Genomic DNA, 576,716 nt, shown 5'->3' with positions numbered 1-576,716 from the left:
TTCAAATAATCATCTAATGCCCTCTTGAATGCCTCGATTAAACCGGCCTCCACCACACTTCCAGGCAATGCATTCTAGACCCGAATTCTTTTGCAAATCACTTTAAATCTGTGCCCTCTTGTTCTTGATCCTTTTACGAGCAGGAACAGCTTTTCCCTATCCACTCTGTCCAGCCCCCTCATGATTTTGAACATCTCCAACAATCTCCTCTTAGCCTTTTTCTCTCCAAAGAGAACAGTCCCAACCTCTCCAATCTATCTTCTTGACTGAAGTTTCTCATCCCTGGAACCATTCTTGTAAACCTCTTCTGTACTATCTCCAAAGTGTTCACATCCTTCCTGTAGCATGGCATCCAGAACTGTACACAATGTTCCAGCTGAGGTCTAATGAGTGTCTTATACGAATTCAGCATAACCTCCCTGCTCTTGTACTTTATGCTCCTATTAATAAAGCCAGGATACTATATGCTTTATTAACTGCTCTCTCAACCTGTCCTGCCGCCTTCAATGATTTATGCACATGTACACCCAAGTCTTTCTTCCTGCTCCTGCACCCCCTTCAAAATTTCACCCCTTATTTTATATTGGCTGTCTATGTTCTCCCTATCAAAATGCATCACTTCACACTTCTCTGCATTGAACTTTATCTGCCCACTCCACCAACTTGTCTATGTCCTCTTGAAGTTCCACACCATCCTCTTCACAGTTCACAACACTCCCAATCTTTGTATCATCCACAAACTTTGAAATTGTCCCCTGCACACCAAGATGTAAATCATTAATATATATCAGGAAAAGCAAGGGTCCCAATACTGACCCCTGGGGAACCTTCCTCCAGCCCCAAAAATATCCATTGACCATTACTCTCTGCTTCCTATTTTTCAGCCAATTTTGTATCCACGTTACTCCTATCCCTTTTATTCCATGAGCAATAACTTTTCTCACAAGCCTGTTGTGTGGCACTGTCAAATGCCTTTTGAAAGTCCATGTACACCACATCAACAACATTACCCTCATCAACCTTTTCTGCTGCCTCTTCAAAAAACTCCAGCAAGTTAGTTAAACATGATTTCCCCATTAGAAATCAATGCTGGATCTTCCTTATCAACCTATATTTTTCCCGACGACTACTAATTCTCTCCCAAATAATTGTTTCTAGAATCTTGCACACCACTGAAGTTAAACTGACTGGTCTGTAATTGTTGGGCTTATCCTTACAACCTTTTTTGAACAAGGGCGTAATGTTTGCAATTCTCCAGTCCTCTGGCACCACCCTGAGTCTAGGAAGACTGAAAGTTTATGGCCAGTGCCCCTGCAATTTCTAATCTCACTTCTTTCAATATCCTTGGATGCATCTCATCCGGTCCCAGTGTCTTGACAACTTTAAGTACCGACAGTCTATTCCAACACTTGCTCCTTGTCAATTTTGAACACTTTTAGTGACAGAGTTTCCTCGTCTGTCACTATGGCCTGGGTAGCATCTACCTCCTTGGTAAATACGGATGCAAAGTATTCATTTAATACCTAAGCCATGACCTCTTCATCCATGTGTAAACTCCCATTTAGGTCCCTAATCGGCCCTACTCTTCCTTTTACCACTCTTTTACTATTTATCTCTCTATAGAAGACTTTGGGATTCCCCTTTATGTTGGCTGCCAGTCCTTTCTCATAATCCATCTTCACTTCTCTAATATACTTTTTCACCTCCCCTCTGAATCTTCTGTATTCCTTTTGGTTCTCAATTGTATTTTCTACCTGACACCTGTCACAAACACACTTTTTCTTCTTTATCTTAATTTCTATCTCCTTTTTCGTCCAGGGAACTCTGGATTTGTTTGCCTACCTTTCCCTTTCAATGGAATATAACTTGACTGTGCCAGAACCAATTCTTTTTTGAAGGTAGCCTATTGTTCAGGTACAGTTTTTCCTGCCAATCTTTTGTTCCAGTCTATCTGGCCCAGTTCCGTTCTTGCCTCATCGAAGTTGGCTCTTGTCCAATTAAGTATTCTTATTCTGAATTGCCTATCGTACTTTTCTATCATCATCCTAAAACATATAATACAATGATCACTGTCTCCTAAATATAAATGTTCCCCCACTGACACTTGGAAATGAGGTGGGCCAAGTAGACCATGAACCAGGTCTAACAGTGCATCTTTTCTTGTTGGATTGAACACATACTGCTGTAGAAAATTCTCCTGAACACAATCTAGGAGCTTTTGCCCCTCTCCACCCTTTACACCACTACTATCCCAGTCCAGATTTGGGTAATTAAAATCCCTCATTATAACTACTCTATAATGCTTGCATCTCTCTGTAATTTCCCTGCAGATTTGTTCTTCTATGTCCTTCTCATTAGTTGGCGGTCTATAGACTACACCGAGCAATATAATTGCACTTTTTTTGTTCCTTAGCTCTAGCCAAATCGATTGTGTCCTTGAACCCTCTGGGACATTCTCTTTCTCCAGCACTGCAATGCTCTCCTTAACCAATACCACCACCTCTCTTCCTTTCCTATCTCTTCTGAACACCTTGTACCCAGGAATATTTAACACCCAGTTCTGGCCTTCTTTGAGCCATGTCTTTGTTATTGCCACATCATATTTCCACATGGCAATCTGCGCCTGTAACTCCCCAATCTTATTTGCTATACTCACTGCATTCGCAAACATGCATAGTAACCCTGATTTAGATTTTGTTACTTTCTCCCTTGCCCCGACTTTACCTATTAACTTACTATTCTCTATACTAGCACTATCTGTCCCTCCCAGTATTTTGTGCACCCTGGTATTCCTAATATTTTCTCTTAGTTCCCATACCTCTACCCAGTTAGTTTAAAGCTCTCCAAACAGCACTAGCAAAACGCTCTGCAAGGAACTCACTCCTAGCTCTGTTCAGGTGCAACCCGTCTGGCTTGTACATCTACCCCAGAGCCAGTCCCAGTGTCCCAGGAATCTAAAGCCCTCCCTCCTGCACCATCTTTCCAGCCACGCATTCATCTGCCTTATCCTCCTATTTCTGTACTCATTGTCACGTGGCTTATTTTGGATTATTTATATTACTTTATTAGTTTCCTTATTCCTGATGCTTCTCAGTTAAATCCAAGTATAGCAACTTGTTTAAAAATATTGTCACCTAATTTACTCACCAGTTCCTACTTTCCAAGGACGCCCCTCTTCTTTTTGAGGAAAGGTAGCTACTTTTATATTCTCTGAACCTCGTCTCTGAAAGCTTGATTAAGCCAATTATCTAATTAATTAGTTGCAGCTGCAAGCAGAGCCTGCATGAGCCCTGTTTTTAAGGCTGGACTAAAATTCACCTTCCAATCCTAACAGCAACTTTTAGTTAATTGCTAAGTCAAAGAAAGACTAGACCTTAGATAGAATTTAATCCTTAAACTCCCTCTGTCACCAAACTCCAACCAAAGCACTTGACTGCAGCCAAAAACAGCACTCCAGTGCAGGTCATTCCACTGTACCTTTTCATTTACCTTGGTATCATCAGCAAGCTTTTATACATTACTCAGTCTCTTCATCTAAGTCATTAATATAGATTGTAAGTACCCGAGGCCCGAGGACTGATCCTTGTGGCACTCCACTATTCACTCTGCCAATTTGAAAAAGCCCCATTTATGCCAACTCTCTACTTTCTATCTGTTAACCAATCCTCCATGCATGCCAGCATATTACTCCCAATCCCATGAGCCCTTATCTTGCCTATTAACCGTTTGTGTCACCTTATCGGATGTCTTTTGAAAATACAGGTATACTATATCCACTGGTTCTCCTTTATCAACCCTACTAGTAACATCCTCAAAAAACAAATACATTTTTCAAACAGGATTTCCCTTTTGCAAAACTATGTTGACTTGTTCTAATCATATTGAACTACGCTTTTCTAAATGCATTGTTATGACTTCCTATATAATAGATTCCAGCATTTTCCCAACAACTGATGTTAGGTTAACTGGCCTGTAGTTCACTGTTTTCTCTCTTTCCTTCCTTTCTTGAAAAGAGGTGTAACATTTGCCAACTTCCAATCTAATGGGACTGTCCCTGAATCTAAGGAGTTTTGGAAAATTATAGACAGCACATCCATTATCTCTGCAACTATTTTTTTTAGAACACGAGGGTGTAGGCCATCAGGTCCCAGAGATTTGTTGGATTCATGAGCAATGCATTGAAGACACAGCCTAAACCAAACAGGAATCCAGGGGTATTCACAGGATGATTCGCTATAAAATTCAATGCTGGCTTGCCTTAATTAATCATTTGTCCAAGTAACTGTTAATTTTGGGCAGAATTATCACATAAAAACTTTCTCACCACCAAAGTTAAACTGACTGGCCAGTAGTTCCTAGACTTATCCTTATAACCTTTTTTGAACAAGTTCTCCAGTTCTCTGACACCATCCCCATACCCCAGCTTAACTTGGTTAGGGCTATGTTTGAACACTGTGTCCAGTTTTGTCTCTTCACATGGTGGGGGATATTGAAGCTCTGGAAAGGGCGTAGAGGAAGCCCACCGGATTAATATCTATTTTAAAACATTGCAGTTACTCAAAAAAGCTCAAAGAACAGAATCAGTATACTATGGAAAAGCATAGGCTCCTGCTATATGATCAAGATTCATAAAATAATGAAGGGACTGAATTGTGTTTATGTGGACCCAGAAAATAAAAAATTTGTAAAGTAGGCTGCTGGCTTGTGTGATGAATGCTGATTTTCTGTAGTTCTTCAAGAAAAAACTAGACCTGTCTCTGGTTAGTGTGGGAAGTAGATATTCTGTAATATAATTTAGGACCAATCTGATCTCCTGGATTAATTTTCATCACCTAATAGGATCTGAGAAGAATTTTCCATTTTATTTTCCATAACTGGCTTTGGTTTATGTTAGGTTGTTTTCATATCTCACAGGAGATGTGTCTGCATTGTGATGCACTAAGCAGCACAACTATATTGGGTTGGCTAGGTTAATGCGTCTGTCATTTTCATATGTGGCACAATGGCACAACAAAATCACCAATGAGTTTTAGAAGCCATGCCTCTCCAAAACTGATGCACGTTTTGAAATGAGTGTTTGGAGATTTTGTTACAAATGAATCACAATTCAAAGCCGCTTAAGTAAATCTAGTTCCTACAGATTGAGCACAGAGCTTGCAATATTAAATGAAGTATTTTCTCTCAAAGCGCAAGAGTTGCACAAATGCAATTAATTTAATGGAGGGAAAGTATATGATGCTACTACCTTTGAAAGCATGTTTTCAGTTGCAAAGATGAAATATCAAGATTTCCTCTGTGGGACCAACACATATGTAGTGAAGAAAGAAAAATGTAGCCAAAACAGTTTGAAACATTTTTGGACAATGTGCACGTGAAACATTTTAATTTATTGCACCTTCAATATATGCTCATAACTCATGCTAACAGCAAGCTGGTACTTATAGAATGTACCACTTTTGTTTAATAAGCATTCAAGAAAAGAACTCCAAGTACTGTACAAGTCACTTATAGTACTGTACAATATATACTATTATAATACACAGGTGTTACATTATAGAGGAATTCATTTTAGATACTTAGTACAGCAACCACAAATATAAACAAACCAAATTTGCTGAACAATTGCCAGTGTTGTCCTGTTTTCATAAATGTCAGTACATTTCTTATTATCTATTATCAATTGTTGTCATTTTCTCTTAAACAGGGACATTTTCTCCACTAAAAATAAAGCATATATACAATACACTATCCATACATACTCAGGGAGAGTTACAACATGTTCTAATAACTGGATGGCAAACACAGCAAAATGAAATCCAGCTCTGTGGGATATTTAACTTTAGGCCTGCTTTGCACTCCCAATTTATCTACATTTTTATATTTTGTTTTTTAGTTATATCACTCTCTACAGAAATTCCCATCCAATAATACTTTGCATGAGTTCTGCTATCGCATTTAAAAGGACAAAAGTTGAAAATCCCATGGAAAGATGCTAATGAATTTTAATGTACATGCTTAATGGAGCTGTCTTGTAATCCTCACAAATTACCTAAAATCAAATTCAAAAGCAAATGAATCATTAATGTAATTTAAGGCCCAAACTGCCAGCATACAGCTCATTTCTAAGAGTCATGAAAAACTCACCATTCCTGTGAAATTTAATTTTTATTTTAATCAATACCTTTGTCTGAAAACACATTCATTTTTGCATGCTAAGAATGTAAATATTTATGAAATGTGTAAAGTATACAGCAAGTCTCTAAGCATCTTTAAAAATGATTCAATAGCCATAACGATCACTATAAATTAAATGAAATCTGCCTATTAAAAAAGCAAAATTAAGTTAATATTAAGATTAACAGACAACGATACTGGCTATTTCAAGCACAGTCTAAATGAAAAGCAGAAACACTTAACTTCCTGTTTTCGCGAAAGGGAAATCATTGAAGTTTATTTCCAGAGCATATTTCGAACATTTTGTGTAATAGTGGATTTATGAATCTCTTTTAAAAAATAAGTAAGGCAGACTTATTCTTATGAAATTTTACTGATTAAGGTTTTTGCATTATGATTTCACATACAAGGAGTAAAAACTACCTATTCATTCAGTGGCAATATCAGAGTTTGCATTTCAAAAATCAGAAAATATTTGGTAGTTCTTCCCTTTCCCACTACAACTTAGTCTTGTTAAAATTGTTCATTACACACTATTACTGTAAAATCATCCGCTACAGTTAATAATCACGCTGTTTAACTGCAATAATAAATACTACCATTACCAGTGACTGCACACACCACAGAATGGCATCTTTAATAGTGGAGAAAGACATCAGTTTTTCTCAGAATTTGCAATCATATAAGAGGAATATAGAGCGCGATGTGTTTGATACAACTTGGTGTTTTGAGTGAGGATAAAGGAACTCAAATTGTAATTTATTAAAAAAAAGCATTGCAGTGCTTTTTGCACCATAGCTAAATACTTGTGATGATATTTTAAGCTCAAGTAAATGGATGAAGATAAGATGATCAATAATAAGCAAAAACTATGAATTAAGCAACAAGAAAATAAATGTCTAGTGAATTTGATATCTTACTTTTGAAACCTGCAAAACTCTACAATTTTGTTTTGAAGCATTTTAATTTTCAATTCCTTTCAGTTGCTATAAGAGTGGAATATTGTACTTATCGTACTTATTTTGCTTTACAACAATGGGTGCGATATCCAGTCTGACAAAAGCCTGGAGACTCATATTGCTGGCCAACAACTGTAATGGAAAATAAATACAAAACCAACATTTCAGAAGTTGTGTTTCTTTTAAAAGATAATATTGGATCTTTCCTCCTTTTATTTAACTCAAAGTTAAATCAATTTTGGGGAGCACTTTGGGAAACAGCACCAAAGGTTTTTGGATCAAAAAAAGTGATTTGTGGTGGAGCCCTGAAAAATGCTGAATGAAAGTTCTTAGTTCTCTCCCAACAAATATTATCTTTCAGTGCAACTTATTCCTTTTTTCCCCAAGATAGTTACTAAACTTTAGGACAAAGTTTTTTTTTCCAATTCTACTTTATCACATACTATCTAGACCAAAATCTAATATTTTATATTAGTACAGAATTTTATAAATACTGAATTTGAACCTATGCTCAAGCAAAGAGGATTTGCAAGTATGGAACTGGTCAGTTTCAAAGCAACTGGTATTCCATCTCTACTTAAGCACTCAGGCAAAACTATCTGCACACAATGGAAATAAACAAAGTGCAGCAATCAAATGTTTTTACTGTAGGTCATTTTGTCACTACCAATTGGATTACTCCTGCACTAAGATCACAGTTTAGTTTGTCACGAAAAAATCAAACTTTTGGTTATTCTCAGATCTGTGAAGAATATTTCTGTGGAAAGATAATTGATACCTTTATTTTTCATCATGGCTAATCACATTAGATGACTTAGATTATTTCAGCAAAGTGCTAAACCAAAAATATAGACAACTTTTATTAACCTAGGCCTCAGTCCCTGCCCAAGCCTGAAAAGACAGGACAGTGGAATGGCTGTTTGGATATTTCTAAAGAGCACTATATTTATTTTGTTTTAATGGATGTACACCAAATATGACCTTATGCAACTTCACATTCCAGTATTTTGTTTCTAGCACAAACATCACCATCAACTAATATTGCTAAAATCAAATTTTGAATGCATCAGGAAAATGTATTCTTATGAGACTCATCTCTTTTTACCAGAGCTCTCACTGAGAGCTACATCAACAACAGAATATCATTCAAGGTTAAGCTAATAATTATGGTTCTGTGGACTAATATGGGCAGAAGCTGTCATGTGGATCACCAAGAAAAATCTTGCTGTCATGCAATGCATAGGGGGATTGAATCTTATTCTGTCTTTTGAACACGATGAATTCCTTTTGCCAAGACATGGCTCTTGTACAAAGCCCAGCTCTGCCTGCATGGAGGGAGAAAAATTAGACAAATAATTAAATTCAATTTTGATCGTGCAAATTTATTGTCCCCGCTACTTTCTTTTTTCCCAGAAATTTACAATACATCTTCATCTAACCAGAGGCACAGGATGGGGGAAACAAAATAGTTTCACAGGACCGAACATTACTGGTAATACTGCTTTCAGATCATCCAATGAGCCAATTTTGGTGTAGAACTATTTGTTTTGCTTTCTTCATCTATTCCATCATTCCCCTACTCCAATCCATTGGACAACTGTACGGGGGGGCAATGAATTTTAAGACTCAGCTACACAACCTTCTGGTTTCAACAATCAAGCTGTCTACAAAAAGCCTCCCAGCAAGCATTATTTCTTGTAATTTGTCACATTATGTTTAGTGAAATTATCGATGTAAGAATTTGGTATGGATGATTTAACATAGCAATTGCATTTCAAAAATAATATAGTGTATTGCAAGGCTGTAACAGGGATTGAACAAATGCAAACTAGGAGTGGAGATTAGTTTTAAAAATTATGTGAACAACCACCACAAGTATTTATTACATCTTTAACATACTCCCTGCCATTTTTAAATTTCTTTTACTGGCGTGCACCCTCTTCTCATTACAAGGATTCCCATTTCAACCTGTAATAACCCTGTTAACCTGGCAATCTTCCCTTAATTGCTAACGAGCGCTTCTAAGTAGTGTTGCATAATGTGTTAGAGAACCTAAGGGAAGAAAGTAAAAAAAAATACTATTTTGCACTAGGGATGTAGTTGTTTCAGCTAACTGAAAGAATGTGTTTTATTTAAAATATGATTATCTCTTTGACACAGTTACAATATTTATGTGCACTTCCACATGAAAAAAAATACAGGCCACACTGAAGAACATAAGAAATAAGAGCAGGAGGAGGTCATAGAGCCCCTTGAGTCTGCCCTTCAATAAGATCATGTCTAATCTGATTGTGGCATCAACTCGACTTTCCTGCCTGTCTCCCATAATCCTTAACTCCCTTTAAGATCAAAAACTAACTCAATCTTGAATATATTCAATGGCCCAACCCTCAGTGCTCCATAGGATAGAGAATTCCAAAGATTAATAAATCCCTGAGAGAAGACATTTCTTCCCATCTGTGGTTTAAATAAGAGACCCTTATTCTGAAACTGTGCCCCCTGTTCTAGATATCCCATGAGGGAAAATATCTTCTCAGCATCTATCCTATCAAGCCCCCTCAGAATCTTATATGTTTCAATAAGATGGCCTCTCATTCTTCTAAATGCCAATGTATAGGCCCAACCTGCTCAACCTTTCCTCATAAGACAAGCCCTTCATCCCAGGGATCAACTTAGTGAGCCTTCTCTGAACTGTCTCCAATGCACGTATATCCCTCCTTGAATAAGGTGACTAAAACTGTACACAGTACTCTACCCGATGGTTGCAACAATGCCCCGTGCAGTTCTAGCAAGGCTTTCCGACTTTTATACTCCACTTGCAATAAGGCCAACATTCCATTTGCCTTCCTATTTACTTGTATCCAAATGCTAATTTTTTGTGAATCCCGTATATCTTGCTGCACCGCAGCATTTTGTAGTCTCTCTACATTTAAATAATATTCTTCTTTTCTATTCTTCCTACCAAAGTGGACAGTCTCCCATTTTCCCACAATATACTCCATCTGCCAAATTTTTGCCCACTCATTTAACCTATCTATATCCCATTTCAGAGCTATAGACCGGTTGTGTCCTCACCACAACTTGTTTTCCTACCAATCTTTGTGTCATCAACAAACTTAGCTACAATACTTTCTATATTAATGACTTGGATGAAGGGACAGTGTAAATAGTTGAGCACTGATCCCTGTGGCACCCCACTAGCTAAAGTTTGCCAACTTAAGAATGACCCTGTTTCCTGTTCATTAGCCAATCCTTTAATCATGTGATTATAATATCCCAACACTATCAGCTCATATCTCATGTAGTAACCTTTTATCAAAAGCCTATTGGAAATCCAAATGCACTACATCTACTGGTTTCCTTTTATCCACCCTGCTCATTACATCCTCAAAAAAACCAAATTAGTCAAACACAATTTTCCTTTCATAAAAACATGTCTCTGCCAGATTATATTATGATTTTCTAAATAGCCTGCTACGAGTTCCTTAATAATCAATTCCAGCATTTTACCAAAGACAGATGTTAGGCTATCTGGTCTAGAGTTTCTGTCTCCTTCCTTTCTTGAATAGAGGAGTTACATTTGTGGTTTTCCAAGCTGTTGGGATCTTTCTAGAATATAGAGAACTTTGGAAGATTACAACCAATGCGTTCACTATTTTTGCATCCACTTCTTTTAAGAACCTAAGATGCAGCCATCAGACCCAGGGCACTTGTCTGCCTTTAGTCCCATTAGTTTTCAAAGTACTTTTTGTCTAGTGATAATGATTGTTTAAGTTCCTCCCTCCCTTTTGCCCCTTGATTTTCTACTGTTCTTGGGATGCTTTTTGTGTCTTCTACCATGCAAACAGATAGAAAATACTTGTTCAAAGTCTGTGACTTCCTCGTTTCCCATCATTAATTCCCTCGTCTCTTCCTCTAAAGGACCAATATTTACTTTAGCTGCTCTCTTCCTTTGTATATACTTGTAGAAGCTCTATTGTCTGTTTTTATATTTCTTGCTAGTTTACTCTTATATTCTAATTTCTCCTCTATTTACTTTTTAGTCATCTTTTCTTGGTTTCTATTTTTTTTTCCAATTTCTGGCCTGCCACTAATCTTCACAGCATTGTATGCCTTTTATTTCAATTAGATACCAAATTGGTTCACAAGATATAATAAGACAGCTCAAGAGGCTTAGAGAAACACCATCCAAATCTGAAATGTGTTTACCTCTTTGTACAGCAATTCCTACTTTTACATAAACACATGAAATTAAAGTTGTAGACATGGATAATGTTGCCCTATTTTAAATGAACTGTTATTTTCCCTACACTTGGGGGAATCACACAGTTTCTGGCTTCTTAAAACCTTCGTGTGATATATGTGTTTGAAGGAATGGAGTAATCTGTATTGTGATAACAAACATATTTGCATTGCTCTCTCCCCAAACCCCACAATTCTATATTTGCATCTATGCCCAGTCTACAAAACCTGTCTTCCCGTTGTCACATTTTTGAAATGCATTTTGTGCCAAACTTTTGCCATTATTGGTTTTGTCTAAGGAAATGCATTAGCAATCTTACCTCCCCCTGCATTGAGTCAACTTTTCCAATTACAAATTCTATTTATTCTATATTTGTAAGGGAAATTGTCTAGGTATACTGGCAATTACACCCTCCCACCACAGACACATTTGTTGGACGTCAGATTTTCATCTCCTAGCTTCTCAATCTATACTGCAGAGAAACTCCTAGTTCCAACCAATTCTAATTTTCTACTTCCCAAATAGCATTACATTTTGGAAATATTAATTTAAAAATATAAGTATTATATCAAAATAAGGACGGATATGAGGTTCAAATAGCAAAGGAATTACATCTGTGTGCCCTGGTCCAATTGCTGTTCCCTTTCTAATCGGCTTCACCTGAAGACTGACTGCATTAGGCATTGACTTCCAGTGTGCAAGGTGATGGTTGATTGATGAATATCTAATGTTTCCATAATAACCAGATACACTATATCAGTATTTTAATTGACATTTTCCTCCATACCTCTCCTTCAGCTTACAGAAAAAGCGTTTGAAGGACACAGATTTCTAAATAGTTGTTCCAAAAACAGTGTTATTCATTTCATTTCTTTTACCTCTCCAACAGTGAAATATTCTGTAGTTGTAAAGAACTTATAATGTCTTATTTCAGACTCACCAAGCTTCATAGTATCCATTTTTACATGAAGTCAAGAGTGATCCATTGGTTCAATTGTCCCCTCTATTTCCTGACTTTCCATTTCTTCAAGGTCTTCATTCAAAAGGTTTCCATTCTGCGCCTTGCTGGATGGTACAGATGGATGGGATAGCAGTTCCACACCAACAGATGTTGTTTCCATGCTCAAATTCTCATTGTCACCTGCTTGTGGAGTGATTGATGGTGGCTCCAGTGCATCAGTTTGAAGGCTTTCAGTTCTCATTATTAATTGAACTGAGGAAGTTGGAGAATGTACTTTTGATTCAGGGACTTCATTAGGTATTGATTGTTCTGCATTTTGATCCTTCAAGTGTTTATCCATGGAGGCTTGAATGGAAGATACCATCTCCTGCAACTTTTTACGTTGTGCTTCAATTAAATTGGGGTCAAGTTGCCTACCGTCTCTCATTGTTACAAAACCTGGTGCCATTCGTATTAGCTGACTATCCCCACTGCTGGACTTGGGTGGGGATGCCCCATGTTTGGGACTAGACCTGCTAATACCATAACTAAGATCTGTTCCCAAAGAACTACCAGTGCTTGGTTTCCTAGGCACTTGCATTTCCCTGCTATGCCTCTGCTCCAACTGTGGGCTACTTGAAGCAGTTCCAAGGGAATGGCCTTTTCCTTGAAAAGCTGTGACATTTGGCATTTGTTCAGATTTTTTTCGCACCACTCCTCCACTGCCAAGTTTCATCCCTCCATGTGAGGAAGGACTTCCTTCCCTACTTCTTGACCCTCCCTCAGACCGTAATTGACTTAAGGCCTCTTTGATCAAATTGTCAATGTCAGGACCAATAGGGATGTGCCCTGCTGGGTCAATGCACAGCTCCAGCCTATCGTCTGTTCCATTATACACAAATGTCTTACCAGGAAGATGGGGGAGAGTAAAGTGCTTGCCATCTGCCAAACCTGTGCAAAAGAATGAACACCAAGAAGAACATTTTAGCGTCTGTTAATATAGTTTTAAAACAAACTAATACCTACGATATTAAACCAAAAAATATTCAGGGGTCTGACAGCATCTGGGAGACAGAAACATTTTGGATGGATGATCTTTCATCAGAAATGGAAAACATTAGAAATGTAATAGGTTTTAACCAGGTGAAAGAGGGGGAGGGAAGGAAAAAGAATGAAAGTGAAGGTTTCTAATGAGGCGGAAGACAGGGGAGATTAAATGACAAATGAGGTGGTGGCGCAAGGCCAAAGGGAATAGTAATGGGAAAAGTAAAGAAATAAAAGAGGTGTCTAGAAGAGGTGTGATTGGCTGAATGATGGATAGCTGCCATCCAAATGCTGAAACAGTAAAAAAGGAGCTAAACTAAAACCTGCAAAGAATTAAAAGACATAATGGAGGCAGGGGTTATGGTCTAAAATTGTTGAACTCAAAGTTGAGCTTGGAAGGCTGTAAAGTGCCTAATCGGAAAATGAGTGGAGTTGAAGGAGAAGTTGCTCAAGCTTCACTAGAAGACTGATAACATAGAAGTCAGTGTGACAGCAAGGTGGACAATTAAAATGACAGGCAGCTGGAAGCTTGAGGTCAAGCTTCTGGATTGAACGAAGGTGTTCAGCAAAGCAGTCACCCAATCTGTATTTGGTTTTCCCAATGTACAGCAGACCACATTGAGAGCAGCGAATATAATATAATAAACTAAAAGTACACATAAATGGCTGTTCACCAGGATGGACGTCTGGGGCCAAAGACAGTGAGGAGGGGGGAGAGGAAGTAAAAGGGCAAGTATTGTATTTCATGCTCTTGCATGAAAGAGGAGGGGAAGGTCGGCTTGGTGGTGGTATCACGCTGGACATGGTGGAAATGGCAGAGGACGACCAATTAAATAGGAAGGATGGTGGCGTGGAAGGTTGAGACAAGGGGAATCCTATCATGGTTCTGGAAGGAATGGGAGAGGATGAGAGCAGAAGTGTGGGAAATGGGATGGATTTGGTTAAGGACCCTGTCAACCACAATGGGAGGAAATTCGCGGTTGAGGAAAAGGAAGACATATCAAAAGTGCTGGTATGCAAGGTTGCATCATCAGAACAGATGCGATGGAAATGCAGGAATTTGGAGAATGGAATGAAACCCTTACAGGAAGCGGATGGAAGGAATTGTAATTGAGGTATCTGAGAGAGTAGGTGGGCTTGGTGCAAATTTTAGTCAAAAGACCAAACCCAGAAATGGAGACAGAGAAATTGTGGAAGGGAAGATGGACCATGTGAACGAGAGAGAAGGGTGGAGATTGGAAACAAAGTTAATGACATTTTCCAGTTCAGGGTGAGAACGGGAGACTGCAATGATATAGTCATCAATATACCAGAAAAAAGAGGTGAGGAGGGAATCTGAGTAGGACTGGAACAGGAAATATTCCTTATATCCCACAAAAAGGCAGGCGAAGTTAGGACCCATACGGCTACTCATAGCAAACATCTTTTATTTGGAGGAAATGAACTGATTTGAAGACGAAATTTTTCAGAGTGAAAACAAGTTCAATCAGGCAGAGGAGGGGTGGTGCTGGCGGAGACTGATTGGGTCCCCATTTAAGGAAGAAGTGGAGAGCCCTCAGACCTTCCTGGTGGAGGATAGAAGTTTAGAGGGATCGGCTGTCCATGGTGATTGAGATGGTTAGAGCCAGGACATTGAAAAGTGTTAAAGTGACGGTGGGACATCGGAAGAGTCGCGGATGTAAGTGTGAAGAGACTGGACAAGAAGATTTTGGTTTTAACTCTCTTGTTTGTGTTTTTGGATGGAAGCAGTTCATTACTTTGCAATTCACACCTCTGTTGAACACATATTTTGTCTCTTTACTGTATGTGTCTCATTAACATTCCTCCTTGGCCTTGCACCACCAACGCTTTCGCTCATGTTTTCCACCTTATCACAGGCCTTCCCTTTTATTGTTTTCCACCCTCCCACATTTTACTTACTTAAAACCTATTACATTTCTAACTTTTCCCAGTTCTGATTAAAGGGCATCAACCTGAAACATGAACTCTTGTTTCTCTCTCCACAGGTGCTGCCTGACCTACTGACTATTTCCAGCATTTTACGTTTTTATTTGATTTCCAGCGTCTGCATATTTTGATTTTTAATGTTTAGGATCTCCATTTCAAAAAAATCATTGCACTGTAATTGAAGAAAAATGTAATTTTACTAGCATCAATGAATTTTCACTTGTGCGTTTCAATGTAGCATCTCTACAAAAATGCAAAATCCTTTTTTTTCAAAAACAAAACACAGGGGAGAGCACTAGTGACAATTAATAAACAATGCTAATAGATGTCCAATGGGGTGCAGGTTACTACAACTATAAACCTAATTTGCATTTAAATAGTGGTTCAATGAACAAATTTAATTGGCATATTAATCAAATACTGATAGAAACACCCTGGTATGGCCTTCCGCTCCCTTAATTTTAAGGGTTTGAATGTTTGTGGCATATAACTGCATTAACCATGCATCACCAGATCTCTCACATAAAGCTCTATTAGGTCTTTCTCTCCTCTGCCAAAACTGTTCAATATTCAGGTCATCCTGGAATGTGAAGATAACCTCCCGGCTTCTCTTCTCCACTACAAAATGGCTTACTAAATCCCTCACCCCGTCTCCTCCATTCTCACCTCCAACTAGTGCAAGGAACTCTTGGAAGATTGAGGCCATTTGTCCCATAACTTGTGCATCATGGTTGTTATCTATATACCTAGTGCCTTAGTAGCCATGTTTAATAAAACCAAACAATGCTTTATTCAACTCACTAAATCTTCTAGCCACCCAGTCTAATCACACTCTTCTGTTCACATCCAAAACCATGAAAGAGTCCATTCTGTCGTGCAATTATCTAATTCCCATTTAAATTAATTAATGGACTTGGAAAAAAGAACTTGTCTTTACATAGTGCCTTACAGCCAATTAAATATTTTTTAGAAGGTAGACACTGTGGTAATATTGGAGTCTGCTTCACCAATAGTTTGTGGAAGTGAATTCCATATTCCAACCACGCTCTGTGTAAAGATTTTTTTTTCTAACCAACCTGGGAAGAGGGTGATAAATTATGCCTGTGCATTCTGGGTATTCTAGAAGCATAAAAACTACAATCCCCATAAATTACACACACAGAATGTGATACTGAGAAACTATAACTCCACAACCCACATAACAAATTCAAATCCTTGGAATAGAGCAGAACTCAAGCTCCAGTCCTGAAAGACAGAGTGTGGGAGACAATAATGAGGGGAAAAGTGGAGCAGAAAGGAAGAGAGTTCAATCAGGGTGGAAGAGAGCAAACAAGGAGTGGGGGCTTGGGAGAAGGCCTTTAACCAATATCCGCGATGAATGGCCAGAATTAGTCAATTTCAACCATTTACAGAAATTACCCCAGAGAATAATATTTGCCGGCAGTAAGAGTTCTGAAATATATTTTGGTTAAAAAGTAACATAACGGTGAGCTTTATTAGGTTAATATACAACAATTATACTATCTTGCATAGCTTCCAAAATATTACACTGAATGGCATTAATTAGTGTTCTCTCTTATGGCAGTTGGGCAAACAAATTATATGTAAGGACAGTGCATCTCTGTCCACTTCTCCCATTATGGATGGGTTTCTGTCGCACTTCTGGCAAAGTTACGGCAGCGGAGTGGGAACAGCTCCAAGGAAATTCCTAGAAAATATTTTTCTCAGCTTGACACTTTTTGAAATTAAAAAGTGAAGTTAACAGTTTTTATTTAAAATGAGTTGGAACATCCTCAAATTCATCAACCAGTTTGTATTCAAATCAATTTCAAAAACCTCACAAACTAAAAGATTGTTATGCATAAAGAAACAATTTATACTTGTAATGAAAAATTAAATAATTTATTGTTTGGAATTTGAAGATAAATAAAAGCTGCTGCAGATATGTAATTCATACTAACATAAGAACATAAGAAATAGGAGCAGGAGTAGACCATTCTGCCCAACGAGCCTGCGTCACCATTCAATATGATCATGGCTGATCTCTGCCTCAACTTCACTTCGCTTCCCATATCCCTGAATCCCTGAGAAACCAAAAATCTATCGATCTGTCTTGAATATACTGAAAGCCGGAGGATCCACAATCCTCTTGGATAGACCATTCCAAATAGTCACAAGCCTGTGTGTGAAGAATTTCCCCTCATTTCAGTCTTAAATGATTCACACCTTATTCTAAGCCTGTGCCCGTGTTCTAAATTTTTCACAAGGGAAACAACATTTTAGTGTCTAGCCTATCAAGCCCCTACAGAATTTTATATGCTTCAGTGAGATCACTTCTCATTCTTTTAAACTCCAGGGAGTATAGGCTCAATTTACGCAGCCTCCATCATCCCAGGAATGGGTATAGTGAACTTTTGCTGTATCACCAAGGCAAGCATATCCTTCCTTAGACACTGAGACCAAAATTAAACACAGTACTCCAGATGTGGTCTCACCAAAGCCCTATATAATTGTGTAAGGCTTTCTTGTTTTTGAACCCTAACACCCTTGCAATAAAGGACCACATGCCATTTTTTTCCTAATTGCTTTCAGAATAACAAGATACCAATGAGGCTCAAAGGAAATGTTTTACAGGTCTGGCTGACAAAATATTACCGACACATGCTACAAAAATGAAAAGTGCACTGCATTCACTTGCCGTAGGTTCTACCTTTAGTTGACTGAGAAACAACTCTGGACAAAAATAAGTAGACCAAGTTCAGGTTTTTGGGAGAACCAAATGTCTTGAACTGAACGTAGGCAATCAAAGACAACTTTATAGTTGAAACTAATATCAATGTGAAAAATATAAACTTTTAATATCTCCTAAGTTACAATCCTAATTTGGGACATTGGAATTTTCAGTTACTGTGGGAGAAAAAAAGTAGAATTTTTTTCTTCAAAAATTACTTTTCAATTGGTTTATCATCTCCCTGGGTTTTCTTGAATATTCAAAATTGATGTTTTCATAAGTCCTTACCAATTTCTCATTTGTGGTTTTCCAGCCAAATTCCTTATTTTTGACTTGAAGATTCCCTAACCTTAGCATTCAAATTTCTCGCTGTTTCTCTGAGTCAATTTGTGATAGAATGTGACAGGAAGTAAGTGTGTTGACCACAGGAAATAAATGTGATGCTTACAGAAAGTGTGCACTATATACCCAAGGCTGGTAATATTAATAGAGGTTAAAAAGTCAAAGTTTTGCCTTAGATAAGTGACGATGAAAGTTAACAACAAAATGACAAAATTGAATTATTTTAGATTAAGGAAAGAAGACAACAGTTATAAAATATATAAAATCAAATAAAAACAAAATTAAGAAATACTGAAAGCATCAGCATGAATAAAACAAAAAAAAAAATCAAAACCTTCATACCTTTACTTTACATATAAAACCAACCCATTTGAGCTCAAAAACTTTGGAGCAGAATTGGATTATATATAATCAAATGTGTAAAAATAGTCAACATTGGTACCTATTGCATTACATCTACCAAATAACTGATTTATAAAACGAAATGGGAGTCTTGGGAGTTTTTTCAACTTTTATAAATTATAATATCTTGCTGCTTCAAAAATGGCATCTTTTCCAGTAACTGTGTAGAAAAATAAACAATGAGATCCAAGCAGACAGCAAAAGCGCAGATTTAAAAAATAAAATAGCTTTATTCCCACAAGTAAAACGGTGCAGCAAAAGCTGGAGCTCCTTGGATGAGGAGAGAAGTTCAAATTAAATTAAACTTGAAAAAGAATACACCAATCTAGAACTAGTAACATGAATGAATATCAAGGAGAAAATAAAAAAAACTAAATGATATTATATTGAGGGAGGGTGCATCTTCCAAATGTTTGAAGGTGGCAGGGCAAAATGATCAGGCAGTTAAAAAGCAAATGGGATATCTGGCATTGTAAATAGGGGCATTGAATATAAAAACAAGGAAGTCATGCTGTATCTTTACAAATCTCTGGTTCGGCCTCAGCTGGAATACAATACAATTCTGGGCACCACACGAGGAAGCATGTCAAGGTTTTGGACAGGTTACTTAAGAGGTTCACCAGGACGATAACTGGGAATAAGGGACTTCACTTACATGGAGAGATTGAAAAAGCTGTGATTGTTCTTCTTAGAGCAAAGAAGATAGGCTTGATAGAGGTATTCTAAATTATAAGGGGTTTGGTAGAGCAAATAGTGAGATACCATTTGCTCTGGCAAGTGGGTCAATAACCTGGGATTTAAAATAATTAGCAAAGGAATTAGAGGGGAAAGGGGAAAACTTTTTATCACAGAGAATTATTTGACTCTGGAACGCATTACCTAAAAGGGTGATAGAGGTAGAATCCTTGGGAACTTTCAAAAGACAATTGGACATGCACTAGAAGAGGACCAAGTAGCAGGCTTTTGGGGTTATTATATGCTGGGGCATGGGACAAAAATGGGCAACTCTTTCAAAGAGCCAGCAGAGGCAAATGGCCTCCCTTTTGTGCTGTAACGTTCTACAATTTGAAGTTTAGAAATGTTCAAAAAGGAACAACACAGGCAAGAATAGACCAGTCGATCTAACGGTAAGCCTCTAGAAGCCATACTGTAGAATAAAGTAAATATGCACTGGAAAGGCACAGGCTAATTAAAAATAGATGGCACAGATTTATAGAAGGCAAACCAGGTTTGACAAATTTAACAGAAATAGGTGTACTGATAATGGAAGTGCGGTGGATATTGCGTATGTAGATTTCAAATGGTGCTGCACAGGAAGTATGTCAATAAAATTAAATTACATAATATTCAAGAGAATACTGCAGCGTGAATAGGAAGTTTGTTCAAGGGCAGAAAATATATACTAGTGACTATTAGATCTTTTTCCAGACTGCAGTGATGCGAACAGGAGTCAGTTTTTAGAATCTAGCAAAATTTATAGATGGCATTAAAAGAAGAAGTATGGTTGATATGAAGATGATGTTATATGACTTCCAACTGTACCCAGTTTAGAGTTCCCAACTTCAGGAGAGTGGAGTCGGTGCAAAATAAATGGCCTGTTTCTGTGCTCTGTCAGTTCACTAAAGTCTTACGCCAATGCAATGAACTAAGCTAAGAATTAGTCACCTTTGCCTTTTTATTAATCAGAAAATAGGTTAACAATGCTCTTCTGGTTCTGTTGTGTGTCAATGAAGTAGTAACAAGCTTTAAACATTCATTTAGATGATTGCTCAGTTGATAAAATACATATTTTAATTGCCTAAGTGGCAACTATAAGGTTCCTCAATAACTTCAGTGTGAAAATGCTCTACTAACCTTCCCTCCACTCAGAATTATTTTGATGTTTTTCAATATAGAAAAAGATGTGCATGAAATTAGTTCAAAAAGTATTGAGAATTTGCATTTATTAAACAGAAGTAGTTAAAAGAACATAAAACTCAATGAGGAAATGAGTTGTGCAGTATTGCTATGCACTGCAGTTCCAGTGCTCAAAACCATCAGATTGAAAAAAAATGCAACCTTATACATATCTCAGTTCACAATCCCTGTTAATATAATCAGAAAGCCTCCATATGAAGACCACAGCATTTTCTTGCAGGGTGCAACTGCAAATAAAATAAATTATATAATGGCATTCAGCCAGTTGGTACATCATGTCTCCCAGCAGCTATCTATAAGTGGCACTGGTAGAGCAGTCATTTTTGTAGCAGAGGCATATTATTTCCACTTGGAAAAATGATGTACTTTTTCCTATTAAATGAGGATCTATAAAATGATGAAAAATGTAACACGATTCACCTTACCTACGTCTTTCTTCATTGTGCTATAGAACACTCCACCTTGTTCAAATAAGTGTGGTAACTTCTTTGCATATGACCAAACATCTTCTCCTAAATAATGAAACAAAACACATTTTTTTGTATAATTCTTAGGAGGGTAAAATTCTGATTGATTTTACCACTTAAGAACAGGAAATTGTAATAACTACTTACCTCACTAATATCTGATTACAGAATGTCAGAATATGTTATTGAATGCAACTACCATAATTTCATCCGAAACCAATTTTATTTTAAAAAAACAATTCATATTTTTCACTCTTTACATTCTCAAACTTGATCCTTTGCATGGTTCTGAGTAAAATAGAAGCATGCAAGAATAGTTTGAATTACTGGCTGTAAAATTTTACCTCAAGGTATGGAAGTACCTCACATGAACAACTTAGTTGAGACTGCATCAATAACATTAAACCAAAATTAAGTCATGTTGCTTCTGTCAGAATGGCCCCAATTTTGTGTTAGTAATGATGGTGAAACTGTTGGCAATCACCGTCACTACTTCTCTGAAACTGACAGCAAGCTTTATAGTCCGTATGTGTGTGGTTAAATGTGGAAATCTGGAAGTTATATGAAATACAAAACAGGAGCAGAGGCAGGCCATTTGGCCCCTCGATCCTGCTCTTCCATTCAATAAGATCGTGGCCAAGCTGTTTGCATTGAGTTCTACATTCCCATCTACTCCCGATAACCTTTGATTCCCATGCAACACCTGCGGTCTGTCCGCAAGAATGACCCAAACCTCCCTGTTGCTTGCCATTTTAACACTCCACCCTGCTCTCTTGCCCACATGTCTGTCCTTGGCTTGCTTCATTGTTCCAGTGAAGCCCAACGCAAACTGGAGGAACAACACCTCATCTTCCGACTAGGGACTTTACAGCCTTCCGGACTGAATATTGAATTCAACAACTTTAGGTCGTGAGCTCCCTCCCCCATCCCCACCCCCTTTCTGTTTCCCCCTTCCTTTTTTTTCCAATAAATTATAAAGATTTTCCTTTTCCCACCTATTTCCATTATAAAAAAAAAACCCCACTAGAGCTATACCTTGAGTGCCCTACCATCCATTCTTAATTAGCACATTCGTTTAGATAATATCACCAACTTTAACTTTAACACCTATGTGTTCTATTGTACTATTGTCGTTGACATCTTTTGATGATCTGCTTCTATCACTGCTTGTTTGTCCCTACAACCACACCCCCCCACCTCCACCTCTCTGTCTCTCTATCTCTCCGCCCCCACACACACACCTTAAACCAGCTTATATTTCAGCTCTTTCCTGGACTCGAACTCAAGTTCTGTCGAAGGGTCATGAGGACTCGAAACGTCAACTTTTTTCTTCTCCGCCGATGCTGCCAGACCTGCTGAGTTTTTCCAGGTAATTCTGTTTTTGGTTAAGAATCTATCTACCTCTGCCTTAAAAATATTCAGTGGCCCCGCTTCCTCTGCCTTCTGAGGCAGAGTTCCAAAGTCGCACAACCCTCAGAGAAAAAAATTCTCATAATCGCTGTCCAAGAAGGGCAACCCCTAATTTTAAAACAGTACCCCCTGGTTTTGGATTCACCTACAATAGGAAACATCCTTTCCATGTCCACCTCGTCAAGACCATTCAGGATCTTATATACTTCAATCAAGTCACCCCTCATTATGCGAAACTCCAGTGAAAACAAGTCGAGCCTGTCCAAACTATCATAAGACAACCCACTCATTATAGGCATCATCTAGTAAACCTCCTCTGAACCACCTCCAACTCATTTACATCCTTCCTTAAATAAGGAGACCAAAACTGCACAGTATTTGAGATGTGGTGTCACCAATGCCCTGTATAACTGAAGCAAACGTCCTTACTTTTATGTTCAATTCCTCTCGTAATAAAGGATAGTATTCCATTAGCCTTCTTGATTACTTGCTGTACCTGCATACTAACTTTTTGTGACTCATGCATGAGAACACCTAGATCCCTTTGCACCTCGGAATTCTTCAGTGTCGTTCCCCGTTTAAGTAATACTCTTTTTTTACTCTTCCTGCCAAAGTGAACAACTTCACATTTTCCCACATTATACTCCATCTGCCAGATTTTTGTTCACTCACTCAACTTATCTATATCCGTTTGCAAACTCCTTATGTCTTCTTCACAACAAACTTTCCTAACTATCTTCATGTTGTCTGCAGATTTAGCTACCATGTCTTCGCTCCCCTCAACTACTCAGCTTATTAAGCACTCATGTGGGACTGGGGCAACAGTTCCCGTCAGTGAATCTATGTTTCCCCCCCCAAGAGTGTCTTGTCATGGTTCCCCAAGAGTGCAATCAAGTAGAATAATTAATTGATAGAAAAAAGCTTGCCTTTATAGGCTATTAGTCTCATTGTCAAAACCCTTTAAAAAGTTCTATTTTGATAAATTAAGTATAATGGGGGTTTAAAAGTCAGAATCACTGGACAACCTCACTGGCACTGAAAAACCTATATTTCTGAAATGTCAAATTTCTCCATTATGGTTTGAAAAAAAAAAGCACATTTTTAAAATAAATAATTTTTTGAAAAGGTTTATGTTATTTCAGTTGCTACCATAATCCCACGTATGTGTTGCAGTTATTTATTTCATTCTGTAACATTTTCAATTACAAGTGAAAAATCCAGTAGCTCTTACTTCCTACTTTGCTATCTGAATGCTTCAATGTGATGAGCTGCTTACCCTACTTGATTATATCACTACTGCTGGGTGTCTGGATTTAACTTTGTCTTGGTGCCAGATTCAAACTGACATTGGGAAAAAGGAAACTCATGCCACCAAGATCACTAGATCTCTGTGGGCAGCTTTCTTTGAGGACAACAGTGACTGCTGTCTCTTTACCTCTGACTGTTGTAAGGATTGTGGTGTCTCACGAAAAGATCTGGAGGCTTGTATGGTTGAACATTAAGTATTTATTAACACTTCATAACAATATACATCTCCAAGGTATAGCCCTGACTATGAGCGTCTCCAGGCTGGCTTATTCCACACTCTCGATGTACACAGTCTACCATCATGTGACTCTCTACATCATCATGTGGGCGGTACAGTTTCCTCGGTCACACATTAACCCTTAATAACCTGAACACCCTTATACTACCCTTCCTCAAACCTTTAGCCAAACATATTTATAATACAATCTTTATTTCGATGTTACCCCTTCTACCATTCCCCCCCCCCCCCCCCCCCAGCCACCAGCCCCCCAACCTCAGGTCTCTGACTTTACAAATTCAGATGATCTAGAGTCTTTACAGTTCTTCCAGATCTTGTTCTTGTCAAATCTGGAGGAATGGTAATCTCAGTTACTTTGGGTAGATTTTGTTGGTTTGGAGTTGAAATCACAGTATTCGGTGTTTCGATACTTGGGTGTCTCCATTTTTCTGCACTCCTTAGAGTTGTGTTTCTCTTTATCGACAACCCAGTTGCTTTGTTCGGACATCATGGGTTTGCCCCATGCCTTCTGAAGGGAATGCTCACTCTGTTCCTGGAGAGAACTCAGATTTTCTTTTTCTGTGGGATGCACCATGATCTTCCTGGAAGTTGAGATTTCAAAATTGGAACATTCATTTCCACTTGTTTCACAATTTTACTCAAATATTTGTTTACACTTTTATTTTCCAATTATTATTCAAGCTTATGAATCTTTTCATTCAGCTCAGCAACTACTCTGGTGAGTACAGTTGCCTTTGTTTCAGAGTTATCTGCAAAATCCTTTTATAGAAGCTTAACAACTTTACCTGGGCATTCAGTTCCTTTCAGAATCTTTCTTCCATGGTCAATGACTGCTCCTTAGACTCTTTCAATTCATTCGCTAGATCCTCAATCTGTTTCTTAGAATTTTACTTACCTGCTTTTAAAGTCTGGATTTGGTCTTCCATACTGCGCCTCTCACCTTTCATGTTCTTCAGACTGGATCAAAGTTCAAGAATTTCATTGCTCATTTCATGGTGGAATTCTAACATTTCATCAGTTTTAGTTGTTAATTCTGCATTCAACAGTAATTCCTTTTCCTGTTCTAGGCATTTTCCACGATATCTTAGTGGAGACGTCTGATTCTTGAAGTTCATCAAGTTATAATTGAAGATCCATCTTTGTTGAATTTGCTTCCACAAGTTTATCATTTAGACGTTTCAAGTCCTCTTTCAAGTGTCCTACTTCTTATGGGTAATACTCCAGTATTCTCATCAGTTTTTGTCCAGCAAACTCATCTTTTGTATGTGAAAGTTGGTTGTCTACACTGAAAAGTTTTTCCTTAGAAGAGCTTAATTCCTGTGTGCTACACTTCAAGTTCACATTCTTTAATTTTACTTCTGCTAGTTGTTTCCGAGACTCTTCATGCTCCTTTGTGAGAACTTCAACTTTCTCTTGCAACCGTTTAACATTTTTATGACATTCTATGTTCTTGATTTTCATTTCAGCCATGTCATTTTTCAACAACTCAATGGTTCTCAGTAAGTTTGAGGCATCCAGTACTTTTCCTTCTAGTTCCTTGATCTTCAGCATTGGATTTAATTTCCCAATCTTATTTCTGTCTTTTCTTTCTCTGTCTTCGCCAAGCTTTGTCCTTGTTTTTCATATTGGCATCAGTGTTGGCCAGGTCTGTCTCCGCCAAGTCTTAACTTGTTTCAGTTTTGTAATTGTCCTACTCACCGCTTCAATATCCACTCGCAAATTCCTTTCAAGGCCTCCACTTTGCCATTCAGCTGGTTCTTCAGCTCTTCAGTTTCTTTCTTGTATCTCTTGCCTTCCTCCTGAAATATTGAATTTGCTGAGTTTTCTTTGCCAACTAGTTCTTCAGTTCATTCAGAGTGACTTTAAATTAATTTTAATTCAGAGTGAATTTAAATTAATTTTGCTTCTCTTTGTAATTTTCCAGAGGAACAAACTTAGACTTGAGGGATCAATGTCGCTTATGAAGGTCCTTCAACAGGTTTTCTTTGTGAAGCTTAAGTGCTTCATCTTGAGTTTTCTTATAATTCAGCAAAATCTCAACTTTTTTCTGCTGTTCAAGGCAGTCTTGATTTCTTCATGCTGCTGAAGGGTTACGTACACCTTTTATATTTGATCTTGGAGGACGATTAGCTGTTCTTTCGGCTGTTTATTGTCTTGTTGACCTCCTGCTAACTCATGCTGCGCTTCAGTGCATTGCTTCGTCGCTACTGATAGTTCCAACGTAGCTTTATCTTAAGTAGCATTCAGAATATTATTTTCTAACTCATGCTTTCTCAGGACCATGTATTGATTCTTCAAAGAGTCTTTCAGGGCAGCGACTTCTTTAAATACCTTTTCTACCTGCTGTTGTTCCTGGCTATAACGTCTGGTTGAGGTCTTTCAACTCAGCTTTGGTACAAATGCTTTCCTGTGGAACAGCTTCATTTCCTTTTTGAAGGTTTTGTTTCTTTTTGGTTACATCAGATAGCTTTCCTTCATTCAAAGCCATCTGTTCACTCCACACTGCCACCTGCTACTGCAGTTTGGGTACTATAGCATCGGAAGCAGAGAATTGTTATAACATGAAATCTGCCCACACACTTGGGCCATGTTTTTCAAAAGCTCTATTTTTAAATCTTTTTAGTTGCTTCTCAGCCTCTTATTACTTCTATACTAAACTCTTTGGCTAGTGCACTTGATTGCGCTGACATGGTCTGACCACCCTGTGGTCTGACACCTTGGGTGTCTCCCTTGCCCTGGGGTCATTTTTGTGTTTTATTAGGAGTGTTCTATACCTTTTTTTAATGTCTGCGTTCTCCATAATTTGGAGTTTGAAATACTGTCAAAGGCTTTTAATACCTCATCAAAGCTGATCGAAAATTCATCAATGCCTTATATTAGGATTACTTCATCAGCAAATACCCTAAACAAGTGTAAAATGTATTAACTTATACTCCTTCTGATTTCCTACTTAATCTTGATGTACTCCTGTAATCTAAAAATTTTCTTCCCCCTGACGCTCAATTCTGTGTCTTTCAGAATGGGGGGAGTACAGCTTTAATTTTTTCCCCCAAGATGGCATTGCAATAATCATTTTTTCAATGCTTCTTCCCATACTTGCAGGGTTTTGACGGGCTCCTATGGCAACCTCAGACCTGATTTCAAAGGGATTGATTTTTTGCAGCATGTCTTCAATTTAAATGTTTGGGCCAGCTAGTACATTTTTGGTGTGTGGGAAACCGATTGAGTGACTATTCTCAGCTCTGGCTGCCATTTTAAACTTTGTTTTTTTTTAATGAGCTCGGCTGCCATGTGGTTTGGCGCCGACTCTGAACCCAGGCTGGCCGTGGTGATCAAGGAAATCAGATTGCTCTGCCTCAATAGTGCCTTGATTATTTTGAAAAGGTTAGTTCAGCCTTTCAGTAAATGTTGCTCACCCTTTTTGTGTTCTGGCTAGGTCCTTTGGCTCTGCATTTAATCAGATTTGGCAATGGACCTCCACATGCTTTGGAGGAGTCCTTCAGCTGCACAGTGGATTTTTCTTTTGCCCTTCAGCCTCTATGTCAGCAATGGGGCTTCTTTTTAGGTGATCTCCAGCTGTGTCATCAATTCAGGTGCACTTCGTTCAGGTCAGTCTGTAGTTTCTTTAGTTTCTCGTGCCTTGAGATTCCAGAGTCCTTCTCCAGTTTCTTTGAAGTTACGGGTTCGTTCATTAGCTGACACCATGTTGTAAGCGTTGCTTGGTGTCTCACTATTAGGTCTGGAGGCTTGTATGGTTGAACATTAAGTGTTTATTAACAACTCACAATTATAGACAACTCCAAGGTATAGCCCTGACTAGGTGCTATCTTCTTCCAGACTCTCTGTGCACACGGTCTACCAGCATGTGATTCTCTACATCATAACGTGAAAGGTACTGTTTCCCCAGACCCACATTAACCCTTACTAACCCGAACACTCTTAGATGACATTGACTGCAAAATCTGTGCCATTATAACTGAGGCTGTGGACAGTTGAAAGAGGAATCATGACAATGGAAGAGCTACAAAATGCTAGATGGTCATTCTGATCCATAATGACATTACTTTCAATAGTGTAAAATAAATTCACATTAGACTTATGCACAAAATGCTGCAATTATGGGTTCTATGCTATTTTAAATAATTTCTTTCTTTTAAGAATAAACAAAGCAAAATAATTGTAACCTAAGGTTTTACAAATATCTTCAGTTGTCAATTCCACAGGTGCTGTGTCTTCTGTATAACCAGCACCATTATTTATAAGCGAACCTCAACAATATACGCCGACAGGGGACTCAATTGCTGGATGCCATAAACATGCATAATCAATTTTGTGTCTTCTCAATTTGTAATCCCCTTTCAGACTTTAATATATTTTGTTCTTCCTTTCTAATACAAGTAAAGTGAGTTGGGTATACTTGTTTACACACATACGTCAAAGCATGGGTGTTCTTTTTGTTTTTTTGATTGCTATGTCAGTTTTTATGCTTGTTTTCTAGATTGGTATGTATGCATCTATTCAAGGGATAAGAACGTAAGGATAAAAGCACAAGGAGAAGTTAGGTGAGCTCGGGTGAGTACTACACTCGCGAAGCACTCAAAAAGGCAAAATTGACAATGTTGTTAAAAATCAACTCATATTCATATTGACTAGCAAAGAGTGACAACACCAGAAAATAAGTCCGCTTATCTCTTATAATGTGCATGGGGAGGAATTTAAATCAATTGGTTCAGCTTAAACAGAACAGCCTCATTTTAGCATATTGCTGTTGGTTCCTTTTTGTATTTTAAGCAGTAATCAATAAGCAAGTTGATCTCATTTGTCCTACAAAATTGTTTCTACACAAATAAACATAGAACTGTGCAATATTTTCATTACTTCAGTTACACGATCCATTGGTAATCTACATCATGCTTTATTGTGAACATGCAATGGAAAGAACCATGTGAGGAAAAAGATCACCTATTGCAGTGGGATGCGGCTCACTATTACTAATTAACTGCAATTGCTTGAACAATCTGTTGCAATGCACTTTGGCCTAATGTATATGTGGGCCACGGTGTGTGCACTCAAACATGCAGTCGAGTCCCAGGATCTTAAACAATGCGCAACCAGTTCAGGCATATGCTGAAACTGCACAATCCATCAATGCTGTTCTAAAAAAAATGTGCCACGTGATCTGCAAAGTATAACTAAAAGATAAAACAACAAGTTTTCAATGTGTGAAAGTCCATGTGATCATCCTCTGGAAACATTCCACCACTCCTCAGCTGCTTTCAACTGAAAGGTCATAAGGAGATGCACATGCTATGCTCTGTAGAAAGTTCAATAGTTCACTCTTAAAATTTGCAAAGAAATATTTGATGGAGTAAATTTCCACTGTGATCCTTGGTGAGCAAACCAATTAATTTTTCTACAATCCAAGTATTTTCACCATTTATAAATTGCATGGACACCTGTATCAAATCCCATCCAAAACAGAACAAACTGATAATTAGAAATACTAGCAACATAATATGGACACTGTGTTTGCATTTGATTTCAGCCTCGGCTAGAAAATTCCAAATATTTTCCAAACTGATTATACTAATCGTTCAATTTATGTAATCCAATTTTATAAACTTTAATCTGCAAAACTGGAAGTGTAGGAAGGAGTGCAGCTCTAATTGACTAGTTAACCCTTTCATTGTCTTTTCATATTCGCCATGTGTTTAAAGTCCATCCTGTTGCACTCTAAATAAACAGTGGTAATACCACTTGCTCCTACAACATAGTACTGGAAAAATTATTCTCTCTCCAGATGTAAACTGACTACAGCAATGTAAATACTTTTTAGGCCTGTTTACTAAACCTTAGAGAGTCCGAATTGAACAGCTTTATCTGGTCAATGGATGATTGGTTTTGCATGCCAACATTTTTCTACTAATGATGTACAAAGTGTCAAATATCTAATATTAAAAAATTATAGCTGATATGCTTTGGTTACTGGTATAAAAGTTAATCAAAAAACTGAAGTGCATGCAAGAAAAAAATTAGGCTACAGGGTCAAATACGAGAAAATATAAATTTTCCATGACTGCTGGGCCAGTATTTTTCATTCTTATAAACTCCATTTTAACTAAGCATTACTCCACGTTTAACAGACATGAAACCAACATGAGAGATGCCACAGGTTTATTGGAAAATAAGGAACTCCAGCAGTCATTTTTATTTCTCTGTAAACATGTGAGTCAAGTTAAATTTTGAGTGTGTTATAGAATTAGCTGCAATGGGCCCAGGCTAATACTCTGAGGACAAGGGTTCAAATCACACCAGGGCAGCTGATGGAATTAAAATGCAATTAATTGATAAATCTGGACATGAAAGTTAGACTCAGTAACAGTGACCATGAAACTATCATCGATTGTTGTAAAAACCCATCTGGTTCACTGATGTCTTTCAGGAAACTAAATCTGCCATCCTTCTCTGGTCTGGCCCACATGTGGCTCCAGCAATGTGGTTGACTCTTATATGTTCTCTGAAATGGCCCAGCAAGCCACTCAGTTATACCAAACCACTACTGAAAAGTCAAAAAGGATTGAAACAGGATGGAATTTCCAGCATTGACCTCAGCTCCAGAAACCACATCTGCACACCCAGCTCTGTCAACCCTGTAAGGTCCTTCTTACTAACATCTGGGATCTTGTGCCAATATTGAGAGAGCTATCTCACAGTCCAGTCAAGCTACAGCCTGACATAGTTATATTCACCAAAACATACCTTGCAGACAATGTCCCAGACAACACGATTAGCATCCCTGGGTATGTCCTGTCTCACCAACAAAACAGAACAACCAGAGGTTGTGACACAGTGGTATACAGTCAGGAAGGAGTTACCCTGGGAATCATCCACATTGATTCTGGATCCCATGAGGTCTCATGGCACCAGGTCAAACATGAGCAAGCAAACCACCTGCTGATTACCACTGCTGCTCTCCCTCAACTGATGAATCAGTGCTCCTTCATGTTGAACACTAATTGGAAGAAGCACTGAGGGTGGCAAGGGCACAGAATGCACTCTGGATGGAGGAATTCAATGTCCATCACCAAGAGTGGTTCAGTAGCACCACAACTGACCAAGCTGGCTGAATCCTGAAGGAATAACTGCTAGACTGGTTCCCTCACTAGTTGCCGCAGGCCCAACAAAAAATCTACCTGTCACAGATGCATCTGTCTATGAAAATATTGATAGGAATGACCACCGCACAGTCCTTGTGGAGACGTAGTCCTGTCCTCACATTGAGGATATCCTCCATTTTGTTGTGTGGCACAAAATTTTGTGTGACACTACCATCATGCAATTTGGAACAGATCTAGCAACTCAAAACTGGGCATCCATGAGGCACAGTGGACCATCAGCAGCAGCAGAATTGTTTTCCGACCGCAATCTGTCAACTCATGGCCCGGCATCTATCTCACTCTACCATCACCATTGAGCTGGAGATCAACCCTGGTTCAATGAAGAGAGTGGGAGAGCATGCTAGGAGCAGCACCAGACAGACCAATAAATGAGGTGTCAAACTCCTGAAACTAAAACATAGGATAACTTGCATATCAAACAGCAGAAGCAGCATGTGATAGACAGAGCTAAGTGATCCCACCAATGGATCAGATCAAAGCTCTGCAGTTCTGCTACGCCCAGTCATTAATGGTGGTGGACAATTAAACAACTCACTGCAGGATGAGGCTCCACAAGTATTCCCATCCTCAATGATGAGGGAGCCCAGCACATTAGTGCGAAAGATAAGGCTGAAGCATTTGCAAGCAGCTTCAGCAAGAAATGTGGATTGGATGATCCATCTTGGCTTCCGCCTGAGGTCCCCAGCATCGTAGATGCCAGTCTTCAGTCAATTCGATTTACTCCACATGATATCAAGACTTTACTGAAGGCACTGGATACTGCAAAGGCTATGGACCCTGACATAATCCTGGCAGTAGTACTGAATAAGTTGCGCCCCCAGCCAAGTTGTTCCAGTACAGCTACCATGCTGGCATCGACCCAACAATGTGGAAAATTGTCCAGGTAAAGCAGGGTGAATTGAACACGACTAATTACCGTCCCATCAGTCTACTCCTATGCAATGTGATGGAAGGTGTCATTGACAGTGCTATCAAATGGCACTTACACAACAATAACCTGCTCACTGGTGCTCAGTTTGAATTCCACCAGGGCCACTCAGTTCCTGACCTATTATAGCCATTGTCCAAACACAAGAAGTCAAGAGAATTCAAGAGCTAAGATGAGGGTGACTGCCCTTGACATCAAAATAGCATTTGACCAAGTTTGGCATCAGGGAGCCCTAAAAAATTGAAGTCAACAGGAATTAGGCTGGAGTCACACCTAGCACAAAGGAAGATGGCTGTGGCTGTTGGAAACCAGTCACCTCAGTCTGAGGACATCACTTATAGGAGTTCCTCATGGTTGTGTTCTATGCCCACCCATCTTCAGAGGTTTCATCAATGACGTTCCCTCCATCATAAGGTCAGAAATGCAGATGTTTGGTGATGATTGCACAATGTTCAGTGTTGTTTGTCACACCTCAGATAATGAAGCAAGATCCGGAAAAATTCAGGCTTGGTTTGATAAGTGGCAAGTAACATTTGCATCAAACATGTGGCAGGCAATGACCATTTCCAACAGGAGATAATCTACCATCTTCCCTTGACATTCAATAGGGATCCAATTAGTTCAATTACCATTGCTGAATCCTCCACTATCAACATCCTGAGGGTTACCATTGACCAGAAACTGAACTGGACTAACCATATAAATACAAGGGCTACAAGAGCAGCTCAGAGGCTGGGAATTCTGTGGCGAGTAACTCACGTCCTGACTCTCCAAAGCCTGTTCACCTTCTATAAGGCACAAGTCAGGAGTTTGCTAGAACACTCTCCACTTGCTTAGATGATTGCAGCTGTAACAACATTCAAGCAGCTCTATATCATTCAGGACAAAGCAGTCTGCTTGACGGGTGCCCTCAAACATTCACTTCCTACACTACTGGCGCACCATGGCAGCAGCCATTTATAAGATGCGCTGCAGCAACTTGCTAAGGGTCCTTCAAAAGCACCTTCCAATCACATAACCTCTACCACCGAGAAGGTCAAGAGCAGCAGATACATGAGAGCACCACCATCCTCAATTTCCCTCTAAGCCACATACCAACCTAACTTGGAACCATATCACATTTCCTTCACTGTAACTGGGTCAACAATCTGGAATTCCCTTCCTGACAGCTCTGTAGGGATACCGCCAACATACAAACTAGAGTGGTTCAAGAAGGCGGTTCACCACCACCTTCTTAAGGACCATTAGACATAGGTAATAAATGCCAGCCTTGCCAGCGATATTCACATCCCATGAATAAATTATTTTAAAAAGACACGACTTTCAATTGTCTGATTATTATTTTTCTGTGTTATAACTGCACAAAAGCAAGAAAGTCTCCCATTCCAATCTATGGAAGATGTGGTTTTTCCTTTTCGGTGCCCTTCTGTGCAGACGAAGGTCATCAGAGGCTCAAGTGGGTGTAGTTCACAAAGCTTCAATAGCAATTCCATCTCCACTGGGTGATGGGGCCTGTAAAGACCTATGTGGAAGTGGCTGCCTCTGCTACACCTGCACCTGCCTCACCATTTACACATCATGAAAAAATGTGAGGTGAAAAGCTACACTCATCCCAACATGATGATTGAAGCATGTGTCAAAACCTTGCTTAGAGTTGACAGCCCTTCAGCCATCGTAACTGCCTCGAAAATGTACAGGAAGGCCATGTTCTTTCTGAAGGCTGGACAAGTGGTGCACCTGACCCTCAAGAGGATGCTCAAGTTGGTGGAACCTTCCTACTGGTAGACCCTCTTGAGGACACGGCCAAGTGATAAGTCATCTCTAATGTCCCACCCTTCATCTTAGAGCCATAGAAAAGTTACAGCACAGAAAGAGACCATTCAGCCTATCATGTCTGTGCCAACTGATAAAGAAAAAATAAATTACTAGCCACCCATTCCAATCCCACCTGCCAGTACCTGGTCCATAGCCTTGCAGGTTACAACACTTCAGGTGCAGATCCAGGTACCTTTTAAACGAGTTGAGGGTTTCTGCCTCCACCACCATACCAGGTAACGAAATCCAGACACCCACCTCATGTCCCCTCTAATCCTTCTACCAATCACCTTAAATCTGAGCCCCTGGTAATTGACCTCTCTGCTAGGGGAAATAGGTCTTTCCTGTCTGCTCTATCTAGGCCCCTCATAATCTTGTACACCTCAACTAAGTCACCCTCAACCTCCTGTGTTCTAAGAAAAACGACCCTAGCCTATCTAATCTTTCCTCGTAGCTGCAATTTTCAATCCTTGTTAACATTCTTGTAGATCTCCTCTGTACTCTCTCCAGAGCAATTATGTCCTTCTTGTAATGTAGCGACCAGAACTGTACACAAAATTCCAACTGTGACCTATCATTTTATACGGTTCCATCATTGCACTCCTGCTTTGGTATTCTATACCTTGCCCAATAAAGGAAAGCATTCCATATGCTTTCTTTACCACTTTGTCCACCTGCCCTGTTACCTTAGGGTCCTGTGGGCATACACACCAAGGTCCCTTTCTTCCTTTACCCCTCTCAATATTCTCTGACTTTGTTTGCCCTCCCCAAATGCATTACTTTACTTTTCTCTGGATTGAATTCCATTTGCCACTTTTCCGCCCACTCAACCAAACCATTGAAATCATTCTGGAGTTGACAGTTATCCTCTTCACTATCAACTACACGGTCGAGTTTTGTGTCATCAGCAAATTTCCCAATCATGTCTCCCATATTTAAGTCCAAATCATTAATATATGAAACAAACTGCAAGGGACCCAACACTGAGCCCTGTGGAACACCACTGGAAACCGCTTTCCATTCACAAAAACATCCATCGACCATTACCCTTTGTTTCCTGCTGCTGAGCCAATTTTGGATCCATCTTGTCACATTCCCCTGTATCCCATGGGCTTTTATTTTTCTGACCAGTACACACACACACATATATATATGTACTTCCTCAAAAGACTCGATTAAATCAGTAAGACAAGACCTTCCCTAACAAAACCATGCTGACCATCTTTGATTAATTTGTTCCTTTCTAAGTGATAGTTTATCCTGTCTCTCAGAATTGATTCTAATAATTTTCCCACCACCCAAGTCAGACAGACCAGCCTCTAGTTTTTTGGCCTATCCCTCGCAATCTTTTTAAATAATGGTACAATGTCCGCAGTCCTCCAATCCTCTGGTACCTCACCTGTATCTGCTGAAGATTAGCAAACAATCCTCAGAGCATCCGCTATTTTCTCCCTGGCTTCCTTCAACAGCCTGGGATATAATCCATCCGGCTCTGGTGATTTATCCACCTTCAAGAATGACAGTCCCTCAAGTACCTCCTCTCTTATTATAATTGTTATATCTAATATTTCACAATCCTCCTCTGCATTATCCCTCTCCTTTGTGAAGACAGAGACCATGTACTCATTAGGAACGCTGCCCACACCTTCTGTATTCATGCATAAGTTACCATACACATCTCTGATAGGCCCTACCCTTTCCTTAGTTATCCTCTTGCTCGTAATGTACTGATAAAACATCTTTAGGTTCTCCTTCATTTAACCTGCAATATTTCTTCATATTGTCTCCTTGCTTTCCTAATTTCCTTTGTTACTTCACCCCTGTACTTTCTATAGTCCTCTAGGCTTTCTACAGTATTAAGTTTTTTGTGAGTGTCAAGCTTTCTTTTTCTGCTTTATCTTACCCGACATGCTTCTGGATAACCAGGGGACTCTAGATTTGGCAGTATCACCCTTTTTCTTTGAGATGACGGGTCTACACTGTGCCCGTAGAATCTCGCTTTTCAATGCCTTCCACTGATTTGTCACTGATTTTCCTTCAAGTAGCTATATCCAGTTCACTTTTGCCAGATCACTTCTCAGCTTTGTAAAATTTATCTTCTCTCAATTTAGAACTTGTACTCCGGTTCTGTTTTTGTAATTTTCCTTTTGATGCTAAATCTAACTATTATGTTGCTATCTCCAAAATGGGCACCCACGGCTATGTCATCCACTTGCCCAGCTTCATTTCCTAAGATTAAATCTAGAATTATGCCCCCTCTCATTGGGCAAGTTATGTGCTGACTAAAAAAGTTCTCTTGAAGCAGTTCAAGAATTTTGTGCCCTCTGCTTTCACACTGTTCGTATTCCAGTTGATATTAGGATAGTTAAGCCTCAACTATTAGCGTCGTATTGCGTTTGCAATCAGAAATTTGCCTACATATTTGCCCTTCTATCTCCCTCTCACTATTTGGGGGTCTATAGTAAACTCCTAGCAGTGTGGTAGCTTCCTTTTTATTTCTGAACTCAACCCATATGGCCTTATTTGATGGTTCATATAGTATATCATCCCTCCTCACAGCTGTAATTGATTCCTTATCCAATAATGCTACACCCCCACCTTTTTTATCCCTCTCTCTATCTTGCCTGAAAACCCTATATTCAGGGATGTTAAGCTGCCACCTATTCCCCTCTTTAAGCCAAGTTTCCGTTATAGTAATGGTATCATGTTGACATATGTCTATCTGTGCCTTCAGCTCATCGGCTTTATTTGCTATATTCCTTGCATTTACAAAGATATCTTTTAACACTGCCAAATTCCTGTGCTGTACACTTTTTAACTTTTGCTTCTTCAGTCTTTCAGAGTCACTCGCTAATTTTCTGTCGCTCGTTCCCTGCTCCGAATTTGCCTTTTCTGAATCTGCCCTCAGGTTCTCATCCCCGTGATAATCTAGTTTAAACCCTCCTCAACAGCACTAGCAAACCTCCCCATGAGGATATTTGTTCCGGTTCTGTTCCTGGAATCAAAGCGTGGTGGGATAAACAGGAGCTGAACAATGGGCTACCTTCAAAGAGGAAATGGTTTGGGCACAGTCAAGGTATGTTTCCTCAAAAGGGAAGGGGAGGACAAACAAATCTAGAGCACTCTGGATGACAAAGGAGATAGAAATTAAGTTAAAGAGGAAAAAGTGCACTTATGACAGGTGTCAGGTAGCAAATACAATTGAAAACCAAGTTGAATACAGAGGTTCAGAAGGGATGCGAAAAAGCAAATTCAAGAAGCAAAGAGGAATTATGAAAAAAGACTGGCATCTAACATAAAAGGAAATCCCAAAGTATCCTATAAGCACATCAATAGTAAAAGGGTGGTAAAAGGAGGAGTAGGTTGACTAGGGACCAAAACGGGGATTTACACATAGAGGCAAGAGGCATGGCTTGTTGCTCACAATAAGAGGTCATGGTGGAAGAATTAATCCAGGCTGGTCTTTTGGTGAAAGCTGGTTTATTTTCAAGACAACTCCTCAGTGCTACTAACTTCCTGGTGTGTAGGTACAGAGAGACCTGGGTGTTTATGTACATAAGTCATTAAAGGTGGCAGGATAAGTAGAGAGAGCTGTTTCTAAAGCATACAGTATTCTAGGCTTCATTAATAAGGGCATAGAGTGCAAGAGCAGGGAGGTTATGATGAACTTATATAAGACACTGGTTAGACCTCAGCTGGAGTATTGTGTACAGTTCCGGGCGCCACACTAAGAAGTATGTGAATGCATTGGAGAGAGTGCAGAATGGGTTTACGAGAATGGTTCCCGGGATGAGACACTTCAGTTATGAGGAAAGACTGGAGAAGTTGGGACTGTTTTCCTTGGTGAAGAGAAGGCTAAGAGGAGACTTGATAGAGATGTTCAAAATCATGAGGGATCTGCTCCTGCTGTTACTGTTCCTCTTGTAAAAAGATCGAGAACCAGAGGGCACAGATTTAAAAGTGTTTTGCAAAAGAAGAAAATGTGAGGTAAGCAAAACTTCTTCACACAGCGAGTAGTTAGGGTTTGGAATGCACTGCCCGGAGGTGTGGTGGAGGCAGGTTCAATTGAGGCATTCAAGAGGGCATTGGGTGATTATTTAAATGAAGACAATGTGCAGGGTTACGGGGAAAAGGCAGGAGATTGGCACTAAGTTAAAATGCTCAGAGAGCCAGTGCAGATACTTTGGGCCGAATGACCTCCTTCTACACCATAAAAATTCTGTGATTCAAGTGTAGACTGTCCAGCTTGTACATATCCCACCTTCCCCTGAACTGGTCCCAATGCCTCAGAAATCTGATGCCGTCCCTCCTATACCAGCTTTCCAGCCACGTGTTCAATCGCTCAATTCTCCTATTTCTATGCTCACTAGCATGTGCGACTGGGAGTAACCCTGCAATTACTGCTTTAGAGGTTCTGCTTTTCAACCTCCTTCATAGCTCTTTAAAATCTGCTTTCAGGACCTCATCTCTTTCCTACCTTTTGCCACTTGTACCAATGTAGACTATGACCTCTGTTCACCCTCCCCCAGTAGAATGTCCTGCAGCTGCTCCATGACATCCTTGTCCCTGGCACCAGGGAGGCAACATATCATCTTGGAGACCACAGAAACACTTTTCTGTTCCCCTAATTAACAAATCCCCTATCACTACTGCTCTCCTTTTCTTCTTCCTCCCCTCCTGTAGAGCTGAGCTGCCTGCAGTGCCACGAACTTGGCTATGACTGCACTCCTCCTAGGAACCAACACCCTCACCGGTATCCAAAATGGAAAACTAATTAGCAAGCAGAAGCCACAGGAGACTCTTGCACTACCTGCCTGGTTTTCTTGGACTGCCTGGTGGTCATCCATTCTCTTTTTACTCCAAACTCCTAAGCTAGAGTGTTACTACCTCTCTGCTCAGGTTTCTGCAGCTGGTGACACTTCCTGCACACATGTTTGTTTAGGTCAACAGTAGTATCCACGACTTCCCACTGCCAGTTTTGGTTGAGCTCATCCTCCAACTGGGTGGGTGAGGTCAAGAATAGCACCAATCCTGCTTGGCTTCAGCCAAGTCTTTGTTGGGATGTTGAGGGAGGAGGACACAGAGTCTGCATTCTCCATATAGCGTCACGGGGCTGGATGCCAGACGGTGTGTAGTGCTACATCTGTAAAGTGATGGGCACGTTTTGAAAAACTGCCCTGCCTCCCGGATCACCAAAGCAATCTAGGCAACTGAGGCTGATGCACCGTTCCTCTCCCCATTTCCATTCCTTGTCCAAATGTTCAGGCATGTAGTCCAATTTCAAGGCAGCCACTTATGGGGTGGGAAGAAACGATTGCATGGAAAGAAGGTACAGTGTGAAATCTGACACCTTGAAGCCAGCCCCCAGATAGCACCAACCAGTCCGCAAGTATCCTGTGCCTATAAGTGATCCCAGGTTTGACTCTGTGCCCATGATCAAGTGAGGGAGGGTGCGGAGTCAGAGGCCTCGACAAACAAAGCTCTCTCTTTATCCCATCCGCTCCTTGGAAGCAGGGGAGACTCGGACAAGCGACATTCCTCTGCTGAAGAGGAGTCTGTGTCCCTTGCGGATCCTGCCACACCCCCCATAACCACCATGCAATGTCAGCGACTGCATCCATGCCTCAGAAAGGTGAGGCAGATTCCTTTTTCAGCCTGTACCTCCCACGGATGGAAAAGTAACCCTGCATGCAGGAGGGGCAGAGGATCCACTTAATATAATCCAGTCACTCGTGGTCAGGCTGAACATCCTGGAGGTTCAGGCAGGTGAGGTCAGGTGTTGAGCTTGTGTGGTCACATGCTGAAATCCTTCAGGACCTGCTCAATCTGGTCAAGAATTTGAATAAAAAGGCCCCACACATTTCTCTGACTTTGGTGTCGAAGGTACTGGTACTGGGGATGGAGCTTTTCCCAATGTTGCCTTACAGCCTGGTATCTGAGGCAACGCAGAGCCCTGAACCACTGCCACCTTTTTGACTAGAACCCCAGGAGCAGCCCAGCAACGATCCCTCTGCCACTGACCCTGGGAGGGATGTTCTCAGAGATAGGGCTGCTGACCTGTGCGATTGGCAGGTTGGTCGCTAATGATAATGACCCAAAGGAGAACAATGGTTCAGTCATGGGTACGAGGGATGCTTTGGAGTCAATTGCCAGCGAGGTGGTGGACACCCTCATGCCTCCTATTGAGTCTCCCTTCATTCCCCTTGTGGAACTCTGGGAATTCCTAACTATTGGATGGGTTGCGGTGACAAGGTCCAGTTGGCCTCAGCAGATGCTCGGAGATGGCACTGCTTGTTAGGTCTGTCTGCTTTGTTATAAAAACCACAGGCACAAGCAAGGATGTGAGCCTATTTGAGCTCCACCAGCCAAAGGAATGGAGAATCAGGAGTGGCTCTGCTTCTCTCCACTACAGCTGCAGCTTTTAAGTGGTGATTGAACTACTCTCTTGTCATGATGACAACTATAGCCAGCCTCAACGGTAAAGGCAGCATGGAGGTACAGCATGGATTTCTCAATTTCTTGTGCCTGAAGGAAGGAAAGTAGGCAGTATGCTAACTGCAGGAACTCTCCCCCCAGCAATAGTGGCGGCTATCTACCAGGAGCCGTTGCTTAGGAATTCGCACCTCCATCAGGAATAGTTCATATGGCTAGCAGAAGAGAGGTTCACATGTCTGCCAAGGTGACCAGAGTCAGGAAAGTAGTTGATGGGCAGAGGAGTGGGCTAGATATTGCTGGAGGAACTGGATGACGGATCACAGTCAAAACCATTAAGAAACTTTAAAAAAATGCCGCTCAGCCCCGACTACATTCAAGGTCTTGAATGGCTCAGGCATGTAAAGCACTCCGGTGCTCCCTTGGCTGCCTTGCCCTTTCAACCTGAGCCATCTCTCAGATATCTCCTCCACTTCATTCATTCCACTCTGTCTGGATGGGTTTCTGACTACTCTTCCACACCCTCCATTTCTTCACCCTTTGGTCTGTCATCCAGACTCACCATGGCATTCCACCCTGCTAAATGGAGGTGGTGGGTGTCCCTGGTCGGAGACTCTCTATATGGTAGTCCTTCCGTTGTCCACCAAGGATTTGGCATGGAGGGTGTTGCAATGGCGGTCCCACACAATAGATTGTCAATTCATGGACTCCCAGGCAGCCTATAATTTCTGCAGTCTGGAGGAGCCTGTGTTTCATATTTATGTAAGAAGTATAAGATTGCAATCCCTCTTTCATTATCTGAGGGAACTGCTGTGCAATTTCTGGCTGCATTTCAGTTCCATGCCCCTGACCTTTTGCCATCTGGTGCAGAGGGAAGTGGGCAGATAGGGGGACCACCTTGTGGGACTGCTCCTAGGCCAGGCCAATGTGGCCATCAGCAAGTCCAGGCAGTGGGCCGTGAGGCTGGGGGGTGGGGGTGGGTGGGCAGTCACCTGGCCTTTCTGCCTGTGTCTCTTACATAGCCACATCCACACCCAGGTGTCCCTGGAGAGGAAGCACATCGTGTCCACCAGTATGCTTGCGGCTTTCCGCAACTCACGGGCACCAGGGCCTGGTGTGCATCGTCACCCAGTGGCTGTTTCCTTTTAAAATCTTAGTTTTTGTTAGAGTATATCAGTGCTGTCCCTTTCAAAAGCATACTTAGTTTCTCTTTATTGGCAACCTTCTGGTTGGACCAAAAGAGTTTTAAATCAACACAAACTGAAACTGTGGTAGTTGGGTTAGGAGATGTATGCATGTAAGATGAACTCTGTAAATTAATATAAAAGTGCATAAAGATTGGTTCCAGCTCGATCCTTCACAAATTGGCTTTCTGGAATAGAACAATATGAATGAGCAGCTACAGCTCTCTCGAATAAAGAATTTCAAAGGGTCACAGCCCTTTCAGTGAAGAAATTTCTTATCTGTTCTAAATACTCTCATACTGAAACCCTAGTTCTAGACTTCCTTGGCAGGGGATAAGCCTCCCAGCATCTAACCTGTCAAGCTCTAAGAATTTTACATGCTTGAATTGGATTATCTCTCATCCCTCTAAATTCCGGAGAATGAAGGCTAAATCTACACAATTTCTCCCCACAGAACAATATTCTCATCCTAGGAATCAGTAGTGAACTACTATTAGTGAACATTAGCTGCATTCCCTCTAAGACATGTATATCCTTTCTTAGGTATGGAGATACAAACTGTACTTAGTCCAGGTGTGCTCTCACCAAGATCCTATATAATTGTAGTAAGACTTCTTTATTCTTGTACTCCAATCCTTTTCCAGTGATTTCCTAATTGTTTGCCGTACCTGTGTGCTAACCTTCTATGATATGTGTACAAGGACACCAGGTCTTTCAGAACATAATACCTCCTAGTCTCTTACCATTTACTAAATTTTCTGTTTTTCCTAGCAAACTGGGTAACTTCAAACTCACCCTATTGTATTCCACCTGTCATGTCATTGTCCATTCACCCAACCTGTCTATGTATCTCTGCACCCTCTTTGCATCCTCTTTACCACTTACTTTCCCAGAGCAAACATGGTACATTCAGTCCTGAGTACTGATTCTTGTGGTGCCCCACTATTACAGACTGCCAACCCGAAAAAGTCCTGTTTATTCTGACTCTTTTTTTCTGTCCATTAACAAATCCTCAATCCATGCCTTTTATGTTATGCCCAATTCTGTAGGTCCTAATTTTGAGTAATAACCTTGTGTGGCACCTTATGAAATGTTTTTTGAAAATCAAAATACACTATATTCACCAGTTCCCCCTCATCCATTTTACTTGTTACATCCATTAAAAAATAACAGATTTATCAAACACAAGTTCCCTTTCATAGCAGCACAAGAACAGGGATAGGTCATTCAGCCCATCGAGCCTGCTCTGCCATTCAATATGACTATGGCTGATCACCACTTCAATGCCCTTTTCCTCACACTATCCCCATATCCCTTTATGTCATTGGTATTTAGAAATGTCAACTTCAGATTTACCCATACTCAATGACTGAGCTTCCACAGCCCCTTGGGGTTGAAAATTCAAGATTCACAATCCTCTGAGTAAAAGAAATTCTCCTTATCTCAGTCCTAAGGGAGGGTTTCCAATATCTGGATCATTGGGATCTCTTCCGGAGCAGGTGGGACCTGTACAAGAAGGACGGGTTGCATCTAAACTGGAGGGGCACCAATATCCTGGCTGCGAGGTTTGCTGGTGTCACTCGAGAGGGTTTAAACTAGTATGGCAGGGGGGTGGGAACCAGAGCAATAGGTCAGCAGGTGAAATAAATGACTGAGAACTAGTGAATATGGCCAGTAGGACTAAGAGGAAGAGCAGGCAGGGAGAAATTACTGAACACAGTGGGACTGGGGGTCTGAAATGCACTTGTTTCAATGCAAGAAGTATAACAGGCAAGGCAGATGAGCTCAGAGCTTGGATTAGTACTTGGGACTATGATGTTATTGCTATTACAGACACTTGTTTGAAGAATGGACAGGATTAGCAGATAAACGTTCCAGGATTTAGATGTTTCAGGCAGGATAGAGAGGGATGTAGAAGAGGTGGGGGAGTTGCACTGCTGGTTAAGGAGAATTTCACAGCTGTACGGCAGGAGGACACCTCTGAGGGCTCATGCAGCAAGGCAATATGGGTAGAGCTCCGGAATAGGAAGGGTGCAGTCACAATGTTGGGGGTTTACTATAGGCCTCCCAATTGCTGGCGGGAGATTGAGAAACAGTTCTGCAGGCAGATTTTGGAAAGATGTAAAAACAATAGGGTTGTTGTGGTGGGTGATTTTAACTTTCCCTATATTGACTGGGAATCACTTAGTGCTACGGGTTTGGATGGTGCAGAATTTGTAAGGTGCATCCAGGAGGACTTCCTGAGACAATATGTAGATAGTACAACTAGGGAAGGGGCAATACTGGACCTGATATTAGGGAATGAACCCGGTCAGGTGGTCGAAGTTTCAGTAGGGGAGCATTTCGGGAAAAGTGACCATAATTCAGTAAGTTTCAAGGTACTGGTGGATAAGGATAACAGGAGTCCTCGGGTTAAGGTGCTTAATTGGGGGAAGGCTAATTATAACAATATTAGGCAAGAACTGAGGAAACTAGACTGGAGGCGGATGTTCGAGGGCAAATCAACAACTGACATGTAAGGGACTTTCAAACGTCAGCTGATAAGAATTCAAGACCGGCATATTCCTGCTAGGATGAAGGATAAGTATGGCAAGTTTCAAGAACCTTGGATAATGAAGGATATTATGAGATTAGTCAAAAAGAAAACGGAAGCATTCATAAGGGCTAGAAGGCTGGGAACAGATGAAACCCATGGAGAATATAAAGTAGGAAGAAACTTAAACAAGGAGTCAGGAGGGGTAAAAGGGGTCATGAAAAGTCATTGGCAACCAGGATTAAGGAAAATCCCAAGGCCTTTTATACATATGTAAAAAGCAAGAGGATAGCCAGGGAAAGGGTAGGCTCACTCAGGGACAGAGGTGGGAATGTGTGTGTGGAGCCAGAAGAAATGGGAGTATTCACCAAAAAGAAGGACTTAGCGGTCGATTTGTCTAGGGAAGAGTGTGTAGATAGCCTGGATCATGTTGAGATCAAAAAAGAGGAGGTGTCAGGCGTCTTGAAGAATACTAAGGTGGATAAGTCCCCAGGGCCAGATGGGATCTACCCCAGAGTACTGAGGGAGGCAAGGGAGGAGATTGCTGGGGCCTTGACAGAAATCTTTGTATCCTCACTGGCTACGGGTGAGGTCCCAGAGGACTGGAGAATGGCCAATGTTGTTCAATTGTTTAAGAAGGGTAGCAGGGATAATCCAGGAAATTACAGGCCGGTGAGCCTTACGCCAGTGGTAGGGAAAATATTGGAGAAGATTCTTCGTGTCAGGATTTACTACCATTTGGAAGCAAATGGGCATATTAGTGAGAGGCAGCATGGTTTTGTGAAGGGGAGGTCGTATCTCACTAACTTGATCGAGTTTTTCGAGGAAATGACAAAGATGATCGACGATGGAAGGGCAGTGGATGTTATCTACAAGGATTTCAATAAGGCCTTTGACAAGGTCCCTCATGGCAGACTGATACAGAAGGTAAAATCACACGCGATCAGAGGTGAGCTGGCAAGATGGATACAGAATTGGCTTGGTCATAGAAGACAGAGGGTAGCAGTGGAAGGGTGCTTTTCTGAATGGAGAGCTGTGACTAGTGGTGTTTCGCAGGATCAGTGCTGGGACCTTTGCTGTTTGTAGTATACATAAATGATTTGGAGGAAAATGTAACTGGGCTAATTAGTAATTTTACAGACTACACTAAGGTTGGAGGAGTTGCAGATAGTGAAGAGGATTGTCAAAGGATACAACGGGATATAGATTGATTGGAGACTTGGGCAGAGAAATGGCAGATGGAGCTTAATCCGGACAAATGCAAGGTAATGTATTTTGGAAGGTCTAATGCAGGTAGGAATTATACAGTAAATGGCAGAACCCTTAAGTGCATCGATGGGCAGAGGGATCTGGGTGTACAGGTCCACAGGTCACTGAAAGTGGCAACGCAGGTGGATAAGGTAGTCAGGAAGGCATATGGCATGCTTGCCTTCTTCGGCAGGGGTATTGAGTATAAAAGCTGGGAAGTCATGCTGCAGCTGTATAGAACCTTGGTTAGGCCACACTTGGAATATTGCATGCAATTCTGGTCGACACATTACCAGAAGGATATGGAGGCGTTGGAGAGGATGTAGAGGAGGTTTACCAGGATGCTGCCTGGTCTGGAGGTTATTAGCTATGAGGAGAGACTGGAGAAACTCGGATTGTTCTCACTAGAGCGACGAAGATTGAGGGGCGACTTGATAGAAGTTTACAAAATTATGATTAGCACAGACAGAGTAGATAGTCAGAAGCTATTTCCCAGGATGGAAGAGTCAATTACTAGGGGACATAGATTTAAGGTGAGAGGAGAAAACTTTAGAAGAGATGTGCAGGGCAAGTTTTTTTACGCAGATGGTAGTGAGTGTATGGAATTCGCTGCCAAAGGAGGTGGTGGAAGCAAGTACAATTTAGTGGTGTTTAAGAGGCAGCTTGACAAATATATGAATAGGATGGGAATAGAGGGATACAGACTCCGGAAGTGCAAAATGTTTTAGTTTGACAGGCAATATGATCGGCGCAGGCTTGGAGGGCCAAAGGGCCTGTTCCTATGCTGTACTTTTCTTTGTTCTTTGTTCTAAGTGACTTCCCCCTTATTTTGAAATTGTGTGCCCTGGTTCTAGACTCCCCAGCCATGGGAAACATCTTACCTGCATCTACCCTGTCTATCTCTTTAAGTATTTTGTAGGTTTCAATGAGATCGCCTCTCATTCTTTGAAACTCTCGAGAATACAGGCCAAGTTTCCCTAATCTCTCTTTATAGGACAGTCCCACATCCCAGGAACAAGTTTGATGAACCTTCATTGCACTCCCTCTAGGCAATACTATCCTTCATAAGTTAAGGGGACCAAAAGTGCACACAGTACTCCAGGTGCAGTCTAACCAAAGTTCTATACAATTGAAGCAAGACTTCACTACTCCTGTCCTCAAATCCTCTTGCAATAAAGGCTAACATACCATTAGCCTACCTAATTGCTTGCTGCACCTGCATGTTAGATTTATTGACGAGGACACCCAGGTCCCTTTGTACATCTATACTTTCTAATCTCTTACCATTTAAGAAATACCCTGCACATCTGTTCCTTCTCCCAAAGTGGATAACTTTACATTTTTCCACATTATATTCCATCTGCCCTATTCTTGCCCACTCACTAAGCCTGTCCAAATCCCCTTGAAGCCGCTTTGCATCTTCCTACAAAACACATTCCTACCTAGCTTTGTGTCATCCATGAACTTGGAAATGTTACATTTGGTCCCCACATCCAAATCAATGATATATATTGTGAACAGCTGGCGCCCAAGTACTGATTCTTGCGGTACCCCACTAGTCACAGCCTGCCAATGTGAGAATGACCCTTTTAGTCCTACTCTCTGTTTTCTGCCTGTTAACCAATCCTTAATCCATGCCAGTATATTACCTCCTGTTCCATATGCTTCAGTTTTGCTAACCAACCTCCTGTGGGAGACTTTATCAAGAGTTCTGAAAAGCCAAGCACACTAGGTCCACCGACTCCCCTTTATCCATTCTGTTAGTAACATCCTCAAAAAACTCCAAGTTTGTCAAACATGACTTCCTATTCATAAATCCATGTTGATTATGCCCAATCAGATCATTATTATCCAAGCGTCCATTTATCACATCCTTCAGAATAGATTCTAGCATTTTTCATACTACTGTCAGGCGAACAGGTCTGTAGTTCCCTGTTACCTCTTTCCCTCCCTTCTTAAATAGTGGGGTGACATTTGCTTCCTTCCAATCTGCAGGAACCATTCCAGAACTTATAAAATTTTGGAACATGATCACCAGTTTATCCACTATATCCATAGCTACCCCTTTTGACACTCAGGAACATAGAGTATCAGGTCCTGGGGACTTATCAAGGTTCAGTCACTTTAATTTCTCCAATACAGCATTCTTACTCATATTAATTTCCTTCAATTCTCCATTCGCCTTAATCCCTTTGATCTCTAATTCTGGGAGATTTCTTGCATCTTCCTCAGTGAAGACAGGCACAAAGCAATCATTTAGCTTCTCTGCCATTTCTCCATTCCCCATTGTAAATTCTCCTGGCTCTGCCTGTAATGGACCCACATTTAGCCAAATGTTTCCTTGTTACATACCTATAGAAGCTTTTACAATCCATTTTTATGTTTTTTGCTAGTTTACATTCATATTCTATGCTCTCTCTATCAGTTTCATGGTCTTCCTTTGCATATGCTAAAATCCTCACGGCCCTAAGGTTTACTATTACTTCTGGCAACTTTATAGGACTTTTCTTTTAATCTTATACAAGACCAACTTCTTTTGTTAGTCACGGTTGACTGACTTTTCTTTTGGGGTTTTTGTGCTTTGAAGGAATGTACAGTTGCTGTAAACTATTTAACTCTTTGAAGACTATCCATTGCCCGTTTACCTTCATATCTTTTAACATGTTTTCCCAATCCACCTCATCCAACTTGCCCCTCATACCTTCATTATTTCCTTTGTTCAAATTTAACACCCTGGCTTCAGATTGAACTAACTCACTTTCAAACATAATGTAAAATTCTATCATATTATAGTCGATCATCCCTAAAGGTTTTTTTTAAACTACAGTATTATTAATTATCCCTTTCGCATTACATAATACGAGATCTAAAATTGCCTGTTCTCTAGCTGATTGCTCAACATACTGCTCTAGAAAGCCATCCCTAACATAGTCCAGAAACTCATCCTCCACAGCATTAGTGCTCATTAAGTTTACCCAGTTTATATGCAGATAGAAGTCACCCATAAATACTGTATTATCCATGCTACATGCTTCTCTAACTCCCGATTAATACCATGCCCCACATTACCACTACTGTTTGGTGGCCTATATACAACTCCTACCAATGTTTGCTATCCCTTGCTGTTTCGTAGCTCCACCCAAACAGATTCCACATTTTGTTCCTTTGATCCAAGATCCTCCCTTACTAATGTATTGCTCCCACCCCTTATCATCAGCACAACATCACCTCTTTTTCCCTTTTGTCTGTCCTTCCTAAATGTCGAATATACTTGAATTATTAGTTTATTCTCACATTCTTTTTTCTCATCAATTTCTTGGTGCTCCTTTGCTGAATTCTAAAATTCTCTCAATTGTCAGCTTTATTACTCTTTTTGGTAACATTAAGAGCCTCTTCCTTAAATCAAATACTATCTTTAACTCTTGTTAGCCACAGCTGGACCACTTTCTCTGTGCCTTAAAGAAATGTATATTGGCTGCATATTATGTATTAAATCTTTAAAAGGTTGTTGACTGTAATATTTTTAACGTAGTTTCTCAATCTACCTTAGTCAACTCGCCTCTCATAACTATATAGTGTGCTTTGTGTAGATCAAAGACCATAATTTCAGATTCAAATGAAATAATTTTCAAACTCAATATAAAATTCTATCATATCATGGTCACTCATCCCTAAAAACCCCTTTACTACAAGTTTATTAATTAACCCTATGTCATTGCAGAATATTAGATCCAAAATAGCCTGTTCTCTAGTTAGCTCCTTGACAAACTGTTCTGGAAAACTATCTTACATACATTCCATGAATTCGTCCTCCACACTATTACTGGTTACCCAGTCTATATGAAGATTAAAGTTAAACATTTATTCTATTTTTCCTGTGACAGGCACCTCTAATTCCCTGATTTATTCTTTGCTGTACACTACAACTATTGTTGGAGACCTATAAATGATTCCCACCAATGTTTTCTGCCCCTTGCTGTTTCTTAGCTGTACTTAAGTTGATTCTTATTGATTTTCTGAGTTAAGAACCCTTCTCTCTACAGTCTTTATCCCATCCTTTATTATAAGAGCTATCCTCCTTTTCCAAATTGGCTGTCTCTTCTTAAAGTTAATCATTCTGGAATATTTAGTTCTCAATCATGGCCATTTGCAACCATGTCTCTGTAACTGCTATTAATTCAAACCTATTCATTTCTATTTGTACTATTAATTCATCTAATCTGTTGCAAAAGTTACACACATTCAAATATTCAAATGCCTTTAGCTTCAACTTTTTTTGAATTTTCCCTGGAATGATTGTGATCACTAATGCCCTATTATCTTTGGGACTCTCATTATCCCATCCTGATCTACTCTGAAATAAAAACAGAAAATGCTGGAAAAACTCAGCAGGTCTGACAGCATCTGTGGGGACAGAAATAGATTTAAGGTTTCAAGTCCGTATGACTTCTTCAGAGTTAAAGAGAAGTAGAAATGTGATGGATTTTATACTGTGGGATGGAAGGGGGGAGCAGGTAGAGCAAAACGTAAGGTCAGGGATAGATGGGAGCTAAGGAGAAATTGACAAAGGGGTGTCATGGATGTAAGACAAAGGGAGTGTTAATGGTAGTGTTAAAAACTAAAGAAGATGCTGAGAATGGCGTAAAGGTAAGATAGCAGAATGTGTTCATAGCAGAACAAGGATCAGTACTCTGTGAAAGCACAACATAGAACAAAGTGTCAGATGGCCCTGTGGTGGGGGTGGAGTTCAGGAAAAAGGACAAATAAAGGTTTTAAAATAAATAAATAAAAAGAAAAAATAGGATTAAAAAAGGGGTGAAGATGGAGGAGAGAGTTCATACTCTGAAGCTGTTGAACTCAATGTTAAATCTGGAAGGCTGTAAGATGCCTAATTGGAAGATGAGATGTTGTTCCTCTAGGTTGCAGTGGGCTCCACTGGAACATTGCAGCAGGCCAAGGGTGAACACGTGGGCATGAGAGCAAGATGGTGTGTTGAAATGGGAAGCAACAGGAAGGTCTGGATCATGCTTGCGAACTGAGCGAAGGTGTTTTGCAAAGCGGTCACCCGGTCTGCGTTTAGTCTCCCCAGTGTAGAGGGGACTGCTTTGGGAGCAGCAAATGCTGTAGACCAAATTGAAGGAAGTGCAAGTGAAGCGCTGCTTTACCTGAATGGAGTGCTTGGGGCCTTGGATGGTGAGAAGAGAGGAAATAAAGGGGCAGGTGTTGCACCTTTTGCAATTGCACAGGGAGGTGCCATGGGAAGGGGGCGAGGAGCTGGGGGTGATGGAGGAGTGGACCAGCATGTCACGGAGGGAATGATCCTTACAGAATACTGACAGAGGGATGAGGGAGGATGTGTTTGGTGGTGGCATCATGCTGGAGTTGACAGAAATGGCAGAGGATGATTCTTTGAATGCGGAGGGTGGTGGGGTGAAAAGTGAGGACAACAGGGACTCTATCATGGTTCTGGGACAAGGAGAAGAGGTGAGGACAAAGGTACAGGAGATGGGTCGGACACGGTTGAGGGCCCTGTCAACCAGTGTGGGGAGGAACCCTTGGTTAAGGTAAAAGGAAGACATGACCCACTCTGCTTATTTTTATTCAAAGGGCTTCTCCTCTCTCGAGCCTTGACATTTCCCTTGCTGCTTTTTCCCTTTTCTGAATCCTCACACTGACTCTCCACCCACCCCCCCACTTCATTTGTTTAAAGCTCTGTCCACTGCCCTAGTTATTTGATTCACCAGGACACTGGTCCCAGTCCAGTTAATGTGGAGCCCAATCCCAATGGGACAGCTCCCTTTCTCTCAGTACTGATGCCAATGGCTGACGATACTACATTTCTGCCTCCCACACCAAGCCATCAGCCAAACATTTAACTTCCAATCTGTTTATCCCAATATCAACTAACACATGGCTCGAGTAACAATTCAGAGATTCTCACCTTTGACGTTCTGCTTTTCAATTTGGATCCTAACTCCTCAAGCTCGCTCAGCAGATGATCATTCCTAGTTCTATCTATATCATTAGTTCCTACATGGACCATGACAATAGGATCATCCCCATCCCACTCCAAATTCTTCTCCAACATGGTACCAAGCCTAATGCTTGGCTGGCACTAAATTAACCAATGTCAGCTGAGGTGTGTAGAAATACACAACTGGGTTCCCCCTCTACCTTCCTATTCTACCTTCTACCCAAATAGGGGTAATATTTTAGATAGCATTTCTACTCCTGACCACTAGGCAGAAACCTGCTGAAACCGCTCATGTAAAGAAAAGGTGAGATGCAAGAATTGATTGAATTGTGATGGTCAGCATGCTTAAACAGCTCACTAATATTAACACATACTTGGGAAACTGCCGTTTCCTACAGAATAGGATGAAACCACCTTGATGGACAGAGAAATGAATGCAAAAAAAAAAACTGATTTTGGGAGAAGAAAATAGTGGGTAAAAATACAAGGCTAAAAACATTATAATGTGCCAGGCTATTTATTTCAATTTTCACAGAAAATGGACAGAATTGTAGAATCACAAAACCTGAGTAAATATTCCAGAATCTAATGTAATAATACCTGTTCAGTCACTATAAGCCCAGGGCCCTAATAATACGCCTAGATTTATTTACATTGCAATAAAACTGGAGTTTGGACTTTGAATCATGGCCTACACAAAAATTGTACAGGTTCAAGGCTTCAGCTTACAAATGCAGCATATAAAATCTAATGAGTGTTAGAACAGGCTCTTCAAAACTCCACCAACATTATACAGCTCTATAGAATTTATAAAGCCCGTTAATGACAATGTTTGGTGGCAAAAATCACTAAATTTGTTTACTTTAATAGTCGATTATATGTGAATACATTAGAAATCAATTTTCAGCTTCAAAACATCATGGTACCGGTTACATCATTGCTCTCTAGCTGCTTACAACATCAAAACTCAACCTCAAGATATGGCCTCACTCACAAACACACATACACACAATGTTGAAGCCTTGCAGCACACTCTATTTCAACTCTTAAAATTAACGTGTCTTGTATATACACCAGTACCCATTTCAAAATATTGGTATTGTGAAGTAAAGATCCAATAACAAGTCAAACACGAAATGTCAATCTTCTGTTATCTTTCACTTTCAGATGTTGATTAAACAAAGGTATATTTTTAACATTTTACATCAGATTTCCACCTTTAGATGTTCTTTACTTTTTAATAGCTACCAGTTGTGGCATGGTATCACAATAATATCCCTAGATAAATTAACTGAAATGAACAAAAATAAAATAATGTAACTTCTCACCCATTAAGGTTGCTAGAAGACAGAGGGAAGACATTTCAAGATCAATATGGTCTTGCATATCCTTAACAGAAGCTCTGCCAGATGCTTCAGGTTCTTCGGTTTTCCAGGAATGAGCTGCAGATGTTGAAGCAGCAGGAATGGGTTCCTTGCTGTCCTTCAGAATCTCCACAGAAACACGATCACCATGTTGCAGGGGCAAAACCTCGTTCTCCCATCCCACTTTAGGTGGATGCAGTTCCTTTGGAGGAAAGCCATGCCGTATGCATTGCAAATGTGGAGGAAGGTTAAATTCTTTAGCTATGCTTTCTTGAAATTCTGAAAATGTTACAGATGCTTGGAGGGTCAGTGTTGCCTGTCTCCCATCACTAGTGGTTACTCTAATCTTTTTTTCCTTGGTAGGCGATGCAGAATAAGGGGATTTAATGGGAGTGGCTGGAGCAGATGATGATCCATCTTTAACAATTCCAGGAGAAGATGGTTGGCCTGGTACTTTTTGATCCTGGCGTAATTTGTCAGTTTTCCGCTTTTGCACAATAGCTGCATGGTCAGTAATATTCTGCTGGATACCTCGTTCAGTTTTACTCATGTTCAGTTCTTCTTTATGCAGAGTCTTTGATTTCTGACCCATTAAAATAATTTTGGTAGGTAAATGTGGCTCTGATATTGGCTCATCTTGAAAGTCACCAACTCGACGACTATGTGCCCCTTCAACAGTGACTGGAGTATATTCATCAGGATTCTTTTTGGCTGTATGATGTAATATTGTGTTAACAACCTTCTGAATCAAGATTTCACTTCCAAATTCACCTGGAAAATGCTTGGTAACAAGCTTCATTGCAACATCATAAACATTGCTGTTTAGAGCCACTTCACTTTCATATTGAAACCAATAAACAGTTTCTCGAACCACCCTTCCATTCCATTCCAAGGTTATTGGAAATGCTTCAGGTAAGTTATCATATTCCTTTCCTTCCCAGTAATGCTTGTAGCCACAGCCACATTTGCCTCCAGCAGATCTGGCATTAGTTCGATCTCCATCTAAGTACACAACAGAACCGTCCCCTCTGACATGGCGCATGGAAGTACCATGACACCAGTTGCAAGATGTTAAATGACTCAAATTATAGTCTGGCACCAGTACATCTTCTTTAGGGTCATAAGAGCAGACCAGATGGTTAACAGGGAAGCTGTAATTTTTGTCTGGCTTCAGTTGGCCATGGGTGCTTGTAGCTAAGTTATACAGCTTTCCTCCTGGAGCTAGCCACTCTGTAGGCACATGAAGCTCGGAAAGAGCACCACAAATCAAACATTTCTGCAAACGATTTTCAATTACAGCCTTTTTTGCAGCTTCAGTAACATCTTCAGGCTGTATTCCAATCACCCCTGTCCTTCTGTATATATACTGATGAACATCTGCTACCAAAGAAGGGTGGATATCATGCGTCTTCAAGAAAATTTCTTCCATCGCAGCAACCAGCCTCTGCAAGTACTTGTCCTGCAAACTTCGGTCACCTCCTAATGTACAGCTGTCATCTTCAAACTGTATGTACTTCCTAATAAGCTCCTGTGGAACACCCCAGGCTTTAGGCAACAGTTTTAAAGGAAGCCTGGGTAAAGGACCCCTTTTTATTCCAACCAAAGGTATATAATGGTTGCGCCCTGAACTACTCCATGCAATGCAAATAGGTTTATTAAGCTGTCCATCCTTTCCCCAACACTTTTCTTCAGGAACTAATCCTGGGAGAAACGTAGCTGAATAATCACCACAACTTCTCATTCCACTCAGGGAATCCAGTAAAATGATTGGACGATGCAATACATTGGCCAAACCAAATATGTGAATATTACGTAGACCTAAAGGTACTCCTTCGGGAGGTACAAACAAAGGATCACACTCATTAATGATATCCTCCCATTCTGCTGCATCAATGAAGTCATGGAATAATGCCTTGTAGCGATCCAGGTTTAGCTTAAAGTGCTGTTTGAGATTTTCACGCAAAGCATGCCAGAAAAGTTCTCTGCCCACCAAAGCCCTGGAAACAGCATGAACTAAACAATGGCCATCACCATCAACATGTACAGGGATTAAACATTCTTGATTACTATTTGCTTTCTTGATCTCCTCAAGGGTATCATGGAGGTATAACAGACTCCCTGAGCGGTCTTTCCCATAGCCCATAGTCCCAATATGCTCTGGATCAATAAGGAAAGCTCTGTCACCCAACAAGGCACAATCAAACATTTCCCCTTGGTTCATTGCTCTCAAGAGTTTGGCCTTCCCAGTTTGTTTATCCATGCCATACCGGGTCAGGATAGGAGACAGCAGCTTACAGTGATAATTGGACAGTCCCATTACTTTCACCATTTCCGTGCCCTTTTTGGGGGCCGTGACCCCCAGCAAAGCATTCCTTAGCAGGTTGTGCAGCACCACGTCTGGGTCGGTGACTTCCTCTACATTGAGCAGGTTTCTTTGTTCATGGCGCTGGCCGCATTCGGTGCATTCTATACTGACTCCATAGGCTGGGAAAAACAGCCGAGCCTGGCACTTGGGATCCGGACACGTACCCGACAGAATACGTTTGTCTTTCTTCTTAGATCCTTGCAACATTGTTTCATTGATTATTCCTGGTTATAGTAAAATCAGTCTATTATCTTCAGTCGTTAATGTTCACAGTGTCATGGTCAGTTGATAAGGAGAAAGGCTGTTCCTGTCACTAATATTCTTTACTGGGAGATGAAACGCGGAAGTACTCAGTTTCCTTCTCTTTCTCCTTCCACTCACAGTTTCCGTTATTAAACGAAACGAAACAAGTCTCCTTTACTGAAGGCAGGAGACAGCGGCGAGGAGTGAGAGAATGCAGACACGCATGCGCCGAGAGAGCGCTGCATGTCGGGGATCGTAGTTTTTCGTTGAAGGCATTGTCGTTGGTATTGCGGATAGAATGTGGAACTTTTGAACTACAATTCCCGGAATGCATTGAAGCGACCAGAAGACAGTCCATCGAGCGGAGGACTCGAACTGCTGGACAAGCGAAAGGTGTGCTGGGAATAGAGGTGGTTATGTCACGTTTGTTTTTTTTGCTTTTGATGTAGTAATTTTGAAAGTCAATGACAACAGGAACTAACTTTTCTTGACCGTGTGACTTGATTAACCTGATTAAAATGATTTAAAATGAATTTTCTTGCCTAGTTTCAATTCATGATATGATGCCCTTAGCTAAGTATCTATGTACTGTAGCCTTTCAAATGTTTTCCCCCTGGTGCTGTGAAACTTGAACGAGCTGACTGGTGCAGTTGTCAGTTTAGAATGAGCTGTCAGGCCTGCTGCGCGGTTACTAAGGAGAAGCCGATGTCATAGTTACCGTCATTGTCTGGATTTGATGACGTTTAACGTCTCTCGCAACGCGCGCTTGCGCAGGAATCGTCGATGACGTCACCACACATCATTCGCAATTGTAATCTGTGACGTCATCGCAATTTTGGTCTCCCTCTGAGCACTGAAGGCCTGAAGATGTTAGGTTGGAGAATGCCAGTGTGAGAAAGCTCATTTCCACACCTTTTAGGTAGATTTGCTTTCCATATTGGTGCCTGCATTATCATTACTTTAAAGCCTGTAAACGTAGAAGTCTGAATAAATACAGTTGATAACCAAAAAGAGTGGTATAAGTATAAAGTGTAACCAAAAGCTACCGCACTGAAGGATTTGGGAGTCCTCATGCATGAATCCTAAAAAGCTAACATCCAAGTTCAGCAGATAACAGGGAAGGCAAATGGAATGTTGGCCTTTATTTCAAAGGGGGTGCAGTATAAAAATAAGGAAGTCTTGCTAAAACTATACAAGGCACTAATTAGATCACACCTAGAATGCTGTGAATAGTTTTGATCCCCTTATCTAAGGAGAGATATACTGGCATTGGAGGCAGTCCAAGGTTCAGTAGGTTGATGCCGGGTGTGGGTGGATTTTCTTATGAGAAGAGGTTGCTTAGGTTGGGCCTGTACTCATTGGATTTTAGAAGAATGAGAGGTGACCTTATTGAAACATATAAGATTCTTAGGGAGCTTGACAGGGTAGATTCTGAGAGATTGTTTCCCCTTGTGGGAGAGTCTAGGACCAGAGGACATAATCTCAGATTAAGGGGTCACCCATTTAAAACAGAGATGAGGAGGAATTTCTTTTCTCAGAGGGTAGTGAATCTGTGGAATTCCTTACCGCAGAGGGCTGTAGAGGCTGGGTCATTAAGTATATTCAAGGCGGTGATAGACAGATTTTTAATCAGTAAGGGAATCAAGGGTTATGGGGAAAAGGCAAGAAAGTCGAGTTGAGGATTATCAGATCAGGCATAATCTCATTGATGGGCGGAGCAGACTCGATGGGCCTGCTCCTGTGTCTTATGGTCTATGAGTGGGCGATTTTGTTGAAGGAATGTCCTGAAAAACCACCGAAGCAAAAATATGTTTTCTTTTTATATTTCTAAACCACTTCCTGGTGGCTCATTTTACCATCTCATCCTTGACAAAAAACATAAAAAACATGCCGTTCTTTTGTCATAAAAGAGCTCTGAGGACACTAGCCAATTAGTCTAGAAAAAAGCTCCTTCATTGTTTTCCTTCTGTCTGATATCAACTCCTTCTGTAATTCTGCCTTTCCTATGGCCATATGTTACTTTTTCACTTCTGTGTGTTGTTCACTGCTCCTTTTTATATGTCTCACATTCCCTGGGTTGAATTTTCAAAAGCCTGTGTTAACGAGTTCGGGTGTGGACATACATTGAAAATCATATGGCAGAAATTTTCCCTGGTCGGGCAGGTGCACACCTGACCCAAACAGGAGTAAAATAGTGCTTGATGATGTCAGGCAAGCAACCCAACATCATCACGCACTCTCGCGACTCGGCAGGCTCAAGTGAGTGGCAGCAGCACGCCCACCGACAATTAAGAGGCCTATTAAAGCCCTATATCAATTAATTAAATGGAATTTTTTGCTGCCCATCCAACCGTTCACAGGGAAATAGGCCAGACGGCCTTTGCGTTTTTAACGAAACCTCATCCATGGGCAGGATAAGGTTTTGGACAGTAAATTAAAAACCAATAAAAATTTTTAAAACTCATTTTTAACATGTCACTGCTCATGTGACAGAGACACATGAGGGGATATGTTTTCCCCAGTTTTGAAATGTTTATTTTTAATGTTAAAAATCTTCAGCACCCTGAGGTAGCTCTATGCCTTCAGGGAGCTTTCACTGAGCACACCCACGCGCATGCACACACTTCAGCACCCTCGCTCCTCCCCTCCCCACCCAGGCAGCGCTGAGGTTATCAGCGCGCGTTTCACGCTGGCTGACTGTTACTTGGCCACCCAGCGTGAAATCGCGGTTGGGTCTCGATCATGGGTGGCGGACCGTTGTTTGGCCACTCCTGGACCCGCCCGCTGCACCTGCCCGATGAGGTAAAAATTCTGCTCATGATCTCAGATGGTGTCAGTGGTTCCTGACACCTCCAGAAAGCGCCACTATTTTCAAATGGAACGTTTGAGGGGGGAGCAGGCAACCCACATGCCTCAAATTAACAAATTATCAAGCTCATTGTGGAATTCATTAACAGTTTTCTTAGAGCAGCAGCTTGCTATTTTCAATTGGGGGACAGGGGGTAATTTGAATCTCTGGGTCACGTCAGAATGTAACTGTCATGAACAAAGTGAGGAGTCATAGGGATAAAAGGTGGGAGAATGGGACTAGGTATGTTGCTCTTGCAGAGAGCTGGCATCCACACTGTGGGCCAGATGACCTCCTGTCCTGTAACCATTCTATGATTCTATGAAATAATGGATGCATTGGCCAATAGTTGTGAGAATTGGAGATTTAAACTTAGTTGATCAACATGTGGCAGAGTTGTGACCACTAGTGCTGAGAGAATTGCAGTTGTGAGCTGTCAGTGGTTGGACTCTTCAGAGGGACAGGAGGCTGCTGGCATCACTTCGGCATCAGAATGAATAGAGAAAACCATGGTGAAGCAACGAGTGGCAGGTGAGGGTATTGGGATTTGAGCAGGCTAGCCTGACATTGGAAAGAGTAGCAAGGAAGAGCAGATGCATCCTCCCAATCAGGAGGAGGCCAAAGGAGCACAGCATGAGGCTGTAAGGGGAAAATGGCACTACCCAAGATATTGGGTGTACTGCCCAAGAGTTAGCTACTTGTTAATGACAGAGTGCCATTGTCCTGGGAGACTGCGCCTATCCAAGCAGTTGATCTTGGATATTTGTACTCTGATCCACAATGACCTGATGCCTCACAACACCTATGCCAGTTCCCTACCTGTAGGTGGTCACTGTGGCTCTTAACTTTTATGCATAGAACATTCCAGGGATCAGTTGTGGACCTGGGTGGCATCTCACAGTCGGCAGCTCATCACAGCATCAGACAGGATATGGATGCCCTATTCCAGAGAGCAGGGAACTATGTCCAGTTTGAAACAGATGGACCAGTGCAGTCACAGAGGGCATTGGGATTTGCCACCGCCAGTGGATTCCCTGAGGTCTTCGATTGCACCCATCTAGCCATCAAGGCACTTACAGACCAATCAGACAGATTAATGAACAGAAAAGACTTCCACTCAATGAATGTCCAGCTGGTTTGTAACCACAGGAAGCACAACTTGTAGGTCTGCACTCAGTTCCCAGGTAGCTGTCATGATGCCTTCATCCTTCAAGAGGCCCAGATGCTGCATCTCTTCAGGCCAATACCCATACTCTGTGGGTGGTTGCTGGGAGATAAGGGTTATCTCTTAAAGAGCTAGTTCCTGATGCCCATTTGGTGCCCAGACATGGATAGAAAGAGGTGCTACAACCAAAGCCCTCTAGTAACACATACCTATATTGAACAGACCATTGGCATCTTGAAGCTGCGTTTTCATTCCCTTGACCGAAAGGGAGGCAGATGAAGCTGCAGAGAAGTCTGATGCCCAGGCATTGGAGGCCACCCCAGAGCATGGAGACCAGCAGGCTAGCATGGCTGCAAGGGCCATGCGAATTCAGCTTTTCACTTGAGCGGCCCCCAGCCCTTATGACAGATGACTGTGTGACTCACCTTTCATCAAAGAGAGAAATTATCCAGCAAGCACACACTCTAAATAATCCCATTGCCATCCACATAGATTGAAAATGAGTTTCCATCATCATCAGTCTCCCCCAACACTAATCATGGCAATGGAGGAAATCCAGGCCCCTACCTCAGAACTTCATGTCCCCTTTGATATCAAGCAATCATAACATACAAGTCTGCACATTGGCATAATCAATAATTAAAGGATAAATAAATGACCATACAAACTAAGAAAATATCACCCAGATGACCTATAAAGTGCATCTAACAACATGGCGCTTTGCATTCATGTCCACATCCAAGCAGTTCTCCCGCTGTGTTTGAGGACAACGTGGAGATGGCCTGATCCCTTGAATCTGCTGACGCCTGAGATGCCCATGGCTTCCGTCCTCCTTGTGTGGGGGCCCGTGTGGTATCTTCCACAGGTTTTTGCCCTTATGTTATTGTGGTGCAGCCTCCATAACAGAGTCTTGCTACATGGATGGTTTCTCAGTTGAAGGGACTGAGGTGGTGAGAGATGACATCAATGCCCCTTAAGGGCTGGCCCTCTCACCAGCCCTTTCAATTGCCTCAACCCTGTCGTGGTGCTTTTGCATGCTGGATGAGGCTACTGGCTGGGACACAGCTGGCATCCATGCATCTATGTGCCATCAGTGACACTCAGTGGTGATTGTTGCAGAGTCATACTCTTTGTGTACATGTCAGGGTGCTGCTTTGCATCCACTCAGAGTGGTGCTGTATATGGTTCTCCAATTGGTTGGTCACTCTCTCGTTGGAGAAACTCATGTGCTCAAAGCCCTGATTCATCACAGAGCTGATGTGCTGCATGGTGTCCTCCCCATTGTCTGCCTGTGGGTCTGCCTTGCCTCAGGGATCTCCAATAATCAGGAATTCATCTGCCTCTGATTCACCAGAAAAACCCTCCTCGTGTTTGAGGCACAGCATTTCCACCCAGCAGAGCATGGCTGTGTGTGTTGTCCATCTTCTGAGGGGGACTGCATACAGCTGACTCTGCCGCAACCTCCCCCTCCTGCTCATGAGTGATGTGTGGTTCACCCAGGAAGGTGCATAGGAATGATGTGACAGTGCTGGCTCAGGAACAACTTTACCAGCTTAGGAGACCAGAAATAACTGGGCTTCGAGATCCTGCTTCTCCTTTTGCAACTGGTCCTGTGGGAAATATGAAAAGGTAGTGATGAGAATTTGTACCATTTAGCAGGTGCTTCAACATAACCAATCTAATAGATGACAGCAGTTGTCCAGTTATTGCGCGCATTGGGCAGGAGTGACTTCCATGCCCTTCACCAGTAGATTGAGTTATCAAATGACCCTGTTTTTGATGGCTTCCCATTTCGCCATCACCCACTGCTTGACATGATGGTACCCTTGCAATCTCCAGCAATGCCTCCTCTGGGAGGTCAGTGTGTGGAGCTGTGGCATTCCTCCACCAGTTCGAGACAACACTCGAATTATGTGCTTTTTTCTCTGACAGGATGAAGAGGGAAAGATTAATGAGTAGGCTGCCCTCCCTGACCTATTCCAGCATGGCATTCCTACATTACAATGGTGACCACACTTCAAAAGTACTTCATTGGCTATAAAGTGCTTTGAGATAAAAACAAAAAACTGCGGATGCTGGAAATCCAAAACAAAAACAGAATTATCTGGAAAAACTCAGCAGGTCTGGCAGCATTGGCGGGGAAGAAAAGAGTTGACTTTTCGAGTTTTCATGACCCTTCCAAAGAAAACTAATTCTGATCTGTCTCACTGTCCCATTCTAATCTGTCTCTGAATTTACTGCACTCAAGTTATGTTTGACAAGGTGTTTACTAAAACCCGCTTTCACAGCCATATTTCTTTTCTCGGTGACTGTCTCCATCTCCGACTTACCCCATGTGGATTTCAACTGAAATTCCATCCCTCTTGTTTCGAACCCACTCAGGATTACAGATATCTCCGGGACATATAACGTTTCTCGGACTGCTGTTCCCATCACATTCTGAGATCCACACTCAGTGCCATGCGGCGCCATATGAACACACTCGAACTCTCCCTCCAGCAGCACTGCCACACCCTTTTTCAAAGCTGTGCGTGCCCTCAGTTTCATTTTATTCTTCGTCTCATCCGACGCCTCAACAAGAAACTTTTTCTCTTTCTCTCAAGTGCTAAGGAACGCAAGCTCCAACAACTCATCGACACCAGCACCCATCTAAGGCCCTCCACCCCTGCCTGTCCCTCCGTCTCCAACCCATCTTCCAATCCCAGACCCGGCCGTGTTTTCACTATACCCCCTGACCTTCCCCTCTCCGACGCTGAATGTTCAGTGCTCAGCAAAGGACTTAGTTTCATACTCTTACGCCCTCATCTCAAAGAATTTCGGGCTCGGCACGATGCTGAACTCTTCTTCCGCCATCTTCGTCTTCGTGCTCACTTCTTTGGGCAGGAGTCCTCTCCCCGTTCAACAGATCCTTTTACCCACCTCCAATATTCTCCCTCCACCTGGACCCCTCCCTCTGGATTCTTACCTTCTCTTGATCTTTTCATCGAGAACTGTCGGCGTGACATTAGTCGTCTCAATTTCTCTGCTCCTCTCACCCATTCTAATCTGTCTCTCTCTGAACTTACTGCACTCAAGTTAAGTTCTGTGGAAGGGTCATGAAGACTCGAAACATCAACTCTTTTCTTCTCCGCCGATGCTGCCAGACCTGCTGGGTTTTTCGGGTAATTCTGTTTTTGTTAAGTGCTTTGAGATGTTCAGTGGTCATAGAAAGTGTGATACAAATGCAAGTCTTTCTTTTTAATCACATGAGATGTTGCACTCCTCCGTGATGTACCCTGTTTAATTGCGCACCATATGTGAGGGTTGCTGATGTCTCAGTGATGCAACTGGCCACTTGCTCTGACAATGTTAAGGAGAACAATGGGCATTGAATCTGCTCAGCTCAGGTGCATGCAAATGTCTACAGAGTTAAAGGCCTGGTGCCTGGGTGTCACTTGCACTCAACTTTACAGATTTTAGCAGATCTTTGAGCACTTTCTGCACTGCATCCACATCCTCCTAGTCACTCCACAGCTGCTAATCTCCACGCCACCTCCATCCAGGGCCTCTTGGTCTCACCCTTGGCAGATTTCTTCTTCCATTCGGCGGTAACAGCACATCTCTTCCCTCGTAGACTCTGTCTGTTAATGATTCAAGGCAGGAATCCAAAAAGCGCGGGGCGCACTGGTGATGCCTACTCATGCCAGCCCTGGCCCTCTGAGCTTCCTGTTGCTCTGTACCTTCATGAAATGACAATTCCAGACATGGCTACTGTTCTCCTTTTCAAATGGCCCTCCATTGCTAGGTCCCATCTCCAGGCTGCACTTGCTGTCGTTAATTGGGCCCCAAAGTCCCCCCTGGGCCAATTTGCTCCTTTGTATTTTAAAATTGCGTCACATCATTGACACTGACACAGCACAGAATCCTGAAATTATCCAGATGATGAGTTGCCCCTTTCTCCCTCCTTACTTCCCCCGGTTTGATGTCTCACTTTTCTGGTTCACTTTTGTTTCCTTTTCTGGATTTCTTGTGCATTTATGGTTTGCTCTCTTTCTCCTCCCAATGAATACTTTGCATCAGTTTTCATGGTAGAAGACATTAATAGCATTCCAAAAATACTAAATAATCACGGGGTAAAAGGGAGCAAGGAAATAAGTACAATAATTATCACTAGAGAAAAAGTACTAGGGAACCTAATGAGTTAAAAGGCCGATATGTCCCCTGGACCTGATGGGTTGCATCCTAGGATATTAAAGGAAGTAGCTGCAGAGATAGTGGATGCACTGGTACGTAATCTTCCAAGAATCCTTAGATTCTAGAAAAGTCCTGGAGAATTGGAAAACTGCCAATGTGACATCCTTATTCAAAGAGGGAGGGAGACAAAATACAGGTAACTATAGGCCAGTTAGCTTATTATCCATCATTGGGAAAATGTTAAAAGTCTATTAATTACAAAGGATGTAATAGCAGAACATTCAGAAATGCATAATACAATAAAGCACAGTAAGCACGGCTTCATGAAGGGGAAATCATGCCTGACAAACTTATTAGAATTCTTTGAGGAGGTAACAAGCAGGATAGATAAAGGGGAAACAGTAGATGTAATATATTTGGATTTCCAAAAGGCGCTCAATAAGGTGCCGCACATAAGGCTACTTAATAAGATAAGAGCTCATGTTGTTGGGGATAGTATATTAGCATGGATAGAGGATTGGCTGACTAATAGAAGACAGAGAGTTGGGTTACAGCCAGAGCACTTGTGAAAAGCAGTGGGGCCATTTCCAGCCAGAGCATTTGTGAAAAGCAGCAGGGCCATTTACAGACAGAGTGCTTGTGAAAAGAAGTGGGGCCATTTACAAAGAGAGCACTTACGAAAAGCAGTGGTGCCATTTACAGCCAGAGCACTTGAGAAAGGCACCGGGGCCATTTACAGCAAGAGAGTGTGAAAGAAGCAGCGGAGCCTTTAACAGTGACAGAATGAGAGGAGTGTGGCCTTTAACAGTGAGTGTGCGAGAGGAGAGTGACCTTCAACAGTGAGAGTGAGAGGAACGTGGCCTTTAACTGTGAGAGAGTGGGAGAAGAGTGAGAGACCATTAAAGAGCACGAGAGGGAAAAGAGTGTGGAGAGCAGCTTGATGAGTAAGATTGAAAAGTATTTCTGGTCTTTAAAGTAAAACTAAGGTCTGTAGTTTTTCTTATAGATAGCTTGTTAAGTATAAGATTGATACTGGTGTGTAAAAAAAAGTCATAATAAAGTGTAAAGAGCAGGGACGCTAGAGTAATTAATTAATCATTTGAATAAAATACGATAGTGATGGCAGGACATGTGGGGGATGCTGGACACCAAGATGATCCAGAGTGAACACATCTGTACCAGGTGTTTGCAGCTTGAGGAACTTCGGATCCAAGTTAAGGAGCTGGAGTCCAAGCTGCAGACATTGCGCTACATCAGGGAGGGAGAAAGTTACTTGGATACTTTGCTCCAGGAGGTGGACACACCCCTCAGCTTAGGTATATCAAATTTGGTCTGTGATCAGGGGCAGGAGGGTGTGACTGCAGGTGAAGCAGGTATGGGGGCCCAGGGGGTAGCATTTGAGGAGCCTTGGCCCCTGCAACTGTCCAACAGTTACGAGGTGCTTGCAAGCTGCGTGGACAAGAATGGGCACTGCAGGGAGGATGAGCAAACTGACCACGGCACTGTGGTACAGGCAGCCATTCAAGTGGGGGGAATGTTGTAGTGGTAGGGGACAGCATAATTAGGGGGATAGGTACTATTCTCTGCAGCCATGAGCGTGATTCCCGAGAGCTTTGTTGCCTTCCTGGTGCCAGGGTAAAAGACATCTCCTCAGGGCTGGAGAGGAATTTGGAGTAGGAGGGGAGGGATCCAGTTGTTGTCGTTCACGCTGGTACCAACAACATTAATAGGACTGGAAAGGAGGTTCTGCTGAAAGAATTTGAACAGTTAGGAGCTAAATTAAATAGCAGAACCTCCAAGGTGATAATCACAGGAATACAACTGAATGATGGGCAAACTGGCATAGGGTAAATAAAGTCAAGGAGTTAAATGTGCGGCTCAAAGATTGGTGTGGGAGGAATGGGTTTCAGTTCATGGGGGGCACTGGCATCAGTACTGGGGTAGAAGGGCGCTGTTCCGGTAGGATGGGCTTCACTTGAACCGTGCTGGGACCAGTGTCCTGGCGAACTGAATAACTAGGGCTGAAGAGAGGGCTTTAAACTAAACAGAGGGGGTGGTAGGGTTCTGGAAGGGGGATATGTAGGCTTACAAAGCAAAAGGACAGAGTGTACAAACATAAAAAAAGCAGCAAAAAGGGTCAAAGGGGGAAAAAAATGGTAAAAAGGCAAAATTAATGGCTCTTTACTTAATTGCATGTAGTATTCGGAACAAAATAAATGAATTAATGGCACAAATAGGGGTTAATGGGTATGATCTTATAGTCATTACGGAGACGTGGTAACAAAGAGATCAAAGCTGGGAACAAAATATTTAGGGGCAGATGACATTTTGAAAGGGCAGGCAGGAAGGAAAGGGTGGTGGGTAGCTTTGTTAGTAAGAGATGGAATAAGTACAATAGCAAGAAAGGATCTTGGATCAGAAGATTTAGAATCCATATGGGTGGAGGTAAGAAATAACAAGGGGAAGAAGACACAGGTGGGAGTAGTCTATAAGCCCCCGACTAGTAGCTATACAGTAGGGCAGAGAATAAATCAGGAGATAATGACTGCACGCAAAAATGCAGTACATTAATCATGGGTGACTTTAATCATCATGTAGATTGGAAAAATCAAATTGGCAAAGGTAGCCACAAGCAAGAATTCATAGAGTGTATTAGGGGTAGTTTCCTAAAACAATTTGTTATTGATCCAACCAGGGATCAGGCTATTTTGGATCTGGTAATGTGTAATGAGGCAGGTTTAATAAATGGTCTCAGAGTAAAAGATCCCCTCGGAAACAGTGACCATAACATGGTAGAATTTAGCATCCAGTTTGAGAGTGAGAAACTTGGGTTGGAAACAACTGTGCTAAACTTAAATAAGGGTAATTACAAAAGAACAAGCGCTGAGTCGGCTAGAGTGGACTGGGCTAGGATATTAGCAGAAAAAATGGTTGATGAACAATGGCAGAGATTTAAGAAAATAGTTCATGACTCACAACAAAGATATATCCCAGTGAGGAAGAAGAATTCAAGGAAGCGGATAAACCAACCATGGTTAATCAAGGAAGTTAAGGATAGTATCAAATTAAAAGAAAAGATATACAATGTGGTGAAGATATGTGGAAAAGCAGAGGATTGGGGAAGTTTCAAAACCAACAAAAGATGACAAAAAAAAGGGAGAAAATAAACTTTGAGGGTAAGCTAACAAGTAAAATAAAAACGGACAGTAAGAGCTTCTTTAAATACATAAAAAGGAAGAGAGAGACCAAAGTGAACATAGACCCCTCACAGAATGAGGCTGGGGAAAAAATAATGGGGAACCAGGAAATGGCAGAGGAGTTGAATAAATACTTTGCTTCAGTCTTCATGGTAGAAGACACTAATAGCATTCCAATACTAACTAATCAAGGGGCAAAAGGCGGGGAAGAAATAAATACATTAACTATCACTAGAGAAAAAGTACTAGGGAAATTAATGGGGCTAAAGGCCGATACGTCCCCTGGACCTGATGGGTTGCATCCTAGGGTATTAAAGTAGCTACAGAGGTAGTGGATGCATTGATAGTAATCTTCCAAGAATCCTTAGATTCTGGAAATGTCCCAGAGGATTGGAAAAGTGCCAATGTAACAACCTTATTCAAAAAGGGAAGGAGAAAAAAATGGGTAACTATAGGCCAGTTAGCTTAACATCCACCATTGGGTAAATGTTAGAGTCTATTATAAAGGATGTTATAGCAGAACATTTAGAATTACATAATCTAAACAAGCAGAGTCAGCATGGCTTCATGAAGGGGACAAACTTATTAGAATTCTTTGAGGAGGTAACAAGCAGGATAGATAAAGGGGAACCAGTAGATGTAATATATCAGGATTTCCAAAAGGCATTCAAAAAGGTACCACACATAAGGCGAGATGGAGAAAGACTGCAGAAGGCTACAGCACAGAGGGATTTGGGAGTCCTCGTGCATGTATCCCAAAAAGCTAACATACAAGTTAAACAGGTAATAGGGAAGGCAAATGGAATGTTGGCCTTTATTTCAAAGGAAATTGAGTCTAAAAATAGGGAAGTCTTGTCAAAACTATGCAAAGCACTAGTTAGACCATCCCGAGAATACTGTGAACAGTTTTGGTCCCCTTATCTAAGGAAAGATATACTGGCATTGGAGGCAGTACAGAGAAGGTTTACTAGGTTGATTCCAGATATGGAGGGATTTTCTTATGAGGAGAGGTTGAGTAGGTTGGGCCTGTAGTCATTGGAGTTTAGAAAAATGAAAGGTGACCTTATTGAAACATATAAGATTCTTAGCGGGCTTGACAGGATAGATGCTGAGAGGTTGTTTTCCCTTGTGAGAGAGTCTAGGACCAGAGGACATAATCTAAAAGTAAGGGGTCACCCCTTTAAAACAGACATGAGGAGGAATTTCTTCTCTCAGAGGGTAATGAATCTGTGGAATTCTTTACCACAGAAGGCTGTAGAGGCTGGGTCATTAAGTATATTCAAGATGGTGATAGACAGATTTTTAATCAGTGAGGGAATCAAGGGTTAGGGAAAAAGGCAGGAAAGTGGAGTTGAGGATTATCAAATCAGCCATGACCTCATTGAATGGCCTACTTCTGCTCCTACGTCTTATGGTCTTATGTTCTCTTCCATCTTCTTTGCTTTATTCTTTTCCCTATTTCCTGCCCCTTGTTTATTTCTTTGTTGGTAGACTGCAGAGTGAGAAATAAGCTGACAATTTAGAAGGAAAAGGGACCAGCCAGAAGGGAAGGAGAGAGTCAATAGACAGAAGAGGGAAAAAGATGAAAGATGAGGAGAAGAAAGGAGAGGGAGAAGGGTTGCATATAAAAAAAAGGGGGGCTGAGGGAAGGGTGAGAATGGGAAAGGAAAGGATTAAAAGACAGAAAAGAATGACCAAATGCAATGAGATCCTGATGTAAGTGCAGACAGTGGCACCCAATAGAAGTGAACAGGTTATTCCATGGAGGCTGGTTTACAGATACCTTGTTTGGAGAACTGATTTAGAATATCAAAGAAACAGTTGTGGATTATTCAAAAGTGTCTTCAATATCTCAAGAGGAATTTTACCAGCAACGTAGCATTGCAGTGATTTCAATGACTGATATCCAAGGTGAAGCTTCATGACAATCCTGGATCAAAGGGAATAAGTATTCAGCTGGACCAATAGGATAGTTATGTAACATGATAGTACTTAGTGATCATATGCTACAGATTCAAAAATGGAATGCAGCCAGTATTTTAAAACTAAATAAACATGTATAAAGACGTAAAAGGAAACAGCTTATATTCTGAGGTTCAAAACTACACACAAATTGAGAAATGGTTGAATGTTCGCCCAATGAACCAGCAGTAATGAAAAGCTGATATTGCTGCTTCATAACTCATATGGGTCCTGGTTACAGAAGAAAGTTCACTAGTATGTGTAAATACATTAACATTGATGCAAGTCATAAGAGGGAGGATTAATGTTTTGGACAATAAACACTCCACAAACTTCCTTTAAAATTAGGAGTTTTGTTGATTGCTGGTTTCTTAGAAATCTTGAAAATATCCATCACAGGAGACAATGGGCTTGATTCAGACACCATACTCTTTGAAAGATAAGGCAGTCAAGTATAAACCTGCTGGGTCCAGGTGAAAGATCTGAGGCTAGAGGTTATAGATTATAGGTTAGAGAGATATTTCCAGAGAGAATATCTTTACATGCCAAGCCATGGTTTCTGAAGCCAGTTATAGATTATCAGGATCATTTTGCTCCCTCTATTTGTGCTTTTTGCAGGATTATAGGAATTAACAGAAAGGGTGGACATGCTGAAAGGATATAAGTCCAGAAGAAAGAGAGACACTTTGCTCCCAAGATTATTATCTATAACCTGCAGAGATGAAGCTGTAATGGGGAAGGAAACAGTTTGAGTTTTGAGTATCTGCAGGATGGCATCGTGGATAATCTTGAAATTAATTGTTCATCTGTGAGGTGGGTGGTGTTGGGAAGGCTAAATGTACCATCTTAAGTTTCAAACGTGCTAACTCAATGCCGAGTAGTCTTTATCATTTGTGAAAAGGTAGTTTCCAGTTGGCAGTGTTTGGGCAGAATGGTTAGTGGCTGGAGAATTCTATAGAGCATGGACTCTGATCAGAGGAGGTGAAAACATGGTGAAGGTCTTTAGGAGACTTTTGAATGCAATGAAGGGGTAAGGGTGGCTGAGAAACCTAAGGAAAATGTTCCAGAGGGAGGGGCATAAGCCATTGAAAGACTGATCATCAATGGCAGAATGAGGAGCAAGCCAAATTCAAAAGAATGGCAGGTGCACAAGGGTGTATATAACTGGAGGAGATCACCGAGCCAGGTTGAGACCATAGACAGATTTTAAGATCAAGAGATTAACCTTAGAATCAACTTGTTGGGACACTGGAACACAGAACCTTGTGCAGATAAGGATACAAACCCTAATAAGCTGGGTTACTTGTAGGTTATGAAGGCCATGAATGGAGGCTACTGAAGATATAAAACCTTGCTGGTAATGTATAGTTGGAGGGATGTAATATTTTTGAAGTGTAGTAAAGTGGTCTTGGTAACAGATTATATGTCAGGAAGAAAGCTGAGCTGGGGATCAAGTAAAGTGCCAAGGTTCTGCAAGGTTCTGCTCCTTCCTTGGGGAGGCAGTGGTGTAGTGGTAATGTCACTGGGCTAGTAATCCAGAGACCCAGGGTAATGCTCTAGGGAACCGGGTTCGAATTGCACCACAGCAGATGGTGGAATTTGAATTAAATAAAAATCTGGAATTAAAAGTCTAATGATGACCATGAAACCATTGTCGATTTTCGTAAAAACCTTCACCAAGGAAATCTGCTGTCCTCACCTGGTCTGGCCTATATGTGACTCCAGAACCATTGTAATATGGTTGACTCTTAAATGTCCTCTGAATTGGCCTAGCAATCCACTCAGTTTTATCAAAACCACTAAAAAGTCAATAGAAGGCAGCTTACCATCACCTTCTCAAGGGCAATTAGGGATGGGCAATAAATGCTGGCCTAGCTGGTGATGCCCACATCCTATAAAATGAATAAAAAATAAAAAATACATTTCTGGATTCAGTCTAAGGTAGGAACTGGGAGGATAATTATGTTAATGCTGGAGGCATGAGGAAGGGCAGGTAAAAATGATGCTCCCTACGTTGGATTTATCCAGAATGTAATGTCAGACAGGCAAATTGAAGAATGTAGTTATGGGATAACTGGAGCAGATAGAGAGGTACAGCTGGATGACATTGGCACATGTAGAATCCAATTCTATGTTTTCAGATTATGTTGGTAGGGAACAGCACATAAATGATGAAGAGGATGGGGTTCTGGGGCGCAGTGGATGTGGCTGATGTGATTGGAATGCTCCATGTGCACAGATAGTGTGCATTCAAAATAGGGGTAGAAAGCAATGCCTATAATACAGGTCACTGCTTATTTAAATATGCTGGTTGTGGATCAGGTGTGGGAGCACCTCGGATTGCACAAATGTCCATTTGACAGAAGATTCTGATGCTGACCTTAAGGATGCAGTTTGCCATCGAGAACATCAGGTTAACTTTTAATGGGAAGTCCTAAATGTGCAACAGGAAGAAAATAATTTTAAACATGATTGTCAATACAGCAGTCTGTCAGCCAGGAATCCAAAATGTGGAGAATGATGCAGTCAGGCTGCTGTTGTCAGACAGACTTGGAGCCAAGCTGAGCATCATTTTGGTTGCTGATGCTGAACTCTGAACTTTGTGCTGCCTGATCTCTGCTGCTGATGACTAGAAATTATCAAAAGAGATCAAATGTTTTTTGAATTCTCCATTGTGAGATACTGTTGGGAAATCTGCAGAAGGAGAAATGTTCGGGATGCTATTGACAATGTTTGGTAAGCAGCGTTATTGTAGGGGAAAGGGTCTATGGTGGAAGGATTGTGGTTTCTGTTGAAGTTTTCCAGCTAAATTCAGAAGCCATTGCTTAGCATTTGACTAATGGTCTGCTGGTGCAACTTCCATTGCTTATTCCAACTCTTCACGGACAGGACCTGCAGACTCTTCTGAGATCACTGTTTAAGCTGCTCCATATTCAGGTCCTAATCGAGGGCCAGCGTGTGCGGCACATGACAACGATCTTGGAATTTTTTTCTCTTTAGTAGGGAAGAATGTGACTTTTCCAGGTACCAGAACTTCAGATTGCCTGTTGTGTTCTCCATGTTAAGGTAAGTTGTCAAGAGGAGGTGGGGAGACTGCAAAGGGATATAGACAGGTTAAATGATTGGGCAAAAATTCAGTAGATGAAGTATAATGTGGGAAAATGTGAACTTTTCCACTTTGGCAGTCAGAAAAGAAAATCAGTATACTATTTAAATAGAGAGAGATTGCAAAACTCAATGGTACAGAGGGATCTTGGTGTCCTGGTCCATGAATCACAAAAAGTTAGTATGCAGATATAGCAAGTGATTAGGATGGCAAATGGAATGTTGTCATTTATTGTAAGGGGAATGAAATATAACAGTAGGGAAGTTTTACTGCAGCTGTACAGGGCTTTGGTGAGACCTCATCTGGAATACTGTGCACAGTTTTGGTTTCCTTAATTGAAAACATATATAATTGCGTTAGAAGCAGTACAGAGTCAGTTCATTCAACTGATTCATGGGATGAGGGGCTTATCTTGTTAAGAATGTTTGAACAGGTTGGGCCTATACCCATTGGAGTTTGGAAGAATAAAAGGTGATCTTATTGAAATGTATAAAATCCTGAGGGGATTTGATAGTGTAGATACCGGGAGGATGTTTCCACTTGTGGAAGAGACTAGAACCAGGGGACAAAGTTTAAGAATAAAATGTCTACCATTTAAGATAGAGATCAGGAGAATTTCTTTTCTGTCAAAGGATCGTTAGTTGGCTTCCAATCGTGTGTACACGAGAGGAGTGTGGGCAGCCCAAACTCCTTCTCATCAAGAGGTCATCCAGGGGTCCTCAGGCACCCATAGGGAGGAGGATCAGCAGGGTGTATGCCCTGGGACCATCTACCCAGGTGACTCAGGGAGTGTCCAGCTCATATGAATCCTTTCTTCCTGTGGCCCCAGCAGCTCCAGCTCCGCAGGCTGAGGAGGGTGCCATTGCCACACAGCAGGACCCCAAAAGCAGACCAGGACCCTCCAGGTCTTGGTACTCCAGAGGACGCACATCAAGGTCATCACAGACAGGACATAGCAGTTCGCAGGCTGCCTGCACCTCCACTGTGGATTTCTGGAGAGCACCAAGACGTAGCAGCAGGTTTAGAAATGTTATGAAGATGCAATTGCACAACCTGGGCGTGGGTGTTAATCAATTATGCATAATGTTCACTATTGCAAATAAACTCTCAACAATGTCTCCCTGCCTATGGCTTCTTGTTCTGATGGGCAGTGTTTGTGTCACTCAGATGTGAAACCTTTCTTCACGGTAAAGGCAGGTGTCCAGTCCAAGGCCTCTGCCCTGTGCTTTGTACAGCCTTCAGACCAAAGTGATGGTCCGGCATCACAATCCCCGGAGACATTACTGATGCCTGCACCTCAATGGTGCTTTTCATTGCTGCCGGAATGTCGTGGGCAGGCATCACTGATTTCAGTCATTCTCTCTGTGTGCTCTCAGCACCTTTAAGGTGGGGCTAGCCCCCATCTCTTCAGCATTGGTGACCTGTGACGCTGTGCTCCTGAAGGGCTCAGGTGATGAAGGCAGACAAAGGATCAGATGCTTTTAAAGTTTCATGGCTGCGTCTCTATGATATGATCCTGATCACAGATCGCAAGTGGGCTGCCCTCGGCTAGACAGGAGTAACACAGTCTTGGAGACTATGTGAAGATCTATGGAGTGTCCTCACTGCATGTCATCATCATCCTCCTGAAATCGAGTGCCTATCAGGGTCTCCACTGTGTCTCCATGACAGGAGCGTTATCACAGAGGGTATGTGCACTGCTATAAGCTAGACTGGAGTCAAACGTTCATAGAAGCAATGTGAAGATCTATGGTGTCTCCTCGTTGTATGTCGTCAGCATCCTCCACAAATCTACCAGCTATGAAGCCCTCCTGAGGCTTGCCTCGTCTGGCAGGTGCTAGGGCCTCATCGCCGTCATCATCACCTTTGAGGACCTCCTCGTCCTCATCACCGTTGATGTCCTCCTCAGAGGAGGAGACCTCCAGTTCCTGCATCTCCTCTTCAGGCAACTCCTCTCCCCGTTAAAGCACCAGGTTGTAAAGGGCGCAGCAGGCGACGATGATGTGTTACTCCTTCTGTGGACTATATTGCAGGGCTCCACCAGACCGGTCCAGGCACCGGAACCTCATCTTCAGCATCCCGATGGTTTGCTCCACAAAGTGCACAGAGCTGCAGGATGCATTTTGGTGGTTGACACCGGCTGCACATTCAGCGAGTGGAGGCCCTTGTGGTTGACATGGTTGACTGCCTGCTGTGACAGAGATCTGAGCACCACGTGAATGCAGTTGATCGCACCTTGCACCTGTGGGAAACCCGAGATCTGGGCAAATCCAATTGCTCTTGCATCCTGGTTCCATTGGTCCTGGGTGAAATGCACAAAGTTGTCTGCCCTTGCAAAGGTGGCATCTGTGACCTCATGAAGATCATGTAGATGAGGGTAGTGCAGTTGATGTAGTTGATATGGATTTCAGCAAAGCCTTTGACAAGGTCCCACATGGGAGACTTATAAAGAAGGCAAATACACATGGGATACAGGGTAATTTGATAAAGTGGATTCAAAATTGGTTTAGTTATAGGAGACTGAGGGTGATGACAGAAGGATGCTTTAGTGACTGGAAGCTAGTGTCCAGTGGCGTATCACAGGGATCTGTGCTCGGTCCCCTATTATTTGTCATTTATATAACTGACATAGATGACTATGTGGGAGGTAGGATTAGTAAGTTTGCAGATGACACAAAGATTGGTTGGGTGGTTAATAGTGAGGTTGAGTGTCTTGGGCTACAGGAAGATATCAATGGGATGGTCAAATGGGCAGATAAGTGGCAGATGGAATTTAAACCTGAAAAGTGTGAGGTGATACACTTTGGAAGGAGTAATTTGTCAGGAAGTATTCAATGAACGGCATGACACAAGGAAGTTCTGAGGAACAAAGGGACCTTGGTGTATGCATCCATAGATCTTTGAAGGCGAAGGGGCATGTTAGTGGGATGGTGATAAAGGCATATGGGACACTTGCCTTTATCAATGGAGGCATAGATTACAAAAGTAGGGAGGTCATGTTGGAGTTGTATAGAACCTTGGTGAGGCCACAGCTGGAGTACTGTGTGCAGTTCTGGTCGCCACATTATAGGAAGGATGTGATTGCACTGAAGGGGGTGCAGAGGAGATTCACCAAGATGTTGCCTGGGATGAAACATTGAAGTTATGAAGAGAGGTTAGATAGACTTGGGCTGTTGTCGTTGGAGCAGAGAAAGCTGAGGGGCGACCTAATTGAGATGTACAAGATTATGAGGGGCATGGACAGGGTGGATAGGGATCAGCTGTTCCCCTTAGTTGAAGGGTCAGTCACAAGGGGACATAAGTTCAAGATGAGGGGCAGGAGGTTTAGAGAGGATGTGAGGGTGGTGATGGTCTGGAATGCGTTGCCTGGGAGGGTGGTGGAGGCAGGTTGTCTCACATCCTTTAAAAAGTACCTGGATGAGCACTTGGCATGTCATAACATTCAAGGCTATGGGTCAAGTGCTGGCAAATGGGATTAGGTAGGTAGGTCAGGTGTTTCTCACGTGTCAGTGCAGACTCAATGGGCTGAAGGGCCTCTTCTGCACTATATGATTCTGTGATTCTGTGATGGATGAATTTGTGGGTGGAGGCTGTGATATCTCACAGAGACCACATGTGGAGCCCTGAAAGAAGCCACTGACCTAAAAATTGAATGCCACTGTGACTTTGATGGCCACTGGCAGTGAATGACCTTCATGTCCCCGTGGCACCAAATCCTGCAGTAGCTGTCAGATTTGACTGACCAGTTCCCTAGACATGCGCATTCTTCAGCTACACTGGTTCTCAGTCATCTGCTGGAATGAAAAGAGGTGTCTATAGACTCTGGGTCTAGCTAGGCGCCAACCAGTGATGGCTCGCTGTGACTCTTCGGCGGCATGTGCTGGACCCCCAGCTATCCCTTCTTCCTGAGGGTGCTGCTCCTCCCTCTGCACAGCCAGGTGCCTCAGTCACTCTCTTCTCCATCGTCTTCACTCTCTGTATGCCACGAGGCATACAGCTAGTTCACCAAGCTCCATGATGCTGATGTACTCCTCCTGCAGGATGAAAGGGAGAGACTCTTGGGTTAGCTTGAATGTCCTAAGAACTTCTCTTGGTTAAGTATGAAGATCTCTTAATGGAGAGTGCTGGTCACCATTTGGATGGCCAGAGTTTAGTGTGCTGCATGGCTGCCCGAAACCCCACCTTCCTCCACCCCAGTCCACCTGACCGATCATCAGCAGCTTTGACCACTGGACTGCAATGCTGTGCTCTCAGCTCAGCTGCAGGCATTTTCCTAACCTGCACTGCAAGACTGCGCTGTTAGCTTGAACCATGGGGGAGACTAGTCCAAACTGGGTTGATGACATTGCAAGGGGCTGTGAGCGCCTCCACCAGTGACAGTTCCATAGCCAGCTTCAGGAAGGAAATTGTACAATATGCCCAGCCGTCCAACTGTTCTGCAGTCCACTAAAACACTCATTAGTTTGCAGTCTGTGCCCGAGGGGTGAAAAGCTCTGGAGCACTTGATGGCACTTTCATGCCTCTACGTTGCTTGAGTGGGCAGATAAGCTAGAGACCCGACTCCACACATGTCAATGTGGCTGCACCTGAACTGTCTCAGCTGCAGAGGAATGGTCACTTTATACAAGGTTTTCCTAATGTGTGGCCGCTTCCCTCATCCCCACCTTGTATTTGCTTGTGCACTACCTTCAACCACAGGGCAGCCCTTGCCTCCCGCCAAGTCACCTCAACCACAGGGTAGCCCTCGTACACCCCCTCCAGTCGCCTCAACCTTGAAGTCCAACAGGTGACCTTCACGAGTACTCCACAACATTAATGTGCACTGTAGGGGGTGGTGATGTGTGTCAGCTTCACCTCTGACTTCTGAGTGGTCTGAATCGCTCCCACCCCCTGGGTTCTAGACCTTGGACTTAATTGGGGGTTGTGACAAAGTGCAGCATACAACTGGTTTTGGTGCAAGAAAAAAACTGGGTTTATTGAAGTCACAAATGAACTTATAACATTAAGATTACACTGAGATTATACAGACCTACAAAGTACACTTAGTTAAGAATGGGGAACACATGGCATAATGAGGGAAAATCATGCTACTAAACCCCTTACCCTTGTCCCACCCCCAAAACCTAACTAAATTGAACTAGGAGAGGCCAGGGATCATGCTCACCAACCAGGGTTCCTTGACAGTTCGAAATCCAGCCAGGGAAGCCGGTTGCAGTTTTGGGGTACGCTCTTTGTGTCCTCTGGGGCCTGCCATCCCCATGTGGTCCTGGTCTGTGGGATCTGCGAAGGTTCTTCAGTTTGGTGGAGGGCGCAGTTGTGGGTGGTCAATCTTCATGGAGGGCTGCAGTTGTGGCCTTGTTGTCTTCGGTTGGGCCTGCCACCCTGTGCCCCTCGCCGTGATGTTGCCTGCGGGCCTGCAAACCTCCAGATCTACTCCCTTTGCTTGGCTCAGCTGTTTAAACTCTGCTTCAACCACCCCGAAACTGCTTACGCTCCTGTGTCAGCTTCACCTTCGTAACTGGTGGCCCAGTTATACTGTTTTCTCAAATTTCTTATCTCAATCCAAATCAAGGTTAGTTCTTTGTCTGATTTTGGTGGGCTTCCCCAGGTGATTGTTGTCTCGTTGTTTTTAATGGGCTCACATGATATTTATCCTTGTCTTCCTGCCCCCGTAACTAGTCTTGAACTGAAAGCCATTGTATATGTGGATTATTGATAGGTTCGCATAATTGCATTTGATTGCTGCCTTCCTGCCTTAATAGTCAGTAGCGATTATTTATGCAAGATTTTGATGGGCTTTAGTTTTGTGTAAGATTAAGTATTTCTCTGGGTTGATTGTTTTAAAGGGAAGAATGTGCATTCTGTCTCCTCTTGTTGTCTGGTTACAGGCAACAATCCACACTGCACTCAACAAGCCCGGGCATGTCCAGTCCCAGGCCTTCATGGGCTGCAGGGTTCTACACTTAACTCAGCAGTTGGGTCGTCTGCCATAAAAGTCCAAAAGTCATATCCTTGTTGATGATATGAAAAATGTGGGAATTTTGAGAACCCTTCAGCACTCACCTCTGAGTTCCCCTCAAATTGCAGCCTGCCAAGTGCACGCCTTATGTATGCTGTTGTGAAACACATTGGTATGCAATCTCGCCAACATGGGGGCCTGATTCCGGCGGGCTGGCCTTATAATGATAAGCTGATGTATTACAATGAGGTTACTGACGTCTGATGGCAGGGAACACGGCCTGCCATCGATGGGCTAAGCAGACAATCGCAAACTGGTTTCATGATGTTGCAAAGCTGATTTCTGGCCTTCTCGCCATATTGTCCACTCATGCTGCCAGACATGCCCAAGGCCAGCCAGTACAGAAAATTCTGCCCTTGGTCAATACTCCATGGCACCAAGCAAAAAGTTTCAAAAAGCCCAATTTCAGTAACACAGAACTTATAATATTCAATAATACTGCTTTCACAAGCAACTTACTAGTTTGAAACTCACTTATAAAATGCTTCCTTTCTGTCCTTTGCCTTGATTTTTACAGAGACAATCTGTGCATGAAATGTATTTGGAGTAAGTGGAGGAAATTGTGAGGCAGGTGCTAATATTATCATCACGCATCAGAAGTAGACTTTTATTTTGTGTCACGAAACTACCATATTTTCCATAATACTATTGTGGGGTAATGTGAAGTAGCCTTATGTTTCTGTGTGTGTGGATGATTCTGTCTGTGTGGCTGATTTAATTAAATTAGAGTCAGATAGACCGCAGATTGGAATTATCAAAATATTTAGATGTAAAATGGGTATTTGAAATGCTAATGAGTGAGCTAGAGTAAAGTCAGTAGCTAGAGTGTGAATGAAATTTGCATTTTTAGATAAAGGGAAAAGTTGTTGGATTTTCAAAGAAATATGATAAAGTTTTGCAACTAACAAGATAAATAGGGTATGTTAATTTTTCCCAAAAGGAAAAGGCCATATTGACAACGTGAAAGATTTTTATAGTACAAGAAAAGAAAATTCCAAAGACATGAAAACAATGGGATTTACAGATTAAAGAGGAAGAAATATATTCAGAGAAAGATGGAAGGTTGTATCGGGGTGGTGTGTAATATCTGAAAGATATACCATGTGAATCAGAGTTGGGGAAACAGCCTCTAGCCACTTTGCAGAAGTCTGCTGTTCAAGTAACCAAAGTTGTGTTAAAAGGCTTTGGAATTCCACTGCCAAGTGGGTGCCTGTGGTAACCTTGCTGGATTGCCTATCTAAATTTAAAATCTATTTTGGACTGTTGCCTTAAAGAGGATGTGTGTTTGGGAGTCAGGTAAATTAGGAATTTTGAGATTTGTTATAACATTAAGTAATGGTGTAACTGTAATCTTGTGTATGTGTTTTAATTCTTTTCTCCTGTTAACAAATGTTTTAATTGAATTTTTAAAATCTCTAAAGGTATCAGTGGACTCACTACTTCTGAATTTAGTATACAAAATACCTCTTAATAAATACTAATTGCAAAACCATTGTGATAGCGTGGCCAAGTTTTCATTGTGGAGTTAGTCAGCCTGGCAAATACCACCTGCCGTATTGTAACACTTGTTTGCATGGAAATACTAGTGCATTATTGAAGCCAGAGGAACTGGCAAGCTACTGCAAATGTAGAGCATAAGGGCACAAAGTTTCTGTTGCCATTTTTCCTCTGTGCCCAAAAAAGGGGAAACAAATTAGATGAATATTGGGACCAAGATGTTCCTATTCCAGCTCTCACTCTGCCTCTAGCTATCATGCAGTTTAGAAAAAGTAGACAGAGAAAAACGATTAGTCACTAGAGCCTTAGTGACATGGCAGATTGCTCTGGGAAAACTGCCAATTTTGATAACTTCTCAATCAAAGACTTTAGAGAGCTTAAACCAACATCAGTAAGTAGATCATTATTTCATAACTCAGCATCTTTAGAGACAGAAACAGAGTTCAGGTCAATGATTTTTCGTCAAAACTGTGAAGTATTTCCAGCATTTTCTGTTTTTATTTCAGATTTCCAGCATCCATAGTATTTTGCTTTTGCTTTCATTATTTCATTGTCATTTGTAGGACCTTGCTCTGTGCAAATTGGTTCCACAATTTCTACATGACAACAGTGACATCATTATAAAAGTACTTAATTGGCTCTAAAGCTTTTTGAGAGGTCTTAAGTTGTGAAAGTTGATAGATAAATACAAGTAATTTCAAAAGGGAATTGGATATTTACCAAAGGATAAATGGTCAGGTCTATGAGAAAAGAGCAGGGAAATTGGAAAGTTGTCACAGCCATGATGGGCTGAATAGCCTTCTGTGTTCTATGATAAATCTTCCTTAAAGTGCATAATGTGGTAAACATTACGGAGACCTGTCTACAAGCTGATCATATTCATGACTGTAGGCTCTTTAGAAAGGACAGAGTCTTCAAATTTGTAGATGGAAACTATTTCCTCTGGTGGGGGAGAAGGAGGCATAACATTAAAATTAGAGCTAGGCCATTCAGAGCTATGCAGGAAGTGCTTCATCATCTCACCCACTATGGATGCTTGTTCAAATTTTCAAGACTCAAATTGATAGTTTTTTTTTTAGTTAAGGGAATCAAGGGTTATGGAGCAAAGGTGGATAAGTGGGGTTGAGTTGCAGATCAGCTGTGATCTAATTGAATTGCAGATCAGGTTTAAGGAGCTAAATGGTCTACTTCTGTTTCTATGTTTCTACAAGAATGAAATCTGGAAAATGAAAATAAATGACATCTGGGCGTTGACATGCTAATTAACATGGTTCCTCACATTATTGAGGGTTATTCTGTCTCTGAGTAAAGGCGTGGGAGATAATCCAGTTACGTTATGTTTTATAATTGCACCATCAGGTATTAAGTGTCTGTCTGGGATTTCAGAATGAGCTCAGTAAACATCTGCAATTGTTCTCCAGCCACAGCCTACCTATAATCAATGCGAAAGGACACCTATTAATTATTATAAGTAAGTATTGTGTATATTTACAACAATAAGAGTTGATTCTGAACTTAAAGCCAAACAGCATCAGATCAGTGAATGACTATAGTAAGGAGCCTGAAAGTCGGTGGGGAGGAGGGGAGGGGGTGGGGTGGGGGGAAGAGGATGGGGGGAAAGTTGGATGGTGGGTGTAGTAATCACCGGTAACCATGTTTCAAGCCCCAACTACTCATGAACAATTCTATAGAAAATCTACTGACAACAGAACTGAATTCTATTGTGTATATCTATGATGTATTTTTAAAAATGTTAATATTAGTCAGTATGACTGTCGCAAATAACAATATAAACTGAAACACATATTGATCAAGATGTTTTCTGACTGGAGTGGTGTACGAAACAGAGTCCCCAGAGTTCAGTTATTAGGATCATTACTTTTTTTATCTATATATATGGCCTGGACTTGGGTATAGGAAGAAGCATTTTGAAGCTTGTGGATGATGCAAAACAACAAAATAATTAGTGAGCATGACAGCAGTAGACTTCATGAGGACATAAACACATGAAGTGACCAGGCACATGGCAGATGCAAAGTAATATATACACATGTGAAATGATGCACTTTCATGAAGAGGCAATGTAATCTTAATGTACTATTTTGAGAGGGGCTGCTTGAACAGTGGGACTTGGTGGTACTTATTCACAAAATCTTTCAAGTGACAGAACAGGTTGAGGAGGAGGTTAAGAAAATTTATGGAATAGTTTATGGAACAATGAAAACAAATATGAGAAACCTTTACAAATCTATGATTAGGTCTTAATTAGAGTATTATATACAATTTTGGGCACAATGCTTCAGGAAGGATATCAAGGCCTTGGTGAGGGTAGAGAGAAGGCTTCCCTGGGTAATACCAGGAATGACGTATTTCAGTTATGTAGAGATTGCAGAAGCTGGGAATGCTCACCTTAGACCAGAGCAAACAAATACATCACTTTCCCTATAAACAACAGGAAGGAACAGGAGAGAACCCTAGGTATTTTTTTCAGAATGACAAGATTCCCAAAGACCTTGGTGTCATTGATGGGTCTATAGAGCCTCACTAGACCTTGAAAACAGGTGTGCCCCATACATGAACCACAGGACCTTTTATTACAGTTTGTGTGCAATAATCTGAAGTCAGTGCCTGATTTCCCAGTCATCAGTCAAAGCACATTTATTTTACAATGAAGTCTACTATCATTTGAAGATACCCAATACATCAATATTTGGATTTAGAGAAACCAAGTATTCCCACTCCTGCTTAAACCTATGACCCCTTTGTGGCATTTCTGCTCACCTGCCAAGCCCCAATACAATATGGTGTATGACTCCACCAGACCAATTATCAAGCACCATTGGCCTTTTGGAGCAGCACCTCTGTTACCTTCAGAGGTATGGGGCATCTATCTTCCTGTATAATTCAGCCAAAGTTTTCCAGATTATTATGATCTTCTGCAGTCTCTATAATTTAGTAATTTAAAAATTGAGTATTACTGAAGAAAAGAGACATGCTGTCAAAACTTCTCGTCTTGCACATCAGGACAGATCGCAAGAACACCAAATCTAAAATTAACAACAATTTATACTGCATGAGAAGAGGGTACTGATTGGTAGAGCCATTGCCATGGAACATGTGCCACGGAACTTTAACTGCCAAGCTTTTTTATAAATTTACGGCACAGGTCAACTCTGATTGGTCGAGGCATTGCCAGGGAAATGAACTAGGGAGTGGCTGTTCCCTAAGTTTTTGTGTAGTTGAAAAAGGCAAAATTTTGTGGACATGCTATTTCTGTTTTCAAAGGATAGGCCCTACGTGTGAATATATGTAGCTTCTAGCATGCGTAAGTGAGCCACACTGTGAGCCCAGCTGAAAATCTTAAATTGGTTGTCAGTATGATTCAGGATTGTTTAGCAAGTAATGTCCAATTGTGGAATCACATCTAATGTTGGACACTATGTTCTGAGTTTTGCAAGTACAAGCTGGCTAAATAAGGACCTGTTGCGAACAGTCAAAGGAACGCGTTGTTTAATATGACCCACAAGTCATTGGAACATGTGGCCTACGTACTTGGCATTACACTGGCACTGAAATTCATATACAACATTACTCATTTGTGTAATAGGCAGAATGTTTTCTTTGGCTTGATGGCAGCATCCTGTTAGTGGAGATTACCACTCATGTTGCTACTGCATAGGAGCAGTGTGAAATGGCTAGCTTTACCTGTTGCTCAAATTTTTGAGACACCTTGCCCTTCCGGGGTAGACTGGGCACTTTTCAGGACCAAAAATGGCCTTAGATTCATGAGTTTGCACATTATACAGCGAGCAATGATCTAAACTTGGAGATTAGCCATTCCCTGGTTCATTCCCCATGGCAATGTCTTGACCAATCAGTGTTGACCTGCTTGGTTTGAATTTAAACAAAAACTTGGCAGTTAACTGTTCCCGGGTGCATTTATTAATAATTTATTAAATAATTAATTATTTATAATGCCTCTACCAATCAGAGTCCTCTTGCCTACCTCTTGTTGTTCCCTTTAGATTTGGTATTCTTGCAAATCTGGCATGAAATGTACAAGACAATAAGCTTTGAAAGCATGTTTTGTTTTGAGCAATACTCAAGTTTTGTACTAGCAAGTAACAATTTAAACATTCATATGGAACAGTTACAGCAAAAACTTTCTGAAAAGCAGCTGGAAATTAGGCCGAGAAAACTGAAGAGCCATGGTAGGTAATGATTTCTAGCACCATCCAACAATTCTTAATACAAGAGACTCACTCTTAAAGAAGCTCAAGAACTGTTCTCATCACCACTCCTTCAAGCATCTTCTCAGTCTCCAACAATAAATCATTAACTTAAATAATTGAATGCCCACCTTAGTTACCTGCCAGTTATACCATTAACTTCTCACTGTACCTTTGTCACCCCACTACAGATACTGTGCTAACATTATTTATTTACCAAAAGATAAAGTTTTACTGAAACTAGTGTCAGCTACAAGAATACTTTTTCACCTCTCCACCCCCCCACCCACCCATGAGTGGCTGTGTGTAATGTTTGATTACCTAATCTGGTGCTTTTCCTCAGTACAGTTGGTGGAAACCAGTGAGGTGCCTGTTATGACACAGCAGTTGGTAAACCTAAGTTATTTAAAAATCCCAGAGGGAAACTTTAAACATCTGTCATAACCTATATTTTCATTTGGTATGTTTGAGATGCAACTCTGAATTCAGGCATAAAGCCACCAGTTCTCAGGAGGTTTTTATATCAAATTACATGAAACATTTATTAATTTATTCAAGTCAAACATATACACATGGCTACAAATTGCTACTATCATAACTTTTAACAAATTCCCAAACTAATCTCCACTAAGGCAACAGCAACCCATAAACTTTAAGCAGACACCAGGCAAAGCGTGTTAACCTTACAAATTCAGGACGAGGTTCCTTTCACTTTGGTTCCTGTGCAGATAGTTTGTAGGCTTATCGCTGCTTTTCTGTTATGTGCCTCTGCTCTGCACACGGAAAACTGCAGTCTGTTATACCCAGCACATCTCTTTGAATGTATCCTTTTAGAAAGTTTCAACTGGTTTCTGTCTCCCAGAAGTTTTAGTTTCCATTCTTAGTTTCAATTTTGGTTTCCTTAGAAACTGAAAGGGTCAGTTTCCCTTTTCAATGAGGGGCTTTCTCAAAAAATACAAGGTTTGAAACCACAGATTCCATCACACACTTATGAAAAGCATGCTTAAGAAGTTGATGCGACAGGCAGCAAGTGAGGAATCAGGAAGCATGGCAGTTCAGAAATATTCCCCTAATGCTCCCACCAGAGATCCTGGGTGAAAATTTCATGCTATAATCTAGGCTGATGCTTCAGTACAGTGCTGAATAAGACTTATGGAATCAGAGACATTGGGCAGAATTTTTCCGTCGGTGAGCTGGGGGTGGGGCCCGCTCGCCGATGTGGGATGACGTCAGGGGGAACCCCTGATGTCATCCCACCCCATTTAAATATTCAGGAATGCGGGTGGACAGCGCGATCAGCTGGTCTGCCCGCCGACCTGTCAATGGCTAATTGAGGCCATTGACAGGGTAGTTAAATCAATTAAATGCCCTGTCCATCCAACCTTAAGGCTGGCGGGCAGGCCAAGAGCCCCAGCAGTCTTCTGAAAAAACATGAATCTTCATTCATTGGTGGGATGAGGTCTCATGTTGGTTTTAAAAATCTTTAATAAAGTTTCTGTGATATTTATTAACATGTCCCATCTCGTGTGACATTGTCACGCAAGGGGGACATGTTAATAATTTTTTTATTTTTCTATTTTTAGAATTTCAAAAACTTTCAGTGCTTTCCCTGAGACAGCACTTAGTCACGGGGAGCTGTGCGCTCTTTTGTGCGCATGTGCGAAAGAGCGTACTCTGACTGTTGGGGAATCCCCCCGCCCACATAGGAAGTGCATAGCGCTTCCCGTCAGGCAGCTCGTTGAGCGGGCCTTAATTTGCCCGCCCACTTAAAATGGCAGCGGGGCCCGTTTCAGCAGCAATGATCGGCTGCCTGCCCACTGCCGAGCCAGTGGGGCCCGCCCACCCATCAAGAGCAAAATTCTGCCCATTGTTATTTAGAGAAAGAAAGAATTTATAATTATATGGCACCTTTCACAACCTCAGGATGCGTTTTACCCCAAATTAAGTATTTTAGAAGTATTGCTGATAAAAGAGACATGCTGTAAAAGCTTTTTGTCTTGCATTCATCAGGTTAGATGCAAGAATACCAAATTTCAAAGGGAGCAATAATTTATACTATATGAGAAAAGGGTGTTGATTGGCTGGCAAGTGGACTCTGGTTGTGACATTGCCATGCAAGATGCACCAGGGAACTATTGCCCCCACATTTATGTTTAATTCAAAGAAGGCCGAATGTTCCTTTTTCCTGCAGAGGACAGATTTCTGCGTATGAATATATGTAGCATTGTGCCTTTTTTGCATTAAACAGAAGTGTGGTGGACAATAGTTCTCTGGTGCATTCTCCGTAGCAACACCTCAACTAATTAGTTGACTCGTCAACCAATCAGTACCCTCTTCTCATGCAGTATAAATTGTTTCCTTTGAAATTTGGCATTCTTGGGTCTGTCCTCATGAGTGCAAGACAAAAAGTTTGGACAGCATGTCTCTTTTTTTGGCAATACTCAAGTTCTGTACTACCAAGCGACTACTTTGGAAATGTAGCCATTGTTGTAATATAGGAAAAGCAGCAGCCAATTTGTGCACAGTCAGGTTCCACAAACAGCAATCAGTTATGACCAGTTAAGCCGTTTTAGTGATGTTGATTGCAGAATAATTGTCAACTAGGACACATCTAAAATCATAAAACATAGCCAATGTGGGTGCATGAAGGGGAGGTGTTCCCAATCCAAGTTACTGGCTTTCTTTTGAGATTGTGATAAAGAGGTTTATTGATGGTATAGAATGAAAGGTTTGAAAGATTTGCAAAATACCTTGTGCCTTTCGCAACCTTCTTTACAATCAGTGCAGTTCTTTTGAAGTGGAGTCTGTTGTAATGTAGAATATGTTGAAATATAGGGAATGGTAGTAGATATGCTGTCCTTGGATATCAGTGAGAGCTTTTATACTGTTTTTCCAGAAAAGATGATACAGAATGTGATGATATGTGTATATTTTTATATTTTTTATTATGTTATATATATATTCTGTTAGGTACAGGAAGCTGTGTCTCTGTGTATCTAGGGTAAATCGAAGGAGAGATTTTTGGAGTCAAATTGTTTGTGGAGTCTAAGGGGTGAAAGAGTAAATGTGTTATCTCTTTGCATTTGAATTGAGGTCTTGTGGTGGGTTTTAATTTACAAGTAAACAAAGTAGATTTGAAATGTACATTTGGAGTTAAATGTTGAAATTGATGGAGAGAATTTTTCCCCCTTCGGTGGTGGGGGGAGGGGAGGAGCCGGGGGGGGGGGGGGGGGGGGGGGGGCGGGTGTGGTGGTGGTGGTTGTGTGAGGGCGGGCGTGGGCAGACGCCGACCCGATTTGCGCCACCATTGTAAACGGGCACGGGCAGGCCTCGCCTCCGCTCACCGAGCCAAAAATTCTCCCCGATGTGTAGCTATCGTATTTCTTAAGGGGTTCAAAGGTTTCAAGGAACATTTGCATCTTACATGAGATTCGTGAGTAAACAGGGGCAGACATTTTAAATTTTATTCATCAAAAATAGTGGTAACATAGGAACATAAAAGGTTTTAATATTTGGGGAGCCTAAGTTTAAAGGGATTTGTGAAGACAATGGAGAATGAAGATGAAAGGAAAAAAAGCATTTATGAGAACAGATTTTCAGCTGGAGTGAGTTGCTGTGGGGATGTCTCACTGAAGGTCAGCTCTTTTGTTTTTGATTGTGAAAGATTTTTCACTGAAGAAAGCAACTCAGCTTTAGGCCAGGGGAATATTTGTCCTGTGAAACAATTTGTTTTGAATCTGCCTTTGGAAAACTACATCAGTGTGTTTGGTTCTGGGAATTTGTGGATTGTACTTCTTGTTGCAGTAAAAGACAATTTCTTGATTTGGGTAATATTTCCTGGATTATACAGCTAAGAATCTATAAGGGTTGTTGCCAGAAATATACTCTCATTTGGTAAAACATTTTTGGTTATTTTGTAAGATCTTTTCTAACTGTGTGTCTTTTATCTTTTTTAATAAAATTTTAATTCTTCAAATTTTTGAAAGTTATCTCTATTCTCCTATGCTTCTGTGTTCCATACCTATATTTCCATGTTTCTACAATACAAAAAGAAGATTACGATCAGCTGAGACGGATTTCAATCTGAGATCTGGCTTGCTCAGCATTAACATCAGCCATGGCCATTACACAGAAAGTAAATTTAAAAAGCAAGAATAAGTGGAAATATTTTACAATAGATACGTAACCTGTTGATTAATAGAACCTAGAGAGTAGTGGAACAGTGATTATCATTAGCCTGGGAGAATGCTACCAAGAGGAGCCTGTTTTGAGACCTCTTTTTGTGGTTTCTTCATAAATGGCCTGGAGCTAGCAGTCACAAGCACATTGGCTAAATGTGAAGATGATATAAAGATAATGTATGTGCTAGATTGCAAAGCTGAAAAGCACCAGCTACTGTAAGGGATTCAGTTCCCTTCCTCCTTACAATGATTCTTGGACCCTGGAACTACAAGAACAAAATACACATGACAAACAGGTTTTGGCTCAACCTTAAGTTTGTTAGTTTATTAAACCAACAAAACCACAGTACAGACACCTTTATGATTTGACCGAAACTTACAAACACCCACTCAGCTGGTTGCTATTGGTGTTGATAATAGGCCTACATCCAGAGATGACCGGTCTCCGTCCTTCTTCACCTGACTGCAGTCCCCACGCTTCGACGTTATCCTTTCTTATAGTGTCATAATCATGCTATCACACACCTGAGCCTCAGATGTAGATTCAGTTAACTGCCTGCTGGATCACCTGGTCTTTCATACCTCTTTCTCTTGGTCTTTCAATCTCCTGAACTGTGCAGAACTGCAAGGTCAAAGATAACGCTTTATTTCCTCCCCTGCTGTTTACACAGCAGAAAAGAATATTTCCCTCATGATGATGGGCGCTTAGCTCATAGAATTGTTCAGGTGTTAATGCTTCTTCCATTCTTTCCAGGAATTGATCGTGATTCATAATTGCAGTTAACTTATGGCACTGTTCAGTTATTAATGTTCTCTAAACCAATCATGAGTCAGGGTTTCAGTTAACCCATTCTTTCTGTGCATTGAGGTTAACTGTTTCACGTCCTTTAGTTCTCCACCCTTTAATATCTCTTTTACACTAGAGATATTACTTCTGATGATTTTCCTGCCGCTGAGTGGTCAGTCTCAGCCAAATCTTATATTTCTTTAATCAGATCATACATTTGGTTCCATCCCCTCGAATCCCCTTTATAATAATCTTTCCAGCTTCTCCTTTTTAGCCTTTCTATTTAGCTTACATGACAATATCAACAAATACAGCACAAAAATCAATTGTACAATCACTAACACATGTGATGCAACTCAAATCCAAGGAGGAACCTCAATACTGAGCCCAATATCCCACCACAGTAGGGTAACTATTTCTTCGATCTTTTCCCTTGCTTTCCTGTTTTCCTGTTGTAGTGTATAATAATGTTTTTGGGAAAGTTCTATGTCCTTTACCAGTTTAGTCAAATGTTTGGTTAATGGTAGGATGTCATATTCAAAATGGGATATGTCTTCCTGGAGGTTCGATGAAGTACTGTGAGATTTACTGAGGTGTGATGCGAGATAGGGATTATCCTTTCCTGTACTACTTGAACCTCTATTTGGGTCTGAAGCAAAAGGCAGAGTCACCAGGGCACCAGGCATCATTCTGTGCCCTAGAAATTGGCTAGTAAGTTTCATATGCAACCTGGGGTTGCATATTGGCTATCATCTCCACAGCACAGTTGATAGGCTGTTTGCCTTCAGATTCAAACCCACATACTGGTGAGTCCAAAAGATTCCGATGGTAAGGACATAATACCATATGTGCACCTCTTCCCTGGCGTCCATCCAGATTATTGCTGGTCATGGAGTTCCTCCACTTAATCATATATGGAGGGGCCTTATGATGTCTCACATATACACAATTTTGAATTACACCAATATTTTCCACCCAGCATGTTGGTACTGGCCATTGTGACTGACCTATCACTGGCATCCTGAGAACTAACCCCATTATAGTTTGGTTATTCTAATCACAGTTGAGTGGGACTGGGTATGCTTGGGAGGCCGACTATAGCTGACATGGATTCATAAAGTTGTCACATATACTTATAGCCTTTAGATGCCTGTTGTCAACCCATGACAGCATGTTTTAAATCATCTGGATTACTATGCCCCTTGTTTAACAACCAGGCACCGTACATGGCACATACATCATTTTGGGTGCCCCAGTCTGATGCATTTCAGTCCTCCTTTAGTAGGTTGTTTATGGTCTGGGTGTGAGTCTCCAACTCAGCTACTATTTTCTTTAGGTGAATAGTCAATACTTGGTCTTCCTGCAACTCTTGCCCCTCAATATTATTACCTTCCCCAAGTATTTTCTTTAGCTGGTCCCAGAGGGTGTTCACCTGTATCTGCAGCTGAGCATCATCCATAATATTGACCAGTGCTATTCCTGTATTAAACATTGTGGCTGCGTCATTGATCAGTCCCCTCTTCCGTCTACCCAAGCCTGTGTGACTGTTGTTAACTGGTTTATATAAATCCCCCCAACTTTTGTCCCCATAATTCCATACGTAGAATTGCTGGAACATCTCCTTTAACAGTTTCTCATACAATTTTTCTGTTTCTGGTGGGTACCACCTAGGCAGCAGTACCTCCATTAAATTAAGAATGATGGATACCACCTCATAAAGCACGTCCTGATACAACACCTTCCCTGTTGGAGTCAGCACCAATCCATTCCTAGGTCCAGGTGTCATTATTGGGCATTTAATCTCTTATCCTGGGTCTTTGGGGTTATTGGCAGGGGCTTCCTTTCATGTGCGACCAATTCAGTGGCATTGCCTGTATTTGGAGGACCTGGGACTACAAAAGAGTCCAAACCCAATCCATTCCAGACCCAGAGTCTTGCCATGTCGTTTAAAAGCAATGGTCACCACTTCTTGGCATATTCCACCACCAACAACCCCCCACACACCCACCTACACACACATAAATCCCTTGCTCCTCCTTCCACAGCTTGTTCCAACACAATTTCACTCCTCCCTTAGTTCCCATAATATGCCTGCGCGCATCGTTCTCCAATTTTTCCCAATCTGTGGATGCATCACTTTACTCTTGTTTGTCTTTCGTAACCACCACCACCAGCCCATGGAGGTGCTCCCTCGACATTCCAGGCAAACTTGTCTGCCCTCTTTCACCTGTACCTCACTGGCCATGGTTTTTAATTTTAGGCAGGGCACCAATACTTCCCAAAAATTGGTAACTGATGTATTTGGAATACTCTGTGGAATTGCACCCTAACCAACCCAGCCTATTTCCCTCATGGAAGTATGTAACTACCCTGTCATCATCACGTGTCATATGCCCTTGTGTTATGGCAGGCCCAGCTCTTCCCATACACCCGTAAATAAAGGACATCTCAATGTCCCCTCAATCTCCCTGTCCGGCTCCAATCAACACACTCAGCCACCACGTGCACTTTGTCCTGCATCCTTGGTTTAACTCACTTCTACAAAAGAAAATAGGAGATAGCACCGCTCTGGGAGAGGGTTTCCCTCCATGGGTCAGACTTAAGTTAAATACATATATGCACCATATGTTCCAATTACTGTGTTCCCTTTTCCTTTCCCAGAGTTTTGGTCTTCTTGTGGCTTGGGGTTGATGTAAGAGGAGGAGTCCAGGGCACCCTGGGTCAAGGTGTCCGACTACTTCCTCTTACCACCCCACTCTCTGGGTCATCTTCATCATCTCACAACATGGGAGGAAGGCTGATGCTGATTAAACGCATGATTATTCCCTGGGTCTTGGTCTGTTTCGTTATCCTCTCTTCGGGACCATGGAGTTTACATTGGTTAATGTGAAACCATTTTATCCATTTTCGCAATTGTGCTACAGGACTTGCCTTATCCACTATACTATAAGGTCCCTTATTCAATGGTTGGAATGCCCCTACTCTAATTTCTGACCATGACCTGGTCCCCCACTTTCCACTCCTGCACTTTTCATGACTGCAGCAGCATTTTATTCTTTTGGTGCTGCCTTCCTATGTTATTAGCTGCTTCCCAATGCACTTTGCTTAGAGTGTCATGTAGATTTTTCACAATCTCACCCAGGTGACCTCCTTAGCCTGGGATTCAGTCAGGATCGGTACCAACACGTGAGTCTGAGTCCTCATCGCCCTTCTGGTCATCAACTCATGTAGGGAGTATCCTGTACTTTTGGAGAGGCTGATCCTGATGTTCATTAGAACGAGGGGCAGTATCTCATCCCATCTCTTTGGGTCTTCTCCGATAACCTACCTAAGCCTCTCTTTTATGGTATGGTTCATTCTCTCTACTATTCCTGATGATTGGGGGCTGTTGGCTACATGCCATTTTCCCTGCACTCCTAGAGGTTTCAGGGTGGTCTGCATAACCCATCCAGTGAAATGACTTCCCTGATCTGATTGCACTATTTGGGGCAGTCCCCACTGGAAGAACACTTTCCTCACCAGAATCCTAGCAGCACTTAATGCTGTAGCTGCTGTACAAGGGAAGGTCTCCACCCACTTGGAGAAAATATCCACCAACATCAGGCAATATTTATTACCTGTTTTTGTGTTGGCAGTGGCCCAATGAATTATATGTATAGACTGACACTGTCCCTCTACCTTCCCAGTGGTCCCAACGGAACTTATCTTTGGTGGGAGTCTGGATTATTCATGGCAAACACTAAGCAGTAATCACAATAATCCTTTATATCCTCCCTGAGATAGGGCCACCACCCCACCTCCTCCACCTTTTTCCAAGTTGCTTCTGGGCCTGGATGCCCAGCTCCCGGACTCCCATAAGTTCATGTATGAATTAACATAGACACGAACGTACGGATTAGGAACAGGAGTAGGCCACTCGACCTCTCGAGCCTGCTTCACCATTCAATAAGATCATGGCTGGTCTGAATGTAACCTCAACCCCATATTCCTGCCTACTTTCTTCCTGGTGTTGCATAGTCATGATCCACCTTTCTCCCTTAAACAACATCCCCTCTTCCCTTCATTAACCACTAAGTCTGCTACTCCAAAGAGTCCCTCAGTGGGCTCTCCTTCTTCCTTTTTCCTAATTACTGTTTTTAGAACTGCATCTTGCATTTGAACCTGTGTCAGATCTGGGGCAAATTTACCTCCTGTGAAACCTCCTTCCCCTTTATGATTGTGATTTGTCCAGATTGGTGCGAGTCCGAAAGTACTCCTTCCCTGGCCCTCAATTTTGCCAACTCATCAACCTTCCGGTTGCCTTCCCATTTAGGCTCTGCTTTTAAATGCGCCTTCACCTTCTTAGTGTAATTATCTCTTTGGTTATTGCCTGTGACACCCAAGATATTTTCCAACCGAGGCGCCGTCACCAATGGTCTCCTGTCTGAGGGTTTGAGTCCTCGCCTAGCCTGTATTAATAGATATTCAGTGCAGGAATTGCAGGTGAACATTGTGTCTGAACATGTGGGGCAGAATTTTATCTTTGGTGTGCGGGGGCAGGCCCTACACGCTGACGCATAAAATGATGCACGATGATGTCTGTTGTGCGTCCCAACGTCACCAAGCGCCATTGCGATAATTTGGGGGGCGGGCATGCTATGACTTCTGAGGAGTGCCCACCATTAATTAATGGGCCAGTTAAGGCCCTCGAGGCAGTAATTGACAGTGACTTTTTGCAGCCCGTGCGATTTTCATTGCTTCGCACAGGCGCAACGAGCAGGCGGGTAGGCCACATTTTTGAAAACCTCATCCACGGGCTGGGTGAGTGGGCTCCCTAATGCGATTTGTTCGTATTTTACTTTTTAAACTTACTTTTACTTGCTTGTGTGAATAGGACAAATTCAATTCTCTTCAGAGCTGCTTTGACAGAAAGAACAGGCTTCAGTTCAGGACTCTGGAGGAATCATAACACTTGGGGCCTTGCAGTTTTCGGACAGCCTTCCCTTACCTTGGGAATGGGGATTGTGCTCTCCATTGGAGGCACCTCCTCTAAGGAGGAAGAGAGGGCCAGAAAGGGGAGGTGGCCCCAGGAGTCCATATTCAGCCTCGAGGGGAGCCACCTTTGGGAGGACAGGCGCAGGCACAAGGGACGCAGTGCCAACAGGAAGTGCAAGGTGGAAGGGGCTGCAGAAGACGCTATTATCCTGCTGCCAGGGTTTACAGGTGGTAATGCAGTTGCTTCAGTATGTCTGAGGTGCAATGCCAAAGGAGGCTCCAGCTCTCCATCTGTCAGATGATCGGCCCTGAAATCAGCTCCAATTGTGTGGGTGGACACTCCATGCCAGTGGCGCTGAAGGTCACGGTTGCCCTCAACTTCTATGTCTCCAACTCTTTCCAGAGGTAGGTAGGTGATCTTTGTGGAGTCTCCCAGTCAGCTGTCCACAGTTGTGTCAAGCTGATGACAGACACTCTGTTCAGGTGTGCATTGACTTTCATTCACTACCGCTCAGACGATACCAGCCAGGCAGAGTGAGCCAGAGGCATTGCAGCAATTGCTGGTTCCCTTGCGTCCAAGGTGCAATTGATTGCACACACGTGGCCATCGAAGCGCCAGTGGGTGAGTCGGGAGCCTTCGTTAATAGGAAAGTATTCCACTCCATGAACGTGCAGTTAGTGTGTGATTCTGCAAATCTGCAAGGTTACCCAGGCAGCTCCCATGACGCCTACATCCTGAGACACTCACAGGTGCCGAGGCCCTTCAGTGCTCCAGCCCAGCTAGATGGATGGCTGGTGGGTGACAAGGCTAACCCCCCCCAAAAGGTGGCTCATGATGCCCCTCCGGTATCCAAAAACAGGGGCTGAGCAGCGGTACAACAGAAGCCATGCTTCCACAAGGGTTGTGGTAGAGAGGACCATCGGTCTTCTCAAGATGTGCCTTCCGATGCCTGGACCGTTCAGGAGGCATACTGCAATACATCCCAGATCATGTGTCACTGACAGTGGTTGCATGCTGCACTCTCCACAATTTGGCACTAGAAAGGGAGGGCACAGTGGAGGAAGAAGATACCATTCTCTCCATGGAGGAGGCATTGCGTTTGGCCATGAGGGTCATTGCATTACTCATGCTCTGCATGGATTCCTCCATCACAGAGACCATGGCACGCATTCCTTCACGTATCTCTGCCAGATCCTCCCGCACACCCTGCTAGACGTCCAGCATCTGCTGCCTCAGGGATGACTCCAGAGGTCCATCATCAGCCACTGACTGAGCATGTTCCTGGTTCCCTCCGACTGCCAGTGGCCTGGGCACTCTCTGCTTCCGCCTGCACCTCAAGACAGTGTGAAGTACCCTCACTGCTGTGCACTGAGATACTAGACGACTATCTTATCCCCACCGAGGTGCTGGTATCTGTGTTGGTGCCTGTCTGGCTGAGATGGTGTGACGCTGGTACATCTTCTGGGCCCTCAGGGGTCAGTGGCGGTCCCTCTGCCTCCTGAGTGTGGGTGTGCTCTGGAGAGGCCAAAAGGAAGAACGAGGACATTTGATTAGTAGAAGTCATAACAGTGTTAATGTGCATGCCTGGCACCCGGGTCAGGATGCGCTCCTCCTTCCATTATCAATGGGCAACCCATGTTGGATGCTGAAATCAATATACAGTCAACAGTGGAATTGTTGCAATGACAGACATTGTGACCTCAATGCCGGCATTCTTACCTCCCAGTGGCATCCCAGCCTCACCGTGTCCAGTTGACCTGGGCGCATGGCGCCTTCTGCCCGTATCTGGTTATCATGATTAGGTGGCCCTGCCCCCCGCCAGTCCACAGCCGCTCGGCATTATTGCGTGTGGTCTTCTCCTGAAAGGAGAGAGGAGCATTGATTAGTCCGCCCTGTATCTGCATTGCCATTGCAGCCTTGCCACCCCCACCTAAGTGAAACACTGCAGGGCTCATCCGATTCGTGACCCTGGAGCCGCCATACGCTCACTCCAAGCAGTCAGAGCTCACCCCTTTGCCCAGATGCTGCCTCCATCACATTTGCCAATCACACTCTAAGACCTTCCAAACTCACGAGCACTATTACCTAGAAGGACAAGGGCAGCAGATAGATGGGAACACTGCCACCTGGAAGTTTCCCTCCAAGTCACTCAGCATCCTGACTTTGAAATGTTTCAGCACTCCACCACTGTGGTTAGGTCCAGATCCTGGAGCTCGCCCCCCCAAACAGTACTGTGGGTGTACCTGCACCACATGCAGCGGATACAGAAGGCAGCTCACCACCACCCTCTCAGGGGCAACTAGGGATGGGCAATAAATGCTGGCCAGCTTAGTGAAGGCCATGTGCTGTGAATGACTGAATGCAAAAGCAAAATTCTGAGTTGGGTGGTTGGGGGGGGGGGGGGGTGGGCCTACCAAACGGCTGTGATAAGTGACCAATGCCAACATGATACTCACCCTTCCCGATCGCAAGAGGTCATTAAACCACTTGTAGCACTGCACCCAGGTGCATCTCACCACATCGTGGGAGTTGAACCTTTCTGCCACCTCCTCCAGGCACGTTTCGTCATGTAGGTGGGCCTCCTCCTCCCATCCCTTGGCACAAGGATGTCGTGGTGTTCTGCCACCTCCTCGAGGAGGGCAGTGAGGCATTGATCTGAAAATCTCAGGGCACACTGCCCTGCCAACCTGCCCTCCTGCCTGGCCTGCTTTCCGAGACTGCTGCCGGACATCCTCCTGTGCGAGATCAGTGGCAGCCTTTGAAAGGCTCCCTATGCCTTTTTTGAATAGGCCACCGGGTAGCCATTGGACCCAGCAGTCACTGGATTCCTGCCACTGCCCGCTCCTTCTCGCTGTTCCCGGGAGCCACAATTCACACTGGGCGAGCCTTAATTGGCCCGCCCATGTAAAATGGCGGCGTGGAGCTGATCGCAGGTGTCGATTGGCTCCGTGCCTGCTCCCAACCAGCCCGCCTGCCATAAGTAAAATCCTGGCTATGGTGTAGGGGGTTGGAAATTCACTGGGGTGTGTCACCACATAGATCACATTTGCCAGCTCAGCCTGTTGTGCAATCAGTGTGTTGGGAAGTTTTTTGGCCTCCTCTATTCTCGCCTCTGGGTCATAACTCCTGCACCCTGTCCTACGTTTTCCATTTGTTACTGATTTGGACCCATCAGCATAAATATCCCTACCTGTTAGGTATTCCCCAGCCTGGAATCCCACATCTACATCCCACACTCCTTCTACTGAACACACATGGTCTGTCCCTGGGTAGGTTGTTATGTTCAGGGCTAGCTTCGGTTCCACTAGTCTCTCCACTCTCAGGTTCATCTGGGATGGGCAATACGACTGCTGCTTACTGTCTTATCTTTCATTCTACCATCCTATAACATTTGTGTTGGGGTGTGGCAGGTCAATAGGGTCACCAAGGATAACCCCGTGATTAACTGAAAGTGTTTGATGGCCCAATAGGTCACCAAAAGATGTCGTTCACAACTCAAGTAGCTCCTTTTTATGTCTGTCAGGACTTGGGAGGTGTAGGCTACTAGTCTCTTGCCATGTCGTTTTTGAAGTAACATCTCACTCAAAATATCCCCAGGAGCTGTTACCTCCAGCTAAAAGTCCTGATTTAGATTTATCGCTCCTAACACAGGTGCGGTTTGTAGATCTTCTTTTAGGTGAGTGAATGCCTCCTTGTAACCTTCATCCCATTCCCATCCTACTCCTTTACTAAGGAACCTAAACAAAGGGGTTGCCTTGGCTGCACAACTTGCAGTGAACTCCCTGCAGTACCCTGTTATTCCCAGAAAGGACCTTACCCCAGTGTCATGAAAGTATAATTTTTGTATTTTTTTTTAGTTTATTGTGAAGTAGGTTAATGGGGGTAAGTATAGTTGTGTCTGCCTGTGTGTAATTTAATTATATTTTGTAGTCAAGTAGACTACAAGTTTAAAACATTAAAGGGAGTCAGGTGTTTGACATGCAAATGAGTAAACATGGATGCTGGCTTAGCATGTAAGGTGTGAAGGGAATTTGCATTTTTAAATAAATAGAGGGATATTTGGATTTCAAAGGGATTTCAGAATGTTTACAACTAGCCAGATAAGCAACGCTAAGGAATGTATTTATTTTTCCAAAAGGTTACTGGCAATATTAGCACCATGAAAGTTTAAAATTGTGAGGAAAATACAGTCTGAAAGACATATGAAACAATAGAATTTACATATTAAAAAGAGAGAAACATATATAAAGGAGAATGAAAGGCTATGTGTCAGGAGAAGGTCATGTAAGATCTAACAGAAGCGTGTGAAATAGCCTTAATGAAGCCTCCAGCATTTGTGCGTAAGTCTGCTATCTACCGAAACTGAAGCTAGAGTAAAGCCATTTGGAATTCCACTGTCCAGGGTATTGTGTTAATTTGCTGAGTTTGCTTTAAATCTAAAATCTATTGGGGTCAGCTGCCTTAAAGGTGGTGTAACTGGGAGTCAGGTTAATTAGGAATTTTAGGAGCTACTATAGTAGTAATTGTAGTCCCATGTATGTGCTTGAAATCTTTTGTATCGTGTTAGTAAATATTTTAAATTTAATTTTTAAAAATCTCTAAAGGTCTTGGTGGACTTATTACCTCAATTCAGTGTATACATCTCATAATAAATACAAATTGGAAAACTTTTGTGATAGCACGACCGAGTTTCCCTCGTGGATTTGATCTGCCTGGCACACATCATCTGCTGTGTTGTAACAGCAGATACATCTTTTGGGGTAAGTAGTTCCTGAACCACCCTTCTTTTCACCCTGTCTATTGCCCTTTCTCCTGCCATAATCATCAACCCTAAAAATTGCACTTCCCTCTGCCCAATTTGGACTTTCTTAGGGTTCACCTTAAAGTCTGCCTCTTTTAATAACTTCAGTAGTTCATCCAGTACTGACCCATGATCTTCTGCACCTTCAGAAAATAACAACAGGTTGTCCATGTATTGGATCAGTTGGTTGAGCTGACTAAAACCCTTTAATGCATCAGCCATGCACTGGTGAAAATCAAGGAACTGTTGTGAAACCCTTGTGGGAGACTCGTTCACATATATTGTTGTCACTTGAACTATCTCACAGGGATAGACCAAAACCAGTTTGCTATATCGAGTACGGTGAATGTCGTTGTCCCTGCGGGGATATTTCCTATTAGGTCTGCACAGTGGGCACAGGCTGGAACATTTTTATTCAGAACCTGGTCGCCCATCTTGGCTGTCCATGACTGATCGGTTTCTTAACTGCCAAAGGGATGTATTCATGTAGGTAGCTAATGGTCTCATTACACCTTTGTCCACCAGGGAGTTTACTGCAGTTTCCAAGTCCTTCTCTGCCTCCTGGGGAAAACTGTACTGTTTCTGAGTTTGCGACATTGGGTCCCCATCTACCTTCACCTCTACTCCTGTTACCCTTCCGCAATCATGTCTGTGAGTAGCAAATACGGCGGTGTTACCTTGCACTTATGCTTGATACCTTGCCAGGCGCTACAGGCCAATTGTTCTAAGTCATAGCTTCCCTTCAGTTTCATTCTATAACCACTACCCTTCAACTTTTCATTCTTGGGAATGACTAAAATCTCCTTTCATTCATCCGAATCAACTGCCCCCATAGACAGTTTCTTTTCATATCCAGGATTATGTATTAGGCCACATGAAACTGCCCCCCCCACCCCCCAACCCCCCCAACCCCCAATCCCACCCCTTGCTGGGCTGTTCTCACTTCATGACAACACATTCCTATTTAGTTACAAGGGGTCTCATTTTATAGTCAAGGGTATTGATACCAGCCCAGCTTGTTCATTACCTGTAAAACCTTTCAATTTAAATGGGATTCCACTCGACCAGGGAGAAATGGTCAGATCTGGTGAGTGGACAACTGTAATGGGGGCTCCAGTGTCCACTAGATACCCTCCACAAATAGTTTTTAATATTTACATGCGACCTGTCTCATTCATCATCAGTGGGACAGGCACAACTATTCAGGCTGGGTGTGGCCTCAATGCAGGGTTGGAGATGTGCCAGGTTCTCTGTTGCACACGACAGTGTCCAATTTCTCTTGATCTCTGCCCATAACCTGCTGTAATGTGGCCAACAAATGTTTCACTGGGACTTCTGCCTTCTCTCTCTTTGACTCTACCACCGTGGTTTCGACCCTGAGAGACCAATGTATCCTGGCTTCCCCCCTTTTGGGAACCTGCGCTCTTTTCTCCAGTGTCCCATTTTCCTACAGTTGAAACATCCCTGGGATATGCCTGCATTACCCTCCTCTCTTGCTTTCATTTCTTTATACTACTCACGTTCCCTCTTATTTCATGCACTTTTCCCTTTTGTTTATTTTTTTCCCCTGTCGGATTTGAAAGCCAAAGTAAGTTTCCTTAACGTGCTCAACTCTGTATTTGTATTGTCCTCAGGGTCAAACCATGATTCAGCCCTTGCTATCGCATGCAGAAAACTGTTGGCCACTATGGTCCTCAGCCAATGATTCCTGGGAGGCCCTATTAAGTCTGCACGTACTAGATTTCCCCCTATCACTTTCAAGTATACGGGCCACAATCTATCCGGAAGTGCATCAGGCACTTCACTTGCTTGCTGTCTGCTCTGCTCAACTTGTAAGAAAGGGCTACTTTAGCTATGCCCTAGTGCCACTAAAATCTCATCTTTCAGGCCAACTGTGGTACTACCCCTAATTTAGTGGGTGCCGACAGACACTGATACAGCTTCCCGTCTAGAGAGTATATTATCAATTTCTTCATTCCGTCATTGTTACAATTGTTGACACCACTTATCTGCTCTGAACCCCCAGCCAAGTATTCATAATGAAACCATCTGGCAACTGTATCCACAGAAGCAGTTAGAACAGATAGCCAGACATCTGTTTTTGATATGGCCTCATTATGAATGTTTGGCTGGGGGTTGCAGCATGTGGCCCAGGGTAGGAGCATGTGGCGGGGAGCATGAGTAGAAGCATGTGGCTTGGGCAAATGAGGGGGAATGGGATTGAAATCAGAGTCAGAATAATGGCACTGTGTATTGTAAATAAAAATAAGAACATGGCAGACTACATTGGGGCCCCACTATAACATGGTCCATCAGGACTATATCTCGTGTTATAGGTGAGACTGTGTTTTGACCTTTCAAAGGCACTGTCTAAAAATTTTTCTTGGTCAATTACAGACAAATGAACAAATACAAGCAAATAGATCTCCTTTAACTATATCCTGCACTTGCTTTCTATGTTCCAAACTACAGAAATTGGATTGTTTTAACTTTGTAGAAGACTGAATGTGTGTACACTGCTGTTCTAGTCTGTCATGGGCTCGTAACTTCTTATGGAATGGCAATTGAGTCAGATTACCACTCTGCTCAAAAGTTCTTAACCTGAAATCCAGGCAATCCTATCTTGCCTGACATTCCGATTCAGGCCAGTCGAGATCGTCCCCAGGGTCTAGCGTCGAGGGCTGTAGAGTTGCAGGTAAGTAAACTCCGTCCCCTTTTTTACAGCACTAGCTGCCATAAACCAAGTAAGTTTAAAGATCCTTGACAAGCCAGGGAGCAGGTAAGTACATAAGCTAAATGGGTAGGATTGGGGGTGGGGGTTGTTGGCTCGGGTGAGCCCAGTGGGGTGTGGGGGTGGTGTTGGGTGAGGCTGTTCTGTGGGGTGGGTGTCTCGGGTCTGACCCTGTGGGGCGATGTAAGCTCAGGCCCTGTTGGGGGTGGGGGGCATTGAATGGTGGCGCTGTGTTGTGTCAGACCTTTGGGGGAGGGGTGTCAGGTTGGGTCAGGTCAGGCCTTCAGTGGGGTCAGGTTGGGTCAGGCCTTGTGGGGGAATGATGTGTTGGGTCGGGCCTTGGGGATGGTGCCGGGTCAGGTCCTGCCTTGGGGGGGGGTTCAGGTGGGGGGTGAGAGTTGGGCCTGGCGGCAACAGGCCAATCAGGGGAAGAATTCCCATGGGGAGTCTCGTGGGGGGATTCTGTTGGGGGTTAGTCAGGAGTGGTGGCGGAATCCCGGGGGGAGGGTAGTTGGGGATGGAGGGATAGTTGGGGCTGGGGGAAGACCCCTATAGGTTTAGGGGTGCGGGGGGAAATCCCATGGCGGGGGGGAAGGTGGGGTGGGATGTGCGGTGTCAGTGTGGGATTGTACAACAGTTACCCAGAAGATAGAATTGGTTCTAATTCTTCTAACTTTTTCTGGGTAACTATTGATGTAACACAGTCGGAACCATCCGACGTTTACAAATAAAATCGCATTTTCGGATGGCTTCCAGTGCAGGGCAATTGCCAATCAGAAGTTTGCACTTACCAGGCAATTGCTGTGCAACTTTACCAGGAAACATCTTGGTTGGGGGGAGGGCATTGAAGAGTAGTGGGGCGGGGAGGTTGTGGTGGCGGTGGTGGCGGTTCCCCATCTTTGGGGTACCCCCAAATACAACGTCCTGAAGCTTGGAAGTTATGACCCCATATATTTGTGCAGCTTAAGTTGACAGTAAATAAAGTTACAAGAAGGCAAAATTCACTTCTAAATGCTTATGATAATCTCATCACAAAATGTTAAACTTGGCGATAATGCAATACTTATTACAATGGATATAATATAAACATACATTGAACAGATCATAGAATGACAATGTACTGTAATGCATCATGATAATCTATTTTGGAGCACCAATGTGGATCTAATTTTGCCTTTACACTGTTGGTTTAAATATTTAAATGAAAATTTTGGGGTCAAAGATGGACCCGCGTTATACCCAGTTCCACGTTATAGCAGATCATGTTATGCCAAGGCCCCAAAGTAATTACTTTCATCATTCTTTGCTGTAGAGGAAGAGGATAATATACATTCCAGGGAGCTAATAATGAATCAAGGGCTGGAACTGGTTTAAAGTTATTGTAAGCAAGTATTAGAAAAAAATAATTGCGTTAAAACTCGACAAACTTTCATGATTTCCATTCCAGAGTTTAAAAGAAGTAAGTAAGAAAAGTGCTGATATTTTATTCATAACCTACTAAAGCTCTCTCAATTCAGGAACTTTGCCTTTAGATTGGAAAATTGTAAACGTAAGTCCGTTATTTAACAAAGGTGAAGAGAAACAATTATAAACCTGTTGGCCTGACATCTGTTGTAGGGGAATTACTGGAATCAGTAACTAAGGAAAAGTTAGTATGCACTCTGTCATGCAAAGGGTATTAGAAGTGGGGAATTCTGACAAAAAATTTTGCTAGCCAATGGTGTTAAGGAGCCAATGGAGGTGAATTAAATTAGAATACAGACCAGCTCTGATCTCACTGAATGGTGGAGCAGGCTCAAGGGTTTGAATGGCCTACTCCTGTTCCTATGTTCCTATGACAGGTAAAACGATATATCTAATATCTTAATGCGAGAAAAGAATTAGTGTTTATGAAATACTGATCACTTGAATTTTGCAGTGATTCTGATATTTTAAAATTTGGTGGGAGATGAATGCTCAGCAACTCTTTGCCCGCTGAAATTTTTGTGGAGTTGGGCCAGCTTCTCCATGTTTTCTGGTTCACGGCCCCTCAGAGGTGTCAGGAACCATAGTCTGCATTCGGGGACATTTTGAAAGGTAAGTTCAAAAGGTCTTACCCATCCACACCGCACCCCCACCCCCAGTCACTTCCCATGGTCCCTCATACCCTCCATGCCAATTCATGCCCCACAGCCACTCCTCATGGTCCCTCATATTCTCTATGCCAACTCATGCCCGTTATATGCCTATAAGCCCAGTATGCACCATGTACATAATCAGTGAACAGTACAATAATGGCAAACATGGAATTGCTGAGAAAAAAAAACACCCATTCAGAATGTTCTTTGAAAAAATCTACTGTTCCTACAACCTTTTAAAACTGTCAATCAGACTATTTAAGTATCAAAAACAGAGACTTCAAATACTTCACACCTCCTAATCTTGTCTAAATAAATTTTGAGGCATTGACAGAAGAGATCACAGAATGAAGAACTTATTGTAAACAATTAAAGATGTCAGTCATGCCATGTTACTTCACTTGTCAAACAGAATGGCTGCTGAGCTCATGCTTTTATTGGTCTGAGCTCTCAGCCATGCTTGCATGTGAGTAAGAGGTGTGAAGTGTTTGAATAGTGTCTGGTATTGATGCTTTAATGGTCTGTCAGATTTCATGGGTTGGCCTTAAGTTGGCATGGAGGGTATGAGGAGCCATGGGGACTAAGTGGGGTGTGAGGGATGAGAGCTAAAGGTTTTAACTACTTTTATTACAAGGTGGGCATTCTAACCAGCTCACTTCAGTGTTTGCCCATCTCCATAGCCACCTAGGATCTGCTTCCGGGATCGGCAGGCCTAATTTCACCCATAACCGCTTCCTCAGAGTGAAACTAGCATAATTTGGGGCCCTTTAAACCAAGGCAGGCCTGCCGAATCAGGAAATTTACCGACTAGAGCTACTTACCTCAGTAGTGAAAATCTGGGCCTTAGTATAGGATACCATTTTTGACAGAGTTTTGGGTGAGATGAAGTTTGAAAAAGGTGGAGCGTGGCTGGCTGGATAGAAGAACAGTGGACAATTCGTGCCTGGAGGTGACAAAGGTGATGACCTGAAATGCAAATAGAAATAAATGATGAACTGAGAGTGCAAATAGAAATAAATAGATATTTCTGATAGCCATTACAGAAACATGGCTGCAGGGTGACATAGATTGGGACCTGAATGTTGAAAGGTACATTACATTTTGGAAGGACAGGAAGCTGGGAAAAAGTGGAGGGACGGCTTTGTTAATTAATGAAGGTATGAACACAATAGAGGGGGGGTGACCTGAGTTCAGGAAACCAGGATGTAGAAACGATTTGGGTAGAGATGAGCAATCATAAAGGCAAGAAGTCACTTGAGGGAGTGGTGTACAGGCCTCCTAACAGTAAGCACGTGGTAGGAAGAAATAAAGGAAGAAATAATGGGAGTTTGTCAGAAAGGTACGACAACAATCATGGGGGATTTTAATCTATGTATAGGCTGGATAAATCAGATAGGAAAAGGTGGGAGTAGTTCACAGAGTGTTTTAGGAATAAATTCTTAGAACAGCACATTCTGGAGCCAACCAGAGAACAGGTTATATTAGATCTGGTATTGTACAACAAGACAGGATTAATTAATGTTCTCATAGAGAGGTTGCCCCTAGATGGCAGCGATTATAATATGATTGAATATTACATTCAGTTTGAAGGAGTGAAGAGTGGTCAAAGACTACTATTTTAAACTTAAATAGGGGCATTTCTAATGACATGAAAGCAGGACTAGGTAGAGTGAACTGGCAAATGAGGTTAAGGGATAGGTCAATAGAGATGCAGCAGCAGACATTTAAAGGTATATTTCAGAATAATCAGAATAGATACATTCCAACTAGAAAATTGAAAATAGGGGCAGGAGTAGGTCATTCAGCCCTTCAAGCCTGCTCCGCCATTCAATATCATCACGGCTGATCCTCTACCTCAACAGCACTCTCCCCATACCCCTGCTCTCTCCCCATACCTCTTGACACCTTTAGAGTCTGGAAATCTATCTATTTCCTTCTTAAATATATTCAGTGACTTGGTATCCACAGCCTTCTGTGGTAGAGAATTCCACAGGTTCACCACCCTCTGACTGAAAAAAATTCCTCCTTATCGCAGTCCTAAATGGCCAACCCTGTATCCTGAGATTGTGACCCATTGTTCTAGAACCCCCAGCCAGAGGAAACATTATCCCTGCACCCAGACTGTCCAGCCTGTCAGAATTTTATGTGTTTCAATGAGATCCCCTCTCATTCTTCTAAACTCCAGTGAATACAGGCCTAGTCGACCCAATTTCTGCTCATACTACAATCCTGCCATCCCTGGAAGCAGTCTGGTGAACTTTTGCTACATTTCCCCTATGGTAGGTATATCCTTTCTTAGGTAAGGAGGCCAAAACTGCACACAATATTCCAGGCGTGGTCTCACCAAGGCCCTGTACAGCTTCAGTAAGACGTCCTTGCTCCTGTCCTCAAATCCTCTTGCAATGAAGGCCAATATACCATTTGGCTTCCTAAGTGCTTGCTGCACCTGCATGCTTGCTTTCAGTGATTGGTGTACAAAGACACCCAGGTCCCTTTGTATATCAACATTTCCTAATCTATCACCATTTAAATAATACTCTGCCATTCTGCTTTTCCTGCAGACGTGGATAACCATACTGACCCACGTTATGCTGCATCTCTCATGTATTTTCCCTATCACTCAAATTGTCATGACCAGGATGAGAGGAGTGCACAAATCATCAAGCTTCAGTACTCCACAGGCCATACCATTAATTTAAATGTTTGATTTTCTCACCAAAATGACCAGTTGTGTACCCATACTTCTAGAACCCAGAAGAAAAGAGACTCTGACCAGGCTTCTTTCAAAAAGCTCAGGATGATTAATTAATTCTAAAACAATACTCATTTAAACAAGTTCCAAGAACTGGTTGACATGTGATTGTAATCCAGAAGTGTAACTAACTAGCCCTTTTAAACCTCCCCAGCACACACACGGACACACATACCACACAGACAAAAAAAGGCACACAGGTAGGCTCTGCAGAGTTGTGTGGAAGGGGAAAAAACTTGCTTAGAAAGAAAAAATTAAAGTTCACGGAGGTCCGATGCTGGACCAATTCTCCCTGTCTTAGATACCAAGTCCAAAATTATGCAGACAAACTATACTGAGATGAGGATTATCTGGCCACAGGTCGAGAACCACATATGGTTTCACAAAGCAGAGAGAGAGAGAGCTAGTCAGGGTAGCCTTTTGTTCACAGCCTTTCCCCAACAACTGAAAGCAAAACCACAGGATCTAACTTAAGGTTTTTCCCTCTGCCGTGTGATTGCCTTTTTGTCTTCCAGCTTTTCATTAATTAAAGTTCCTTGCAGTTTAAAACAATCAAACAACTCCTTCTCAAGTACCACATAGCTCGGGTGATTGCTTGGAAGAGGCCTGCTTGTTGACAGTTCTGAGGTGAACTTATGACCCTTTTAAAAAATACCTCTCGGGCAACCACCAAATGTCCAAATGCTGCAATGTCCTTCCATGTTTTTAAAAAGAAAAATTCAGTTTAAAGAGATATGATTCTAGCATGCCTCTCCCCTTTAAGAGTTGAAACGTCACTTTAAAATGTGTTTTATCACAAAGCATACGGAAAAAGATACATACAACATATAAACAAAATTCAAACATGCACTCACTCAGTCATTCATTCCTTATACCGAGTTTGTCCAGTTTTCTCTGACTTCCTTTCTTTTTCAGATAATTTTACAAAATTTACATTCTTGATAATGCATCAGCAATTATATTATCCTTTCCAGCAATATGAGCAATCTTCAAGTTATAAGATATTAGCAAACTCCACTGGAACAGTCTGTAATTCTGAGTCTTAAATTTTTCCACAAAGACCATAATCAGTATATATTAATATTTCTTTACAGCCATGACGGATATTTACCTCAAAATGGCTAAGAGCCAGTAACAATCACAGGTTTCCTTTTCTACCGTACAGTATCTCTTTTGATGTCGATTAAATTGTTTAGAAAAGTACCCTATTGGCTTCTTTGTGCCCGATTCATTGCAATTCTTGCAATAAGACTGCACCTACTCCCAAATCACTAGCCTCGATTGGCAGCTTGAACAGTTCAGCAAATTTAGGGGCGGCTAATACTGGTTCGTAGTTAGAATCGCTGTCAGCTTCTCAAAAGTTGCCTGGCACTCCCTTGACCATACCACCTTTGCTCTCTTTTGTCATAAATCTGTTAGTGGAGCTGCTATTGTGCTGAAGTTTGGCAGAAATATACGATAGAAACTGCACATGCCTAAAAATCTCATGATTTGCCGCTTAGTTTTAGGGATAGGGAATTCCTGTACCTTCACTGTTCTTGGCAAGACTTGTCCCTGCCCTATGATATGCCCTAAATACATTACTCGCAATTTTGCGAACTCAATTTTTGAAAGGTTTATTACTAGATCTGCTGACTGTGATTGTTTAAATAAGGTTTCCAATTGTTTTAAATGGTCTTTCCACATGTTGCTGTAAATCAATACGTCATCCAAGTAAACCACACAGTTAGGAACATTAGTGATCACCTGATTCATTAGTCTTTGGAAAGGGGCTGGAACAATTTTAGTCCGAATGGCATTACTCAGCATGGTATAGTCAATTTGGCGTGACAAAAGCCAATGTCTCTTTAGTTCGTGACATTAAAGGTACTTGTCAGTGTCCTTTCAACAAATTTATCTTAGGTAGGAATGTGGCACTGCCAACCCTGTCAATACAATCTTCTAGATGAGGGATTGTTTAGGAATCTGTTTTTGTTAGCACATTAACCTTTCTATTGTCTATGCAGAATCTGGTTGACCAATCAGGTTTAGGTACTAGCACTACTGGAGAACACCAACTGCTTTGACTAGGTGCAATTAGGTGATTTTCTGACATATGTTGAATTTCTGCGGTCACTTTAATTTATTTGTTTGAATCTAAATGATAAAGATGTTGCTGTATAGGAGAGGGGAGGTGATGGCATAGTGGTATTATCATTGGACTAGTAATCCAGAGACTCAGGGTAATGCTCTAGGGACCTTGGTTCGAATTCTGCTATGGCCTGTCTCTTCATAAAAAAAAAAATTCCCCTATATCCACATCATGTATGGCTAAAATTGTTGTACATCTGGTTCATCCCTACAAATCCCTTTAAGGTAAGCAACCTTTCAAGATTCTCTCATTGTCCTACCTCTGAGTATGAAAACAAGCTATCTTTCAGTGTTAGCTAACCAGATAGTAGGAGGGTCAATTTGTGAACTGTCTAAGTCTTCCTCACTCTCACTGTCTCTTTTGTCCCTCACTATGCTTACAACTTGACATACCTGCTCTTTCCTATCTTCCTCCCTATGGTGGTATCTTTTAACATATTGATATGACATTCTTTTTCCTATGATCTGGGGTATTTATCAAATAATTTACTTTAGTAGCCCTCTTAATTACCTTCTATGGACCCTTGAACCATGCTTTCAGAGGTCCCCCTTGTAATGGCAATAACACTCTTCATCCCCTGCTTGTGATGTGTTGTGATGTGGCAGATGATGTGTGCCGGGTGGACCAAATCCACAAGGGAAACTTGGTCGCACTATCACGATGGTTTTGCAATTTGTATTTTTTCCAAGAAGATGCGTGCACTGAATTCAGAAGTAATGAGACCACCAAGACCTTAAGAGATTTTAAAAAATAAATTAAAATGTTTATTAATAAAAAGATTTCAAGCACATACATAAGACTACAATGACTTACTACTATAACAATTCCTAAAATTCCGAATTAACCTGACTCCCAGTTATACACCTACTTTAAGGCAACAGTCCAAAATAGATTTTAGAATTAAAACAAAACCAGCAAGCTAACACAGTACCTACTTTACAGTGGAATTCCAAATGGCTTTCTCCAACTTCAGTTGCTGGACACAGTTGACTTATGCACAAATGGCTGGAGGCTTCTTGAAGGCTGTTTCACATAATCTCTTTAGATCTTACATGGTCCTCTCCTCGCATAACCTTTCATTGTCCTTTCTCTTTAATATGTAAATTGTATTGTTCCATATGTCTTTGGAATGGTACCTCTCCCATAGTATAAAATGTTTCATGCTGCCATTATTGTCAGTAACCTTTGGGAAAAATAAACACACTCCTTAGTCTTGCTTATCTGACTAATTGTAAACAGGGTTTGAAATCTGAAATCCAAGCAATCCTTTCACTTACCTAAAAATGCAAATTCGCTTCACACCTTCCTTACATGCTAAGTCAGCATCCATGTTTACTCATTGGCATTTCAAACACATTTCTACACTTAGCTTCTTTTGATAATTCCAAGCTTGCAGTCTATCTGACTGCAAATGTAATTAAATCATGCAGACAGAACCAACTATACTCACATACATAAACCTACTTTACAATAAACTAGAAAAAAATTATGACAATTATTATACTTTTGTAACAAATATTCGGGTCATAGCTTGCTTATCCGCCCATTCTTTCATCTTTGTTTGAGAAACTTTAAGATGTCCCTGAGCCACTTTGCAGGCTCTTGTGAGCTGTTCCTGGAATACGGACACATAATCTAACATAAAGGATTCATCATTCTCTCCTAAAAAAACTTTTCTTTGCTTAATTTCAGAGGACCTCTTATCTTATGACCATAAATTAATTCAGAAAGGCTAAAACTAGTATATCCATTTGGTGAATCTCAGGTAGTAAATAAAAGAAAATCCATTCCTTTGTCCCAATCATGGGGATATTCTTGACAATATGTTTTAATCATTGCTTTGAGAGTTTGGTGGTACCTTTCTAAAGCTCCCTGTGTTTGTGGATAATATGCTGTGGATTTTAACTGTTTTATACCCAAACTACTCATTATGTTCTGAAAAATTATGGGCATAAAATTGGAACCTTGATCCGACTGGATCTCTTTCGGTAATCCATATAGAGTAAAAAATTGGGTTAATTTTTCTACCACTACTTTAGCAATAATTGTCCTTAAAGGGATGGCCACTGGAAGTCAAGTTGTCATATCCATAATAGTAAGGATATACTGGTGTCCTGCTTTTGCTTTTGGTAATGGTCCCACACAGTCTACTAACGCTTTACTGAATGGTTCCTCAGAAACCAGTATGGGAAGTAAAGGTGCCAATTTGATTGCATCTTGTGGTTTTCCTATCATCAGGCACAAATGGCATGTTTTGCAAAACTGCACCATGAGCTGATGAAGAACTGATCAGCAAAACTGCCGGTTTATCCACGCTTGAGTTTTCCATATCCTCACATGTCCTGCCATAGGAATTTCACGTGCTATCCGTAATATCTCTACAGTATTTGGGTGGCACCCCTACCTGATGAACAAGCATCCAATCCTGATCTGCAGGTGTGTGAGGAGGCCTCCACTTCCTCATTAAAATTCTATATTTAATATAATAACATTCTGGAACTTCCTTAGCCTCAGCTTCAGTTTAGGCTAATTGTGCTATCTTACTTAACACTGGATCAGCTTGTTGAGCCTTAACTAAAGAAGATTTGTTAAACATCTCTTTTGGATTATCAAAGTCTTTATAGAAAGTTTCAGCCAGCCAAATACCTGTCTGTGGTATCACTTTGACCTTCGATAGTGGACTTTGCTTAGCTATTGTTAGGTCATCACACATGAAGGAAAATTTCCTGAATCTCTTCTTGGAACTGTTCCATCTCTTTAACCTCATTTGGGTTTTCTGTAATTATGTGAGAAACTACCACCTTCACTCCAGCTAAATAACTTACCAGGAATAAATCAATTCCATCTGCGGGTAACTTCTGAACAACCCTGACTGTCACTATCCCAGACATCAGGTCACACTCCAAGTGCACCCAGTAGAAAGGTACATGTATATTACTCCCCACTAAAGCCATTGATTAAAACTTTGGCTTTGTATGTGCTCTCTGACCATAAGACATAGGATCAGAAATTAGGCCAATCGGACCATCGAGTCTGCTCTGCAATTCAATCATGGCTGATAAGTTCCTTAACCCCATTCTCCCACCTTCTCCCTGTAACCTTTGATCCCCTTACCAATCAACAGCCCATCTATCTTGGTCTTAAATACACTCAATGACCTGGCCTCCACAGCCTTCTGTGGCAATGAATTCCATAGATTCACCACTCTCTGGCTAAAGAAGTTTCTCCTCATCTCTGTTCTAAAAGGTCTTCCCTTTACTCTGAGGCTGTGCCCTCGGGTCCTAGTCTCTCCTACTAATGGAAACATCTTCCTCACGTCCACTCTATCCAGGCCTTTCAGTATTCTGTAAGTTTCAATCAGATCCCCCCTCATCCTTCTAAACTCCATCGAGTATAGACCCAGAGTCCTCAAACTTTCCTCAAATGTTAAGCCTTTCATTCCTGGAAGCATTCTTGTGAATCTCCTCTGGACCCTCTCCAGGGCCAGCACATCCTTCCAGAGATACGGGGCCCAAAATTGCTCACAATATTCTAAATGTGGTCTGACCAGAGCCTTATAAAGCCTCAGCAGTACATCCCTGCTTTTATATTCTAGTCCTCTCGAAATAAATGCCAACATTGCATTTGCCTTCCTAACTACGGACTCAACCTGCAAGAGAATCCTGGACTAGGACTCCCACGTCCCTTTGCATTCCAGATTGCTGAATTCTCTCCCCATTTAGAAAATAGTCTATGCCTCTATTCTTCCTACCAAAGTGCATGACCTCACACTTCCCCACGTTACATTCCATCTGCCACTTCTTTGCCCATTCTCCTAAACTGTCCAAATCCTTCTGCAGCCTCCCCACCTCCTCAATACTACCTGTCCCTCCAGCTATCTTTGTATCATCTGCAAACTTAGCCAGGATGCCCTCAGTTCCTTCATCTATATCATTAATATATAAAGTGAAAAGTTGTGATCCCAACACTGACCCCTGCGGAACTCCACTAGTCACCGGCTGCCATCCTGAGAAGGAACCCCTTATCCGCACTCTCTGCCTCCTGCTAGACAGCCAATCTTCTATCCATGCTAATACCTTGCCTTTAACGCCATGGGCTCTTATCTTACTGAGCAGCCTCCTGTGCGGTACCTTGTCAAAGGCCTTCTGGAAGTCCAAGTAGATAACATCCATTGGCTCTCCTTTGTCTAACCTACCCGTTACCTCCTCAAAGAATTCTAACAGATTTGTCAGGCATGACCTTCCCTTGATGAAATCCATGCTGACTTTGCCCTATTTTACCATGCACTTCCAAGTATTCTGAAATCTCATCCTTAATAATGGACTCTAAAATGTTACCAACAACCGATGTCGGGCTAATCGGCCTGTAATTTCCTGTCTTTTGCCTCACTCCCTTCTTAAACGGGGGTGGGGGGGGTTACATTAGCTAATTTCATTACATTATAATTATTTAATTACATAATAATGTAATTAATTACATAAGTTAATTACATAATAATTCATTACATAATAATTACATTAGCTGGTTTCTGCTGGAAACGTTATGCCTTTCCACAGCAAAAATGTTTGGGTGGCTTCCGTACCTCTTAGTATGATTATAGGTTTAGCTGTCTCATTTGAGGGAAAAGGGGCTACTTTTCCTCTTGACAAAAATTCTTTGTAACTCTCATGTATCTCATTCACCTCTCCTGAACTCATAGCACTGTTCACACTTGGTTTCACAGCTGCAGTTAACGCAACAATTGATCTGTTGTACTTTCAGTCAGGGCTCCTTTTCCTGAATCAACCTTACCCCAATAAGTTCCATGGATTTACCGTGCAACTTCCAGCACTCTGCACGGACATGTCTCACCTTGTTACAATGGAAACATTGAAGCCTTTGAAGATCACTTCCATCCTCAGCACCTTCTTCCGGCCTGAGGAGGAGATTCCAGGGTATTCCCAGCTACCCCTTCTCTTCCCTGGCTACTTGCCCTCCTTTCACCTTCCCACATTCTATCCTTCTCGGGTTTGTGGGGGTGACGGAAAAAGGGTTTGGATTTAAGGACCAGCTCATAATCATCAGCTGTCTCCACTGCTTTTCTGGCTGTTGCAACCCTCTGGTCTTCAACATAGGTTCTAACTTCTGGAGGAAGTGAATTTTTAATTTCTTCTAAGAGAATTATTTCCTTAAGAGCTTCATACATTGTCTCGATCTTTAATACCCATATCCAATGGTCAAAGTTACTTTGCTTTACCCTCTCAAATTTAATATAGATCTGTCCAGACCGTCTCCTTGTGTTTTGAAATTTTTGCCTGTATGCTCCAGAGACCAACCCATATGCAATTTTTTACTGCATCATAATCCACAGAAATGTCTTTTGTAAGTGAAGCGTAAACCTGCTGAGCTCTGCCCACCAACATACTCTGTAAGAGCAATGTCCAGATTCCTTTTGGCCATTTCATTTGCTCAGCTACCTTTTCAAACAAAATAAAGAATGCCTCTATGTCTCTTTCCTCAAACTTTGGAAGGGTTTGTACAAATTTATACATGTCCCCACTAGGCTTTGGTTTGAGTTTTTTTCATCAGCAGAATCTTTCTCAACATCTGAGGCCTCTTTTTTTAAAGTCCACTCTTTTAAGCTAATATTCCCTTTCTTGTTCCTTCTCTCTTTCCTCCATTGCTAACTTCTCTCTCTGGAAGTCAAGTTTCCACATTTCCATTTCTCTTTGAAATACTCTTTTTCATTTTCTCTCTTTTTTGTCTCCAATTTGAGTTTTCAATTTCATTTGCAACTGAATCTTAGCTAATTCAATTGACTGACCCTGTGGAGAACATGATCTCTCTTGTATCCCTTCCAATTTCAAATGCCGCACTATTACCTCAACTATGTCTGCTTTTTTCTAACTCCAATTTATCCACCAATTCCAGTAGCTGAGTCTTGGTTACTTTTTACAAACCAGTCAGGGGTACATCTTTCATCTGCAGAAAAGTCTTAGCAACTTCCAATGCCATTTCAGTTTACCAATGGATAAGAAACCTGGTCTCCATCCTTTTAGTCCTTACCAATTATTATTCCACGTTCAATCACCCGCTATCCACGTTTCAGATCCCACAAGAGCCCCATATTTATGTTACGACTGGGATGGGAGGAGTGTGCGAGTTAGAAAGTCCCACTACTCTGCAGGCCATACCATTAATTAAAATGTTTAATTTTCTTACCAAAATGGCCGATTGTGTATCCATACTTCTGGTACCCATAAGAAAAGAGACTCTGACCAGGCTTTTTTAAAAAAACTCAGAATGATTGATTTATTATAAAACAAAACTCCTTTTAAACAAGTTTCAAGAACTGGTTGACATATGATTGTAACACAGAAGTGTAACTAACTAGCCCATTTAAAGTTCCCAAGCACACACACGGACACACATACACACAGACAAAAAAAGATACACAGGTAGTCTCTGCAGAGTTCAATAGATGGGGAAATAAAAACTTTCTTAGAATAAAGAATTAAACTTCACAGAGGTCAGATGCAGTCAGTCTGAATTTCTCTTGGGTGAAGACGTGTTGCTGGGTTCAATGGATGTTGGGATGTTCACCAACGATGCTTCAGTGTGGAGGAAAGTATAGCTGGACCAATTCTCCCAGTCTCCGCTACCAAGTCCAAAATTATGCAGACAAACTATGAGGATTGATGAAGATTATCTGGCTACAGGTCGAGAACCACACATGGTTTCACAAAGCAGAGAGGGAGAGAGAGCTAGCCCAGGTAGCTTTCTGTTTTCAGCCTTTCCCCAGCAATACTAAAAGCAAAACCTTATCCTCATTTTCCTCTGCCATGTGATTGCCTTTTTGCCTTCCAGATTTTTATTAATTAAAGAACTTTGCAATTCAAAACAATCAAACAACTCTTTCTCAAATACCATGTAGCTTGGGTGATTGCTTGGAAGAGACCTGTTTGTTGACAGTTCCAAGGTGAACTTATGACCTTTTTAAAAAAAACCTCTCAGGCAGCCTCCAAATGTCCAAACACTGTAATGTCCTTCCGTTTTTATAAAAAGAAAAATCCAGTTTAAAGAGATATGATTCTAACAAAATTGCCTTGAAGCTTCTTAACACCCTCCCCATCACTCACGTTCCCATCTATTTTGGAAATATTACATTTGGTTCCCACATTCAAATCAAATAATTGATATATATTGTGAATAGCTGAGGCACTGATCCCTGTGGTACCCCACTAGTCACCATCTCCAACTCTGAAAAAGACCCATTTATTCCTACTCTCTGTTTCCTATCAGTTAAACAACCCATGCCAATATATTACTCCCAATCCCATATGCTTTAATTTTGCACAATAACCTTTTATTTGGGACTTCATCAAAAGCTTTCTGAAAAGAAAGAAAAATTCGAAGGGGTGGATCCACCATCCGTGGCTAACTTAAAAAATTAAAGATAATATCAAACTTCAAGAAAAAGTGTGTAATTGCATAAAGAGGGATGGCAGGTCAGAGTACTGGACAGAATATAAAGAACAGCAACGAAAGGTGAAAAGATTAATAAGAAGAGAAAAATTAGATATGAGAGAAAGCTAGCTAGAAATATAAAAACAGATAGTAAGAGTTTCTATAGATATTTAAATTAGAAAAGACTTAAAGTGAGCATTGGTCCTATAGAAAGTGAATCTGGGAAAATAATAATGGAAAATAAGGAAATGGCAGATGAATTGAACAGGAATTTTGCACCGGTCTTCACTACAGAGTGAAGTAACATCCCAAAAATATCTGTAAATCAGGAATTGGAAGAGAGGGAGGAACTCAGGAAAATTACAATCACCAGGGCAGTGGTACTTAGCAAATTGTTGGAGCTGTGGGCTGATCAATCCCCGGGTCCTGATGCTCTTCATCCTAGGGTCTTAAAAGAAGTGGCTGGTAAGATAGTTGATGGGTTAGTTTTTAATTTTCCAAAATTTCCTAGATTCGGGGAAGGTTCCATTTGATTGGGAAATAGCAAATGTAACTCCTTTATTCAGAAAGGGAGGGAGCAGAAAGTGGGAAGCCACAGGTCAGTTAGCTTAACATCTGTCACAGGGAAAATGTTAGAAGCTATTATTAAAGATGTTATGGCAGGGCACTTAGAAAAATTCAAGGCAATCAGGCAGTGTCAATGCGGCTTTGTTAAAGGGAAATCATGTTTAACCAATTTATTGGAGTTCTTTGAAGGAGTCATGTGTGCTATGGACAAAGGGGAACTAGTGGATGTACTATACTTAGATTTCCAGAAGGCATTTGATAAGGTGCCACATCAAAGGTTATTGTAGAAAATGAAAGCTCATGGTGCAAAGTGTAACATATTGGCACGGAAAGAAGATCGGCTAGCTAACAGGAAACAGAGAGAAGGCATAAATGGGTCTTTTTCTGGTTGGCAGGATGTAACAAATGGTGTGCCACAGGGATCAGTAATGGGCCTCAACTTTTTACAATTTATCTAAATGACTTGGATGAAGGGACCAAATGTATGGTTGCTAAGTTTGCTGAAGACTCAAAGATATGTAGGAAAGTAAGTTCTGACAAGGGCATAAGGAGGCTACAAAGGGACATAGATAGATTAAGTGAGTGGGCAAAGATCTGGCAAATAGAGTATAATGTGGGCAAATGTGAAATTGTCCATTTTAGCAGGAAATTTTAAAAAGCATGTTATCTAAATAGTGAGACATTGCAGGTATAACAAGTAATTAGGAAAGTTAATAGAATTTTATCATTTATTGTGAGGGGAATTGAATGTAAAAGTAGGGACGTTATGCTTCAGTTCAGGACACTGGTGAGACCACATATGGGGCACTGTGTACAGTATTGATCTCCTTAAGGAAGGATAGAAATGTGTTGGAAGCAGTTTAGAAAAAGTTTACTAATACCAGGAATGGGCAGGTTGTCTTATGAGGAAAGATTGGATAGGCTAGGCTTGTAGCCGCTGGAGTTTAGAAGAGTAAGAGGTGACTTGATTGAAACCTTTAAGATCCTGAGGGGTCTTGACTGGGTGGATGTGCTGAGGATGTTTCCTCTTGTGGGAGAATCTAGAACTAGGGGTCACTGTTTAAAAATAAGGGATCACTCATTTGAGGCAGAGATGAGCAGAAAAATTTTCTCTCAGAGGGTAGTGAGTCTTTGGAACTCCCTCAAAAAGAAGTGGAAGCAGAGTCTTTGAATATTTTTAAGGCAGAGGTAGATAGATTCTTGATATATAAGGGGTGAAAGGTTATTGGGGGTAGGCAGGAGGTTACAATCAGATCAGCCATGATCTTATTGAATGACAGAGCAGGCTTGAGGGGCCAAGTGGCCTACTACTCCCAATCCATATGTTCGTAAAGGCATGAATGAAAGTTTCAGTAGAAGATAGGTGGAGGTAAGGGACAGTCAGGCATTGTTATAGGGGTAGAAGCAGTAGATTTGTAATGGGGAGGATGGGGATTGGAAGTCCAACTCAGAGCTGAAAAGGTCATCAAAGTTGGGTAAAGTTTGGTTCAGCCTGAGACAATGGCTGGGGAGGGGAATGGAACATAGAATGATGCAGCACAGGAGGAGAACATTTGGCCCATTGTGCCTGTGCCCTAATGTATGTTGATGATATCATCAAGAGATGGCATGTAGATAACAAGAGGAGGGAGCAAAGAATTCTAATGTTGCAGAGTTGGGAATAGAAACCTTTTTGTGCCTGTGGCTAAGTTTAGACAAGTAAGAGTAGAACCAAGTGAGGGCAATTCAATTTATTTGGAAAACAGAGGAGATGCATTGCAGGCTCAGTCACAGAAAATGTTAAATGAATTGCATTTGGCCATCCCAATGTACTTTAATAAAAGCAAAAAACTGCGGATGCTGGAAATCCAAAACAAAAATAAAAATACCTGGAAAAACTCAGCAGGTCTGGCAGCATCTGCGGAGAGGAACACAGTTAACGTTTCGAGTCCGTATGACTCTTCAACAGAACTTTACATTGTTTTTGAAGTACAATCACTTGTAAGGTACACAAATTTGGCTACTGTGGACAACAAGATCCTACAAACAATAAAATGTCAGATGACCTGGTTTTAATTGGGTTGGTGTTTTTATTCATGCCGTTTGTGACTTTGAATGGAGCTGTCTGAGTACTGGGATCGGGTAGAAATTACTGGAGAGATTCACAAGGAAAATGAGTAGAGATTTGAAAATAAACAACACTGTGAAGAAAGTCATCAACTTGAAACGTTAACTCTGTTTCTTCCCACAGATGGTTGCATGACCTGCTGAGTATTTTCAACATTTATTGTTTTCACTTCATATTCCAGCTTCTGCAGTATTTTGCTTCTGTAAATTTCAAGTTATCTTACAATGAACCGAAGCTACCAGCAGGGGCCGCAAATCAGATGGTGCACCCAATGAAACGCTGCTAAATAAGCTATTCAAAAGATGAAACGCCAGCACAAAGTGGTGGAGCCTAACTTAGCAGCAAAGGCTGCGTCCTGCTCGCTAAAATAGAAATTACTTTTTCACAACTGGGTTGCGTTGGCTGGTTTGTGCTGATAATCCTTTATTGACAGTCAACGGAAAGGAGCCAAGAGTTCCGACACGTCAGAGACTTCAGTTAGAAGTCCAGGAAAAGAGAAAGAAGCAAAAATTCTCAGAGAACTTGGGGGCTAGTGGACTCCCGGATCATACCAAAGGTCGTAAAGATCATTTCGTTACACAAGCACTACTCTGAATCGGGGCGACTTGTCGGAAAACTACAAAATGTAAGTTTAAAGTTTGTGCGAAACGAGAAGTTTGTGAACTAGTTTGGGTTGTTTGAAGAGGCCTCACCGGTGTCACTGGAGTGCAAGTTCTCCACTCTGGCAGCAGTAATTCATTTATAATAACACTGGCACGTTGAGCTTGAGACGTTTGTAAGAAACCATCCGAAAAGTTCGTTCTTTGACTGCAATGCAGGTGACACTGTCGGTTTATAACAGAGCTTCCGTAGGCAATGCCGGAAACCTTGACTCGGATATTTAGTTAATAAAAGCGCAAGAACACCAACAGTAATCAGGAGAGGGGCGGGAGCGCGCGCGGCTGGAGGAACGGGGGAGGGGGAGCGCGCGCGCGGCTGGAGGAACGGGGGGGAGGGGGAGCGCGCGGCTGGAGGAACGGGGGGGGAGGGGGAGCGCGCGCGGCTGGAGGGACGGGGGGGGAGGGGGAGCGCGCGCGGCTGGAGGGACGGGGGGGGGGGGGAGGGGGAGCGCGCGCGACCGGAGGAGGATGGGGGCGCGTGCGTGTGGCCTGAGGCACGGGTGGGGGCGCGCGTGTGCGCGGCCGGAGGATTGTGTGGGATGTGCGCGCGCGCTCAAAGGAGTTGGTGGGGGGGCCACATCCGCGAGGAGGTGGTTGGGGGGACCGGGGCGCGTGGGCGAAGGAACCGGTTGGGGGCGCGCGCGAATGTGGTTGGAGGATCAAATGGGGTGTGCACGCTGTCGGAGGATTGGGTGGGTGGGGGTGGGGTTGCGCGTGTCCAGATCGGTGGGTGGGGGATGGCGTGCACAGCCAGAGGAACCGGAGTGGGGGGGGGGGTGCTTACGTGGTTGGAGGATAGGTGGTGGGGGATGGCGCGCACAGCCGGAGGAGCGGGTGGGGGCGCGTGCAGTTAGAGGAGTGGGTGAGGGGCCGCGCAGACCGGGAGCGCGTAGTCACGGGGAATTTTAAATCCGGGCACTGGGCTCGAGGTCAGAGTGGGAAAGCGCGCGGATGGTGAGCCACCGAACGGAGGACGTTAAAAATGCAGAACAGGCCAAATGTTGAAAATTTGACAGCTGAGGCCGAAAAATAATGTCCTGATCAAAGACTCTGAATTATATGTAACATGTGATCTCAACTCGATGCTCCCTTCATTTACCAGAAAGTGTAGTCCACACAGCAATGACGAATGAAATAAAAACAGAAAATGCTGGACAATCTCAGCAGGTCTGGCCGCATCTGTGGAGAGAGAAAAAGAGTTAACGTTTTGAGCCTGTATGACTTCTTCAGAGCTAAAGAGAAGTAGAAAAATGATGGATTTTATACTGTTTATGTGGTGGCGGAGCAGGTGGAACAAGATAGAAGATCAGGGATCAGTGACAGCTAAGGAGAGAATGACAAAGATGTAATAGACACAAGACAAAGGGAATGTTAATGGTATAGGTTAAGAGTAAAGAAGGTGCTGAGAGTGGCATAAAGGTAAGACAGCAGGTGTTAATAGTAGAACAGGAGGGAAGGGTAAAACTCCAAGAAGTATGACTAATGGTAAACAAAGCAGCGGTTAGCGTGTGTGTGGGGCGGGGTGGGGGGGGTGGTTGTATTCAACTTCACGGAAAATTATGAAAAAACAAAAGAAAGGAGAGCCCAGGAGAGGCTATTAAAGACCCCAGAACACAAAATAGGACAGAGTGTTTGGAAAGGGCTAGGAATCTAACTTCAAGCACATCAGATAAAGGGACGACAATGAGAAAGGGGGTGAGAAATACAGGACTGAAGGTGTATCTGAATCACGCAGTATATGAAATAAGGTAAATGAGCTTGTGGCGCAGATTGAAATTGGCGGGTATGATGTGGTGGGCATCACGGAGACATGGCTGCAAGGACTGGAAGCTAAATATCCAAGGATATACATCCTATTGAAAAGATAGGCAGGTTGGCAGAGGGTGTGGGGTTGCTTTGTTAGTAAGAAATGAAATTAAATCGATAGCAAGAAATGACGTAGGGTCAAATGATGTAGAATCTGTGTGGGTAGAGTTGAGGAACCGCAAAAGTTAAAAAAGCATAATGGGACTTATGTACAGGCCTCCAAACAGTAGTCAGGATGTGGGGCACAAGATACACCAGGCGATAGAAAAGGCATGTAAGAAAGGCAAGGTTACAGTGATCATGGGGGGTTTCAATATGCAGGTAGACTGGGAAAATCAGGTTGGTAGTGGATCCCAAGAAAAGGAATTTGTGGACTGTCTACGAGATGGCTTTTTGGAGCAGCTTGTAGTAGAGCCCACTAGGGAACAGGCAATTCTAGATTTAGTGATGTGTAATGAGGCAGATTTGATAAGGGAGCTTAAGGTGAAGGAACCCTTAGGAGGAAGTGACCATAATATGATAGAATTTACCTTGCAATTTGAGAGGAAAAAGCGGGAATCAGATGTAACGGTATTACAGTTGAATAAAGGCAACTACATAGCCATGAGGGAGGAGCTGGCCAGAATTGACTGGGAGATGAGCCTAACAGGAAAGACAGTGGAACAGCAATGGCAGGAGTTTCTGGGATTAATTTGGGAGACACAGCAAAAATTCATCCCTAGGAAGAAGAAACATACTAGAGGGAGGACTAGGCTACCATGGCTGACAAGGGAAGTCAGTGACAGCATAAAAGCTAAAGAGAAAGCATACAATGTGGTGAAGACCAGTGGGAAACCAGGGGATTGGGAAGCCTACAAAGACCAACAGAGGACAACTAAAAAAGAAATAAGGAGGAAGAAGATTAAATATGAGGGTAAACTAGCCAGGAATATAAAAGAAGATTGCAAGAGTTTTTTTAGATATATAAAGGGTAAGAGAAAGGCAAAAGTGGACATTGGGCCATTGGAAAATGACGCTGGAGAAGTAGTAGTGGGGAACAAAGAAATGGCAGAGGAACTGAATAGGTTCTTTGCGTCAGTCTTCACGGTGGAAGACAAGAGTAACATCCTCAAAGTTCAGTAGAGTCGGGGGCAGAGGTGAGTATGGTAGCCATTACCAAGGAGAAAGTGCGAGGAAAACTGAAAGGTCTGAAGGTGGATAAATCACCTGGACCAGATGGATTACACCCCAGAGTTCTGAAGGAGATAGCTGAAGAGATAGTGGAGGCGTTAGTGGTGATCTTTCAGGAATCACTGGCGTCAGGGAGGGTCCCAGAGGACTGGAAAATTGCTAATGTAACCCCCCTGTTTAAGAAGGGAGTGAGGCAAAAGATGGGAAATTACATGCTGATTAGCCTGGCCTTGGTCGTTGGTAAGAATTTAGAGTCCATTATTAAGGATGAAATTTCAGAATACTTGGAAGTGCATGGTAAAATAGGGCAAAGTCAGCATGGTTTCATCAAGAGGAGGTCTTGCCTGACAAATCTGTTAGAATTCTTTAAGGAGGTAATGAGTAGTTCAGACAAAGGAGAGCCAATGGATGTTATCTACTTGGACTTCCAGAAGGCCTTTGACAAGGTGCCGCACAGGAGGCTGCTCAGTAAGTTTAGAGCCCATGGTGTTAGAGGCAAGGTATTAGCATGGATAGAAGATTGGCTGTCTAACAGGAGGCAGAGAGTGGTGATAAGGGTGTCCTTCTCAGGGTGGCGGCCGGTGACTAGTGGAGTTCCGCAGGGGTCAGTGTTGGGACCATAACTTTTCACTTTATACATTAATGATCTAGATGAAGGAACTGAGGACATCCTGGCTAAGTTTGCAGATGATACAAAGATAGCTGGAGGGACAGGTAGTATTGAGGAGGTGGGGAGGCTTCAGTAGGATTTGGACAGGTTAGGAGAATGGGCAAAGAAGTGGCAGATGGAATACAATGTGGAGAAGTGTGAGATCATGCACTTTGGTAGGAAGAATAGAGGCATGGACTATTTTCTAAACGGGGGGAGAATTCAGAAATCTGGAGTGCAAAGGGACTTGGGAGTCCTAGTCCAGGATTCTCTTAAGGTTAACTTGCAGGTTGAGTCTGTAGTTAGGAAGGCAAATGCAATGTTGGCATTTATTTTGAGAGGACTAGAATATAAAAGCAGGGATGTAGCTGAGGCTTTATAAGGCTCTGGTCAGACCACATTTAGAATATTGTGAGCAATTTTGGGCCCCGTATATCTGGAAGGATGTGCTGGCCCTGGAGAGGGTCCAGAGGAGGTTCACAAGAATGATCCCAGGAATGAAAGGCTTAACATATGAGGAAAGTTTGAGGACTCTGGGTCTATACTCGATGGAGTTTAGAAGGATGAGGGGGGATCTGATTGAAACTTACAGAATACTGAAAGGCCTGGATAGAGTGGATGTGGGGAAGATGTTTCCATTAGTAGGAGAGACTAGGACCCGAGGGCACAGCCTCAGAGTAAAGGGAAGACCTTTTAGAACAGAGATGAGGAGAAATTTCTTTAGCCAGAGAGTGGTGAATCTATGGAATTCATTGCCACAGAAGGCTGTGGAGGCCAGGTCATTGAGTGTATTTAAGACCAAGATAGATGGGTTCTTGATTGGTAAGGGGATCAAAAGTTACGGGGAGAAGGCAGGAGAATGGGGTTGAGAAACTTATCAGCTATGATTGAATGGCGGAGCAGACTCGATGGGCCAAATGGCCTAATTTCTGCTCCTATGTCTTATGTCTTATGTCTTAACAAGGGTCAGCACTTGAGAGCAAGTGACAGATGGCCAAAACGATATATACAAAAATAAATAAAAATTTGATAAAAAAGAGTCGAGGGAGGAGAGTGTTCATGGACGAATGAAAGGCTTGTGTGAGTTAAGAGCATTTCCGAAATTCCTGCTCTCCAGAGACTATTCCGAATCGATCTACAAATTGAATGTCAAATGAATGCAGATACATAAGTTCAACTGTCGTAATCTATTTACTGTTTTAAAGGTAGGGAAATGAAAATGGTAATTTTTTAACAAAACAGTTGCATACATTGCAAAATGTGTGGTAACAAGATCAGTGGTAACTACAGTAGTTACATATTTTCTTGATTGCTCTTTATACTAAATTGTCATTATGTTTCCAAAAGATTTTGCCAGCTTTGTCTTTGTTTACTCATCAAATGTTAAAAGTGCCACATTATTATCCAGGTAAATGCTGATCTGTTAACTGGTTCGCAACAGCTTTGCTTTATTTAAATGGTTCTGATCTTGAACGCCTGCTGCTCAAACATCCACTTTTGTCGATGTTTGATCTACCTGAATCGGAGAACACAGCATTGCCGCGTAGTCTTCACTGGGGAAAAAAAGTTTAGTTCCTATTGAGTCATCGCTCCCAGCAGATGCACCTCATTAGGACCTGATTGCCAGGATGAGAAAGTATGAATGAATCTGGTTATCAATCTGCAGTTGCCATTCTTCGCTTGAATCCTTAGTGAAAATGTTGAGAGAGCAATGAAATATGGTACAATATTGTTTGAGACCAAAGGTATCCATATAAAAACTACAACAGCATTTATATTTATGTAGTGCCTTTAGTATGCACAGGCTGCTTCACAGGAGCATTACAAAACAAAGTATGATATCCAGCCACAATAGGAGATACTAAGTCAGTGACCAAAAGCTTGGTCAAAGAGGATGAAGAAGTGTCTTAAAGGAGGAAAGCAAGTTGGAAAGGCGTAGGGAGGGAATTCCAGAGCTTGGGGGCAATACAGCTGAATGCATGCCCATTTATGGTGGAACTGTTATGTTTGGGAATGCACAAGAAGCCAGAATTAGAAGAGCACAGACATGTGGGGTTGGAGGAAATTATGGAGATAGGGCAGGACCATGGAGGGATTTGAAAACAATTTGATGAGAATTTTAAAATCAAGATGTTGCTTGACCGTCTTGCCAATGTAGGTCCGTGAACACAGGGTTGATAGAGGAATGGGCAAGAGAGTTTTGGATGATCTCAAGTTTATGGAGGGTAGAATGTGGGAGGGCAGCCTGGAGTGCATTGAAATAGTCAAGTCTTGAGTTAATGAAGGTATGGTTGAGGCTTTCAGTAGCAGATGAGCTGAGACTGGGGTGAAGTCCAGTGATGTTATAAAAGTGGAAATAGGTGGTCTAGATGATAGCACAAATAAGAGGTTGGAAGCTCATCCCAGGATCAAATGTGACACTAAAGTAAATATTTTGTTTTAATGTTTTTGTGTGAGGGGAGCTTTAACCTGCAACCTTTTGTGAAGGTCAGAATACTGATCAACTAGATTTCCTCTGATTTTAAATTTTAGATTCTCATTTAAAAATGAGACTATTATCTAATACTGCTACAAGTTGAAAAAATCAAGTGGTGGTGATAAAAACTGGAATGACTGACAGTGGGCATGTGTATAGGAAATAAATGAACAACATTCGAAATAATAGCAGCTTGGATTACCTCACTCCAGTAACTACTTAGTTGATGAAACAGAACTTTGATTTTGGAGTTGTTAACTTGTTTAACACATGCAGTAGAAGTGCTGAAACTGTTTTTACCAACTGGGACAGTATGTAAATGCACCATACAGATTTTAAGGCCTCAGGCTTGAATCTGGTATCTAATAGCTGATTTGTGCTGTGAGCTGATGTTAACTCAAGGTGCCAGAGAGAGGGTTATAATCCAGTGTTTCCATTCCTGATTGCAACCCATTGATGTCTTTTGGGTCTGCCAACAAGTTTACATCAGGTGTGGACAGGATTGTCATTGAAGATGGCAGGGCATGTTGAGAGAGCAGTTAATAAAGCATATGGTATAGCGGCATTGAGTACAAGAGCAAGGAGGTCATGTTAATCTTGGATAAGACACTAGTTAGGCCTCATCTGTAGTACTGCTTCCAGTTCTGGGCACCATACTTGAGGAAGGATGTGAAGGCATTGGAGAAAGTACAGAGGAGATTCCAGGGATGAATAACTGTAGCAATGAGGATAGATTGGAGAGGTTGGGTCTGTTTTCCTTGGAGAAAAGGACACTGAGGGGAAATTTAATAGAGAGATTCAAGATCCTGAGGGGTATGGACAGGGTAAATAGTGAGAAACTGTTCCCTATCAAGAGTACATCAAGAACTAGGGGGCACAGATTCAAAATAATGGGCAAAAGGAGTGGAAGTGATATGTCGAAAAACTTTCACCCAGAGGGTGTTTAGAGTCTGGAGCGAACTTCCTGCAAGGGTATTGGAGGCAGGTTTGATCAAGGTATTCAAAAGGGAATTGGACTGCTACCTGAAAAGAGAGAATATGCAAGGCTATGAGGATAAGGCAGGAGAGTGGGATTAGGTAAATTGCTCTTTCAGCAAGCCAGTGCAGACTCGATTGGCCGAATGGCTTCCTTCTGCATTCTAACAATTCCGTGATTCTGTGATTGAGATTGAACATAAGAAATAGAAGTAGGAGTGTGCCATATGATATAGCCCCATGAGCCTGCTTCACCATTAATAAGATCATGGCTGATCTGATATTGGCCTCTGCTCCATTTTCCTGCCTGACCCCATAACTGTTGATTCCCCTATATTTTATAAATCTGCCTGAGTCTTGAGTGGATTAAATGATTCAGCTTCCATAACTTTTTGGGGTAGAGAATTCCAAAGATTCATGACCCTCAGGGAAAAGAAATTCTTTCTCATCTTAAATGGGTGAGCCCTTATTCTGAAATGATGATCTAGATTGCCCAACGAGGGAAAATATCCTGTCAACCTCAACCCTGTCAAGCCCCTTCCGAATCTTTTATCCTACAGTAAGATCACCTCTCATCCTTCCAAGACTCCTCAGACAGCACCTTCCAAACCCACGACCACTACCATCTAGAAGGGCAAGGGCAGCAGACACGTGGGAACACCACCACCTGCAAGTATGTCTCCAAGCCACACACAATTCTGACTTGGAAATATATCGCCATTCCTTCTCTATCGCTGGGTCAAATCCTGGAACTCCTTCCCTAACAGCACTGTGGATGTACCTACACCACGTGGAGTGCTGCGGTTCAAGAAGGCAGCTCACCACCACCTTCTCAAGGGCAATTAGGGATGGGCAATGAATGCTGGCCTAGCCAGCGACATCCACATCCCATGAATGAATATAAAAAAAAAATTCCAATGAGTATAGATCAAACCTGTCTAACCATTCCTCATAGGACAACCCCTTCATCTCAGGAATCTACCTTGCGAATCCCCTGTGAACTGCCTCCAATGTAGGTATATTCCTACTTAAATTAGGAGACCAAAACTACAAACTACTGTAGGTGTGGTTTCACCAATGCTCTGTGCAATTGAAGCACATTTATACTCCACCCCCTTGCAATAAAAGCCAACATTACATTTAGCTTCCTAAATACTTGCTGTGCCTGCATGCTAAATTTTTGTTTAATCGGATCCCTGTGTACCGCCTTATTCTGTATTCTCTTCTTTAAGTGGCCACTTAAGTGCCTTAATTGGGGCTTCCCGTTCGAGGCCCAGCCCACCCCACCGTAAAATCGCTATCAGATCAGGGTGGGCAGGAACCTATAGGGAATCCCGTCCATGCAAGTTCACGCTCCTCCTTTCCCTCCACTACCCCAGCCTCAGAACCTGACTGCATGGAGCGTAAAATTCTGGCTTATGAACTTTTAAACTTGGGCTTTCCACACAATGTCAGAAAGCATTATTCCAATCATTAAAAATGCACAAAACCGTGGAGGAATTTTTAATCATTTTATTATACACACTAAAGTGTATTTCCATTGATATCTGAGCTGCTTCCCATGGAGGTGATGCTCAAGTGTGCCTGTTATTTAAGAAGGGTAACGAATAGGACCTTGGTAGTTATAGGTCTGTGTGTTTAATACCAATTGTTGATAGCTTGCTAAGTTTTTTAATTTGAATTCTTACAGCCTCGAGTGAAGTGGTTATTTGAAATTAGTAGTGTGGCTTTAGGAAAACTAGATCCTGCCTCACTAAACTGATTAAGTTCGTTCAGGAAATTACTCTCATATGGTGGAAGATTCTGTTGTTTCATATAGTGACTTCCAAATGTTAAATTGTCCAAAATTGGTTCTTTGAGACAGATATTGCTGTACAAAATTCCAATCAGTTACATCAAGGATGTGGCTTGTTATGATTGGGGCCTTGTCACAAGTGGAGTTCTTCTCGGTTTCATGTTGAAACTGTTATATAATTTTAATTCAAAATTTAGATAAGGCCATAAATAGAATGATTCTCCATGTGGCTGGTGACCTGCAGTTGGACACACAGGTTAGTAATTTAGACCAAATTAATAAATTGCCTGCTTAGACCAGTTGCGGTGTGGTAGATGCTTCTTAATGTGAACAAATGCAATGCCACGTACTTAGGGTTGAGAAGCTCCAGGCAATTTTTATCCCCTGCCAGTTACTACAACAAGAAAGAGACCTGGGGGGCAGTTTTGATTCTACCACATAGCAAAGGAATTCAGGCTATGGAAAAGGTGCAGAGGAGGGTCACCAGAATGATACCTAGCTTAAAATTCTTGGGTATGAGAATAGGTTCCAAAGGTTAGGGCTATTTCCCTTTGAGAAATGCTAGCTTAGAGCAGGCATAATTGAAGATTTAAAATGAAAGGATTAGGCTGTATCCAGCTGATGCATTATATGAGATGGTAGAACTGGACAGTATCTCTTTAAAACTTGTAGGCGGAGAATTAGGTTAGATGATAAGAAATTTCTATACAGAATATTACTTTTTGGAGCAGACTTTAGAAACATGCAGTATTAATTCACCACAGCTCTTTAAAAGGGAACTTGGAAGTTCCTGAGAAGAGGACATTTCTATTTGTAGACAGTTACAGCTGACTAGCAACTTGTTATGAGGAATTAAATGTTTCTGTGGTCTTCTAGAGTCATGCTTGTCTTTGGAAGTCAGAGAAGAATTTCCCAGAGATTTTCCTGAATTGGCTGCAGGATTTTCCTGTTTTTATTTAGCCTGTTCTACGAAATTCCATTGTTAGGATGTGGTTTGGTAGTGTATGTGATTGTAGTATTGTTTGAATGGGGCAGGTATTTTGGGTCTGATGATCTCTTCCTGCCCCCCGTTTCATATGTTTGTTTAATGGTAAATGCTCATTTGGTAAAGAAATCCAGAGAAGGGCCCCAGAAGATTTTCGGAACCATTTATTTTTTCCTTCGTTCCTTAATTTCTTGTTTTGGTGTTTTTTTGTACGTCCTTAGTAAGAAGTACGTCATTGAACTTTATCTACCCAATGCTCTCATGGTTGATTTATACAATTCCTACAAATTCAATTGTGATTTATGGTTTAAATTTTGTTCACATTTTTTCCATGTAACTCCTGTGTTCATATTGTGTCTGAGTTCATCATAATTGTTCTTGCTTTACTTCAATTTTTGTGAAGCAATTACATTTTTCTGTTAGAGCATACAATTGAACCAAAACTATAATTGGAACTACTAAATCAAAGGATTTGCATACTGGAAGTCATGTATAAGATCATGACTGGAGCAGGAAACTAACAGCTACACATACTTATGCCAGCTTTCTGCATCTCAAAATCCCACATTAATCCAAAAAATCAGTGCAAATACTAGCAAGGAAGTGTCGCCAGTCACTTCTCTTGCTCGTGGAATTACCTTCAGTTCGTCAATGATTGAAACTTCCTTTAAAGAAACAGTTTAGAAATAATTTAAATGGGGAGCTAGCTATCATTCGTCAATTATCTGGTTAGCTCTTGAACCTACTTATACTGTTGAGTCTATACCATTCCCTGTGCTTGTTATCTTTTTGTGTGAACTAGTTCTGCTGGGGTTTCTAGTCTACTCCCATCTCCTAATGATGTACGCTAGTTTTGCAACTTTCATCAGTATAAGCAATTTATTCTGATATGCTTTATCAGTTCAAACACAATTTTAAAAACTTTTATTACGACATCTTGAAGTATCTTTATCAACAAGAATAAGCCTAACTTCCTTCACTGTCCTTGTAATCAGGACTCTTAAAGCCTTTTGGGATCTTTGTGACTCAAAATGTACATTCCTGAAAGCAATAACACTGCTGTACCAGTTGCCATGTCATAAATCAATATTTCAGAAGGGGCCTAATCATGCTGTGCACAAAACAATATCACTCCTTTTGTTCCTTAATATGTCCTTGTACTTCTCAACATTACTTGCTTTTAACCTTACTGCCATCAAATCATTATCCATGTTTTCATCACCTGTAGCTGCTCTTTTCTTCAGTGTCCTACTCACCAATCACCTGGTCTCCACCTTCCCCAAACTGCAACTCATCCAAAGCTCTGCTTCCTGTTCTGTACCAAGTCCAGCTATCACACATCGCCTTTGGTTACCTACTCTGGTTCCCTTTACCCCAGCATGTTGAATTGAAAATTCTCAATTACAAATCCCTCATCTCACTTTACCTCTGCAATCTCCTCCAGCCCTTTGTATCCTCTGACTGGTCACTCATCCATTCTCCGCTATAACATTGGCATTAGAGCCTTCAGACGTCTTGGTCCTTCCTTTTCGAACTTCCTACCTAAATCTCGCTACTCCATCTTCAACAGCCTATCACTTTTGACCAAGCCATTGATCACCGCACCAGCCCCCAGGTTCAGCACCATTTCCTGGTTTTCTCTGTGAATTGCCTACATTAATACTGTGATATAAATGCAAATTATTGTTATGTGACTCAACTCCTTTTTAGATTTAGAGCAACCATGCTTTGAACTGGTATCTTCCACAAATAATTTCTTTCCTATTTTATTGCGACCCTGGTATAATTTTGTGCTGTCGGCAGTCATCTGAGCCAAAGGAAGTAACTGCACTTAGAAGGCATCTTTCACATCCTCAGGATTTCCCAAATACTGTAGCTAGTGAATTACTTTCAAATGGTGATCATCACTGTTTTGAAAGCAAATGCAGTGCTAATTTACGCAAAGCAATGTTCCAAGAATGGTAATGAGATGAATGACAAGTTAAACTTTTTATTGAGGTGTTAATTGAAGGATAAATGTTCGTCAGGGTAATCAGTGAAGTCCTATTCTTTGAACAGCATTGAGGAATCTTTTGCATCCACATGAGCAATTGGACAAACTCTTGGTTTAACATCCTATCAGCAAAAGCACTTCCAGCAATGCAATACTTCCTCAATATTGCACTGAATTAACAATCTAGATAACATGCTCAAGTCATGCGATGTGGCTTAAACCCACAACTTTAACTCACATTAGCATGCTACCACTGAGCCAAGAATGACATAGCTGTCATTATTACTTATCTCTCTGCCTGCACACTGTTTTATCACCAGTTTTTTTTTGAAAAGCAAAGTACATTATAGCTTTGTACATTGAATTGGGTACAGTAATTTTAAGCATTTCTGATGCTTCTGGTACAATGACAGATTTATTGCGCGAAAATACTACTTTTTGGGAAAAGGCTGCAGAACTGTGCATCTTATACACTGAAAATTGCAGTAAATAATGCAATTTCCCCAAAGGTTTGAGGGAAAGGCCGATATAGTGCCTTTAAATGGCGACTTGATAGAAGTTTTCAAAATTATGAGTGGCATGTACAGAGTAGATAGTCAGAAGCTTTTTCCCAGGGTGAAAGAGTCAATTACTAGGGGACATATTAAGGTGAGAGGAGAAAACTATAGAGGAGATGTGCGGGACAAGTTTTTTACACAGAGGGTAGTGAGTGTCTGGAATTCGCTGCCAGAGGAAGTGGTGGAAGCAAGTACGTTGGTGGTGTTTAAGAGGCAGCTTGACAACTACGTGAATAGGATGGGAATAGAGGGATATGGACCCCGGAAGTGCAAAATGTTTTCGTTGACGAGCAGTATGATCGGCGCAGGTTTGAAGTGCCGAAGGACCTGTTCCTGTGCTGTACTTTTCTTTGTTCTTTGTTTTGTTCTAAATGCTGACTTTATTCTCACCAGATTGTCTTCTATCTCCAACCTGTGAAGTTGGAATTTGAATTTCTTGTTCTTCCACAAACTTGATCATTCTAAATGGGCAGTAATAATGTTAAACTCCTACCTTCACTAAATAGTATCTTATGGCTCATTTATACTGCAGTCCTCACTGCAGTTTATCTTTCAGTCAGGCACTGCCTCATTTATACCACATGACTGAAATTCCAATTCCCTGCCCAGCAAAGAGTTCTCAATATGCCTCTGTGCAGATGCTGTCAGACCTGCTGAGTTTCTCCAGGTATTTTTGTTTTTGTTTTTGTTTTCGATTTCCAGCATCCGCAGTTTTTTGCTTTTATCTCAATATGCATGATTCCATGTGTGCAGAACTGTGCTTCCAGCAGCTAAAATTTAAATGGGTAGAAAGGTTAGGAAGATAATTTAAACATTTAAATTATACCATATAAGTTAAAATGTCCAAGAGGTTTAAGAGACATCTTGGGTACTTTTTAATCTGTTTCCCTCTGATTAGGAGTTGCACATCAAACCCAAGCAGTGTGATACTGTCCTTCCAAGATGCCTAGTTAACATTGTATATTTGTAGTTTCAAAACGATTTTGACAAGTGCCACACAATAAACTATATTTTAAGATACAGTTCCATGGCATTGGTGAGATACTGAAATGTATGAGAGTTAATGAAAGCATTCATTTAAGGTTCATACGTGACATATAATGCTCTATGGTATTTCCTAAGTGACCCAAGAAGACTAAAGTTTGGACAATCCTGAGTTAATCTGGTTTTAGTGTTGGATAAAAAATGCTGGCCAAGAAATTCGGGGAACTCCTTGCTGTTTGAGTAACGCTATGAGATCTTAAAATCCATCGAATGAGTCAAACAGAGACTCCAGTTTAACATCCAATTCCCTCAGTATGTCTTTGTTCACATAGCTTTTGTACTCAAGTTCTAAAGTAGGACTTGAATTTACAAAGCCATGATTTAAAATCTAGGGTGTTGCCAAACTGACACTTGACTAATCTTTGGGTTTTGTGTTGTAATACCAGAACTGAAATTGAGTTGTGTGTGATTTTCCTACACAGTTCAGTTTCTGCTGTGTGCTGCAAGTAGGTAAGGCTCCTCATATGTAGTGCAGAGTCTGAAATGAAAAGTGTTTCAAGGTGCTATGTGAAGACAAAGTGAGAACATGCCTCCACGAGGAAGCAGAGAAAACAGGAGCAAAATTTATCATGTGCTGCTCTTGTCTGCTACTTAATGATGAGCTCAAGTGGTGTTGGCAGCCTGGAGGTAGTCTACCTTCTCATCTTGGGTACACAGACTGACGAGAAAAGTGAGTAAAACCCATAATATCTTTATTAGAAAGTAATGTCATTCCTCAGAAAAACTGAATTGATTGTTTATTTTCAGAAAAATGAAAGTGCCTGCCTACAGCATTTAAGGACCTAATTCTCTGAGATTGCATCTTGGGTATTTGCAAGCTTGATAAATCCAGAAAACCCTAGGCTTTGCATATTTCAGCTGTTATTATTGACCTATCTCTTCAGAAATTCAGATATTATTATTGTATTTAGGAGTTTTAAAAATACTTGTACATGGTAGAATGAAGCTCAAATGAATGAAGCCACTTTACGATAAGAAATACATTGTTGACTATTGTACTGCTAAATTAATTTTCCACAGCAATGCAATACTTAAAGTGATGCACACCTGTTCTTTGTCATGGGCAAAATTTGTATTTTCTTACTGTCCATGATCAGTGTGTTTTATGTATGAGGTGTGTATTTTCTTACCCTCAGAGTGATTGCCCCAATTTAAATAATTCCAACAGCAGGCTTTTTTTTTGAGTTTTAAAATAAAGAAGGTTATTTAATATCCCACACTTTCCCAGGAGGTTTAAAATGTGACATCTCACTCACTCACTCACTCAACTCAATCATACTAACACTCAGACAAAGATTAAATGCAGATGAAGAGAAGAACAATATGATTACACAGTCTGCTCTCTTTCATGGCAGGTGTGTAGTTTCTTAGATAAGTTAATGCTTTTAGTTGAAATGAAGATCTTGTAAGCAGATGTGTAAAGGAAACTTTTTTCTAATATTACAGTAGGATACTGAAGCAGGCTTATGGGGACTATGTGTCCATATGTTTGTGTGTGTGTGTTTAGTTTAATTAAACTGTGGACGGTCAGACTGCAATGTTTGAATCATCAAAAGGGGTTAGGTGTAAAACTGGCATTTGAAATGGAGATCAGTAAGCTAAAATGAAGTTTCAGCAGATACATTGTGAATGGAATTTGCATTTTTATATAATTTGAGAGGTTGTTTGATTTTCAGAGGGACATGATAAGATATTTACAACTGGCAAGATACAGAAGGCAAAGTTATTAAGTTAATTTTTCCTGAAAGTGCTTACCATAATGACAGTATGAAAGATTTTTATATTCTGGGAAAAGTAACTTGCAAAGAAGGGTTGGCAGAGTGGGATTTACAGATCAAAAGGGAGAACATATATTTAAAGAAAGATGGAAAGCTGTGCGTGGGAGTGGCTGTGAGAGGTCTTGAAAGGTGCACTCTGTGAAACAGATCTGTGGGGAAAAAACCTCTAGCCACTCCGGAAAAGTTTGCTGTTCCAGTAACCAAGGTTGTGTGAAAAAGCCTTTGGAGTTACATTGTCCAGTGAGAGGGAGAAAGAAGCTGTGACCTCTCTTACTGCAACAGTGCGTGCTTGTGGTAGTTTAACTGGATGTTTTACAGATTAAAAATCTATTTGGACTGTTGCCTGAAAGGGTTGTGTAGTTGGAAGCCTAGTTAAGTAGAAACCTTGTGAGAATTGTTATAAGACTAAATGTAACTCTAGTCTTGTGTGTTTGTTTTCGTTTCTTTTGTTAATAAATGTTTTAATTTAATCTTTAAAATCTCTAAAGGCGGTAGTGGACTCATTACTTCTGACTTCAGTGCACAAACCTACTTGTAATAGATACAAATTGAAAAATTGTTGTGATAGCATGGCCAAGTTTCCCTTTGGGATTTGGTTGGCCTTGGCAAATACCACCTGCCATATCATAACAGAAGATTCTCAGTGAGCTGTGAGGCTTCTTGTATTTGAATTTCCAGCAGGTTGGTTCTAAGGTGAACTTGAAGTTAGAACAGGTTAGGGAGAGTCCTCCTCCCACTTTCACGGTATTGCTGTTTATTACCTTGGCTGTCTAGTTGACGTGCAGCTGGTTTGATGGCTGTTGATAGATTTGGATGGAACTCTGTCTCTACAAGTAGCTTTTACTGTTTTAAAATGTTATGATATGGCATGTGGTATTTGCCAGGCTGACCAAACCCACCAGGGAAATCAGATCACACTATCACAACAGTTTTGCAATTTGTATTTATTATGAGATGGTTGTGTACCGATTTCAGAAGTAATGAGTCCACTAACACTTTGAGATTTTAAAAATTAAATTAAATCATTTATTAACAAAAGAAAATAATTAAATACATACATAAGATTACAGTTACACCATTACTGAATATTATAATAAATTCCAAAATTCCAAATTAACCTGACTCCCAACTACACACTCCCTTTAAGGCAACAGTTCAAAAATAGATTTTAAATTTAGTTGGGCAATCTAGCAAGGTTACCATGCACTCACTCGACAGTGGAATTCCAAAGTTTTAACACTACTTTGTTACTGGAACAGCAGACTCATGCAAAGTGGCTAGAGGCTGTTTCCCCAAGTCTGTGTCACACCGCGTATCTTTTAGATCTTACATGGCCAGCCCCTCACAGCCTTTCATCCTTCTTTAAATATATTTCTTCCTCTTTAACCTGTAAATCCCATATGTCTTTGGAATTTACTTTTACCTTATCCATAATGACCTTTCCCTTCTGGGAAAAATAAACATCATAACCTTGCCTTATTTATTCTGTCAGTTGTAAAACTTTAACAAGTTTCTTTGAAAACCAAACAACACCCACTTATCCTAATGTGCAAGTTTCATTCACACCCTATCTGCTGAGACCTTTACCTTAGCTCACTCATCAGCATTTCAAAGAACATTTTTACACCTAACTCTTGATAATTTCAACCTCACAGTCCATCTGACTCTTAACTGAATTAAACCAGCCAACACACAAGCATACCTTACAATATTCCACAATACTATTATGAAAAATATGATAGTTTCGTGACAAAAAGCAGAAAAAAACATCCGACACCTCAACAAGAAACTTTTTCTCTTTCTCTCAAGTGCTAAGGAACGCAAGCTCCAACTCATCGACACCAACACCCATCTAGGACCTCCGCCCCTGCCTGTCCCTCCGTCCCCACCCCATCTTCCAATCCCAGCCCCAGCTGTGTATTCACTATGCCCCCTGACCTTCCCCTCTCCGATGCTGAACGTTCAGTGCTCAGCAAAGGACAGTTTCATAAATAAAAACAAAAAAACTGCGGATGCTGGAAATCCAAAACAAAAACAAAAACAGAATTACCTGGAAAAACTCAACAGGTCTGGCAGCATCAGCGGAGAAGAAAAGAGTTGACGTTTCGAGTCCTCATGACCCTTCGACAGAACTTGAGTTTGAGTCCAAGAAAGAGTTGAAATATAAGCTGGTTTAAGGTGTGTGTGTGGGGGGCGGAGAGAGAGAGAGATGTGGAGTGGTGGTGTGGTGTAGGGACAAACAAGCAGTGATAGAAGCAGATCATCAAAAGATGTCAACAACAATAATACAAAAGAACACATAGGTGTTAAAGTTAAAGTTGGTGATATTATCTAAACGAATGTGCTAATTAAGAATGGATGGTAGGGCACTCAAGGTATAGCTCTAGTGGGGGTGGGGAGAGCATAAAAGATGTAAAAAAAATAATAATTTTTTTTTTATAATGGAAATAGGTGGGAAAAGGAAAATCTATATAATTTATTGGAAAAAAAAAGAAAAGGAAGGGGGAAACAGAAAGGGGGTGGGGATGGGGGAGGGAGCTCACGACCTAAAGTTGTTGAATTCAATATTCAGTCCGGATGGCTGTAAAGTGCCTAGTCGGAAGATGAGTTGTTGTTCCTCCAGTTTGCGTTGGGCTTCACTGGAACAATGCAGCAAGCCAAGGACAGACATGTGGGCAAGAGAGCAGGGTGGAGTGTTAAAATGGCAAGCGACAGGGAGGTTTGGGTCATTCTTGCGGACAGACAGCAGGTGTTCTGCAAAGCGGTCGCCCAGTTTACGTTTGGTCTCTCCAATGTAGAGGAGACCACATTGGGAGCAACGAATGCAGTAGACTAAGTTGGGGGAAATGCAAGTGAAATGCTGCTTCACTTGAAAGGAGTGTTTGGGTCCTTGGACGGTGAGGAGAGAGGAAGTGAAGGGGCAGGTGTTGCATCTTTTGCGTGGGCATGGGGTGGTGCCATAGGAGGGGGTTGAGGAGTAGGGGGTGATGGAGGAGTGGACCAGGGTGTCCCGGAGGGAGCGATCCCTACGGAATGCCGATAGGGGGGGGTGAAGGGAAGATGTGTTTGGTGGTGGCATCATGCTGGAGTTGGCGGAAATGGCGGAGGATGATCCTTTGAATGCGGAGGCTGGTGGGGTGATAAGTGAGGACAAGGGGGACCCTGTCATGTTTCTGGGAGGGGGTAGAAGGCGTGAGGGCGGATGCGCGGGAGATGGGCCGGACACGGTTGAGGGCCCTGTCAACGACCGTGGGTGGAAAACCTCGGTTAAGGAAGAAGGAGGACATGTCAGAGGAACTGTTTTTGAAGGTAGCATCATCTGAACAGATGCGCCGGAGGCGAAGGAACTGAGAGAATGGGATGGAGTCCTTACAGGAAGCGGGGTGTGAGGAGCTGTAGTCGAGATAGCTGTGGGAGTCGGTGGGTTTGTAATGGATATTGGTGGACAGTCTATCACCAGAGATTGAGACAGAGAGGTCAAGGAAGGGAAGGGTAGTGTCAGAGATGGACCACGTGAAAATGATGGAGGGGTGGAGATTGGAAGCAAAATTAATAAATTTTTCCAAGTCCCGACGAGAGCATGAAGCGGCACCGAAGTAATCATCGATGTACCGGAGAAAGAGTTGTGGAAGGGAGCCGGAGTAGGACTGGAACAAGGAATATTCCACATACCCCATAAAGAGACAGGCATAGCTGGGGCCCATGCGGGTACCCATAGCCACACCTTTTATTTGGAGGAAGTGAGAGGAGTTGAAGGAGAAATTGTTCAGCATGAAAACAAGTTCAGCCAGACGGAGGAGAGTAGTGGTGGATGGGGATTGTTTGGGCCTCTGTTCAAGGAAGAAGCTAAGGGCCCTCAGACCATCCTGGTGGGGGACGGATGTGTAGAGGGATTGGACGTCCATGGTGAAGAGGAAGCGGTTGGGGCCAGGGAACTGGAAATTGTTGATGTGACCCAAGGTGTCAGAGGAATCACAGATGTAGGTGGGAAGGGACTGGCCAAGGGGAGAGAGAAGGGAGTCAAGATAACGAGAAATGAGTTCTGTGGGGCAGGAGCAAGCTGAGACGATCGGTCTACCGGGGCTGTTCTGTTTGTGGATTTTGGGTAGGAGATAGAAGCGGGCCGTCCGAGGTTGGGCGACTATCAGGTGGAAGCTGTGGGAGGGAGATCCCCAGAGGAGATGAGGTCAGTGACAGTCCTGGAAACAATGGCTTGATGTTCAGTGGTGGGGTCATGGTCCAGGGAGAGGTAGGAGGAAGTGTCTGCGAGTTGACGCTCAGCCTCCGCGAGGTAGAGGTCAGTGCGCCAGACAACAACAGCACCACCCTTGTCAGCGGGTTTGATGACAATGTCAGGGTTGGACCAGAGAGAATGGAGTGCAGTAAATTCAGAGAGAGACAGGTTAGAATGGGTGAGAGGAGCAGAGAAATTGAGACGACTAATGTCGCACCGACAGTTCTCAATGAAAAGATCAAGAGAAGGTAAGAATCCGGAGGGAGGGGTCCAGGTGGAGGGAGAATATTGGAGATGGGTAAAAGGATCCGTTGAAACTGGGAGAGGACTCCTGCCCAAAGAAGTGAGCCCGGAGACGAAGACGGCGGAAGAAGAGTTCAGCATCGTGCCGAGCCCGAAATTCATTGAGGTGAGGGCGCAAGGGTATGAAACTAAGTCCTTTGCTGAGCACTGAACGTTCAACATCGGAGAGAGGAAGGTCAGGGGGTATAGTGAATACACGGCTGGGGTTGGGATTGGAAGATGGCGTGGGGACGGAGGGACAGGCCGGGGTGGAGGGTCCTAGATGGGTGTTGGTGTCGATGAGTTGTTGGAGCTTGCGTTTCATACCCTTACGCCCTTAAATCAATGAATTTCGGGCTCGGCACGATGCTGAACTCTTCCATCGTCTTCGTCTCCGGGCTCACTTCTTTGGGCAGGAGTCCTCTCCCCGTTCAACGGATCCTTTTAACCACCTCCAATATTCTCCCTCCACCTGGACCCCTCCCTCCGGATTCTTACCTTCTCTTGATCTTTTCATTGGGAACTGTCGGCGCGACGTTAGTCGTCTCAATTTCTCTGCTCCTCTCACCCATTCTAATCTCTCTCTCTCTGAACTTAATGCACTCCGTTCTCTCAGGTCCAACCCTGACATTGTCATCAAACCCGCTGACAAGGGTGGTGCTGTTGTTGTCTGGCGCACTGACCTCTACCTCGCGGAGGCTGAGCGTCAACTCACAGACACTTCCTCCTACCTCTCCCTGGACCATGACCCCACCACTGAACATCAAGCCATTATTTCCAGGACTTTCACTGACCTCATCTCCTTTGGGGATCTTCCTCCCACAGCTTCCAACCTGATAGTCACCCAACCTCGGATGGCCCGCTTCTATCTCCTACCCAAAATCCACAAACAGAACTGTCCCGGTAGACCGATCGTGTCAGCTTGCTCCTGCCGCACAGAACTCATTTCTCGTTATCTTGACTCCCTTCTTTCTCCCCTTGTCCAGTCCTTTCCCACCTACATTCGTGATTCCTCTGACACCTTGCATCACGTCAACAATTTCCAGTTCCCTGGCCCCAACCGTTTCCTCTTCACCATGGACGTCCAATCCCTCTACACATCCATCCCCCACCAGGATGGTCTGAGGGCCCTTAGCTTCTTCCTTGAACAGAGGACCGAACAATCCCCAAGCACCACTACCCTCCGTCTGGCTGAACTTGTTTTCATGCTGAACAATTTCTCCTTCAACTCCTCTCACTTCCTCCAAATAAAAGGTGTGGCTATGGGTACCCGCATGGGCCCCAGCTATGCCTGTCTCTTTATGGGGTACGTGGAACATTCCTTGTTCCAGTCCTACTCCGGCCCCCTTCCACAACTCTTTCTCTGGTACATCGATGATTACTTTGGTGCTGCTTCATGCTCTCGTCGGGACTTGGAAAAATTTATTAATTTTGCTTCCAATCTCCACCCCTCCATCATTTTCACGTGGTCCATCTCTGACACTTCCCTTCCCTTCCTTGACCTCTCTGTCTCAATCTCTGGTGATAGACTGTCCACCAATATCCATTACAAGCCTACCGACTCCCACAGCTACCTCGACTACAGCTCCTCACACCCCGATTCCTGTAAGGACTCCATCCCATTCTCTCAGTTCCTTCGCCTCTGTCGCATCTGTTCAGATGATGCTACCTTCAAAAACAGTTCCTCTGACACGTCCTCCTTCTTACTTAACCGAGGTTTTCCACCCACGGTCGTTGACAGGGCCCTCAATCGTGTCCGGCCCATCTCCCGCGCATCCGCCCTCACGCCTTCTCCCCCCTCCCAGAAACATGACAGGGTCCCCCTTGTCCTCACTTATCACCCCACCAGCCTCCGCATTCAAAGGATCATCCTCCGCCATTTCCGCCAACTCCAGCATGATGCCACCACCAAACACATCTTCCCTTCACCCCCGTCGGCATTCCTTAGGGATCGTTCCCTCTGGGATACCCTGGTCCACTCCTCCATCACCCCCTACGCCTCAACCCCCACCTATGGCACCTCCCCATGCCCACGCAAAAGATGTAACACCTGCCCCTTCACTTCCTCTCCAAGGACCCAAACACTCCTTTCAAGTGAAGCAGCATTTCACTTGCATTTCTCCCAACTTAGTCTACTGTATTCATTGCTCCCAATGTGGTCTCCTCTACATTGGAGAGACCAAACGTAAACTGGGCGACCGCTTTGCAGAACACCTGCTGTCTGTCCGCAAGAATGACCCAAACCTCCCTGTCGCTTGCCATTTTAACACTCCACCCTGCTCTCTTGCCCACATGTCTGTCCTTGGCTTGCTGCATTGTTCCAGTGAAGCCCAACGCAAACTGGAGGAACAACACCTCATCTTCCGACTAGGCACTTTACAGCCTTCCGGACTGAATATTGAATTCAACAACTTTAGGTCTTGAACTCCCTCCTCCATCCCCACCCCCTTTCTGTTTCTTCCCCCTTCCTTTTGTTTTTTCCAATAATTTTATATAGATTTTCCTTTTCCCACCTATTTCCATTAGTTTTAAATATTTTTAAATCTTTTATGCTCCCCCCACCCCCACTAGAGCTATACCTTGAGTGCCCTACCATCCATTCTTAATTAGCACATTCGTTTAGATAATATGACCAACTTCAACACCTTTTCTTTTGTGTTCTTTTGTCTGTGACATCTTTTGATGATCTGCTTCTATCACTGCTTGCTTGTCCCTACAACCACACCCCCCTCCACTTCTCTCCCCCCACCCAACCGCATCCCCCCCCACCACACCTTAACCAGCTTATATTTCACCCCTTCCTTGGATTCACCTAGTTCTGTTGAAGTGTCATGAGGACTCGAAATGTCAACTCTTTTCTTCTCTGCCGATGCTGCCAGACCTGCTGAGTTTTTCGAGGTAATTCTGTTTTTGTTTTAGAAAGAAACATGGCTGTGGCCATCATGTGACTTGTACAAGTTCAAACCTCTTTCTCCAAAGAAAAGGTGGTGTGCTGATTACATATTCTGTGTTGTCATTTGACACTTTGAAATTCATCGTGTAAAGTTTGGATGTGGGGCCATCATAATACAATGAAAGGTCCGTGGGACCCATTTCATCTTCATCTGGTACAAATTGACTTTCGATGTTTTGTCTGTCCATGATGAAACAGAAAGAAGAATCAGCTGGAATGCTGTAGTTTTTGTTGATAAAGGGATTGTGAATTTCCCATTTGGTGTGAATGTTCATATTTAATAAAATATTTGTTTGAGACTTCGGTCTGTCTGGCTAAGAGTGCTAAAGATCACATGATTTGCAATGGCCATTTTAATTGTTTGTGTTCAAAATTTTAAAGTGTTGTCTGAAAGTTCATAATATACTGGAGCATGACATCTACAATACCCTCATGCGATGTTTCTCCCATTCTGACCTAGGGTTTTGAATCAATGCTTTCTCATTGTTAAGCTTCCTGACTCCTTTTCAGGATGCAATATAAAAAAAAACACTCATCTCCAGCAGTAACATGGGGAGCAAGGTCTGTCAGGCTGATTGGATTCAGTAAAACCTACTTTGATTAGAATTAAACTAAATTTTTGCCAAACTTTTCATAACATGGCACAGTACATATTGGACCCCATGTAAACATTGTTATTGCTTTATGCCCTCATTTCAGCGGAAGACTTGATCCTTGGAGCACAGAGATGTGTGTGATGATCAGTGCTTTAGAACTGGAAAATCTTTGCAGGGAAAGGCTTTATTCATCTTGTGGAGGCTTTTATGGAGACATCCACCAAGTCTATATTCTCACCCAAGAAACGAGAGATTTTCTTTTGTCACTCTATTGCATAATTGCTCTTGGGTTATCCAGTATCGTTCAAACAGAGCATCACGATTTGTTTCAACCTACTTTTTGCACTTGTTATTCTGGTTAGTAGCATTGCTGATGCTTCATCACTCTGTGATACAGGGTAGTACAGACTTCAGTCTATCTGATTTCTCCAAATAATAACAATGTGAATTCCTAACTTAATCTGTTAGGTCCAGGCTTTGTGCCTTCTCTATAAATAAAGGAAAATGAAGGAACATTTTTTTTCTGGTTTGCATTTGTCTAGTTACAGATGACTGTTGTTCTAAACATCTACCAATCAGGAATGAAATGGTGTGTGACCAGGCTTGAGAAGACCCCCAAAAAAGGCAAGGAGAGGAAGTGAACATCAGTTCACTTGTTTGCAAATGTTTGCAGCAGTTAAAATGATTAAATGGTGGTTTTTGTTGTTTTTCATACTTCAGTGTGGTTTACAGGCAATGCATTGCTTCCAAAATGTTGGCATTGTTATGTAGCTCAAGCAGCAATCAATTTGAACACAGTATTCAACATTGCTTTAGAAGGGGATGATTTGCTTAAAGCAACCGATGTGGTTTTGTTGAGAAAGTGATAAACTCAATTTAACTATGGTAAACTTTACATTAAGATAGTAACTATACTTAAAAAAAGTACTTCATTGACTGTAAAACATTCTGGGATGTCTTGACATGGTGAAATGCAAGTTGTTCCTTTTCTTCCTTTCCTTCATTCATCATTTCCTTTTCTTTGTTCTGCAACATGGTGTATTTAGTTTTCAAAAAGGTATTTGTTAAAATAATATGCAAAGCTGTATTAACATCAAAGTTTTGGGAAAGAAGTACTGGGTTGGTGCCCCAGGGCTCAATGTGGGACCACTGCTACCATTCAGCATCAATGACTTGGATTCAGAAATTCAATGTAAACTGGTTAAATTTGCAGATGCTACCAAACTAGGAGTTGTAGTGGAATTAAAGGAGATAGTCCAGAAACTACAAAATGAGTGAAACAAAATATATAAGTGGGCTAAAAAGTGGGAGATAAAATTTATTGCAGCCAAACATATAAAGTATTGCTCATAGGATAGAAAAATTGGTGCCTTCGCAAATGGTGTTGAAATAGATTTGGGTAAAGTTGAAAGAGGAGTCTAAGATAACACACAACGTACAAATAATCATTGCAGAATAGCAATCAACAAAACTAATTGAAATTTGAACTACATAGTTAAAACAATAGGATGAAAGTCAGAGGAAGTCTTGATCATGATGTACAGTGCCCTGTTTAAACTGCACTTGTATATTGTGTCCAGTTGCAATCACCAAGAAACAAGGGAACCTTTCAGCTACTGAAGGCAGTGCGGAGGAGAGTCACAAGGCTGATCTTCAGTGTTGAGATTTGACTTATGAAGCAAGACTGGTGAGTCTTGAGCTTTTTCAGCCTGTAGTGACATTGCAAATGTTTTGGTGCTAAAAATTCAGCTGGAATACTTTAAATTAAATCGGAAGTAGGCCAAGGAGAGACAGTTTCAAAAATTAAAAGTAACAGGACTGGTATCAGGAAGTAGTTCTTCATCCAACGAACAATCAATAGTAGAGGTGAAAACCCTAGAATCATTTAAGCAGTTTGATGTAGCAATGGTGGATGTTAGGGTTGTTCTGATGGATGAGTTAAAATGGATCAAATGGTCTTCCTGCTCTGTATGTATTATGTGATCTTCTGATCAGCATCTTGATCTGTCTACTTTCAAATTCCTTATCTCATCATCCATATCAATGCTACTTATCAAAGCTCCAGAGTCCAAGCATTTTCAATTAGTTTTAGAGACTGGTCGTAATTGACATACTAATAGATTGATCTAACAACAACTGTTTCTTACAGGTAATGGAAAAACCACTATAAATGTTTGATATATGAGGAGTTTGTCTTCCTATCCTCTGAGGAAGCTTGAGTAATTTTGAAATAAATCAACTTTTTGTGTTGAAACAGACATTTCCCTTAATTATGGGTCTCCTAAGTTTTTAGATTGTAGAAACTTGTGAAGAGTTACTCAATATTAATATCAAGACAACATTCCATTATGAGTTACAGATATGTAGCATTGTACTGACCAAGGGAAGAACCTGGTGACATAAGTTGTTGACCATGTATGCAAGGTGTAGCCTGTCCTAATAAGATCAGCTATTTTTCAGTTATCAAATGCTTTAAATTGTTAAGCTCAATTTCTTTGTTTTTGCAGTTGCCCAACTCTCAATATCTTGGACATTTAATAAGATTTACAGAATCTATCTGTAACTCAGAACATAATTGTGTTTCTCCATCAACTGAGCATTTCACGTTTACGTTTGGTCTCTCCAATATAGAGGAGACCACATTGGGAGCAACGAATGCAGTAGACCGCCCCCCACACACACACCTTAAACCAGCTTATATTTCAACTCTTTCTTGGACTCGCACGCAAGTTCTGTCGAAGGGTCATGAGGACTCGAAACGTCAACTCTTTTCTTCTCCGCCGATGCTGCCAGACCTGCTGAGTTTTTCCAGGTAATTCTGTTTTTGTTGAGCATTTCACAAGGTCTGACTTGAGTAGTTGGAACAAGCAAAGGTAATAAACATTTCCTCGACGTATAATGAGAAAGCTACAAGTATAGTGGTTTCTAAATTCCAATGCCTTCATTGGGAATAGTGTAGTACATGTTGATTTTCCTTTGAAATCTAAAAAATATGTGTTAACAGGGTTTACCGTAGTACTTCACTTTTTTGCTAAGTATTTTTAATAACTGGTATTTCTGTTTTTAATTGTGGGTGTGCTGCTTTGTCAAATTTTGGAATGATGAACTTTCTTTTTGTATGTTCAGGGGACAGAGATGTTGCTATGAAAGGGCAATTGACCCTTCTATTTATAAATAAAATAGTGGAAGGAGAGGACTGAGTAAAATGCTGTAATTTATTTGAGATAATGCCAGAAACCATGTTAGCTATGCTCACATGATTTATTGACGTCATCTACCAAGAGAAGTTTTTCTCTGTTCAGGTACCATGCCCTAAGAGGACATTAGTGACCATGGACCTACATGTTAATCTTGCTCCAGATTCGTGGATCATTCTCATTAGTAGTTTGCGAGACTCTTTTAAAAATATCATTCTTTATCTACCTCAAACTCTTTTACCATCAATCTTTCCCACCTGCGTCAGACTTCCTAAATCATGATTTCTTATTACATGCCCAAGAAATTCCAACTGTCTCTTCCTGATCTTGGTCAGCAGAGTTCTTGTGGTCTCAGATTTTACCAGCACCTCTTCATTGGTAGTAAAACTTGTGGAAGATGTCTTTGATATTCACCTCAAAAACCACAACTCTGCAGCCTCAATTCTTCTCTGCATTGTTTCACTGATCATCCAACACTTGCTTCCTTATGTCAAAATTGGTGAGATGTAGCATTCCAGGATTCTCAGCTTTGTTTTCATGGCTAATTTTGAGTTGATCATAATCTTTTTCATTTTTTGAAATGCCTCTTTGGTAATTCCAATCCTTCGTCATCTTTCTTGGTTGCGCTTTATGTTTGATGTTAACATACTTCCTAGGTAACAAAATTTGCCTACATGTTTGATCTTTTCATTCTCCACGACTATACATATTATTTTCTTACAACTTATGCCCAGCCCTTTCTTCTCACTTTCACTTCACTACTCTCAAAATCTTTTGCAGATTTTCTTAGCATCCATAAGACCATAAGACGTAGGCCATTTGGCCCATCGAGCCTGCTCCGCCATTGCTGTGTGCTTGTTGATGGAAAAGTTACATGGAATTGTATCTGTTTACCACTCTGTGACAATCTGCTTTCTTCTAATTTGTGTGTTTTTTTGGCTACAATGTAGTTACTCATCATCTAGCAAATTACTATTTAAATGCCATTTGATGCTGCTGTTCCATTATAGATGAGTTTTTTATTTAAAGAATCCCACTTTAACATTCAGCTCTGGAGGAAGCATGCTGAAAAAATTGAATTACAATGTCATAACTTTCTGATTTTTCAGAGGCTTTTTTAATTATCCGGCATAATAGAAAATCGATGTACCTTTTCCCAGTTGGAGCAGTGACGAGACCTTGCTAATAGAACTAGCAAAATAGATTTTGATTTCAGCTTAATTTATTTTATCCTAATGAAGCCTGTATCAGTACTTTACTAATGTGAATACTTATGCTGCAATAATATTCAGTTAATGTTTTTAAATAGTTAAGAATTTAATGGAAAACTTACCTCTGTGTGGTGAATGCAAAATAGTATATTGTTACTATTTATTCCTTTTTATTTAAATGTGACATTTACACAAGAATTTGTATGTGTTTATGTTGAACTCATCCAAGGAGGGGAAGACAGAAAATGAAGTACAAATTTGAGCAGAAAAAGGGAGAAAGTAAAATGAGGACTAAGTAAAGATGTTTTAACATACCAGAGGCAGAAATTTCTCCACTTGGGGTTGTGAATCTTTGGAATTCTGTATCCAAGAGGATTTGGATGTTCCATTGTTAAGTATATTTAAGGCTGAGAAAGATTTTTGGTCTTTAGGGGAATTAAGGGATGCGGGGAACAGGTGGGAAAGTGAAACTGAGCCCGAAGATCAGCCATGATCATATTGAATGGCGGAGGAGGCTCAAGTGTCTGTATGGCCTATTCATGCTCCTATTTCTTCTGTTCTTATGTCATTAACCAGCCTTTTTTATGGACTGCTGATGGTCTCATTTATTTGTGTTTTTTTCTCATTTTCCTCCTTTGACTCTGTTGATCTATTCAATGTCCTTGTGCACCACTACTATAGTAATACTTCCCAGTTAACTGATAGGAGGGATACTTCATTAAGGTGCACTTATTCCTGCAATGGGCATTGCCTATACTTCCAAGAATTTGGTAATGCATATCTGATCCTCATGCATACTCTTGCCTTCTAGACAGAAGTTTAGCATTCTATTGTTAAAAATGCTATGCCAAAATAACCAGTTGTATGTGTTCAATACTTCTGATGAAGATCTAGCTTTTTTTTCTTTTTGGAAAGGTTACTCAACTGATTGGATTTTAAGCTTCTTTCTTTTTGTTATGCAGCTTTACACTTAGGATCAGCCTTATTTTTCTTCCTATTCCTCCCAATGTATCACTGTGTTGTAGGGTCAAGAACCAAACATAGTATTCAAGTGTCTTTTGACCAGTGTGTTGCGAAGCCTTAGCAAAAATTGAAAATGTTAAATATCATAGCATTTGATTTAAATTCATTTAAATTTACTTTATCACAATATTTAGACATGAAAAAGGACTTGGATATAATTGTTAAATTGTTCATATTCAAAGTCTCCCTATGCTAATTGAGTTATAACCTCCTTTCACAATACATTTCTGAGATTTTTTAAAACAAAAGCAAATTGAAATTTATTTGCTTAAATTATAATCTTTGTTACACTGGTAGGAAAATGTAATAAAAATTATATAAATCAGGACTGTACATTTTAACATCTAAAATGACAACAACGCCTTAATAAATTGTCAGCTACCCGGAGTTGCAATTTTTGCATTGATTACTAGTTTTAGATATGGCAGTAGAGATCAGGTCCTGGGTGATAGGGAAAAAGAGAGATGTAGATCACCTCGAGTTTCTGACTATTCATGCATGTCAGTAAGCAATGATTTTACTTGCTAATCAGTTATTTTTCTGCAAAATTGAACTTGATGCCTAACACTGAGTTTATATCTTCTCTTGCGTGCATGTCCTTGATAGTCTTTCACTTGAACCATCAGGCACTTATTTTTTTTTTACTTCATATCTAAAACTAGCAGTGATTATAAAAATCAAAAATCACTATCTTTTGGAGTACCTCATCATTTAAAATCTATCGTCAAAGTAGAATGTTAGTACTAATTTCTGGAGAAACTTGTCTTTTTTTCTGAGCTAATTGTACAACTTTTGCATTGCCAAAATAAATCAAGTTAAATCGCAACCTTTTAGTTACTTAGTTGAAGATTGCATTTAGATATTTAGCAACAAACATAGCTGCTAAGATTCTGAAATTGTACTATCTGTAAAGAATACTATAGAAACTTCATGATGCATTATTATTACACTTGAAACTGTAGGATTGGTTTAAGCCCAAAACTATAAAAAGTATTAATATTTTTATGTTTGATATAACTTTAAATGGTTCCAAGACATGAATTAAAGAGTTGGAGACATTCAGGATTAATTATCTCTTCGTTGTTTCGCCGTGTAAAACAATTGTTTTGAGTAACTCAGGAGCCAGATGGTACTGGACTTGATTGTGGATATTAGATCTTTCAGTAATCTGCTGCTGGATCTTGGCTATTGGGAGTGAGTTCTACCATTTCTCAGTTAATTTATTAAGTGTATGGCCTTGCTTATGGTGGAAGAAAAATAACACTCCCTTGTGAGCACAATCCATTGCTTTATTTGTGCAGTTTGCTAATCTCAGATTAAACCAGTCTCTAGCTTTGAGGAAAAGTCGTTCTAAAACTGTTCAAAGTTCAGAAAACTATTCATTAGTTGTGCATTTGGTAAAATCTTTTTAACATCCAGAATAAGGCATTAACTCACGGCTCTGAGTCCTGTAATTCATTATGTCTAATCAATAGATATATTATTTCTTCGTACAGAATCTGATAGAAAATAGATTAGTGTATACGGAAACTAAATGCAGTTGAGCATGGGATTGTTTCCCAATATTTTTTCTAAATCCTTAGCGCCCCTCTTGATCTTTGAGGACAATTGAAGCTTCACTGGTACGTTTAATATTGAAACTGTTATAGTTACATACATCTATTGCATGTTCTGCTATTGATCTAATTTGCTCATGTTTGCAATTGATTCAGTCAATGGAGTGATAATGTAATGAATAGCATTTGCAGCATGCTGCTTTTGCCTATGCCATATCGTGTTCCTTGTAGCCATCAAATTAAAAGGCCAGTTATAATCTGGTTTTGTTTTTTGCGACCCGCAAGGTTTAGTAGTATTTATGAATGGAACACAGACAACATCACTGGCTTAAAACATTTAAAGGCTGAAATGCCAACTGCAGAGTAACACATCCTCTATCTTGACAAGAACACCTCCACTGTGCCAAATTGAATTCTTCCTTTTTCATCCCTTTGGCCATTGCCAGTTTAATGCTCATAGAAGCAATTCTTTGAGCTGTGATGTGCAGATTGGGATTACCCAAATTGATTTTGAACACTCAAACTAATGAGAATAGTAAGTACTGCCTTCATTTCCCTTTCTGCTGTTAATTCTAACATTTTGCATTAAGACTTAAATTGGGTGCTGATTCATTCTTTTATTGCTGACAGTATCGTTTGGATGTAACAAATAACATTTAGAGTAGTTATTGAAATCACTTTACAAATTTCAAGTAGCTTAATAATACTTATTTTTATTTAAATTAACCAAGTTTTGAGTTCTTCTGATTTTAAAAAGCAGAAAAACTATTATCTTCATACAGTTTTTGTTGCTTTTGCAGATAAGTAGCTGGAGGATAAGGGTGATGTAGCTTGAAGTATTTCATATGGGGAAAAGAAGCCAAATTTATTTTGAACAAACTTGTGAAGTTTACAAAATAGCCCATGAACCTCTGACATCATATCTAATCATGCTTATCATTAGCAATGAACCATTTGCAGTACAGTGCCACAGTAGTCCAAATCTAATTACACTCACGGTTCTCCCTGTAGCTCTACATCTTCCTCTGTTCCAAATATTTATCAAATTTTCCCTTCAGAGATGCAGCCATCTCTTCTCAACCACCTCTTGTAGTTAGGGATTCCATGCTCCAACAACTCTATGTTATAAAGAAATGTCTCCTAACCCTATTCCTTGTTATCTTGGTTGCAATTTTAAATTGATGACCTCTTGTCACTGACTCTTGAATCAGAGGAAATATTATTTCTGTATTCGCCCTAACTGTTTTTTTGGCCAAAACTGGCTGCTGCATTCCTCTACCTTATGACAGTGACCACACTTCAAAACATCATTAGCTGTATAGTGCCTTCCACCAGGATCAACATGAGGTTCTGAAAAATGTTGCATAAATGCAAGCTTTTTTTTTCTTTGTTGAATCTACTACTACTTTCTCCTACAGTGGAAATAGCCCTAGTAATTCAAATTTTTTGTCTTAACTACACTTTGCCATTTCTGGCACCATCCTGGTATATGGTATTAATGCTTCATGCTGTCTATGGTTTTCATGCACTTTCACAAAACTCCGTGCTGTACTCTTAATATGGGCCTAACTATTGCCTTGTTCAACATTATCCTTATTTTTTAAATTCCTATACTCTTAGCCTCTATTAATAAAATTTGGTGCCATTTTGGGTTTAGTAACTTGGGACTTAGAGTAAAAGAGTTTTATGTTCAATTGTACATCTATTTTACTCATCCACTGTTAACTTTTCATTTCCGATTTCACTGGTTTGGCTATTCCAGGCAGTTGTGTTATTTGGTGCAAGAGGAAATGCATGAGGTGGGATGAAATTAACTTTTAATGCAGCAAAAAACAAACCAGATTTTGTTCTCTGTACATAGTGTAAAAGGTTGGGGCAGGGGAGGTGGGGGGAGAAATCAACCAAACGAAAATTTATCAAAATGATCCACATGCTTTATATTAAATGAATTAAATAACCTGTATGAGCTATGTGCTGAATTACACTGTTTTATCGCTTCAAATTTGCACAATTATTTTGAAGTCCAGTGGTGAGTCAGTTTTTCTTGGCAGTAAAGAGAATAACTGACACAGCTTGGTGGAAAAACCCTCTGTTACATAATACTGACTCTTACAGCTTCACTTTCATCACACCCCCAACTCCTTGATGCTGGCTTAATAAAGGAAGTATGCTCACTAATATCCTGTTTCTCTAGAAAAGAGAAGAGATTGTTGTAGCTTTACTTATTGTGCTGATTATAGCCCTTTTAAATCAGATTTATTCCATTTCAGAGGTATTTTATGCAGGGTTTTGCTCAGAAACTGTTCAGGATTTAGGTTTTCTTTTTATCATTACTGATAAATGATTCTGCTGTTGTGGAGTTTTTTCCTATTCGTTCCTGGGACATGGCTAGGCCAGCATTTATTGCCCATCCTTAATTGCCCTTGGAGGCAGCTCACCACCAGCTTCTCTTGAACCGCTGCAGCCTACGTGGTGTAGGTACACCCACATGATGTTAGGGAGGGAGTTCCAGGATTTTGACCTAGCGACAGTGAAGGAATGGCAATATATTTCCAAGTCAGAATGGTGAGTGGCTTGGAGGGAAACTTGCAGATGATGGTGTTCCCATGTGTTTGTTGCCCTTACCCTTCTAGAAGATAGTGGTTCTGGGTTTGTAAGGTGCTGTTTAAGGAGGCATGGTGAGTTTCTGTAGTGCATCTTGTAGCTGGTATACTCTGCTGCCACTGTGGAGGGAATGAATGTTTGTAGATGGGGTGCCAATCAAATGGGCTGCTTTGTCCTGGATGGTGTCAAGCTTCTTGAATGTTGTTGGAGCTGCACTCATCCAGGCAAGTGGAGAGTATTCCATCACACTCCTGACTTGTGCCTTGTTAATGCTGAACAGGTTTTGGGGAGTCAGGAGGTGAGTTACTCGCTGCAGGATTCCTAGACTCTGACCTGCACATGCAACTGCAGTATTTATATGGCTGGTCCAGTTCAGTTTCTGGTCAATGCTAACCCCCAGGATGTTGATAGTGGGAGATTCAGCAATGGTAATGCCATTGAATGTCAAAGGGTGAGGGTTAGATTCTCTCCTGTTGGAGATGGTCTTTGCTGGCACTTGTCTGGCGTGAATGTTACTTGCCGCTTTTCAGCTCAAGCCTGGATATTGTCCAGGTCTTGCAACATTTGGACATGGACTGCTTCAGTATCTGAGGAGTCATGAAAGGCACTTGGTAGTGAATGGTGCAATCATCTCCACTTCTGACCTTATATTGGAAGAAGGGTCATTGATGAAGCAGCTGAAAATGGTTGGACCTAAGACACTACCCTGAGGAACTCCTGCAGTGATGTCCTGGAGCTGAGATGATTGACCCCTAACAACTACAACCATCTTCTTTTGTGCTAGGTATGACTGCAACCAGTGGAGAGTTTTCCACTTGATTCCCATTGACTCCGGTTTTGATAGGGTTCCTTGATGCCACACTTGGTCAAATGGTGCCTTGAAATCAAGGTCAGCCACTCTCATCTCACCTCTGGAGTTCAGCTTTTTTGTCCGTGTCTGAACCAGGGCTGTAATTAAGAGACTTCATTATGAAACAGGAACAAATCTGTTGTTCCTGTTTCATAATGAAGTCTCTTAATTAACTCCATTCTGGTGTCATTTTGGCCTGTAGAGTTTCAGGTTTAAATTTGGTAGAGAATACCAGAAGAACGCTAGATTATACCTGTTCGTTTAATATAGTTTTTAATATATATTAATAGGATATATAAATCAGCTGTAACCATTTTGTAAATATTAAGGAATATGGCAAAAGTGGGTATATGGAGTTAGGTCGCAGATCAGGTGAGATCTCATGGAATGGTGGAAAAGGCTCAAAAGGCTAAATGGTCTATTCCTGTTCCTATGTTCCCATATTACTTTGCAGTTTATTCTGCTATTTTGCAGTAATCCAGTTATTGATTACTTATTTGGCATTGACATGTTGTAATGTGCTTTTGAAACTGGAGAAATATCAGACAAAACTGTTTAAGCATGCTAGACTGCTAAGTGACTAATTTAACAGCAACAAGTTGCATTTATATAGCACCTTTACATTGAAAACCTCCCAAAGTGCTTCACAGAGGCATTGTCAATAAATGGATATGAAAACAACATATGTGATATTGGGAGGAATGATAAAGGAGATGGATTTTAATAAGGATTTTAAAGGAAAAGAGGGAGGTCACAAAATGGATGAGTGTTTTGGCAGGGCATTGTGGGTGGTGGGTTTGTCTGGAATGTGGTGTCAAAGTAGCTACAGCCACCAAGGTTGAGAAAAGGGCAGTGGGGGCCGGAGGATGGTGCAAGAGGGCGGGGGTGCACATGCAGAGGTTGATGCACAAGAGACCCATATCACAGGAATGTTAAGTTTGAGGGGGTGAGACTGAGGATTGTTGGGCTGGAAGAGGTTAAAGTGATGGGGAGGAACCAGGTCATGAAGTGATTTAAACAGGAGAATGAAAATTTTAGATTTTGTGGAATTGGGAACCATTGTAGGTCAGGAAGGATAAGAGTGATGGGCTATTAAGACTTGGCATGAATAAAGAGACTGGCGTCAGAATTTTAAATGCACTAAAGCTATGGAAGGTTGGAGGCTGTTCAGGAGAGCATTGAATAGTAGAGTCTTTAAAGGTTTCAGCTGATATGGGCAGAGGTGAAAAGTAAGGTGCAGAAGTTCCTGGAGGGAATTCCAGAGCTTAGGATCGAGGGAGCTGAAGGTATGGCTGCCAATAGTGGAACAATAAAAACTTATGCATCTACAAGGCCAGAATTGGAGGAATGCAGAAACCTCAAAGGGTTGTAGGACTAGAGGAGATAATGGAATGGAGGGGGGCCAGGCCATGAGGATTTTAAAATCAAGCTGCTGCAAGACCATGAGTCAATGTACGCCAACAAACATGGGTGAGTGGGACTTGGTGCTACTTAGGACATGGCCAGCGGAATCTGGGATGAGCTCATGGTTGGCAAAGTTGCAAAGGGTCTCATTGATCCTAGCGGAAGGCATGGCTCATTAGGTAAAGAAAAAATGGGAGAAGCAGCATATGCAGCTAAACTGATGGACTCAAACTTTGATGATAAAGAGGCTCATGAGCTCCTTGCAGTTATTGGGAGATGAGGGTATGGGGAAAATGAGAGGAATTTAAGGAAATGGTTATTAGTGGAGATAAAAAGCAGGGGTGGGGGTGAATTTCCTAATTGTAAGTGAATTATAAACTGGTTCTTTATAAATGCATGTAAGATTTTGCAAATGATAAGGAATGGAGGAAATTATTTAATGTATCTGAGGAGTCTGGACAAAATCAGTAGTCAACCCAATAGTCAGTTAAGGAGAACCATTTGCTACAGATTTATCTGGCACAAATGGTGCCTGAATTGGTATTTGCTCATTTATTTTATATTATTCACAAAGTTTCATTGTGTCAAACTTTGCTACAGGGAAAAAAGATGTGGATTGCAAACTAATTTTACAAACTGCTTTAAGTAAGAGATTGGAATGTTACTTTTTCATTAAGCAAGATAATATTGCTACAACACAACACAACACCAAAGCAAAATACTGCTGATGCTGGAAATCTGAAATAAAAACAGGAAATATTCAGCAGGTCAGGGAGTCTCTGCGTTGAGAAATACAGTAGACATGCAGTTTTGAACAAAAGGTCACAGATCTGAAATATTAACTGTTTTACTATTTGCACGTGCTGCCTGACCTGTTGAGTTCTTCTAGTTTTTTCTGTTTTTTTTTCAATTTAAAATAAAATTGCTCTCTGATTCGTGCTGTAAACACCTGATTAGCTCTTCCGAAGTTATTTGCATGTACCTGAACAGAGGGAGAAAGTGATAACTATATTGCCTTAAAAACTATTGAAATGTGTCAGAGTGGGAATTTCCCCTATCTGTTGTACTCAATAGTATACCAGACTTGTGAGAAAACAAACCTAACAGTGCATTATGAGAAAAAGCCTTTGAAGAAGTGTGCTGCGGGAAACATTCTACATAAATCACTATTGCTCTGGGTCTGTGATGCCACTATCAGAATTCTTTGCTCTTTTTAATGTAAACACAGTAATTCAATGGAAACCTGCATTGATATCACCTCACTTTTCCTTAAAAACATAAGTATAATCGTGGAGCAAGGTGAGGGAGAATAATGTGAACTTTTTTGCTTCCTTTCGCCGCGCTCCAAGTACAATTATTTTTTGGCATGGATTGCCCCACTCCACCCTTGAAATCACCACTGATGTCCCCACCAACTATTTGCACTTCTGCTTACAAATTCTCATCCATGACACATTAATTCTCTATTTTGATCCACCAAAAAGCAGTTGTGTTTCTTCAATTGTTCATGTATGCAAAGCAGCAGCTATTCATGTGATTTGCTATAAGCAGTTGACATACTTCAAACTGTTGCTTGAAGAATACTTGTGAGCTCCCCCTTGATGACAGGAAGAACAGCACAATACACTGCCACTCCGTTTCCTCAATTAAGCGATTGTAAAATCTGTAAGTTGGAAACTGATGCTGTTTTTTGCCACATCAGAGGGTACTTGAACTTTGGCAGCATCTCATCTTCATTGCATTGATAATAGTCTGAAGTTGGTCTTTGTGTTCCATGCCATGAATGAAGAATCTTCTGTATGTATATAGTATACACATATTGTCAATGGGCAGAGGGAAAACTTTGATACAAAATTTATTCAGGTAAGGTTTTATGAAATTTAGATACTCGGTTAGCCTTCAACCAATTGTTACAAATATTTACAGTGACTTTTTGCGCTCACACTTCTGATTGCCCTTCCCCCTCCCAGAATAAACTGAAGTTAGAACATTCCTGTAAAGTACCTGTTTAGATTTGAAGGTTTATTTTGTCTCAAATCGTAGTATTTCCTGCTCCATGATAAAAAATGAACATATTTCATCATACCATACCAGATAACTGCTGGAGCTCTTTTGGTCCAAAGGACACTTTCATATTTTTATTAATTCGTTTACGGGATGTGGGCATAACTGGCTAGGCCAGCATTTAGTGGATTCCCTAATTACCCTTGAGAAGGTGCTGGTGAGCTTCCTTCTTGAACTGCTGCTGTCCCTGTGGTGTAGGTAAATCCACAGTGACATTGGGAGGGAATTCAAGGAATTTGACTCAGCGACAGTGAAGGAATGGTGGTATAGTTCCAAGTCAGGATGGTGTGTGGCTTGGAAGGAAACTTCCAGGTAATGCATCTGCTGCCCTTGTCCTTCTTGGTGGTAGAGGCCGCAGGTTTGGAAGGCGCTGTTGAAGGAGCCTTGGTGAGTTGCTGCAGTGCATCTTGTAGATGATACGGACTGCTGCCACTGTGCATCGGTGATGGAGGAAGTGAATATTAAAGGTGGTGGATGGGGTGCCAATCCAGCAGGCTGCTTTGTCCTGGATGGTGGCGAGCTTCTTGAATGTTGTTGGAGCTGTTGTCATCCAGGTGAGTGGTGAGTATTCCATCAAACTCCTGATTTGTGCCTTGTAGATGATGGACAGGCTTTGGGGAATCAGGAGGTGAGTTACCCCCTGCAGATTTTCCAGCTTCTGACCTGCTCTTGTAGCCACAGTATTTACATGGCTGGTTCCTTTCCATTTCTGGTCATTTCTTTTGATCATGTCCCCACCTTCAGACATTTGGGACAGCAGTTTGGGACATATTAGGAACACGAATGACCTAACATGTGGGTAAAGACAAAGCAGAGTGGGACAGGAAGGGACAGAGTGTAACTGTAATAGTGTGTCAGCAAGTATGGTCCAAGCAGAGAATAGTTAAAAAAAAAAATTAAAGGCTCTTTATCTGCATGTGTGAAACATTTGCAATAAGACAGAGGAGCCAGTGGCACAAATGGAGATAAATGGTTTAGATCTAATCGCCAATACAGAGATAAGGTTACAAGATGACCAAGTTTGGAAATAAATATTCCAGGGTATTCAACATTCCAAAAAGACAAGTAGAATGGAAGAGAAAGAAGGGTAGGCTGATAATAAAGGATGACTTAAGGACACTAATGAGAAAGGACCTTAGCTGAGAAGTAGAATCAGTAGTATAGGTGGAGATTAGGAATACCAAGAATTAGAAAACACTGGTTGGAATAGTTTATAAAGCTCCCTAATGGTAGTACTACTATTGGGCAGAATATTAAACAAGAAAAATATTGGAGTTATAACAAAGGCAGCGCAATAATTGTGGTTGACTTTAATCTCCACATAGACTGAACCAATCAAATTGACAAATTGAGTTTGTAGAATGCTTTTGTTCCAATTTCCTGGAGCAATATTTTGTGGAACCAACTAAAGATAGAACTATTTTAGATCTGTGCAATGAGGCAAGGTTAATTAGTAACATAAAAGCAAAAGATTCACTGGGAAATAGTGATCGTAGTACAATTGAATTCCAAGTTAAGTTTGAAAATGACATATTCCAAGTACAAACAAGAATTTTTAATTTAAACAAAGTCAACTAAATAGGTATGACAGGAGAGATGACTAAGGTTGATTAGATAACTAGAATAAAAAGTTTGGCAGTAAATAAGCAGCAGGAAACATTTAAAGAGCCCATTTAAAATATCAATGCAATGTATTTTTGTTGAAAAATCAGAAACTCAGCAAGGAAGATCAATCCATGGCTTACTTGAGGAGGTTTAAAATAGTATTAGATTAAAAGAAGAGGCTTATAATGTTATAAAGAATAGTAGGAAGCCCGAGGCTTGGGAGTGTTTTAGAAATCAGCAAAGAGTTGATTAAAAGAGAAAACATAGTATGAGAGTAAACTAGCCAGGAAGATAAAAACAGATTGTAAGATCTTTTACAAGTTTATAAAAAGGAAGAGAGTAGCTAAAGTAAATGTTGGCCCTTAAGAAGCAGAGACAAGTGAAATTATCATGGGGAATGAGGCAATGGCAGAGAGATTGAACAAATATTTCTTGTTTCCACAGTAGAAGACATAAGTTACATACCATAAATAGTGGATAGCTTATCGGCTAATAAGAGTGAGGAAATTAAGGTAATTAATGTCAGCAGAGAAAAAGTACTGGAGAAATTTATGGGATTAAAATCCGACAAATCCCCAGGATCTGATGACCTATGTTGTAGGGTTCTCAAAGATATAGCTGCAGAGGTAGTGGATGTGCTGGCTATGATCTTCCAACATTCCCTAGAATCTAGAATGGTCCCAGCAGATTGCAAATTAACAAATGTAATACCAATATTGAAGAAAGATGGGTGGAGAAAACAGCAAATGACATCAGTCATCAGGAAAGTGCTGGAATCTATTATTAAGGAAATCTTAACAATGGACTTAGGAAATCAAAGTATGATTAGACAAGGTTTCCCGAAAGGGAAATAATGTTTCAAAAATTTGAGTTTTCCAAGGATGTAATGTGTAGGGTAGATGAAGGGGAACCAGTGGATGTAGTGTATTTGAATTTCCAAGGCATTTGATAATGTGCAACACAAAAGGTTAATAGCAAGTTATGGGCTTTTTTCTAATCTATTCTTTCACTGGGTGTGAGCATTGCTGGCTAGGCAAGCATTTTTTGCCCATTCCTAATTGCCCTTGAGAAGGTGGTGGTGAGCCGTCACTTTGAACTGCTGTAAGTCATTTGGTGTAGGTACATCCACAGTGCTGTTAGGAACAGAGTTCTGAACAACAAAATGGGTGTACCTACACCACATGGACTGGAGCAGTTCAAGAAGACTCATCACTACCACCTTCTCGCAGGCAATTGGGAATGGGCAATAAATGCTTGCCTAGCCAATGATGCCCACACTTCGTGAAAGAATAAATTTAAAAAATCTTAACTTGCGTATGAACCTTTTGGGCTCGTGGAGATGGGAATAAAATATTACATGGAAAAAGGATTGGTTAATTGACAGGTTGCAACGAGTAGGGATAAATGAGGCATTTTCAAGTTGGCAGACTGACTAATGGAGTGCTGCAGGGATCAGTGTTGGGGCCTTAGCCATTTACAATCTATATTAATGACTCGGACAAAGAGACTGAGAGTAATGCACCTAAGTTTGATAACGATACAAAACTAAGTGAAAATACAAGCTAAGAGGAGGAGACAAAGATGCTGCAAAGAGATATAGACAGGTTGAGTAAGTGGATAACAGGATGCCAGATGGAGTATAATATGGAGAAGTGTGAGGTTATTCACTTTGGTCATAAGAGTAGGACAATGGAATTTTTTAAAAAAGGTGTGAAAGTTGTAAATGTTGATGTTCAGAAGGACTTGGGTGTGCTTCCACAAGGAACACAAAATTAGCATGCTGTTGCAGCAAGCAATTAGGAAAGCAAATGGCATGTTGGTCTTTATTGCATGGGAATTGGAGTACAAGAATAAAAAGCCTTGCTATATTGTAAAGGGCTTTGGTGAGACCTCACCTGGAATACTGTCAGTTTTGGCCTCCATATTTGAGGAAAGATATACTTGCCCTGGAAGCAGTAGAGTGATGGTTCACTGTATTGGTTCCTGAGATGAGAGGGTTGTCCTCTGATGAGTGGCTGAGTAACTTGGGGCTATATGCCCTGGAATTTAGAAGAATGAGAGGCAATCTCATTGAAACATACAAGATTCTGAAGGAGCTTGACAGGGTAAACACTGAGACGTTGTTTCCTCTGGCTGGGGAGTCTAGAAAATGGGGACACAGTCTCTAGATAAGGGGACAATCGTTTAGGACTGAGAGAAATTTCTTCACTCATGGGGTTATGAATCTTTGGAATTCTTTACCCCAGAAGGTTGTGTAAGTTCCATCACTGAATATACTTAAGGCTGAGATGGACAGATTTTTTGTCTCGGCAATCAAGGGATATGAGGAGAGGACAGGAAAGTGGAGTTGAAGCCGAAGATCAGCCGTGATTGTATTGAATGGCGGAGCAGGCTGAATGGGCCATATAAGCTAACCCCCTACTCCTATTTCTTATGTTCTACACTTATTGCCTGCCTATCATGCCAGTTGTTGCTGGCTCTCCCCAACAATAACCCCAACTATTTCACCCACTGCCCTGCAACTATCTCTTTTAGCTTGCACCTTGAGAGTTAACTTCCAAAAATAACTCTTCTACTATTTTTCCATCCACTAATGAATTGGTTGTCTTGCTCTGTCAACTTCTAAAAGTTTGTTTCCATGGATGAATCTGTTGATACCCTGACACTGCCCTCAAATGAGGTTACTGTCACCAATTTGTTTCCCCTTCTTTAACGCCTGTTTATACTTGCACCACCCAAATTTCTGCGATGCGTAGTCCTTATCATCATGTCTTTCCTTAACTTCTGTTATTGGTTTGGCACCACCTTCTTGTATAAACATGAAAAATCAGAGACGACCAGGAGTGAACCCTAAAGGCCAGTGCCTGTTGCTGGGCTTACCTTGTGTTTAACTAATGAAGTGAAAGCAAATTACTGCGGATGCTGGAAATCTGAAATAGAAACAGAAAATGCTGGAAAAACTCAGCAGGCCTGATAATATCTGTGGAGTCAGAAACAGTTAACAGACTCAAAATGTTAGCTCTGTTTCTTTCTCCACAGATGTTGCCAGACCTGCTGACTTTTTCCCACATCTTCTGCTTCTAACAAGTGAAAGGCTTGTTTTTGTCTGTATATAAAAAAAACCCTACAGACATTTGTTGTTAAATGAGCAATATTACAACAATAGTAATATAACAGGTTTTACTTTATTTGGAACCTGTAATTTGAAATATATAATTTCTGGAGCTAATTATCTGTCAATGTGACAATACAAACCTTGCCCTTTTGAGGAGGTTTAAAATGCTACTTAGCGTAAGGTTGAAATCTGTACCTCCTTCTTGATCCTTTTACGAGCAGCAACAGTTTCTCCCTATTTACTCTATCCAGCCCCTTCATGATTTTGAACATCTCTATCAAATCTCCTCTTAGCCTAAAAGGATCAAGAACGAGAGGCATAGATTTCAAGTGATTTGCGAAAGAAACAAATGTGACATAAGAAAAAACTTTTTCACACAATGAGTGGTTCAGGTCTGGAATGCACTGCCTGGAAGTGTGATGGAGGCAGGTTCAATTGAGGCATTCAAGAGGGCATTAGATGATTATTTGAATAGAAACAATGTGCAGGGTTACATGAAAAGGTAGGGCAGTGGCACTAGGTCATAATGTTCATTTGAAGAGCCGGTGCAGACATAATGGGCCTAATGGCCTCCTGTGCTGTTGAAATTCTGAGATTCTGAGGGGATGATACAATACTGAAAGTGCTTTCTTTGAGATGGAATGTTAAACCAAGGCTTCCATCTGCTCTCTCAGATGGACATAAAAGATCCCATGGCTCTAAGAACAGCAATGAAGCTCTCCCTGGTGTCCTGCCATATATTTGTCTCTTAAACAATACTCAAAGATTAGTTGGTTATTTATCTCATTGATGTTTATAGGACCTTATTGTATGCAAATTGGATTTCATATTTCTTTGTTACAACAGTGTCTATGTGTCATAAATAATTAATTTGTTTTAAAGACCTTGGGATGTCCAAAAGTTGTGAAAAGGTGTTACATAAGTACAAATTCTTTCTTTCATATTGTTAACCAAAACACTGCATGAATCACAAGTACAGCAAGTAATTTGGAAAGCTAATAAAATGCTGTTGTTTATTGCAAGGGGAATTGAATATAAAAGTAGGGAGGTTATGATTCACTTGTACAGGATAATGGTGAGACCACATCTGGTGTACTGTGTACAGTATTGGTCTCCTTATGGAAGGATGTAAATGCATTAGAAGTAGTTCAGAGAAGGTTTAATAAACTATTACCAGGAATGGACGTGTTGTCATATGAGGAAAGATTTGATAGGCTAGGCTTGTATCTGCTGGAGTTTAGAAGAGCAAGGGGCGATTTGATTGAAACCTTTAAGAACCTGAGGGGTCTTGACAGGGTGGATGTGGAGGGGATTTTTCCTCTTGCTGGAGAATCTAGAGCTAGGGGGTCATTTTAAAAATAAGGGGTCGCCTTTTAAGAGAGAGATGAGAAGAATTTTCTCTGAAGGTAATGAGCCTTTGGAACTCCCTTCCTCAAAAGGCAGTGGAAGCAGAGTCTTTGAATGTTTTCAAGGCAGAGGTAGATAGATTTCTGATAAACAAGGGGGTGAAAAATTATTGGGGCTAGGCGGAAGGTTACAGTTAGATCAGCCATGATCTCCTTGAATGGTGGAGCAGGCTCAAAGGACTCTGTAGCCTACTTCTGCTCCTAACTTGTATGCTTGTCTATACTAAATAAGCTTAGTGACCAGTAGATCATCTACGGCAACGTAATTCCTGTTGGCAGAAATTTTGCCAGCTGAAATAGACCTGCCATTTATGAAGTTGATCAAATTGATTTTCAGATATTTTGCCAAACTATTATAAGAGCCATGATCATTAATGGAATTAAGTGAAAATTTGAGTGAATGCGAATCAGCATATTGGACCAGAATTTGCTGTAGCACAAGATCTAACAGCATCTGCTATTAGTTAGACTTGGCCTGCATCGTCCAGCTCAAAATAATTTTGCCCACAAAGTTTGCCGAAAGTCCAAGCTAATAACAGCGCAGCAAGGGAAACGGGGCATCTGGAACCCAAGTGAACAGGTCAACCAACAGATTATGTCCTTAACCAATGAGATTTAAGAATTGGGAAAGAGGAAGAACTGAGAAGAGGGTGAATTTAATGTTGAATTGGGTGCATAGAGAGAAAGAAAGAAAGATTGGTTAAAATAAATTTGACATTTTTTAAATCTCCCTAAAATATTCAAACTTGAAGGAATGAGAGTCTACACTCTCAAAATTTATTTTCAGTGCCAAAGAGGTTGATTGTAAGTATTAACACTTTCCTTTGTTTAAAGAGTACTTGCAAGTATTATGACGGGACTTAACTTTCCCTAGAGTTTAATGGCAAATATAACAAGTTCTTAAAAGAAACAAAAGGGCACCTAAAGGTGAGATGCCATTTGCCTGAAACTAACAGTGGAGGGGTGCAACTCGGACATGCAATATTTAGATATTCACATTGAACTGTTCATCTCCTTACCAGAAGTTTCTGTACTTCACCCGTAAATAATGTATCACCATTAGCCATGTTATTTTGTCAGCATATTCTTGCCTATTGATCACAGCGAGCTGTAATTAACAGTAGCATTGAGGCATGTGTCAGAAATTAAAGAGTGATTTAAAGAGTTTATATTTATTTATAGAGGATTGATTTATCTTTAGTTGGGCTGTTGAGGAAGGAAACAACTTTTCAGGTTGAACAAAGTTTGGTACAAGAGCAACAAGGATACTTTATAGAAAGAGTGGAGTTTGATTTGTGAGGGTTTTAGTTCACAGGGTTTGCTTTACATAATGAAAGGACCCTTGTTTGCAAAGGTGGTATCAAATTTTGATATGAATAAAAATATAAAGCTTTATGTGAACTGCATATCAAAAAGAATAATTGCAAACGGTTCATTCTCTTATTGTTCAAATTTTTCTGATCTTGCAAAGATCATTCAGCACGGTCATGTATGTAGTGCAGATAATAATTAGTAAAGGTCTGATGAAGTAGGATATATGCATTCATCCTTATTGGGTAGAATGATTTGTGTCTGATATTTAGACTTGGGTGTAGTTAAAATATTGATGTTGCTTGATAAAGGACAAATAGGAAATTGTGTAATTGACCTATATGCACATAGACTGAGATTCCCAGCAAAGTGCAGCTACAATGTGAAGTGATTTAGACCTATTTTTGCATTGGTAGTCATTGTAGGTTGGGTGTAATACTTCACTGAATTGTTACATCTAGAAGAAGGCCTTTCAGCCCATCATATCTGCACCTGTTCTCCAAATGAGCAATTTCACTTAGTGGCATTCTCCTGCCTTCTCTCTGTAATCTTGTACATTGTTCCTTTTCAGAAAATAGTCAAACTCCCTTTTGAATGCTTCAATTGAACCTGCCTCCACCACACCCTCAGGCAGTCCATTTCAGACCTTAATCACTTGCTGTGTGGAAAAGTTTTTCTTCATGTTGCTTTTGCTGCTTTTGCCAATTACTTTAAATCTGTGCCCTCTCATTCTCGCTGCTTTCATGAGTAGGAACAGTTTCTCCCTATCTACAGTGCTGTGACCTCTCATGATTTTGAATACCTCTATCAAATCTCCTCTCAGCCTTCTCTTCCCCAACTTCTCAAATCAATCTTCATTACTGAAGTTCTTCATCTCTGGAACCATTCTTGTGAATCTTTTCTGCACTCTCTCCAATAACTTTACATCCTTCCTAAAATGCAGCACACTGAACTGGACACACTACTCTAGCTGAGGCCAAACTAGTGCCTTATATAAGTTCAACATAACCTTCTTACTCTTGTACTCTATTAATAAAGCTTAGGATACTGTATGCTTCATTAACCATTCTCTCAACCTGCGCAATCACCTTCAATAACTTATGCACATTTACACCCAGGTCTCCCTGCTCCTGCACCCCCTTCAGAATTGTGCCCTTTGTTTTATATTGCCTCTCCATGTTCTTCCTACCAAAATAAATCACTGCACATTTCACCGCATTGAACTCCACATCATCTGCAACCTGTCTGGCCATTTCAGTTGTCTATGTTGTTTTGATGTTCTACACTAAACTTTGCACAGTTGACAATGCTTCCAAGTTTTGTATCATCTGCAAGCTTTGAAATTGTGCCTTATACACCAATGTCTAAGTCATTAATATATACTAGGAAAAGCAAGGGTCCCAATACTGACACCTGCGGAACTCGTCTACAAACTTTCCTGCAGCCTGAAAAACATCCTTAAACCACTAACCTTATTTAGCCAAATCCGTATCTATTTTGCTACTGTACTTTTTATTCCATGAGCTATTTTTTATTCATTCACGGGATGTGGGCTCGCTGGCTGGGTCAATATTTATTGCCCATCTCTAATTGCCCCTGAGAAGGTGGTGGTGAGCTGCCTTCTTAAACATCTGCAGTCCATGTGGTGTAGGTACACCCACAGTGCTGCTAGAAAGGGAGTTCCGGGATTTTGACCCAGCGACAGTGAAGGAATGGTGATATGCTTCCAAGTCAGGATGGCGAGTGACTTGGAGGGGAACTTCCAGGTGGTGGTGTTCCCATCTATCTGCTGCCCTTGCCCTCCTAGATGGTAATGGTCAGGAGTTTGAAAGGTGCTGTCCGAGGAGCCTTGGTGAATTCCTGCAGTGCATCTTGTAGATGGTACACACTGCTGCTACTGTGCGTTGGTGGTGGATGGAGTGAATGTTTGTGAATGTGGTGCCAATCAAGCAGGCTGCTTTGTCCTGGAAGGTGTCAAGCTTTTTGAGTGTAGTTGGAGCTGCACTTATCCAGACAAGAGGGGAGTATTCCATCATTGCAGATGGTGGGCAGACTTTGGCTCACAAATCTGGCATGTGGCACTGTATCAAATTTTCACAGTTTTTCAGGTAAGTAACTTCAAGACATGGTAAGAGAAACAGCCACATTTGGTTATTCCTGACTAGGGGGTGCTACTGGCGAATATGTCTCTGCCTTCGTGTGAAGTGCTACACTCAGATTTAATTATGCAATAGACATCAGGCCAATGTATTTTAAGTGTTCAGCTAACTCTTAGCGGGTGGAAGGGCTGTATCTCCAACCTAGCAGGCAAATTGCTTGGGTACCACAAGCCTCCTTTTAATGATAAACAAGTGCTTTTTTTTTCATAAAAATTTGGACTTCTGCAATGTTTCATTGTCTTAAGGTCTTTAAAGAGTGCTATATAAAAACAAATTCTTCTGGTTTATCAGAATGTATTTTTCTGTACTGATTGGGACAATAATAAAACGACTGCAGGCAACTAACTATGAACAGAATAGGCACGGTACACATTTCAAAATCGCTCCTGGAATTGTATAAAGTCTTGGAGGAAATTGTTTTTGGATGCAAAAAGCAAGCTAGGTTGAGCCTTCCAAATACCATGCATTAGGAATATCAACCATTGATTTTTTAAAAATGTAGCCTAGTTTTACATTTTCTTTTATCCTTTAACAGAATGTGGGCATCGCTGGTTAGGCCAGCATTTATTGCTCATCCCTGATTGTCCCTGAGAAGGTGGTGGTGACCGCCGCCTTGAACCGCTGCAGTCCATGTGGTGTAGGAAGGGAGCTCCAGGATTTTGACCCAGTGACAGTGAAGGACTGGCGATATAGTTCCAAGTCAGGATGGCATGTGGTTTGGAGGGGAGCTTGCAGATGGTTGTGTTCCCATGCATCCGCTGCCCCCCTTCCTTCTAGGTGGAGATTGCGGGTTTGGAAGGTGCTGCTGAAGGAGCCTCGGTAAGGTGCTGCAGTGCATCTTGTAGATGATGTACACTGCTGCCACTGTGTCAGTAGTGGAGAGAATGAATATTGAAAATACTTTTTGAAAGTTTTAAGCGTTATTTCCGATATTTCCTTGATGCTGCAAAATGCAAGGCAAGTTCTGACAAACTTAGCATTTGGTAATGTTGAGGTCATGCAAAAAAATGTTTTTTCTTGTGCAGAGTGAGGATGTGTAATTGCATATCTGTAAAGGAGTAATTATAGCCTGGAAAAAGATGTTTTCCCTCTGGCTATGGTGGCATGGAAAAGGGGAGGAAGATTGGAAACAAAAATGTCTTCTCTGCGAGCATAGCACCTTGATGATTCATAATGAACAAGTTAGTTGTTGCCTTAACACATCAAGCAAGAACAAAATTCTTGGAATTATTGTGTACAGTTAGCCATGAGTTTACTAAAAAAATATATGAAATTGTGAACATTCCCTTAAATAAATATTCTGTTGACACTATAGACAATTTATTGGCACATAGTATTGGTATGTGAATTAAATATCTAGTATTTACTGCCTCCATTGACTCAGACTGAGGAGATAAGAGCATAACATAAGAAATAGGAGCAGGAGTAGACCAGATGGCTCACGTAACCTGCTCTGCCCTTCAGTATGACCATGGCTGATGTTGGTCTTTAATTCCACATTCCTGCCCGCACCCCACATCACTTGATTCCTTGAGGGATCAAAAATCTGTCTATACCAGCCTTAAATGTATTCAACGATGGAGCATCCATAGCCCTCAGGAGTGGCCTCTTCACAGCTTGCACCAGCATTAGCAAGCTTACATATGTTACACTGTCTCTCGTCGGCTAAGTCATTAACATAGATTGTAAATTGCTGAGGCCCCAGCACTGATTCTTGCGGCACTCCACTAGTCGCAGCCTGCTGACATGAAAATGCTCCATTTATCCCTGCTCTTTGCTTCCTGCCCATTAACCAATCCTCTATCCATGCTAATATATCACCCCCAACCTCTTGAGCCCTTATCTTGTGTATTAACTGTTTGTGTGGCATTTTATCAAATGCCTTTTGGAAATCTAAATACTTTACATGTACTGGTTCCCCTTTATCTACCCAACTAGTTACATCCTCAAAAAACTACATTTGTGAAATACTATTTCCCTTTTGGAAAAACCATGTTGATTTGTTCTAATCATACTGTACTTTTCTAACTGCATTGTTAAGGCTTCCAGCCTTATGTCAGGCTAACTGGCCTGTAGACCCCTGTCTTCTCCCTCCCTCATTTCTTGAATAGCGATGTTACATTTGCTAATGTTCTAGAATCTAGGAAATTTTGGAAAATCATGGCCAGCACATCCACTATCTCTGCAGCTATTTCTTTGAGAACGTTAGGCCCTCATAACTTGGGGATTTGTCAGATTTTAGTCCTTTTTTATTTTTTCATGGGGTATGGCCAACTCTGGAAATGCCAGCATTTGTTTCCCATCCCTAATTGCCCTTGAGGGCAGTTAGGAATCAACCACATTACTGTGTGTCTAGTGTCACATAGGACCGACCAGGTAAGGACAGCAGTTTGATTTCTCTCATGGACATTAGTGAACCAGATGGTGAACCACAATCAAAAGTTTTATGGTCACTATTAGTGAGACTAACTTTCAATTCCAGATTTTTAAAAATTAACTGAATTTAAATTCCACCAGCTGCCCTGATGGGAGTAGAGCCAGTGAACCCGGAGCATTAGCCTAGACCCCTGGAATGTCTTGTGATGTTACCACTAATCATTGTCTCCCCTAGAGTCCCTTGGATTTCTCCAATACTTTTTTTCTGCAGATATTAATAACCTTAGGTTCCTCGCTATCATGAGCCCCCAGGTTACCCTTTATTTCTAGTATGTAACTTGTGTCTTCTACTGTGAAGACAGACATAATATTTGTTTGATATCTCTGCCATTTCCTCATTCCCCTTAATTTCCTCTGTCTCTGCTTCTAAGGGACCAACATTTACTTTAGCTACACACTTTTTGTAAAAACTATTACTCCTAACCTTCAGACTTATAACTGTTCCTTGCAACATTATGAGACTTTTAATCTAATACTATTCTTAAACTCCTTAGTAAGTCACGGATTGATCTTTCTTGTTGAATTTTTATTTTGCAATGCAGTGTATTTTTGTTGAATATTTTGAATTGTTTCTTTAAATGTTTCCCACTGTTTATTTAACGCCATGCCTTTTAGTCTATTTCCCCAAACAAACTTAGCCATCTCTCCCCTCAAACCGATGTAATTGGCTTTGTTTAAATTTAAGATTCATGTTTACAATTGGAGTAAATCGTTTTCAAATTTAATGTGGAATTCAATTGTATTATGATCACTATTTCCTCGTGGATCTTTTGCTATTACATTACTAATTAACCTTGCCTTTTTGCACAATACCAGATCTAAGATAGTTTTATCCCTAGTTGGTTCCACAAAGTATTGCTCCAGGAAATTGACTCAAAAGCACTCTCATCTTCCAGACAACCTTTGTCAATTTGATTGGTCCAGTCTCTATGAAGATTAAAACCCCCACAATTATTACATTGCCTTTGTTGCAAGCTCCAATAATTTCTTGTTTAATGCTCTGTCCAATGGTTTAACGGCTATTAGGGGGCCTATAAACTACTCTCACCTGCATTTTCTGACCCTTGCTATCTCTAATCTCCACCCATACCGATTCTACATCCTGATTTTCTGAGCTAAGTTCATTTCTCACCAATTTTGTTATGTCATCCTTTCTTATCAGGGCTACCCTTCCTCCTTTTCCATTCTTCCTGTCTTTTCAAATGTTTTGTACCCAGGAATATTTATTTAACAACATTGGTCAGCTTGTAGCCATTTCTTTGTAAATAGCAAATGGGTCTAAATCATTTATTTCTATCTATCTTATTGCAGATTTTCCGCACATTCAGATGAAGTGAATTCAATATTTTTTTTACTACTATTCCCCGCATAAAACTTGCTCTCCTCTCACGAATGCACAATTAACTATTACCATTAAACTCTCTGTGCCTTCCTATCCCACTCAGCTTGTCTTTACCCATGTGGCTACACTGTTCTGTTGCCTCAACTTTTCTCTTTGGATTTCTAAATCTTCCATCACCTGAATCCTCCTCCCTCTCTGTTAGTTTAGTTTAAAGCCATTTTTCCCTACTCTGACCATATTTGCTGGTGCACTCTTATGTTTGTATCCTTTCCTGATTATTGTGTAATAAGAAAAGAATAGTAGGCAAACTAGTTGTGCGAGGCCCCTTGGGGATGAGCGACTATAATATGATAGAATTCTTCATCAAGATGGAGAGTGACGTAGTTGATTCTGAGACCAGGGTTCTGAATCTTAATAAAGGAAACTACTGGGATGAGGCGCGATTTGGCTATGATGGATTGGGAAACGTTACTTAAAAGAATGACGGTGGATAGGCAATGGCAAACATTCAAAGAGCACATGCGTGAACTGCAACAATTGTTTATTCCTGTCTGGCGCAAAAGTAAAACAGGAAAGGTGGCCAAACCATTGCTTACAAGAGAAATTAGAGATAGTATTAGATTCAAGGAAGGGGCATACAAATTGGCTAAAAAAAACCCAACAGACCTGAGGATTGGGAGCAGTTTAGAATTCAGCAAAGGAGTACCAAGAGATTGATTAAGAAGGGGAAAATAGAGTATGAGAGTAAGCTTGTGGGGAACATAAAAACTGACTGTAAAATTTTCTACAGGTATGTAAAGAGAAAAACATTGGTGAAGACAAATGTAGGTCCCTTACAGGCAGAAACAGGGGAATTTATAATGTGAACAAAGAAATGGCTGATCAACTATATACAAACTTTGGTTCTTTCTTCACAAAGGAGGATACAAATAACATACCAGAAATGTTGGGGAACACAGTTTAGTGAGGGGGAGGAACTGAAAGAAATCAGTATTAGTAGGGGAATGGTGTTGGGGAAATTGATGGGATTGAAGGCAGATAAACCCCCAGAGCCTGATAATCTACATCCCAGAGTGCTTAAGGAAGTGGCTCTAGAAATAGTGGATGCATTGGTGATCATCTTCCATGATTCTGTAGACTTTGAAACAGTTCCTACAGATTGGAGGGTAGCTAATGTAATCCCACTATTTAAAAATGGAGGTAGAGAGAAAACAAGGAACTATAGACCCATCAGCCTGACATCAGTAGTGAGGAAAATTCTAGAGTCCATTATAAAAGATTTAATAGCTGAGCACTTGGAAAACAGTGGCAGAATTGGACAGAGTCAGCATGGATTTACGAAAGGGAAATCATGCTTGACAAATCTACTGGAATTTTTCGAGGATGTAACTAGTAGAGTTGATGAGGGGGAGCCAGTGGATGTGGTTTATTTGGACTTTCAGAAGGCTTTTGACAAAGTCCCACATAAGAGATTAGTGTGTAAAATTAAAGCACATGGGATTGGGAGGTAGTGAATTGAGATGGATAGAAAACTGGTTGGCGGACAGGAAACCAAGAGTAGGAATAAACGGATCTTTTTCTGAATGGCAGGCAGTGATTAGTGGGGTATTGCAGGGATCGGTGCTGGGACCCCAGCTATTCACAATGTATATTAATGATTTAGATGAGGGAACTAAATGAATTATCTCTAAATTTGCAGATGACACAAAGCTGGGTAGGAGGGTGAGCTGTGAGGAGGATGCAGAGATGCATCAGTGTGATTTGGACAGGCTGAGTGAGTGGGCAAATGCGTGGCAGATGCAGTATAATGTGGATAAATGTGAGGGTATCCACTTTGGTAGCAAAAACAGGAAGGCAGCTTATTATCTGAATGGCTATAAATTGAGAGAGGGGAATGTGCAATGAGACCTGGGTGTCCTTGTACACCAGTCGCTGAAGGTAAGCATGCAGGTACAGCAGGTGGTAAAGAAGACAAATGGTATGTTGGTCTTAATAGCAAGGGGATTCGAGTACAGGAACAGGGATGTCTTGCTGCAATTATACAGGGCCTTGGTGAGACCACGCCTGGAATATTGTATGTAGTTTTGGTCTCCTTACCTGAAGAAGGATGTTCTTGCTATAGAGGGAGTGCAGCAAAGGTTTACCCGACTGATTCCTGGGATGTGGGACTGACATATGAGGAGAGATTGAGTCGATTAGGATTATATTCGCTGGAGTTCAGAAGAATGAGGGGGGATCTCAGAGAAACCTATAAAATTCTAACAAGACTAGACAGGTTGGATGCAGGAAGGATGTTCCCGATGGTGGGGGAGTCCAGAACCAGGGGTCACAGTCTGAGGATACAGAGTAGACCATTTAGTACTGAGATGAGGAGAAATTTCTTCACCCAGATGGTGGGTGAGCCTGTGGAATTCACTACCACAGAAGGTAGTTGAAGCCAAAACATTGTATGTTTTCAAGAAGGAGTTAGATATAGCTCTTGGGGCAAAAGGGATCAAAGGGTATGGGGAGAAAGCAGGAGCAGGCTATTGAGATGGATGATCAGCCATGATCATGATGAATGGCAGAGAAGGCTCGAAGGACCGAATGGCCTACTTCTATTTTCTATGTTACTATGTTTCCCTTCCTGTCACACTCTGGTTACCATTACCCATATTGCAATGCTGCACTATTGCTTTGTCCTTTCTCTTTAACTTCCCAAATCTCCCCTTAGCTTGCACCTAAACAGAGCCGTGACAGAGTTCCTTTTGGGGCAATTTGTTAGTGCTATTGGGGATGGTTTAAACTAACTTGGTAGGGCTTTGGGAACCAGGAGGAAATATCAGGGAGGAATACCAAAGTACGCAATACTAGGAGAGATTCATAACAGTGCAGTAAGGAAAAGTAAGTTATTAAGTGAGGTCAGAGTAAAGGAGAAAGTAATAAAGTCTAAATCAGGATTAATGTGCATGTATGTGACTGCATGGAGTGCGCTAAATTAGAATGGAGAGTTGCAGGTGCAGATTGACATGCAGAAATATGGTTTTATGGCTATAGCATAGACCTGGTTCAAAGAAGGGCAGGACTGGGTGTAAACTATTCCTGAATTCAAGGTGCTCAGGAAAGATAGGAAAGGAAGAAAAGGGAGAGGGGTGGCAATATTGATTTAAGAAGACCTTTGCACTGCTGAAGAGAGGATGTCCCAGAAGGGTCAAGGACAAAGTCTATTTGGCTAAAGCAAAGGAATAAAAAGGCTGTAATTACATTGCTCAGTGTAGTCCACTGGCCATCAATCAGTGGGAAAGATGTCGAGGAGCAAGTTTGGAAGGTAATTACAGTGAGTTCCCAACCACTGTGTGTCCAGGAGCAAATTTGCAAGGAGATTAGAGAGCTGCAAGAAACATAGAGTAGTTATAATGGGGGACTTTAATTACTCAAATATAGATTGGGATAGTAGTCATGTAAAGGGCAGAGAGAAGCAAGAGTTCCTAGGGTGTGTTCAGGAAAATTTTCCATAGCAGTGTGTTTGCAGTCCCATGAGAAAGGAGGCTGTGCTAGACTTGGTTCATGGGAATGAGGTGGGCTAGTGGATCAAGTGTCAGTAGGTGAACATTTAGGGAATAGTGATCATTGTTTCATAAGGTTTAGGTTGGCTATGGAAAAGGGCAAATAATCCAGAGTAAGAATTATTAACTGGGGGAAAGCCAGCTTCCATGGGGTAAGAGTGGATCTGGCCGAATGAATTGGAATCAAAGGTTGGCAGGAAAAAAGGTCCCTGAATGGGCTACTGTCAAAGAAGAGTGTGTTCAGGCACTGTCAAGGTATATTCTCACAAAGGGGAAAGGTAAGGCAAAAAAATCCGGAGTTCCCTGGATGACAAAAGAGATAGAGATTAAGATGAAGCAAAAGAAGTATGTTTATGACAGATGTCAGATGGATAATACAGTGGAGAACCAGGCTGAATATAGTAGGTTCAGAGGGGAAGTGAAAAAGCAAATAAGAGAAACAAAAAGAGAATATGAAAGAGACTGGCAGCTAACATAAAATGTCTTCTATAAGCATATAAATAGTAAAAGGCCAAAAAGGGCATGGATGGAGGCAGGGGGAATAGCTGAGATATTAAATAAATAATTTTCGTCTGTTCTTATCAGAGAAAGAGGAGGTAATTAATGCACTGAAAGGATTTAAAATTAATAAGGCGGATGTATTAAATAGGGTGTATTTAAAGTTGATAAGGCACCAGGATCGGATGAGATGCATTGAAGGGTATTGAGGGAAGTGAGAGTGGAAATTGCAGATGCTTTGCCCATAGACTCAGGGGTGGTGCCAGTGGACTGGAGAATTGCAAATATTACATCCTTGTTCAAAAGAGGGTTTAAAGATAAGCCCAGCAACTACAGGCCAGTCAGTTTAACTTCAGTGGCGGGGAAACTTCTAGAAACAATAATTCGGGACAAAATTTATAGTCTCATGGACAAATGCTGTTTAATTAAGGAAAACCAGCACAGATTTCTTAAGGGAAAATTTTATTTGATTAACTTGCTAGAGTTTTTTTGAGGAGGCAACAGGGAGGGTTGATGAGGGTAATGCTGCTGATGTGGTGTACATGGACTTCCAAAAGGCATTTGATACAGTGCTGTACAACAGACATGTGACCAGAGTTGTAGCTCATAGAATTACAAGGACAGTAGTGATATGGAATGGACTTAGTGACAGGAAACATAGTGGTTAATAGATGTTTTTAGGACTGGAGGAAGGTTTGTAGTAGAGTTCCCCAGGGGTCAGTGTTGGAACCCTTGCTCTTCCTGATATATATTAATGACCTAGAGCTTGGTATTCAGGGCACAGTTTCAAAATTTGATATAAAACTTGGAAACATTGTGAACTTTGAGGAGGATAGTGTGGAATGTCAAAAAGACATAGAACAAGTTGGTGGAATGAGTGGATAAGTGGCAGATGAAATTCAATGCAGAGAAATGAGGTGATTCATAGGAAGAACATGGAGAGACAATATTAAACATAGGATATAACTCTAAAGGGATGCGGGAACAGAGACCTGCGAGAACAGAGAAGGCAGCAGGACAGGTTGAGAGAGCAGTTAATAACGCATACAATATCCTCAGCATTATTAATAGGGGCACAGAGTACAAAAACAAGGAGGTTATGTTGAATTTGTACAGAACACTAATTCACTCTCAGCTGGAGTATTGCGTCCAGTTCTGGGTGCCACACTTTAGTGAGGACGTGAAGATGTTGGAGAGAGTGCAGAAAAGATTCATGAGAATGGTTCCAGGGATGAGGAACTTCAGTTATGAAGGTAGATTGGAGAAGTTGGTATTGTTTTCCTTGAAGAGAAGGAGAAGAGGAGATCTGATAGAAGTGCTCAAAGTCATGAGATGCCTGGACAGAGTAAATAGGAAGAAACTGTTCCCGCTCATGAAAGGATCGAGAATGCGAGTGCACAGATTCAAAGTAATTAGCAAAAGCAGAATGAAGAACAACTTTTACACAGCGAGTGATTAAGGTTTGGAATGCACTGCCTGAGAATATGTTGGAGGCAGATTCAATCGAAGCATTCAAAGGGAATTAAATTGTTATCTGAACAGGAAGAATGCCTGGGGTTACGGGGAGAAGGCAGGGGAATGGCACCTTGAAGAGCCGATACAGACACAATGGGCTGAATGGGCCTCCTGCACGGTAACAATTCTATGATTCCACACTTCAATTAGTTTAAAGCCTCTCTGCAGCTCTACTTATGACTTGCCAGGACACTGGTTCCAGTGAAGTTCAGGTGAAGACCACCCCAATGTTGCAGCTTCCTCTTCCCCCAGTGTTGGTGCTAGTGCTCCATGAATTGAAATCTATTTCTCCCACAAGAATCTTTGAGCCACGCATTCAGCGCGCTCTCAAGTTATTTACCCAATGCTAATTTGCTCGTGGCTTAAGTTGTAATCCAGAGATTATTACCTTTGTGGTTCTGCTTTTTAATTTAGCCCCGAGCTGCTCCTACTTCCTCAGCAGAGCCTCTTTCTTAATCCTACTTATGTATTGGTATCCATGTGGACCATGACAATTAGATCCTTCCCCTCCACACTGCCAGCTCCTCTCCAGCCCCAAGGTGATGTCCTTAAGATAAAGGCAAAATACTGCGGATGCTGGAAATCTGAAAGAAAAATAAAAAATGCTAGAAAAACTCAGCAGCTCTGACAGCATCTGTGGAAAGAAAGTCAGAATTAACGTTTCGAGTCCTTATGACTTCTTCAGAACTAAAGAGAAGTAGAAATGTGGTGAAGTATATACTGTTTAAAGGGGGTGGAACAAGTGAAGTTGGATAGAAGGCCAGCGATAGGTGGAGGCAAAGGAGAGACTGCAAAACAAAAGCAGAATTACCTGGAAAAACTCAGCAGGTCTGGCAGCATCGGCGGAGAAGAAAAGAGTTGATGTTTCGAGTCCTCATGACCCTTCATGAGGACTCGAAACGTCAACTCTTTTCTTCTCCACCGATGCTGCCAGACCTGCTGAGTTTTTCCAGGTAATTCTGTTTTTGTTTTGGATTTCCAGCATCCACAGTTTTTTTGTTTTTATTTTAGAGACTGCAAAAGATGTCATGAACAAAAGATCAAAGTGTTGTTAATGGTGGTGATGCTGGCTAAAGGAGGTGCCAATGTTGACATTAAGAGTGGAAAGCAGAATGTGATAATGGCAGGACCAGGATAAGCACTCTGGAAAGTGACAAATGGCCCTTGGTGGGGATGGGGTGGGGGGAAGGGGACGGTGATGGGAAAACAGATCGAAAGGCTAAATGCTGGGGATAAAACAATGAATAAAAATGGAAAAAATTTAAAAATGAAAATAAGGGGGGAATAAATAAATAAAAATTTTAATTAATAAAAATAAATGTAAAAAAAAAGGTTTTTAATATTTATTTATTTATCAACCCTGAATGAAGTTTCACTAGCTGCAGACACTTCATGCAAATGTGGTTGCTGTGAATCACACAACTGTTTACCAGCTCATAAATGCCACAGGTGCAACAAATCTCCTGCACTGCCATTTTTATTTCATTTAACTAATTGGGTTTCAAGTTTAGAAATATCATTCAACTGTTATCTGTAGTTATATTATGTAGTTTTACTACTTAAGCTGTGTATCTCTCTAATACCGGTTTAACCTACAGCCCTGTTAGAGGGATAAAATCTTTCAAGTCACCAACGATTCATCTACCTGCTCACCTAATTAGTGCCTTTGAACAGTCACTGGGGGCTAAAAATGGTATAAAAAGTAGCACCTATTCAGGTGAAAATTTGCTCTCTCTGCTTTCCATAATGCCACAGTGTAAAATCACTGAGTTTCTGTAAACATTGTGGACTGCCCAAAGCACAAAAGTGCATGTAGATTGGTGTTATAGACAGTCTTGCATAGACCCCCAAAAAGAACCACTGTAAAAAATGCAAATTGTCTGAACAATATATTTCAGATCTAACTACAGATTGATTGAGGCATCCTAAATTCAATGTGTTGAAAGTAGGAAAAATTTTCATTGCCATCCCTCTCATTTTGTGGAAGTACAAAATAGTTAATCAGAAATAAATGACATTAGCTTGATTACTTTTGTCTTCTCTGGTAAGGATATCTTCCCTGGATATCTTTCCCTGTATAAAACGCTGGTTAGGCCACAACTGGAGTACTGCATGCAATTCTAGTCACCACATTATAGGAAGGATTTGATTGCACTGGAGAGGGTGCAGATGGGATTTACCAGAATGCTACCTGGGCTGGAGGGTCTGAGCTATGAGGAAAGATTGAATAGGCTAGGGTTGTTTTCCTTGAAGCAGTGAAGGTTGAGAGGTGACCTTATAGAGGTGTATAAGATTATGAGGTGCATAGATAGGGTGGATTGGAAAGCTCTTTTTCCATTAGTAGAGGGGTCAGTAACCAGGGGGCATAGATTTAAGGTAGGAGGTAGAAGGCTAAGAGGGGAGTTGAGGAGAAATTCTTTCACCCAGAGGGTGGTGGGAGTCTGGAACTCACTGCCTGAAAGGGTGGTTCAGTCAGAAACTCTCATAATGTTTAAGAAGTGTTTAGATATTCACTTGCGTTGCCATAGCCTCCAGGGCTTTGGGCCAAGCACTGGAAAATAGGATTAGTGTTGTCAGATATTTGTTGACCGGCGCAGACATAATGGATCCAATAGCCTCCTGTGCTGTAAACATCTGGGTCTATGATATGATGTCCTTCTATTTTGTCTCCTGTTTCCTGACTTCTCCAGTCAGCGCATCTGCTATTGTTGAGATTGCAGCCTCTCCCCTCTGACTAGAAGCTGGAAAATGCAAATGAACATCTGCAAAAGCAGTTGGTTTCGATGAAAGATGAGGTGGTTGAGACTCATGATGGGCTAAAAATTGATAGAGGATGTAATAGAAAAGCTGGCTGTACTTAAAGTTGTTAAGTCACATGGACTAGGTCAGGTGCGTCCAAGGACACTTCAAGAAGTAAGGGTTGAAATTGCAGAGGCACTGGCCACGATCTTCCAACTCTGCTTAGATACATGAATGTTGCCAGAGGACTGGAGAATTGCAAAAAGGTTTAAGAACAAGTATAGGAACTACAGGCCAGTCAGTTTTCCCTTGTTGATGGGAAAGCTTTTAGAGACAAGTCAGGACAAAGGTGACAGTCACATGGGCAAATGTAGATTAATTAAGGAAAGCCAGCATGGATTTACTAAGGGTAAATCAGATTGAACGAACTCGTTTGAGATTTTTGAATTAATAGAGAGGGTTGATGAAGTTACTGCAGTTGATGTGGTGTTCATGGACTGCCCAAAGATATTTGATCAAGAGTTATGTAACACGCTTGTCATCAAGGTTAAAGCCCATGGAATGAAAGGGACAATGGCAGCATAAATGTAAAGTTGACTGAGTGACAGAAAATACAGTCTTGGCGAACAGTTGTTTTTCGGACTGGGGGAAGATTTACAGTGGTGATCCCCAAGTGTCGGTATTACAAGAATGCAGATTTTCAGCATTTATGGAGAGAGAAACATTGTTAATATTTCAGGTCACTTGGTAACCTTGATGTGAAGGTTAGTCACTGTCACCTAACCTCTAGGATTCTGCTGTATTGTTCACATTTGGGCCGAGGTAATGAGGTCTGGAGCTGAGTGTCTCTTGTGGAACTCAAACTCAGCATTGGTGAACAGGTTATTTTTTTAAATTTTAAATTAAATCCGTGGCACATAATTCACTTCCTGACTCCCCAAAGTCAGGTCACCATCTACAAGGCAGAAGTCAGGAGTGTGCTGGAACGCTCACCACTTGCCTGAATGATTGCAACTCCAACAACACTGTCACGGCCACGTAAAAGGCATTTCCTCAAAATGGTCTGTGAACTGAGAATTTGTTCTGTCTCTCTGTCTGTGTGTGAGTCTCTTTCATTCTCTCATTCTGTCTCTTTCATTCTCTTGTTCTTTCACAGTAGAATACTTTTAATGGGTCAGCTATTATAGATAACGGCCGGGATTTAGTATGAGCAGTTTGAGAATTGAACCCCATGTCTTTCCGTGGGGGAGGCTCGATTAAATGGAGTGCCCATCAGGCACTTAACTGGCCAGCGTTGGGTCTTCCCTGGGATTTAGGATCTCGGGTGGAAATCCTGCCCTATGAGAGCTGCTGGCCAATCAGAAGTCCTCCATTGCTGGCAGCGCTACCGTGCGTGGTGGCTGCTGCCATTAATGCACTGATGACTTCACCAAGGATCGGCGCTGGATCTCTGGCAACTTGTGAGTGGGTGGGATGGGACTGATGGGCAAGGAGTCGCTGGTAGTGGGGGTAGGTTAGAGGCAAAGGTGGAGTAGCTTTCAGCGGCCTCCTGCCCCATTCCCAATATCAAGTCTCTCAATCGTTCATTGAGTGCTTGTCAACAAGGCCCCCCCCACCCTACTTTGCCCTGCCGCCATCTTCCCCCATGAGGCCACAAGCAAACCTGATAGGCCTTCGGGAGACATGGGAGAGCCATGTGACTTGCATTTAACCCTTGACCCACTGCTAAGTTCTGTTGGCCTTGGGGATAACTGGCGTCAAGTGCCTCATTAACGAGCCTAATTGACAACCTGCGAGAGTGCAAGTTGCAGCCACTGGTCCCTTCCTGCCTCTGACTTAATCAGGGCAGGTTTTCCCGCCACCAGTGGACTGACGTGCAACTTGATGGGCTTGGCTGCCTTTGACTAAGTCTTCATCTCTGTGCACAAAAAAATCATTCAATTTATTTTACCGATTGTGTGATACAGGAAATGAAGGTGGGCTGTCCTCTGAAAAATTTCCTTGTTCACTCCTGGCAAAGGCTATACATTACACACACCCAGACCTTGTGTCAAGAAGATGAAAATTGTTTAAAAACAGTTTAAAAAGCTCCACTTAAAAGATGAAGCCTAGTGCATTCATATAGATGTTATTTTACATAAATATATAGAACAGAATTTTTTTAATAACCTGACATAGCTTCAAGCCTGGATTACCACTATTTTTATATTCAAATTTGGCAGGAAGAATGAAAAATAGCATATTATCTAAATGGTGAGAGATTGCAGAGCTCTGAGATGCAGAGGGATTTGGGTGTCCTAGTGCATGAACACAGAAGGCTAGTATGTAGGTATAGCAAGTAATTAGGAAAGTTAATAGAATATTCTCATTTATTGCGAGGGGAATTGAATATAAAAGTAGGGAAGTTATGCTTCAGTTATACAGGGCGCTGGTGAGACCACATCTGGAGTACTATGTACAGTATTGGGCTCCTTATTTAAGGTAGGATATAAATGCATTAGAATCATTTCAGAGAAGCTTTACTAGATTAATACCAGGGCAAGTTATCTTGTGAGGAAAGATTGGACAGGGTAGGCTTGCATCCACTGGAGTTTAGAAGAGTAAGAGGTGACATGATTCAAACATATAAGATCCTGAGGGGTCTTGACAGGGTTGGATGTGGAGAAGATATTTCCTCTTGTGGGAGAATCTAGAAAGATGGGTCAATGTTTAAAAATAAGGGGTGACCCACTAAAGACAGAGATGAGGAGAAATTTTTTCTGAGGGTAGTGAGTCTTTGGGAAGTCTTCCTCAAAAGGCAGTGGAAGCAGAGTTGTTGAATATTTTTAGGGAAGAGCTAGATTCTTGATAACAGGGGGGTGAAAGGATATTGGAGATAGGTGAGGTTACAGCCAGGTCAGCCATGATATTATTGAATGGTGGAGCAGGCTCCAAGGGCTGAGTGGCTTACTCCTCTTATTTCATATGTTTGCATGTAAATAAGATAATTTGCTCTTTTCCAGGTGTCATAAAGGATGTACCGGTCTGGGCCACATGAGTTACTGAGTTTGGATAAACACCCATAAAATTCAACTTTCACCATTTCTCAGTTTTGGAACTAGTACTTGTAAGTGTTTGACATAGAAAAAAATGGATTCAAAATCAACTCACCCCAATGTCAGTATTCCCAGCTTCGATGAACATCGTGAGAAAAAAAAGCGATACACTGTAAGTATGGAACACACCTTTCTCTGACTAACATTCTGGAAGCTTTACTGATAAAATATTTGAGTATTCTCTAATTTTAACCTTTAAAATTCTTTAAGACAAAGGGCACTTCTCAAACTATTTGGCCTATGTTTGTAAGTAGAATATTTTCATACTACGTAATCAATTTGGAAGCTTGTGTAGTTGAAAAAAAGTCTTTGTGTGGCCCTTCATTTTCAGACACATGCACGTATGCACAGACACACACATACATGCGCACCTAATTCTATTAAAATGGCTGAAATTAAAGCTGAAACCTACAGAGCCACTGAGCAAATGATAAATCTCACCATTTATATAATAAGAGCTTGCACTTTCACTGTGCTTGTCAGGTAATGTTACACCCCTGCTATATGAGGAGTTTGGACAACTGGAGTAGATATAACGAGAGAAGTTAGATGAGATGATTCAATGTTGATGTGCTGGGAATTAGAAGACATTGAAAGATGGTAAGGACTGTGGTCAGGGAATAGGGTGGGGTGAGGGAGGAGACAATGTGAGCTGGAGAGCTTAGTGCAGGATAGGGTATGAGTAGCAAAATTATGGATGAATTGGAGTTTATGCAGTGTAGAACTGGGAAGCCCATGAGTCTGAACAAATGAGATTAAAGGCTAAAGGATAAAGAAAACATGAATTAGAGTTTCTTTACAGGTGGGGTGTGCTAACAATGTTTTCCTGAAGATGAAAATGTGTGTTGGTGATGATTTGTGTAATTTAAAGCTCATCTTAGAGTGAAGCAGGACACAGGTTACGCATTATCAAGTTCAGCTTGAGTGAGCAACCAGCTCCCTTTCTTATTTGGGATTCTAGATTCTATAAATATGTGTATAGAGTACGAAAGCAAACTGCTCATGCTAAACCTATACCAGTCACTGGTTAGTCTGTGGTTAGAATATTATGTCCAGCTTTGACCACCCTACTTTTGGAAGAATGCCAAGACCATGGAATGAGTGCACAAAATATTCACTTAACATGAAGTAAAACATTTAGATAAAATTATCATGAAACAAAGATTTCAGGAATGATTTATGATTCCTGCAGACTGATGGGTTGCCTGGGCTTGATGATATTTTAAAAATTGTTTTGTTCTCCTGTACCTGCTCTGTCAGAAAGAAGAGAGAAAATGAAGAACCCCACCAGTTAGCTGAACATAAGTCATAGGGAAGTGCTAGAACCTATTATAAAGGATGTGGTAACAGGACGTTTAGAAAATAATAGTAGGATTGGGCAGAGCCAACATGGATTTATGAAAGGGAAATCATGTTTAACAAACCTGTTGGAGGTTTTTGAGGATGTAACAAGTAGAATAGATAAGGGGGAACCGGTGGATGAGGTACATTTAGATTTTCATAAAGATTTTGACAAGGTCTCGCACAAGAGGTTAGTAAACAAAATTAGAGGTGAATGGGAACCTGAGGGTAAATTCAGATCAGGGAGTGGGAGATGGAGAATTAGTGAGTGACTCTGAGAGACAGAAGCAGCATAGGTTAAAAAGTGTACAGCGCAGGAATTTGGCAGATATGTATGTAAATGCAAGGAGCATAGTAAGTAAAGCTGATGAGCTGAGGGCACAGTTAGACACATGGCAGCATGATATTATCGCTATAATGGAAACTTGGCTTAAGGCGGGGCAAAAAGGGCAGCTCAATATCCCTGGAAATAGAGTTTTCAGGCAGGATAAGGAGGGCAGTAAAAAGGATGGGGGTGTAGCATTATTGGTTAAAGAATCAATTGCAGCTTTGAGGATATTAAATAAGACCATATAGGTTGAGCTCAAATGAAAAAGGGGCAGCCACACTGCTAGGAGTGTACTATAGACCCACAAACAGTGGAAGGGAGTTAGAAGAGCAAATATGTGGACAGATTTCTGAATGCAAAAACAGTAGGGCAGTAATCATTGGGGACTTAAACTACCCCAATATCAACTGGGATACAAATAGTGTAAAGGGCACAGAGGGTGCAAAATTCTTGAACTGCATTCAAGAGAATGTTTTTAGCCGGCATATCATAAGCCCAATGAGAGGGGGCACAATCCTAGACTTTGTCTTAGGAAATGAAGCTGGGCAAGTGGATGAAGTAGCAGTGGGAGAGCGTTTTGAAGATAGTGACAATGCTAAATAGTTAGATTTAGCATTGTTATGAAAAAGAAAAAAGGTAGAACAGGAGTAAAAGTTCTATATTGGGGGAAGACAAATTTTACAAAGCTGAGAGGTGAGCTGGCGAGAGTGGACTGGATACAGCTATTAGAAGGGAAGACTGTGTCAAGTCAGTCGGAGGCATTTAAAGGTGAGATTCTACGGGCACAGTGTAGACATGCCCCTGCAAAGAAAAATGGTGGTACTGCCAAATCTAGGGCCTCCTAGTTACCAGAAGAATACAGGCCAAGGTAAAGCAGAAAAAGGAAGCTCCTGACAGCCACAAAAGACTTAATACTGTAGAAAAGCCTAGAGGAGTATAGAAAGTACGGGGGTGAAGTGAAAATGGAAATTAGGAAAGCAAAGAAAGAATACGGAAAAATGTTGGTAGGTAAAATCAAATAAAACTCTAAGATGTTTCACCAGTATATTAAGAGCAAGAGAATAGCTAAGGAAAGGGTAGGGCCTATCAGAGATGTACATGGTAACTTGTGGGTTGATGCAGAAGATGTGGGCAGGGTTCTCATGTCTCTTTCTTCACTAAGGAGAGGGATGATGTAGACATTCTAGTTAAAGAGAAGTGTGAAATGTTAGATACAATAAGCATAGTGAGAGAAGAAGTACTGGAGGGACTGGCATCCTTGAAGGTGGATAAGTCACCAGAGCCAGATGGATTGTGTCCCAGGCTGTTGAAGGAAGCCAGGGAGGAAATAGCAGATGCTTGGAGGATCATTTTCCAATCCTCATTAATTACAGATGAGGTCCCAGGGGATTGGAGATCTATGTACCATTATTTTAAAAAGGTACGAGGTCAGAAAATTATAAATCAGTCAGTCTTGCTTCAATGATGGGTAAATTATATATAAAGAAATCCTTGATATCAACAGAAATCATTCCTGTCCAGGTTTTAAATGCCCAATTTTCTCTTCAGGCTTCAGACTCTTGACAGTGCATTTGCAATCATGTTTTCTCATCCAGCCACATGTAAAATCTGTAGATTAAATGATTAAATAAACTTCAGTCTCAAAATTTGAACAAAAATTTTAAAGGATTGTCTATATAAATAATTGTTTCTGACGAATTGTTTGCAACGTAAATTTCAAAATGCTGCAATGCTAGCACCAGACCCAAAGTTTCCTTTTCAATCATTAAATATCTTCTCTGTTGTACATTCAACTTTTGTAAAAAATACCCTATCGGTTTTTCAATTTCATTTTCCTTATCTTGTAACAATACGGCCCTAATGCCTATATCACTTGCGTCAATGGCCAACTTAAATTGCTTAGCATAACTGGCTACTGCCAAAACTGGTGTTGTATTTAATACAGTCTTCCAACTGTCAAATGTCTCCTGACACTCCTGTGTCCACTGAAACTTCTTGATTTTTTTAAAATAGTTCAGTCAATGGAGCAACCACACTGCTAAAATTTGGTACAAATTTTTGATAAAACCCACTCATGCCCAGAAACCTCAGAACTTCTCGTTTTGTCGTAGGCATGGGGAAATCCACGATAGCCTTGACTTTCACATCTCTCGGCGCCACCTTACCATGTCCAGTGGTATGGCCTAAACGTAACTTGCACTTTTACAAATTCACTTTTAGTTTATCACCAAATTAGCTTCTTGTAATTGACAGGACAATTATTCCAGATGCTGTAAATACACCCTTCATGTCTGACTGAAAACTATCAAGTCGTTAATATAAACAGCACAATTGCTCTGACCTGCAATTACTTTGTTTGTTAGTCTTTGAAATGCATTTTCCATTCCAAATGGCATGACTTTAAATTGATATAGTCCCTCTGGTGTCATAAAAGCCGATATCTTCTTTGCTGTCTCCAATAACGGTACTTGCCAATATCCTCTTAGCAAGTCAATCTTTGTGATAAATTTTGATTTTCCCACTTTCTCAATGCAATCTTCCAACCACGGTATAGGAAAAGAATCTGCTTTTGTCACTGCATTCACCTTTCGATAGTCCACACAGTCTTTGTGTTCCAACTGTATTCGGTACCAGCACAATAGGCAAACTTCAGTTACTGCAACTAGACTCAATGATATAATTTTTAAGCATGAATTTGATTTCTTTCTGTCCTTGTGATAACTTTGCCAGATTTAATCTATAAGGATGTTGCATTATTGAAGATGAAACTTCTACATGTACATCACTTATAGCTAAATTTGTCCTCCCCAGCTTATTCACACAAATAGCCTTGTGCTTTGTGTGTTCCCTCATCAACTCGCATGGCCATTCAAATCTCCCTCGTTCCGAAGTTTGATTCGTAATCCAGGAGAGTAGTTTCTGAATTTTGACCTGCCAATTTCTCATGAATCACTTTCACTGGTCCCCTTACATCATGATCATAAACTAGCTCAAAAGGACTAAACCAATTGATGCATTAGGAGCATCTCTAATGGCAAATAACAAGAATGGAATTCCCCATCCCAATCCTGTGGATAATCCTGACTATATGCCCTCATCATAGTTTGATGCCACCTTTGTAAAGCCCCTTGTAACTCAGGATGATAAACTGTTGACTTAAATTGTTTTATCCCCAAACTGTTCATTACTTCCCTAAGCAGCTGTGACATGAAATTTGAACTCTGATCTGATTGTATTTCTTTAGGTAAACTATATCCCACTACTTTACCTATCACTGATTCTTCCTGTTTACCTCTACATAAACCACTGGTTTATCCTGTGTCTCAGAACCCACAGCATTTTTACTTCCAGAACTTTTCTGCACCCTAATAATCCCAGCAGATTTTCCCTGCAATTTCCAATACACTGACTTCGTGGTTCCAACTTTACTATAATGAAAAACACCTCGATTTCGAGTGTCACCTCTACCCTCAGCACCTTCCTTTCTATTCTGAGAAAAAAAATCTGCCTACGAGTTTCCACCTACTCCTCTTCCCTGAATACCCACTTTCTTTTCACCTCTCTTCCTATTCTTCTCTGATTTAAAAGATTGACGATAAAATGTTTTCATCCGCTATCTCTGCTGCTTGTCGTATCGTTTCAGCCCTCTATTCCTCCACATGCACTCTCACTACCGAAGGAGTTGAATCTTCAAATTCTTCCAAAAGAATTACCTCTCTAAGAGCTGTATATGTCATCTCTATCTTTAATGCTAGTATCCACTGGTCAAAATTACTTTGTTTTACTCTCTCAAACTCAATATAAGTTTGCCCAGGCTGTTTTCTCATGTTCCTAAATTTCTACTTGTATGCCTCAGGAGCCAACTCATATGCTCTCAAGATAGCATTTTTTTTAACCACATAATAGTTCACCAACACTTCTTCTGACAGTGAAGCATAAATCTCATGTGCTCTACCCACCAACCTAGACTGTAACAATAATGTCCAGCTTTCCTGTGGCCATTTCATCTGTTTAGCTATCTTCTCAAATGAAATAAAGAATGCTTCCACATCTCTTTCCCCAAACTTTGGAAGAGCTTGTACAAATTTAAACATCTCCCCACTGGGTTCTGATCTGGAAATAAGTCCTTCCTCACCTCTTGGTGTCTCTTTTTTTAATTGCCAGCATTTTAAGCTGGAATTCTCTTTTTCTCTCTCTCTCTCTCTCTCTCTTTTTTCTCTTTCCTCCTTTTCTAACCCTGCCATTTCTAATTCCCATTCCTGCTTTCTATCTCTCTCCTGCCTTTCTGTCTGTTCCCTTTGGAATGTCTGTTCTTTTTCTTTTTTCTCTGCTGCCTCTAGTTCCAATGTTTTCATTTGCAGCTGAATTTGAGTCCATTCCAATGAACCACCCCTTGGAGAACTTAGTCTCTCAGGTACTCCATCCAGTTTCAAATACCTTCAATTATGTCTGATTTCCTCACCCGGCAGTTAACCCCAATTGTAACTTATCTGCCAGTTTCATTAACTTAGCTTTATTTGCCTTTTGTAAACCAACCAAAGTTATAACTTCAACTCCTAGAGAAGTCTTAGCAACTGCCAAAGCCATTTTGTAGTCTCACCACTTTTAAAAAAAACTCTCACCAACCCCTGAATTCAAAATGCTTCTTGTACTCGTACCCTTAAGATTCACCAACTTCAAACCAATCAAGGAATATCAGAAATATCCCAGACGAGGCCCAAATTTTGTTATGGCACAGCGGATGGTAATTGCTGAGTTGTTCAAATCACCGGGGGAAACTTGAAACAACTGCCAGAACTATTTGACCACTTTGTATTTTTTTCGAGATGCGTGCCTTGAATTCAGTAGTAATAAGACCACTGAGTCTAATAGGTTTCTTACAAAACTAAATCAAACCTTTATTTGTAAGAAAATTATGTTAACCACATACATAGGTTTACAGATTACTACTACGATAACTCCTAGCTCCCCTAGCTAATCTAACTCCCACTTACACTTCCGTTAAGGCAACAGTAAAACACACAGATTTAAACAGACCCAGGTAAAGCGTACACCCTGGAATGTCAAATTCAAAATGAGTTATTCTCTGTTCGGTTCCTTGTAGACAGCAGCCTAAGGCTTAGATGCTGGAGGCTTTTCACACTTGTGGTAAATCTTAAAATGCCTTCTTCCCTTACACATAACCTCATCTCCTTTATACAGATTTCTCCCTTTTCAATGTAAATGCCATTGTTTCGATATGTCTTTTCAACTCTACTTTTCTAATAATAAAATTCTTTCATAGTACGAATTTTATCAGTAAGCTTTGGGAAAAAATAGACTGGCTTAGTCTCTGGCTAGGTGTAACACCTTAGCACCTCTTTGAAATTCACTACTCTAATTTTCTAAAAATGTAAATGTTCCCTTTACACCTTGCATTCTAAAACTCTAGCCATGTTTACCTATTTAACATTTCAAACCCAGCTTCTCTCCTTGATACATCAAAGCCTTCAGACCAGCTGTTTCTAATTCAATTAACACACACATACTATTTCTACTTTACAATAAATTCCAATAACATTATTAAAATTATATTTTCCTGACAGTAACAAAGAGGATTGATAAGGGTAGTGTAGTGGATGTTGTCTACATAGATTTCAGTAAGGTGTTTGACCAGGTCCAACATGGCAGACTGGTCAGGAATGTGAGATCTCATGGGATACAGGGGAAGGTGGCAGGTTGGATCCAAAGTTGGTTCAATGACATGAAACAAAGGATAATGGTCGATGCATGTTTTTGCAAATGGAAAATGGTGTTCCACAGGGCTCAGTGTTGGGGCCCTTGCTATTTTTTTTATATATTAATGATTTAGACTTAAGTGTAGGAGGCATGATTGGGAAATTTGCAGATGATGCAAAAATTGGCCACGTTGTTGATTGTGAAGATGATAGCTGTCAACTCCAGAATTATATCAATGGCTTGGTTGAGTGGGCAGAGAATGGCAAATGGAATTCAATCTGGAAAAGTGTGAGGTAATGCATTAGGGGAGGACAAACAAACCAAGGGAATACTCAAGAAATGAGAAGTTATTGAGAGGGATTGAGGAAGTGAGAGACCTAGGAGTGCATGCCCGCGAGGACATTCACCCCTGTCCTGTTAAGGTGTAACCCGTCCTCCTTGTACAGGCCACACCTGCCCCAGAGCCAATCCCAATGCCTCAGAAATCTAAAGCCCTCCCTTCTCCATTTCTCCATCCACCTGTTGAGCTGCTCAATCTTCCCATTCTTATGCTCACTTGCACGTAGCACTGGGAATAATTTTGAGATTATTGCTCTCGAGGTCTGGCTTTTTAATTCCTTTCCTAACTCCCTAAAATCTGCTTTCAGGGCTTCATCATTTTTTCTATCTATGTCATTGGCCCCAATGTGGACCACAACTTCTGACTGTTTATCCTTCCCTAAAAGAATATCCTGCAGCTGCTTTGTGACATCCTTGACCCTGGCACCAGGGAGGCAACATACCATCCTGGATTTGTGTCTACAGCCACAGAAACGTCTGTCTGCTTCCCTAACTATGGCATCCCCTACGACTATAACACTTCGAATCTTCCCCCTCCCCTCCTGTGCAGCGGAGCCACCCTTGGTGCCACAAATTTGGCTGTTACTAGAGTCCTCTGAGGAACCATCTCGCTCAGTATCCAAAATGGAAAAGCAGAGCAAGATAGCCTCAGGGGATTCCTGCACTACCTGCCTGTTTCCCTTAGATACTCTGGCAGTCACCCATTCCCTCTATACATGTGTACTACATAGCTGTGGTGTGGCCATCTCTCTAAATGTGCCATCCACGTAAAGTGGAATTAAAATGAGCAGCTAGTTTATTTTTTTTCTTTTTGGCCAGTGCAGACAGGACAGGCCGAATGACCTTGTTCCGCACCATAACGTTTCTGTGGTTCCAGAGCACATGGGATTGGAGGAAATCCACTGGCATGGATTGAGAACTGGTTAATGGACAGAAAACGGAGTAGGAATAAACGGGTAATTTTCAGGATGGCAGGGGGTGACTAATGCGGTACCGCAAGGATCAGTACTTGGCCCCTAGCTATTCACAATCTATATCAATGATTTGGATGTGGGGATTAAATGTAACATTTCCAAGTTTGCAGGTGACAGAAAAAAAAGTGAACTGACAATCGTGAGGAGGATGCAAAGATGCTTCAACGGGATTTGGAGAGGCTAAGTGAGTGGGCAAAAACTTGGCAGTTTGAATACAATATGGAGAAATGTGAGGTTACCCACTTTTGTAGAAAAACAAATACAGAGTATTTCTTAAATGGAGAGAGGCTGGGAAGTGATGAACTTCAAAGGGACTTGGGTGTCCTTGTTCATGAGTCATTGAAAGCTAACATGCAGGTACAGCAAGCAATTAAGAAGGCAGATGGTATGTTGGCCTTTATCATAAGAGGATTTGAGTACAGGGGTAAAGATGTCTAACTGCAATTATATGAAGCCTTGGTGAGACCACACTTGGAATATCGTGTACAGTTTAGGTCTCTGTACCGAAGGAAAGATATCCTTGCCATAAAGGGAGTGCAACAAAGGTTCACCAAACTAATTCCTGGGATGAAGGGATTGTCCAATGAAGAAAGATGAAATAGACTGGGCCTTTATTCTCTGGAGTTTAGAAGAATGAGGGGTGATCTCATTCAAACATAAAAAATGCTTACAGGGCTTGACAGGGTAAATGCAAGTAGGATGTTTTCCCCTAGCTGGGGGATCTGGAACCAGGGACACAGTCTCAGAGTAAGGGACTGGCCATTTAAGACTGAGATGAGGAGGAATTTCTTCACTGAGTGGTGAATCTTTGGAATTCTCTGCCCCAAAGGGCTGTGGAGGCTGTGATTGAGCATGTTCAAGATTGACATCGATAAGATTTCTATGTATTAAAAACATCAAGGGATATGGGGATAGTGCGGGAAAATGGTGTTGAAGGAGAAGATTAGCCATGATCTCGTTGAATGGCAGAGCGGGTTCGAAGGGCTGAATGGTTTACTTCTATTTCTTATGTTCGTATGTTCTTGTTTCTTTCTTACAGGTGTACAAAGTGTTGGTGACAGTGGGTAGGAATGAATGGTTTGTCTTGAGACGCTATGCCGAGTTTGACAAATTATACAACACTGTAAGTTTGGTGTGCCTGTGTTTGTGCATGCAATCACATGCATGTTGCACAGTAATACTTGATTCATGCTTTTCTATAGGCAAATAGATATCAAAGTATTCTATTGAACATAAGACAAAATTAACGTTTAGCTATTTTATCTTTCAGACTGTTCATCCAGTTCTTGGAAGTAGGCATGTTTACTTTCTCAAAATCATTCCACACTTGGTTGTTATCAGTAGTGTCAGCATTTTCTCTGTTCTGCATATTTGTCTCTAGTGTACCCTAGAACTTACAGTTTTCATTTAAAGACATTTTCTAGTGTAAGGTTCTTTCTTCAAATATATATTCATAAAATGGCACTTATTTTGTAAGTAATTTGTTTCTAAAAATTAAAATATAAAAGTTTTCTACAAATTGAGTAAAGCTGAAGGTACAATTTTCTGTGTACTTCCAAGGTCAGGATGGAAAAGTAATAGATCCAGCATTTGTGGCTCTGGCACTAAATATTGTTTGAACCAAGGAATATCTCAATCAACATTTTTTTTTTGATTTTGGCATATCATATGCTTTTCATTGCCAAATTATAAATTGGCTCAGGATTGAGCTTTAATATAAGATATAGACAAATTACATTTTTTTGTAAATACATAGTATATACAATTCTTTATAAAATTGCAAAGCTGTGAGTTCAAGCAAGCTCCACAGCTTGACTGCATAATTTGGCTTGACACTTCAGCGCACACTTCAGCGCAGTACTGAAGAAGTACTGTGTTGCCATCTCTCAGATGAGATACGAATGGAGGTTCCACCTGCCTATTCAAGATAGAAGACTCCATGGCATTTTATAAGAACATTGAGTTTTTTCTAAACGAACGTTCATTCCTCAACCAACACCTCAAAACGAATTAATTATTCATTCATCTAAATTTAATAATGTTTGTTTTAAACATTTTTATTAAAGGTAAAATTTTATTTTTAGTCTATGCTTGGTTGAAGGTAAAACAAAACACAGAGATTTCATTTTTAAAGCCATTTGAGCAATTTTATTTGTTTATCTTTCCATATCATCAATGGTATCATCTCCTGACTGCTCATTCGGGTTTGATTATTTTCATAAGTTCTTTGTAATTTTTTTATACAAGTTTTTTTTAACCACTTGTCTTGTTTTTGGCTTGTATGCTCCTACTTTCTCATGTTCTAATTTTCTGCTATTTTATTTTAAGCCATTGAATAAAGTGTGATGGGAAGTGTTGCACCTAAGGAAATGTGCACTATCTGCAATACTTCTAATGTATCAAATAGATATAAAATACATTCTTACATTTTGAGTTTGGCCTTGGGAGTTAACCTCTTCCTTGCTGTTTCCAATGGAATAAAAATGCAAGCTAAAATTCATTCAACATGGCAGAACTCCCTTTTTGTCAAGGAAAATCAAAAGATGAAGTAGCAAGTTCTGTACAATTATTGTTGAGCTACAGAGGAACAAATGTAGGTTCATTTCAAACCCACACCCATTGACCAGTTCCATAGAAGACTTCTGTGATAAATTTAGCCTGATCCCAGTGGGCACATCTATCTTTATTTATATGGAGAGTATCCAACTTCATAGGCAGTCCCTTGGGATCGAGGATGACTTGCTTCCATTCCAGTTCAAACGGCTCTGAAATGGCTGATAAGTCCAATGCACGATCTGCAGATTCTGCCACATGTAAGGCAGATGGTGTTTCATGGGTTGGGGAGATGGGTTGTTTGGAGGTTTGTGCGCTGCCTTTGACGTCTTGACTTCACTTCTGCATAGTCTGGACAAAGTCTCTCTGTGCATTCAGTGCCTTCCCAAATGGGCCTTCTCTATCTTGGTTGGTCACAAGCCAGGGTCTCCCATGAGTTGGTGGATATGTTTGACCTCTTCAGGGATGCTATGAGGACATCCCTTAAAGCGTTTCTGCTGTTGTCCTGCGAGTCTCCTGCCATGACCAAGTAGAGTAGGCAGGAATCTAATCCCAGTGCCAGGATGGTTACAAGGAGATTGAAGCTGGGAACTAACTATTCAGGGGCATGTGACTTTTTGAAAAGACAGGCAGGAAGGAAAGGGTGGTACTGTAGTGTACGAGATGGAATAAGAACGATAGCAAGAAATTATCTTGAATCGGAGGATGTAGAATCCATATGGGTGGAGGTAAGAACTATCAAGGGGAAGAAGACACTGGTGTGAGTAGTCTATAGGCCCCATAGCAGTAGCTATACTGTAAGACAGAGAATAAATCAGGAGATAATGAGGGCATGTAAAAATGGCAGTACATTAATCATGAGTGACTTTAATCTTCATGTAGATTGGGAAAATCAAATTGGCAGAGATAGCCACGAGTAAGAATCCATAGTATATTCGATACAATTTCCTAGAACAATATATTGTGGATCCAACTAGGAATCAGGCGATTTTGGATCTGGTAATGTGTAATGAGGCAGGTTTAATAAATGATCTCAGAGTAAAAGATCCCCTCGGAAACAGTGACCATAACATGGTAGAATTTAGCATTCAGTTTGAGAGTGAGAAACTTAGGTCGGAAACAACTGTGCTAAACTTAAATAAGGGTAATTACAAAGGAATGAGGGTGAAGTTGGCTGGAGTAGGCTGGGCTAGGATTTTAGCAGAGATTTAGCAAAATGGTTGATGAAGAATGGCAGATGTTTAAGAAAATAGTTCATGACTCACAACAGAAAGATATATCCCATTGAGGAAGAAGGATTTAAGGAAGGAGATAAGCCAACTATGGTTAACCAAGGAAGATGAGGATAATATCAAATTAAAAGAAAAGACATACAATGTGGCAAAGATTTGTGGTAAACCAGAGGATTGGGAAAGTTTTAAAAAACAACAAAAGATGATTTTTTTTAAAAAGGGAGAAAATAAACTTTGAGGGTAAACAAGCAAGTAACATAAAAATGGACAGCAAGAGCTTCTTTAAATATATAAAAAGGAAGAGAGAGACCAAAGTGAACATAGGCCCCTTACAGAATGAGGCTGGGGAAATAATAATGGGGAACCAGGAAACGGCAGAGGAGTTGAATAAATACTTTGCATCAGTCTTCACCAGAGAAGACACTAATGGCATTCCAAAAATACTAAATAGTCAAGAGGCAAAAGGCAGGGAGGAAATAAATACAATAACTTTCACTAGAGAAGAAGTACTAGGGGAACTAATGGGGCTAAAGGCCAATATGTCCCCTGGACCTGATGGGTTGCATCCTAAGATATTAAAGGAAGTAATTACAGAGATAATGGATGCACTTGTAGTAATCTTTCAAGAATCCTTAGATTCTGGAAAAGCCCCAGAAGATTGGAAAACTGTCAATGTAACGCCCTTATTCAAAAAGGGAAGGAGACAAAAAACAGGTAACTATGGGCCTGTTAGCTTAACACCCATCATTGGGAAAATGTCTATTATAAAGGATGTAATAACAGAGCATTTAGAAATGCTTAATATAATCAAGAAGAGTCAACATGGCTTCATGAAGGGGAAATCATGCCTGACAAACTTATTAGAATTCTTTGAGGAGGTGTAAAGCTGGATAGATAAAGGGGAACCAGCAAATGTAATATATTTGGATTTCCAAAAGGCATTTGATAAGATACTGCACATAAGGGTACTTAATAAGAGCCCATGGTATTACGGGTAGTATATTAGCATGGATAAAGGATTGGCTAACTAATAGAAGACAGAGAGTTGTGATAAGGGGGAATTTTCAGGATGGCAACCTGTAACTAGTGGAGTGCCACAGGGATCAGTGCTGGGGCCACAATTATTTACAATATATATTAATGACTTGGACGAGGGAAGTGAATGTACTATCGCCAAGTTTGTGGACGACACAAAAATAGGTGGGAAGGCAAGCGGTGAGGATGACACCGAGTCTGCAGAGGGATATGGACAGATTAAATGAATGGGCAAGTACTTGGCAGATGGAATATATTGTGGAAAAATGTGCGGATATGTACTTTGGCAGGAAGAATAGAGGAGCCGAATATTATTTAATTGGAGAAAGCTGCAGCACAGAGGGATTTGGGGGTCCTCGTGCGTGAATCCCAAAGGCTAGGGAATGGAGTATAAAAACAGGGAAGTCTTACTAAAACTATGCAAGGCACTAGTTAGACCACACCTAGAATACCGTGAACAGTTTTGGTTCCCTTACCTAAGGAAAGATATACTGGCATTGGAGGCAGTCCACAGTAGGTTCACTAGGTTGATCCCAGGTATGGAGGGATTTTCTTATGAGGAGAGGTTGAGCAGGTTGGGCCTGTACTCATTGGAGTTTAGAAGAAAATGAGAGGCAACCTTATTGAAACATATAAGATTCGTAGGGGGCTTGACAGGATAGATGCTGAAAAGTTGTTTCCCCTTGTGGGAGAGTCTTGGACCAGAGAAACTAATCTCAGAGTAAGGGGTCGCCCATTTAAGACAGAGTTGAGGAGGAATTTCTTCTTTCAGAGGGTGGTGAAGCTGTGGAATTCTTTACCACAGAAGGCTGTAGAGGCTGGGTTGTTAAGTATATTCAAGGCTAAGTTAGACAGATTTTTAATCAGTTAGGGAATGAAGGGTTATGGGGAAAGGCAGGTAAGTGGAGTTGAGGATTATCAGATCAGCTATGACTTCATTAAATGACAGAGCAGACTCGATGAGCCAAATGGCCTATTTCTGCTCCTATGTCTTATGGCCTTGCCTTAGTGTCAGGCATACAAATGACATGTCTCACCTAGCTGAGCTGGTTTTGAACGATTAGCGTGTTGATGCTGGGCAAGTTGGCTTGGGAGATGATGCTACTGTTGGACTGCCTCTCTTGCCACTGGATTTGGAGGATCTTGTGAAAGTGCCGCTGGTGGTACTTCTCCAGTGCTATGCAGTGCCTGCTGTAAGTCGTTCAAGTTTCTGAAGCATATAAGAACACGGAGATACCTGCTGTCCAGTGATCCTTCACCTTAGGTTTACGATCTTGGTCCTCAAATACTCTTTTCCTCAATTAGCTGAATGCTGAGAGTTGGCACCTTCGAGACGATGATGAATTTTGTCGTCTATGTCTGCTTTATTCAGGATGTGCTCCCAAGGTACAGAAAATGGCCCACATTTTCCAGTATCTTGCCATTGATCTGAATCAATAAGAAGAAGAATTTTGCGGTGTGATCTGTTTGGAAGAGAACCTTAGTTTCCCAGGTGTTTGGTGAAAAGTCAATTTTCCCATATGCTACGGAGATTAGAGTTGCCAACAATCTGGAGCTCAGTTTCTGGGTAAGCGCGCACACACCAGTGTCATCTGCATACTGAAGCTCTGTGACTGAGGTTGGAGTGGTTTTGGTTGGATGGAAGATGGCGTAGGTTGAACAGTTTCCTATCTGTTCTGTAAATTATCTCCATACCTGTGGGTAATTGGCTGGAATGAGGTGCAGTATTGCAGTGCAGAAAATGGAATGTGGGAACATAGGACGTAGCAGCAGGAGTAGCCCATTCGGTCGTTCAAGCCTGCTTCGCCGTTCAATAAGATCATGGCTCTTGACTACCTTGTCTATCAAAAATCAAACTGAGCCATGAATAAATCCAGTGACCCAGCTTCCATTGCATTCTGGGGAAGAAAATTCCGCAGAGTAACAACCCTCTGAAAGCAAACATTTTCTCCTCATCTCCATCTTAAAAGGGAGACCTCTTATTTTTAAACTGTGCCCTAGCTCTAGTCTTCACCCACAGGAGGAAATATCCTCTCAGCATCTACCCTAGGGATCTTATATGTTTCAATAAGATAACCTCTCATTCTTCTAAACTCCAATGGATATAGGCCAAACCTGTTCAACCTTTCTTCGTAAGATAATCCCTTCATCCAAGGAATAAGTGAAGGGAACCTTCTCTGAAGTGCTTCAAATGCAATTATAGCCTTTCTTAAATAAGAGACCAAAACTATGCACAGTACTCTAGATGTGTAAAGCTGCAGTAAAGCTTCCCTACTTTTATATTCTATTCTCTTTGCAATAAACGCTAACATTCTATTTGCCTTCCTAATCACTTGCTGTACCTGCATACCAGCTTTTTGTGATTCTTGTACCAGGATAGCCAGTTCCCTCTATCACCAAGTTCTGCAATTTCTCTCCATTTAAATAGTATACTACTTCTCTATTCTTCTTGCCAAAGTGGACAAGTTCACATTTTCCCATATTATACTCCATCTGTCAAACTTCTACCCACTCACTTAACCTACCCTTACCCTTTTATAGAGTCTTTATCTCCTCTTGACAACTCGCTTTCCTACATATCTTGGTGTCATTGGCAAATTTAGCTACCATACCTTTGCTCCCTTCATCCAAGTCATTGATATGGTGTTACAACCAGGATGGGAGGAGTGTGCAGTTTATCTAGCCCCACTGCTCTGCAAGTTGCACTGTTAGTTTAAAAGTTTAATTCACTCACCAAAATGGCCACTTATTTACCTTTGCTGTTGTAAGAGACTTTAACCAGGCTTTTTTCAATAAACTCAGAATGATTGATTTATTATAAACAAAACTTTTTTTAAACAAGTTGCAAGAACTGGCTAACACACAATTGTAGTCTGGAATTATAACTATCTCTTTTAAAAATACCTCAGCACACACCACACGCACGCATGTGCACACAGATGTGCACACATGCGTGACAAATAGATAGGGTCTTTCTGCAGAGATGGGCTTCAGAAGATGGGCATTATAAAAATAAAGGATAAAGTTTGCACAGGCGCGATGCTGTTGACCTGGAGCTCCCTCGTGTGAAGGCGGGCCGCTGGTCCTGGTAGGCATCTGAAGGCTGTCACCAATGGAGCTTCAGCGCGGAGGAGAATATAGAGCTGAACCAGTTCTTCTGTCTCAGCTTTGCAGGTTTCCTAATGCAGACAAGTTATACTCAGATGAGGATTCTCTGGCTACAGGTTTATAACCACATGCACAATTTCAGCCAAGGCAGAGAGAGAGTCAGTTAGCGTAACCTGCCTGCTCAACTTATTCCCCAGTAAGACTGAATTCAGAAAACAACAGGTTCAAAACTTGAAGTTTATCTCTGCCATGCTATTTCCAATAAATCACTTGTCTGTGCCTTTATCAGCTTTCTCCGCCGCCCCCCCCCCCCCAAATCAATTAAAGTGATTGCAGTTCAAAACAAATAACCTAACATGTTGGTCAGGTGATTTCTCGGAAAAGGCTTGCTTGTTAACAGTTCCAAGGTGAACTTGAGTCATCTTTTAAAAAAAAAATCTCCAGATCAGCATCTAAAGACCCAAAAAATGCAGCCCTTCCACATTTTAAAAGAAAAATCAAGTGCATGAAGATATGGTTTTCCCAACAATAGATTGTAAATAGTTGAGTCCCCTGCTCGGATTACTGTGGCACCCCACTAGTTACAGGTTGCCAACCCAAAAATGACCCAGTTATCCCTACACTCTGCTTCCTGTGAGCCAACCAATCCTCTTTCCAAGCTAATATGTTACCCCCTACACCATGAGCCCTTATTTTACATTGTTACCTTCGATGTGGCACCTTACCGAATGCTTTTTGGAAATCCAAGTGTAATACATCTATAGTTTCCCCTTTGTCCACCTTGCTTGTTACTTCCTCAAAGAACTCTAATAAATTAGTGAAACACAATTTCCCTTTCACAAGAGATTTGGTGCAATGACACAGCCTTGCTTGACCCCCGTTTTCATTGAGATGGGGTTTATTGTGGTTCTATTGGTAAGGATCACAGCTTGTATGTCATCATGATGTGGGTGGAGGATGGTGATAAATTTGGGTACAGCCAGATTTGGGGAGGATACTCCATAGGCCTTCGCCATTGACAGAACCAAAGGTTTTCGTGAGGTCAAAAGAGGTCATGTACAGCAGTTGGTCCCTTCCTTGCATTTTTTTTGAATTTGCCATGCAATGAAGGGATGTCTGTGGTGCTAATTGATGGGGCAAAAACTGCACTGCGACTCTGGAAGGAATCCCTCAGCCACTGGGAGGAAGCAGTTGAGGAGGAGCCTTGCGATGATCTTCCACAATCGGACTTGTCTACCTTCTTGAACATAGTCACTATCACAACTTCCTCGAGATCCCCCAGCAATTCTGAAATTCAGCAGGGATTCCATCTTCTCCAGGGGCTTTGTTGTTTTTCAGCTGTCAAATGGCTTTTTCAAATTCGCTGTGGACCAGAGTAGTGCAAAGACCAAGATGGATGAATATTAAGGAATGGAGTTGAGTACGTACGAGTCAAAGACAGAGCCTCAGTTGAGGAATTCTTCAAAACGTTCTCCAACGAGCACTGACTGCCTCCCTGTCCTTGATGAGAGCTCTTCTCCATGTGTGACTCACAGCGGGGCGGACTCTTGAGTACTTGGGCCATAGATTGTCTTGACAGCACTGAAGAAACGGTGTATGTCGTTAGTAAGCTGTTGGATCTCCTGTGCTTTTCTACCCACCATTTGTTCTTTATGCTGTGGATTTTATGCTGCACCATTGCCTTCAGCCACCTATAAAACTGCTGCTTTTCTTTTGAGCCGTGATGAAGTTTCCAGTCAATTAAATCTTTGCACGTATGCTCAATTAGGTCCTATATGTCTTGGTTATTTTCGTCAAAGCAGTCATGATGTCTCCTGGTAGATAGACCAAGGACCTCTTTGCAGGTGAACTTTAGGGTCAACCGGGCACTATGGGCATGGTGTAGCTCCTGGTAACTGGAGGTTGAGAGGTTAATGGTGAGGCATTGACCTGAGAAGGGCTGCCTTGATGGGATCTTTGAGGCTATTGATTGTTAATCTTCTTGTAGCATTGCTTCTGTTGCCTCCACTGTTTGGGAGACAAGCTGATGGTAGATCAGATAAGGCGGTGATTGGTACAACTGTCGATGGTATCTTTCATAGCATCGGTGATGTGGGCATCTCTGCAGTCCCTTGAACGATGATGCAGTTGAGCAAGTGCTAGTGTTTGGACCATTGGTATTGCCATGAGGCTTTGTGCTTATCCTGCATGTCGTGTCTCACACAGGATGGCAATGTTGATTTCCTGATGAGTTCCTGAGCAATAATGGTGGTGCGGTGCTTAGGCCTATCACCGTTGGGGTTGTCCATGAGGGTCCTGATGTTCCAGATTCCAAACTTCATTTTGATGAGTGGAAGATGCCTGTGCATGATTTTCTTTAATGTGGGGTGGCTGTTGCACATCACCAAGAAGGTCCACTGTTTAAAATTAAGAGGTCGCCCATTTAGGATAGTGAGGGGAATTCTTTTTCTCTGAAGGTTAAATCATTGGAACTCTCTTCCTCAAAAAGCGGTAGAAGCAGAGCCTTTGAATATTTTTAAGGAAGGGGTAGATAGATTCTTGATAAACAAGGGGGGATGAAAGATTATCAGGGGTTGGCGAGATTGTGGAGTTGAGGTTACAATCAGATCAGCCATGGTCTTATTGAATGGTGCAACAGGTTCAAAAGGCTGAGTGGTCTACTCCTCCTAATTTGTATGTTCATATGTAACTACCACATGGACTCGGCAGAGCCTTGGCTCAATGGCAAGCACATTCCAAGATTATTGGACGCCAGGCTTTGCGTGAGACATTAGCATGTTCTGCGCATGATCACATGCAGATGTGTATGTAACCTGTGGCCAGGAACAAACTGAAGCTGAAAAACCAGTCAAACCAGTATCCAGGCAGAGGCTTAGTAGGAGAATGAAGTCTCTCAATCATCTCAATGGTGGGGAAAGGACAATAGACTGACCAAGTGTAGTCCAGAGCAGAAAATGCCTTCTTGATATTGAGAGATGTACATGAATTTTAGGCTAAACTTGAAAGATGTTGTAGATCAGGAAAGAAGAAAGAACTAATAGTGGCAGATTCTCGACAGAGGCAAGGTCTTACTTTTTATTCCAATGTAGACCAATGCAGAAATGTGGTCTAGATGTCCTGTGGAGTCCAGGGATTTGATGCCAGATTTGAGAGACGATCTGCAGCCAGGTCTTTCCTAGATCTTCTTCAGAGTTCACAAGGTAGATCAGGGGAATGGGTTTTGACACAGACTCAGACAAAGGCTGTTCTAACAATTAATTGAAGTTTGCGTTCAAATGCACCCCAGTTAGAATTGGGGGAACTTAATCAACAGAAATAAGTATTTAGAGGGGAGAAAGAGCAGCAGATGACCACGAATAGCCGGGCATAGTGAGGAGCTCCCTGGGGAGCTGGCTGCACAGGAGCCATCTTGGACGGAGCTGAGAGTATCCATCATAATCAAGATGTCATACCTCAGAGTGTCAGAAGTATAAAATAAATTTAAAAAGACAATTTTTTAACAAGCTTGAATCTACAAACTTCTCTTATGAACGAGCTATTAACATTGATCTGAAGTCCTATTTAGACAGTTCCCTACAAATAGTACCAGGGCACTGACATGAAATTAGCAAGGCACTGAAATCAACTGAAAACTATGCATCAAATGAATGGATTTGTAAGGTGTTTATAATACGATAAAATGCCAGAAGTGCTTCACATGACAGGAGATGGACTGGGTATTTGAGGATTCTACAGAGTTGGTGGAAAGCCAAGTGGAGGAAAGGTTTTGAGTAAGTTTTTTTTTAAGGTAGCCAGGAAGTAACAAAGTGAAGAGATTTTGGGTGGGAGTTCTTGAGAGTGGGACCAATACAACTAAAAGCTATCAAGTAAGTACTGGGGGAAGTGCATTAGCACCTAGAGTCAGGAACAGTAGGGCGTAAATTGGTATGTATTCCAACAGTCACATTTGTATTTCACAATGTATTTCAGATATAACATAAAAAGAGAAGTAAAGGCAATTATCTCAATGTTTGCTCTGAACTGTGGCCAGAAATTTCAAAACAATTGCCTGCTGATCTTGAGAGTTATGTGATCAGATGACTTCTATGTGGGGAAAACTTTTAACAATCGCATCAAAGAAACAGGTTAGGCAAGCCACTAAACATCATAACTATGTGCCAAACCACAAACTAATGAGAAAAATCATGAGATCCACTTAATCTTTTATATGGTCCAGAAGCATCCTTCCACAGCTCCTATATTGTGAATTCTTTGCTGCAAAAGTATATTTAATAAAAATGTTTTTGTAAAACAAATACTGATATGGCTTCCTTTCCTATCTGTGTTAGCTAAAGAAGCAATACCCTCAATTTCCCCTGAAGCTTCCTGCTAAAAGAATATTTGGAGACAATTTTGATCCAGGTAATCTCTACTATAGGTTTAAAACAAACAATATTGTTGAAGTTGCTTATGATATAACACTTTGAATTTCCTTTCTTTTTGCCTCCTCTTGAAATACTTTTAAGCAAAGGAAATCTAAATGCATCACTGAGTTGTAAATATGACTGTGAAAGAGATTCCAGAGCAGAATTTCTTGAATCCCTTTTTAAAAAATAATAACATAATAGGGGCCTGTGTAGGCCATACATGCCCTTATCTGCTCCGCCATTCAAAACAATCTTGACTGCTCTTCAGCTTCAACTCCACTTTCCTGCTGGTACTCCATATCCCCTGATTCCCTGAGAAATCAAACATCTGTGTATCTCGGCCTTAATTACACTCAACAATGGAGCATCCACAGCTCTCTGGGGTAGAGAATTCCAAAGATTCTCTCAACCCTTTAAGTGAAGAAATTTCTCCTCATCTCAGCCCTAAATGATAACCCTTCATGCTGAGACTGTGCTCCTATATTCTTGGTTCCCCAACCTCTCAGCTTCTATCCTGTCAAGCCCATTCAGAATTATTTATGTTGCAATAAGACCACCCCCATAATTCTAAACTCCAGGGAGTACAGGCTCAATTCACTCAGCCTCTCATCATTGGGCAACCCTCTCATTCCAGGAACCAATCTAGTGAACTTTCACTGTATCGCCTTGAGCAACTATAGCCTTCCATTGATTTGGAGAAGAATTTTCTCCCTGTCGGGGGGGGGTTGGACGGAAGCAGGCGCAGGCAGGCGTGTAGCTGATCACCGCCCACGATCGGCAGGGCGCTGCCATTTTACGTGGGCAGGCCAATTAAGACCTGCCCAATGTGACACGTACCTGGAAGCACTGAGTGCTCCCTGTGCGGGCGGGGTGAGTATGCTGTGTCGGGGCCTGCGGTCTTTCGCGCAAATGCACGAAAGAGCACAGAAATCCCCGTGGCAGAGGGCTGCCTCGGAGATCAGTTCTACTTTTGAAAAAAAAATGATCTGGGACATGTCAATGAATTTTATTATAAATTTTTATTAAACTTTTAAAACCTTTATGAAACCTCATCCTATCCGTGGATGGGGTTTCATGATAAATGCCAAGGCTGCCTGGGCTTTTCGCCTGCCCGCCAACCTTAAGGTTGGACGGGCAGCTCAGTTAATTCTTTTAATTGATATTTAAATGGCCTTAATAGGCCTTTGATAGTTCAGCAGGTGCGCAGTGACTGCAGTGCGCACCTGCTGAACTCAAGATCTGAATGACACGCGGTGACGTCGGGACGCATGCCCAATGTCACTGTGCGTCATTTTAAGCATCAGCAAGTGGCCCTCGCTCACCGACCTGAAGATTCTGCCCATGGAAACCAAAATTGCACAGTAATCGAGGTGTGGTCTCTCCAAAACCTTATGCAACTGTAGAAAAAGTTCCTCACTCTGATACTCAAATCTCATTGCAATGGAGGCTAACATACATTTTTCATTGCTTGCTGTACCTGCATGCCAACTTTGTGTTCTTTGTACGAGTACATCCCAACACTCCCTGAATGTTAACATTTATAAGTTCTGTGTCTTTTAAAAAATATTCTGCTTTTTTATTCTTACTAGCAAAGGGATAACCTCACACTTGCCCACATTATACTCCATCTGCCACATTGTCCACTCACTTAACCTGTCTATTTCTCTTTGCATCTTCTTTGTGCCCTGCACATAGCTGATGTTCTCACCTAGCTTTGTAACGTCATCAAACTTGGATAATTACTCTTGGTCCCTTCAACTAAATCATTAATGTACAGTGTATAGCTGAGACTCCAGCACTGATCCTTGCTGCACTTCACTAGTTAAAGCCTGCCAACTTGAAAATGCCCCATTAATCTGTACTCCCTGCTTTTTTTCCATTAACCAATCCTCCATCTTTGCTAATATATTAACCCTACTTCCATGAGCCCTCGCATATTAACCTTTTGTGTGGCAACTTTATCGAGTGTCTTTTGGAAATCCAAGTGTACTGAATCTACTGGCTCTCTTTTATCTACCCTACTCATTACATCCTCAAAAAAAACCTAATAAATATGTCAAACAGGATTTTCCTTTCATAAAACCTTGTCTGATGATGCTTTGATTTTCTGTTTATTGTTAAGAAAGCTTTAATAATTGATTCCAGCATTTTCCCACGATAATATCAGGCTAACTGGCCTCTAATTCCCAATTTTCTCTGTCCCTCCTTTCTTGAATAGCAGTATTACATTTCCTAACTGCCAATTCTCTGAGTGGATTCTAGAACCTAGGCAATTTTGGAAAATCGTAACCACTATCTCTGCAGCAACCTCTATTAGAACCCTAGGATGTAGGCCATCAAGTCCTGAGGATTTGTTGACTTTTGATCCTTTAAATTACTTCAGTACCATTTCTCTGTTCATAATTAAGTAAAGTTCATCACTCTTATTAGCCTCTTAGTAACCCTCTATTTCTGGTATGTGACTTATGTCTTCTGTTGTGAAGACACAAAATATTTGTTCATCACCTCTAACATTTCCTCATTCCCCATGATAGCTTCCTCTGTCTCTCCCCTTAAGGCACAAATGTTTACTTTAGCCACTCTCCTCCTCTTCATAAGCTTGTAAAAGCTCTTGCAATCTGTTTTTATATTCCTGGCTGGTTTACCCCCTTTATCCTCATGCTCTTTTTTTTCTTTTTTATCAACTTTTTGGTCATCCTTTGCTGGTTTCTAAAAATCCCTCATCCTCGGCAGCATTTTAAGCTTCTTCTTTCAATTTAATACTATCCTTAACTTCTCTAGGAAGCTAGAGATGGACTTTCTTCTTGATGAGCTTTTGTTTTTCAATGGAATATATTTTTGTTAACCATCTTGAATCATTCCTTCAAATGTTTCCAACTGGTAACTATCATCTACCTTTTTAACCTATTTACCCAATCAGCCTTAGCTAACTCTCCCCATATCTACCTAATTGGTTGTGTTTAAGTTTAAGATTCTTCACAGAATCATACAACGCAGAAGAGGTCCTTCGGCCCATCGAGTCTGCAACGTCACGTGAGAAAGACCTGACCGACCTACCTACCTAATCCCATTTACCAGCACTTGGCCCATAGCCCTGAATATTATGATGTGCCAAGCGCTCATCCAGTTACTTTTTAAAGGATGTGAGGCAACCCGCCTCCTCCACCCTCCCAGGCGGCTCATTCCAGACCGTTACCACCCTCTGGATAAAAATGTTTTTCCTTACATCCCCCCTAAACCTCCTGCCCCTCACCTTGAACTTGTGTCCCCTCGTGAGTGACCCTTCAACTAAGGGGAACAGCTGCTCCCTATCCACGCTGTCCATGTCCCTTATAATCTTGTACACCTCGATTAGGTCGCTCCTCAGTCTTCTCTGCTCCAACGAAAACAATCCAAGTCTATCCAACCTCTCTTCATAACTTAAATGTTTCATCCCAGGCAACATTCTGGCGAAACTCCTCTGCACCCCCTCCAGTGCAATCACATCTTTCTTATAATGTGGTGACCAGAACTGCACACAGTACTCCAGCTGTGGCCTCACCAAGGTTCTATACACTCCAACATGACCTCCCTACTTTTGTAATCTATGCCTCCATTGATAAAGGCAAGTATCCCAAATGCCTTTTTCACCACCCCACTAATATGCCCCTCCGCCTTCAGAGATCTATGGACACACACGCCAAGGTCCCTTTGTTCCTCAGAACTTCCTAGTGTCATGCTGTTCGTTAAATACTTCCTTGTCAAATTACTCCTTCCTAAGTGTATCACCTCACACTTTTCAGGGTTAAATTCCATCTGCCACTTATCTGCCCATTTGACCATTCCGTCTATATCTTCCTGTAGCCCAAGACACTCAAACTCACTATTAACCACCTGGCCAATCTTTGTGTCATCCGCAAACTTACTAATCCTACCCCCCATGTAGTCATCTATGTCATTTATATAAATGACGAATAATAGGGGACCGAGCACAGATCCCTGTGGTACGCCACTGGATACTGGCTTCCAGCCACTAAATCATCCTTCTGTCATCACCCTCTGTCTCCTACAACTAAACCAATTTTGAATCCACATTATCAAATTACCCTGTATCCCATGTGCATTTGCCTTCTTTGTAAGTCTCCCATGTGGGACCTTGTCAAAGGCTTTGCTGAAATCCATATAAACTACATCAATTGCACTACCCTCATCAACACACCTGGTTACCTCCTCAAAAAATCCAATCAAATTTGTTAGGCATGACTTCCCTCTGACAAAGCCATGCTGACTATCCCTGATCAAACCTTGCCTCTCCAAGTGGAGATAGATTCTCTCCTTCAGAGTAGTTTCCCTACCACTGATGTGAAACTCACTGGCTTGTAGTTCTCTGGCTTCTCTCTACAACCCTTCTTAAATAGCGGAACCACATTAGCTGTTCTCCAGTATTCTGGCACCTCCCCTGTGGCCAGAGAGGAATTAAAAATTTGGGTCAGAGCCCCTGCGATCTCCTCCCTTGCCTCCCTCAGCAGCCTGGGATACAAACCATCCGGACCTGGAGATTTGTCCACTTTTAAGCTTGCCAACACCTCTAATACCTTGTCACTCCCGATACAATTTGCTCAAGAACCTCGCAGTCTCTCCCCGAGTTCGATACCTTCATCCTCATTCTCTTGGGTGAAGACGGATGTGAAGTATTTGTTTAATACTCTACCGATGTCCTCTGGCTCCACCCATAGATTACCCCCTTGGTCCCTAATGAGTCCTACTCTTTCCCTGGTTATCCTCTTCCCATTGATATACTTACAGAATATCTTGGGATTTTCCCTACTTTTAACCAACCAGAGCTTTCTCATATCCCCCTCTTTGCTCTCCTAATTGCTTTCTTAAGCTCCACCCTGCACTTTCTGTACTCCACTAATGCCTCCGCTGATTTGCTCCCCTTGTACCTGCTAAAAGCCTCTCTTTTCCTTTTCATCGTATCTTGAATATCTCTGGTCATCCATTGTCCTCTGGGCTTGTTACTCCTTCCTATCACCCTAGAGGGAACATGTTGAGCCTGTACCCTCCCCATTTCCTTTTTGAATGCCCCCCACTGTTCCTCTGCAGATTTCCCCACAATAACTGTTCCCAGTCTACCTTGGCCAGATCCTCCTTATTTTACTAAAATCCACTCTCCCCAATCCAAAACATTTTTTTGCAACTTGTCTATTTCTTTGTCCATAACAAGCTTAAATTGTACCATGCTGTGGTCGCCATCTCTAAAATGCTCCCCCACCTCAGCCACCTGTTTGGCTTCATTCCCCAGAATTAGGTCTAGCACTGCGCCGTCCCTTATTGGACCCTCTACATATTGACCTAAAAAGTTCTCCTGTACACTTTTCAAGAAATCCACTTCATCCAAGCCCTTAACCCTATGTCTATCCCAATTAATGTTGGGAATGTTGAAATCACCTAATATAATTACTCTATTGTTGTTGTTTTTACATACCTCCGCAAATTGTGCACATATTTGCTCCTCAATATCCCGCTGACTATCTGGGGGTCTATAATAAACACCTGACAATGTGGCTGCCCCTTTTTTATTCCTAGGCTCAACCCACAAAGCTTCATTCGATGCCCCCTCCAAGATATCATCTCTCCTTACTGCAGTAACTGACTTCTTGCAATGCCTCCTCCTCTTTCACCCCTTCCCCTGTATCATCTGAAGATTCTATATCCCGGAATGTTGAGCTGCCAATCCTGCCCATCCCTCAACCACGTTTCAGTGATGACTATATGTCACAATTCCACATGTCAATCCTCACCCTTAACTCATCCATTTTACCTGTAATACTCCTGGCATTAAAGTAGAGGCCACCCAGCCTTGCCTTAGTTCCTTGAAACTTAATGCAGCTGTACTCCCTCTGACTTGATTGTTTTACTGTATTATGATGTGTTTGAGACTGGAGTATCTAGCCCTCAGACTTAATGTGAAATTCAGTTATGTTATGATCACATTTTCCCAGGGGGTCTTTTGCTTTGAGATTGCTTATTAACACTGCCTCATCGCACAATGCTAGATCTAAAATAGCTTTATCCTTTATAAAAACAAAAAAACTGCGGATGCTGGAAATCCAAAACAAAAACAGAATTACCTGGAAAAACTCAGCAGGTCTGGCAGCATCGGCGGAGAAGAAAAGAGTTGACGTTTCGAGTCCTCATGACCCTTCGACAGAACTTGCAAGTTCTGTCGAAGGGTCATGAGGACTCGAAACGTCAACTCTTTTCTTCTCCGCCGATGCTGCCAGACCTGCTGAGTTTTTCCAGGTAATTCTGTTTTTGTTTTAGCTTTATCCTTTGTTGGTTCCACAACATAATATTCCACGAAACTGTCCCAAAAGCATTCTACATCTCATCTTCCAGACTGCTTATGTCAATTTGAGTTGTCCAGTCTAAATGAAGATTCAAGTTCCCCATGATTATTACATTGGACCCCAACTCCTCAAGTTCTTTCAGACGAACATAATTCCTCGTTCTACCGATGTTGTTGGATCCTTCCTCGCCCATTCCAAGTTTGTCTCCAGGTGCAAGGAGATGTCTTTAACCCTGGCACCGGGCTGGCAACACAACCATAGGAACTTTTGTTTGTGGCTGCAGAAAACAGTATCTATCCTCCTGATTGTATTGTCCCCTATTACTTCCACATTCCTTTTCAATGCCCTCACTTGAATGGCATCCTACACCATTGTACACTGGTCAGTATGCTCATCCATCCTGCAGTCCTTGATCTCATGTGCACAGGTAGCAAGTACATTGGACCTCTTGGTGAAAGTTGAGGGCTGAAACTCCTCTATCACTACACCTGGATCTCCTATATGTGCCTGACTCTCAGTCACATTCTCCTGTCTCTGACCATGGACTAATGGTAAAAGTTCTTATCCTAAGGGATTTGACTACTTCCTGGAACAAGATGTCCTGGTTACTTCACCACCGCCACCCCTGTCCTCACTTTATGCCCTACAATGTCTCGAACTCCAGCTCAACAACTCTGAACCAAAGTTGCTAAAGCTGCAGACACTTATCACAGATATGGTTGTACGGGATTGCAATGTTCTCTACAAACTCCCAAATGTTGTAATTACAGCACACTATCTGCCCTGCCATGTCTGTCTAACCTAATTTATTTATTTGATTATTTAACCCTTTACAAATTTTGTAATGGAAAGTAATAGCAAATTACAGTCTCCTGGTTTTGAGACAAAACAAAGACATTCACCAGTTACTGGAGGTGATACATAGAATAAAAAGCAACACCTTTTTCCCTCTCTGAAACAAATTGCCATTTGCACCAAATTCCTGGCTTTAGCACTCTGTTAACGAAGCACTCAGTTCCCCAATCACGCTGCACTTCACACTCTGTGCAGGAGCAAATATAGAATGAGCCCACCTGTACTCTAAACAGTTCAAGAGTGCAGTGTCCTTTTATTTGCCATTTATTCGTTCATGGGATTTGGGTGCCACTAGCTAAATCAGCATTTATTGCCCACCCCTAATTGACCCAATAATGGACCATGTTTGTCTAATATCCTCACCATAACTTTGCTGGGAATTCAGCAAAACAGGGTATCCATTATACTTATTGAGAAATTACAGTAGCCTAGCAGTGGCCTCTTCAAGAAAATTCCCAGCCTATGTTTAAACCAGGCTGCTGGGGAAAAAGTACTTCCTAACTAGAAGGGAATAAAAAGTTGAGACAAAGTATTGAAGTAAAAGTAGCCAATGACAATGTAGTCTCCAGAATAAGGTGAATAAGTTAATTGCCCACTTTCCTTAGTGGGAGTACAACAAAGATTGGGTACCTTAAGGTTAGAAAGTGATGGTTTCTCACCTTTGAATTCGATCAGGAAACTGTTAAATCCTTCTGAAATTAATGGATAGTTCCCTCTTTGTTTTGCACTTTTCAGCCTAGCTTAATAATAGAAATAATTATTTTCGTTTGATAGATTTGAATAACACATTTTGATATATAAGTTGACTCTTTGTGTCTGCATAATTTTAGCTATTTTTTTAAAGATAGTATTGCTGAAAAAGACATGCTGTTGAAGCTTTTCATCTTACAATCATCAGGGCACAGGCAAGAATAGCTAATTTCAAAGGGAACAACAATTTATACTGCATGAAGAAAGGGTGCTGAATGGTTGGCAAGCGGATTCTCAGTTGAGACATTGCCATGAGAATGCACTTGGAAATTGTTATCCCCCAAAATATTAGAATTAGTATTAGCGTTTAACTCTTACCTATTCTAATTAAGTAATGTGATTTAAGATTATGATTATGATGCATGAACCAATAGCCTTATTTTTCAATGAGTATGTTTTTAACAGGAAGGACTTTGCATCCCATAGTGCAACTTGAGAACAAACCTAACAGCTTGCCTCCTTGATTAGAATGGTATCTTATCTCTCATTCTACAATGACAATGCACTATTTTGGAGAACTGATTTGAACCATAACAAAAATAAAAATACCTGGAAAAACTCAGCAGGCCTGACAGCATCTGCGGAGAGGAACACAATTAACGTTTCAAGTCCGTATGACTCTTCAACAGAACTAAGGAAAAAGAGAAAAGAGGTGAAATATAAGCTGGTTTAAGGGGAGGTGGAACAGGTGGAGCTGCATAGAGGGCCAGTGATAGGTGGAGATAGCCAAAAGACATAGACAAAAGGACAAAGAGGTGTTGAAAGTGGTGATATTATCTAAGGAATGTGCTAATAGGTGACATTAAGGGTAGAAAGCAGGACAAGCAAGGTACAGATAGCCCTAGTGGGGGTGGGGTGGCAGGAAGGGATCAAAATAGGCTAAAAGTTAGAGATAAAACAATGGATGGAAATACATTTAAAAATAATGGAAATAGGTGGGAAAAGAAAAATCTATATAAATTATTGGAAAAAAGGGGAATCGGAAAGAGGGTGGGAATGGAAGAGAGAGTTCATGATCTAAAATTGTTGAACTCAATATTCAGTCTGAAAGGCTGTAAAGTGCCTAGTCGGAAGATGAGGTGCTGTTCCTCCAGTTTGCGTCTTCGCTAGTGATAGTATTAGGGTTTAAACTAGATTGGCAGGGGGATGGGAACCTGAGCAGGAGGACAGGGGAGGATGAAACAAGGACAGAAACGAAAGACAGAAAAGTAAGGAGCAAAAGTGGAAGGCAGAAAAAACAAGGGCGAAAAACAAATGGGGTCATAGTGCAAAATAAAGCTAAGGTGACTAACAAGGTTAAAAAGACCAAGTCTAAAGGCATTGTATCTTAAAGCACGGAGCATTCGCAATAAAGTAGATGAATTAACAGTGCAAATAGATATAAGCAGTTATGATAAAGTTGCAATTACGGAGACATGGCTGCAAGGTGACCAAGGATGGGAACTGAACATCCAGGGATATTCAATATTTTGAAAGGACAAACAAACAGGGAAAAGAGATGGGGTAGCATTGTTAGTAAAGGAGGAAATCAATGCAATAGTGAGGAAGGATATTGGTTTGGAAAATCATGATGTGGAATCTGTTTGCGTGGAGATAAGAAACACTAAGGGGCATAAAACGTTGGTGGGTGTTGTCTATAAGTCCCCAAACAGTAATGGAGATGGAAGAGAAGGTATTAAACAGAAAATTAGAGACACATGCAATAAAGGTACAACTGTAATTATGGGTGACTTTAATCTACATATAGATTGGACAAACCAAACTAGCAATAATACTGTGGAGGAGGATTTCCTGGAGCGTGTATGTGCTGGTTTTTTAGACCAATATGTTGAGGAACCAACTAGATAGCAGGCTATCCTAGACAGGGTATTGTGCAATGAGAAAGGATTCATTAACAATCTTGTTTTACGGGGTCCCTTGGGAAAGAGCGACAGTAACATGATAGAATTGTTCATTAGGATAGAGAGTGAAGAAGTTGAATCCGAAACTAGAGTCCTGAATCTAAATAAAGGGAACTACGAAGGTATGAGGCGCAAGTTGGCAGTGATGGATTGGGAAATCTTACTGAAAGGGTTGATGGTGGGTAGGCAATGGCTAATATTTAAGGAACGTATGCATGAATTACAACAATTATTCATTCCTGTGTGGCACAAAAATAAAACAGGAAAGGTGACTCAACCAAGGCTGACAAAATAAATTAGAGATAGTATTAGATCCAAAGAGGAGACATATAGAATTGCCCAAAAAAACAGCAAGCCTGAAGATTGGGAGCAGTTTAGAATTCAGCAAAAGTGGACAAAAAGGTTGATCAAGAAGGGGAAAATGAAATATGAGAGTAAACTTGCAGGGAAAATAAAAACTGACTGTAAAAGCCTCTATAAATATGTGAAGAGAAAAAGATAAGCGAAGACAAATGTAGGTCCCTTGCATTCAGAAACGGGGGAAATTATAATGGGGAACAAAGAAATGGCTGGAGAATTGAACATATATTTTGCTTCTGTTTTCACTAAAGAGGACACAAATAATTTCCCAGAAATGTTAGGGAACCAAGGGTCTAGTGAGGGAGGAATTGAAGAAAATCAGTATTAGTAAAAAAAAAATGGTGCTTGAAAAATTAATGGGGTTAAAGGCTGAAAAATCCCCAGGGCCTGATAATCTACATCCCAGAGTACTAAAGGAAATGGCCCTGGAACTATTGGATGCATTGGTGGTCATCTTCCAAAATTCTATAGACTCTGGAGCAGTTGTTACAGATTGGAGGGTGGCAAATGTAACCCCACTATTTAAAAAAGGAGGTAGAGAAAAAGCTGAGAGCTAACAGACCAGTTAGCCTAACATCAGTAGTGGGGAAAATGCCAAAGCTTATTATAAAAGACGTCGTAACAGAACACTTGGAAAGCATTAACGGGATTAGACAAAGTCAGCATAGGTTTATGAAAGGGAAACCATGTTTAACTAATCTACTGGAGTTTTTTTAGAATAGATAAGGGAGAGCCAGTGGATGTGGTGTATTTGGATTTCAAGAAGGCTTTTGATAAGTCCCACCTAAGAGGCTAGTGGGCAAAATTAAAGCACCATGGGATTGGGGGGTAATATACTGGCATGGATTTAGAATTGCCTGACAGACCGGAAACAGAGTGTGGGAATAAATAGGTCTTTTTACGGGTGGCAGGCAGTGACTAGTGGTGTATGCAGGGATCAGTGCTTGGGCCCCAGCTATTCATGATATATATAACTGACTTGGATGAGTCAATCAAGTGCAATATTTCAAAGTTTGCTGATGACACACAACTGGGTGGGGTTGTGAGGAGGATGTAAGGAGGCTTCAGGGCGATTTAGACAAGTGTGTGTGGCAAACACATGGTAGATGCTGTATAACATGGATAAATGTGAAGTTGTATGCTTCGGTGCAAAAAACAGAAAGGCAGAGCATGATGATGATATCTTGGGAAATGTGGATTTACAAAGGGATCTGGATGCCCTTGTACACCAATCAATGAAAGTAAGCAGGCAAGTGCAGTAAGCAATTAGGAAGGCAAATGGTATGTTGGCCTTCATTATAAGAGGATTTGAGTTCAGAAGTAGGGATGTCTTACTTCAGTTATACAGGGCCTTGGTGAGATCACACCTGGAGTATTGCGTGCAGTGTTAGCCTCCCTACCTAAGAAAGGATATACTTGCCATAGAGGGAGTGCAGCAAAGGTTCACTAGGCTGATACTGGGGATGGCAGGACTGTCAATTGAGGAGAGATTGGTTTGACTGGATCTGTATTCACTCGAGTTTGGAAGAACAAGAGGGGACCTGATTGAAATGTATAAAATTCTAACAGGGCTAGACAGACTGAATGCAGGGAGGATGTTTCCCCTGGTTGGAGTCTAAAACCAGGACCCACAGTCTCAGGATATGGGGCAGGCCATTTAAGATTGAAATGAGGAAACATTTCCTTACTCAGAGGGTGATCAACCTGTGGAATTCTCCAGCACGGAAGGTTCTGGAGGCCGGGCCACTGAGTATATTCAAAAAAGAAATTGATAGTTTTTTTGGATATTAGGGGCATCAAGGGGTACAGAGAGAAAGTGGGAATATGGCGTTGAGATAGAGGATCAGCCATGATCATATTGAATGGCGGATCAGGCTCGAAGGGCCGATTGGCGTACTCCTGCTCCTGGTTTCTATGTTTCTTAACCCAGCTTCTGTTCTACAACACAAAACTCCCACCTCTCTTCTTCCCCTCCCCCCAAATGAGAAAAATGTGGCAACTAGTTGGCATTAGGTTGATAATCTCATTTAGACCCAGGCTGAGTTGTGTGGTAAATGAAAAAATATCACAATTGAACAGTAGGGAGTGCTGAATAGAAGTATTAAAGACCATACTGTCTTTAATGTTAAAGTTGCTTGATTCCAGAATTGGTTATGCAAAATGTAAAATGTTACGTTTCAGCATGCTAACATTCATCTTAATGAGCACAAACATAAGTAGCTTATAAGGAAGCTGCCTATTAGGCTGGTGGAAACAGAGATGATTAATGATTTCAACAGGAAATTGGATGGGCACATGATAATAAACTTGTAAGGCTACAGGGATAGAATGAGGCAGTGGAACTAACTGGATTGCTATATGGAGAGTCAACATATCCGTGATTGGCTGAATGGCCTCTTCCAGTGCCGTAATGTTTCTACGATTCTATGACCTATGATGCCAGCAGAGTAAGATGTGGCCAGAGAATTTTGCTTAACTTGAGTTTGGCACTAAAGTGTAGATCCCTTGAAAGTATTCCTAGTTATTTGAGTTTCCAAAACTTTCACTTCCATTTATTATAGCAGGGCAGTAGAACTTGCATGATGTATTTTTTTTAAGCCATTGCCAAAGACAACAACTGATGTAACAAATGTGTTCAAGCAGGCTAATTTAAGCTCAAAGTTCCTGAGCTTAAGTAATAATTCTGAGCAGCAACACTTGCAATACAAGACTGCACTATATAGGAGATGGGAACCTGGTTACCAAATTGCTGAGCAAGAATAGTGAAGAAGGGGCACCAAGATGAATGGGTTATGGCAACAGTATTTACAAGTGATTGTACAAGCACTAGAATTTGGGGAAATAGAGGCATTAAGTAGAATGGATGGGCATGTTGATGGTTCCTTGACAGAACCCTGGCTTCATCAGCTAAATATCCCAGCTTTAAAATCCTTGAGAAAGGTTAAGTGGGAGAAAAAGAAGGGGTAGCCTTATCAAAGGCGCTCGATTACATCCATAGAACGGAAAGATTTTATTGATGGTGGTGCACAAAGCAAGTGTGTCATAGTAAAGTTAAAGGAAGAAGAAACTTAGTGTTTTGTTAACAATATGGGGCAGAATTTTCCCGTTGGCATGCGGGGGCGTGTCCCGCACATCCTCACGTAAAACGATGTGCAGTGATGTCAGGTGAGTGTCCTGATGTCACTGTGCGCCATCACAATATTCCGTTGGGCAGGTGTGCGATGATGTCCAATGCGTGCACGCCATTAATTAATGGACCACTTAAGGCCCTTGACTCTCCAATCGACGCAGATTTTTCGGCGCCTGTGCAATCTTCGGGTCAGCGCAAGGTAGGACACATTTGTATAAACCTCATCCAAGGATGTGATAAGAGGGCTCACTGGGGTTGGGAGTGTGCACTGTCAAGTATATTTTTGAAAGTTATTGAAACTTGCCTGTGTGATCTGCAGTACTTCAAAATGCATTCCAGCTGCTTTTTCTGGACTCTTAACCCTCGGGTCAGCACTCTGCAGTGGGTAATTTTTTCTGGGTCTGCAGGTTTCAGGAAGCCTTCCTTAGCCTGGGAATGGGAGTTGAACTGTCCACTGGAGGCAGCTCCTCTGAGGAGGAAGGGAAGGCTAGAAGGGGGAGGAGACCAGGAGTGCACGTTCAGCCTCCAGGGGAGCCACTTTTGGGAGGACAGGTGCAGGCACAAGGGGCACGAGGAGAACCAAGGCGGAAGGGGCCACAGAAGACACCACTATCTTGCTGCCAGATATACAGGTGCTGACGCAGCTACCTCAATATGTCTGAGGTGCAGTGCCAAAGAAGGCTCCGTCTCTCAAGGGAGACAGCCAACTATACCTGTCACTTCCTCCAAATAAAAGGTGTGGCTATGGGTACCCGCATGGGCCCCAGTTATGCCTGTCTCTTTATGGGGTATGTGGAACATTCCTTGTTGCAGTCCTACTCCGGCCCCCTTCCACAACTCTTTCTCCGGTACATCGATGATTATTTCGGTGCCGCTTCATGCTCTCGTCAGGACTTGGAAAAATTTATTAATTTTGCTTCCAATCTCCATCCTTCCATCATTTTCACGTGGTCCATCTCTGACACTTCCCTTCCCTTCCTTGACCTCTCTGTCTCAATCTCTGGTGATAGACTGTCCACCAATATCCATTACAAACCCACCGACTCCCACAGCTATCTCGACTACAGCTCCTCACACCCCACTTCCTGTAAGGACTCCATCCCATTCTCTCAGTTCCTTCGCCTCCGTCGCATCTGTTCCGATGATGCTACATTCAAAAACAGTTCCTCTGACATGTCCTCCTTCTTCCTTAACCGAGGTTTTCCACCCACGGTCGTTGACAGGGCCCTCAACCGTGTCCGGTCCATCTCCCGCGCATCCGCCCTCACTCCTTCTCCTCCCTCCCAGAAACATGACAGGGTCCCCCTTGTCCTCACTTATCACCCCACCAGCCTCCGCATTCAAAGGATCATCCTCCGCCATTTCCGCCAACTCCAGCATGATGCCACCACCAAACACATCTTCCCTTCACCCCCCTTATCGGCATTCCGTAGGGATCGCTCCCTCCGGGACACCCTGGTCCACTCCTCCATCACCCCCTACTCCTCAACCCCCTCCTATGGCACAACCCCATGCCCACGCAAAAGATGCAACACCTGCCCCTTCACTTTCTCTCTCCTCACCGTCCAAGGACCCAAACACTCCTTTCAAGTGAAGCAGCATTTCACTTGCATTTCCCCCAACTTAGTCTACTGCATTCGTTGCTCCCAATGTGGTCTCCTCTACATTGGAGAGACCAAACGTAAGCTGGGCGACCGCTTTGCAGAACACCTGCTGTCTGTCCGCAAGAATGACCCAAACCTCCCTGTCGTTTGCCATTTTAACACTCCACCCTGCTCTCTTGCCCACATGTCTGTCCTTGGCTTGCTGCATTGTTCCAATGAAGCCCAACGCAAACTGGAGGAACAACACCTCATCTTCCGACTAGGGACTTTACAGCCTTCCGGACTGAATATTGAATTCAACAACTTTAGGTCGTGAGCTCCCTCCCCCATCCCCACCCCCTTTCTGTTTCCCCCTTCTTTTTTTTTCCAATAAATTATAAAGATTTTCCTTTTCCCACCTATTTCCATTATAAAAAAAAAATAAAAAAAAAACCACTAGAGCTATACCTTGAGTGCCCTACCATCCATTCTTAATTAGCACATTCGTTTAGATAATATCACCAACTTTAACTTTAACACCTATGTGTTCTATTGTTCTATTGTCGTTGACATCTTTTGATGATCTGCTTCTATCACTGCTTGTTTGTCCCTACAATCACACCAACCCCCTCCACCTCTCTGTCTCTCTATCTCTCCGCCCCCCACACACACACCTTAAACCAGCTTATATTTCAGCTCTTTCCTGGACTCGAACTCAAGTTCTGTCGAAGGGTCATGAGGACTCGAAACGTCAACTCTTTTCTTCTCCGCCGATGCTGCCAGACCTGCTGAGTTTTTCCAGGTAATTCTGTTTTTGTTTTGGATTTCCAGCATCCGCAGTTTTTTTGTTTTTATACCTGTCATATGATGGGCCTGAGATCTCTGCTAACTGTGTGGGTGGACACCCCATGCCAGTGGCCCTGAAGGTCACAGCTGCCCTCAACTTGGCTCCTTTCAGGGCTCCGGTGGGTGATCTTTGCAGTGTCTCCAAATCAGCTGTCCACACTTGTGTCAGGCAGGTTACAGATACTCTGTTCAGGCATGCATTGACCTTCATCCACTTACGTTGGGACTAGGCAAGCCAGGCACAGCGAGCCAGAGGCTTTGCGGCAATTGCTGGCTTCCCCGAGTCCAGAGTGCAATAGACTGTACATATGTGGCCATCATGTTGCCAGCAGGTGAGCCCGGTGCCTTTGTCAACAGGAAGGGCTTCCGCTCCATGAAAGTGCAGATAGTATGTGATCACAGGATGCTGATTTTACAAGTCTGCACAAGGTACCCAGGCAGGTCCCACGATGCCTACATCCTCGGACACTCCCAGGTGCCGGGGCTCTTCAGTGCGGCTTGATGGATGGCTGCTGGGTGACCAGGGCTATCCCCTCAGAAGGTGGCCCATGATGCCCCGCCGCTATTCAAGGACAGAAGCTGAGCAGCGGTACAATAGGAGCCATGCCTCCACAAGGTCTGCGGTGGAGAGAACCTTTGGTTTTCTCGAGATGCGCTTCCGATGCCTGGACCGCTCAGTGGGGCGCACTCCAGTACTCCCCAGATTGTGCGTCGCTGATAGTGGTTGCATGCTGCGCTCTCCACAATTTTGTGCTGAATAGGGGGGATGCAGTGGATGATGAAGATGTTGAATCAGTGGCTGTGGCCGCACACGATGAGTCCAGCAGTGAGTCTGAGGATGAGTATACACAGGGAAATGCTGAGAGGGTAGACGCTGACCCGGGCGTACTGCAGGGACACCTGAGGGGGCTTTAATCCAATGAACCTTCAGCTAGCACACCACAGATGGACCTCCAGGACAAGCCTGGGCTGTAGGCTCCATACTCGACACATTAGCGCAAAATCTGCCAGGTTAGGAACAGTAATTAAGGGCCTTGTTAATAAAGCTGAATGTCCAACAAAGCACTCATTACAGTTTTGGAAACCATACACGTGCAGAAGAAAAGAGGCACCCTCAGCCATGGTGACATATCTGAATTTAATGTGTCAAGCAAACTAACTTATGCAAAAAAAAAAGACAATAGTGTTACAAACCAGGACAATCATAAGGTCCTCATCTCAGGCCAACACAAAAGCATCAGTGAAAAACCCGTGGTGTGCCTATGGTGCCTTATGTTTTCGTTTCCGGGTGCTGCGTCTTGGTGCTACCCCATCGCTCGGAGTGGCATCTGAGACAGCCTGCTGACTGCTGTCCTGTTGGCCTCAATGACCTTGGCAGTCGTCCTCTGGAACCTGGGAGGGAGCCAGTTCCATAGCATTTCCCCAGTTGTTGCAGCCCCACCGGATGCAACGGTCACTGGGAAAGGGACGGAGGAGCTGCCACCCTCATCCAGAGCACCCTGAGAGATGCCCACAGAGATGCCAGACAACTGCTGCACCGACATGAGGTCGCTTTGGACCTCCCTGCTCACTGTGGATGGATGAGTACCGAGCTGAGAAACTTGATGCCCAGACCGTCTCCCACACTGGCAACGACCAGCGGAGATCAATGATGTGAGGACTTGCTGGTCAGAGCACATCCCCAGGAAGCCCTGACTGGTCTCCTGGAGGAGCCTCACCACGAGAGTCGCCATTGTCTCCATGGAGGACACATGGTGCTCGGACATGTGGCTCATTGCTTCGGCAATCATCCGCGTAGACGACTCCTCCACGGAGACCAAGACAAGCATAGCTTCATGTATCTCCCCAGATGCTCCCGCACACCCGGCCCCATTTCCTGCCCCTGCTGAGTCGCGGATGACTCCAGAGGCACATCGTCAGGCACTGATTGAGCATGTGCCTGGTCTCCTGCAGTCCTCTGCTGGCACCACGGGCATTCTGTCTCTGCCAGCTCCTCCAGCGACTGTGAAGTGCCCTCACCACTGTGCCCTGGGACACTAGCTGATGCTCGAGTTCCCACCCAGGGGCTAGTATCTGCTCTAGTGCCTGCCTCGCAGAGATGATGTGACGCTGGTGAAACTTCAGGGCCCTCAGGTGAGAGAGGGGGCCCCTGCTGCTGCTCCTCCCGGCCCTGCTCCGCTGATGCTGAAAGGAAGAACAAGGACTTTGGATCAGTTAACGTGGAGACAATGTCAATGCGCATCCCTGTCCCTCGGATCATTATGTGCTCATCCTTCCATAAGCAATGGCCAAGCCATGTTGCAAACTTCAATCACTGAACATTCAGCACTGCCAAGGCTGTTGGGAGAACAATGGTGAGTGCACTGTTGAGCTTACATATCTGCCCATGGCACCCCAGCCTCAGCAACGGTGGACCTGGGCGATGGTGCATATGAAAATCCAGGGCCTCCTGCTTGAAGCGGCTAAGAATGGCGATCTGTGCCTGGCCGCCATCAGTCCTCACATGCTCTGCTGCATTATGAGCATTCTTCTCTTGAAAGTGAGAGACGAGCATTGATTAGTGCAAATTGTACATGGACTCACTTTGCGCACGGCCCACCCCAACCAGAGTGGGACAAATCAGGGCTGCAGTGCTGCCTGCACCCCACTGCTGCCAAACACTCACACAAAGATGCTAGGCCTGCTCCCCACCGCCCCCCTTGGACACATGCTGCCTACATCACATTAGGCACCACATGATATATCCTTCCATAGCAAGGAGGCGCAAGCACATGGAGCGCAGAGGGTAGCATATGGTTCTTTGCCACGCCACCTTGAAGCTCCCCTCCCAGCATGTCATCACCCTGACTTGGACATGTCCTGCAGTTCAAACACAGCGCCTAGGTGCAGCTGCTCAAGGTTGCCCCCAAAACAGTCATGTGGGACTCAGTGTAACACATGCTGCGGGGGCAAAACACATCTCTCACAGGCTGACCTCAGCATGGGCAATATCTGCTGGCCCACCCAGCAAAGGACACATGCCGTCAATGATCCAATGCAGTCACTACACTCAGACTTGGGGGAGGGGAGCAGTAGTGGGGTAAGCTGACCTGCTGGGTTAAATGACCAATGCCAACATGGTACTCACCCTGCCAGAGCACAACAAGTCGTTGAAGAGCTTGCAACACTGAATCCAGCTGTGCCGCACCACGTCAAGGGAGCTCACCATCTCCGCCACCTCCTCCCAGGCACGTTTCGTCTTGTGGGGGGCCTTCTCCTCCCACCCTGGGGATCCAGCACTTCCCGCCGTGCTGCCACCTCCTCAAGAAGGGCAGCAAGGCAGTCATCTGAAAAACAGGAGGCACACAGGCCTCCTGCCCTACCCTCCGGTCTGGCCTGCCCCAATGGCCAAGCCTCCGGACTTGCATTAACCTCATTGCCCCTGTGCACAGCTCTTCACCAGCCATTGTGAGCAGCCTTTCTGATACTGCCAGGCCTTCTTTTATACAGGCCTCCGGGTCGCCTTTGGACTCGGTGGCCTGAGCGCACCCGCCCACTCCTGCTGTGCACTGGAGATGTGAAGTACACTGGGCAGACCTTAATTGGCCCGCCTGTGTAAAATGGCAGTGCGGACCCAATCATAAGCAGTGATTGGGGCTGTGCCTGCTCCTGCTCCGCTCCCCCCACCCCCCCAACCAGAAAATTTAGCCCAAGGAAGAAAAGACTTGTTCCTTTCATGAGTTAAAATCCCTTGGGGCTAACACTGTAGGACAGACAATTTTCTTCCAAACTCTAACTTCTGGCAGGAGTGTGGCAAGCAAAATCAACTCTCGAGTTTGTCAACGCTAAAGTTCTAGATATGTACCTGAATAACCAGATTTTATTCATGAATTACCTGTTGTTTAGTCTCTAAAAGAAATCATTTCTGTGGCTGTACTCCTGCTCCACGCTGCACAGTAGTCCTCTTAAGATTCTCCTTACAGAGCAAGGTGTCATTGTCTATAAGAAACTTGAGTCAAGGGTATAGAATTTATCCTGGTGGATGCCCCACCATTTCTCTGTCCCTTTGGCCTGTGTCTGCCCCCACTGTTGCCACTGCTTACCTTCCCCCACTGGCATCCCTGAACCAGGTCCTGGCCCCAACTTGGGCACCATGGCCGCTGACTTTGGATGAGCATCGCTGAATGAGGCCTCCCGCTACTTGTTGTTACCCTGCCCTCCTCATCCAGGTTCAGGCTCAGTGTGATGGCAGCAGCTGGACCAGCCAGAATAACTGCTCCAACTTCCCCAATCACGGATCTCCCCCCACCCCCCCCACCCCCCCCACAAGCCCTTGCTGATCCCCCAATCATAGATTCTGCCTCTTGAAGAGGAGCAAGAGCGGGAGAGAGGGAATGTGTGATTGGATGAGCTGGAGCAGTGAGCATGGGAGAGATGGAATCTGTGTTTGGAGGAGCAGCTGCTTGCAGATTCTCTCTCTTCATGTATGGGGGTAACTTTTCTCTCATTTGTCACTCCCGTAATTGATTTTTCATGGGGCTTTGGAGGGTGAATTTGCCTGCTGCCTCTGTGTATTTTGAACCCTGGTTTCTGACGGTACCTAAGCTTGAACCACCCCTGGAGCCGTTGCCCCCTCCGGTTTTCGGATGTGACGACTCATTGCAGCAACTGTCAGGATATGGGGGAGAAGAGAACTGATTCCAACCCTTTGCTTCTCTGTAATTTATAGGCTTTGTTGTACTTCCAGTGCAAATTTTGTGTTGTATAATATTTAAGAGGCAATCTTTGCGTCTGACCATGTTCAAGATCCAACTTATCATGAGATTCAAAAGCCCTCTTCAAGTGCAGAAAATGCATGGCTTATTCCTGTTGTCCCTTCAGGCTCAAATGGAATTAATGAAAAATACTAAAATAAAAAGAGAGTACTCTGTGGGCCTCTACTTGAGCACTGCTGCCCCAGCATCAGTATAAAAGCATTTTCAGTTTGCCTAATTTTGGTGTAGGTTTTTTTCTTTGCAGTTCAGCCTCCACATGCAAAACCCCTATAGGTGGAAACTAAACAAATGAGGGAGAACATATTCAATATCTGTAATTAGCATAGTGTTCCTCACTACTTGAAGTTCTACAGCCGCCACATGCAGCACTTTTGTATATAGAGATAGAATGACAAATTTGCATCTTAATCATTTTATAAATAAAACTAATGAAGCCATCTGAAAGCCTTGTGTGCTCCTCACATTTAGTTCCACACTTTGTGTTTTGCTGTCTTCGTGCAGCTGGTATCCTCCAATCTATGTCTGGGCACATTGTAATTGAGTGAATCTCAAACAAATATTATTGGAAAATGCTTTGGAGTTTTCTAATTAATAGCACAAGAGTTATGCAGTGGTTACACATATTCCATCAGGAGTGGAGGGATGAGACTTTTTCAACTTCGTGTGTTCTTTTCTTAACAGCATTTATTAAGCAGAGAAGAGCAGGATTGAATGAATTCATTCAGAAACTAGTATCACATCCATCATTAAGTCAACAGTAAGTTTCATGTTATTTCTTCCATAGAGTGGAGACCATTTTCATTTTGATTGATGTATTATGTATTAAATGTGTCTTGTTACTTGCAGTTAAAGAAGCTTTCTGAATTAAATCCAGCTAAATAACAATGTATAATTTTTTTTAGATTTGTTTTTTTAATTCATTCTTGGCATATGAGCATCGCTGGGAAGGCCAGCAGTTATTGCCCATAAGTAGTGGTGGTGAGCCACCTACAAATGAATGACTTGCTAGGCCATTTCAAAGGGAATTTAAGAATCAGTCACATTGATGTGGGTCTGGAGTCACAAGTAGGCCAGACAGAATGAGGGCAGCAGCTTTCCTCCCTTGAAGAACATTAGAGTGCTAGATGGGTTTTTACAACAATCGGTAGTTTCATGATCACTATTAATGGGACTAGGTCTTCAAATTCCAGATTTATTAATTAATTGAATTCCTTCAGCTGCACTGGTGGAATTTGAACTTGCATCTCCAGAGCATTATTCCAGGCTTTTGGATTACTAGTCCACTAACCACTCTGATACTGTCCCTGTTTCTTATCAATGCTATTTCTGTAATTGTACTTTTCAAGGCTGTAGAATTGCTGTTGTGAAAAATAAATATGATTTTGCAGCATTTTGGTTTTCCAACCTGTTGAATGTGAACAGTCAGATTCAGCTTGAGATAGCCTGGGGATAGTGGAACTCTGAGGGCTAGATTTAGCCTCCAAGAATGGTTGCGTGAATTGTGATGCACAGTTAACCTACCTCTGTTTACTGCAATGCAGGCAGCACTCAAGTTCATGCTTCCTACTGATTTGACTGATTTCAGCATCCAGCCAACACTAACTGTGCTGTTGATTGGCTGAATGGATCAGCAGTAGACCAATATTACTATGTAAAGCCAGCCTCAACTGTTGTGGTGTTGTGACTGCAGCATGATGCTAGCAGTCATAAGTGGATCTGACCTGGGAAACATTTTTTTTAAAATTGTATAACACAGGATGGGAGACAACAAGTTCCAAGGTTTTCAGATTCTGCTCTGCAGGCCTTGATAAAGGAGGTGCAAAGGAAGAGAGATGTCCTATATTCATTTCCAACGAATTTACAAGCACAGCAACAGGTCCTTAAGCCTGGCTGGTCCATGCTAGTGTTTATGCTCCACATGAGCCACCTCCTTCACTACTTCATCTCTCCTGATCAGCATATTCTTCTATTCCTTCCTCCCTCATCTAGTTATCTAGCTTCCCCTTAAATGTACCTATGCTGTTTTCCTCAACCACTTCACATTATAGTGAGTTCTCACCCTCTCTGAGTAAAGAATCCCCCATCTGATTTATTAGTGACTATCTTATATTTATGACCCTTAGTTCTGGCCTCCCCCACAAGTGGATATTTCTTCTCTATGTCTACCTTAACTAAAACGTTCATAATTTTAAAGGTCTCTATCAGGTCACCCTTCAGCCTTCGCTTTTTGAAAGAAAAGATCCCCAGCCTGTTTGGTCTTTGGCTGCTCAGTGATAACCCCTCAGTTCTGGTATCATTTTAAGAGAGAATAGACTGTAATTCAGTACAGAATGGACTATCTTTGTCTGTAGGGGGCAGGGGGCCAATGCCAGGAGGCATGCAGTAGGACCTTGATGAGTACTGCAAGGAGTTCAATGACCTCACACAAGTGGCCGAAGTCATATCCAGATGCCATATCCTACCAACTGTACCATTTGCCTCAGATATCGGTTAATTCATCACATCCCCATCACTCACCTCTGACATTCTCTACCACTCATGATTTATACCTAATATTTAAATGCTCCATTACATCCTCTCAAACTTTGCACTGCTGCAAGCCCCATGCCCACATCTCTCAGTTTGTCTGCACTGTAAGGTATTCAGCTATGAGAGCCACAACACCATAAACATTGCATGATGATGGCTAACATGCTTCACTGTCTTGCTGGACAAGGTGTTGCACACCCAAAAGCAGCAGATGCTAACTGTAAGGGAGCACGCGTGCCTGCATGTGCAAACCCCACATGGAGGAGCTACGCTCACTATCGTTGGAGCATTCATTGCTGGGGCTATGGCAGTGTCCTCATAGCTAATCCTCCTCCTCAATTCCTGCCCATCCCACAATCTCTTTTGATTTACAAGCTGCAGATGGTGTAAACGTGCACCTCTTACATTTCTCCCTTTCCTCACCACAATTTCTCTTTTCAGAGACCCAAGGAATGCTCTGGAGGGATAGCAAGAAGACAGTGACGATGGAAAAACATCATCATTCGGTTGCACATTCACAGCGACCAGCTCAACAAATACTGACATTGCCCATAATTTAGAGGATAGTGTAGAGGCAGGATCTGCACATGGTGAGACACTGGGCATGAGCCATGGCAAGGGGCAAAGATAGTACAGGTTCCAGCTCACTGGAAGGTGTGGTTGCACAAAAGCTCTGCTGCAGCAGACTAAGATGAGGACTTCAGTGGGGTGGTCTACAGAAGCAAGCTCTTTGGTTTTCACAGTGAAATTCTTGGTGCATGGCTTTCATTGTATGCATGCTGCACACTAGTGTGGGCTGCACGCTAGAGTTACATCATTAGTGGCTTGCCTGGTAGCCACCCTTTGGTTTGCCATTATGGTTCAAATGGCACAGTTTACTGTTGCAGAATGGAGGCGCGTCATGACTACTGCCAGGATACTGTGCAATGACTTGCACGATATTCTGCTGTTGGTTACATTTCCACCTGGACATTCATGGAGTGAAATCCCTTTCAGTTTTAGTACTTGGCAGAGTTGACATGCAGTGTCTGCAAAACAATGTATGTGCAGTTCATGGCACCATGCATAATGGGGCAGCCTGCAATCGAAACAAAGCCGTGTGCTGTCTGCCTGATGAGCTCTGGCAAGAGAAAATGAAATGTACTTAGCCCTATTTGAGTAGAGAACCTCAGTGACCTTCCTTACCCTATGTGGATGGCAAACATCTCGAATATTTCCAACTCCAGCCTGGAAAGAGTCAAATGTAGAAAAGTTCTTTGCCAGTGCCTGTGAAGATAAGCATGGCAATGTGGTCCTTGACTTCTTGCAGTTATGATTGCAGCAGGTGGAAGATTACAGTGAGGACAACCTACTGAAGCACAAACATTTTAAACATTGTTTCTCACTGAGGTTCAGGTAGGAGAATTGCTCCTAGAACACCCTCAGACATTTTATAAGCATTTTTGCATTTACGTTTTTATTACCCCATTTTTTTAGAATATCAAACCATAGAAAAATGTGATTCTTTGTTTTCTTTAGCCTTGAAGTTCGAGCATTTCTTCAAATGGACAACCCAAAGAATCAGTCAGATCCATCAGAAGATGAAGATGAAAAGCCTGGTCATGTGGTAATGTGCACAGATGTATTATTTAGTATTAAAATATGTTTACTGCCTCAGAGACTGGCCGTATTCTATCATGATCAAATTTATTGTCATGCTTTCACCACAGAAGTCTCAGATCATTTTTTTTTCCCCACAGCAACATTCTACCTCTGAAATCATTTATCTTGGTGCCTCAGGAAATCCCCAGTGAGTATTTATAGCTCTGAATATTTATTTTAATATTTTGTTGTAATAAAAACTTAAATCATCTTGCTATTAAAAATAACTGTCATCTGGTTAAGTTGTCATTTTATATTACTCAATTGTGATTTCATGCTTACATATTTTAACCCATACAACTTAACTTTTAGACTTTTATGGGATTGATATTATTTCAGGGCTAAGCCAACAGACTTTGCTTTCTTGAAGCTAATTGGCAAAGGAAGTTTTGGCAAGGTAAGATTTTGAATACTCAACTTTCTCTTGCTTATGCTGATGCATTAGCTGCTTTTGCTTCAACATTTCACATTTCAAAATTGTGCCGCAATTTTTGTCCAACAAGAGATGGCCCTTATGTATCATAATGTTACCGACAAGGGGAACAGGCTAACTGTACTACTTTCCTCTCACCAAGTGCCCATAAGAGAAGGTGTTTTGAATTATTTTTAAAGTATACTGTGCCATGTTTTCCCAAACCCTTGGTTTGTGTGATGCAATTTATTAACAACTTACAGCAAACTTGTGTTATGATTAAATCAGAAGGTTAGTTTATTTCACATTCAAAACCCAGGTGAGGAGTGGTTGCAACATCCCACTCCACTGCACACACACACACACAGTAAGGGGGGATAGAAAGAGAGTTTTACAACTATGGATAGTAACAGTACAAGAACCACAGAAATGAATATCAGTTCACATGATTTCCAGAATCCAAGAAGTCAAAGTCCAGAGGGTGTTTCCGTCAAGGCGGAATTCAGTCCCGATGAATTTCTGTTTGGAGACAACAATATGAAAATCCTTGAAGCGAATGGCACTACAGCACACTGGGTTTTTTGTGCTTAGACCGCTTGGCAGGTGATGATCAGAGATTCTTAAAATCAAGCAGGCTTCGAGGAATTGAGAGATGGTAACTGGCTGCTTGCCCAGCTAGGCTGCTAGAGTTCTTTCCAGTTGGTGTTAAAACAGCAGTCTGAGGACTTTTCTGTTCTCAAAGGAATATATTGATTTCAAAATGGTCACGAGCCATGTGACCTTCCTCCACAATGTAATTTAAACGGGATGTTTATCCAATGCCTGAAACTGGCTTTGATTTCACGACTGATAATGACCTAAGCATTAGCTGCTGAAAGAGTTACCATCCGTATTTAGGTTCTTGTGTCAGAAAGCCATGGTCTAGGCATACGCTCTGACTCCACTTGAGGGGTAAGCTTATCAAGATGAAAATGATGTCCATTGTCCCCTCAATGGTCCCCTTTTGAAATGGACCTGGACAGTCCCAGCTGCGAGATGAGTCTGTTAACAGCTCTGCAGGCATAACGAGTTTTGATCTACAAGTCCCCTGGTTTCATGATTGCAAGGGGTCTGTACAATGAGGTGTGAGATTCCACAAGCTGTGAGAGGAATACTTTTGTTCTTGTAATTGCTATTCATAGCTTCCAGAACAAAGGGCCAATCCTGTGGTCATGTGACTTATAGCAGCCACCTTTTGGTTCATCAGAAAGTCAATGTTGAAAATAGCAGAAACCAATAAAGTTTTTGACATGTATACAGTTTTGGATTTGTTTTCATGTCTTATTGACCTAACAATAACTATAAATTATTTTTGTAGGTTCTACTTGCGAAACATAAAACTGATGGGAAATTTTACGCAATCAAGGTCTTGCATAAGAAAATAATCCTAAAGAAGAAGGAGGTGAGATTAAAAATTTCATTTATTGCCAGGAATTTTCTTTGGTAGTTTCTTAATTTGTGCACACATTTCAGATGTTAAAATATTTTTTTAATGCAGCAAAGGCACATTATGGCTGAGAGAAATGTGTTGTTGAAAAATGCAAAACATCCCTTCCTGGTTGGACTTCATTATTCTTTCCAAACCACAGACAAGCTCTACTTTGTCCTGGATTTTATTAATGGTGGAGAGGTTCGTATTGCTATTTGAACTGGTTGACCATTACAAACAGGTAACACTGAATTGTGATATGCTTTGCCCATCAAAAAAACCAAATTTCAGTATGCTTAACACTTTAGAACATTGGCACTAATGTTAAAATGAAAAGATAAATACAGAATTACTAAATAGCTGTGTTTGGGAAAATTGGCACTAATGTTAAAATGAAAAGATAAATACAGAATTACCAATTAGCTGTGTTTGGTAACTTTATATGAGACCGATAACTTTAAGGAAGATTTTAATTCCCAGTGGCCGACTGAAAGGATCGCACAACAGGATTTCAAGTTTTGAGACTTTCTGTTTACTGAACTAAAGCAACATCAACTAAATACCATTTAAAGGCAACTAATACTCTAAACTACAGAAAAGATATCCCCCCTTTAACTTCTTAATGACCAAAAACCCCACATCACAATTATAATTGACTGCCTGCTATCCGCTGAATTGCAGCTTTTATAGGAAACAGTGCAGCACTACTCCCAGCTTCCACTGGTTTCCCTTCTCACCATTTTGCTGAGTCGTAATGTTGAGTGACTTTCAAAATGTGCTTTTCTTCATTTCCGGAGAAGTCCTGAACTGACTACCAGTAGTAAGGCTTGCTCTAGCCATTCTTGCCACCCCTGGCCGTGCCAGAATGGATCTTCCAGATTCCTTAGATTGCCACAGGATGCTTCTTTTCAACCAGAAACCATCTTTCCTCCCACATTCTGCCTGGTAGTCCACAGAAAAGACATTTCTCTCTACTGACCACACCTGCTGCAGTCCTTTGTTTCTCTCTCAGACCTCCTGCTCTCTCTTTCTCTCTCTATTGCTTTCTGTCCAGAATCTCAGAGACACAAAGTCTGCCACTCTTTGTTTCATGTGCGTACATTTTGCACCATGCTTGATCCCTCTATTGCCATGGTAACCGAGCCACCTGGCTTATTGCTAGGCAGAACTCATAACAGATTACATGATCCTCTTAATTCCTCCATTTTACCTTGAATTAAAGACACAGCCTCTAAACATAATTATCTTTTAAAATCTTGCACTCATAACACATTATGGGCTATTCCACTACATTAAGGGCCTAATGTAATGCAAGATGTTACAATTTTGCTGTACCTAGTCTTCACAGAAAACCTTCTGTCTCCCTAATATAAGCCACAATTAATGTCTATTAAGAAATGGCGACCCATAATACTGAAATAAACTTAAAACAGGAAAGATTCCTCATAGTTCATGGGTAGCATTGAAAGTCTATGCTGTATTTAAGCATCATGAGTTAGTGTACTTGTCCTGATCTATTTTCAGTTGTTTTTTCATCTACAAAGGGAACGTTGCTTTCCAGAAGACAGAGCCAGATTTTATGCTGCAGAAATGGCCAGTGCATTGGGATATTTGCATTCACTCAACATTGTTTACAGGTATCCTATTGTTCTAAACTTAATGTAAATAATTACAGTCCATTATAAAAATGTGCATCTTCAATACGAGCTTCACATTGTACAATATAATTTTAATTTTACAATATAATATATTTCAACGCACAATGCTACAGAGTGATGACAAGCAAGTGGAGGAGGGAAGTGGAAGCTCTAGGCTTAAGTATTTTAACCTTCCCACATTCTGCACTTCAAAAGTAGGAATGCAAGCAATACTCATCTGACTATGCAAACAGTCCTACCTTATCATTTTGGTAATGCTAGCAGTGCTTTTTTGGAATGTGCACTGAAGGAGCATATTCCATCATATTCCTGACTTTCATATTGTATGCGGTGGAGAGACTTTGGGGAGTCGAGAAGTGAGCCCCACACCACAAAATGCACAATCTCTGAACTTCTCCAGTAACCTCAACACTAACATGCTTGGTCCATTTGAGTTTGTGATTAATGTTGAAACCCCAGGATATTGATGGTGGGGACTCGGTGATGGTAATGCCATTGAATTTCAGGAGGAAGTGGTTAGATTTTCTCATTGGAGCCAGTTGGAAAGCTGACATGTGAATGTCACAAGTATTACTTTACTCGTAATCAGCCCAAGCCTGGATGTTGTTCATCTTGTTGCATGTGGGTTTCGACTGTTTCTTTCCTGAGGAATTGTCAGTGGAGCTGAACACTATTCAATACATCAGAACGTGGCTCCACTTCTGATTCTATGATTGAGGACACATCATTGATGAAGCAGCTGAAGATGGTTGGGCCTAGGACTCGTTTCATCCAAATTAACTCCTGCAGTGATATCCTGGAGTTGAGATAATTGTTGTTCAGCAACCACAGCGATCTTCCTTTGTGCCAGGTATGATTCCAGCCACTGGAGAGTTTTCCCTGATTTTACTAGGGCTGTCAAATGCTGCCTTGATCTCAAGGCTGTCACTCTCATCCCGGCTCTGGAATTCAGTTCTTGTACCATGTTTGAGTTAAGGATGTAATCAGATCTGGAGCTGGGGGCAGAATTTTTAGGTGAACGTGGGGTCAGAATCAGCGGTCCCAGGAGCGGCTGCGGAATGACCGCTGCCCGCGATTGGCCCCCGACCGCGATTTCACACTGGCTGGCCATTTAACGGCCAGCCTGTGTGAAGCGAGTGCTGAAATGCTCAGCTCTGCCGGGGTGGGGGCAAGAGGAGAACAGGTGCTGATGTAATTGCAGGTGTGGGCGAGTGCTGAATGAAAGCTCCCTGAAAGGAGAGAGCTGCTTCAGGGACCTGAAGACTTCAAAACTATTAAATAAAGATTTTTAAAATCACAATGAAATGTCCAAGCATCACAATCAGTTACCTGAATATATACATGTAAAATCCATAGATTTTTCTTTTTCTTTCACTTAACAGAAACCTCAATGCGCCCTTGGATGAGGTTTCATCAAAAATGCAAAGTACGCCTGGCAGGTTCACGGACCACGAAAAATAGGGGACAGTTGGAATTTTAACAACTTTAATTGTCAGCGCGCACTTCCGACACTCGCGCGCCCACCAACCGAAATATTGCGTGAATGCGGGATGACAATGGGACGCCTGCCTCACGTCATCTCTCACGATTTCGCATCCAATCGGGTTGGACACGCACCTGCACACCGACCTAAAAATTCTGCCTAAGTGATCCTGGTGAAATCCAAACTAAGTATTAGTGAGCAAATTATTGGTGAACACGTGCCCCTTCATAGCGCTGTTACAGCTACTTTCATCAATTTGCTGATGATAGGGTTTAAGCTGATAGAGTCTTATTAGGCCGGGTTGGATTTGCCCTCTTTTTTGTGGCAGAAACGACGTTCTATCTAGTCTTGTTTGAGTGTGCAGGCCTTTTAAAATTTTTTGCATGACAGCTTACAGGGAATTTTTGGGTTGCTGCCCTTCAGAGGACACACCTGAGCAATTTTTCACATTTTCCAGCACAGCCTGTGCAGGCTTTTCAGCTTCACAGTGCACAATCCTCAACATTTTCAAAACTACTGCCACTTGTATTCTGTTCATGTGAATGATCCTCATCTCACCCTTAGCCTTGCCAATTTCACTTATTCCCAGTTCTTGAATGCCTCCTGGTGAGATTGGGATATTGTGCTAATGGTGTTTTTGATGGTGCTGTTGATGGTGGTGTTGCAGTGGCTGCATGTGTATGCTTACTGATCTGATTTGTTTGAACCAATGTGAACCATTTGTTTTAAAGCTGAAATTTGATTAATCAATGATTTTTCCAAACTTTTTCTCTTCAATTTTCTCATTTCTTATTGCAGTACTAAATTACATGCTGTTTGGCTTAATTTTAAAATATATGTATTAGTATATCAATTTATTTATTTTTGTAATAGGGATTTGAAACCAGAAAATATCCTTCTGGACTCTCAGGTATGCACATGAATTTCTTATCAGTAAAGCAGTTTGATTCTTTAAGAACGCTGAAATAGGGAACCTATGAAGTTCCATTTCTCTATATTGGTCTGTTATGTGAACAACAGGAAATTAGGATGGAGTAGAGCAAAATTATTAGATACAGCATTTTGACAGGCTGCAAGAACCTTTGTACCTGTTGAACAATTGCAAATACTCAGGCTCCTCCACTTATACCTTTGGGTCCCCATATCTGCCTCACTCACAGTCGCACTGTCCTGTGAATGACCATGGACCAAATCAAAAGACCTTATCCTAAGGGCTGTGACTGCCTCCTGGTACGAAGTGTCCAGGTAACTTTTCTCCTCCCTGATGCATTGCACTGTCTGCAGCTCGAGGACTCTGAGCTGAAGCCCCTCAAGTGCAGGCACTTAGTACATGCTTGATCACCCTGGTGTCCCACATTCTGCAATCGCAGCATATAACTTGGCTTTCCATCTTAATAATTTATTCTTAATTTATAATTAATAAACTGCTACTCCCAATAACCTTTACTACTGCTAGTAAACCTTACAACCAATAAAATCTTACAATTACCAATAATTTACATGAGTTTTGAACATAAACGAGCAAAATATTCACCAACCAATCACTCATCTGTTTCTCTGTGATGTCATACTTTGAATTCTCTCAGAATGTAAGTGCTCCGCTCTGGAGTCACAAACTGGACTGGATTGGACTGTCTCCGGGTCCTCTTTTCGCCCACTTTTCTAGGTGCTGGTTGTTGTAGGGTGTTGGTTACAGGTCATCAGGTCTTAATAAGTTTGCATAGCCATGCATAGGTTAACTCTTAAGTCTTTATTGACCCTTGTAACTATTTACAAATATACTGTAAAGGGGACAAGCTAGGAAATTTCTCCCTGCTTGCTGGTACACATGGTTATGTCCAATACTAGACTGACCCTGGCTGTATGTCATGTGTTCTCTCACAGCACTGTGTGGGCGGAATTGTACTCAGTCCCGTGTTAACCCTATATGTGCCAGACCCTTATACTACAGTGATTACTGCCTCTAGATCCTCCTTCACCCACTCTTCGAGGTGTTGGTTACTTCCTCTGGGCCCTCTTTTCGCCTGCTCTTCTGGGTAGTGATTACTGTCTCTGGGTCCTCTCTTTATCCACTCTTAAGAGAGTATGTTAGTTGGGGAGATGGTGGTGCAATGGTAATGTCACAAGACTGTAATTCAGAGACCCAGGGTAATGCTTTGGGGACTTGGTTCGAATCCCGCCACGGCAGATGGTGGAATTTTAATTCCAGATTTTTATTGCATTCAAAGCCTAATGATGACCATGAAACCATTGTCAATTGTTGTAAAAACCCATCTGGTTCACTAATGTCCTTTAGGGAAGGAAATCTGCTGTCTGCAGCAGCCTACTTGTGACTCCAGACCCACAGCAATGTGGTTGACTCTTGAATGCCCTCTGAACAAGGGCAATTAGGGATGGACAATAATTGCTGGCCTAGCCGCTGATGCCTGCATCCCACCAGAGAATAAAATGATAAAAAATAAGTTGGAGCATCACTATCTGCCAACTATGCCTAATTCCTGTGCATGTTCTCTATACCTGTGCCTACCCAAAATGTTCACGTGTAGCATGGACAGCATTTTGGACCCAAAACGTAACTGAATTTTGCATCATCCAACATATTCATGTGTTATGGTTTGCACAAATCACAAATGCTTTTACAATAATTAAGCTATAAGAATATAGGGGTCATTAGTGGCTCCATGTTCTGAATATTTCCTATCATCATCATTAAAGTACATATTTGTCTGTGCTTGCCCATCTACTTTAGCTGAAGCTGTGATTTTTGAAGCTGCCGTTCAACTTTTGAAAATAATTGGTCACAGTCCATTGCGCTGAGTTGGTTACAAGGCTATTCAAATTATATTTCAATTATTTAATTGTTTATATTTTAAATAATGAAAAATCTGTAAATTCTATAAACCTGAAAAAAAAGAAAATGACACAAACTCTGAGCAGGTTAGTCAGCACCTGTAAAGAGGCGCTTGAATGCAAAGAGCCTCCCTCAGAACTGGGGGAGGCTCTTAAACACCTAAGTGTTATCCTGACTTCTCTTACAGATGGTGATTAATTTTCTGTTTATGTCCATCATTTTCTGTTACTTTGTTTAAATGTCTTTTGTTTTTACATTTGTGTTGCAGGGGCACATAGCTTTGACAGACTTTGGCCTTTGCAAAGAAGGAATTGCTTGCACTGACACCACATCTACTTTTTGTGGGACACCAGAGGTGCTGAATTTTTAGAACATTTTATACTGTTTGGCAAGTACTTTAGCACTGTTACACCATATTTACTGATTTGTTTCATGAAAAGCATTATTTTACGATCCAGGTTAAATATATAATTACAGCAGAGAAGGAAGCCATTCGGCCTGTCATGTCTGTGCTGGCTCTCTGCAAGAACAATTCACCCCCACCTTTAGCCCTGCAAATGTTTTCACTTCAGATAGTTATCCAATTCTCTTTTGAAAGCCATAATTGAATCTGCCTCCACCAAACTCTCAGGCAGTGCATTCCAGGTACTAACCGCTAGCTGAGTTTTTTTAAAAGAAAGGTTTTCCTTATGTCACCATTGCTTTTTTGCCAATCACCTTAAAGCAGTGTCATTGGGTTCTCAATCCTTCCACCAGTGTGAACAGTTTCTACCTACTTACTTTGTCCAGACCGCTCATTAATTTGAGCGCGTCAATCAAATCTCCTCTCAACCTTCTTTTCTGTAAGGAGAACAGCCCCAGCTTCTCCGATCCACCAATGTAACGGAAGTTCCTCATCCCTGGAACCATTTTCATGTATCTTTTCTGCACCCTCTCAGATGAATGTGTGGCTGGAGAGATAGTGTAGGAGGGAGGGAATTACATACCTGAGGCATTGGTACCGATTCTAGGGAAGATGGGACCTGTTCAAGTTGGACAGATTATAACCCAGCAGGACCAGGGCCAATATCCTCACAGAGATATTCGCTAGTACTGTGGGGGAGGGTTTCAACTAGGCTGCAGGGGGATGGGAGCCTGAGCGGGGAGTCACCGGAGGGAAACGGAAGATAGGAATGAAAGACCGAAAAACAGAAAGCAAAAGTGGAAGGCAGAGGAAATGAGGGCTAGCAGCAAATGGGGCCATAGTACAAAAAATGTTAAAAAGACAAGTCTAAAGGCACTGTATCTGAATGCACAGAGCATTCACAATAGGGTAGATGAATTAATAGCGCAAATGGATGTAAACTGGTACGATATGATTATGGAGACATAGCTGCAGGATGACCAAGACTGGGAACAAAATATCTAAGAGTACTTGATATTTAGGACAGACAAGCAAAAAGGAAAAGGAGGTGATGTGGCATTGTTAGTAAGGATGAAATAAGTGTGATAGTGAGAAAGAGGGTATTGGCTCAGAAAATCTAGATGTAGAATCAGTCTGGGTGGATCTAAGAAGCAACAAGGGGCAGAAAACATTAGTGGGAATTATCTATAGGCCTCCAAACAATAGTGGTAAGATAGGGGACGGCATTAAACAGGAAATTAGAGATGCATGTAACAAGGATGCTGCAGTAAAAATGGGTGACTTTAATCTACATATAGACGGGGCAAACTAAGTTAGCAATAATACTGTGGTGGATGAATTCCTGGCATGTGTACCGGTTGGTTTTTCTGACCAGTAGGTCGAGGAACCGACTAGGGATCGTGATATCCTAGGTTTGGTATTGTGCAATGAGAAGGAGTTAATTAATAGTCTTGTTGTGTAGGGTCCTTTAGGGAACATTGACCATAACATGATAGAATTCTTCATTTGGTTGGAAAGTGAAGTAGTCCAATCTGCAACTAAGGTCCTAAATCTAAGCAAAGGAAACTATGAAGGTATGTGTCATGAGTCGGTTAAGATAGATTGAGGAACTTCACTAAAAGGCTTAACGGTGCTTAGGCAATGACTAATATTTAAGGAATGAATGTATGCATTGCAACAGTTATACATTCCTTTCTGCCCCAAAACCACAACAGGAAAAGCGGCCCAACCATGGCTAACAAAATAAATGGAGGATAATATTAGATCCAAAGAGGAGTGATGCAAAGTTGCTAGAAAAAACCAACAAGCCTGAGGATTGGGAACAGTTTAGAATTCAGCATAGGAGGACCAGAGATTGATTAAGAGGGGAAAAATGGAGTGTGAGAGTAAATTTGCAAGGAACATAAAAGCTGACTGTAAAACCTTCTATAACTATGTAAAAAGAAAAAGATTACTGAAGACAAACGTAGGCCCTTTACAATTGGAAACAGGAGAATTTATAATAGAGAACAAGGAAATTGTAGATTTAAACAGCTACTTTAGTTTTGTCTTCACAGAAGAAGACACAAATAACTTCCCAGAAATAACACCCCAGGGCCCGATATTCTACATCCCAGGGTACTAAAGGAGCTGACCATGGAAATAGTGGATGTGTTGCTTGTCATCTTCCAAAAGTCAACATGGATCTATGAAAGGGAAATCGAGGTTGACTAATACTGGAGATTTTGAGGACGTAACTAGCAGAATAGATAACGGAGCACCAGTGCATGTGTTGTATTTGGATTTTCAGAAAGCTTTTGATAAGGTCCCACATAAGAGGTTAATGTGTAAAACTAAAGCACATGGGATTGGGGATAGTATCTATGCATGGATTGAGAATTGGTTAGTAGACAAGAAATAGAGTAGGAATAAACCGGGTTTTTTCAGAATGGCAGGCGGTGACTAGTGGGTACCGTAGGGATCTGCGCTTGGGTCCCGGTTATTCACAATATATATCAATGATTTGGATGAGGGAACCAAATGTAACATTTTCAAGTTTGATGATGACACGAAACTTCGTGGGAATGTGAGTGGTGAGGAGGGTGTTAATAGGCTTCAAGGCGATATAGGTAAGTTGAGTGAGTGGACAAATACATAGCAGATGAAGTGTAACATGGATAAGTGTGAAGTCATCCACTTTGGTAGGAAAAAGAGAATGATAGAGTATTATTTAAATGGTGATAGATTGGGAATATTGATGTACAAAGGGACCTGAGTATCCTTGTACACCATTCACCTGAAAGCAAGCATGCAGGAGCAGCAAGCAGTTAAGAAGGGAAATGGTATGTTGGCAATCATTGCAAGAGGACTCGAGTACAGGAGCAAGGATGTCTTACTGCAGGTGGGCAGGGCCTTGGTGAGATGACACCTGGAATATTGTGTGCAGTTTTGGTCTCCTTACCTAAGAAAGGATATAGTTGCCATAGAGAGAGTGCAGTGAAAGTTCACCAGACTGATTCCCAGGATGGCAGGATTGTTGTATGCAGAGAGATTAGGCTGACGAGACCTGTATTCACTGGAGTTTAGAAGAATGAGAAGGAATCTCATTAAAACCTATAAAATTCCACCATCAACAAGGCGCAGGTCAGGAGTGTGTTGGAATACTCTCCACTTGTCTGGATGAGTGCAGCTCCAGCAGCACTCAAAAAGCTCAACACCGTCCAGGACAAAGCAGCCCGCTTGTTTGGCACCCCATCCTCAAACATTTACTCCCTCCACCACCGATGCACAGTGTTAGCAGTGTGTGTACCAACTACAAGATGCACTGCAGAAACTAGCTAAGGCTCCTTAGGCAACACCTTCCAAACCCCTGACCACTGCCATCTAGAAGGACAAGGGCAGCAGACACATGGGAATCACCACTTGAAAGGTCCCCTGGAAGCCTTTCAGCATCCTGACTTGGAAATATATCACCATTCCTTCACTGTCGCTGGGTCAAAATCCTGGAACTCCCTCCCTAGCACCACATGGACTGCAGGGGTTCAGGAAGACAACTCACCACCACCTTCTCAAGGGCAATTAAGGATGGGCAAAAAATGCTAGCATAGCCAGCAACGCCCACATCCTGTGAATGAATAATGAAAAAAAAATCTTCCACTTGTCCACCCCTTCTACCAGCCTGCCTATGCCCTTTTTAAGTTCAACACTATCCCCTTCACAATTCATAATACTTGCAAGTTTTGTGTCATCTGCAAATTTCGAAATTGTGCTCTGTACAACAAAGCCTAGATTATTAATATTTACCACGAAAAGCAGTGGTCTCAGCATTGACCCCTGGGGAACCCCACTATAAACCATCCTCCAGCCCAAGAAACATACATTCACTACTAGTCCTGGTTACCCGTCTCTCATCCAATTGTAATAGTTGTAAAGAATGATCATGGCCCTGGTTAAGGGACAGATTGGCAGAATGCAGGATTTGCTGTCATTCATCCACTGTTAACAAATTCTGGTAGCCATTGTAGGATCAAAGGACATTCGGGGCAGGAAAAGCAAGAACAGTTGCACCAAACCCACCTCAGGATTATACTTTGCAACTAATCAGAGTCAAATTGATGTTAGATCTGGCGCAACTTAAAACAAGGAGAAAAGTAAGAAAAGAGACTATAACACAAGCAAGGGAGAAAGGAAAAATAAGCGAAGGGGTGAAAAGTGTTCAGGCTTTACTTATATTGTGGGGTTATAGTCAAGATAAAAATCTTAAAATTGAGGCTAGGAGGGAATTTAATAATCCCATATACGTTTTAATTTCCTGGCTCTCTGCTCTGACACTTGAGAACACCTCAAATCCTAAATCTATACCTATACTGCCTAAGTTGGTGGTTGAGGTTGAAATGCTCAACTCATTTAATAGGTACCTGGATCTGCATCTAAATTGCACCCCCGTCAACCAGCTTATATTTCATCTCATTTCTATATTCCCTCAGTTCTGATGAAGAGTCACACGGACTTGAAACGTTAACTGTATTCCTCTCCGCAGATGCTGTCAGACCTGCTGAGTTTTTCCAGCTATTTTTATCTTTGTTTCAGATTTCCAGCATCCGCAGTATTTTGCTTTTATCTTTGGATACAACCTGCCACCTTCCCCTGTATCCCATGAGACCTCAAATGATGGAAGTGGGGCCTACCTGGGGAGTGTTTCCAGACTGGGAACGTATTTTGGTCCCCTAAAGTGCTTTAATAATATTTGTCACATGGAGCACTGGGGGCCATAGTTGGCAACCCTTTCGGGCTGTCCTAGGGTGGATTTTACCCTTCCCAAGCAGACATGGGTGAGGGCAGGCCACATGCAAATCCTGGTGAGGGCTGTGCCCCAGGAGCATCAGGATGATGGGTTGCAGGTGGAGATCAAATGCTTTGGGTCAATCTGCTGTCTAGGTCATCACAATATGGGCCTGTTTGGTCAGCCTCTGGGGGTTGTGGGGCTTCAATTTATGAAAAGAGTGGGAGGAAGGGTTAGTAGGGAGGGATCCAGAGTGTTAGCAGCCCAGATTAGTTTTATGATACTTGAGCAAGCCATTCTCCTCCTTCCAGCCCCACAATGATAAGATACCAGTGGGTGGGAGGCCTGAAAGATCACCCCTGGAGACTCCAGAAAGGATAGATTAATCTCCTGGTCACTGCTGCATGCTATTGTAGAGAATTCCAATATAATTTTTCTCCAAAGGATCATCAACGGTGGACCATCTTTACCCTTGTTAGCTTTGTACAATGCTGGAGAATCAACTGGGGTTTGAAATGTCAAGGAAGGAACATCTTCCCTCTCTCAACCATCTTATCAAGTACTGCTGCTGTGACTTAGTCTCTAGTACAAAGTCATATGATATGTCCAGAATGAGCAACGCTTTGGGCACCAGACTGGTGTTTCAGAACATATTAACTCCTCCCAGTAGGCCACTCTTCACCTGACTCTACAGCCTCACTAACATGGCAGATGCCTGGATGTACCCTCCAGCATCACAGGCACTTGCCAGACTACAGAAAGTAGAGGACTACTTCCTGACCCCATGGCCTGAAATTAATCAAAACACTTGCAGGAACTGCTGTCAGAGCTAGCAGATAAGCAGCACATTAGTGAGGTATAATGTTTTTGTAATTTGAGAAGTAGGCGTATTTGAATAGAGAGATTGCGTCTGTTAGCTGGGAGAGGAGGTTAGAGGGAGAGAATACCTTTATAAAGTTAGCAGACTGATTCATGTTAATCTTTGGGGAAAGTGCTGATCTGGTCTATTGAATATAGATAAATTGTCGTTACTTTGTAATTTTTTTAGATCAAAAATCTAGCAGTTATGAAACTAATGTTTTTAAGTGAATCAAAATGCATAATTTTAGTTTGAAAGTTAAAGACCTACCTTCAGAGCACAGCCCCTCACCCAAAAATGTATGCATCAGTGGACACAGAATGGCAAAGGAGGGAGGGTTAGCATTTGAAAGAAGTTCATATAAAATAAAAGCAAAATACTGCGGATGCTGGAAATCTGAAACAAAAACAGAAAATGATGGAAAAACTCAGCAGGCCTAACAGCATCTGTGGAGAGAAAAAAAAAGTTAATGTTCCGAGTCCGTATGACTCTTCTTCGGAGCTAAAGAGAAGTAAAGATGTGATGAAATTTATACTGTTTAAGGGATGGTGGAGCAGGTGAAGCTGCATAGAAGGCCAGTGATAGGTGGAGGCAAAGGAGAGATTGCCAGAGATGTCATGGACAAAAGGGTGTTAACAATAGTGTATTGGCTAGAGGAGGCGCTGATGACGGCATTCGGGTCAGAAAGCAGAATGTGATAAAAGCAGGACAAGAGTAAGCGCTCTGGAAAGAACAACATGAGCAAGTGACAGATGGCCCTTGCGGGGGTGAGGTGGGGGGAGGGGACGGTGAGGGGACTCCCCCCACCCCACCCTCACTTGTCCATGTTGTTCTTTCCAGAGTGCTTACCCTTCTTCGTATAAAATTTTAAGTTTGAAGCCCATGCCTCTGAAAGTGAAGGAGGAAAAGTGGTAGATGAAAATGTGGGAGAGAACTAGAAATCAAGTCAAGGTAGACAGCGAGGCATTGTGTTGCAAAATTACCAGACTTTAACTGGAACAGTGTGAGTGTGCCAGGTTTTATAATGTGAATTAGTTGAAAACAAATGTTTGAGAGCTAATAAATTGGATAGCTTTATAGAATCATAGAATGGCTGCAGCATAGAAGGAGGCCATTTGATCCTTTGTGTTCCTGCTGGCTCCATGTAAGGGCAACTCACAGAATCTCACAGTGTAGAAGAGGTCCTACGGTCCATCGAGTCTGCACCGACACGTGAGAAACTCCTGACCTACCTACCTAATCCCATTTACCAACACTTGGCCCATAGCCTTGAAATTTATGACGTGCCAGGTGCTCATCCAGGTACTTTTTAAAGGATATGAGGCAACCTACCTCCACCACTCTCCCAGGCAGCGCATTCCAGATCATCCCCACCCTCTGGATAAACAAGTTTTTCCTCACATCCCCCCTAAACCTCCTGCTCCTCACCTTGAACTTGTGTCCCATCGTGACTGATACTTCAACTAAGGGGAACAGCTGCTCCCTATCCACCCTGCCCATGCCCCTCATAATCTTGTACACCTCGATCAGGTTACCTCTCAGTCTTCTCTGCTCCAACGAAAACAACCCAAGTCTATCCAACCTCTCTTCATAACTTCAGTGTTTCATCCCAGGCAACATCCTGGTGAATCTCCTCTGCACCCTCTCCAGTGCAATCACATCCTTCCTATAATGTGGTGACCAGAACTGCACACAATACTCCAGCTGTGGCCTCACCAAGGTTCTATACAACTCCAACATGACTTCCCTACTTTTGTAATCTATGCCTCGAATGATAAAGGCAAGTGTCCCATATGCCTTTTTCACCACCCCACTAATATGACCCTCCGCCTTCAGAGATCTATGGACATACACGCCAAGGTCCCTTTGTTCCTCAGAACTTCCGAGTGTCATACCGTTCATTGAATACTTTCTTGTCAAATTACTCCTTCCAAAGTGTATCACCTCACACTTTTCAGGGTTAAATTCCAACTGCCACTTATCTACCCATTTGATCATCCCGTCTATATATTCCTGTAGCCCAAGACACTCAACCTCACTATTAACCACCCGGCCAATCTTTTGTCATCCGCAAACTTACTAATCCTACCCCTCACAGTCATCTATGTCATTTATATAAATGACGAATAATAGGGGACCTAGCACGAATCCCTGTAGTATGCCACTGGACACGGGCTTCCGGTCACTAAAGCAGCTTTCTGTCATCACCCTTTGTCTCCTACAACTGAGCCAATTTTGAATCCACCTTATCAAATTAACCTGTATCCCATGTGCATTTGCCTTCTTTATAAGTCTCCCATGTGGGACCTTGTCAAAGGCTTTGCAGAAATCCATATAAACTATATCAACTGCATTACCCTCATCTACACACCTGGTCACCTCCTCAAAAAATGCAATCAAATTTGTTAGGTATGACTTCCCTCTGATAAAGCCACGCTGACTATCCCTTATCAAACCTTGCCTCTCCAAGTGGAGATAGATTCTCTCCTTCAGAATTTTCTCCAATAGTTTCCCTACCACTGACGTGAGACTCACTGGTCTGTAGTTCCCTGGCTTATCTCTACAACCCATCTTAAATAGCGGAACTCAGACAGTCCCAATCTCCCCTGTCCTTTCCGTGTAGCCCTGCAAATCTCTTCTTTTCAGATAATTATCCAATTCTCTTTTGAAATGCGTGATTGAATCTGCTTCCACCACATGCTCGTTTTCTAACCAAATGCTGCTTTAAAACGTTTTTCCACGTGTCTCCTTTGGCTTTTTTGCCAATTTCCTTAAATCAGTGCCTTCGGGTTCTTCCCTAATAGCAACAGTTTCTCTTATTCTTCACTGTCTAAACCCTTCATGATTTTGAACACTCATATCAAATCTCCTCTCAATCTTCTCGGCTCTTAAGGGAAACAGCCTCAGCGTTTCCAATCTATCCACGTAACTGAAGTCTTTGCACTCTAGAATCGTCTCAGAAATATTTTCTGTACTCTCCCCAGTGCCTTCACGTCCTTCCTATTATGTCCATTTTTGGGCTCTACATTATATTCTAGCTGAGGCCAAACCATTCTTTTATAAAGGCTCAACAAATTTCCTTGCTTTTTTACTCTGTGCTTCTATTTATTTATAAAGCCCTCCCATATGCCTTATTATCCACTTTCTCAACTTACCCTGCCATTCACAACGATTTCTGCACATACTTCCCCAAGGCACCTCTGCTCCTGCATCCCTTTATCTTATTTTGCTTCTCCTCAGTTTTCCTGCTGAAATGTATCACTTTACACATCTCTGCATTAAATTTCATCTGCCATGCGTCCGTCTGTTCTACCAGTCTGTCTATGTCCCCTTGAAGTCGATCACTATTCTCCTCACAGTTCACAATTTTTCCAAGCCCTATGTCATCTGCAAATTTTGAAATTGAGCCCTGTGACCTAAATCTAGATTATTAATTAATAGGTAAAGAAAAGCAGTGGTCCTAGTACCAACCATGGAGTATTCCACAGTAAACATTTCTCCAGTCTGAAAAACAACTGTTCACCATTACTCTCTTGTTTCCTGCCAATCAGCCAACTTCCTATCTGTGCTGCCACTGTCCTTTTTGTTCAATGATCTTTGATTTTGCTGACAAGCCTGTTATGTGACACTTTATTAAACACTCTTTGGAAGTCCATGCACACCATATCAACTGCATTACCTTCAGCAACCCTTTCTGTTACCTCACCAGAATACTCTATCAAGTTATTTAAACATGATTTTTTTCTTTAACAAATCTGTGCTGGCTTTCAATTGATTAGTCCACACTTGTCCAAGTGACTGTTAATTTTGTCCCAGATTATCATTTTGAAAAGCTTTCCTCCCACTGGATTAAACTGATTGGTCTGTAGTTTCTCAAGTTAGCCTCACTCCCCTTTTTGAACAAGAGTTTGCAATTTGCAATTCTCCAGTCCTTCCAGCACCATCCTGTATTTAAGGAGGATTTGAAGATTACTGCCTGTGTTTCCACAATTTCTACCCTTACTTCCCTTGGCATACTCAGATGCATCTTATCGAGCCAGACCTGCTGAGTGTTTCCTTTTTTATCGTGTTTATTTCAAATTTCCAACATCTACGGTATTTTGCTTTTTTTTCAGTCTTTCTCATACTTCCTGTTCATCAATTTTTAGCCATTCAGTGTCTCAACTATTACTATTACTCAACATTACTATTCTTTCACTGTGGCTTTGGTAGCATCTTCCTCAGTAAAGACTGATGCAAAGTACTCAAATAGTGCTTCAGCCAAGCCACCTGCCTCCATGCATAAACCCTCTTTTTGGCCCCTAAGTACTCACCATTATTCAGAACTGAGTGCTGGGGGGAGAACACAATGCACTCAGGAGACTTCTACACTACCTGCCTGGTCAACCTTGTCTATCTGGCAATCACACATTCCCCCTCTGCCTGCACTTTCTTAAACAGCAGGGTAAGCACGTCCAGAAGTATGGTGTCCAGGAAATTCTCAACCTCACAGTTGAATGGCAGTGACTCAAGCTGCCACTCCAACTCGGAAACCAGGAGCTCGAGCTGTGCCAACCGATGACACTTCCTGCACATGTGGTTGTCCAGGATCTGAGAAGCATCCTGGAGTTCCCACATAGAGCAGGATATGCCATTTAACAGGACAGAGGTGTCCTGCTCGACTCTGTATTTAGACTATTAACTGACTTATCAGAAATCAACCTAAGACTTAAATCAATAGACTCACCAGCTACTCACCAATCAGCTGCTTCCTTTGACCTATGTCATTTTATTTTATAGGGAGATAAACTTAAATGTTTTTACTTAACTCTTATTATCTATATTCCTCAGATTTTAATTTACTGAAAAATTCAGAATCCTGTTACTATCCCTTGTTACTTAATTTAAAGGTTATCTGATTAATTAATTGAACATTGATTGTAATTGATAGATTATCAATTTTTAATGTCAATTAATTTATCTACTGTTACTTTATAGTTTAATTAAGATTAAATTAAAAGTTTACCAGAATACTCGCCCCACGTGACTCCTTATACTGGAGTGTAACTTTGCGATTGATCGCTGCTGTGTCCTTAGGCCACTGCTGCTCCTTTTGTATCTGATGTGTTCTCAGACCAAACCTATTGGCCAGAGTGACAACTGTTTGGGCGAGAATGAGCAAGGTTTATGGGTGGATCTCCATTGCTTTGAGGGTGGGTGCATTGAATGATGTTGGCTATAGAAAATATTTAGTGAATCATCCGAGCAAGTAAGTTGAAGCAAAATGGACAGCAAAAGTCAAGATCTAATGTGGCAACAGAATGCAATTTTTAAAGAACAGCTTGGGAGCCTGAACGTTTCCTTAATGAAAAATGGATAAATGCCTGTGTTGCACTGTAGTTAAGAATGTGCTAACTAAATTGCAGGAATGTATGCCTTTTAAAACTTGCAAATTTTGAGATTCAAATTCATATAAATCATTTAGTTAAGGAGAAAATTAGCATCATTCTTTTTCATTTATTAATGAGAACTTTGACTCCATGAATACAATGGTTTGACCTGATGTTCCCTCTATCAATAGCTAAAAACCACTGCAACCTGATTAAGCATTCCCTAAATAACCTACTGTTTGAAGGGATTCAGAGGTTAACTAAGGATTTAATCAGAACGCTTCTGTCAGATTTTATATTTTGTTTACTGTGGGAAATATTAGCCAATTTAACATGTTTGCTCCTTACCCTTTCCAATTAGCATCATGTGTATCTTTATCATGCACCAGAAAGATGGAGAAGGATATGTCCATGAGCTCAATCCATTCCAAAAAAAATTAAGTCTTCAACCTGAGAAAACAATTGACTAATGCAAACAAAACCATGATAAGGATGTGTTTTAATGAGAGGGTAACAGCATTTTAGTAAATGTTTCTTTCTCTGTATTTCAGTACCTTGCACCAGAAGTGCTCAAAAAGCAACCTTATGATAATACAGTTGATTGGTGGTGTCTTGGCTCTGTTCTTTTTGAAATGCTCTATGGCCTGGTACGTTATCTAGTTTATAATTGCATATTTTGTTAAGTGTCTATCATATTTTTTTCAATTGAGTATTCTACATTTGGATTGATTTGAATGATATATCAACATTTTTGCTTTATTTTGAAGTCCATTGTTTTCAGATTACACAGCACCTTGGGTAAAATTATGTTGTGCTACTGGATTAGCAATCCAGAGGTTTCAAACTCAAACCCTGTCATGGTCAGTTGTGAAATTGGCTTGTACTGGAAATAATGGGTGGGATTTTCTGGCCCCGCCCACCACCTTGATCATCTGATCCCACCGAAAGTCGATGGACTTTTGGCTGGACCGCCGAATCTCCCCAGATCCTGCCACATGGGGCGGAAAATCCCAGCCAGTGACTAAAAAGCAACCAGATTGTTATTAAAAACCCAACTGGTTCATTACCTTATGGAAGGGAATCTGCCATCCCTATCTGGTCAAGTTGCATATGCCTCTAATTTGCATTACATGATTGGCTATTAATGTCCTCCAGTCTAGACATAGTATTGGAAGCAGTGGGGTGCTATATTTTTCCACAATGGACAAAATAAATTGCAGATCACTCTTGGACATAGCCTCTTGGCTGGCACAAAGTGTTATAACCTTGTATGAACGCCATCTGTTTGGGATATTCTGTACAGAGCCCAGAGAATGCATTAGTATCTGAGAGAAGGAAAATATATTTTTTTATAAATGTATAACAGCAAATTGTTCAAAAGTAAAATAAGTAATTCAACAAAATCAGTATGTTTGTTTTTGCAGCCCCCTTTCTACAGTCGTGATACTGCTGAGATGTATGAATATATCCTTCACAAGCCATTGCAGCTGAGGCCTGGAGCAAGTAATGAAGCCTGTTCTATCCTGGAAGGACTACTTGAAAAAGAGAGACAGAGAAGATTAGGAGCGAAAGAAGATTTTGTAAGAAGTTCTTGTAAAATCTTGAAATCATGCACCATTTACAAGCATTTCGGATGATAAGTAAGGTCCCTCGATAGCTCATAAAATCTTGTGTCTCATAGGAGTAATTGGTTTTGCTGGTTGCATTCAGGTCGGATGGCTTTGTCAGTCTTGGCTGAGTAAGCAGTCTCACCTCTTGAATCAGAATGTCATGGGCTCAAGCCCCACTCCATCAACTTGACCCACATTATTGCAGCACTGAGATTCTGCTGCATTATCAGGTGATGTCTTTCAGATGAGGAGACTCCACAAATATCCCCATCCTCAATGATTGGGGAGTGCAGCACATCAGTACAAAATACAAGGCTGAAGCACTTGCAGCCATCTTCAGCCAGAAGTGTTGAGTGGAAGATCCATCTTGGCCTCCTCCTGAGGTCCCCAGCATTACAGATACCAGTCCTCAGCCAATTCGATTCACTCTGTGATATCGAGAAACAGCTGGATACACTGGATACTGCAAAGGCTATGGACTCTGACAACTTTTAGGCAATAGTACTAAGACTTGTGCTCCAGAACTAGTCATGCCCTTGCTAAGCTGTTCTAGTACAGCTACAACACTAAAGTGTCTGACTAGATTGCACTGAAGTCTTGGAGTAGGACTTGAAACCAAAACCTTCTGACTCCAAGGGCAGAATTTTATGAGTCAGCGAGTGTGGGTGGGGCCCGCTCACCGACGCGTAAAATGATGTGCGGTGATGTTGGGAGGAACTAAGGACGTCACCGCGCCCTTATTTAAATTTTCAGGAAAGTGGGAGTGCAGCGAAATGAGCTGTGCACCCGCCAATTGAGGCCATTTACAGGGTCAATTAAGTAATTAAAGGACCTGCCCGTCCAACCTTAAGGGAAATAGAAAAAACATGAAACCTCATCCATGGGCGGGATGAGGTTTCATGTAGGGTTTTAAAAATTTTAATAAAGATTTTGTAAAAATTATGGACATGTCCCAACTCATGTGACATTGTCACATGAGGGGACATGTAAGCGAAATTTTATTTTTCTATTTTTATCTTTTTTTACATGTACAGCCGACCTCCATGAGGCGGCACTTAGCCTCAGGTAGATGACTGCGCTCTTTCGTGCGCATGCGTGAAAGAGCGCACTCTCGATTTTGGGATTCCTCCCCACCTGCACAGGGTGCACACAGCACTTCTGTATGGACATCACGCTGGGCGGGCCTTAATTGGCCCGCCCACGTAAAATGGCAGTGCGCCTCCGATGAGGGGCACTGATCGGAAGTGCGCCTGTACGCACCCGCCCATCAACTTCCCCACTGACGGGGGGAGAATTCAGCCCCAAGGTGCAAGAACGTAACCAACTGAGCCATGGCAGACAAATTTTAACCTCTCTGTCTCTTTCTCTTCTTCCCCATTCCTTTCCCTCCGCCACCATCCCCCCCTTCTCTCTAGATTCCTTCTTTTCTCTCTTTGTAACATCTCTTCACATGTATGCTGTTATCACGTTTTGTCTCAGAATGCTCCTGTGAAGAGCCTTGTTGAAGTTGCTATATAAAATTTTTATGAACAAGAAATCATATTCCACACAGTAAATGGTTAGTCGAGCTATTGACTACAAAGAAATTCTGGCACTTCAAACACATACTCAAATTCGATCAGGCAAGTTATACATTTTTGCCCCACAGAGTCTTCTGACCATAAATCAGATGCAGGAAAATAAAATTCTGAGTCACTTCCAATTATTGTTTATCATGTCTCCAGCATCTTTAAATATATCAAAATCTATTTCTCTTGAGATTCAATGGTTTATAATTTAAAAATTTCACATTATTCTGTCCCATCTGGACCATGCCCTTTGGTTCTCTCTTCCCTGGCTCAGAATGGAATCACGGTAAACATGTCAACCATATTCCAGCGGCCTTGTCACGCATCAGTGCCACAGGAGATATGCTAGTAATGGTCATCAGAGCTTTCAATATCGGCGGGAGTGTTGGATTAGTTGCCCATTATAAGCACCACCCGGTTTTCCTTCCCATTGACCCTGATAAATGCCCATTTTTATTGCCCCACCAGGTTAGTTCTGCCCGTAGATTTGAGATGCATCTGTCACATAATCCATATGTAAAGTGTTCATCAAGAATACAAATCTGATTTTCTAAAACTTCCAAGGAATTACTAAAGAATACACTTTCCTATAACCGCCTTGACTTTCTTTCATCATCTTGTCTAATAATAAACTTCTCCCACATTCTCTGATTCATTGGAAACAATGACATGGGTTATCTCTTAGTCATTATTTATATGCTTTAAAAAATGTTTTTGTTAAAGCGCTATACCACATGAACATGGTATTTATGTGGAGAGGCTAAAGATCAAAGAATTCTCCAGCAAGTGGTTTATAACCTGCTTTTTGGTGCTAATTTTCAAATATCTTCTTGCAATAGCTAATCTAAATTTGTTCAGTATGTGTGTTCTTAAACTTGAGACTTCGACATACTGGTGTGAAAATTAAGGGTCACTCTTTGGCCACGGTTCTGAAATTGTCTTTTTCTATAGTTGGGCTTAAGTTCCAAATCAGGTCCTATGAACAGCAATCATTATATTTTTGTGTGTGGTGGTAGTATTTGAAAGGAATATTGGCCAGGGTTTTGGAAGAACTCTCTACTCTTTAAATACTTCTCTGAATCACAGAATAGTTACAGCACAAAATGAGGCCATTTGGCCCAGCATGTCTGTGCTGGTTCTCTAAGCAACTCCTCTAGTGCCGCTCCCCAACCTTCCCCCCACAGCCCTGCACATTCTTCCTTTTCAGCTAATCCAATTCCCTCCTGTGCCTCGATCGTACCTGCCTCCACCACTCTCTCAAGCCAGTGCATTCCAGATCCTAACCACTAACTGCATGAAAAGGTCTTTCATCGTGTTGCCGTTGCTTCTTTTGCCGATTACCTTAAATTTTTGCTCGGTCCTTCTAACAATGGGAACATTTCTTCTCTATCTAACTGTCAAGATCCCTTATGATTTTGAATACCTCTATCACATTTCCTCGCAAACTTCTCCAAGGAAAACAGTCCCAACTTCTCTACCTAACTGAAGTTACTTCCATGGGATCTTTAGCATCTTACCTTACGGATTCAATTCTTCTCGCTTCCTTGCACATGCTAGGTTTCCTAAAGTCTGTGAAACCTGGGCTGAAATTAATTTAAAATGGTGACTTAAAATGAAAGCAGGTAGCCCCATAATGTTTGAGTGGCCAGCTCACTTCCAATGAATGGAGTGATTCCCTACCCTTCATCTCATCTCCATTAAAACTGCAAGTGTGTTGGTTCAAAGTGTATTGGGTTTCTTCTCAGATTTTTTGCAATTTAGCTGCTGACATGACCCCAACCTATCCATTTTTGGAAGTTAAGCTTCGGTGCAGGATCACTGACACTGCAGCATACCCTTTACATTGTACTGAAATATTAGCCTAGATTATGTACACAGTTCCTAAAGAGGTGCCTGAGCCCATTGCTTTCTGACCTGTAACCTTTTGAACATCTAAATTGGATGTGAATATGATTATACTCAGTTATTATGCTCCCTGTAGTAAATAATTTGGAGGCACTCAGGCCCGGGTTTTTGACAGGTGGGAATTTCATTATCTGGACTCACATCCTAAAGATGGTTAGTTGAGCCAGTTATCAAATTTATATTATTCTGTGTGTTTGGTACTAATGTACCTTTTGTATAAATGTTTTTCTTTAAGAATTTCTGCTTTACATTGATTTGCTGTGGGGTTGCATTATTTCAGGTTGAAATCAAAAGCCATCCTTTTTTTGATGTTATCAACTGGGAAGATCTAGATCGGAAAGAAATTCCTCCACCATTTAATCCCAGTGTGGTATGTAACTCTTTTCAGAAATTCAAACAAGTTAAATCATAAATAATACTTAATATCAGGATATTGTGGACTATTTTGTTTACTTTTACGGGATCTGGGTGTCACTGGCTAGGCCAGCATTTATTGCCCATCCCGAATTGCCCTTGAGAAAGTGTTGGGAAGCTGCCTTCTTGAACCGCTGCAACCCCTGTGGTATAGGTGCACCCACAGTGCTGTTAGGGAGGGAGTTCCAGGATTTTGGCCCAGCGACATTGGAGGAACAGAGATATATTTCTAAATCAGGATGGTGAATGGCTTGGAGGGGAACTTCAGGTGCTGGTGTTCCCATCTATCTGCTGCCCTTGTCCTTCTTAGATGGTAGTAGTCGTGGGTTTGGAAGGTGCTGCCAAAGGAGCCTTGGTGAGTCTCTGCAGTGCATCTTATAGATGGTACACTGGTATAGATGGTGGTGGAGGGAGTGAATGTTTGCAGATGGGGTACCAATCAAGCGGGCTGATTTGTCCTGGATGGTGTCAAGCTTTTTGAGTGTTGTTGGAGCTGCACTCATCCAGGCAAGTGGTGAGTATTCCATCACACTCCTGACTTCTGCCTTGTAGATGGTGGACAGGCTTTGGGGAGTCAGGAGGTGAGTTACTTGCTGCAATGTATGCAATGTTGTTTTGTGAGTCAATATAAACAGAAAATGCTGGAAAAACTCAGCAGGTCTGGCAGCATTTGTGGAGAGAGAAACAAAGTTAACGTTTCAAGTTTGTATAACTTTTTCAGAGCTCTGAGTTTTCTGCTGAGTTTTTGCACCATTTTCTGTTTTTATTTCAGATTTCCAACATCTGCAGTGTTTTGCTTTTTGTTTTGTGAATATGTGATAATAGTATTTATGTTTCAGGCTGGACCTGAAGACCTACAAAATTTTGATCCAGAATTCACAGAAGAACCAGTTCCACAATCTGTTTATCGATCTCCTGACTGTTCAGTCGTTAATGCTAGTGTTTTAGAAGCTGATGATGCATTCATTGGCTTTTCTTATGCCCCACCTATTGAAGATTCATTCTTATAAAAGGACAGTTTCACCATGTTTCTATCAGGGGAAAGAAATACTTCGCAGGAAATGAAAGCACTGTGCAGTTTCAAGCCATCTACACGTGGAGTTTTGAATTTACAGCTCAACTATCTGCATGCCTGAAATAAAGCATTGCAGCAATTGGGTGAAGGGCAATGAATGAATGAACGGAGCTTACACCATAAAAATACTATAAAGAAATTGTACATTCCTTGCACAGCTTACAAGTGATCCAAATATTTAATTGTTTCATTCTTTTCACGTCTGAAGATTCTGAATCAATTCATTTTTAAGGGTAGTCTGCTTGTTGTTAAGATTTTCTCTGGTGAAATTTTGATGACATGTTCTACTATACATGATTTAAATATTGTGAACATTGCTAATCAATATTGAATAATTAAGTTTGGATATGTATATTGTGTGATGTTCCTTTAAGAATTAACAATGTATTGTGGTCTAAAAAGAGTAATGAGATCACATTTCATAACATGACAAATCGCTTAAGATATTTTACACATTTTCACCTCACTGCCATCTATTTTGATGTCATATCAAGATCATGTTTTGGTTATAACTTCACTCCTTTGCTAGAAGATCCAATTAAATTGTCACTGTATATAAAACTGCATTTATGATGTAAACATTACTTGAATAATGGAGGAAGAATTGTGGCCACTCAGATGAGAGATGTGAAGATGTTTTTTTTTTGAGTTATTTAACATGTACTGGCCACCAATTATTAATCATGCCTATTTTGTTTGAGGTTTGTACTGGAAATGTACAAATTAGCAAACTAGTTGAATTAGATGAAACTGATACTTTTATAATTGTATTTAACTCCATGCTGTGTTCTGGAGATGGGTATATATTGATAACAGTAAAATTTCTAAATGGCATATGTTCAAAAATATATATATGTACATTCTAACTGGTAACTGCAATTTTTTATGACAAATTTTATTAGCTTGTTTCAATGTTCTGTTTTTAAAAATATGCAGGGTTTCAAGAATAATTCTAATGAAAAGGTTAGTTCAAAACCTAAGCAAGTACTTTTGCCTGCTTTACTCCAATGGTACAATATGTTCATATACACTTACATTGTTTTGGACTGGTAGGACAGATGTTTTCACCTGTGATTTCCCTGTGTGGTGAGTTATTTTTATTGTCAGACTATCTTAGGAATTAGATGCAACAGGGGGTCCTTATTTCAAGATAAGGAAGAACATTTGTGTATGAAATATCTAGTTACCTCCCACATCCATTAATGTCAGATTAAGTTTCCTGTCTGTCCTCTTAACTGTGGAATAATGCATAAAAACATGGAATATAAACACCAATTTACTTTTTATTTTAAAATATGTACATATAAGCTCCCTTTTATCTGTTATTTGTTTTGGATCACAGTTAAAATTGTAGTTCAAAGTCTCTTGTAAGAGGTAGTCACACTGGAAAACCTTTTAACAATATACTCAGATAATTTGAGGCAAGCAGGGCACCTTTCATTTGCTTGCTTTGCCTAAGAGATCTTCATTCATTCTGTATAAATCAAAGCCCAATACCAAAATTGAAGGGAGAATTTCATAATTACATAGGAAAATTCAGCTCTATTTATAATCTTTATTAGAGAATAGATGAGTTCTATTTTGATGCATCATGAAAGTACATGCTGTCAAAATGTTTCTCAACAACAATACTGTCTTTAATATAGTAAAATGTCCCAAGATTCTTAAGAGCATATCAAACTCAATACTAGGCCAGGTAATCAAAAGCTTGATTAAAGAGGCCGATTTTAGGACAGCCTTAAAGGAGAAAGAGAGGGGGAAAGTATTAGGGAGGAAACTGTAGTGCTTTAGGACCTTGGCTGGAGTGATTAAAATTGGGATGTACAAGAGCCCATAATGGAGGGACTGCAAATATATCGAAGGGTTGTGTAGAGAGCTTGAAAATGGGGATGAACATTTTCAAATTGAATTGCTTAACTGGAAACCATTGTAGATTATCGAGCACATGGGTGATGGGTGGACAGATCTCAATCCAAGTTAGGAAAAGGGCAGCAAAGTTTTTGATTACCTCATATTTAGGGACAATAGCATGTGGGAGGCTGGCCAGGGGTGTGTCAGAATAGTTAATTTATATATATATCCTCGTGAAAGGTGAGGTGAAAGTGACTGCCATTGACATCAAGGCAGCGTTTGACAATGAGTAGTACCAAGGAGCCCTACCAAAATAGAAGTGAATGGGAATCGGTGGTTGGGGTTGGAACTCCACTGACTTGAGTCATATGTAGCACAAAGGAAGACGGTTGTCGCAATCATCACAGCTCAAAGACATTGCTGTAGCTGTTCCTCAGGGTAGTGTGCTCGGCCCACTCATCTTCAGCTGCTTCATTAATTACCTCCTTATGAAAAAGGTTAGAAGTTGTTATGTTTGCTAATGATTGTGTAATGTTCAGTACTATTTGCAGCTCCTCAGAAGATGAAGCAGTCTCTGCCCATATGCAGTAAGACTAGGTCAACATTTAGGCTTGGGCTGATAAGTGGCAAGTAACATTCATGCCACACAGGTACGAGGCAATAGACAACAAGAGAAAATCTAATCATCTCCCCTTGACATTCAATGGTGTTAACACACCAAAGTCTCTCAACATCAACAGCCTGGGGTTAACAGAAACTTGACTGAACCAGCCCATATAAATACTCTGACTACAAGAGCAGGTCAGAGGCTGAGAAATCTTCAGGAAATAATTAACTTGCCTCTCGAAAGCCTGTTCGCCAACTACAAGGCACAAGTCAGGAGTGTGATGGAATACTCTCCACTTTCTAACACTCAAAACTCAATACCATCCAGGACAAAGCAGCCTGCATGATTGATACCCAATCTTAAACATTCACTCTTTCCACCTTCAACTCACAGTGGCAGCAGTGTGTACCATCTACAAGATATGCTGCAGCAACTCACCAAGCCTCCTTTGACAGCACCTTCCAAACCTGTGACCTCTACCACCTAGAAGGACCTGCAAGTTCCTTTCCAAGCTAAACTTCCTGATTTTGAACGATGATATCATTCCTTCCCTGTCACTGGGTCAAATTCCTGGAATTCTCTTCCTAACTACACTGTGGTTGTACCAATGTCAGATGGATTGTAGTAGTTCAAGAAGGCAGTCACCACCACCTTTGGTCAGATCAGCAGAGCCCCTGCATCTCTTAGTACAGTGGGAACTTTAATGTGGATCCAGGAGGGGAAATGGGGCCTCAGTTTAATGTCTCATCCAAAATCTGGATGCCAATTGATTGAATGCATGTTGCTAATTTAATGAGGGGGCTTGCATGAGTTATGTAAGCATAGAACTATGTTAGATTTCAGGAGGTTTTTCTTTTTAGTGGATCTCACCAGCTCATACAGTGAATGGGAATTTGCTACAAATTTTCAATAACTGCTATTATTGCCTCTTTCTTTGCTAGTTTCAACATTCAAAATCTGATGTTGTATTCCTATAAATGATGTTGACAATTCCCTCATTTTAGCACTTCAATAAACATGATTATGAGCCCTATGCAGAAACTGTAATCCAAAATAACTAAGTGGCTCCCAAATGAAGGAATTACCAACAATATTCCACTTTGTAGCTTTTAATTTAACATGATTTGATACCAATGCAAATTAAAACTTGAATTAACAGGCAAATGATACTTCAAATAAAAAGTCAAATTTTACTTTAGATAGTTGATACAAGAAAGATATGTCTTACACAACCACAAGCATTGCCCTTCAGCATGTATGGCATTATGTAGCTGCATAGTTCTACAATATTTTTTTCATGCAGGTTAAGTCAGGAGTCCAAACCAACATCAGCTTTCACCTGCAAGTTTCACAGGTATGATTATCATCAACATGGCACACTTCTACAAACATTTTCTCCCTTGGGGTATGACAGTCCTGATGGTATGGCATTCCAGAATTTCTTTTCAACCGATCAATCAATAACATCTCAATGCATGATTTGGCCACTTCTGGTAAAACACCAAGCTCTTCAGAGTCTCTAAGATATTCACACAGCTTTGCAGGTTTTAACCTTTTTTTAGCTAGTTTGCACATGCCTCCAAGAACTCCTGTCTCCCATTCTGCCAAACAGAAAAACTGATCTCTTCTTAACAGTGATTTTCTTCTCCTCACACGAAAGTTACACTTTCTGTCTCTGCCTGCTTTCTCTTTGTGTCTACATCTGGGCCTTCACCCTCCAGCTCCTCTACTTGTAGCTCTCCTTTGTGTCTGTAACTGCCTTCCTGTTTGTACTGCTTCCAGATCAAGGGTCACCAGGTCACTTAGACCACATTTTTTTTCTTATCCAAGAAAATTACAATTAATCTCTTTGCAATTGATGCAAACTCCTAAAGTCCTTTTCAAATATTCTTACAAACAATTCTATATGTAGAGGTGGTGGTGTAGTGGTAATGTTGCTGGACTAGTAACCAGAAGCTCTAATGCTGTAAGGACAAGGGTTCAAATCCCACTATGGCAGTTGGTGGAATTTAAATTCAATTAATAAATCTGGAATTAAAAGCTAGTCTCAGTAATGGTGACCATAAAACCATTGTCAATTATCATAAAAACCCATTTGGTTTACTAATGTCCTTTAAGGTAGGAAATCTGCCATATGGCCCACATGTGACTCCAGACCCTGAGCAATGTGGCTGACTCTTAACTACCCTCTGATATGGCCTTGCAAGCCACTCAGTTCAAGGGCAATTAGGGATAGGCAACAAATGCTAGCCTTGCCAACAGTAACCACATCCTATGATTTTTTTTTTTTAGAAATGGATTTCACAAACGTTTAAAGAAATTACAAGTTTTCCTTACTGCACTGCTTCCAGGTCATCACAACATCTTGTTTTTTTTCCCTACAGAAACTTTTAAGTGTTTCTGAGCAAACTTTCATCAGTGATTGTGTCTGCATCCTTGATCTTTTTTGCCAAATTTATGAACCCCATCTCAGACTGTTCCACTTTAATTGGTTCACCCACTTTGGCCTCATTTTTTTGTGCTCAGAAGTGAGTCTTATAACAACTGTCTTACCAGTTTCTTTTTCAGCCTAGTCTTTGTGTCTGGCAGCGTCTGTGGAAAGAGAAACAGAGTAAATATTTCAGGTTTTCACCTTTTCATCAGATCTTTCATGAGTTCTGATGAAAGGTCACAACCTGAAACATTAACTCTGTTTTTCTATCCACAGATGCTGCAAGACATGCTGAGTATTTCCAGAATTTTTTGTATTTTTTCAGATTTCCAACATTTGCAATATTTTGCTTTTGGATTAGTTCTGTCATGTTTCTATTTCTGCTGCACACCTTCACCAGTGCCTTCTCAATCACTGTCTTGTAACATACATATTTCCACTTATCAGCATATGTTTCAAAAGAGTCTAACTGATAGTTCTGTACCTGGAACTATTCTCTTTTCCTTGGCAACCACATCACTGCCCAAAAAATCCAGTATCTGCTAGGACATGGACAGTGTACTTAGAGATTCTGCCCTTTGACTACTTCAAATCCTTGCCCATTCAGTGGTATAGATGTTCCAATGATTCATAGGAAAGCCAGCCAAAGAAACCACATTACTCTGTATGTTAATCAATTAAAATTATCTTTAATTATTTAACATTGCATGTATTAAAGCAGCTTTCACAAGCATAAAGACAACATCCTTTAAACCAAGAAATCAACATCAAAGAAGCAGAGTTATCAACTCACACGCCATTTGGTTCTTCTGGCTGGATGACCTCTGGACAGAGCTTCGTTAGACTCTTGTTGACTACAGTGCTGGACCTGCCATTTCCCATTTCTCATGGGATGTGATTATCACTGGCAAGACCAGCATTTGTTGCCCATCCCTAATTGCCCAGTGACTTGCCATTTCAGAAGGTAGTTAAAAGAATCAACCACATTGCTGATCTAGAGTCACATGTAAGGCAGACCAGATAAGCAGGTTTCCTGCCGTAAAGGGGATGGGTTTTTACAACAATCATTGATTGTTTAACGCACTAGCTTTCAATTCCAGATTTTATTTATTAATTTAATCCCACCAGCTGGGATTTGAACCCATATCCACTTGATTACTAGCGACATTACCGCAATGTCAGCATCTCCCCAATTGTATTTTGACTGGTTAGAATGCATAGGCCTCATCTCATCTAGGTCTAGACCCTATCAAGGCCTTGTATCCACTGTGCCCTGAGTTTTCTAACTGCCTCAGAAGTTTTTACCATTTGGTCATGAGACATTTGCTTCACTTTTTCCTTATCAGTTGTTTTTGCAAACCAGAGGCTTGCCTCTCGGACCCTCTTTAGTCATTTCTGCGCGTCTTTGCAGTTTCAACTAGCAATGTTGACATTTTTAAAAGGGGTGATAAACACCTTTCAAGAGGGAGCTAGATGAGTTCCTGGAGGATATCAATGTATACAGACTATGGGTGGGTTATTGGGTGATGTACATTGTGGTCACTGTCATCTCCTGGAACTCGTTTGTTGTTGCCTTTTAGCAAGAAGGCAACAGCGTCCGAAGTTGCTGAGAAGAAAACTGACAAAAGTGGGGAGAAATACTGGTGCTTAATTTTGGAGAAGCGATTATAACTCCCTCATGTAGTATATGAGCCTGCTCTATGTAACTTGTGCATTTCACTGACTGCCAAATCAGTATAATTAATCTTTCGTCATAAAAATCACTCCGAATAGTTATCTTGATTTGACAGCTGATGTGTGTTTGCTCTGGCAATCAGTACAGTTCCATTTCTTTGGACATATTCCTCTCTCTGGCTGAGCTGCAATAATATCCACGCGCGCACTGCGGGCCCACGCGACTAGGGGGCGCGTGTCAAGGGGCGGGGAGGTAGTGAACTACGCCTGCGCGCCACCAGTTCGTGAAGGTGCTCCGAAGTGTCAGGCGGGTGTTACAGAGTCTTGTCTCGGCTAATTACGGTGGGCACAGCGTTCTGGTAAATTCCACGGGCTGAGGTTAGAGTTGTGTATTAAAATGGCAGCTGAGGATCTGGCTCTGAAGGAGTTCACCCTAGTTTATTTGGACAGGACTGGCGGGCTGCACAAATTTATCAGCGACTGTATTCGCTATAATGGTAATTTTTCAAGGAGAACTATTTCTATTTATTCATTAAAAGTTGTATTTATGGAATGGTATTAATAAGCTAGATTTATATTATAACAAATGGCAACAAAACAAGTAGCTCTAAGTTTTTGCGATGTTATTGCAGCGCAGATCTTCAGGAACTAACATTCCCTGCAACCCGTTTATAGTCCAAATCTTGATCACTCAGTATCAAATACATACGTTTCGATATTTACATGGCCAACATATATTCAAAAGATAGATATAGCTGAAGAAACCCCCTCCCCCTCACGCCCCATAAATGACCCACAGTTCCCCAATCACGACATCCAACTGCCATATTTAGTACCTGTGAATTTGACCAGTTTGCTTTGAATCTTGGAATGTAAATTATGAATGTTGATTAAAAACAGTATGAATCTCAATGCCAATTCCTGGAGCACCCCATTCAGCACTGCCTCCAATTTATATCCCCTCCAATACGGTTTGTTGTTTCCTACCCTTTAGCCAATTTGTTATTTATTTCCAGATTATGTGGATTTCTTCTGCTTTATCCTTAAGAGTAACTTTTTATATAACTTTGCCAAATGCCTTTTGAAAAGTAAAAGTCACTTCTTAGGGGTTTTGCAGTAAATCTGCAATGGTTTTTTCTCAGAAACATTGAAGTTAGGAAGGATCACACTTTTCTGAATATATTGGCTGATCTTACTAGCTTTTTTCATACAGGTAATGTGTAAATTTCTTCTTTGATTCCATTATTTTGATGTAAGACTAATGGGTCTGAAATTCTGTAGGCCTATTGAAAATAGGAGTTACATTAGCCAGTATCCAATCTAATGGATTTCCTCAAAGTCCATTGCCTCGTAATGACCTCATAAATCTCACCCCATAATAGGGATAATTAAAATCAATGACCCAGACTTTCCTGTCGCTTGCCATTTCAACACACCATCTTGCTCTCATGCCCACATGCCTGTCCTTGGCTTGTTGCAATGTTCCAGTGATGCCCAATGCAAACTGGAGGAACAGCACCTCATCTTTTGATTAGGCACTATGCAGCCTTCCATATTTAACATTGCGTTCAACAACTTCAGACCATGAACTCTCTCCTCCATCTCTACTTTTAATCCAATTTAGTTATTTTTTAATGTTTTTTATTTTTAGTTTTTTTTTACTTATTATTTTTTGAAATCCTTTTTCCCTAAACCATTCCCCCTGACCCCCATAAACAGGCCTTTCTGCCACTTGTTTCTATGTTGTGCTTTCACAGCGCTCACCTTTATTCGGCTATTAACAAATTCAACACCCTCTTTAGCCCTTACCACTACCATTAACACTTCCTTTGTCTTCTGTCCATGACATCTTTGTCAATCTCTCCTCAGTCCCACCCATCCCTGACTTATCTTGCTTCACCTGCTCCACTCCCTCTTAAACAGTATAAAACCCATCACATTTCCACTTCTCTTTAGATCTGAAGGAGAGTCATTCAGGCTTGAAACGTTAACTAAGCAAAAACTGCAGATGCTGGAAATCCAAAACAAAAACAAAAATACCTGGAAAAACTCAGCAGCATCTGTGGAGAGAAGCACGGTTAACGTTCACTTGCCCTCTATCCAGCTCTTCTTGTCCCACTCCCCCCCTCCCCCCCTTTAAACCAACTTATATTTCACCTCTTTTCTATTTTTACTTAGTTCTGTTGAAGGGTCATTCAGACTTGAAACGTTAACTGTGCTCCTCTCCACAGATGCTGCCAGACCTGCTGAGTTTTTCCAGGTATTTTTGTTTTTGTTTTCGAAACGTTAACTGTTTCTCTCTCCACGGATGCTGCCAGACCTGCTGAGTTTTTCCTGCATTTTCTGTTTTTATTTCAGATTTCCAGCATCTGCTGTATTTTGCTTTCATCATAAATAGAATTCATCTCTCATCTGTTGTGAGCCTTTTTAACATGTTCAGGACTTAACATATCTTTTATTAATTTTCCTGAAGTCCTGGCAAATTGGCAGTACATCCTTATTCCTTAGTGAATACATGGAGGAAATAATCATATATTGGCCTCGACTTTGCAGTTAATGGTGAAGCAAGGGTGCTTGCCATTGACCTTTGTTGGGAGTGTGTTGGTTGCAGATCGGTATGTCTTAAAAGAAGTCTCCATCTTCTTCTGTTGGTTAACTGTGAGTCTTTATTAACTACTAGAACTATTTACACATGTGCAGCAAGCCAGGAGCTGTCTCCATGCTTAGGTCTATACACATCTCTCCTCAACACCACACTCGTCCTGGGTCTCGGTCATGTGCCTTCTTACATCATTGTGTGGGCATTACCGTACTCAGTCCCACATTAACCCTATATGTGCCAGACTGTTACATTACACCTCCACCAAGCCTTTATCCAATATATTTGGAGTTATACTAGTTTACCTCATGTCTTACATTTACATTGTTGTTATTACATTATCACTATTACTACTCCATTTCCCTGCTTCAAGCCCTAGAATTTAAAGTTCAGGTGGTCTGGAGGCCTTATAACCATCCCTATCTCGTTCACAGTTCTATCGGAGTGGTAGGCTCTGGTTGTTCCTGTTGGTCTGGAGGTTGAGCTGGCATCTGGGTATGTTTTCATTCTTTTCTTCCATTCCTTCATGTTGAACTGCACTTGACTGGTCCGGCTGTTACACTGCTCAGTGGTTGCTGCTGCTCTAACTTGTTTCTTGTGGGGTAAACAAACATTCTCTTAGTCACTTCTTTTGCTTTTTCCATTGTTGTGTGGGCCATCTCAATATCCTCTGTAGCTGAGAAGAGGATTCCTGTGGCAACAAGAAGGTTTAGTAGTATGCTCATCTCTGCTTTCCATTGTAGGCCATGGATAGCTGCCACCAGGTTTGGTATGCTAGCTGGGAGTTGCAGCATATACACAATGGTTGCAGTGTTGACCTGCTGTACCGTTGCCAAGGCCGGAGGTAGAGACTTTTCAGACTCCTGTTAACTCTCTTTTACCTCTTCCATTGGAGTTGTCATGGTTATCTCCTGGGTGGTTGGCTGGTCTGACCATTGAGGGCTTTCAGCGACCTGTAATGAGAATGAACAAACCTGCCCCGCAACTACTCTGGTACGTTGAGTTGTCTTTGCCTCAGAGTTATCTGTGGAACTCTTATTTTGACAGGATTGTTTCTTACCTGGTCACTGACTGCTGTTTATACTCTTTTGGTTAATTTGTTAGTTCCTCAATGTGCTTCTCAGAAATCTCCTTATCTGCTTTTGAACACTGGATTTGTCCTTCCATACTACGCCTTTTGTCCATCATTTTGTTCAGGTTGGATTGGAATCAATAATTACATCAGTTTTGGTTATTAATTCTGCATTCAAGCAACTGCTAATTTTTCAGCAATTCCTTCTCCTGTTCCAGGCATTTTTCGTGATGTTCACTAGAGATATCTGATGCTTGAAGTTCATCAAGTTTTAATTGAAGATCTATCTTAGTTGAATTTGTTTGTATAAGTCCATCATTTAAACATTTCGAATCGTCCTTCAAGTTTTCTACTTTCTATGAGCGACACTCCAGTTTTCTCATCAGTTTTCATCTTTCCTTAACAAACATCTTTTTTCCGTGAAAGTTGAATCTCTACACTTATCAATTTTTCTTTAGCAGAGTATAATTCCTCTGCTATCCTTCAAGCTCACATTCTGTAATTGCACTTCTGTCAATTGTTTGTGAGAGGCCTCACGCTCTTTCGTGAGAACTTCTAGCTTTGTTTGCCATTGATTTTCATCTCTTGGTATATCTCTTTGGAAATGTAATGTTTTTCCAAGGTTCCTTCCAAATGTGCAAGTGTTTTCTTCAGCGCTGCAATCTCTTTCTTGTCTCTCTTGGCTTCCTCCTGGAATGTAGAACATTCCTGAGTCTTCTCTGGTTCTTCAGTTCTTTCCAGAGGAACAAACTCTGATGTGAGGGATCCTTGTAGCGTGTGAAGGTCTTTCAACAGGTTTTCCTTTTTGTTGTGAAGCTCAGCTACTGCGCCTTGAGTTTTCTTGTAATTTAACAGAGTCTCATTGAGTTTGTTCTGCTGCTTAGCCATTATGCTGTTGCAGGTAGTCTTTATTCCATCATGTTGCTGAAGGGTTATGTAATGTTTTTGAATTTGATCTTGAAGGACAATTAGTTGTTCTTTCAATTGTTTATTTTGTTCAATCCTTGGCTTTGCTTTCTCACTACTGACAGTTCCAATGCAGCTTTTTCTGAAGTAGCATTCAACGTCTTTTTTAACGCCTCCTGTTATCCAGGGGCACGTATTGGTACTTCAAAGAGTCTTTCAAGACCATAATTTCTTTGAGTACCTTTTCTGCCTGCTGTTGTGCCTGGTTGTACATCTGGTTGAGTTTCCCCAACTACCGCTTCGATTTGCCAACTGTGGAATTGCGGATCATTATTTCCTTTGTGACATCTCAGAAATTTGTTTGTTCAAAACTTGATGTTTGGTTCATTGAAGACTTTAGTTTAACGTGCATTTTTAAAGGTATATACTCAGCTTGTGTTTCAAATCTTCCAGTTCAGCTTTAATACGAACATTTTCTGATGTTTCTTCTGCTTTTTCTTGCTCTGCCTACAGCAGGGCCTTGTCCTTGTTGTTTACTGCCAGCTGCTGGTAGAGTTCTGGAAACATGTCAAGGTCTCCAAAAAGGTATACCTTTGGGACTCCTGGAAAATTTCCTGCCTCTCTAGCATCCTTGTGTTTTTTTTGGTTACTCTTTGTTCTTTTCATCACTTTGCTCGGGGTTTTCTATGCGTCTTTTCAAGCTCTGCATGCTTCTCAACTTGAAGATTAAAATATTTGTCAAAGGCATTTAATATTTCATTGAAGCTGGTTGAGTACTCATCAATGTGCTGCATTAGGAATACTTCATCAGAAATTCACCAAACGCGTATACAAACATATAAACCTGAACCTCTGCAGATTTTGTTCTTAGACCTGATGCACTCCGATAATTTAAAAATTCCCTTCTCCTGGATACCAATTTTTCATTAGGTTTAGCCTTAAGATGGGTCCAAGTTGATCTGGTAAGTTGCATTTTAGATCCATGGTAATTTAATATCTTTTGCAGTTACAATTTTAAATGTTGCCATTTTAAGAATGACTATGCAGTAACTTTCCTCACTGCTCTTCTTCCCACGATTATCAGGTTTCAGCAGGCTCCCATTTTGCTGATGGGGCCATTTGTTATCTTATTCTCTCTCCAGAACCTTCAAAACTAATAATTTTGGCAAGCAGTTTGCTTCTCTGAGCTTTTGAACTTGATTTGAAGGCGATTTTTTGCTCTGCCTTTAGTTTTTTAAAACTTTTTCTGGATTTCAAGATGGCATCACCATTCAATTGGAGACAAAGGGATTCCCTGCACTTGCCAGTTCTGGCAGGCTCCGCACAAAGGCACTTCTTGAAAAAATTAACAATGGCTGCCTGCTGACTTCTTTTGTTCAGCTGTTTACTTTGTAAACTATCGAGTCAGTTGAATTGGAGCTTCTGCTTGTTTTTAACTGAGCAGGGCAGTCGCGACGTCCCCGAAATATTTAATTAATTCATTATCTTTTTTTCTTTCGGATGAGCTCAGTCTCCAATTTGGGGATCGGGTTTTAGTGACGGGTTTCTTTCAAACGGCACTTCTGACATTGGATTACTTAAAGGAGTCCTCAGGACTTGCTGCAGCCTGAAATTTTAAAAGATTTAGCTCACCCTTGGAGGTTCTGTCGACTCTGCACTCTGAAGCTGGATTTCCAAAGGAGATTCAATGAAGTCTTCTGCTGCACTGAGTAAGTTTAAATCTCTGCTTCAGCTTCCAGGCCTTTCTCTGGCAATTTTTCTACTGTCCTTCTGCTTCCTTAGGTGCTTCTTTTCAGGTCAGAATTCTTAGTTGAATTTTTCTCAGTCTTACAGCATTTCGGTTTGTATCTGCATTTTAGTGAGGTTCTGTGTTTTTATCCCATTACTGCTTGGGAGGGTGTTTATTACAGATCAGTATGTTCTTAAAGAAGTCTCTTCTGTATGCTAACTGTAAGTCTTTATTAACTACTAAAACTATTTACACGCGTACAGTAAAGGGTAAAAGCTGGGAACTGTCTCCATGCTTAGGTCTATACACATCTCTGCTCAACATCACACTGACCCTGGGTCTCGGTCATGTTCCTTCTCACATCACTGTGTGGGCAGCACTACACTGAGTCCCACATTAACCCCATATGTGCCAGACCTTTATACTACAGCCTTGAAGAAAGCTGGCATCAAAAAATTAGCAATCACTATGGTAGAATTTCCCCTTTCCCCATGGCAGTTTATATCTGGCACCAAAACAAAGGGATGTCTTGGCGTGTGGCAGCACTGATGTTAGCCAGCAGGTAGGCAACCAATTAAATTGAACCATTCGCACACAGCAAACCAGGCACTTAAAAACACTTAAAATCCTTCACTTTTAATTTAAGTTTTCAGTTATTGAAATAAATGTAAGATTAAGACGGAAGCTAAGATAAAAACAGACTTAAAGAGAAACAGAAAAAATATATTTTATATTATTAAAACATATGGAATTTTTAATCATTGTGGAGAAATTTGGAACTACACAAATATAAAATTAGCTTTTCAGGGCCATAAGGGTATTAAGGAAAAATTCTGAAGTTAGTATGCTGTTTAAAAACCCAGTTACATTGGAACAGGAGTAGGCCATTCCGCCCTTCGAGCCTGTTCTGCCTTTCGATGAGGTGGCTGATCTGCAACCTAACTCCATATAGCCTTTGCCCTTTACGTCTTATTACTTTTAGCTAAAACTATATATCAGTTTTAAAAGTAACAATTGATCTCAGGCCAGTTGCCATTTTGGGGAAGAGAATTCCAAACTTCTACCACCCTTTGGATGAAGAAGTGTTTCCTCATTCAACAAGGTGTAACTTCTTTCAAGGTTTTTACAATGAGACTTAACAGCGATAAGAGTGCAAGTTCTCAGCAATTCATGATTGCAAAGGAGATCACAGTCTGTGGAAGCTTTTACAACTCATGCTATGGAGGAGCATAGACTCACTGGCAGCAGCTTCTGGATTTCTGCCTGATTTTGCACAAGACAGAACTCCACAAGCCATTGTTAGTCTCAATGAAGTAATGATAGCAAATACTGACAGTTTTGCCATCATTGCCACAGCAAAATGTTTTGCTGTTCTTAAATATTGTTGAATAGACAACGCTAGACAGTTTGCCAAAGATGTTCCTCATTTCCTTGAATTAGCTTTTTTAAAAAATTCTGTACCTAAGGCAGATGAGCTGAGGGCACATGAAAGTATGATGATATAGGCATTCCTGAAATGTGGCTTAAAGAAGGGGAGGAACAGCAGCTCAACTGGTTACAAGGTTTTCAGACAGGATAGAGAGGGAAATAAAAAGGGAAGAAGGGTTGCAATATTGGCTAAAGAAACAATTACAGCTTTGAAGAGGGATGATATGTTAGAAATATCATTAAATGAAGCTATATGAGTTGAACTGTGGAACAGGAAAGGAGAATTAATGCTGCCGGAAGTATACTATAGACCTCAAGCAGTCAGAGGGAGATAGAAGAGTAGAAACTTTGGGCAGTAATGATAGGAGATTTCAAGTATACTAATATTAAGTGGGATGACATCAGTGTAAAAGAGTAAAGGGCTGCAGAATTCTTAAAATGCATTCAGGAGATCTTTTTTGGCCGGTACATAGCATGCCCAACAAAAAAAGGGACAGTTCTGAACTTAGTTTTAGGGAATGAAGCTGGGCGGGCGAAATGGGTATCAATGGGAGAATGTATTGGTGGTGGAGATGATAATTCAGTTAGATTTAGCATAATTATTGAAAAGGATAAAGATAGACCGAGAGCAAAACTTTTAAATTGGGGACAAAATTAGAAATTAGAAAGACACAGGCAAAAATGTAAAAACATTTTTATTGGCCTGGATTACATAGAGATGTAGTCAAATTCTGTAGAACATGTCACACATATCTAGTGGTAGGGAAACCACAAGTGGTGAATAAGATGGCACCTTTAATTCCAATTCAAGCATTTGAGGAACCTTTTACTAGGGTCATGATTGATTGTGTAGGACCCCTCTCTAAGAATAAAAGTGGAAATCAGTACTTGCTAACAATAATGGATGTGTCTACAAGGTTTCCTGAAGCGATACCTTTGAGAAATATTACAGCAAAGAGAATTGTGGAAGAATTGACTAAATTTTTTACAAGATATGGTTTACCAAAAGAAATATAATCAGATCAGGATTCAAATTTCACGTAACAGCTGTTTAAGGAAGTTTTGGGATAAAAGAGTTTAAGTCAACAGTTTACCATCCTGAAGTACAAAGGTCTTTGGAAAGATGGCATCAAACTTTAAAAGCTATGCTGAGGGCTTATAGTCAGGACTATCCACATGATTGGGATAGGGAAATCCATTCTTGTTATTTGCCATTAGGGATGCTCCTAATGCATCCCCAGTAGCACCTCCTGATTCTCCAAAGTTTGTCCATCATCTACAAGGCACAAGTCAGGAGTGTGACTTGCCTGGCTGAGTACAGCTCCCACAACACTCAAGAAACTTGACACTATCCAGGACAAAGCAGCCCACTTGATTGGCACCACATCCACAAACATTCACTCCCTCCATCACTGACACACAGTATTAGCAGTGTGTACCATGTACAAGATGCACTGCAGGAATTCACCAGGGCTCCTTCAGCAGCACCTTCCAAACCCACTACCATCTAGATGGACAAGGGCAGCAGATAGAAGGGAACGACCCCAGCTGGAAGTTCCCCTCCAAGTCACTTACCATCCTGACTTGGACATATATCACTGTTCCTTCGCTGTTGCTGTGTCAAAATCCTGGAACTCCCTTCCTATCAGCACTGTGGGTGTACTTCCACCACATGGATTGCAGCGGTTCCAGAAGGCAGCTCATCACCACCTTCTCAAGGGCAACTGGTGATGGGCAACAAATGCTGGCCTAGCCAGTGAACCCAATCCCGTGAATGAATAAAAAAAAATCAACTGGATTTAGTCCTTTTGAATTAGTCTATGGTCATGAGTTCAGGGGACCACTAAAGTCAATTCATGAGAAATTGGTGGGTTAAAATTCGGAACCTATTCTCCTGGATTATATATCAAACTTCAGAGAAAGATTGAACAGAGCATATGTTAGCTAAGGAATATTTAAAGATATCACAGAAAGTGATGAAATTGAAGGCAACTAGGAGAGCCACAGCTCATAGTTTTGTTGCTGGGGAAAAATGTATTAGGATTGAAAGGAAACTGAATGAAGTAAATGATTTAATAAATACTCCATAAAGAATACTCCATGTCATGTAAATATGCTTAAAATGTACATTGACAGGGAAGAGGACCAAAAGGAGTTATTAGTGGTGGTAGATAAGGAGCAAGAGGATGAAACGAAGGATTCTGAAATTGATTCTCCTCTAATCAAATTAGATAATGGGGAAGTACTTAAAAATTTAAATGTACTATTGAGTTACCTTCCACGCAAGTGTCAAAGTGATTTGGAGAAGTTCTTGCAGTCAAAAAAGCTATTTGTGGGAATAAGCTGGGGAGGACAAATTTAGCTTCACATGATGTGGGTGTAGGAGATTCATCTTCAATAAGGCAACATCCTTACAGATTAAGGCCAGCAAAGTTATCACAAGTACAGAAATAAATTGAATTCAAGCTTCAAATGACATATTGAATCTAGTTGCAGTAACTGGAGCTTGCCTATTGTGATGCTACCGAAACCAGATGGAACACTAAGACTATGCGTTGATGTTCTAAGAAATTATGAGGATCAGGTTCGCAGGCGGGTAGTTTGATGCGGAAACAAAGAACAGGAGACTAGCTTGCTAGGATAATATTATTTTATTTTGCTTGTTTCCTACCTAGCCTATATAGGATAGAAACCAGGTCCGATACTCACAACGGGTCTGGCATAATTGGCTATATACTTACTCCACGAATTACTGGAACTGGGAGCCGTCAGTTCTGCGGAGGTGCCGCCTGTGACCCACGCTCAGCGATTAGCTTAACCCGGAGCAGACTCCCCGAACTGGGGACTTTCCAGGCTTATATATGCGCTACTTGCCGAGTTCACTGAGTCCGCGTTGGGCACTCGTCCAACACATTGTTTAGTACTGGGCATTGTTCCCATGCGGTTTCGGCTCCGACTCCCTTCAGTAGATAACAGGAAGTCTCTTAGCAACGTCTTGTGTTCAAGGTCAACTGGTGCCTGGATCCAATCTTGCATGTATTGGGACACCATGTTAACCCCTTATATTACATTCCACTGATTGGCCCAATACATGTAACGATTATACAAATACATAATAATAAGCAATACATTGTTATAACATGTACATGTTTTGTTCCAGTTGCTGCCGCACACGGCAAACATACGTACAGGTCAGTATATTACAACAGGTCAGAATCACTAAAACTCCGATTAAAATGAACAACGGAGGAAATAGGGAACGTCGTGCCGTAGTTGACAGCCCATTGAACAGATCCCACCAGTGATGGGCGGATTCCACCTCTACTACATGAGCAGCGTGTACTACCTTTTGGCCATGTATAAAGGTGGACACAGTCACCCGGGTAACATTGATTTGATGTTGTCGCAATATCTGCTTTAGCTCTTCCGAGCGATCGAGGGCCTGTTTAAAACGCTCTAGCGAGATACTCCAAGGGTGCAGCCATACCTGCCACTGCATAGTGGTGAGGTGTTGCGTTCCGCTGTAATTGGTCAATAGGTAAGTATGGTTCTGCCACCGCCATCGATAGATGCCAGTAAGGCAACCTGAAAAAGGGGTCGTCGGGAGTAAGGCATGGGCATGACTAGTGGCCACACAGAGCGTATGGGGACCAATCTGCCACATCATATCTCGGGGTGCCTCAATCATCCATTCACACAAAGCCGTGTCTTCTGTAAGGCACGGGTCTCGATATCGATCCATCAACAGACAGGCCTTTCCTTGATCCGCCTGCTCACACGCGGACAAGTCATAGGTAAGATTGGTGTCCGGACTGAACCAATTCCCTTTTGTTTTGAGAAAGTAATATCCATCAGATGTAATGACCGGCAATACGTAATATCGGCACACCGTCACAAAATCAGTTACATTCAAGGTTACAAAATGTCCTTTACACAGCGTTGCATTACACCATGTTTTGTCCGGATAGGTGTTCATCCATAATTTCTCAGATACGTTCCACACCCCTCGCCAGGCCTGAACATTAGGCGAAGTGACTATTCGTAAAAATCGTTCTTTTTGCAAATGTGCATGCAGCATTTGGATACCGCAAATTGTCCAGTTCATCTGTACAGTAAAATTTTGGAACAGCCGTTGAGTCGAATCCCACACGTCCAATTCCCATTTTAAGGAATGCAGCAAAATTCGTGCAGTCTCTTCCTGCGTCATCATGGCCGACGGCATCCATCGGCCAATAGTGTACAGGCCTTGTGCAGTTGCTTGCCCCGTACTGGATAATTTAGTACGGGTCACTTCAGAGTCTATAGCATTGGATATCCCCATTACTGTCCCTGCCCCTCCTAACAAGGTATCGTACCATGCCCGTCGTCGCCGTTTAGGGTTACATTCGGGTATGACTGGCAGTCGGAAGGTGGTTGATGTTTTGGGATGCCAGACTCTCCCCTGATTAACCAGTCCATTGGGCCTCTGCCAGTGATTGGCGTCCCATTGGTAATCCTCATTTCGTCGTTGGCGGTAATAATAGTCCATTCAATACCACCCTCATGACACTGTCCTTCGGAACACATATTCACCCGGGTGTGAATGGTCAGTGCGCAGCCCGGGGCCACTGTTGTGTTTGCATCCTCAAAGCTGCCCTTGCATCGATACAACGTGCAATTGCTGGTGATAGTCATAATGTCACATCGTTGTCCGGAGGGGCACGTAAAATTGTCCTGCCTTCGCTCTTGGTCACTGGCTTCCCAGCTGACGATCTGTCCCAGAGCACCAGCATTGTGTTTCGTTTCTTCCGACCCGGGTCTTGACATACTCCGACCCAGGATTCCAACAGTCCATAGCACATTCAGGGCCCACCACCATGCCATGATCCGGATCTATGGTGACGAGAAGACGTGGGCTCATGTTTCTCGGAGGTAGCATTGGTTTGCCGGCACATTATGCCAGGCTGAGTCCCCTGGATACATTATTGTCACCAAACTATCCTTCCCTTGGGCGATTATTTCTGCCGGTTTTGGAGGGCCATTTGGCTGGCGTACCCAAACTTTAGCCCCCTTTACATCAGTGGATCCGAAACCTCCCGTTCCCCGTTCGGTTATTTTCGTAGGGGCCCCCGTCTCCTCCACAGTGGACATGTCACAAGGTTTAATTACCAATTGGGCGATCTTATCCCCCTTATTAACCACGTAGGGCTCGGTGGTGATGTTGACTAGGATAACCCCAATCTCTCCCTGATAGTCTGCGTCAATAACTCCACCCATGACATCGATCCCTTTCAGTGATAACCCAGATCGTGGGAGAATGTGTCCATAAGTCCCGGAAGGGCAAACTAATCCCAAGCCGGTTTTAACTGCCGTTGGCACTTGGGGCACCAACGTCCGGGTAGTCAAGGCCCGCAAATCAAGCCCCGCTGATGCCGGGGTGGCCCGGACTGGCAGTTCCGCTTCCGCATCGAATTTCCACATTTTAATGGGACGCGCCTCGGGCGTGTCACATACCTTTATCATCCTATTTAAGGGTGTAACTCCATTCCCCAATGGACGATTATTAATTTGTTTTACAACTCGGATGAGGTTCTTTTTCCAATTTGTCAAATCATTCGCCCCCCCCGCCTTCCGAAGAGAGGACTTCAAGATCCCATTCATCCGTTCAATCAGTCCTGCTGCTTGCGGATGATACGGCACATGGTATATCCATTCGACATGATTATCGTTGCACCATTGCTTTATCCGCCCTCCCGTAAAGTGCGAACCGTTGTCGCTCTGGACCTGCATAGGCATCCCATAGAATTGTTCTATCATATCTAAACATCGCAGGGTTGCCTGCTGATTATTATGGCGACAAGGATGGGTCACCAGGACCCCAGACATGGTGTCCACTGCTGTGCAAATGTGCCTGCATCCCTGGGACGTGGGCAATGGGCCCACGAAGTCCATCTGCCAGCTTTGGCCGGGGCCTTCTCCTCGGTGAATGTGCCCCATCATATGCTGAGGCACTCCCTGTCTTTGGTGTTGGCATTGCTCACACTGATTCACTGCGGTTTTTACATCGTCTACCAGCAGGTCTATACCCCGATCCCGGGCCCATTGTAGAGTCCCTTGTACCCCCCAATGCCCAGCCTTTTGGTGTGCCCATCTGGCTAGGTCCACCGAGGTGTCCCTCTGTATTACCATAGCTCGAACTATGCCGTCAACATATCGGTTATGGAGGGCTTCTGCGTCATTTCGGGACGTGTGGGCGTCCACGTGTGTGATAAATATCCTTAAATGCTGGGCCTTCTCCCAAATTTCCTCCCACAGCGGCCTACCCCATACTTCCCGACTTTGGATCATCCACTGATTGGCCTGCCATGTGGGCATCCACTGAGTCATCCCGTTAACTACTGACCATGAATCGGAAAATAGGTGTACCCCAATAATTCCGGCCTGCATGATTACCATATGCACCGCCTTGAGCTCGGCCCACTGGCTGCTCTTACCCTCTCCCAATTCTTCCAATGTAATCCCTTGCTTTGGATTATACGCAGCGGCCTTCCACCTACGCCGTCCTGACTTCCATTGAGCCGAGCCGTCCACGAACCAAGCAGTGGCTTGCTCTTCCGACGTCAGCTCATCGTACCTTTTCCCAAGTTTCACAGGTGATTCTGTGTATTCAATCACCTCGAATCTCACTTCCCCTCCCTCAGGGGCCTCCGCCACTTGCTCATGTAAGACTGACACCCCCTTCTGCCCAGTCTTCACCCTTTCTGACACATACCATTTCCATTTGATGATACTACTTTCTTGGGCCGTCCCTATCCTATGTGTAGTGGGATCACTCATTACCCACGGGAGAATGGGTATAGCCGTTCTCATAATTACTTCGTGTCCCGCTGTCAGGGCCTCGGTTTCCACCAAGCTCCAGTAGCAGGACAACAGTTGTTTCTCAAAGGGGGTGTACCTCCCCCCCGCCGGGGGTAGTTTACGAGACCAAAACCCCAACGGCTTCCTTACGCGTCCTTGTTTTTGCCATAGACTCCAATTTGCATAGTCTCCCTGTGCCGAAACCTGCAATTCGACCGGTCCTGACTGTATTTTTCCTAGGGATACAGCCTGCTGTATCGCTTGTTTGGCCATCTCGAAGGCGAGTTGATGGTTGTTAGTCCATTCAAACTCTGCCTTCTTCCTGGTAATTTGGTATAATGGTCTCAGTATCTGTCCCAAATGTGGTATATGTTGCCTCCAAAAGCCAAATAGTCCGATAAATTGCTGTACGTCCTTTTGCGTGTGAGGAACTGCGAAGGCCTGAATTTTATCCCTGGCCTTCTCGGTAACTTCTCGTTCCCCTTTATTCCAAATTATCCCCAGGAACTTCACAGTCTGGGAAGGCCCTTGTATCTTTGCCGGGTTGATTTCCCATCCGTACCCCTTCATGTGTTGGACTAATGCGTCCAACAGTGTTTGTATCTGGGCCTGCCCACTACCTTGTATCATTATATCGTCAATGTAGTGGGAGACCATTACATGGTCCGGCACTTCGAACCTTGCCAAATGTTCCGCCACTATCCTATGACATATAGTGGGGCTGTGCAGATAGCCTTGAGGCAACCGTGTGAATGTGAACTGTCTACCTTCCCACGTGAAGGCAAACTGTTCCTGTCTATCTTCGGGGATTGGGATAGTAAAAAAGGCATTAGCTAAATCGATCACTCCGTACCAAGTACCAGGGTGATGTTGTATTCGTCCTATAATGGTAACGGCGTCAGGTACCGCCGCCGTCAGGGCAGGGGTATGGCGGTTCAATTGCCGATAGTCCACCGTCATCCGCCAGGATCCATCAGCCTTACGGACCGGCCACAACGGGTTATTCCAAGCAGTCGAACACGTTTTTAGTACCCCCGCTTCTAAATATTCCTTAATGGTGGCGGAGATCTCTTTGTGCCCACCAGGAATTCTATACTGTCGCAGGCTGATCACCTTTTCGGCTATTGGGATGGGAAAGGGGTCCATTTTCACTTTTCCCACCAATACCGTGCGACAATGGATTAAGGTTCCAAATTCAAATTTGCCGTGTCGCAGGTATAAGGTTAGCCCTGCCAACACGTCCATTCCTAGGATCCACTCGCGGACCGGTGTTATGATTACCGAATGGGTCCTGATCGGCATTGCCCCTATCCCTAAGGGTAATTGCACCATTTTTCCTTCTATTAAGTTTCCTCCCAATCCCACTAATGTGACTGGGGTTCCTTTAAACTTATGGGGAGTTCCATGGATTAGGGTGGCCTCCGCCCCAGTGTCCACTAGAGCCATAACCGTCTGAACAGATTTGCGCCAATAAATGGTCACCGCCACATGTGGTCTGATGTCATCGGCCGACCATTGGCTCGTTTGTGGGCAAATCTTCGGGGCTTGGCCCAATCCCTATTGGTCCTCCCACTCGTCCTCTTCTGACAACGCCGGGTACAGGCGTTTAGCACCCCTTCCTCTCTTATTCTTCCCCTTCTTATTCGCATTGCGAGTGCGCCGGTCTACCTTGCAACATTCCCTGTAAGGGGTTGTCACCTCTCCTTCCTCCTCCTCGGAGGACTCCCATTGCGGTCGGGTGGGGGTTTTCCCTCTATCTGAAGCAACGTTCCCCGCCTCCCTGAACTGGCATTTCTGTATTAGTAGCTCTACCAATTCCTCTGCCGTCACCCGTGGTTCACGGGCCTCAGTTTCTACCCTGGACACTTTAAGTCCCTTTCGTTTACACATTTCCTGCAGCTCTCTCGTGGGTCTCCCATCAACGTCCGCAACCGGGACTTGTGCTTGCATCAACGCTTGCCATAGGGCTCGGCGGGAGGGTCCGGGGTTGGCTCCTTGATTGGGGTTGGATCTAGAGTCACCTCGAGTTTCCGAGCGACGTCCCTCCCTAGTCCCATTATTACCCCGGCCCTGCGCCCCCCAGTCTCCCAGTCCTCCCATCTCCCGCATCATACTCCGAGCCTCCCCCAACGTTTCTCCTTTGCCACTCAACATTATGGTAAGTAGTAACGGCTTATAATGTGGGGGAGCCGTTTTTACCAGGTGATCCCTGGCTTGTTTGCTCACGTTGACATTTTCTACCTCATCCAAGACTCCTAACAACAAGGCATCCCGTACACATAGCCGGGTCAATCTTTGTATTCCTTCCTTAATCGTGGTCCATATTCCTTCCAGGGGTGGCCAGTCAGACGGGAACGGGTATTGTTCTGCTACCGCTCGGGCGTACATCCCGAACAGAGTCCCCGTACCCCTCTCCCCTACCATATCTTTGGCCTGTCGTCTATATGCCAGGTCTATTGCCGCATCTTTGGCCAATCCCCCAAATTTGGGCGCATCCTGAAAGTCTACCTGGACTTGCTGTCCTCCTTCTTCCAAAAGCCTCACCAACCACAATTCAATGGGCTCCCCAGGATTTCGGCGGGTCTTTTGAGTAATGTATAATACTTCCTCCGTAGTAAAATCCTCCGTTAACTCGGAGAATTCCGGAGGAGGTTGCAACTGGGGGATCTCATGATGGATAGGCTCGCCTCGCTCGTTTCGTTGGGGATTTCCCTCATCATCCAACAACACTTCAAACCTAACAGGAGGCCGTCTCTGAACCTGTTTTCTCCGGACGACCGGATTCGCTCGCACCTGGGGTGGCAGCTCATCTTCGTACTGATCATCCGAGTCCCCCCATATATTCCCGTCCCAGTGGTCAATATCCCAGCCGTCCCCATTATTTAGCTGTGCCACAAACGCCCTTATTTGAGTGGGGTTCACGGAGCGCGGGCGCTTTCGCTCACTCTTCCGCTTACTAGACGACAAATGTGTGATCGCCCGCCCCGCTAATTCCGTTAGTGCTGCTATTTCTGCCTTTAGTTTTATAATTTCTTGTCTTAACACGGAGGCATCCCCGCTACTGAGCCCCTGCTCATGCTTAAGGGTTGCTATTTCAGCCTCCAACTTCTGACGCCTGTCAGACTGCTGCTTACAAGCCGCCGCACAAGCCCACATCCGCCTCTGGATCCCTGGCAAGGGGTTCCTTGAGGGGACCGGGATTTTCTCAAGGGTGGACAGCAGCGACCCTGGGGTGGTTCCTACGCCTTCGGCCTCCCAGTTTTCCGGTCGCCCCCCACCCTTCCGCAAACAGGCCGCTACACTATGCCACGGCCCTTGCCATCCTGGGACCGCAACCGCCTCGGCCTGCCCTTCTGGTTTCTTATTCCTTTTCCCAAACATTGTTTCGCATCAAAATCCCTCCTCAATTGCGATTGATCCTGCCGACTACGCCAAAATGTTCTAAGAAATTATGAGGATCAGGTTCGCAGGCGGGTAGTTTGATGCGGAAACAAAGAACAGGAGACTAGCTTGCTAGGATAATATTATTTTATTTTGCTTGTTTCCTACCTAGCCTATATAGGATAGAAACCAGGTCCGATACTCACAACGGGTCTGGCATAATTGGCTATATACTTACTCCACGAATTACTGGAACTGGGAGCCGTCAGTTCTGCGGAGGTGCCGCCTGTGACCCACGCTCAGCGATTAGCTTAACCCGGAGCAGACTCCCCGAACTGGGGACTTTCCAGGCTTATATATGCGCTACTTGCCGAGTTCACTGAGTCCGCGTTGGGCACTCGTCCAACACATTGTTTAGTACTGGGCATTGTTCCCATGCGGTTTCGGCTCCGACTCCCTTCAGTAGATAACAGGAAGTCTCTTAGCAACGTCTTGTGTTCAAGGTCAACTGGTGCCTGGATCCAATCTTGCATGTATTGGGACACCATGTTAACCCCTTATATTACAGTTGACTATTGAAAGGTGAATGCAGTGACAAAAGCGGATTCCTATCTTATACCACGATTGGAAGATTGCATTGAGAAAGTGGGACAATCAAAGTTTATCACAAAAATTAACTTGCTGAGCGGATATTGACAAGTACCGTTATCGGAGAGAGCAAATGATATATCGGCTTTTATGATGCCACATGGACTATATCAGTTTAAAGTCATGACATTTGGTATGAAAAATGCACCAGCAACATTTCAAAGACTGACAAACAAGGCTGACTGCATTTTATACAGATGACTTGATACTTTTCAGTTAAATATGGGGGGAGCATTTACAATATCTAGTAGAATTATTTAATCGACAAGAAGCTAATTTGATGGTGAACTTGGTTAAAAGTGAATTTGCAAAAACACCAGTTACATTTATCTAAGCCACACCATTGGACATGGTAAGGTGGCTCTGAGAGATATGAAAGTCAAAGCCATCGTGGATTTCCTTATGCTTACAACAAAATGAGAAGCTTTGAGATTTATAGACATGAATGGGTTTTACTGGAACTTTGTACCAAATTTTAGCAGTCGTTGCTCCATTGACTGAACTATTAAAAAAGAACAAGAAATTTCAATGGACACAGGAGTGTCAGAAGACATGTGACAGCTTAAAAACTGTATTGACTATGACACTAGTTTTGGCAGTACCTAATTATGCCAAACAATTTAGGTTGGCCGTTGACACAAGGCATTGGTGCTGTACTGTTGCAAGAAGATGAAACTGGAATTGAGAAACCAATAGGGTATTTTTCACGAAAGTTGAATGTACAACAGAAAAAATATTCAACGGTCCAAAAGGAGACTCTGAGTCTGGTGGTAGCGTTGCAGCATTTCAAGGTTTATGTTGCAAACAATTAGTCAGAAACAATTGTTTATACAGACCACAATCCTTTAAAATTTCTGGACAGATTTCAAGACCGAAGTGCCAGGCTCTTCAGATGGAGTTTATTACTGTAACCATTTAATTTACAGATTATACATGTGGCTGGACGGGAAAATCTAATTGCAGATGCATTGTGGAGAGTTTAAAGCTCAACAAGAAATTGGACATTTAAAACCTGGATACCAGACTGAAATGACTTTTGTTGATACAAAAGATTTGATTATGTAGTGTTGGTTTTTTGCATGTATCTGCTAATGTAATAATGTGGATATATAGATAAGTATAGTAGGTAGTGTAAGATGGATTAAGAAAATGAAGCCGTCTTTTTAAATTATGACTCCTGCAGGTGTCATGAAAGTGTAATAATTTTCAAAATATTTTTCTGGTTTATTATAAAATAGGTTATGGAGGCAAGTATAGTTGGATCTGTCTGTGTGTGTGATTTAATTACATTCAGAATCAAGTAGGCTGCAAACTTTAACTCATCAAAAGAAGCTAGGTGCTTGACATGCTAATGAGTAAACATGCTTGCTGGCTTAGCATGGAAGGTGTGAAGGGAATTTGCATTTTTGGATAGATGAAGGGCTATTTGGATTTCAAAGGGATATCAGTCTGTTTACAACTAGGCAGGTAAGCAAGGCTAAGGAATGTGTTTATTTTTCCCAAAGGTTACTGATAATATATAGTGACAACATGAAAGTTTTTATATTATGAGGGAGATACAGTTTCAAAGACGTATGGAACAATAGAATTTACAGATTAAAAAGGAGAGAAACATATATAAAGGAGAATGAAAGGATATGTGTCAGGAGAAGGCCATATAAGATCTAACAGGAGTGTGTGAAATAGCCTTAATGAAGCCGCCAGCATTTGTACATAAATCTGCTGCCTACCGAAACTGAAGCTGGAGAAAAGCCATTTGGAAATCCACTGTCCAGAGTATTATGGTAACTTGCTGAGTCTTTTAAATCTAAAATCTATTTCAGGCCATTGCCTTAAAGGGAGTGTAACTCGGTGTCAGATTAATTTGGAATTTTAGGAGCTATTATAGTAGTAATTGTAGTATTATGTATATGCTTGACATATTTTACTTTGTTAATAAATATTTTAATTTTTTTAATCTCTAAAGGTCTTGTGGACTTATTACTTTTGAATTCAGCCCACACATCTCATAATAAATACAAATTGCAAAACTGTTGTGACAGTGCGACTAAGTTTCCCTCATAGATTTGGTCCAGCTGGCACACATTATCTGTGACGTCATAACAAACCCCTCATGCATCCCATGCCAAGGTATGCCTCTGAACTACCCCCATGGACCATCATGCCCCCCATGCCAAGTTATCCCTCATGCCAAGGTGTTCCCCCCAACCACCCAATATGGCCTCATGCTGCTAAGTTATGGCACTTCCATGCCCATTCACCCACAATACACTGTATAGAATCAGTAAACTCTGTAGTGGCATTTGGTTATGTTAAAAAAGCTTTAAAAAACAGTGACGCATTGATAAATTTGCATTTTCTTTTAAAAAGTGCTATTTACTATAGCCCAATAAAGGTGTCAATCATATAGGCCCTTTAAAGTTTAAGTAGCTGAAAGCATAAACCGTTCAAACCTCTGTATGTTGTCTGAATAAGCATTGTGAAATTGACAGCATAGATCAGAGAGCTGTCAAGAAATATTTTCCCTGGGGCTCAGATGTTTCAATAGGCTCATGGATATTTGGGCTCTTAACCAAGCCTTATTGTGTATTATAAATAAAAACAGAACATTCTGGAAAAACTCAGCTCTAACAGTATCTGCCGAGAAAAACAGAGTTAACGTTTCAAGTCTAATAGGGCTTTTCACCCTAGCCGACAAATTGGTGCTTCAGCTCACTGAAATGGTAGTTGTGAATAGAAGATGTGTGAGAATTGGGTTCTTTCAAGTTGCACTGACGCAGTGTTGTGGGCTAGGTGCTAGATGTATATATGAACAAGTTATCTTCCCCTTTTAGACCATTGTGGTCATTTTAAATAACCACAAACTTGGCATTATTTCTTTACTATTGATGGAACCTTTTTCTCATTTGTTCCCTTGACCTTAGGATGTAAGAAACAGCATTGACACAGCTAACCATTTGCTGCACATTGGCCCTGTAGTGTTGGGCCAAAAATTGCCACCTACCTCTGCCGAACATCCCAACAATAAGAAATTGCCAGCATCAAAATTATATCCAATCAGTGTAGTGTAAGGCTATCAGGCATGGCAAGGGTTAATGTGGGACTGGGAAACAATACCACCCACAGTATGCTGTAAATAGACACACGACTTGAGACTAGAGAGAATTGTGGACTGGACAGAGACCTGTGTAGAAGCAAGAACTGAGATAACTCATTGCAAGGGCTATACCCTGTGTATATGTATATAGTTATGTGTTATCAATAAACAGTTAATGTTCAACCATACAAGGCTTAAAACCTCTTCATGAGACCCATTGAACATATTAAATACAACTTGGTAGCAGCTAATGGAAAAAAACGTCAGAGAAGCTGGAGCAGAAATTCAGATGCTGTGAAACTAAAGGAACAGCCTTCTGACCTGATTGAAAGCGCCTGAAGTGAAGACACGGCGGGAGATCTCCTTTGCAGAATTGGAAGCAGAAAGATAGAAGAAAAATTCCACTGTGCAGCTGAAGACTCCACAAGATCTCATGAGGTCCATCATGAGTGCCCACAGAGTGCAGACTCAAAGGAGCTAGCAGGGATGGGCAAAAAGTTCAGTACTCAGCCAGGCCTAGTTTAAAAAGCCTCAGTGCTATAAAAAAAAACTCACCAGCCCATTTCTGAAGGCACCACAATCAACCCAGGTTCAATTTGGCGCCATATTACATGGCGGTCGAGCAGGCTGTAAGAAAAAAAAACGGAAGGTTTAAAAATCTGAGCCAAAGCTGGGAATTTATTGTTAAACACCTGAAAACCCTTTGATATTTGGGGAAGGCCCAGAATAGTTGATTGACTAAATTGCTGCTCAAAGCTAAATATAGAGAGGTCGGGGCTACCATTGCCGCGGAAACCCGCCAAAACACAACGAGCACAGGAAGACTCTTTGAGAAAGCAATTATTGCTGCACTATCTTTAAAACCTGCACAGCATTTAGAGCTGCACTCACCTGAACTTTGAAGCAACCATGGACAACAAATCAACATCACCTGACCAATTTGGAATGATCCAAAGGCCAGACCAAATACAAAAGTGGGAACTTCGGCTGTAAAGATTCTTAAGATACATTTAGGATTGGATAAAAAGACAAAAGCTGAACAAGTGAATGCATTACTTTATTCAGTAGGTCCCATGGCCCATAGATATTGTTCCATAGCTATTGCTTTGAGGCAAGGAATAAACAAATCCTTAGATAAATTTGATGAAATTATAAAATCATTCGATACATATTTCAGTCTAAGAAGCAACAAAATTTTAGAGAGCGATATTCAACAAACGTGTCCAACAGCTTGGAGTACCGGCTGACTCTTTTATAAACAAATTATACAGATTGGCTGAAGACTGTGACCATGGTGACCTTAAGTCAGAACTCATAAGGGACAGAATTGTTGTCAGAGTAGCTGACAATGTCCTTTCAGACATACTACAGACCAAGACCTGACTCCAGAAAAGGCCATCCTAATAGTCAGACAGTTTGAAATCCGCCAACAGCACCGATCCATTTTACATGGCAAAAGCAAGCCATGGTATAGAGCAAACCCAACTGTCCAGCTAGTAAAGCAACAAAGGAGCAGAGAGACTCCAAGCCAAGGAATGCAATGCCCAAACTAACCACAGGAGGGTGGGAAACCATGTTAAACGCTCTAGTGACAAATTACCTCACAGGCAAGAACAATGTCCAGCAATCTCAGTGCAGTGTTTCAACTGCAACTGCCTAGGACACTTTGGAAAGATAGGCAAAGCTAATATGCCTAGATGGGCGGAGGATCCCAATACAATCCATGAGATTGAGGTACCACACCAGGAGAGACCCAACCGTGCTTCTTGGGTGAGGTCAAGGATCCTGGATTCTGTTTTTGGATTGCAGACATCTTAATAAATGGTGACCTCACCAACTTCAAATTGGACACGGGAGCCAGTGTTATGGTCCTCTTGGGTAAGGAACCAGGGCTGAGAGACCTTTGGCTATGAATAACAGACACACCACTCTATGGGCCTGGAGGAGTCCGACTTCTGGTCATAGGCATGATCCTAGAACCAATAAGGCATTGCAACAAGCAGATATTCAAAGTCATGTATTTCAACTGAAACCAATCATTTTCCTGTTGAGCAGAGATGCCTGTGTTGCCCTTAACATTCTAAAAATGGCAGAAGACGTCAAGACAACCTCTGTCATCAACTACATGGAGCTGCAAGTCCCCAAGAGGCCCACCAGTAAAGAGACTGTTGACTGGGACTTCAACTCTACCTTCATTGTCTTCACTCTTTGCAGAATGAGTTTGTACATTTTCTTTTCAAGTTGCAGAAGCTCCTTTTTGGTCAGAGCAGCCAAACCTTCAGACAATTGACACTGTACCTCAAATAGAACCACACAGGAAAATGACCAGCAACAGAAGAATGAGCCCCAACCCCAGGCTCCAACGATTACTGTCACACAACCTGTAAACACCATGGCACAGACGCTGCAACCTCCAGCCAATATGCAAAGCTGCAACATGATGCTGGAGCAAGTTACCATCAACTCGGCAGGGCACACCTCAGTGAGGCATGGAGACACACAGAAGAACACAGTGTCAGAATAAAAGCCAAACTGTAAGTTGAGTCCGCTGATGAGGAACATCCAAACAATGGGGGGATACCTTCAACTCCCATAGAAGATCATGGCAAGCCACACAGAAAAAGAAAAACCATGTTCATACCATGAACAAACAGAGATAATACTCTCTCCAGAAAGCACGGGACAAGCCGGTAGTTTCTGAGCAGAATAGATGGGGAGTTGTTCCCCAAAGAGAAGTTCAACTCAAGGAGCGGAAAAAGCATATCAGAAGAAGACAACCAAATGCCAGAAACACAAACTACAAATCAAACTCCAAATCAACAAAGGTTGCCCAAATCAACAGAGCCTTCACTTCTCCAAATGTGACCAGAACGAGATCTGAAAGAATTGTCAAGCCTCCAGACATCTGATTTTATAAAGTCAGAGACTTGAGGGGGAAGAAGAGGTAGCATGATTGTAATGTAAATACATTGGGTAAAGACTTGGGGGAGGTGTTGTGTAAGGGTATCTAGCATAGCAAGGGTTAGTGTGGGTTTGGGAAACAGCACCACCCACAGTGTGCTGTAAAGAGACACATGACCTGAGACTAGGGAGAGTTGTGGACTGGACAGAGACCTCTGTAGAAGCAAGGATGGAGTTAGCTCATAGCTTGGGCTGTATCCTGTACATATGTACATAGTTATGTGTTATCAATAAACAGTTAATGTTCGACTATACAAGACTCAGAACCTCTTCATGGGACCTACTCTACATGCAACATACAATATCTAGCACTTTTACTGAGACTCAATTTAATTCATGGAAAAATATAATTAACGTTTTTTAAAATGGAGGTCTTTCAGTAAAATTATTTAAAGAACAGAAGGAAATAATTTTAATGTAAAATGCTTTTTCTGTTATATACATCACTCTTTCAGAGAGGGGAAGACTATCCAGCATTCCCATCCAATTATATGTAACATAGCTGTTTTGGGATTAAACTGAAAATGTTTAAACATTCACCAACCAAACAATAACCCCTTAAAATAGAGGTATATTATTCCATATGTAGATTTTAAATCAGTTCTATTGATTTATATGTTGTATATCTTCAGAATAATCCTAAATAGAATCCTGCTATCTAGTTATCATGTTCAGGAATTTTTGATAAGCTGATCAAAAGGCGATTTCCGATAACTTGTATAACTATATTCCATTGAGTTAAATACATAAAGGACAGAATCTTCCGGTCAGCGTGCGGGGTCGGGCCTGACACGCCGACACATAAAATGATGTGCAATGTTGTTGGGCATGCGTCCTGACCTCACCGCGCGCCATCGCAATATCTCAGTGGGCGGGCATGCTATGACTTCCAAGGCGCGCCCGCCATTAATTAATGGGCCACATAAGGCCCTTGAGGCAGTAATACACAGCGATTTTTCTCAGCCTGTGCGATTTTCAGAGCATCGCATGGGCGCAATGGGCAGGCGGGTAGGCCACATTTTTAAAACCCTCATCCACGGGTGGGATAAGAGGGGAGAGTGGGCTTGGGAATGCAAGTTGTTAGTCATTTACTTTAGAAACTTACTGCTACTTGCATGTGTGAATGTGGGTACTTCAAATCTCTTCAGAGCTGCTTTGACAGGAATAATAGGATTCAGGTTAGGACTCTGAAGGAAACATAATTATTGGGGTCTTACAGGTTTCAGACAGCCTTCCCTTACCCTGGGAATGGGGATTGTGCTCTCCACTGGAGGCACCTCCTCTTGGAGGAAGAGGGAGCCAGAAGGGGGAGGAGGCCAGGAGTCCATATGCAGCCTCCAGGGGAGCCATCTTTGGGAAGACAGGCGCAGGCACAAGGGGCGCAGGGCCAATGGGAAGTGCAAGGCGGAAGGAACTGCAGAAGACGCCACTATCCTGCTGCCAGGGTTTACAGGCGGCGATGCAGCTACCTCAATATATCTGAGGTGCAGTGCCGAAGGAGGCTCTGTCTCTGAAGGGAGACAGTGACCTCCATCTGTCGGATGATAGGCCTTGAGATCAGCTCCAATTGTGTGGTTGGACACTCATTCCAGTGGTATGGAAGGTCATGGCTTCTATGCCTCCGACTTTTTCCAGGGTGCTGGGTGACAAGGGTATCCCCTCAAAAGGTGGCTCATGACACCCCTCCACCATCAAAAAACAGAGGCCGAGCAGCGGTACAATAGGAGCAAAAGTCTTCACAAAGGCCGTGGTAGAGAGAACCATCGGCCTTCTCAAGATGTACTTCTGATGCCTGGACCGTTCACGGGGCACACTGCAATACCCCCCAGATCGTGTATCACTGATAGTGGTTGCATGCTATGGTCTCCACAATTTGGTGCTGGAAAGGGGGGATGCAGTGGAGGAAGAAGATGTAGACGCAGATGCTCTGGCTGCAAACGATGAGCCCAGTAGCAAGTCTGAGGATGAGTACGCTCAGGAGAACACTGAGGGGATAGACGCTGACCTGTGCAACCTCCAGGGAGGCAGGGACACCCGCGAGGCTTTGATCCAACGATCATTGAGCTAGCCTACCACAGATGAACCTCCAACACATGCCAAGGCGGCAGGATCCATACTCAATACCTGAGATCAACATTTGCCTGGTTAGGAACATTAACTATGTGACTTGTCAATACAGCTCAATGACAAACAAATCACTCCTAACATCATGGGTTCCCCGACACCTGCAGATGTAATGAAGCATCCAGAGGCTTGATGAGAACTAAAACATTTAATGTTTGCATACTAGAATACAGAAATGAACGTGCATTAAAAGGTGTTGAGCAGCACACCTAATGAAAAGGAACTGATATGGAGGCAAAAGAAAACCACCAGTGATAAGCCCATGGTGTGCCTAAGAAGATTTATGTTTACTTTTGCGGGTGCTATGTCTAGATGCTCCCCCTTCGCTAGCACTGGCATTGGAGACAGCCTGCTCACTCTGCTGTCCTCTTGGCCTTAATGACCTCAGCAGGCATTCTCTGGCCCGTGGAGCATGGGCTGGCCCCAACTGGGAGGAAGCGGACGGTGGCACGGCTGGCATCTCCCCAGTTGCCGCAGCCTCATCAGATGCCATGGTCACTGACAGAGGGGCGGAGGAACTGCTGACCTCATCTGGAGCGCCCTCAGAGGAGCCCGCAGAGATGACAGGCAACTTGTGCGTCAACACAAACTCACTTCGGGCCTCCCTGCTCACCATTGACGGATGGGCACCTAGCTGGGATACTGGGTGCCCAATCCATCTCACACACAGACACAGACCACTGAGGTCAATGTTGCTGTGAGGGCTTGCAGGTCCGAGTGCATCCCCAGGAAGCCCTGATTGTTCTCCTGGAGGAGCCACACTCTCCATGGAGGAAGCATTGCGCTCGGCCACGAGGGTCATTGCATTGCTCAAGCTCCTCATTCTCTCATGTATGTCCGTCAGATCCTCCCACATACCCTGCTAGGCGTCCAGCATCTGCTGCCTCAAGGACGACTCTAGAGGCACATCATCAGCCACCAACTGAGCATGTTCCTGGTCCCCAGCAGTCCTCCGACTGCCGACGTCCTGGGCACTCTCTGCCTCTGGCTGCATCTCAAGTGAGTGTGAAGTGCCCTCACCACTATGCACCAGGACACTAGCCGATGATCTTATCCCCACGCGGTGCTGGTATCTGCACTGGTGCCTGCTGGCTGAGATGGTGTGACACTGGTGCCTTTATATCTTATGGGCCCTCAGGGGTCAGTGGCGGTCCCTCTGCCTCCTGAGTGTGAGTGTGCTCCAGAGAGGCTGAAAAGAAGAACAGGATATTTGATTAGTTGAAGTTGTTACATTGTTAATGTGAATGCCTGGCACCCAGATCAGGATGCGTTCCTCCTTCCATTATCAATGGGCAACCCATGTTGGATGCTGAAATCAATATACAGTCGACAGTGGAATGGTTGCAATGACAGACATTGTGACCTCAGGGCACGGCACTCTTACCTCCCACTGGCACCCCAACCTCACCGCGGTGGTAGACCTGGGCACATGACACCCCTCCAGCTCAAGAACCTCCTGCTGATATCTGGTCAATATGAGTAGGTGGGCCTGCCCTCCACCAGTCCGCACCTGTTTGGCGTTATTATGTGCGGTCTTCTACTGAAAGGAGAGAGAAGCATTGATTAGTCTGCATTGCCATCAAAGCCTTCCCACCCCCACCTGAATGAAACATTGCAGGGCTCATCTGATTCATGACCCTGGAGTCGCCGTACACTCACTCCAAGCAGCCAGGGCTGACCCCCTTGCCCAGATGCTGCCTCCATCACATTTGCCACTCATAATGTAAGACCTTCCAAACCAACGAGCTCTATCATCTAGAAGGACAAGGGCAGCAATTGGATGGCTACTCCGCCACCTGGAAGTTCCCCTCCAAGTCAGTCAGCATCTTAACTTTGAAATGTTTCAGCACTCCACCACTGTGCCTAGGTCCAGATCCTGGAGCTCGCTCCCACAACAGCACCGTGGGTGTACCTGCACCACATGTAGCGGATACAGTAGGCAGCTCACCACCACCCTCTCAGAGGCAGCTAGGCATGGGCAATAAATGCTGGCCCACCCAGCGAAGGCCACATGCCATGAATGAATGAATGCAATAACAAAATTCTGAGTTGGGGGCTGGGGGCCAGGGGGGGCCAACCTAACTGCTGGGTTAAGTGACCCATGCCAACATGGTACTCATCCTTCCCAATGGCAAGAAGTCATTGAACCGCTGGTGGCACTGCACCCAGATACGTCTCACCACACTGTGTGAGCTGACCCTTTCTGCCACCTCTTCCCAGGCACATTTTGTCATGTGGGGGGGCCTCCTCCTACCGTCCCTTGGCACCATGATGCCATGGCGTGCTGCCACTTCCTCGAGGAGGGCAGTGAGGCACTCATCCGAAAATCTCAGGGCACACTGCCCTGCTGACGTGCCCTCCTGCCTGGTCTGCTCTCCAAGAGCGCTCTCAGACATCCTCCTGTGTGACATTGGGGCAGCCTTTGGAAGACTGCCTGCGCCATTTTTAAACAGGCCGCTGGGTCGCCATTGGATCTGGCGGTCATTGGACTCCCGCCGCCGCCCTCCCCTTCCCGCTGTTCTCGGGAACCGTGATTCATGCTGGGCGGGCCTTAATTGTCCCGCCTGCATAAAATGGCGGCATGGAGCCGATTGCGAGCCGCGATCGGCTCCGCACCCGCTCCTGAACAGCCCACCTGCCATAGGAAAAATTCTACCCAATATATATCTTGTAGGAATGCAGGTTATATTTAGCCTAGGTGCCTGAACAGAAGTTGCATTCCAAATTTCACATCAGCTTGAGGCATTGGTAGTTAATTGAATGCATCCCAATATTCATTCATTCATAAGTTATTCTCTTATACATCATTATTTCAGAGTGAAAGACTGCCTTGTTTCATTCATGTAAGCTCTGGAGGAGTTAGCTACCAAGAACCCAGACCTAGGACAAAGTAGCAGATACGATTGACAATTCAATCCCAGAATATGGAGCACAGGGGGATGTCAAAGATCGAGCTTTTTGTTACCTGTTTGACTGAGAAAGAGCACAGTGATAAGAAAGTTGGGCATAAGGAGTGAGAGCTCATTGCTTGTTAAGTGCTGAGTAGTTTCAGGGAAATTTTTTGTCAGAGCAGTCTGGTTAGCCTGCTAACAGAGATGGTATGACATTTTGTCATTCACTGTTATGAGGAGCATTATGCAATGTGTTATGGACAGGAGAGGGTTTAATTTAAACAGCTCCAATTTCTCCACTCACCACCTGTCCGTAAACAGAAAGGTATTTTGATTTTGAAATCCCCCTTTATAAGCGGTGGCATATTTCACAAGCCCTTGGTGATCCAATTTCTATTATTGACCCCACATCAAACTTGTGACAGGATAAATTCAAAGTGTTAATTCATTTGCACACACTCAAAACACAGCGGGTTGGGGGGTTCACTACATAGTCCCCGTGCATTCAAACAGTAAAGAGGGATAGAGAAAGAAAGATTTACAGGGCAAAGGCCACAGAGTAAAGAATTATTGTTTCATGTGAGTCCAGAAACAAAGTCGCAGGGCATATTCCTTCACAGGTGGGCAGGTTGAAAACTGATGCTGGATAATTTACTTTTCCAATAGGGATGACTTCCACGATAAGATAGGTACGCAGCTACGAATTGTCTTGTAGGCAATGGTACAGAGTTCAGAAGTTCCAGTAGAAACAATGTAAATGGGGCCAGGCATTTAAACCTGGACAGAGTCCCTTTTCTGAGCTCCTGCTTGGTAACTGGAAGATGGTAGGCAGCCTTGCAAGACAGCAAGACAGTATTTTTCCAGCTACAGGGGTCATGTCACGTGATTCCCACCTTTCCACTTTGGCTTTGACAAAGTGTGTATATCCCTTTGTCTGGGTCCCCAAGATTGATAAGTGTCCAACCATTAAGAATTTGAAGGGAAGGTTGCAGGGCATTTTGTCCAAGCATACTAGTAAACTCCAGTTGGCCAGCCTGGATTCAGAAATACAGGTGGCCTTTGCATATTTCCCTTTAAATTTGGTCTTTGCAGTCCACAGGGGCCATTAGCGTCTCTTCAGAGATAACAAGGGGCACGTGTCTACGATGCAGCCAGATAGTTCTTATTGTTCAGAGATCACAGCCAGACATAGCCTCAACTGTTTTAGAAGGTCATTGTCCAATTTTAAAATGTTTGAAATTAGCCATGATTATGTATAAATATATATATAAAAAAAATCTAAAATATATATCATAAAAATATGTAGTGTGAGGTCTTAGCCCTGTTACAAATGAATTAAAACTCACTGTAAACATTATTTTTTCATTCACATGTGTAAAATAAATTAGTCTGATAATGTTCATGTCTCACTCGAGTATGTATCAGCCTGTCTTCCAGGTCAAGAGAAGCTTGCAGGAAAGCATTGAGATTACAGTATCTCATGCTCCTCCTGAGTCACACTATCAAATAATCAGAGATTGGGAAGTATTGCTGCTTAATATAAAGGAGGTGGGATCTATTTATGAGAGAGACTGATGATGATGCTGAACATGAGAGAATATCTGATGCAGACCCCAAATTTGTAAAAGAACTAATGACTTATGACATGGGCTACCTTGCAAAACATATCCATCAGTGATTTATGGTTGTGTCCATGTTGATCAGATGTAGTCCATTTTGTTTAGATTTTTAGGGCTGTAATGTGTGTATTTATGTTTAAGTTCTTACAACTGCAAATGTTAATGATTAAAATTCTGATGGAAAGAGATGGAAAAGAAACAACCATCTTCTCAAAGGCAGTTAGGGATGGGCAACAAATGCTGTCCTTGCCAGCGATGCTCATATTCCACTTTAAATTATTAGTTTTATATATTACATAATGCATTTACCATTCCTGTACATTTATTTCAGCATTCTTGAAGAATCAGTGTTTATAAATATTTGGTCTAAAATTTATAAATTTTACAGATTCCAAACAGCGTCTTGCTGTTTATCGCTTCGTTATTTGTGTGAATCCAGCTGACCTGATGGAGTTGGATGCAAGACTTGGTAACTGTGTTCTTCATCATCCAATAAAAGCTGCGTGTTTGTTTCAGTCTGTGAGTAAAAAAGAAAAATCCTGTATGATGCAAATGACACTCATACTGTGATATTTACATTTTTAAATCCAGTTTCCTCAATTCCTAATGTGAGATTTATGATTCACATGTTTGCAAGTCTCTCATTTTGAACACATGACTTTCAGGTTTGCTTTACATCTATCAAGACATTGTCATTAATTCAACAATTAGAAACAGAAAACCAGGTAAATAGGTCTATTTAAATTAGATTAAACTTAATCTAGTGTAATGAGCTATTTGTATCATAGGTCTTCTTCTCTAATGGGATACAGATAATATATTTTCTGAGCCTTTACCTCACTTATCAATTCATATTCTATAAAGTCCTACATTTCATAATTGTAGTTCCTTTTGATGCTGAACGATTCAATGAAATAAATAGATCCAGTTTTGTAAGTCTTCAGCTCAGAAAACTGACTTTTTAACAAACAGTAATATAATAAATCTATGTAGGTATTAGGGATATGTTAATTAATTTAATTATCATTTATGACAAAAATAAGTGGTTAAAACAAAATTTAAACAGAATGAAAAGAATAAAAATCTTAAATTCTTCAATTGCGCTTGTCCTTTGATTCTTTTTTCCATTTATATCCCTTTCCTATTATTTCTACCCTTCCATTCTTTCTTTGCTCTATTTTAAAATTTAATTGGTCTTTTTTCTACCTAAATGATTTGTTCTATTGTTTATTTATGCAGCAAATCAGCATTAAATGTTCAACTTATGTTTGTTTCTTTCTTCTGGGCATGCATTCTTGAAGGATAGCTAGAGTGCCTACATTTTCGAAACATGTAAAGCAGCTTCACAAAGGATGGGACTTCTTGAGCACTTAATAGGTTTGGCACTACACTGGAAACTTCTTTGCAGTGATGCACATGTGGCAGTATCACTACACTCTTAAATGTGCAAAGACTTTGTACGCCATTGAATTTTCTCCACGTTTTTCACCTGGAAAATATGACATTTTCTTTGGTCCTAGATTTAATTATTTTTCTTTAACAAAAGATTAAACAAAAAATCTCAGGAAAGTACAAGTGAAACTGAAAGAGCTGTCTGCAGATTTGGTTTCGTGCTGGTTTACAATGCTACCAAATATTAATCTTGGTACTGCAATAGAATTATATACCATATTAACTCATTAAGAATATGAATATTGACAGTACAACTTAGTGAGAAGAGAAGGACATTTAGTTTATCCACTTTTTGCAATGGTTTAATTCGCTGTTCAAGCTAGGTGATCTTCAGAGTTAATTGTCATTCTGTTTCACATATTTATATAATTATCACATATCTTAGAAGTGTACCAAAGCTCTTCACACAAAATGAATAACTTTGAATGCAGAAATGTTGTTATTTAGGCAAGCTACTGCCCATTTACACACAGCATAATCCCACAAACAGTAATTGGACAAATGGCTCACTAATCTATATTGAGGTTGGTTGAGGGATGAATGTTGTTCAAGACAGCAGGAGAATTCCTCACCTCTTCTCATATAGTGACATGGGATCTGCAACATCCTTGTGAACCACATAAGGAAGCAGACTGTGTCCAGTTTAAGATCCCAACTGAAGGATGGGATCTCCAACAATGCAACATTTCATCAGTACTGTACTGAAGTGTCACACACATTATATACTTAAATTCCTGAATGCACAACCTTCTGGCTAAGAGACAAGAGTATTACTAACTAAATTATGCTGATACCAACTGAAATCTACTGTCAGTAATAAAGCCAAATTCTTAAAAGTAAACCTTCCACTGATAACTTCATTTTGTATTTTCTAGGTTAATGTTGTGCTAAAGCTGACACACTTGCCTCCACTACCGAATTACTCACTTAGCCTTTGCCAGTTCCCCCGTGGGTACCAGCTGCTGAGGTACTATATGATAGAAGGGGTGGTGATTGCAATGACGACTGTAACAAAATACACTCAAGCTGCAAGATTCCTTTGTTCTGAATCAAGCTGCCCTTTTTCAACAGGTTAAAAAAAATTTTAATGCAAGCTCATGTTTTGAATGTGTTATTAATACAATTTTGTACCATTTACTACATTTGTTGCTTTGAAATGTGAATCTGGAAATGCAATTAAATATTTACAATTAATAATTGATAACTGTTTTGTAAACAAGTAAAATAGTTATTTTTCCAAAGTGTTTTATTCTTTTTGTAAGTATTCCTAACCTTCCTCGTTTTTAAGTTTTATTTTACTTCCACAATAAGTTTCTGAAAACTGCAAGAGAGCAGCTCAATTGCCTATTACCATTGCCAACCCTTTGCTCTTAACATTCTTTGGTCAGCCTCTAAAAAGTAAAGAACTTTCTTGCAAGTAACAATTCCATCTTTCTTTTCCTTTTCAAAGTCCTTGAACATGCTGTCGCCTCCCAAATCTATTTGCATAATTCCCAGAAAATCATATTTGAATCCCTTCCTTGCCAAAACAGCTCTTAAGTCTCAAATGACATCCTATGTGAATATGACAAAGGCAAACTTTCCTTCCTCATCCTTTTCAACCTGTCTGCAGCCTTTGAAATGGTTGACCATACCATCCTCCAAGGCTTCTCCACTGTCATCCAGCTGGTTGGGACTGCCCTTACTGGTTCCACTCTTACCTATCTAATTGTTGCCAGAAAATCACTTACAATGGCTCCTCTTCCTACCCCTGTTGTCCCCCAAGGATCTTTCCTTGGTTCCCTCCTTTCTTTCATTTACATGCTGTCCCTTGGCGACACCAACTGAAGACATGGCTTAAGTTTTCACAGGTACGCTGATGACACCCAGCTCTACCCCACCACCACGTCTCTCAACTCCTTGTTGCTGCTAAATTATCAGACTGCTTATCCAATATACAGTATTGGATGAGCAGAAGTTTCCTCCAACTTTAATATTGGGAAGACTAAAACCATTGCTTAAGGTCCCCACCCCAAACTTTGTTCCCTAGCTACTGACTCCATCCCTCTACCTGGCAGCTATCTGAAATTAACCAATCTGTTTGCAGCCTTGGTGTCACGTTTGATTCCGAGATGAGCTTCCAACCTCATTTTTGCCATCTCTAAGACTGCCTATTTGCATCTCTATAACATTACTCAATTTCTCCCCTGACTAAGCTCATTTGCTGCTGAAACCCTCGTCCATGCCTTTATTAGTTTTAGACTTGACTTTTCCAATGCACTCCTGGCTGGTCTCTCACAATCTACCTTCCATAAACTGTAGGTTATTCAAAACTCTGCTGCCTGTGCATTAACTTGCAGCAAATCCCATTCTATTATCTTCTCAGTGCTTGGTGACCCACATTGTCTCAATATCAAGCAATGCCTTGATTTTAAAATTCCCATCATTGTTTCCAAACCCTTCCATGGCATTTTCCCTCTTTCTAATCTCCTCCAACCCTAGAATCCTCTGAGATATCTGCACTTCTGTGGCCTTTTGTGCATTCCCAATTATAATTGTTCTACTATTGGTGGCCATGGTTTCAGTTACTTCAGACTGCACGTTTCTTCTTTTCTATCTTGCTTTCCTTCTTTAAGACATTTCTTAAAACCTAACACTTTGACCAAGTTTTTGGTCATCTAACCTGAAATCTCCTTACGTGAATCAGTCTCTGTTTTGTATAATACTCCTGTAAAGCACCTTTGGATGTTTCATGATGTTAAAGGTGCTACATAAATATAACTTGTTATTATATAGTGCCTAACATATTGGCAGGATAGTCCAATTACTTTATTTTTAAAGTATCACTGTTGTTTGAGTACAGCAATGCGCTACCTATAGAAAATTTGATAAATGACAGATTATTCTATTTCAGTGGTATTGGTTCATGGATAAACGTTGGTCAGGAACTTCGATTCTTATGCAAGTGCTGCCATTGAGAAAATCTGGCATTTGGTTGTATGACAGAGTAGTCAGTCCCACTGAAGTCAGAATGTATCAGTTGGGAAATTTTGGGTCCACACTATGACCTTGTCTTCAAGTATAGTCAATTAGCACAACACTACTTTCTCTCAAGATTTAAATATTATTTATTAAAAATGTATAATCTCATTACATGTACTAGGCTTTCAGTACATTCGGGTGCACACTGTAGGTGCTACAGAATCAGCTACCGTGCGAAATGACTTCACGTGCACTTTGTGTAACTCTGCACTCAAGGAAGATCTGAAATTCAGAATGCTGGGTGGTATGTATAATTTCTTACCTTCTCAGCTTAATTCCTTATATTGTAAATTTAATTATCACAGAATCACACAACACAGAAGAGCCCTTCGGCCCATCAAGTCTGCACTGACACTTGAGAAACACCTGACCTACCTACCTAATCCCATTTACCAGCACTTGGCCCATAGCCTTGAATGTTATGACGTGCCAAGTGCTCATCCAGGTACTTTTTAAAGGATGTGAGGCAACCTGCCTCCACCACCCTCCCAGGCTGCGCATTCCAGACCGTCACCACCCTCTGGGTAAAAATGTTTGTCCTCACATCCCTCCCTAAAGATCCTGCCCCTCACCTTGAACTTATGTCCCTTCGTGACTGAGCCTTCAACTAAGGGGAACAGCTGCTCCCTATCCATGTCCCTCAATCTTGTACACCTCAATCAGATTGCCCCTCAGTCTTCTCTGCTCCAACGAAAACAACCCAAGTCTATCCAACCTTTCTTCATAACTTAAATGTTTCATCCCAGGCAACATCCTGGTGAATCTCCTCTGTACCCCCTCCAGTGCAATCACATCCTTCCTATGACGTGGCGACCAGGACAGCACACAGTACTCCAGCTGTGGCCTCACCAAGGTTCGATACAACTCCAACATGACCTCCCTACTTTTGTAATCTATACCTCGATTGATAAAGGCAAGTGTCCCATAAGCCTTTTTCACCACCCCACTAACATGCCCTCCACCTTCAGAGATCTATGGACACACACGCCAAGGTCCCTTTGTTCCTCAGAACTTCCTAGTGCCATGCCGTTCATTGAATATTTCCTTGTCAAATTACTCCTTCCAAAGTGTATCAGCCCACACTTTAAGGTTTAATGCCATCTGCCACTTATTTGCCCATTTGACCATCCTGTCTATATCTTCCTGTAGCCCAAGACACTCACTGTTTATACATGAAATAATAATGCTTGCCAAAACAGTTTAGCTCAAATGGTAGAGTGCTCGCTTGGCATGCAAGAGGTAGTGAGATCAATGCCCACATTATCCACTTTGGCTGACTACACTTGGAGAGTCAGGGATTAATCAAGGACAGCCAGCATGGTTTTGTTAAGGGGAGGTCATGTCTGACCAATTTGATTGAATTTTTTAAAGAGGTGACCCGGTGTGTAGGTGAGGGCAATGCATTTGACGTAGTCAACTTGGACTTCAGCAAGGTTTTTGATAAGGTCCCGCATGGGAGACTGATAATGAAGGTAAGAGCCCATGGGATTCGAGACAATTTGGCAAATTGGATTCAGAATTGGCTGAGTGGCAGGATGCAGAGGGTGATGATCGTGAGGTGTTTTTGTGACTGGATGCCTATGTCCAGTGGGGTTCCACAGGGATTGGGGTTGGGTCCCTTGCTGTTTGTGGGTATCAATAAATGATTTAGACTTGAATGTAGGAGGGTTGATCAGTAAGTTCACAAATGACACAAAAATTGGTGGGGTGGTAAATAGTGAGGAGGATAGCCTTAGAGGATATCGATGGGCTGGTCAGATGGGCTGATCAGTGGCAAATGGAATTTAATCCAGATAAGTGTGAGGTGATGCACTTGGGCAGGACAAACAAGGCACAGGAATACACGATGAATTGTGGGACCCTGGGAAGTACCAAGGATCAGAGGGACCTTGGTGTGCATGTTCACTGGTTCCTTAAGGTAGCGGGACAGGTAGATAAGGTGGTTAAGGCAGCAAAACAAAAACAGAATTACCTGGAAAAACTCAGCAGGTCTGGCAGCATCGGCAGAGAAGAAAAGAGTTGACATTTCGAGTTCTCATGACTCTTCAACAGAACTTGCTGCCAGACCTGCTGAGTTTTTCCAGGTAATTCTGTTTTTGTTTTGGATTTCCAGCATCCGCAGTTTTTTGTTTTTTTTTATCTCCGTTGGTTAAGAAGGCATATGGGATACTTGCCTTTATTAGCCGTGGCATAGAATATAAGAGCAGGGAGGTTATGCTGGAACTGTATAAAACACTGGTTAGGCCACAGCTAGAGTATTGCATGCAGTTCTGGAATCCGTATTATAGGAAGGATGTGATTGTACTAGAGAGGGTGCAGAGGAGATTTACCAGGATGTTGCCTGGTAAATCCTGGGCTGAAAGAGACCCATTTATTCCTACTCTATTTCCTGTCTGTTAACCAATTCTCAATCCATGCCAATATATTATCCCCAATCCCATGTGCTCTAATTTTGCACACCAACCTCTGAACAAACTGTATCAAAAGCTTTCTGAAAATCCAAATACACCACATGCACTGGTTCCCTCTTGTCTATTCTGCTAGCTATGTCCTCAAAAAAACTCCAGTAGGTTTACCAAACATGATTTTCCTTTCATAAATCCATGTTGGCTTTGTCTAATCCCATTGATATTTTCTAAGTATCGTTACCTCATTCTTTTTGATGGACTCTGGCATTTTCCCTACTACTGATGTTAGGCTAACCAGTCTGCAATTCCCTGTTTTCTCCTTCCTCCTTCCTCCTTTTTTAAAATCGTGGGGTTATATTTGCCACCCTCCAGTCTGCCAGGACTGTTCCAGAATCTACAGAATTTTGGAAGATGACAACCAACGCATCCACAATTTCCATGTTCAGCTCCTTTAGTACCCTATCAGCTTTTAGTCCCATTAATTTCTCCAATACTATTTTTTTTAAACTAGCATTTTCCCTACTGAGGTTAAGCTAAGCAGTCTGTAATTCACCGTCTTCTCTCTCCCTCCCTCCTTTTTAAAAAGTGGGGTTACATGTGCCATGCTCCAATCTGCCAGGACTGTTCCAAAATTCTGCAGATTCTGGAAGATGACAGCCAATGAATCCGCCATTTCTATGAACACCTCCTTTAGTACCCTGGGGTGTAGATCATTAGGCGCTAGGGCTTTCAGTCCCATTAATTTCTCCAGCACTATTGTGTTAGTAATACTAATTTCCTTCAATTCCTCCTTCTCACTAGACCCTTGGTTCCCTAACATTTCTGGGAAGTTATTTGTGTCTTCCTCTGTGAAGACAGAACTAAAAGTAATTGTTTAATTGTTCTGCCATTTCCTTGTTCTCCATTATAAATTCTCCCATTTCTGACTGTAAGGGACCTACATTTGTCTTGAGTAATCTTTCATTTTACATACTTACAGAAGTTTTTACAGTCCTCTTTTATATTCCTTGCAAGTTTACTCTCACTATTTTTCCCCTCTTAATCAATCTCTTGGTCCTCCTTTGCTGAATCCTAAACTGCTCCCAATCCTCAGGCTTGCTACTTTTTCTAATAACTTTATATAACTCCTCTTTGGATCTAATATTATCCTTAATTTTTTTTTGTTAGCCATGCTTTGGCTGCTTTTCCTGTTGTGTTTTTGCACCAGGAAGTAATGTTTAACTGTTACAAACTAGGAGCAGGAGTAGACCACTCGGTCCTTCAAGCCTGCTCTGCCATTCAATAAGATCATGGCTGATCAGACTGTAACATCCTGACTAGCCGAATAACCTTTCATCCTCTTGTTAATCAACAATCTAACTACTTCTGCTTTAAAAATATTCAAAGGCCCTGCTTCCACTGCCTTTTGAGGAGGAGAGTTCCAAAGACTCATGACCCTCAGAAAGATTCTCCTTGTCTGTCTTAAATGAGCAATCCCTCATTTTTAAACCTTGAACCCTTGTTCTAGATTCTCCCACAAGAGGAAACATCCTCTCCACATTAATTCTGTCAAGACCCCTCAGGATCTTAAAGGTTTCAATCAAGTCGACTCTTACTCTTACAAACTCTAACGGAGACAAGCCTAATCTGTCCAAGCTTTCCTCAAAAGACAACCTGCCCATTCCTGGTATTAGCCTAGCAAACCTTCTCTGAACTGCTTCAATCGCATTTATATCTTTCCTTTAATAAGGAGACCAATACTGTACACAGTACTCCATGTGATCTCACCAGTGCCCTGTACAACTGAAGCATAACCTCCCTACTTTTGTATTCAATTTCCCTCACAATAAATTATAACATTCTATTAGCTTTCCTAATCACTTGCTGTACCTGCATACTCGCCTTTTGTAATTCATGCACTAGGACACCCAGATCTGAATCTCAGCTCTGCAATTTCTCACCATTTAGATAATATGCTTCTTTTTTATTCTTCCTGCCAAAATGGACAATTTCACATTTGCTCACATTATACACCATTTGCAGATCTTTGCCCACTCACTTAACCAATCTATGTTGCTTTGTAGCCTCCTTACGTCCTCTTCAAAACTTACTTTCCTACCTATCTTTGTGTCATCAGCAAATTTAGCAACTGTACCATCTGTCCCTTCATCTGAGTCATTTATATAAATGTAAAAAGTGGAGTCCCCACCACTCGTTACATGCTGCCAACCAGAAAAAGACTGATTTATGGCTCCCTTCTGTTTATTGTTAGCTAGCCAATTTTCTGTCCATGCCAATATATTACCCCCTACATCATGAGCTTTTATTTTCTGCAATAACCTTTGATTCAATGCATGTATTTGTTCCTTAAATATTAGCCATTGTCTATCCACCATCATGCCTTTTAATGAAGTTTCCCAATCTATCGTAGCCAACTCACCCTCCATACCTCCATTTCCTTTATTTAGATTTAGGACCCAGGTTTTGGATGGGACCACGTCACTTCCCATCCAAATGAAGAATTATATCATGTTATGTCACTGTTCCCTAAAGGACCCCACATTACAAGATTATTAATTAACCCCTTCTCATTGCACAATACTAAATCTAGGATAGCCTGTTCCCAAGTTGGTTCTTCAACTTATTGGTCTGAAAAAACATCTCATACACACCCCAGGAATTCATCTGCTACAATTGCCAATTTAGTTTGCCCAGTCTATATATGGATTAAAGTCACCCATGATTACTGTATGATTCCATCCTATGTTACATGCATCTCTAATTTCCTGTTTAATGCTGTCCCCTACCTTACCACTATTGTTTTGGGACCTATAGACAACTCCCACTAATGTTTTCAACCCTTTGTTGCCTCTTAGCTCTAACCAAACTGATTCTAAATATAGATTTTCTGAGCCAATATCCTTTCTCTCTATTGCATTGATTTCATCCTTAACTAACAATGCCACTCCACCTCCTTTTCTTTTTTGCCTATCCTTCCTAAAAATCAAATACCCTTGGATATTCAGTTCCCAGACTTGGTCATCCTGCAGCCATGTCTCCGTAATTATTTGCACTGTTAATTCATCTAGTGTATTGTGAATGTTCCATGCATTCAGATACAGTGCCTTTAGATGTGTCTTTTAAACATTTTTACACATTTTTTTTGTACTATGGCCCTTTTTGCCCTTGTTTCCTCTGCTTTCCACTTTTGCTTTCTACTTTTGTCTTTTATTTCTTTGTTTCCCTCTCTTATGTCTTTCCACTCAGTTTCCCATCCCCCTACCACTCTACCTTAAACCCTTCCCCACAGTGTTAGCAAACTCCTGTGATAGAATATTTGTTCCAGTCCTGCTGGGGTGCAACCCATCCAGCTTGCACAGGTCCCATCTTCTCCAGAATCAGTCTCAATGCCTCAGGAACTTAAATCCCTCCTTCCTACACCATCTGTCCAGCCATGCATTCATCTGACCTACTCTCCTATTCCTGATCTCACTAACATGCGGCACTGGGAGTAATCCTGAGATTACCATCTTTGAGGTCCCGCTTTTTAATTTATTTCCTAGCTCCCCATATTCTGCTTCCAGGGCCTCATCCCTCTTTTTACCTATGTCATTGGCACCAATATGGACCACGATTTCTGGTTGTTCACCTTCAACCTTCAGAATGTCTTGCAGCCACTCTGACATCCCTGACCCTGGCACCAAGGAGGCAACATACCATCCTAGTGTCAAGTCTGCAGCCACAGAAACATCTCTGTTCCCCTTATGATAGAATCCCCTATCACTATTGCTGTCCCACTCTTTTCTTCCCTACTGTGAAGTTGAGGCACTCATGGTGTCACGAACTTGGCTCTTGCGGCATTCCCCTGAAAAACCATATACCCCAGCAGTATCCAAAATGAAAAATCTGTTAGAAAGGAAGATGGACCCAGGGGACTCTGCACTACCTGCCTAGTGCTTTTACTCTGTCTGGTGGTCACCTATTCCCTTTCTTTACCTGTGGTGTAACCACCTCACTGTACGTGGTTCCACAAAGATCTCAGCCGTGCAGATGCTCCACAGTGACTCCAACCACAGTTCCAGCTCCAGCTCTGAAACGCAGATTTTGAGTAGTTGCAGCTGGAGACACATCCTGCACACATGGTTGCCATGGATACTGGAAGTTTCCCCGACTTCCCACATCACACAGCATGAGCATTCCACGTGTCTGAGCTGCTGTGTCATGACTTACCCTTAAATTACTCCCTTTATTTTAAGGAATATTAAGGACAGTAGAAATATTCACCAGGTCCTACTTACCAAGACTGCTGCTTCTCTTGCGCTGGCTCCCCATCTCACTCTGGTCTTGGGCCCGGTTTCCCTCACTCTTTAAGGCTGCCACTTCTCTTGTGTTAGCAAATGTCTAAAGCAAGGAACACTTCCTCCCCTAACTCCCTTAATCATCCAATTCCCAGTTCTCTATTCTAAATCACACTCAAGCGTGAAGTCATACTAAGTTTGTGGCTTTATATGCTCCTAAGACAAAGGGTAGCTGACCCAATTACATTGTGTCATAGTTTGTCACTGTGAGATTTGAACTCTTGATTCATAGCTTGCCATTGCAAGATTTGAACTCTTGATAATCTTTTAAATGAAAACAATTAAACCAAATCAACAAAATTAGGATAAATCAGGCACAGCCCCTAATTCAGGTCAGCTGTAAAACCAAGGACAAAAATTTAAAGGAACCTTACAAACTTTAAATCAAAATGTGATTAAAGGGGTCAACAAAACACCCCAGTCCCCGCGGTGCCCACCGAGCATGGAAGGCCTCGAGCATGTCAGCAGACACCGCGTGCTCCCTCTCCAGGGACATCCAGCAGCGAACGTAGCCGCGGAAGAGGGACAAGCAATCGGGTGGGACTCCCGTCGATCGCCCGCTGCCTGGACCTGTTAATGGCCAACTTGGCCAGGCCCAGGAGCAGGTTCACGAGGAGGTCCTCCTCCTTCCCGACCCTCTTCCGCACCGGGTGCCCATAGATCAGGAGCGTGGGGTTGAAGTGCAAACAAAACATCAATAAAAGGTTTTTCAAATAACTAAAAAGGGAGTGCAGCCTACAACACCCTATATATGCATGGTCCACGGACTCCACAAGACCGCAAAAAGGGCACGAGTCCTGAGAGTCCGTGAACCTATGCATCCTCTTATTATACGGGACTGCTGCATGCAACACCCTCCAACCCAGGTCCCTGATAGAAAGGGGGAGGACACCTCCGTAGAGGGCCTCCCATCGGGGGCCTCCGCCGCCGGACGGCAACAAGGTCCGCCAGGGTGTGTCTGGGCGGCGGACAAGGGCGAGAAAATGGAAGGTGTGCAGCAGCAGTCCATACAAAAAGCCCCTCTTTGCCGTGCCACAAGGCACGGAGGGCATGTCCCCGAGGCGGTTCGTATTGCGGGGCACCAGCACCCGAGGGAGGGTTCGGGGCTTGGGGCCAATGTGGAATTCTGTCCGAACAGGGGAACGTTCAGACGGAAAACCACCGCGCAGCTGGGCCTCCTCAAGACCCAAAATAACGTCGGGTCCGAGCACGACCGTTCTCAGGTCTTGGATGGCATCGGCTGCGACCTGGACACTCACAGATGCGCGACGCGCCAACTCCTGCAGGAGCATCCAGCCCAGTCCTCCGCCTCCCAGCACGTCCCCGATCCTGGTCACCCCTGCGGCCACAGCCCTCCTCTCCGCCAACCATTGAAAAGGACGGAGGGGCGGATTCCTGAGCAGCGGCTCTCTGACGATAGCCGCTACTCCTGACGGGGGAGAGCTGCGTCGTGAGGCGACCACTTTCCAGACTTTGATCAGGTCCTGGTAAAAGACGGGCAACGCCTGCAAGGAGCCACCGAGGCCCATCTGTTCTATAAACAGGAGCTGCATGTCATAATTCAGGCCGTGCACCTGACAGAAGAAATACGTCGTCAGGGCACACCATCTAGGAGGAGGCTCGACGTAGAGGTATCGCTGCAGGGTCTGAAGGCGGAAAGTCACCACCTGTATGCGTAGGCAAACTAGCGCCTGACCACCCTCCCTAATCGGGAGACTCAGAACCTCAGCAGCGACCCAGTGCAATCTTTTGTCCCAGAAGAAGTCGACTAACAATTTCTGGATTCTTGTGACAAAGTCCGGGGGAGGGGTCAAAGTGACCAGTCGATACCACAACATGGCGGCGATCAGCTGGTTTATGACCAGAACTCAACCCCGGTAAGATAGCACTCAGAGCAGTCCTGTCCAGCGCCACAGGCGAGCGGTGACTTTCGTCTCCAGTTCCTGCCAGTTTGCCGGCCAGGATTCCTCAGCAGGGCAGAGATGGACCCCCTGGTAGAGGAGGCTGGTCCTGCTCCAGGTGAAAGGCCTGAGCTCCTCGGGTAGGGGATCCATTTGCCACTGACCGACCAGGAGTCCAGAACATTTACCCCAGTTGATCCTGGCAGAAGAAGCGGCAGAGTAGACCTCCTGGCACTCGCGCATCCTCCGCAGGTCAGCCGGGTCACTAAACATAAGGAGCACGTCATCGGCGTAAGCCGAAAGGACCACGCCGATGCCCGGCCCGCGCAGAACCAATCCCGACAACCTCCTCCGCAAGAGGCGCAGGAAAGGCTCCACGCAAATAGAATACAACTGGCCAGACAGGGGGCAGCCCTGACGTACCCCTCTCCCAAAGCGAAGGGGCGCCGTCAGGGACCCGTTAACCTTCACTAGACACTCCGCGGCGGTGTACAGAAGTCGGATCCGGGCGACAAAATGCGTCCCGAACCCGAAAGCTCGCAGAGTTCCGAGTAAGTATTCGTGATCCACCCTGTCGAACGCCTTCTCCTGATCGAGAGACAGGAAGGCGCTCGACAGACCAGCCCTCTGGGAATGGTGGATGATGTCCCGGACCAGATGGATGTTATCATAAATGGTTCGGTCCAGGACGGTGTAGGACTGGTCAGGGTGGATCATGTGGTCCAGCACGGTGCCGAGCCGAGAAGACATGGCTCGGGCGAAGATTTTGTAGTCCGTGCTGAGGAGGGAGACCGGGCGCCAGTTTTTAAGAAGGCGGAGATCCCCCTTCTTCGGCAGCAGGGCAATCACGGCCCTGCGCCACGAAAGGGGCATCTCCCCGGTAGCAATGCTCTCCCCCAGGACCCCCGCGAAGTCGCTCCCCAAGACGTCCCAGAACGCCCTGAAGAACTCCACGGTCAGCCCGTCTAGTCCCGGGGTTTTGCCCCTAGAAAGACCGTCGAGTGCGCCGGTCAGCTCCCCCAGACTTATAGGGAAGTCGAGCTTTCCGGCGCACTCCGGGCCGACCTGCGGCAGGTCCTCCCACAAAACTCTGCAAGCTTCCTCACTGGACGGATCCGGAGAGAACAGGGCAGTGTAGTAATCTCGGGCAATGGCCCTGATGCCCTCCGGATCCGAGACAAGGGATCCGTCGTCGGCCAGCAGCGTAAAGAGCTGCTTACGGACCCCGTGCCTTTTTTTCAGTGAGTAGAAGAAGGGAGAGCCACGGTCCATCTCCTTAAGGAAACAGATCCGCGACCTCACAAACGCGCCCCGAGACCCGACCAGTTGCAGGTCCCGCAGCGCGCCCTTCTTCTCATCGTACACCGACCGCAGGGCCGGGTCCGCGTCGGGCTGACGGAGACGTGCCTCCAGGTCGAGCACCTCCTTCTCCAACTCCTCGACCCTGGATTTGCGTCTCTTTGTCGACCCCTTCGCGTACTCTTGACAGAAAACTCGGACGTGAGTCTTGCCCACGTCCCACCATAGCCTCAAGGAGGGGAAGCCTCCCCGCTTCCTTCTCCAGCCGGCCCAGAAGCGACCGAACGAGTCCAGGAACCGCTGGTCTTCCAACAACAGGTTATTAAAATGCCAGTACGCGGACCCCGTCCGAGCGCAGAACGAAGTGAGCTCCGCCCACACCAGACGGTGGTCCGTGCACGGAACCTGCCGTATAGAAGCAGCCGGAACGCAGGACACATACGCCTTCGAAACGTAAAGGCAGTCGAGTCTGGACGCTCCGACTCCAGGTGACACAAAGGTGAACACGCTGGAGTCAGGATGGAGATTTCGCCAGACGTCCACTAAGTCGAAGGACCTGACCAGGTCCCGCAACTTACTCACACCTCGCGTGCAATGCGGGGTACCGTGACGGTCCCGGACCCCGAGGGTGCAATTGAAATCCCCCCTGAGGACGATGCACTCGCCAGCGTCGATGGAGCCGAGATGAGTGGACACTTCAAAGAAGCTCGCTTGCTGCTGCGTGCCCAGGGGAGCGTACACATTCACAAAGTGAAGCACCGCCCCCCCCAGACGCACAATCAGGTGCAGCAACCGGCCTGGCACCGGCTCCTTGACCCCCAAGATCTCCGGCTGAAAATGCGGGGCCAACAAGATAGCCACCCCGCCAGAATTGGAGGCTAGGTGACTCATGTAGACCCCCCCCCTCGCCACTCCAGGAGCCACGTGGCTTCGTCTCCCGGAACGGTATGGGTTTCTTGCAGGAAGCACAACGCATACTTCCCGTGCCTGAGGACCGAGAAGTTCTGGAACCTGCGCTGTGCGGCCCTGCTGCCGCGGATGTTGAGGCTGGCTATAGTCGTCTTCATTGTCAAAGGTACATCAAACATTCACCTTAAGTCATTAAAAAGAAGAGGACTTTTTAGTCCTTCCTCTCCTTCAGGAGCCCAGCGAGAAACGTTTGGACCCTCCGCCGCGCATTCCTATCCAACTCAGGAGACTTGAGAGCCTCGCGAGTGGACCAGAACACCAGCGGAAAAGAATGCCACCGGTCCAAGGCCAACTGAACCCTGTCTCGGCGACCGCGATGACTCGCCAAAAAGTCCCGGAGTTCCCTTGGGGGGATGAGGGGGGAGTCAGTGGCGGGCACCAGGGGATCCACCGCCTCGCTTGAGAGCGACTCAGCGTAATCTCCAGCGCTCACCATGGACACCCCATCCTCCTCCAGGTCGTCGCCTCCAGCTTCCGACCCCTCCCCCGCATTGAGTACGGGGGCTGATTCGGAGCTGCCAGCTGGCCCCACCTGTACCTCGATCCCACCCCCAGGATCAAGGCCAGAGGGGTCCTCTCTGGTCTCCTCTAAACGTTTTGGGTCAGAGGGCAGCGGCAGTTCTGATGTCCGCTCTCCTCCCGGCACCGGGTCGTCCGGGGAGCTCAGGACAAGCTCCTGACCCAAAACTAGGACGCCCGGTGCTAAGGTTTGGGAGGGAGCGGGAAGGCCTTCCTTTTCGCCGCCACCCAATGACCCGTTAACATTTTTTAAATTTTGAAAGTTACAGTCCCCCGATGAGCCAGAAGGTACCTCGGGGGTATCGAGGGTTCCTGAGTCGGGCACCACCTCAAGGGAGGTGCCTTCAGTGACCCCCGAGGGGCCCTGTTCAGGGGACTGCAGCAGGTTGACGGGGGTAACATAGGTGGGAGTCGGTGCAGGGGTTTTAAGTTCCCCCAGAGGACAGGGTGAGATTTTACTTGGCGGAGACGCCACCACCTCTTCATCGGGGGAAGGGACACACCCAACTTCTTCAGTTTGGGCATCACCCACCTCCTCCTCCGAAGCGTGACGTCTCTTCCGGGTCAGGCTGGGGGCTAGGGAGACCTCCATTTCCGAGGCCCCCTCCTCCTTGTCCAGCCCTCCCGGACACTCCACCCTCTGGGTTTGGGTGTTAGATACCCCGGCTCGGGGTCCCGCGTCTTTTCCCCGCCGGCCCCGGGAGCACGCGCAGAAACGACGCCGGGCCCAGCACTCGGCGCCTTAGCACCCACGGGCCCGGGAGCACACGCGGACACGACGCCGGGGCTGGATGATGTCTTTTCCCCCGAGCCGGTGCTTGCAGGTGTTTGGGGGCTTTGGGGCGTTTCAGGGGCCGCCTCCAGGTTGCGGGTCTTCCTCCGTGCCTTCTTACGGCGCGGGGGCTCTCCCCCCGCCTCACCGGCAGCCGAGATGGCAGTGGCCCCCGGCGTCGCCTCCCCTTGCGGGGAGGGAGATGGAGTGGTGGCGGGGGGAGGAGGGGCGGTGCCAGCCGTGGCCGCTTGGGTGGGGCTCGTGGCCTTGGAGGTGGGGCAGTTCTTCCTCACGTGCCCCGCCTCCTTACAAGCATGGCACCGCACGCCCTCCACGGTCCAGAAGACCCGATAGGCGGTCCCCTCAAAATTGATAACGAAGGCCCCCTCCAGGCACTCCTCCTGGGCCAAGCGGCAAATACCTGGCGCCGGAAAGAGTACACATGGCGGAGGGCCGAGTCTTTGAGGCCGAGCGGGATTGGTGCAACCCCCGACCTGACCTCCCCCAATTTATTAAGGTGGGGGAGGAGGAGCTCACTGGATAGAATAGGCGGGACGTTTGAAATAATAATTCTCTGGGCGGTGGCCTCAAGGGGATCCACCGCCAGAAAAGTCCCGCCCACAGTGAGTCCTTTTTGCAGGGCGAGGTGCACCGCCCGCTCGGACCTCAAGAAGAATATGGCCTTCCCATACATTTTAGAGGCCGCGACAATGGCTGAGGGGCCGACGACCCCAGCCATAGCCTTTACGCAGGCCTCTATTGTCATTTCAGGGTGAGCATAGCTCTTTACCCCAAGGGCCCTGGTGAGGAGGCAGAAAGGTGACAGGGCAGCGGGAGCAGCTGGAGCCGCAGAAGCAACCACCCCCGCATACGTTTTCTTTTTTTGAGGCCCTGCCACCGGTGATAAAACCGCCTCCACATTAGCCCTCGAGGGCCCGGCCACAGGCGATGGTGAATTGGCCTTAGGGCCAGAGCCACGCCCACCCCGGGAAGGATTGGCCATTTTGTTTTTTTTCTTTTTATATTTTTTTTTATATATATAGGGAGGAAAGGGGGTGGGGGAGAGAGGTAGAAACAACCTCCCCTCTTTTAGGCAGGAGAGGAGAGGAGGGAGAGGAGTAAAAGACAGGGAGGCACAGGAGGGAAAGAGGTAAATGTCCAGGTGGGTGTCCTCGATGGTGGATGGACGGTGGGTGGGGGCCTGATGTTCTTCAGGCAGGGGGAGGCGATGTCCTAACCAGCTATTGCTGGCCTTACTGGGAAAAGGGCTGGGTTGGGAGGGGTGGCAGAAAGATGGTTTCAGCACACACACACACCCTCCCTCTCTTCCTTCCCCAACTCCTCTGGCAGTCTTCTTGCCTCCCCCTACAAAACACAGTCCTTAATTGCCCCCACCTTAAACAAAAATACACAGTTCAGACACCCACCTAGGATGTTGTTTTTCAACTCAGTCCTGGCCTCTTGGCCTTCCTGTCCTGTAGCAACAGTAGCAACTGTTCTCTTCTCTCCCTCTCTCTCCCTTGGCACCACAGGGGCAAGGCAGCAGCAGCAGCAGCACTGGAGGAGCAGCAGCACACAGCAGAAGCAACAACCCCAAAGGCAGCAGCAGAAACAGTTGAAACACTGAGGAGCAGCAACACCAACACCACACACCTTCTCTCCTCAGTATCAGGAAACAAACTGAATCCACAATTACCTCCACGAGATCGTTAAGAAAATGAACTCTTGATACTCTTTTGAGTAAACCTGTTTCCATCTGTTTCAGATGAAGTTACATTGTTTCATAGTTTGCCATTGTGAGATTTGAACTCTTGATAATCTTTTAAATGAAAACCAAATCAACAAAATTGGGATAAATCAGACACAGCCCCTAATTCAGGTCAGCTGTAAAACCAAGAACAAAGTTTAAAGGAAACTTACAAACTTTAAATCAAAATGTGATTAAAGGGGTCAACAAAACACCCCAGTCCCCGCGGTGCCCACCGAGCACGGAAGGCCTCGAGAGTGCCAGCAGACACCGCGTGCTCCTACTCCAGGGACATCCGGCAACGAACGTAGCCGCGGAAGAGGGACAAACAATCGGGCGGGACTCCCCCGATCACCCGCTGCCTGGACCTGTTAATGGCCAACTTGGCCAGGCCCAGGAGCAGGTTCACGAGGAGGTCCTCCTCCTTCCCGACCCCCTTCCGCACCGGGTGCCCATAGATCAGGAGCGTGGGGCTGAAGTGCAAACAAAACATCAATAAAAGGTTTTTCAAATAACTAAAAAGGGAGTGCAGCCTACAACACCCTATGTATACATGGTCCACGGACTCCACAAGACCGCAAAAAGGGCATGTGTCCTGAGAGTCCGTGAACCTATGCATCCTCTTATTATAAGGGACTGCTGCATGCAACACCCTCCAACCCAGGTCCCCGATAGAAAGGGGGAGGACACCTCCGTAGAGGGCCTCCCATCGAGGGCCTCCGCCGCCGGACGGCAACAAGGCACGCCAGGGCGTGTCCGGTCGACGGACAAGGGCGAGAAAATGGAAGGTGTGCAGCAGCAGTCCATACAAAAAGCCCCTCTTTGCCGTGCCAAAAGGCACAGAGGGCATGTCCCCGAGGCGGCTCATATTCCGGGGCACCAGCACCCGAGGGAGGGTTCAGGGCTTGGGGCCAATGTGGAATTCCGTCCGAACAGGGGAACGCTCAGACGGAAGACCACCGCGCACCCGGGCCACCTCAAGACCCAAAATAACGTCGGGTCCGAGCACGACCGTTCTCAGGTCTTGGATGGCATCGGCTGCGACCTGGGCACTCACAGACGCGCGTCGCGCCAACTCCTGCGGGAGCATCCAGCCCAGTCCTCCGCCACCCAGCACGTCCCCGATCCTGGTCACCCCTGCGGCCACAGCCCTCCTCTCTGCCAACCACTGAAAAGGACGGAGGGGCGGATTCCTGAGCAGCGGCTCTCTGACGATAGCCGCTACTCCTGACGGGGGAGAGCTGCGTCGCGAGTCGACCACTTTCCAGACTTTGATCAGGTCCTGGTAAAAGACGGGCAACGCCTGCAAGGAGCCACCGAGGCCCAGCTGTTCTATAAACAGGAGCTGCATGTCATAATTCAGGCCGTGCACCTGACGGAAGAAATACGTCATCAGGGCACACCATCTAGGAGGAGGCTCGACGTAGAGGTATCGCTGCAGGGTCTGAAGGCGGAAAGTCGCCACCTGTGTGCGTAGGCACACTAGCGCCTGACCACCCTCCCTAAGCGGGAGACTCAGAACCTCGGCAGCGACCCAGTGCAATCTTTTGTCCCAGAAGAAGTCGACTAACAATCTCTGGATTCTTGTGACAAAGTCCGGGGGAGGGGTCAAAGTGACCAGCCGATACCACAACATGGCGGCGATCAGCTGGTTTATGACCAGAACTCCACCTCGGTAAGATAGCACTCGGAGCAGTCCTGTCCAGCGCCGCAGGCGAGCGGTGACTTTCGTCTCCAGTTCCTGCCAGTTTGCCGGCCAGGATTCCTCAGCGGGGCAGAGATGGACTCCCAGGTAGAGGAGGCTGGTCCTGCTCCAGGTGAAAGGCCTGAGCTCCTCGGGTAGGGGATCCATCTGCCACTGACCGACCAGGAGTCCAGAACACTTACCCCAGTTGATCCTGGCAGAAGAAGCGGCAGAGTAGACCTCCTGGCACTCGCGCATCCTCCGCAGGTCAGCCGGGTCAATAAACATAAGGAGCACATCATCGGCGTAAGCCGATAGGACCACCCCGATGCCCGGCCCGCGCAGAACCAATCCCGACAACCTCCTCCGCAAGAGGCGCAGGAAAGGCTCCATGCAAATAGAATACAACTGGCCAGACAGGGGGCAGCCCTGACGTACCCCTCTCCCAAAGCGAAGGGGCGCCGTCAGGGACCCGTTAACCTTCACTAGACACTCCACGGCGGTGTACAGAAGTCGGATCCGGGCGACAAAATGCGTCCCGAACCCGAAAGCTCGCAGAGTTCCAAGTAAGTATTCGTGATCCACCCTGTCGAACGCCTTCTCCTGATCGAGAGACAGGAAGGCGCTCGACAGACCAGCCCTCTGGGAATGGTGGATGATGTCCCGGACCAGATGGATGTTATCATAAATGGTTCGGTCCGGGACGGTGTAGGACTGGTCAGGGTGGATCATGTGGTCCAGCACGGTGCCGAGCCGAGAAGACATGGCTTGGGCGAAGATTTTGTAGTCCGTGCTGAGGAGGGAGACCGGGCGCCAGTTTTTAAGAAGGCGGAGATCCCCCTTCTTCGGCAGCAGGGCAATCACGGCCCTGCGCCACGAAAGGGGCATCTCCCCGGTAGCAATGCTCTCCCCCAGGACCCCCGCGAAGTCGCTCCCCAAGACGTCCCAGAACGCCCTGAAGAACTCCACGGTCAGCCCGTCTAGTCCCGGGGTTTTGCCCCTAGAAAGACCGTCGAGTGCGCCGGTCAGCTCCCCCAGACTTATAGGGGAGTCGAGCTTTCCGGCGCACTCCGGGCCGACCTGCGGCAGGTCCTCCCACAAAACTCTGCAAGCTTCCTCACTGGACGGATCCGGAGAGAAAAGGGCAGTGTAGTAATCTCGGGCAATGGCCCTGATGCCCTCCGGATCCGAGACAAGTGATCCGTCGTCGGCCAGCAGCGTAAAGAGCTGCTTACGGATCCCGTGCCTTTTTTCCAGTGAGTAGAAGGGAGAGCCACGGTCCATCTCCTTAAGGAAACAGATCCGCGACCTCACGAACGCGCCCCGAGACCCGACCAGTTGCAGGTCCTGCAGCGCGCCCTTCTTCTCATCGTACACCGACCGCAGGGCCGGGTCCGCGTCGGGCTGACGGAGACGTGCCTCCAGGTCGAGCACCTCCTTCTCCAACTCCTCGACCCTGGATTTGCGTCTCTTTGTCGACCCCTTCGCGTACTCTTGACAGAAAACTCGGACGTGAGTCTCGCCCACGTCCCACCATAGCCTCAAGGAGGGGAAGCCTCCCCGCTTCCTTCTCCAGCCGGCCCAGAAGCGACGGAACGAGTCCAGGAACCGCTGGTCTTCCAACAACAGGTTATTAAAATGCCAGTACGCGGACCCCGTCCGAGCGCAGAACGAAGTGAGCTCCGCCCACACCAGACGGTGGTCCGTGCACGGAACCTGCTGTATAGAAGCAGCCGGAACGCAGGACACGTACGCCTTCGAAACGTAAAGGCGGTCGAGTCTGGACGCTCCGACTCCAGGTGACACAAAGGTGAACACGCTGGAGTCAGGATGGAGATTTCGCCAGACGTCCACTAAGTCGAAGGACCTGACCAGGTCCCGCAACTTACTCACACCTCGCGTGCAGTGCGGGGTACCGTGACGGTCCCGGACCCCGAGGGTGCAATTGAAATCCCCCCCGAGGACGATGCACTCGCCAGCGTCGATGGAGCCGAGATGAGTGGACACTTCTTCAAAGAAGCTCGCTTGCTGCTGCGTGCCCAGGGGAGCGTACACATTCACAAAGTGAAGCACCGCCCCCCCCCCAGACGCACAGTCAGGTGCAGCAACCGGCCTGGCACTGGCTCCTTGACCCCAAGATCTCCGGCTGAAAATACGGGGCCAACAAGATAGCCACCCCGCCAGAATTGGAGGCTAGGTGACTCATGTAGACCCCCCCTCGCCACTCCAGGAGCCACGTGGCTTCGTCTCCCGGAACGGTATGGGTTTCTTGCAGGAAGCACAACGCATACTTCCCGTCCCTGAGGACCGAGAAGTTCTGGAACCTGCGCTGTGCGGCCCTGCTGCCGCGGATGTTGAGGCTGGCTATAGTCGTCTTCATTGTCAAAGGTACATCAAATCTTCACCTTAAGTCATTAAAAAGAAGAAGAGGACTTTTTAGTTCTTCCTCTCCTTCAGGAGCCCAGCGAGAAACGTTTGGACCCTCCGCCGCGCATTCCTATCCAACTCAGGAGACTTGAGAGCCTCGCGAGTGGACCAGAACACCAGCGGAAAAGAATGCCACCGGTCCAAGGCCAACTGAACCCTGTCTCGGCGACCGCGATGACTCGCCAAAAAGTCCCGGAGTTCCCTTGGGGGGATGAGGGGGGAGTCAGTGGAGGGCACCAGGGGATCCACCGCCTCGCTTGAGAGCGACTCAACGTAATCTCCAGCGCTCACCACGGACACCCCATCCTCCTCCAGGTCGTCGCCTCCAGCTTCCGACCCCTCCCCCGCATTGAGTACGGGGGCTGATTCGGAGCTGCCAGCTGGCCCCACCTGTACCTCGATCCCACCCCCAGGATCAAGGCCAGAGGGGTCCTCTCTGGTCTCCTCTAAACGTTTTGGGTCAGAGGGCAGCGGCAGTTCTGATGCCTGCTTTCCTCCCGGCACCGGGTCGTCCGGGGAGCTCAGGACAAGCTCCTGACCTAAAACTAGGACGCCCGGTGCTAAGGTTTGGGAGGGAGCAGGAAGGCCTTCCTTTTCGCCGCCACCCAATGACCCGTTGACATTTTTTAAATTTTGAAAGTTGCAGTCCCCCGATGAGCCAGAAGGTACCTCGGGGGTATCGAGGGTCTCTGAGTCGGGCACCACCTCAAGGGAGGTGCCTTCAGTGACCCCCGAGGGGCCCTGTTCAGGGGACTGCAGCAGGTTGACGGGGGTAACAGTGGTGGGAGTCGGTGCAGGGGTTTTGAGTTCCCCCAGAGGACAGGGCGAGATTTTACTTGGTGGAGACGCCACCACCTCTTCATCGGGGGAAGGGACACACCCAACTTCTTCAGTTTGGGCATCACCCACCTCCTCCTCCGAAGCGTGACGTCTCTTCCGGGTCAGGCTGGGGGCTAGGGAGACCTCCATTTCCGAGGCCCCCTCCTCCTTGTAAAGCCCTTCCGGACACTCCACCCTCTGGGTTTTGGGTGTTAGATACCCCGGCTCGGGGTCCCGCGTCCTTTCCCCGCCGGCCCCGGGAGCACGCGCAGAAACGACGCCGGGCCCAGCACTCGGCGCCTTAGCACCCACGGGCCCGGGAGCACACGCGGACACGACGCCGGGGCCGGATGATGTCTTTTCCCCCGAGCCGGTGCTTGCAGGTGTTTGGGGGTTTTGGGGCGTTTCAGGGGCCGCCTCCAGGTTGTGGGTCTTCCTCTGCGCCTTCTTACGGCGCGGGGGCTCTCCCCCCGCCTCACCGGCAGCCGAGATGGCAGTGGCCACCGGCGTCGCTTCCCCTTGCGGGGAGGGAGATGGAGTGGTGGCGGGGGGAGGAGGGGCGGTGCCAGCCGTGGCCGCTTGGGTGGGGCTCGTGGCCTTGGAGGCGGGGCAGTTCTTCCTCACGTGCCCTGCTTCCTTACAAGCATGGCACCGCACGCCCTCCACGGTCCAGAAGACCCGATAGGCGGTCCCCTCAAAATTGATAACGAAGGCCCCCTCCAGGCACTCCTCCTGGGCCAAGCGGACAAATACCTGGCGCCGGAAGGAGTACACATGGCGGAGGGCCGAGTCTTTGAGGCCGAGCGGGATTGGTGCAACCCCCGACCTGACCTCCCCCAATTTATTAAGGTGGGGGAGGAGGAGCTCACTGGATAGAATAGGCGGGACGTTCGAAATAATAATTCTCTGGGCGGTGGCCTCAAGGGGGTCCACCGCCAGAAAAGTCCCGCCCACAGTGAGTCCTTTTTGCAGGGCGAGGTGCACCGCCCGCTCGGACCTCAAGAAGAATATGGCCTTCCCATACATTTTAGAGGCCGTGACAATGGCTGAGGGGCCGACGACCCCAGCCATAGCCTTTACGCAGGCCTCTATTGTCATTTCAGGGTGAGTATAGCTCTTTACCCCAAGGGCCCTGGTCAGGAGGCGGAATGGTGACAGGGCAGCGGGAGCAGCTGGAGCCGCAGAAGCAACCACCCCCGCATAAGTTTTCTTTTTTTGAGGCCCTGCCACCGGTGACAAAACCGCCTCCACATTAGCCCTCGAGGGCCCGGCCACAGGCAATGGTGAATTGGCCTTAGGGCCAGAGCCACGCCCACCCCGGGAAGGATTGGCCATTTTGTTTTTTTTCTTTTTATATATTTTTTTTTATATATATAGGGAGGAAAGGGGGTGGGGGAGAGAGGTAGAAACAACCTCCCCTCTTTTAGGCAGGAGAGGAGAGGAGGGAGAGGAGTAAAAGACAGGGAGGCACAGGAGGGAAAGAGGTAAATGTCCAGGTGGGTGTCCTCGATGGTGGATGGACGGTGGGTGGGGGCCTGATGTTCTTCAGGCAGGGGGAGGCGATGTCTTCACCAGCTATTGCTGGCCTTACTGGGAAAAGGGCTGGGTAGGGGGGAGGGGTGGCAGAAAGATGGTTTCAGCACACACACACACACCCTCCCTCTCTTCCTTCCCCAACTCTTCTGGCAGTCTTCTTGCCTCCCCCTACAAAACACAGTCCTTAATTGCCCCCACCTTAAACAAAAATACACAGTTCAGACACCCACCTAGGATGTTGTTTTTTAACTCAGTCCTGGCCTCCTGGCCTTCCTGTCCTGTATCAACAGCAGCAACTGTTCCCTTCTCTCCCTCTCTCTCCTTTGGCAGCACTGGAGGAGCAGAAGCAGCAGCAGCACACAGCAGAAGCAACAACCCCAAAGGCAGCAGCAGAAACAGTTGAAACACTGAGGAGCAGCAACACCAACACCACACACCTTCTCTCCTCAGTATCAGGAAACCAACTGAATCCACAATTACCTTCACGAGATCGTTAAGAAAATGAACTCTTGATACTCTTTTGAGTAAACCTGTTTCCATCTGTTTCAGATGAAGTTACATTGTTTCATAGTTTGCCATTGTGAGATTTGAACTCTTGACATATTGCTGATATTTCATTGTTCCATAGTTTGCCATTGTGAGATTTGAACTCTTGATACTCTTTTTTTTTGAGTAAACCTGTTTCCATCTGTTTCAGATGAAGTTACATTGTTTCATAGTTTGCCATTGTGAGATTTGAACTCTTGATAATCTTTTAAATGAAAACCAAATCAACAAAATTGGTTGAACTCTTGATCTTAGGGTTACAAACCCAGTACCATAACCACTTGGCTATTTAGGCCAAGCCTGACCCAATTACAGAGGAACCAGTTTCAGCTGCTTCTTTAATTAACCAAGCCCAACTGCTCATCCAGTGGAGACCTTATTAAATCTCTCCTTAAGGCAATAAATGTAGTACCAGTAAGAGCTTCTACAGCATATTAAAGGAAGAGAGCAGCTTAACTAAATGTTGGTTCCTTAGAGGATGAGCCAGGGAATTAGTAATGGGAAGTGAGGAAATGGCAGAGACTTTGAACAAGTATTTTATGCCTACCTTCACAGTAGCAGGAACAAAAAGTACCCCAAGAATAGCAGAAAATCAAGAGGCAACAGGGAAGGAGGAACTTAAAACGATCACCAGCCCTAGATAATGTGTCTAAGGGCTGACAAGTCCCTGGATCTGATTATCTGCATCCTCAGGTCTTAAAGGAAGTGGCTGCAGAGACAGTGGATGCATTGGTTATAACCTTCCAAAATTCCCTAGATTTTGGAAAAGACCCAGGGGATTGGAAAACTGCAAACATATCATCACTATTCAAGAAAGGAGGGTGACAGAAAGCAGAAAACTGTAGGCCATTTATCCTAACATCTGGCTTTGGGAAAATGCTGAAATTCGTTATTAAGGAAGCAGAAGCAGGACAATTAGAAAATCATAATATAATCAAGCAAAGTCAACATGATTTTATGATATGGAAATCATGTTTGACAAATTCCTTAGAATTCTTTGAGGATTTAACAAGCAGGGTGGATAAAGGGGAACCAGTTGACGTAGTGTATTGGATTTCCAAAATGCATTTGATAAGGTGCTACATGAAAGGTTAGTTTTATTTTTATTCCTTCACCATTTTGATACACAAGTTAAGAGCTTGTAGTGTTGAAGGTAATATATTAGCATGGATAGAGGATTGACTAACAGAAAGCAGAGAGTCAGAATAAATGGGTCATTTTCAGGTTGGCAAGCTGTCATTGGTGGGGTGTTACAGGAACAGTGCTAGGAGCTCAACTATTTGTGATCCAAGTTAATAACTTGGTTGAAGAAACAGACTGTATTGTAGCCAAATTTGCTGATAATACCAAAATAGATGCAGGTTGTGAACAGGACTATAAGAGGATATAAATAGGTTAAGCGAGTGGGCAAAAATTTGGCAGATGGAGTCTAATGTGGGAAAATGTGAGGTTGTCTACATAGGAGGGAAGAATAAATATATAGAATATTATTTAAATAGACAGGGACTACAGAATGCTGCAGTACAGAGGGATCTGGGTGTCCTTGTACATGAGCCACAAAGAGTTAGCATGCGAGTACAGCAAGTAAATAGGTAGGCAAATGGAATGTTGGTCTTTATTGCAAGTGGGGTGGAATATAAAAGTAGGGAAGTCTTGTTACAGCTGTACAGGGTTTGTGAGACCACACCTAGAGTATTGTGTATAGTTTTGGTCTCCTTATTTAAGGAGGAATATACTTCCATTGGAGGCAGTTCAGGGAAGGTTCACTAGGTTGATTCCTGGGATGAAGATGTTGTCTTATGAGGATCTGTTGAGCAGATTGGGCCTATACAGTAAGTTGTCACTTAAAGTTGTAGTTGTGTTCCTGAAAAATGCGACTTTAAGTGAAACGACTTTAAATGAATCATTGGTTCCCATGGGGATCAATGTTAAAACGGGAGTTAGTTTCTTTCGGCCATTTCTCTCCCGGACAAACCTATGTACAGGTTAAAATATTGTACCGGACATTTGCAGTACTGTGCGTTCCTAGCTGAAATAACTTGAAAAATAAAATAAATCACTAATATAAAAAAAAATACAATATATATTATACAGTAAATGTAAATAAATATGAAAAAATTACCAGGTTTTCGATTAGCCAGGCTGCATCTAATGGCAGAAGTTAGTCAGTGCAGGTAGCAGCTGAAGAAGTGCCAGGACTTCACATGAGCTGAGACCGGGAATGGGAACTGAGGGAAAAGTAGCAGCTGAAGACGTCCCTGGTGGTGTTCCTTTGGACATTTCTCTTTAAAAGTAAGAATAGAGGACTGGAAAAGGAATGGACGGGGAAGAGGGACTTCGGGATGGAGGGCGGGAGTAGAAGCACTGGGGCAAATGTCATGTACATGCAGGCCACAGAACAGGAAGCCTGTGACAATGTTATTGTGAACCTCGCAACATTAAATGGATATATTGTCCCAATTTTATTAACAATGTTAAAGCGAAATAACGTTAACAGAGTCAGCATTAAGCAGAGACTTACTGTACTCACTGGAGCTTAGAGGAATGGGAGGTGATCTTATTGAAACATATAGGATTCTGAGGGGGATTGACAGAGTAGATGATGAGAGGATCGTTCCTTTTGTGGGGGAATCTAGAACTAGGGACTATGGTTTCAGAATAAGTATCTCCCATTTAATACAGTGATGACTAGGACTTTCTTCTCTCAGAGGGTTGTTAGAATGGCCTTCTCCTGCCCCTTTTCCTTATGTTCTTATCTTCTCATGGTATTTAGACAGCAAAAAATAGTGAAAAGTATAGTGTTTTAGATGGGAGCAAGGAAATCCCCAATTAGGAAGTAGCTGGGTGTTTGGGGAAATGTGAAATGACCGAAGAATATAATACTTTTCAAGATTAAACAAATTGTTAAGCAACCCCAATTTCCCTATCCCACTCTCTTGTCGACCTTTGCGCCCAGTGCATCCAAGGAAGATTAGCCTTGCCAATCTTCTTCCTATCCAACTCATTTCTCCCCTGTGGACTCTGCCAGTGGATCAGATCTCACTGTTCCCCGTCCCCACCGTCGCACACCCCCCACCCTCCCACCCCTTACACATCTCCCTCCTGAATATCCATTCACTTCTGAACAAGGCCCTTTCCATCCATGAAATTATTAGGGTGTTTGCATCGATATCATGGTCTTATTGGAAACTTCTGAGGAGTGATGACACCTTTCCACTTAATGAAGCTTCCCTGCCTGACTACATCATCCACCACTGTCGTGGTGGCTGTGTGGCGTTTATCGCTAGGTCACACATTGACCTGGCCCCTTAATCCTCTTGCACTGCCTCCTCCTTTGAGCATCTCATCTTTTTCTACCACTGTCACCTTTCTTACAAAATCATCATTCTCGACTGCCCTCCTAAGTATGATAAAAAAAATTTCACTGAGATATCCTCCCGGCTATCCTCCCTCACCTTCTGCACTGAATGATTTCTCATCCTCAGTGATTTTATTCTCCATCTCAATTCATCATATTCTTTCTTGTTTGACTTCGTTGACCTCTTTCCTTCCTAAATTTCTCCCTCCATGTAAACTTCCCAACCAATATTCACGGCCATCCCCTTGACTTTGTCATCACTTGCAGTCTTACTAAACCTATTGTACTATCACAGGTAAGGCCACCTCTGATCACTTCCTTTTACCACTCACCACTCCATCCCCCTTCTATGCTTCCACCTTACTGTATCTGTCTCTGGAACAAACTATCTCCCAATTCATTTGCGACTCACTTTCAAAATCCCAATTGTCTAGCCTTTGGCCCTCTGTTCACTACAACGTTTTTGCTGTTCAGGTGCACCCTCACCTCCACCTTTGATGCTCTCCCAGAAGGAAAAAACTGTAAAAACTGGGAAATAGGAATACTGGTCCAAACTGGTCTTGTATACCTTAAAATGGAACACCAATAAAACTGGAAAATCAGAGTACTGGTCCAAACTGTTTTATCCTTCTGGGCTAGTCCCAGTGAAGCCATTACTCTCTCTCATCCTGGCCATTTCCCCAGTATGGCCTTCATCTCCAATCCCTTAAATTTAAGGGGCACAGGCTTAAAAAGTTATGGTAGATAACTGGTTTAGCCTTGCACCGCCAGATTTGCTGGACCACTTAAAACACTATCGGGTCCTGCTTTCATCTGCTATAACTGGTCACTATTACAGGATCATCATGGAATGTAAAGATAATGCCCAGCTTTTTTCTGTACTGTAAACCATCTTCTTAAACCTCTCTCCTCTGAACTCTCAACTCTCACCACCAATAATAAGTGCGAGTAGCTCATGGATTTCCATGTCACTAAGATCAAGATCATCCGTTTAGCTGGATTTGCCATGTTGCCTCCTTTTACAAGCCCATCTGGCCCAATTTCTCTAATGGTCCCCCTACCTTAGCCTTACATTTGCATGTTTCTCTAGTTTCTCTCCTACTCCTCATGCGCTCTCTGAGCTCATCTTGTCCATGAGACCCATCTCCCTATTCCCAATAAACTAATGATCACCTAACTCCTCCTCCTGGTTCCCAATATTGTTAACAATTCTCTCTCTTCAAGTTTTGCCCCTCTCTCCTTTACATCTGCTGTGATCAACACTGTCCTCAAAAACACCTCCTGACCCTACTATTTTTGCAAACTACTGTCCCATCTCCAACCTCACTTGCCTCTTCAAAGCCCTTGAATGTGTTGTCGCCTCCTAAATCCATGCCCATCTTTCCCGGAACTCCATGTTTGAATTCCTCCAGTCAGATTTCTGCCCCTGCCATAATACTGAAACAGCTCTTAACAAAGTTACAACTGACATCCTATGTAACTGTGACAAAGGTAAACTCTCCCTCCTCATCCTACTCGATCGATCTGCAGCCTTTAACACAGTTGACCACATCATCCTCCTCCAACTTCACTCTGCTGTCATTCAGCTGGTTAGGACTGTTTTCACTTGGTTCCATTTTTATCTATCTAAGCATAACCAGAGAATCATTTGCAATGGCTTCTCTTCCGACTCTGGACCATTTCCTCTGATGTCCCTCAAGAATCTATGCTTGGCTTCCTCCTATTTCTCATCTACTTGCTGCCCCTTGGTGACATCATCCAAAAGCAGTGTTAGTTTTCACATGTACGCTAATGTCACCCAGCTCCATTCCACCACTACCTCTCTCAGTTCCTCCACTGTTACTAAATTATCGGACTGCTTATCTGACATCAGGTACCCAATGAGCAGAAATTTCCTCTAATTAAGTATTGGGAAGACTGAAGCCACTGTTTGTGGTCCCTAACCATTGACTCCATTCGTCTCCCATTCTGAGATTAAGTCAGTCTGTTTGTACCTTGGTGTCATATTTGACCCCAAGATGATCTTCCGACTCACATTCACACCATCACTAAAACCCTTTAATTCCACCTCCATAACATTATCCGACTTTTCCCTTGTCTCAGCTCATCTGCTATTGAAATCCTCATCCATGCCTTCATTACCTTTAGACTTCACTGTTCCATCCCACACCTGGCTGGTCTCCCACAATCTTACCTCTGTAAACTTGAGATCATCTAAAACTCTGCTGCCTGTGTCTCAGTTTGCACCAAGACCCGTTCATCTATCAAACTTGTGCTCGTTGTCGTATATTAGCTCCTGGTCAAGCAACGTCTTGATATTAAAATTCTCATTCTTGTTTTCAAATCCCTCTGTGGCCTTTCCCCTCCCTATCTCTGTAATCTTCTCCAGCCTCACAACCCTCCGAGACATCTGTGTTCTTCTGTTTCTGGCCTCTTGCACATTCCTGATTTTAAATGCTCCACCATTGGTGGTCATGCCTTCAGTGGCCTAGGCTCTAAGCTCTGAAATACACTCCTTCCACTTCTCTATTTCACTTTCCTCCTTTAAGCCACTTCTTAAAACCTACATGTTTCGCCAAGCTTTTGGTCATCTGACCTAATATCTCCTTGATGGCGTATTTTGTTTTATAGGGCAAAATTTTCCCCCCATCGGGATGGAAGAGCGTGAGCGGGCAGGTTCCTGATCAGCGCCCCTGGTCAGGGGTGTGCCACTATTTTACGTGAGCGGACCCCAGTTAAGGCCCAACCAGCATGACATCCGCCAGGAAGCACTATGCGCTCCCTGTGCAGGCCAAGGGGGGCGGGGGGTGGAATTCCCTCAGCTGGGAGTGCACTCTTTTGCGCATGTGCACGAAATAGCGCACAGATCTCCCTGAGGCTAAGTGCTGCCTCAGGGAGATCGGCTAAGATTTTCAACTTTTAATAAAGGAGTTTAAAAATTTTCCCTGCCATGTCCCTTTGTATGACACTGTCACATAAGTTGGGACATGTCCATAACTTTTATTTAAGCCTTTCATTAAAATTTAAATACCCTCATGAAACCTCATCATGGATGAGGTTTCATGTTTTTTCACAAGCCTGCCAAGGCTTCACAAGGCTTCTTAAGGTTGGACGGGTAGGTCCATTAATGAGCTGAATTGGTTTTCTAATGGCCTTAATAGGCTGTTGACAGGTCAGCGGGTGCACATCCAACTCAGCTGTGCCCCCGCCAACCTGAAAATGGAAGTGACACGGGGTGACACCAGGAGTTCCACCCAACGTCACCCCGCGTCATTTTACGTGTCAGTGAGCGGACCCCGCCCCTGCTCGCTGACCGGAAGATCCTGCCCATAACGTTCCTGTGAAGTGCCTTGGGATGTTTTATTATGTTAAAGGTGCTCCATAAATATAAGTTGTTGCTTCAACAGACTGACTTATTGCACTTACATGATTACATTTTTGGGGAAACTGTATAAAGAAAGAGATATCTCTTTTTAGTTTTCCAGGGTTCTTTAGAAAAAGTATAAAGATCAAATGACCCTGTCATATAACTGAGAGAAGAATATAAAAATGTGAATGCATTTTAGAAATTGCACATTTTCTTCTCTACAACATCTTGCAATTGTAAAATATTACAAGCCTCAAGCAAGCCTGAAAGCATTCAGTTGGAAGTTTAAAAATTTCATTATTCATACTCTAGGAACAGGAGTAGGCAATTCAACCCTCAAGCCTGTTCTGCCTTCAGTTAGATCATGGCCGATGTATATCTCGGATCTATTTACCCCCTCCTTCGCTGCACATGTCTTGATATTCTTACCTAACAAAAATGTATCAATCTCAGTTTTGAAATATCAATTGACCTATCATCTACTGCCTTTTCTGGGAGTGAGTTCCAGATTTCCACTACCTTTGTGTAGAAAGGTGCTTCCTGATTTCACTTCTGAATGGCCTAGTTCTAATTTGAATATTATGCCCTCTTGTTCTTGATTCTCCAACCAATGAAAAACTGGAGTCATCTTATAGAATCATTGTATCATTTTAAGCATCTCGCTGAGATCACCCCAGCCTTCTAAACTCAAGACAGTACAAACCTTTCTCATAATTTTACCGTTTAAGTCCTGCCATCAGTCCAGTGCATCTGCCCTTCATGGTCAATATGTACTTAATTGCTTCCATTAAATTTCTTTAACTTAAAAAATGGTGACTTGAAAGCATATAAATAATAATTCCTGTGAACTCTGCAGTACAACTACATTTGCTAAGTTATTAATTTTGGTTTGTTTATATATTTTCAAAAGACAAACAGCTTGTTGAAATGATTGATGCAGCTGCCCTCAATGTTATTAAAGGAAATCAAGTCAATAGATCATATACCAGATACCAATCTTTCACTGTATTTTTAAGGGGTAAGTTTGCTTTTTTATTGTAATATGGGCTGAAAGTTCTGTTTTCACAATTCTATTGAAATGGTAAACAATATTTCAAAGTTATCAATCTCAAATCAATTAATTCATAAATTCTTTGGTCACTAGTAAGTGATTGGAAATAAAAGTAAGGTGGCATAAGTTTAGTAAATCATATTTAGTAACTTCCTGTGTTTGACTGTACAACTGGCTTATTTCCTTTAAACACATTTCAAATGAATATTAGAAAAATATTCAGAAGGTAACATGCCAGCTATTAAAGATGAATCTATTTCGGATGAGTATCCTCCTTAGTCACAATCTGGAACTAAGATTTACTAATAAGCCAGTATATTTTAAAGGGTGAGACACTGGACTCATTAGTGGTAATTTTTTGTGGCTATGGATGCCCTTCGAGTTCCAAAGTGTCAACATATTGGTGATGGCACTAGCATATGTAAAGTGAACAGCCACTGGAAGTATGCAGATAATGATGTCAGCCAGTTTGACAGCAGTGGTGCCATTTGGGAGCTCAATGCTTCAGCTAATGCACTCTCTTAATCTTGCACAGCTGATCATGCATTCATCAGCAAGAAGGACCCTGCTCCTCCTCACCAGCACTATTTAAAGGGATCAGCTACCTACAGGTTACTTGCTAGTCCATTTCTTCTGGCTTTTGCTATGTTTCTCCAAGTATTTGAGGCTTTCAATAATGGTTTCAAGTTGTAAAATCTACAAGCAGCACTGTGGCAGGTGCAGGAGGACATTTTGCTTACTTCAAGCCTTCTGCACAAACCAGTCACTCCCAGGTATAGGTACACTAGTGGGCATTCCCTTGGAATACAGCATGACTTGGAGAATGAACAGAGGCCATGCAGAGCAGGGCAAATTGCTTAAAGAGGGAAGAGGAGGAGGGTGAAGGTCTCTCAGCAGGAAGTCATATCCACCTCTGGTATTCAGCGCGCAATTCTCCTACCTGAACCTCACAGGGAACAATCTGCACTTCAGTAAGGATGTCCTCACTGAAATCCGCCATCTGCTGCAGCCACAACTGCAACCTCAGAGCAAGGCAAAGTCCAGATTACTAGTGGTTGTAAAGATAACTGTGGCAATGAACTTTTATGCATCCAGCTCCATCAAGATTGCAGCTAGAGATATTTACAACAGCTTGCAGTTTTCTGGTCACAGTTGTATAGGGGAAGTCACTGAGACCTCTTCTCAATGATAGCTAACTACATTTCATTTTCTCTTGCTAGAGAACCGCAGCCAAAATGAGTACATGGCTTTGCAAGGTGGAGGGTGTCATTGACTACATGCACATTGTTTTGCGGGTGCCACATATCATATCTGCCAAGTACAGGAACTAAAATGGATTCCACTCCCTCAAGGTTCAGGTCGTGTGTGACCATAGGCAGTGATCATGTACTTCAATTTCTTGCCAACTGCATTTGAGCCACCAAAGCAAGCCAAAAGAAGGCTAGTAGGTGATAAAGACTATCCACTGATGAACTGGTTGATAATTCCAGTTCGCAACCCACACACATAGCAGCATGTATATGATAAAAACTATGCTGCCACATGAAATGTGATAGAGCAGACTATTGTCCTGCTGAAATATTGGGCTGTAACTTCCAGTGGAATGGTAATTGAGTTGGATTGCCACTCCGCTCGAACTTACTTACCTGGAAATTCAGGTGATCCTATATCGCCCGATCTTCCAACTCAGGCCAGGTGAGATCTATGTAGCGCACCGGGTTCCTGAAGGTAACTCAGTCAAAGGTAAGCCATGGCCCCTTTTTTAAGGCACTAGCTGCTGTAAGCCAGATAAAGGTTTCAAAGGTTCAGCCAATTTTAAAGGTCTTTGACAAGCTAGGGAGAAGATAAATGTATAAAGTAAGTGCGTAGGATTTGACGGGGGTGAGTCAGGTCAGGCCTTGGAGGGGTGAGGTTGGGGAGTCAAAAGTCCGGTCTGGGGGTGCGGAGTTGGGAATCAGGAATGGGGCTGGGGGATGGTTTGGGAGATGGGCCTGGAGTGGGGGGACGTTGGGCCAGGCCTGGGGGTGGGGAGTCAGATTGGGCTTGGGGAGGTGGGGGGAGTTGGGAGTTGGGACTGGGCAGGATGCGGGACTGGGCAGGATGCGGGACTGGGCAGGATGCGGGACAGGGCAGGATGCGGGACAGGTCAGGTCGGGCCAGGAGTATGGTGAGGTGGTCAGGGGGTATTTGAGGAGAGGGGCTAAGTCCTGTGGTGGGAGTGCCATGTGCAGTCGGAAGGCTGGGAGGAGTCCCGTGGGGGACAGGTAGGTCAGTGCTATAGTTACCCAGAAGCTACAAATGGTTTTAATTCTTCTAATGTTTTTTGGGTAACTATTGCTGTAACATATTCGGAACCATCTGAAGTTTGCGATTTAAATCACATTTTCAGATGGTTCTCAGTGCAGGGCAATTGCCCATTGGAATTTTGAACTAGTATTTTGAACTTAAATAAGGGCAACTGTGTGGGGATGAAAGCTGAGCTAGTTGAAGTGAACTGGAATAGTAGTCTTGGGGATAGATCAATAGAGAGGCAGTGGCAGATATTTAAGGGGATATTTCAGAATAAGTATATTCCTACTATGAAGAAAAATTCTAAAGGGAGGCCCCATTATCCATGGTTAACTAAAGAAGTAGTTAAGGAAAGCATCAGACTTATGGAAAAAGCATATAACTACGCAAAGATGAGTGGCAAGTCAGATGATTGGTCAGAATATAAAGAACAGCAGAGAATGACTAAAAGATTAATTAGAAGAAAGAAATTAGGGTATGAGAGGAAGTTAGCTAGAAATGTAAAAACCGATAGCAAGAGTTTCTATAGGTATATAAAAAGGAAAAGAGTAAGTAAAGTAAGTGTTGGTCCTCTAGAGAGTGAGAATGAAGAGTTAATAGTTGATAATAGGGAAATGGCAGATGAAATGAACAAATATTTTGCTTCTGTCTTCACTATAGAGGATACATTCCAGTAATAGCTGTAAATCAGGAGGTTGAAGAGAGAGAGCAACTTGATGAAAATACAATCACTAGAGAAGCAGTACTGAGCAAACTTATGGAGCTGCAAGCTGACAAGTCTCCAGGTCCTGAAGGACTTCATCTTAGAGTCTTAAAAGAGACGGTTAATGAGGTAGTAGATTTGTTGGTGTTAATTTTCCAAAATTTACTAGATTCTGGAAAGTAGCAAATATAACCTCTATTCAAGAAGGGTAGGAGGCAGAAAACAGGAAATTATAGGCCAATTAGTTTGACGTCTGTTGTGGGGAAGGTGTTAAGTGTCAGAAAAACTCAAAGTAATTGGGAAGAGTTAACATGGTTTTGTAAAAGGAAAATCTCGTTTAACTAATTTATTAGAGATTTTTGAAGGTGTGACATATGCTGTGGATAAAGGGGAGCCTGTAGACATATTGTACTTGGATTTCCAGAAGACATTTGACAAGATGCCACATCAAAGGTTATTGCGCAAAGTAGGAGCTCATTGCGTAGGGGGTAACATATAACATGGAAAGAAGATTGGTGGCTGACAGAAAACAAAGGGTCGAATTTTAAGACAACACAATTTTACGGTCGAGCTGAAGTTATTGGAGTTTAGAATGGCTTGTCGCATTTTACAGTCCCATCCCTGCCGTGATGGGGCCGTAAAATTCCAGTCAGAGAGTATGCATAAATGGGTCTTGGCAGGATGTGACAAGTGGAGTCCCTCAGAGGTCTGTGCTAGGGTCTCAACTTTTTACAATTTTCATCAATGACTTAGATGAGAGGAGCGAAAGCATGGTAGCTCAATTTGCAGATGACACAAAGATAGGTAGGAAAGTATGTTGTGAAGAGGACATAAGGAGGTTGCAAATGGAAATGGATAGGATGAGTGAGTTGGCAAAAATTTGACAGATGGAGTACAATGTGGGAAATTGTGAAATTTCACTTTGGCAGGGAGAATAAAAAAACAGTATTATTTAAACAGAGAACAACTGCAGAATTCTGAGGTGCAGAGGGATCTAAAAGAAGTTAGTATGCAGGTACAGCAAGCAATTAAGAAGGTTAATGGAATGCTATCCTTTATTATGAGGGGAATTGAACTTAAAAGTAAGGATGTTATGCTTCAGTTATGCAGGACATTGGTGAGACTGCACCTCGAATACTGTGTGCAGTTTTGGTCTCCTTATTTAAGGAAGGATGTAAATGCATTGGAGGCAGTTCAGAGGAGGTTTACTGGATTGATACCTGGAATGAGCAGGTTGTCTTATGAGGAAAGGTTGGACAGATTGGGCTTGTTTCCATAGAGTTTCGAAGAATGAGGTGTGACTTGATTGAAGTATATAAAATCCTGAACAGTCTTGACAAGGTGGACGTGGAAAAGATGGTTCCTCTTGTGGGCGAGACCAGGACTAGGGAATACTGTTTTAAAATTAAGAGTTGCTCTTTTAGGACAGAGATGAGGAGAAATTTTTTCTCTCAGAGGTTTGTGCGACTTTGGAACTCTGTGCCTCAGAAGGCGGTGGAGGTGAGTTCATTGATTATTTTTAAGGCGGAGGTAGGTAGATTCTTTTTAGGCAAGGGAATCAAAGGTTATCAGCGGTGGATGGGAATGTGGAATTTGAAACACAATAGATCAGCCATGATCTTATTAAATGGTGGAGCAGGTTTGGGGGGCTGAATGCCCTACATCTGCTTCTAATTCATATGTTTATATGGGCAACTGCCATGCAATCCTTACTTGGGAACTTCCGGGACTTGGGGGGTGTAGGTGGCATGGTTCCCCAGTGTATCTTTGGGGTAACCCCCAGATACACTGCCCTGGAGCTCAGAAGTTACAGTGTTTCCATTGTCTGTACATCTCTGCAGGAGCCCTGCAGTATTCGTCAGAGCGGTGGTCAAGACTTGTGATCTGCTGCATGATGCACATCTTCACCATCATGAGGGGACAGCTCTTGCTGTCATCTATTCAGCAACAAGCTGAGGAAGAGGGACATAAGATAGCCCCTTTCTGCCCAGGAAGAACTCATCAAAGTGCAAAACCAGTAACTGTATCTCCAACTCCTTATTCACCAACAGTACTAAACCTTATCTTCCCTATGGTACTGATCAACACAGAGTCTACTTGGCCACACTGTATAATCAGAAGCTACTACAAAATAAAAATTTGAAACTAAATTTATAAATTAAATTATCCAATATTTCTTACAAAAGCCAACTAAACACCCTCGAGCATTCCCTTGGTGCCTGTCTTCCATCTCCCTTTGCCTATTCTAGGGCTGCTATGCAATGCAATCCCAGTGGCTGCAGCATGGCTGCTGACTTTTAGTGGAGGAGACTGAAATTGGCTTTGGAGGTCAACTTTGAGCAGCTCCGGGCGTAGGAGATCTCCCCATGGGCTGCAGACTGGAATGTGATTCGATAAAATTGAAATCAAGTCCTGCCATTAGATTTGGCAGGACCTCTGGGAAACACCTATTTCTGGGTATCCTGGCCTCTAAGCCCTGTCCCTCCCTCCCCCTCCCCACACTCCACCATGCTCCTTCCACACTTTTGGGTTATTATCGGGCTCAAAGGCTTGGAGCTGAGCAGAAATGCAGTAACATAAAAAGAGATTTTTAATTTTGCATGTGTGATTGTGTTTTAAACACGCATATCAATGATTGATTTTCAAGCTGTAATCTACATTTGGGATACAGATTTTTGTTTTTAGCAGCTGGTGTTACACAAACACTTTATTTTTTGACAAAATGGACCAGGCTCTCCTCTTTCAAAGGCTGTGATTCATGCTGAGGTGTAACTCCATGGACCTCAGCAGCCCTTTGGTATCTCTGCTCAGTGACCATTCTTATGTGTGAATCCAAACAGTGAAGCCATTCAGATATGCAAGTATTGCACGAAACTCTCATCCTGCCCTCATCCAATGTGCTCATACATGCACTCCCAGCAGTAATCATTCGTTAGCAGTCAAAAATAAATGAATTTTCTACTTCCGTAGCCTAGGGCAACCAAGGACATTTATGAATACCTACACCATCATCACCTTGGGTGAAATCAGGGACAAAATCTGGAATGTTCCTGATATTCAAGATTCAATACCACACTCTCCACTGAGGCATTTCAACATTTTAAACTCCTCAGGATGAATGTACCAAGCAGCGTTCTGCGTATCAGAAGGTTATAATAGATACAAGCTCCTACTTACTTATTTTGCAGTGGAATGAATTGAAAGCACAGGAATTCAATTAATGATGAATAACAGAAGGGTGGAGGTCTTATGGTGCAGTAGGTATCATCCCTACCTCTGAGCCAGACGCTACAGGGTTAAAATCCCATTCCAGAACCTGATGGTCAAGGAAGGTGTGTTCATAATGCGGCCAAACAGGTTGCATATCAACTTGTAAATCCTTCCAACATATGCCAATGGCAGGCAGTAAGAGTGGGAGAGATTCCTGATCAGCTGTGTGATGGAAAGAATGTTGGAGCCTCTACCATCACTATCCATGGCTCCAGGTTGTGACATGCATGTAAAAGTGTATGTCACCAAAGCAACTCCAATTCCTTGGTGAGACTGGTTGCTCAGTTGGCTGGATGGCTGGTGTGGACCAGATTGGTGCCCTCATTGTGGGGTGGTTTCTGACTAGGGTGGTATCAGGTTCTGCCTCCTAGCCCTACTGGAGGTTGTGGTGCTGTGGGTCGGACCTGCCTTCAGTCAGAGAGCTAAAGAAGAACAGAAAGACATTTAACAATACAAAAAAATACATTTTGTGTCAGATATAGGAATCATTAAAAATAACTTTTCATCAATAAATTCCCTTTCTTTTTCGGTTGGTGAATTGATAAAAAAAAACTTTGAGAGAAAATGATATGTTCCATTGCTTTCTTTTCAAAACTAAACTCTAGAAATATGCATTCATTCATTTGTGAAATTAGCGATGTGCTGGATATGCCATGCTGACATCAAAGATGCAGGGCATCTCTTTTCATGATTTTGCAGGGACCTGGATCATCCTTAGTTACTGCCATGGTGTCAATATTTTTTATACTGCTGCAGTCTTTCATTCCTGATTGGATATTGAGCAAGGGCAATACATTAATGCAGTTACCATACAGCTATAAGACTGGGTCACTAATCAAAGTGTGACTCAGGTTCATATCCTCCTAACAATTTTTATTATGTAAGGGAAAGGCTTTTGGGGGAACCAGTGGGAGCTGCGGCTTGTACTTGGATTCATTTACACAACCAGAAGAGGTTCATGTTAGAAGTCAGCTGCATAATACCACTTTAAACACAGCATGTATAGCCAGTAATCTGTGGCATAGGCTGTAGGCTGAAATAAGTGTGAGTAAATGAGGACCTTATCCTGCAAACAGAAATAGTGCTGAAACCTTGGAAATTTCAAAGGATCACAGGTCACCTAAGTGTGCTTAGCTTGAGTGTGAATAAATGAAGATGTCGGATGCAGGTAAGTTGCTTTGTGGGCTCACTTTTCCAAATGGTAATGCAACAACCATTCCAGTTTAAAGTGGAAACAAATAGAGTGTACCCTGCTACAGTGTGGTCTTGCTTGTTACACATGGAGAGAGCCATTTGCTGGGTTCTTAGCATGCAGTCACAGTGATGATTTAACAGGTTGAAAGGAAAGTATTTGTGGCATGTATCTACTTGATGTACAGGAGTATTAGCTACCCTTGCTTTGGGAGATTATGAACCCAAGTAATTTGACTGAATAACGTTTACTCTGTTTACTCCTGTATGAAAATTGGCTGGGGTCCCAAGTAGGGCACTCCTCCTTGTCTGCACTTCTTGCAGAAGCAACTACAAAGCAGCAGCTGGAATTAGAGGTGTTCTCATTGTTATCCAGCTATTTCCATTTTAATACCCAGGAACAATGAAGAAGTTCCTTTAAATAGCTGTTTCAAATTTTAAAAAGCTATTTATCACACTTGGTCATAGCAATTTCCTGCCTGTGAGTCCAAAAGCTTCCTATGGGTAAAAATGAGACAGATCTTGAGCAATCCCACAAGGTTAGCCAATCATGGTCACACTAGAAAATTGATTCTTGTGTATGGATTATAATTTGGTTTGATGTTAGCAAAGAATATCATTATGGTTTGTGCTGTCCACAACTTTCTGCCCATTAGAATGAATGGATAAAAAATGATGGGCTGGCAAGTACCCAGATCTAAGTGTCGGTAAGCTGCATGCCTTTGGTAGTGTAATGTTGTTTACACAGAATTGCAGTATCTTCACTGCTCATTTATTAAATTACAATCTGCAATTGCTTAAACTGGAAATTTGATGTCTCATAAGTATTAAAATACAAAGTGTGTGGGATCAAAGACATTCAAAATCTGTATGTGACCTACTTCTCTTTGCTTCATCTTCAGTTTTTCCTATGTCATTACATCTTGCAGAAACCAGAATTGTGTCAAATGTTGAAATTATTGCCAGCAATGTTATAGTATGAATGCTTATTTCAGGTTAAGTCCTCCATTAAAAAGCAGAGAGAAGATTTTGATATGAATTTGGTTCAAGAACATTGGCAACAGTAATTTGTGGCCTGTAGACTTCTCCAGTTAATGTGATGGAGAAAGTACAATAATATTTGGCTGACTTGGAGAAGGTTTGTTTTTCCCAACACCAAATAGCAATTTTACTTTTGTTGGATATTCTACCCAGCAGTCTAGTTCACAACTGCAAAGAGATTCATTCAACGGAGACCTAACAGAATAAACAACGTATTAAAAACAGTTTCATGCCTGTGGGTCAGTTTGGACTTCTGAACTGAAAAATGTCTCAGCACTTTATCATGTTCAATATAGCCAATATGTAAGATATAAGGAAATTATGTTGGAAATTTGAAATACTTATTCTTTTTAAGATGACCTTCCTAACAGTATGAAGATGGGTGATAGATACTATGTAATAGGAATTCCAGCTCATATATACAGTGGTTCACAGCTACAATTATGCATGGAAGCAAACAGCATACAGCACTGGTTTTCAAATGGTAAGAATTATATTAATTTTCAATACTTAGGAGGAACCCTAATTGACATCAGTGACTTTAGAATATAGTTTAATATAGTATGTGCAACTCTTATGAGTTCAGTTGATAGAGTTTATGATGAGCCTAAGTTCTCATTGCTGTTCATTCAAAAGGATGAAATCCAAGCAATAAATTCAGAATCACCCTTTAATATTGTTAAATATTTATGCTCAGAGTTCAGTGAGATATTTCTGATGATCTAAAGACATTGAAAACTGCCACTATTAACTCTCATAAAAGTACATTCTGCAATTAGCACCTCCATTTATTACACAGGTGCTGACGAGAACTGGATTTCTGTGCTTGCATCAATTGTCAATTTGGGGAAGGCAGAGATGAATGCAGTTATACTCAAAAACAAATGTATCTGCCTCTGACCTCTCTTTTCCTGGCTAATTTTCTCCCCTCCACTCCAAGGACACCAGGTAGTCTCCACTGCCCTGCTGAGTTGGGCATTATTCATGTTTGAACCCTTACAGTGAGTTTCAGCTAGCCTTTTGAGCCGGGGAGATATCACAGCTAATTCTAATTAATTCTCAGTCCACCCGCTATATACATGTATTTCCATGAGGCATGTTGATAATGTGATCATGATCTCAACTCAGACACTGAGGCCATTGTAGTATCTCAGTTACAGACCCAGCTGCATCTCTGTAAATGCTCAACTAAGATCAGCTAACATGTCACAGGCCAGGGATTGAACTTGGCATCTTCTTGGTCTGTGTGCCTCAGTTACTCACTGAGCCATTGTGAGCACACTGCCATTGGGACTGGTAAAGATTTAAGAGAGCTAAACAGTTTATTACTAACTTTAAAACCTTTGCATTTTGGTTAGCACCAGCAGTAGTTGTTCTGTATCCTTACTGTTTACCAACATGACACCATCTCTCCAGTTGCTCTCATCACCAGTCTGCATACATTTTTTGGTTTTGTATTGTACTTCCAGTATTGATATATTACCCAAGTTTACACAATGGTAGGGCAAAAGTATAGTATTAACACAGCATAAAAGAAACTCAGCCTGTTTTAAAGTAACTTGAACTGTTTCAAACTGCTTGAAATTAGTATAAACAAAATTTGTTGAACCTGCTAAAGTAATAAAAATAATGTATTTCTTTATTGTTCCTGTAAAGATCCACCTTTCATCAGCGACAACTTCAAATATCTATTGTCTATCACTGCATCTTCACCCTGGAGATTCACAGCCATTCTAGCTGACATCTTTGCTGCACAGATTATCCCTCCAGGAACTTACAACATCCTCAAACTCAGCCTGTTACTGAGTCTGGTTCAGACTTACAATAAAGAAAAGCAGACTACAGAATACTTAGACGTTTTAGTTCTTACAAGTGATCCAGTAACAGTGGACAGGTGCTATCTCATTTTCTTTAACTTCCTGTACAATTTATATAGGATAATGGAAAGAACTGTACCAGATTTGAAGATCTAATTTAGAAGATCTACAGAATATTTTTATATCGCTCAGATATTATGGAATAATAATATTTCCATTGGGTCTGTTCTTCTGCAGCAGATCAGTAGTGACTGATGCTCTAATCCCATAGCTAATGTGTCACAAGTTTATCTCAGGACTCTGCAATCCTGAGAGGAGGGCCATCTCGGTCCCAAGCGTTTCACTGTCATATATAGCAACCATCCAGATCTCAGACTTCAGTCCTTTAGGTGACATTTGGAAAAAATGTTTGAATAGGACTCATAAAAAAAAATCAAAAAGTCAAAGGGATATGCATAGTGAAAAGTTTACTATAATGTTCTCGGGGACTCAAATAATTTTGTTGACAGTATCTGGGACATTATAAGGTGAGGATGACTATGTCAAGCTGTTGCTTGACTAGTCTGTGAGATAGCTCTCCCAATTTTGGCATTAGCCCCCAGATGTTAGTAAGGGGGGCTTTGCAGGGTTGACATTGCCTAGGCAAATAGGTTGCCTAGGTCGATGCCAGGCAGTCCATCCGATTTTATTCCTTTCATGTGACTTTGTAGCAGTTTGTTACAACTGAGTGGCTTGCTAAGGCATGTAAGAGTCAATCATATTCCTGTGGGTCTGGAGTCATGTGTAGGCCAGACCAGGTAAGGATGGCAGACAGCAGATTTCCATCCCTGAAGGGGCATCAGTGAACCAGATCAAGTGACAATGATTTCATGGTCATCATTAGGATTCCAGATTTTTATTGGATTCAAATTCCACCATCTGCTATGGCGGGATTCAAACCCCAGAGCATTACCCTGGGTTTCTGGATCACTAGTCCAGCAGCAATACCACTACACCATCACTTCCCCCCATACTCCAGAGTGACAAGCTATAGGATTTAAATTTAACATCATTGTGCATGTTTTATCGGTCCAAACAATAACCAATTTAAGGACAGTAAGGAAATTAGGCTCCTATATACCATCACAATGAAATATTAGCTCATCTTTAAGAATTCAGCCTTCATCAGCTAGTAATTTGGGTGCTTCTGTTAAGAGTGGCTGTTAATAGATGGTTCCTAGGGCAAGACTAATGAAATCTAAAACAGATGACATAAATGAGTACTAAACTCTTCCTTTGTCTGACAGCTGCATTCATGTTAAGAATTCCAGCCGTCCCTTCGGACTTAATGTTTGACACTATTTAAACGTAGCAGAAAGTAGTAAGATTGCAGAAGTGAGAACAGCAGATGCATGGGAAATCATCACCTGTAAGTTCCCCTCCAAGCTACACACCATCCTGATGTGGAACTATATCGGCATTCTTTCACTGTCACTGGATCAAAATCTTGGAACTCCCTTCCTAACAGCACAGTGGGTGTACCTACACCATGTGGACTGCAGCAGTTCAAGAAGGCCATCTTTTCAAGGGCAATTAGGGATGGGCAATAAACTCTGGCCTAGCCAGCAACACCCCCATCGTGTGAAAGAATGATAAAAAAAGGTAGGAGTGATTGCCTTGACATAAAAGCAACATGTGTCTGAGTGTGGCATCAAAGAGCCCAAGCAAAATTGAAGTCAATAAGAATCGGGGCAAAACCCGCCACTAATTGGAGTCATACCTAGCACAAAAGAAAATGGTTGTGGATGTTGCAGGTGAATCATCAAAGTCCCAGGACATTGCTGCCGAAGTTCCTCAGGGTAGTGTCTTAGGGCCAACCATCTTCAGCTGTTTCATCAATGACCTTTTCTCCATTATAAGTCCAGAACTGGGTATGTTTGCTAATGATTGTACAATATTCGATACTATTTGTGATTGCTCAGATACTGAAGCAGTCCATGTCCATATGCAGCAAGACCTGGATAACATTCAGCCTTGGGTTAATAAGTGGCAAGTAGCATTCATGCCACAAAAGTGCCAGGCAATGACCATCTCCAACCTGAGAGAATGTACCCATTTTCTCTTGACATGCAATGGCATTACCATTGCTGAATCCCCACTATCAACATTCTGGGGGTTCCCATTGACCAGAAACTGAACTGAACCAGCCATATAAATACTGTGGCTACAAGAACAGGTCGGGGGCTAGGAATTCTGCAAAGAGTAATTCACCTCCTGACTCCCTCAAGGCCTATCCACCATCTACAAAGCAAAAGTTAGGAGTGTGATGGCATACTGTCCACTTGCTTGGATAAGTCCAGCTCCAATAACACTCAAGAAGCTCAACAGCATTCAAGGAAAAACAGCCTGCTTGATTGGAACCTCATTCACCACTTAAACATTCCCTCCCTGCTCCACCATGCACAGTGGCTGCAGTGTGTACCATCTACAAGATGCACTGCAGAAACTCATCAAAGCTTCTTCTACAGCATCTTCCAAACCTGCAACTGCTACCACCTGGAATGATAAGAGCAGCAGATGCATGGGAACACCACCACCTACAAGTTCCCCTCCAACCCACACACCATCCTGACTTGGAACCATATCACCATTTATTCACTGTCACTGGGTCAAAATCCCAGAACTCTCTCTCTAACAGTGCTGTGGGTGTACCTACACCACATGGATAGTAGCGATTCAGGAAGGTGGCTCACCATCACCTTTCAAGGGCAATTAGGGATGGACAGCAAATGCTGGCCTAGCCACCAATGCCAACACCCTGTGAAGAATAAAAAATCCAGGCCATGTCCTAAGAACTTGGCTTTATGCAATGCTTTTCGTAATAAAATACTGAATGGAGCAGGAGTAGGCCATGTGCCCATTGAGCCTGCTTCACTTTAGTTTTGGGTAATAATAAGCAGAGTGGATCAGGAAGGGACACTGAGTGAAACAAAGGAAATAGGGCATTAGTGATTAAGGTAACATTGGGGAGATTAGAAAAAAAGTCAAAGCTAAAGACATGAATTAATAGCACAGATAGGAATGAATAGGTTTTATCTAAAAGGCATTACAGAGATGTGGTTGCAAAATGACCAAGGTCGGGAACAAAATATTTTTAAGGTGCTTAACCTTTCGAAGAGATAGGCAAATTGGTAAAAGTTGGAGAGGAGGCCTGATAATAAAGGACAGGATAAAGACAGTAGAAAGAAATGACTTCGTACTAGGTACTAGTTCTGGTACTAGTACCAGGTAATAATACTGGTATTAGGTGAGTTGCTCATTCAGAGAGCCAGTGCAGACACAAGGGGCCAAATGGCCTCCTGTACCATGGGTGGAGGTTGGGTGGAGCTAAGTAACAGTAAGAGTATGAAAATGTTGGTGAGAGCCCAATGGAAGTTGAATTGTAGGGCAGAATGTAAATCAAGAAATTAGAGGTGCATGTAATAAAGGTAATATAGTAATAATGGGGGTCATTGCATATATAAATTTGCAGTAATAGTATGAAGGATGAGTTCATCAAGTTTTCTGGGTCAGTATGTCAAAGAACCAATTGGGGAGCAGGTGATTTTGGATTTGGTATTGCGCAATGAGGAAGGGCTAATTAATAACTTGTGAAGGGGTTGCTAGGGAAGAGTAGCCATTAAATAATATTTGAGTTTGAAAGCAATCAGGTGTTATGATCCCTGTAGAGACCATAACATTTGACAGGGCTTCCAGTTTATAACTGAAAAAGATGACAACAATATTTCACATTCTAAAATTTTTACTTTCAACAAATGACTAAAAACACTAATAACTAAAAATTATTTTTGTTGGCAACTTACACTTCAAACTACAGAAAAGAAAATATCACACTCTCCACAGAATTACAACCCTCATAGCAATCAGTCCACAGTTGCTTCCAGCTTCCAATAGGTTCACATTTTCCCATTTCACCTAGTAGTAACTTCAAGTGACCATTTCCAGGCACTTCCCTGTTTTCGGAATTTCCCAAATTCACTACCAGCAAAATTGGTTCTGATGGTTTTTCTTCCCCCTTGGCCATGTCAGGATAAATGTCCCAGATTACTTAGATGGTTGTGAACTGCATATCTTCAACTAGAGACTGTCTCTCTCCCTCCTACATCCAGCTTCGGTAGCATGCAAAAAACTTGTAGTCTTTCCTCTTTGCTGACCACATCAACTGTTGTTCTTTTCCTCTTCTGCCTGCCAAAGCTTGGAGCCGGCAAATCTATTTACTGTCAGGGCATATGTCAGCTGCATATGCTCTTTGTTTCAGGTGTGAGTACTTCGCACCTTGCTTAGCCAATCCCTTGACTAAGCCAGGTTTGTTGTCAGGCAAAATTCAGAATAGTCACATGACCCCTTCACTTTTAAACTAAATTTAAAGACACAGTCACATACAAATCTTATAAGCCTCATCATTGTGACACTAGTTAAGTGCAAAACTAGGATCTTAAATCTAAACAAAGCAAATTACATAGACCTAGGGGTGAATTGGCTAAAATAGATTGGGAAACTACATTAAAAGATATGCCAGTGGACAAGCAATTAACACATAAATTACAACAAGATTTAAGGCACAAAAATCCCACAGGAAGAATGGTCAAATTGTGGCTAAAAAGAGGAGTTAGATGTTAGATCAAAGGAAGAGGCTTATAATTGTTTCAAAAAAAGTAGTAAACCTGCAGATTAGAAGGATATTAGAATTTAGCAAAGGGGGACCAAGAAATTGATAAGGAAAAGGAATATGAGAATTGACTAGCAAGAGACTTAAAAACAGATTGTAGATATTTCTTTGCTACTTAAATAGGAAGAGATTAGCGAAAGCAGCTGTAGGCCCATGAGAGACAGGGACAGGTGAAATTATAATGAGGAACAAGGACTGGGCCTTTTTCTGCTTTTCAATTCTTCCTATCAAAGTGGATAATTTCACATTCCCCAGATTATACTCCATGTGCCATCTTCTTGCCCACTCACTTAATCTGTTATATCCCTTTGCTGCCTTTTTACATCCACTTTGCAGTTTACTTTCCTACCTAGCTTTGTACCATCAGCAAACTTGGATATATAACACTTGACTCCCTCATTTAAGTCATTGATGAATATTGTAAATTGCTGAGGCTTAACCTGTCAATCCGAAAACTAACCCATTTATTCCTACTCACTTTTTCTGCCTGTTAACCAATCTTCAATCCATGCTAATATATTATCCCTAATCCCTAATCTTGTGTAACAACAGATTGTGTAATCTTGTGTGGATACTTATTCAGTATGTCTTGAAAATCCAATATATATATTATATTCATAGGTTTCCTTATCTACTCTGCTAGTTACACACTCAAAAATCTCTAACATATTTGTCAAACATGATTTCTCTTTAATAAAACTGTGTTGCCTCTGTCTAATCATTTTACGATTTTCTAAGTGCCCTGTTACCACATCACTTAAAGATCCTAGCATTTCCATGATGCCTGATGTCAGGCTAACTAGCCTGGAGTTTCCTGTTTTCTCTCTTTCTACTTTCTTGAATAGCAGGGTTACATTTGCTACCTGCCAATCCGTAGATTGCAGAAGATCTGGAAGATCAAAAACCAATGCATCCAGTATCTCTTTTAAAATCCGCGGCTGCAAGTCAAAAGGATTTGTCAACCTTTTTATCCCATTAATTTCCTCTGTACCAATTAACCTTGTCTCATTACATAATAATGGATCTAAAACAGTCTGTTCCATAGTTGGTTCCTTGACATATTGGGCAGAATTTTCCCAGCTGTGTGAAGGCAGGTTTTGGCAGGTGCAGGAAATTAAATCCCCTGAAATTGATGTAGGATCAGGTTTCTAACATCATCCCATCCTCTTCCAGCTTTCCCTGGAACAGGGTCTGAGTTCAGTGGGAAGCACCTTTGGATCTGGTGGGAAACCAATTGAGGTAATTAAGAGCCCTTATAATCCTGAATTTCTTCCTTCCCAACAGGGCATAGGTTCCACATTGTATCTGTACCTCAATGGGGTCACCAACATGAGTGTACAGTGAAAAGAGCTTCAGCAAAGCTGACAAGCTGGGAAGGCATTGATCAGTTACACTGAACAGCTCCAGCCGTGGCCAGGTGAGAAACTGCTGTTTAAAGCAGTTCCTCTCTCAGAGAATGCATTCATTGCTCTACAGTTGATTTCAACTTCTTGGAAGCAACATCTAGCACTTCATTCACCTTCAGCTACACTTCCCTGTTGCCAGTCTTCAACACAGCATGCTAAGAGCAGGAGCCATACTGCCATCATCAACTCCAACAGGAGTAGCACCAGCACCAGCATCAGCACCAGCCGTCTTCCTCTCTGCCCAATGTTCCATCACAGAGCAGCTGGGTTGGTCATCTAGATGCTGGTTGAGGTAAGACTCCCAACACAGGATCAACACGCCAAGGATCAGCTCTCTCAAGATGCCTGAGCACCAGTGCCTCGGGAGGCTCTGACATTCATAGCAGAGGTGGTGGCACAGTGGTATACAGTCAGGAGGGAGTTGCCCTGGGAGTCCTCAACATCGACTCTGGACCCCACGACGTCTCATGGCATCAGGTGAAACATGGGCAAGGAAACCTCCTGCTGATTACCATGTACCACCCTCCCTCAGCTAATGAATCGGTGCTCCTCAATGATGAACACCACTTGGAAGCACTAAGGGTGGCAAGGGTGCAGAATTGGCTCGGTAGCACCACTACTGAATGAGCTGCCCGAATCCTAAATGACATAGCTGCTAGACTGGGTCTTCTGCAGGTGGTGAGGGAAAAACATACTTAACCTCATCCTCACCAATCTGCCTTCTGCAGCTGCATCTGTCCATGACAGTAGCAGTAGGAGTGACCACACACAGTCCTTGTGGAGATGAAGTCCCTTCTTCACATTGAGGATACCTTCCATTGTGTTGTGTGGCACTACCAACATGCTAAATAGGACAGATTTTGAACAGATCTAGCAACTCAAGACTGGGCATCCATGAAGCGCTGTGGGCCAACGGCAACAGTAGAATTGTACTCGAAGACAATCTGTAACCTCATGGCCCAGCATATCCCCCCACTCTGCCATTACCAACAAGCCAGGGGACATTACCAACATTACCAACGCCAGCTCAATGGAGAGTTCAGGAGGGCATGCCAGGAACATCACTAGGAACACCTCTAAAAATGAGGTGTCAACTTGGTGAAGCTATTACACAGGACTACTTGCGTTCCAAACAGCATAAGTTGCAAGTGATTGACAGAGGTAAGCAATCCCACAACCAACAGATCAGATCTAAGCTCTGCAGACCTGCCACATCCAGTGGCAGACAATTAAACAACTCACTGGAAGAGGAGGCTCCACAAACATCCCCATCCTCAATGATGGAGAGCCCAGCACATCAGTGCAAAAGATAGGGCTGAAGCATTTGCAACAACCTTCAGCCAGAAATGCCGAGTGGATGATCCATCTTGGCCTCCTCCGGAGGTCCCCAGCATCACAGATGCCAGTCTTCAGCCAATTCAGTCCCCCTGACTTGTGATATCAAGAAACAGCTGAAGATACTGGATAGTACAAAGGCTACAGGCCCTGAAAATATTCCGGCAATAGTAATGAAGACTTGTGCTCCAGAACTTGCCATGCCCCTAACCAAGCTGTTCTAGTACAGCTACAACACTGGCATCTACCCGGCTACGTGGAAAATTGCCTAGGTATGTCCTGTACATAGAAAGGACCTATCTAATCCGGCCAGTTACCACCCCATCAGTCTACTCTCGATCATCAGTAAAATTAAGGAAGGGGTCATCAACAGTGCTATTAAGTGGCACTTGCTTAGCAATAACCAGCTCACTGACGCCGAGTTTCGGTTCCGCTGGGCAGCACCTGACCTCATTACAGCCTTGGTTCAAACATGGACAAAAGTGCTGAACTCAAGAGGTGAAGTGAGAGTCACTGCCCTGACATCAAGGCTGCATTTGATCGAATGTGGCATCAAGTAACCCTAACAAAACCGGAGTCAATGGGAATCAAGGGGAAAACTCTCCACTGGTTGAAGTGATACGTAACACAAAGGAAGATGATTGTGGTTGTTGGAGGTCTGTCATCTGTCAGTCATCACTGCAGGATGTCCTCAGGGTAGTGCCCTAGGCCCAACCCATCTTCAGCTGCTTCTTCAATGACCTTCATTCCATCATAAGGTCAGAAGTGGGGATGTTCGCTGATGATTGCACAATGTTCAGCATCATTCGCGACTCCTCAGATACTGAAGCAGTCCATGTCCAAATGCAGCAAGACCTGGACAATATCCAAGCTTGGCCTGACTAGTGGCAAATAACATTCGCACCACACAAGTGCCAGGCAAAGACCATCTCCAACAAGAGAGAATCTAAACATCGCCCCTTGAAGTTCAATGGCATTACCAGCACTGAACCCCCACTATCAACATCCTGGGAGTTACCATTGACCAGAAACTGAACTGGACTAGCCATATAAATATTGTGGCTACAACAGCAGGTCAGAGACTAGGAATCCTGCGACAAGTAACTGACTTACTGCCTGTCCACCATCTACAAGGCACAAGTCAGGCCTGTGATAGAATGCTCCCCACTTACCCGGATGAGTGCAGCTCCCACAACACTCAAGAAGCTTGACACCATCCAGGACAAAGCAGCCCACTTGATTGGCACCACATCCACAAACATTCACTCCCTGCACCACCAAAGAACAGTAGAAGCAGTGTGTACCATCTACAAGATGCACTACAGGAATTCACGAATGCTCCTTAGACAGCACCTTCCAAACCCACAACCACTACCATCTAGAAGGACAAGGGCAGCAGATAGATGGGAACACCACCACCTGGAAGTTCGCCTCCAAGTCACTCACCATCCTTCACTGTCACTCGGTCAAAATCCTGGAACTCTCTTTCTAACAGCACTGTGGGTGTACCTACACCACATGGACTACAGCGGTCCAGGAAGGTAGCTCACCACCACCTTCTTGAGGGCAATTAGGGATGGGCAATAAATGCTGGCCTAGCCAGTGAAGCCCACACCTTATGAATGAATTTTTTAAAATGATCGCATCACCTGACGTGACAAGCTCAGCCTGTGAAAGCGCTGCTCTCCCAAGAGACCAAAGAAGCTGAGTGTATATCTGTAAGCCCTCTGACTTTGATCCCTTGGAGCCAATCCCTCCTGCCATGTAGACCAAATCATGGCTGAGGAGCTTCAGCTGGTGCTGCTCCTGCTGCCTCTGGTGCTGTTGGTGTTGCTGCTCTTCTTGTTCCTCATCAAGGGAACTAAGGTAGGTCTATATAAGCTCCTTCCATGCCGCAGTGAAGGCTGACAGCAGGGAAGTGCAGATGAAAGTGAGTGAAGTCCAAGACAGGTGAACTTACTTCCAAGTAGTTAGAAACTACTGGTCAAGCAGTTTGAGCACACACTCAGAGAAATGCTGTGAACATCAGCCATCCACCTCAGCAAGATTCTACGGGCAAAGTGTAGACATGTCCCCACAAAGGAAAAGGGTGGTACTGCCAAATCTAGGGCCCCCCCTGGTTATCCAGAAGCATACAGGTCAAGGTAAAGCAGAAAAAGAAAGCTTATGACAGTCACAAAAGACTTAATACTGTAGAAGGCCTGGAGGAGTATTGAAAGTACAGGGGTGAAGTAAAAATGGAAATTAGGAAAGCAAAGAGAGGATATGAAAACATATTGGCAGGTAAAATCAAAGAAACTCCTAAGATGTTTTACCAGTACATTAGGAGCAAGAGAATAACTAAGGAAAAGGTAAGGCCTATCAGAGATGTACATGGTAACTTGCGGGTTGATGCAGAAGATGTGGGCAGGGTTCTCAATGAGTACTTTGAATCTGTCTTCACTAAGGAGAGGGATAATGCAGATGTTCCAGTTAAAGAGGAGGAGTATGAAACATTAGATACAATAAACATAGTGAGGGAGGAAGTACTGGAGAGACGCCAAGGCGGATCAATCACCAGGGCCATTTGGATCATATCCCAGGCTGTTGAAGGAAACCAGAGAGGAAATAGCGGATGCTGTGAGGATCATTTTCCAATCCTCACTAGATACCGGCAAGGTCCCAGAGAATTGGAGGTCTGTGAATATTGTACCATTATTTAAAAAGGATGCGAGGGATAGGCCAGAAAATTATAGGTCAGTCAGTCTGACTTTGGTGGTGGACAAATTATTGGAAACAATTCTGCGTTAAAGGATAAACCATCACATAGAAAGACACGGATTGATCAGGGATAGTCAGCACGGTTTTGTTAGGAGAAGATCATGTCTTACTAACTTAATAGAATTTTCTGAGGAAGTAACAAGGAGGATTGATGAGGGTAGTGTAGTGGATATTGTCTACATGGATTTCAGTAAGGCATTTGACAAGGTACCACAAGGCAGACTGGTCAGCAAAGTGAGATCTCAAGCATTATAGGGGAATGTGGCATGTTGGATCCAAAATTGGCTCAGGGATAGGAAACAAAGGGTAATGGCCGATGGATGTTTTTGCAAATGGAAGACAGTTTCCAGTAGTGTTCCACAGGGCTCAGTGTTGGGGCCCTTGCTGTTTGTTGTATGTATTAATGATTTAGAGTTAAATGTGGGAGGCATTATTGGGAAATTTGCAGATGACACTAAAATTTGCCATGTAGTTGATAGTGAAGAGTATGGCTGTTGACTCCAGAATGATAGCAATGGTTTCATTGAGTGGGTGGAGAAGTGGCAAATGGAATTCAATCTGGAAAAATGTGAGGTAATGCATTTGGGGAGGGTAAACAAGGCAAGGGAATACTCAATAAACAATAAGTTACTGAGCCGGGTTGAGGAAGTGAGAGACCTAGGTGTGCATGTCCAGGGGTCTTTGAAGGTGGCATGACCGGTGGACAAGGTGGTCAAGAAAGCATATGGAATGCTTTCCTTTATTGAATGAGGTATTGAATACAAAAGCAGGGATGTAAGGATAGAGCTGTATAAATCGCAGGTTAGGCCACAGCTGGAATTTTGTGTACAGTTCTGGTCACCACATTTCAAGAAGGACATAATTGCACTGGAGAAAAGTGCAGGGGAGATTTACAAGAATATTGCCAGAGCTTGAAAATTGCAGCTATGAGGAGAGATTGGATAGGCTAGGGTTGTTTTCTTAGAACAGAGGGGCCTAGATAGGGTAGATAGGAAAATCTTGTATCCCCTATCTGAGGAGTCAGTTATCAGGGACCATAGATTTAAAGTGATTGGTAGAAGGATTCGAGGGGACATGAAGAAAAACTTTTTCACCCAGAGGGTTGTGGGTGTGTGCAATTCATTGCCTAAGTTGGTGGCTGAGGCTGAAACACTCAACTCACTTAAAAGGTACCTGGATCTGCATCTGAAGTGCTGTAACCTGCAAGGCTATGGGCAAGGTGCTGGAAAGTGGGATTAAAATCAGTAGCTGGTTTCTTTTTTTTTGGCTGGCGCAGACATGATGGGCTGAATAGCAGCTTTTTGCACTGTAACTTTTCTGTGGTCCTCTGGCAGACTGCAGCAATCAATTTCACCGCTTCCCACCCTGTCAGTTTCACTGAAGAAGCACACCCCACTGTATTCTCAGCTAATTGAAACTGGCAAGTTCTACACAGCTCAGGGAACCTCTGCGCTAGCTGTTAAAGCCAGAATACTGGGTTAAATCCTGCGTTAATTGCCTCTTTAAATATTTTAATTACTTATACCTGACAGCTCTGCTGGTGATCTTCACTCACCTGCAAACCCATTTGTGTTAAACCTAGAAGTTGACAGGATAATGTTGGCTTTCTGATGCAGCATCATGGCTAGAATGTAATGCTCATCATTGGGTGCACACCTGACCTGAACGACCGTAAAATGACACACTATGACGTCGGGCGAGCGTCCCAGTGTCATTGCACAATATTTTGGTTGGCGGGTGCACTTGGGAGTTGGCAGTGCACCTGCCAACAATTAAAAAGCCTATTAAGGCCATTAAACTTATAATTGAAAGAAATCTTTCGCTGCCCGTCCAACCTTATGGTTGGCTGGCAGGCAGGCAAAAAGGCCAAGTGGCCTTTGCATTTTTTAGGAAACCTCATCCAAGGGCGGGATGAGGTTTCCAACAGCAAATAAAAATAAAATAATAAATGTTAACATTTCATTAATAACATGTCCCTGTTTTATATGTTTTAATTTGCTGATGAAGATGAACAACCAATTTCTGTAGAAATCTTTACCACATAAGGTACCATGACTTCCAGAGGCATTTGACAAAGTTCCATATGAAAGGACATCTTTTATAACATTTTAAAAATCTTTATTTTTAATTTTCATATCTTCATCTCCCTGAGGCAGCTCTGTGCCTTAGGGAGATTTTCCAGCGTGCACCTGCCTGATTGTACGAACTTGCACTCTCGCCTCCCCCGCTGCCCCCACCCCCCACCCCACAGGCTGGGCTGAACACTGAAGCATGTGTTTCACGATGGGCAAGGCCTTAATTGGCTTGCCAGCATGAAATCACGGTTCGCCCCAATCGCAGGCGGCGGTCAGCTTCCCGACTGCTCCCGCCAACCCCCGCCAAGCCTGCCCGACGAGGGAAAAATTCTGCCCCTTGTTTTGAGTCTTTGAAACCCCACGGGCACCTGAGCCTGCCTCCCCATGACAGTTAAAGTTCTGCCTAGTGTTTATGTGGTTTGTCTAGTTAAGTCTCTGCTCAATGGTAATCTCCAGGGATGTCAATGGTGGGGAATTCAGCAATGGTAATACTATTGAATGTCAAGGGGAGATGATTAGATTCTCTCTAGTTGGAGATGGTCATTGATTGGCATTTGTGTTGCACAAATGTTACTTACCACTTATCATCCCAAGTCTGAATGTTGTCCAGGTTTTTGCTGCATGCAGGAAAGAACTGCTTCATTGAGTTGCGAATGGAACAAAACACTGTGCAAACATTCCCACTTCTGATCTTATGAGGGAGGGAAGGTAATTGATAAAGCAGCTGACGATGGTTGGGCCCAGGACAGTTCTCTGAGGAACTCCTGTAGCGATATCCTCGGACTGAGATATTTGACTTCTAACAACCTCAACCACCTTTTTTTTTCCTAGGCATGACTCCAACCAGTGCAGATCTTTCCCCGATTCCCATTGACTTCAATTTTGTTAGTGCTTCTGGATGCCACACTTGGTCAAATGCTCCCTTGATGTCAAGGGCAGACACTCTCACCTCAACTCGGAGTTCAACTCTTGTGTCCCTGTTTAGACCAAGGCTGAAATGAGATCTGAAGGTGCATGGTCCTAGCGAAACCCAAACTGAGCATTGGTGAGTAAGTGCCACTTAATAGCACTGTTGATGACGCTTTCCATCACCTTTCTGATGATTGAGAATACGCTGATAAATTGGTAATTGCCAGATTGGATTTGTTCTGTTTTTTGTGGATAGGACACACCTGAGCAATTTTCAGCGGATAAATCCAATATTGTAACCGTATCAGAACAGTTTGGCCAGGGGCATAACTAGCTCTAGAGCACAAGTTGTCAACCCTACAGCCAAGATGTTGTTGCCAGGACCAATGCCTTTGCTGCATTCAGTGCGCTCACCCATTTCTTGATATCATGTGGGTGAATTAAATTGGCTGAAGACTGTGAAGCACTTCTGGCTGAAGATGGTTACAAACGTTTCTTTGTTGCCTTTTGCACTGATGTGCCTCTGCCATCATTGAGGATGGGGATGCTCACTGACCCTTCTCCTCTGTTTTGTTGGGTTGTCGCTACCTGTGGTGTGTACTGCTTAATCACCACCACCATACACAAAGTATTTTAGAGTTAGAATTGTATAGATGTTGTAGAAGGATCTAGTGGGCAGTACTGTATCTCAGTCCCAGTTTAACCCTTAATGTACCGGATTCCTCTGCTACACCTCCCCCCCAAGCCTCTGGATATATACTGACAATAGTTACTTACAGTTTGATTCAAGACTTGTGTTCTCATAAGGCTTGTGTACTTAACTTCAGTGTTGCAACTATAACTATTCTAACTCTAAAATACTTTGTGATTAACATTAGAACATGAACAGCATGCATTGACAGAGTTCATACCATCCCACCTCTCCCCTTCAAGTCTTTGAAATCAGGGTTTGAGGCGGGCTGGCAGTCTTGTACCCCGCCACATCATGTTTGCTGTCTGGTTGGGAAAGTGGTAGGATCTAGGAGCTTTTGATCTTGGTGGCGAATCGTTGGTTGGAGCGGGGTGCAGGTATGGCTTCATGTGCTTTTTCCACTGGCAAATGTTGCACCACGCCTGGTTAGTCGGGTTGCTGCTGTGGTGGTTTGGTACCATGAATGGTGGTCGTTTCTTTCTGGGAGGACAGGAGTGGTATCCGTCCGACTGTCAATTGCATCCCTTCTTCTTCTTCTGCCTTTTCTGGTGTCTTGAAGCCTTCTGGGGTTTGGCGGGGGGGGAGCCGTCCTCTGGATGAAAGAAGTGTAGAGGCGGTTCAACTTTGTTGTGTAGTGTTTGCGTTAGGGTGCTACCTGTTTCCAGTGAACCCTGTGGTTTCATCACACTGGCTGGTAGTTGCTGGGGCCATGTGTAGGTCATCATCTCAACTAACTGCACTGTGGTCACTGGTGGAGGTGGAGGCTCCTCTGGAAGTCAGAACGGCTCTGGCGTCACTTCCACAGGAGGTGCCGTGGTAACCTCCTGCACTGGGAGTTGGTCTGGTCCTTGGTTCGGATCGGGGATCTGAAAAGGAGAACGGGCTAGTTCTGCAAACAGGGAAGAGAGGTTACAAACAACGTCAACATTGGGTTGCTGCTTTGTAGTCTGGCTTTTGAAAGGGAAACTTCCTGGCTGCGTGGGGACTGAGGTTGTCTTCACATCTGCAAGTTGAAGCAGGTTGAGAGCTATGTAAGCATCACTACTGAGGAGTGAAAAACGGCTAATTTCGCACGAGATACATAACTTCTGTGATCTGTTTATCGTTGTATCTTAATGACTCTTGAATCATTCCAATGACTGGGAGTTGAAAAACCCCTGCACTGTAGAGTGTGGCATGCAAGGTTCGGACTCAGTGGCATTGGAGCCACAGTTCGGCGCTGGAATCTAACTTGAAATTGGCTATATGGACATTTCCTGAGATGTCCACATTCCAGAAGAAGGAACCGTGTCTGATGTCACCCAGGAAGAACTGAGTTTTCTGCTTGCCTGATTTTTAAAAGAAATAGTTCACAGAACTGGCTTCCCTGGAACTTTAAAAAGGTTGTAAATCACCCTGCTGGCTGCCAGCTCTGCTTTGTTGAAGCTGCTTCCACAGGATCCAGTGGAGACTTTAGCTTGAGCTTAACTTCTGCCTTTTTTCCTGCTGCCAGGATGTTCTGTCTCAGGAGCTTCTCAGGTGAGTTTTCTCAGCTTCTTGCATCTTGAGTGATGTTTTTTCGGAGCAGAAATTTGTTGGTGGAGTCCTTTTATTGATTTCTTCTGTCTTTTTATGGAGGATGTGGATTTTGATCTGAGCTGCCACCGTGTTTTGTTAGGATGTCGTTACCTGTGGTGTGTACTGCTTAGACACCATTCTTTATTAACATTACTGAAATATGTACATATTTACAGTAGAGGCTACAGACATCGAGAGGACTCCATGGCAAGTCCTTACAGGTTGATACCTGGCTCTACACTGCCGACCTAAGCTCCAGGTCAGGTGCCTTCTTACATCACCAGTGGGCGGTATTGTACTCAGCCCCAGGTTAACCCTTAACATACTGGATATTTCTACTACATCCTCCAGTTAGTTATTTAATTGTCCACCACTATTAACAATTCGATGAGGCTCTACCCAGTTTGTTTCTCACTCATTTAGACCAGGTGCTTCATTTGGTGAGCTGACTTAATCTGCTTTATACATTGTCTGAAAGTTAGGTGGTGTTTGCATAGTAATTTGACAATTTTTAAGCAGATGTAGAGGCTGGACACTTGTTTATGTTTATGTATCCAGGGTGACCAAAAACCATCAGGCCCATTCATACTAGCCCCATCTATAGCTTCAGTGCGTCATTTGCACCAGACAGATCCCTCAAATGTCTGGGAGAAGCAGGAAAACAGATAGTTTGAAAGTCAGAAGTCCTTGAAAAAGACTCTCCATAACCCTTTATAGGCAATCAGGCAAGCCCCAGCCCCTCCCTGTAATAACTAGGAATCATATCCAGGAAATACCTTCCATATGATGTGATAACCTTGGTATGCATAAATCCATCTAATAGTCTTAAGGGTCTGTAATGAATCAATCTTGACTCCTCTGGCATCCTATTCCACAGATTGTTTAGCCTGTGAGAAAAGTAACACTAACCTCACCCCCTTCTTCACTTTGTACTGGTGACATCTAGTTTTGCCTAAACTCATAACATCAGTCTTTCCATTTTTGCATATCCATGCCTTTTGTAATCTTAAATATGAGGATCAAATCCCCTCTTAAATCTCTGTGTAGATTTTTATCTGGACTGGTTTCATGAAGATTTCTGTATTTTTCTGTAGGCTGTTAACATATAGTCTGAGCCTTGTGCCTTGTGGAGTACGACATTTACCATCATATGAGATTTTTGCTACAGTCTCCAAAGATGAACATGGAACTGGCACTGCCAAAGTTCAAGCTGGCTCTGCCTTATTGGCCAAGGGCGGTATCTGCTATATAGGAGAACTTTTTTCTCATAGAAAAGACAAACTTAAATTACTTCAGACAGGTATGGTGCATACTTCACTACCATGCACACTAAATAGTTAATGTTTTACAGAATTTTGCACTGAAAGTTGTTTCCCACTTTGTATGTATTAGTTTTAGAGACCAGGAGTACCACAGTCTTTATTTCTGGAAAGAAGTTTGGAGAAGATGTTGATCAGCAGATGTCCTTTCCTATTCAGTGCAACTTTTGGGCTTTGGCTGATGCTGATACGCACCTGAAGAAAGCCATGCAACGAGAAGATGCTGTAATTGGTTCAGTGGTAAGACAAAATGATAAAATACTACCCATCTAGGTTGAATCTTATGCCATTCAAACATGGCATAATATTACATTTCTGTCTCTATGTGATTTCTTTTTAAATTTGCTCCTTATTAAATAAAAGTTGAAATTAGTAAGAATCTCTTCAGTTAAAGAATTATTCACACAAATATACACACTTCTAAAGTTATTTTCTTTCTGTTATACATTGTTCTGAAACCTAAAAATAGGAAGTAATCTCCCAGGTTTCTGCCAGTAGTCCATTTTTAAGTACTGCTGGAGTATTTCAGGTGGCGGAAGGTTGAAAATATCTTTTAGGGAGGTGGCATACTTCCATTTTAACAATATTAAAACTCTTTTATTACCCATTTCAACTAGGTTCCATGGAATCCTGGCAGGTAAAAGGAAAGTAAGGCGAAACGCATAAGGTTATCGAAAAGTGCATTTATAGCACTGCTTGTGGGCCTAGAGGAGCAGGAGTATTTTCTCCAGACCCAACAAGCTTTCCTTCCTCTCTCCCCGTGACCAGCTGATTCGCCTCTACCAACCCACTGCAATCACTGTACCAACCCCAGCTCTACAATCTCCAACTGCCCTGATCGCCTTGACCTCCACCCTAGCCCCCATGACCATGATCTATCCCTCTTCCCCATGATCTCTCCCCTCTTCTCTGCTCCCTAGCTGTGGCCCAGTTCTGCAGGCTTTCTTAGCTAACGGGCAGCCAGCTTGTCAATACTTTCCTACCCTGGAATCAACAGGAACTATCAGGTTCCAATTTTCATCTACTCCTGGGGAGGAAGTAAAACACTATAAAATTCGGTTTACACACATATATGTCAAATCCCTATAATGTCAGTGACACCAGACTATAATTTTTACAGTGACCAGAGTGGGAAGTGGCAGTGAGCATCCTACTGGAGCAAACCGGCAATGAAATAAATCGGCCCAGAGAGACTAAGTTTAAAAGAAGTTTTTCTTTCCTTGTGGGGCCAGGAGGAGAAGTGCATTTGATAAGCTTCTGCACAAGAATCCAACAGGAAGAATGAAAGATCACAGAGTTGGAAGTAACCTTGTGGTATGGGTTGGAAATTGGCTGAGAGATAAGAAACAGACAGTAATGATAACAGATATGTAATGTTCATAAGCAGTCTCTTATTCAACATGTTAGTGACCTCCTCAAAAACATCAACTAGATTAATTAGACATGACTTATCCTTCACAAATCTATGTTCGACTCTTTCTATTCAACTCATATTGTCCAAGTATGTTGGTCCTTTTCAAAGTCATAGCATAGTAAGTTCAAGAAAAAGGCAAGCACACTGATTCTTCCTGTTCTCATTCCAGATCAAGTTCAGTTTTTCTCTATGGCTGTAGTGTTCAATGTTGACACAAGGTTTGAGATGGTGGTGACACTGAATGCACCCAGAGCTTCAGAGCTTTGGGACCTAGAATCTTAGTATGTGGAAAATAAACCTGGTTGCCCACCCGCTGGAAGAAAACACTGAGGAAGAGTCAGAAAATATTTTTTTAAAAAGTAGTGCAAGAAAAAGTTACTGTACCATTACTGTACCCATGCTATATAAAAAATACAATGTAAGGACGACTTGCATCTGTGTTAATTTTTTTAAATGGAAAATTGTCTAACATATGAACAGTTTGGACACATCATATTTTTGCATCCAGATTTAATTACAAATTCACTGTTAACTAATATTTGTGTCATAGCTAAATTGAAAACTTTTCCAAGGATTATTTGAAAAAGACATATGAGGTGATTTTCAGTTTGAATGCATATTGGCTGGGTGAAGTGTGTGTGCCAAAGGAGTCAGCATGAGGCACATGTCATCATTTTTATGGCTGAACCTCATTCACATTAATTCAGTGAGCTGCTATCACGAAACATGTTCCCTTTTGCTGGTTTTCCAATCTAGAGGATAGAAAATCCATCAGGGCAACTGATATGATGGGTCTGCAACAGCACCTTAAATGGGAAGAGTTGATGTGTCTGGAGAGAGACGAAGCACAGTTTTTAGAAAAATCACATTAAATGTGGAAACTTTTAAGCTTTGAAACCCACAGATGACGTATATAGTATAGTACCAAACAGGCAACCAGTTTTTCCTACCTGAACCCCAACTCCCTTTCATGAATGCTCAAGATGACTGGATCCTGACATCCATTGCCAGGTTTGGTCGGTAGAGTAGGGAGGTTATCCAGCAAGCAGAGATAAAATTGGTGTTGGGAGCATAACTATGGCAGCTGATCTCAATTAACATATATTCATGAGGTTTCCAAACGGTACTTTAACCACTTGGATTGAGACTTACTCAATAATGGGAATGGGCAGGAATCATATGGTAAATTGGCATTTCAACCAAACCATCTATTTGGTCATGCTACCATTTTATTTGGAAGTGAAAATGGGGTGAAATGAACCCAAAAAGTGCCCCATTATATTTTGTATACTTTTCCTTTATGAAAATCATTAATGTTTTTTGGTTTCTGTAACTTAGGACATCGGCTCAGTTCCAGCTAACTTGGTTGATGCATTTGGTCTGTTGATTTACTGCAATGAATCATCCAACTACCATTCTCCTGTGCAACTAATACAGCATATACTGAGTGAAGCTATGAATCCAGGCAAACCCCTTTATCCAGCACTACAGAAGTTTACAACACAAGATTATGAAAAGGTAAAAATAAGAAACTGGTCTAGTTGCTGATATATGAATCAACAACAGCAGGTGTATTTGCAATTAAAATAGTGTTAATGAAATGAGAATCAATGTTTTCTTTCCTCATTTTATGTCCACTACAGTCATATTGTGCAGATACTAAGATGATCAGAAACATAACATTTAAGTACAACACTATGTGGAACATACCATTTATAGGGTACCTATCTAACTAGCTTCTAACTTAATATATTGGATTTAGTTCTAAACACATTCCTCAAATAATTCAAATGTTTATTTTCCTTCTTGTCAGAACAATAATTTTCTTTGATGCCAGTGTTTAGTGAGCAAAGTAGCTTGGTTTTAACCAATCCTTAAAGGGGTTATGCCTTTCGATTATGGTCTGAAATGCAAAGCAAGTCAATGAATTAGCTGCGCCACCTAACCAAAGTCGCCAGTTTCAGGAGGGATGGACTACCAGGTACAGCCCTCATTTGAATGCTGCTGTCGAGCTATCAGTGTCAAACCAACACTCCACTGCAGCTTGCCAGTTGTAGGATGGGTGCTAATTTAGCTTTGTGGAGGGAGGGCATGTGGATGGGAAAGAAGAACTGAACCCAGATGAGGCCAAATATGAGTCATTAGAAGCCTGTAGTATTTTTGTGGGGCCAAGAGGAACACTACTCTGCTCCTCCTGGCCCCACAGAAAATTCTCCCAAAATCATTTTTCCTGGGCAGCTATCAATGGTTCCTTCAAGAACCTTGGGTCAGGCTGCTATGTTCCAGATGCCCTTGAGTCTCAAGCAAATACATAATTAAATATGGCCATTCACACCCATACATCAACAAAACAACTATAGCATTTCCCCTGGCTCGTCTCTATGTTTAACCATAGAAAAAGAAACATCAAAATGTAAAATGTGTATTAGATGAATGTGAACAGAACCCATCGGCCTTCCATTGTCCCTCATCCAAACTAGACTGGGTAAATTTTAAGGTGTCAAACGACAATGACAAGATTCAATCAACACTCTACCTCTTTTTGGAAAAAAGACTTTGGACTTGTAGAAGTCGCATGGCGAGGAAACTTTTGTTGTCTGCTTTTAAAATAACAGCAAGAAGTTGTTCTGCAGAGTTCCATCAGAAAGCCATTGGTCCAGTTGCAAGTCATCCAAGCAGCCAAGTTAATAAACAGCATCGCCTTGAATGTGTGAGGAGGACTCCTCCCAAACTGTTCCAACTTCGAGTTCACCTGAGAGCCAGCCTGCTGGAAATTGAACAAGAACCTTGTAATTTACTAAGAATCCTATACTTCACAGGACTTTCACTTCAGCTTTAGCATCAGCTCATCTAAGAAACTACAGGCCTGCCATGAAAGAGACTGATAAATCATAAATTAAAATAGTGTTGTTCTCAACTTCATCTGTATCTAATCTTTGTGTATGTGATAGTGCATGTGAGTTGAGTGAGTGAGATGTCATGTTTTAAATCCCAGGGTAGGTGTGTGATAATAAATAACCTCCTTTATTTTTAAACTCACAAAAAGCTTGCTGCTAGAACTTATTTAATTGGGACACATATCTTTATTTACAAATGTATTGATCGCGGACAGTAAAAAAGAACACATAGGGCAGAATTTTGCCCTTGATGGGCGGGTGGGCCCCACTGGCTTGGTGGTGAGCGGGCAGGGTGGGTGGGCCCCACTGGCTTGGTGGCGAGCGGGCAGCCGATCACTGCTGCTGAAACGGGCCCCGCCACCATTTTAAGTGGGGGGACCAATTAAGGCCCGCCAGGAGGGCTGCCCGACAGGAAGCGCTATGCACTTCCTGTGTGGGGGTGGGGGGATTCCCCAACTGTCTCATCTCCCTGAGGCAAAGTGCTGCCTCAGGGAAATTGCTGAAAGGCTGGCAAATATAAAAAATAGAACAATAAAAAATTCATGAACATGTCCCCCTCATGTGAAAATGGCACACGAGATAGGACATGTTAATGAAATAAACAAAACCTTATTAAACGTTTTTAAATCCAATATCAAACCTCATCCCGCCACTGGATGAGGTTTGTAAAAAAAATCACCTATCCGCCTGCCCATTGGGCCTGTGCGCTGAGCCGAAGTTCACAAGGGCCTCTCAAAATCATTGACGATTGGCAAGTTAAGGGCCTTAACAAGGCCTTTAATTAATGGCGGGCGTACGTCCCACTGCATAGCCAGCCCGCTGACCGAAATATCGCGATGCCGTGCGCTGACGTTGGGACGCTGATGTGACGTTTTAAGCACTGGCATGCGGGCTCTGCCACCCACATGCCAGCCAGAAGATTCTGCCCATAAATTCTGTCTGTGACACTGCTTAGGCCTGATGCATCAATCAGATTGCCAAAGTGCTTCTCCAATTTACAACTGTTGAAAAATTACTCCCATTATCATTGTCAATTTATGCCTTTACTCCAGGAGCAGAAGATTGATTTAGGATACCATGACTGGTCATATATGTTAGTTTTATGCAGAAGAATGTAGGATCAACAAAATAGCATGAATTTCAAAACACATGAGCAAGTGTCACAACATAATAATCCTTCAATGATTAGGAAAGCTAATGAGTACTGTCTTTTATTTTGCTGATCCAGCGCAAAACACTTTGGTTGATCATTTGTGTGCCCTCTCTCATGTAAACAAAAGGTTACTGGCTGTATGCAGCAGTTTGATCCTGCAAGAATAAAGCTTCTGTTACAAAAGTTGTAAAATTTGAGCAACTATTGTAAACTAAGCTATAACTGCTGATAAATAAAGATAAAAGTCAGATGCACTTGGTCAACTTTGAACAATCAACTTAGATAGCTTCATGGGGCAAAGTATTACGATTTTGTGAATGTAAGGGTAAGCCAAAACATAAATGTCAAAAAGAGAAAATATTTTTCAACAACTTTGGAATGCAAACAACAATGCAAAGGTTGATTTTAATTGGGCTTAATTTTTAAGTAGATTTGTTCTTGCAGGGTCATATCAGATCCAAAAAATTTAGGAACCCTCCTCAAAAGACATGGTGAAGATCAGTTTATGAATGAAAATGTACTTTACAGAGGACAAAGCGATACCTAACTCCTATTGGAGTGGCAATGTTTTTGTGTTTATTATGGTTTCTAAATATAAATTAGCTTTCCCATCCTTAATCTTAGGCCAGGATTTTCCCTGCAGGGATGCGGTGGCCCAGCCAAAAGTCTATTGACTTTCGGCGGGACCGGACGATTCTGGCTGTGAGCAGGGCTGAAAAATCCCACCCTCAGGCCAGAATTTTCTGTTTGATGGGCGGGCAGGCCTGACCAACTCGGCGGCGGGCGGGCAGCTGATTGCCACTGCCGAAACGGGCTGCAGCACTATTTTCCGTGGGTTAGCGACTCCCGTGGAGAATGGGAAAATAGTTGCGGGGGCGGGTGTGCTCAGACCGCCGGTTCCAATGGGGAACTGGTAGTCTGTATAAAGAGTGGCCAGGCAGCCTGCTTGAGGCAGTGCACCATGGTCACCTGGGGAGAGAGGGAGGCAGCTGTGGTTCCACAGGAGCATGAGCAGGAGGACGGGGGCAGGCTGCAGGAGAGGCCAGTGGGGGGCCACTGTGCCCTTCGATTCTCCAATGCATGCCTTGCTGTCCTCCTCCAAGAGGTTTCCAGCTGTCGGGATGTGTTGTATCCGGAGGAGGAGGGCTCCCCCCGTGACAAGCCAAGCGTGGGAGGAGGTTGGTGACGCTGTCAGCACCCATGATGATGTGCAGCGCACAGGCACCCAGTGCCACAAGAGATTCAATGATTTGCTACACTCTGGAAGGGTGAGTATCATGTCAGCCTTGGCCATTTGACCCAGAAGGTAGCCTTAGCCTTTGAGCACCCCCCCGCCCCGAACCCGCCCCGCCACGTCTTGCTGTCGTTACTGCATTGGGCATTTGGCGCACGCTGGGTGGGCAAACGGGTACTGACCATGCTTACATCAGCCTTAGTGGTTGAGGAGAAGATGAGTTCTCCCCACAGCATATGTTGGTGTTTGTCACATTTGAGTAGTCTGGGGGCAACCTGCAGGGGAGGCCGCTAGACAGATCTCCAACACATGTCATATTGATGCTGATGAGATGGTGCAAAGGGTGCCTCAAGGTGTTGTGGCCAAGTGCCATCTGCTGGCATCGGCGCCACACCTAGTTCACCTAGTTGCGCCTCCTTGCCATGGGCACTAAGACCCGTGTGCTATTCAAAGTGATGGACGCCAAATGTGTCCAAGGTGGCGGTTGGGGGAGGGGGTTGGGACCAGCTGTACTATCTACTGGGGACCGGTCACCAGTAGTGTGGACAGGAGCCGCTAGAGTTCTCAGATGGGCCACTGTGGTTGGGATGTGGTGTGCGCGTGCAGAGTACATGAGCGAGCAGCCCCAATAAATCCTCTTCTCTGTTCTGCAGGCAAAAAAATCAACACAATCAGCGGGAGCACCAAAGGACTGGAGGTGGGCACGCCCTGCTCCAGCGCCTCATGACATTTGAGGAGCAGGCCATGGAGCTGGGGAGGAGGCAGGAGGCCAGGGCGGCAGGTGGCGGTGAGGCTGAGGTCCACCGGCCAGGTATTTGAGGTCCACAGTCCCATTTACTCTGTCTGCCCACCATCCAAACCACTGATGGTTGCTGCAATCGTTAATGCTGCAACACTACTCATTCACAGACTGAGACATTCTGAGGTGTGGGCCATACACAAAGGTCCCTCATCCCCTTGAGGGTTTGCATCTCCACCACCTTCCAAAGTCACCTTATCCCATTTGACCACTATCCCCATGGCCTAACATGCCATGGCATTGTTGCTGGACAGCCAAAGACTTATTACATCTGAGGAGGTTTGGGACCTCCAGCACCCTTTCAGCCAGTGCGCCCACATTACTCTGTCCAAAACGTCCTCAGCACCTCAGCTGTGAACCTCATGACACTCAACTTAAATAAATGGCACCACGTTACTCGTCCCTGCGCCAAGGGGAAATGTCACCTTCTGCCCACCCAGTCTATGCCCCTCCTAACGGTATGAAGGTCAATAATGTGACCTCTCAATCTCCTGTGATCCACGGCAAATGTTGCAAATGTTTGCGATGTTTCCTCAGCACTGCAACTATCCAGGCCACAATGCATCCAGGTCAGGTACCTCTGCACTCTCCCCACTCCAAGGGTACATAACATGCCACGTGGCATTCCTGAGGCCATCTGACCAACCTGTTTGTATGCGCGTCTAATGGTTGGGCTTCCTCTGGACTCTTTTCCACCCCACCAACATTCGTCTCCTTAGGGTCTTGAAGGGTGAGTGACTAATGAGGCTGGGGGGGAAGGGATGAAAGGTTTAACTGACTGTACACTAACTGAAGCACTGTCCTTGTTAATTTCAGCATCACCACCATATGGCCGCGCCCATAGACACCGCAGCCCCCTCTCCACATCTGAGACCCAAGACGTGCAACTTGTGGCACATCATCTCAGGCAGCCAGGCATCAGCGCAGATACAAACACCTCGGTGGGGAACTTACCGTCGGCTAGTGTCCGGGGTCACACTGGAGAGAGGACTTCACAATTGCTGGAGGAGATGGTAGGGACAGAGAATGCCGATGGCGCCAGCAGTCAGAGGGCTGCAGGGGACAAGGCACATGCTGAGTCCGGCACTGATGACATGTCTCTGGTGTTGTCACCAATGCAGCAGCTGCAGGACAAGTGGCAGGAAGCATGTTTGCATCTGGCAAGGTTGCATGAGGGTATGCAATGGAGGAGTCCAGGCAGAGTGCACTTGAAGGCATGAACCTCAGAGCAGAGCTTCAGGCTTCCTCCACTGAGAGATTGGCGACTCTCATGGAGGAGGGGGTTTGATCGGATGGAAAATCTTCTGACTGGGTTACGCTCTGACCTGCAAGCCCTCACAGCGTACTGGCCATGGGTGGACATTCCCAATGTGGGAGATGTTGTGGGCACCAAGCATCGGCGCTCGGTGCCCATGCATCTGCGGTGAGCAGGGAGGTCGAATGTGACCTCACGTCGTGCAACAGCTGCCTGTCTTCGCTGCGAGCTCCTCTCAGGGTGCTCCGGATGAGGGCAACAGCTCCTCCGCCCCTCTGCCAGTCAACATTGCTTCTGTTGAGGCTGCGACAACTGGGGAGGTGCCAGTTCTGGAACTGGCCACACCCTCCCAGGCGGGGCCATCACAGGCTCCACGGGCCAGAGTTTAGCCAAGGTCATCGACGCCAACAGGACAGCAGAGTCAGCAGGCTGTCTCCCAAGCCACTCTGACCAATGGGGCGGCACCTAGACGTAGCACCCGCAAACAAAAGCATAAGGCACATTAGGCACTCAACGGGTATGTCACTGGTGATTTTGTGTTGGCCTAAGAACAGGGAACAAAATGCTCATCCAGGACGTCAATGTCTTCCTCGTCAATTCCATCCCCCCTTTCCAGTGCAAGATTGTGCAGAGTGCATCAGACTACCACCATCAGAGAGACCCAATCTGGGGGGTACTGGAGTGCACCCCCTGAGCGGTCCAGGCAATGGAAGCTCTTACTGAGACCGATGGCTCTCCACCACAGCTCTTGTGGTGCCATGGCTCCTATTGTACCGCTGCTCAGCTTCTGTTCTTGGATGGCAGAGAGGCATCATAAGCCACCTTCGCAGGGGATAGCCCTTGTCACCCAGCAGCCAACCATCCAGCCGAGCCGGAGCACTGAAGAGCCCCGGCACCTGGGAGTGTCTGAGGATGTAGGCGTCGTGGGAGCTGCCTGGGTACCTTGCACCAACTTGCAGAATCTGCACCCTGTGATCACACACTATCTGCACGTTCATGGAGTAGAAGCCCTTCCTGTTGACGAAAGCACCAGGCTCACCTGCTGGCACCTTGATGGCCACATGTGTGCAGTCTATTGCACCCTGGATGCAGGGGAAGCCAGCAATGGCCGCAAAGCCTCTGGCTCACTGTGTCTGACTTGCCTGGTCGCAGCGGAAGTGGATGAAGGTCAATACCCATCTGAACAGAGCGTCTGTAACTTGCTTGACACAAGTGTGGACAGCTGATTGGGAGACACTGCAAAGATCACCCACTGAGCCCTGGAAGGAGCCAGAGGCATTGAAGTGGAGGGAAACTGTGAGCTTCAGAGCCGCTGGCATGGGGAGTGTCCACTCACACAGTTAGGGGAGATCTGACAGATATAGTTCACTGTCTCCCTTGAGAGTAGGAGCCTCCTTCAGCACTGCATCTCAGTCAAATTGAGATAGCTGCTTCGCCGCCTGTGTACCCTGGCAGCAGGATAGTGGCATTTTCTGCGGCCCCTTGCACCTTGGACAACCTCTTGGCCCTGTGCCCCTTGTGCCTGCGCCTGGCCTCCCAAAGGTGGCTCCCCTGGAGGCCGATTGTCCAGTCCTGGCCTCCTCCTTATTCTATCCCTCCCTTCCTCCTCAGAGGAGCTGCCTCCACTGGCGATGTCAGAACCCATGCCCCCAGGCTAAGTGGAGGCCTCTGGAAAGCTGCAGGCCTGAGAAAGATTATTGTCTGCAGACTGGTTTCAAAAGTACACCAAAAGCTCTTTGAAATCGATGTGAATTGCTAACAATCAACAGGCAACTTTAAAATACTTTCTGCAATTAAAACTTCGTGGAAAACATGAACAACCCCTCTGAGTCCACACATCCCACCAGTGCATGACTTTTATTAAAACATCTCCTATCCGCCTGCCCGTTGGGCCAATGCGCCGACCTGAAGTTCGCACGGGCCCCTCAAAATCCTGGACAACTGGCATGTTAAGGGCCTTAATGAGGCCTTCAATTAATGGCGGGCGAGCATCCCGCTGCTGAGCGTGCCCGCCGACCGAAATATCACGATGTCGCGCAGTGACATCAGGACACTCACGTGACATTTTAAGCGCCAACGTGCGGGCTCCGCCACCCGCACATCAGCCAGAAAATTCTGCCCTCAGTCTTTCAGGTACATCCATTTTATGAAGTTGAAGAATTTAGACATTTTACTTGATGGACTAAAGTTGTGCTATTCACCTCCAGAAAAGAGTTTCAAAAGTGAAATTGATTTATACATCACAAGCTCTTTAATTAATGCGCATTTATTAAATTAGTAGTTTCACTTAATGAATTAAAAAATTACTAAATGTGTGTTTAGGAATCAAGTCAAATATATTCCTGTTCCATATTTCTGATCATTTTGTGTATGTATATGTATTCTGACTTAAAATATATTTTGATCAGCTGCTAGCATTTGCCAGAAACCAACAGACAGAACTTACTTCCGAGGCCGAGAGGCTTATCCAAGGATATTACACTGCAAGTCGGAGAGTCCGAACCGATCCTGTCCATGGATCTAAAATTTCTTCAACTGCACTGAAGACATTGTAAGTCAATTGAATTAAAATTCATCACCCAAATAATATTTAGTAAAATTAGCTGCACAGTCTTATTTGTGCAGGAAGAACAAGCAGCATTAATTAACAGTTAAAGCAGGTTTGTAACATATCTCAGCTAAGATGGGTACAGAAAGATTTTATCTTGAAATGTCTCTGACTTATAAAAACACAACTGAAAATGAACTATAGTTGGTCCTATTTTCCTAGTGTACCTACAGTTGTACAAGATAGCACACAGTCCATTCAATGACAGACTGCTAACCTTTTACCTCTGTTCCTTGGACTACTGCAAAAGATATTAATGGTGAAAAGCACTGCTACAGGCTCTAGCCTCTTTGGGGCTTCAAAACATTCTAAAGATGGTGAAGGTATGAAAGAACTAATGTCACAAAATGTCAATGGGCAGACATTTTCATCCCATTGGCGGGCGCGCGCCCAACCCGAATGGAAGTGAAATAGCTCATGATGACATCGGGCGGTGGTCCCGACGTCATCGCACACTCTCGCAATCTTTTGGTCAGCAGGCGGGCGCAAATGATGGCAGCAACCGCTGACAATTAAGAGGTCTATTAAGGCCCTTAAGTAATTAATTAAGCTGCATTTTTTGCTGCCTGCTCAACTGTTTGGTTGATGGGCAGGTGAATAGGCCAGGCGGCCTTTGCATTTTTAACGAAACCTCATCCACAGGGGGGCGGATGAGGTTTCCAGCACATACTGAAAAAGCAAGAAAAATTTTTTAACATCCTTTTTCACATGTCCCTCTTCATGACTGAGTCACATGTGGGGACATGTTTATCTCATATGTTAAAAGTTTATGTTTGTATTTAAAATCTGTCAGCTCCCTCGGGGAGCTCTGTGTTTTCAGGGAGCTGTTAGTGCGCATGTGCACCCCTCAGCGCTCACGCTCCTCCCACTCCTCCCGCCCCCACCCCGGCAGCGCTGAGGCTCCCAGAGCACCTTTGACGCTGGCTGACCATTAACTGGCTATCCAGTGTGAAATCATGGTCAGAGCCCGATCACGGGTGGCAATTGGCTTCATGGCCGCTCCCGGGCCCATCTGCCGCGCCCACCCAATGAGGGAAAAATTCTGGCCTATATATTCTAAAATAGGACTTTTTCCTACTACCATAATGCCACAAAGATAGTGGAGAATTTGCCACATTTCTGAGTTTGGAATCATAGGACAGAATTTTCTGCTCCCGCCAGTGGCGGGAATCGTGGTGGATGGGCTCACTAAATTTGGCGTGATGGAAAAAGTCAGTTTCCTGCCAGCAGGAAATTAGTTTGGAATTTTGTTCTCCTGACTTTCAAGGTGGGTTAAAGGCAGGTTGGGTTTTCTGCTGAGCTATGTCAGGAACCATATATGCATTCATTTGCATCTCATGAATATTCATTAAAATGCCTCACTAGCAAATAATTAGAATGGTCTGTTTCCTGACTATATACAAGTGGCATGCATCTGGCGAGCTTCAATTCATTAATAACTTCGAGGTACGTAGACGAGGCTTTCGCCTACCTTAACATCATGCTCCAAGATTTCGGATACATGTGTCAGAAGCTGCACTAAGGCTGGGCATGGGAGACAATGCTAGCGGGAAGGGGGAAGACAGAGGCAGGACTGAGTTGGGGGCGCACGTGATGGAACATGGGAGGGAAGGGGGAAGACGAAGGCAGGACTGGGGATGGAGTGTGAAGGAACAGAGTGGAGTAGTGAGAGACTGTCCTGGGGAAAAAGTTATAAGACTGTCCAAGAAGGAGTCAGACACTGTCCAGGGGTTGAGGCCACACTGTCTTGGGGCATATGGAAGACACTATCCTGGGGCTTAGGCAATGCTTTCAGGGGCATATTGAAGAGACTGTCCTGGGGTTGTGTGGGCCATGTTAATGGGCTCTGCTTGGCACACATTTCTTGGTCCAGGTCTTGGGAGGGGGAAGACCTCTCTAGGTAGTGACAGTTGTGCACAGCATGGTCTGCAGGGAGTGGTCAGTCACCCTAAGGAAGTTGGTCCTAGGGGCTAGAGGCATGGTACTGTGAGGCAGATGACACAGTCATCTGATTCCTGGGATGGCGGGACTGACATATGAGGAGAGATTGAGTCAGTTAGGATTATATTCACTGGAGTTCAGAAGAATGAGGGGAGATCTCATAGAAACCTATAAAATTCTAACAGGACTAAATAGGATCGATGCAGGAAGGATGTTTCCGATGGTGGGGGAGTCCAGAACCAGGGGTCACAGTCTGAGGATACGGGGTAGACCATTTAGGACTGAGATGAGGAGAAATTTCTTCACCCAGAGAGTGGTAAGCCTGTGGAATTTGCTACCACAGAAAGTAGTTGAGGCCAAAACATTGTATGTTTTCAAGAAGGAGTTAGATATAGCTCTTGAGGCAAAAGGGGTCAAAGGATATGGGGAGAAAGCGGGAGCTAGCTATTGAGTTGGATGATCAGCCATGATCATAATGAATGGCGGAGCAGGCTCAAAGGGCTGAATGGCCTACTCCTGCTCTTATTTCCTATGTTTCTATGTTGTTCACTGTGCCACGCACAACCTTGTGCTGCAAAGGGGGTATGTTTTGCCACAAGGAGACATGGAGGAGCTAGATGTTTCTTCGGACGAGGAGGACACTGAAGGTGATGAATTTGAAGAGGGTGAGGATTCAGGCGAGCTACATTAGGATGCCTTTGCACAGGCATGACAAGGAAGATGTGCCCGTGACACACTCATAGCTGCAAAATTCCAGGATGATTAAGGTGAAGGCAAGTTTTTACGAACATAGTTCTCTTCACGCTTCAATGCAGGGGATATTAAAAAACCTTCATTGTCATCTTCAATATGTCACGAAAGTTCAACAATCTCACAATGAACACTGCGGAAGCATAAGTACCTTCAACACTAACAATGGAGTCATCCTTGGAAGGCAAAGTAGCCAAGGGATCATGTGGCCACAGTGGAATGTGCTTAGCACTACACAGCACACATCCTCAAGCCACTGGACATAGTGCAGCCCTTTCAACCATGGCACCAACAAGTCAGTGTTATTGTACACATTGCACTCATGTATGCATTACAGCAGTGCAGCAAGGCAGCTCTAAGAGGAAAAACGTTTATTAGTGGTTAGCACTGAACCATCTCAAGAGGAAGCTACATCCAAACAGCACCACCTCTCCAAATGCCATCTCTCAAGCATAAATAATGCAGAGGCCACATCTTGATACTGAGCCCCAAGATGCCTTCGGATATCAGAACGCAATGATAAACAACACGAGAGCATGCACCCAAAGATGGAAGTTAAGTTAGCATTGTCCTCACTGAGAGTGGTTCAGTAGGACCATCATGTGATTATTGACCAGCACTCATAATCTTACATTCGTCAGAAACGTGCCAAGTTTACGTCCTGCATTGCCTTGGCATTTGGGAGAGATGTGACCCAGACAGTTTTGACACGGCAGTTAATGACAACTTATTCCCTTCATTGATACTGCTGAGCATTCGTCAGGAGATGTGCCAGAGCATCACTTTCATATATTATTGCAGTCCTCGTCATTGTCTATCTCACAAAGACCAATCATTTCTAGAACCTTAAGTTAATGAGTGCAGAGTCATGCCATGATTTAAATATCTATATGAGTTCTGTGCCCTAAGAGGGATTCCATAAAGTACCGCTAGCCAGGTGTTGAGGAGCAAACAGCAATCCTCACAGCTAAGTGGATAGGCTGATCAAGATGGGTAGACATCTCTGTCAGCACACACTAATACCCCTCAAGCAGACATTTCAAATGTCACCGATTGGAAACAACTTACATCACTGTGCACCATGCATGGGGAGAGTGGGGACTAATAAAGGAATAACATTTGGCCTTAAACGCAGAGAAAAATCACACTGCACAGAGGCATGAGATTAAATAAAACAGGAACAAGATGGGAGACAGTTGGGTGGAGGGAGTTCATTTTGTACACTTGAATGAACGCAGAAATTTGCATCACATCGATTAACCATTCAATATCTGAGACTTGGAAAGGATTAAAAGCGAAATATATTTACAATGGTCCAGGTTATGTACAGTGAATGAACACCCATGCCACCATTGTACATTCAAATTTTTAAAATTTTCCTAACTCTACTACTATATCTAAGTGTAGCCCCAACATCCACAGCAGAGATGGAGGCAGCCTGCTGACTGGTATGCCCAGTTGTTTGAGATGACTTTGGCAGGCATCTTCTGGAGGTCCGAGGCCTGGATAGCCCCAGACGGCTAAGGGTCTCCTGCTCTGGGGCAGGTGCAGCCTCCTCACCTGATGTGTTGAAGTTGATGGGATCATAAGCAGAGGGGAGTCTGAGTGGCAGGATAGCCTTGGAGCATCCTGGGTGGATGTCCCTGGGGTGCCTGGCAGGAGCTCCTCCTCCCTTTGGATGCCTGAGGCCCCTCCATGACTCCTTGAGGAGAAGGGGCACCTAAAAGGAAGTCGAGGTGCTCCTTTCCCCTCTCGTCTAGACACTGCTGGAACACCTTCTGACTAGAGCGATGGTGTGCAGGTCCAAGTGCAAATCTAGCAGAATTTGCTGGACCCAGGTCTCCAAGGTGGCCATCACCCTTCCCATGGAGACTTTGATCGCTTGCAAGCCAGAGTCACAACATCAGACAGAAAGTGAGCAGACTCCTCCATCTTCGTTCCAGTCTGGTGATGGCCTCTGACAGCTCTGCCTGATGTTCCCCAGCTTGTCTCTGCATCTCCAACATTTCTTTCAGGGCCGATCTCGCCTTCTGCACAGGAACAATTTCTGTTCTCACCAGCTAGCTCTGCAGCTTGCTCTTCTTGGGACAAGAGTGCCCTCAGCTCCGGGGTACGCCCTCTGGTCTTGGCTCTCTTCTGCTGATTATGGGCAAGCTTATCCTACATAAAGACAGATGGATTGACTGTAAGTGCTGCAGATGAAAGAGCAGTTCAGAAACATGCATGCCTGCTGTGTGTGCTGAGCCCTCCCCAGTAAGGGATTAAGATGCTGTTTGTGCAGGATCTTACATGAGATGGTGATTTTAAAGTGGCTGGCAGACATGCAGTGCTGATGTCCCATCTGCTGGTCGTGTGTAACATCCCTGTGAACTCTAACCCTTAGGCTGCCTGATGTCCTTATGAAAGTGTGAGTTTGGAATGAGTAGAAGTTTCACTTAGTAGAGCATATCAGATCATTCATTCTTTTTCTGCGCTGCAGGATAGTCCTTTTCTGTTGGCCGCGGGCGCAGACCTCCCTGGTGACTTACTCCCAGCTGATGTGGTCAAGTAGGAGGACCTCCTACTTCCATCCTGAGGAAAGAGGACCTCCTGCCTTTCCTGGATAGCCTGGAGGAGAATCCCCAGGGAGGCCTCGCTGAACCATGGAGTGGACGGTTTGGTTCTCTTAGGTGCCATTGAAAACCAGAACAAAACAATATGCCTGGCCTGCAGTGAGTGAATGTGTGTATGCGTGTGTGTGCGTGTGAGTGTGTGTGCGCGGTTTAAACATGTGCCTTTGAGTCAATGAGGTAACAGTGGGGTGGACGAATCACTGCTCACCTTGCCACGAGATTCAGCGAGCTCCTCACTGATGCATAATTAATGAGTTGAAATGCAGAAGATCAGGCATGAAAATCAGCCCCACTGCCCAGCGGGAATCATGCCAACTTTCCCAGCTGCCACTGCAATTAGTCTCCAGAATAGAAAATTCCATCCACAGAATAAATTGTACAGGAGCTGAGTAGAGGTATATATGTTCAGCATCAATCTGGATCTGACCTGGAACTGAGAAATACTAACAAGATGTAGTCTATTTCCTACATTCCATACTTGATAAGCATAAAAATTCACCCAAAGATTCAAAACAAAATCCTTATGCACACACAATAACAATTGACAACCACAGGCAACAAATGAGATGGAACCGGATTTTAAAAATCCACTTGTAACTTAAGTTGTATTTGCTATGCATAATAACAGGTGCAAAGTAATAATTATAAAGGTATAATTTAATATTAAATTAAATATTTAGTACAATTATCTAATCAAATGATGTATAAGAGTGATAATGTTATCACTCATAAATTATTTGATTAAGTAATTATATTCTCATTTAAAATTATGTAAAATTGTGTTTTAGAATTGTATATTATGCACAAACCTTGCACAGTATTACTTAGTCGTTTGGTAGTACAGAACTTGAGTATTGCTGAAAAAAGATATTTTATCAAAGCTTTTTGTCTTGTACTCATCAGAACAATCACAAGAACACCACGTCCAGGAAGCAACAACTTTATACTGTATGAGGAAAGAGTGCTGATTGGTTGGCAAGTGGACTCTGATTGATAGAGGCATTACCATGGAGAATGTACCAGTTAATGGTGACTGACACTTAAGTGCCAAGCATTGTTTTAAATTTTAAACCAGGCAGCATGACTCTGATTGTTCAAGGCATTGCTCTGAAGAATGAACCAGCGAATGGCTATCACTTACTTTGTTTAGCTGAAACAGGCACATTGTTGACATAGTAATAATGGTTGCGTCCCTTTAGACAATAATTTCAATTCTAGATTGTAATTGGAAAAGAAGAATATATTTTAAAGGGTTAGAAGACTCAAGTATTGTAAACTTATAACAAGATGTAGTACATAATCGTAAATTGAATTAATTTATATTAATTTCTGTAGGTACCTTGTGTTATTTGTGGCTCCCAATGCAGTCATTTCATGTGAAAGAACATGTACACACATTGCACCTGTTTCAGCTAAACAAAATAAGTGATAGCCATTCACTGGTTCCTTCCTCAGAGCAATGCCTTGACCAATCAGAGGCAAGCTGCATGATTTAAAATGTCAACTACTGCTTGGCAGTTAACTGTCATTCAACCATTAACTGGTGCATTCTCCACGGCAATCCCTCTACCAATCAGAGTCCATGTCAACCAATCAGCACTCTCTTCTCATACAGTATAAAGTTGTTGCTTCACCTGACATTGGTATTCTTGCGATTGTCCTGATGAGTGCAAGACTCAAAGCTTTTACAAAATGTCTTTTTTCAGCAATACAGTATTATTGGTTATTGCAGTAGAATTGTGTGAGTATGTGTGGAGCTTTGCAGCTAATCCACCTTCATTGGAGCAACAGTTAAATCATTTATGTTTTAAACTTCTGAATCTTTCCCTGATTGACAGGATGTCACTGTCTGAAACACATGCCAAACTCAGCCTGAGAAACAAAGTACTGGAACAGGATGCTGTCATTGCAATCTTGCTATATGAGATTTCCATCACTGCAAGGCATGGTAATAATGGCTGCATCCCTTTAGACAATAATATTAATCCTAGATTTTAATTGGAAAATAAGAATACATTTTAAAGGGTTAAAGGCCCTTCGAATATTGTAAACTTATAACAAGATGTAGTACATAATCATAAATTGAATTAATTTATATTAATTTCTGTAGGTACCTCAGTGTTATTTGTGGCTCCCAATGCACTATTTCCATTCGATCTGTGTGATGAGCACAGCCTAAATCAAAGAGATATATATTTGGTACAGTTCCACCAACAGCTGTTACAGTTCTGTTCGACATATGCCCCTGGGATGTCTGTGCACTTTCCTGAAGAATAACTTGAAACAGAGCTTTATCTGAATTGTACTGAAAATTTGCCATCAACACTGTGTCATTTTATTATTATTACTTTTTAGTAACTGTTTTTATGAATGTTGAAATTCAATAAATATCAAAAAATACACAAAACAACACAAATGAAAGGTTATTAGTAAAAATAATAAAAGGATTTACTGAATGATATTACTTAATATAGCATTACATAAAGTGCTAATATAGTGCTAATATTTAATATATTTATTCTTCAAATACTTTTATAGGAGACAAAATCTCCTGAGTTAAAGAACAGAAAACAACACAAGTAGCTGATCTAATGTTTGATATTAAATGTAATGATCCTTTGTTTAGCATCTATATATGATTATTTTTACAACATATAAGATAACATTATAATCAGAAAATTAAAAAGGGGAACACATGAGGGGATGGATTTCCAATTCCTACAAACAAGTGTGGTATCCCCACTCTCTCCTCCTCATTTTAGCTTTCTTAAACTGTGTAAACCATTATTATATTCTGTTAAGGAATCGCTTTTTAATTCAATAAAGCCAAACCAAAAAACTCCTAAAATTATCTCCTAATACTTATAGACATCCTGTAATCAAAATTAATGTACTTGGCAAGATTTCTGTGACCTTCTTTAGCTGTGAATTAGATTCTACCATAGATGCCTTCTTGGGCTCAGTGACATCAATTACTCCTGTAAGTGGTCTGAGTTATTTTATGGCAGTTGATTCACATCTGTCCCGTTTCTACTGGTGCATAGCAGATCCTGGGAAAACAATGAAGTCCTTTGTGATCTGGATTAAATCTGTTTTCCACATGTATGTCTCTTCAACTTCACCAACTGCAGACCGAATTGTCATTTATGAGACAAAGTTTGATTTGATTCATTAACTATTCCCACAGTAAGAAGAAACATATAGTACAATATGCATGATCAGAGTCATTAGATTCAATTGGCATGACTTGCTTTTGTGTAATGCTGTAAAATAAAGAACACACAATGCTATCCCCCTTTGGTGGGCTATCTTATTTAAATAATTGCTCTGCATTTGTCTTACATCCCTGGAGTAGAATCTCTTCTCGCTGAAGTTTTCCATCTTTTGTTTTCTGACTCTCCATGCAGCCCTATTTTCAAACACCAGACTAACTAGGAACACTTTTCCACCTTTGCCTGGTGTTAACAGCCTCCAAATAGAGTTGGTAGCCTTACTGTCCCATTAACACTGGCAAAGTGGATTTTGATACGGGCCAGATGTCCACAGCATCCACCTGTTTCAGATGATAGGCCTTTTTTAAATTGAAAGTGGGGTCTTGTGCTGTAAATAGGACACCGATTGGCAAATTTGGGTCTGAACTGATCTGAGTCTATGTCATTCACATTCCTGCCAGTGCTCCCAATATAGCCAAAGAGGCTGACCAAAGTTAAGGATCAAATTATTTCTACAGACCCTGGAGAAACATTCACACTCCTCAACAGCCCACAAAAATAACCTGGGCCACTGCTGTTTCAGCACTCCAACCCTTTGTGGCATCTCCCTCTTCCCCTGCAACATATCTTATTGGCAGCTGCCCTGACCCAATCCTGAGGCCTCAGCAGCTCAATTGGTAAATTTAAATGAGACCGGGGCCTTAAAATCAAAGGAGTCTCTTCACCATTGGAACAGGCAGCCAACCAGTGCCTGAAAGTCAAAATTGACCTAGTTTTGGCTGTGACAACCTTCTCAAAAGCCACAAGAGGTGTCAACTTTTAATTACACCTGACTATCTATCTCCCCAGCTCCTATTTCCCCTTGAAAATTGAGTGCATCAGCTTAACTTGTCAACGGCTCCTGCTGAGTCCAAATGAGTAGAGTTATTGCAATAGCAATAAGAGCAAATGGTCTTGTGAATATGGAATTGTCTTTCATTGTCTTAGGATGTTAGATTTCAGATGGAGCATCTGAACCCAATACTGATTTGCAAGCCTGCTGCTCTGTGAAATAAATCCCTTCAAGTTGTGGTTTAACTTAATGTGTTTATGAATGCCTGTTCTCCCCCTTCTTCCTTATGCAGTTCCTCAGAATCAAGGATGACTTGCTTTCACTCCAGTCAAAGGGTTCTGAAACAGCTGTTAAATCTAATGTGCAATCTACAGACTCTGCCATATGTGGGGCAGATGGTAGGTGAAGGGTTGGGTAGATGGGTTGTTTGGGGGTTTCTGCATTCTCTCTGAAGCCTCAGCTTTGCCTCTACATGTTCCTGACAAAGCCTTGATGTGTTTGGTGCCTTCCCAAATAAGACTTCCCCAGTATGATCGGTCACAAGCCGGGGTCTCCTATGAGTCGACGGGTATGTTTGACCTCTTCAGGATTGCTTTGATGACATCCCTAAAGTGTTTCCACTGTGCTCCTGGGGATCGTCTGCTGTGACCGAGTTCCGAATAGAGCAGTTCCTTCAGGATTCTGGTGTCAAGCACACGAATGACATGGCCCGCCCAGCAGAGCTGGTTTTTGAGTAATTAGTGCCTCGATGCTGGCAAGGTAGCTTAGAGGAAGAAGCTGCTGTTGGATCGCCTTTCTTGCCACTAGATTTGGAGGATTTTGCAAAGGCGCTGCTGGTGGTACTTCACCAGTACTTTGAGGTGTCTGTTGTAGGTGTCCAAGTCTCTGAGGCAAATAGAAGCGCGAGAATCACTGCTGCTCAGTAAACCATGACCTTAGTCTCGGGTTTTATATCCCGGTCCTCAAATACTCTTTTCCTCAGTCAGCCGAAAGCTGAACTGGCATATTGGAGGCAATGATGAATCTTACCATCTACGTCTGCCTTCGTCGAGCGGAGGATCCCACGATACGGAAAATGGTCCACGTTTTCCAGGATCTTGCTATTCATCTTAATCAATGGGGGAGATGTTGTGCTATGGGAGCTGGGTGTTTAGTGAAAGGTCTGTTTTCTCATGTGCTTCAGAGAAGGAGTTGACAATGCCCTGGAGTTCAGTTTCTGAGTGAACGCACACACAAGTGTCATCTGCATACTAAAGCTATATGATTCAGGTCGTCTGACAGCTGGAAAAAAACAAAGCTCCTGGAATAGATAAATCCCTGCTGAAGTTCTGAAACACAGTAGAAATATGCTTCTGGCACAGCTGCCCGGCTTCATATCCCTCATCTGGGAAGAAGAGCACATGCCAGGGGATCCCAGGGACTCTGTGATCATGACTATATTCAAGAAAGGGGAGAAGTCCAATTGTGGTAACAACAGTAATGATGACCATGACAACTATCATTGATTGTTGTTAAAAAAAAATATGGTTCACTAAAGTCCTTTAGGGAAAGAAATCTGCCATCCTTACCTGGTCTGGCCTACATGTGACTCCTGACCCACAGCAATGCGGTTGACTCTTAACTGTCCTCTGAAATGCCTAGCAAGTTACTCAGTTCCAGGGCAACAAATGCTGTTACTCCAGCGATGCCCACATCCCATGAAAGAATAAAAATAAGAGGAGTCTTTCTACTGTCTGCCAAATTGAAGCCTCCTCCAAATAGCCAAGGAACTCCTTCCAGAGTCACAGTATGGTTTTTGTCCGTTGAGAGGCACCATAAACATGATCCTCATTGTGCAGCAAATTCAAGAAAAGTGCAAGGATCAGCACCAACCACTGTACATGGCCTTTTTTGACCTCACTAAAGCTTTTGATTCTGTCAACTGAGAAGGCTTATTGAGTATCCTCCTCAAGTTTGGCTGCTCTCAGAAATTTATCACCATCCTCCACCTCATGTGATGCAAGCAATGATCCTCACCAATGGAACCACCACAAACCCTATGTCAGTGAAAATGGGTCAAACAAGATTGTGCCATTGCACCAACTATCCTTTTTCCTCACTGCAGTACTACACCTCACCACCAGCAGGGTGTGGAGATAATCTACAAAACAGTTGGGAAACTGTTCAACCTATGCCACCTTCCATCCAAAGCCTTTTCTCTCAATAGTTGATCATTTTTAATATTCAAAAGATAGTACAATTATATTTATTAAATTTGGTTGCTATATATCTTTACATGTGACAATTGGCTGTATTTATAAAAATTTAAAGTTTTCTCCTTGGCAGCACCTTGGGTGTTAGACCTGAAAATGCATCCAATGTTGCCCTTACTCTGCCAATGCGACAATGAAGTATCCTCCCAACCACTCTAGAATACACACAAACTTAAATTAGGTGTAAATCAGCATAAATATTTGGGGCCAAAGGAACCCTGAATTTACACTGGTATATCTCTTCTTTGAGTCTTAAAATTTAAGTTTCAAGTCTTATGCACATTGGGCACAGCATTTTAAATCACTGAATCAAAGAAGCTTTTTAATTTTTAATGAAACTCATATTTTGGCCATAAAAATGAACTAAAAGAAATAGTAAAAAGAGCGGTCTCAATAGAGTTGAGTTTTTTTTGATTCAAAAAATGCAATTCAAGCACCAAAAATATTATTTTGTTTAAATCTGGGAATGATATGGAGAAATGCTGTCCCTGCAATTGGAGGAGAGTCATTTTTGAGAGTCAGCTAGCGACGTGGCCAGTTTTGTGGGCGAGATTTGTTCAGATGGAGGCTTTCATGGACTGATTTAAAAGGTTGAGGAGTTTTGATCATGTTGTAGTTACTCAGGTAATTCACTGCAAAGGTTTTGCAACTTTTAAGCCACATAATTGAAATGCACCTCATGCACCCTTGGTGCAAATGCATAGGAAACTCCAGGCCATTGTACATACTTTACTGTAATAATTCTAAAAAAGGAAGATAATCTAGGAGATGAGGGAAAATCTCTGATATATTTAAATACTGAAAGTGACATTAGTAATGGTGGTAACACTAGTACAGTTTTAATCCGATCCAGATACTAAAAAAAGACAAATGAATTAAGATGCCTTCAGCTCTGGCTAACTTGCCACAAACACTAGGTGGCAGTAAGAATGTTGGTTATGCAGCGAAGTTTAGAAGTGCTCAGCTGTATCTCACTTAATTTGTCTCCTTCACATTGGCAAGTTTAATAACTGTTTAAAACAATTCTCGAATGATGTACTAAACATTCACTGTTTAACTAAAAATATTCACAACCACACAGATGCACATTGTGCATGTATGTGCATACCAATGTATACTTTTTTAATAGATATCTTTTAATGTTCATTTTGCTTAATTGATTTCTTTAAAGGAGAAAGGATGGCTTAAGAAAGTGCTTTTTATGCAAAATATTCCCCCTTTTTATAGAGCAAAATGATTATTTGAGGTTTTCCGAAAAAGTCACTTTTCCTGCCAGCATGGAGTTAATTGGGTGTTATCCAATTTCCTCCCAGGCTGCTCTGTTGACAGTACTTTATGGTGCAAAAAGTACTGCTTCAGAAAGCTACACTACACCTATCTTCTCCTTGAAACAATGGAGATGGAAATTCAGACCAAGTCAACCTCTGTACCATTTTCAGCTTTCTGGTACTGGATCTGGGCTGGTGCACAGCACTCTAGGGCACTGATTTATCATCCAGCCACTAATACAACCTTGAGGTAAAGACCTGTCATTGGTGTTGCGATTCTTCCCACTTGACTTCAGATAACCATGTAAATCAATATCCTAATGGTTGTGTCCAGATAAGCAGCAAGAAACTTTGCTGCTAAATTGCATGTCCTTAGCCGGTTAAATTCTCACAATATCCGTGCACTTAATTGAGGGTTCCTGGGATTTTACTCTTCCAATTTCCACCAAAGCTCTGTGGACTATAAATGGAACATGTCTGGTGAGGGAGAGAGTGTGTGTATTCCATATCAGGAAAACAAACACTGTACTTGTGTGATTCTCTCAGTAGATCTCCATACAAACTCTTCTTAAGCATTGTGATGGATTTCTGCATGCCAGATCTGGTTGATGAAATAAGATCAAGCAATAATGAATACTTGTGATTTCATTACACTGAATTTCAACTAAATTAGGGCCATCTATTATAATAAAAATAGAAAATGATAGAAATACTCAGCAAGTGGGGCAACAACTGTGGAGAGAATCAGGGTTAATGTTTCAAATCAATGACCCTTCTGGCGGAATCATCCTAGCTTTACCCTAAGTGCAGTAGTGAACGGGAAAAATAAAGTTTTTCCCACCAGCCGCAATGGCAGCTTTTCACACCGTATCATCCCAATCCTGCCTCATTAATCATGCATCCCAGGTGGGCTGTCATTTGCCCGCCATGCCGTCACCTCGCCACTTCCACATGTTGGGTGTCATATTTAAAGTGCAGCTACACGCACCCCTCTCAGTGCTTCTAGCCCAGGACTGATGCATGGAACACATGGCCGTGAAAGGCAAGAAAACTGCAGCCCCCAGTTTAGTGATGCGTCCCTCGAGTGTGTTTTGGATGCAGTAGAAGCCCATCATGATGTCTTCTATCCCCATTCTGGCTGCAACATCACCAATCCGGTTTTGGAGGCAGTGGCAGCGGTGGTGAGTGCCAATGCCTTGAGAAAGAGGACAGCCACCCAGTGCCACAAAAGGATGAATGATCTCCGTTCCACCAGGGTAAGTCACTCTTCTCATTACTCTCAATTCACACAATCACAAACCCATCACACATCCACTCACTTTCAGTTTAAGGGATATCACCGTTCACTGTCTCACACACACCTTCATTATCCTCATACCGTCCATGGGACCACTCACCACCCCACATGTGTGGCTGGGGAGATAGCGCAGGAAGGAGGGCTTTAGATTTCTGGGACATTGGGACCGTGTCTGGGGCGGTGGGACCTGTACAAGGTGGATGGGTTGCACCTGAACTGGAATGGGACCAACATCCTTGTGGGGAGGTTTGCGGGTACTGTTGGGAAGCGTTTAATCTAACTTGGCAGGGGGATGGGATCCTGACAGGAGGTTCAGCAAGGGGAGATGCATAGCCAAAATTAGAAGAGAGAGCAAGTGAGTCTGGAAGGCATAAAAATTATAGGCCAGTTAAGGCGCAAGGGAGTTTGGCAAGGTTGGATGGTATTTATTTGAATGCAAGGAGTCTGACGAATAAGGCAGATGAGTTGAGAGCACAAATTAACACATGGAAGTATGATGTCATTGCTGTCACAGAGACATGGTTGAGGGAGGGGCAGGATTAGCAGCTCAATATTCCAGGATATAGGGTCTTCAGGTAAGACAGGGAAGGAGGTAAAAGAGGAGAGGGTATCACAATATTGATCAAAGAATCAATTACAGCATTAAGGAGGGATGACATCTTAGAAGGCTCATCAAATGAAGCCATTTGGGTAGAACTGAAAAACAAAAAAGGAGCAATCACATTGCTGGGAGTGTACTATAGGCCCCCAAACAGTCAGAGAGAAATAGAAGAGCAGATATGTCGGCAAATTTCAGAGAAGTGTAAAAATAATAGGGTAGTAATAGTGGGGGATTTCAACTTCCCCAACATTAACTGGGTTAGTCATAGTGTGATAGGTTTAGAGGGAGCGGAATTCTTAAAATGCATCCAGGAGAGCTTTTTAAGCCAGTACGTAGAAGGGCCTACAAGAGAGGGGGCGGTCCTGGATTTAATTTTAAGAAATGAAGCCGGGCAAGTGGTAGAGGTATCAGTGAGGGAGCATTTTGCAGATATTGATCATAACTTCGTTAGATTCAAGATTGTTATGGAAAAGGACAAGATTGGGCCAGAGATCAGAGTTCTAACTTGGGGGAAGGGAATTTTTAATAAGATTAGATATGATTTGGCCAGAGTGGACTGGGAGCAGCTACTTTTAGGTAAATCTGCATCAGAGCAGTGGGACTCATTTAAGAAGGAGATAGGGAGAGTACAGGGCCAACATATTTCAACAAAGACAAAGGGTGGGACCAACAAATCCAAGGAACCCTGGATATCGAGGGATATACAGGATTGGATAAAGAGAAAAAGGGAGGCTTATGGCAGATACTGAAGGCTCAAAACAGCGGAAGCCCTAGAGGTGTAGAGAGTGTGTAGAGGGGGAACTTTAAAAGGAAATTAGGAGAGCAAAAAGGGGGCATGAAAAAATATTGGCAGGTAAAATAAAGAAAAATCCAAAGTTATTTTACAAGTACATTAAGAGTAAGAGGATAACTAGAGAAAGAGTGGGGCCCATCAAGGACCATAGTGGTAATTTGTGCGAGGAGCCAGAAGACATAGGTAGGGTTCTAAATGAATACTTTGTGTCTGTGTTCACAAGTGAGAGGGATGACATGGGTATGGAAATCAGGCAGAAGGACTGTGATATAATTAAAGAAATTAGCATAGAAAGGGAGGAGGTTCTAAGTGATCTGGCAGGCTTAAAAGTAGATAAATCTCCAGGCCCGGATGAACTGTATCCCAGGCTGTTGAGTGAGGCAAGGGAGGAGATAGCAGGGTCGCTAGCAACAATTTTCAATACCTCTCTGGCCACAGGAGAGATGCCAGAGGACTGGAGGACAGCCAATGTGGTACCGTTATTCAAGAATGGAGGAAGAGATAAACCAGGGAACTACAGGCCAGTCAGTCTAACCTCAGAGGTGGGGAAACAATTGGAAGCAATTCTGAGGGACAGAATTAATCTACACTTGGAGAGGCAGGGATTAATCAAGGACAGTCAGCATGGTTTTGTTAAGGGGAGGTCATGTCTGACCAATTTGATTGAATTTTTCGAAGAGGTGACCAGGTGTGCAGATGAAGGCAATGCATTTGACCTAGTCTACTTGGATTTCAGCAAGGCTTTTGATAAGGTCCCACATGGGAGATTGATAACAAAGGTAAGAATTCATGGGATCCAAGGCAATTTGGCAAATTGGATCCAGAATTGGCTGAGTGGCAGGAAGCAGAGGGTGATGGTCGAGGGATGTTTTCATGACTGGATGCCTGTGTCCAGTGGAGTTCCACAGGGATCGGTGTTGGGTCCCTTGCTGTTTGTGGTATATATAAACGATTTAGACTTGAATATAGGACGGTTGGTCAGTAAGTTCGCAAATGACACGAAAATTGGTGGGGTGGTAAATTGCAAGGAGGATAGCCTTAGATTACAGGAGGATATAGATGGGCTGGTCAGATGGGCTGATCAATGGCAAATGGAATTTAATCCGGATAAGTGTGAGGTGATGCACTGGGACAGGACAAACAAAGCACGGGAATACGGGATGAATGGTAGGACTCTGGGAAGTACCGAGGATCAGATGCATGTCCACCAGTCCCTTAAGGTAGTGGGACAGGTAGATAAGGTGGTTAAGAAGGCACATGGAATTCTTGCCTTTATTAGCCGAGGCATAGAGTATAAGAGCAGGGAGGCTGTGTTGGAACTGTATAAAACGCTAGTTAGGCCTCAGCTAGAGTATTGCATGCAATTATGGAGTCCGCATTATAGGAAGGATGTGATTGCGCCAGAGAGAGTGCAGAGGAGATTTACCAGAATGTTGCCTGGGCTGGAGAATTTTAGTTATGAGAAGTGATTGGATAGACTGGAGTTATTTTCCCTGGAGCAGAGGAGATTGAGGGGGGACATGATTGAGGTGTATAAAATAATGAAGGGCATAGGTAGGGTAGACAGGAAGGAACTTTCCCCTTTAGTGGAGGGATCAATAACCAGGGGGGCATAGATTTAAGGTAAGGGGCAGAAAGTTAGAGGGGATGAGAGGAAGAATTTTTTCACCCAGAGGGTGGTGGGAATCTGGAACTCACTGCCTGAAAGGGTGGTAGAAGCACAAACCCTCATAACATTTAAGAAGTATTTGGATGTGCACTTGCGATGCCATGGCATACAAGCCTATGGGCCTAGTGCTGGAAAATGGGATTAGAATAGTTAGTTACTTGTTTAACCGGTGCAGACTCAATGGGCCGAAGGGCCTTTTTCTGTGCTGTAGACATCGATGACTCTATGACATGCCAGGCATACTTATCATCTGGCCTGGCAGGCATCCTGACAGTGAGGTAGGTGGTTCCCTACCAAGTGAGGATCCAGCAGTGCAACTTCCATCAGACAACCATGCTGTAAGTGATAAGTCCTGTTTCACAAACCACTGACATGCACTAATTATCTCTCCTTGCTTTCGCAGACACATCTGGGAAGCAGCTGTGGGAGTCTACGACCCAGGGCTTCCAATCAAGCCCCCAAGACACTTCGGAAGAAGAACCTGAAGGCACCCTCATTGAAGACCTATCACAGTGCTCACTCACACCCTGCACCAGCGCAGAGACACACACCTCAGTGGGACCTAGTTCTAAAGTAGCCTCAGGGTCACAATCTGTTGAGTACATTGCACTGTCTGATCCACAGCAGGCAGAGGCAGGGATTTCCCAGGTTTCCGGCACTCAGAGGACTGTTGGAGGCCAGAAATCTGCTGAGCCCGAGTCAGATGACAAGCCTCTGGACTGGGTCTTACCTCAGTTGATGGAGCTACAAAAGCAAGCTCAGGAACATCAGGAAGGGATGTCTGCTGCACTCCTCAGATTGCAAGGCACGATAGAGGAGTCCGTCTGCCTTCAGTATGAGATGATAGCGCTGGCATGCCGATACACCGAGGGCTACACTGGTAGGATGGTGGCCACCACGGAGACCTTGGCCCAGGACTTTGATCCTGCACTGCTGCAAGGGCTCATCTTCATCACTGATGCCATAGTTAGCCTCCAGCGATATCAACACAAGAGAGATGTGGGCAGCATGATCTCGCTCCAGCTTCCTCTTCTCCTCAAGGAGTCAGCCAGGGGCCTTTGAACACCCACAGAGTGGAGGATCAGCAGGTGCATACCCCAGGGCCATCCATCCAAGTGATTCCAGGAGTGTCCAGCCCATCTGAATCCCCTCTTCCTATGACTCCAGCAGCTACAGCTCTGCAGGCCGAGGAGGGAGCCACTGCCACACAGCAGGACCCCAACAGCAGGCCTGGGCCCTCCAGGTCTCGGCTCTACAGAGGACACTCATCAAGTTAATCACAGACAGGGTGTAGCAGTCAGCAGGCTGCCTCCACCTCTGCTGTGGATGTCAGGGGAGCACCAAGATGTAGCAGCAGGGTTACGAAGGTTAAGAGGGTCTGGTTGCACAGCCTGGGCACTGCCGTTAATTACTGGTACATAATGTTCACTATTGTAAATATCCTCCCAAGAATTTCTCCCTGCCAATGGCTACTTGTTCTGATGAGCAGTGTTCGTGTCACTCAGATTTTAAACCTTGGTCCCTGCACAAGATAAAGGTAGGTGTCTCAGTCCAAAGCCTTTGCCCTGTGCTATGTGCAGCCATCAGACCAAAGTGATGATCTGGCTTCAAACTCACTGGATATTTTACTGAAGCCTGCACCTCAGTGCTTGTTGTTGCTGACAGAATGTTGTGGGCAAGCGTCACAGAGTTCCGTCATTCTCTCTGTGTGCACTCAGCACCTTTAAGATGGGGCTGGCCCCCATCTCTTCAACATCTGTGACCAGTGATGCTGTGCTCCTGAAGGAGTTAGATGCTGAAGGCTGACAAAGGATCAGGTGCATTTAAAGTTTCATAGCTGTGTCTCCATGATATTGACCCTGATCACAGAGTGCAAGTGAACTGCCCTCAGCCAGACAGGAGTCAGACATTCACAGAGGCAATGTGAAGATCAATGGATTGTCCTCACTGCATGTCGTCATCATCCTTCTGGAATCGAGCGACTATTAGGGCCTCCACTGCATCCCCATGACAGGGGCCTTATCACAGAGGGTATGTGTGCTGCCATCAGCCAGACTGGAGTCAAGCCTTCGCAAATGCAAACTGAGGATCTATGGTGTCTCCTCACTGCATGTTTTCATCATCCTCCACAATTCTAGCAGCTATGAGGGCCTCCCAAGTGTGCCTGCCTCATCTGGTCAGTGCAGTGGCTTCATGGCCGTCTTCCTTGCCTTCGAGGACCTCCTTACCCTCATCCCAGTCGATGTCCTCCTCATTGGAGGAGACGTGCAACTCCTCCATCTCCTCCTCAGCCAGCTTCTGTCCCTGTTGCAACACCAGGTTGTAAAGGGTGCAGCAGGTGATGATGCATGACACCCTCTGCATACTACATTGCAGGGCTCCACCAGACTGGTTCAGGCACCGGAACCTTATTTTCAGCATCCCGATGGTTTGCTTCACCAAGGTGCAGGTTGCAGCATGAACCTTGTTGTACTTTCGCTCTGCTGCAGTCTGAGGCTGCAGGACGGATGTCCTCAGCCATAGCCTCTGTGGGTAGCCCTTGTCCCTGAGAAGCCATCCCTGCAGCCTCTGTGGACCCTGGAAGACGTCATGGATCTGAGATTGACTGAGAATGTAGGAGTTGTGGACATTCCCTGGGAATCATATGCAGACCTGGAGGATGCATTCGTGGTGGTAGCACACCAGCTGAACAAGTGGAAGCCTTTGCGGTTGACATAGGTGATCGCTTGTTGCTGGAGAGATCTAAGCGCCATGTGAGTGCAGTCTGTGGCACTCTGCATCTGTGGAAAACCTGAGATCTGGGCAAATCCCAGCGCTCTTGCATCCTGGCTTTCCTGGTCCCAGGTGAAATGCACAAAGTTATATGCCTTCACAAAGATGGAGTCTCTGACCTCATGGATGCATTTGTAGGTGGAGGCTTGCAATAACCACAGAGGTCACACGTGGAGCCCTCAAAGGAGCCACTGACGTAACCATTAAGCACCGCAGTCACTTTTATGGCCACTGGCAGTGGATGCCCTCCATGTACCCATGGCACCAAATCGTGCAGCAGGTGACCAACCAGTTTCCTGGATGTGCACAGTCTTTGGCGACACTGGTTCTCAGTCATTTGCAGGAATGAAAAGTGACGTCTATAGACCCTGGGTCTAGCTAGGTGCCGACTAGCGATGGCTCGCTGTGGCTCTTCAGCAGCTTGTGTGGGAGCCCCAGCCATGCCTTCTTCTTGAGGGTGCTGCTCCTCCCTCTGCTCAGCCAGGTGCCTCCGTCGCTCTCTTCCCCTTCATCTCTGCTCTCTGTAAGCCATGAGGCATACAGCTAGGTCACCAGGTTCCATGCTACTGATGTATTCCTCCTGCAGGATGAAAGAGACAGACATATAGGTTAGCATGGGTGTTCTAAGAACATCTTAGCACCATGGAGTAGGAGTAGGTCATTTGGCCCTTTGAATGGCTCCTCCATTCAATATGATCATGGCTGATCCTCTATCTCAACACCATAATCCCACTCTCATGGCTGATCCTCTATCTCAACACCATAATCCCACTCTCCCTGTAGCACTTGGTGCCATTAGAGTCCGGAAATCTAGTTCTGTCTTAAATATATTCAGTGACTTGGCCTCCACAGCCTTCTATTGTTGAGAATTCCACAGGTTCACCACCCTCTGAGTGAAGAAGTTTCTCCTCATTTCAGACCTAAATGGTCTACCCAGTATCTTGAGACTGCGACCCCCCACCCCCCAGCCAGAGGAAACATCATCACTGCATCCAGTCTGTCCATCCCTATTAAAATTTTCTACATTTCAATGAGATCCCATCTCATTCTTCCAAACTCCAGTGAAAACAGGCCTAGTGGGCCCAATCTCTCCTCATATGATAATCCTGCTATCCCAGGAATCAGTCTGGTGAAGCTTCACTGCATTCCGTCTATGACAAGTATATCCTTTCTTAGGTAAGGAGACCAAAACTGCACATAATACTCCAGGTTTTGTCTCACCAAGGCCCTGTACAACTGCAGTAAGTCATCCTTGCTCCTGTCGAAATGAAGGCTAACATACCATTTGCCTTCTTAAATGCTTGCTGCACCTGTATACTTGCTTTCAGTGATTGGTGTACAAGGACACCCAGATCCCTTTGTAAATCAACATTTCCGAATCTATCACTATTTAAATAATACTCTGCTATTCTGTTTTCCCTACCGAAGGGATAACTTCACACTTATCCACGTTTTACTGCATCTGCCATGTATTTACCCACTCATTCAACTAGTCTAAATTGCCTTGAAGTCTCTTAACATCCTCTTCACTGCTCACAGTCCCACCAAGTTTCTTGTCGTCAGCAAACTGGGAAATATTACATTTGGTTCCCTCATCCAAATCACTGATATATATTGTGAAATTGTGAATAGCTGGGGCCCAAGCACTGATCCCACTAGTCACCACTACCACTCCAAAAAAGAGCCATTTATTCCTACTCCCTGTTTCCTGTCTGTTAACCAATTCTCAAACCATGTCAATATATTGCTCCCAATTCCATGTGCTCTAATCTTACACACTAACCTCTTATGTGGGACTTTATCAAAAGCTTTCTGAAAATCCAAATACACCACATTCACTGGTTCTCCCTTATCTATTCTGCTAGTTACATTCTCAAAAAACTCCAGTGGGTTTGTCAAACATGATTTCCCTTTCATAAATCCATGTAGACTTTGTCTAATCCCATTGGTATTTTTTAAGTGTCCTGTTATCACATCCTTTATAATAGACCCTAGCATTTTCCCTACCACTGATGTTGAGCTAACCAGCCTGTAATTCACTGTTTTCTCCCTCCTCCTTTTTTAAATAATGGGGTTACATTTGCCACCTCCAATCTGCCAGGACTGTTCCAGAATCTACAGAACTTTGGAAGATGATAATCAACGCATCCACCATTTGCATGGCCACCTCTTTTAGTACTCTGGATATAGACTATCAGGCTCTGGGGATTTATTGGCTTTCAGTCCCATTAATTTCTCCAGCACTATTGTTTTAGTTTTAGTAATACTAATTTCTACTGAGTAATACTAAGTTTAGTAATACTAATATGCTGCTGAGAAACACATCGGTATGCAATCAAGCCAATGTGCTCCGATGATTTGGCGTGGGGGGGTGGGGATGATTCCAGCGAGCTGGACCTATAATGATATGCAGATGTATTACAATGAAGTTCCTGACATTTGACGGTGGGAAATGTGGCCAGCCATTGACAGGCAAAGCAGATTGTTGCAAACTGGTTTCATGATTGCATGAAACCAATTTTTGGACTTCTTGCCATATTGTCCGCTCACACTGCCAAACATGCCCAATGCCAGTAGGCACAGAAAATTCTGCCCTTCATCAGAACTATGGAAAGATAGGAAAGCAGGTGGAAAGAACAAAGGGGAAGATCTGTGATAGGATGGAAAGAAGGAGAGATTAAATGACAAACGGTTTCATGGTACAAAAGCCAAAGGGAGTGGTAATTGGTAAAATCTCGTTAAAACTCTGTGTCACTTATGATGGATTTTAACTCTTCACTTTCAGAGATATAGCCTCTGAATTCCCTGAAGAGTGGCTCCAAATCAGACTGCCTCAACAACTGTTCACCACCTGATGGTTCAATCTCTTCTGAGATTGCATTCCACATGATTCACAATTCCAGCACAATTCCAATTCTTTCATAGACCATTAGCTCCAATGAGCTGGCACTGCCCCTAGGTGTCTCTGAACTCCAGTCTCCTGGCTGCACCGAGCTATAAATAGCTCACAAGTCTTCTCTGAGCCCCAGATGCCTCCAGCATGGAACTAGCAATCTTCCGCCACCTTCTCAGCTCCCCAGAACTTCTCTGAGCTGGAGCCTACTAACAGCTCCAATATCCAGTCTCTTCCCTTGCCGAAGAACCTTCTTAAGCTCCACCTATCTCCATAACGATCGCCTGCTCTGGTACATCTTCAAATTGACCTCCAAGTCAATTATCCCTCCTTTACAATTTCTCCAACTAAGTAAGCTTGCCTTCAGTTTTATGGTTCTTACCTTTCTAGCTGTTAACCCCTCAAGTCAACATAGTTCCAACCTTTTAAATGTAACAAATTCCAAGCTGCTTTAGTTGCATTTATCCCATTTTCTACAGTTAAATTTTAATCTTCCCTGGACTAAACATTAGCTCTAAAATATTTACAATGCACCATGAACTAGATATTTTTCACAACAGAGAAACTGGGAGAATGAATAGAGTCCTTACAAGAAGCTGGGTATGAGGAAGTGTAGTCAAGGCAGCTGTGGGAGTCCGTGGACTAAATATTAGTTGATAGCCTATCTCCAGAAATGGAGACAGAGAAGTCAAGAAAAGGAAGGGATGAGTCAGAGATTGACCAGGTGAAGGGGAGAGAAGGATGGAAATTGGAAACCAAAGTCAAAGAATTTTTTCAATTCGGGGCTAGAGCAGGAAGCGGCACTGATATAATTAGCAGTGTACTAGAAAAAGAGATTAGGGAAGGGGTCTGAGTTGGACTGGAAGAAGGAATGTTCCACATATCACACAAAAAGGCAGGCATAGCTAGGATCTTTTATGTGGAGGAATTGAGAACAGTTGAAGGAAAAGTTCAATGTGAGAAGAAGAGGAAGGTGGTGGTGGATAGTGACTGGTTAATCCTCCATTCAAGGAAGAAGAGGAGAGCTCTCTGACTGTCCTGGTGGGGGATGGAGGTGTAGAGAGATTGGATGTCCATGGTGAAGAGGAGATGGTTAGGGCCAAGAAACTGGGAACTGTTGAAGGGACGTGAGACATTGGAAGAGTCACAGATGTAGGTAGGAAAAGAATGGACAAGGGGAGAAAAATTAGAGTTGAGATGGGAAGAAAAAAGTTAGACTCACACTCTACAACCTTCTGGACACAACACTGAGTTCAACAATTTTAGGTTATAATCTCTGGTTCCATTTTGTTTTGTGTTTTTTTGCTGGTTCAGTTTTCTTTCCTTTCTTTCTTTATTCCTTTACTTTCCATTTAGATGGCAGCCATTCACACCTCATCTAGACACCTGTTTACTTTACCCATTAAATTTGGCTTTGTATCATGATTTTTTTTTTCATTTAATCTCTCTTGCCCTCCACACTATCACAGACCTTCATTCTTTTTCTTCCCCTCCCCCTCCGACCTTTCAATTGCTCAAAACCTATTACATTTCTATCTTTGCTAAGCTCTGATGAAGGGTCATCGACCTGAAACATTAACTTTGTTTCCCTGTGCAGATGTTGCCTGGCCAGCTGAGTGTTCCCAGCATTTTCTGTTTTTATGTCAGATTTCCAGCATCTGCTGTATTTTGCTCTTGTAGAGGTATCTATTGATGTCTTGATATAATGACACAACAGTGTCATATTTCATGGGATAATGCACCGGCTCTAGGTACCCTTAAAATGACTGTTGTTAGAAGCCTACTGGCTACATGGCTATTGGTCCAAGATGCATGTCATCCATGTGCTGGGATTTTTGACCCCCTAAGTAAACAATGGTTCTAGGTTGTGTAGCAGAGGGTCCAGTGCCACCTGTGGGCCCTGAATTGTTGTCCCTAATGGGAGTCTGAGATGGCCTATGAATTACTTATTGTCCATGGTTGTGGATAGTATCTTCAATGTTTGACTCATTAACATATCAATACCTTTTTGTCTCAATAGCTGCAGCATTTGGAAAACCGAACTCACATTCATTTAAAGCACACATTGAAATATAAACCGTGCCCAAGACTTTTTTTATGGAAAAATGGTCAGAAGTACCGAAATGCAACAACATCCAAAAACAGATTCACTAAAATTTCATTGAAGATTGTTGGACATTGTTAATGTAAATAGCTCCCAGTTTGTCTGCACAGGTTAATGCACTTCAAAATGTAATTGTTTGATTAAAGTGTTTTGAGACATTTTGCATAAAGTGTAAAGTAGCATTATTATTATAAATAATAACTGCATTTTTGTAAAGGTAATTGAAAGCGGTGTGCCACAGCAAGGAAAGCTTAATAGACAATTATCCCAATGTGCAAATAGGCATTTTATTTCTTCCTTCATGATTAGAAATTTGAATTCAATTCCTAGTTAGTCAGTTGAACCCTCTTGCCTCAGCTGGTTGAATTTTGTCAGTTATTAACAAATCCTCTAGGGGTGTATCACCCACAGAGAGCTGCCCACTTAAAGCATCCCTCCTATTTGCGCATCATGTAGCATCATTAACGGCAGCTGAGGAGAAATATAAACCATTGGCTCTTCTTGTTTGAGATACCTAAGAGTGTATGTTGGAAAGTCCTTCAGGAAGGGGAACAAAGGAAACTCCATTGACAGTTTCAGTCACTGAATATTTGACTAATTGATCTTCTGTATTATGTCTGTATCCAAGAGCTGTCAAATGAAGAAGATTGATGATATTAGAACATACAATTTTGACAGCAATTCAACATTTACCATTCCTTGAAATTTAGTAAAAGCAAGATAAAAATCAATATATTATGGCAGAGGACAATTTCAGTGTAAAAAAACACAATTACATTATTGACCAACTGTATATGCTGCTAATATGCATGAACTGGGAGCTTAAATGCAGATTCATTGAGGCCTACTGTAAGTATTGGCAGCAGTAACTTTATTCTTACTTCTTGAACCAATAATTTGATGGTACTGTTATGCTCAGTAGAAGCATGAGGATACTAGACATTATAGACTGTAAGGTCATATTTTGTGAAAAAAAATAAAAACAAAAAAACTGCGGATGCTGGAAATCCAAAACAAAAACAGAATTACCTGGAAAAACTCAGCAGGTCTGGCAGCATCGGCGGAGAAGAAAAGAGTTGACGTTTCGAGTCCTCATGACCGAAGGGTCATGAGGACTCGAAACGTCAACTCTTTTCATATTTTGTGAAAGTGGCCACAAAACCTGTTAAGATGGCTGTAACTTAACATGTGACTATAGGCATTTAAACTGTGCACGTTATTTGGTTCAGTGGCCAATATTTAGTGAAACATGGACCTGAATAAGGGTACTTCACAACCATCTGTGAAGCTTACACAGCTCATTGTTTAAGGATGAACCAGCATTTGAGGAATATGGGATCTTGAGACTATTGGTCTCCAAGTGCCATATTGATTAAATGAGCTCAAGTTGAGGCAGATATGAGAGTGAATGATCATTGTCAACTACCATTGGCCTGTAACTTCCAGTGGAATTGCTACTCCATTCGTTACCTTGAAATCCAGCTGCTCCTATCTCGCTTGGCCTTCCGACTCAGGCTGGGCAAGATCTGAGTATTGCAGCGCACTCCTGGGAGTGGAGGACATCTTAGTTGCAGTTAAGTAGGCCATGTGCCGTTTTTTATGGCACCACCTGCTGTAAACCAGGTAAGTTTAAAGGTCCGGCCAAGGTTAAAGGTCTTTGATAAGCCAGGAAGAAGGTAAGTGTAGAAGGTAAGTGGGTAGGATTTGGGGGGGGATTAGGCTGGGGCTAGGTGGGGCGGGTGTCGGGCATGGGGGTGGGTGGAAGGGGTCGGGCTTGGTGTGGGGTGGGGTGTAGTCAGGTTGGGCCTTGGGGGGCATCAAGTCTGGTGTGGTCGTGAGTCAGGCCTGGTGGGGGTAGAAAGTCGGGGGTTGGGTCGGACCTTGCACCTTACACAAAAATATCCTGATTACAGACTGAAAGGGGCCACACATTCTGGGGGCTGTCATTCAGCATTTAAATCCATTTCAAACAAGCCAACTATGACTTTAATAGAAAATTGGAAGTGAAAGGGAAAAATAGTGTACCGAAAATTGTTGAAACAAGAAACAAAGAGGGGACTCCAACAATAAGCTTTGTGAATACTAACAATAGAAGGTAAGATAGCTGACCTTGACATAAAAGTTAAGGAAGATTTAAGTTGGGCTAAACATAAGAACATAAGAAATAGGAACAGGAGTAGACTGTTCGGTCCCTCGAGTCTGCTCCACCATTCAATAAGATCATGGCTGATCTTCTTGTGTTTCAATTTCCACATTCCCATTTAACCCTGATAACCTTTGATTCCCTTGCCTTACAAGAAGTTATCTACCTCTGCCTTAAAAATATTCAATGACTCCGCCTCCACCACCTTCTGAGGCACAGTGTTCCAAAGTCGCACAACCCTCTAAGAGAAAAAATTTCTCCTCACCTCTGTCCTAAAAGGGTGACCCCTAATTTGAAAACAATGCCTCCTAGTTCTGGGCTCACCATGAGAGGAAACATCCTATTGACATTCACCTTGTGAAGGCCTTTCAGGATCTTGCATACTTCAACCAAATCACCCCTCATTCCAATGGGAACAAGCTCAGTCTGTCCAACATTTCTTCATAAGACAACCCACTCATTCCAGGTATCAATCTAGTAAACCTCCTTTGAACCGCCTCCAATGCATCTACATCCTTCCTTAAATAAGGAGACCAAAACGACACACAGTATTTGAGGTGCAGTCTCACTAATGCCTTGTATAGCTGAAGCATAACATCCTTACTTTTATGTTCAATCCCTCTTGCAATAAACGATAGCATTCCATCAACCTTCTTAATTACTTGCTATACCTGCTTACTAACATTTTGTGGCTCATGTACTAGAACATCTAGACCCCTCTGCACCTCAGAATTATGCAGCAGTTCTCCATTTAAGTAATACTCTGCTTTTTTGTTCTTCCTGCCAAAATGAACAACTTCACATTTTCCCACGTTAAACTCCATTTGCCACATCTTTGCCCACTCACTCAACCTATCTATATCCATCTGCAACCTCCTCATGCCCTCTTCACAACATACTTTCCTACCCATCCTGGTGTCATCTGCAAATTTAGCTACCATGTCTTCACTACCCTCATTTAAGTCATTGATGTAAATCGTAAACAGTTGAGGCCCCAGTACAGACTTGTGGGACTCCAGTTGTCACACCCAGCTGATCAAAAAAAGACCTATTTATGAATACTCTCTGCTTTCTGCTAGCCAGCCAATCTTCTATCCATGCTAATACATTACCCACTACACCATGCGCTTTTATTTTCCGTAATAATCTTTGATGTGGCACCTTATCAAATGCCTTCTGGAAATCCAAGTACAGTACGTCTACAGACTCCCCTTTATCCACTGTGCATGTGACTCCTTCAAAAAGCTCCAATAAATTGGTTAAACCATGCTGATTCTTCCCTGTTGCCTTGAGCTCTTCTAAGTGCCCAGCTATAACCTGCCTAATGATTGATTCTAATGACTTCCCCATGACAGACATTAAGCTAACTGGCCTATAGTTTCTTGTTTTCTGCCTCCCTTCCTTCTTGAATAGAAGGGTTATATTTGCTACTTTCCAATCTGATGGAATCTTTCCAGAATCTAGCTAATATTGGAAAATTAACACCAGTGCATCAATTACCTCACTAGCCAACTCTTTTAAGACCCTAGGATGTAGTCCATCGGGACCCAGAGACTTGCCAGCCTGTAGCTCCATCATTTGCTCAGTAGCATTTTCCTAGTGATTTCAATTTCACCAAGCTCCTTTCTCCTGTTCACCTCCAGATTTGCAGCTATTACTGGAGTGTTTTTGTATCCTCTGTAGTAAACACAGAAGCAAAATATTTGTTCATTTCTTCCGCTGTTTCCTTATTATTTACTATTAACTCCCCACTGTCACTCTCTAGAGGACCAACACTCACTTTACTTACTCTTTGCTTTTTTACATACCTGTAAAGACTCTTTCCATCCATTTTTACATTTCTAGCTAGCTTCCTCTCACAACCTAATTTCTTTCTCCTGATTAACCTTTTAGTCATTCTCTGCTGTTCTTTACATTCTGTCCAATCATCTGTCCTGCCACTCATCTTTGCGGAGTTGTATGCTTTTTCCTTAAGTTTGATGCTTTCCTTAACATCTTTAGTTAACCACGGATGGTGGGTCCTCCCCTTAGAATTTTTCTTTATAGTAGGAATGTACTTATTCTGAATATTCTGAAATATCCCCTTAAATGTCTGCCACTGCTTCTCTATTAATCTATCCTCTAGCCTAGTTTCCCAGTTCACTTCAGTTAACTCGGCTTTCATCCCCACATAGTTGCACTTACTTAAGCTCAAAATACTAGTTCAAACTTATAATGGGCAATTGCCCTGCACTGGGAGCCATCCGAAAATGTGATTTAAATCACCAACTTCAGATGGTTCCGAATATATTACAGCAATAGTTACCCAAAAAATGTTAGAAGAATAAAAACCATTTGTAGCTTAAGTTTAAAGTACTAGTCTTAGACCCAATCTTCTCCCTTTCAAACTGGATGCAAAATTCAATCATATTGTGGTCACTGTTTCCTAGGAGTGCCTTTACTCCGAGGTCATTAATCAATCCTATCACGTTACACAATACCAAGTCTAATAAAACCTGCTCTCTGGTTGGTTCTAGAACATGCTGCTCTAAGAAACTATCCGAAAGCATTCTAAGAACTCCTCATCCAGGGTACTACTGCAAATCTGATTTTTCCAGTTTATGTGTAGATTAAAATCGCCCATGAGTTTTGCCGTCCCTTTATCACAAGCACACAATATTTTCTCTTGAACATTTTGTCCTACACTGTGGCTACTGTTAGGGGGCCTGTGGACCACTCCCACTAATTACTTTTACCCCTACTATTCCTCATCTCCACCCAAACCGATTCTATATCCTGATCTCCTGGACCAAGGTCTTTTCTAATTATTGCGCCAATGCCCTCTTTGATTAACAGTGCTACCCCTACATCTTTACCTAGCTTCCTATTCTTCTTGAATGTCATGCACCCCTCAATATTAAGGATCCAATCTTTGTTGACCTGCAGCCATGTCTCCGTAATTGCTATCAGATCATATTTATTTATTTCAGTGTGGGCCATCAATTCATTCACTTTGTTATGAATGCTATGTGCATTCAGATAGAGAGCCTTCAGTTTTGTCTTTTTGTTACCTTAGTAACATCTAGTCTTTATTGTTAATATATTCTTAGGTTTTTTTCTCTCTGCCCCTTCCTGCCATTCTCTGACCCTCATTTCTCATATTACTATTTTGCTCTCCACCTTGACTCTATACCTTAAATTGCTACTTCCACACAAACTTGATCCCTCACTTCTCTTGTTTGGTTTAAAGCCCTCTCTACTTCCCTAGTTATGCAATTTTCGAGGACACTTATCCCAGCATGGTTCAGGTGTAAACCATCCCAATGGTACAGCCCCACTTTCTCACTGATGCCAGTGCCCCACAAACCAGAACCCACTTCTCCCACACCATAACAAAGTGAATGAATTGATGGCCCACACTGAAATAAATAAATATGATCTGATAGCAATTACGGAGACATGGCTGCAGGTCAACAAAGATTGGATCCTTAATATTGAGGGGTACATGACATTCAAGAAGAATAGGAAGCTAGGTAAAGATGGAGGGGTAGCACTGTTAATCAAAGAGGGCATTGGCGCAATAATTAGAAAAGACCTTGGTCCAGGAGACCAGGATATAGAATCGGTTTGGGTGGAGATGAGGAATAGTAGGGGGGGAAAAGTAATTAGTGGGAGTGGTCCACAGGCCCCCTAACAGTAGTCACAGTGTAGGACAAAATATTCAAGAGAAAATATTGTGTGCTTGTGATAAAGGGACGGCAAAAATCACACCAGTCTTTGAGCCACGCATTTGTCTCTCTAATCTTATTTGCCCTTAGCCAATTTGCACATGGCTCAGGTAATAATCCAGAGATTATTACCTTTGAGGTTCTGCTTCTTAATTTGGTACCAAGCTCCTCATACTGACTTGGCAAAACCTCTTTTCTAGTTCCACCTATGTCGTCGGTACCTATATGGACCACGACAACTGGATCCTCCCCCTCCTACTGCGAGTTCCTCTTCAACCCTGAGCAAATGTCCTGAACCCTGGCACTGGGCAGGCAACATAGCTGTCTGGACTCTCACTGTTTGCTACACAGAACAGTGTCAATCCCCCTCACTATACTATCCCCTACTAGCACAACATTCATTTTTGCTCCCCTGGCTTGAATAGCTTCCTGTACCACAGTGTCATGGCCAGCCTGCTCATCCACCTTGCAGACTTCGCTTTCATCCACACAGGTTGTGAGCACCTTAAACCTGTCTGACAATTGCAAAGTCTAAGGCTCCTCCACCACTGTCTGCTTGGTTCCATTACCTGTCTCACTGACAGTCACATCCTCCTGTCCCTCAGTGCTGACCAAAACAGATGACCTTATTCTAAGAGGTGTGACAGTCTTCTGAAACGAAGTGTCCAGGTATTTCTCCCCCTCCCTTATGTTGTAGGTGTCTGCATTTTGGCTTCCAGATCAATAATCCTGATCTGGAATTCCTCAAGCTGCTTACACTTCCTGCAGACGTGTTTGTCATGGATCGCCTTGGTGCCCAAAAGCTCCCACATCTCACAGCTGCAACATAACGCCTGTCCCGCCATTCTAACTTATGTTATTTAATTTACTTTAATTACTATCTTCCTATGTATGCTACAATTTACTGTGTTTATTGAATGCTGGTACCACTGACAACAGATGTTGTATGCTTCTTAACGGTATGTCTTTGTGCTCTTTTATCCTGTGTCTCCACTGGTCTCCTTGCGCTCTTTTATCCTGTGTCTCTGTCACTGTGGCACGCTCTTTTATCCTATGTCTCCACCGCTCTCCTCGCGCTCTTTTATCCCGTTAGCATCCATGAACAGCAAAAAGACATATTTACACAGATGGAGCTTAAAATACATCTGAAGGCTCGGAAGTATGAGGTGTTGAAAGCACTGGCTATACACTTCTCCCTCACTCTAGAAGCAGAACAGGTAGAGGATCCAGAACCTGAGTTAGACTAGGTGCTTCACGGAAGGAAATCTGTTGTCCTTACCTGGTCTGGCCTACATGTGACTCCAGACCCACAGCAATGTGGTTGACTCTTAAATGCCTCTGAAATGGCCTAGCAAGCCACTTAGTTGTAACAAACCACTACAAAGACTCAAAAAAGAAATGAAATCAGACGGACCACCCGGCATCGACCTAGGCACCGGAAACGACAACGACAATCTCAGCCCTGTCAGCCCTGCAAAGTCCTCCTTACTAACATCTGGGGGCTAGTGCCAAAATTAGGAGAGCTGTCTCACAGACTAGTCAAGCAACAGCCTGAAATAGTCATCCTCACGGAATCATAACTTACAGATAATGTCCCAGACACCACCATCACCATTCCTGGGCATGTTCTATTCCACTGGCAAGACAGATCGAGCAGAGGTGGCAGCACAGTGGTATACAGTCGGGAGGGAGTTGCCCTGGGAATCCTTAATATTGACTCCGGAACCCATGAAGTCTCATGGCATCAGGTCAAACATGGGCAAGGAAACCTCCTGCTGATTACCATGTACCGCCCTCCCTCAGCTGATGTATTAGTGCTCCTCCATGTTGAACACCACTTGGAGGAAGCACTAAGGGGTGGCAAGGACTCAGAATGTACTCTGGGTGGGGGACTTCAATGCCCATCACCGAGAGGGGCCCGGTAGCACCACTACTGACTGAGCTCGCCGAGTCCTAAATGACAAGCTGCTAGACTGGATCTGCAGCAGATGGTGAGGGAACCAACAAGAGGGGAAAACACACATGACCTCATCCTCATAAACCTGCCTGCCGCAGATGCATCTGTCCATGATGGTGTCGGTAGGAGTGACCACCACACAGTCATTGTGGAGACGAAGTTCCGCTTTCACATTGAGGATACCCTCCATCGTGTTGTGTGGCACTACCACCATGCTAAATGGGATGGATTTCAAACAGATCTAGCAACTCAAGACTGGGCATCCATGAGGCGCTGTGGGCCATCAGCAGCAGCAGAATTGTACTCGAACACAATCTGTAACTTCATGGCCCAGCATATCCCCCACTCTACCATTACCATCAAGCCGGGGGATCAACCCTGGTTCAATGAAGAGTGCAGGAGCGCATGCCAGGAGCAGCACCAGGCATACCTAAAAATGAGGTGTCAACCTGGTGAAGCTATAAAACAGGACTACTTGCATACCAAACAGCATAAGCAGCAGGTGATGGACAGGGCTAAGCTATCCCACAACCAATGGATCAGATCTAAGCTCTGCAGTCCTGCCGCATCTAGTTGTGAATGGAGGTGGACAATTAAACAACTCACTGGAGGAGAAGGCTCCACAAATATCCCCATCCTCAATGATGGAGGAGCCCAGCACATCAGTGCAAAAGATAAGGCTGAAGCATTTACTACAATTTTCAACCAGAAGTGCTGAGTGGACAATCCATCTTGGCTCCTCTGGAAGTCCCCAGCATCACAGATGCCAGTCTTCAGCCAATTCGATTCACTACACGTGATATCAAGAAATGGCTGAAGGCACTGGATACTGCAAAGGCTATGGGCCCTGACAATATTCCGGCAATAGTACTGAAGACTTGTGCTCCAGAACTTGCCACGCCCCGAGCCAAGCTGTTCTAGTACAGCTACAACACTGGCATCTACCCAGCTATGTGGAAAATTGCCCAGCTTTGTCCTGCATACAAAAAGCAGGATAAATCCAAACCAGCCAATTACCCCCCATCAGTCTATTCTCGATAATCAGTAACGTATTGGAAGGGGTCATCAAAAGGGCTATCAAGCAGTGCTTGCTTAGCAATAACCTACTCACTGATGTCCAGTTTGGGTTCTGTCAGGGTCACGCAGCTCCTGACCTCATTACAGCATTGGTTCAAACATGGGCAAAGGAGCTGAACTCCCAAGGTGAGGTGAGAGTGGCTGCCCTAGACATCAAAGCAGCATTTGACCGAATGTAGCATCCAGGAGCTCTAGCAAAACTGGAGTCAATGGGAATCAAGCGGAAAACTCTCTGCTGGTTGGAATCATACCTAGCGCAAAGGAAGATGGTTGTGGTTTTTGGAGGTCAGTCCTCTCAGCTCCAGGACATCACTGCAGGAGTTCCTCAGGGTAGTGGCCTCGGCCCAACCATCTTCAGCTGCTTCATCAGTGACCTTCCTTCCATCAAAAGGTCAGAATTGGGGATGTTACCTCATGATTACACAATGTTCAGCACCATTCACAACTCCTCAGATACTGAAGCAGTCCATGTCCAAATGCATCAAGACACGGACAATATCCAGGCTTGGGCTGACAAGTGGCAAGTAACATTTGCACCTCACAAGTGTCAGGCAATGACCATCTCCAACAAGAGAAAATTCAACCATCGCCCCTTGATGTTCAATGGTATTACCATGACTGAATCCCCCACCATCAACATCCTGAGGGTTACCATTAACCAGAAACTGAACTGGACTAACCATATAAATACTGTGGCTACAAGAGCAGGTCAGAGGCTCGGAATCATGCAACGAGTAACTCACCTCCTGATTCCCCAAAGCCTGTCCACCATCTACAAGGCACAAGTCAGGAATTTGATAGAATACTCCCCACTTGCCTGGATGAGTGCAGTTTCTACAACACTGAAGAAGTTGGACACCGTCCAGGACAAAGCAGTCCGCTTGATTGGCACCACATCCACAAAGATTCACTCCTTCCATCATTGATGTATAGTAGCAGCAGTGTGTACCATCTACAAGATGCACTGCAGGAATTCACCAAGGCTCCTTCGACAGCACCTTCCAAACCCATGACTGCTACCATCTAGAAGGACAAGGGCAGCAGATAGATGGGAACACCACCGCCTGGAAGCTCCCCTCCAAGTCACTCACCATCCTGACTTGGAAATATATCGCTGTTCCTTCACTATCACTGGATCAAAATCCTAGAACTGCCTTCCTAACAGCACTGTAGGTGTACCTACACCACATGGACTGCAGCAATTCAAGAAGGCAGCTCACCACTACCTTCTCAAGGGCAACTAGGGGTGGGCAATAAATGCTGGTCCAGCCAGCGAAACCCACATCCCAATGAATGAATTTAAAAAAAGATTACCCTGATGCAATTTTGCCTAGAAGAGTGGGACCTGGAATTAGAATTCCAGGAAAGGAAGAGAGAGAGACATGAAAAAGAGAGGGAGACAGGGAGGAGCAAGAGAAAGAGTGAGGAAACATCTTCCAATTGGAGAATCTAGTGATGGAATTTCAGGACAAAAGGAAAGAGACTTGAGGCAAACTTTAATTGGCTAGGGAGAGGTTGTCTTTACGTAGTGGGGAAGCTGCTGGAGATTTGACTCACCCTAATTTGGAGCCAAGCTTTGATTTTTAAAAGTACTCTAGGTTAGTACCCATATTTGATGAGGATGATATAGAGACATTCTTCATATCATTTGAAAAGCATGCCAGCAGAAGTCTGGTCTCTTCTGCTGCAAGGTCACTTAAAGGGAAAAGCCTATGAGTTTATTCGCTGTTGCCTGCTGATAGTTCTGAAAATTATGAACAGGCAAAAATTGCTATCCTAAATGTCTATGAACTCATCCAGGAAGTGTACTGCCAACAATTTCAAAACTCTCATCAAAAGCCCACTCAAACCTTCTTTGAATTCAAGAGAATTAAACAATTAGCATTTGACTGGTGGATGCAAGCCTTAAAAATGACTGCACCTATTAGGGGTTAAGAAAAATAATAATGTTGGATGAGTTCAAAAGCTGATTCTCTCCCAGCCTCAAAACTCATGTGGAGGAACAGAGGGTTTTAACAGCCAGGAATGCTGCAGCCCCCGCTGATGACTATGAATTAACTCACAGGCTGGGTACTCAAGCAGACCCTTCCCTAATAACCCCCACAAATTTGGGAATGATAAGAAGGAGGAATATGACAGTAAGTGAGGTACCTACAAAAAAGAAAATAAGAATGAGGATGCAGGAGGTACTCCCCAAGCCTGAAGAGAAGGCAGAGGGAGCTGGAATAACACAGGGAGACCCATGTGTTCCCATTGCAATAAAATAGGACACACTAGCCCTGAATGCTAGAAGTTCAAAGGGAAGCCTGTGAGTCTTATAGGACTCCACAAGATTAGTCCTGAGGAGGATGCCCCTGGAAGTAGCATGGCAGATCAGGCAATGACACTAGCTGCAGAAATTAGACCCTACAGTAGAACTGCCCCATGCTTGGCAGAGCCTGCCAAAATTCCCTAGAGCTACCAGAGTTTTGTCCTTCAAAGAACAGTGTGACCATATCCCTCTAAAGAAATGAGCAAGTCCATTATACTGCTCAGAGATACTGGGGCCACTCAATCCTTGATGCTGGAGGAAGACCTGACCCTTCCCCCAGAAACTTCCTTGAATGCCAAAGTGTTAATCAATGGAGTTGGAGGATGATACATTTACATTTCCCTCAGTCAAGTCCACTTACAGAGTGATATCGTCTCTGGCCTATTCACTGTAGACATTTCCCCTGAGCTGCCAATAGCAAAATAAGGTGATGATATCCCCTATAGTCCTAGACCAACCAAGCAAGAAAACAGAATCCGAGCAGCTACAGGAGAAAGGCCCAGGGATTTTTCTTGATTGTGGAGTGGCTCAGTCCCAAACCAGACAGGCAAATTTAAACGAGAAGGAACCAGCACTCCAGATGAATGAGCCAGAGGTCTGGTCAGCCGAAACCTTCTTTTCTGTCTGAAGGAGTGGAGGGGCTCAGTTGAACCTCTATAATTAAAGCATAACAGGCACATAGCACAGACTGCCTGCTCTGAGAAGGAAGCTGCCAAGGTTTCCCAGTGTTATTGCTTGTGGGATGGGATGGTAATCAGAAGTGGAGACCTTTGGGAGGCTGGCAGATCATGGCGCACCATCAAAATGTAGTACCTGCCCAAGACATTGTAAGGAAACCTTATGAATTGCTTATGCTGTCCCGATGGCTAGACGTGGCTACCCGCAAAACCTTAGCCCACATAAGTAGGCACTTTTTCTGGCCTCACCTTTAGTCTGATGTGGCAACATTCTGCAAAACCTGTCAGGTTGCAAAGAAAATTCAGACCATAATAAAATCAGCCCTTCTCAAGCCCATACCAGTGTTTGGTGAACATTTTAACCACATCCTGATAGACTGTGTAGGGCCGCTACCCAAAATCAGGACAGGGTATCAGCATCTCTTTACCATAATGGACCTGGTCAGCTGATTCCCTGAAGCCATTCCCGTCAGAAAGATCACAGCCAAAACCATGATCGCGGGACTCACCCAATTCCTTACTTGGTACCGTTTGCCAAAAGAGATCCAGTCAGATCATGAGACAAATTTCATGTCCCATGTTTTTCAGGAAGTTGTTAACAGCCTAGGAGCAATACAGCTGAAGTCATAGACCTACCATCCTCAAACTCAAGAGGCATTAGAGCCCAGAAATTATGATCCGGAGCAATGGCGGATTTACAATTGGTAGAGTCCTGTGCTCAGCATCATCTTTGTACCCCCCAGTCACTCTCTCACCAAATCCCCCAGACATAACCCAAAACTACGGGGCATTGGCTATTTCACAAACTTTTTCACAGCCACGTAACTACTTCTGCACACTATCATATAACCTCAGTTCTCGCCGCGCAATCGAAAAAATTTAGTGCCCTGAATGAGATGATACAACTTAAGACATGTGTGCAATTGAGCGCTGCTTTGCTGTCGTGGTGCAATCAGTTAGCAGGTGGTACATTAATGGCAGGATTGAAGCGTGTGCAATGCCGAGGCTGTGAGTTCAAGCCAAATCTTGAGGAACCTCTGTTGAGCAATTCACGTTGCGAAAAACATGAGCTTTCGACTGGCTGTGAAACAGGACATTGTGCAATCTCGAGCAATAAAATAATTTAATTGGAAGGGACCAACCTCTGCAGATTGAGAATGGATCTGTTCCAGTGAAATGATTCAAATATCAACATAAATCCTGCAAATACTCAGCAGTCGAAACAGCTTCTGTGGAGAGAGAAATGAAGGTGATGATCCTTCTGATATTGTTGATCCTGCATTAGAGATTAAAGTCCAGGACTGGAGATAGACAGACCTGCGAGGGACACCTCTACTTGGGTAGTGGATAAATAGATGATGAGGCTCGGGGCCTTCACTCACCTTCCGGGAGCAGAGACGGCTGGACCTGTGAGGGACACCTCTACTCGGGCAGTGGGCTAAGTTTAAAAAAAAAATCCAGGAGTGACATCTCTCATCTGTAAGTTCATTGGTTGATGAGAAGCTGCTGTTGGAGAGTGTGTTTAAATAGCTTAAAACTAGAAAAATGTATCATTTATAAAGAAGTAGCAACTTGGATTTCAATAAGGAACACTAGCAATAGGGAAGTAAAAGTAAATCAAGTCAAAGTGAAATAAAGTAATAAAGTAACCCAAAGTAAGATAAAGTTAGCATAAGCGTAGTAAAATTAAATTGTAATCTATTCTATTCATTCTACTTACTCTAAGTGTAATAAATAGTTTTTAGAGTTACGGGATTGCAGGTCAGCTCGGCAAAGTGGAGTGTACATCCTGCGGTATCTGTGAAATCATGGACGCACCATGTGTCCCTGAAAAACACATCTGTAGAAACTGTCACCAGCTGCACAAGCTTGAGCTCTGGGTTTTGGAACTTGAGCGGCGGCTGGAGTCATTGTTGTGCATCCGTGAGGCAGAGGACTAAGTGGATAGCATTTTTAGGGAGATATTCACACCGCAGGTCAGAAGCGTACAGCCAGAGAGGGAATGGTGACCGGCAGGCAGTCTAAGAGAACCAGCCAGGTAGTGTAGAAGTCCCCTGAGTTTTTCCTGCTTGCTAATTGGTTTTACATTTTGGATGCTGATGAGGGTGATGGTTCCTCAGGAGAGTGCAGCCAGAGCCAAGTCTGTGGCACCACGGGTAGCTCAGCTGTCCGTGGGTTGGGGGGCTGGGTGGCGGGGCGGGTGTTAGGAAGGAGAATGGACAGGCAATAGTGATAGGGGATTCCATAGTCAGGGGATCAGACAGGCATTTCTGCGGCAGTATACATGACTCCAAGATGGTGTGTTGCCTCACTGGTGCCAAGGTCAAGGATGTCATGGAGCAGCTGCGGGACATCCTTCGGGGGAGAAGGGAGTCAGCCGGAAATTATGGTCCACATTGGTACCAACGACATAGGTAGGAAAAGGGATGAGATCCTGAAAGCAGATTTCAGGCAGTTAGGAAATTAAGAAGCAGGACATCAAGAGCAGTAATCTCAGGATTACTCCCAGTGCCATGTGCTAGCGAGCATAGGAATAGGAGGACTGATCAATTAAATACGTGGCTGGAGAACTGGTGTAGGAGGGAGGGCATCAGATTTGCTGAGGCATTGGGATCAGTGGGACAGCTTGTACAGGATAGGTTACATCCTAACAGGACTGGGACTGATATACTCACAGGGAGATTTAAACTAGCTTGTCAGAGGGATGGGAGCCTTCTTTATTCATGGGATGTGGGTGTCACTGGCCAAGCCAGCATTTATTACCTATCCCTAGTTAAGGGTCAACCACATTGGAGTCACATGTAGGTAAGGACATTAGTGAACAATCAACAATGGCTTCATGGTCATCATTAGATTAGATTTAATTCCAGATTTTTTTTAAAATTGAACTCAAATTCTACCTTCTGCCATGGCAGAATTTGAACCTGGGTCCCCAGAGAATTACCCTGCATCTCTGGATTACTAGCCCAGCAAACACTGGTATGGGCTTGAGAAGGGCTGATTTTATTATGGTCTGAGTTTTCTTTGCAACCTGACAGGTTTTGCAGAATGTTGCCACATCAGACTAAAGGTGAGGCCAGAAAAAGTGCCTACTTATGTGGGCTAAGGTTTTGCGGGTAGCCACGTCTAGCCATCGGGACAGCATAAGCAATTCATAAGGTTTCCTTACAATGTCTTGGGCAGGTACTACATTTTGATGGTGCGCCATGATCTGCTAGCCTCCCAAAGGTCTCCACTTCTGATTACCATCCCATCCCACAAGCAATAACACTGGGAAACCTTGGCAGCTTCCTTCTCAGAGCAGGCAGTCTGTGCTACGTGCCTGTTATGCTTTAATTATAGAGGTTCAACTGAGCCCCTCCACTCCTTCAGACAGAAAAGAAGGTTTCGGCTGACCAGACCTCTGGCTCATTCATCTGGAGTGCTGGTTCCTTCTCGTTTAAATTTGCCTGTCTGGTTTGGGACTGAGCCACTCCACAATCAAGAAAAATCCCTGGGCCTTTCTCCTGTAGCTGCTCGGATTCTGTTTTCTTGCTTGGTTGGTCTAGGACTATAGGGGATGTCATCACCTTATCTGCTATTGGCAGCTCAGGGGAAATGTCTACAGTGAATAGGCCAGAGACGATATCACTCTGTAAGTGGACTTGACTGAGGGAAACGTAAATGTGAACAGGCAGAAAACAGGGAGTAGGAATAAATGGGTCAATCTCGTGTTGGCAGGCTGTGACTAGTGGGGTACCGCAAGGATCAGTACTTGGACCCCAGCTGTTCACAATATATATCAATGATTTGGATGTGGAGACCAAATGTAATATTTCCAAGTTCATGGATGATACAAAGGTAGGTGGGAATGTGTGTTGCAAGGAAGATGTAAAGTGACTACAGGAGGATTTGGACAGACTTGGTGACTGGGCAAGAACATGGCAGATGGAATATAATGTGGAGAAATGTGTGGCTATCCACTTTGGTAGAAGGAACAGATGTGCAGAGTATTTCCTAAATGGTAAGAGAATAAAAAGTAGATGTACAAAGGGACCTGGGTATTCTTGTCCATAAGTCACTGAAAGCTAACATGCAGGTGGAGAAAGCAATTAGGAAGACTGCACCTGGAGTACTGTGTGCAGTTTTGGTCCCCTTACCTCAGAAAGGATATTGTTGCCATAGAAGGAGTGCAACAAAGGTTCACCAGACTTGTTCTGGGGATGGCAGGAATGTCTTGTCAAGAGAGACTACATCAACTGCACTACCTCATCTACACACCTGGTCACCTCCTCAAAAAATTCAATCAAATTTGTTAGGCATGACCTCTCTCTGACAACCATCCCTGATCAAACGTTGCCTCTCAAGTGGAGATAGATCCTCTCCTTCAGAATTTTCTCCAATAGTTTCCCTACCACTGACGTGAGACTCACTGGCCGGTAGTTCCTTGGCTTATCTCTACAACCCTTCTTAAATAGCAGAACCACATTAGATGTTCTGCAGTCCTCTGGCATCTCCCCTGTGGCCAGAGGGTGGCAGTGAGAAGTGACTGAGAAGAATTCTGGGAGAAGTCACTGCTACTCAGAAGGGGATCGAGGAGAAGGACTCTTGCACTCAATAGGAGGAAGAGCATCCAACAGAGGGCAGTAGTGAGAAGTGATTGAGAAGCATTCTGGGAGAAGTCAGCGCAGTCACCGCTACTCAGAAGGGGATCGATGAGAAGGACTCTTGCACTCAACAGGAGGAAGAGCATCTAACAGAGGGCAGTAGTGAGAAGTGACTGAGAAGCATTCTGGGAGAAGTCAGCGCAGCCACCGCAATTCAGAGGGGGATTGAGGAGAAGGATTCTTGCACTCAACAGGAGGAAGAGCATCCAACAGAGGGTGGTAGTGAGAAGTGACTGAGAAGCATTCTGGGAGAAGTCAGTGCAATCACCACAACTCAGAAGGGGATCAACGAGGACCCACTGTCAAAAGAATGGCATAGTCCCAAACATTACATTGCTGTAGTGTTTCAATCCCTCCCTCCTCCTCAAACCAAAAAAAGAGAGAGAGGCAGTACCTTCAGGAGTACACCAGACCCACGAGTGACACTCTTCTGAAAGTGGATTTTAAAAAAAAGCAGCTGATTGGTGAGTAAATCCTGGTGAGTTTTTTTTTTCAATCTATTAAAGTAATTCATTGCTTAATACTGAGGTAGGAGCTAAAAAAGAATAGAGTATTACTGTACAAGTATAATTAGTCAAGAAACAACGTTCCTAGCCAACATAAATAAGGCCCCGAGCTAGCGTATTTTCTTGGGAGTAACTAGCTTAATTGAGAGGGACGTCATGGCAGGAGAACTCAGACCCATGATATGCTCCTCCTGCAGGATGTGGGAAATGGGTGCTTCCAGCATCCCTGGTGACCATGTATGCGGAAGGTGTGTCCAAATTCTAGACAGCTTCTGTCTAGCTTCTAGCTAACCGGATTTCAGAGCTGGAGCTGTGGGTGGACTCATTGTGGAGCATCCACAATGCTGAGCAAGTCGTGGATAGCACATTTAGCAAGGTGGTCACATCGCAGATGAAGATTACACAGTCAGAAAGGGAATGGGTGACCATCAGGAACAGTAAAAGACTCAGGAAGGTAATGCAGGAGTCCCCTGTGGTCATCCCCGTCTCTAACAGATATACCGCTTTGGATACTGTTCGGGGGGGATGGCCTCTCAGGGGAAAGCAGCAACAGTCAAGTTCACAGCACCGTAGGTGGCTCTGCTGCTCAGAGGGGCGGGAGGAAAACAAGTGGCAGGGCTATAGTGATAGGGGATTCAATAGTTAGGGGCACAGAAAAACGTTTCTGTGGCCGCAAACGTGAATCAAGGATGGTATGTTGCCTCTCTGGTACCAGGGTCCAGGATGGCACGGAGCAGCTGCAGGACATTCTGGGGAGGGAAGGTAAACAGCCAGTGGTCATGGTACACATTGGTACCAACAACACAGGTAAACTAAGGGATGAGGACCTGCAAGCTCAGTACAGGAAGTTAGGAGATAAATTAAAATGCAGGACCGCAAATGTAGTAATCTCAGGATTACTCCCAGTTTCATGTGCTAGCGAGAGCAGGAATAAGAGGATAGACCAAATGAACACGTGGATGGAGAGGGATTCAGATTCTTGAGGCACTGGGACTAGTTCTGGGGAAGGTGGGACCTGTACCAACTGGATGGGCTACACCCAGACAGAGCTGGGGCCAGTGTCCTTGTGGGGGCTTTTGCTGGTTGTGTTGGGGAGTATTTAAACTAGTGTGGCAGGGGGATGGGATCCCAGGACTAGGATCAAATAGGTCAGATTCAGATCAGAAAAATTGAGGTAGAACATTATCTAGGGACGTTGTGATAGACATGGAGTTACAGGAAATGCAAAGTTTACAAAGTGTCCAGCAAGGGAAATTGACAGGGTTAAACTGTTTATACTACAATGCAAGGAGTATTACAAACAAGGGCACAGCTAGACACATGGCAGCAGGATGTAATTGCTATAACGGAGACCTGGCTAAAGGAGGGACAAAACTGGCAACTTAATATCCCTGGTTATTGAGTCTTCAGACACGATAGAATAGGAGATAAAAAAAAAGGAGCGGGGTGTTAGCACTAATGGTTAAAGAATCAATTCCAGTTGTGAGAAGGGATGATATACTAAATGGGTCAACAAACGAGGCTTTATGGATTGAGCTTAGAAATAAAAAAGAGGCAGTCACATTACTGGGAGTATACTACAGACCCCCAAATAGTGAAAGGGAGATAGAAGAACAAATATGTAGGCAAATTTCTGCTTGTAAGAACAAGAGGGCAATAATAGTAGGAGACTTCAACTATCCTAATATCAACTGGGATTCAAACGATATAAGGGGCACTGAGAGAGAAAAATTCATGCAGTGTGTCCAGGAAAAAATTTTCAATCAATTAGTGACAAACCCAACGAGAGGAGATGCAATTCTAGACCTAATCTTGGGGGACGAAGAAGGGCAAGTGCGTGAAGTGACAGTTGGCGACCATATTGGGGACAGTGTTCACAATTCAGTTAGATTTAGCATTACCATGGAAAAGGACAGAGATAAGGCAGGAGTAAAAGTCTTGAACTGGGGAAGGCAAATTTTGCAGAAATGAGATGGGACTTGGCTGAGGTGGACTGAATAGCACTGCTGGAGGATAAAACAGTGGAAAACCAGTGGGAAGCACTAAAAAGCGAGATCCTAATTGTACAAAGTAGACATGTCCCCTACAAAAATAAGAGTGGTACTGCCAAATCTAGACTCCCCTGGTTGTCTGGAGAAATACAGGGGAAGATCAAACAGAAAAAGAAAGCATGAGATAGACACAAAGAACTAAGCACTACAGATAACCTAGACGAATATAGGAAGTGCAGGGACGAAGTAAAAAAGAAAATAAGGAAATCAAAGAGAGGGCATGAAAAATGATTAGCAAGTAAAGTTAAAGATAACCCAAAGATGTTTTACCAATACATTATTGCTAAAAGGTTAGTTAAGGAAAAAGTGGGAGCTATCAGAGATGAAGATGGAAACTTGTGTGTAGATACAGAGGCTGTGGGAAGGGTTTTGAATGAATATTTTGTCTCCGTGTTTACAGAGAAAAGGGAGGACGTAGATATAATAATCCAGGAGGAACACTGCAAGATATTGGCTGGGATAGTCATAAAGAGAGAGGAAGTACTCGAAGGGTTGAAATCCTTGAAAGCTGATAAGTCACCAGGGCCAGATGGATTGTTTCCGAGGCTGCTGAAGGAAGTCAGGGAGGAGATAGCAGATGCTCTGAGGATGATTTTCCAATCTTCACTCGATACAGGGAAGGTACTGGAGGACTGGAGAAATGCAAATGTAGTTCCATTATTTAAAAGGGGATCAAAGGAAATGCCAAACAATTATAGGCCAATTAGTCTTACATCGGTGGTGAGCAAATTAGTAGAATCAATCCTGAGAGATAGGATTAACTGTCATGTGGAAAGGCATGTGCTAATCAGGGATGGTCAGCATGGATTTGTTAAAGGAAGGTCATGCCCCACAAATTTGATTGAATTCTTTGAGGAAGTGACAAGAGGGGTTGATGAAGGTAGTACAGTGGATGTTGTGAACATGGATTTTAGCAAGGCATGTGACAAGGTCCCACATGGCAGGTTGGTCAGGAAAGTGAAAGCCCATGGGATTCAACGTAATGTGGCAAACTGGATTAAAGGTTGGCTTTGTAACAGGAAACAAAGGGTAATGGTCGATGGATGCCCTTGCGAATGGAAAGTTATCTCAAGTAGTGTTCCACAGGGCTCGGTGTTGGGACCCTTGCTGTTTGTGTTATATATTAACAATTTGGACGTGAACATGGGGGGCACGATTGGGAAATTTGCAGATGACATAAAGATTGGCCAAGTAATGGATAGTGTAGAGGACAGCCATAATCTCCAAAATGATATAGATGCGTTGATGGAGTGGGCGGTAAAGTGGCAGATGGATTTTAACATAGAGAAATGTGAGGTCATACATTTAGAGAGGTCAAACAGTTACAGGGATTACACAATAAATGGGAATATACTAAGAGGGATAGATGAAGTGAGAGATCTTGGCGTACAAGTACACAGGTCCCTGAAGGCAGCAGTTCAAGTAGACAAGGTTGTAAAGAAGGCATATGGAATGCTCTCCTTCATTGGCAGAGGTATAGAATATAAAAGTAAGGATATAATGTTGGAATTGTATAAAACACTGGTGAGGCCACAACTGCAGTATTGTGTGCAGTTCTGGTCACTACATTACAGGAAGGACGTAATAGCTCTGGAGAGAGTGCAGAGGAGGTTGACAAGAATGTTGCCAGGGTTAGAAAAGTGTAGCTACGAGGAGAGATTGGATAGGTTGGGGTTATTTTCCTTAGAACAAAGAAGGCTGAGAGGTGACTTGATTGAGGTGTACAAAATTATGAGGGGAATAGATAGACTGGACAGGATAAAATTGTTTCCTTTGCTGGAGAATTCTAGATCCAGGGGACATAGATTCAAGATAAGTGGCAGAAGGTGTAGGGGGCATACGAGGAAGAACTTTTTTACACAGAGGGTAGTGGGTGTCTGGAATTCGCTGCCCAAGTTGGTGGTAGAGGCAGAAACTCTAAACTCTTTAAAAAAAAGTACCTGGATCTGCACCTTAAGTGCTGTAAACTGCAGGGCTATGAGCCGGATGCAGGAAGGTGGAATTAGAAAGGGCACCTGGGCATCCTTGGGCTGGCATGGACAAGATGGGCCGAATGGCCTCCTTCTGTGCTGTAACTATTCTATCGTTCTGTGATGTAACTAGCAGAGTTGATGAGGGGGAGACAGTGGATGTGGTTTATTTGGACTTTCAGAAGGCTTTCAACAAAGTCCCACGTAAGAGATTGGTGTGTAAAATTAAAGCGCATGGGATTGCAGGTAGTGTATTGAGATAGATAGAAAACTGATTGGCAGACAGGAAACAAAGAGTAGGAATAAACGGGTCTTTTTCCAAATGGCAGACAGTAACTAGTGGGGTACTGCAGGAATTGGTGCTGGGACCCCAGTTATTCACAATATATATTAATAATTTAGATGAGGGAATTAAATGTAATATCTCCAAATTTGCAGATGACACAAAGCTGGGTGGGAGGGTGAGCTGTGAGGAGGATGCATAGATGCTTCAGTGTGATTTAGACAAGCTGGGTGAGTGGGCAAATGCATGGCAGATGCTGTATAATGTGGATAAATGTGAGTTTATCCATTTTGGTAGCAAAAACAGGAAGGCAGATTATTATCTGAATGGCTCTAAATTGAGAGAGGGGAATGTGTGACGAGACCTGGGTGTCCTTGTACACCAGTCGCTGAAGGTAAACATGCGGGTGCAGCAGGCGGTAAAGAAGACAAATGGTATGTTGGCCTTCATAGCCAGAGGATTCGAGTACAGGAGCAGGGATGTGTTGCTGCGATTGTACAGGGCCTTGGTGAGACCACACCTGGAATATTGTGTGCAGTTTTGGTCTCCTTATCTGAGGAAGGATGTACTTGCTATAGAGGGAATGCAGCAGCAAAGGTTTACCCGACTGATTCCTGGGATGGCGAGACTGACATATGAGGAGAGATTGAGTCGATTAGGATTATATGCACTGGCGTTCAGAAGAATGAGGGGGGATCTCATAGAAACCTATAAAATTCTAACAGGACTTGACAGGGTAGATGCAGGAAGGATGTTCCCGATGGTGGGGGAGTTCAGAATCAGGGGTCACAGTCTGAGGATATGGAGTAGACCATTTAGTACTGAGATAAGGAGAAATGTCTTCACCTAGAGAGTGGTGAGCCTGTGGAATTTGTTACCACAGAAAGTAGTTGAGGCCAAAACATTGTATGTTTTCAAGGAGTTAGATATAGCTCTTGGGGCGAAAGGGATCAAAGGGTATGGAGAGAAAGCGGGAGCAGGCTATTGAGTTGGATGATCAGCCATGATCACAATGAATGGCAGAACAGGTTTGAAGGGCCAAATGGCCTACTCCTAGTTTCTATTTAAAGGCTTGTGGGGATAGTGTGGATAAAAGGCATTGAAGTGTTTGGTCAGCCATGATCGTATTGAATAGCAGAGCAGGCTCGATGGGCTGAATGGCCTTCTCCTGTTCCTATGTTCCCATGTTCCTATGTCCATGGTTAAGCTCAATCCTATAAAACAGTTAATTTATACCGAAGCTCATCTCACAACTTATTTATTGCCCTTTAAAATGCATCAGTATATGAAGTAGGCAATAGAATTCTCAAAGTACATTAGGTGGTGTGGGCAGGAGGGGGGTCGTCATGTAGTTTCTCATCTAGTGGTTGGCAGGTTAATTTAACCTGTGACACTCTTCGACCACTCTCCCTGTCTTTTTGCTGGAGTTCTTAAAAGAAAGACTGAAATGTAATAATGCTTTGAGACTTCCGGTGGTCGTGAACAATGACAATACAGCCAATTAATTACAACACTGCCGATAAGAATGCCAGGGGCTACGTAGGCACCCCTTTTATTTTAGGTTGGGGATAAGGTGGTGAGAATCATTCTAATCGGTTCAGACTATTAGCTGGGGAAGAGGGCAACTGGGAAGATACCCCTCAGCCCTATGTTTGTAGAACTGGATCATTAAATCATTCAAATTTTAAATTGTTTCTGAGGCATGTTCACACTGATTCAGCTCTGCCTTTTTCTAGTTCCATGAAATCGATTGCACAGAATCACATTTTTCTGAAGAGCGACACAACCGGCACCAGTAAAACAAATTATTTTTGCGTTGCAATGCCAAAATGAACAAGCGACTTATACTGATCTCTCACTGCCATCCGTGTCTTGGTGTGGTCTGATTGTCAATAAATTGCACCTCATACCTCTGAAGGCTGGGAGGAGTGTATTTGATTGTAAAGGCAATTTAAGATGCAGACTGCGGGGATGCTCAGTGCTTCCTGTGGCTCATATTGTTATATAATACAGCAGTGCTGGCACTCTGAAACAACAGCTCTTTGAATTTCACCCAGAAACTCTCATTATTTTGGGCCCCGGCCCCACCCCCACTCTCCTAGGCTTCAGTCCATTTGAATTAATTTACAAATATTTGGGGCCCTCTGAAACTAATAAAAGTTGCCGGAACCCAGAGAGGACACCTTACTGCTGGAGTATGTGTCCATATTCTGGGAACAACTCTTCAATGCCTGTGCTGCGGCCAAGGAACATTTAGGGTGGAATTTTCTGTGTCCACTGGCATGATAGGTGGCGTGAATGGACAACATGACACGATCAGTTTCATGATGGCAGGTTGAAATTGTCCACTGAGCCCGCCAACATCAGGTCACGTTTCAGTCGTCGGGAATTTCATTGTAATACATCAGTATATCATTATCAGGCCATCCCACCAGGCTCTTGCAGCCCCGCTGGATCGTCCATCCATGTCAGCTGGAAAGCACGACAATGTGTTTCACAACAGTACAGGGGCAATGTGCACTTGGCAGCCTGCACTTTGCTATGCACTCACCTCCAGTTCACCCAAAGTTCTGCAGAACTTGCCAGAGGTGCCTATTGCTTTGCAGGCCTGAAGGGCGCTGGGAGGTCGGGGTTAAGTGGCACCCTGCCTGACTGGCGGTGGGCGGGGAATCAGGGGGCATGTGCAGCCTTGTCTCTGAGGCAATTGGTGGCGAGGAGGGGTGGAAGCAAGGACTGCCCTGTTATTGAATATAGTACACAAGCATTTGGGCTGGGGGGTGTGGTGAGTGAGGGATGTGGCCACACATTCGGGAAACCTTAGAGAGTGACCATTCCTCTGCAACTGAGACAGTTCAGGCGCAGCCACATTGATATGATTCGGATTGGGCTCCTTGCTTATCTGCCCACTCGAGCAACGCAGAGGCACCAAAGTGCCAAGTTCTGCAGAGCTCCCGCACCCCCTGCAACCCTCTACCCTCGCCCCAACCACACCCACCCCAACCCCCACCCCCCTGCCAGCACAAATTGCAAATTCACGAGCACTTCAGTGGACAGCAGAACAGTTGGGCTGCACACGTTGTATAATCTCCTCGCTAAAGCTGGCCATGTAGCAGTCACTGCTGGAGGCGCTCACAGCCTCTTGCAATGTCAGCATCCCGGTTTGGACCAGTCTCATCCATGGTTCAAGCTAACAGGGCAGCCATGCAGTGCACTAATCTCTGGCCATCCAAATGGTGGCCAGCACTCTCCTGGAAGTGTTAAGGGGCCGTCACACTTAACCAGGACAGATTCTTAGTACACTCATTTTAACCGCCTTTCATTCCTGCGGATGACCAAGAACCAGATTGCGCATGTCTAGGAAACTGGTCGCTCACATTTGCCATTTACTGCAGTATTTGGTGCCACAGGGACATGGAGGGCATCCACTGCCAGTGGCAGTGAAAGTGACCGCAGTGCTCAAATTCTATGCCAGTGGCTCCTTTCAGGGCTCCACAGGTGATCTCTGTGGGATTGCTCAAGCCTCCCACAATCCATCCATTAGCTGACGTATGCCATCCTTGCAAGGGCATGCAACTTTGTGCATTTTGCCCAGGACCAGGGCAGCCAGGATGGAAGAGCGATTGGATTCATCCAGATCTCAGGCTTCCCACAGGTGCAGGATGCGATTGACTGCACTCAGGTGGTGCTCAGATCTCCATCACAACACACGATGGACTACATCACCTGCAAGGGCTTCCATTCGCTGAATGTGCAGCTGGTGTGTGACCACCAGGAATGCATCCTGCAGGCGTGCGCACCATTTTCAGGGCATGTGCACAACGCCTACATCCTCAGTCAGTCTCAGATCGCTGGAGTCTTCCAGGGCCCACAGAGGCTGCAGGGATGGCTCCTCAGGGACAAGGGCTACCTGCAGAGGCCATGGCTGATGACACCCGTGTGGCAGTCTCAGACTGCAGCAGAGAATGGTATGAGGTTCATGCAGCATCTCACAACTTGGTGGAGCAGATCATTGGGACGCCTGGACCAGTCTGGTGGGGCCCTTCAATACAATCCGCAGAGGGTGTCACGTATTGTCGTCATCTGCTGCACCCTTTACAACTTGGCGGTTCAACAGGGAGACGAGCTGGCTGAGGAGGAGGAGCTGCGCACCTCCTCCGATAAGGATGCCTCCAATGTGGATGAGGCTGAGGAGGTCCTTGGAGGCAATAATGATGGGCATGAGGCCCTTGCACCGGCTAGGCGAGGCAGGCAAGCTCGGGAGGCCCTCATAGCCGCTAGATTTGTGGAGAATAATGATGACATGCAGTGAGTTGACTCCATAGTTCCTCACATTGCATTTTGAATGTTTGACTCCAGTCTGGCTTATGGCAGTGCGAATACCCTCTGTGAAAATGCTCCTGTCATGGAGAGGCGGTGGAGTCCCTAATAGTCCCTCGATTGCAGGAGGATGATAATGATATGCATTGAGGACACTCCATAAACCTTCACACAGCCTCTGAGAATGTCTGATCCCTGTCTGGCCAAGGGCAGCTGGCTTGCGCTCCGTGATCAGGGTCATATCAGAGACGCAGCCATGAAACTTTAGAAGCATCTGATGCCTTGTCAGCCTTCAGCACCTGAGGCCTTCAGGAGCTGGTGCACAGCATCAGTGGTCACAGATGTTGAAGAGATGGGGGCCAGCCCATCCATAAAGGTGCTGAGAGCACACCGAGAGAATGAGAGCACTCTATGGAGCCTGCCCACTACTTTCTGGCAGCAACAACAAGCACCGCCGAGGTGCAGGATCAGTAATGTCTCCAAGGAGTGTGAGGGGCCAGACCATCACTGTGGTCTGAAGGCTGCACAGAGCACAGGGAAGAGGCCTGAACTGAGAAGCCTGCCTTTATCTTTTGCAGAAAGGTTTCATATCTAAGCGACAAGAACACTGCTCATCAGAGGACAAGGAGCCATAGACAGGGAGACATTCTTGGGAGTCTATTGACAATAGTGAACAATATGTACAAGTGATTAACACCCACCCAGGCTGTGCAACTAATTTTCTTTAACTCTCCCTGCTCCCCAGACATCCACAGCAAAGGTGGAGGCAGCCTACTGGCTGCGACGCTGTCTGTGATGACTTTGGCAGGCATCCTCTGGAGGGTCCCAGCCTGCTTTCGGCATCCTGCTGTAAGGCAATGGTACCCTCCTTGGCCTGTGGAGCTGGAGCTGCTGAGGTCACAGGGAAAGAGGAGTTGGACGGGCCGGACACTGAGTCATCTGGATGGATGGGCCCGGAATGTGCACCTGTTGATCCTCCTCCCTATATGTGCTCGGGACCCAGGCTGACCCCTTGAGAAGCAGGGGTAGCTGGAGTGAGATCAAGCTGTCCGGTACCCCTCTTGAGTACACACTGTTGAAAGCCATCTATGGCATCAGTAATGGAGCTGAGACCCCGCAGCAATGCAAGAGTGAAGTCCTGGACCAAGGTCTCCATGGCGGCCTGCCAGTGTTGACCTCAGTGCGTTGACATGCCGAAGCTATCACCTCAGACTGAAGGTGGAAGGACTCATCCAACTTGCCTTGCAATCTGAGGAGTGCAGCAGACATCCCTTCCTGCTGTTCGCGAGCTTGTCTTTGCAGCTCCAGCAACTGTGACACGACCAAATCCAGAGGCTCATCATCTGACTCAGACTCGGTAAAGTTCTGGCCTCCAGCAGTCCTTTGAGTGCCAGACACCTGGGAAATCCCTGTCACCACACTATCTGAATCACAGCAGGCAATGTGCACACCAGATTGTGATCCTGGGGCTACTCTAAAGCTAGGTCCCACCAAGGTGTATGTCTCTGCACTGGTGGAGGGTGTGGGTGAGCACTGTGACAGGACTTCAGGGAGGATGTCTTCAGATTCCTCTTCAGAGGTTTCTTCAGGGCTCGACTGGAGGCCTTGGGTCATGGACTCTGTCAGCTATTTGGCAGATGTGCCTGCGATGGCAAGAAGAGATAATTAGTGCATGGCAGTGGCACAGCATGGTCATCTGATGGATGTTGCACCACTGGATTATTTGGTAGACCAGTGACGACTTCACCGTCAGCACAGTACTGGTCCAGCTTCTCGCTGGCCAGCTGGATGGTTCTGTTTTCAAAGTCCATGAGGCCTTGATTTCAGGCATTCCACCACCGGTCTGAGATCTCTCTCTTGTGTGCCAGCTTGTCCTGCATAGATAGAGATGGAGAAAGTGTAAGCAGGACACCTGCCGGGCCAGATGATAAATGTGCCTGGCCTGTGCAGGTGCTGAGTAGTCCAATGGATGGGATGAGAACAATGATGGTGAGCAAGAGAGAGTGAATGGTGATGTCCCTTGAACTGGTAGTGATCGAAGGCCCTGTGGATGCGTGCTGGGTTTGAGAGTGTGTGCGTTGAGAGTGATGAAAAGCGTGACTTACCCTGGCAGAATGGAGGAGATCATTCATCCACTTTCAGAACTGGGTGGCTGTGCTCTTCTGAAGGGCGTTGGCACTGACCATCGCTGCCACCGCCTCCCAAGTTGGATTGGTCACGTTGCTACGCATCCTGCAGCCAGAGCTGGGGTACAAGTCGTCCTTCTGGGCCACCACGGCATCCAGCAGTTGCTTGCGGGATCCATCATTAAGCCAGGGGTGGGGCTGCAATCTTCTTGCGTTTGAGGCCCATGTCTCCCAGGCAGCAGTGGTGCGCTAGAAGCAATGAGCGCAGTGCTTGCGCCTGGTGTAATGCAACAGTGGGGTGATGGCAGGCGGGCAAATGAGAGCCCACCTGCCACGGAAACAGTGTGTTTCCTGGGAATCCATAAATAGTGACGCGGGCTCAGGAAGATACAGTGTGAAAACCCGCCATCGTCGTCAGCAGGAAGCACGCTGTATTACCCACCCACTACCGCACTTAGTGCAAATTTTGGAAAATTCTGCCCTTAAAAGCTTCCAGCAAGTCACGAAAAGGCAAGCAGACAGAAGTTCTGAAATCCGAACTCTCCAGATGTGCTGCTGCTACTGCTGTTGCCACTGCCAAATGATCTGTTCAGGACCAAATTTAGTGGTCTGTATTGGGAGGCTAAAAAGATCATGGAGGTAAATTATCTGATCCATACTCCTGACTGGAGAAAAAGGCACCGATTATACCACCTTAATATGTTTGAGAAGTATCACAGCGAAGATCCTAGTGTTTCCCAAGGAGTAGAGATAGCAGAGGACAGCCGGGTAGAGTCAAACAAGGAGGAGGGAATAGAGAGCTCTCAGGTTGACTTTCCAACTGTTCGGGTGGCAAACACCAAAATTCTAGAAAATTTAAATTCCCTGTTCACTTACCAAACTGGTAAGCAGTGGAAGGATATAGCCATCCTTTTCAGGGAATTTAAAGAAGTCTGTAAGGATCAACCTGGCAACCTGATCAACCAGTACATCAATGGCAAACCCTAGCAATAAAGCAGAATCCCTACCAACTGAGCCTTGGCAAACTGGTTCAGATACGACAAGGAATACAATACATGCTAGACAATGATATAATTGAGTGCAGCCGGAGCTCCAGCATTGTACTAGACCCAAAACCAGATGGATCAAAATGGCTCTGCATTGATTCTTGGAAAGTTAATGCAGTGACCCAGACCAATTCATATCCAACCCATCGCATCGAGGATTGTATAGATAAGATAGGTCACTCTGCCTACCTCAGTAAAATAGACCTCTTAAAAGGGTATTGGCTCCATTGACTACCAAAGCGAGAGAAATCTTGGCCTTTGCCACCCAAGATAGCCTGTACCAGTATAAGGTCATGCCCTTTGGCCTTAAAAATACCCCAGCAACCGTTCAGAGGTTGACAAGCCAGGCGGTGGCTGGATTGACCAACCCTGCAGTGTACCTGGGCGACCTATTAATCTACAGTGATACCTGGAAGGATCATTTAGACCCCTTGGAGACAGTGTTCAAGGGTCAATGAAGGGCTAACCTTGTAGTGAATTTGCTAAGGTAAAAGTAATTTACTTAAGGCACATGGTAGGACAATGTCAAGTGTTACCCAGGAAGTGAAAATAAAAGCATTTTGCTTTTATTTTATCATTGTGAAAATACAAACCTTGGTCGATTTTCCCATTCCCAAAACAAAGACAGAAATTCTGCAATTTCTAGGCATGTGCAAGTTCAACTGAATATACAAACGTAAGAATTAGGGGCAGCAGTAGGCCACTCGGCCCCCAAGCCTGCTCCACCATTCAATAAGATCATGGCTGATCTGATTGCAACCTCAACCCCACATTCCTGCCTACCTCTGATAACCTTTCACCGCCTTGATAATCAAGGGTCTATCTAGCTCTGCCTTAAAAAGTCAAGGACTCTGCCTTCCACTGCATTTTGAGAAAGAGTTCCAAAGACTCACTACCCTCTGAGAGAAAAAGTTTCACCTCATATCTGTCTTAAATGAGCAATCCCTAATTTTTAAAGCGACCCCTCATTCTGGATTCTCGCACAAGAGGAAACATTCTCTCCACATCCACCCTGTCAAGACCTCTCAGGATCTTAAAGGTTTCAATTAAGTCACCTCTTACTCTTCTAAATTCCAATGGATACAAGCTTAACTTGTCCAACCTTTCCTCATAAGACAACCCATCCATTCTTGGTATTAGTCTAGTAAACCTTCTCTGAACTGCTTCTAATGCATTTATATCTTTCTTTAAGAGGATCAGTACTGTACACAGTACTCCACCAGTGGCCTGTGCAACTGAAGCATAACCTCCCTATTTTTGTAATCAATTCCCCTCACAATAAATGATAACACTCTATCAGCTTTCCTAATTACTAGCTGTACCTGCACCCTAGCATTGTGATTCATGTAATAGGACACACAGATTCCTCAGAATGTCAGAGCTCTGAAATCTCTCACCATTTAGATAATATGCTTCTTTTTATTCTTCCTGACAAAATGAACAATTTCACATTTGCCCACATTATACTCCATTTGCCAGATCTTTGCTCAATCACTCAACCTATCAATATCCCTTTGAAGCCTCCTAATGTCCTCTTCAAAATTTACTTTCCTACCTATCTTTGTGTCATTAGGAAATTTAGCAACCATTCCTTCGGTCCCTTCATCCAAGTTATTTATGTAAATTGTAAAAGTTGAGGCCCCAACACTGATCCCTGTGGCACACCACTCATCATATCCAGCCAACCATTTATGCCAACTCTCTGCTTCCTGTTAGCTAGCCAGACTTCTATCCATGTCAATATGTCACCCCCTACACCATGAGCTTTTATTTTCTGCAATAATCTTTGATGAGGCACTTTATCAAATGCCTTCTGGAAATCTAAGTACACTACATCCACTTTTATCCACAGCATGTGTGACTCCTTCAAAGAAATGCAATAAATTGATTAAACATGATTTCCCTTTCACAAAATCATGTTGACTCTGCCTGATTGCCTTGAATTTTTCTAAGTGCTCTGCTATAACATCTTTAATAATAGTTTCTAACATTTTCCCTAGACTGATGTTAGGCTAACTGGCCTGTAGTTTCCTGCTTTCTGTCTCCCTCCCTTTTTGAATACAGGAGTTACATTTGCTATTTTGCAATCTAATGGAACCTTCCCCGGATCTAGGAAAATTAAAACCAACACATCAACTATTTCACTATTCTTTCAAGGTCTTCACGTGAAGTCCATCTAGACCTGAGGATTTGTCAGCCTGCAGCCCCAACAATTTGCTCAATACCACATCGCTGGTGATTGTAATTTTTCCCGAGTTCCACCTCCCTTCCATTTTCTGACCTACAGCTAATTCTGGGACATTATGTGTGTCCCCTATAGTGAAGACCAAAGCAAAATACCTGTTTAATTGATCCACCATCTCCCTACTTTCCATTATCAATTCCCCAGACGAACTTCCCATAGGATCAACGATCACTTTGTGAACTCTCTTCTTATTTAAATATCTATAGAAACTATCCATCTTTGTATTACTAGCTAGCTTTCTCTCGTACTAATTTTTCCCTCCTTTTTAATCCTTTTGTCATTCTTTGCTATTCTTTATATTCTTTTCAATATTCTGACCTGCCACCCACTTTTAAGGCCATAAGACATAGGAGCAGAAATTAGGCCATTCGGTCCATCGAGTCTGCTCCGCCATTCAATCATGGCTGATAAGTTTCTCAACCCCATTCTCCCGCCTTCTCCCCGTAACCTTTGATCCCCTTACCAATCAAGAACCTATCTATCTCAGTCTTAAGTACACTCAATGACCTGGCCTCCACAGCCTTCTGTGGCAATAAATTCCATAGATTCACCACTCTCTGGCTAAAGAAGTTTCTCCTCATCTCTGTTCTAAAAGGTCTTCCTTTTACTCTGAGGCTGTGCCCTCGGGTCCTAGTCTCTCCTACTAATGGAAACATCTTCCCCACGTCCACTCTATCCAGGCCTTTCAGTATTCTGTAAGTTTCAATCAGATCCCCCCTCTTCCTTCTAAATTCCATCGAGTATAGACCCAGAGTCCTCAAACGTTCCTCATATGTTAAGCCTTTCATTCTGGGATCGTTCTCGTGAACCTCCTCTGGACCCTCTCCAGGGCCAGCACATCCTTCCTGAGATACGGGGCCCAAAATTACTCACAATATTCTAAATGTGGTCTGACCAGAGCCTTATAAAGCCTCAGCAGCACATCCCTGCTTTTATATTCTAGTCCTCTCGAAATAAATGCCAACATTGCATTTGCCTTCCTAACCACCGACTCAACCTGCAAGTTAACCTTAAGAGAATCCTGGACTAGGATTCCCAAGTCTCTTTGCACTCAAGATTTCTGAATTCTCTCCCCATTTAGAAAATAGTCTATGCCTCTATTCTTCCTACCAAAGTGCATGACCTCACACTTTCCCATGTTGTATTCCATCTGCCACTTCTTTGCCCATTCTCCTAACCTGTCCAAATCCTTCTGCAGCCTCCCCGCCTCCTTAATACTACCTGTCCCTCCACCTATCTTTGTATCATCTGAAAACTTAGCCAGGATGCCCTCAGTTCCTTCATCTAGATCATTAATGTATAAAGTGAAAAGTTGTGGGCCCAACACTGACCCCTGCGGAACTCCACTAGTCACTGGCCACCATCCTGAGAAGGACACCCTTATCTGCACTCTCTGCCTCCTGCCAGACAACCAATCTTCTAGTCATGCTAGTACCTTGCCTCTAACACCATGGGCTCTTATCTTACTGAGCAGCCTCCTGTGCGGCACCTTGTCAAAGGCCTTCTGGAAGTCCAAGTCGATAACTTCCATTGGCTCTCTTTTGTCTAAGCTACTCGTTACCTCCTTAAAGAATTCTAACAGATTTGTCAAGCATGAACTCCCCTTGATGAAACCATGCTGACTTTGCCCTATTTTACCATGCACTTCCAAGTACTCTGAAATCTCATCCTTAATAATACTCTAAAATCTTACCAACGACCGAGGTCAGGCTAATCGGCCTGTAATTTCCTGTCTTTTGCCTCACTCCCTTCTTAAACAGGGGGGTTACATTAGCGATTTTCCAGTCTTCTGGGACCCTCCCTGACTCCAGTGATTCCTGAAAAATCACCACTTGCGCCTCCATTATCTCTTCAGCTATCTCCTTCAGAACTCTGGGCTGTTATCCATCTGGTCCAGGTGATTTATCCACCTTCAGACCTTTCAGTTTTCCTGGTACTTTCTCCTTGGTAATAGCCACCATACTCACCTCTGCCCCCTGACTCTCTTGAACTTTGGGGATGTCACTCATGTCTTCCACTGTGAAAACTGATGCAAAGTATCTATTCAGTTCCTCCGCCATTTCTTTGTTCCCCACTACTACTTCTCCAGCATCGTTTTCCAGCGGCCCAATGTCCTCTTTTACTTCTCTCTTACCCTTTATATATCTAAAAAAAACTCTTGCAATCTTCTTTTATATTACTGGCTAGTTTACCCTCATATTTAGTATTCTCCCTCCTTATTTTATTTTAGTTGTCCTCTGTTGGTCTTTGTAAGCTTCCCAATCCCCTGGCTTCCCACTGCTCTTCGCCGCATTGTATGCTTTCTCTTTAGCTTTTATGCTGTTCCTGACTTCCCTTGTCAGCCATGGTTGCCTCATCCTCCCTTTAGTATGCTTCTTCCTAGGGATGAATTTTTGCTGTGTCTCCCAAATTTTGCATAATTATATGTTTTTTCTTTAAGTTTGAAACTATCTTTAACATTTTTAGCTAACTGTGGATGGTAGGCCCTCACCTTGGAATTTTTCTTATTGGAATGTATATATTCTATGTATTTTGAAACATACCTTTACATATCTGCCACTGAACCTCTAATGACCTATCCCTTAGCTTCATTTGCCAGTTCACTTTAGCTAACTCTGCTTTCATGGCCTCATAATTGCCCTTATTTAAGTTTAAGATACTAGCCTTGTACACACTCATTTCTCCCTCAAAATGAATGTAAAATTCAATCGTACTATGATTGCTGCTACCTAAGGATGCCTTCACTATGAAGTTATCAATTAATACTATATTGTTGCTCAATACCAGATCTAGTATAGTCTGCTCTCTGGTTGACTGCAGAACGTGCTTTTCTAAGAAACTATCCCGAAAACACTCTATGAACCCCTCATCTATGCTACCTCTGCCCAACTGATTCTTCCAGTCTGTATGTAGATTAAAATCCCCTATGATAATTGCTGTGCCTTTCTGACACATCTCTTCCTTTATACTCTGTCCTTCAGTGTAGTTACAATTAAGGGGCCTGTACACCACTCCCACAAGTGACTTCGTGCCTTTATCATCATTTCTCATCTCAACCCAAACTGCTTCTTCATCCTGGTTTCTTGAACTTAGGTCATCCCTCTCTCGTGTGCTAAAACCATCATTAATTAACAGATCCACCCCTCCACCTTTTCCCAATTTTCTGATTTTCCTAAGTGCCACATACCCTTCAGGTCCCTATCTATGTCATCCTGCAGCCATGTCTCTGTGTTGGTGATCAGATCATACTTATTTATTTCTATTTGGGCTATCAGCTCATCTGTTTTGTTTTGAATGCCACTTGCTTTCAGATCCAGAGGCTTTAGTTCTGTCCTTTTATTACTTTTGTGCATCTAACCTTATCTGCTGAATTACTCTTAAATTCTTACTCTTTGTCCCTTCCTGTCACGGTTTGTTTATCATTCCCCATATTAATACCTTTCTCTCTACTCTTTGGTTTACCACATCTTCCCAAATTTGATCCCACTATTCAGTTTAATATCCTCTCTACTTCCCTAGTTATGCAGCTTCTGAGGACACCAGCTGCAGCACTGCTGAGGTGTAGACTGTCCCAACGGTACAGAGCCCACTTTCCCCAATACTGGTGCCAATGCGCCACAAACTGGAACCCACATCTCCCACACCAATCCTTGAGCCACGCATTCATTTCTAATCTTATTTGCCCTATGCCAATTTGTGGCTCAGGTAATAATCCAGAAATTGTTACCTTTGAGGTTCTGCTTCTTAATTTGGTGCTTAGCTCCACATACTAACTATGCAGAGCCTCCTTCCTCATCCTACCTTTGTTGTTGGTATCTACATGGACCACGACCACTGGATCCTTCTCCTCCCACTGCAAGTTCCTCTCCAGCCCTGAGCAGATATCCCAAATCCTGGCATCCAGCAGGCGTCACAGCCACCTGGATTCTTGCTCTTTGCTACAGAGAACAGTGTCAATCCCCCTCATTATACTGTCCCCTACTACTGCTATGTTCCTTTTTACTCTCGCCACTTGGATGGCTTCCTGTACCATGGTCAGTTTGTTCATTGACCCTGCAGCTCCTACTCTCATCCAAACAAGCTGAGAGAACCTCAAACCTGTTGGACAATTGGTGAGGCTCACACTCCTGCACTGCTGTCCTCTGGTCCCATTACCTGCCTCACCCACAGTCACACCCTCCTGTACCTGGCCACTGCCCAAATCAGAAGACCCTATCCTAAGTGGTGTGACTGCCTACTGGTATAAAGCATCCAGGTAACTTTTCCCCTCCCTGATGTGTCGCAGAGTCTGTAGCTCAGCCTCCAGCTTAATGACTCTGAGCCTAAGTTCCTCAAGTCGCAAACACTTACTGTACACATCGTCCTTGGATCACAATGTTGTCCAACAACTCTACATGCTGCATCCTTGACACATCACCTGTCCTGCCATCATTATTGTATTTTAAATAATTAATTAATATATGAATCACTTATTTCTGTTCTTTCTTATATATCTTATTTACTTTACCACCAGTTTTTGTACTATTTTAAACCTTAGGGATGGAATAAAATAATCTACTTACCAGATATTTACCAAACAGCTAGCTCCTTTACCTGCAGTAAAGAAAGAACCAATTTCTATGAGGTGAGAAAGATGGAAAAAGGAAACAGACACCTCCTAGACCCCACTTCACCAAAGTCCCCTCTCACCAAACTCCAAATCTTCACTCAGCTGCACTAAAGAACCCTGAATTTATAGTAAACTGAACTGGGACTACAGTAAACAGATTGAACCATTTAGCTAATTAACTACTTAGCTCCTTCAGCTGACAGTGAGTTTAACCTATCTAAACTGCAAGAAAGAAAGAACTTAACCTGCTTAAGCAGTACTCTCCAGTTACTGCTAATTACAGACTAGATTAGATTTTCAGAACAAAATTAACACTTAAAACTCACCCTCTCACCAAACTCCAAGTCTTTAGCTGCACTCCGTTTTCCCAACTTTAACAACCTAGCCACCCCACTAAGAGATTTGCTAAAGAAAATCACCAAAGTAGTGTGGACAGAGACATGCCAAAAGTATCTGAGAAATAAAAAGCCATCCTCACATATGAACCCGCGCAAGCTGTCCAATCCATCCATTTTCTCTTCTCCTAGTGAGGGTCGCGGTGGTAGTAAGCTGAACAGGCCGACTAGACTTCCTTTTCCTCAGCCGTAGATTCCAGCTCCTCCTGGGGGATTCTCAGGCGTTTCCAGGCCAGCCAAGAGGTGTAATCCCTCCAGCATATGCTGGGTCGACCTCGAAGTCTCCACCCAATGGGCCGTGCCCGTTACAGCTCCAGTGGGAGGCTAATAATTGGCATCATTATCAGATCCCCTCCGAGGATCGTAATCTCATCATGGTGGGGGGGGCTTGTGTGTTCCAATGAACCTTGGAGCTATGTGGTCTGGAGGCTCGATCTCCTGGTAGGGTCTCCCTCGGCAAACAGATCCAAGGTGAGTTTCCAGTCAAAGACCACCATGATGGTTCTAGAAATAACACAGAGAACCTTGCCCGGAACACTGATTCCGGGACCCACTCCTGGAGCCAGGCCTGGGTGGCATTCACTGGCAAGCACCTAGTGGACAGGCCAACCATGTCACCTGGTTAGTCTCAGTCTGAAATGGTAAGATAAAGGGCAGGGTTTGGGTGCGATAGCAGAATGGCAGTGAGCGAGAGCTAACTGTCCCAGATTTCAGTAAATCTTTCAAGGTAGCTATTGACGCCAGTGATATAGGAGTTGTCATACTCCAGGAAGGTTACTCTGTACTTGAACACCCTATTAGTTATTTCACAAAAAAGCTAAATAAACTTCAGCAAAAGTACACTATAGTCGAGAAAGAAACATTAGGTCTTTTGTAAGTTCTCCATGAGGTCTAAATTAGTAATGGGCACCAAAAGACCCTAATATACACAGGTCATAACCTTTTGAAGTTCCTGGAGAAATTTAAAGTGACCTATGTCAGGTTAATTCAATGAAACTTACCCTTATGGCCTTTTAATTTAAAGATTATATACATTGCTGGAAAAACTAATGTCATTGTTGATACGCAATCCAGACTGTAAGCTGGCCACGGGATGCAGCCAATAGGGAAAACTGTAACAATGACAGAGTTCAATATGAATGGCAGAATGTGAGTGCAGATGAACTTGTGCATTTTTTCCTTGCTTCACAAGATAATCATGTAAAATTGTCATTATATTCCATGGCCTGGATCCTGCACTTATTGGGCAGCTTGTTCTAGAGGTCCTCTTTTTTTTGGGAAGAGAACCATCTCCTAACATCTAACCTTGTTCTTGTATAATTTAAAATTGTGCCCGCTGTTCTACGCTAAATCTATTTACTTTGAGACAGTCATCATACCATTAAAGACAATTGGGCAGTGGACACTATGCTTTTTAAAAAAGCAACATGGAATAATGGACAATGCACCCTCTCAAAATAATCCTGGGTAACTATTTTGGTAAGTGAGTTGGAATCTAAAACTAGGGGTCACCCATTTAAAACAGAGATGAGATGAAATTTTTTCACTCAGAGGGTCATGAGTCTTTGGAACTCTCTTCCTGAAAAGGCGATGGAAGTAGAGTCTTTGAATATTTTTAATGTAGAGGTAAATAGATTCTTGGTAAGCAATGGGATGGTAGGTTATCGGGGATAGGCGGAATGCAGGTTTGAGGTTACCATCAGATCAGCCATGATCTTATTGAATGGCAGAGCAGGCTCGAGGAGTCAAATGGCCTACTCCAGCTCCTTGTTCATATGTTTGTATCCTCCAAAGTCTCCGACTCAGAATGAGAGACCTTTTTGAAGGTTTCCGGATGCAGGGGAATTACCGATAGGATGTTGAAACTTCCCGGGCAATTCCCATGCAGTCCTTGCGTTGGGACTTCCGGGGGTACCCTGGTGCATCTTCTGTGGTGCCTCCAGGGTATGGCCATCTTCTGGAGACCGGAAGATCTGGTCACTGTCTCTGCCTGTCCAGGAACCATAAAAAAGTCACTTGACTTTCTGGAATCCACTTTGAGAGGGTACAGTGACCATTAGTCCATGTTGCTTTCTTTTTAAAAGCACAGTGCCCACTACCCAATTATTGTGACTGCCAGAAAGTAAAGTTAGGGTGGACCAGCATGCACATTTTAAAATTGTACAAGACCAGAACTAGGTTAGATGTCAGGAGGTGGTTCTCCTCCCAAAAAATATTGGATGTCTGGAACATGCTGCTAGCTCATGTGGTGAGCACTGACTTGCTGAACCTCTCCAAATGAGAGCTGGGCAAGCTTCTGCCTGGGGTGGAGATGATCCTGCACATCTGTATGACATTAATTATGGCCTGGAATAGTTTTGATTGTCAAAGAGGAGCGGAATTTCCCAGATTTCAACGCCTCTCCACATTCCCTAAATTTGCCTGGGTTTTTGTTTGGTTTTTCACTTCTCCCAAGAAAGCATATGGCTTTTGGATAGCAAATGCACAGATGCAGAAACAATACAATTACCTAGGGCAGGCTGAATGGATCAAAGGTTATTTTCCTGCCCATCATTGTTCACATGACTCAATATCTGCACTCTTCACCACCAACACACTGTGGCTACAGCACATACTGTCTATAGAATACACAACAGCAATTATCAATGTTATCTCCACAGCGCCTCCCTCTTTCTAAGAAAGAGGACAAGCACAGCAAAGTTGTGGCAATACCATAATATCCAAATTCCATTCCATGTTACACGTTATCCTAACTTTGACATATATAATGAATCTTTTGCCTTTGCTGAGCCAATATTTCTTTTATATTCATTCAGGGGATGTGGGCTTCGCTGACTGGGCCAGCATTTATTGTGTATCCCTAGTTGCCGTTGAGAAGGCGGTGATGAGCTGCCTTCTTGAACCGCTGCAGTCCATGTGGTGCAGGTACAGGTACACTGCTGTTAGGGAGGGAGTTCCAGGATTTTGACCCAATGACAATGAAGGAACAGCGATATATTTCCAAGTCAGGATGGTAAGTGACTTGGAGGGGAATTTACAGATGGTGGTGTTCCCATTTATCTGCTGCCCTTATCCTTCTAGGTGGTAGTGGTCATGGGTTTGGAAGGTGCTGTCGAAGGAGCCTTGGTAAATTCCTGCAATGCATCTTGTAGATGGTACACACTGCTGCAACTGTGCATAATCTTGTCCATAATCCATAATCCCTGTCCATGTCTCTCATAATCTTGTACACCTCGATCAGGTCGCTCCTCAGTGTTCTCTGCTCCAACGAAAACAACCCAAGTCTATCCAACCTCTTCATTACTCAAATGTTTCATCCCAGGCAACATCCTGGTGAATCTCCTCTGCACCCCCTCCAGCGCAATCACATCCTTCCTATAATGTGGTGACAGAACTGCACACAGTACTCCACCTGTGGCCTCACCAAGGTTCTATACAACTCCACATGACCTCCCTACTTTTGTAACCTATGCTTCAATTGATAAAGGCAAGTGTCCCATATTCCTTTTTCACCAACTCACCAACATGCCCCTCCACCTTCAGAGATCTATGGACACACACGCCAAGGTCCCTTTGTTCCTCAGAACATCCTAATGTCATGCAGTTCATTGAATACTTCCTTGTCAAATTACTCCTTCCAAAGGGTATCAGCTCACACTTTTCAAGGTTAAATTCCATCTGCCACTTATCTGCCCACTTGACCATACCGTCTATATCTTCCTGTAGTCCATGACACTTAACCTCACTGTTAACCACCTAGTCAATCTTTGTGTCATTCGCAAACTTACTAATCCTACCCCCCACATAGTCATCTATGTCGTTTATATAAAAGACAAATAATAGGAGTCTGAGCACAGATCCCTGTGGTATGCCACTGGACACTGGCTTCCAGTCACTAATGCAGCCTTCTGTCATCACACTCTGTCTCCTACAACTAATTTTGAATCCACCTTATCAAATTACCCTGTATCCCATGTGCATTTGCCTTCTTTACAAGTCTCCCATGTGGGACCTTGTCAAAGGCTTTTCTGAAAGCCATATAAATTACATCAACTGCACTACCTTCATCTACACACCTGGTCACCTCCTCAAAAAATTCAATCAAATTTGTTAGGCATGACATCCCTCAGACAAAGCCATGCTGCCTCCTCTTAAAACTTTCTGCCTCTGCCTTTCTGGCTTCTGTGCAGCCAGTGTCCTCCAGTGATCTGTATGGCTCTGACAGGTTCCAGTGGTGCTGCCTGACTTATTTCATTAGGTCATCGTGATAACCTCCAAAAAATGGTTTTATTCCATTGTAAAACACTGACAAGTGTGTTGAAAACCTGACTGTCAGCTTAAAAAGTTGATGGCTGCCATACACGAATACCTGATCTATGACATTTTGAAACCATGAAAACTAGTAAAAGATAATACCATTTAATTGTACTGATTTGCTTCAGATATGAAATCACAACAAAAAATGCAATATTTACTTGACAGGGTGGTGGCAATCTGACCGTCAATTCAGAAGGGAGAGCTGCAAAGGTGGTAATGTAAGGTAGGAAACTGGTAAGGGAAAATGAAAGACAGTGGAAACAAAGGCTAGAAAATAGACAACAAAGGGGTTGTGCGGTGATCAGTGATATATACTTCAATGCAAGATATCTAGAGAATGCAGCAAATGAGCTGAAGGCATAGATAGACACTTGAAAGTTCGATACTGCACTCCTGGAAGTACAAAATAGAACCCCAAACAGAATTCTATTCTCACTAACAAATTGTACTATCTCACATGTATTTGTGTTGAACTTCATTTTCCAATTATTTGTCCATTCTGTAAGTTTATTAATGTCCCGTAATTTGTTGCAGTCATCCTCAGTATTCACTATCCCACCCACCCCACTCCAAAATTTGGTTTCATCCACAAATTTAGGGTGGGGTAATTTTCTTTGGATCAGAGGCTGCTGGGGGAGGTTTAATTGAGTTATACAAAATTGTGAAGTGCCTAGATAGAGTGTATGCTTGGATATGTACCTTAAGTGCTATAGCCTTCAGGGCTACGGACCAAGTGCTGGAAAATAGGACTGGGCCATGTGGCTCTTTTCGGCTGGCACAGACACAATGGTCCAAATGACCTCCTTCTGTGCTGCATATCTTCTATGTTACTTTTAGTTTCAAAATAAAAAAACTTCTCACCACAATGGAAAGGAATTAACACAAATTCAGCACTCTCCCAGTCAAAGATTTTATATTTGTTATGTTAATATATATACATAATACAACAACTTATATTTATAAAGTGCCTTTGGCAATTAAACGTCCCAAACAGCTTCACTGGAGCATTATAACACAAAGTATGACACTGAGTCACTTAAGGAGATAGTAGGTGAGAAGACCAAAAGTGGTAGGTTTGAGGAAGTGTCTTAAAGGAAGAATGCCAGGTAAAGGAGAGGAGAGGTGGAAGGAGGTAACCCCAGAGTTTGGGATTTAGGCAATTGAGGGCACAGCCAACAATGGTGGAGCAATTTTAATTGGGAATGCACATGAGGTCAAAATTGGAGGGTTGTGGGTTTGGAGGAGATTACAGAGATAGGGTAGGGCAAGGCCATGGAGGAATTTGAAAACAAGGATGAGAAGTTTAAAATCAAGATGTCATTTGACCAGGTATATAGCACCTTTCATGACTCAGGATGTACCAATGTGCTTTACAGCTAATGAAGCACATTTGAAGTGTAGTCACTGTTGTCATGTAGGAAACATAGCAGTCAATTTGCAATGTGATAATGACCAGATAATTTATTTTTGTGATATTGATTGAGGGAAAATATTGGCAATGACACCAGGGATAATTCCCCTGCTCCTCTTTGAAACAGTGCCTTTTCTATCCAAATAAAAAAGCAGACTGGGCCTCAGTTTTAACATCTTATCCGAAAGACGACATGTGCAGCTTTCTCTCAGTACTGCACTAGAGTGCTTGATTTTTTGCTCAAATGCTGGGGTGGAACATAAGCCCACAACTAATGTCAACTTCCTCCTCAGGGGGTGGAGAGGAGGAAGGAAGAATGAAATATATGAATCAAATGTACTTACAAAACAATATGTTATACCGAAACTAAGCAGGCGATAGCTTGTTCCTAATTCTTCTTAATATTTACATCCAATATGCTGCTAAGTTGTATGAGAGTGACAGCATGGAATTGTAAGGATAGGTCATGTCTGACAAACCTGATTAATCACCTCTTCAAAACATTCAAAGCCGTAGACAAGGTCTATGGATGTCATTTGCATAGACTTCCAGAAGGCATTTGATTAAAGCCCCTCATAAGAGACTGTTAGCTAAAGTTGAAGCTTATAGAATGCAAGACAAATTATTGACCTGTGTAGGAAACTGCCTGAGCAGCAGCAGACAGAGGGTTGGGAGAATGGGCAGGTGTTCTAATTGGTAGGATGTGACTCGTGGTGTCCCACAAGAATCTGTATTTCAGCTTAAGCTATTCACCTATTTGATTCACAACTTAGATGATGGATACGAAGCCACATATACAAGCTTTCTGATGACATGAAGATAGGTGACTTTGTAAGCAGTGTAGATGGGAGCATAAAATGACAAAGCTATTAATTAAGGGAATAGGCAAAACTGTGGCAAATGGATTTCAAAGTAGGAGAATATGAGGTCATGCACTTTGGATTTAAAAAGGATAGAAAAGAGTATTCCTAAATAGTGAAAAGCTAGAAACAGTGGCCGAGCTACATAACAAAAACAAAAACAGAATTACCTGGAAAAACTCAGCAGGTCTGGCAGCATCGGCGGAGAAGAAAAGAGTTGACGTTTCGAGTCCTCATGACCCTTCGACAGAACTTGAGTTCGAGTCCAAGAAAGAGTTGAAATATAAGCTGGTTTAAGGTGTGTGTGTGGGGGGCGGAGAGAGAGAGAGAGAGAGAGAGAGGTGGAGTGGGGGTGTGGTTGTAGGGACAAACAAGCAGTGATAGAAGCAGATCATCAAAAGATGTCAACAACAATAATACAAAAGAACACATAGCCCAGGCCCAGGTACATAGGTCATTAAAATATCATGGAGAGTTACAAAAAAATAATCAAAAAGGCTAATCAAATGCCGGCCTTTATACCGAGAGGATTAGAACACAAGGGGGTAAAAGTCATGCTACAGTTATAGACAAACCAAGGCCGGGATGTTCCCTGAAAGACGCAAAGTCCAGTACTGGGCGTAGAAAAATAGTGTTCAACACACCAGCCACAATGCCGGGTTCTCATGCCGTACTGTGTGCTTCAAACGCTATTAAATATTCATGCATGGGGATAACACTGCATCGCTGGTGGGTGGTATCTGATTCGCCCGCCCTGCTGTGACCTCAGCGTGCCTTAACTCCAGGCACCATATTTAAATAGCGCCCCTGCACATCATTCACACTCTCTGCAGCTTAGGACAGCTCCACAGAAGAAATGGCTTCCAAAGGCAGAAAGCATGCTGCGCCCAAATTCAATGACGCCTCACTGGAGGGTCTGTTGGATGCAGTCGAAGCCCACTGCCATGTTCTCTACCCCCGTTCTGCCCGCAGGAGTTTCACCAAGACGACCAATTGGGCTTGGGAGGCAGTCGCAGTGGTGGTCAGTGCAAATGCCCTGCAGAAGAGGTCATTCACCCAGTGCAAGAAGAGGATGAACAATCTTATCCGTGCCGCCAGAATAAGTCAGCCATCTCATCACTCTCAACTCACACACTCATAAATCCATTACACATTCACAAGGATCTCACTCGTTGCTACCTCAAGGGCCATCGCCACTCACTCTCACACACCCTGACATCTCCATCTGGCCGCACCACCTCTGAAGCTTGCATCCTAATCCTGCCCAGGGCTCCACTCACCACCCACAAATGCCAGGCATCCTTATCATCTGTCCTCACATGCATCTTGCTCACACTCTCTCCATCTGTCTTCATGCAGAACAAGCTGGCTCACAATAAGAAGGAGAGGTCCCAAAGCGGCAGTGGAGTTCCTGGGATCAAGCATCTCATGGACTTTGAGAACAGAGCCACAGAGCTGGCCAGAGTGGACGTACACTGTGCCTGCGCTGAAGGTGAGGCTGGCGGCACACACACAATTGAGGATCCTGCAGTACAACATTCATCAGACAATCACATTGTGAGTGATTTCTCCTGTTTCAGAATCACCTGCCAGGCACTAATTACCTCTCCTTACTTTCACAGACACCTCTGGGAAGCTACCGAGGGCATGCACAGCCAGACCCTCAACTCCAGCCCCGACAACATCTTGGATGAGGAGCCTGAGGACAGCACCTTTGAAGACCCTTGACATCGTTCACCCACACCCTCCATCAGCTCAGAGACATATACCTCATTCTAGAGTAGCCTCGGTGTCACAATCTGCTGAGCACATCGCACCATCTGCTCCACAGCAGGCAGGGGCTGGAACATTTGAGGTTGCTGGCATTTGGAAGACTGCTGGAGGCCACGAGTTTGCTGATTCTGAGTCTGATGACGATCCTCCTTACTCAGTCCTAAATCAGTTGCTGGAACTGCAGCAAGAATCACAGGAACATCAGGAAGCTGCACTCCTCAGATTGCAATGCATGATGGAGGAGTCCATCTGCTTTCAGACTGAGGTGATAGCATCAGCATACCAACACACCAAGGTCAGCACTGGTAGGATGGGGGCTGCTGTGGAAACCTTGCTCCATGACATCGGCCCGGCACTGCTGCAGAAGCTGCACTCCATCACTGTAGCCATTGGTGGCATCCATCAGTGTCAATGCGACAGGGTTGTGGAGATGAAGCTTGATCTCACTCCAGCTGCCCCTTCTCCTCAAGGAGTCAGCCAGGGGCCCTTGGGCACCCTTGGGAAAAGGGCCAGCAGCTCGACCTGGAGCCATGCGCCCAGGTGACTCCACGAGTGTCCACCCAATCCAAATCCCCTCTCTTCGCGTGACCCTATCAACTCAAGCTCCACAGGCACCTGCCCCACAGCAGGATACCCAAAGCAGGCGGGGCCCTCCTGGCCTTGACCTTCCAGAGGACAGCCACCCAGGTCATCATAGACAGGGCGTAGCAGTCAGCAGGCTACCTCCACCTCCGCAATGGATGTCGGGGGAGCACTAAGACATAGTGGCAGGGTAAGGAAAGTGAAAAAGATGTAGTTGTACAACATTGGCATGGGTGTGATCCACTTGTATATAGTGCTCACAAATGTAAATAGACTCCCAATCATTTCATATCTCTTCCTGTCTATGCCTCCTTCTTATGGTGAGCTGGGTTACTGTCAATCATGTGTGATACCTTCGTTCCTGCACACAATTATGGCAATTGTTTCTGTCCTGGCCTTCTCTTCTGTGCAGTGTGCTACCACCTCACTATAGTGAGTGTCCCATTTCAACATCACTCTCTATGTCAGTAATGCCTGCCCCCTCATGTTAAGTGTGGCTGTTGCATGAACCTCATTACCATGCATTGCAGGGTGCCATCGTGTGCATTCTTGGCTCTGAACAATTGAGGCAGGGGTTTGCCCATATGTCATCTGCATTCTTGACAGGTGAAGGTGTGATGTTTAAGGAGAGATGTGCTCAAGCATGGAGAAGGCTCATATACTGTCCAACTCCTTTTCCCGCTATCTCTCAGAAGGCTTTCGATGATATGAGCCTATACGCAGAGCTTATGTGGGCTGCCCTCAGCCAAACAGGTCTCTGATGTTCTCAGTGTCAATCTGCTAAGCTTAGCAAAAGTGGGAGCACCTTGCCATCTCAAGGTGATGAAGCAATGACACATTTGTGTGCAGGCACTGAGATGTCCAACCTTAAATGTTTCTCACTTTGTAGTTGTGACTATTGAGGGGAGAAAGGTCTGATCGCAAAGTTGGTAGACAGCGCTGTGCGGCCTATTGCCTTGACACTCGAAGAGGCTACTGTTGCTACTTCCAAATGGTGATTTCTAGAGACCAATACAGCTTTCAGGACTGCTTTGCAATTGCACATTGTTGCTTCAGACAAGGTGGAGGGGTGAAAAGGGATAGGAGTGAGTATGTGATGAAACAGAATAGTGCTCCTCATAAGCAAGTTCACATGCCCTTGAGGGCTTCATGTTGTCTGATCAACTTTGACTTCGCAAGGACCAGGGCTGGCCATGATGGCACACTGGTTGTGTGCAAGAGGAGGCATCTTAATATCATGCAGTCAAGTGTCTGATCTCATCATGCTTAGGTGCTCCACCTCCATTGCAGCGTGAGAATCGAAGAAGCTCAGGGACCTTCATATAAACTGCCAGACGTCAGTGTCATTTCAGGGAGTGTCCCATGGCCGACTGAGTCATCTGTGCTGTCACTGCAGCGGAATCTCATCGGCTGCCTTGTCCCAAGTGTTATGTTTCTGTCTCACCATTGATGTAACACATGGTACATGGCGGCCTTGGTTCCAATAGATCCTAGTCAGAAGACATGCAGCCATAGTCCACTCAGAATCACCCAAGTGCCCCTGCGTCTTGGAGGATGCTGTTGTGACTGGGATGCTGGATGTATGTGTGAATCTGATGTCTGATTCCAGGACACTGTCCTCCAGGTAGCACCTCAACTCAGCATGGGCACATGCCCTCGAGGCTTGCTCATCCTTCACAGCATCAGGGCCATATGACCATGCTGTGCAATAATGCAATTTCATCTGGAAATTCATGGGTGAAATTAGAGGAGTAGCTATACTGGTGGTCATGCTGGTCCATGATGGAGGATACTTGTCCAGGGGGATTCTCAGTGCATCTTGTCATCCTCCTCCTGAAATCTGCTGGCAATGAGGGCCTCATGAGCACCCCTGCCTCATCTGGCTGTGCAATGGCCTCTTCCCTGCATCCTCAGCTTCCAAGTCCTCATCACCATCAGCCTCTTCACTTTGTCAACTGCCAACTCCTCCCCCCTTTGTAGCGCCAGGTTGTGTAGCATGCAGCAAGCCATGATGATGCGTGACATCCTCTGAGGAAGGTACTGGAGCCAGATCTGTCCAGGCATTGGAACTGCATTTTCAATATCCCTATGGTGTGTTCCACAATGTCTGGGTTGTGGCATGAGCCTCTTTATTCCTTCTCTCAGCAGTTGTCTGAGGCCGCCGCATGGGTGTCATCAGTCCTGTCCTTTGTTCCTGAGGAGCCAACCCTGCATCTTGTGGGATCCCTGGAAGATGTCAGGGATCTGAGACCTACTCAGGATGTACAAGTTGTGGACGCTTCCTGAGTATCTGGCGCAAACCTGCATGATAATTTTGTTATGGTCACCTATCAGTTGCACACTGGGTGAATGGTAGCCTTTGTGGTTGATGTACTAGAATGCTTGTTGCCAGGGAGCTTTTATAGCCATTTGAATGCAGTCAATGGCACCCAGCACCTGTGGGAAACTGAAAATCTCAACAAAGCCCAGTGCTCTTGTGTTATGACCCAGCAGTTGGTAAAGCTGAGTTATTTAAAAATCTCAGAGGGAAACTTTAAACAACTGTCATAACATATATTTTTATTTTTGTATGTTTGAGATGCAGCTCTAAATTCAGGAATCAGACCACCAGTTCTTGAGAGGTTTTACATCAAAATACATGCGACATTTATTAATTTACACAAGTTAAATATATACACATGGCTACAAATTACTACCATCATAACTTTTAACAAATTCCCAAACTAATCTCCAGTAAGGCAACAGCAACACAGTTTCACCAGACAAAGCACTTTCATCTTACAAATTCAAAATGTGGTTCCTTTCACTTTGGTTCCCGTGTAGGCTTACAACTGCTTTGACCTGCACACACAAAACTGTGATCTGTTATACCCAACACAGCTCATTGAATGTAAATTCTCATTGTATCACCAGCCCCTTTGAACTCCGCCCCTTCCAACAATAAAACCCCTTTCATAGTACCAATTTTATTAATAATATAAACATATTGCTTGGTCTCTGCTAGCTAGGTGCCAGATTTCACACCCTTCTTGAATGCTCTATTCAACATAATACAAATGAACTCTACTTCTTTTACATCTCAAAACTAGTATGCATCAAAGCACCCAGACTAGCCGGCCTTAATCCAATTAAGACACACCCACAGATTAACCCTTTTTTTAAACATTCAGTAACGTTATGTATATTAATAGCTTCATGACACTTGGCTTGTCTGATCTCTGTCAACGTTGACTAAATTGTGGGCCTTTGCAAAATTAGCATCTGTGATCTCCTGGATACATTTGTGGATGGAAGCTTGGGGGATCCCAGAGAGGTTCCCCAGTGGAGACTTGGAATGAGCCACTGCCATAGAAGTTGAGTGAGGTGGTTACTTTCATTGCCAGTGATAATCGATGCTCTCCAAGTCCCCATGGTGCCAGGTCCTGCAGAATGTAGCAAATGTAAGACACCAGATCCCCTGGCATGCGGAGGTGTTGGTGACACTGGTTCGTGCTCATCTACAGATAATACATGCGACATCTATGCACCCTGGATCTAGCGAGGTGCCTGACAGCTCTCCATAGGAGGACCTGCTGCCCCTTGGTCTTGAGGGTTCTTCTCCGCCCTTTGGTGAGCCAGGTGCTTCCATCATATTCTTCTCCTTCTTCTCTCCTGCCTATAAGCAATAATGCAGACAGTGATAACATCAGGCTCCATCTTCCTGATGATCTCTCACTGCGGTATCAATGAGAAACACGCAAGAGTCAGCATTTATCTCCAAAGGTCAAGGAATCATCTGCGACTGTGGCTTCAAGGTCTCTTTGGGCAGAGTACTAGTACCTGAAATGATACCTGGTGCGGAGTACGCATGAACGTTCACCACAACCAGCCCCCCCAACCCAGATGACCGACTGCTGACAGCATGGAGGAATGATTCCAGCGAGTAGGCGTCATAATTAGATGCAGACTCATGCTAATTATGTTCACAATGTTTGGCGGTAGGAAATCAGCCCACCATTGACAGCAGAAATGTTGTCAGAAATCCTGTTTTGGGTCTTCTCGTGAGATTTAGCTCTCATGGCCACCATGGTGCCTGCCCCTATCAGGACCGGAAAATCCCAGCCCACGAACAAGGGAGAGAGCTCATCCTGAGTGAGACACAGCCAGAGTGGGTATTGGCAATTTGGCGCACAGTGGGAATTCAGTGCATAGGAGAAGAGGTGTTCTTTGCATTTATTCCTTGCTATCAAACTTGTTAAATCTTCAGAGAGTGGTCCAGTCCTGCTGCAGCAGTAGAAGCTACAAGGGAAAGGAGTAACTGGTAAGTAGTGGGTAAGGTCGGGTAAGTATTTACTACTTTAATCACTTATAGTTTAAGGTCTTTTTGTGGTTTACAGTTTGTATATTCCATAGTAACAAGGATCAGGAAAGAAGGGCCCTAGAGTAATTGATTTAAAAGGTTTAATTTAAGGGGATAAGCCATGGCAGGACCGCTCAAAGCTATGATGTGCTCCTCGTGCTCCACGTGGGAAGCCGGGGACATTTCCAGTGCCTGGGACGAGCATGTGTGCAGGAAGTGTGTCCAGCTGCAGCTCCTGGAAGCTCAGGTTTCCGAGCTGGAACGGCGGCTGGGTACACTGTGGAGCATCCATGAGTCTGAGAGCATCATGGATAGCACATTTAGAGAGGTGGTCACACAGTAGATGAAGGGACTTGAGGAAGGAAGGAAATGGGTGACCACCAGGCAGTCCAAGAGAAACAGGCAGGTAGTTCAAGAGTCCCCTGGGGTCCTGCTCGCAAATCGGTATTCCATTTTGGAGGCTGATGAGGGCACTGGTTCCTCTAGGGAGTGCACACAGAGCCAAGCTTCTGACACCATAAGCAGCCTGTCTGTACAGGAGGGAGGAAGAGCAATAGAAATAGGGGATTCTATAGTCAGGGGAACCGATAGGCACTACTGTGGTTGTCAACGTGACTCCAGGATTGCCTCCCTGGTGCCAGGGTCCGGGATGTCACTGAACGGCTGCAGGGCATCCTGAAGGGGGAGGTTGATAAGGCAGAGGTCATGGCACATGTTGGTACCAATGACATAGGTAGAAAGAGGGAAGGATTCAGGGAGTTAGGTAGCAGACTAAAAAGCAAGACCTATCGGGTTGTAATCTCTGGATTACTCCCAGTGCCTTGTGCTAGCGAGCTCAAAAATAGGAGAATAGCACAGATGAATACATGGTTTAAGAGTTGGTGCAGGAGGGAGGATTTTAGATTCCTGGATCACTGGGACCGTTTCTGGGGAAGGTGGGACCTGTACGAGCGGGACAGTCTACATCTGAACAGAGCGGGACTGACATCCTTGCGAGTGGGTTTGCTAGTGCTGTTGGGACGAGTTTAAATTAATTCAGCAGGGGGAGGGGACACAGAATGTTAGCCGAATAGGGACATATAATACAGTAAAATAATCAAGTCAGAGGGAGTACAGCTGCATTAAGTTTCAAGGGAGTAAGGCAAGGCTGGTTGGCGTCTACTTTAATGCCAGGAGTATTACAGGTAAAATGGATGAGTTAAGGGTGAGGATTGACACGTGGAATTGTGATATAGTAGCCATCACTGAGACATGGTTGAGGGAGGGGCAGGATTGGCAGCTCAACATTCCGGGATATAGAATCTTCAGGCGAGACAGGGGAGGGTCTAAAAGAGGAGGAGGCATTGTACTATTAGTTAGAGAGTCAGTTACTGCAGTAAGGAGAGATAATATCTTGGAGGGGGCATCGAATGAAGTTTTGTGGGTCAAGCCTAGGAATAAAAAAGGAGCAGCCACATTGTCAGGTGTTTATTATAGACCCCCAGATAGTCAGCAGGAAATTGAGGAGCAAATATGTGGACAATTTGCAAAGGTGTGTAAAAGCAATAACAATAGAGTAATTATATTAGGTGATTTCAACCTTCCCAACATTAATTGGGATAGACATAGTGTTAAGGGCTTGGATGGAGTGGATTTCTTGAAATGCGTACAAGAGAACTTTTTAGGTCAATATGTAGAGGGTCCAACAAGGAACTGCGCAGTGCTGGACCTAATTCTGGGGAATGAAGCCGGACAGGTGGCTGAGGTGGTGGTGGGCGTGCATTTTAGAGTTAGCAACCACAACATGTTACAGTTTAAGCTTGTTGTGGACAAGGAAATAGACAAGGTGCAAAAAAATGTTTTGGACTGGGCGAGATAAGGCAGGATCTGGCCAAGGTAGACTGGGAACAGCTACTTGTCGGGAAATCTACAGAGGAACAGTGGGGGGCATTCAAAAAGGAAATGGGGAGGGTACAGGCTCAACATGTTTCTGCTAGGGTGACAGGAAGGAGTAACAATCCCAGAGAACAATGGATGACCAGAGATATTCAGGTTCCGATGAGAAGGCAAAGAGAGGCTTTTAGCAGGTACAAAGGAAGCAAATCAGCAGAGGCATTAGTGGAGTAGAGAGAATGCAGGGTGGAACTTAAGCAAGTAATTAGAAGAGCAAAGAGGGGATATGAGAAAGCTCTGGCTGATAAAAGTAGGGAAAATCCCAAGATATTCTATAAGTGTATCAGTGGGATGAGGATAACCAGGGAAAGAGTAGGGCCCATAAGTGACCAAGGGGGCAATCTATGGGTGGAGACAGAGGACATCGTTAGAGTGTTGAATGAATACTTCACATCCGTCTTCACTCAAGAGAATGATGATGAAGGTATCGATCTCGGGGAGAGAGACTGCGAGGTTCTTGAGCAAATTGATATAGGGAGTGACAAGGTATTGGAGGTGTTGGCAGGCTTAAAAGTGGACAAATCTCCAGGTCCAGGTGATTTGTGTCCCAGGCTGCTGAGGGAGGCTAAGGAGAAAGTCGCAGGGCCTCTGACCCAAATTTTTAATTCCTCTCTGCCAACAGGGGAGGATCCAGAGGACTGGAGAACACCTAATGTGATTCTGCTATTTAAGAAGGGTTGTAGAGATAAGCCAGGGAACTACAGACCAGTGAGTCTCACATCAGTGGTAGGGAAACTATTAGAGAAAATTCTGAAGGAGAGAATCTATCTCCACTTGGAGAGGCAAGGTTTGATCAGGGATAGTCAGCATGGCTTTGTCAGAAGGAGGTCATGCCTAACAAATTTGATTGGATTTTTTGAGGAGGTGACCAGGTGTGTCGATGAGGGTAGTGTAATTGATGTAGTTTATATGGATTTCAGCAAAGCCTTTGACAAGGTCCCACATGGGAGACTTGTAAAGAAGGCAAATGCACATGGGATACAGGGTAATTTGATAAGGTGGATTCAAAATTGGTTTAGTTGTAGGAGACAGAGGATGATGACAGAAGGCTGCTTTAGTGACTGGAAGCCCATGTCCAGTGGCCTACCACAGGGATCTGTGCTCAGTCCCTTATTATTTGTCATTTATATAAACGACATAGATGACAATGTGGGGGGTAAGATTAGTAAGTTTGCGGATGACACAAAGATTGGCCGGGTGGTTAACAGTGAGGTTGAGTGTCTTGGGCTACAGGAAGATATAGACAGGATGGTCAAATAGGCAGATAAATGGCAGATGGAATTTAACCCTGAAAAGTGTGAGGTGATACACTTTGGAAGGACTAATTTGAAAAGGAAGTATTCAATGAATGGCATGACACTAGGATGTTCTGAGGGAAAAAGGGACCTTGGCGTGTGTGTCCATAGATCTCTGAAGGCAGAGGGGCATGTTAGTAGGTTGGTGAAAAAGGCATATCGGACATTTGCCTTTGTCAATTGAGGTATAGATTACAAAAGTAGGGAGGTCATGTTGGAGTTGTATAGCACCTTGGTGAGGCCACAGCTGGAGTTTGTGTGCACTTCTGGTCATCACATTATAGGAAGGATGTGATTGCACTGGAGGGGGTGCAGAGGAGATTCACCAGGATGTTGCCTGGGATGAAACATTTAAGTTATGAAGAGAGGTTGGATAGACTCGGGTTGTTTTCGTCGGAGCAGAGAAGACTGAGGGACGACCTGATCGAGGTGTACAAGATTATGAGGGGCATGGACAGGGTGGAAAGGGAGCAGCTGTTTCCCTTGGTTGAAGGGTCAGTCACAAGGAGACACAAGTTCAAGGTGAGGGACAGAAGGTTTAGGGGGGATGTGAGGAAAAACTTTTTTACCCAGAGGGTGGTGACAGTCTAGAATGCACTGCCTGGCAGGGTGGTGGAGGTGGGTTGCCTCACATCCTTTAAAAAGTACCTGGATGAGCACTTGGCATGTCATAACATTCAAGTGCTGGTAAATGGGGTTAGTTAGGTAGGTCAGGTGTTTTTCATGTGTTGGTGCAGACTTGATGGGCCGAAGGGCCTCTTCTGCACTGTGTGATTCTGTGAAGTCAGACCATGCATGGCCAGTTCTGGTCACCATAACTGAAGAAGGGTAGAGTGGTCTTGGAGGAGGTCCAGCATGGACTTACCATGATACCTGGGCCAGAATTTTGAGGTCGCTGGGCGGGTGTGGTCAGCAGGCTTGTGATTGGCCCCCGGCCATGATTCCATGCTGGTTGGCCAATTAAGGCCCGCCCAGTGTGAAACGTGGTTCCTCACTGGTCAGGAAGGGGAGGGGGCGGGGGTGGGTGCCTGTCGGCCACTGGGTCCAATGACAACCCGGCAGCTGGTTTAAAAAAGGCCTAGGCAGCTCCTGGAAGGCTGCCATGGAAGAACGTCTCCACTGCATCTTCAACATTCAAGTTATGGAGTCGAGTGTGGCTGATAGGATGGCAGGTCGGGTGGGCACTTGGCCCACTTTTCCAATAAGCGCCTCGTGGTCCTCCTGGAGGAGCTGGCTGCCAGGAGGGACACCCTTCTTCCCAGAGATGGGAGGAGGAGGTCACCACATCTCACAAAGAGGGCATGGGAGGAGGTCGCAGAGCTGGTTAGCAGCCATGACGTGGTGCGGCGCACATGGGTGCAGTGCCAGGAGAGGTTCAATGACCTGCTGCACTCAGGAAGGATGAGAACCATGTTAGCATTGGTCAGTGTGAAGAAGTTTTAAGGTCTGGCTGTACCCCCATGGACCTCAGGGGTGCTAGAGTCTGAGTGCCAACCATCAGTGACATCAGAGCTGGCCAAGGGGGTGAGGCCTGGCTGCTTGGACTGACTACCTTGTGGCTCAAGGGCCACGACTCGGACCATCAGGTGCTCCTCAGCTGAGGTTGGCCAGACTGTAATGGCACTGCAGGTAGAGCGTGGACTAATCAATGCTCCCTGTCCTTTCAGGAGAAGACACCCATAACCAACTGAAGAGTTCATATACAGGCAGAGGCCTGTCCAACCTGCTGCTGCTCACCAGGTTCGAGCAGACTGCCCTTGAGCTGGAGAGCTGACATGCTCCATGTGCAACCGGGCATTGAGAGGCAGGGGTGCCAGGCTAAGGTAAGAGCGCAGTGCACAGAGGTGAGAGTTTCATATTGTGGAACCATTCTGGTGTAATCTCTTCATTGATGGGAGCCTCAAACCTGGAGTCCCCATTGATCATTGAAGGATGATGGCACCGTGATGCATATCTCCATTGTCTCACCAGGGTGCCTGGCATGCCCAGTGACAATGTGATGACCTTAGCTAATTACATGCCCTTGTTCCCCCTTTTAGATTCACCAGCACGCAGTCATTCTGTGGACCCCAAAGGGTCACCCCTGAAGCTGGAGGATTTCCGGGCCTTGTTTGCACCTGTGTCATACCCGGTCTCTGAACCAGGCACCAGCGCAGATACCAGCACCTCGGAGGGTATTAGATCAACGGCTAGAATGTCAGTGCACATTGGTGAGGGCACTTCACACTCACTTGAGGTGCAGGCGGAGGCAGAGATTGTCCAGGGTGCCAGCAGTCAGAGGACTGCTGGGGACCACAACGATGCTCAGTCGAAGGCGATATGCCTCTGCAGTTGTCCATTAGGCACCAGATGCTGGATGTCCAGCGGACGTGCGGGAGGATTTGGTGGAGATCCAGGAGGGTCTGCGTGCCACGGTCTCTGTTGTGGAGGAGTCCATGCGGAGAATGAGCACTGTGTTGACCCTCATGGCCAGGCGCACTGCCTCCTCCACTGAGAGAGTGGCGACTCTCTTGGAGAGGCAGCTCCAGGGACAGAATCAGGGGTTCCTGGGGCTGCACTCAGAACTGCAAGCCCTTACACAGGCAATGACCTCAGCTGGTCTGTGTCAGTGTGGGAGATGGATGAGATACCCAGTATCCTGGCTAGATGCCCATCCATCAATGGTGAGCAGGGAGGTCCAGAGCGACCTTACGTTGGGGCATGAGTTGCCTGTTATCTCTACGGGCTCCTCTCAGGGCGCGCCAGATAACAGCAGCAGCTCCTCCACCAGTGACCGCCGCATCTGATGAGGCTGCAATGACTAGGGAGATGCCAGCCATAGCACTGGCCGCTCCCTCCCAGGCAGGGCCAGCACAGGCTCCACTGGCCAAAGGACGACCACCAATGTCATCAAGGCCAACAAGACAGCAGGTTCAGCAGGCTGTCTCCAATGCTGATGCCAGTGGGGGGTGGACACCAAGATGTAGCACTCGGAAACATAAGTTAAAGGCATCATGAGCACAAGACGGACAGTTCACGGATGATTTTCTGTTCATTTATGTTTGGTTTATATGTCTGCTGGCGTGGACATCAACACCAGAAATTTTGCTTTTGTTCTAATGGCCTGAGTATACTTTACCTTTTTTCTTTCTGGTGCAGGTATGCCAGTATGTAATGCTGGATGTGAGTGGCTCGGTAATTTATTGCACAGGCATTGAGTTGACTTTGGGTGCAAAAGAAAGCGTCATTTCAGACATCCAGGATGGAGGCAGCAGCCCTGGCATGAGGTGGAAGCAGATCTTTGATAGCCTAGCTGAAGGAGCGTTGGATCAAGGCGTCCCTGGTGCCCCCGCCTCCCTGGAGGTTACTGAGGTCTGCCTCCATGCCCTCAGTGTTCTCCTCACCATGCTCCTCTTCTGACTTACCACTGGATTCATCATCTGTGGCCTGTGCAGCTGCGTCAAGATCCTCTTCCTCTAGTGGGTCCCCCCCTTGCCAGTGCCAGATTGTGGACAGCGCAGCATGCAACCACTATCAGCGGCGGCTCCCGCTCTAGGGGGTATTGTAGTGCACCCCTGAACGGTCCAGGCATCATAAGCACATCTTGAGAAGACCTATGATCCTCTCTACCACTGCCCTTGTGGAGACATGATTCGCATTGTAACACTTCTCTGTCTCTGATTTTTGGGTGGCGGAGAGACGTCATGAGCCACCTCTTCAATGGGTAGCCCTTGTCACCCAGCGGCCATCCATCCAGTCGGGCCGAAGAGCCTCGGTACCTGGGAGTGTCTCAGGATGTAAGTGTCATGGGAGCTATCAGGATACCTTGCATAGACTTGCAGAGTATGCGTCCTGTGGTCACACACTATGCGCACTTTCATGGAGTGGAATCCCTTCTTGTTGACGAAGGCACCAGGCTGACCCACCGATACCTTGGTGGCCACGTGTGCAGTCGATGGCACCCTGGATGTGGGGGAAACCAGCAATCGCTGCAAAGCCTCTGGCTCACTCAGCCTGGCTGGCCTTGTCCGTGCAGTAAAAATTAAAGGTCAGTACCTGCCTGAACAGAGCTTCTGTCACCAGCTTGACGCAACTGTGGACAGCTGATAAGGAGACTTCACACAGATTCCCCACTGACCTCTGGAAAGAGCTGGAGGCATAGAAGTTGAGGGCTACTGTGACCTTCACTGGCATTGGGTGTCCACCCACACAGTTGGAACTGATCTCAGGCCCAATCATCTGACAAATGGAGGTCACGGTCTCCATTGAGAGGCGGAGCCTCCTTCAGCATTGGACTTCGGACATATTGAGGTAGCTGCATTGCCACCTGCAAACCCTGGCAGCAGGATAGTGTGTTTTCTGCGGCCCCTTCTGCCTTGGACTTCCTGCTGGCCCCTTGTGGCTGCGCCTCTCCTCCCACAGATCCCTCCCCTGGAAGCTGCATTGGGACACCTGGCCTCCTCTCCCTTCTGCTCCTCTCTTCCTCAGAGGAGGAGGTGCCACCAGCAAAGACCGCAACCCCCATTACCAGGGTAACAGAAGGCTGTCTGATACCTGGAAGTCTGAATCCTCCAGGGGTCTTGCAGACACCAATAAGTCCTGAAATGAAGCCAGGAAATGCTAAGAATGAAACCACGAACAGACAAGAAGCTGCCAAGTTCCAATAAGCAACCAGCAGCAAACTATCTCCAAAATTCCTCACTCTGGCAATGCTACCAACCCTTTTTATCCCGCCCTTGGATGAGGTTTTTGAATTTGTTGGCTGCCCGCCTGCCTGTTTTGCCCATGCGAAGAGGGTGAAATCGCACGGGCAACGCAAAATACAGCTTAATTGCCTTATCTGGCCTTGTAATTGATGGTGGGTATGGCTCCGACTCCCCGCTGAGTAAAATATTGTGCGAGTGCGCAATCATGTCAGGATGCTTGCTGGACATCATTGCATGCTATTTTACACTCGAGCATGTCGGGCATGCGCCTGCATGCCGAGCGAAAAATTCTGGCCTTGGACTCCAAGGATTAAATTACAAGGAGAGGCTACACAAACTAGGGATGTGTTCCCTGGATTTTAGAGAGTTAAAAGGTGATTGATCAACATTTTCGAGATATTGAGGAGAACTGATAGTTTGTATCTATCTACCCTATTTCTGCTGATTGGACTGTCTAGGTCTGGGGCATGGTCCCAAAATTTAGAGCCAGACCTTTCAGGAGTGAATTTAGCAAACACTTTTACATGCAAAGGGTGGTAGAAGTTAGGAACTTTCTTCCATAAATAGCTATTGATGTTAGGACAATTAGTAACTTTAACTATGATAGACTTTTGTTAACCAAGCTACTAAGGGATATGGGACAAAGGCCAGTATATGGAGTTCTATTATGCATTATTTGTAATCTCACTGAATGGGGGTGGTGGGGAAGAGAACAGGCTTGACGGACTAAATCAAAACAAAAACAGAATTACCTGGAAAAACTCAGCAGGTCTGGCAGCATCGGCGGAGAAGAAGAGTTGACGTTTCGAGTCCTCATGACCCTTCGACAAAACTTGAGTTCGAGTCCAAGAAAGAGTTGAAATATAAGCTGGTTTAAGGTGTGTGTGTGGGGGGCGGAGAGAGAGAGAGAGAGAGGTGGAGTGGGGGTGTGGTTGTAGGGACAAACAAGCAGTGATAGAAGCAGATCATCAAAAGATGTCAACAACAATAATACAAAAGAACACATAGGTGTTAAAGTTAAAGTTGGTGATATTATCTAAACGAATGTGCTAATTAAGCTGTGGGACCCACAGCTTCCAACCTGATAGTCGCCCAACCTCGGACGGCCCGCTTCTATCTCCTACCCAAAATCCACAAACAGAACTGCCCCGGTAGACTGATCGTCTCAGCTTGCTCCTGCCCCACAGAACTCTTTTCTCATTATCTTGACTCCCTTCTCTCTCCCCTTGTCCAGTCCCTTCCCACCTACATCCGTGATTCCTCTGACATCTTACGTCACATCAACAATTTCCAGTTCCCTGGCCCCAACCGCTTCCTCTTCACCATGGACGTCCAATCCCTCTACACCTCCATCCCCCACCAGGATGGTCTGAGGGCCCTTAGCTTCTTCCTCGAACAGAGGACCGAACAATCCCCATCCACCACTACTCTCCTCCGTCTGGCTGAACTTGTTCTCACGCTGAACAATTTCTCCTTCAACTCCTCTCACTTCCTCCAAATAAAAGGTGTGGCTATGGGTACCCGCATGGGCCCCAGCTATGCCTGTCTCTTTATGGGGTATGTGGAACATTCCTTGTTGCAGTCCTACTCCGGCCCCCTTCCACAACTCTTTCTCCGGTACATCGATGATTACTTCGGTGCCGCTTCATGCTCTCGTCGGGACTTGGAAAAATTTATTAATTTTGCTTCCAATCTCCACCCTTCCATCATTTTCACGTGGTCCATCTCAGACACTTCCCTTCCCTTCCTTGACCTCTCTGTCTCAATCTCTGGTGATAGACTGTCCACCAATATCCATTACAAACCCACCGACTCCCACAGCTATCTCGACTACAGGTCCTCACACCCCGCTTCCTGTAAGGACTCCATCCCATTCTCTCAGTTCCTTCGCCTCCGTCGCATCTGTTCCGATGATGTTACCTTCAAAAACAGTTCCCCTGACACGTCCTCCTTCTTCCTTAACCGAGGTTTTCCACCCATGGTCGTTGACAGGGCCCTCAACCGTGTCCGGCCCATCTCCCGCGCATCCGCCCTCACGCTTTCTCCTCCCTCCCAGAAACATGATAGGGTCCCCCTTGTCCTCACTTATCACCCCACCAGCCTCCGCATTCAAAGGATCATCCTCCACCATTTCCGCCAACTCCAGCATGATGCCACCACCAAACACATCTTCCCTTCACCCCCCCCTATCGGCATTCCGTAGGGATCGCTCCCTCCGGGACACCCTGGTCCACTCCTCCATCACCCCCTACTCCTCAACCCCCTCCTATGGCATCACCCCATGCCCACGCAAAAGATGCAATACCTGCCCCTTCACTTCCTCTCTCCTCACCGTCCAAGGACCCAAACACTCCTTTCAAGTGAAGCAGCATTTCACTTGCATTTCCCCCAACTTAGTCTACTGCATTCGTTGCTCCCAATGTGGTCTCCTCTACATTGGAGAGACCAAACGTAAACTGGGCGACCGTTTTGCAGAACACCTGCGGTCTGTCCGCAAGAATGACCCAAACCTCCCTGTCGCTTGCCATTTTAACACTCCACCCTGCTCTCTTGCCCACATGTCTGTCCTTGGCTTGCTGCATCGTTCCAGTGAAGCCCAACGCAAACTGGAGGAACAACACCTCATCTTCCGACTAGGCACTTTACAGCCATCCGGACTGAATATTGAATTCAACAACTTTAGGTCGTGAGCTCCCTCCCCCATCCCCACCCCCTTTCTGTTTCCCCCTTCCTTTTCTTTTTTTTCCAATAAATTATATAGATTTTCCTTTTCCCACCTATTTCCATTATAAGAAGAAAAAAAATAAATTTATTTATTTATTTATTTTACATCTTTTATGCTCTCCCCACCCCCACTAGAGCTATACCTTGAGTGCCCTACCATCCATTCATAATTAGCACATTCGTTTAGATAATATCACCAACTTTAACTTTAACACCTATGTGTTCTTTTGTATTATTGTTGTTGACATCTTTTGATGATCTGCTTCTATCACTGCTTTTTTGTCCCTACAACCACACCCCAACTCCACCTCTCTCTCTCTCTCTCTCCGCCCCCCACACACACACCTTAAACCAGCTTATATTTCAACTCTTTCTTGGACTCGAACTCAAGTTCTGTCGAAGGGTCATGAGGACTCGAAAGGTCAACTCTTTTCTTCTCCGCCGATGCTGCCAGACCTGCTGAGTTTTTCCAGGTAATTCTGTTTTTGTTTTGTCTTGGATTTCCAGCATCCGCAGTTTTTTTGTTTTTGACGGACTAAATGACTGACTCGTGTTCTATGTTTCCCTTATCTTCATTCTTGATGGGAAGACAAGGTTCCAAACTAAGGCAACAAAGCCAAGGTTAGACACTCACCATACCGTACTCACTCACCGTATCGCTAGTGCTAACTCATAACTGTATTCTTCTGCTCCGTATGCCGCAGGAAGTAAAATAAAAGATGTATAGATCAAGAGTGGCTGTTCAATTACAAAAGAGAAGATAAACTGAATATTTTCATATATGATCCATATTTTCTACTGTAAGAGGCTAATAATTGCAGGGGCAAAGTAAACGTAACTAGAAGGTAGTGGACTAAAATTGCAAAACACTAATAGACTATTTATCTGTATTTAGTGTTGCTCTGGTGATCACTACCCTGTCAAAAATTGATGCACAATCAGCAAAATCTTTGCTTTTTCAGATCATTTATGAGGAAGCCAAGCAGCATTTTGTAACTGCACAGTCAAATCATTTCTTTATTCTAATGAGCTTAATAAACAAATGTTATTAAAAGTATTGCCCATAAATACTGTTTAGAGGGGAAAGAAACTCTTGAACACCTCTTTTCTCCTAGGCCACAACAGAACTGGAGGGCTAAAGGAGGCTAAACTATAGCTTTGTAAATCTGCATTTGCAGCCTATAGCATGGACTATTGTATTACACAGCATAGCTGCTCAAAAATGAAATTAGTATATCGAGATATTTTATTCATGCTACAATGTAGGAACAGTCACGTGATACATCTGTGATGCCCTTCAAACCATCTTTGAATCAGGATTGCTTCCAAGAATCTAAGGACACGCATGGCATTATAGGTAACTTGGGATTTGCTCTGTTAATATTCAGTTATTTTGAACCAAAATTGCACTTCACAGCTGAATAAATTAACTGACTTTTACACCTGTGAAGTGCATAGTTAGCTACTTGCGAAGTATTAAAGGGTACTGCGTGCACTGGTTGGAGGAGATCTTACATTTCTGTTGACAAAATAATTCTCAAAATTTTCAGTTTTTAAGAGCACAAGAAATATGGCCCATCAAGCCTGCTCCACCATTCAAAATCATTATGGCTCATTATGATCTTGGACTTAACTCAATTTTCCCGCCCACTCTCCATTTCCTTTAATTCTCTGAGACATCAAAAATCTATCCCACCTTAAATGGTGCATCCACAACCCTCTGGGGTAGAAAATTCCAAAGATTCACAACTTTTTGAGTGAAGTAATTTCTCTTCCTCTCAGTCCCAAATTATCAGCCTGTTATTCTGAGACTGTGCCCCCATGTTTTAGACTCGCTGACCAGCAAAAACAATCTCTCAACATCTACTATATCAAGCCCCTTCAGAATTTTGTAGGTTTCAATGAGATTGCCTCATTCTTCTAAACTCCAGAGAATATAAACTCAATTTACTCAACCTCATCATAGGACAACCCTCTCATCTCAGGGACCAATTTAGTGAACCTTTGCAGTACTGCCTCCAATGCAAGTATATCCTTTCTTAAATGTGGATACCAAAACTGCACACAGTACACCAGATGCATGCAGTCTTACCAAAGCCTTGTATACAATTGTAGCAAGACATCTTTATTCCTGTACTTCAATCCCGTTGAAATAAAAGCCAATTCAATTTGGTGTGTTTCTATGTTTTAGTTAGAAGCCCATTAATTTCAAATATTTTAAAGAAACAGATGAATTTTAGCTCCTAAAGTGGGTAATTAGTGTGCAGCTTTTGGCATTTAAAGTCTTAATTGCTGTATAACATAGAACAATTTGTATATACAAGCACTTCTGAGTGCTGCTTTTCATGGTCTGAACAGGAAATAGTTCATTTCATTGAAAAAGAAAAAACATAAACATCAAGTTTAAAAAGCAATAACTTTATTGCCTGTATTGAAAACAATTTGTAACTGAGTTTCACTGCAATTTCTCATTTTCATCAAATTCGCAATTCACTCAACGGATCTGTATAAACAATGTGAATCTAGCATTAAATTATAATCCATCAGAGTGATATATCACTGGTTTCAATTAGCTCCTGCTGAAAGGTTGATCTTTTCATTCTGCAAAAGTAACAACAGTATGGTTTCTTAAATATGGATTCAAAGTAAAAACAAAATAGCACATGATCTCACAAAAGCAGATCAAAAAATGATGTTGATCAGAACAAAAAATTTCAATCCCACTATCGGGAGTCATTTTAGACAATTAAGTTAAGAATTGTGAACTTTCTTCTGTTTTGCAGCATACAAATATTATTGTTTAAAAGTGAATGTCATTGATGTCACGTGTACTACAGGCAATATTCCTATTGAGCTTTTCAATATTTCTTCTTTAACAAGATAAAAATGGCTAAAATTGAACAAAACCTCTTTAACATGGTCATTAATTTAATTATTTTCAGTAGTAACTTGTCAAACAACTAGTTATCAATCAAGGGTAAGTGCATCTTAAGACTCCTTAAAAGAGATTCAGCACATTCATATAAAGCATGCCTTAACATTTACCAAGAAATAGGTTACAATTCACTCTCATTTTGAAGATCAGTATCAATATTAGCCAATGCACACAATTAAATAAAAAATACCTGGAAAAACTCAGCAGGTCTGGCAGCATTGGCGGAGAAGAGTACAGTTGACGTTTCGAGTGTTCATGACCCTTCAACAGAACAAAGTAAAAATAGGAGAGGGGTGAAATATAAGCTGGTTTAAGAGAGAGGGGGGTGGTTGTTGGGACAAGCAAACAGTGATAGAAGGAGATAACCAAAAGATGTCACAGACAAAAGAACAAAGAAGTGTTGAAGGTGGTGATATCTAAAAGAATGTGCTAATTAAGAATGGATAGCAGGACAAGCTTGTGTCCTGCTATCCATTCTTAATTAGCACATTTTTTTAGATAATATCACCACCTTCAACACCTCTTTGTTCTTTTGTCTGTGACATCTTTTGGTTATCTCCTTCTTTCACTGTTTGCTTGTCCCAACAACCACCCCACTTCTCTCCCCCTCAACCTCCACCCCTTAAATCAGCTTATATTTCACCCCTCTCCTATTTTTACTTAGTTCTGTTGAAGGGTCATGAACATTCAAAACGTCAACTGTACTCTTCCTCGCCAATGCTTCCAGACCTGCTGAGTTTTTTCAGGTATTTTTTATTTTTTGTTTTGGATTTCCAGCATCCGCAGTTTTTTTGTTTTTAGCACACAATTAAATGGTCACCGCAGTTGAGAATCAATAGATTTGATCAGTAATGCTTTCAAGAAAAACTCTTACCAACCCCACCCTAATTACACTAACAAAAAAAAATCATGGGTAATTTTAATCTTCATATAGATTGGATGAATCAGATTGGCAAAGGTTATCTGGAAGTTGAATTCACAGTGTATTCAGTATAATTTCTTAGAGCAGTATGTCATAGTGCCAAGCAGGGAGGAGGCTATTTTAGACCTGGTAATTTGCAATGAGACAGGATTAATTAATGACTTCATAGTAAAGGAGCCTCTAGGCAACAGTGATCATAACATGATAGAATATCACATTCAGTTTGAAGGTGAGAAATGTGAGTCTAAGACTAGTGCCTTAAACTTAAAGAAAGAAAATACAAGGGTATGAAAACAGAGCTGATTAAAGTGCACTGGGAAAATAGGTTAAAAGGTAGGACAGTAGAGCAGTGGCAGACATTCAAGGAGTTATTTCATAACCCTCAGCACAGTTATATTCCATTGAGAAAGAAAGACTCCATGAGAAGGATGCACCACCTGTGGCTAACTAAGGAAGTTAAGGATAGTAACTAATTGAAAGAAAAAGTATATAGTACTGTGAAGATTAGTGGTAGGTCAGAAGTTTGAATAGATTTTAAAAACACGCAAAGACTAAAAAAGAGGGAGAAATTAAAATATGAAAGCTAGCTAGAAATATAAAAATAGATAGCAAGAGTTTCTAAAGTAAAAGAGTAACTGAAGTGAGCCTTGATCACTTAGAGGGTGAGACTAAAGAATTAATAATGGTGGAAGTGTTGAACAGGTATTTTCTGTCCTCACCATAGAAGACACAAAAAATTGCAAGGGTACTTGAAAATCAAGAGGTAAAAGGGAGGATGGAACTTAAAACAATCACAATCACTAGGGAAAAGGTACTGGGAAAACTATCAGAACTAAAGGCTGACCCTCAACCTGATGACTTGCATCCTAGGGTGTGCATCCTAGGGTGTTAGAAGAAATGGCTGCAGAGATAATAGATGCATTGGTTGTGATCTTCCAAAATTCCCTAGATTCTGGAAATGTCTCTGCGGATTGGAAAACTGCAAATGTAACACCTCTATTCAAGAAAGGAGGGAGATGGAAAGCAGGAAACTATAGGTCAATTAGCCTATTTCTGTCATAGAAAAAATTTTGAATTCACTATTAAGGAGGTAATAGCAGGACATTTAGAAAATCATAACACAATCAGGCAGAGTCAATATGGATTGTGAAAGGAAAATTGTGTGATATTAATTTATTAGAGTTCTATGAGGAAGAAACAAGCAAGGTGGATAAGAGGGAGCCTGTATGTATGGTGTACTTAAAAAATATCCAATAAAGTGCCACATCAAAAGTTACTGTAAAAAGATAAGAACTGATGGTGTAGACATATTAGCATGGATAGGGGATTGGTTAGCTAACAGGCAGCAGTGAGTAGGAATAAATGGTTCATTTTCTGGTTATCAAGTTGTTACTAGTGGAATTCCACAGGGGTAAATGCTGGGGCCTCAACGATTTATTATCTACATCAATGACTTGGATGAAAAGACAATGTATGGTAGATAAATTTGCTGATGACACAAAGACAGGCAAGAAAGTAAGTTGTCATGAGGATATAAAGGGTGGAATCTTGTTGAGGTGCTGATGGGTTTTGCCTGCCAGCTGGAGAGCCAGCGAAAGACTCCCCGCTGTCTCTTTTCTGGGAGGCTTGGCAAACCACTTGTCAATCAGGCAATGGCAAGGCCAGCCATGGGTCTTCCAATGGAATCAAGACCCGGGGGCGGAAGACCCGCCTAGCAAGAGCTACCAGCCAGAGGCCAACAGCTCTTGAGCTCAGCACCACAACTCAGGAGGCTGTGGCAGCTAAGTACACCCCCCCAAGAATCCAAGAGAATCCAGACTTCAGGTAAGTAATGGGGCGCGGGCGGGGTAAGCTTCATGGGATGAGGTTCCTGGGGAGAGGGCGGGGGGGTGTGACTCTCAGCAGGCATCCCTTTCCTGATCTCCAGTTCCACTGATTGCATTTGATCAAGGGTCCTCACCCACCTCCCTCCCACCCCATCCCTCGAAGGTGACAAGCAACCTGCAGTTTCACCTGTCATGCATGCTCCATGGTGACAGGCCTACTTACAGCTGGGTTAACGAGGCCCTCAACTGGTCATTAATTGGCCACTTAAGGATCTCAATTGGAGGCAGGGTGGGAAGGTCAACCATGGGCTTTCCTGCCCAGAACTTAATTCTGGTGGAGGCAGAAGTGGCAGGGCTCAAGGTACCCCACCAACTGCCTAATTACATGCCCTTCCTGCCTCAAGGTCACCACCAGTGAGGGCAGAAGATTTCAACCAAAGAGTCTACTATGCGATTTAGCTAGATTGTGAGTTGGCAAAAAATTTGGCAGGAGGAGCATAATGTGGAAAATGTGAACTTGCCCACTTTGGCAGGGGGAATAGAAAAGTAGTATATTATTTAATACAAAAACAAAAATACCTGGAAAAACTCAACAGGTCTGACTGCATCTTTGGAGAGGAATACAGTTAATGTTTTGGGTCTGTTTGACTCTTCATCAGAACTAAGAAATATAGAAATGAGGTGAAATAAGCTGGCTGAAGGGGGGGTGGGACAGGTAGAGCTGGATAGAGGGCCGGTGACAGGTGGAGGCAAAGAAGAGATTGCCAAAGATGTCATAGACAAAAGGACAAAGGGGTGTTGATGGTAGTGATATTAGCTGAGGAATATGCTAATGATGGCATTAAGGGTAGAAAGCAGGACGAGCAAGTGACAGATAGCCTTAGTGGGGGTGGGGTGGGGGCAAGGGATCGAAATAGGCTAAAAGGTAGAGATAAAACAATGGATGGAAATACATTTAAAAATAATGGAAATAGGTGGGAAAAGAAAAAATATATATAAAAAAATATAAAAAATTATTGGAAAAAAAGGGGATTGGAAGGGGGTGGGGATGGAGGAGAGAGTTCATGATCTAAAGTTGTTGAACTCAATATTAAGTCCGGAAGGCTGTAAAGTGCCTAGTCGGAAGATGAGGTGCTGTTCCTCCAGTTTGCATTGAGCTTCATTGAAACATTGCAGCAGGCCAAGGACGGACATCTGGGCATGAAAGCAGGGTGGTGTGTTGAAATGGCAAGCGACAGGGAGGTCTGGATCATGCTTGCAGACAGACCAAAGGCGTTCTGCAAAGCAGTCACCCTTTCAGCGTTTGGTCTCTCCAATGTAGAGGAGACCGCATTGGGAGCAGCGAATTGAGGGAAGTGCAAGTGAAATGCTGCTTCATTTGAAAGGAGTGTTTGGGCCCTTGGACGGTGAGGAGGGGGGAAGTAAAGGGGCAGGTGCTGCACCTTCTGCAGTTGCATGGGAAGGTGCTGTGGGAGGGGGTTGAGGTGTAGAGGGTGATGGAGGAGTGGACCAGCTTAAAAGACAAATTTCATACTTAACAGTTTAAATTCTGGATGAACTGAAGCTTACCGAATAAATTGAATTCTTCTCAATCAACATCACAACCTATTTTGCATGTACTAAAATCCATTCAGCAAACAATTTTTTTCAGAACTACCCCCAAATTATTGGCAACATGGCACTTAGAAAAATCATATGATTAAGCAGAATCAGAATGGTTTAATGAAAAAAAAATCGTGTTTGACGAATCTATTGGAATTTTGTTGGGGATGTAACTAGCAAGATCAATGAAGGGGAATCACTGGATTTAAAAAGCATTCGATAAGATGCCACATGAAAGGTTATTGCACAAAATAAAGGCTCATGGTCTTGGGGGTAATATATTAGCACGGATGGAGTATTGATAAAAGGACAGAAAAGAGAAAGAAGAAATAAATGGGTAATTTCCAGGTTGGCAGGCTATCACTAATGGAGTGTTGCAAGGATCAGTGTTTGGGTGTCAGCTATTGACAAGTTTTTAATGATTTAGATGAAGGTGCCATATGTAATGTATTGAGGCTTGCTGGTGATTTAAAGCTATGTTGGAAAGTAAGCTGTGAGAAAGACACCAAGCGGTGGATTCTTGTTGAGGTGCCAGGGGCACCCCTGCCAGCTGGAGACCCTCATTGCCTCTTTTTGAGAATGCCTGCCGAACGACATGCCAATCAGGCAGTGGCGAGGCCAGCAGAGGACCTTCCCCTTAAATCAAGGCCCCAGGGGTGGCAGTCTTGTCTATCCAGAGCTGACAGCCGTAATTCCTGGTTTCCCGTAATTTACCCATTAATGGAGAAAAATGAATAAAAGCTCCAAGGCAGGGCAGGGAAAATCCTTTTATACTGTTTAGAAGCAGGTGCAATCACATTGAAGACAGCTCTTATGCCATAAAACATCTCAAAGGCAGGTTGAACGCTATTATTTTTTTTCATAATGTGATCTTGCATTAGATCACTCCAGTAATGTTTAGAGGATAAAGTCAGAAGATTCCCCGATGACTAAGCAGTAATGTGATGCAAATTGACTAACTTGGTAGAAGGCACCACTAATTCCTCGGAATGATCCTGTGACAAAAAATGCTTAGCACTGTTGTTACTTTCATCTGTCCACGAGCACAGTCCTCATTTTTTGATGTAATCTGCAGAACATCCACTAGTAAGTGCTTCAGGGATAAAATGAAGCCCCTAGCGATATAACAGAAATGAAATCTTTAAGAAGGACTGTGGTGGTCTGTAAACTCTGCTTGCAAAGATGCAGCTATTCTCCAGTGCTACCAGATTTGACTGACTTCCATGAAAGCTGCCTGCTTGCTCATTATTTTGTTTTTCCTCCAACATGTAGAGCAAGAACAAAGCATTCATAGGGAATTTCATTTTGAAGCATTTAGATGATGTTTCTCAAAAATTGCTAAGTATAAATGGAGTTCCCAAGACAAAGCCTTGAGTCTATCAAAGGGCAGCCTCTGAAAAAAAATCCAAAGTTGAGGCAAAGATAGGTTATTGCAAGATGTAGTTTTGGATGTCTTTAACCATTGCACTTTCCTTTTGAGAGACTATTTCTTCCTTCATCATCAGATGTTGGCAAAAATACTGTTGGGTACAGACACTCATGATTAGGGTGTGCATGATGGGATTTAGGATGGGTCACTTCATTCTAGGCTAAACCAGTCAACTCGCACAGCAGATTAATAATTGAGCATAATGTTAGGGAAAGGTGTAAATGGCCAAGACTCCACTCTTGATTGCTCTATAGTCACACTACTAGAAGTGCATTTGTATCAACACCAGGTGAGGACATAGTTTGGCTGTGGTGTCCTTTGGCTATAGCGACATGCCAGCACTCACCATCAAGCTCACAGATGAGTTCCTGAATATTGAGGATTGACCGGTGTCTACAGTTGAGGAGAGGGTTTGGGCTGGAATAGAATATTGAAAAAAGTACCAAGTTAATACTGCAGATTTTTCCCCCAAAATTAGTGAACAACTACTAACCCAATCATTTGCAATTTTCTGAAAGAGAATGCAGATGAAAGATGACTAGGGAATAGCATGTGGATTTGATGATTGGCTGCTTACAAATCACCATGTACCAAACATGTACACAGACAAATTTCTAAAAAACCTTTTACCACTCAATGTGCATCATCTGGAACTATGGTCGTCTCTATTTTGGCTAATTAAGGACTACAAACAATTCAAACTTTTCAAATGCTCTCAAAAAAAAGTTAAAATTTGTTAATCCATTTTTCTCATGCATCTAAAATAATTCTCTGTTCCACATTTTCACGACAGTTTATAGGAATAATACAGGCTAAGATCACAAAATAGTTTCATTCACATATGGTAGCCTGGAAAATACAGACCTTAATCTAAAGTCAGCTTTTAAAAAAATTTAAACTCACCGTATAATAGCTGACTTCATAATCAGGCTCAATATCTGTGACTGATGCCAGGAAAAGTGCCACCTTTGTCAACCTAGCTTATTTTAAAAACAGAAAATATCAGCCATGCCTCTCATCTTTGGTTTAGTTATTTTCATTAAAACGAACTACACAGGATCTACAAGCCTCAGAGAAAACTCTATTCCGCCTTGTCCTGGAGTATTCTTTGAGGTACACTAATGAGTTTGAACAAGTTTATGTTACTTCAAACTTGCTTTACCAGTTTAAAGAAACAGATTCTAAGCATACTAGGCACACAGTAATTGAAATAGTCATGAGAAAGTTATTGAGTTAAGTGTTTAACATTTATTAGTTATAAGGATTCAAGACATGGGGAAGCTCTACCAGAAACTCTAGCAGATGTGTACATCTGAAAATGTACACAAAAAGAATAGACAAAGAAATTCAATTATCTCGTTCAAAGATGCATGAATACTTTTACAATGAATGAAATAACCATTTTACACAGTGATCTAAATGCTAATAACACGATAATAACATGCTCCAGGACACTAGCTCATTTGAAATTTTATTCCAAAGAAATAAATTTTTATCTTGCTGGAAACTCAGAACAAATAGTTATCCACATGATTTGTATATCAGATGGGTAAACGGCAAAGGTAATCTTCATAGTTCCAGCTACTCTATGTGTTAAGTTACAAAAATATTTGCACAAATCATTAATTATATTTACCTTTGTCATAATCATTGAAGAATCAACCGAAGACTGAGCATTCCTTCACACAGCTAGCAGAATACGTAGAAACGGTCATCACCTGGAATCATTGTAATATTCAAAAGTAATCATGGATGAGCAAAAATATATCCAAACATTTTATAATGTTTTAATGCATCCAACATCTCTCAATTACAACAGGCAGCTGAAAAAACATTAACCTTTTCCTATAGTTCACTAGATTTCAGCAAACATTTTATTAATTCTTTGATTGGATGCAAGTGTCGCTGGCAAGGCCAGCATTTATTGCACATCCCTAATTACCCTTGAGAAAGTGATAGTCAGCTGCCTTCTTGAAATGCTGCAATCCTACAAGTGTAAGTACACCCACAATGTTATTAGGACAGCTCCATGACTCAGGGAGATTGCTGCGCTCTTTCGCACGCACACGCAAAAGAGTGCAGGCCCTGTCTCTCCCTCCTCGCCCTGCAGACACAGGTAGCGCCAGCTGTACGTCACACTGGGTGGGCCTTAATAGGCCCATCCACGTAAAATGGTGGCGTGCAGCCAATCATGGGCAGCGATCGGCTCTGCGTCCGCCCAGCTCACCCTACATAGGTAAGTTTCTGGCCTTAAAGTTTTTAAGTCCATCAAGACACATCTCCTATTTTTGATTAATAGTGCCACTTCCTAAAGGCTGCACCTATTGGTGCCAAAAACTAGCGGAGCACTTCCCGCAGATATGAAGACGCAGTCAGTGACATCATAGTCAGCGACATCCTTTCTTTATTCGTTCATGAGATGTGGACGTCACTGGTTAGGCCAGCATTTATTACCCATCCCTAGTTGTCCTTGAGAAGGTGGGTGAGCTGAATTCTTGAACTGCTGCAGTCCGTGTGGTGTAGGTACACCCACAGTGCTGTTAGGGAGGGAGTTCCAGGATTTTGACCCAGCAACAATGAAGGAACAGCAATATATTTCCAAGTTAGGATAGTGAGTGCCTTGGAGGGGAACTTGCAGGTGGTAGTGCTCCCATGTGTCTGCTTTTGTCCGCCTAGATGATAGTGATTGTGGGTTTGGAAGGTGCTGTCTAAGGAGCCTTGGTGAGTTTCTGCAGTGCACCTTGTAGATGGTACACACTGCTGCCACTGTGTGTTGGTGGTGGAGGGAGTGAATGTTTGTGGATGGGGTGCCAATCAAGCGGGTTGCTTTGTCCTGGATGATGTCAAGCTTCATGAGTGTTGTTGGAGCTGAACTCATCCAGGCAAGTGGAGAGTATTCCATCACACTCCTGACTTGTGCTTTGTAGATGGTGGACAGGCTTTGGGGAATCATGAGGTGAGTTACTTGCCGTAGGATTCCAAGCCTCTGACCTGCTCTTGTAATCACAGTATTTATATGGCTAATCCAATTCAGTTTCTGGTCAATGGTAACCCCCAGGATGTTGATCATGGGAGATTCAGCAATAGTAATGCCACTTAATGTTAAGGGGCGATGGTTAGATTCTCTCTTGTTGGAGATGGTCATTGCCGGACTCTTGTGTGGCACAAATATTATTGTATTGGATATTGTCCAGGTCTTGCTGCATTTGGACATGGGCTGCTTCAGTATCTGAAGAGTCACGAATGGTGAACAGTGTGCAATCACCAGCGAACATCCTCACTTCTGACCTTATGATGGAAGGAATGTCATTAATGAAGCAGCTGAAGGAGGCAGTGGTATTATCACGAGATGAGCATTCCAGAGACCCAGGGTAATGCTTTGGGGACCTGGGTTCAAATCCCACCATGACAGATGGTGAAATTTGAATTCAATAACAGTTTGGAATTTAAAGTCTGATGATGACCACAAAACCATTACCGATTGTCTGGATCACTAATGACCCTTCCCTAAAGGGATGGGTCTGGCCTACATGTGTTCCAGGCCCACATCAATGTGGTTGATCTCAAATGCCCTCTGAACAGGGGCAATTGGGGATGGACAATAAATGCTGGCCTAACCAACAATGTCCACATCCAATGAATATTAGAAAAAAAAAAGATGGTTGGGCCTAGTACATTACCCTGAAGAACTCCTGCACCAATGTCCTGGAACTGAGATGATTAACCTCCAACAACCACAACCACCTTCATGCTAGGTATGACTTCAACCAGCGGAGATTTTCCCCCGATTCCCAATGAACCCAGTTTTGCTAGGGCTCCTTGACACCGCATTAAGTGAAATGCTGCCTTGATATCAAGGGCAGTGACTCTCGCCTCACCTCTGGAGTTCAGCTCTTTTGCCCATGTTTGAACCAAGGCTGCAATGATCAGGAGCTAAGTGACTTTGGTGGGTGGTTGCCATTGTTGTAGCTGTACTGGAACAGCTTGGCTAGGGGTGCGGCAAGTTCTGGAGCACAAGTCTTCAGTATTATTGCCAGAATATTGTCAGGGCCTTTGTAGTAGCCAGTGCCTTCAGCTGTTTTGTGATATCACATGGAGTGAATCGAATTGGCTGAAGACTGCCATCTGTGATGCTGGAGACCTCCGGAGGAGACCGAGATGTATCATCCTCTCGGCACTTCTGGCTGAAGATTCTTGCAAATGCTTCAGCCGTATCTTTTGCACTAATGTGCTGGGCTCCCCAACATTGAGGATGGGGATATTTGTGGAACCTCCTGCTCCAGTAAGTTGTTTAATTGTCCACCCACCATTCATGGCAGGATGTGCCAGGACTGCAGAGCTTAGATTTGATCTGTTGGTTGTGGAATTGCTTAGCTCTGTCTATCACTTGCTGCTTATGCTGTTTGGCATGCAAGTAGTCCTGCGTTGTAGCTTCACCAGGTTGACACCTCATTTTTAGGTATGCCTGGTGCTCCTCTAAGAATGTTCTCCTGCACTCTTCATTGAATCAGGCTTGATACCCTGGCCTGGTGGTAATGGTACAGTGGGGGATATGGCAGACCATGAGGTTACAGATTGTGGTTGATTGCATTTCTGCTGCTGCTGATGGCCCACGATGCCTCATGTGTGCCCAATCTTGAGTTGCTAGATCTGTTCGAAATCTACCCCATTAGCACAGTGGTAGTGCCAGACAACACAATGGAGGGTATCCTCAATGTGAAGCCGGGACTTAGTCTTCACAAGGACTGTGCAGTGGTCACTCCTACTGATATTGTCACGAACAGATACATTTGCAATAGGTAGATTGGTGAGGGCAAGGTCAAGTATGTTTTTCCCCTTTTGTTGGTTCCCTTACCAGCTGCCGCAGGCCCAGTCTAGCAGCTATGTCATTTAGGACTTGGCCAGCTCAGTCCGTACTGCTACTACCGAGCCACTCTTGGTGATAGACATTGAAGTCCCTCACCCAGAGTACATTCTGCACCCTTGCATCCTCCAAGAGGTGTCCAACATGGAAGAGTGCTGATTCATCGCTGAGAGGGACGGTACATGGTGATCAGCAGGGAGGTTTTCTTGTACACTATTGACCTGATGCCATGAGACTTCATGTGGTCCAGAGTTGATGTTGAAGACTCCCAGGGCAATTCCCTCCTGGCTGTATACCATTGTACCGCCACCTCTGCCGGTGGGACAGGACATACCCATGGATAGTGATAGTGGTGTCTGGGACATGATCTATTAGGTATGATTCCGTGAGTATGACTACATCAGACTGTTGCTTGAAAAGTCTGTGAGACAGCTCTCCCAATTTTGGAACAAGCCCCCAGAGGTTAGTAAGGAGGACTTTGCAGGGTCAACAGTGCCAAATTTGCCTTTGTTGTTTCCAGTGTCTAGGTCAATGCTGGGTGGTCCATCTAGTTTCATTCTTTTTAGACTTTTCAGCGGTTTGACACAACTGACTGGCTTGCTAGGCCATTTCTGAGGGCAGTTAGGAGTTAGCAGGTAAGGATGGCAAGTTTCCTTCCCTGAAGGGGATTAGTGAAACAGGTGAGTTTTTCTGACAACTGACAATAGTTTCAAGGTCATCATTAGACTTTTAATTATTTAATTCAAATTCCACCATCTGCTGTGGTGGAATCAAACCCGGCATTACCTTGGGTCTCTGGACAATACCACTATGCCATCGCCTGCCCCTCAGATGAGGGGGAACCTGCCTGGCTTGATTAGGGAATTTGTTCCCTAATTCTTTAAAGGTAGAGTAAAAAGTAAGTGTGGCAACATTTGGGAAAAATAAAAGAGTACAGTGGAATTACATGTAACAATAAACAAAGAAGTGAGAGATCCATAACAAACGAAGCCAGATAGATCATGGAACTGGTACTGGCAAAGAGGGATCTCAACTCCCCCTCAGACTTTCAAAACCATGACCCGGTGATTAAAAGTCCCATTATGGGCGGCATAGGAACTGCCTGCCTTTATACAGCTTTGTGCACTCCAACGTTATAGAAATGAACTATTTACCATTTGGATATCTTTATGAACCACTTCAGTGAATGGAAAGTGATAAAACTGACTGGTATTCTTTCACTCTTATTATCAAATCTGGAACTCGGGACTAAAATGCTAACCTTTCAATTGCTTAGTAAATTTCAGAGATAACATGGCCATGTAGTTGTGCTTTCACAGTGGGGAGAATCAATTTTCAATCAGAATACCCAATAAATCAGAAGAAAAAAAAAATGTAAAACCTGACAGCTGACATTATTTTTACATGGTTAAAGTTGCAGCTTAAACTGGCCCAGGGCCAAAAAAGCACAGACCCATGATCTTGGTGGGAGAAACTGCGCATGTGCCGGCGCCCACAGTGCAGTCCAAATGCACATGCACAACTGTTCCAGCTGCCCGGCTGTTGGCATCAGGCATTACAGTCTTTCTAAAAAGCTAAAACTTGAATAGGCCCATTTGTTTCTCAAGTAAATGAACACATACCTTTCTACAATTATGTAATTTAAGTGGATAGTGATGACTTGTTACTTCAATGGTCACAGCTTTTTATTTCAAAAGATCTGTTTTGAGGTACTGAATGTTTTGATGCTGGAAACTCAGAATTAATACAAGATATCCTCATCATAGTATCAGATGGGTAAACGGCAATGGTATTCATCATCATCCCAGCAAAATTCCAATCCAACTCAGAAATATTTTTATGTAAATTACATATAATTAAAGAACCTTTAAACAAGGAAGTTTTCAAAGTTGCCCAACAGAATTCTTTGTAAGCTCTCTCGCAGGTTACTGATCATAAGAAACAAATATATATTACCTTCTTTATATTCACCAAAATGGCATTACAGTAGACAAAGGGTTCAATCTGAACATCTTGCATTTCCAACAGGAGTAATTTTTAAATTGTGTGTATCAGGTCTGATGAAGATATTTGCCATCTGTAATAGTTTACAACAACATGTAAGCTAATTAAGTTACGATTTTAAATTTCCAAGTTCAAACAAAGATGTACATCCAAAACAAAAAATTGGTTTCTTCTCAGAAATCGAGGCGTCTATTCTGCATATTCAGAATTTTTTCCTTTATTTTCATGGCTTTACTTGCTATTCCTATTCAACACTGACAAGTGTTAGCCTTCAATACCAATTGTGAATGGGAATACATTGCAGAACGCCAATAAAATTTTAACAAAATGGTCACAACAACTACATATATTGATAATCAATTTACAATCCAAACTCGTACAAGACAGTGGTTAAATAAAATTCAAACAAACGAACATACATACATACAATTTAAGAGCAGGAGTCGGCCATTCAGCCCTTCATGCCTGCTCCATTTGATAAGATCATGGCTGATCTAATTGTGGTCACAACTCTATTTTCCTGTCATCACCTTCCTATACTCTTTTGACTCCCTTATCAATCAAGAAGCTAGCTCAGCCTTAAAAATATTCAGTGACCCTGCCTCCACTGCTTTCTGGGAAAGACAATTCCAAAAATTAACGAAAAATATTTCTCCTTATCGGCATCTGAAATGGGAGATGCTCCATTTTTAAACTGTGTCCCCTAGTTCTAGTCTCTCTCATAAGGAGAAACATCCTCTCGCCTTCACTCTGTCAAGTCCTCTCAGGATCTTATATATTTCAATAAGATCACCTCTCATTCTTCTGAACCCCAATGGACACAGGCCCAACCTGTCCAACCTTGCCTCAAAAGATAACTTTACAATCCTAGGAATCAGTTGAATAAACCTTTCCTGAAGAATACAGCAAATTTAGTGTAAAAAAAAAGCACAGACTTTCTTTTGTGAAGTTGCAACTACTCATGTTTTTCAGCGCCAATAAATTAAACTAGATCAGGCAAAGCAATCAAAGGAGTTAGCTCAGAAATTACAAGATCAGTTTGGCAATTTATGTTTGCGGGCACAAAAATGCAAGATGCAGTTTCATACAGAAAAATATAAATTGCTCAACATAGAAAGGGAAAAACTAGATGACAAAAATACTCCATAAATGTTGTTGAAAGATACCGGTGAATAGACTAAGTGCTCAATATACGCAATCAATGGAGACCAGCAAATAAAACTAATAGAATGTTAATAGCTAAACCAGCAGAAAGTACATATACAGTGCTCTGGTCAAACTGTACTTTGAATATTATGCATAGTTCATTACAAAATGAGAACCACATTCTAACACTGGGAAGCAGCAGTGCTTAAAAAATCATGAAGCTGATCCCTTGTGTAAAAAAAATCAAAGTTATAAGGATGACTAGAGAGACATCGGGATTTTCTGCCTTGAAATAAAGGATAAGATCCATCTTAGTAGTTAGAATAGCGAAGGATAGGGACAAGGTAAATCTGGCACACTATCTTATCGGAAACACAAGTTCAAACAAGTAAAAGGTACATTTTTGGAAACATCTTTCTTGTACAAGCTAATTTGATAACATAAATACAGTCTAAATATAAGGATACTTACCAATTTATCAAAAATCAAACATACTAAGGTCATTATGAACTAAAGGGGGTTTATTTAAAATTATGCTCTTCATACCCATATAAAAGAAAACCTAACCAGTACTATGACATATGCAAATCTATTGAAAGATTAATAGCCAAAGTACAAAGGTCATGGCTCCACAGCACAGTAACATTGGTCCCAATACAACCAGAGTGGCATTTTTCCTGCAAGTTCATTTCAAGACTTTGACCCACACTAAAATTACGATACCACAGAGACAACCAAAACAGAATTAAATTTCTGACCACTAGCTTTCCTTCTTCTGCTGCTTTAGAGAACAGGGGCATGGTCAGGTCCACCGGACTGCTCTAACCATGTTGCCTCTGTGGCAAGGGCCAATTTATCATCTAAATTAGAACATACAGCTGCTAACATGATTTATGATGACACTTTCACGAGCTAGACTAAGAAATGCCCCACGTCTTTTTGTAGCCCAATTTATCATTTATGCACATTTAAAAAATTATAACTCAATTTTGCTATTGACGCACAACACTTATCAGAGACAATTTTAAGATTTTTGTAAAAGTAATGGTCTTAAACCTAGCTAGCTTAATTAACTAGGCAACTGAAAACCAGTTATTTTCTTAAAATAGTATTGTTGATGTGACGAATAGAAAGTTTCGTCATTTTTCACATCAAGAGGAAAGCCTTCATAATTTTTAATTTCTGCTAAAATCTCTAAAAGCAGTTACACAGATTAATAAGGCCATTAAAAAAAGCAAACAAAGCACTGAGGTTCACTTTCAGAGGGACGGAATTGAAAAGCAGAAAAGTTTTGTTCAATTTGTACAGAACCTTGGTTAGATCAGATTTGGGAGTACTGTGAACAGTTCTGATCTCGCTATTTTATAAAGGATAAAGAGGCACATGAAAAGGTGCAAATGACACTTACCAGAATGATCCCGGAACTGAGAGCTTATATCTATCAGGAAAGATTGAACAAGGCTGCAGCTCTTTTCCCTAGAAAAGAAGGTGACCCGATAGAGGTCTTTAAGATTATTAAAGGGTTTGACAGGGTATATGTCGAGAAGATGGTTCCACTTGTATGCGTTAGCAGGATTCAGGACCGTAATTATATGATAGCCACTAATAAATCCAGTAGGGATTTTTTATTCTTTCACGGGATGTGGGTGTCACTGGCTAGGCCAGCATTGGTCCCCGATTGCCCTTGAGAACGGTGCCGGCGAGCTGCCTTCTTGAACCACTGCAATGCTTGTGGTGTACATACACCTGGAGTGCTGTTAAGGAGTAAGTTCCAGAATTTTGACACAGTGACAGTGAAACAACAGCTATGTAGTTCCAAGTCAGGATGGTGTGTGGCTTGGAGGGGAACTTGCAGATGGTGGTGTTCCCATGCATCTGCTGCCCTTGTCCTTCTAGATGGTAGAGGTTTTGGGTTTGGAAGATGCTATCAAAGGAGCCTTAGTGAGTTGCTGCAGTGCATCTTGTAGATGGTACATTTGCTGCCACTGTGCATCGGTGGTGGAGGGAGTGAATGTTGAAGGTGGCGGACGTGGTGCCAATAAAGCAGGCCACTTTGTCCTTGATGGTGTCAAGCTTCTTGAATGTTGTTGGAGCTGTACTCATCCAGGCAAGTGGAGAGTATTTAATCACACTCCTGACTTGTGCCTTGTAGAAGGTGGACAGACTCTGGGAGACAGAAGGTGAGTCACTCACTGTAGAATTTCCAGCATCTGACCTGCTCTTGTAGCCACAGTATTTATATGGCTGATCCAGTTCAGTTTCTGGTCAATGGTAACTCCCATGATGCTGATAATGAGGGGTTCAGTGATGGCAATGCCACTGAATGTCAAGATGGTTACGTTCTCTCTTGTTGGAGATGGTCACTGCCTAGCATTCGTGTGGCGTGAACATTACTTGCCAATTAGCCCAAGTCTGAATGTTGTCCAGGTCTTGCTGCATACAGACACAGACTGCTTCAGTACTTGAGTTGTTGTGAATGGTGCTGAATATTGTTCAATTGTCAGCAACCATCCCCCCATCTAACCTTATGATGGAGGGAAGGTCATTGATGGACCATCTGAAGAAGGTTAGGCCTAGGACACTACCCTGAGAAACTCCTGCAGCAATGTCCTGGGACTGAGATGATTGGCCTCCAAAATCACTACCGTCTTTCTTTGTGCTAGGTATGATTCCAACCAGTGGAGAGTTTTCCGATTCCCATTTACTTCAATTTTGCCAGGGCAAATGCTGCCTTGATGTCAAGGGAGTCACTCTCCCCTCACCTCTTGAGTTTAGCTCTTTTGTCCATGTTTGGACCAAGGCTGTAATGAGGTCAGAAGCTAAGGTCAGCACACAGTCCTTGTTGAGACGAAGTCCTATCTTCACATTGAGGATACCCTCCATCGTGTTGTGTGGCACCAGCACTGTGCTAAATGGTATATAGTTTGAACAGATCTAGCAACTCAAAACTAGGCATCCATGCGCTATGGGCCATCAGCAGCAGAAGAATTGTATGGCCAGGCATATCCTCCACTCTACCATTACTATCAAGCCAGTTCAATGAGGAGAGCCCCTAGCCAAGCTGTTTCAGTACAGCTACAACACTGGCAACTACACAGCAATGTGGAAAATTGCCCAGGTACGTCCTGTCCATAAAAAGCAGGACACATCCAACTGGCCAATTACCACCCAATCAGTCTACAGTTGATCAGCAAAGTGATGGAAGGTGTCGTTGGCAGTGCTATCAAGCGGCACTTACACAGCAATTACCTGCTCACTATCATGCACTGGAATCCTGAAGAAACTTTTTTACCCACCTGGTGGTTAGAATGTATAACAGACTACCATGAAGAATAGATGAAGGTGACTTGCACTAGAGTACGACTTTGAACAAGAATGCTGGGAGTTGGGTGAGTGCTGGAGTTAGGGGAAGGAGGTGCTCCTTTGCTTTTTCTAACTTTTTCACTCTGTAGGAATTGGTTTTTACTCTACAACAGGGAATCTAGCTAGCTGTTTGATGAGTGTCGGGTAAGTGGTTAAGGTCTATTCTATTCCGAAGGTTTAAAATATTATAAAAACTGATGCTAAGGTTAATAAAATATATAAAAAAAGAAAAATAATTAATTGAATAAAATAATTAAGTAGTTAATTAAAACACATCAAAAATGGCAGATAAGTGAAGTGTCGTGGCTGCAGCATGTTCGAGCTTCTGGATGCCATTGTGATTTAGGCCAAACATGCCTGTGGTAAGTGTTTGCGGCTCAAGGAGCTTCGGCTTAAGAGTCACTGAGCTGGAGGCTGAGCTGCAGACACGGCAATGCATCAGGGAGGGGAAAGTTACATGGACCAGGAGGCGGTCACACCCCTTAGAATAGGGTCTTCTGATTTGGTCAGTGGTCAGGGACCAGAGGGTGTGACTAGGAGTGAGGTAGGTAAGGGGACCCAGAGGGCAGCAGTGCAGCCTTTGCAATTGTCTGACAGGTTTGAAGTTATTTCAACTTGTTTGGATGAGAGTGGGAGCTGCAGGATGGATGAGCTGACAGGCCATGGCACCATGGTATAGGAAGCCATTCAAGTGGGGGAGCAAAAAGCAATGTAGAGGTAGTAAGGGACTGTATTGTGAGGGGGATTGATACTTTTCTCTGCAGCAAAGAGCAAGAGTCCAGAAGGCTGCCTGCCTGGTGCCAGGGTTCAGGATATCTGCTCAGGGCTGGAGAGGAACTTGGAGTGGGAGAAGGATCCAGTCATCGTGGTCCATGTAGGTACCAACAATATAGGCAGGACAAGGAAAGAGTTTCTGCATAGTCAATATGAGGAGTTAGGCACCAAATTAAGAAACAGAACCTCAAAGGTAATAATTCCTAGATTATTACTTGAGCCACCTGCAAATTGGCATCTGGCAAATAAGATTAGAGAAATGAATGCGTGGCTCAAAGGTTGGTGTGGTAGAAGTGGGTTCCAGTTCGTGGGGCACTGGCACCAGTACTGGGGAAAATGGGGGCTGAACCATTGAGACAGTCTACACCTGAACCATGCTGGGACCAGTGTTCTAGCGAGCTGCATAACTAAGGAAGTAGAGAGGATTTTAAACTAAACAGTGGGGACAAGGGATCAAATTCGGCAAGATGTGGTAAATCAGAGTTAGGAGAGGCAAGAGAGAAAGGTTCTAATATAGGAAATGGGATCATGACAGGAAGGGATAGAGAGCACAAATCTAAGAGTAAATCTGCAGGTAAGGCTAGACGCTACAAAAATACTAAAAGAACAAAACTAAAGGTTCTGAATCTGAATGCACATGGCATTAGAAACAAAACAGATGAATGATAGCACAAATAGAAATAAGTGTGATAGCCGTTAGAGACATAGCTGCAGGATGGCATAGATTGGGACTTGAATATTGGAGGGTACATGACATTTAGGAAGGAAAGGAAGCTGGGAAAAGGTGTTGGGGTGGTTCTGTTAATTAAAGATGGTATTAGCACCATAGAGAGGGATGGCCTAAGTTCAGGAAACCAGATGTAGAAACAGTTTGGGTAGAGATGAGAAATGATAAAAGCAAGAAGTCATTTGTGGGAGTGGTGTACAGGCCCCCTAACAGTACCCACATGATAGGACAGTGTATAAAAGGAAGAAATAATGGAAGCTTGTCAGAAAGGTATGGTGATAATCATGCAGGATTTTAATCTACATGTAGACTGGAAAAATCAGATGAGCAAAGGTAGTTTAGATGAGGAGTTCATGTGTTAGGGATAGTTTCTTAGCACAGGACATTCTGGAGTCAACCAGAGAACAGGCTATACTAGACCTGGTATTGTGCAACGAGATAGAATTAATTAATGATCTCATAGTGAAGGCGGCCCTAGTTAGCAGTGATAATAACATGATTGAATTTTATATTCAGTTTGAGGGAGAGAAGAGTGGGTCCAAGATTAACTTTTAAACTTAAATAAGGGCAATTATGTGGGCATGAAAGCAGAGCTAGCTAAAGTGAAATGGCAGATTAGGTTAAGGGATAGGTCAATGGAGATGCAGTGGCAGACATTTAAAGGGATATTTCAGAATACACAGAATAGATACATTCCGAAAAGGAGGAAAAATTCATCTGTGGTTAATGGAAAAATTTAAAGATAGTATCAAACTTGAAAGAAGTAGAATACAATTGCGCAAGGATGGATGGCAGGTCAGAAGATTGGACAGAGTTTAAAAATAGCAGAGAATGACTACATTATTAACAAGGAGGGAATATTTGAGTATGAGAAAAAGATAGCTAAAAATATAAAAACAAATAGAAAATTTTTATAGATATTTAAAAAAGAGAAAAGTTAACAAAGTGAGCATCGGTCCTAAAGAAAGTGAGTCTTGGGAAATAATAATGGGAAATAAGGGAATAGCAGATGAACTGAACAGGTATTTTGCAATGGTCTTCACCATAGAGAATACAAGTAATATCCCAAAAATAGCTGTAAATGGAAGGGAGTGAGGAACTCAATAAAATTACAACCACCAGGCAAGTGGTAATGAGCAAATTGTTGGAGCTGCGGGCTGACAAGTCCCTGGGTCCTGATGGACTTCATCCTAGGGTCTTAAAAGAAGTGGCTAGTGAAATAGTTGATGCATTGGTTTTAATTTTCCAAAATTCCATACATTTGGGGAAGGTTCCATTAGACTGGAAAATAGCAAATGTAACTCCTCTATTCAAAAAGGGAGGGAGACAGAAAGCAGGAAACTACAGGCCACCTAGCCTAAAATCTATCAAAGGGAAAGTGTTAGAAGCTATTATTAAAGATGTTATAGCAGGGCATTTAGAAAAATTCAAGGTAAACAGGCAGAGTCAACATGGTTTTGTGAGAGGGAAATCATGTTTAACCAATTTATTGGTGTTCTTTGAAGAAGTAACATGTGCTGTAGATAAAGGGGAACTAGTGGATGTACTGTACTTAGATTTCCAGAAGATATTTAATAAGGTGCCACATCAAAGGTTATTGTGGAAAATAAAAGCTCATGGTGTAGGGGGTAACATATTGGCATGGATAGAAGATGGCTTGCCAGCAGGAAACAGAGGAGGCATAAATGAGTCATTTTCTGGATGCTAAGATGTAACGAGTGATGTGCCACAGAGATCAGTGCTGGGGCCTCAACATTTTACAATTTATATAAATGTCTTGGATGAAGGGACCGAAAGTATCGTTGCTAAATTTGCTGATCATACAAAGATAGGTAGGAAATTAAGTTGTGAAGAGCACACAAGGAGGCAACAAAGTGATATTGATAGGTTAAGTGAGTGGGCAAAGATCTGGCAAATTGAGTATAATGTGGGCAAATGTAAAATTGTCCATTTTGGCAGGAAGAATAGAAAGTATATTATCTAAATGGTGAGATACTGCAGAGGTCTGAGGAGGGATCTGGGTGTCCTAGTACATGAATCACAAAAGATTTATATCTAGGTACAGCAAGTAACTAAGGAAGCTAATAGAATGCTATTGTTTATTGCAAGGGAAATTGAATACAAAATTAGAGAGGCTATGCTTCAGTTACACAGGGCATTGGTGAGACCACATCTAGAGTACTGTAAAGTACTGGTCTCCTTATTTGAGGAAGATGTAAATGTGTTGGAAGCAGTTCAGAGAAGCTTTACTGGACTAATACCTAGAATGGGAGGGTTGTCCTATGAGGAAAGGTTGGAAAGGCTAGGCTTGTATCAGCTGGAGTTTCGAAGAGGAAGAGGCATCTTGATGGAAATATACAAGATCTTGAGGGGTCTTGACAGCACAGATGTGGAAAGGATGTTTCCTCTTGTGGGAGAATCTAGAACTAGGGATCACTGTTTAAAAATAAGGGGTCACCCATTTAAGACAGAGATGAGGAGAAATGTTTTCTCTCAGAAGGAAGTGAGCCTTAGAAACGCTCCTTCTCAAAAGGCAATGGAAGTAGAGTCTTTGAATATTTTTAAGGCAGAGGTAGATAGATTCTTGATAAGCAAAGGGTGAAAGGTTATCGGAGGGTTGGTGGGAATATGGAGTTGAGGTTACAATCAGATCAGCTATGATCTTATTGAATGGTGGAGCAGACTCGAAGGGTCAAGTGGTCTCCTCCTAATTCGTATGTTCATAGCACTGATGCATTGAAGGGGGAAGATAAATAAACATGTGGGAGAAAGAAGTAGTTCAAGAAATGGGATTGAAGAAGGCGGGACAAAGCTTATGTGTACTCTAAACACAGGGATGGAGCTACTGGGCCAAATGGCCTGTTTCTGTGTTGTAAATATTAGATAATGTTAGTTTTTTTCTTTGTTAGTCAGTTTAAAATGGAGAATTTATTTTTAAATTCCTCCATAGCCTCATCCTTCCCTAGCTCTGATCTCTTCCAGCCTTATAATCCTCTGAGATATCAGCACTCCTTCAATTCAGACCTCTGGACCATCCCCAATTTTAATCACTCCACAACTGGTAGTGATGCTTTCAGCTGCCAAGGCCCTGAAGCTCTGGAATTTCCCCACTTAACCTCTATATTTCTCTTTCCTCCTGACAAACATTCCTTAAAACTAATGTTTTGATCAAACTTTGTTATCGGCTCTAATATATACTTGGGTGGCTCAATGCCAAATTTTGCTTGGTAACACTTCTGAAGTGCCTGTAGTTTCACTACATTAAAGGCACTATATAAACACAAGTGGTTGGTGTTTACTGAAAATCAGTTCTACATTCCATCTGCATGGTTGGAAGTTTCACATGGTGAAAGTGTCACAGGGGGTGAGTCTCATTAGGTTTATTCCATCAATTCAAGCCTGTGGTAAATCCAAGAGACTTTATTGTCCATTCTAACAACTAAGTAGTGTGAAATGTTTTTTTCTGAAAAAAGCCTAGTCAAAAAATAGCTTGTATTAATGTAGCACCTTTAACTTTATAGAACATTCCAAGGCACTTCGCAGGAGCTTTATAAAGCTAAACTTGACATTGACCCACATAAGGAGATATTAATGTAAACGATCAATATAGTAGGTTTTAAAGTGTGTCTTAAAGGAAGAAAGAGAAGTAAAGAGGCTGAGAGGTTTACAGAGGGAATTCCAGACATTAGGGCTTTGGCAGCTGATGGCACAGCCCACCAATGCTGAGTCATTATTGTCAGCGATGCTTAAGAGGTCAGAATTAAACAAGTGCAGATATCTCGGAGCGTTGCAGAACTGGAGGAGATTACAGAGGTGGAGAGTGGAAGCCACAGAGATGGATTTGAAAACAAGGATGAGAAGTTTAAAATTAAGGCAGTGCTTAACCAGGAGTCAGTGTCAGTCAGTGAGCACAATGGTGATGGGTGAACAGTTTTGGATTGACCTCATCTTTACTGAGGGTAGAACATGGGAGGCTGGCCAGCAGTACATTCGAATGGTCATGTCCAGAGGTAATAAAGGCATGCATGAGGGTTTCAGCAGCAAATGAGGCAGGGATGAAGTTGGACAATATTACAGAGATATAAGGCCGTTTTGTCCCAGATTTGCACTAAGTGCGGTAACGGCTGGGAAAAAGGATTTTTTGCCTTTTCACGCCGAATTGTCCCAATCCTGCCTCATTAATCATGCACTCCCGGGATACAAGCCAGGTTGCTGACAAGGCGTCCTCTCATTCACCCATCCTGCCCTCACATCAGGCCTTCAGTAAACCAGGCGCCATATTTAAAGGCCACCGCTGCAAAGAGTCAGCACTCAAGAGATAGGAAGTTGCTGCAAAGTCATGGCTGCCAAAGGGAGGAAACATGCTGTGCACAGATTTACCGATGCCTCCCTCGAGTGTCTACTGGATGCAGTGGAGGCCTACCGCAATGTCCTCTACCCCCACTCTGGGCAAAGGCCAGCAAACAGGGTGACAAATCCAACATGGGAGGCAGTGGTAGCGGTGGTCGGCGCCAATGCCCTGCAAAAGAGGACAGCCAACCAGTGCTGAAAGAGAATGAATGATCTCCTCTGTTCCACCAGGGTAAGTCACTCTTTTCATCATTCTCAACTCACACATTCACAAACCCATCATAGATCCACAGGGGTCTCACTCACTATCAGTTGAAGGGACATCATCATTCCCTCTCTCACACACACCTTCACTGTCCTCATCCCATCCATGGCACCACTCACCATCCAAAGATGTCAGGCATACTTATCATGTGGCCTGGCAGGTGTCCTGCTTACACTCTCTCCATCTGTATTCATGTAGGACAAACTGGCATATAACAAAAGGGAGAGGTCGCAGACTGATGGAGGAATGCCTGAAATCAAGGTCCTCATGGGCTTTGAACATCCAGCTGGCCAGTGAAGATAGTTGAGCACCGCTGACCTCACCAAGTGAGAATCCATCAGTGCAACATCCATTAGACAACCATGCTGTGGGTGATGTGTCACAAGCCACTGACATGCATTAATTATCTCTCCTTGCTTTCGCAGGCACATTTGGGAAACAGCCGAGGGAGTCCATGACCCAGGTCTTCGACTCAAGCTCCAAAGACACCTCAGAAGAGGAATCTGCTGAAACCCTCAGTGAAGACCCATCACAGCACTCACACAGACCATCCACGAGTGCAAAGACACACATTTCGGTGGGACTAAGCTTTAAAGTAGGCTCAGAGTCACAAACTGGTGAGCACATTGCACCATCTAATCCACAGTAGGTGGAGACAGGGACTTCCCAGGTTTCTGACACTCGGAAAACTGGATGCCAGAAATCTGCTGAGTCCAAGTCAGATGACGAGCCTCTGGACTTAGTCATGCCTCAGTTGCAGAAGCTGCAAAGGCAAGCTCGAGAACATCAGGAAGGGATGTCTGCTGCACTCCTCAGGTTGCAAGGCACATTGGAGAAGTCTATCAGCTTTCAGTCGGAGATGATAGTGACGACATGCAAATGCACCAAGGTCAACACTGGTAGGATGGCGGCCACCATGGACATTGGAGTTCAGCCCGCTCAGCAGTGCAGGACCATTGCTGATACCATAGTTGGCCTCCAACAGTGTCAACACGAGAGGGGTGGCGGTGGGGGGGGGGGGGGGGGGGTAGCTTGATCTCACTCCAGCTTCCCCTTCTCCTCACGGGGTATACCAGGGGTAATTAGGCACCCATAGGGAGGAGAATCAGCAAGTGCACACCACGGGGCCATCCACCCCAAGGTGACTCCGGGAGTGTCCAGCCCATCCAAATCCCCTCTTCCTGTGAGCCTTGCTCCACAGGCCGAGGAGGGTGCCACTGCCACACAGCAGGCTGCCTCAATGTCCGCTGTGGATGTCCAGGGAGCACAGAGGCATAGCGGCAGGGTTAGGAAGGTTAAGATGTAGTTGCACAGCCTGGGCATGGGTGTTAATCGCTTATACATAATGTTCACTTTGTTAATAAACCCCAAGAATGTCTCCTTGTCTATGGCTCCTTGTTCTGATGAGAGCAGTGTTCGTGCCACTCAGTTGTGAAACCTTGGTTGCTGCACAAGATAAAGGCAGGTGTCATAGTCCAGGGCCTCTTCCCTGTGCTTTGTGCAACCTTCCCAGCACACTGATGGTATGCTTTTACTGTCACTGGTCACATCAATCATGCCTGCACCTCAATGGGGCTTATCAATGCTGCCAGAACATCCTGGGCCAAAGGCACAGAGTTCCGTCTTTTTCTCCATGTGCTCCCAGCACCTTTGAGGGACGGCTGACTCCCCGTTTCATTCGCGTCTGTGTCCAGGACAGTGTGGTCCTGAAGGGTTCAGCTCACGAAGGATGTCACAGGATCAGGAAAAGTTAAAGTTTCCTCACTGCATCTCCATGATATGGCCCTGCTCACAGAGCGCAAGTGAAGTGCTGTCAGCCAGATACTCAAATAAGCTAGGTGAGGATTTATGGAGCGTCCCCACTGCATGTCATCATCATCCTCATGGAATGTAGCAACTATGGGCATCCGCTGCATTGTCATCACAAGAGCCTTATCATAGAGGTTATGTGCACTGCCATCAGCCAGACAGGAGTCAAATGTTCACAGATGCAATGTGAGGATCTATGGTGTCTCCTAACTGCATGTTGTCATCTTCCTCCACGAATCTAGCAGCAGCTATGAGGGCCTCCCAAGTTTGCCTGCCTCTTCTGGCCAGCATGATGGCCTCATCACCATCATCCTTGCCTTCGAGGGCTTCCTCACACTCATATGCGATGTCCTCCTCATCAGAGATGTGCAGCTTCTCCATCTTCTCCTCAGCCAGCTCCATTCCCCATTGCAACGCCAGGTGGTGAAGGGTGCAGCAGGTGAAAAATATGAATGACACTCTCTGTGGACTGTATTTCAGGGCTCCACCAGACTGGTCCAGGCACTGGAGCCTCATTTTCAACATTCTGATGGTTTGCTCCACCAAGGTGCGAGTTGCAGCATGACCCTCATTGTACCTTCTCTCTGCTGCACTCCAAGGCCGCCACATGGGTGTCATTAGCCACGTCCCCTGCGGGTAGCCTTTGTCCCTGAGAAGCCAACCCTGCAGCTCCTCTGGACCCTGGAAGACATCAGGGATCTGACACCCACTGAGAATTTAGGAGTCATGGACAGTCCCTGGGAACCATGTGCAGACTTGCAGGATGTGTTTGTGGTGGTCGCACACCAGCTGAAAATTCAGCAAGTGGAAGCCCTTGCGGTTAACGTGGATGACCGCATTTGCCACGGAGTTCAGTCGATGGCATCCTGCACCTGTGGGAAACCTGACATCTGAGCAAATCCCAGCACTCTTGCTTTCTGGCTTTCCTGAGCCTGAATGAAATGCCCAGAGTTGTGTGCCTTTGTGAAGCTGGTGTCCGTGACCTCATGGATGCATGTGTGCACAGAGGCTTGCAGTATCCCACATAGGTCACCTGTGGAGCCATGAAAGGAGTAGTACTAGCATATAAACTGAGCACTGTGGTCACTTTCATGGCCACTGGTACTGGAGGCCCTCCATGTCCCCATATCCTGCAGTAGCTGGCAGATGTCAACCAGTGCCCTGTACATGTGCAGTCTTCGGCAACACTGGTTCTCGGTAATCTGCAGTAACAACAAGTGCCATCTATAGACCCTGGGTCTAGCTCAATGCGGACCAGCAACAGCTCACTGTGGTTCTTCAGCAGCCACCCCCTCTTCCTGAGGGTGCTGCTTCTCCCTTTGTCTAGCCAGGCACCTCCGTTGCTTTCTTCACCTTCGTCTCCACTCTCCATAAGCCACATGACATTCAGCTAGGTCACCAGGCTCCATGCCTCTGATGTATTCCTGCTGCAGGCTGAAAGAGAGAGGTGTGTGGATTAGAATGGATGTACTGAGAATCTCTCTTGGTTAAGTTTGAAGGCCCCTTACCACATCCCAGAGCACACTGGCCACCACATGGATGGCCAGAAATTAGTGTGTTGCTTGGTTGTCCGAAACCCGACTCACCTCTGCCTCATTCCACCAGACCAATTGGTGGCAGCTTCGCCCACTGGACTGCATGCTGTGCACTCAGCTCAGCTGCAGTCTTTCTCCTAACCTGCGTTGCAAGGCTGCGCTGTTAGCTTGAACCATGGGGAAGACTGGTCCAAACCTCAATGATGACACTGCAAGGGGCTGTGAGCGCCTCCACTAGTGACTGCTCCATGGCCAGCTGTCGCAAGGAGATTGTACAACATGCCCAGATGTTCAATTGTTCTGCAGTCCACTAAAACACTCATTCATTTTCATTCTGTGCCTGAGGGGGTGAAAAGCGCTGGAGCTTTCAGTGGCACTTTCAGGCCTTTGCGTTGCTTGAGTAAGCAGATAAACTGGAGGCCCAACTCCAATCAAATCAATGTGGCTGCGCCTGAACTGTCTGAGCTGTGAAACAATGGTCACTTTATACAAGGTCACCCTATTGTGTGGCTGCTTCCCTCCCTCCTCCCTGCCACCCCACCCTCCCCACCACACTGCATGTGCACTACCATTAATCACAGTGCAGCCCCGCCCCCTCCCAACTCACCCCAACCGCAGGGCAGCCCTTGACCCAGAACCGCACTGTCAGCCAGCTGGGAAAAATCAACTTGCCTGTGCCCTCACCTGAATGCATGGCACCTCAACCCTGGAGCCAAAAGGCACCCTTGCAAGCGCTGTGCAACATTAATATTCACTCACCTCCAAGTTCCCCTCAAAGTGCAGCTCGCCAGGTGCATGCCATATAAATGCTGTTGTGAAACATGTGGCATGTTTGCGGATGATCCAGCGTGGGAGGATGATTCTGGTGAGCAGGGGTTATTATGATATGCAGATGTATTAAAATGAAGTTCCCAACATGCAGTGGCAGGAAACGAGGCCCGCCATTGATGGATGGAGCAGACAACTGCAAACCAATTTCATGATGGCATGATTTTTGGCCTTCCAGCCATATTGAACGCTCACGCCCACCATGACGCTCGATGCCAACGGGAACGGAAAACTCCATACATAGGGTCATTTCAACTAAGTCAGAAGAGCATCAAATACTAATTGTAAATTGCAACCTTCTCTATCTACTTGTTTCATTCTAGCGAATATAGTCAGCTCAGTCAAATAGTTTTTGAGGCTAGGAGACAAATAGATGTATTCAACACTCCTGATACTCTGAAAGTAATCCTTAGGTCTGCAAATATTTTTTGTATGATTGATAACTTTGTTGTATTTTAGAAAATACATTTTGAATTCCCATTATTCCTGATCAAACTTCAAGGGCTGCACGGAGTACATCTCAGAAACCACGCTCAAAATTCACAACTTCTTCAGACACAAAAAACAAGGCAGCTGGAGACTTGGTGAGGAAAGAGATAGAGAACTCGATATTAAGCTATTTACTAAGAGAATTAGTGACAGCTTAAATCAATTTATGAAGTACAAATAGGAATAGATATGTTATGTAATCTACTTTCCTCTGCTTAATCGTCTATTAACCACATGGACTGCAGCGGTTCAAGAAGGCAGCTCACCACCACCTTCTTAAGGGCAATTAGAGATGGACAATAAATGCTGGCTTAGCTAGCGAAGTCCACATCCCTTGATTGAATAAAAAAAATTAACATTGATTTTTGTTGCTTTTGATATCCCAGTTCCACTACCAAACATATTGCTTATTATACTACTCTCTGTAGTCTATAGATTACAAGAGGTGTGCTGTAATATTCATTAATCTAAATAAGTAAAGGTTTTCATTCCTCCTGACACAGCACTTATTGTCAGGCATTCTGCACTAAATTTTCACTTCGATCACAAAGATTAAAGGATTGCTTATGGGAGCAGGAGAAAACTCTCAGAGTAAAAGACCCAATAGTGTAACAGCTAGCAACTGTGACAAGATCAGGCATTCTTTTAAAAGACTAAAACTATGATTAAAATATTACTTAGAATACCTGTATGAGAGACTACAAGTGCCAAAAAATGATCAGAAGCAAAAGGCATCTTTCAGGAACATCTTATAAAGGAAGAGCTACATAGAGAAGTGGAACGATTGAGAGAGGGACTACCAGAGCTTAGGCCTGCTGCAAGATGGCAGCTGAAGACACAGCCATTAACAGTAGAGCAATGAAAATTGGAGATGTGCAAGTGGCCAGAGCAGAGATCTTGCAGGTTTGCAAGGTGGGAGGAGTTACAGAGCAGCAAAGCTAGGGAGCAGTCTGAAACCAGGATGAGAATTTTAAAATTGAAGCATTGCAGACCAGGAACCAATGTAGATCACTGAGCATAGGAGTGATGGATAAAGGGGACTTGGTGTAAAATAGTACAAAAGCAGAGTTTGGATGAGCTTGACTTTAGATAGAATGGAAGGTGGAAGGCCAGCCAGGAGAGAATTGGAATAGTTGAGTGAACAAAGGTTTGGATGAGGTAGCACCCTTAATGTAGAAAAATGCCCCAAGACACTTCACAAAAACAATTCAGATACAAAAGGACATCATGCCAAATAAAGATTTAGGATACAAAAGATGGATGACTGAAAACTTGGTCAATAAGGTCATAAACAAGGATAGAGAAGTGCAGAGGTAGAGAGATTTATAGAAGGAATTCAAGAGTGCGAGGTCTAAATGCACAAATTGTGGGGCAAGAGAAGTTGCACACTCTCCAGAATTGAAGCAATTCCGGGTTTTTGGGGGATTGTAAAGTTGGAGACGGTTACAGAGACTGGAAAGGATAAAGCCATGAAGGGATTGAAACATAATGATAAGAGTTAGGTAACCAGGAGCCAATGTAGGTCAGCAGGCACAGAAGTTTTGGGTCAACAGACTTGATGCTGGATATGATAGGTGAAGCAGAGATTTGAATGAGCTTACGTATATGGAGGGAGGAGGATGGGAAACCTCAAGGGCAGAAGTGAATGGTTTCTGCTTCCTTCATATATAACCCTTTCTTTTGTTTAAGTGGTATTTTCCACTGGCTGAGAGGGTGGTAGAGGTATATACCCTCATAATATTTAAGAAGTATTTGGATGTGCACTTGCGATGCCATGGCATACAAGGCTTTGGATCTAGTGCTGGAAAATGGGATTAGAATAGTTCGGTACTTGTTTGACCGGCGCAGACTTGATGGGCTGAAGGGCCTTTTTCTGTGCTGTAGACCTCTATGACTTACGGGATGTTGCCATCAAGCCAATAAAGACATTCTGCCTATCACACAAATGATCAATGTGGTATATGAATTTCAGTGCCGGTGCAATGTCAGGTACGTAGGCTATACCTCCCAACAACTGGTGCGGATCCTAACAAACAGCACGTCCCTTCAGCTGTTCGCAATAGACAGGGTAATGAGTGCACTCAACTAGCCCGTGCTTGTAAAAATCGGAACATAATTTCTAGTGTTAGATGTGATTCCATGATTGGGCGGTATTTGCTGAACAATCCCAAGTGTGCTAAGAATTACACTAACAACCAATTTAAGATTATCAGTTGGGCTTGCAATGTGGCTTACTTACGCTTGCTAGGAGCTACATATATTTATACGCAGGAGCCTGTGTTCTGCAAGCAAAAGGCATTGCACCTTTTCTGAATTTAACAAAAGCATGGGGACAATAGTTCCCTGGTGCTTTCACCATGGCAACTCCTCAGTCAATCAGAGTTGATTTGCCAACCAGCTTCCTTTTCTCATGCAGTATAAATAGTGTTCTCTTTAAAATTTGTCATTCTTGCATCTGTCCTGATAAGTACAAGACGAAAAACTTTGACATGTCTCTTTTCAGCAATACTTAAGCTCTGTGCTACCAAGCAGCTACTTGGAATAAATATTCTGAAAAATTCTTCATCAACCCCCTCAGGTGGTTGAAACTAATCCAGAAGATCTCATTCCTCTCCCTCCCAGAATCATGATAAGGTCCCCCTTGTCCTCAATTTTCACCTCACCAGCCTCCGCATTCAATGGATCATCCTCCGCCATTTCCGCCAACTCCTGCACGATGCCGCCACCAAACACATCTTCCCTTCACCCCCCACCCCCGTCAGCATTCTGTAGAGACTGTTCCCTCTGGGATACCTGGTCTGCTCCTCCATCACCCCTTACACTTCATCCCCTTCCACAGCACCATCCCATGCAATTGCAGAAGATGCAACGCCTGCCCCTTTACCTCCTCCCTCCTCATCGTCCGAGGGCCCAAACACTCCTTTCAGATGAAGCAGCGCTTCACTTGCACCTCCTTCAATTTGGCCTACTGCATCCGCTGCTCCCAATGCGGTCTCCTCTTTAGGGAGACCAAACGCAGACTGGGTGACCACTTTGTGGAACACCTTCAGTCTGTCCGCAAGCATGACCGAGACCTCCCTGTCGCTTGCCATTTCAACACACCACCCTGCTCTCATACCTACATGTCCGTCCTTGACCTGCTGCGATGTTCCAGTGAAGCCCAATGCAAACTGGAAGAACAGCACCTCATCTTCCGATGAGGCACTTTACAGCCTTCTGGACTTAACATTGAGTTCAACAACTTCAGACCATGAGCTCTCTCCTCTATCTACACCCCTTTTTTCAAAATTTATTTTTATTTTTCATCCATTTATTTTTATTTTTTCATTTTTATTTTCATTCATTTATTGTTTTATCCCCCATTTTTATTCCCCCCGCTCTCCCATTTTCAATCCCCTTTTTTTCTCCCATCACCCCACCCCCACAAGGGCCTTCTGTTACTTGTTCATGTTGTTCTTTTCAGAGTGCTTAGCCTTGTCCTGCCATTATCACATTCTGCTTTCTTACCTTAATGCCACTATCAGCACCTTTAACTACCCATACCACTACCATTAACACTCCCTTTGTCCTTCTGTTCATGACATCTTTGTCAATCTCTCCTTTACCCCCAGCTGGCCTTTTATCCAGCTTCATCTGCTCCACCCCTCTTAAACATATATTTCATGAATTTAATTTCATAAACATAAATTTCATCACATTTCTACTTCTTTGTAGTTCTGAAGAAGGGTCATATGGACTCGAAATGTCAACTCTGTTCTCTCTCCACAGATGCTGTCAGACCTGAGTTGTTCCAACATTTTCTGTTTTTGTTTAATCTCATTGAGTGTTCTTTATGAAAATACAACCTTCTAGATTCTGCAATCTCTGACCCAATTAGGAATCAGATCAGCTCCCTCTTGAAGGCATGTACAGTGTCAGCACCCACCATAACAGCTGGCTGTACATTAGAGGTTCACTACTCTCTTGGAAAAGAAAAACTACCTAACATCCAATCTATGCCTACTCTTACATTGTTTAAACTACTCATACCCCCCAATATGTTTAAACTGGAATTATCTAATCTAAGACATGCTATGCAGCTCTTTAGTACTTTATAGGCTTTAGGTTGCCTCAAAGTTTTCATTCCTCTGAAGTAAACAGACTAAGCCTTAGTAACTGATGCTCTTTAAAATAAGACTTGCATTTATATAGTACTTTTCATGACCATGGGATGTCTCAAACTGTTTTACAGCCAATGAAGTACTTTTCAAAGAGTAGTCACTGTTGTAATGTAAGAAATATGGCAACTAAGTTGAGCTCAGCAAACTCCCACAATGTAATAATGACCAGATAAACTGTTTTTTTTATGATGTTGATTGAGGGATAAATATTGGCCAGAACACCAGAGATAACTCCCCTGCTCTTTGAAATACTGCCATGGGATCTTTAACATCCACAAGTGGTTGGGGCCAGGGTTTGATATCTCATCCAAAGACAGCATCACTGATAGTGCAATGCTTCCTCAGTACTGCACTGGAATGCCAGCTTGATTTTTTTTGTGCTCAAGCTCTGGAGTGGGATTTGAACCCAAACCCTTGTGATTCATCAGTGAGTATGCTACCAACTGAGCCATGATTGACATTCGCTGTACCTTTTCCAAGTACACCATATCATCCACCATGAGACAGGTAAAAAGTTGGCTTCAGTTAATTGCATCAGAAAGAGTTTTTCATGTCTCTGTCAGGAAAATGGCTAAAATTGACCATATATATCCATTGTATCAATAAGAAGTTGTGACAGTGTCTGTACTCAGAAAATGATTTAAGCTGCTGTGAAGGGTGGCTGAGCAATACTTCTTTGAAATATTAAAATACTTGAGTCCACAGCCCAGAGTGGGGTGAGGGTGGAGGAAATAGACAAAATGAGTTATCTTTAATGACTGAACGCATCAGGGAATATGCTTGTAAGGAAGATAGTTAATATCTCAACTTGCTAAAGTCTTTTTTTCACCTAAACACTCAACTTTTGCTCAGTTTCAGCTTCGTCTAATTAGATGGGTTCCATGCGATGGCAGGAATGTTGCCTCACCCATGTAAAAGCTTTGCAGTGGATAGCCTTAGGAAGACAGTTTCCTTTAAATGTTTTGCAGGTTATTGGAACGTGTGATAAAGAGACAGTGATGTACTGGTAATGTCACTGGAATAATAATCCTGAAGCCCAGTGAAACCCAGGGGTCACAGGTTTAAATCCCACCACAGCAGTTGGTGACATTTAAATTCGATTAACTAATCAAAAATTCTGGAATTTAAAGCTAGTTTCACTGCACCATTACTGAGACTATCATCAATTGTTGTAAAAACCCATCTTTAGGGAAGGAAATCTGCCATCCTTACCTGGTTTTGGCCTCCATGTGGCTCCAGATCCATAGCAATGTGGTTGACTCTTAACTGACCTCATAAATGGCATAGCAAGCCACTCAGTTCAAGGGCATTTAGGGATAGGCAATTAGGGATGAAATGAAAGAAACATATTCTAGAGGATTGTTGTAAACTCTTGTAAAGTGAGTCCATTTTTGGTTTCTAAGTATTTGGATCAATACTTTGTAAATAAATATACTAATTTTAGTCTGAATGTAATGGTTTGACAATGTGGTATTTTGTAGTAAACAGGAAGTTGTGGGCATTCCGTGTGGTCTCTTGCAAAACATACTGCAGTTAAGAGGTACAAAAGAAAAATTCTGCAGATGCTGGGAATCTGAAAAAAAATATTGGAAATATGCAATAGGTTAGGCAGCATCTGTGGAGAGAAACAGTTAACATTTTAGGTTGATGACCTGACAAGTTTTGTCTTATTGGCAGTTGAATTAATAATTGAGCACATCACGTGTTAATGATAAACTTGTTTGACATAAAGCTTTGACAATTCAATCTCTAGTTTCTTTCAATCTTTTGGAAAAAAGCAAATAAGCTGTCAAATCCTAACAGAATGAGAGGACACAATCTTTAACATACACTAAGACACAGAATGCAAGCAGAGATTTGTGAGTTTTCTCCTAGTGAATGTTGACAATGGAAAATACCATTTTAAATGTTGACACAATAATGTTGCTGAAAAATAGTGACAATAAGATGTGCATATTATAGACAGGATTTTTAATAAAATAAATATCCACAAAAGCAGGAATAATGCATTAAGTAAAGTCACCAAATACAGAAAATTTCAGTAAACTGACAAATGGACAAAAGCTTGATGCTTCTGGGATCCTGGCAGACCTCTAAGACTAGCAAATCCTCATTTTGATACCAATGATTTGGCAGGAATAAAACAAAAGATTAATATTCAGATTTAAGCCTTTGATCTTCAAGTTACTTGGTTACAATACAGAACTATTTAATATTTGTAAATTTAAGTTCAGGAAGCTATTCGTTAATAAACCAGTGTTTATTTAATAGCTTCCATGTGCTTTGTATTATTCACAGGATACAGCATATTAATATTAATCAATCAGAAATACACAGTGTGTGGGAACTCGCTTTTCACATTTCACGAAAAAGAAAGGGCAATTAATCTGGTAATATCTCACGCCAGATCAGTTTACAGAGTCATTAGACACTGACGGGACTATTTTTTCACTAAGCTTACACTTTAAACCGGGCCGCACACACACAAACACACATATATATACATATATATATATATATATGAAGTGATATTAAATATAGGAGAAAACTCATTTCTCCTGTACAAAGTAGGTGGGTACGCAGAAAGCAAGTTCTCCTTCACATACCAGTTCAGTGGAATAGTAACGATTCACTCGGTCCGCCTCCACCACGATCCAGGGCTTTTCTCGGTCTTCCTCTCCCACGATCCAGCGCTCTTACTCCGGTTCCTTGACCCGAGTTCGCCAACCTGCTGCATCTCTAATCTTTGATCCGCGGGGAAGGATTGATCTAAACCAGAGTTCGCCACAGGCCGCTCGACCTCAAGAGAAGCGATTCCAGCAGCCGCCATCTCTTCACTGGGGTCACCAACTCCAACCATTAAACGGCGGCCGCGCGCGCCTGTGCCGCCAACGGGCACACGTCGCGCACCCTCACGCCCTTGCGATCACATCATCAATAAAATAGTACGAGCGGCGGTTTGTTACCGTTAATGCTGACGGTAATCCGGGAAAGGCGGTTTTGTTACTGTTAATACTGACGGTAATCTTGGAGCAATGGACTGTTACCGTTAATACTGACGCTAATCCGGGAGCGGCAATTTGTTACTATTAATACTGACGGTAATCCGAGAGCGGCGGTTTGTTACCATTAATACTGACAGTAATCCTGTAGTGATGGCCTGTTACTATTAATACTGACGGTAATCCAGGAGCGGCGGTTTGTTAACATTAATATTGACGGTAATCCTGGCGCTGCGGTTTGTTACCATTAATACTGACGGTACTCACGGATAGGCGGCTTTTTACCGTTAATGCTGACGGTAATCCGGTAGAGGCGGTTTTGCTACTGTTAATACGGACGGTTATCTTGGAGCGGTGTGTTGTTACCATTAATAATGACAATAATCTGAGAATGGCAATTTGTTACCATTAATACTCACGGTTATCTGGGAGGGGCAGTTTGTTACCCAAATCCTGGAGCAGTGGATTGTAACCATTAATACTGATGGTAACCCTGGAGCAGCATTGTTTTACCGTTAATACTGACGATAATCCTGGAGCGGTAATTTGTTACGATTAATACTGACGGTAATCACGGGGAGGCGGTTTGTTACCATTAATACTGACGGTAATCACAGGCGATTTGTCACCATTAATACTGTCGGTAATCCGGGAGAGGCAATTTGTTACTCTTAATGCTGACGGTAATCCGAGGATGGCAGTGTGTTACTGTAAATACTGACAATCCGGGGACAAAAGTTTGTTCCTCTTAATACTGACGGTAACCAGGGAATGATGGTTTGTTACTGTTAATACTAATTGTAATCCAGCAGCCATGGTTAGTTACTGCTGAGGCAGTGGCAGTTGAAAATGTGGTCGACGGCCATACAGTCAGAAGTGACACACAAAAGCAGCCACCCTGAATTACATTGTTTAACATTAGGGTTCAGATATTTGATTTAAGAGTTAAGGTTAGGGATTTTTGTTAGGGTTCAAAATCTTTTAAAATTTATTTTTGACAATGTTTTTGTCACTGGGCACAAACAACCCTGGGATGTTTCTTTACCTCTCCCGACTAATATATTTTCTGTCATGTTATTATAATAACACACGTGTTCTCCTCCTGATACTTACTAATATCTCAGGACCTCACTGAAATGGCAGTCCAATTGCCATCAATCAATGATGTTATGAACAGTCCCCGGGCATGGTCCCCCAGTTTGTTAGCTTCTCAAATGGGACCCCAATTTTGTTATGCTCCTGGGTGAGGAGGAATGAGCTGGCTCCCATGCTTTATTCACCCATCCGCCAACAACGCTCTCTGTTGGTTGCTACAAGGTTAATTTAAAAGAGATCCCTTTCCCCGCCATGGATACCTTTTCCCAGTCCAGATATAGTTATGCTTTAGAAGGAGCCAATTTAACCAGGCTTTCTTGAGTTGAAGAAATAATAAGTTTATTGGTTACTAAGAGCCTGAGAAACAATAATAAAAATGCAACACATACACACATCAAAAATGAGAAGTTGAGTCCAAATAAAAATTTAATAAGATATACAAATCAGTCTTTGGCTTGTCCATTAGATATAGATGGTGAAACATTGCAGCTGTTAAGTTCAGTGATTCCAGTAGAGCTGACTTTGGCAATTTAGCAGTTGGTTTGGAGACACTTGGTTCTGCGGGTTGGCTGAAAAAGCTGTCCTATTTCCTTTGTGATTGTGGCTTTGCTAACTTGCCTCCAGCAACAGAAAGAGAGAGGGACTTTGCCTGCAAGCTGCAGGAGTGCCTAGTTGTCATCTTCTGCTGTCACTCTCACAGCACACAAGCACACACACATCAGATCCGCAGCTAACTTTTTAATCCATTTCCTTGTGTATTCCTGGAAGGGAAAAAAACAAATATGCCTTTTGCCCAGAGTCCGTTTTCTTTCAACTTAGACCATTTTCACATTCTGAGATATAACTCAACAGGAGATGGGTTTTGGATGTCTGCTGAGATGTGGCAATCAGTCTCCATTGGCTCCGCAACCACAGGAGATAAAAGTTAGTCTTTTGCCTTTCATCTCTTCCTTTCAAGTGTCTCTGTCTGAAGTAGGCCTCAACATCTTTTTAGCTATGACATTCCATGTTCTCTCAGGACTAGCCGGTCAAGTATAATCCACATAGGAATTTTCCAGAAAGTGGTAACTTTACATTCTCAGTCATCTTTTGCTCGGTATCTTTGCTTGTATGTTTTTTTTTAAATCCACATCTTCCTTAAAAAGTTCAATATGCCCGTAAGTAATTTGGGGCTGTAATCCACTGTCATGGCAATACTTATATTATCTTGGTATGCATCTACCTAGAGCAACCCCATGTCACTAAAGCAGTTGTTTGATTAGATAAGTATGTATATAGGTATTAACAAATTATGTTTCTTTTCTGTCTCTATTACTGAAATTTAATATTGAACAATTGATCATGTCAGTTGCAATTAATCAAAAAACATATGTGTTTTTCTTGAAAGAATAAATGGTAGTCAAATATACGAGGTAGTGTGCCTGCTTTGGAACATCAGGAAATTGCACCCAAAATGCATTTGAAATTGCACTGGTTGGGTTACAGATCAAGTATTCAATAAAAATCATTTGCATAATCACAAACATAAAATCTTACAAGAACAGTTGCATTTCGGCAGCATAATGTAGCATAATTATTTTCTTTGCAGTGAAGTGTATTCCTTGATGTTTTAAGAGTGATAACCTGGCCCTTTTATATTAACACAGCTAAAAATGGACATATCACAAAAAAGGCCTTTTTAATCCTGCCTATGTGTAACGTGATTTAAAATCAGTGAAAATGACTTAAGAATCAGTACTGAGTCAACCAATATTTCTTGTGATGTGCACCATTAATTGCTTTGTAAATTAAATATATTTTGATGTAGAAAACTTTAAAAGCAAGTGACTGTGCTCAAAGAAAAAAAGCCATTTGAAGAACCTTCCCAAAGCAGCAAACAGAATCTCGACCTGGGTTGTGGCCTGTTTTATGCACAGTGCCTAATCAGGTTAACCAGCATAAAAGAGAGATGAACATTAGAAATTTTGGATATAACTTACATTTAAATTCCCCAATTCTTTGCTCTGGTTTGGCTGATTTTGCCCAGATTGTACTGATATTACTGGCACAAACAAGCAGAAATTCTGTTCCACTATTTCTAATCTTTTCCTCATGTTTGGTTTCTTGCATCTAAGATCTAAAGAGACATTGCTGCATATATAATTTTGCTAGTATCTATTCTTGCAGCTACTTTGCTCCCATAATCAAAAAGGCAAATGAAAAATGCCTCAAATGCACCAGTGTGTTTGCAGCCATAATAGATAAATTAATAGGATTGAAACTATACTAATCTTCAGGCTGGGAACCCAGCTTTTCATTTTCTTACGTTAGATGTTATAACATCTTGGTTTGGCATTTAAGAATAATTTGTCTGTGGAAAGAGCGGAGTAGAATTTACAAGTTAGTAAGCCCTTTTGCGGACGGATGTGGAAGTCAGAGCAGACATAATTTTCCATCTAGTTGAACAGAATATTGTGCAGGGCATTTCTGTTGTACACATCCAAATTCTTCAGTTTTAGAAGTATGGTTACTCATTCCTCCAGAATCTAATCAGTGTTGGAAGATTTTAAAAAATACTTATTCTGCCTGCTTCATTTATTTCTCTCTCTCTTAGCCCCATCTTTTATTTTCAATTTTTATTTCGCTTCCTATGCATGATAATTTATACTTCCTGCTTTAAACTGTGTGTGTCTCATGGGGATGGATTTTCCTCGATCTTGTAAGAAAAGGGGCTTGAAAGAAAGGTACTGCAATAATTATAGGGGATTTTAATCTTCATGTAGATTGAACAAATCAAATTGCCAAAGGCAGCCTGGAGGGTGAGTACATAGAGTGTATTCAGGACAATTTCTTAGAACAATACATTCTGTAACAAACCAGGGAACAGCCTATTTTAGACCTGGTAATGTGTAATGAAACGGAATTATTTTATTCATTCATGGGATGTGGGCATTGCTGGCTAGGCTAGCATTTATTGCCCATCCCTAATTGCCCTTGAGAAGGTGGTGGTGAGCTGCCTTCTTGTATAGCTGCAGTCCGTGTGGTGTAGGTACACCCACAGTACTGTTAGGGAGGGAATTTCAGGATTTTGACCCAGTGACAATGAAGGAACAGTGATATATTTTCAAGTAAGTATGGTGAGTGGCTTAGAGAGGAATGTCCAGGTGGTGGTGTTCCCATGTGGCTTCTGCCCTTGTCCTGCTAGATAGTAGAAATGGGTTTGGAAGATGCTCTATAAGGAGCCTTGGTGAGTTCCTACAGTGCATCTTGTAGATGGTGCACGCTGCTGCCATTGTGCATTGGTGGTGGAGGGAGCAAATATTAGTGGATGGAGGCCAATCAAGCGGGCTGCTTTGACCTAGATGGTATCAAGCTTCTTGAGTGTTGTTGGAGCTGCATTCATCCAGGCAAGTGGAGAGTATTCCATCACACTCTTGCATGGTAGATTGTGGACAGGTTTTGGGGAGTTACTCACTGCTGATTCCTAGCCTCTGACCTGCTCTTGTGGCAATAGTTTATTGGCTAGTCCAGTTCAGTTTCTGGTCAATGGTAACGCAAAGCATGTTGATAGTGAGGGATTCAGTGATGCTGATGTCATCGAATGTCACGGCTGCTGGTTAGATTCTCTGTTGTTGGAAATGGTCATTGCCTGGCACTCGTGTGATGCGAATGTTACTTGCCCCTTGTCAGCTCAAGTCTGGATATTGTCCAGGTCTTGCTGCATTTGGACATGGACTGCTTCAGTATCTGTGGAGTTGCGAATGGTGCTGAACATTGTGCAATTATCAGCGAACATCCCCACTTCTGACCTTATGATGGAAGTAATGTCATTGATGAAGCAGCTGATGATGTTTTGGCCTAGGACACTACCCTGAGGAACTCCAGCAGTGATGTCCTGGAACTGAGATGATTGACTTCCAACAACCACAACCATCTTCCTTTGTGCAAGGTATGACTCCAACCAGTGGAGAGTGTTCCCTTTGATTCCCATTGATCTCAATTTTGCTAGGGCTCCTTGATGCCACACTCGGCCAAATGCTGCCTTGATGTCAAGGGCAGTCATGCTACCCTCACCTCTGGAGCTCAGCTCTTTTGCCCATGTTTGAAGCAAGGCTGTAATGAGGTCAGGAGCTGAGTGACTCTGGAGGAACCCAAACTGGGCATTAGTGAGCAGTTTATTGCTAAGCAAGTGCCGCTTGATAGCACTGAAGACCCCTTCCATCAATTTACTGTTGATGGAGAGTAGACAGGTGGGGCGGTAACTGGTCAAGTTAGATTTGTCCTGCTTTTTGTGTACATGATATACCTGGGCAATTTTCCATAATGCCAGGTAGATGCGAGTGTTATAGCTGTACTGAAAGAGCTTGGCTAGGGGTGTGGCAAGTTCTGGAGCACAAATCTTCAGTACTATTGCCGGAATATTGTCAGGGCCCAAAGTCTTTGTGGTATTCAGTGCCTTCAGCCATTTCTTGATATCACATGGAGTGAATCGAATTGGCTGAAGACTGGCACTTGTGATGCTGGGGACTTCGGAGGAGGCCAAGATGCATCATCCACTTGGCACTTTTGGCTGAAGATTGTTGCAAATACTTCAGCCTTATTTGATGTTCTGGGCTCTCCAATCATTGAGGATGGGAATATTTGTGAAGCCTCCTCCTCCAGTGAGTTGTTTAATTGTCCATTGCCATTCATGACTGGATGTGGCAGGACTGCAGAGCTTAGACCTGATCCATTGGTTGTGGAATCGCTTAGCTCTGTCTATCGCTTGCTGCTTATGCTGTTTGGCACATAAGTCATCCTGTGTTGTAGCAACAATTAATTAATGACCTCATAGTATACCATCCTCTAAACAAGAGTGATCATAGCATGATAGAATTTCACATGCAGTTTGAGGGCGAGAAATGTGGGTGGAGGTGTCTTAAACTTAAATAAACACAATTAAATAGGTATGAAGAGGGAGTTGGCTAAACTAGAATGGGAAAGTAGGTTAAAAGGTAAGACAGTAGAGAAGCAGTGGCAGACATTTAAGGAGATGTTTCATAATTCTCAATAAAGATATATTCCATTGAGAAAGAAAGACTTAGGAGAAGGATACACCATCTGTGGCTAACTGATGAAGCTATGAATAGTATCAAATTGAAAGAAGAAGCGCACAATGCTGCAAAAATTAGTGGTAAGCCAGAAGATTGGGAAATTTTTAGAAACCAGCAAAGGATGACTAAAAATAATAGAGGGAAAAATTTGAGTATGAGAGAAATAGCAAGAAATATAAAAACAAACAGTAAAAGCTTTTATAACTATATAGAAAGGAAAAGAATTGCTAAAGTAATTATTGGTGCTATAGAGGATGAGACTGGGGAATTAATAATGGGAAACAAAGGAAAGGCAGAGATTTTGAGCAACTATTTTACATCTGTGTTCACAGTAGAAGACATATAAAGCATTCCCAAATCAAGAGGCAAAAGGGAGGGGAGAGTTTAAAACAATCATATTACTAGAGGAAAAATGCTAGGTCAACTAATGAGCCTAAAGGTAGTGCAGGTCACGTGATGCATTGATTGTAATCTTTCAAATTTCCCTAGATTCTGGAAAGGTCCCAGGGAATTGGAAAACCGCAAATGTAACACCTCTATTCATGAAAGGAGGGAGACAGAAAGCAGGAAACTATAGGCCAGTTAGCCTATCATTGGGAAATGCGAGAATCCATTATTAAGAAAGTAGTAGCAGGACGTTTAAAAATCATAATACAATCAGGCAAAGTCAACCTCGTTTCGTGAAAGGCAAATCATTTTTGAAAAAGTTATTACAGTTCTTTGAGAATGTAACAAGCAGGGTGGATAAAGGGGAAGCAGTAGATGTAGTGTATTTGAATTTCCAAAAGAAATGTTTATTCTTGCGTGTTGCATCTGCAGCTATGTTTTCCTCTGGGTCTCAGTCCCTCTGCTCAGCCTTTTGATGCATTTTTGTATGATCCTATATCGCAGTGCCTCTACCCCTTTTTTCCTACAAGTAGGACTTATAGGATTTTCTTCTTTATTTTGTTATCGTTTGATAAGATGTCAAATAAAGCTTACTAAACAAGATAAGAGATCATGGTGTTAGGAGTGATATATTAGTGTAGACAGAGGATTGGCTAATTAACAAGAAACAGAGAGTTGGGATAAACAGCTAATTTTCAACTTTGCAAGCTGTAACCAGTGAAGTGCCACAGGGATCATTGCAGGGGCTTCAACTATTTATGATCTATATTAATGACGTGAATGAAGGGACTGATTATTATAGCCAAATTTACTGTCAATACAAAAATAGGGAGGAAACCAAGTTATGAGGAGTGTGATGAAACTAATTTTTTAAATTATTTTGTTGTGGTTTATTGTAAAATAGGTTTATGGATGTGAGGGTAGATGGTTCTGTCTGTATGATATAATTGAATTAGAGTCAGATAGACTGCAAGCATGAAATTACCAAAAGAAATTAGGGGTAAACAGCATTTGAAATGCTAATGAGTAAACATGGATGAGGGCTTATATTAGGGTGTGAAGGAAATTTGCATTTTATATAAGTGAAGGGATTGTTTAGGTTTCAAAGTGATGATTGGATGTTTACAACTAACAAGATAAGCAAAGCCAAGCAGTGTGTTTATTTTTCGCAAAAGTACTGACCGTATTGGCAACATGGAAGATGTTTATATTATGGGAAAATTAATTTCCAAAGACATATAGAACAATGGAATTTACAGATTAAAGAGAGAGAAACATATATAAAGAGCAACTCCCAAACCTGTGACCTCCACTACCTAGAAAAATAAGGACAGCAGACACATTAGAACATCACCAGCTGCAAGTTCCCTTCCAAGTCACACAACATCTTGACTTGGAACTATATTGCTATTTTTCACTGCCACTCAGTTAAAATCCTGGAACTCCCCCCCACCCCAATACCTTCTCAAGGGCAGTTAGGATGGGCAATAAATGCTGGCTTTGCTGGTGATGCTCACATCTTGTGAATAAATTTTTAAAAAGCCTTGAGTGTCTGCTGGCAAATCTGAAAATTAATATACCAGGGGCATTTATGTTTTTTAAAGCCAGAATACAATGCTGAAGTTACTATCATCAGTTTTCGATACTTCTGCATTTAATTTAAGACAATATATTAATTGGTTAAAAAAAAGGAATAAACACTTCAGAGTAGTTGTTTGTAAGGCACATCAGTCCTCAAAATTTGGAAGATTTCTTCCTGTCTTAGGCCTAAAAGCCCAGGACAAATCCATGAAACAGGAAAGATTCTTGATGGTAACACTATTATTTACCGTTCAGATAATGTATCCCCCAAGTTGTTAGCTGCAAGGATTTAAAAGAGGTTTATTTTCACATCTTTATTTGGGCATGTTATCACTGATGTCTAAGAGTCAATAGACATGGATGCAGCTACCATTGGAGAGTTTTCCTTTGCTACTTTCTCAACGCCACGGTTTTTATGAAACATCTGTTAGTTGTGGCACTACACTGAAGATTGTAGTGCTAACACATCTATCTTTAGTTGAAAGAATAGCTGTTGAGATCTCCTTTTGGAGTGTCTCTTCTGATAGCAGCCAACCATATAGGAACAGGAGTAGGCTATTCAGCCCATTGAGCCTGCTCCACCATTCAATATGATCATGGCTGATCTTCCACTTCAATGCCTTTTTCCCACACTATCCCCATATCCCTTTACATCATTGGCATTTAGAAATCTGCCAATCTCTACTTTAAACACACTCAATGACTGAGCCTCCACAGCCCTCTGGGGTAGAGAATTCCAAAGATTCACAACTCTCTGAGTAAAAGGATTTCTCCTCATCTTAGTCCTAAGTGGCTTCCCCCTTATTTTGAAATTGTGTCCCCTGGTTCTAAATTCTCCAACTGGGGGACACATCTTACCTGCATCTACCCTGTCTATCCCTTTACATATTTTGTAGGTTTCAGTGAGATCACGTCTCATTCTTTGAAAGTCGATACATCAACATTTCAACAAATTTCATCATCAACTGCACTCAAGCCAAAATTTGTCTCTTTTGATGCCCGATATTAAGTACAACTGGGAAAGGTTTTCCTGTCCCTGAACCAATTACCAGTATTTGAATGATTGATAAGCTCTCTTTGGAAGCGATCAGAGATGTTCATGGGAGAATGAGGATACAGGATACTAAGTCTGCTAGCAGCATTAGCAGTAACTATCTTCATCCCCCGAACAACGAGTTTTGGAGGGCTCTCCAAAAAAATGAAAACAAAAGACGTGCATTTATATAATGCCTTACACACCCAAAGCACTTGACAGCCAATGAAGTGCCTTTGAAGTGTAGTCATTGTTGTAATGTAGGAAATACAGCATGCAACAAGCTATATAGAGCAATGTGATAATGACCAGATAATCTGTTTTTGTGATGTTGATTGAGAGATAAATATTGTCAGGACACCAGGGATAATTCACCTGCTCTTCTTCAAAATAGAACCATGGAATCTTTCACATTCGCCTGACAAGAGCTTCGCACCTAATCTGAAAAGCAGCATTTCTAACAGTGCAGCACTCTCTCAGTACTTTACTGGAGCATTAGCCGAAGTTTTTGTGCTGAAGTCCTGAAGTGGGACTTGCATTCACGACCATCCGACTCAGAGGTAAAAATTCTACCAAATGAGCCATGCCTGACATTTTCAGTTGAACCTGCTCTGTCATTGATTACCTCCATTATCAAAGTGAGTTCAGATCGATGAAGTCTTAGACAAGGGCTTCTGGTAGTTTCAAGAAGCCTTGTTCTTCAAAGGTTCCCCTGAATCTCTACATCCTGTTGTTACAGGTGCATTCTGTTGAGTTGGGCAGTATGATTTGTTGTACAGTATTCCAACACTTTGGTCCAGGGCAAGTTCAGTAAATGAGGAAGATTGGAAAATGAAATAGTCAGAGTTGTGTATCTGCATTCTGAGACTCTTACAATCTTGTAAGTTTAATAGAAGACTTTCAGTTGTGGAGTAGATGCTGGAATACTCCTGCCTTTCTATCTTTCTTTTTCTTGGGAATAAATAAAGGATACAACTGACACAATGCTTTAATTGTGACATTTTATAGTATTTGTTTATAACCTTTTGATTTTTTTGTTTCCTAACTTGGCTTTTTTATCTACTTCCATTATTTTTCTTTGGTTGCTCAATTTCCCAATTTTCCGTCTGCATCTTTCAGAAAAGCATATAGAAAACCTGCTCCCAGACTTCTCCCAGTTCTTCTAGTAAGTCACACAATAGTTTAGAGGTTCTCAGTGTGATGCAAGTAAGCTTGAATGATATCAGGAGTCAGGACTCACAATTAACATGCACCATAACCTTAAACATAAATTAGTTTAGAACATTTTACAAATTATAAATTCTCATTCCAAAATATAATTGAGAAAATATGCACCAAGTAAGACTGATTTTTGACTACCTGTGTGTAGCTTTGTGCAATTTTCAAAGAATATTTTGAGACCCAAGAATTTTCCCTCTGCAACCGACTTTGGCTCACGGTTTTTAGGAGCAGCTCAGGCTGAACTATCCTCTGATCTCATCCCACATCCCAACCCAACCTGTGGTGAAACACCCTGTATCTATTTCCTGTGGTATGTATTTGACTTTGTGAATTCATCTGCTCAAACTAACACAATTTTTTCACTCTTTGGCATGGTGAAATTAACCTTTTATATTTACGCTCCAAAATTAGTTATTTATATAGGTAAAGAAATCAGTGTTTACATTGACATTGCAAGTTTTGGTGCTTATGTATGATGCAGGTATTTTGCTCTAACATAAACACAATAATTAATAACATAATATATAATTATGAGGACAGCACAGTGGGACATCGTTACTTTGGTTTGGGCATCAGTACAGTATGCTATGGAAGTCCTGATCTCAGCCACATCATGGGGCTGGATTTTAGGCTCCTCTGCTGGCCTATTTGAAGGTGGGGGAGGGTGCTCATAAAATGTAGTGCATAGCTTACCCATTGCCTTCCCCCCCACCCCTGACCTGTCTCCCATTTTACTGGGAGTGTGGGCCATGGGGACATCAGGTGGTACACCCACCCTTGGGCCTATTGAGGCCCTTAAGTGGCCAATTAACTTGTGTGTCATCCAGTCCCATCACTGTTTTACCCATGGCAGGAGGAGACTGAAGCCAAGAGGCCCCAGAGGCTTTTACTGGCTGGGCTGGTGTCGGGCAAGGGGGAGGGGGTGATCCTCCTTTGTGGAGGAGTCCCTTGTGCCCACAGAAGCCCTCCCCACAAGGCCATAGGCTCCCTTTTAATCCTACCTCCATGTCCTCCGAAATCCCAGTCTCAACTTCAGTCTGGCATCCATAATCTTCTCTTCTTTGGGGACTGCCTATAGTCCCAGTAATGGCCACCACTCGAACGTGGCGCTGCTAGGACTACAGAGCTGCTGGACAATTGGATTGACTGACAACCCTCTAAGGCACAACTGCCTCCTCAGATGGGCCTTACCCTGAGCCAATTAACGCCCCACTGAGCGTAAAATGGCTGTGGGGTAGTCGGCTTCAACGTGGAGCTCCTGACCGGTGGTTTCGTTGGGGAGGGGAGTGTTGGGGAACACAGCCCCATAAAATACAGCCCACTATATAGATCTGGCAAACACTGCATCCCCTCTTTTTAGGAAGGCCTGCGTAATAAGTAGCACTAAGACACTTAACAGGACATCAAGGATCCTTGGGGGCGGAAGCTCACTCGCGAAGAGTTGCTGGCCAATTGAAGGCCAGCAGCTCTATTGAATGACAGCACCACCAGGGACGCAGTGGCTGCTGTTGGTAAAACACCCACTCAATAATCAGTATCCTCGCTGGACCCCAGGTAAATGATGGCTTGGTCCAGGGGTGGGAGTCACCGAGGAGGCAGGAGGAGTCGGGTTGGCAGCAAGGGTGGGGGTGGGGGGTGTGGTTCTCAGCAGGCACCCCAATTCCTGATGCTGGGTCCATTGATCAGGCACTGAAAGCCTTTTCACGGTTTTCAGGAGCAGCTCAGGCTGAACTATCCTCTGATCTTATCCCACATCCCAACCCAATCTGTGGAGAAACACCCTGCATCTATTTCCTGTGGTATGTAATTGACTTTGTGAATTCATCTGCTCAAATTAACACAATTTTTTCACTCTTTGGCATTGTGAAATTAACCTTTTATATTTACACTCCAAAATTAGTTATTTATATAAGTAAAGAAATCAGTGTTTGCATTGACATTGCAAGTTTTGGTGCTTACGTATGATGCAGGTATTTTGCTCTAACATAGACACAATAATGCATCCCCTCCCACCCCCACCCCGTGCCTGCAAGCAACTCCACACAGTTTTGCTTTTGTGCTTCCTACATAGCGTGCACCCCCCCACCCACCACTGGTTTAAAACCAAATTCGATGTTTTTCCCCCTCTTATTTGTTTTTTCCTTCCTTCTAAACGAACTAACAATTTATGGGGGTATGTTTCCACATGCAACAGATATAGAATAAAACTTTTTTTCCTCCTTGTAGCTTGTCTGTATGAATCAAAACAGTGTCAGTTAGCTATTTAATCATGGAGCAATGCAGCCAAACATGATGAGGCAGAATTTTCCCATTGGCATGCAAGGGCGGGCCCTGCACACCAACGTGTAAAGTGACGCACGGTGACGTTGGGTGAGCGTCATGGCACGCCATCGCGATATTTTGTTGGGCGGGCTCGCAATGATCTCCGATGTGCACCCGCCATTAGTTAACGGGCCACTTAAGGCCCTTGAGATGCTAATTGACGGTAATATTTCGGGGCGCGTGAGATCTTCAGGTCGTCACACGGGCGCAATGGGCAGGCAGATAGGACATATTTGTATAACTCTCATCCACGGGTGGGATAAGAGGGGTCAGTGGGGTTGCGAATGTGCTCAGACTGATAGTTAATTTTGAAAGTTACTGATACTTGCCTGTGTGAGCAGAACTACTTCAAAACTCATACTAGCTGCTTGGACAGGGCTCACAGGTCAGCACTCTGCAGTGAAGAATCATTTCTGGGCCTGCAGGTTTCAGGAAGCCTTCCCTTAGCCTGGGAATGGGAGTTGTGCTCTCCACTGGAGGCACCTCCTCTGAGGAGGAAGGGAGGTCCAGAAGGGGGAGGAGGCCAGGAGTGCACATTCAGCCTCCAGGGGAGTCAACTTTGGGAGGAGAGGCACAGACACAAGAGGTGCAGGGCCAATAGGAAATCCAAGGCGGAAGGGGCCTCAGAAGACACCACTGTCCTGCTGTCAGGATATACAGGTGGCGAAGCAGCTACCTCAATATGTTTGTGGTGCAGTACCAAAGGAGGCTTCATCTCTCAAGAGAGACAGTCAACTATATCTGTCAGATGATAGGCCCTGAGATCTCCGCTAACTGTGTGAGTGAACACCCCATGCCAGTGGCTCTAAAGGTCACAGCAGCCCCCAACTTCTATGCCTCTGGCTCTTTCCAGGGGTCGGTGGGTGATCTTTGCAGTGTCTCCCAATCAGCTGTCCACACTTGTGTCAAGCAGGTGACAGACTCTCTATTTAGGTGTGCACTGACCTTCATCCACTACCATTGGGACTAGGCCAGCCAGATAGAGCGAGCATGAGGCTTCGCTGCGATTGCTGGCTTCCCCCGCGTCCAACGTGCAATAGACTGTACGCAGTGGCCATCAAGGCGCCAGCAGGTAAGCCTGGTGCCTTCTTCAACAGGAAGGGCTTCCACTTCATGAATATGCAGATAGTGTGTGATCACAAACTGCAGATTCTGCAAGGCTGTGCAAGGTACCCAGGCTGCTCTGACAACGCCTACATCCCCAGACACTCCCAGGTGCCAGTGTTCTTCAGTGCTCCAGCCCGGCTTGATGGATGGCTGCTGGATGACAAGGGCTATCCCCTCAGAAGGTGGCTCATGATGCCTCTCTGCCATCCAAGAACAGAAGCTGAGCAGTGGTACAATAGGAGCTACGCCTTCAAAAGGGCTGTGGTGGAGAGAACCATCGGCCTTCTCAAGATGCACTTTCGATGTTTGGACCGTTCGGGGTTGCACTCCAGTATCCCCCAGATCGTGTGCTGCACTCATCAGAATCTTGAGCTGGAAAGGGGCTACGCTGTGGACAAAGAAGATGTAGACGCACTTGCTGTGCTGCGCACGATGAGTCCAGCAGTGAGTCCAAGGTTGAGCATGCACAGGGAAGTGCCGAGGGGGTAGACGCTGATATGGGCATTCTTCAGGAAGGCAAGGACATCCAAGAGGCTTTAATCCAACAAACCTTCAGCTAGAACACCACAGATGGACCTCCAACAAAAGCCTCTGCTGCAGGCTCCATACTCGATACCTGAGTGTTAAACCTGCCTGGTTAGGAACATTAACTAAGGGCCTTGTCAATAAAGCTCAATGTGACACAACTCACTCATAACATCATAGGTAACCATCCACCTGCAGAGGAAAAGAGGCACCCTCAGCCATGGTCACATGACTAAATTTAATGATATAAGAAAATGAATTTAAGGAAACAAAACGACAAAGGTGTTAAACAGCATACCTACTAATCATGACCTCATTACGGAGCAACACAAAAGCACCAGTGAGAAACCCGTGGTATGCCTAAGGTGTCTTGAATTTACATTTTTGGGTGCTACGCCTAGGTGCTGCCGCCTCACTGGCACTGGTGCCTGAGACAGCCTGCTCACTGTGCTGTCCTGTTGGCCTCGATGTCCTCTGGCCCGTGGAGCCTGTGCTGGCCAGTCTGAGAGGGAGCAGCCAGTTCCAAAGCTGGCATCTCCCCAGTCGTCGCAGCTTCTCTGGATGAAATGGTCACTAGCAGTGGGTTGGAGGAGCTGCTGCCCTCATCTGGAGCGCCCTGAGAGGAGCCTACAGAGATGACGGGCAGCTGCTGTGCCGATGTGAGGTCACTTCGACCTCCCTGCTCACCATAGATGGATGGGCACCGAGCTTGGAAACTTGGTGCCCAGACCATCTCTCACACAGGCACAGACCAGCTGAGGTCAATGCTGCTGTGAGGGCTTGCTAGTCCAAGCGCATCTCCAGGAAGCCCTGATTGGTCTCCTGGAGGAGCCTCTCCATGAGAGTCGCCACTCCATGGAGGAAGCATGGCGCTTGGCCATGAGCTCATTGCATCAGCGGTGGTCCGTGTGGACTCCTCCACCACAGAGACCAAGCCAAGTATAGCCTCACGTATCTCCGCCAGATCCTCCTGCATGCCCTGCTGGACTTCCAGCATTTGCTGCCTCATGGACGGTTCCAGAGGCACATCATCAGCCACCGACTAAACATATGCCTGGTCTCCTGTAGTCCTCCGACTGCTGGCATCATGGGCACTCTTTGTCTCCTCTAGCGACTGTGAAATGCCCTCACCGCTGCGCCCCGAGACACTAGCCGATGATCTAATTCCCACCGACGTGCTAGCATCTGCGCTGGTGCCTGCGTTTCCTGGCAGAGATGGTGTGATGCTGGGGGGTCAGAGATTTCAATTGCCTCAGGTCTGAGAGGGGGCCCCTGAGCCGCCTCCTCCTGGCCCTGCTCCGCTGATGCTGAATGGAAGAACAAGGACATTTGATTAGTTAACGTGGAGACAATGTCAATGTGCATCCCTGTCCCCTGGATCATTATGTGCTCATCGTTCCATAAGTAATGGTCAAGCCATGTTGCAAACTTCAATCACTGAACATTCAGCACTGCCATGGCTGCTGGGACACTATAGGTGACCTCAGTGCTGCACTAACATACCTGCCTGTGGCACCCCAGCCTCATTGACACCAGTGGACCTTGGTACATGGTGCCTCTCCAGATTGAGGGGCCCCCTACTCGAACCTGGTAATGATGGCCATCTGAGCTGGCCCTCCATCAGCCCTCAACCGCTCAGCAGCATTATGGGCATTCTTCTCCTGAAAAGGAGGAGAGCATTGATTAGTGCAACTTGTACCTGGAATCTCTTCGCTGCCGTCCCACTCCAACCAGAGTGGGACATTGCAGGGCTCCAGTGCCTCCTCACCCTGCAGCTGCCACACACTTACGCAAAGATGCCAGGCCTGTTCCACGCACCCCCCCCCCCCCCAAAAATGGCCAAATGCAGCCTACATCACATTTGGCACCACACAGTGCAACCTTGCAAAGCAAGGTGGTACAAGCATGTGGAATGCAAAGGGCAGCAGATGGATCAGTGCCCCACCACCTGGCAACCCCTCCCAGCATGTCAGCACCCTGACTTTGACATGGCACAGTGCTGGACCTGCAAAACAAGGTGCAGATCCTCCAGGTTGCCCCCAGAACAGTAATGTGGGTATCACTGTACCACATGCTGCAGGTGCAGAACCCATCTCATCACCATCCTCTCAGGATGACCTCGGCATGGGCAATATATGCTGGCTCACCTAGTGAAGGACACATGCTGTCAATGATTCAGTGCAGTAGCTACACTCAAACTTTGGGGGTGGGGGGGGGGTGGGGTGGGGGGTGGCGGTGTTGAGTGCAGCCAGGGAGGAAAGCCTACCTGCTGGGTTATGCTCACCCTTCTAGAGTGCAAAAGGTCATTGAAACGCTTGCCGCACTGGATCCAGGTGCGTCGCACCATGTCGCGGGAGCTCACAATCTCTGCCACCTCCTCCCAGGCACGTTTGGTCATGTGGGGAGGCCTCCTCCTCCCGTCCCTGGGAGCGAGGACCTCCCGCCATGTTGCCACCACCTCAAGGAGGGCAGCAAAGCAATCGTCTGAGAAACGAAGGGCACAGTGCCCACCTGCCCTACCCTCCTGCCTGGCCTGCTTACCAGCAGTGCTCTGAGGAGCCCTTCTGCTGGCCATGATTCACAGCCTTTGCAAGGCTGCAGGAGCTCTTTTAAACAGGCTGCCGGGTCGCCATTGGACCTGGTGGTTATAGCAGCCCCGCCACCGCCTGCCCACTCCCGCTGTCCTCAGGAGCCGTGTTTCATGCTGGATGGGCCTTAATTAGCCAGCCTACATAAAATGGCGGCGCGAACTCAATCGCGGGCAGCTACTGCACAGCCTGCCTGACAGGCAGAAAATTCTGCCCATGGTGTCTCAATCCACCATCCATATGCATAATTACATTCTCCTGCAGTCCAGGGACACCAAAACTGATTTTAGCTCTGCTGAGACTATTTAACTCAGCAGATTCCCGTGAACTTTTAGTTTGTTTGAATCTCAATGGTTTTACTGACTGAGCCATACTTGGGGGTTTGGAGGGTGTGGGTGGGAGTGTGAGGGAAGATCACAGATGAATTGTGAGAGCGGTGTATTCTTTTCACACAGATACGGATAGAACTTTTAACATAAGCTGCAGTACTAATCGTGTAGTTTCCTTTCTCTTTTAGCACATAATTAAAGGAAGCATCCAATAGTAATCCTGATGATGTCTTCATTTTTTAAATCCATGTTCTATTTATGATTGTACTGTTGCTCATTAATTTAGTTTTCTTAAAGAATAATATTCATTTTCAATAAATCTATCCATTATTTTAAATAGTGTGGCAGTGCTTCATATTGTAGTTCCAAAACCATGTCTTTCCAACATCAGTTGAGCAGATATCGGGGAGCACTGTGCATCTCATAGAGGATAAGAAAAATTACATTTCTACCAGGCTCTTCTCACACAATTCCTGGTAGCTGGCTAATATCAGTATTAGATAGTGATCCTGATTAAGGTTTTAATAACGTGAATGGAATCTGTGTGACAATTCACAAAACCTTAGAGAAATCCATCAAACTTATTTTATAAGCTTTTTATAAATCTAAAACAATTAAAAAAACACTCTTAGTTTCAGAAAATGTTGTAAACACTCAGCTATCCACTGTATCATCTTGTTTGTATCTAATTATTAATGTTCCATATTAAAATATTTTTAAACTCTTAATGCCAATGATTTTATTCAGAAGCCAATTGGATCCTCCCATTCTCCTAAACATCTTACTCATGCAATCACCACATAGAGAAAGGCATCATCTAAGTGAATTCCCAACACATTACCCAGCATCCAGTTAAGCAGTCATTTCGAGACTGTGTTTATTTTGATTATGTAGCTGGGGAAAAGACCATTCAATCCAACATGATTAAGGCTTTGTGGTTCTTATTTAAAGAAAATAATATAGGTTCTGTTTACTGTTACCAGAAAATTTGTAAATTAGACCTCTGGTTGACAGTGGAGCAACGAAATGGGGGTAAGGTTGGGAACTGACTAAACTGCTACACTTTCATGTAAGATGTGCCGGTTTCAAATTTCACTGCAATTGCTTGTAACAGTTCTCAGTAAAGTGAGTTTGGATGGTCTCCAAGTTTCACTCAATGATAGTGTGAGCAATGGAAATGCCCAAGAAACACTCTTGTGAGACTGGAATTGTATTTTATTGGGACAGTGAAGAGTTGCTTGCTGCCTGTTCTACACCTTACAGTGATCTCTGTTTACATTAGGTACAAAAATGGGAAAATGTACAATTGCCTAGGAATTAAATTCCTAATTTGGAGTGCAACATAATACACACTACAGACATATAAATAGTACAGTAACTGAGTATTGCTGAAAAGGAGACATGGCGAAGCTTTGTATCTTGCACTTACCAGGACATTTTGCAAGAATACCAATACAAGGGGTAAAACAACAATTTATACTGTATGTGAGGAGAATGCTGACTGGTTGGCAAATGGACTCTGATTGGTAGAGGCGTTGCTATGGAGAATGCACGAGTGATGGTGACTGCAGTAATTCTTGAATGGGTGCGATTTAGAACGGGAACATGATTTTTGTTGACGGGCTTTCAATTGCATATCCAGTTTTGTCCATACATTGAAAAATCCTTTCTTGCCAATGGAAGGGCTGTGTGTTTAATAGATTGGTATACCCCTCGGGGAATTGCAGAAACATTTCAGCACCACATTCAAAATGTCGTAAGATTAGAATGTTACATTTTTCAACCCAGACAAAAGTTAGAATCAAATTTGTCCTATAAATTTGATATGGTTTATGAAACTATCTGGTTAAACAGAATTATTTCAATTTTTTTATGTTTCAACAGTGCTACATCTATTGATGTCATTTATAAGTGAAAACCCGCCAATGATGATTGATGGACACAGTTGAGAACATTAACATCAATTGAAACAGTTAAATTGCCGAGCGAACACACTTTTTCCTCAGAAAGTACGCTTTCATAATTAGTGAGATATTTAGGTAGTCAGAGGCGATGCGTAGTATCTCAGACGCCTGTCAGTTTCAAATCTATGTAGAAAAAAAATCGATTTTGTAAATCAGATTTAAAGGTTTCCACGACATTACATGTTATGTATTTTGCGGTTGAATACATTTGTATACGAATTGACATTTTACATTTCTCAACAAAATATGCTATAGTCAAAAATAACATTCCGTTGAATCATAGGAGCATATTGCAAAGGATAATATACAGTAAAATTAGGAAGGGGTAGCGTCATTCGATATTACTGCAATCATAGTATATTAGTCAATGTATTAATATGAATATATGCCTGGCTAAAATATTTGCTTGTTCGATATATGCATACTTCTTGCATGCGCATCAAGTTACAGATTTGTTTTCAGCCGACCACTTTGTATGCAGTTTAGTTCATCAAGAGTTCAAACTTCGAATCTTTAAAACAGAGGTGTGCATGGATGTGCAAATGTCGACATACGAACAGATTAAAATCCGCGCAGTTCGACATTGCAAAATAAAATTTACGTTACTTTCTAACAAAACTTCCAAGTAATAGAACCAAATTGATCCTTGCTTTCATTCTCAACAATTGCTGAAAATATTGAAGCTTTCGACTAGGTATTATTGAAATGATGAACCAAACATATGAAACATACAGGCCGTTTTATTTACGGTCAGTACAGTATAAGTTAAATACAAATGTAAATTATTCTTCCAAAAATGTGTACATTTTTCGTATATCTCTGTATCCATGATAAACAAAAAAATGTTCAATGTAACACCAGTACACGCCTAACCTTTCAGGTCGATGACCTTTCGTCAGTTGAGCCTGAAACATTAACTCTGTTTCTCTCTCCACAAACGCTCCGTGACCCGCTGAGTGTTTCCTGTAATTTCTGCGGTTTTTTTTTCAGATTTCCAGCATCTGCTGCATTTTGCTTTTGTACCAATACACGCTCGTTCCCCTTATCGTGAGAATAGTCAAAATTAAGTTTCATATTTCTAATAAATGTTAACATATTGGACACAATTTGATTAATTTCAATTGTGTAACGGTTCAGTATAAATCATTGTTAGTCGTGCACTGCTCAACTATCCACAGCTGTGAGAAGGTTTCAATCACATAGGTGAATTAAAATGGAACATTTTTTTAAAAAGCTTTAATGGTCAAAAAATATGCACATATCCACAGTACCCGGCCGCGCACAACAATATTTTGCTGCTATTTGTTCGTTCTTGTATTTAGTGCAAACCTAGTGAAATTGAAAGTGCATAGCCGATCAGCAAAGCCGAGATTTCATTTATAGAAACCAACCCCCATCCTTTCAACACCATTAGGCAGAGAAGCACTTGAACTGAAAACATTAGCGTCAGCACTTTACAATTTACAAGCATCAGTGCTCCTTAGTCGACATTTCAGATTTCATTAACAAGAAATGGATGGGAGGATTGCTTTTAGCACAGTCCATGTACACATCATCATCGATATTTTCAAGCATATTTTAAAGTAACAGTTCATAAATCGTGAAATATTCGGAGACTATATTTTGAATATACACGTTAAACAACTTTGTAGATCAATTTCAAATACACCGCATTTATTTCAATAATTGCATTCAGCTATATATCGTGTTTACTAATTTCTTTGAGATAACTACCTTGAAAACGGATAGTTTGCTCTTTAAGGAATTCTATCAAAATAGCAATGGTGGAGTTGGCAATAGTACTTGTTTCTAATAAGTATAAACACCATGTCATGAGTTCTGCGAAGTGTCCCAGCTTAGACAGGATCAGGGCTGATCGTCTCTCCTTGAGTTTGATTCTCTGACTGACCCGAATTCAAAAATTGACCTGTTGCACCGACGTACAACCGGGATCGCATCGGCCACTTCTGAAATTCAGGAACAAAAAATATATTTATTATTTGTAACTTTATGTCTGGGGGTGCTATAGATTTTAATAGACAATGTGTCTGACAATCAATCCAAGTTGATTTTAACTGGATTTTTGTCCATTCCAATTTGTTGCAGCGAAACGGATTTCTTTTGTTATAGAAGTTAAATAAAAATTCGGCGAATACAATTTTGAGCACTATTGAGTTAAGAAACGGGATTTAAAATTGTTGGGACAGTTTTCATATTAGCTTTAACTGATGTATGCCGATTTCCACCCAAATGTGAAACTGCACATGGCTCTACAAAGGAAATTTAAAAAGATCGGTAGAATCCACCCAGTTCCTCAATCCCGCCCACAACCCCACCTTTTCTGAACGTTTTCATTTGCTCTTGAGATTGTTGTTTTCAGTTCTCATGTAAACAATAAAATTACAAATCCTGTCCGCAATAAATACACAAAAATAAGCAACGGATTGATGCCGTCAATAAAAATATAACAGGCACCAAACGTTTAGGAAGTCGAGTTATAGCTAAAGTATCATTTCCCGTCTTTTGATTTCATATTTATGGTTTATCATTCTTGTCTCCTTTAACAGATATCTGTTGATACTTGAAAATACTGAGCGACGAACCTTCATATTGACAACCTTTGTGTGTGATTTTCAGCGTTTTTTAAAAAAAACGACTGTTTGAAAACATCATTTTGTGTAATGTGTAATGCAAATAATTTCCTCCTTGCAAATACTATGAAAGTTATATATTATGCAATCGAATGTTTCAGTTATACAGAGCTGAATTCAAATTGCTGAAAACATTAACACGGAAGAATTGGGGGGTGTTGGGGTGGGAGGAATCAACATCGATCGCTGAAGTTTGTTTGCGACAAAATACTCCCCATTATATTGGAATTACTATCATTTTTGGATGGTTTCAGGCATCGTTCGTCTTCGTTAAGTTCACATTATTCCCTGTTTTTCTACATTTTAGGGTTAACTATATTTGTTATCAACTAACAATTTGAATTAGGTTAAGTGTCGAACACTAAACGTATAATCGACAAGACATGAATATTTTAAACTTCCGTATCTGTGCTCTTCAAAATGATATATATGAAAAGAAAATTGTGTTTCACAAACGTTTACCCATCCGGGCTGAAGCTCTAAAGTACTTAATTTTTAGATTTGATGTATATTAACACCAAATCATGGATCTGTTACCAGGATTTACAAAATAAAACATGTCAAATGTCTGAATATTCTATAACTCTAAAAAAACACGGACACTTTTCAAATAGACAATTGTTACGTTCATTCCTCAGTGACAAAAGTTTTGAGATTATAGTGCAAAAAGTCAAAGGTCTAAACTGAGAGCTTCAAATTGTTAAAAATGAAAACCTCAGATTTTATGTAATTCATATACTAACTAGTGACAGCACTCTGAAACACTTCCCTGAAAGTACTCAACATCTAGAATAATTGTAGATTATTAGCTTTATGATTTTGGAAACTCGAAAAGTGAAATGTGAACTTCTTTTCAAAAATTATAGTTCATTAGCGTAAGGGAGTGTAGGAATCCTTTTCTACATGTACATCAAATTAACACTGAAAGTTTCGTGCGCTGGATGGTGTCATGCATTCAGCATTCTTAAATTTGCCAGCAACTGCTTTAGCCAAAGCGGCCTGATGAATCCTTTACCTATTAATGTCCATTGCATGTTAGATTTATTTTGACAGAAATAGTTATGCAAGAAAATTATAGATCACATTTTCACTTATAACATTTATTTAAACTTCGGGTGATTATTGACACTAGTCTGAATTTTGAAGGCTAGAAAGATCAGTGTTTAAGATAATTACCACGAAGACATTTCATAAACGTAAATGAGGAAAATAGTTCTTACTTTGACTGGGTGCAGATATCCGTCCACCTTGAGGGAGTGCATTAACTCAGCAGACCTTCGACCTTCTCCCTCCTCCAGACTTTCTTCTAGGGTACGGGTGAGATGTGCAATGTAGGTCGTTGCCAGGATTAGGACGTCCAGTTTGGACAGTTTGGTGTCCGGAGGAACTGAAGGTAGAGTTTTTTGTAGCTCTAAGAAGGCATGCCGCAGGGTCTGTACTCGGCTACGCTCCCGGGCTGCGTTTGCTGCCGCAGGCCTGCCCCTAGTACGCACCACCTTCGAGCGAGAAGCCAATTCCGAGTGCTTTCGAATGGGACAGATCAAAGAGTCAGGATCCGAGCTGGGGCTGGAACCAGGACTGTCTTCGATCATGGCCTTTGGAACAGCAGCGGAATCCATTAGACCTTTCTTAGGCTGAACCATTCCCCGGATCAAACGCAACAATCATGGGAAAGCGTCAACCTGAAAACAAACACAAACTTTAAAAATATGCGCGAACTGATTTAAATTTTCAAACTGCGACATGCTAAGAATGTTTTAAAACGCATAGATTTCTTTCTGATTCTCACTCGCCAGAAAAGTCAATTATCCTGGTACTATAAGTACCAAATTTAGCCAATGCTCAAAGCATTTTATTACATTGTATACTTTATTGTAGTAAGGAAAGTTACACAATAAAATAATTCAAAAGTCAGTTGCACAGTCGCTGATTAGTAATATACTATCGGAGGATCTTTGTGCTGTGCACATTTTACACGGACGAACCAGTCGGCTTTCGGCGGTCTGTAAACTCTGAAAAACGCAGGAAAGCCTCTGTCATATTGTGTACTGTATGAATTACATTCAGAAATCTGACTGCAAAGAGTAGGAAATGCTTTTTTTAAAAAAAAGCTTAAATTAATAATAGCAACTCTTGCAGAATGTTAATTGATGTCCTGTTTTATAAAATCAGAATAATTCACCATAAATGTGGACATGTATCGTGATCCGAAATGCACACTGTCAGAGACAGAGACTCTTTGACATTACCTTTTTGCACCAATCGAACTGAATATACAGCTAGCTCAGATGCTATGACAAGCTTTCCATGTCTCAGTATGTTCTGCTGCTGGTTAGAATTCAGGAATGGACCCGTTCTAGCAACGAAGATGAACCTTTTATAAACCAATGCTTGTAATGATTTCAGTGTCGAGCACTGCTAGCGGAAAGCGTTGAGTGCACACCTGAATGAGCCCGGCAGCCTCTGGAGCCACTCATTGACAGCACAAAGCGCTGACAGTTTCTACACTGAAAACCAATTAATCACTGTGTAGCCACCACTCACTAACAAGTAATGGGACACCCATGCCAACCTCCTTAAAGAGGCCACATCCTATTTTATGACCCCTGGAGATTGTACTTTAACAAAAGAAAGATAATATTTATATACATGAAATGTTTAATCACATCTTAACATTGAACATAATTTAAACGCGGTTAATAGCTGGCATAAATTATGTCTCACCAACCAAAGTGAACTATCGTGAATGGAAAAACTTTCATATTTTATAAAAGGCAGGCCATGTCTCTTTATCTGCCTAGTTCGCCACAGAAATCTGAGTGTAGAGTAGAAAGTGTTCCATAAAACCATAAATTAATCCCAGTGATTTTTCCAGAAGGTTAAGTGATGACTTCTTTCTAAAAGCACAATTCATCAAGTGTATGTTTATCTTGTTTTAGTATAGGCTACAATGAAGATTGTTGGTATAAGCATGAAATAACCCATTTCTCAAAATCCTTTTTGATAATTACTATCAAATTATACTGCCAAGAGACATGCATTTTCATTCTGTTTTCTACAGAGTTGCGAGCATATCAGCTCTTCCCGTCTGAATGCTGATCCGTCAGTTATACAGTACAAAGTTATTCATTTCCAATCTCATTTGGTAAGTGTATATCGCCGAAATTATGTGGAGTCATGTTCGGACAGAGTATGCTGTAGTAATAAAACAGCAGACATTGCATTAAATTTGGCTCGTAATATGGATTCTTTGCTTGTTACGTATCTGTTTTAAACTCTCGGTGAGTGAATTTTTAATGATAAATTAATAAATGAAGAATATTCTTACGTTTTTATTCAATTGATTGACAGAAAACGCAGAGTAATAATTATTTGTTGAAATCCTGAATATCAAAGTTAAAATGTAGAACGGTTTTGCAACTTGAAACAATAAATATAGATGACAATGTCCATCACTAGCAGAATTTTAGAAATACGATTAGATAACTAGTCACTGGCAAGTGCAAGCTTAACCTCCATGCTATGGTATTTTATGCCATTAAAACCGAAAAAGGCGGAGTAGCAACCCCTTTACCAATTGGTTTTGATTTATTTTTAATATCATAATTTTAAAATGTGAATCAATTATTATAAATTAATTCTTCAAACTTTGGGGCGCAAAATGAATCACCATTTGTAACATTGAAATGAAACAAACGCGGATCAAATATATTTAATATATCATCGTCAGATTAAAAAAATACAGAATACAAGCAATAAACTAGATTATGATCAGAATATTGACGTACTGCAGCATATTTGGCGACCAATCTTTGGGGATATTTGGAGAAGCTGTGATCTAACTCCTAGCGGTTCATCATGAGATGCATTAAGGAATACAATTAGATTCGTTGGCCAAAAAAACGAACATTTTCTACCTACATATCAATAGTGTGAACTCCATCTCCGAAGCGAAATAGGATTTTCTTTCCGAAAACAATTATCTTGTGCATTAGAGTGATTAGCAAGGTTTTCTTGAAATGTTTTATCGCTGGATTATCAATGATAAAGTCGTTATTATTGCCCTAGTAAAATTTGTGGATTAAAAAAGCCCACTGTACTTAGTAGAACTTCGAACATTCATTGTTTATGAAATGATTAAAGTCGGTACTTCAATATTTATTAAGCAAAATAAAATTAATTACAGACAACAGAATAGAACGAAAGCCTGCCATTTGGAACATTTTACAAGAGGTTACGCTTTAAAAAATCACTCAATTTTTCTGTTTTTTTCTAAAAACGGTATATCTTTTGCAAGCAAATTGCATATAGTTAATAAAAATAAAAATACCTGGAAAAACTCAGCAGGTCTGGCAGCATCTGCGGAGAGGAACACAGTTAACGTTTCGAGTCCGTATGACTCTTCTACTCGAAACGTTAACTGTGTTCCTCTCCGCAGATGCTGCCAGACCTGCTGAGTTTTTCCAGGTATTTTTATTTTGGATTTCCAGCATCCGCAGTTTTTTGCTTTTATTTCATATAATGTTTGTCCTGCACAATATTTAATGAAGATATACATTAATAGCTGAAATATCGATATACCAATTCACAGAAATTATATGAGCATATATACTTTTAAGCATGCCAATAAAAGTGTTGGTACAAGAAGAAACACCTGTTTAAAACAAACTATGATTTGCAATTCAAAAACGGTCGGCCCTCCACCTGAAACGATAACTCTCTCCACAGATGCTGCCTGATTTGCGGAGCGTGTCCAGGATTTTCTGGTTTTATTTCTGATATCGTTGATGATCCTGTTGTCTCAAAGTATTTATTCAAAAAATATGTCGTAATTTCTTTAAATACTCAATTGAAATGAATGTTTTACTAGGTTAATAGAATACATCGTCAGGAAATAATGATGCTATTTCAGAACATATAAACAGCCCCACTGATTCTATGTATAAAAAAAACTCTTCAACAGCTAATTCTTCGAGACAGAATCGACCGGTCTGTTATTCCATACAATGGAAATTTGAAACACGTTTCTTATATGTAGGGAATGGAGTCTTAACAATATTTGTGTCATACTTTACATTATATTCAATTCGAGTTGATAACTCAGTTGCAGAATTAATCTATTCTAGTAGTTAACTGAATGCAGACCTTCTCCATAGAATACTTTTAAAAACATTATCAATCTGTGCGTGCACAAATCTTACTTCAAATTTCTCTACACCGATCTCATCTATATCAATGCAAAACAGCATATAATTCCTGGCCAAAAAATACAGAATTAGTTTCCTTAAACCCATAACTAACTCGTGATATTATGGCAATCAAAGCTTTAAAATATATAAACAGTATCTTTGTTCTTCTAAAACAAGCTCTACATTGTCTTTCAGTTGGGATTATCACAATAACACGGCAGTATGTGAACTTTGTAAGATTCCGTGTAGAAAACAGTAATTGACTTAGTGTGATAATAGGCCAGCTTTTGTGAAAACACTAAGGTAACCTCCTGCGTAAACTAACATCTTTAATAAATGATGTACATCAACATTTTTCAAGCATGTATCATCTCTAACATTCTTCAGAAATGGATGTTAAATGTAAATGCCTACATACTACACAAATCTTTCTTAGTTTAAAACAACCTAGATTATCCTTGGGTAGCTGAGTTCAACATGCAAAGTCCAACCAGTCTGTTTAAAGAGACTCTAAACTAGACCATTTCAGATACTGTGCTTTCTTTGGGTAGAGGGAGTTCTGGTGGCGGGAGTAGGGTCGCTAAACAATTACGAAAACTCATTCAGAAAAGTTTAGAATGATAGTGCTATGTATACATCTATGTACACTATCTATTATAGTTTGGTTAAATCAACAGTTCATAAAACACATGACCCCAAATTATTCAACAGTAACAATTGAGAAGCAGCTACAGAAACATAAATATGGAGCTGACTGGAATTACGCGCATATATGTAAAATAATTAATCCAAAGCAACAATTTATTATTGACTGCAATTGAAGACTGGGTATTGGCACTAATTTGGAAAACAGCTGAAATTATTATATCCCCACAGTTTCTTTTTGCAGCTAAAATGTAACAAGCATTTTAAATAGATAAAGGATACACAGGCATATGGTTTGACATATTTCATACCACATGTAAGGCATCATTTCTGGAATAAGCGTGAAATTTCATATTTGATGGAGACATTTTTTAAAAACCAGTGGTGTACAGTATTAACAATAATTACTACTAAATTTATTGCATTTATGTCAAATACCTAACTAACGATGTAAACACAAATACGGAGGAACTGAGATGGATCTGTACACCACCCACAATTCTACATCCCAACCCAAATTCGAATATAACAACTCATGAACAACAAAAGAGCAGTATTCGCTCAGCCCACTTTATGTAACAGTGTTTCTCACAATACATCTTTTATAAAAATCATGTTTTATATTCAAAATTATGAGAGCAATTTATTGTAAATTTATGAAAATCAAGAACATAATTCATTTACCGGAAACATGTTAAAGTATTACTGACAAATAGCTTTGTTTTTACTGCTCTGCATCCATCTTTGATACAATATTAATTGTTTCTGTTTTGCATTTACTTACGGTAGAAATTACGGAAAGCGGGCGTTTATCATAAAATGTTATATTGAATATACAATTTATGGATTTAAACGTGTAATTTGAGCGGAAAAATTCTTCATTGTTCCCAAGTAGTCTAATTTGTTAAATGATTGTCTACATAACACTAACAATGCTTCAAAAAGTAATTCATTGCATGGCCTCCTTAACAATTTGGACAACGCGATAAAACATTAAATAAACGCAAATATATCTATACCATCATGGTTCGGTACAATGTAGACAAAATAGTCCCGACTGCTGCAACAACGTTTATTTTGCTTGTGTATAGCAACACTAAAATGTTATTATAGTGCTCATCCATTTATTTGAGAATAGTATAAACGATTGCCCGCATATCGTTAATAGCGGAGAGAAAAGAGTTACAGTAATGTTCTGCTGCTATACGTTTCTGCACTTTCTTTCATTTATAGTTTATGGGGTTCCAAATACGCGAACGTTCAGTTTTCATACATTTAGAACTGAAATATATTTAAAAAACAAACTGAAGCAAAGGTACAGCAATCAGGTGAATCTGAAAATAACACTGTTGCGACAGCACAGTTCGGCGGTTAGCCAAGTTAGTCTGAACTCTGCAAAATATCACATCAATTATTTCGCTTTATCTTCGTGCAAGGAACTTAATTGAACTCATAATAAGAATTCTATTGTGGCAGAGTAAATAATCATACATTAATATTATCGAACACAGGAAAGGAAAGTAGCAACATGTTGGACCGTTTGATTATAACGGTAAAATGAATACACATTGCATAGCTCTTTACTGATAAACTGCTTAGTATACGCTACAATGTATCCACTTATATGAACTTACCCAATTTTAATGATACAAATGATTTTTTTTAAAAATTCAATTACAAAGTACTTCGATATCACAATATTTATTGAAATAAAATTGAGTAAATAATCACATTCGTATGCTCTCAAAGTAAAACCAAATATGACTAATGTGTTTCCAATATTTCCCAATATCAGTGAACAGTGATTATGTTGTTTGGGTCTTCGATCTTACAGTTCGCAGTATCAGTGATGTTGGGCTTGAGGTTGAGCAATATTCTGTACTGACAGAGAGCCGGTAGCTTTCCTTAAACCGTGATTCTGCGGTGAAAGAAATATGCAATTTTCAACGCATTTTTAAAATAACAAGCAATTAACTAAATGAACAAACACTATTTTAATATGCCTGGTTTGTGATGACATTTAGGAATATCTCTCCCCTATTAGCTTCCTGAATTTCATAAATATAAAACCAGGCAGTAATTTGCTGTCAACCCCACAATGAAATTTATTACTCTTTGATGTATCACTGGCAAGGTTTTCTGCCCTTCCCTAATTGTCCTTGAGAAGGTGGTGGTGAGCCACCTTCTTGAACTGCTGCAGTCCATGTGGTGTAGGTACACCCACAGTGCTGTTAGGAAGGAGTTCCAGGATTTTGACCCATCAACAGTGAAGGAAGGACGATATAGTTCCAAGTCAGGATGGTGTGTCTTGAAGGAGAACTTGCAGATGGTGGTGCTTCCATCCAACTGCTGCCCTTGTCCTTCCAGATGGTAAAAATCACAAATTAAGAATGTGCCAAAGGAGGCGAGTTACTGCAGTGCATCTTGTGGATGGTACACACTGCTGTGACTGTGCATTGGTGATGGAAGGGGTGAATTTTTAAGGTGACAAAAGGGGTGCCAGTCAAGTGGGTTGCTTTTTCCTGGATGGTGTCACACTTCTTGAGTGTTGTTGGAACCTCACTCATCCGGATAAGTGGGTAGTATTCCATCATACTCCTGACTTGTGCCTTGTGGATGGTGGACAGGTTTCGGGGAGTCAGGAGGTGAGTTATTTGCTGCAGAATTCTCAGTCTCTGACCTGCCCTTATAGCCACTGTACTTATATGGCTGGACTAGTTCAGTTTCTGGTCAATGGTGACCCACAGGATGTTAATGGTGGGGGATTCAGCCATGATAATGCCATTGAGTGTCGAGGGGAAATGGTTAGATTCTCTCTTGTTGGATGTGGACATTGCCAGTCACTTGTGTGGCATGAATGTTACTTGCCACTTCTCAGGCCTAACCTGAATCTTGTCCAGGTCTTACTACATAGGAACACGGACTGCTTCAATATCGTAGGACTTGCAAATGTACTCAACACAGTGCAATCATCTGTGAACATCCCCACTTCTGACTTTATTTTAGGTTCAATAAAGATATTGGGTTCACTAAAGAAAGATCTGTCAAGTCAAGTTTACAAAGAAAATACTAGCACAGCATTAAAACCTAAGTTTGACTTGTTGAGTACAAAAATGGATTTAAGAGTGCGATTATAGAGTCAAAAACCAATTCAGGCCAGTAATTACAGTATTCCTTCATAATGAGCAGCACCTTACACCACTGGTCTGCCATCAGAAGTATCGGATCAAGTGGAGATCTCTGCATTTATATGCAAACACACACACACCTAGAACTCCACTCCCAATCACTGAAATTTAAATGCATTGGGAGTATGGATACTAAATACAACAAAATAGCTGTGCTAAAGTTATAGTTCAAAAGCTACCATAAACTTAAATTTTTCATGAGAAAATGTATTATAGAATACAAATCAACAATAACTTGCGTTAAAAACTCCTTAAAGTTAGCCAGTGTCTTATGACATTGGATCTCAAGATACTGGATCATAATCAGAAATAAAATGACACTGAGCCAAAAGAGACATTTGGATAGACAACCAGAAAGTTCATTAGAGGTACATATTAAGAAGCATCTAAAAGAAGAAGAAGTGTGAAGAGGCTTAGGCAGAGAAATGCAGAGCTTGTCCAACATATGGCCTGCGGGCCGGATTCTGCCCACCCCCACCCCCACCTCCCGCCACCCTCACAAAGCCTCTCTACGTGGCCCCCATAGCCACTGTTCAAAATGCCTGTCAGACAGGTAAGTGAAGTTGAAGATTCTGCAAGGGGCTGCTCCTTCAATCGCAGGCCGTTCCTCTCCTGCATTTGTACTAAGAAACAGGCTGTGATTGGAGGAGCAGGGAACACCAATGGCGATGAGTATGCTGAGGAAAACAGAGGTTTTTCAGGGGCAGGGAAGGAGACACTGTGGGGCCACAGGGGAAGGAGACACTGTGGGGCCACAGGGTAAGGAGACACTGTGGGGCCACAGGGGAAGGAGAGACTGTGGGGCACAGGGGAAGGAGCGAGATGAACTGCAGGGACCACAAGGGAAGGAGAGGCTGCAGAACCACAGGAGAAGGAAACACTGTGGGGCCACAGGGCAAGAAGGGAGAAAGGCTGAGGGGGCCTCGGGAGAAGGAGCAAGAGATACTGCAGGGGCCACAGGAGGAGAGGCTGTGGGTCCATGGGGAAGGAGGGAGAGAGGCTGAAGGGGCCACAGGAGAAGGAGAGGCTGTGGGTCCATGGGGAAGGAGGGAGAGAGGCTGAAGGGGCCACAGGAGAAGGAGAGGCTGTGGGTCCATGGGGAAGGAGGGAGAGAGGCTGAAGGGGCCACAGGAGAAGGAGAGGCTGTGGGTCCATGGGGAAGGAGGGAGAGATACTGCAGGGGCCACAGGGGGAAGGAGAGAGATAGACTGCTGGGGCTACGGGAAGCAGAGACTGTGGCGGCCTGGCGCTGAGCCATTGGCTGCAAGACCCAGCAGAGAGACACTGTGGAGCCCAGGGTCAGGGGTGGGGGAATAGGCTGGCTGATGTGTGTGAGAGGGAGAGAGTGTGTGAGGGAGAGTGTGTGAGGGAGATTGTGAGAGAGAGTGAGTGTATGTGTTAGAGAGAATATATGAGAGTGAAAGAGAGTGTGTGAGAGAGAAAGTGTGTGTGTGAGAGTGTGTGAGGGAGAGAGAGAGTGTGTGAGTGTTGTGTGTGAGAGCGTGTGAGAGATATAAGTGTGAGAGAGAGTGTGGGTGTGTGAGGGAGAGTATGTGAGAGAGCGAGTGAGAGAGAGTGTGTGAGAGAGAATGTATGAGAGCGAGAAAGTGTGCAAGAGTGTGAGTGAGAGAGTATGTGAGAGAGAATGTATGAGAGAGTGCCTGTGTCTGAGGATCGAGTGAGAGTGAGTGTGTGTGTGATTGTGTGTGTGTGTGACAGAGTGAGTGTGTGAGAATGAATGTGTGAGACAGTGAGAGAGAGAGTGTGTGAGACAGAGTGTGTGTGTGTGTATGAGAGAGAGAGACTAAGTGTGTGAGAGAGAGTAGCGTGTGAGGGAATGTGAGAGAAAGTGAATGAGGGAGATTGAGTGTGAGACTGAGTGTGTGAGAGAGTGTATGTGAGAGTGTGTGAGATTGTGTGCCTGGCTCACTCCCAGTCTCAGAATTCTCACTCACCTTCATCCCAACACACTAACTGATATTCATACCCACACCCACTTGCACAGTGAGTGAGGGTGAGTGACTGAGCACCCTGAGACTGGCAGTGAGCTGGTCACCCACACTCTGACCCCTCATACTCTAATGGTCATCTTTACTAATTACTCTTTTTTTAAATTATCAATTTATTGCTTTGACATTACTTTATTTTTGTTCAGCAAGTTGTTTCATTTCTTCATACTCAACATTTTTTCGAAATTCATGTGTCTTTCTGAAATTTGCTCATCAGTCCCTTGAGTGAGAAAAAAATGGAAATGTGGCACCCCCAAGCAAAAAGGTTGGACAAGCCCATTTTAGGTCCAGGCAGTGTAGAGATGTACTACCAAGAGGCTTCTTTGGTTGAACAATGAACTTTATTTACAGAGCTGCATGCCTCTAGCAAGGTTACAGTACATTCTCCAGACTAGAAAAACTCTGGCCTTTAAGATTCCCCATGCTTGGCGCTAATTGGCTGTTCTGACCATGTGGCCCTTACTCAGTATGGCTGACCTTAAAGCAACAATGACCAAATCCCTCTCCCTTTAATTCCTTGTATTACATTCCTTATTTATACAAATTACTTTATACAGGTAAATAGAAAACAATATCAAAAATTTTAGAAATAATCACACTTGCACTTTGTCATGAATTAAGACCATACACTTATATACATAAGTCCGGTAATTACAAATAAAGTCGTTGAGGGGTTTTCTGTTCTGGGTAGAGCGGCATAACTATGGCCTCAGGCTGCCCTACAGGAACACTAACAGGAACTGTAATAATGTGTACCTCTTCTGGCACAGGCAGTTCATTACTGTTTGATTCAATGTAGACATCAGTTATGTCTATAACAGGTCGATCAGCTACTATGGTGCTTGGGGTTTCGATAACATTCCTTGGTGGCAACACTGACTGCGGAAGTGTCTCTCTGCTTCTTAGGTGATCCAAGTGTTTACGAATGATCCGGCCTTCCGCGTCTACCTGGTATGAAAAGACTTCGGTCTTACAGACAATATTTTCTGCGATCCAACTTGGACCGCTACCGTAGTTTCTTACATATACAGCTTCATCCACCATAAATTTAAGGGCTCTGCTATGCAAATCATGGCTTGTTTTCTAATTACCTTGGTTCTTCTCTAACCTCCCTGGCAAATTTGGAAATACGAAGCTCAATCTCGTTTTGAGACAACACTTCATAAGCAGTTCTGCTGGTGGAACTCCTGTTGTTGCAGTAAGAGTAGTGCGGTGGCTAAGAAGGAAGCGTGAGATTTTGGTTTCCAAGGTTCCCCCCAACAATTTTTTTTTTGTCCTGACTTGAAAGTTTGGACGGCTCTCTCAGCTAGTCCATTTGATGCTGGCTGGTAAAGTGCAGTTTGGATGTGTTTAATGCCGTTTAGGTTAGTGACAGTCTGAAATTCAGCACTTGTAAATACCGGTCCGTTGTCTGATGCAATGAACTCAGGCAAACCAAGAGTCAAAAAGCATTGGTGCAACCTTTTGATGGTAGCATGCAAAGTAGGTGATTTCACCTCAAAAATCTCCATCCATTTTGAGTGTGCGAAGATTATGAGCAAAAACATTGTGTCTAAGATTGGACCCAGGTAGTATATTTAGATCCGCGCCCATGGTCAGTCAGGCCGTTCCCAAGAGTGTAGTGGGTGTCATGAAGAGATTAATGTCTATGATGTTATTGGAAATTATTTTATAAAATAGAGTTTAGTGGTGTCTGTGTCTATATGTGTATCTTAATTGGATTAAAGCCAGCGAGTGTATAGAAAGAAGTAGGTTTGAAGTGGTAATTAGATAAACATGGGGAAGTTTAGAAACATAGGTGTCAAGGGGGTAATTTGTACTTTTAAATAAAGCATTCAAAAGAATGGGTGAAATCTTGCACCTAACTAGAAGACGCCAAGCAATTGTTTATTTTTTTCCAGCTTATGAATAAAATTGGTGGAATCAAAGGATGTTATTGTCAGAAGAGGTAAAATTAAAAACCTAGTAATATAATGGGAAATTTACATTCAAAGGAAAAGCTAGGTATAAACAGAAGGGAGCTTGTGTGTGTAAGGCAGAGGCATTTAAGATCTAACCAGACTGTACACCTGCAACTGTGTCTGCAAGGAACCTCTTTTTGAATTCGTAAGATCAAATGTGCTTTGCCTGGGATCTTTTAAAATCTATGAGTTTTACTTTTGCCTTAATAGGGGTGTAACTGAAAGTCAGGTTAATTAGGGGATTTTTATAGTTATTACAGAAGTAATTTTATAGACATATGCATGTGTTTACAATTTTTCTTGTATTAATAAATGTTTAATTTAGTTTTATAAAAAACCTCTTGAGACTTGGTCCTTGAGACTTATTACTACTGAATTCAAAGCCTGCATCTCAAAACATACAAATTGCAAAAATGGGTAATGACAGTTGTCTCAAGTTTCCTTCTGGGATTTGAGTAACTCAGCCTTTACCATCAGCTGTGTCGTAATATGGGCCTGCAGCTGGCAACTTTTGTTGCAATTGCCACTGTCGACAGCTTGACTAGCTTCTCGATATCTGCATCTATACCAAGCCACCACAAATAACTAGGAGCAGTTAGGAGCAGTTCCCTGCCTGGTACAGAAATAACTGCTCTTGCTCCCCAGAGTATGATGCCATCCTGACAACTCAATTTGTATTTGCAGGTAAAAAATGGTTTCATTTCCTTGGAGACTGGCTCATGTAACTATCCTGTAAGTATCTGGTCTCACTTTGGACAGAAGCTGATCTCGATGGTCCAGTTCCTGATCTGCTTCCCACAGACAGGTGATGTGTCTAAAAAATTCAAAACAAGGACGATTTCTTGGGAGTGCACGAGATGCTTTCTTGCAAGGGTAGGCGGCTAAGAGCGCCCACATTCACTATGTATATCCCAGATCGGTGTTTGAAAGTGTATTAATAGGCGGACAGAATTAATGTCCATCACTTAATTCTTGCCGAGGCTGTCGATGGGATAGCCTTGTCTTCTTTGAAAAGGCCCAAAAGCGGTTTATGATCAGAAATGAAAGTAAAGTGCTTACTTGATACATAACCTATTGGCCTCTCAAAGCCATCATCCATTTCCCGGGACACTACTGCACCAACGCCATATGGAGAGGCGTCGCAGATCAATATCAATTCTTTAGATGGGTCAAAGTGCACTAACAAAGTTGAGGAGTGCAGCAGTTGTTTAACTCTGTTGAAAGCTTCCTGCTGTGGCGCCTTCCAGGACCAACGATGGTGTTTCTTCAGCAGTATGTGCAAGGTGACCAGTACAGGTGATAAGTTGTGTAAAAAACTCACCCGTAGTAGTTTACCATCCCCAAAAATGATTTGAGTTTGGTAATATTTGTGGGGGAAGGCACCTTTATCACCTTAACTTTTCCTTCGACGAGATGTAATTCTTGTGCGTCTACACGGTGCCCCAGATAGGTAACCTCGGTGGCTTGGAAAGTGCACCGGTCTTATGGTACCGGTCTTGCCTTAAAAAATTGAGGAGTTGCCTCTGGATCAACATAAGTATTGGCTTGCAAGCCTTTGATTTTTCATAATTCGTTGCGAGAGACGCTGTTGTATTTTTTCAACAAATTTAGCAGTCTCCTGCCCGCATTTGAAAAATCTCGGACCAATTTAACTTGATTTATTTTAGCCAATCATGATCCAGAAGGCTTGGTCTTTCCCCAGTCACTATTATTATTGGGAACTGGGCTGACTGCTGCCCATAGCTCAAAGGTACCATGGCAGTGTGTTTTACTTTTATTGCTTCTCCTGTGTAAGTCTTTAACTGGGCAGAAGTTCTCTCCAGGCTTAAGGGTTAGGTACCTTCCCTCAGGTACTGAAATGTGTACTCACCCATCACTGTGGCTGATGCCCCTGCATCCACCTCCATAACTAGAGGTTACCCATTTACGTGGAGTGTGGCAGTAATAGGGTCTGCCTTGACTGCTTTAAGATTAAAAAGAGTGAATGTCAGAATCAGTTATTTCAGGTTCTTTCACGTTATGTACTTCTAACATCATTGCTAGCTGGCGACTTTGCAGTCTGGACTTAGCTCTGCACTGCTTTATGAAATGTCCTCTTTTGCGACAGTAATAGCACTCGGCTTCCTTGAATCTTTATGTCTCAAGAATGTGGTTACCCCCACATGTCAATTTCAGGATTGCTGTCTGACTGCCTCCGGTATTTTTTTTGATTTCTGGGTGATTGGGAGTGATTCCCACTTCGCGGCTGCTTCTGTGGTTTTGGCACCACGCTGGCTGCAGGTTCCCACCCTAACTGGTAAATGGTGCCATTTTGCAAGCTCTGTAGCTCCTGCAAATCTTTTTCAGTGCTTTCCATGGTCAGCGCTATCTCCAATGCTCGTTTACAATTTATTTAGACTTCTGCCAGCAATCGACACTAAATGGCATCGTTGTGCACGCCACATACTAACCGATCCTGTAGCATGTCGTTCAAACTTGTTTCAAAATCACAATGCTCTGTCAATTGCTTCAACTTAGCAATATAAGTCGTGATTGATTCACCTGGGGCCCTCACCCTCGTATTAAATTTGAATCTTTGCATATTGACTGATGGTTTGGGCTGAAAATGGTCATTCACTAAATCAATGAGCTCATTGAATGATTTGGAGTCGGTGCACTTGGGGCTGTGAGACTGCGAATAAGTTTGTAGGTTTGACTCCCATAGACACTCAAGAGAATTGTTTTGTGCTTTGCCTCCTCCCCTCTTTTGTTAGCCTGAAATAATATCCAAGGTGCTCGATATATTGACTCCAATCCTCCAGGGAGGAGTTAAATGGGTCAATCCTCCCAAAGAGAGGCATCTTGGTGAGTATATATATTTTTTTCCTTTCTTTCTTCAAAAAGAGATAATCATAGTTTTAGGGTGAGGGGTAGCGCCAGGATCATTTATCCTTGTCGCCAGATGTAGAGATGTACTATTGAAAGGCTTTTTTAGTTGAAAAATAAACTTTATTTTAAAAGCTGTTGGGTTAGCTGTATGCCTCTAGCGAGCTACAATACATTCTCTAGACTAGGTAAACTCCACCGCTTAAAGATTCCCCACGCTCAGTGTTGATTGGCTGTTCTGACCATGTTACCCTTACTCAGCAAGGCTAGCCTTAAAGCAACAATCACCACAGAATCTATGAGCACTAGTGGGGTTGAGGAACTGGTGAATGCACATGAGACCATTGTTGGAAAAACAGAGTTTCCAGAGGGTTGTTTGTTTTTCATTCAAGGGATGTGGGCTTCGCTGGCTAGGTCAGCATTTATTGCCTATCCCTAATTACCCCTGAGAAGATAGTGGTGAGCTGCCTTCTTGAACCGCTGCAGTCCCTGTGTTGTACGTTCACCGCCAGTGCTGTTAGGGAGGTAATTCCAAGATTTTGACCCAGCAACAGTGAAGGAATGGAAATATATTTCCAAGTCAGGATAGTCAGTGGCTTGGAGAGGAACTTCCGGGTAGTGGTGTTCCCATGTATCTGATACCCTTGTCCTTCTAGATGGTAATGGTCATGGGTTTGGAAGGTGCTGTGTAAGGAGCCTTGGTAAGTTTCTGCAGTGCATCTTGTAGATGGTACACATTGCTGCCACTGTGCATCAGTGGTGGAGGGAGTGAATGTTTGTGGATGGGGTGCCAATCAAGCGGGCTGCTTTGTCCTGGATGGTGTCAAACTTGTTGAGTGTTGTTGGAGCTGCACTCATCCAGGCAAGGGGAGAGTATTCCATCACATTCCTGACTTGTGCCTTATAGATTGTGGACAGCCTTTGGGGAGTCAGGAGGTGCGTTACTCACCACAGGATTTCCAGCCACTGACCTGCTCTTGTAGCCACAGTATTTATATGACTAGTGCAGTTCAGTTTTTTATCAATGGCAATCCCCAGGATGTTGATAGTGGGGAATTCAGCGATGGCAATGCCATTAAATGTCAATGGACGATGGATTGATTGTCTTTTGTTGGAGATGGTCATTGCCTGGCACTTGTGTGGCATGAATGTTACTTGCCACTTGTCAACCCATGTCTCGATGTTGTCCAGGTATTACTTCATTTGCATGGACTGTTTCAGTATCTAAGGAGTTGGGAATGGTGCTGAACATTGTGCAATCAACAGCGAACAGCCCCACTTCTGACCATATGATGTAAGGAAGGTCATTGATAAAGCAGCTGAAAATGTTTAGGCCTAGGACACTACCCTGAAGAACTCCTGCAGTGCTGTCCTGGAGCTGAGATGACTGACCTCCACCAACCACAACCATCTTTCTTTGTGCTAGGTATGACTCCAACCAGCGGAAAGATTTCCTCCTGATATCCATTGACTTCAGTTTTGCCAGGGATCCTTGATGACACACTCAGTCAAATGCGGCCTTGATGTCAAGGGCAGTCAATCTCACCTCAGGAGTGTTGGAAGTCTCAGAGATGGCGAGAGACAGGCTCATTGAGAGATTTGTACACAAATATAAGAATTTTAAAATCAAGATATTGGTGAGTGCTGATGTAGGTGAGTGAGCACAGGGTGGGTGAAAAAACCTTGGAGCGAGTTAAGTTATGGCTAGTAGGATTTTGGATGAGCTTAAGTTAATGGAGAATGGAACATGGAAGACTACCCAGTAAGGCATTGGAATAATCCAGTCTGATGCTAATTAAAGGGCGGATGAGGGTTTCCACAGCATATAGGCTGAGGTGCGGACAGAAACAGGTGATACTGCAGATGTGGAAGTAGGTAGTCTTGGTGTTAGAGAGAATATGCGGACAACTCAGGGTCAAGTAGGACACTGAGGTTGTGAATAATCTGGCGCCTGAAACTATAGCCAGGGAAGGCAATTGAAGCTATAGCTGGGGAATGGGCTTTTTTGGCAGGGGCCAAAGACAATGGGGAGAATTTCCAACACTTAGGCCCTGCTGAAATCTTGAGGCTATTAGCAGATTGGGAATGCGTTGAAATCTACTGCAACTTTGCTGTGGTTCTTTAACTGAGCCACAGCATTAGTATCCCACTTCTGGGTTCCCTGATTAGGCAGGATCATGCACCTGATCTTTCAAAGGAAGGATTTCTAATTAAAGGGTCCCCATTCGAGGTTTGAAAGGCTCAACTGCACATGGATTTTTGAGGCTGCAGCATTGCAGGAACGGAGAAAAGATCTTGGAAGGCTGCTCCCACCAGATCTCTCTACCCAGCAGTCCTATTTAAGAAGCTGAGAGGCAGCAATGAGATGAGCTCTCCTCGGGATGGAAGGAATAAAACAGTCTTTCCAACCAAGCGGGCATAGCTGGATGTGGCCGAAGTCAGCAGCAGAAGTGTGGTCTCTCTAACCTGGCGACAGTGGATGTATACCATGTACACCGAGAGGATGCAGAACCTCAAGAATGCAGGAAAGGTGAGTGGCCGAGCACTTTGACATGTCAAGCCTCATACTCTGACTTTCCCAGCATTCTCTTGCACAACACTCCTCAGGAAAACACATCTTGCAGCTCCACTCATTCGTCTCCAGACACCTCACATCCCCATCTGAACAGCCAATACTCACACTCTTATTGCCCTCTCATGCCCATGTCGCACAGTGACCCTCTAGAAATGATGTACTCTCCTCCTATCCATACAAGCCATTTCTAACTTTTCCCAGTTATGATAAAAGGTCACAGACCTGAAATATTGGGGGGAATGTAATTCTTAGCACTTTTCCTCCTCTTCTGCAGGTCATTTGTAGCACAGGACACTAGAGGAAATTAGTAGGTATGAGTAATTAGCCACAAAGCACAAGGATGTCAAGGAGCAGAAGAGGACACTGACATCCCTAAACAGAGGCTGCAGAAGGTAGCTGGCCTTGGCGAAGGAGCCAGTGAACTCCGATATCATGGGTTCTGTTCTGAAAAGAAAAACAGCCATCATACTGATGTGGGGGCATTCTGACCCATCTCCCAAGATACTCAGAAGATGGCAGGGTTCATGGTGGAGTCCACTGACCTCAAATGTAGCAACATCACGGAAGAATATTTTCTATAGCAGATATAAATGAAGTATGTATTATATTGATTGCAATCTACTGCTGTCTTTTCTGTAGGCATTGCCTAGGACAAACTGGTGTCTGCTAATCAGAAGCAGACTCCAGGCCTTGTAGGGTTGGGGGGGGGGGGGGTGGTGAGGGGTGGGAATAGCCTTGAGAGAGCATGTCTTCTAGTTTTAAAATACTTAAGGCCAAGTCATAAGAGATCCACTTTTAGGGTTTTCTTGATCACGTGGGAACCATTAGAACAGCCTTTCCAATAGTAAGTGATCATCCTCCCTCTGAGTCCAGTACCATTTACACAACAGGGGCCCTCCAACATGATAAAGCTCTTTCTCTCTCAGGACAGCAGCACATACCATTTCTCCCATCAATCCCCTCAGAGCCAGCCTCTTCAGGCAGCTGCAGCAGAGATCTAATGCACAGCAGGCCCTGCATAGACACAGTGATGGCTACCACAGTCTCAAAAGGCTCCTAGCACAAATATGTAGCCAACTATCTCTCATGACACTGGCCCTCAGTCTGAATCAAAAAGCGCTAGGATATGTCATCGGAAAACACGTCTAGGTATCCAAGGGAAGCATGGTGATAACTGGTAGTGAATTAATACAGAATGTTTCCTTGAGAACAACCATTAAAGTGTTTCTGTATGAATTAATCATGTTGTTCAGTGAGCTACTTACCCTCTGAGGTATTCTCAAATACCTCAGTCGCAAAGATGGATGTTTTCATATGGAAGAATTTGAGGAGCCATAAAGGTTGGGGAAATGTTGCGATGAATGTGTGATCAGTGGATTGAGGTTGAACCAAAGAGAATGTGTGATTAATAAGTTGCCTACAAATTTCACTGGCAGTCTGGATAGCAGACTCCTACAAATCTAGATGATCTTGTTGTTGGCCTCCATATCCTTCCTCCATACCCAGCAGCCAGGACTTCCTCCTGCTGGAATTATGGTTTCAGAATGTTTTGAATGATCATCAACATCCATCAGTACCCCTCCTGAACTATAAATACCCCAGAACCAGAACTCTTGTGCTCCTCTTGTTGGTGCATTTATTCCTGATCCTTTACACAGTGACTGTTGTCTTCTGATTGGCAATGTGAATCCTTGGACCCTCATCTGCCTGTTTGTCGGGGTGAAGAGAGTCTCACCACCTCTGTGGTTGGGACAAACTGCTTGGAGAGTTTGGGCAATGGACACTGATAAGGTTTAAGTGTGATGCCATGTAGGGGTGATGTGGGCTGCTAGTTTTATGCAGGAGACAGCTCAAGGACGTCATACCTGCTGGAAGCGGGTGTAAATTAGATTGTCAAGAGCCTCCCTAGCACATATTTCCAAGGCTCTAACTTGTGGTGCAGGTGACTTATCCTTCTGTCCTGATTCCTCTGCCCCCTACTTCACATCCTCCTCGTCAGAAGAGGAGTGAATCTCTTCCCAGTCCTCTGGGTGCAAGACCTAACCAGAATGCAGCAGATGATTATGATTCTGGAAACCCTTGCTGGGTCATATTGCAGCACTCCACTGGAATAGTGTAGGCAATGGAATCAAACCTTCAGTAGCTGGTCAAGCCGTAACAGGTATTGTACCATTCCTCGGCTGCAATGCAAAGGTTCCCCACCGGCATAAGCAGCCATGTCCTGAGTGGGTACCCCTTGTCGCTGCGGATCCATCCATGGAGGTGTGCAAGGGGCTGGAACAACTGTGGAACCTGAGAGTGTCAAAGCATTAGGCATCATAAGTGTTCTCTGGGAACTGAGCACAGACCTGCATTGCACTTTCAATGGTCACATGTCACCTGGACATTTATTGAGTGGAAGCTCTTCCTGTTTGTGAAGGCTGCAGGCTGATCCGAGGGGGCTTTGATGGCCATATGGGTGCAATCAGTAAGGGGTGCATGGTCAGGAGGCTGTGCCTGAGTGAGACAGGGACCGAGTGAGTCACGAATTAGGTTCTCATGTTAAGTTCTGGAAAGGCTTTCTCAGATTAAAGAGGTGCTTTAAGTAAGGTTTATTGCAACTCATAAAGTGTGCTAAGTATTAATCAGATTTATCAGTACTAGTAAGGTTTATCAATAGTTGTAAAGTTTACTAAGTTAAGGCCAAGTAAAATTAATATAAGCAAACCAAAGTAAAATAAAGTTAATGTAAGTGAAGTAAAGTTAAGACATGGCAGGGCATCTCAGTTGCATGGAATGCATGTCCTGTAGTACGAACATACATACGAACATACAAAATAGGAGCAGAAGTAGGCCATTTGGCCCCTCGAGCCTGCTCCACCATTCAATAAAATCATGGCTGATCTGTTTGTGTTTTGAATTCCACATTCCCATTTACCCCCGATAATCTTTGATTCCTTTGACCAACAAGAATCTATCTACCTCTTCCTGAAAAATATTCAGTGACCTTGCCTCTACCGCCTTCTGATGCACAGAGTTCCAAAGTCACACAACCCTCTGAGAGAAAATATTTCTCCCCATCTCTGTCCTAAAAGGGCAACCCCTAATTTTAAAACAGTGCTCCTAGTTCTGGACTCACCCAGTAGAGGAAGCATCCTTTCCATGTCCACCCTGTCAATACCATTCAGGATCTTGTTTCTTCAATCAAATCATCCCTCGCTCTTGTAAACTCCAATGGAAACAAGCCCAGTCTGTCTAACCTTTCCTCATAACCTTGCTCATTCCAGGTATCAATCTAGTAAACCTCTCTGAACTGCCTCCAATGCATTCACATCCTTCCTTAAATAAGGAGACAAACTGCACACAATATTCAAGATGTGGTCTCACCAATGCCCTGTATAACTGAAGCATAACAAGCTTACTTTTATGTTCAATTCTTCTCGTAATAAAGGATAGCATTCTATTAGCCTTCTTAATTACTTGCTGTACCTGCATACTAACTTTTTGTGACTCATGCACTAGAACACCTCGATCCCTCTGCACCTCAGAATTCTGCAGCCGTTCTCTGTTTAAGAAATATTCTGCTTTTTTATTCCTTCTGCCAAAGTGAACAACTTCACATTTTCCCACGTTATACCCCATCTGCTAGATTTTTGCCCACTCACTCAGCCTATCTATATCAGTCTACAACCCCCTGATGTCCTCTTCACAACATACTTTCCTGTCTAGCTTTGTGTCATCTGCAAATTTAGCTACCATGCCTTCACTCCCTTCATCCGAGTCATTTATATAAATTGTAAAAAGTTAAGGTTCCAGCAGAGACCCCTGCGGGACTCTACTCATCAGGCCTGCCAATCAGAAAAAGACCCATTTATGCATATTTTCTGTTTTCTGCCAGCCAGCCAATCTTCTATCCATGTTAATATGTTATCCCCTACATCATGAGCTTTTATTTTCCGCAATAACCTTTGATGTGGCACCTTATCAAATGCTTTCTAGAAATCCAAGTATAACATGTTTACAGGCTCCCCTTTATCCACAGCATATGTTACTCCTTCCAAGAACTCCAATTAATTGGTTAACATGATTTCTCTTGCACAAAACCATGCTGACTCTTCCCAATTACCTTGAGTTTCTCTAAATGCCCAGTTATAACCTCCTTAATGATCAATTCTAACAACTTCCCCACGACAGACATCAAGCTAACTGGCCTATAGTTTCCTGTTTTCTGCCTCCATCCCCTCTTGAATAAAGAGATATGTTTGCTACTTTCCAGTCTGATGGGCCCTTTCCAGAATCTGCTGAATTTTGGAAAATTAACACCAACACATCCACTACCTCATTAGCCACCTCTTTTAAAACCCTAGGATGAAGTCCATCAGGATCTGCAGCTCCATGAGTTTGCTCAATACTGCTTCACTAGTGATTGTAAGTTCTCTTCTCCCTTCCACCTCCTGATTTACAGCTATTACTGGAATGTTTTTTGTATCCTCTATAGCGAAGACAGAAGCAAAATATTTGTTCACTTCATCTACCATTTCCTTATTATCTACTATTAACTCCCCATTGTGACTCTAGAGGGCCAACAGTCACATTACTTACTCAATTTTCCTTGATAAATACTTGTAGAAACTATTGTTATCCATTTTTACATTTCTAGCTAGCTTCCCCTCATATTCTAATTTCTTTATCCTGATTAACCTTTTCATCATTCTCCACTGTTCTCTTTATTCTGGTCAATCATCTGACCTGCCACTCATTTTTGCATAGTTATATGCTTTTTCCTTAAGTTTGATGTTTTCCTTAACTTTAGTTAACCATGGTTGGTGGGTCCTTCCCTTAGAATTTTTCTTTATCGTAGGAATATACTTATACTGAGTATTCTGAAATGTCCCCTTAAATGTCTGCCATTGCTTCTCTATTGATCTATCCCCTAGTCTGGTATCCCAGTTCATTTCATCTAGTTCAGCTTTCATGCCCACTTGGTTGCCCTTATTTGATTTTAAAATACTAGTCTTAGACCCACTCTTCTCCCTTTCAAACTGGATGTAAAATTCAATCTTTTTGTGGTCACTGCTCCATTCTGAGGTCATCAATTAATCCTGTCACATTACACAATACCAAGTCTCATATAACCAGTTCTCTGGCTGGTTCCAGAACGTGCAGCTCTAAAAAAACTATCTTGAAAGCATTCTATGAACTCCTCATCCAGGCTAATACCGCAAATCTGATTATTCCAGTTAACATGAAGATTAAAATCACCCATGATTATTGCTGTACCTTTATCACAAGCACCCAATATATACTTGTATACTTTGTCCTACATTGTACGTTCTGTTAGGGGGCCTGTAGAAGACTCCCCCTAGTGACATCTTTCCCCTACTATTCCTCATCTCTACCCAAACCAATTCTACATCCTGACCTCCTGAACCAAGGTCATCTCTAACTATTGCACCAATGCCATCCTTGATCAACAGCACTACCCCTCCACCTATACCCAGCTTCCTATTCTTCTTGAATGTCATATACCTCTCAATATTCAGGACCCAATCTTTGTCATCCTGCAGCCACATCTCTGTAATGGCTATCAGATCATATTTATTTACTTTAATGTGCACTATCAATTCATTTACTTTGTTATGAATGCTACACGCATTCAGATATAGAGCCTTCAGTTTTGTCTTTTTGTTATCTTAGTAACATCTAATCTTGACTATTGGTGTATTCTTAGGTTTTATCTCTCTGAACCTTCCTGTGATTCTATGACCCTCATTTCTCATATTACTATTATGATCTCCTGCCTTGAATCTACCCCTTGATTTGCCACATCTACCAAAGCTTGATCCCAGTATGTTGGAAGTTGTGTACACTACCAGTGATCTATACAACCATGTCTGCAAAGAATCACCAGATGCAGAAACTTGAGCTCTGAATTTCAGAGCTTGAGTGGCAGCTGGAGTCATTTTGGTTCATCCGCGAGGCTCAGAGCTTTGTGGACAGCACATTCAGAGAGGTGGTCACAGCAGACGCTAGGAGCATAGAGACAAAAGGGAATAGGTGGCTGCCAGGCAGTCCAAGAGTACAAGACAGGTGATGCTGGAGTCCCCTGAGGTCCCACTCACTAATCGTTTTTCCGTTTTGGATACTGGTGAGAGCATTGGTTCCTCAAGGGAGTGCAGTCAGAGCCAAGCTCATGGTACCAAGGACGGTTCAGCTGCATAGGAGGGAAGGAAGAAGAGGGGAAGAACAGTAGTGATATTCGTTAGTTAGAGGAAAAGATAGGCATTTTTATGGCCATAGACGTGATTCCAGGACAGTATGTTGTTTCCCTGGTGCCAGGGTCAAGGATGTCACGGAGCGGCTGCAGGGTATTCTTCTGGGGGAGGGTGAACAGCCAGAGGTTGTGGTCCATCAATGACAGGTAGGAAGGGGATGAAGTCCTGAAAACAGGTTTCAGGGAGATAGGAAGGAGATAGAAAAGTATCACCTTTAAAGCAGCAACCTCAGGCTTACTTCCAGTCCCACCTGAAAGTGAGCATAGAAATAGGAGAATTGAGCAATTGACCACATGGCTAAAGAACTGGTGTAGGAGGGAGCATATCAGATTTCTGAGGCTTTGGAATCGGTTCTTGGGCAGGTAGGACCTGTTCAAGATGGACGGGCTGCACCTTAGCAGGGCCGGGACTAACATCCTTAAAGGGAGATTCGCTACTGCTATTGGGAAGGGTTTAAATTTGATTGGCAAGGGGAAGAAAACCTGAGAGGGAGCTCAGATTTGAGGGAAGTGAAACTGGTAAAAGGAAGTAGAAAAGTAGAAAGCAAAAATAGAAGGCAGACAAAGCATAGGCAAGCATCAAAAAGGATCAGAATAGAGAATAATGTTAAAAAAGCAGATTAAAGGCGCTCTATCTGAATGCATGTAGCATTTGCAAAAAGGTTGATGATTTGAATGCACAAATTGAGGTAAACGTGCATGATTTAATTGCCATTAGAGACATAGCTTCATGGTGACCAAGATTGGGAATTTATTTGGCATTTAGGAGGGATAGGTGAAAAGGAAAAGGAGGTGGGGTAGCACTCTTAATAAGGAACAAGATCAGTACATTAGTAAGAGAGGATCTTAGACCAAAGGATCAAGATGTAGAATTAGTTTGGATGGAGCTAAGAAACAGCAGGAAGCAGCAAACATTGGGAGTTGTGTGTAGGCCACCAAGCTAAATTCCAACGCTGGGCACAATATAAATTAGGAAATTAGGGCTGAATTTTCTGGCTGGTGGTGGGGTGGAGCGGGAGCGGGCACAGAACAGTGATCGGGTCTGCGCTGCCATTTTACGTGGGCGGGCCAATTAAGGCCCACCCAGCATGAATCGCGGCTCCTAAGGACAGCAGGAGTGGGTGGGCAGCAGCTGGACTGCAATGACAATCTGGCAGCCTCTTTTAAAAGGTTGCTGCAGCCTGTCAAAGGCTGCGAATGATGGCCAGTGGAAGAGTTCCCCAGACCGGGCAGGAGGGCACCGTGCCCCTCGTTTTTCCAATGATTGCCTTGCTGCCCTCCTCGAAGAGGTGGCAGCACAGCGGTGGGTCCTGGTACCCCAGTACGGGAGGAGGAGGCTCCCCACATGACCAAATGTGCCTGGGAGGAGGTAGTGGAGGTGGTGAGTTCCCACAGCATGGTGTGGTGCGCCTGTATCCAGTGTCGCAAGCACTTCAACGACTTTTTGCACTCAGGAGGGGTGAGTCCCATGTTGGTATTGGTTAATTAACCCAGCAGGTAAGCTTTCCTCCCTGCTGCCGACCACACCCCACCCCCCAAGTCTGAGTGTAGTGACTGTATTGAATCATTGACGCCATGTATCCTTCGCTGGGTGGGCCAACACATATTGCCCATGCCGAGGTCAGCCTGAGAGGGTGGTGAAGAAATGGGTTCTGCACCTGCAGCATGTGGTACACTGAGACCCACATTACTGTTCTGGGGGCAACCTGGTGGAGCTACGCGCAGTCCTGGAACTCCAGGACATGTCAAAGTCAGGGTGATGACATGCTGGGAGGGGAGCTTCAAGGTGGCATGGCACCGAACCATCTGCTGCCCTCTGCATTCCACGTGCTTGCGCCTCCTTGCTATGGAAGGTTATACCGTGGGGTGCCTAATGTGATGTGTGCAGCATTCGGCCAAGGGTGTGGGCGAGGGGGTGGGGAAAACAGGCCCAGCTTCTTTGTGTGAGTGTTTGGCAGCAGCGGGGTGAGGAGGCACTGGAGCCCTGACATGTCCCGCTCTGGTTGCGGTGGGCCGTCTGCGAAGAGACTCCATGTACAATTTGCACTAATCAATGCTCGTCTCTCCTTTTCAGGAGAAGAATGCTCATAATGTAGCAGAGCAGCTGAGGACTGGCGGCAGCCAGGTGCAGATCGCCATTCTTAGCCGCTTTGAGCAGGAGGCCCCGAATTTGGAGAGGTGCCATGCACCCAGGTCCACCGGTGTCAGAGAGGCTGGGGTGACACGGACAGGTATGTATGCCCAGCAGTGAGGTCACCATTGTTTTCCCAACAGCCATAGCAGTGCTAAATGTTCAGTGATTGAAGTTTGCAACAAGGCTTGACCATTGCCTGTGGAAGGATGAGCACATAATAAGCCGGGGGACAGGAATGCACATTGTCATTGTCTCCACATTAACTGATCCAATGTCCTTGTTCTTCCTTTCAGTATCATCTGAGCAGGACCAGGAGGAGGAGCAGCAGAGGCCCCCTCTCACTCCTGAGGGCTCTGAAGTTTCACCAGTGTCACACCATCTCTGCCAGCCAGGCACCAGCGCAGATACTAACACCTTGGTGGGAATTAGAACATTGGCTAGTGTCCCGGGGCACAGCGGTGAAGGCACTTCACAGTCACTGGAGGAGCTGACTGAGACAGTGAATGCTCAGACAATATCTGATGATGTGCCTCTGGAGTTGTTTGCAATGCAGCAAGCGCAGGAAATGTGGCCGGGTGTGCAGGAGCATCTGGGAGGAATGCTTGAGGCTATGCTTGGCTTGGTGTCCGTGTTGGGGGAGTCTATGCGGACGATCGCCGAAACACTGAGCCTCATGTCTGAGCGCTGTGCGTCCTCCGAGGAGAGAGTGGCGAGTCTCGTGGAGAGGGTCATCCAGGATACCCATCAGGGCTTTCAGGGGATGCGCTCTGACCAGCAAGCCCTCACATCGGCATTGACCTTAGCTGGTCAGTGCCAGTTTAGGAGATGTTCTGGGCACCAAGTTTCCCAGCTCAGTGCCCATCCAGCCAAGGTGAGCAGCAAGGTCCGAAGCAACCTCAGGTCGGCGCAGCAGCTGCCTGGCATCTCTACGGGCTCATCTCAGGGCACTCCAGATGAGGGCGGTAGCTCCTCTGTCCCTCTGCCAGTGACCTTTGCATCCGGTGAGGCTGCGACGACTTGGGAGATGCCAGCTGTGGAACTGGCAGCTCCTTCCCAGGCAGGATCAGCACAGGCTCCATGGGTTAGAGGATGACTGCCAAGGTCATCGAGGTCAACAGGGCAGCAGAGTCTGCAGGCTGTTTCAGATACCACTCCCAGCGAGGGGGCAGCACCCAGAAACGTAAACATAGTGCACCTTAGGCACACCATGGGTTAATCACTGGTGCTTTTGTGTTAGCCCGAGATGAGGTCTTTATGATTTGTTTTGATTTTGAACACCATTGTCAGTTTGTTTCCTATAGTTTCTTTGCTTGTGATATTAAATTCATGTGATCATGGCTTAGGGTGTCTCTTTTCTTCTGCAGGTGGATGGTTTCCAAAAACGTTATGAATGCTTTGTGGGACATTCAGCTTTATTAACAAGGCCCTTAGTTACTGTTCCTAACCTGGCAGAATTTGCACTTAGTTATCGAGTATGGAGCTGACAGCCCAGGCTTGTCCTGGAGGTCAATATGAGGTGTGCTAGCTGAAGGTCTGTTGGATCAAAGCCTCCTGGGTGTCCTTGCCTCCCTAGAGTATGCCCAGATCAGCGTCTACCCCCTCAGCATTTGCCTGTGCATGCTCATCTTCGGACTCATTGCTGGATTCATTGTGTGCAGCCGCTGCATCGACATCTTCATCGTCCACTGCATTCCCCCTTTCCAGTGTAAGATTGTGGAGAGCGCAACATGCAACTACTGTCACCGACACATGATCTGGGGGGTACTGCAGTACGCCCCCTGAGCCATCCAGGCATCGGAAGCACATCTTGCGAAGATCAATGGTTCTCTCCACCACAGCCCTTGTGGAGGCATGGCTCCTATTGTACCGCTGCTTAGCTTCTGTTCTTGGATGGCTGAGAGTCATCATGAGCCACCTTTTGTGGGGATAGCCCTTGTCACCCAGCAGCCATCCATCAAGCCGGGCTGGAGCATCAAAGGACCCTGGCACCTGGGAGTGTCTGAAGATGTAGGTGTTGTGGGAGCTGCCTGGGTATCTTGCACAGACTTGTAAAATCAGCATCCTGTGATCACACACTATCTGCACATTCATGGAGTGGAAGGCCTTCCTGTTGACGAAGGCACCGGGCTCACCTGCTGGCGCCTTGATGGCCACATGTGTACAGTCTACTGCACCCTGGAAGTGGGGGAAGCCAGCAATCGCCATGAAGCCTCTGGCTCGCTGTGTCTGGCTTGCCTGGTCCCAACGGAAGTGGATGAAGGTCAATGCATGCCTGAATAGAGCTTCTGTAACCTGCTTGATATAAGTGTGGACAGCTTGATTGGGAGACACCACAAAGATCACCCAACGACCCCTGGAAGGAGCCAGAGGAATAGAAGTTGAGGGCAGCTGTGACCTTTAGAGCCACTGGCTAGGGCTACCACCCACACAGTTCGCTGAGATCTTGGGCCCAATCATCTGAGAGATATAGTTGACTGTCTCTCTTGAGAGACGGAGCCTCCTTTGGCACTGCACCTCAGACATGTTGAGGTAGCTGCTTCATCGCCTGTATACCCTGGCAGCAGAACAGTGGCGTCTTCTGCGGCCCCTTCCGCCTTGGACTACCTCTTGGCCCTGCACCCCTTGTGCCTGCACCTGTCCTCCCAAAAGTGGCTCCCTGGAAGCTGAATGTGCACTTCTGGCCTCCTCCCCCTTATAGCCCTCCCTTCCTCCTCAGAGGAGGTGCCTCCAGTGGACAGTTCAGCTCCCATTATCAGGATAAGGGAAGGCTTCCTGAAACCTGCAGGCCCAAAAAAGATTCCTCACTACAGAGTGCTGACTTGAAGGTTAGGAGTCCAGGTTAAGCAGCTGGTATGCGTTTTGAAGCATTGCAGATCACACAGGCAAGTTTCAGTAACCTTGAAAAAACATTATTTGACAGAGTACACTCGCGACCCCAGTGAGTCCTCTTATCTCGCCTGTGGATGAGGTTTTACAAATGTTTCCTACCCGCCTGTCTGTTGCGCCTGTGCGCTGAACCGAAGATTGTATGGGCACCGAAAAATCACAGTTGATTGGTGCCTCAAGGGCCTTAAGTGGCCCCTTAATTAATGGCCGGCACGCATCGGAGATCATCGCGTGCCTGCCGAACAAATATCATGATGGTGCACGGTGACGTCAGGACACTCAACCGATGTCACTGCACGTCATTTTATGCGCGTGTGTGCGGGGTCCGCCCCCGCATGCCAACGGGAAAATTCTGCCCTTAGAGATGCATGCAATGTGATTAATACAGTAAGAATTGGTGACTTCAACTTACACATAAACTGGGTTGACCAAATCAGCAGTGATGTTCTGGAGGTGGAATTCATGGAGTGTGTATGAGATGGGTTTCTGGAGCAGTACGTTGAGGAGCCAACTAGGGATTGGGCTATTTTGGATTTAGTGTTGTGTAATGCAAAAGGGCTAATTAATAACCTTGCTGTGAAGGAGCTTTTGAGAAATAGTGACCATAATATAATAGAATTTTGAATTAGGTTAGAATGCAATATAGTTCATTCTGAAACTAGGGGCAAAATTTTCCCGTTGGTGTGCGGGGGCAGGCCCTGCATGACCATGCGTAAAATGACATGCAGTGACGTTGGGTGAGCGTCCCGGCGTCACCGTGCACCATCGCAATATTTCGCTGGGCGGGTGTGCGATGATGTCTGACACACGCCTGCCATTAATTTAACGGGCCACTTAAGGCCCTTGACTAACCTATCGACACCGATTTTTCGGCACCCGTGCAATCTTCGGGTTGGCACACGGGCGCGACAGGCAGTCAGGTAGGACACATTTGTATTAACCTCATCCACAGGCGGGCTAAGAGGGCTCACTGGGGTCACAAGTGTGCACAGTATAGTGTTTTTGAAAGTTTTTGAAACTTGTCTGTGTGATCTGCAGTACTTTACAACACATACCAGCAGCTTTTTCTGGACTCTTAACCTTCAGGTCAGCACCCTGCAGTGAGTAACCTTTTCTGGGCCTGCAGGTTTCAGGAAGCCTTCCCTTAGCCTGGGAATGGGAGCTGAACTGTCTACTGGAGGCACCTCCTCTGAGGAGGAAGGGAGGGCTAGAAGGGGGAGCAGGCCAGGCATGCACATTCAGCCTCCAGAGATCCACCTTTGGGAGGACAGGTGCAGGCACAAAGGGCGCAGGGCCAAGAGGTAGTCCAAGGCGGAAGGGGCCGCAGAAGATGCCACTATCCTGCTGCCAGGGTATACAGGCAGTGAAGCAGCTATCTCAATAGGTCTGAGGTGCAGGGACACCTGGGAGGCTTTACTCCAACAAACCTTTAGCTGGCACACCACAGATGGACCACCAGGACAATCCTGGGCTGTAGGCACCTAAGTGCAAAATCTGCCAGGTTAGGAACAGTAACTAAGGGCCTTGTTAATAAAGCTGAATGTCCAACAAAGCACTCATTACAGTTTTGGAAACCATACACGTGCAGAAGAGCCACCCTCAGCCATGGTGACATATCTGAATTTAATATGTCAAGCAAACCAATTTATTCCAAAAGAAAAGACAATAATGTTACAAATCAAAACAAATCATAAGGACCTCATCTCACGCCAACACAAAAGCACCAGTGAAAAACCTGTGGTGTGCCTAAGGTGCCTTATGTGTTCGTTTCCGGGTGCTACGTCTTGGTGCTGCCCCGTTGCTTGGAGTGGCATCTGAGACAGCCTGCTGACTCTGCTGTCCTGTTGACCTCGATGACCTTGGCAGTCATCCTCTGGCCCGTGGAGCATGCTGGCCCCGCCTGGGATGGGGCTGCCAGTTCCACAGCTGGCATCTCCCCAGTCGTAGCAGCCTCACCGGATGCTATACGGTTACTGGGAGAAGGGCGGAGGAGCTGTCGCCTTCATTCTGAGTGCCCTGAGAGGTGCCCCCAGAGATGCCAGGCAGCTGCTGCGCCAATGTGAGGTTACTTCGGACCTCCCTGCTCACCATAGATGGATGGGCAACGAGCTGGGAAACTTGATGCCCAGACCATCACACTGGCACTGAGCAGCTGCGATCAACGGCGATGTGATGACTTGCTGGTCAGAGTGCATCCTCAGGAAGCCCTGACCGGTCTCCTGGAGTAGCCTCTCCACGAGAGTCGCCAATCTCTCCATGGAGGACGTGTGGCACTCGGACATGTGATTGATTGCTTTGGTGATCGTCCACATAGACTCCTCCACCATGGAGACCAAGCCAAGCATAGCCTCATGTATCTCCCCTAGATGCTTCCGCACACCCAGCCGCATTTCCGGCACCTGCTGCGTCGAGGACGACTCCAGAGGCACATCATCAGGCACCGACTGAGCATGTGCCTGGTCCCCTGCAGTCCTCGGACTGCTGGCAGCATAGGCACTCTCTGTCTCTGCCAGCTCCTCCAGCGACTGTGAAGTGCCCTCACCACTGTGCCCCGGGACACTAGCCGATGGACTTTCTTCGCGCACGGCCCACCCCAACCAGAGTGGGACATATCAGGGCTCCAGTGCCTCCTCACCCCGTTGCTGCCGAACACTCACACAAAGGTGCTAGGCTTGTTCCCCATCCCCCCACTGCTCCCTTGGACACCTGCTGCCTACATCACATTAGGCAGCACATAGTGTGTCCTTCCATAGCAAGGAGGTGCAAACATGTGGAGCGCAGAGTGCATCAGATGGTTCGTTGCCACACCACCTTGAAGCTCCCCTCCCAGCACGTGATCACCCTGAACAAAAACAGAATTACCTGGAAAAATTCAGCAGGTCTGGTAGCATCGGCGGAGAAGAAAAGAGTTGACTTTTCGAGTCCTCATGACCCTTCGACAGAACTTGAGTGAATCTGTCGAAGGGTCATGAGGACTCGAAACGTCAACTCTTCTTCTCCACCAATGCTGCCAGACCTGCTGAGTTTTTCCAGGTAATTCTGTTTTTGCTTTGGATTTCCAGCATCCGCAGTTTTTTTGTTTTTATCTCTGTGATCACCCTGACTTGGACATGTCCTGGAATTCATACACAGTGCTTAGGTGTAGCTCCTCCAGGTTGCCCCCAAACCAATCACATGGGACTCAGTGTAACACATGCTAAGGGAGCAAAACACATCTCTTCACTACCCTCTCAGGCTGACCTCAGCATGGGCAATATCTGCTGGCCCACCCAGCAAAGGACATATGTTGTCAATGATTCAATACAGCCACTACGCTCACACTTGGTGCATTGAAGTGCTTGCGGGAGCTCACCACCTCCACCATCTCCTCCCAGGCACGTTTCATCATGTGGAGTGGCCTCCTCCTCCCATCCTGGGGAACCAACAGCTCCCACCGTGCTGTCACCTTCTCGAGGAGGGCAGCAAGGAAGTCATCCGAGAAACAAGGGGCACACTGCCCCCCTCCGCCCTACCCTCCAGCCTGGCCTGTCCCGCTGCCCTATCCTCCAGCCTGGCCTGCTCTGCTGGCCTATCTTCTGGACTGGCCTGCTCACCAGAAGCCCTCTGGTGAGCCCTTCCATTTCCTATTGTGAGCAGCCTTGCAAAGGCTGCCAGTGCTTCATTTAAACAGGTCGCCGGGTTACCAATGGACCCGGTGGTAAGTGCACTCCCGCTGCTGCCTGCCCACTCCTGCTATCCTCATTATGCTAGGTGGGCCTTAATTGGCATGAAATGGCAACATGGACCTGATTGCCACCCCACTGACTCCTGCTCAGCAACACCACCCCACCACCCCGCACCCCCCACCCCCCCCCCCCCCCCCCCCCCCCCCAACCGCCCCCCCACCACCACCAACCAGAAAATTCAGCATTAGGGTCTTAAATCTGAAGAAAGGAAATTATGAAGGTATGAGGGGCAAATTGGCTAGGGTGGATTGGGAAAATACACTAAACAATTTGGTGGTAGACAGGCAATGGCTAGTATTTAAAGAAATACAACAGGATTTACAACAGATATACATTCTTCTAAGACACAAATACCCAAGGGAAAGGTAACTCAACCGTACTTAATGAAAGAAGTTAAAAATTGCATTAGATCAAAGGAAGTGGCTTATACGAATGCCAGAAAAAGTGGTAAGCCTGAGGATTGGGAACAATTTAGAATCTAGCAAAGGAGGACCAAGAAACTGATTAAGAAAGGGAAAACAGAATATGAATGCGAACGAGTGAAAAACATTAAGGTGGACTGTAAAAATTTTCTTAGGTATGTGAAAAGAAAAAGATTAGCTAGGACAAATGTGGGCCCACTACAGATGGGGACAGGAGAATTTATAGTGGAGATCAGGGAAATAGCAAAGAAACTAAACAGTTGCTTTGCGCCTGTCTTCGCAGAGGAAGATACAGAAAATCTCCCAGAAATACTAGGTGACCAAGGGACTTGTGAAACTGAGGAGCTAAAAGAAATTAGCATTAGTAAAAAGGTAGTACTTGAAAAGTTAACTGATTGAAGGTTGATAAATCCCCTGGACCGGATGAGCTTCATCCCAGAGTGTTGAAGGAGGTGACTAGAGAGATAGTGGATACAATGGTGATTATCTTTCTTAGTGAATGGGCTATAAAATGGCAGATGGAATATAATGTGAATAAGTGTGATGTTATCCACTTTGGTAGAAAAACCAGAAAGGTAGAATATTTCTTAAATGGTGAGAGATTGGGAGGTGCAGGTGTCCAAAGGAATCTGAGTGTCCTTGTTCATGATTCACTAAAAGTTAGCATGCAGGTGCAGCAAGCAATTAGGAAGGCAAATAGTATGTTGGTCTTTATCGCAAGGGGATTTGAATACAGGAGTAAAGATGTCTTACTGCTGTTGCATAGAGCCTTGGTGAGACCTTACCTGGAATATTATGTACAGGGTTGGTCCCCGTATCTAAGGAGGCATATACTTGCCATAGGGGGAGTGCAATGGAGGTCCACCAGGTTAATTCCTGGGATGGTGGAATTGTCTTACAAAAAGAGATTGGGGAGACTGGGTCTGAATTCCTTAGAGTTTTGAAGAATGAGGGGTGAACTCATTGAGACTTACAAAATTCTTACAGGGCATGACAGGGTGGGTGTAGGTAGGATGTTTCGCCTGGTCAGTGATTTTAAAACCAGGGGAACATAACCTCAGGATAATGGGTAGGCCATTTAAGACTGAGATGAGGAGGAATTTCTTCACTCAGAGAGTGGTGAATCTTTGGAATTCCCTACCCCAGAGGGCAGTGGAAGCTCAATCATTGAGCATGTTCAAAACAGAGTTTGATAGATTTCTGAAGACAAAAGACATCAAGAGATATGGAGATAGTGCAGGAAAGTGGTGTCTCAACAGTAGATGATCAACTACGATCTAACTGAATGGCGGAGCAGGCTCAATGGGCTGAATGGCCTACTCCTGTTCTTATGTCCCTAATCAATTATACCCTGCACCTGTGGAAAGCCTGCAGTGGCCCAAAGCCAACACTCCTCTCTGCCTGGCTATTAGGGTCAGTACAGAAATTCACAAACTCCCCAGCCCTCTTAAACAAATCGTTGGTGACCTCCTTAATGCAGCAGTGGTGGTTGCCTCGGATATCCGGCAAATGTTGCCGGTGGATCTTTGGAAGGAGCCATATGTGTTGGAATTCAGCACTGTGGTAACTTTCGGTTCCATTGGCATTATGTGCCCACTCAGTCGAATCAGTTGCAGGTCATCCTGCAGCATTGCGCACAGGTTGGTGACAGACTCCCTTGGCAGCCAATCTTTTCTGACACTGGCACTTCAACATCTGGAGGTAGTGCATGTGACTCCTGAACTCTGGTACATGGCACCACCCATTTTCAGACTGGCTGCTACTGCCGCTTCCCATGGCAACCTTCGCAACCTCTACAGCCACAGCCACAGCCACAGGCCCCACTGCTCCTCTGAGCTAGCCCCTCAGCTTTGTGAGTTCACTGGTCTCCTCTCCCCTTTCGGCGAACGTTTCAGCACCTCTGGAAGGCTGTTCCAAATAGCTGACCTTCCCCCAAGAGTCTGAGGCCTTGCCTGGATACTGCCACCTTTGAATGGTAGGAGATCTCATGGCCCATGATCTCCATGCACCACATATTTAATATTTAATTGCAGTCAGAAGCATGCAAATGTGACAAAATTAGATTTTTTACAAGTGCAATTTAGTTCATTTGTGCTGCGACAGCATTGGTAACTTTGGCGCCTGATCCACTCTCCCTTTGCATCAATCCTCCTCTGCTCGCAGGTCCAGGAGGACAGGGTGGACAAGTCCCCTGTCTCGTTCATTCCTCCTTTACTGGCTACTGCCCTTAGAGGGAATGTCCCACAGTGTGTCTCAGGCCTTGTTGATACCCCTCAGCTTTGAGGCTCTGCCCCTCTGAGATGTCCTTCAGCTTTGCAAATCCGCTGGCCTCCTCTCCCTTTTCGACAGAAGTTTAAACTCCTGTGGATGGCTGTTCCACAATGGCTGACCTTCTTCTCAGAGTCTGAGGCCTTGCCTGGATACTGCCACCTTTGATTGGTCAAGGATCTGACAGCCCATGATCCCCATGCACTGCATCTTTATTCAGAAGGTAATATTTAATTTCAGTCAGAAGCAAGCAAATAATTACCTTTCTTACAAGCTCAATTGCTTTTCTGTGCTTTCCATGCAGCATTACTGCCTCACTACCACCTGCATTATTTAGCCAGTGGTTCCCAGTATTGTGCATCTGAAACGGTGCCTCCCACATGATTCTACATCAGCCCCCCCAGCCCATTTTGCTCACCACTTCATTGGGCTCCATTAAATTCTGCCCAATAACTCTGTTTCTCTCTCTACGTATGCTGTCAGACCTGCTGGGTAATTCCGGAGGCAGGATTTTATACTTCCCTGCCGTTGTGTTTGAAAGGGCGGTGGCATGTAAAATCCAACAGGTAGCTATCCTTTTGCCCCCCCACCGACCCCCATCTGTCTGAAATTTTACAGGAGGTGGGAGAGGCGTTGGACGGCTTGCCTATCCTTGGGCCTATTGAGGCCTTTAAGTGGTCAACAGGCATTTAAGGCCCTCATCCGCCACTGTTATTTTACCTGGGGCAGGAGAGGCCCATGCAACAGCAACGCAGCAAACTAATATGTTTACAAGATAAAAGAAAAAAACAACTGTGTAACATATCACAACCATCTAATGGCACTATTAAGCTGTTAAATTCATTTTGATTACATTTTAAGATTTGGAACTCGTTACCAATATTGTAATACTAATATATCCAAAAGCATAGTACAGTAAGTACTCTTACAAACTTGTTTCTGTCACCTTAAAACTATCCAATTCACAAAAGTTGTTGTAAAAATGCATACCTTCTGAAATTCTTTAATAGTGTATTTACCTCATTAATTAATTACTTTATTCACTACATGCATGCATTCACATATACATGCATACATGCATATTTATGCTGCAGAGTAGGATTAAATTAATTTTGTAATTAAACAAAAATGTTTGAGAGATATCAGATAATTAAGACTCAACTTAATCGCTTTGTGTGGACGGTGGGGGGGGTTCAATGAAATAATTTTGTAGAATGTCAAATAGCATTATTATTTTATACAGATTCACTAGTCTAAGAGATCATCCCACCAACACCTCACCCGCAGCCCAAATCAGGAACTGTAGACTGTGTAACCTTAGAGGTCTCAATTCAGCACTCCATGATGTAAAGTGGTTCTATTTCAATAAGTTGGAATACAAAATCAGCAAATCTTAGTTTATCCAGGGAACACTGCATAGTTGGAATGACTACCTAACACAATCAGATTCAAGCTTGTTACAAACTGCAATGATCCAGAAATCACAAAACATGGCACAGAATTTACACCCAATTATTGTGAATAGTGAAACAATAGATAGCTTACATGATGAAGGAATTAATCTCACTTTACATGCCTGCATTTGACATGGGATGGTCAATATCGAGTGGGAAGAAATGCATGTATTTATGGCATTTTTGGACCATAATACTGAATAGTTCATTGTGGACAAGTGACTGCACTGTACATTTAGTGAAGTCATTATTATTTTTGTTATTAAGAAACAATTTTGATCCAAATCTAGCAGCATGTATAATTATTTGATGTCAGGCAAGGTTGAAAACAACTAACTTGGTTGTGCAAAAGCATAACCAACTTGTGCAGCACTAGCTTGTACAAGAACAAGGTCTTCCACCACACAACAGGAGAAGAAACATGGGACTGTGATGGCGGGCTTGGAGGCAGGGGACACAGGAAAATAAGGGTGGAGCAGGTTGTGTCGGTTACCCGATGCATTACTACCACTGGAAGCTTTTCTGAGGTGGACTGGGAACTGGATCAGCTGCAGGCTCCATGGAGTTAAACAGCCAATTACTTTGGTTAAGGGGCATTTTTGGGCTTCAATGGTATTTTACTGCCAGTGGAGCTGTCCCCTGCTGTGTGTTGTTCTCAAAGGAGGCAGTGCCACTGCAGCAGGCCGAATGGCCATTGGTGCCTGGAGCTCAATGCCCCATTGATGGGTCTCTAAGCATGAAAGACTTGCAATCTTGGCTGAATCCAATCTAGTGGAGGGTTTCCCCCTCCATCCCTATGGACCGTCTGGCCTAGATCTTGTTTATCTCTTCATTGTTGTGCTCTATGTTGAGGTGCCCTCACAGTGACTGACCTGCCTCAACAGCACCTACCCCTACTGGTGGAGCTGCTGAGAATCCAGAGCTGCCGGACCTCTAATTGGGTCTGCAGCATCCAGAGCTTACCCAGCATTCTTAACAGGATGGTGAACGTGTATGGGGCCAATTAAGAAGCCACCTTCCAGAGTTGGTCTTGCTGCCAGCAAATGTGGGCACGGGATCCCCTTTGGTCCAATGTCAGGGTCCCGAATCCTGCTAAAAAATCCAGCCCATTGCTGCCAAAGGGTGGTTTCCCAAAATATGTGGTTGGGTGCAGAATCCTTAACATCATGTCACTCAGAGCATAGATGTCCAGGAAATATAGAAGGTTTGAAATAAATAAATCTGGCAGAGAATCAGCAAACAGGGTCTACAATAAAGACCTGTGTGGTCACTCAGTTACAGCCCAAGTAGGGAAGGTTGATCCTTTACAAGGAAGGGCTACTGGTACAATAATGGAGTTTGTAACCAACTTGTAACCAACTCCTGATAGGTACTGTGAGGCCAAGTGTGTTCCACATTTACTATACTCACAGGGTTATGGAGTATTTGGTCGTAGGCTTTAGAATGAAAAATGCAGAAACTAAGTTCCAACAGATTTGTTCTGTCTGGATGATGATCAGGATTTTGCAGCAGTGTATACAGGGTATAGAGAACACTGTTACTTTTAATTAACTGCGGGACAGCCATCACATCCATATCACTTATCTAATGACCCCATTGCAAAAGGCAGTACGACCTGAAATGTATTTCATCCATATGGCTGAAGTGCTGTACCTTAGTCATCATGTTAGAAGGCAGCAACAAAAATCTGACTGGTTCTGACCTATAAGAAAAAAACAAATATGGGCTTTCTTGGTCTGATGGATTATTACTGAATCTTATACTGAATTAAATGGAAGAATAACTACATTTCCTTAACATCTTAACTCAAAACTTAGTACAGTCAATGATGTGTACATTCAATCAGACCTCAGCATAGTTATATGATACAAATTTTATAGTTCTCTTTCATGATTAAGTGTGACATACAAAAACAATATGATACATTGGTGTATATACAATACAGGCTAATATACCAATGGGAATAGTGAAGGCTAATGCAAATAAGTTGTAATAAGAATGGCATACAGTGTTGGTTCACATGCATATTATGGGCAGAATTTTCCCCCCGTTGGGGGGGGAAGTTGATGGGTGGGCGCGTACAGGCTCGCTTCCGATTGGAGGCGCGGCGCCATTTTACATGGGCGGGCCAATTAACGCCTGCCCAGCATGACATCCGCACGGAAGTGCTAAGCGCTCCCTGTGCGGGCGGGGGGAATGCCGAAAATAGAGAGTGCGCTCTTTCGCGCATGGGCACAAAAGAGCGCACTCATCTCCCTGAGGCTAAGTGCCTCTACTTTCAGAAATATTAAAAATAGAAAAAAAAATTCCCTTACATGTCCCCTCATGTGACAATGTCACATGAGTTGGGACATGTTCATAATTTGCAAAAAAACTTTATTAAAATTTTTAAAACCCTACATGAAACCTCATCCCGCCTGTGGATGAGGTTTCATGTTTTTTCTACTTCCTGCCGGGGCTCCTGGCCTGCCTGTCAACCATAAGGTTGGATGGGCAGGTCCACTAGTTACTATAATTGATCTGTCAATGGCCTCAGTTGGCTATTGCAGGTCGGCGGGTGCGCGGCTGATTTTGCTGCGCCCCTGCCTTCCTGAAAATTTAAATGGGGTGCGGTGACGTCGTGAGTTCTGCCCGACGTCACCGCGCATCATTTTACGCGTTGGCGAGCAGGCCCCACCCCCACTCGCTGACGGTAAAATCCTGCCCTATATGTGTGACACTCACAGAAACCTCCTCCCGGATGTTGGGAGTTTATTATAAATTTTGTTTTGCTTCATTGTGCAATAAGCAAAGCGCTTTGGATCCTTCATCAGATTGGCTGGGTGGTATAAATTACAAATGATTTCAGCAACACAGCAGAGGTTTTGCTAATTAAATGACCAAATGTCCATCTTAAATGTATAGTTGTATCACATCATAGAAATTACAGCATAGAAAGAGGCTATTTGGCTCATCTTAAACTGGAGGTATCTGCTGTTATATTATTCTCTGCTTTTCTACATACTCCTGTTGCTTCCACTGAGAAGATTCAATTCTGTCAAGCATCAGGCACTTTTAAAATGTTTTACTTATATAGGTAACATTAATTGTAATACTTGAATGTGATTCTCCTAACTGCATCTTAAAATCAGTGAAAAACAACTTTACATAGCAACATTAATGTAGAAAAACATCCCAAAGTACTTCATAGTTATGCAAGGGAAAAATGGAGATTTTAGGAGGGGTGACCAAAAATTTGATCAAAGAGGCAAGTTTTAAGGATGGTCTTAAAGGAAGAGGGCAATTTGGGAATATAAAGGCATTTGGGGAAGAAATTTCAGAACATGGAATCTAGATGGTTGAAGGGAGAGAGTGCATACAAGGCCAAGGTTTAAGGAATGGAGAGTTTGGAAAGGGAGCTCAGGTTGCAGGGCCTTGTTGGAACCAGAAGTGATGTTGAGGCTGGTTTTGCTGCAGTTTTCCAGCCAGTGTGGGGCCAGCGATGGCTACAGGAGCAAGGTAAGTATTGGGTTGGGGAGGTTGGGTTGAATCAGGGGTGGTGGAGAGAGTCATTGGGGGTGGGGGCCCCGAAGTCCTGAGTTTGGCGGCGGTGTCCCGAAGCCCAGAGTTTGGCAGGGGGTTGCGGGGGACGCCCCAAGATCTGGATTTTGGCAGTGCGGGCCCGAGGCTTGGTAGCAAGGTCTGGGATTTGACAATGGGGCCTGAAGTTTGGCGCCAGGGCCCGGAGTTTGGCAGTAGGGCCCAGAGTTCGGTAGCAGGGGCCTGAGGCCCTGAGACTGGTGGAGGAGGAATGGGAGGTGATGGTGTAGGCCCCAAGACTAAGGTGTGGGGTTGGTGTTGGAGGCTTCAAATCTTGGGTTGTTGGCGATAGTATAGGCCCCGAGACTGGGTGGTTTGCTGCTGGGTGGAGACTGGGGTTGGGGGTTGGGAGGAAGGGAGCCATTAAGGTATGCTGAGTGGATTGGGGTGGGGAGGGGTTGAAGGGAGGCACCAAGGACACTGAGACTCATGCCAATCATCGTGCGTCCTACATGCTTATGTCCCAGGACTGCAATTAATGAATGAGTAAAATAAATTAAGAACTGATGGGGATCTGATGGTGCTCTCAAACATGTATAGTGGAAAGAATTTTTGGACTAAATGAAAAAACGGAATAAATTCAGATACTATTTAAGTAATTAATTTCCTTGTATTTTTCAGTGTGGGTTGCAGAGCGCATTTGATGCTTTTGAGCACATTTGATGGCTTCGAGCGCACTCAATGCCTTCAAACGCATTCGATGCATCTGAGCACATTTAATGCCTTTGAGCGCCTTTTGCCTTTGATCGCATTTGATGTCAAAGATGGCAAAACGCTGCTGACAGCATAAAAAACTCTTTCCAAATTAGAACATTTGATGTCAAATGATCGCTGATCATTTTTGAGTAAATTTGGATGTAATAATTATGTCAACATTTTCTAGTAGGGTGATAACTCTTTTACTAAGCTTTTGGTCACCAGTCTTACGATCTTCTTATTTGGATAGGTGTCAAATCTTGTTTGATGATGTTCTGGTGATGTATCTTTTGACATTTTACTACATTAAAGGCACAATATAAATGAAGTTTGTTGAAACAACTATCCACTACAGGAGATTTACTGGGACTTTTTGAAAATTTCAGTTGCCAATATTCACTGAATAAGCATTTTTAACATGATCAGTTTGCAAGTCAGATTTCAAAATGTAAATCACTGCTTTTATTTTGTATAAAATCTTCACCAGCATTTTACCAAATAAAATCTGATGATATATGCAATTTTCTTTCAGAGAAAATAATTTGCTAAAGATATCCCATATGCTTAGAATCAGGAAAATCAGAAAAATTGGATAAACTTCCCAATATTTAAGACCACTTTGTACTGATATTTAAATAGCTAACAAAAGATGTCCTTTGCAGGGCAGACAATGTTAGATTTTTTCATTAGCATGCAAGGAAAGCTTAGAATAAACCAGCATGGCAAATTGGAATATTTTGGTTCCTTACACAAAATTGAATGTTTGTCCTCCCCCTTTTTAAAAAAAAGTTGGAAAAAAAGCCTATTCACTGTTTTGTTCCAGACATAGCATTCTTTGCAAGACACATAGCCAGGCTACTTATCGCACTTTGCTTCGAAGCATTAGTTCTGGATCAAATGCAGCAAATGACTATTGTCAAACAGTTCATCAAATCTAATGTGGTCTTGTTCATTTGGCTTCTGGCAGGGTGGACATGCAAGAAAGCAAACACAACGGTTCAGTGGAATTACTGAATTAAAGCTAATTGGTTCTTCCAAACCATATTTCATTGATTAATTCCTGTTTCACTCATTCTGTTGTTGAGAATAGGCATAATTCCATACAAATATCTGATATAACTGGGCATTTTAATGAACTTAAATACTTCTAACAAAAAAAATTATAGAACAAATAAAGAGGTGTTACACCACTATCACATTTTTATTATTTATTTTTATTTATTTTCAAGGTCATATTACTAATAAAGAGACATGAAGCACCACATCTCTCCCCTCTGTGCAAAATAGTATTTACATGTTGGCAAACAGTGGTCATGGCCAAATCATAATTCACCCCTCAATTTTCCAGCAGCTGCAAGAAAGCATGAACTTAGGCTAGTGGCTGGCACAAGCAAACTGCAATGGGGATTCTACATCCTGTCTGCTTGACTGCAACTGAAACATGAGGAGGAACGTTTACTCAGAGAAGACCTACTTAAAGTACATTTTATTTGTGTGTAATGGCTCATTTGAGGTTTTCAAAATCATTGTAAGTCAACATCTGTACGATGTTTCTGTTTCTGTTAAAGCACCAAAAGCTTTACATGAAGAGGTGGTTTAATAGACTAGGAAGAAATTTTAAACACATGCATAAAAATAGAAAGCACTGGAACACTCATGCACTAAGCTAGACAGTAATGGTACCTTAATGTATACTTACGATGCATGAAGGCATATGTCTAGATTTTCCAGTTCTAATGAAAAATCATCGACACAAAATTTTAATTCTGTTTCTCTCTCCGTAGTTGCTGCAAGCACTGCTGAGTATTTTCAGCATTTTCTGTTTTTTGTTATCTTAGATTTTCCATGTTTGGCCTAGTATTATTACCACTAGAATGGTTATCGGTTGGTTTTAGGCAGACTCGAATGAAAGTGAGCTGTGTAGACCTAATTTTGCTAGATCAGTTCATTAGCATAACTTCAGATACGGCTTTGGATAAGTCTAAAAGAGCACTTTAATAATGAGAAATGAAAATTAGCCCTAAAATGACAAGGCTGTCTGGCAGACTTGAACCTCAGTGGAACAGTCACAAACTTGAGTCTGAAATCAGTGGAGTTTCCACATGTCCAAAGGCAGCCTCCATGCTTTTTTTTGGGAATTTATGCCCCAAATGAATCTGGTATAAGCCTGTTGAGTGAGCTGAGGCATGCCAGCTGTCTGAAAGATAACCCTAAATTCTTCAATGGCACTCAGTGCCTGATCGAGGGACCCAGCATCAGGAAGGTGGAGGGCCCCATTGAGAACCACCACCCTGCCCTTGCTGTTGACCCCCCTCTGCCACAATCCCCCTGCTGCCATCAGTCACCTGTCCATGGCAAGTCTTGACTTTGGTTGGGTATAGTACCGACAGAGTCACTGCCTCCCTGGTGGTGCTGCCAATCAATCAAGAGCTGCTGGCCTCTGAATGGCCAGCAGCTGTTGGCGGCCTGGACTTCTCCTTGATCCCGGAGATTGTCTGCTGCTGCCCAGTTAAGTGTCTGATTGGCCCTTAATTCAACATGCCTTCCTGAAAAGAGGTAACGCGGGACTCTCATTGGCAAACACTGCCTGATGTCTCAGGTTCTTGCACTGATGACCATCTCCATGGAAAGAGTGGCCACCTTCATGGAGAATCAGACATGGCAAGCCACTGAGTGCATGCTGGCCCACATCAATGGCCTACACACTCTGGTTGCCATTTTACAGAGCATCAAGAAAAGCCTTTCCTTGGTGGCTCAATGCCTCACTGACATGCAGCAAAATTTTCTCAAACTCTTGGCTAGCAGGGACGTGAAGGTGGGCCATGAAAGGGAAGATTGAGAAAGGAAAAATGGCAGTGAGGTGTCCCTGCTTTTTAGCCCTTGCCTGCTACCTCCAGACTGTGCCCCACATGCTGCATCCTTCCCCAATAACAGAACCTGCCCCTGCACAGGGCAAGTAGGGCAGTCTTTGGTGGAGCTCTCATGGGCTTCAAAAGTTAGAGTACATTCGCCATGAGCATCTCATGTCTCAGGACAGAGGAGCTCAGCTGCAGTCACAGGGGTAGCACTACCTAAAAGTACCACAGGTCATGGCGCATAAGTCATCCCAGCATATAAGACAGCCCTATGTTCTCAGCCTCAAAAATCATGCTTTTATATTTACTCGGCATATGCGGTGACCCCCCCCCTCCCCTTTTCAGCCACAACATGCTATACTCGCATTAGTAATTAACCTCAATTTTATCCCACACATGGATGTTGTACTTACAGTACCTCACAACTGGGTGCAAGGGGTCAAGCAGGCGATGCAGGCTATGTGGTGAAGATGCACGGGAGTTTAAGACATACCAACACAGAGCAGACCCTGCGCATGAACCACAAAGATGGCGACCACCTACACCCATGCTGGCAGTTCTTTTTTACTTTTATACTCAGCATATAAGTCATCCTGTATTTAGAGAGATTTTTCAAGACTTTAAAGGTCAACTTATACATCAACATCTACAGAAATAGAAAGCAGAAGAGGAAGGCAGGTTGGTTGCACAATGGGATTCACTTGGGTTCTTATAACAATGTTAATTCATTAATAATGATCTTTATCTCGATGAATGCATGAACGTCTCATTCTCATGGCCTCTACTTTGCTGCACCCCCAATCACCTTGGACAGTAGTCTTCAGGGGAATGCTATGATCAGCTTTGATGAGGAGGAAAGAGTGATTGTGATAGTTGGCTAGTTGACCATTGGAATGAGGTGTGTGGGGGCTAGGGGATCAGAGTTTCTGATGGAAATCTCAGATGGGTGTGCGCATACATTTTAAGTGAAGCACGCATGGATGAATCTGACATGGGCTTCTCTGGCAGTCAGGTGTGCGGCTGCTGGCACCGTGGGCACATCAGGTTCATCCTCTCCTCCTCCACTTCAGATGTTGGTCGTTCTCCACTCCTCTCTGCAGTAAAATGATAGGAAGGGCACAGCAGGCCATGACAATCTTGGAGATTTTTGATAAGGAATATTAAAGGGTGCCTCCAGATCTGTCCAAGCAACTGAACTGCATCTTCAGCAACCCAATCATTGGCTCTATTATTGCCCCAGTGATGATATGGCTCCAGTTATATCTCTCCTGTGGCCTAGTGGTGGGGTTCCTTACAAGAATCAGCAGCCAGGTCTTCTGTGAGTGGTCCTAGTCTTCCAGGAGCCAGTTGCTGATGCTGTTTGGTGGAGAGAACACCTGTGGCAGATATAATTGTCAAAGATTGAATAAGTCATGGCAGCAACCTGGAAACATGGTGCAGGCATGCTTGGTGACCTTGCGATGACCACAAACTATCTGGACTGGAAGAAGGGTGCAGCAGTGGGGTTCTCCAGTGGTTAGTACTAGGATCTCTGCTATTCTTATATACCATTAATGACCTAGACCTGGGTGTGCAGAATTTCAAAATTTGCAGATGACACAAAACTTGCAAGTATTGTGAATTGTGAGGACATAGACAGGCTGGTGGTATGGGTGAACACATGGCAGATGAAATTTACTGTGGAGAAGTGTGAAGTGGTACATTTTGGTAGAAAGAATGAGGAAATACAATATAAAATAATGGACACGATTCTAAAGGGAGTACAGACAGAGAGACCTGGGGGTATATATGCAAAAATTATTGAAGGTGGCAGGATAGGTTGAGAAAGTACTTTAAAAGGCATATGGGATCCTGGGCTTTTTAAATAAAGGTAGAGAGTCCAAAAGCAAGGAATTTATGATGGTGGTGGTGGTGTCTTACAGTTCACTCAGGGAGTTCAAGTTACTGCGACAACATGTACTTTTGCATGTATGTTGTAGTCTGGAGCTATGGATAGTGATGCTACAGGGTCCAAAGTTCTTTCCATCACATTACCCACTCTTACCGTCTGCCATTGCCATGCGTTGTAAGGACTTGCAGGTTGATACTCAACATGTTTGGCTACATTACAAATACACTTTCCTTGTCCATCAAGTGGAGTGGGACTTGAATTCAGAGCTTCTGTCTCAGAGGCAGGGTGCTACCCACTTGCCAACCAAGCCTCCCATATATTATGGTGAGCCTTTATAAAATACTTGTTCAGCCTCAACTGGAGAATTGTGTCCAGTTCTGGGCACCACATTTCTGGAAGGACATAAAAGTGGTAGAGACAGTGCAGAAAATATTAATGAGAATGGGATAAGGGACTTCAGTTACATGAATAGATTGGAGAAGCTGAGGTTGTTCTACTTAGAGAAAAGAAGGTTGAGACAAGATTTCATAGAACTCTTCAGAATCACCAGGGTCTAGACAGAGTAGATAGAAATAAATTTTTCCCATTAATGGCAGAATCAAGAACCAAAGGACACCAACTTAAGATGATTGGCAAAAGAACTAATGACGACATGAGGAAAATTTTTAACACTGTGAGTGGTTTGGATTTTGAATAGACTACCTGAGATTATGGTGGAAGGAGACACAATCGAGCTTTCAAAAGGAAATTGGATAGCCAGCTAAAGAGAAAAAAAATTGTAGGGCAATGGGGAAAGGGCAAGGATTGGCAAAAGAACCAATGGCGACATGAGAAAAATTTTTAACACACCAAGTTTTCCATCTGAAGAGGAAAAAAATTGTAGGGCAATAGGGAAAGGGCAGGGTAGTGAAGCCAGCTGAGTGGCTCTTGCAGAGAGCTGGGATGGACACCATGGGCTGTATGGTCTCCATCTGCGCTGTAACCATTCTATGATTAAGGGTGTGGAAGTTCTTCCGATTCATGAAAATGAATGGTTTATCTGAACGTGCTTTGATTACCATTTGCATACAATTAATCCTCTCTAGACCTGTGGAAATCCAGCCCATGCTGCAAAGCCAACAGATGTCTGGGCTTGAGTGGCCTCATCCATGGTAAAGTTGATATAAATGGCAGCCTTGATAAACAAGGCATTGATTCCTGGGTGATGTACTTGTAAACAATTGACTGCAATATTCTGGAGATGCCTCTAGCAGATTTCTCGAAGGAGCAGGAGGCAAACAAATTCAGGGCTGTGGTGACCTTGACTGCCATTGGCAAGGTGTGGGATGAGTTCTGGTTCCAGAAGGCTGCAGATGTCTTCCATGACCTGTGACAAGAACTTGTCGCCTCCTAAGGCACAGTTGCTCTGACAATGTAGAGGAAGCTCACCTTCGACGTGAATGCCCTGTTCTGGAGGTATTGTCTCCATTGAGCTGGAGCTCGCTCGTTCATCCCCTCTGTCCTGCAGAGTGGCATATAGCAACGAAGAAAGCATCTGCTGCTGCTTCTTGTTGGTGTTGTTGCCTTATGTTGTTGCTGGGGTGGGTGATCCTCTTGTTTTCCTTCAGAAGTTCAGGCTACTGCTATGTAGATTACTCCCATCAGACTATGGGCAAAGTCTAAAAAAAAATTCATTTCCATAGTCCCATCCTTGGAAGTACTTCAAATTCGCACCATTGTTAGTTTAGAGAAACAAAAATCAATGTTCCACCTTCAAAAAGTAAGCATTTTGTAGGAAATATTGTTATAGAATATGCAGAAACGGCATGAAAACAAAGTGTGTTAACATATTTGTGTCTTGAAAAATCAGCCGAACACGATCTCTCTGCTACAAAGCAATCAAACAGCAAAATACCACGGATGCTGGAAATCTGAAATAAAAACAGAAAATGGTAGAAATACTCAACATGTCTTACAGTACCTGTGGAGAGAGAAACCAAATTACTATTTCAGGTCTAGCATTTACTGTTTTTATTGCACCAAAACAATGGCTTGCTGTATGCAAGTTGTTGCGGGTGCCAAAGGGAATACAATTCTCTTTTTAGATTATGGTTGGACAAAATTCCTTGTTAGTGTTCATCAGTGGAAATTTACTGGAACAGGAGAAGCTAAGATTGCTGCAAATGTCATTGAAAATTTAGATTTAGAGGTGGTTATTGCACCAGAAAGATTTACATTAATCCCAAGTGTGAATGAATATCATCAGCAGCACCATATGCATTTCATTGAAATTTACGAGAATGACAGAGCCAAAAAGAAACTAGAAAGGGAAATTCATAACTATGAACATGAGTAAAAGTGAGATAATAGTATTTAATATGGATCTATGTTTATCTAAAGAGATATATATCCATATTTCTCTTCGTGGTTGAATCGTCATGCTAACTGGCTTATCCATTCCATGGGCCAGCTTTAGCCCCACATACTTATTATTGTGTGGAGTGAGTGAAAAGAGTTGATAGTTCTCAAGCTCAATCTGATTAAGTTAGTCATAAAATTTAAGAATCAGATTTTGTAAAAAATCATTAATAACATCTGTCACACTCATTTACTTTTTCTCTTTATGTTGCTTTGACTCCCCATTCCTATTTCTCTATTTCTCGATTTTTTTTCTCCACTTGTCTTTTTATTTTTGTGCAGCCAAAGCAGCTGCAGAACCAGAGCAGAGAGGAGAGGAGTGAAACCACCAAGGTTCGACTGCTTCGCTCAAAGATGACAGACACTAAGGGTATATCTGCAAATCCTACCCATCTTCTCCCAGCGTAAGGCCTTCTCTACAAAAAAGACAAGATCGTGGAGAGACACTGCCAAAAGAGACTAAATGAAAGGCTGATAAATTGCGAAACCACAATAGTAAGTAAGGTGCTCCTCACAGCAGAGACCTGCAACGATGAAGCAATCTTGTTACACATCCTTACACAAAATCTTGTCACTCTTGAAGCAATACATTGCCTTTGCTGTTATCAGAGGTATACCAGGTCTCTTATCAAAAAGCAGCAAGAAGATCCTGGAGAAAACAACCTCTCCCAGATAGTATATCAGTATTTCTGCAATGTGGCTAGGGAGGGAAGCATTGTAAAGAATATTGAAGTTCTTAGAATGAGTAAACTGAACAGTTTGTTTAAGAAATGTATCTTTGAGACAGAGAGATTGAAGTTTCCTTGTATAAGTCCTGCAGGGCCAGATTTTCGCCATCAAGGCGGGGAGTTCAAGTTGGGGAATCTCCCAGCTCAGCAGACCATGGAAATGACCCCCCAACCTCACGCACAATTTTTGCTCCAAGGGGATGGTGTGATTAAGTTGGGCCATCTGCTTCTGGAGGTAGTTTGGAGGCAGCCACGGAGACAGGCAAGTACTGAGGCAGGCTGGTCAGTTGCCAATTGTATAAAAGGCTGTTATACCCTCTCGTCCTCACCCACCCCTCCATGCTGCCTCTTATCCCCCATATCACCCACTCAAACCCCCATGCCACCTCATATGCCTGATGCCACCTTCATGCACCTTCATACTCCCCTGCCACCTCCATAGCCACTCATCCAGTATCCATTATGGACAGATCTCAGGAGTCATGTGGATATTAAAAAAAATAAATGTCTAGCATTCTAAGACACTTCTGATACTGAAAATAACTCTGATTCATGAAACCCATTCACAAATTTTAAATCCCATCAGGCGGCCAATCTGTTGTTAAAAACAAACAAACTTCTTTTCACTAACCACATCAAAGGCAGCTATTCCTTTAATAACTTGTTAAAACTGTCAATAAAAATGTGACCTCAGCCTCCCTGCTGATAAACATGGTTTTGGAGCTTTTAAAACTCAGCCAAGAAATCATAATGGGCTCAGCTGTTAATCACAGCCCTTGGGGAATATCAGCAATGAAGTATATTGAAACTACATGAACAGATAATAATATATATTTCTAAGCTACCAGGTGGCCTGTCAATGAATGCACTCTAGCAGCAGGTTTCTGCTTTTTGACTGTAACTGACAGCTGCAGTCTAATTTGTTTTAAAGGGCTGGGGATTTAAATTAGTTCAGATCATGATACTTAAACAGACCTTATCTGCCCTTAATAAGCATTTACACCTCCTCCATAAAACTGGGATTCCCACAATGGGGGTTAAAGTCCATGGAACAGTGAAAATGCAGTCTATTTGAACTCGGCACCAATTTCAAAAGGTCCTACTGAGTTTTGAGTTTCCCGCCTGTGTGACTTACACCCCAACCCTTTCCCCGCCAGAAAAAAATGGGATCTGCCAGAAATAGGAGAAGGACTTTCATATCAAGGTCTCACTTGCCATTTTTAAAGGCCCTGGAGTCAGCCCACCTCTGCGAAAATCTGGCCCATAATCTCAAACGAAAATCTTTTCCCTTCCTAAAATATCTTAGATCATCTTATAATAATGAGGGTGAACTTGTCTTTGTTGAAGATCATGCGACAGATTTAAGTTGTTGAGGAGGCAATCAGAAATTTGCCTTCAAAATCAAGCGCAAGCAAGACCGATACAGATACCAACGTGGATTCCGGAGCCAGGCTTACCGTCAGAGTATTGGATTCAAACTTTGATTGCCGACCCTTATATCATGCTACACTGGCACTGAGGCACTCAATTCAAAAAAATTCTGATATTATTCCTCCATGGCCATCACTTGCTGAGGACCCAACTCTAGATGCGGCAAAGGATATGGTACCTAATGAGCTGTTCAATTTCCTTGCATGGACAACAGAAATAACAAGTGGGCTTCTAGATGACAACTCACAGGGACAGGTAGATGATATCAACAGCCACATGACTATTTCCTTGTGCCAAGACATCATAAACTTGGGATTGAAGAGAGAAGGCTCATGCCAAAACATTTGATTCTGGGAATGTCTTTCAGATACATGACCAGCTCAACACAATTAATTGGATTTCTAAATGGTTTAGGGAACTGCTCTTCAAACTGTCAGGTGTTAGAGCACAACACAACACTGGCTGAGCTTCAGATTTGAAAAGATGAGCAGTCCATCCCACCCAATATCAAGCTCAATGTACACTCAATGCTGGTCTGGGATAACAACAACATTGGAGAGGAGACATTTTCAGGAAAGGACACAACTTGCAAGACAAATGGCATAATAATTCAAAGGGATAAGTCAGCCAGAACAAAGTAAACAGAAGCACCTGCAATGAAGTATGATGGTAAAGAAGTTGCGATACAGGTCAGTTCAACTGCCTCTGAAACTAATGATTTCAGGATAACTGAAGTAATCCTGTTAGCATAAGCCTTTCACTATAGTTAACCACAATCATGTCAATTTCAGATTTTATAGTCTTCCCAACACATCGATTTCATTAAACAATCACTCCCTGCGGTTTTCTCTGGTGAAATGCTGAGAGATTGTCGAAAATGTGCACTGGCTGTCAAAGCCAGAATGCAGGCTTAAATTGGGTGTTTGAATATTTCAGTTTTCTGACGGCTGGGGAGGGGCCTCCACTCGCTTCCAAACGCACCCAGATGAAACCCGGAAGTGGGTGGTATGATGTTGGGTTCCCAACTCGAGTCCACTTTTATGAGATTTAACTCTTATGTACCCAAATCTGCCTCCCTTTGCCCGTTAAAATTCTGCCCATCCTGTTGAGGATAAATTCAAAGACAACTACAGGATCATAGCATGGTGTTTCAATAGTGGTGCAAAACTTCTATCAGAGCCTCAAAAGGCATCTCAACTCATTATAAAAATTGTTGAGGTTGGAGAGACAGAGAACTAAGAAGAGACAGACAAAAATGAAGGAAGAGGAACCAGAAAGGTCAAGCATTCGTCTGCAGTCAGGTAATGAAACAATCCAGCACACGACCGCTGCTTGATAACTAGTAATATGGAGGTGCTGGTAAATTATATGGGTCCAAGGAAGGTTTCCTTCTGTAACATTTCAGCATCCTACCCCAATAGGTTAGCATTGCAGTTTGTCTGGAAAGTGGTGCAGCCAAACTTTCAGCCACAACTGACCATTAGCATCACTGCATGGGATAGCTTCAGGCACCCTTGTGACATATGGCAAATCTCTGCATCTATCTCTCTTCTAATCTGGACATTAAGAAGACAGTTTTCCATGGTTACTGTCAGGTTATTATGCCATAGCCTGTACAAATTGTTCGTGGCATCTTGGCATGTACAGCCAATCAGGCAACACTTGTTCTTTATCATCCTGGTATGTTTGCTTTTTCATTCAGTACCACTCAAAACACAATATTATGTGATTGGGATACTGACAAGGAAAGATCCAGAAATAGAGTAAATCAGGCATCTTAGTGATGCCATCTGGCCTGCTATTCTGGGTACATTTGGGAAAAGGAATCTGAACCAGCAGATTCACCTCTTTCTGCAGATGGTAAATGTTTTGCAGCTCAATTGGTAGCACTCCTGCCTCAGTGCTGGAAGGCCCCTAGTTCAAGTCCCACTCTAGAATTTGATGGTCACGGAAGGGATATTCATAATGTGGTTCAAGTCTACAAGTGCTTCCAATACTCAACGCCATTCTCCAAGGGAGAAAAGGGCATGAAGCTATGCAAAACAAAGAACTGGTAGATGGACATAGCGTATCATTTATAACTCAATAAGTTCTCCTTTTCTTCCAGACACGTCAGATAGGGGGATTCCTACTGATGATGGGGAAAAAGTAAATAACTTACACTAATGGATGCAAAGGCTCACTGGAACCTACACAACAAGGGGGAAGAAACGGCAAAATAAACTTTTTATTGCATTGCCCTTTCTATCATCTCCAGGAAATCTACTGCATCTTGGCAACCCTTTTAAATGCATACAGGCACAAACCTAGTGCATTTATTGCAGGATAGGATTTCAGCTGATTTTCCACATTCAACCACCATGCTTGTGCCTGAAAGCCAGGCAATACAGGTGAGGTAAACATATTCTACAGTTATGTATTTGTGCATGCTGCAGTGGAATTGTGCAAGTGGAAGTTTGCACATTCCTAAAGAAAGAACAAGGGAAATGTTTGTGTTGGTTTCAGAATTTTGGGTGACATACAAGGAATACATAAAATTACATCATGGAAAAAGGCCATTCCACTCAGCCAATCTACGTTGGTGTTTATCCTCCGCATGAACAGCAGTCACAATCCAATATGTTGGCCCAATTCCCAAATCCCTTTATTCTGTTTTCTTCAGCCTGTTCTAATAAAAAGTACTTACAATTTTCAAGGCTTTCTTTGGAATTATATTTCTTTATACCACGTACCATTCTAGAGAATCTATGCTGTACCTTCTCTATTGCCTCAACATTCTTTCTATGCAACCAAAACTGTAAACAGTTTTTCCAAATAGTGGTCATGATAATGTTTTATGCAGCTTCATCATTACACCTTGACTTTATACATAGGGCAGAGTTTTGCCCTTGGTGGGCGGGGGCGGTGGGGAATCTGTCTGCCGCCCATAATCGGCACCGCACTGTGATTCCACACTGGTGGGCCAATTAAGGCCTGCACAATGTGAAACGCAAGTGGCAGTGCTGAGTGCTGCCTGTGCGGGGTGGGGGGGCAGAGGATAGTGGTGGTGGTGGCGGTGGGGGGGACTGTGAGCCGGGTGCGAACTTCGTGCATGTATGCAAGTGACTGCTGCGTAATCTGCCTCAGGGGAGTGAAGAGATATTAAAAAAATTTTTAAATAAAAATGTAATAAAACATGTCCCCTCATGTGACTCTGTCACATGAGCAGTGTCATGTTATTAATGAAAAATTAAAGTTTTTAATTTATTTTTATTTGCTTTTGGAAACCTCATCCTGCTCATGGATGAGATTTCCAAAAAAATGCAAAGGCCGCTTAGCCATTTTGCCTGCCCATCAACTGTTAAGTTGGATGGGCAGCAAAAACTTTACGTTCATTGATAACTTAACACCCTTAACAGGCCTTTTAATTGTCTGCAGACACGCTAACAGCTTTGGCACGCGTCTGCCCACTGAGCAAGAATTTCTGCCCATAGGGATAGAGTTTCTGCTTTGGGTGCAATTGCCAATTCTGCCACAAATTGAACCTGTTTTGAAAAGTGGTTTTCACCTCATTTGCATATCACCAAGTACAAAACCAGCCATGAATCAGTACAATTAGGCAGTATTTTGAAATGTATTTTCTTTTGATTTTGCTTGAAAAAAAATTTTCTTCATAATCTTAAAAATGTCAACTTGGCAAAGTTTGATTTAAACAGTTGAAAATAGGGTTATCACAATAAATAAACATTTTTAATCAGGGTCAATCCACCACATCTGAGTAACCTGATTTTAAATTACTGAAATGCATTAAAAAAACAATCTTCTAGTTACACTGGGGTACATTAGCCAGTTTCTTAGTTAATTAAAACATATATCACGTTTAAAAGCTTTAAAATATACCCAGTATCCTTGGGTCCTAAAGAATGTTTAATGTTTAAAGCCTCCCTGAAGGTCTGCGAAGGAGTCAAAAAAAGTCAGACAAAGTAGCAAGCCTGAACATTGGCAGCAGATTAGAATTCAGCCAAGGAGGGCCAAGAGATTGATTAAGAGGGGAAAAATAGAGTATGAGAGTAAACTTGCAAGGAAAATAAAAGCGGACTGTAAAAGCTTCCTTAAGTGTGTAAAAAGAAAAAGATTAGTAAAAACAAATGTAGGTCCCTTACAGTCTGAAATAGGAGAATTTATAATACAGAACAAGGAAATGGCAGAGCAATGAAATAGCTACTTTAGTTCTGTCTTCATGGAGGAAGACACAAGTAACTTCCCAGCAATACTAGGGGACCAAGGGTCTAGTGAGAAGGAGGAATTAAAGGAAACTAGTATTGCTAAAACAATAATGTTAGAGAAAATAATGGGACTGGAGTATTGTGTGCAGTTTTGGTCTCCTTATCTAAGAAAGGATATAGTTGACATAGAGGGATGCAGTGAAGGTTCACCAGACTGACTGTCGTATGAGGAGAGATTGGGCCGACTGGGCCTGTATTCACTGGAGTTTAGAAGGATGAGGGGAGATCTCATTGAAACACACAGGGCAGAATTTTCCTGTTGGCATGCGGAACACACGGTGACGTCAGATGTGCGTCCCGACGTCACCGCGCACGCCATTGCGATATTTGGGAAGGCGGGCACTACATAAATTCGGATGCTTGCTTGCCATCAATTAACGGGCCAGTTAAGGCCCTTGAGGCAGCAATTGAATTCAATGTTTCGCGGCCCATGTGATCTTTAGGACGTTGCAACAGGCAGGTGGGTAGGAGACATTTGTATAAACCTCATCCATGGGCGGGATAAGAGGGGTGAGTGGGGTTGTGAATGTGACCTTTCAGGTTTTTAAGTGTGAAAGTTACTCATACTTGCCTGTGTGAGCAGGAATAACTTCAAAACTCATACCAGCTGCTGGGACAGCAGTAAAAGCCTTCAGGTCGGCACTCTACAGTAAAGATCATTTTTGGGGCCTGCAACTTTCAGGAAGCTTCCCTTAGCCTAGGGATGAGAGTTGTGCTCTCCACTGGAGGTACCTCCTCTGAGGAGGAAGGGAGGACCAGAAAGGGGAGGAGGCTAGGAGTCCACATCCAGCCTCCAGGTGAGCCATCTTTGGGAGGAAAGGCACAGGCTCAAGGGGTGCAGGGCCAACAGGAAGTGCAAGGTGGAAGGGGTTGCAGAAGATGCTAATATCCTGCTGCCAGGGTATACAGGCAGCGAAGCAGCTACCTCAATATGTCTGAAGTCCATTGCTGAAGAAGGCTCCGTCTCTCGAGGGAGACAGTCACCTCCATCTGTCAGATGTTAGGCCCTGAGATCTCCACAAACCGTATGGGTGGGCACCACATACCAATGGCTCTAAAGGTCACAGCTGCCCTCAACCTCTATGCCTCCAGCTCTTTCCAGGTGTCAGTGGGTGATCTCTGTGGAGTCTCCCAATCAGCCTCAGTTTCCATCTCTTTGTTGGAAGTACTGTCTCTGCTCCCATACAGCACACTCCACTTGTGTCAAGCAGGTGGCAGACGCTCTATTCAGGCATGCATTAACTTTCATCCACTATCGCTGGGACGTTTGATTAGTTATGGTGCAGACAATGTCAACATGCATGCTGCTCGCCTGGATCATTATGCGCTCATCCTTCCATAATCAATGGTAAATCCATGTTGCTAACTTCAATCACTGGGCATTCAACAGTGCCATGGCTTCTGTGATACACATGGTGACCTGAGTGCTCACCAAACAAAGTGCCTCATGGCACCCCGGCCTTACCGCCACTGGTGGATCTGGGTGCATGGCGCCTCTCCATATCCATGGCCTGCTGCTCAAAAGCCATTAGGATGGCCAACTGGACTTGCCCTCAGCCAGTCCGCATTCGTTCAGAGGCATTATGCGCAGTCTTCTCCTGAAAAGGAGAGAGGAGCATTGATTAGTCCAGCCTGCACCTGAATTCCCATTGCATCCCTGCCAACCCAGCCAGAGTGGGACATTGCAGGACTCCAGTTCTTCATCACCCTGCAGCTGCCGCACACCCACCCAAACAAGCCAGGGCAGACCAGCCCCCTGCCATTGCCCAAGTGCTCAGCAAGGTGGCACAAGCACGTGGAGCATGAAGACCACCAGATGGATTGGTGTCCCGCCAACTGGAAGCTCCCCTCCCAGCATGTTAGCACCCTGACTTTGACGTTTCGTAGTTCCAGCACTCTGCCTAGGTGCAGAGCCTTGACTTTCAACCCCATTCTATACTCTGGGTGTCAGTGTCACACATGCTGCGATTGTGGAACACATCCTAGCTCAACCCTCTCAGGGTGAACTGGGCATGGGCAATTTCTGCTGGCACACCCAGCGAGGGATACATGCCGTGAGGGATTCATTGCCATTACTGTACTCAGAGTTGTCTGGATGGGGAGGCAGGGGGTGGGGGTGGAGGGGGTGGTGGTGGTTGGGGGGAAAGGGTGACAGCTGTATTACTGTATTAAGTGACTTGAGGCAATATGGTACTCACCCTTCCCGAGGGCAGGAGATCATTGAATCTTTTGCGGCACTGGACCCATGTGCGCTGCATCACATCATGGGAGCTAACACTCTCGGCCACCTCCTCTCATGTACGTTTGGTCAGGTGGGGAGGCCTCCATCTCCCATCCCTTGGAAGAAGGGCCTCCCACCGTGCTGCCACCTCCTCCAGGAGGGCAGCTAGGCACTCGTCAGAAAAATGAGGGGCACACTGCCCCGCTGGCCTACCCACCAGTCTGGCCTGCCCCGATGGCCTGCCCTGCAAACTTGGGTCAGGCACATTGCGTCTCTGATGTGCTCTTTGCCCGGCCATAGTGAGCAGCTTTGCAAAGGCTGCCAGGTCTTCATTTAAACAGGCCGCCGGGTTACCATTGGACCAAGTGGTCTGAGCACGCCCTTCGCTGCCGGCCCACTCCTGCTATCCACGGGAGTCGTGAATTACGCTGGGTGGGCCATTAATTGCCCACCCGAGTAAAATGGCGGCGCAGACCCGATCGCATGCCTGTCCGACATGGGGAAAATTCTCCCCGTAATATTCTGACAAGGACAGACTGGATGCAGGGATAATAGTTCCTCTGGCTGGGGAGTCTAGAACAAGGGGTCACAGTCTCAGGATACGAGGTAGACCATTTAGGATTGAGTTGAGGAGAAACCTTCACTCAGAGAATGGTGAATCTATGCAATTCTCTATCACAGAAGGCTTTGGAGGCCAAGTTACTGAATATATTTAAGAAGGAAATAGATAAATTTCAGAACTCAAAAGATGTCCACAGGTAATGGGGACAGCACGGGAGTACGGTGTTGAAATAGAGGATCAACCATGATCATATTGAATGGCGAAGCAGGCTCGAAGGGCCAAATGTCCTATTCTCACTCCTATTTTCTATGTTTCTAAATGAGCACAATTAGCGGAAATTCCCAGTGGTGAATAGCCAATTTTATGGGCAGGGCCTGTTTTCAGCACAGTGTTTTTAAAAACTAATGCAAAAGGTCACAGAAACTTGAGTTACATTGAAAACAAATCTTGCTCAATATTTGCAGTCTTTTGTGCCAATTTCAGCTGAATTGTGACGAGAAAACCAGCACAATCAAATTAAAACTCCAGACCTCTAAACACTTGTCCTGAAATGAGTCCTGCGTCAGGCTCTCCCTCATAATCCTCAGACACCTTTCCCTCATTCAAGCATCTCACGCTCCATTCATCCCTCCCACTTTTCATTATAAGTCCTTGTCCTTTAGTGCCCACCCACCCCACTTACTGGATTTTATATCTTCTTTCCCCTTTGAGTCTGTGCACCAAGTGATTAGTCACTCTTAGTAATTTCAACCTCAACTTTAATTCTCTTTGCTCCTGACTTCTCCACTCTCATTCCCACTCTTCATATCAACTCCTCCACTGATACCAATGGCCACTTGCTCAACCTCAGTATCTTCTTTCTAACAATTCCATCATTGAACTTTTGAATCCTAATTCTACCTGTCCAGAGCACAAAGACCAACCTGGTTAAAATTGCAAGGCCTTCTTTGACTTCTCTGTACTGTGGCCATCTGGAAAAAATAAATGTCTGCTCATCTGTTCAACCTGTTTTGTTGATACAGTTGCCAGATGGCCTTATTATGAATGTTTGGCTGAGTTCCAAGAATGGTCAATGGACTCAGCTCAGCAGAAGTCTCTTTATGCAGCTTTAAGGGGGTGCCATAAGTGTTTCATTGACAGCTTTATAAGGTTGCAATAAGTCAATCTCTCTTTGATATGGTTTTTCAATGCCTGTTTGTTTATTTGGACAAGATTAAGAGATGTTAAGAGGATGAAAGCTTTTTGTCATTGATACTATGAATGGTTGTTTGTTCTTGACACTTTTATGAGGTTGTAAGATTAGCATGTTTTCAAAGGAGATTTTCAAAGCCTGTTTGCTTAATTTGTAAGCTTCTGAAGCATTTCAAAATTTTGCCAGACTTGCCAATAGGTAACTGGTTCTGTACATACTGGACACAGAAGGATGGGTATGGAGAATGCATGGGGGAGCCACAGAAGAGGCATAGATAATGGAAGATGCATGAGGGATAAAAAGAGCATGGAGGTACAGAGGGGATATGGGGGGCATGGAAGGGGCATGGGGGTATGATGAGGCATGAAGGGGTCATGAGGGTAATGAGGGGGGGGGGTGAGGGGTGAGAGTTAGAGGGACTAAGAGCCATGAATAGAACTGGGCTAATGTCCCAGTAAATGGTGGTGTGCCTTCTAAACTAACAGCCTCTCCATTCACCCACCTCTATTGCCGTCCTAGTCTTGCCTTTGAAAGCAGTGGGCCTGTCTTCAGCCCTTGCCTGCCTCCATGACATCAAAATAGGGTGGGTGAGGTCATCCCGGATGGAGACAGGATCACAGGATCAAGAAAATTCCTGACTTTCCTTGACAAAAATCTGTCCCTTAGAAACCCAGAGAGATTTGGGAGGGTCTTTCAAAGCTGAAGGCCTTAAGCAACTGAAGGCACTCTGCCAATGGTGGATCGATGAAAATAAGGTCTGTGCAAAAAGTCAGCTCCAAACCCAGCTGTAATGGTTCACAAACTACTATTTTCTTCTCTATGAAGTGCTTTAGAGCATTTTGTAAGTTACAGGTGGTATACAAATGTAAATTGCTTTTGTTGGTGGTGTTGGAACACCGGAGTACGAAAGGAGATGTGGAGTCTCACAGACTGACATCTCTGGGGAAAGTAAATAAATGAACATACTAATTGTTGAGGTTTAGTGGGCAAGGAGAACTGGCTCACTGGAATGAGGAATTTTGTGATATAAAAACTAATATCCTTATAGAAGTCAAAAACAAAGATTAATACTACAGATAACTAATGATATGTGAATATTTCTGTTAAATGAATTTAAATTCAAATTTTGAACCATTTCTGTCTGTAGCCATTTTCGATTCAGACCACACATTTACCACACTTTCAGGCCAAATTACATCATCATCTTCCACGGGAAATATTTCATAACTTTCATTAACCCACTGAACTTTCACCTAATATCTTACAATATTTGAAAACTGCAGTATGAAATGAATGAACCATCAGAATTCAGTTATTTTTCCAATGCTTTTAAATTATTTCAATATATTGTGCAATTTATATTAACTTCATTCTAAAGCTGACTACTTTGGGCTGTGTTTTCCCTATTAACCAAATTGATTGCTAGAAATGTACAGTTAGCCATCATAGATATATATATATATATAATACATATATATTAAATTCATTAATATGCATCATGTTTTCTTGACAAATACCCTAATAACTGGGACTAGGAAATCAGTATTTACTTATCTGCATTTGACTAATACTACTTTAATAAATGTAAATCATGCAGCTTTAATAGAATGTATGCATTGCTTAAAGTAAAATAAGTTAGCCCAAAAAAAGTATTCTTTTAAAATTCCTAACGTAATGAATTATATACTGGATGCAGAAATTGTTATTCTTCTGTATGATCAACCATCGTTTCAGTGAATAAAATCCACAATCTTAACAGCCAGAAGGAGAATTCATTTCATTATTTCTCTCAGGAGGCATGGCCAGAATTAATCAAGCAAGGCAGACCTATGTTATGAAATGTCAGCGAACAAAACTTTAAAAAAAAAAAAAATTCTTGGTCCGAGACTGAAAGTCTACTTTTCTCCTTTAATGATACAACCTTTGGGTCATTAACAGAGAAGAAAATGTTGTTTATTTGCTGGGAAAAAAACTTTGAGACTGGATTGGAAGGTACAAACAGCAGGCTATTCATCAATCTTATTGATGGGGGGTGGGGGCTAAAAGGAAGGAAATAAGTATTTAAGTAAAACCCGTTTTTAATGACTATTATTCATACAATTATTTAATTGTACTCTCAATTTTCCAAACTTCATTAAGTACATATTAATCTTTTCCATTTCAGCTTCACCCAACCAAATATTCTTGATGTAAGGAACAAACTAATGTTTACATTTTCTTACTGAACCATCTAAAGTGACTAGTTGTCAAAAGGTCAAAGACATACATCAATGCAAAGTTGATTAAAACAGGACTAAAGTTGGGCATACTGCATTCCATACTGAATATGTAATCAAGACAGTTAACTATTCTAAAATGAGATTCTGAACAAAAATGTGTAACCTTGTTTCATAATATAAAATGAATATCTCCATAAATATGAATTCCAGTTTTCTATTACACAAAACACACATTTTGAAGACATTTTTAAAGATAGGTAGTAACTGCTTCCTTTATCTCGTAAATTAATGCAAGTTATTAGTCTGACCCATGCATCAGCAAAGAATTTTTAACATTCACACATGAAAGAAAAACTTTAGATTCTTCTTTTTACAGAATCTGTCATTTTCATTGATTTTCAACAATATGGGTAGCTAGCAAACAATATACTAGAGAGAGCAGGTACAGCACAGATCAACATGATACCGGTTTTAATGTTCATTGCATCTTATTTTATGAATTCTGGAAACTTTTGTTTAACACTTATGGGTACTAATTACACTGACAAGCAGAAAACACTGTAATAATTTTTCAATTCAGAAAATAGTTTCTTACTTTCTTTTTATTTTAGAGTAATACAAATTTTCATAAAATCTATCTGTGGCTTGATGTGCATTAACTGAACTTAGTGACTAATAGATAAACAAGAGATAAAATCCAAAGAGCACCTGTACATCCACTCTTAGTATGCTGAGAATTATTACACTGTGCATTGTTTTGATAAGGAAAACAAGGTGCTCCAGTGCAAAATTGAATTATTTAACGTAATGTGCATCCATAACTGTTTTATCCAAAATAAATTAAACTAGATTTTTAATCTTGCTCGGCCAGGATTGGAGGGGGGCCCAGAGATTAAAATAGCCCTGCTGACTGGCATGCCAGTTCCCCAACTCCAGCCCACTCTGGGACAGTTTTGTGGAGGCAAAATGGTTGGGAGTGGGTGGCAGGTCTAATCTCGCATGTGGCAGATAGTCAACACAACTTGTTAAGGGCCACTTAATTAAAGGAGGACGACTGAGAATTTCCAGTTTGCCTCCAGGTTCCCACAGAAGCAGTGGCTGGTTTAGATGCCTGGAGGCAGTCTCCCAGCAGCAGATCAGGTGACCAGTGCTCCAGACAGGCATAGAGATCCTCCCTCCTGTCTGCCTGGGCACTGCAGCAGCCACAGGCTAATCTGTAGAGGGGATTTCCCCCTGTCCCCCACCCAATAGTGGTGGCCCAACTGCTAAACCCAATTTTTAATTTAAACTTTAAATTCCATTTTCCCTTTCCCTTATCTCCCATTGCAGCCTGCTGCTATTGCTTTCAAGCTGGAAGGCCTCTGAGTGGCCTTCTAGCTTCAAAAGCCCATTCACGGTTCTTAACTGGACGGCGAGCCTATCCTCTGGCCATTAATTGGCCTCTGGGAAAAATCACAATGAATGACAGTTTCCCACACAGTCTGGGATTCTGATTCACATTTCAGCCTGACAGCAAGGTTCAGAAGCCTTGAGGAAATATCTTCCTGTCTCTGAAAATGGGGTTTCTTCTGATGACCTGCCATAACTTCAGCGGGAGACTCTTAGAATCCCCAATGGAATTACAATGAAGACTTGAAGAATTTCTTTTTTTTCAAATTTAGAAGTTTTTATTTTGGAATGCCAGATTAGAATTAAAGAACATTGGAATTGGAGTAATACAGTTTAGTTCTATAGCACTTGGAACTACCTAGTAGGAAACAATAACCTAAATAATTCCAGTGCAAGGGGCTGACCATATAACATATTAGAACTGGGTATTACAGAGGTTCTGGGTTGGATTCTATCAAATTAATTTTCTTTGTTGCACTTTTTAGAAGATGTTAGGACCTTACCCGATTCTTTCCATACCATCACCCATACCCTTGGACTCAAGGGCTGGTGGTAAGGCACCTTTTTCATCATTTCCAGAGCATGCAAGGTTGGGAGTCTTTGTAAGAAGATCAACAGGTTTCCTGAATCTACGAATACCAGGAGAGGTATAGTTTCTAGGTGCATGGTGCCGAATTATTTGTAGATTATCTTGTAGAAGAAAAGAAAATAGATTAGCTTATTTTTGATCAACAGAAGAAAACAAAAAGTAAGATGGAGAGCTCATTTTTACAATGTATTCTTTCTTATGCAACTTCTATGAATGCGTCAGTTCACAGAAATCAGCATTGGTCAATCTACTTCAATTCAATTAATGTATAGTACACTCAACCTAATCCATTCCCTACTTTTTCCAATATGTGTATAGCACCTCAAGACAATAAGTATATAGACATTAATAAAAGACAATTCAGCTCATAAAGCACTTACCACTCTATTATCTATACCTGTACCTATCCTTATAATCTTCAATTCTTGTTCTGAATATTACATTTATTCAGCCTTTTAAAAAAAATTATCAATTAACATTGCATTAACTGCTCAATCTGTCTACAAATCCACAATCCTGCAAAGGATGAGGATAAAAAAAACCACAATCTCAAATGGTCACTAACATTGGAATGGCCATGTCATGATCAGAGACCGTGCTGAAAGTATTGAAGATGATGGTATGCTCATAACTAATCCTCCTTCTCACATCCACTTCCCTCATAGCTCACAATCTGAGCTGATCTACAAGCTGCAGATGGTGTGAGCATATACCTCCTGTTTTCCTCCCCATCTCTCATCACAACCCAAGTCTTGTGCCTTTCTCCTTTCAGACACTTAAGAAATCAACCTGGCCAGGCAATGCTGGAAGAGAAAGAGGTGGAAGACCAGAAAGACAATGAACAAGAAACACCGTCACTTGCAGCCACCAGCTCAGATACTGACACTGCATTTACTTTAAAAAGTAGCTTAAAAGCAGGATCTGCATGTGGTGAGATGTCAAGCAGCAGACCCCTGCAGTCAGGACAGGGGACAAGGGCAACAAGACACTAGCTTGCTGGAGATTGTGGCTGCACAAGAGTTCTGCTACTTAGGACTCAGGTGAGAACTTTGTTGGAGTGGCCTGGTCTAATATGAATGCACATTGAAATGTCTGGTGAATTGGCTAGCCTGCCAGGAATTCTGTGGTCAATGTCAAAAAACACGGAGGAGTCTGACTCCAACTTGGCACAGGGCTTTGTGCAGAGTTTGGTTGTGGAAGTGATGGCCAGCTGCATCAGATCAATTGCAGACCAATTCATGATGCTGCATCTGATGATTGATACCTCAAGCTCTATGGCAGCACAAGCAGAAACCACCCAATGTCTGTGTGCTGCAGTGCAAGTTCAGATTAAAGGCATGCAAGCTCAATTTACTGCTACCTAAGCTCAGGTTGCTGCCACACAGGCTCAGAAGTGCAAACAATGCTGTGGATTCAGTTTTCAAAGGGTCTTGCACTCTCTAAGACATTGCTAGGATTGCTGAGGGCTGTGGCAGAGAACCAGATGGTGCAATAATCTAGTCAATGACAAAAATCTAAGGGATGGCTAGGCCTTGAGTGATAGATTGTGGGTACATGTATGGGAATGGGAATGAGTGTTTATGTGCATGGTCAGGTTGAATAAAGCCAGGAGGCCAAGGATGTCAGAGAAATGGTGCTGGGGTGAAGATAAAGATCACCAAGAAGAGAAGTCGTGCAGGTTAAAGAAAAAGAATAGAACAGTAATTTCAACAAAGAGTGCCAAAAGAAGAACAAATAGTGTATTGTCAGTCCGTTAGGTGATTGGGAATGTACAAACTGGCGTCTCTCCCACAACACAAGGGTATGTAAGCAAGGGGTGACTGCCGGACAGATAGGCAAGACAAGGCTGGTGGTGCAGGATGCCCCTGAGGATATCTCATTTTCCAACTGGTATCCGGTTCTGAATACTGGTGAGAGTAATGGTTCCTCTGGGGAGTGCAGTCAGAGACAATTCCACAGCAGCATGAGTGCTATACATGGGGTGGGAGATGCGGGATCAGGAGAAAGATTGGAAAGGCAGTAGTGACAGAGGGTTCTATAGTTATGGGAATAGACAGCTGTAGAGGTGATTCCAAATGGTATGTAGTCTCCCAGATGCCAGGGTCAAGGATGTCACTGAGTGGCTGCAAAGCATTCCGAAGGGAGAAGGTGAGCAACTAGAGTTGTGGTCCATATCAGTGCTAATGGCATAGGTAGAAAGAGGGAGGCAAATTTTAGGGAGCAAGGGAGGAGACTAGGAAGCACAACCTCAAAGGTAGCAATCTCTGGATTATTCCTGGTGCCATGAGTAAGTGAGTATAGAAATAGAAGGACAGAATAGATGAATGTGTGGCTAGAGAGATGTTGCAGTAGGAAGTACTGTAAATTCCTGGGACACTGGGACTGGTTCTGGGAGAGGTGGGACCTATACAGGCCAGAGGGCTGTACCTCAACAGAAGTGGGACCAATATCCTGGCAAGGTGGTTTGAAATGCTTCTGGGGAGAGTTTAAACTAACATGGTAGGAGAATGGGAACCAGACTGAGGCATTCAAAAGAAACAAAGTGTACAAAGGGCTGGGAGGGACAGATAACACTTGATTATGAAATAGTAAGGCATTAAGGGGTCAGAATAAGAGGGAATGTACGACAGTCTAAATTAGGCTTACATAAATACACAAAGTGTGGTAAATAAAAGTGATGAGCTGCAAAAAGATGAGATAGTTTGGGTACAGATGAGGTATATTCCCATGAGGGACAATGAATGAACAACCAAAGTCAGAACTCCTTGGTGAAGCAGAAAAAGCATGCATATTACAGATATCAGGTTGATAATGCAAGGGAGAACCAAGCTGAAAATAGAAGGTTCAGAGGGGAAGTGAAAAGGAAATAAGAGGCGAAGAGAGAGTATGAGAAGAGACTGGCAGCCAACATAAAAGGGAATCCAAAGGTCTCCTATAGGCATATAACATTTAAAAAGGAAAAGCATAAGTAGAGTGAGCATTGCTCCTCTAGAGGGTAAGACTGGGGAATTAATAATGGGAAATAAGAAAATGGCGGATGCGTTGAATAGATATTTTGTGTCTGTCTTCATTGTAGAAAACATAAATAACATCCCAGAAATAATTATAATCAGTAGGTAAAAGGGAGAGAGGAACTTAAAACAAATACAATTACAAGGGAAAGGGTACTGAGAAAATTATTAGAACCAAAGATTGACAATCCCCAGGTCTTGAAGGGCTTCATCCTCAGGTTTAAAAGAAGAGGCTGCTGAGAGTAGATGCATTGGATTTATTTTCTAAAATTCCGTAGATTTTGGAAATGTCTTCTATTCGAGAAATGAAAGGAGACAGAAAAAAGGAAACTACAAGCCAATCAGCCTAACATTTATCAGAGGAAAAATGCTAAAATCTATTATTAAGGAGGTTATAGCAGAGCACTTAGGAAATCTTAATGCAATCAGACAAAGCCAACATGGTTTTGAAAAAGGGAAATTGTGCTTGCTTAATTTATTAGAAGAGTCTTTTGAGGAAGTAACAGCCACATGGATAAAGGGGAACCTGTAGATGTGGTGTGCTTGGATTTCCAAAAGGCATTTGACCAGGTACTACATCAAAGATTACTACACAAAATAAGAGCCAATAGTGTAGGGAGTAACACATTAGAATGGATAGAGGATTGGTTGGCTAACAGGAGGCTTAAATGGGTCATTTTTGTGTTGGCAAGGTGTAACCAGTGGGGTGTCACAGGTGCTGAGTTCTGGGGCCTGAACTATTTACAATCTATATCAATGACTTGGATGAAATGATTGAATGTATGATTGTTAAATTTGCTGATGACATAAAGATAGGTAGGAGAGTAAGTTGTGAAGAGGACACAAGCAGTCTGCAAAGGATATAGATAAGTTAAGTGAATGGACCAAAAATTTGGCAGATATAAAAAATATAAAAGTAGTGCTACAGTTGTATTAGTGAAGCTACATCTGGAGTACTGTGTACAGTTTTGGTCTCCTTATTTAATAAAGGATATTGCATTAGAAGCAGTGCAGAGAAGGTTTACTCGACTGATTCTGGGGATGAAGGGGTTATTTTATGAGGAAAGGTTGGACATGTTAGGCCTATAACTATTGGAGCTTAGAAGAATGAGAGGTGATCTTTTTGAAACATACAAGATCCTGAGGGGATAAAAGCAAAATACTGCGAATGCTGGAAATCTGAAATAAAAACAGAAAATGCTGGAAAAGCTCAGCAGGTCTGACGGCATCAGTGGAGAGAGAAACAGAGTTAATGTTTCGAGTCCATATGATTCATATGTCGCTTGCCATTTCAACACACCACCCTGCTCTCATGCCCACATGTCCATCCTTGGCCTGCTGCAATGTTCCAGTGAAGCTCAATGCAAATTGGAGGAACAGCACCTCATCTTCTGACTAGGCACTTTACAGCCTTCCAGACTTAATATTGAGTTCAGCAACTTTAGATCATGAACACTCTCCTCCATCCCCATTCCCTTTCTGATCCCCCTTTTTCCAATAATTTATAACTTTTTATATATTTTTTTATAAATATTTTCTTTTCCCACCTCTTTGCATTATTTTCAAATGTATTTCCATCCATTGTTTTATCTCTACCTTTTAGCCTATTTCGATCCCTTCCCCTCACCCCACTTCCACTAGGGTTATCTGTCACTTGCTTGTCCTGCTTTCTACCCTTAATGTCATCATTAGCACATTCTTCAGCTAATATCACCACCGTCAACACCCCTTTGTCCTTTTATCTATGACACCTTTGGCAATCTCTTTGCCTCCATATATCACCGGCCCTCTATCCAGCTCTACCTGTCCCACCCCCTTCAACCAGCTTATATTCCACCTCATTTCTATATTTCTTAGTTCTGATGAAGAGTCATTCAGACACAAAATGTTAACTGTATTCCTCTCCGCAGATGCTGTCAGACCTGCTGAGTTTTTCCAGGTATTTTTGTTCTTGATAGATCCTAACTTTTATTTAAAAACAAAAAAACTGTGGATGCTGGAAATCCAAAACAAAAACAGAATGACCTGGAAAAACTCAGCAGGTCTGGCAGCATTGGCGGAGAAGAAAAGAGTTGACGTTTCGAGTCCTCATGACCCTTCGACAGAACTTGAGTTCGAGTCCAGGAAAGAGCTGAAATATAAGCTGGTTTAAGGTGTGTGTGTGGGGGGCGGAGAGATAGAGAGACAGAGAGGTGGAGGGGGGGGTGTGGTTGTAGGGACAAACAAGCAGTGATAGAAGCAGATCATCAAAAGATGTCAACGACAATAGTACAATAGAACACATAGGTGTTAAAGTTAAAGTTGGTGATATTATCTAAACGAATGTGCTAATTAAGAATGGATGGTAGGGCACTCAAGGTATAGCTCTAGTGGGGTTTTTTTTATAATGGAAATAGGTGGAAAAAGGAAAATCTTTATAATTTATTGGGAAAAAAGAAAGGAAGGGGGAAACAGAAAGGGGGTGGGGATGGGGGAGGGAGCTCACGGCCTAAAGTTGTTGAATTCAATATTCAGTCCGGAAGGCTGTAAAGTCCCTAGTCGGAAGATGAGGTGTTGTTCCTCCAGTTTGCGTTGGGCTTCACTGGAACAATGCAGCAAGCCAAGGACAGACATGTGGGCAAGAGAGCAGGGTGGAGTGTTAAAATGGCAAGCGACAGGGAGGTTTGGGTCATTCTTGCGGACAGACCGCAGGTGTTCTGCAAAGCGGTCGCCCAGTTTACATTTGGTCTCTCCAATGTAGAGGAGACCACATTGGGAGCAACGAATGAAGTAGACTAAGTTGGGGGAAATGCAAGTGAAATGCTGCTTCACTTGAAAGGAGTGTTTGGGTCCTTGGACGGTGAGGAGAGAGGAAGTGAAGGGGCAGGTGTTGCATCTTTTGCGTGGGCATGGGGTTGTGCCATAGGAGGGGGTTGAGGAGTAGGGGGTGATGGAGGAGTGGACCAGGGTGTCCCGGAGGGAGCGATCCCTATGGAATGCCGATAAGGGGGGTGAAGGGAAGATGTGTTTGGTGGTGGCATCATGCTGGAGTTGGCGGAAATGGCGGAGGATGATCCTTTGAATACGGAGGCTGGTGGGGTGATAAGTGAGGACAAGGGGGACCCTATCATGTTTCTGGGAGGGAGGAGAAGGCGTGAGGGCGGATGCGCGGGAGATGGGCCGGACACGGTTGAGGGCCCTGTCAACGACCGTGGGTGGAAAACCTTGGTTAAGGAAGAAGGAGGACATGTCAGAGGAACTGTTTTTGAATGTAGCATCATCGGAACAGATGCGACGGAGGCGAAGGAACTGAGAGAATGGGATGGAGTCCTTACAGGAAGCGGGGTGTGAGGAGCTGTAGTCGAGATAGCTGTGGGAGTCGGTGGGTTTGTAATGGA

General features: G+C 43.1%; 4 protein-coding genes and 1 long non-coding RNA gene across 12 annotated transcripts; 2 read left to right on the top strand and 3 right to left on the bottom strand.

Moving 5' to 3' along the window:
* Positions 1 to 5,368: 5,368 nt before the first annotated feature.
* Positions 5,369 to 55,518, bottom strand: vcpip1 (valosin containing protein (p97)/p47 complex interacting protein 1). Its single transcript, XM_041189887.1, has 4 exons — positions 52,743 to 55,518; positions 21,125 to 21,211; positions 12,317 to 13,267; positions 5,369 to 8,458 (listed from the first exon to the last, which is right to left on the bottom strand). The coding sequence occupies exons 1-3, from the start codon at positions 55,348 to 55,350 to the stop codon at positions 12,348 to 12,350; spliced, it is 3,615 nt and encodes a 1,204-aa protein (XP_041045821.1). The 5' UTR covers positions 55,351 to 55,518; the 3' UTR covers positions 5,369 to 8,458; positions 12,317 to 12,347.
* Positions 55,519 to 118,472: 62,954 nt separating this feature from the next.
* On the top strand, positions 118,473 to 253,222 carry sgk3 (serum/glucocorticoid regulated kinase family member 3). Of its 6 annotated transcripts, none has more exons than XM_041189597.1 (17): positions 118,473 to 118,802; positions 180,712 to 180,916; positions 190,544 to 190,627; positions 201,761 to 201,833; positions 223,031 to 223,106; positions 226,397 to 226,484; positions 226,618 to 226,667; positions 226,859 to 226,916; positions 228,289 to 228,372; positions 228,469 to 228,600; positions 229,924 to 230,036; positions 232,414 to 232,450; positions 234,660 to 234,746; positions 246,336 to 246,431; positions 247,209 to 247,364; positions 251,148 to 251,237; positions 252,121 to 253,222. In XM_041189597.1, the coding sequence occupies exons 2-17, from the start codon at positions 180,839 to 180,841 to the stop codon at positions 252,289 to 252,291; spliced, it is 1,473 nt and encodes a 490-aa protein (XP_041045531.1). In that variant the 5' UTR covers positions 118,473 to 118,802; positions 180,712 to 180,838; the 3' UTR covers positions 252,292 to 253,222. The 6 variants fall into 6 exon arrangements, with proteins under 6 accessions (XP_041045531.1, XP_041045534.1, XP_041045533.1 ...); XM_041189600.1 differs by lacking the exon at positions 118,473 to 118,802 and adding an exon at positions 119,779 to 120,003; XM_041189599.1 differs by lacking the exon at positions 118,473 to 118,802 and adding an exon at positions 132,938 to 132,956.
* A 6,007-nt stretch (positions 253,223 to 259,229) lies between these two features.
* On the top strand, positions 259,230 to 369,435 carry mcmdc2 (minichromosome maintenance domain containing 2). Of its 2 annotated transcripts, none has more exons than XM_041189454.1 (14): positions 259,230 to 259,416; positions 290,600 to 290,730; positions 290,877 to 290,936; positions 292,539 to 292,734; positions 294,806 to 294,928; positions 323,284 to 323,391; positions 332,274 to 332,391; positions 333,537 to 333,812; positions 350,271 to 350,476; positions 350,569 to 350,735; positions 353,248 to 353,427; positions 361,656 to 361,798; positions 368,997 to 369,106; positions 369,269 to 369,435. In XM_041189454.1, the coding sequence occupies exons 1-14, from the start codon at positions 259,317 to 259,319 to the stop codon at positions 369,433 to 369,435; spliced, it is 2,085 nt and encodes a 694-aa protein (XP_041045388.1). In that variant the 5' UTR covers positions 259,230 to 259,316. The 2 variants fall into 2 exon arrangements, with proteins under 2 accessions (XP_041045388.1, XP_041045389.1); XM_041189455.1 differs by having other exon boundaries at positions 332,274 to 332,402; positions 333,575 to 333,812.
* Positions 369,436 to 449,237: 79,802 nt separating this feature from the next.
* Positions 449,238 to 484,917, bottom strand: LOC121279410. 2 transcript variants are annotated; one of them, XR_005943382.1, is made up of 7 exons: positions 484,470 to 484,917; positions 462,370 to 462,490; positions 457,186 to 457,267; positions 456,453 to 456,525; positions 455,896 to 455,966; positions 455,081 to 455,235; positions 449,238 to 449,436 (listed from the first exon to the last, which is right to left on the bottom strand). It is a non-coding gene; the product is annotated as an uncharacterized LOC121279410 (long non-coding RNA). The 2 variants fall into 2 exon arrangements; XR_005943381.1 differs by lacking the exon at positions 455,081 to 455,235 and having other exon boundaries at positions 484,470 to 484,913.
* A 21,028-nt stretch (positions 484,918 to 505,945) lies between these two features.
* LOC121278812 (transcription factor 24-like) lies at positions 505,946 to 508,383 on the bottom strand. The gene is made up of 2 exons (XM_041189266.1): positions 507,961 to 508,383; positions 505,946 to 506,056 (listed from the first exon to the last, which is right to left on the bottom strand). The coding sequence occupies exons 1-2, from the start codon at positions 508,381 to 508,383 to the stop codon at positions 505,946 to 505,948; spliced, it is 534 nt and encodes a 177-aa protein (XP_041045200.1).
* Positions 508,384 to 576,716: the final 68,333 nt, after the last annotated feature.

Source organism: Carcharodon carcharias, chromosome 6, assembly GCF_017639515.1.
Source record: "Carcharodon carcharias isolate sCarCar2 chromosome 6, sCarCar2.pri, whole genome shotgun sequence".
NCBI lineage: Eukaryota > Metazoa > Chordata > Chondrichthyes > Lamniformes > Lamnidae > Carcharodon > Carcharodon carcharias.
This window is presented reverse-complemented; position numbering and strand designations above follow the sequence as displayed.

Bases quoted from the DNA above. Each gene is read 5' to 3' on its own strand.
- vcpip1 (XM_041189887.1), bottom strand. From the start codon at position 55,350: ATGTTGCAAGGATCTAAGAAGAAAGACAAACGTATTCTGTCGGGTACG. The intron at 21,212-52,742 runs GTGAGAAGTTAC...TTCATTATTTAG, and splicing joins TCTTCTAGCAACCTTAATGG to GAGAAGATGTTTGGTCATAT. The intron at 13,268-21,124 runs GTAAGGTGAATC...TCTTTTGCACAG, and splicing joins CACAATGAAGAAAGACGTAG to GTTTGGCAGATGGCAAGCAC.
- sgk3 (XM_041189597.1), top strand. From the start codon at position 180,839: ATGGATTCAAAATCAACTCACCCCAATGTCAGTATTCCCAGCTTCGAT. The intron at 223,107-226,396 runs GTAAGTTTCATG...TGTTTTCTTTAG, and splicing joins CATCCATCATTAAGTCAACA to CCTTGAAGTTCGAGCATTTC. The intron at 226,917-228,288 runs GTAAGATTTTGA...TTATTTTTGTAG, and splicing joins GCAAAGGAAGTTTTGGCAAG to GTTCTACTTGCGAAACATAA.
- mcmdc2 (XM_041189454.1), top strand. From the start codon at position 259,317: ATGGCAGCTGAGGATCTGGCTCTGAAGGAGTTCACCCTAGTTTATTTG. The intron at 294,929-323,283 runs GTATGTATAATT...TATTTTCAAAAG, and splicing joins GAAATTCAGAATGCTGGGTG to ACAAACAGCTTGTTGAAATG. The intron at 353,428-361,655 runs GTAAAAATAAGA...TATTTTGATCAG, and splicing joins CAACACAAGATTATGAAAAG to CTGCTAGCATTTGCCAGAAA.
- LOC121278812 (XM_041189266.1), bottom strand. From the start codon at position 508,383: ATGGTTCAGCCTAAGAAAGGTCTAATGGATTCCGCTGCTGTTCCAAAG. The intron at 506,057-507,960 runs GTAAGAACTATT...CCTGAATTTCAG, and splicing joins GATATCTGCACCCAGTCAAA to AAGTGGCCGATGCGATCCCG.